The following is a 576716-nucleotide window of genomic DNA, read 5'->3' on the forward strand; positions in this document are numbered from 1 at the left end:
ATGGGATTCGATCCCGGATCTCCAGGATCGCGCCCTGGGCCAAAGGCAGGCGCTAAACCGCTGCACCACCCAGGGATCCCTTTTTAAAGTCTTTTTTTTTTTTAATTTTTTTTTTGCACATTGTTTTTTAATGACATAATGCTATCGCACCTTTAACAGACTACATTATAGTGTAAACAGAAATTTTATATCCACTGGGACACTAAAAAAGTAATTTGTTTCACTTTATTGCAGGGTTCTGGAAATGTACCTGCAATGTTCCCGAGGTATGCCTGTATGTCCTTTCACCTCCATTTGCCTTGAAGTGATAGCCAGGTTCTTTCCTGGTATTTATGTAGGTACTGAACTAGGTGGTGAAACTTTTCTATCCAACAAATATACTATTTATTATGGATGATATGCTACCGGTACTACCAAGATTCCACCTTCAGGACTGAAGGGTTTATTCTCAGAATATTGGGATGATTGTGGACCGATAGCTTTTAGCTGTAAGCCTTCCTTAGGAGTGGCCTTTGTGGAATAGAGTAGCCTGGCTTAAGGCATCTCTCTTGGGGGCAGTGGAGTTATAGAGGTTTGCCCCCCTCGATTTAACTTGGGACAACTCTGAAGGAATATCAGATTCAGAGCTCCCCACGGGAATCAGCTGAGTGTGATCCTTGTTTTTGCTATTTGCACCTCTTAATTGTCTTTCCCCTGGTGCTGTAGTCATTGAGTACATGCAGAATTAGTCAGGAAGTGCGATACTTTCTGATTGTGTTTGTCTTTGTGGACGTAGTTTACAGGATTCAATGTAACTTGCAAAGAAAATGAGGTGAGGTGGTTTATTTTCCCCTCCAAAGGTACAGGAATCCTTATTGTAAGTACACCATGGTCCAGCTTCTCCCTCTGCCTGATCCTACTTTCTCTCCTTTCCCTGTGCAAATGGATCCTAAGATCACTTCCAAGTAAGCATCCTGCACACCATTTCAGGATTTATATCTCAGGGGAGCCCAACCTATCTCTTACAGCTATTTATAAGTGTGTTATGGGTCACATAATATTTGATACTATGGGATATCATAATACTATGATGCCACCCACTTCTGTTGACACTGTTCACAAAAAAAATACCTCTTTCTAATATATTCAGTTCTCTAGGGGATAACATACGTCTAATGAGAATGTATGAGGAGAAATGGGCCTTAAACTTGTAGAATGCTTTGGCCTAATGGGGAGCTGAGAGACTGTGTGGAAACTGCATTTCTGCAGTGTAGAAATGTATGGCTACTTGTTGGCAAGAAGCAGCTTTCTCTTTTCAGACCATGAAACCTTCCAATTCTATGGAATGAGGCACTTCAGTCTTCCCCTGCCTACTTTCCTTTTCATTGGTAGTAGGAACCGCCATTCTGTGCCATCAGAAATTCCAACCTCTCTCCATTGCCTCCGCTCTTGGGGGAAGAGTAGCCCCCTAGCTTCAGTGCTAGAAGGTATTTCTGGCTACAGGCAGCAATAACCTGGTGTTTCCAGTGACAGTTCAACTTTTATCTCTTGATGCATTCCTAGCAATCAACCTAGTCATAGTTGCAAAGGAACGAGGTATTCCTGCTTTTTTCTCAGGGAACTGAAGTCATGCCAATATCACCTAGGCTCACTCATCATCAGGAAGGTATAAATGTTGAAAGAAAAGGCCAATGTATTTTGCCATCCCAGGTTTCAGGTGTGGAGGAACAAAATGGCTTAGTATAGTGACCCTGACTACAGAGGTAACCAAAGCCATTTGGAATAGAGGTAAATTAAAATGCTACATGACTGAAGAGCAGAGGCTTGTAAGGCCCATTTTGGCATCAGGAACAGATAATACAATGCCCACAAATACTGATGATGCTCAATACATATCTGTTGAATGTAGAGGTAGCTACTAAGTATTGGGGATAAAACAATTGACAAGATAGACATGGTTCAGGCACCTGGGTGGCTTAGCGGGTGAGCATCTGCCTTTGGCTCAGGTCGTAATCCCAGGGTCTGGGATCAAGTCCCACATCCGGCTCCCCATGGGGAGCTAGTTTCTCTCTCTGCCTATGTCTCTGCCTCTCTCTTTGTGTCTCTCATGAATAAATCAGTAAAATCTTAAAAAAAAAAAACAAAGATAGAGTTGATATTTTCTGTTCTGGGGGAACTTGGAGTCTGGTGTAAATAAGATAGCAATGAGGGTACATGAGCCATCTGAGGTTCCTTCTCAGGTAAGGAAGGTAGGATAATTTGAGAGTGCAGTTATTCTGCTCACAAAGGATCAGTGTTGTTGATAGTGTTTTGTTTACACCTCTTAATTATTTTTCCTCTGGTTTTGTAGTCTTTGGGTACATGCAGAATAAATCAGAAGAATTTTCTGGTTGTATGTTTTTGAACTTAATTTACAGGACACTATTTAATTTTCAAAGAAAATGAAGTGAAGTGGTATATTTTCCTGTCAAGTGATGCAAGGGCAAAAAAGACACGTGACATACTAGCCAACATTTAATAAATTTAATAAATTAATAGGAAGTATCACAAAAACTTGGAATGGATAACATACAGGAACCACAAATAAGACAACACTTTGCAACCACTCACAAAAAGTGCCACTTGATGAAGGAGATTTACAGGAAATAATATAAGGCAGTCTGTTGCACGTGTCTTAAACAGATATACATATATAATAGTACATCAAAATGATTTGTTTGACAGTAAATTCACCACGTTTACATTTATCACATAGACTTTTTTTAAAACATTTACAAAAGTTTGAAGATTTAACATTGAACTGTAAGATTTATATCCAAATGAGTGTATTTGTTTCATACCAAACTGCACAGAACTTACGAATAGCACACAATTTGAGAATAATTACTGTGTTGGGTACTATTAAGTACTACTACTTGATGACATAAGAATTATTAACAAATGTGCTATAAGCTATAATCATTCAACTTATTGCTAGTGCTTTTGAAAATCTGTGGTTTATATTTTATTTCTTTGTAAAACATGTGCTATGAGCTTGCCCTGATAGTTAAGAAAAGAAATCAGATGTTTCCAATTTTCTCTAATACTCACAATTCTTCAGATCTGAATGTGTAGTCATTTTAAGGACTGCTGAAGGATTTTCTTCAGTCCTTTTTATATCACCTACTCTGCCTTGCATTAATACAAATCGATGGATTCATGCAACATACATGGCATACATGCAGGACACCATCTGTATGTGCAGAACTCATGCTCAATGCATGCTGTGTGTCTTCAGACATCTTCGTTTCAGTAGGAATTAGATCATCTCATTCAATTTCATATAATTGTTTTAGCATGCAATTCAACAGAGCTAACAGGCAGGTAGACTTTACTTTCATGGTATATTTGGGCATGCTCAAGCAATTGACTGACATTTGGCAGTGTTGTTAATCAAGTAGAGACTGTATGAGTTTCCCCGAATACAGCAGCTCTCCCACTGCCCCTGTGGCAGACGGTTGGATTTATCTATGCTGTGTGTTGAGAACATAGACCAGGGGGTTTTTGAAATTCAGATTCTGCCTTCAACAATTTCAAGATATTGAGAAGCACACACTCAGGTGTGTAAGTAACTGTCAGGCATAAGAGATAGCATCATGAATTCTTCGGAAATTGGTCCACAGTTGTGTGAAATGGACACACATGGAAATAGTGGAAACACTTGGATACTCGGCACACAGCATAGACTTCGTGGTCTGACTTTAGTGATGCTTGAAAACCTTTCAAGGTTAACAAACTAGTTAAATGGTACTGAATTCTTAGAGCAGCAGGCCCACGAATGAAACGATGGCCAACACTGATTGTGACACAACACTATATTTTAACAAAGATCTTAAACTTCTGGCACGTAATTGTAGTACAATGAAGAGCTTGCCACTTTCACAAATTAGCTGCAGCCTTTTCCTGCACTAGAGAGTTTGGAAGGATCTGAAAATGAGATAAATTTTGTTTAAAATCCAAATGGAAACTCTGTATTTCTGTTTTTCCCAGAGTTCAGTACAAGCTTGTTTTTAATTACTGTTTTTTCACATTCTAAGGGCCTAATTCTGTAGTCCTTAATCAAGTAAAACTTCCAAGGTTTTGATCATCTATGCTTCCAGCACAAGTTTTACTCAAAAATGGACTGCGAAATTGGGTCCTATAGATAGAGGTACCATAATTACGAAAATATTTTAATAAGGCTCAAAATGCTAATTTCACTTTGTGTGTAGCACACGAATTTCCAGGATCCTGAGATCAAAACCCAATTGATGTTGAATCCTGGATTGGGAAATAACTCTGGGATCCTGTTCCCCAGTTTAATCACAGGATTAGGTATTTACTAAGGACCAGAATGAAAACACTAATTCCAGTTTGCTTGTCGTTATAATCAGAATTTGAACATTGTCCTTAAGAAGTGAAAAGCTATTGGTGTATATATCTCGTATCATCCTTCCACTTCTGTAGTCCTGGTTAACCAGCTGCTATGTTAAAATACCACTATGTTTGGGGACGGACATTGCAGTAAAATACCAACACGACATTCCGACAATGTCAAATTTTGCCCCTATATGTGACAACGAGGCTAAGTTCTACCTTTGACTCCCTAATGTGTGTGATAGGGTATCAGAAGGCAGAACCTATCTTACTGTGTTTATGTGTGTAGATGAGCAGAGCAAGAATTTAAAGTGTATATTTACTGTTAACCCAGAAAAGGATTCCACTGTATTTGTTAATTTTGGTGTGGTTGAAATATAAACCACTGTCACGTGCATCATTCTGGTCTCCTGCAAATGCCACCTGAGATGAACATTTCCTTATGCACAAAAGAAAGAAAGAGAGAATGAAAGAAAGAGGGAGGAGGAGGGAAGGAAACAGGAAGGAAGGGGAAGCAGAAACATCAACATTTTATGCATCGAATAATCAAAATAAGTTATTCTCAATCTACTATAAACAGTAAATATAGAACCCTAAATCTCACTATTGTGTGCATGATTGTAAAGTACAGGGTTGCAAAGCTATATACAAAACATTTTTTATGAGACGATGATATTTACATTAGTTATGACGGCCGGGAGAATTCTAGGACCTTTTCCTACATTTGGAGCTTTACCGTAGGAAAAGACTATGCTGCTTACACGCTGCTGATCCTTTCACTAACCACACTGGAGGGATTAACTGGTAGCTCCAAATTCTCCACCTGCATCTCTATACCGGGCTCCTTGTCATTAGCTTTCTTAAGCACCGGTTCGTTGGTGTGCCGGTAAATGTTAACATTGAGCTCCCTTCCGGACAAAGCGGTAGCAGCCACTCTGGGCATCTGTCTCACGGGAGGCTTCTTTTCTGGCTTATAATTGCAGCGCAAATAGTTAGAGAAAGCCCTGCGGTAAATTTTGTTGAAAAGCGTGTACACCAGAGGATTGATTCCCGAACAGACATAGCCAATCCAAACAAACACGTTCAGAAGCTTTTCCATGAGCTTTTGGTTACAGGCCTTCCCGCACAGAACCGACAGAATATTGGTAATGAAAAACGGGCACCACATGACCAGAAACACAAAGAAAACAATGCCAAGGACTTTCGACGCTTTCCGTTCGTTGTTGATGGCTTGCATGGTGCCCCTGGGACGTCGCTCTTTCTTCTTTCTTCGGCGTGGGTTCGAATCTTGGTTCGGGTTGGCAGAGTTCTCTTCCTCCGTGCCGTTCCTCCTGCAGCACTTCAGAAAGTCCAGGTTTATTCTGGGCGGTTCCTCGACGTGGCCGTGCAGTAACATCAGGGCTTGACGGCGAAGAACGTGGATGGTCAGGCAGTATGTGATCACCATGATCGTCAACGGTATGAAGAAAGCGACGAAGGACCCAATGAGAACGAAGTTTGGGTCGTTCAGCACGCATGTGGTGTTGTTGACGAACACTTTCTCTTCATCTCTCAGTCCGATCACTGGGATGGGAACGGACACACCTAAAGGAACAAAGAGAAGAAGGTAGGGGCATTGTTACAGCACACGGAAAGGCTGAACAGGCCTGTGCAGTGGCATACATTCGATGGCATTTTACTGAAAAGTCAGAGCTGCTATTTGTTGAAAGCTATTCATGGCATGTGTTGAGAGTCACAGGAGAGAGCATTCCTGACCTCAGGAAATGACAATTTCTTTCATGCTAGGGATGCCTTCTTCCCAAAGTTCTGTAGGAAGCGAAGAATTCCCCTTATTGCTCGTGTGTGAGAGTGGATTGTGTCTGCTGTGTTTCATTTCTGGGTCCTAGAATTGGCCTGGCTCACAGGGAGCACTCAATAAATCGTTGTTGAATGGATGAATACGTTACATCTCTTAGTCTGAGTGAGTTTTTAGCTGACAGCATCATTCTCGACTCCCTCCTTTCCTGAGGAAAGAGGCTAAGAGGAGGAAATTTGATGTGTGAGCCTTATGGAGCCACAGCCCCGGAGCTCTGGCTACTGGAGGTGGAGAGGACAGTGTGGCCCTCAGCGGTACTGCAGAGACTAGATCTGACCGCTATGCAGGAATAATGATGCATATGCAGAAACTGAGTGAGAGGACTCTTTTTAGCAAGAGTATTTTGTGAGTTGCTGGGCATAAACAACCTCATTTCAAGGGCAAGAGACAGAGTAGAATGCAGAGTTGAGAGAGATGCAGTCTCCCCCTTTCTGTGTGGAGTTTTGAGCATTTGTTGTTTTTTAAGAATACTGAGAGCTAGTCCTTGTAGGCTGTACCTCCATTAATAAAGAAGCTCACTGGTAGAAAATAGCAACAAGGAGGTGGGAATGGAAGGGGCTCTTGTGGCTCAGTCTCCGTGAAAAACCTGGAAATTTTCAGAATTCACTCTGATAGATCTTGAAGAGATCCGGCATCAGTAAGTAGGGATAATTTGCAAGTAAAGTTCAAATTTTTATGTTAACTTATTCTCTCTTGTGTCCCCAGGAAGTTGAAGCCTGGGAAAAGTCAGATTGAACTTTTAGGAATCTACCAGAGATTATTATTCAGAAATCCTGGGCTGGCGGATGTTCACATTGAATTGTAAGCGGAGAGAGAAGTGCTCGCCTACAGGTTGTTGCTGGCTTTAGGGAACACATAGAGAGCTGTGACAAATCTGAAACTGAAAATCCCTTGTTACAGACATAGCCTTAATACCCTAGGTCAGGGAGAGAGTTTGGGCTGGATGATCAAGAGGGAAAAATGGTCAATGGCTCTTTGCTAGACCCTGCTGAAGATGTTGACTGTATTTACTCTCTGGGAAGACATGAGTAAGAGACAGTGTTTGGAAAGTGATCTGTAAGCCTTCTTCCTGAGACATGGAATTTCTGAAATGACTGGCCTTTTTTTCTAGAGAAAGAGACCAAGTGATGGTGTGAGAAGCAGTAATGTGGCAAGCCTCCTTGGGGTACTAGTACATGCTCAAAGCTCTGAGCCGAGGTGTGCCATTAAGGAAAGTCAGATAGGCCGTGAAAAGCAGAAGACCCTGCCCACAAAACACATCCTCAGGTAATGCTGTGAGAGATCCAGAGGAAGACGCTGAACTCTGCATGGGGAGGAGCAATGTTTATTAGAAGATAATTTTCACCAAGTTTGATGAAACTGCTTGGAGAAATTTCAACAGGCATTTTGGAGTACAGAGTACAACAGAACCCCACAGGTTACATTCATTTCTTTTTCTTTCTTTCTTTCTTTCTTTCTTTCTTTCTTTCTTTCTTTCTTTCTTTCTTCTTCTTTTCTTCTTTCTTTCTTTTTCTTTTAGGATTTTGCTTGACACAGAGACAGAGCAGAAGCAAAGGGAGCCACAGGGGGAGAAGGAGAAGCAGGCTTCCTGCATAGCAGGGCTCAATTCCAGGACTCCGAGATCATGACCTGAGCTGAAGGCAGACGTTTAACTGACTGAGTCACCCAAGCACCCCAACATTTCTTAAGTTACAAAAAGGCAGAGAAGAAGGCTGCCAGCTTGTAACGTTAGAACCTTTGTTTCAAAAGTCACAAATAGAAGGGAGTCTTTAGAAAGAGTGTAGATCAGGCTTGCCAGAGGGAAGTCAGTACTGTGTTATCTTCAGTGAAATGTTTTAGTGAAGGGTTAGGCTGCAGGAAGTTTTCTGGAGTTAAGGAAGTAAATAGAGAATTAAGAGAAAAGGGAAGGGTTTCTTCAAAACATAATTTACAAGAGAAAATAATTGGAGTGAGAACCTATAGGTTAAGAGAGACCTAAAATACCCATGAAGCAATTATAATATGTGGCCCTTCTTGGAATTTTGATGCCAACAAACTTTGAAAAACATTCAAGACACAGCTGGAAATTTTGAATAATGACTGGCTTTTTGATGAGATTAAATAATTACCATTTATTAATTTTTAAGAGAGATGTTGATATTGTGGTTATGCAGAAAAATAGCATTTATATTTTAAACATACATACTGAGATATTTATACAGTATTATGATGTCTGGAGTTTAGTTCAAAATAATATGAGAAAGAGGGGAATCCCTGGGTGGCTCAGCGGTTTAGCCTCTGCCTTGGCCCAGGGCGTGATCCTGGAGTCCCAGGATCAAGTCCCGCATTGGACTCCCTGCACGGAACCTGCTTCTCCCTCTGCCTGTGTCTCTGCTCTCTCTCTCTCTCTCACTCTGTGTCTCCCATGAATAAATAAATAAAATCTTTAAAAACAAAACAAAACAAAATAATATGAGAAGGAGAAGTAGATGGAAGTATGAATGAAATAAGACAGTCTGTAAATTGATAAATCTTAGAGCTGGATGATGAATACATGGATCTTTATTATGTAATTGTACCTACTTTTGTAATCTTCGAAAGCCTCCATAACAAAAGTCTAATAATGTTTTGAAAGTTAAAAAGAAAAAGAGAAGACATAAAGGTCCTTTCTGAAGTAGGCGATGAAATCATTATTAGATATCAGATCATAAAGTTCTCCAAGACTTACTGGCACTGTTGACCTCAGAAGTGATTACTTTAGAGCAACAAACTTGGAGTTCTGAGTAGAAACACTCACCACTTTGATATAATTGTAGGAAAGAAGGTTATTTTCTGCCAAAGTGCTGGTAGAAAGACGTATACTTTCTCAGAATCCTATAGCAAGACCAGAGAGGAGTGTAGGGGAACTCCTTCCCTTCCAACCTCTCCCCCTCTCCCATTCCCCAGCAATGTGGGAACTAGAGACTTGGTCTGGGGAAATTGTATTCACTCTGGAGGAATCCTGATAAGTTAGAAAAGTCTACACTCAGGAAACAAGTGCTGGACTGGAGATTCTGCAGAGAACTACAATCTTTTAGAACTACCTGAAGTCTCTGGGGAAGGCCTTTACACACTGACCAGAAGAGTGGAGACCAGCTCTGCAGTGGTATTAGCTTGTTTCTGTTAAAAGATTTATTCACTTTCCTAAGGGACTCCAGGGCCTAAAAATAGGCCTGTGTCAAAGGATAAAAAAGACTGACTCTAGATGAACTGAAGCTGTTATCAGATATGTGAATCCAATTTTATTCATGGAACCTATTTGTATAATTTTATGTACATTGAGTAGAGTGATTCCAAAGCTGCCTTTTACTGAGTCATTCTTATGTTCCAGGCACTGAGCCATGCATATCAGTGATATTATAGATGTAAACTACATTATCTCAATTTGGTTAAAGACTCTGTAACACAGATTTTAGCAAAGTAGCTTAACCCCTTTACCAAATTTATGGCATTATTAGTTTTCCTTTTATTATTTTTAAAAGAAACCACGAATGCAATCAACAAAACAAGAAGAAACTCAAGATTTTTCAACAATATCTGGAAATTATAAAAAATTGCAACAAATGAAGCAGCATTAATAAAAATATATATTGCATGGTTATCTTGTTTAATACTTAAAATAATTAAAAGTATGTGTTAACAGTTCTCAAAGTGTTATTTGAGGACTCTGGGGGCTGCTGAGGGTCTTTTAGATAGTTTGCTAGATTTCTTTTTTCTAACTATTTATCTTTAAAACTGTGTTTTCTTCATAAATTTCAACCTAAACAACACATTACAAATTGAATGCTGGTACAAATATGAGAATTCAACTATTTTTCTATAAACTTAAACATCAAAGAGATTTTCAAAAGTGTAAAATATGGTTTTCATAAAAATGTTATTTAGGCTAACATTAAATGGGTTTATTCTTGTTATTTAAAATGAAGCAATTCATAGTTTAAATGTTTCTCAGTTTTAATTTCAAATACAATAAATATCAATAAATATAATCCATAGAAACAAAAACTTTTTGGGGTCTTCAATTATTTTGAAGAGTATAAAGGGGTCCTGATACCATTGAGTTTGAGAACTGCTATTCTATGTTAATCAACAAAGTTATTTCAACCCTGGAGAGTTAAGTTCAGCAAATAAGTAAAGTCTTCCTTAGTATTTTAAATTTGTCAAGCAGTGGAAATTCAGGAGATATTATAATGTCAGATAAATATAAAACAACATCAATAAGAGCAACAAACTACATGCACTATCTTATTCATTCTTGTAAAAATTCTGAAAGGCAATGGTATTTGGTGAAGTTAACTTCAGAAAAGTTAAGTAATTTTAATAAGTATAATTGGAGCAATCTTTGATATTTTTGAAGCCTTTGAGTTGGCCAAAGAGAAAGAGTGAAAATGAACTATCATAGAAGATACCAGGTACATTATAACAATCACAGTAATAATAATTACCTTTTATTGAGTGCTTCCTATTTGTCATACACGGAGACAAGTATTTTTTGATTATTATATATTTTCACATATTATCTTAATCCAGACAAAAAATATAGAAAGAAGGAATTATTAACTAGAATCACTTAATCTTTCTGAAATTAAGTTCAATGAATCTTTATCAGTCTTCTTTAGAATTTTAGAAACAGCATAAATAAGTTATAATTCACATTCTGCTGAAAATATAAAGTACTACTTCAACCAATAAGTAGTCATTTTGCATGCATTATCTCATTTAGTTCTCAAAAAACCCTAAAAAGTGGTTATTTATTAAGATTACTTAAACTCGGAGAGACAAAAATACTTTCAGTAAACATATAGGGTTAGCACTTTAGAAACATTTAATTCACAAACAGTTATAGTTTAAGTCTTTATTGAAATTATCATGTGTTACTACTACTATGACTAGGACTACTATTATGACTATGACCACTACTGCTACTGCCACTATTGCTACTCCTATTATTCATTGAGTACTCACTGACTCTGGTACTTTATCTGCATCACATATTTTACATGCATTATCTCATTCCAGCCTCATAAAAACCATAAAATAACTTGATAAGTTTATTTACTTCAAATAAGGCAAGTAAATCCAGAAAATATATAAAGATGTTCCCATTGTTTCTAAAGCCTCGAATTCAAGCAACACAGATCAATTCTCTTCAAGCTATCAGAGAATAATTACCACATGCCAATGATTCTTAGATGCACATTTCTTTCAGATTTCAATGTTTTTGAAAGCATGATGCGTCTTACAACTGAAAGTCTCTTACAATCACTGTTGGCCAGCCCCCAGTCACCATATAGGTGTCACTGCCAGTACATGTGTGAACCTGTTCTCAAAAACTTCTTTTGATCTCTTCTAGTAAGATCAAAATTATCAGCAGTAAAATTTACAAAATGGTATCAGTGCCATGGTAGTAATTCAGTGTAAATAAAGAATTATGTCAAAACAGGCAATGGGATAGAATGTTCTGAAGTCATCCTCAACAGTGTCAAATGCCATAGAGAGACCTAGAATTAAAAACATTTCCTCTGTCTTTGAAAATGAGGAGGTCACTGGTGATTACAGAGAGAACAATTATAGTGGAGTAGTGAAGACAGGAAACAGATTGCCAAGAAATAAATAATAAATGGTGATACAAAGGAGGAGAGAGAGAGTATAGATTAAATTTCCTGGAACAAATTGGCTAACATCAAAGAGTAAACATTCTTCTAAACTGCAGGGCTATCTTTAATAATACAACATTATACTAAACCGAAGGGCAATCTCAGAGGTATCTCTTTTTATGAGTTGTTTTTCATGGAAATAATTGTTTTGCAGACACTTAGGAGGACCCCACAATGTCAAGCTGACATGCATGGTCCCTTGCCTCATGGAGTAATAAGTGAGTCTTTTGCACATGGGAGCTGATACCAGAAGACAAAGGAACTATGTCCATAGAAGAACATAGAAACCTCTGGTTTCAGGTGATAAAGCTTGACAGAGTTGTAGAGAGCAGCACTGTGCATGCTTTAGCAAATACATCAGTGCGATGTTTGTGTAGTGAGAATGTGAAGAAAGAGTCAGGTTCAGAGTCAACTTTGAACTTCAAGTGGTTGTTAGGTCTAAGAAGAATAGGGACATAGTCATGTGTGAATAAGGGATAGTGATTGCAGTAGTAGGGGTAAGAAGAACTCAAATGACTTTGAGGGAATTTGAACTAAAAGAAGACTATAAACAAGGAAAGCAAGAGAAGATAGCCCATGAGCCATCAAGAGGAATGCTTAGGGTTGTAAGATATACTTGGAAGAGAATCTGTGAAGAGGTGGGTGGGGAAGATCCCTGTAGGTCCTAGTAACTACAACATTGCTGAGGGCATGAGGAAGTAAAATTGGAGGTATGCTGAAATATGACCACATTACTACCAAGAGGTAGTAGGACATGCCACCCCAAAATATGCCTTTTTGGAATAAAGATTATTTTGAGTTAATTATTTTGAGAAATTGCAAACATGGGGGAAGCTCTGAAAACAAAGTAGAAGTTACCCCTTTTTAAGAGAAATTTGCATTCATAAAGGAAATCTCCCTATGTAAGGGTTTTTCTTTCTGTACCAGGAAGAGGATGACTAAATAATGAGAAAATCTTATTAATGGAGAAGGCATCCACTGAAATCTGCATAACAAACCTTACTCTTGTTTATTGTGCTTTTCCTAGTAATCTCCCATAACTGGTCTCCCCCCACCCAAAATCTTTCTTTGTTGTTAGTTGAAGATGGTATTTAAGGTGATGGCTTGCACCATCTGGAGAAGTTACTCAGTTTTTTGAGATGTTTCTCATTTATACAGGAAGTAGCTACGTGTTATTAAATGCTTGTTTCTCACTTGTTAATCTGTCTTCTATTACTTGGGATCTAAGCTAAGACTTGAGAAAAGTAGATGGAAAATTATTTTTCCTTCTATACTTCACTCACAAGCTAATAATGTTCATGAAGACTAAGATTATATTCAATATTATTAAAATTAATAATGTGCTTACACATTAAAGATGAAAGCTAATAGAGTGGAAGAACTTAAAGATACAAAAAAGAAAGGTAAGAGATGATGGAATAAGGTCCCTGAGGAGGCAAAGTCAAACAATTGGAAGAATTACACTGGGAATTAAGAATGGCTTTGATTTTCTATTAGATGATAGTATGAATGGGTGGTAGAAATTATCAAGGCATACAGAAAAAGGTAAAAGAGGGAGAAATGAGAAATAACTAGTAGATGGCAAAAGAGCAGAATTGTTAACTTGATGCACAAAATGATTTAAGTGGACATTTGTTGATTCTGTGAAGCCATGAGAAATGGAGAGTGAATGCAGATAGGTGAATGCAGACAGTAAACTTTTCTTAAAAATAAAATCAGTTGAATATTCTTATATGCTATTGGGAAAATATTCAGGAGAGAGAGTTTGGACATTCAGGGGAAAAAATGATAATGGTCAATGGAACAAGGCTCTGAGAACTTGAGAAAAAATGGACTGCTGGGTCCCCAGGCAGAAAGTGTAGACTTGGGGAGAAGGCAGCCTCAGTTCTTTTATAACATGTAAGAAAGATATGAGAGGGAAAGAAGACAATCTAAATCAAGGGAGAAGTAGAAGAGACTAACGGAAATAAACCTACTTTTGAGATATTTAAGAAGTTCCATTTACAAGACATGGTTATTGGATATGGCATTTGAGGGAGAAGGAAGAGTCAATAAGTAATTGCAAGTTTTGAGTTTGTGTCCTTAGGTAGATGGGGTTGCCATTGGGGCATAAGAACATAGGTGAAAGAGCAAGATTGTGGCAGGGATGGTGATGGACTCTGGATTGTGTTATGTTAGAAGGGCTTGTTGAGGATCAATATGAAATTCTATGTGAATATAGGTGTTTGGAACTTAGGAGACAGGTGTGAGCTGGGAGCATGACTTTTCTTATAAGGGGAAATTAAAAGGACAAGATCTTTTAAAGAAAACGTTTGTAGAAAGAAGAAGTAACAGAAGAAAATCTAGGGCAAGGGTTCCACACCTTTTTACAAGTATAAACCTCCTCTCAGAATAATGTTTTTCAATGGATAAAATAACACAGAGGATTGCAAAGGAAAAATTATTTTGACATTCTGCTATCAAACATTAAAGACAAACTTTAGAAACAGTAATATATATGCTGTTTGATTAACACATTAAGTATCAAGTTCTAGTGGTGGATCTAATAGCTACTCAAATTTTTTTCTTAAAGATTTTATATATTTATTTATGAGAGACACACACACACACAGAGAGAGAGAGAGAGAGAGAGGCAGAGACACAGGCAGAGGGAAAAGCAGGCTCCATGCAGGGAGCTTGACGTGGGACTCGATCCCGGGTCTCCAGGATCACGCCCTGGGATGAAGGCGGCGTTAAACTGCTGAGCCACCCGGGCTGCCTGCTACTCAAATTTTTAAATAGTGATCAGCATTTATCATATGCCAAGTTATCTGCCAGAACCGAATATGATTTTTAATTATCTGTGATTCCTATTGGTGATGATAATACAAGTACTGCAAATTACTATTTGGTTTATTGCCTACATTTATAATTGGAGTAAACCCCAAATCTCAGTTATCAGTTATTTAAAATAAAGATGTTAATTTTTTTCAACATCGGAATTTACAAATTCCCAGTTACAGTCATGATGCAGTAGCTAGTATCAAAATTAGACTTACCTTCCTACTATAAAGAAATATAAAGATGGGCAAGAAAAGATTATCATTTTCTAATAATGGTGGAGTAGGTTATAGAAGACCAACATTCCTTCTAATAAAGATCATAAATTGTGAGCAAAATTTTAAAATCCCAACATTTGAAGGTACATAAGGGTAAGTGAAAAGCATGTATAACTTATAGAAGACTCAGCCACTGAATGAGGGAAACATGTTTGAGTTTCCAAATTTATCTCTCTTCTCTTGAGGGCATTCTCCAGCATGGAGGTTAGATCTCAAAGCAGAAAGTTATAGTCTAGGGGTGCCAGGGTGTTGCAGTCAGTTGGGCATCCAACTCTTGGTTTCAGCTGAGGTTGTGGTCTTCAGGTCATGAGATTGGGCCTCATGTTGGGCTCCAAACTGGGCTTGGAGTCTGCTTGAGAGTCTCTCTCCCTCTCCCTCTTGCCCCTCCCACTCATGTTCTCTCTCTCTGTCTCTCAAATAAATAAAGAAAGCTACAGTCTAATTGAACTGAGGAGTAAGAGAATAGCATTAAGATCTGCCAGAACCGTTAAGATTTGAAGACTGCAGTCAGAGAAAGGACAAACCATAGGGAGGAAGGGTCTTAAAATTTCTGTAAAATGTTCCTTCCGTTTCTTTCTTGACACCTGAATCCTTTATGTGTGAGACTCCTAGGTATCCATGGAGCAAGCAACATTTTAAAGGACAAAAGTATTTAATAGAGATTTCAATAGTTGTCTATTGCAGAGAAAACAAAGTTGGGAGTTTGCATCACACCATTAGAAACACTTAGTAAATACCTTGGCCTTTCATTTATATTCAAGAGGAGCATATCTTAGGAAAAAAAGCTGGTTTCTTAGGACTAAAAGATTTGCCCTAGAACTGAAAACAAGAGCTTTTAAAACCCACAGCCCATCATAAAAAACATAAACAATGCTTCTATAAGAGTGTATTTAGAAAATTACTATATATACAAAGAAACAGAAAAATGTGATCCATTTTAGAGGAAAATAAGTAAATAGAAACAGACCCACACATGATCCAGATACTGAAATGAACAGACAAAGGCTTTAACTGGGATAAATATGTTAATAATTTACCAGAAAAGATAGATATGTGGTGGTAGACATGGGAATTTCAGGATAGATGTGGAAACTAAAGAAAAGAGGAAATCCTGCAACTAAAAAATTCATTACTTAAAATTAAGAAAACACATCTCATGGGATTAATAGTAGAAACAATGATCATTGAGCTTCAAGAAGGTCAATACATATCATTTAAACTTAAGCACAATGAAAAAAAGATTTTTAAAAATTGGACTCTTGTTTGTAGCCATGATAGAGTTACCATTCTGCCAAAAATAAGTATAAAACTGGACAGAATATATATATACTGAATATATATATACTGTTTTCAAGCATTTGGAAGTAATTTGTATAGGGCTGTGCTTTTTAAGATAAAGGAAACACACGAGATAGTGTTATATTCACCCTCTCCCTCTCTATCTGGAGATAATTTCTTGACTGTGGCACAAAGAAGGGAAGCCCAAGCAGGGATTGGCTATCTTGTTAAACTAATGAAGCAAAGATCAGAGTTCAGGATTACCCAAACACCTGGAATTTTCTGGGCAAGGAGTAAGAGAAGAGAGAATCATGCAGAAAGGGAGACCAAGAAGTATTTGTAACCACATCCTTCAGGTACATAGTTGAGAGCTAGGTTACACAGTGAGATTCCATAAGGCCTAGAAATGAGTGGCAGCGATGAGGACAAGAGCAGAACAAATATACTAGAAGTTATGCAGTCCTAGAAGTTGGAGTCTGGCCCAACCAGAATGAAGAGACCATATTAACCCATCACTAACATCTTGAGGATTCAGTGAAACAAAAGAAAGCATATACTTAGCAATAAGGATCATGTCCTTAAAAGATGCACCATAATAAAACCTAAAACCAAACCTCAGTAGGACCAAGAAATACAGAAGGAAATTCAGAGCATGCCAGACTAAAATTCCATACTCTTTAAAAGAAAACAACACCTTCTAGACTCTGTCATGTATCATCTACAGTGCCCTTTATAAAATAAAAAATAGACATGAAGAAATAGGAAATTATGGTAGTAATCACAAAAAAACAATCAATGAAAACAAACTTGCTATACCACTTACTTTTGGAATTATCAGAGAAGAATTTGCAGCAACTATTACAAAATAAAGATCTTGAAGGACTTAAAGCCAAGTATAGTCCTATTGAATGAAGAGATGCTAGCTTTTGGCAGAGAAATGTAAATTATAAAAAAGAATGGGAATGGAAATTTTGGAACTATGAGGTAAAATATATGAATGAAAAATAAACTGGACAAGTTTTGCAGGTGATTGGAAATGGCAGAAAAAAAGAACTACAAACTTAAAGACACAAAAATTCACTAGAAGAGGTTGAGGGAGCTAAGATGGCAGCATAGTAGGAGGACCCTAGACTTGCCTCATCTCTTGAACACGGCTAGATAACTATCAAATCATTCTGAATACTCAAGAAATTGACCTGAGGACTGACAGAACAAAATGCACAATTGGAGGAGAGAAAAGGCCACATGGAGGAAGGTAGGAAGTGCAAAGACATGGTTTGGAGGAAAAATGAATCACAGGTGCTGTGGAAGGGAGGGAGCCATGGTTGTGGAGAAAGGCAAGAGAGAGGGGAGCACACAGGGATATCCACAAGGAGAACACTTCCTCAAAGCTACTGACTAGGAAAATGAGAAGGACTAATTTTTGTGAATTTTTACAACCAGCAGGGCTCAAAGGCTGGAGTTTTAGAGGTCAGCAGGCTTGGCCAGGATAGAGCCCTGAGGGTGCTGCCCTACTCCAGGAGAGAAGGCAGGTCAGCAACCCTGGGGCAGATGGCACAATCTGAGGATCACCTAAGGGGTATGGAGAGAGACTCTTCGCTCTTCTTGGGGTGCATCTGTGAGAGAAGTATTCACAGAGACGTAACTCTGGGAATAAAGGAGCCAGTGGCACCATTTCCCTCCTCTGCCCCTCAGGATAGGGGCAGAGACACCTGCTGAAAGCTTCTAACCTTGACACAGGCTCTTTAGCCAGCTTGCTCCAAATCTCACACCACCTACACTCTAGCATGACTGGCCTTCTTGGTCAAGCCTGTATTTTTCCCAGCATAGCAGGACCTTCCCCCAGGAGACCAGTTCTGACCCCCACAACAGCACATTCCTAAAGTTTGGAGTTTGAAAAGTTAGCTGGCTTGGCTGGGATAGAGCCCAAAGGGCACTGCACTGCTCCAGGCAGGCAAGCAACTTGGAGACAAACTGCTTGAAGACAACCATATGAAAAATGCCTGGGAGGCATGAGGGGAAATTATTTGCTCTTCTGGCAGTTTGTTCCTGAGAGCAGCAAGAAAACACTCCCCTCTCTGGGAAAAAGGAGCTGGTTATGGCCCCTCAGCATAAATCAACTTCAGTAAACAGCACTGGACCAACACTGGTTGCCTAACTTGCATATGCCAAACCCTGTCCCCTGTATTCTACTGGTACTGCTTTTCTCAGGCAAGTGTACCTAAGGATGAGCATAGCAGACCCCTTACCCAGAAGACCAGCACAAACTCCTACACTCACTGTGTCTTCTAACCATAACTGCAAGGCTTTAGTTCTAGTGGAAGTAGCCTCAGGTCTCATTTAACAAGCAGACCAGAACATGCCTAGTTAAAACTTGCCACACCCTGGTTGACGTCCAAACGCTGCCCACCTCAGGCAAGGGTAGCCTCTGAAGACAACTGACCTGAGGGAAAGAGCAGCCAAAACAGCATCAGAGTACACGCAGCACACACCAGAGACACTTCCTGAAACCCCAGTCCCTGGACATTTTATGACCTCTTCATAAAGCCATTACTCTCAAGAGTAGGAAACAAAATAGGATTTTCTAACAGAGAAGAAGACAGAGACTTAGACAAAATGCCAAGAGAGGCTCATCTCATAAGAAAGAACAAGAAAAGATCACAGCCAGAGATCTATTTGAAACAGATATAAGTAATATGCCTGCTCAAGAATTTAAAGCAACAACATAAGGATACTGGGTGGGCTTGAGAGAAGCATGGAAGACATCAGGGAGGCCTTTACTACAGAGATAGAGTTAAAAAACAGTAAGAATTAAAAATACAATAACCAAGATTTGAAATTGCCTGAATGTAATGATCACAAGGATAAAAGAAGTGGAGGAATGAAGAAGTGATATAGAAGATAGAATAATGGGTGTACCTAGGTGGCTTAGTCAGTTAACTGTCTGCCTTTGGCTCAGGTCATACTCCCAGAATCCTGTGATTGAGCTCCACATCGGGATTCCTGCTTAGTGTGGAGTCTACCTTTCCCTCTCCATCTACTTCTCCCTCTCTATTTACCTCTCCTCCCATTCATGATCTCTCTTACTCTGAAAGAAAGAAAGAAAGAAAGAAAAAAGAAAGAAAGAGAAAGAAAGAAAGAAAGAAAGAAAGAAAGAAAGAAAGAAAGAAAGAAGAAAATCTTAATTAAAAAAGGAAGATAGAATAATGGAAAATAATGAAGTTGAACAAAAGAGAGAAAGAAGAATTATAGATCATGAGACTAGACTTAAGGAACTCAGTGGTTTAATCACACATAATAGCATTTGTATCATAGGAGTCCTAAAAGAAGAAGAGAGAGAAAAAGGGGCAGAAGGTTTATTTGAGGAAATAATAGCTGAAAATTTTCCTAGTGTGGGGAAGGAAACAGGCATCTAAGTCCAGGAGGCATGGTGAACTCCCATCAAAATCAACAAAAGTAGGCCAACACCAAGACATACTGTAGTTAAATTTGCAAAAATATAGTGTTAAAGAAAAAACTTAAAAGCAGCAAGACAAAAGAAGTTCTTAACTTAAAAGTAACGACCCACAAGGCTAGCCACAGATCTCTCCACAAAATTTAACAAGCCAAAAGGGAGTGGCATGATATATTCAATGTGCTGAATGGGAAAAAATTAACAGTCCAAAGTACTCTATCCAACAAGGCTATAGTTCAGAATCAGAGAAATAAAGAGTTCCCTGGACAAATAAAAACTAAAGGAGTTTGTGACCACTAAACCAGACCTGCAAGAAATATTTTTTAAAGCTTTATTTATGTATTTGAGAGAGACAGAGAGACAGAGAGAGAGAAAGAGAGGGAGAGAGAAAGAGAGGGTAGGGGGAGGGAAAGGGAGAAGAAGAGAGAATCTCCAGCAGACTCCCTGACACTGGGCTCAATCCCATGACCCTGGGATCATGGCCTGAACTGAAACCAAGAGTTGGACACTCAACCAACTGAGCTACCCTGGCACCCTTGCAAGAAATATTAAAGAGGACTCTTTGAGTGGGAAAGAAAGACCAAAATGGGGACACCTGGATGGCTCAGTGGTTTAGCCCTTGCCTTCAGCTCAGGGCGTGATCCTGGAGTCCCAGGATTGAGTCCCACGTTGGGCTCCCTGCATGGAGCTTGTTTCTCCCTCTGCCTGTGTTTCTACCTCTTTCTCTCTGTGTCTCATGAATAAATAAAAATAAAATAAAATAAAAAAGACCAAAATAACAAGGACTAGAAAGGAACTGAGAAAATCTCCAATAACAACTACAAAATGAGCAATAAAATGGTACTAAATGCATATCTATTAATAATCACTCTGAATGTAAATGGACTAAATGCTCCAATCAAAAGACATATAGTGTCAGAATGGATTAAAAAAAAAAGGCCCATTGATGTGCTGTCTTCAAGAAACTCATTTTAGACCTAAGGACACCTGCAGATTGAAAGTGAGGGGATGGAGAAACATTAGTCATGCAAATGGAAGTCAAAAGAATCAGACACACTGGATTTAAACCAAAGACTGAAACAACAGATGAAGAATGGCACTATATCATAATAAAAGGGATTATCTAACAAAAAGACCTAAAAATTGTAAATGCATATCCATCCAACATGGGAGCACCCAAATATATAAATTGATTAATAACAAACAGAAAGGAACTCATTGATAATAATACCATAATAGTAAGGGTCTTTAACACCCCACCTAGAGCAGTGGACAGATCCTCTAAACAGAAAATCAACAAGGAAACAATGACTTTCAATGACAAACTGGACCAGATGGATTTAACAGATATTTTCAGAACATTTCATCCTAAAGCAGCAGAATACACATTTTTTTCAAGTACACCTGGGACATTCTTCAGACAGATCACACACTAGGTCACAGATTAGGCCTCAACAAGGACAAAAAGATTTAGATCACACCATGGATCTTTTCCCGCCGCGATGTTATGAAGCTGGATGTCAACCACAAGAAAAAATTTGGAAGGACCACAAATATTTGGGGGTTAAACAACATGCTACTAAAAGAATGATTGGATCTGTCAGGAAACCAAAGAAGAAACAAAAAAATACATGGAAACAAATGAAAATGAAAACATGACAGTCCATGGGCAGCCCGGGTGGCTCAGCGGTTTAGCGCCGCCTTCAGCCCAGGGCGTGACCCTGGAGACCCGGGATCGAGTCCCACATCAGGCACCCTGCGAGGAGCCTGCTTTTCCCTCTGCTTGTGTCTCTGCCTCTCTTTCTCTCTGTGTCTCTCATGAATAAATAAATAAAATCTTAAAAAAAAAATGACAGTCCAAAACCTTTGGGATGCAGCAAAAGTGGCCATAAGAGGGAAGTATATAGCAGTACAGATCTACCTCTAGAAGTAAGAAAAAAACCTCAAATAAATGATCTAACCTTACACCTATAGGAGCTAGAAAAGGAACAGCAAATGAAGCCCAAAGTCAGCAGAAGGGAAATAATAAAGATTAGAACAGAAATAAATGATATAGAAACTAAAAAACAGTAGAACAGATCAATGAAACCAGGAGCTGGTTCTTTGAAAAAATTCATACAATTGATAAACTCCTAGCCATACTTACCAAAAAGAAAAAAGACCCAAATGAATAAAATCACAAATGAGAGAGGAGTGATCACAACCAACACCATAGAAATAAAAATAATTATAAGAGAATATTATGAAAAAATGTCGAAAATCTGGAAGAAATGGATAAATTCCTAGAAACATGTAAACTACCAAAACTGAAAAAGGAGAAAACCTGAACATACTGATGACCAGCAAAGAAATTTTACCAGAAATAAAAAGAATCTCTCAACAAACAAAAGTCCAAGGCCAGATGGCTTATCAGGAGAATTCTACCAAACATTTAAAGTAGAATTAATACATATTCTTCTCACCTATTCTAAAAAATTGAAATGAAAGGAAAACCTTCAAGTTCATTTTGAGGCTAGTATTTGCTTGATTCCAAAACCAGATAAAGACCTCACTAAAAAAGAGAAACTCAAGCCAATATCCCTGATAAACATGGATTCAAAAATTCTCAACAAAATACTAACAAATTGAATCCAATTGTGCATTAAAAGAATCATTCATCACCATCAAATGGGATTTATTCCTGGGCTGCAAAGGTGGTTCAATATTTGTAAATCAATCAATGTCATACACTATGCCAATATAAGAAAAGGTAAGAACCCTATGATCCTTTCAATAAATACAGAAAAAGCATTTGTTGAAGTGCAACATCCATTTGTGATAAAAACCCTCAACAAACTAGTTATAGAGGGTACATACCTTAACATAGTAAAGGCCATATACGAAAAAACCATAGCTAATATCATCCTCAGTGGGGAAAAATTGACAGCTTTTCCTCTACCAGAAACAAGACAAGGATGTTCACTCTCACTACTGTTGTTTTATTTAACATAGCACTGGAATTCCTAGCCTTAGCAATCAGACAACAAAAAAATAAAAGGCATCCAAATCATTAGGAAAGAAGTCAAATTTCCTATTTGCAGATGACATGATACTCTATGTATAAACCCTGAAGGACTCCACCAAAAAATTGCTAGAACTGATACAAAAATTCAGTAAAGTTGTTGGTTATGAAATCAATGTACAGAAATTTGTTACATTTCTATATGCCAATAATGAAACAGCATAAAGAGAAATCAAGGAATCAATTTCATATACAATTTCACAAAAAAAACATAAGATACCTAGGAATAAATCTAACCAGAGAGGTAAAAGATCTGTACTCTGAAAACTATAAAAGATTGATGAAAGAAATTGAAAATGATCTAAAGAAATGGGAAAACATTCCATGCTCATGGATTGGAAGAAAAAATATTGTTAAAATATACTACCAAAACCAATCTACACATTTAGTGAAATCCCTGCCAAAATACCACCAGCATATTTCACAGAGCTAGAAAAATCTTAAACTTTGTATGGAACTACAAAAGACCCTGAATAGCCAAAGCAATCTAGAAAATCTTTTTCTTTTTCTAGAAAAAGAAACGCAAAGCTGGAGGCATCAAAATTCCAGATTTCAAGTTATATTGCAAAGCTGTAGTGATCAAGACAGTATGGTACTGGCATAAGAACAGACATATAGATCAATGGAGCAGAATAGAAAGCCCGAAATTGACCCACAACTGTATAGTTAACAATCCTCACAGAGCAGAAAGGAATATCCAATGGAAATAAAAAAAGACAGACTGTTTAACAAATGGTATTGGGCAAATTGGACAGCAACATGCAAAAGAATGAAACTGGACCACTTTCTTACACTATACACAAAAATAAATTCAAAATGAATGAAAGACATTAATGTGACACAAGAAGCCATCAAAATCCCAGAGGAGAACACAGGCAGTAACTTCTTTGACATTGTCCATAGCAACTTCTTACTAGATATGTCTCCTGAGGCAAGGGAATCAAAAACAAAAATAAAATGTTTGGATTTCATCAAAATAAAAAGCTTCTGCACATTGAAGCAAACAATGAACAAAAATAAAAGGCAATTTACAGAGTGGGAGATGATATTTGCTCATGACATATCTGATAAAGTGTTAGTATCCAAAATATATAAAGAACTTATAAAACTCAATACCCCCACACCAAAAAATCTAATTAAAAAAGGCCAGAAGACTTGAATAGACATTTTCCAAAGAAGACGTCCAGATGGCCAGCAGATGCTTGAAAAGATGCTCAGCATCACTAATCATCAGGGAAATATAAAATAAAACTACAGTGAGATATCATCTCACATTTGTCAGAATGACTAAAATTAACAACACAGAACACAAGTAGTGTTGGTGAAGATGTGGAGAAAAGGGAAACCTCTTACACTGTTGGTGAGAATGCAAAGTGGTGCAGCCACTATGGAAAACAGTATCGGGGTTCCTCAAAAAGTTAAAAATAAAACTACCCCATGATCCAGCAATTGCAGTACTAGGTGTGTACCCAAAGGTTATAAAAATACTGATTTGAAGGGATAAATGCACCTCAATGTTTATAGCAGCATTATCAGCAATAGCCAAATTATGGAAAGAGCCTAAATGTCCTTTGACCAATGAATGGATAAATAAGTGGTATATATAGACAATGGAATATTACTCAGCCATCAAAAGAAAGAATCTTGCTATTGCAAGGACATGTGTAGAGCCAGAGAGTATTAACAAAGCAAAAGGCAAATACCATATGATTTAATTTGCATGTGGAACTTAAGAAACAAAACTGATAAACATAGGGGGAGAAAAGAGAGACAAACCAAGAAACAGACTCCTAACTATAGGAACAAATTGAGGGAGGTGGATGGTGGGAAGGTTTAAATAGATGATGGGTATCAAGGAGGGCACTTGTGATAAGCACTGAATGTTGTATGTAAGTGATAAGTCCTAAATTCTACACCTGAATACTATTACATTGTATGTTAACTGGAATTTAAATAAAAACTTGAAAAAATAATTGAGAGACCAAAGAAAAAAAGATTTAAAAAAATTAAGATTTCATTGGCCTATGGAACAATATAAAGCACCCTAATACACATGTGATGAGAGTCCCAGAAGAAGAGGAGAAATAATGGGGCAGGAAAATATTTGAAGAGATAATGGTATAAACTAGCCAAATTTGGGATGCCTAGATGGCTCAGTGGTAGGGCACCTCCTTTCGGCTCAGGACGTGATCTTGGAGTCCCGGGATCGAATCCCACATCAGGCTTCCTGCATGGAGCCTGCTTCTCTCTCTACCTGTGTCTCTGCTTCTCTTTCTCTGTGTCTCTCATGAATAAATAAATAAAATCTTAAAAAAATTAACTGGCCAAATTTGATGGAAGGTATTCATCTATAGATCTATGCAACTCAACAAGCCCTTAATGAAATAAATTTTAAAAAAGAGAAATCATAAGTATATTATAAACAAGCTATTTATAAGCATATCTAGAAGCAAGAGAAAAACGACACATTTCATAGAAAGGATTAATATAGAAATGTCTATGACTTCACATCAGATGCTATAGAGGACAGAAGATAATAAAATCATCTTTAAATAGAACAAAGTAAATGGTTTTTTAAAAAATGCATAAAATCAGCAATCTCAGTTTCCACTGTAAGACATTTTTACAAAGAAGAAATTACATCCTACATAGAAGGGAAGAAATAATAAAGACAACAAAAATCAATGAAAGAGAAAACAAAAATAATAGAGAAAGTTGGCAAAGTAAAAGTTGATTCTTTGCAACTTTTAACAAAACTGATGAATCTCTAACAAAACACATCAAGAAAAAGCAGGTAGAAAGAAGAGAGGGAACACATATTACTAATAGCAAGAATGAAAGAGAGGGTATCACTACATAACCGACAGACATTAAAAAATAAGGATATACTATGATCAGTTATGATCAACTTTATGATCAGCTTCGTGTATAATGTAAGAATCATAGAAGTAGTACAAGTCTATTTATACCCACCAACATATGCATAATTGTTTCCATATGGTTTATTTCTAAATATGGTATAATCCCACAACATAGTTATAATTTTTCTTTGAATTATTATTTAACTTAAAAAAACACAGTAAGAGAGAACGTGCACTTTTACATGGTTCAAATGTTTCATCTTCCAATCTTTCTCCTTGCTTTCTGAGATTCATGCATATTAGATGACTTTCTAGAGCCCCATAAGCTGTTGATGCTCATGATGATGGGTTTTTTTAAAAAAGATTTTATTTATTTATTCATGAGAGACACACACACACACACAGAGGCAGAGACATAGGCAGAGGGAGAAGAGGCTCCATGCAGGAAGCCCAATTTGGGACTCCATTCCAAAACTGCAGGATCATGCCCTGAGCCAAAGGTAGAAGCTCAGCCGCTGAGCCACCAATGCATCCCATGATGTTGGAGTTTTAAAAGAAATGTACATACTGAGTACAATTTACTAGCACATAAAACTAGATTTCAATTATACATTTGTATGAGGTTTTACAAATGTATATACCTGTGTAATTATCATCCAGTCAAAATAATAAAACATTTTTAACACTACTGATAATTTTCTCAAGTCCCTTTCTAGTTAGTGTCCTTGAGCTCAGAAAATGAGTATTTGGATATCAATAAATATAGATTAGTTTTGCGGGCAGCCCCGGTGGCTGAGCGGTTTAGCGCCACCTTCAGCCCGGGGTGTGATCCTGGAGTCCGGAATTGAGTCCCCCGTCAGGTTCCCTGCATGGAGCCTGCTTCTCCCTCTACCTATGTCTCTGCTCTCTCTTTGTGTCTGTCATGAATAAATAAATAAAATCTTTAAAAAATAGATTAGGGGATCCCTGGGTGGCGCAGTGGTTTGGCGCCTGCCTTTGGCCCAGGGCGCGATCCTGGAGACCCGGGATGGAATCCCACATCGGGCTCCCGGTGCATGGAGCCTGCTTCTCCCTCTGCCTGTGTCTCTGCGCCTCTCTCTCTCTCTGTGACTATCATAAATAAATAAAAATTTAAAAAAATGGATTAGTTTTGCTGTTCCAGAACTTCACATAGATGGAGTTATATAGGATCTATGCTTATATATTTGGCTGCTTTTGGTCATTATAATGGCTGTCAAATCACCCTTATTTTTGGTTGTATCACTGGTTTTTATTGTAAATAGTATTCTTTTGCAAGAACTTTTGCTGATATTTTCATATGTTGATGGACATTTGGGTTATTTCCAGTATTGGACTATTATGAATAAAGTAGCTCTGAATATTTGTGCATAAATTTTTTATGTGCATGGACATACATATTATGTGGATAAATATAAAGAGTGTAGTGATAGGGTAGATGCATGCAAAATGGTACTTCAGCAATTGAACCTTTAAAAGAAATTCAATTGCTGAAGTACCATTTTGCATTCCCATTAGCAAACTATGGAGGTCTCAGCTGCTACTTATTCTTGCTACCCTTTGGCTGTATTAGTATTTTCAGTTTTAGTCAGGCTAGTGAATGAGAAGCTTTCTCGTTGTTTTAAAGTTGCATGACCCTCATGATATTGAGTATTGTTTTGTGTACTTATTCCCATTTGGATGCATTCTTTTATAAAAAATGTTCATGATTTTGCCCATTTTTAATTGAGTTGTTTGTCATATTATTATTTACTGGCAGGAGCTCTTTATATATTTTTGATACAAGTTTTTTTGTGTAGTGTGTGAGGCTGTGTGGTTCTCTGAGGCTGTGGCATGTTTCTTTGATTTCCTTAACAGTGTCATTCAAAGAGCAGTTTTTAATTATGATGAAATTCAACTCGTCAACTTTTAAATTTCACTTAATGTATTTTGTTTTCTATTTTTAAAATATTGGCCTATGCCAAAGTTATAAAGATATTCTTCTATAATTTATTTATATTAATTGTAGCCTTACATTTCATATTTAGGTCTATAATCTATTTTAAAGTAATTTTGTGTATAATATGAGGTAGGTATCAAGGTTAATACCTTTTCATTTCAATAGTTACATGAATCTCAGAACATTTGTTGAAAAAACACTTTCTCTAATTATCTTGGCACATATTTTGAAATTCAATTGATGGTATATGTATGAGTACACTTATAATTATCTTTTAATTGCATTGATTCATTTCCTGTTTTTTTTTTTTTTTTTCCAGTAACCATTTTTGTGATTACTTTAGCTTGAAGGTAAGTCTTGGAACCAGATAGTGCATGTGCTCCTCCTTTATTTTTCCTTTTCAAAATTGTTTTGATTATCCTAAGTGCTTTGCATTTCTATTTAAATTTTGGAATTAGTGTGCAGTTTATGCAAATAATGGATGTAGTTATTTTGGAGTTGCTATGAGTCCATAGATTAATTTGGGTGACATTTTAAGTTTTAGTCTTCTAATTTAAGAGCATGCAATATCTCTCCATTTAATTAGTCAACCTTAATTTCTCTGTGCAATATTTTGAAGATTGTAGTAGAGGGGGTTTTCACATCTTTGTAAGGGTACTATATTTTTTATGACATTGTAGATGTAATGTATTAAATGTTTTAATTGTTTGTTGCCAGTATATGGAAATAAAATTTACTTTTTTAAAAAAAGATTTTATTTATTTATTCATGAGAGGCACAGAGAGAGAGAGAGAGAGAGAGAGAGGTAGAGATGCAGGCAGAGGGAGAAGCAGGCTCCATGCAGGGAGCCAGATGCGGGACTCGATCCCGGGACTCCAGGATCATGTCCTGAGCGGAAGGCAGGTGCTAAACCACTGAGCCACCCAAGGAATCCCCTAAAATTTACTTTTGTATGTTATATTGATCTGATATCTTGCTACCTTGCTAAATTTACTCATTGATATTAGTAATTTTTTCTTTTTATAGGTTCCTTGAGACTTTCCATGTGAATTGTTATCTTCAAGTAAAAGTTTTTTCCCCCATTCCTTATTACATTTATCTATCTATCTATCTATCTATCATCTATCTATCTATCATCTGTTTATATTCATCTTATTTAAATGGCTTTGAACTAAGGTGAACCAAAATGGAAAGAAATAAAAAATTGAAATTGTTCTACCAAAGTAATTAAATTACTATTTAAAAACTTTTCTGCAATTAAATTGAGATCCAAATCATTTCATTGGTGAATTCTGCCAAACATTTAAGAGGGAAACATTATCAAATTTATATGAGTGGTTTCCAAAAATGGAAAAATAGGAAACACACTTAACCAACTTTATGAGGCCAACATAACCTTGATATAAAAGCCTGATAAGAACTTTACCAGGTAGGACATATATAGAGCAATATCAATTATATACATAGATGAAGAATTTCTCGATAATATCTCAATCTGTAAATAAACTCTTCCCTAATTATTGACGATTTTTAAACAGCACAGGAACAGAGGAAATATTGGAGGAACAGACTAAAAAGAAGCAGCTGGAAGCCAAGAAAACTGAGCAGAGGCATAGGATGCTGCACAATGTGGGAGACACAGGTTTTATAGCTTGCGTCCGGAAAGGTAACTGCTTACTAAAAGACAAAAACAATAATCTTCACAAAAGAAAACAAACTCTAGTGTATCTAGTTTTAAATTTAAAATTATTAGTTTAAAGTGACATATGCAAAAAAATTGGAGAGCAAGAACTTTCAATAATTGTACATTCATAAGATCAACAGAAAAACTGTAATTGTAGAAACTAATCAAAGGCTTGCAGCAACACAGGAAACACTATTTCAACACATACATCACAGTTTCAGTAAGAATCTATCTTATTTTCATTGCCTGATCTCCAGATCAGTGGTAGCCTTGAAAAATAATAGCTGATGTTCTAAGAAGAAAGATCATAGCAATACAGGCCTACTTCAGGAAGTAAGAAAAACCCCAAATAAACAACCTAACTTTATACCTAAAGGAGCTAGAAAAAAAAAAAGAACAAAATTCAAAGCCTGCAGAAGGAAAGAAATAATAAAGATTACAGCAGAAATAAATGAAATAGACTTAAAAAACACAACAAAAATAGAACAGATCAGGAAACCAGGAGCTAGTTATATGAAAAGATCAACAAAATTGATAAATCTTTAGCCAGACTCATCATCATCATCATCATTATCATCATCAACAACAACAACAACAGTGGGAGAGGACTCAAATAAATGAAGCCAAAAGTGAAAGGAGAAATTACCAATATTACAGAAATAAAAAGCATCATAAGAGAATATTATAACAATTATATTCCAACAAATTATACAACCTAGAAGAAATGAATAAATTCCTAGAAACATATGAACTACCAAAACTTAATTGGGAAGAAATAGAAAATTTGAAAAGACTGATTGCTAGCAATGAAATTGAATTGGTAATCAAAAAACTCCCAACAAAGGACCATGAACAGATGGCTTCATAGGTAAATTCTACCAGACATTTAAAGAAGAGTAAGTACCTATTCTTCTCAAACTATTCCAAAGATTAGAAGAGGAAGGAGGGCTTGCAAATGTACTCTATGAGGCCAGCATTACCCTGATATCGATATTAGATAAGGACACTACCAAAAAGATAACTATAGGCCAATATCTCTGATGAACACAAATGCAAAAATCCTCAAAAAAGATTAGCAAGTCAAATTCAACAATATGTTTAAAAAAAACCAATCACCACGATCAAGTGGGATTTATTCCAGGGATACAAGGTGGTTCAGTATCAATTAACATGATACATCATGTTAACAAGAGAAAGGATAAAAGAAATATCATTTCAATAGATGCAGAAGAAACATTTGACAAAGTACAGCATCCATTCATGATAAAAACTCTCAACAAAGTAGGTTTACAGAGAACATACCTCAACATAATGAAGGCAATATATGAAAAACCCACAGATAACATCACACTTAATGGTGAGAAATTGAGAGATTTTCCTCTGAGATCAGGAAGAAGACAAGGATGGTCCTTTTCACCACTTTTATTCAAGAGAGTACTGTAAGTCGTAGCAAACAGCAATCAGACAACAGAAAGAAATAAAAGGCATCCAACTTGTTAGGAAGAAGTAAAACTTCACTATTTGTAGATGACGTAATACTATATAGAGAAAATCCTGAAGGCTCCACCAAAAACTACTAAAACTGGTAAATTAATTCAGTAAGGTCACAGGATACAAAATTAATATATAGAAATTAATTGCATTTCTACACATTAATAATGAAATCAAAGAGAATTAATAAAAGAGAATTAAGATTAAGAGAGAATTAAGTGCAATCTCACTTATGATTGCGCCAAAAAGTATAAAACACCTATGGATAAATTTAACAAACAAGGTGAAAGATCTATATCCCAGAAACTAAAACACTGATGAAAGAAATTAAAGATAACACAAACAAATGGAAAGATATACCATGCTCATGGATTGGGAGAACCAATATTGTTGAAATGTCCATACTACCCAAAGCAATCTACAGATTGAATGCAATCTTATCAAAATACCAACAACAGTTTTCACAGAATTAGAACAAATAATCCTAAAATTTGTATGGAACCACAAAGATCCCAAAAAGACAAAGCAATCTTGAAAAGAAGAACAAAGCTGGAGGTATCACAATCCCAGATTTCAAGACATACTACCAAGCTGTTGTCATCAAAATAGTATGGTACTGGTACAAAAATAGACACAGACCAATGAAACAGAATAGAGTCTAGAAATAAATCTACACCTTTACAGTCAATTAACCTATGACAAAGTAGGCAAGAATATACCATAGGAAAGAGGCAGTCTCTCCAACAAATGGTGTTGGGAAAACTGGACAGCTACATGCAAAAAAATGAAACTGGACTACTTTCTCATACCATACACAAAAATAAACTCAAAATGTATTAAAGATCTAAATGTGAGACCTGAAACCATAAAATTCCTAGAAGAAAACATAGACAGTAATTTCTTTGACATTAACCATAGAAACATTTTTTCAACCTTTAACATTATTTTTTAATTAAAAAAATTTTAAAGGTTTTATTTATTTACTCATGAGAGAGACACACACAGAGGCAGAGACACAGGCAAAGGGAGAAGGAGGCATCATGCAGGGAGCCCGACGTGGGACTCGATCCCAGGTCTCCGGGATCAGGCCCTGGGCTAAGGCGGCACTAAACCGCTGAGCCACCTGCGCTGCCCAGAAAGGTTTTCCTTTTGTGTCTAAGGACCCCATTCACAGACCAGTATGGTTGCTCAAGTTGCTAAGCCAGCTGTCTGGCTAGGGGAACTGGTCCACATGCCCAGTCACATCCTGGGAAGCTCAGAGGCAGGAGGCAAGCATGGCCCCAAGCCCATTAAAATCATTGAGGACTTCACAGAAACATTATTGGAGACCTTGAGCCTCCAAGGTCAGGAATACCAACATTCTCAGTGAGGGGATAGGGTCTATAATAAGATGAAGGGCCAGTTTGGGTGGATATATTGGGAAAGCTTCCTAGAGGAGGTAACCATATGTTTTCTTTAAAATTTTTTTTTTTTTTAATTAGAGTTCAATTTGCCAACATTTAGCATAACACCCAGTGTTCATCCTGCCAAGGGCCACCCTCAGTGCCCATCACCCAGTCACCCCAACCCCCCGCCACCTCCCTTTCCACTACCCCTTGTTTGTTTCCCAGAGTTAGGTGTCTCTCATATTTTGTCACCCTCACTGATATTTTCACTCATTTTCTCTCCTTTCCCTTTATTCCCTTTCACTAATTTTTATATTCCCCAAATGAATGACACCATATACTGTTTGTCCTTTTCTGATTGACTTATTTCACTTAGGATAATACCCTCCAGTTCCATCCACATCGAAGCAAATGGTGGGTATTTGTCGTTTCTAATGACTGAGTAATATTCCATTGTATATATAGACCACACCTTCTTTTATCTGTTCATCTTTCGATGGACACTGAGGCTCCTTCCGCAGTTTGGCTATTGTGGCCATTGCTGCTATAAACAATGGGGTGAAGGTGTTCTGGCGTTTCACTGCATCTGTATCTTTGTGGTAAATCCCCAGCAGTGTAATTGCTGGGTTGTAGGGCAGGTCTATTTTTAAATCTTTGAGGAACCTCCACACAGTTTTCCAGAGTGGCTGCATCAGTTCACATTCCCACCAAAAGTGTAAGGGCTTCCCCTTTCTCTACATCCTCTCCAACATTTGTTGTTTCCTGTCTTGTTAATTTTCCCCATTCTCACTGGTGTGAGGTGGTATCTCATTGTGCTTTTGATTTGTATTTCCCTGATGGCCACTGATGTGCAGCATTTTCTCATGTGCTTGTTGGCCATGTGTTTGTCTTTATCGGTGAAATGTCTGTTCATGTCTAAGGCCTATTTCATGATTGGATTGTTTGTTTCTTTGCTGTTGAGTTTAGTAAGTTCTTTATAGATCTTGGATACTAGCCCTTTATCTGATAGGTCATTTGCAAATATCTTCTCCCATTCTGTAGGTTGTCTTTTAGTTTTGTGGACTGTTTCTTTTGCTGGGAAGAAGCTTTTGATCTTGATGAAGTCCCAATAATTCATTTTTGCTTTTGTTTCCCTTGCCTTCATGGATGTATCTTGCAAGTTGCTGTGGCCAAGTTCAAAAAGGGTGTTGCTTGTGTTCTCCTCTAGGATTTTGATGGAATCTTGTCTCACATTTAGATCTTTCCTCCATTTTGAATTTATCATTGTGTATGGTGTAAGAGAATGCTAGTTTCATTCTTCTGCATGTGGATGTCCAATTTTCCCAGCACCATTTATTGAAGAGACTGTCTTTTTTCCAGTGGATAGTCTTTCCTGCTTTGTCGAATATTAGTTGACCATAGAGTTGAGGGGCCATTTCTGGATTCCTATTCTATTCCATTGATCTATGTGTCTGTTTTTGTGCCAGTACCACACTGTCTTGATGACCACAGCTTTGTAGTACAACCTGAAATCTGGCATTGTGATGCCCCGGCTCTGGTTTTCTTTTTTAATATTTCCCTAGCTATTCGGGGTCTTTTCTGATTCCACATAAATCTTAAGATGATTTGTTCCAACTCTCTGAAGAAGGTCCATGGCATTTTGATAGGGATTGCTTTGAACGTGTAAATTGCCCTGGGTAGCATTGACATTTTTACAATATTAATTTTTCCAATCCATGAGCATGGAATATTTTTCCATCTCTTTGTGTCTTCCTCAATTTCTTTCAGAAGTGTTCTGTAGTTTTTAGGGTATAGATCCTTTACCTCTTTGGTTAGGTTTATTCCTAGGTATCTTATGCTTTTGGGTGCAATCGTAAATGGGATTGATTTCTTCATTTCTCTTTCTTCAGTCTCATTGTTAGTGTATAGAAATGCCACTAATTTCTGGGCATTGATTTTGTATCCTGCCACACCACTGAATTGCTGTATGAGTCCTACCAATCTTTGGGTGGAGTCTTTTGGGTTTTCTACGTACACCATCATGTCATCTGCAAAGAGGGAGAGCTTGATTCTTCTTTGCCAATTTGAATGCCTTTTATTTCTTTTTGTTGCCTGATTGCTGAGGCTAGGACTCCTGGTACTATGTTGAATAGCAGTGGTGAGAGTGGACATCCCTGTCATGGTCCTGATCTTAGAGGAAAGGCTCCCGTGTGTTTCCCATTGAGAATGATATTTGCTGTGGGCTTTTCGTAGATGGCCTTTAAGATGCTGAGGAATGTTCCCTCTATCCCTACACTCTGAAGAGTTTTGATCAGGAATGGATGTTGTATTTTGTCAAATGCTTTCTCTGCATCTATTGAGAGGATCATATGGTTCTTGTTTTTTCTCTTGTTGATATGATCTATCACATTGATTGCTTTATGAGTGTTGAACCAGCCTTGCATCTCGGGGATAAATCCCACTTGGTTATGGTGAATATTCTTCTTAATGTACTGTTGGATCCTATTGGCTATATCTTTTTGAGAATTTTTGCATCTGTGTTCATCAGGGATATTGGTCTATAATTTTCCTTTTTGGTGGGATCTTTGGTTTTGGAACCAAGGTGACGCTGGCCTCATAGAACTAGTTTGGAAGTATTCCATCCCTTTCTATCCTTCAGAACAGCTTTAGTAGAATAGGTATGGTTTCTTCTTTAAACCTTTGATAGAATTCCCCAGGGAAACCATCTGGCCCTGGACTTTTGTGTCTGGGGAGGTTGTTGATGACTGCCTCAATTTCCTCCCTGGTTATCAACCTGTCCAGGTTTTCTATTTCTTCCTGTTCCAGTTTTGGTAGTTTGTGGTTTTCCAGAAATGCGTCCATTTCTTCTAGATTGCCTAATTTATTGGCATATAGCTGCTCATAATAAGTTTTTTAAATTGTTTGTATTTCCTTGGTATTGGTGGTGATCTCTCCTTTTTCATTTGTGATTTTATTAATTAGAGTCCTTTCTCTTTTGTTTTTAATAAGGCTGGCTCATGGTTTATCTATCTTATTAATTCTTTCAAAGAACCAACTCCTGGTTTTGTTAATCTGTTCCACAGTTCTTCTGGTCTCTATTTCATTGACTTCTCCTTGAATCTTTATTAACTCTCTTCTTCTGCTGGGTGTAGGTTTTATTTGCTGTTTTTTCTCCAGCTCCTTCAGGTGCAAGGTTAGCTTGTGTATTTGAGTTTTTTTCCAAATTTTTGAGGGATGCTTGTATTGCGATGTGTTTCCCTCTCAGGACTGCTTTTTTGTATCCCATAGATTTTGAATGGCTGTATATTCATTCTCATTAGTTTCCATGCATCTTTTTAATTCTTCTCTAATTTCCTGGTTGACCCTTTCATCTTTTAGCAGGATGGTCTTTAACCTCCATGTGTTTGAAATCCTTCCAAATTTCTTCTTGTGATTTAGTTCTAGTTTCAAAGCATTGTGGTCTGAAAATATTCAGGGGACCATAGGAACATTTAAAAAATATTTTATTTACTTATTTATGAGAGACACAGAGGGAGAGGCAGAGACATAGGCAGAAGGAGGGCAGGCTTCCTGTGGTGAACCAGGGAATCTGGGATCACAACCTGAGCCAAAGGCAGACGTTCAACCACTGAGCCACTCAGGTGCCCTTATAGAAATATTTTTGTACTTATGTTTCCTCTGGTAAGAGAAAGAAAGGCAGGATGCCCGGGTGGCTCAGCAGTTTAGTACCTTTATTTGGCCTGTGGTGTGTGTGATCCTGGAGTCCTGGGCTCGAGTGCCACATTGGGCTGGGAGCCTACTTATCCCTCTGCCTATGTCTCTGCCTCTCTCTCTGTGTCTCTCATGAATAAATAAATAAAATATTTTTAAGAAAAGGGAAATAAAGGCAAAATTAAACTATCAGAGCTACACTAAAATAAAAAACTTCTGTACCATGAAAGAAAACATAAACAAAACAAAAATGCAATGTACTGAATGGGAGAAGGTATCTGCAAATGACACATCCAGTAAGAGGTTAATATCCAGAATATATGAAGAACTTAACAGCAAAAACCAAATAATCAATTAAAAATGGGTAGAGGACCTGAATAGACATTTTGGAAAGAGGATATAGAGATGGCCTATATACACGTGAAAAGATGCTCAATATCACTAATCCTCAGGGAACTGCAAATCAAAACCACAATGAGATAGTAATTTACGCTTGTCAGAATGGCTAAAATCAAAAACATAAGAGATAAGTGCTGGTGAGGATGTGGAGAAAACAAACCCTTCCTTATACACTGTTGGTGGGAATGCAAACTGGTGCAGCCATTCTGGAAACAGTATGGAGTTTCCTTAAACAATTGAAAATAGAATTACCACATGATCTAGTATTTCCACTACTGGGTATTTACCCAAAGAAAATGAAAACACTAATCTGAAAAGATACATGCACCCCTATATTTACTGCAGCATTACTTGTTATAGCTAAGATATGGAAGCAACCCAGGTGTCCATCAATAGATGAATGGATAAAGAGGATGTGATATATATATATAAAACACGTAAATATATATAATGGAGTATTAGTCATTAAAAAGAATGAAATCTTCCCATTTGCAACAACATAGATGTTTTTAGAAGGTATAGTGCTAAGTGAAATGCCAGTCAAAGAAAGACAAATACCATATGACTTTACTTGGACATAGAATTTAAGACACAAAACAAATGAAAAAAGATAAAAAGAAAATAGACTCAGGTAGCCCAGGTGGCTCGGTGGTTTAGCGCTGCCTTCAGCCCAGGGTGTGGTCCTGGAGACCCGGAATCGAGTCCCACATCAGGCTCCCTGCATGGAATGGAGCCTGCTTCTCCCTCTGCCTGTGTCTGTGCCTCTCACTCTCTTTCTCTCTCTCTCTCTCTGTGTGTGTCTCTCATGAATAAATACATTAAATCTTAAAAAAAAAAAAAAAAGAAAATAGACTCTTAAATGTAGAGAATTGGTGGTTGCCAGAGGTGAAGTGAGGAAAATTGGTGAAATATATAGAGGGGATTAAGAGTACACTAATCTTGATGAGCACTGAAAAATGTATAGAATTGTCATTATGTTGTACACCTATAATTAATATAATACCATATGCTAATTATACTTAAATTTAAAAAGTAAAAAATTAAAAACTGACATTGCTGGTGTTGGATGTAGCAAATGAAGTAGGAACTCTTTCAAAGCCCCAAACTCCCCAAATTGTCATTCTTTATCGTATCTGGTGGTTTCTTGAATGATGCAACTCAGAAGGCTATCTTTATTTGATTTGACTCAGAATTCAACAAGTGCTAAGAATCTCTCTTTGAGGTGTATTTCTGGAAAACATATACTGGCAAACATTTTAAAAAGAAATCAATAAAAACTGCCTATATATTGCACTTATTAGACAAAGACTTTAAATAAGCTATTTAAAATATATTTAATGAACCTAAAGATATTATTCAGTATATCCATAGAATGGAATATTATTCGGACAGAGAAAAGAATGAAGTGAGTTCCACTTCTGCCTTGACAGCATAAAGAACTTCACAAACTGATTCCCCATAGAGCTGGTGAAAATTAGAAAAGAATAGCAATTTGAAATTCCTGGCAATGATTACTGTAGAAACATTTGTTCAAGGAAATCTACTAGAATTCAGTAAGAATTCTAAGAGTTGATGGTGTTTGAACCAGGAGGCATTCTGTTCCTTTTCCCTCCCAAATCTATTCAGACTGATGCAGGCAAAAATACAGGGCTCCTCTCTCCTACAATTCTTAGTCAAATGTCTATCTTGCAAAAAATAGCAGGATATCAACATGTTTCACCCTGTTGCCAGCTACTTGTTGCTAAAGCTATTATCTGAGTGACTGCAGCTGAAAAGTGGAGGCTATACTTCAGGTCCCTCTCATGGGATAGAGGTTCTACCTTAGGCATAGTGTTGCTGAGGATACAAGTATCCTGATCATCATTTTCCCAGCTCATAAGGCAGTGGTTTTATGTCAAGAAAGGGGAGAATTGAGAGACCTGAAGCTATTGCTCACCCCTTCCACTAGGCACTCAGCTCCTACTTAGGGCTACCACTCAGAGAGAGGAGATCTACTGTCTTCAACTCCAGATACAGTAGCTGTGGCTTAGAGATTTTTCCTTAGGAAAGAAGCAGGACATAAAGCACATAGCTCCTAATCTCCTCCCAGAAAAACTTTTTATTTGCAGTGGAGCTTAAGGTCACTCTTAAAGACAGTGGAGATTGTCAACCAGTGAGGTGAGAAATCTACTCTTTTCTTATTTGTTTTTATTAAGTATACTCTACCCCCAATGTGGGGTTTGAACCCCCAAGATCAAGAGTAACATGCTCTACCAACTGAGCCAACCAGACACCCATAAGAAATACACTCTTGACAAGTATAGCAAAAAGTACAGGGCTCCTTTCCACCACAGCTCCTAGTTAAAAGGGCCATCTTTTTGGAAGGGGCAAGACCAGCATTTGTATCCTGTCCCCAACTATCTGTTACTGAAGCTGTTTCTGGAGTGTTGTCAAGAGTTAGGAGCTCACTTTTTCCACCTAGTTTCTGCTTGTGGAATAGAGACACTACTATGGGCATATTACTACTGAGACTACTGGGGCAGTGATTGCCCTAGCCTTGATTCATTAGGTGGCAATTCCACACTAGGAGAGGCAAGCCAAGAAGAATTGAGGCTATCACCCAACTCTACCCCAAAGAGTGTATAGCTTCTAAATTGAGACTGTTGCTCAGAGAGAACCATGTTATTGTTTCTGCTTCCAGCTACATAGCTAATGGCCCAGAGATTTTCCTAGGAAGAGAGTAGAGGAACTGGCAAAGAGACAATTAGGAAGATCATACTTAGAAAAAGTCTTGAACACTGACCTCAGAACTACCCCTGTAAAAGAGCAATAATTTGGCTGGACTAGTTTATAGAGCAATTTAGGCCCGACAACCTCATTGAAAACAAATTAGCACTCAGTCAGCAATTAGTGGAGCTTAATAGCCTGGTGTGCCTAAGGGAAAGAAACAGTCAAAATAATTGTCATTCAGGGTGACTTTGGGCATACTAAAGGCTATGTCTCTCCGAGGAGCAACCAAAAAGGCTAACACAGGAGAATAGATATCACTAAAATAACAAAACCAATCACTAAATAAATTAAAATGCAAATAATAATAATAAGCCCTAGAGGAGAGGCAGGTACCCAGAATTGCTACAATATATGATCTAAAATGTCTAGTTTCCAAAAACTATCAGAAGACCTGCAAAAAAAAAAAAAAACCCAAAAAAACAAACCACAGAAAAGTATGACCCATAAACTGACATGTAAGCAGACTGAAGAAAGTGCTTGTGAGAGCAAAAAGAAGTCAGATTTAACTAATATTTCAAAAAAGCTATAACAAATATGTTAAGAAATAAAAGAAAATCATGATTAAGAAAGAAAAGGAAGACATGATGACAATGTAAAATCAAGTAGAGAATATCAATAGAGCTAGAGATTATTAGAAGCAAATGAAATTCTGGAGTTAAAAAGTACAATAACTCAAGTGAAAAAAGTCACTTGAGGGTCTCAAATGTAGATCTGAACTGACAGAAGAAAAAAATTAATGAACTTCAAGATATATTGATAAGGAGTATGCAAACCAAAGAACCAAAAGAAAAAAATGAAGAGAAGTGAACTGAATCTTAGAGAATTGTGGGACACTATTAAGTACCCTAAAATAAATGTAATGGCAATACTGAGTGTGTGGAGTGGGGGAAAGCAGCATAAATATTTAAAGTGGTGGCTGAACACATCCCAAATTTATTGAAAATGAATAATCTATACATCTAGGAAATTCAATGAACTCCATGCAAAGAGATCCACAAACAGATACATTATAGTCAAAATGCCAAAAGCCAAAGACAAGAAGATAATTTTGAAAGCAGCAAGAAAAAGATGACTTGTCATTTACAATGGAATCACAATAAGATAAATAGCTGACCTGAATCAGAAGCAATGGAAAGTGGACAGTAGTGAGATAACACTCAAAATGGCTAAAGAAAATAAATGTCAATGAAGCAGCCTATGTATAGTAAATATATATTTCAAAAATGAAAACAAAATACATTTCCTGAGAGAATTTTTGCCAGAAAATACACCTTACAAGAAATGTTATACGAAGTTCTTCAGGCTGAAAACAAGTGACCACAGACAATAATGCAAATATGCACAGAATACAAAGAACATGTGTAAAGGTAATTTTAAAATTCTAATACGAATGCATATATTTCTCTTTTCTTACTGACTTAAAGAACAATTGTACAAAAACATACATCATGTATTGTTAGCCACATAGCATGCATAAATGTAACATATTTGCCAATGACAACATAAAGAAGGTATGTGGAAACAAAGATGTAATAGGCAAAGGAAATGATCTAGATAGTAACTTAAAGAACCTAAAATGACAAGGTTCATATAACAAAAATCTAGAAATAAATACTTGTTCTCCACTGCTCTCTTGTCTTCTTTAACAAACATGAAATTATATAAAGTAATAATTACAGTGATATATTGTTGTATTTCTAAAGTTTATTGGTATAGCATGTATAGCAATAATACCACAAAGGGCAAAAGGAATAGACCTATACACTCAGGTTGGCTCCTTGTACATATTTCCATGTGTATTGGCAAGAGAACTCTGGTAGACGGGAAACATGTTCAGGAAACAGGCCAGGGTCTGTGGGCAAGGTAGAATCCATAAACTTGACCTACAGTGCCACTTTCTAGAAAACAAAAAAGAGGTTTCCAGTAGCCAGAATGCAGAATTGTAAGAACCAGAGATAAAACATAAAAGCTTAAGAATTCTGAAATGAGAAGGAGTAAGAACAGTGGATAGATGTACCCACACAAAAGCAGAGAAAAATCCCAGATAATAACACTATCAAATAGAATATCCCATCTGAAGGGACCCAGTAAAAATTTAAATAAGTGTCTGCTACTTCAAATGCAAAAGCAGTAATGCAAAAGTACAAGAAAAACGAAAAGCCAAGGAAATATACCATCACAAAAAGAAAATATTTGTTCGATTGCCAAGTTAAAAGATAAGGAATTTTGTGATCTAGTTGATAAAGAATTCAAAACAGCTATTTTGAAGAAATTCAATGAGCTACCAGAAAATATAGGAAGACAAATCTATGAAATCTTGAAAAAATGCATGATTAAAATTAGATTTTAAGAAGGTGATAGAAAGCATAAAAAAAACCCCAAAAATTCTAGAGGTGAAAAACTCAATAGGTGAGATGAAAAATGCAGTAGAGTGTCTATGATAGAGCGGAGTGAATGGAAGACAGAATAAGTGACTTGGAGGATAGAAATTTTGGAAGAACCTAGTTGGAGGAGAGCAACAATAACAAAGAGAATGAAAAAAAAAGTAAATAAGTCTATGTGGTATATAGGATTCCATCAAAAATACTTTATTAACAAAAAAAATAAAATAATCATAGTTTCAGAAAAAGAGAGGGAGAAGGAAGCAGAAAACTTATTTAAAGAAACAATAGCTGAGACCTAACCTATCCTGGGAAGAGAATTGGACATTCAAATTCATGAAGCTAATAGATTACCCTTTTGTCTCAAAGCAAAAAAGACATTCTTTAAATGACATTATAATAAAACTGTACAAAAACAAGATTAAAGAAAGAATTCTTAAAGCAACTAGGGAAGAAAAGATTGTAACCTACAAAGGACCTCTTATTAGGTTATCAGCAAATGTCTCAGCAGAAACCCTACATTCCAGGGGATATTGGAAAGACATAGTAAAGTGTTGAATGAAAAAAACTGCCAACCAACCATACTCTGTATGGAAAAGTTGTCTTTAAGGTATGAAGGAGAAATACTTGTTTTTTAAAAGATACTCTACATCATCAGGGAAATGCAATTTTTTAAAAAGATTTTTATTTATGTATTCATGAGAGACGAGAGAGAGAGAGAGAGAGTCAGAGAGGCAGAGACACAGGCAGAGGGAGAAGCAGGCTCCATGCAGGGAACCTGACTTGGGACTTGAACCTGGGTCTCCAGGATCACACCCTGGGCTGAAGGTGGCGCTAAATGGCTGAGCCACCCGGGTTGCCCGAGAAATACTTTTCTAGACAAACAAAAACTGAAGCAGTTTGTCACGGCTAGACCTGCCTTGCAAGAAATGCTAAGAGGAGATCTTCAAGCAAAAATGAAAAAACACTAATCAGTGACATAAACATATAAATGTATACAACACCCCAGTAAAAGTAAATATATAGGCAGATGTAGAAAATTCTAAATCTATAATAAGTTGGTGGGTTAACCACTTAACTGTAGTATTAAGATCTAGAGGGGAGGTAGATGGGGAGATGGGTGAAATAGGTGATGAGGATTAAAGAGTATACTTATCAAGATGAGCACTGAGTAATGTACAGAATTGGTGAATCACTATACTGTACAGCTGAAACTAATGTAACATTGTATGTTAGCCATACTAGAATTAAAATAAAAAAGTTAAAAATTATAAAAATAAAAAATTACAGCTACTATAATGTGTTAACAAATACAGAATATGAAAAAGAGGTAAACAACCTTATCAAAATATAAAAAGGGAGGACTAAAAGAATGAAACTTTTATAGATGATCAAAATTAAGATGCTATCAGTTTAGAATGGACTGTTTTTGTCTATGAGAAGTCTTATGTAAGCCTCATGGTAACCACAAAGCAAAAACCTAGAGACAATGCACAAAACATAAAGAAAGAGAAAACAGAACATAACCATGGGAAATAACCAACTTACAAAGACAAATAGAATGAGAGGGAAAAGGAACAATGGGAATGCAAAATAACCAGAAAACAATAAGATGGCATTAGTAAGTCCTCACACATAATTACTCTAAATATAAATGTATTGAACTCACTAATCAAAAGGCACAAAGTGGCTGGATTGGGAAAAAAAGAAAGCAGGACTCAACTATATGTTATCTACAGGGATCTCTCTTCAGCTTTAAGAACACTCAGGAGGAGGGGCAATGGCAGAAGAGTAGGGTCCCCAAGTCACCTGTCCCCACCAACTTACCTAGATAACTTTCAAATCATCCTGAAAACCTGTGATATCGGCCTGAGACTTAAAGAGAGACCAGCTGGAATGCTATAGTGAGAAGAGTTCGCGCTTCTAAAAAGATAGGAAGACTGGGGGGAAAAAGAAATAAAGACACAAAAGGCCTCCAAGGGGGAGGGGCCCCGCGAGGAGCCGGGCTGAGGCCGGGGCGAGTGTCCCCAGGACAGGAGAGCCCCTTCCCGGAGACGCAGGAGCTGCACCGACCTTCCCGGGCGGAAAGGGGCTCGCGGGGAGTTAGAGCAGGACCCAGGAGGGCGGGGATGCCCTCGGGCTCCCTGGGACACTAACAGACACCTGCGCCCCGGGAGAGTGCGCCGAGCTCCCTAAGGGCTGCAGCGCACCGCGGGACCTGGAGCAGCTCCGAGGGGCTCGGGCGGCGGCTCCGCGGAGGGGGCTGCGGGGGGGGGGGGGGAGCGCGAATCCAACAGCGCAGGCTCCGGAGCACAGGGCGCCGGGACACAGCCCAGGATCCGGCCTCCCCCGGGACAGGCAGAGGCCGGGAGGGCCCAGGACAGCGAGGACGCTCCTGCCCCAGCTGAGCAGATCAGCGGCCTCGCCCCGGAGCCTCCAGGCCCTGCAGACGGAGAGTTCCTGCGGGAGCTGAATCCAGGTTTCCAGAGCTGCCGCAGCCACTGGGGTTGTTCCTCCTGCGGCCTCACGGGGTAAACAACCCCCACTGAGCCCTGCACCGGGCAGGGGCAGAGCAGCTCCCCCAAGTGCTAACACCTGAAAATCAGCACAACAGGCCCCTCCCCCAGAAGACCAGCTAGAAGGACAAGTTCCAGGGGAAGTCAAAGGACTTAAAGTATACAGAATCAGAAGATACTCCCCCGTGTTTTTTTCTATTTTTTTCTTTTTTTTGCTTTTTGATTTCTGTTTGCTTCCCCCACCCTTTTTTCTCTTTCTTTCTTTCTCTTTCTCTTCTTCTTCTTTTTTCTCTTTTTTTCTTCCTTTTTTCTTTTCTCTTTTTCTCTTTTCTTTCCTTCTTTCTCTCCTCTCTTTTTCTCCTTTTCCCAATACAACTTCTTTTTGGCCACTCTGCAGAACAAAATGACTAGAAGGAAAACCTCGCCTCAAAAGAAAGAATCAGAAACAGTCCTCTCTCCCACAGAGTTACAAAATCTGGATTGCAATTCAATGTCAGAAAGCCAATTCAGAAGCACTATTATACAGCTACTGGTAGCTCTAGAAAAAAGCATAAAGGACTCAAGAGACTTCATGACTGCAGAATTTAGATCCAATCAGGCAGAAATTAAAAATCAATTGAATGAGATGCAATCCAAACTAGAAGTCCTAACGACCAGGGTTAACGAGGTGGAAGAACGAGTGAGTGACATAGAAGACAAGTTGATGGCAAAGAGGGAAACTGAGGAAAAAAGAGACAAACAATTAAAAGACCATGAAGATAGATTAAGGGAAATAAATGACAGCCTGAGGAAAAAAAACCTACGTTTAACTGGTGTTCCCGAGGGCACCGAAAGGGACAGAGGGCCAGAATATGTATTTGAACAAATTCTAGCTGAAAACTTTCCTAATCTGGGATGGGAAACAGGCATTCAGATCCAGGAAATAGAGAGATTCCCCCCCCCCTAAAATCAATAAAAACCGTTCAACACCTTGACATTTAATAGTGAAGCTTGCAAATTCCAAAGATAAAGAGAAGATCCTTAAAGCAGCAAGAGACAAGAAATCCCTGACTTTTATGGGGAGGAGTATTAGGGTAACAGCAGACCTCTCCACAGAGACCTGGCAGGCCAGAAAGGGCTGGCAGGATATATTCAGGGTCCTAAAGGAGAAGAACATGCAACCAAGAATACTTTATTCAGCAAGGCTCTCATTCAAAATGGAAGGAGAGATAAAGAGCTTCCAAGACAGGCAGGAACTGAAAGAATATGTGACCTCCAAAGCAGCTCTGCAAGAAATTTAAAGGGGGACTCTTAAAATTCCCCTTTAAGAAGAAGTTCAGTGGAACAATTCACAAAAACAAGGACTGAATAAATACCAGGATGACTCTAAACTCATATCTGTCAATAGTAACTCTGAACGTGAACGGGCTTAATGACCCCATCAAAAGGCGCAGGGTATCAGACTGGATAAAAAAGCAGGCCCCATCTATTTGCTGTCTACAAGAGACTCATTTTAGACAGAAGGACACCTACAGCCTGAAAATAAAAGGTTGGAGAACCATTTACCATTCGAATGGTCCTCAAAAGAAAGCAGGGGTAGCCATCCTTATATCAGAGAAACTAAAATTTACCCCGAAGACTGTAGTGAGAGATGAAGAGGGACACTATCTCATACTTAAAGGATCTATCCAACAAGAGGACTTAACAATCCTCAATATATATGCCCCGAATGTGGGAGCTGCCAAATATATAAATCAATCATTAACCAAAGTGAAGAAATACTTAGATAATAATACACTTATACTTGGTGACTTCAATCTAGCTCTTTCTATACTCGATAGGTCTTCTAAGCACAACATCTCCAAAGAAATGAGAGCTTTAAATGATACACTGGACCAGATGGATTTCACAGATATCTACAGAACTTTACATCCAAACTCAACTGAATACACATTCTTCTCAAGCGCACATGGAACTTTCTCCAGAATAGACCACATACTGGGTCACAAATCGGATCTGAACCGATACCAAAAGATTGGGATCGTCCCCTGCATATTCTCAGACCATAATGCCTTGAAATTAGAACTAAATCACAACAAGAAGTTTGGAAGGACCTCAAACACGTGGAGGTTAAGGACCATCCTGCTAAAAGATGAAAGGGTCAACCAGGAAATTAAGGAAGAATTAAAAAGATTCATGGAAACTAATGAGAATGAAGATACAACCGTTCAAAATCTTTGGGATGCAGCAAAAGCAGTCCTGAGGGGGAAATACAAGCATCCATTCAAAAACTGGAAAGAACTCAAATATAAAAGCTAACCTTACACATAAAGGAGCTAGAGAAAAAACAGCAAATAGATCCTACACCCAGCAGAAGAAGAGAGTTAATAAAGATTCGAGCAGAACTCAACGAAATCGAGACCAGAAGAACTGTGGAACAGATCAACAGAACCAGGAGTTGGTTCTTTGAAAGAATTAATAAGATAGATAAACCATTAGCCAGCCTTATAAAAAACAAAAGAGAAAGGACTCTAATTAACAAAACCATGAATGAAAAAGGAGAGATCACCACCAATACCAAGGAAATACAAACAATTTAAAAAACTTATTATGAGCAGCTATATGGCAATAAATTAGGCAATCTAGAAGAAATGGACGCATTTCTGGAAAACCACAAACTACCAAAACTGGAACAGGAAGAAATAGAAAACCTGAACAGATCAATAACCAGGGAGGAAATTGAAGCAGTCATCAACAACCTCCCAAGACACAAAAGTCCAGGGCCAGATGGCTTCCCAGGGGAATTCTCAATGGGGAAACACTGGGAGTCTTTCCCTTAAGATCAGGAACACGACAGGGATGTCCACTCTCACCACTGCTGTTCAACATAGTACCAGAAGTCCTAGCCTCAGCAATCAGGCAACAAAAAGAAATAAAAGGCATTCAAATTGGCAAAGAAGAAGTCAAACTCTCCCTCTTTGCAGATGACATGATACTGTACATAGAAAACCCAAAAGACTCCACCCCAAGATTGCTAGAACTCATACAGGAATTTGCAGTGTGGCAGGATACAAAATCAATGCCCAGAAATCAGTGGCATTTCTATACACTAACAATGAGACTGAAGAAAGAGAAATGAAGGAGTCAATCCCATTTACGATTGCACCCAAAAGCATAAGATACCTAGGAATAAACCTAACCAAAGAGGTAAAGGATCTATATCCTAAAATCTATAGAACACTTCTGAAAGAAATTGAGGAAGACACAAAGAGATGGAAAAGTATTCCATGCTCATGGATTGGAAGAATTAATATTGTGAAAATGTCAATGCTACCCAGGGCAATTTACACGTTCAATGCAATCCCTATCAAAATGCCATGGACCTTCTTCAGAGTGTTGGAACAAATCATCTTAAGATTTATGTGGAATCAGAAAAGACCCCAAATAGCCAGGGGAATATTAAAAAAGAAAACCAGAGCCAGGGGCATCACAATGCCAGATTTCAGGTTGTACTACAAAGCTGTGGTCATCAAGACAGTGTGGTACTGGCACAAAAACAGACACATAGATCAATGGAATAGAATAGGAATCCAGAAATGGCCCCTCAACTCTATGGTCAACTAATATTGACAAAGCAAGAAAGACTATCCACTGGAAAAAAGACAGTCTCTTCAATAAATGGTGCTGGGAAAATTGGGCATCCACATGCAGAAGAATGAAACTAGACCACTCTCTTTCACCATACACAAAGATAAACTCAAAATGGATGAAAGATCTAAATGTGAGACAAGATTCCATCAAAATCGTAGAGGAGAACACAGGCAACACCCTTTTTGAATTGGCCACAGCAACTTCTTGCAAGATACATCCATGAAGGCAAGGGAAACAAAAGCAAAAATGATTTATTGGGACTTCATCAAGATCAAAAGCTTCTGCCCAGCAAAGGATACAGTCCACAAAACTAAAAGACAACCTACAGAATGGGAGAAGATATTTGCAAATGACCTATCAGATAAAGGGTTAGTATCCAAGATCTATAAAGAACTTATTAAATTCAACACCCAAGAAACAAACAATCCAATCATGAAATGAGCAAAATCTCACAGAGGAAGACATAGACATGGCCAACAAGCACATGAGAAAATGCTGCACATCAGTGGCCATCAGGGAAATACAAATCAAAAGCACAATGAGATACCACCTCACACCAGTGAAAATGGGGAAAATTAACAGGGCAGGAAACCACAATTGTTGGAGAGGATGTGGAGAAAGGGGAACCCTCTTGCACTGTTGGTGGGAATGTGACCTGATGCAGCTACTCTTGAAAACTGTGTGGAGGTTCCTCAAAGAGTTAAAAATAGAACTGCCCTACAATCTGGCAATTGCACTGTTGGGGATTTACCTCCAAGATACAGATCCAGTGAAACACCAGGATACCTGCACCCCAATGTTTATAGCAGCAATGTCCACAATAGCCAAACTGTGGAAGGACCCTCGGTGTCCATTGAAAGATGAGTGGATAAGGAAGATGTGGTATATGTATATAATGGAATATTACTCAGCCATTAAAAACAACAAATACCCAATATTTGCTTCGATGTGGAGTGACCTGGAGGGTATTGTGCTGAGTGAAATAAGTCAATCGGAGAAGGGCAAATATTATATGGTCTCATTTATTTGGAGAGTATAAAAATTAGTGAAAGGGAATAAAGGGAAAGGAGAGAAAATGAGAAAATGTCAGTGAGTGTGACAAAACACGAGAGATGCCTAACTTTGGGAAATGAACAAGGGGTAGTTTAAGGGGAAGTGGGTGGGGGTTGGGGTAACTGGGTGATGGGCACTGAGGGAGGCACTTGACGAGATGAGCACTGGGTGTTATGCTATATGTTGGCAAATTGAAATCCAATAAAAAAAAGAGATTAAAGTCATACTACGCATCTTTTCTGATCACAATGCTATGAAACTAGAAATCAACCACAAGAAAAAAATCAGGAAAGAGCACAAATATGAGAAGGTTAAATAGTATGCTACCAAACAATGAATGAATCGTTCAAAAAATTAAGCAAGAAATTAAAAAATATATGAAGACAAATGAAAATATAATGCAACAGTCTATAATCTCTGGGATGCAACATAAGCAGTTCTAAGAGGGAAGTTTATAGCAATACAGGAGTACCTGAAGGAGCAAGAAAAACTAAATAAACGACCTAACCTTATACCTAAGGATGCTAGAAAAAGAAGAACAAAGAAAACCCCAAACCAGTAGAAGTAACAAAATAAAAAAGATTAGAGTAGAAGTAAACAAAATAGAAACTAAAAAACCGCAGAACAGATCAACAAAATCAGGAGCTGATTCTTTGAAAAAAAAAATCAACAAAATTGGTAAACCCTTAGACTCATCACAATAAAAAAGGAGGAAGACTCAAATAAATAAAATCAGACATGAAGGAGAAAAAACAACCAATGCCACAGAAATACAAATGATTATTCAAGAACGTTATGATAAATTATATGCCAACATATTAACAACCTAGAAGAAGTGGATAAATTCCTAGAAACATATAAGCTCCTAAAACTGAATCAGGAAAAATAGAAAACGTGAACAGCCTGTTACTAGCAAGGAAATTGAATCAGTAATCAAAAAACTCCCAACAAGCAAAAGTCCAGGACCAGATGGTTTCACAGGTGAATTCTACTAAACATTTAAAGAAGAGTTAATATCAATTCTTCTAAAATGATTAAAAGTAATAGAAGGGAAACATCCAAATTCATTCGAAGAGGTCAGCATTACCCCGGTACCAGAACCAGATAAAGACTACAAAACCACAAAACTACAAGCCAATATTACTGATGAACATAGACGCAAAAATCCTCAACAAAATGCTAGCAAACTGAATTCAACAATACATTAAAAAATCATTCACTGCAATCTTATGGGACTTATTCCTGGGATATAAGATGGTTTAATATTTGCAAACCAGTCAACATGATACATCACATTAACAAGAGAAGAGATAAAAACCATATGATCATTTCAATAGATGCAGAAGAAGCATTTGACAAAGTACAACATCCAATTATGATTAAAAACCTCAACAAAGTAGTTTTGGAGGGAACATATCTCAACATAATAAAGGCCATATATGAAAAACTTAAAGTGAACATCATATTCTAGGGGGGAAAATTCTTCTAAGATTAGAAACAAGACCAGGATGTGTACTTTCACCATTTTTATTCAACACAGTACTATAAATCCTAGCAACAGTAATTGCACAAGAAAAAGAGATAAAAGTCATCTGAACTTATAAGAAAGACAAAAACTTCCATTGTTTGCAGATGACATGATACTATATATAGAAAACGTTAAAGATGCCACCAAAAAAAAAAAGTACTAGAACTGATAAATGAATTCAGTAGATCACAGGATACAAAATCAATAAACAGAAATCCATTGCATTTCTATACAGTAATAATGAAGTAGCAGAAGGAGAAATTAAGAAAACAATACCATTTACAATCACACCAAAAAGAATAAAAATATGTGGGAATAAGCTTAATCACAGAGGTGGAAGACCTGTATTTTAAAAACTATAAAGTGTTGATGAAAGAAATTGAAGATGACACAAAGAAATGGAAAGATATTCCATACTCATAGATCAGAAGAACCAGTATTGTTAAAATATTCATAAAACCCAAAACAGTCTACAGATTTAATGCAACAATATCAAAATATGAACAGTATCTTTCACAGAACTAATAATGAAATTTGTGTGAAACCATGAAGTCCCAAATAGCCAAAGTAATCTTGAAAAAGAAGAACAAAACTAAACGTTCCACAACTCCATATTTCATGATATACTACCAAGCTATAGTCATCAAAACGGTATAGTACTGGCACAAAAATAGACACATAGATCAATGGAACAGAACAGAGAATCCAAAAGTAAAACCATGTTTATATGGCCAATTAATCAATGATAAGGAGGCAAGAATATGCGATGGGCAAAAGGCAGCCTCTTCAACAAATGGTGTTGGGAAAGCTGGACAGCTGCATGCAAAAGAATGAAACTGGAATACTTTCTTATATCTTGCACAAAAGTAAATTCCAAATGGATGGAAGACTTAAATGTGAGACCTAAAACCATTAAAATCCTAGAAGAGACCAGAAGCAGTAATTTCTATGCAAACTGATGTAACCATTCTGGAAAATAGTATGGAGGTTCCTCAAAAACTTAAAAATAGAACTACCTTATGACCCAGCAATTGCACTACCAGGTATTTACCCAAATGCTACAAAAATACGGATTCAAAGGGTACATGCACCCCAATACTTATAGCAGCATTATTAATAATAGCCAAATTATGGAAAGAGCCCAACTGCCATCAACTGATGAATGGATAAAGAAGATATATCTATCTATCTATCATCTATTTCTATACACACATATGTACACACAATGGAATATTAATCACCAAAAATAATGAAATCTTGGGATGATGGGTGGTTCAGTTGGTTAAGCATCTGACTCTTGGTTTCAGGTCATGATCTCAGGGTCATGGGATTGAGCGCTCTGTAGGGCTCCATGCTCAGCACAGAGGCTGCTTTTCCCTCTTCTTCCTCCTCTGCCCCTCCCCCACCCATGTACATGCTTTCTCTCTTTCTAAACCAATAAATAAAATCTTAAAAAAATTAAAAGGAATGAAATCTTGCCATTTAAATGATGTGGATGGATCTAGAGTGTGTTATGCTGAGCAAAGTCAGTCAGTCAGAGAAAGACAAATACCATATGATTTCACTCATATGTGGAATTTAAGAAACAGATGAACATAAGGGAAGGGAAAGAAGGGAGGAGGGCAGGGGATGTGCTAAATGGATGATGGATATTAAGGAGGGCACTTGTGATGAGCACTGGGTGTTATATGTAAGTGATGAATTGATAAATTCTATTCCTGAAACCAATATTACCGTGTGTTAACTAAATAGAATTTAAATAAAAACTTTAAAAAATTTTGAACTCACTATTCTAGATGCCATTAAGAACAGTTATGATTCATGAGAAAAGGTCGAAATATCAACATTAACAGGAATTTGGAAGAAGCTGATTCCAACCCTCATGGATGACTTTGAGAGCTCAAGACTTCAGTACAGGAAGTAACTGCCGATGTGGTGGAAATAGTAAGAGCACTAGAATTAGAAGTGGAGTCTGGGGATGTGACTTACTTGCAGCACTCTCATGATAAAACTTTCAATGAATAGTTGATTCATATAGATGAGCAAAGAAAGTGGTTTCTTGAGATGGACTCTACTTTTGGTGAAAATGCTGTGAAGATTGTTGAAATGTCAAGGTTTTTAGAACATTTTTATCAACTTATCTGATAAAGCAGTGTCAGGGGTTGAGAAGATTGACTCCAATTTTAAGAAGTTCTACTGTCTGTAAAATGCTATCAAATAGCACTACACATGCTACAGATAAATCATTCATGGATGAGTCAACTGATGCAGCAAAATTCATTGTCTTATTTTGAGAAATTGTCACAACCACCCTAACTTCAGCAATCACCACCCTGATCAGTCATCAGCCATCAATCCCAAGGTGAGATTCTCCACAAGCAAATATATTACAACTCTTTGAAAGCTTAGAAGATGATGAGCATTTTTTTGTAATAAGTTATTTTTAATTAAATTATGCATATTACTCTTTAAACATAATGCTATTGCACACTTCATATACTACAGTATCATGTAAACATAACTTTCATATGCACAGGGGAGCTAAAAAATCATTTGACTTGCTTTATTTTGGTCTTCTGGAGCCAAACCTGCACTATCTTTGAGGTATGCTATGAAAAACCCACAGTTAACCTGTTACTTAATGGTGAAAGACCTATTGCTTTCATCCCAAGAACAGAAACAAAAGAAGGCTGTCTAATTTGGCCCCTTCTTTTCAATGTTGTAATAGAGTTTCTAGAGAGGGCAATTGCAGAAGAAAATGAAATAAAAAGCTTCCAGGTTGGAAAACAAGAAATTAAAACTATCTTTGCAGATGTCATGATCTTGTTTTTTTTTTTTTTAAGATTTTATTTATTTATTCATGAGAGACACAGAGAGAGAGGGAGGCAGAGACACAGGCAGAAGGAGAAGCAGGCTCCATGCAGGGAGCTGACGTGGGACTCGATCCCGGAACCCCAGGATCATGCCCTGGACTGAAGGCAGGCGCTCAACCACTGAGCCACCCAGGGATCCCTGTCATGATCTTGTATATAGAAAATTCTAAGGAATCCAGTAATAAATTAGTACAACTTTATAAATGACTTAATAAGATTGCATGATACAAGATCGATTTATAAAATCTAAGTATATTTTTGTACACCAGCAAGGAACAATCCAATAAGTGAAATTAAAAAAAAATCAACTTACAATAGTATTGAAAAGAATAAAGTACTTAGAAATAAATTTGACAGAAGAAATCCGAAACTTTTACATTGAAAACTGCAAAAGATTGTTGAAAGGAAACAAAGAATTTAAATAAATGGAAAAAAGCTCATGTCCATGGATCAGATTTAAAATTGTTAAGATGAAAATACTCCCCAAAGTGATCTAAAGGGTTAAGACAATTCTTGTCAGCATCCTAGCTGACTTTTTAAGAAATTGACAAGCCAACTCTAAAATTCATGTGGAATTGCAAAGGACCCAGAATAGTCAAAATAATCTTAAAATAGACCAAAACGGAAGGAGAACTCACACTTCTTGATTTTGAAATTTCTTACAAAAATGATAATCAAGACCATGTGGTACCAACAGAAGAATAAGCATATAGATCAGCGGAATGTAATTTTAAGTCTAAAGTTGGGCAAATAATATGAACACATATTTCTTCAAATAATATGTATATATGGCCAATATACACAAGTAACTATGCTCAACATCATTTCTTAGTAGGGAGATGCAAATCAAAACCACAATGAAATACCACTTTTTATACACACTAGGATGGGTACAATCATAAGTATAGACAACAAAAATGTTGGTAATGATATGAAGAAATTGGAACTCTTCTATATGGTTGATGAGAATTTATAATGGGATATCACCTTTGAACAGCAATTTGACAGTTAAAATACAACCCAAGGATTCTATAGTTATGTACCCAGAGAATTGAAAATTATTAAAATAAAGTTCCATAATTGTTCTTAGCAGCATTATTCATGATAAGAGAATACTGGAAGCGACCCAAATGCACATCAGCGGAAAAATCAAAGAATAAATAGTGGTATATATATATATATATATATATATATATATATAGAGAGAGAGAGAGAGAGAGAGAGAGAGAGAGATCTTTTTCAGGCTACAGAAAGGAAATTATAGATATATGGTTCAGTATTGATGAAACTTAAAATCATTACGAAGTGAAAAAACCAAGTACATGAGACCACATAATATACAATTACAACTGCATGAGGTCCCAACTATTCCCAGAATAGGCAAAACCATACAGACAGATAATAGATTAATCCTTGCCTAGGCATGGGGAGGTTGGGTAGTAGGGGTGCTGATAGATATAGAGTTTCTCCTTGTGGTGATGAAAATGTTTGAGAACTGATAGTGGTGCCAATTGCACACATCTATGAAAATACTAAAAACTATTGAACTGTAATTGATGAATTGTATTATAGCTGAATTATATCTTAACAAATTGCTAAAAACAAACAGAAAAAAGTAAATGATGTACAGTTGACCTTTGAACAACATTGAACTGCATGGATTTTTTTCCCCAATAAATACACTGCAGTACTATAAATGTATTTCACTTCTTCATGATTTCCTTAATAACATTATCTCTTCTTCATGGTCTCCTTAATAACATTTTTTTCTCTTTCCTATCATAAGAGTATGTTATAAAATATGTATAACACACAAAGTATGTGTTAACTGACTGTTTATGTAATTGGTAAGGCTTTTGATCAACAGTGAGCTATTAGTAGTTAAGTTCTGGAGGAGACAAAGTTATATGTGGATTTTCAATTGCATAGAGGGTTGGCACCCTTAACCCCTATGTTGTTCAAGGTTCAACTGTGCTGATATATGCTACAAAATGGACGAAGTGGAAATATAGTATTTGAAGGAAGGCAGATAGAAAAGGCCACATATTGTATGATTTCATTTATAAGAAATATCCAGAATAGGCAAATCTATGAAAACAAAAAGGAGATTAGTGGTTTCTAGGGTTTGATAAGAAGGGGGAATGGCAAATGACTTCTAATAGATACACTTTTTTTGTGTGTCATAAAATGTTCTGTAAATAAATTGTAGTGATGGTGTGCAACTTTGTGAATATACTAAAAACTACTAAAGTGTACATTTTTAAATTGTACATTTTATGGCATATTAATTGTATCATAAAGAGAAAAGCAGGAAAGAAAGAAAAAGGAACAATAAAAATATAAGATAAATAAGATAACTGAAAATAAACATAAAAAATGAAGACCTAAATATAACAATCTCAATAGTCACATTAAATTCTAATCAACTAAAAAAAATTCTAATCAACTAAACACTAATCAAAAGACAGAGGTCATCAAATTGGGTAAAAGTTTTAAAAAGAGAGACTAAATTTTTTGCTGCTTACATAGGATATACTTTAATTACAAAAACACATATATTAAAAATTAAGAATTGAAATATATATGAAAAGATATGCATTACACATTATAGTGGATGTATATTTCAAATAACATATACTTAAAAATATGATTATTAGAGAAAATAGATAACATAGCTATAGATGAACTAAGATACCAGGATGATATAATGATTAAAAAATATATATGCACCTAATAACACAGCCCCAAAATACATGAAGTAATATCCAACAGAATTGAAAGGAAAAATAGATAAATTAAGATGTATAGTTGAAATTTTCAATACTAAACTTAGAAATTAATAGAATGAATGCACAGAATAGTAAGAATATATTAGACCCAAATAGCACTGTGAACCAATTAAACATATTAAGATTTATACAATATTTTACACAATAGAAGGATTCAAATTCTATTCAGGATACCATAGACTATTAACAAGGGATGCAGTAATATATCCAGGGACATAAAACAAGACTCAAAAAGTTTCATGATCCAAAGAAATTGAAATCATATAGTCTGTTCTCCTACCACTGTGGAATTATGTTGTAAATCAATAAAAAATACCTAAAAATAACCAATATATTTTTCAATGCAATGTAAATATTATCCAAAAGAGATCTTTGACTTACATTTAAAATTCTCAATAAAGATAAGAGATTGAGAAAATAGTGTGTGACTGCAGAGAAGAAAGTTTTCAAAGGAGAAATTAATATCAGAAGACAGGTAGAAAATTTCCATGTATTTGGAAATTAAACGTCACATCTCTAAATGACCCATAGATCAAAGAAGCCATAACAAAGAAAAGTAGAAAATATTTGGAATTGGATAAAAATGAAAAAAAGAATGATCAGAATTCATTTGATGCAGTTACAGCTACTCAATTCACTTAAATACAACATGGGATCCTAGATAAGGTATGGAAAACAAATAATGGACATTAGTGGATAATTTTGTAAAATTTGAATAAAATATGTACTTTATACTGTACCGCATGTTGATTTCTTGTTTTTGATCATTGTACTATGGGTATACAAATGTTAACATTCAGCAAAGTAGCATGAAAGATATAAAGGGAGTCTAAAATTAGCTCAAAATTTAAAAGATTGGCAATATCAAGTGGTAATGAGGTTGAGGATGAAGTAGAAGTCACACATTTGCTGGTGGGAATACAGAATACTACTACCACTTTAAAAAGTGGTTTGGTAGTTTTTATATAAAGATAAAAACCTACATCTTTGTTTTGACCCAGCAATTCCATTCCTGAAGCATTTATCCAAGAGAAATAAAAACATATGACCTAAAATAGATTTTGCACAAGACTAATCATACCAATTTTATTTCTAATAATCCCAAACTGAAAAGAATACAAACATCCATCCAGAGGTAATTCAATAAACAAGTGCTAGTATATTCATGTAATGATAGTTACTTAGAAATAAAAAGTAAGTGTAACAAAATGGATATAACTCAAAATCATATCGAAGAAAAGATGAAAGAGATATGAGAATGCAATGTATATTTGCTTTTATTTGAATGTCTGAAATATGTAAAACTAAATGTTAGTGATAAAGAACAGAACGGGTGTATTGCCTGGAAAGTGAATGAAGGCAATTACTGAGTGTAGAATTATTTTAAATCCTGATTTTTTTTCTGGTGGTTTCATGGAAATTATCATTTTTCCTACTCATCAACTTCTATATATAATAACCTATACATTTTATCATATGGACATTATATTCAATAACAAAAGGAGAAAATAAATCTGTACCAAATATATTACACAATTATTTACACTCATTGGATAAGCAAACTATGCAGAGATACAATCTTTAAAAAAAGAGAAGCCTATATTTGAGCCCATATTCATATGAGCTTCCTTCTGATGAGCAATTGTGATACTGTTTTGAGTAAAAAGAGTCCAAAGAGTGGCACTTATGCTGGGAATTTGAGACAGAAATCATATTTCGGAACTGAAAGATGACTTGAACTTGGGTGTTATGCCCACCCAAGAGAGGAAGGGCCCACAGGTGTTTCATTAAAATTTACATAAAATTTCATATGTCTTTGGCCTGAGATGTAAAACCTGGGTGAGTCTTCTGGGTGGCTGGCATATAACGACAAAAGTCTGGAAGGCTAAGCTGAGATTTTAGAGATTGCACAAACATAGTGGACTGCTCTTGATAAATATTCAAGGCCCTTAGTTGAGATCGAAGTAAAGCCATACCCTAGGAGTAAGGAATATTCTCTAGGTAGAGTAAAGTAAAACAGCGTTTTTCCCAGACTAAGTCTGATACAGTATCCAGGTGATGTGCTGATAATTTAATTTTAGAATAAAATTCGAAAAAAAATAGTTACAAAGAAAAGTGACACAAGTAAGGGTCTTTGTAATGTAATATCCACAATACTGGGCGTACAACAAAAAATAAAGAATCTTGAAGCAGCGTCCACTAATGCTGCTAAGTCAGGTCAAATGCAACAAACCCTGCAAGTGGGGTTTTCCAGGGAATGCCAAAGAGGTTAAAAAATGACCTGGGTGTCAATTTATCAAAACAAACCAATGACAGTAGTGAAGCATTGTAGTTGCATGAGGTGGTAATAAGTGGGGTTAAAAAACATGCTGAGCAAAAAACTTACAAGGCAAATCAATAGAATGAGATGTTCACAGGGGTATTTTCAAAGCTACAAAACATTCCTGGGAATCTAGAAGGCCATGAGCATGCGTATGTATGTGTATGTGGTTGGGCGCTGTGTGTAGTTTGGAGAAAAATCTAGGGAGGACCTAAGTGCTCATCTAAGGATCACTTTGAAGCCCTGTGCAAGCAGAAATTGAAGGCTAAGGGAGAGTTGCAAACTGCCAGACTTAGCATTAAAGGCATGTTCCAGAATAGAGAACCCATAAATGGGCCCTCAACTCTATGGTCAACTAATATTTGACAATGTAGGAAAGACTATTCACTGGAAAAAGGACAGTCTCTTCAATAAATGGTGCTGGGAAAATTGGACAGCCACATGCAGAAGAATGAAACTAGACCATTCTCTTAGACCACACACAATGATAAACTCAAAATGGAGGAAAGATCTAAATGTGAGACAAGATTCCATCAAAATCATAGAGGAGAACACAGGCAACACCCTTTTTGAACTTGGCCACAGCAACTTCTTGCAAGATACATCTATGAAAGCAAGGGAAATAAAAGCAAAAATGAATTATTGGGACTTCATCAAGATCAAAATCTTCTGCACAGCAAAAGAAACAGTCCACAAAACTAAAAGACAACCTACAGAATGGGAGAAGATATTTGCAAATGACCTATCAGATAAAGGGCTAGTATCCAAGATCTATAAAGAACTTATTAAACTCAACACCCAAGCAACAAACAATCCAATCATAAAATGGGCAAAAGACATGAACAGAAATTTCACAGAGGAAGACATAGACATGGCCAACATGCACATGAGAAAATGCTGCACATCAGTGGCCATCAGGGAAATACAAATAAAAACCACAATAAGATACCACCTCACACCAGTGAGAATGGGGAAAATTAACAAGACAGGAAACAACAAATGTTGGAGAGGATGTGGAGAAAGGGGAAACCTCCTGCACTGTTGGTGGGAATGTGAACTGGTGCAGCCACTCTGGAAAACTGTGTGGAGGTTCCTCAAAGAGTTAAAAATAGAGCTAACCTATGACCCAGCAATTGCATTGCTGGGAATTTACCCCAAAGATACAGATGCAGTGAAACACCAGGACACCTGCACCCCAATATTTATAGCAGCAATGTCCACAATAGCCAAACTGTGGAAGGAGCCTCGATGTCCATCAACAGACGAATGGATAAAGAAGATGTGGTCTATATATACAATGGAATATTACTCAGCCATTAGAAAGGATGAATACTCACCATTTGCTCAACATGGATGGAACTGGAGGGTATTATGCTGAGTGAAGTAAGTCAATCGGAGAAGGACAATCAGTATATGGTTTCACTCATACGGGGAATATAAGAAGTAGTTAAAGGATTTATAGGGGAAAGGAGGGAAAATGAGTGGGAAAAGTTAGAGAGGGTGACATAGCATGAGAAACACCTAACTCTGGGTAGTGAACAAGGGGTAGTGGAAGGGGAGGCAGGCAGGGGGATGGGGTGACTGAGTGATGAGCACTGAGGAGGGCACCTGATAGGATGAGCACTGGGTGTTATATGTTGGCAAATAGAACTTCAATAAAAAATATATATTATATATACCTAATATAATATATTATATTTAATATCAATATATTATATATGACACATGATATATTTAATATATATGATATATTATATAGTATATTATATATTTATAATATTAAATATTTACATATTTTATATTACATATATAATATATATATAAAGACATGTTCCATATGCACACATACCTTCAATAAAGTTTGAGAGATGGTGGTCCTGTTATTTAAGGAAATCCTCAAATTATAAGCTAATCACTTAGCTAACTTAGTAGAAACTTTAGTGACCACACTCAACAAAGAATACAAACTTTATAGAGTTAGTTTAGGATAGTAACAAAAGGAAAAATCAGCAGCAATTACTAACAGCAAGAAGATAAAACTCTTAGGAGGGGGAAGAAACAGATTTTTGAAGGTGTTATATTATTTAAAACATTTAGGGACGCCTGATTGGGTCAGTGGTTGAGCGTCTGCGTTCTGCTCAGGGCATGATCCCGGGTCAAGCATCGGGCTCCCTGCAAGGAGCCTGCTTCTCCCTCTGCCTATGTCTCTGCCTCTCTCTCTGTGTCTCTCATGAATAAATAAATAAAATCTTTTAAAAAAGTATTAAGAAAAGCAAAACGTATAGATTGTAACAAAAAACTTGTGATGCATGCACAAAAACAATATGGACCATACAAGGAAAAAAAAGAATCAAAAGAAATTATTTCTGGGGAAACTACAGACCGTTAACTTATTAGATGAAGACTTTATTTTAACTATGTTCAAAGAAATAAAGGATGCTTTGTCTAAAGAACTAAAGAAAGGTATGAGTATAATGTCTCATCAAATAGACAATATCAATAAAGACACAGAAATCATAAAATAGTATTAAATAGAAATTATGGATTTGAAACTATAATAACCAAAATGAAACATTAACTAGAGATGCTCAGCAACAAATCTGAACTGGCAGAAGAAAGAATCAGTAAACAGGAACACAGGTCAATTGAGATAAGGCATTCTGAAGAACAGAAAGCATAAAGAATGAAGGAAGGGAAGAGAGCCTCATAAACCTGTGAGACACCATCAACATATGAAAAATGGGAGTCCCCAAAACATAAATGAGACAGAAAGCAGAAAGACTATTTGAAGAAATAATGGCAAAATAATCCTCAAATTTGAAGAAAAACATTCACCTACACATCCAAGATGTTCCATGAATTTCAAGCATACTAAATTAAAGAGAGTCATACCAAGAAACATAATGAAATTGTCAAAATCCAAAGACAAAGAGAGAATCTTGACAGCTACAAAAGAGAAGCAACTTATCAAATATGAGGGATCTTCAATAAGTCTAATTTCCCACCAAAAACTACAGAGTCCAGATGGTTGGATGACATATTCAAAATCATGAAATAAAAATATTGCCAACCAATAATACTATGTCCAGAAAAGTTATTCTTTAAAAATGATAGAGAAATTTGATGTTTTCAGCTAAGTAATTTGTTGCTAGCAAGCATTTCCTTTAGGAAATGGCAATAGCCTTTAGGATAAAATGGAAAACAGCAAATGTTGGTTCTCTGGGAAGATCTCCAACACTGAAAAACTTTAACTAGATTTACCAGAATAAAAAGTAAAGATAAAAATTATCAGAAATATGAATAAAAGAAGGATATGATAGGAGTGAAATGGATTATAAAGAAATACTAAAATTAATTGTATGCCAACCAATTAGAAAATCTATAGGAATGGACAAATTCCTATGAACATGTCAACTATCAAGAGAAAGAAAGAAGAAAGAAAGAAAGAAAGAAAGAAAGAAAGAAAGAAAGAAAGGAAGAAAGAAAGAAAGAAAGAAAAGAAAGAGAAAGAAAAGAAGAAGGGAAGAAAGGAAAGAAGAAGGGAAGAAAGGAAGAAAGAAAATCTGACCTGTAATAAGAGGTTCAATTTGTCATTAAAGAAAAAACATTCTGACTAGATAGTATTATGCTAAGTGAAGTTAAGTCAGTCAGAGAAAGACAAATACCATATGATTTCATTCATATGTGGAATTTAAGAAACAAAACAAACATGGGGGGAAAAAGAGAGGAAAACCAAGAAACAGACTCTTAACTATAGAGAACAAACCAATGGTTATTGGAAGGGAGGTGGGAGAGGGGAAGGGTGAAATAAGTAATGGGGATTAAGGAGCATACTTACTGTGATGAGCACTTCATATATGGAAGTGTTGAATCACTACATTGTATACCTGAAACTAATATTCCAATGTATGTTAACTAACTGGAATTTAAATAAAAACTTAAAAAATACCTTCTGTCTAAGTATTCCCAGGCTCAGATGGCTTCATTGGTTAATTTTATCAAATGTCTAAAGAAGAATTAGTACCATTCAAACACTCTTCCAAAAAAATAGAAAAGGAAAGATAATATCCAATCTAATTTTATGAAGCCAAGATTACCCTGGGACCAAAAACAGAAAAATATATCATACAAAAAGAAAACCACAAAGGCATACTTTTTACTAATATAGGCACAAAATTCCTCAACAACATATTAGTCAACCAAGTCCAACCACATAGAAATGATTATATTTCATGACTGAATAGGATTTACCCAAGGAATGCAAGGTTGTGTCAGTATATGAAAATCGATTAATACAACATGCCATATTAATAAGACAAAGGACAAAATCCAATGAATTTTTATGATAAAATAGTGAACATACAATAAAAGAAGAACTCCTTAACTTTAGACAGAACATCTACAAAACACCTACAGCTAATATCATACTTCATTCTCAAAGGCTGCAAACTTTTCTCATAAGATTGGAACAACATAAGTATGCTTTTATTACTTCTGTTTATTAATATTATACCTGAAGTTTTAAGTAAAGCATTTAGGCAAGAAAAAGAAATGAAAGTCATCCAGATTTAAAAGAAGTAATACCACCTGTATTTGACAGTTATATGATATTGTACTAGGAAATGAGATTGGCAAGTCTTCAGGATACATAATCAATATAAAATAATAAATTGAAATAGTATATAATAGGCATGGACAATCTGTGAATAAAACAATTCTAATTTCATTAATATTTAAAAATAATATAATATTTAGGAATAAATTTAACAAAAGAAGTATAAGACTGGTACACTGAAAACTGGAAAAAAAAATCCTTACAGAAAATAAAGAATATATGAAATTCTAAATACATGGAAAGATATCTGGCTTTAATGGATTGAAAGACTTAATATTGTTAAGATGAAAATACTCTACAAAATGATCTACAGATTCAATACAATTCTTATAAAAATCCTAGATGCCTTATTTTTTTAAAAAATTGACAGACTGCTTATAAAATTTATATGAAAATGCAAAGGACCCAGAATAGCCGAAACAATCTTGTAAAAGAAGAATAAAACAGACATCCAGATTCAGGAGGCACAGAGAACTTGCATCAAAATCAACAAAGCAGGCCCACACCAAGGCATATTGTAATTATATCTGCAAAACAAAATGATACAGAAAAATCTTAAGAGCTGCAAGACAAAAGAATTCCTTAACTTACAAGGAGAAACTCATAAGTCTAGTTGGAGATTTCTTTACAGAAACTTGGCAAGCCAGAAGGGTGTGGAATGATATATTATTCAAAGTGCTGAATGGGAAGAATCAGCAGCCAAGAATCTTCTATCCAGCAAGGCTATCATTCAGAATCGAAGGAGAGAGAGAGTTTCTCAGACAAACAAAAATTAAAGGAGTTCATGACCATTAAGCCAGTCCTGCAAGAAATATTAAAGGAGACGCTTTGAGTGGAAAGGAGAGACAAAAAGTGATAAAGACAAGAAAGGATCAGAAAAAAATCTCCAGAAACAATGACAAAACAAGTAATAAAATGGCAATAAATATATACCTATCAATAATTATCTGAATGTAAATAGACTGAACATTCCAATCAAAAGACACAAGATGTTAGAATGGACAAAAAACCCAAAACCCATATATGTGCTGCCTACAAGAGACTCATTTTAGACATAAAGGCACTTGCAAATTGAAAGTGAGGGGATGGAATAATATTTATCATGCAAGTAGATGTCAAAAGAAAGTCAGAGCAATACTTATATCAGGCAAAGTAGACTTATTTGTTCTTGTATTATTTTTATCCTGCCAATCTTTCTGAAATACTTCCAAAAACTTGAAAAAGAAGGATCACTCCCAAACTTTTGAGGCTAGCATTACCCTGATACTAAAGCCATAAGGACACTACAGGAAAAGAAAACTACAGATCCATAGCTTTGATGAATATATATGCAAAAATCCTCAACAAAATCCTAGCAAACTAAATTCAACAGCACAATAAAAGGAGCATACACCATGATCATGTGGGATTTATCCTTGGTATTAAAAATAATTTAGCATATGCAAATTAATGTATTACACATTAGTAGAATGAAAGGTAAAAATCATATGATTATCTCAATAGAGATAAAAGAAAAATGCAGAAAAAGTATTTTACAAAATTCAACTTTCTCTCATAATAAAAACTCTCAACAAATTGTGTATAGAAGGAATGTATCTCAACATAATAAAGACCGTATATAACAAGCCTATAGCTAACATACTCAACGGTGAAATGTTGAAAGCTTTTCCTCTAAGATCAGAATCAAGACAAAGATGCATACTCTTACTACTCTTATTCACTATAGCACTGAAAGTCCTAGCCAGAGCAATTAGGCAAAAAAATAAATAAAAAGAATCCAAATCCGAAAGGAAAAAGTAAAATTGTCTCTGTTTACAGCTAACATGATTGTATATATAGAAAATACCAAAGACTGGGACGCCTGGGTGGCTCAGTGGTTGAACCTCTGCCTTCAGCTCAGGGCATGATTCCAGGGTCCTGAGATTGAGTCCTGTATCAGGCTCCTCTTAGGGAGCCTGCGTCTCCCTCCACCTATGTCTCTGCCACTCTCTGTGTGTCTCTCATGAATAAATAAATAAAATCTTAAAAAAAAAGAAAATTCCAAAGACATTCCCAAAAAACTATTAGAACTAATAAACTAATACATTTTCAGGTTACAAAAAAATCAACATACAGAAATCAGTTGCATTTTTATACACTAACAACTATTTGAAGAAAAAATAAAGAAAAATATCCCATTTATAGTCTTATCAAAACAATAAAATACTTAGGAATATGTTTAATTTGTTTTTTGTTTTGTTTTGTCTTAAGATTTTATTTATTCATGAGAGACACAGAGAGCGAGAGAGGCAGAGACACAGGCAGAGGGAGGAGCAGGCTCCATGCAGGGAGCCAGATGTGAAACTTGATCCTGGGATTCCAGGATCACACCCTAGACTGAAGGCAGGCGCTCAACCACTGAGCCACCCAGGCATTCCACGTTTAAGCAATTTCATAAAAAGATCTGTGCACTGAATGCTGTAAGACTCTGGTGAAAGAAATTGAAGAAGACATAAATAAGTGGAAATATATGTGTGCTCATGGATTGGAAGAATTCATATTGTTAAAATGTTCATACTACCCAAAGCCATCTATAAATTCTATGAAACTCTTTTTCAAAATCTGAATGGCACTTATCACGAAAATAGAGAAGACAATGCCAAAATTTGTATGGAGCCAGAAAAGACACCAAACAGCCAAAGTAATTTGAGAAATAACAACAAAGCTGGAGGCATTATACTTCTTGATTTTAAACCATACTACAAAGCTATTATAGTCAAAGCATTATGGTACTGGTGTAAAAACAGACACATGGACCAATGGAACATAATCAAAAGCTCAGAAATAAACCCATGCATATATCTTCAACAAATATTTGACAAGGGAGCCAAGAATACTCAATGGGGGAAAGGATAGTCTGTTCAAGAAATAATACTGGGAAAACTGCATATTCACATGCAGAAGAATGAAATTGTACCCTAATCTTAACACCATTCACAAAAATTAACTTGAAATGGATTAAAGACTTAAATGTAAGTCCTAAAAGTACACGAGTCCTAGAAAAACAACATAAGGAAAAAGTCCCTTGACTTCAGTGTTGGCAAAGATTTTTCTGGATGTGATACCAAAAGTACAAACAACAAATGCAATAATAAATGGGACTACATCAAACTAAAAAGCTTTTTCATAGCAAAGAAAACAATCAAAAGATGAAAAGGCAACCAAAGGAGTGGGAGGAAATATTTGTAAGCCATGTATCTGATAAGGGGTTAAAATCTAAAATATGTAAGGAATTCATATAATTCAATAACAGGAAAACAACCCAATTAAAAAATGGGTAAAGGAAGATGTTACCATGCTGAAAACTTAAAAAAGAGTATGCAGAATTTCTTTCTTATTTCTTAGAACTGCATGTGAATCTACAATTATTTCAAAATAAAAAACAACTTATTTAAAAAGTTTTTTAAATGGACAAAAAACCCGAATAGACATTTTTCCGAAGAAGACCTATAAATGGTCAACAGGTACACAAAACAGTGGTCAACATAATTAATCATCAGGGAAATGCAAATCAAAACCACAATGAAATATTACCTCATACCTATTGGAATGGCTAAAATAAAAAAAAATACAGGAGACAACATGTGTTTTCAAAGAAGTGGAGAAAAAGGAACCTTGGTGCACTGTCGGTAGGCATGTAAATTGCTAAAGCCACTATAGGAAACAGTATGTATGGAGCTTGATGTGGGGGGCTCAATCCCAGGACCCTGGAACCATAACCTGAGCCGAAGGCAGATGCTTAACCAACTGAGCCACTCAGGTGACCCCGAGGATAATCTTTTTAATAAGTGGTGTTGAATCAATTAGGTAGTCAATGGGGAAAAAAAAATCCAACCACTGCAAGAATTAAAGTAAGATGTCTATTAGACTTAAATGTGAAAGCTAAGATCATGAAACTATTAAGAAAAAACAAAGCAACACCAAAACCAGAGGGATTTATCCTCTTGAACTTTGGATAGAAAAAATTTTCTTACACTGGATGTAAAAATCTCTATTAAAGTAAACACTGACAGAGTGAACTTCATTAAAATAGTAGAAAACTAGGCACAGACTAAGAGAAAATATTCTGAATATATTTATTCAGAAAAATACTCAATCTAGAATGTAAAAAAGACCTCGAGAAATCAATTAGTGAAAGATAGCTAAATTGAAAATAGGCGAATGTTTCAAAAAGATGCATCACAAAGGATATGAAAGAAAACATCAAAATTCATCAAACAGAAGAAAAAATCTTCAACATTGTAAGTCATGAGAGATATAAAAATCATTACTAAAACGAGACCATTACTACATACTTACCAGAACATAATTTAATTATTAGGACCAGAGTTTAGCAAACTGGGACTCAACGGGCCCAATTTGGCCTACAGACTGTATTTGTATTGACTAAGAATTATTTTACATTTTAAAAGGTTGTTAAAAACATATGCAACAGAGACCATAAATGGCCCACAAATTCTAAAATATTTCCTACCTGGCCCTAATAGAAAATGTGTGTGTTGGCCCACAATTAAGACCAAAAATATGAATTTTTGGCAAAAACTTTATTTTTTCTTATACTTCTTACATTATATTTCTTTCACCTCTTGTTTTGTGGATGGTTTTGTAAATGGACACGAGTGGTTTGGAAAAACCTTTGACAATATACACTGAATAAGTCTAAAATGATCCTCAGATTTCTCTTTTGGTTAAAATAGCAACAGAATTGAATGTTTTTATTCACTAAAAAGCATGGACACTCCAGTTCTTTGCAACTTTATTTATAATATCCAAACACTGGAAACAAACCAAATATTCACCAATATTAACAAGATAAATTCATTTTTAAATGTTTATATAATGGAACACTATGTGACAATGAAAAAGAACTATTGATAAAGAATACATAAAAGAGTATATATTATGTGCTTCCATTTATATGATGTTCCAAATAGGCAAAACTAATCTGTGGTTTTAGAAGTCAGAATATTGGTTACCCAAAGGAGATTACAGAAAGGAGGCAACAGATCATCCTCTGGATATTTGGAATGTTCTCTATCTTTTCCTGTGTGTTCATTGCAGTGGTGAATACATCTGTAGAAATTCATCAAACTATACACAAGATTTGTGTACTTTACTGTATATGTCACACTTAATTTTTTTTAAGTTTTAGTTTATAGATACCATGAATTTTATTCATAGACCTAGGTCAGAACCACTGACTTAAAGTGAAAATTGTTTCAGAGGTTGCAAAATGAGATAGAGGAGATATTTGGAAGGCATTGAATTTGTGAACCATGGCTACTAATGAGTCATGAGAGTGGACAAAATTCCTTAAGGCAGTACCTTACTGCATATCAAAATAACTAAATCACTAATACAGTAGAGAATTTCGCATAGCAATAGAAAATTGCCCTGGCCAAAGGAGAAGGGTGAACCAACATGAGAAAACCAAGGTGGTTAAAATGTCAAAGCACACAATAAAGAAAGCACGGAGAAAATGATATAAAAATAAAGCCAGGTTTGAAGGAATTCTCTGAGTAATTGAACAAGGAGATTTGGAGAAGAACTATTATTCTTATCATGGGTGTACCTGCCTTACTTAGGGAAGTGAAGATGTGATTTGGGTATGGTGAGAATCATTCCTTTCACAGAGGTAGGAGAGAAGGAGATGTGAATGCATAAATGGTTAACAATTAAGGCTTAACAAGCAGAGAGAATGAGGTAATTGGATGATGGGCATTAAGGAGGGCACTTGATATAATAAGCACTGGGTATTATATGCAGCTGAGAAATCAGTAAATTCTACCCTGAAACTAATAATACACTATATGTTAACTAACTTGAATTTAAATTAAAAAAAGACATAAATCAAGAAATCAAATGAGTAAATGGAGTGACTGGAATGTGAAAAATATTAAGGAATGTTGAGGATAGGTTGTGTTGATCTGCCATGGGGAGAGAGAGAAGAATTCTAAAATGATTCTCAGTTTCCTTTTTGGGTAAATGGGAGATGTTGTTGCTGTTCACTTGAGAAACAAAAATGGGTGAAGAAAAACTTGAGATGGGGGAAGGTTTTGAGTGCAATTTGGCAGGATGGCGTTTGAGATACATGTCCAACATTCATCTCTATACTCCTATACATCTGAAACTAGAGATCTGGATATAATCTGGATAGAAATAGAAATGCTTACTTGAGAGTCAACAGTAGATCAATTTTAATTTTTTCTGTGGATGAAGTAAACCGAGAAAACTGTATAAGCAACTGGAAAGAATAGAATCTTGGGGAAGAGTGAGAGTAAAGCAGAAAATGAAGAGAATAAATAACAGCAGACAGAAAGGTAAGAGTGAAGAAAACCAAAGAAAAATGATGTCATAGCTTGCCAAGGAAGAGAGAATTATGAGGAAAGCATTGTCAACAGCTTCAAAATGCCACAGAAGAAGCTAAAATTGGAAACACAGCTCTTAGAAAGTGTGGCCCATGGATAACTGGGTGTCTCTAAGACTTTTTCAATGATATGGTGACATCAAAACTACTTCCATAATAATATTTACTGTGTTATTTGCTGTTTTTTCTGTGTTTACACTTTTGGTGATGGTACCAAATAATAGTGGGTAAAACTACTGGTGCCTTAACATGAGCAAGACTCATGACACCAAATTGTACAGGTAATCATTGTTTTGCTCACCACCACACACTTTCAAGGAAAAAAGACAAGTTTTATTTAAGAATGCCCTTAGTGAAGCAGTGAAAAATATTAATTTTACTAAATTTTTACTTTCATTAATCCATGTGATGAAATGAAAGTATACATAGAGTACTTCTGCTGCATACTGATATAAGATGGTTACTTTGAGGAAAAATACTTATGCAGTCATTAGAGTTGGAGGATGCACTAGACCCTTTTCCTGTGATACAATATTTTTCCTTGAAAGAATGACTGCCAGACACACTAGCATTATTCATACTTGGATATTTGGCAGATATTTTCCTTTTTAAAAAAGATTTTATTTATTTATTCATGGGAGACCGAGAGAGAGAGAGAGAGAGAGACAGAACAGACACAGGCAGAGGGAGAAGCAGGCTCCCTGCATGGAGCCAGATGTGGGACTCAATCCTGGACTCCTGGACTCCCTGAGCCAAAGGCAGACGCTCAACCGCTGAGCCACTCAGGCATCCCTGGCAGATAGTTTCTTAAAAATGGATGTGTTGAACTCGTCATGTCAGGGAAAAAGACAGATGGTATTTACCGCTAATGATAAAATTTGAGCTCTCAAGTGAATATTGGAAATTTGGAAAACTTGGACACATCCTTGGGAGTTTGACACTTCTCCAATATTTAGAGACTTTTCTGGTAAGATTGGTAGGGATTACTAATGCATGCGATTTTTTGATATTGTATTAATATTTGAGAAATCTGCATAACTCAGGGAACCAATATTTTCTAACTGATCTATGCTTGATGTTACAAGATAAATCTTGGGTAAAATATCAAAGCGCAAGACAAATTAGTGGCTTTTAATGTAACAGTATATGAAACAAATCAGTGATATGGTTTCTAAGCACATATTGCAACTAAATTTAAGAAACTAAAGAACATACTGGGTTTCAGTGAGTATCAAAGGAAATGTCCAATGTTATCTGAAAACATTATTAAAATACTTTCTTGTATTGAAGCTACCTATCTATATGAGGATATGTATTTTCTTCACATAATTCAACCAAAGCAACTCACTGAGACAGATTAGATGCAGAAGCAGAGAATCTTGCTGTCTTCTATGAAGTCAGACGATAAAGAGATTTTTAAAGTCTAAGACAATGTCACTCTTCACTAACTTCATTTTTTTTTTTTTGGAAAATGCAGCTATTTTTCAAAGAGCCATGTTATTTATATTACCATATAATAGGTTTCTTGGTTTTTAAATAAATTCATACATAAAAAAGTCTCAATTTTAATTTCTAGGACAATAAATATTGAGAGATATATATATAGTTTAAATAAACTATAAACTATAGATATAGATATAATAAACTATATCTAGTTTATAGTTATATATATCTCTATATATAAATTATAGCCTTCAACAGTTTAAATGTGTAAAGATATCTTGAGATCAAAAAGTTTGAGAACTGATGAATTAGATAATTAAGAAGTCACTAATGAATTTGCAGAGAACAGCTTCAGTAAAGAGAGCTACAAAATTAATTCTTTTTAAAAAATATTTTATTTATTTATTCATGAGAGACACAGAGAGAGAGAGGCAGAGACTCAGGCAGAGGGAGAAGCAGGCTCCATGCTGGGAGCCTGACGTGGGACTTGATCCCAGATCTCCAGGATCACATCCTGGGCCAAAGGCGGTGCTAAACCGCTAAGCCACCCAGGCTGCCCTACAAAATTAATTCTTGTGAGATGAAATATAAATGGCAATAAGGAAGACATGAAAGTGACCATATGATAAACTTGGCTGTAAAGTTTAAGTTACAGACTGGCCATAATTTAAATTAGTAAATAGATTAAAGAAAGTATTTTTTTTTTTTTAGACCTCAGTTACCGTCTTTCTAGATTATTTCATAATTTTAAAGAGACCCCTATCAAAATACAAACAGGATTTTGAAATGGGAATAGGAAATTTAATGTAAAAGTTCATAAGCAAAATTAAACATTCCAGAATACCTAGGCAAGCTCTAAAAGATAAGAGTTATGAGTGAAGATGAACCATATGGGTTGACAGTATTTATTATGGAATCTTCATAATTAAAACAGTGGGGAATTGGCACATGAATGGACAAACTATTGGAATACAACATAAACTTTAAAAATAAGCCCAGGTATGGAAGATAGTTTAATATACTATACAGGTGGCATTGTAAGTTACAGACTACATAAACCTTTTAAATAAACAGCATGAAGCAACTGAATGATTATTCAGAAAAAGATAAAATCGAATGCATATCTCACGTACAAAATAAATTCCACATACAAAAAATAAACTCCAAATGTATTGGAGACCTAATGTAAACAATGAGCAAGATATGTGTGATTTACTATCTAACCTGAGTGTGGGGCAAGAATTTATACAATCACGCAACATAGAAATGAAATCTGAGTGATAAAATGAACTGCAAAAAGGAACAATTCTGCATGCCAGATGCATCATAAGTGATAGCAAATAGTAAACACAGTAAAAAATATTTTCACTTATAACATGTAAAATGTTTATTATATGTGATGTATCAAGAGATATTGAAATTGAGAAAGAAAACGATTAAAAAACAAAAATTAGCAAAAGGTACACTTTGCATATAACTAATTTAGCAATGGCATTTTAAACATAAGAAAACAAGCTCAATTTCTTTCATGATAAAGTAGATGCAAAATGAAACTAAGTTGATATTTTGCACCTATTGGATTGGCAAAATTTTAAAAGTTTGAAAATACACTTTTTATCAAGGCTTTGGGGAAACGGGGTCTCTTACATTGCTAGTAGGAATGAAAAATGGCTCAACTCCTTACTAATTGTTATGTATACATTTACCTCTTGGTAAATTAGGAATTTTTGTTAGGAATTTTTGTTGAAACTAAATTTCCAAAAGTATGAAACATATACAGAGTGAGAAGTATGCAGAGTGATATGCAAATGATTATTTTTGGTGGAATTCTCAGTAATTACAAGATATGAGAAACAACTTCAAATGCTCATACCACACAGGAGATTGGTTAAATAAATTATGATGTACCTATCCAGTACAATACTAGCAGGTGTGAAAAATAGAAGAAATTTGGCTTTTAAATGCAATGTTCTGGCCATATACATGATATTTCAGTTTACATCTACCATCTTGCTATGAGTTGATATAGAGTGGTTCCAGGACATACTATCAAGTGAAAAATGTCAATGTGTTAACATGTATGTAGTATTTTATCTTTTATCTAAGAAAAGATAAACAATATATGTGTGGGGTTTTTTTTTTTTTGCAAAAATAATCTCCAGCAATATACTTCAGAAATTAGTGAGTGGGTTAACCAATAGATAGAAGAAAGCCTGACATATCTCTGATATTTGTGTAGTTTTGACTTTTGGAACATGATATATATTTGTTTTTATTTTAATTCTAGTTAGTTAACACACAGTGTTATATTAGTTTCAGGCATACAATATAATGATTCCACAGTTCCATATGTCACCTTGTGCTTATCACAAATACACTCCTTAATTTCCAACACCTATTCAACCCATTGTCCCTTGGCCCTCCCCTCTAGTAACCCTCAGATTGTTCTATATACTTAAAAGTCTGTTTCTTGCTTTAACTCTCTCTTTCATTTTCTACCTTTGCTTGTTTGTTTCTACCTTTGTTTGTTTTGTTTCTTAAATTCCACATATGAGTGAAATCATATGGTATGGAACATGATATTAAGGTTTTACACATTAAAAATAAAGTCAACAATGTGGGGTACATCAATATTGAGTGTATACAGAAACCAAAAAATCCCTAACTATGAACAATTGGTAACAGAACCAACAGAAGAAAAAAATTCAAATGAATCCTAGCATTTTGAACACAATGCTTTGGTTACATACACTTGGTGGGAAACATTCTAAAGACAAAAAAAAATTGTAATAACAATTTTAAAATAGCATTTTACTTATTGTACTGATATGAGGCTAGATATTCTGAAATGAATTTGTTGTATTGTAGGATTTTTAAAAATATAAATAAGAAATTAAATAAATAAATGAAAAAATAAATAGATGCATTTGGAGACCAAATTGCTTATTGTGAGAAAAATGAGGAATAACAAGGAATTAGGAAAGTGTCAGAAGAATCTTGCATTACTGGATTGGGATTAAAGGCATAGACATATAGGAGCAAAAATGTCTGAGTAGCAATGAGCATACTTAGATTCCATATCTGGTTTTATAAAATAATAGACCACTAAAAAGAACAAAGTTTCCTTTTATTGACTACTGATTTCAGAATTGGGGCATGGAAAATAAAAGGTGAATCTGGCATAATTCATGCCAGAAAGTAAGTGCTCAAAAACTGATGGTACATATTAAGAGGAGTTCTCATGAAATAATCTAGGACAATTGAGCATAAAAAATAATTAAGTACAGTAATGACTTAAGTAATATTGATTACAGCAAAAGTTTTTACCAATATGAATAAATAAATGACAAAGGGTGGGAGGGGAAAATTCTTCCTTACAGTATAATGTTAACTAATAAAGGAAGAATGATAAAGTAAGAAAAATTATAATTTTATAATCACATAATAATAAATGATTTAAATAATAAATGAAGAATTATCAATGGATTTGAAATCTATTGGATCAAAGCTTGTTGGAAAGTAATTTCTTAATTTCCAAATATATGGAGATTTTCTAGTTATCTTTTGATAAACATTTCTGTCTCATTTGAATTTCAGCCAAAGAATATGCACTTTACGATTCCAATACTTTGAAATTTAGAGAATTGATTTATATGGTCAATTTTGATAAATATTATTTTATATAATCAATGTTTATTCATATTTAATGATACATTTACCATTTTCTTTTCTTTTTCAGTGATTCATTTAAAAAATAAACTTTGCATATAGTTGACACAATGTTACATTTGTTTTAGATGTACAACACAGTAATTCCACATGTGTCGTTTTTCACTGTTCCTGTTTCTTGCATCTCCAATCTTCTATCTGTGGCCATTTTCTTTTGTTTTAAGAACATCCTTTAGGATTTTCTTAAGTAGGAGTCTATTTTTATTGTGTTCTCTTGGCTTTTTTTGGCCCAATAAAGTCCTCATTTCACTTCAATTCCTGAGGTATAATTTTGCTGACTATATGGCTTTAATTTAGCATTCACTTTTTATCAGCACATTGACACTGTCACTTCAACACCTCGCTTTCATTGTTGCTGTTGAGAAGCCATTCATCTATCTTATCATTATTCTATTGAAGTTCATCTCTATCTCTTTAAAATTGATTTTTTTCTTTTTTTAATGAAATGTTATGAGGGGTCCAAATGTTGATTTCTTATTCATTCTGCTTGAGGTCTGTTGAGCTCTTTCAATATGAGAATCAGCGTCTTTCATCAAATCCAAAGGCCATTATTTCTTCAAATATTGCTTTTCTGACATTCTTCACTCACCTTGTAAAAATTCTCTCACTTTATTTTGTTCTTAAGATTTATTTATTTATTTGAGAGACAGAAAGCATGAGTGCATGGGGGAAGGGGCAAAGGGAGAAGAGAAACTTAAACAGACTTTGTGCTGAGCATAGAGCCTGATGTGAGGCTTGTCTCATAACCTGAGATCATGACCTGAGCTGAAACAAAGAGTTGGATGCTTACCACTGCACCACCCAGGCTATATGTCTCATCTTACTCTTTCTTCTCTCTTTTGTATCCTTCCAATTCTCCTTGCTTCATTCATCATTGTTTCTTCTAATCAATCTCCAGTAATGCTCTTTTTAGTTATGTCTAAACTGGCTTTGAGTTCTTGGGTTTTGTGTTATGCCTAAGCTCCAAATTTTCCAGCTGCTTCTCAAATCTTAAATGTCCCTGTTAATAGTTTGTAGTTTCCTGCTGAAATGTTTAAATTCAGGGATCCCTGGGTGGCGCAGTGGTTTAGCGCCTGCCTTTGGCCCAGGGTGTGATCCTGGAGACCCGGGATCGAGTCCCACGTCGGGTCATGGTGCATGGAGCCTGCTTCTCCCTCTGCCTGTGTCCCTGCCCCTCTCTCTCTCTTTGACTATAAAAAATAAATAAAAATTAAAAAAATAAAAATTAAAAAAAATTGAAATATTTAAATTCAGCTTATAATTTTCACATGCATAATACAAATAATTCTTTAAAGTCTATGTCTGGTAATTCCACTATCTTGAGTGTCAGTGAGTTCATTTGTATTATCTTCTGTTATGTTATACCTGATTCATGTTGTTTTGTCTCTTAATGTGTCTATCATTGTATTCTAGCTACTGCAATTAAAAATTATTAAAGGAAATAATTTGAAGTGTACAATGAATCTTTTGCTTATGTTAGAGAAATTAGAAACTTGAAAAATATGAAATCACCTTAACCCAATTTTCAAGCTTCAGATTTTTATTGGTTACACACATAACTTAATCGTGACCTGAATTTCATTGAAGAGTGGTCCATCCTTATTTCTAGTGTACATTCCAACTGGTTAAGTTTTGTGACTTGAATATTAGTATTGTTAAGGCATTTGTGAATATCTCCATCACAAGCAATAAGATGACCATTTCTCTCCCTTCAATCTCCCCCAAATCTTTTAAAAAATGGATTTTTTTTCTCTTATTGTATAAGCAGAACCTAAGGAGATATTTAAAACCGGAGGCAAAAAAGTGTATTTGAGGTCAATTAATAGCACAAATTTAGTCATGTTTACTTCATGAAGAGTCACATGACACTATATACTTTTCCATTCAAGAAGATATGAAATTAGAATAAAATATTAAGATTAATATTCTGTGATAGATTTATATTTTTTAATTCTATATTTAAAAAATTTAGACTACCATATATCTTTATCTTCAAATCGTTTTAAATATCTCAAAGATTTTGTATCTGTGTTGCAGAATTCATTGGCATATTGATGCTTAAAATAATTTAGCAGCATAAATAGAAACCTTACATACACATATTAACATACATTTCTTTCATTATTGTTAACCTAAATATCAGATAAATAGGTTAAGAATAATTCTTAAATAGAATCCCGATTAAACGCAAATGTTACCAGTCGACGTCTGTACGTTGTTCACAGTACATAATCCGAAAGTATTGAGCATAGCCGCTGCAATTCTAATGGCCAAGAACGTTATTTACCTATCGAAATTGCCCAAACAATAGCAATCTTCATGATGGCCTTAGTCCGCGAATTGAAACGGCTATGCTCAATAGGATTACGTATTGCTACATACCGATCCAGCGAGATAGCGCAGAGGTGCATGATGGACGCTGTAGAAAATAAAACATCCAAAGAAATCCAGACGGGGCACAAATATCTAGGTAGTGGCCAGACATAATCTGAAAGAGAAAAGAGAGAAGACAAGAACATAGTATCCAAATTATACCACCTAGTTTACATTTTAGCCTACTTATTATTTTCCTCTCATAATCTAAGCTTTTTAAAGAAAGTGAAATTTGAGAAACATTATTTTCCAAGTAATGATGATGACGATGATGATAATGCCTTCAGTGTTACATACACTATTTCTTATTGACATAAAATTTACATAACATAAAATTAATCATTTAAAAGTGTATAGTCCTGTGGCATTTAGTACATTCACAATACTATACGACCATCACTTCTTTCTAGTTACAAAACATTTCATCATTCCAAAAGGAGACCACTATTCATTAAGCAGTCACTCCCCATTCTCCCCTCCTCCAGCTCCTGAAAAATTCTAATCTGTTTTTGTCTCTATGGATTTAACTAATCAGGATATTTTATATAAATGGAATCATGCAATAAGTGCCTGGCTTCTTTCACTAACATATTATCTTTGAGGTTCATCCATTTTGTACCATGTATCAGTACTTTATTCCTTTTTGGCTAAAGCTCTTATTAATTGAGGGTTTTTTTTTTTTTTTTTTTGATGCTCTTGTAAATAGAATCATTTAAAAAATTTCCTTTATGGACAGTTCATAGCTAGTATGTAGAACTATAACTGCTTTTCAGGTGTTAATCTTGTATCCTGCAATTTTGCTGAATTCATTTATTAGATTTATTGTTGTGTGTGTGGATTCTTTAGGATTTTCTGTTTACAAGATTCAGTCATCGTTGAATAGAGATAATTTAACTTTTCTAATTTTCCCTTGCCTTTTATTTTCTTTCTTGCTTAATTGCTCTATATAAAATTTCCAGTACAATGTTGAATGGAAGAAGTAAAAACAGCCATCTTGTCTTTTTCCTGATCTTAAAAGAAAATTTGTCATTCTTTCACTAGTAAGTAGAATGTTAGCTGTGGGTTTTTCATAAATACCTTTTATCATGTTGAAGAAGTTTCCTTCTATTTATAGTTTATTGAGTGTTCTTATCATAAAAGAGTGATGGGTTTTTGTCAAATGTGTTTTTTGAATCAATTGAGTTGATTTTGTGGTTTTCTTACCTTAATTCTATTAATGTGATGTGATTCCATTAGTTGATTTTTACATGTTGAACCATCGTTGCATTCCTGTGATAAATCTCATTTGGGTATGGTGTATACTATGATGTGATATTTAATTTGCTAGTATTTTGTTGAGAATTTTTGCATCTATATTTATTAGTAATATTGTTCTATACTTGTCTTTTCTTGTAATGTCATTATCTGGCTTTGGTATCTGGGTAATGCTGGTCTCATTGAATGAGTTACAAAGTGTTCTCTCACCTATTTTGTAGGAATTTGATAAGAATTGGTGTTCATTCTTTAAATGTTTGGTAAAATTTGTCAGTGAAGCCATGTGGTCCTGGACTTTCTTGTTTTTTTTTTTTTTTTTCTATTCTTTATTTTGTTTATCTCCATTTTAATCTTTACCATTTTCTTTCTTTTGATAGTTTGGGTTAAGTTTATTCTTCTCTAGTTTCTCAAGATCTTGAGTTAGGTCTTTGATTTGGGATATTTCTTCTTTTAAAATGTAGGCATTTAAAGCTATAAATTTTTGTCAGAGCACTGTGTTTGCTGCATCCCATCAGTTTTGATAAGTTTTTATTTCACTTTTCTCAAAATATTTTCCAATTTCACTTGTAATTTCTTCTTTGATCTACTGGTTGTTTAATAGTGATTGTGGTGCTTAAATTCCACATATTTGTGAATTTGTCAGTTTCTTCTGTTATTGATTTCTAGTTTCATTTTGGAGAAGATCCTTTGAATACTGATATTTAAAAATTTTAATGCTTGTTTTGAGGTCTGGTATATGATCTATCACAGCAAATGTTTCATGTGCAGTTGAGAAAAATGCTTTTTCTGCTATTGTTGCATAGGGTGCTCTATTATATGTTTGATGGGATTAGTTGACTCATAGTATTGTTTAAGTTCTCTATTTTCATATTTATCTTCTGTTTAGTTGTTCTATTCATTATTGAAAATGGGATATTCCTGTCTCCAAGTATTATTTTAGATCTTTTTCTCTCCTCATTTTTGTCAGTTTCACTTCCTATATGTTTTGGTCTCTGTTGTATGCATATATATTTGAAATTATTATATCTTCTTGATACTTTGACACTTTATTAATTTATAATGTCCTTCTTTATCTCTCATAACAATTTTTGTCTTAAGTTCTGTTTTGTCTGATGCCAATATAGCCACCTCAGCTTTTATTGGTTACTATTTGCATGGGATATCTTTTCCAATTTTACTTTAACCTATTTGTGACTTTGAATCTAAAATGAGTCTCTTATTGACAGCATACAAAGGAGGGCTCTTTTTTTACGTTTTTTTTAGATTTTTTAATTTTTTTAAATTGAAGTTCGATTTACCAACATATAGTATAACACCCAGTGTTCATCCCATCAAGTGGAGAGGGCTCTTCTTCTTTTTTTTTAATAATAAATTTATTTTTTATTGGTGTTCAATTTGCCAACATACAGAATAACACCCAGTGCTCATCCCATCAAGTGCCCCCCTCAGTGCCCGTCACCTATTCACCCCCACCCCGCACCCTCCTCCCCTTCCACCACCCCTAGTTCGTTTCCCAGAGTTAGGAATCTTTATGTTCTGTCTCCCTTTCTGATATTTCCTACCCATTTCTTCTCCCTTCCCTTCTATTCGAGAGGGCTCTTCTTAAATCCATTCTGGCATCATATAAACAATTCTGCTAATCTTTGCCTTTTATTTTATTTTATTTTATTTTATTTTGTGTAATTTTTTATTGGAGTTCAATTTGCCAACATATAACACCCAGTGCTCATCCCATCAAGCATCTCCCTCAGTAATCTTTGTTTTTTAATTGAACAGTTTAGTCCATGTATATTTAAAATAATTACATCTATGGAAGGAATTATTTCCACCATTTGTTATTTGGTTTTATAACAACCAAGTTTTAATTATTTTTTTAAAGATTTTATTTATTTATTCATGAGAAACACAGAGAGAGAGAGAGGGAGAGAGAGAGAGAGAGAGAGAAAGAGAGAGGGGCAGAGACACAGGCAGAAGGAGAAACAGGCTCCATGCAGGAAGCCCAACATGGGACTTGATCCCGGGTCTCCAGGATCAGGCTTTGGGCTGAAGGCAGCGCTAAACTGCTGAGCCACCTGGGCCGCCCCCAAGTTTTAATTAATACTAATTTTGTTTCAGTAGTATACAAATTTTTGCTCTGTTAATATCTCTTTCTGTCTTTGTTCTTGTCACAAATTACATCTTTGCACATTATGGAACCATTAACATAAATTTATAAGTACTGCTTTATGCATTTGCCTTTTATATAAGAGAGTAAACAAAAAAGAAATAATCTCAAACCTAGAAAAGAAATTAAGATGGTAAGTAATTTCATTAAGTTAACATGTATGAAAAGATGAAGGACCATAGAAAAGTTTAAAAGTTTCCATAATTCATTTCATAAAACAATATAATGTGAATATCAAAACCTATAAAACACTGAAAAAAATGAGACTAGAGACAAATAACATTCATCAACATAGATTCAAAGTTACAAACAAAACATTAACAAATAGAATTTAGCAAAGTGTCAAAAGGATAATACATTGTGTAAAAACAAAAACTATTTCAGGAATGCAAAAATAATTCAATATCATAAAAATCTGCCCATGTAATACCTTATACTAACATTTCGTAAAGACATTTTATGATCTTTTAATAGATATTGAAGAATAGTTTGATAAAATGCAGAAGCTATTCCTAATTAAAATTTTAATTATATGATGATGAAAGGAATCCCCTTAAATTTTATAATTTACTGAAAACCATTAACAAATATTATAAACAATAATGCAACAAATACATTTCAATTACATTAAATTCATAAATTGAACAAGAGAAATTTACAGATAAAGTCTTCAAAGCAGTTACCTTAGCCATACTCAAGGAAGGAAGGGTGGAAGCTCTTGAAATAAATAGAAAGAGGACATCTCAAGAAGTAGAACTTATAAAAAAGTACCAAATGGAGAATTTAGAGTTGAAAAAATATATAACATCTGAAAGAAGAAAATCACTGAATAGTCATAATAAAAGAATGGAGATGACACAGATGAAGAGTCATTAAAACTGAATATAGATCAATAAAAATTTATCCAAATGAATATAATAATGAATGAATATAATAGGGATCTATGGAATAATATGTAGATGTGTAACATTTGGGCCACTGGAATCTGAGGAGGGGAAAAATTGATACAGAAAAGAGATTTGAAGAAATAATGGTTTAACTCTCATATTTGATGAAAAACAAATTGACAGATTTAAGACACTCTGCAAAACCCAAATGGTTAAACTCGTAGATAATCATGCCTAGATACATCATAATCTGGTGAAAACAGAAGAATAAGGAAAACACCCTGAAGCAACTGAGAAAATGACTCTTTATAGGGAACAATGGCTTGAACAACTTCAGATTTTTCATCAGAAATAATGGAGGCTAGATATAATCATAATCCAGAATTCTACATTCAATGAAATATCTTTAAAAAAATGACTGTGAAATAAAGATATTTTCATATGAGTGTGAAACAGAAAACTGACTGTCAGGAAGCTTGCTCTAAAAATGCTAAAAGATGTTCCTCAGAAAGAAAGAAATTATACTACAAGAAAACTTGTAAACTTCAAGAATGAATGACTGAAGAGCAGAATTGGTAAATAATCTGTGAAATATAATATAATACATTATTTTTATTTTCTTAGGTCTTTAGAATGCATGTGATGGTTCAAAACAAAAATTATAATGTTGTCTGGAATGTTTTTCATGTATATAGATGTATCCCATATTACAATTAAAACAAAAAGGAAGAAAGTAAAGGAATTTATATGGTTATAGGGTCTTTGTATTCACTTGAAGTGATAAAATAGTAACTAGGGAAATTGTGAAATATTAGGTCTGTATATTTTATTTTATTATTTTATTTTATTTTATTTATTCATGAGAGGCACAGAGAGAGAGAGAGAGAGAGAGAGGCAGACACAGGCAGAGGGAGAAGCAGGCTCCATGCAGGGAGCCCAATGCGGGACTCGATCCCAGGTCCCCAGGATCACGCCCGGGGCTGAAGGAGGCGCTAAACTGCTGGACCACCAGGGCTGCCCAGGTCTGTATATTTTAATTTAGAGAGCAATTACTAAAAAAAACCTTACAAAAAATATAGTAAAAAAATCCAATAGTTCAATAAAAGTGGAATACTAAAATAAAATGCATAAACCTCAAAATAATTCAGAAATAAGAAAAGAAGGAATAAATAGAAAACAATAAAATAGTAAACATAGTTCCAAACTAACCAATACCTGCACTAAATGTAAATGGTATAAATTGTATCAATTTAAAGAGACAGACATGTAGGATTAAAAGCAAAAATAAATATTACCCAATTATATGCTGTCTGTAAGGAACCCTACAAGTTTGAATATGGAGATAGAGATAAATATACAATAAAAAGATAGAAAGGGACACTCAATGCAAACACTAATCAAAGGACTATTGGAGCTGCTGTATTAACATCAAAGTAAATTTCATTTCAAATAATATTACTAGGAATAACAAAGACCATGTTACAATGATAATGTCACTCCATCAAGGGTATATAACAATCCTAAACATTTATGTATCTAATAACAGTACTTCAAATTTCATGAAGCAAAATTGATAGGAAAAAAAAAGAAATCAAAATTATAATCACAATTTTACTTTGAGATTTCAACTTTCTTTCCTCAGTAATTGACAAAAGTAGGCAGAAAATTGCCAGTGATGTAAAATACTGAGTAGCACTAACAAGGAACTTGACTAAATTGACATTTATAAAGCACTCTATATCCGACAATAGAAGAATACACATGCTTTTCAAAAGCCCACAAAAAATTGAGCAGAAAAGACCATATACTGGGCCACAAAATAAATCTTAAGAAATTAAGATGGTTGCTATAATGCAATGTCTACTCTCTGATCTTAAAATAATTAACCTAAAAACCAGTAACAAAAAGGTATCTTGAAAAAGTTCAGGTATTTGGAAATTAAACAACACAGTTCTACATTATTTATGTTTCAAAGAGGAAGACTCAAATTCAATGAAGAAATAATTTGAACTAGATAAAAATTAAAATAAAACATATGAAAATTTGTGCAATGGTGCTAAAACAGTGCTCAGAGGGAAATTTCCAACATTAATGGTTTAATTTAGAAAAGAAGAAAATCTCAAAACCATGATCTGAATTAATTAATTTCCATTTTAAAGTCCTGGACAAAGAAGGGTAAATTAAAATGAAAGTATCAGAAGAAAGAAAGTTGTAAATATAACCACAGATATCATTGAAACTGAGAAAAGACTCTAACAGAAAAAATTTTTTTAATGGAATGAAATGTTTTTTTGAAAAGATCAATAACATTGATAAACTTCTAGGCAGATTGAGGGAGAAATAAAAGTAGAAGACAACTAGCAATACTAGTGATGAAAGAGGGAATATCTCTATAGACTCCATAGACAATTATAAGGGAATTTTATAAACAATAGTTTGCCCATAAATTTGCATGCACATTTTGGGTCCTTAGATGTAAAACCACATATTTCTGAACCATGCACTGAATTCAGTGTTCCAGTGGAGAATCTGTGCTGCTGAGGGAAAAAAAGGATACAAATGTTTTTAATCTTCAACAGAGTCAGCCTTTCTCTTAGACTAAGATTGGCCCACTTGCCACTAATTAAAGAGTGCCAAAGCCAGGGATGGTTGATTGAAAACTTAACCTAGGTTTGACTGCATAGCAATTAAACCCTTTTTAGGACTCCAAAGTCTTTTGAGATGGCATCCCAGGCTGTCATTCAAGTTGGTACTATTAACAGAACTAATTATCTCCCAGCAAGTCTCCCATAGGTCAGTATTTCCCATGTACATATCCATAGTGAAATTTTCAGCAATTTACAGTGAAAAATGAGAAATTAAGTATAACAGTACATTTTCAAAAATAAAGCTGTATTTATTCCATTTAAATGACTTCTCTTTATTCTGAGATTATATCTTCCCACTAGAATACAGGAGCAGAAGAGTCCAGCCCATAGGATTGACTGGATTTTGCCTTACCATTTTATTCTTGCCCCTCTACTCTTGAAAATTCAGCCCTGTTCTTGATATTTCCTATTCCTTTGCCTTTGACAGAGTTCCCTGGGTATGACTAGATACTACATCTGACATCAGTTATATCTTGTAAATATTTTCAGGAATATGCCACTAACTTTCTCCCTTGGAATCATACCCACCCCCTTGTAACTTGATTCTTCTCTGATAATTAGACTGTTTCCACCCACATGAACTTGATTTAGAATTATTGGATCTTCCCTGTACTACTGCTCCAAAATCTTTTGCTTCTGACATTGAGGCATTTTAAAAATTTACTGTTAGCTTGACCTTGAGTTTAGGGATCGATTTGACCTTGACCGTGAGCTTACAGATCCACTCCCAGAGCATTTTACAAGCCAAAGTGATAACATCCAGTGCCCCATCCTCTACTAAACACATTTGTCAGAGTGCCTTTCTAGTCATACAGCTCAGCACCTGTATTTCCTTGACACACAGATTTTGTGGTTCTTCAGTGAGGCGATGATGTTTATGGTATGCGTCTCGATGAAGTGGGCGGGGAGATGGGACATCCTACATATGCAACCAGCCAGCCCCCTTAGTATAAAATAGGGATTTCCTGGCAGCACTATGCAGGATGTTCAACCTCCCTGCCCATGTGAAGGTTAACTGCTGTATCACGAAGTTCTGGTTTCTTTTGGAGGGCTTGCTGCTTCATGAAGGCCTCTTCCAACTTGATCTTCTGTTCCTGATGCACTGGTTGTGATTACTAATAGCTTAAATGATCTAGAAGCCTGGTAACCAATAACCCACCTCTTATTTAAACTTAAGCTCTAGGGCAGTGGTAACTAATAACCCAACTCTTATTTAAACTTAAGCCTGGCACAGTGGTTTCGTGCTGCCTGCAGCCCTGGGTGTGATCCTGGAGACCCGGGATCGAGTCCCATGTCGGGCTCCCCGCATGGAGCCTGCTTCTCCCTCTGCCTGTGTCTCTACCTCTCTCTCTCTCTCTGTGTCTCTCATGAATAAATAAGTAAAATCTTAAAAAAAAGAGAAAATTAAAAAAAAAAAAACACCTTAAGCTCCTTATTCTGACAATATACTTTTCCATCGACTTAAAAAGAGAAAATTCTCCCGACACCTGAATGGTTTGATACGATGTGTAGTATCTTTTGAGAAACACCCTGGATCTGTTCCCCTGAGATAGTCCCACAGTCCATATACCCTGGAGTTTTCCATGTAATTTATAGTTTAGTTTCTTTCAAGCTGACCTCAAGTCTTTTCCTATGGGCATATAGTAAAAAACAAAACAAAACAAAACAAACAAAAATCTGCTGATATTTTCTTCGGTGGAACACTCAACAATTTTATGGATTTTGGGTGGTGGGAAAGAGAAAAAGACATAGAAGAAATCATGAATACTTTCCTGGTGGTCTTTGTCTAACCAAGGCAAATGAGGACTTCTACTATTTGTGCTACATGGCTTTACCTTCTAGTCATTAGATTTCTTGGAGAACATTATTATTCAAAAGAGAAAGGAGTTTAAACAGCATTTTACTCAAGCCGCTAAGAAAGCTTCATGCTTAATTTGAACATTTGAAGTTTAATTTCAATAGGAATCAAAGGTCTCTAATTCAAATAAACACAACAAACTCATATGTGTGTGAGTGTGTGTGTGTGTGTCCTTTCCCTCACACAAAGCTTGTCTCTACACAAAGTTCTTTTTTTTTAATATTTAGTTGTTTATAAGTATCAAACTTCTTGATGTTATATAACTTAATATTATCGTCACAATATACAACATTCTCATACTTTAGAATGTGACATAGTTACACAACTCAGTGCATAATATCCCTAAGAATAATAGTAAATTAAATATCTTAAAGACTTATTATTTCTCCTTTGCAATTATTGATCTTTTTTTTTCTTTGAACTTTTTTTTTAATTGATGTTCAATTTACCAACATACAGAATAACCCCCAGTGCCCGTCACCCAATCACTCCCACCCCCCTCCCTCCTCCCCTTCCACCACCCCTAGTTCGTTTCCCAGAGTTAGCAGTCTTTACGTTCTGTCTCCCTTTCTGATATTTCCCACACATTTCTTCTCCCTTCCCTTATATTCCCTTTCACTATTATTTATATTCCCCACATGAATGAGAACACAAAGTTCTTGATTAGGTTGTGGAAGTTACTTTATATTTTACTTTTTTTTAATCACAAATGCTTATTTGTGTCTATTGAGGTAATCAGGTAGTTTTTTTCTCCTTTATTCTATTAATAAGGGGTATTATATTGATTGAGTTTCATATGTTGAACCAACTTTGCTTTTCTGGGATAATATCTATTTTCTTGGTGTTCCGTCCTTTTTATAGATTGCTAGATTCAACTTACTAGTGTTTTGTTAAGGATATTTGCATGTATATTTGCAAGAATTATTGATCTATAGTTTTTATTTTTTCTTGTGATCTATTTGGTTTTGGCATCAAGAAAATATCAAAATCCCCCTCTCTTTTACTTTTGCAAGACTTTTTGAAGGATTGGTATTAATTCTCCCAGGGAACTGCCAGATAATTCAAATAACGACAATTCTCTGGAAATGAGGATCTGAAGGAGTTCTAATCCTATTCTGTTCCTCTCTGGCAGCTGTTAGGCGGCTGGTTTGCACCATGAATGTAGGCTGTTGGTTTTTAAGGTTACCCTGAAACCTGAGAGGGGAAATGAGACTGGGGCAAGTTAAAATGCCACAGAAATTGCTGTTCTTATCAAGAATCAGTCATTTTTCTTGAATAAACCCTCCCCAATTTCTGTAAGCCTTTGGTTAATTTCCAGAGTCCTGAATTATTTGATTCTGACAATTTTTGTAATTTTTCCTGTTCCTTGTAACAAAGAGAGGATTTTGGAAGTCCCTACTTCACCATTTTTGCTGATGTTCACAATGCTTTTTTTTTGTGTAAAAAGTACATCTTCAAATTTTATAATATCACAGAGTTTAGAAATAGTAGGATATCTTTCACACTGAGACCATATTATGTATAGAGAATGGAAATGGGGATTTTGAATAGTAGTATGAATGAAAACAAGGAAATGTCATGTTCATGCCTAGTTCTCAATATCTAGGGGATGCATTATATACACTGTCCTAAGTAAACCTATAGGTATATTTTATAATGTTTTATAATGCAGTTTTAACATTAATAATTGTCTCATATATTTTTGTCAGTCATCTCTTTATCTTTAAAATGTTTAGATTTTGCTGCAATTATTTTATTCCAGTTTGTTTTACATTATTTGAAAGTATTGACATAGGCAAGTTTTGCATTTATATATAGCCAAATTTGTCAGTCTTCTCATTTGTGTCATCATCAATGGCTTACTCACCTCAGATGTTAGGTAAATAGCCAGTAGTTGAGTAAATACCCTATTCACTTTCTTCTTGTTTTTCTTTGGATACATTTTAAAGAGTCAACTTTTTAATTTTCCCAGAATTTATTTTTGAGTGTGAAGAGTGCTGAGTATCTCAAATTTAACATGTTTTCTTTTATCATTGACTTTGATGCCTCATTTATCATAAATAGTATGACCCATTGCCATACTTTTTTCCTTTTGTTCCCATTGGTTTAAACCTACAACCACACGTTATTATACTGGCTGTAGGCTTAGAATGTATTTAAAGATGGTTTTTCTATTGCTATCTTTGGAAAGTGTTTATTGGAGTATGCATTGAAGTTTATTAAATGATTTTCAGTGGCTCTCAGGATGAACTATAGTGTATTGTGTTTAATCTACAGTAATAACATATTTATATATTTTATAATATAGTGAAAATCCTTACATTCATTAGATAAAAAGACACTAGCATTAGTTAAGTATATTTTTTTTTCTAGGAAACTTTACAGGGATGATATCATTGATGTCTCAAACTAACATTATAATGTAGTTACAGATTAAAATTAAAACCCCTGAGATTTGGTGATGTTCGTCCTCCAAGTGATGCAGTTGATAATTGGGAATTAATATACATATGAAAAAAAAGAAGAAAATATACATATGAAAAGCCATGATTCCATTCGGCTTATTCAATGTGTACTGCATTTCATTTAAATTATTTCTATACTAGTAACTAGGAATTCACTGTATAATGAAAAGTCAAACATGTAAACAAAAACTTTAGTACAATGAGTTAAGTGCTATGGCTGGTAGTGCACATGATATTCTGGAAATACTGAGTGTGATAAACTTAACTCCTCCCCGGGTTTATGAGATAAGGCTTTTCAGAGAAGTCTGGAGAGGGAAGAAAGTGAAGTCTAGAAGAAGCATGTGATTTGGGGAACACATCAAGAAGATCAGAATGATGTTGCAGAACATGATATTTGTGATTGAGTGAATTAGAAAGCTGGAAGGAAGAACTTTATACAGCAGTCTCCACTTATCCAGGGGGATACATACTAAGACCTCCAGTGGACACCTGAAACTGTGGACAGTACTTAACCCTATATATACTATGTTTTTTCCTGTACCTACATACCTATCATAAAGTTTAATTTATAATTAGGCATTATAAGAGATTAACAATCACAACTAATAATAGAATAACAATATACAGTAGTACAAGTTTTGTGAATGTGGTCTTTCTGTTTCTCTCAAAATATCTTACTGTATTGCACTCACCCTTCTTTTGATGATGTGAGATGATAAAATACTTCACTGATGAGATGAAGTGAGGGGAATGACGTAGGCATCCTAACACAGCCATAGGCTACTAGTGACCTTCTGACGCTGTGTCAGGAGGAGCATCTGCTTCTGGCCTGCAGAACTGAAACTGTTGAAAGCAAAAACCACAGATGAGAGGGGACTGCTGAATAGAGGAGTGGGAAGTTGACTATTGAGGTAGAACAGTTCTTAATTTTTGGCAAACTAAAAGAATAGCCATAAGAAAATCATGGGGCGCATGAATTTCCAGAAGGGTTTGCTTTAAAAAAAAGGCTTATTGCTACATTATTTGGGAATAATTCCAATAATATGGTAGCCTATACTTTCTGTACTGACAATTTTTAAAGTTAATGCAGATTTTCTCATTCTCCAACTAATTTTGTCTTCCTAATAAGTTAGAGACCATGGCTAGGAATGAGCCAATATTTCCTTTTATCACTTCCCCTTTCTAACTGAGGAGGTGAAATCTTTGTTGAATTTTAGTATTGTTTTGAATTCTAGTCCAATCATTGTAAAGATTTTTTATTTTGTATTTATTCATGAGAGACACACACAGAGAGGCAGAGACATAGAGGAAGAAGCAGGCTCCTCTGGGGAGCCTGGGGACTTGATCCCAGGATCCTGGGATCACGACCTGAGCCAAAGGCAGACACTCAACCATTGAGCCACCCAAGTGCCCCTGGTCTGATCATTGTAGTTTTTATAAACATTTTAAAATTCTACCATGGATTCAGTGCTCCTTGTTAATTTCTGGTAGGGTTTTATATTTCTTTTTGATTGATTTTATAGGACTTGTATGAAATTTGAAAGCAGTCTCCAGTACTTTTACTAATTGTTACTTTAAGGTAAACCAAAAGGCACTCTTTTAGCTTTAGCATGGGTTGAGGGAAAAGTATCCAGGAGAAAGCTGTGCCTAATTGCCTAAAGTAGCTATATATCTTGCAAGTCATCATCCAAAATCCCTTTAGCTCTTCTAAGTATAATGCATTGATTTTGAAAGGAAGTGGAATGAATTTATGGTCAAATAGATCAAAATAAAGCAGCATCAAGTAAAAGCAGCCAGAAATGAAAGTCTCACAGAAAAGGCTCTCTTCTAGTTAATATTCTCTGGAAAACCTGCCAAGGATGAGTAAAGCTTTATTTCAGTAAGGGACAGAAATGCTTACAACACAGAACACTATTTATTACATAATTTGTTCTGTGGAATTCAATAGATGAACACAGATTTTCTTTTGGTCAATGTGGACAATGCATGGCTCTCGTTTGGACCAGGAGGATTTATGTTTTGTTATGATTTTGTCATTCTATTAATAACTGTATGACATTACAGATGTTGACTACCAATATTACCATATATTCTTAGTAACACTCAAGTAACATTTTAACTTCTTACTAATTAATTATATAAAATATCTGTTGTCCTACAAATCCTTAATGCTGGTTAGATGCATACATGGTGTAGTTTTTGGTTATACAACTTTGCAGGAAAATCCTTAAAATGATTACAAACATTGTGAAAGTAAGTCTACAAGATTTAATTAAATAGTTAATGTTGCTTAGCTTCCAAGGAAATACAACATTAATTATGGCTTATAAGTAATCTTGTACAGATATTTCCTCATTCTATCAAGTATAACACTTGAGTACAGAGATCATAACTATGAAATTGGGGTAACCAAAGAAGAATTAAGTTGCTCTGAGATCTGATATCTGTTTTTTACCCAATCTCATTTCTAGCTAATTTTCCTCTTTTGTTTTCCCAGGTCTTTGCACATTTTGACTCTTTTAGAAGGGGGAAGGGGCCAAGGGAAAGGGGGAGAGAGTCTTAAGCAGACTCCATGCCTAACATGGAGCTGGGGTGTGAAGCTTGACCTCACAACCCTGAGGTCATGACCTGAGCTGATCACAGAGCCCCCCAGGTGCTCCCATTTGCACTCTTTTGCCTAGAATGACATCTGTAAAGTATCCCTTCTTTAGGACTCCTTTCCTGGTCTGCAAACCTGGCTGAGAGAGTACTTCATCTGGGAAGCCTTTCCTAAAATGGCACAAACAGAATTGATTACTCCTTATATCTTCCCATAGTACCCTGAGTATATCTCTATCCTAGCATACATATTTTACTGTAATTTTCTGTTTGTCTTTCCTGGTACATTATAAACTTCTTGACATTCCAGCCTGCCTTAGTACTTGCTAATGTTTCACATAGCTTAGTTAATCACATATATGTTAGTCTGCACATGTTGCATGATATTCCAATTCCCCTGATTATGATGTAATCAGGCCAATTCAGACTCTGGACCAATGAGAAATAGACCCATTAATGTATTAGGAGCACCTCATAAACAACTCCTGCCCTTTGTGGGAGTAAGCTGTTCTCACTGTATAGGTTCCTGGTAACTAGATTTTCCAGCATCCTCACTACAGAGAGTTCTTTGACTGACTAGAGTCATAATTTGTCATTCTATGTGGAAGCAGAATATCTGCTTTTGGTCTTCCACATCTTATCTCAGTTCTAGACTCCTTTGCATTAAAACATCCTGTGTTATACCCTCTATCAAGACTGGATTTCAAGACAATTGAAAGCATCTGATGTGACATCACAAACAACTGCCTGGAACTGTGCAGATAGTCTGAACTGTTGTTTTGTGTCTTGGTCTTGGAATTTTGATTTAGTCTGCTGAACCAGGTTCTAAGATGGGGATAGCATTTTTTGCTTGAGTATTTTATCCTGCACTGGAAGAAATTTATGAAGGTATTAATGGGCCTCCTTCATCAAAGTGTCGTCAAGAGTTTCCAAATCCTTTTTTCTCGAGTCAGCATTCTATAGCATTTAAAGCATTCTGACATGATTTAATCTCAAAGGTGTAGTTTTTAAACATTTGTATGCATTAATAAAGGAGATCATGAAATATATTTTGGATGTATATGATAGTTTATGAGTAGATTTTCATCTATGATGTGGTATGACGTTTCATGAATGAATATAATTTAAATAATGCTTTAAAGTCTTTTTTTATTAAATCTTTTTTTTTTAAACTTTTTTATTTATGATAGTCACAGAGAGAGAGAGAGAGAGAGAGAGAGGCAGAGACATAGGCAGAGGGAGAAGCAGGCTCCATGCACCGGGAGCCCGACGTGGGATTCGATCCCGGGTCTCCAGGATCGTGCCCTGGGCCAAAGGCAGGCGCTAAACCGCTGCACCACCCAGGGATCCCCTAAAGTCTTTTTTAAAAAAGATTTTATTTATTTATTCATGAGAGACACAGAAGGAGAGAGAAGCAAAGACACAGGCAGAGGAAAAAGCAGGCTCCACGCAGGGAGCCTGATGGTGGGACTCGATTCTGGGTCTCCAGGATCAGGCCCTGGGCTGAAGGCAGCACTAAACTGCTAAGCCACCGGGGCTGCCCAAAGTCTTTTTTTACTTCATAAATCTACAGCATATTTTTAAAAATTGAATCAAACTGAAATATTAAGAGACTTTGCTTATTAAAAATGCCCAAATATTTGTTATGCTATTTAATATTTTTACTTTTATTTACCAAATATCCACTATTTCCCATAATACTTCAATTTATAAACTAGCATTACTTGGGAAGATTGAAGGAAGTATCAGTTACTTCAATTCACTAACAGGTTATTTGGGCTTAACAAGATGGTATTTTCCTCAGTCTCTTTAAACACATTCTGGATTTGTCCATGCTACTGGAGAATGTCTTCATAGAATATGGCCTGGTTTTCCTAGTGCAGTAGCAATTAAGTGTACAAACCATGTAAGGGACAGGGTGGTGGGAGGGGGGGCAATTAGGGTAACCAAGGAAGAAGCCACAGAGTTTTGAGGTGGCTACCACTCTGGATAACACTTCCTTTCTATGAAAATCAATTTAGGTGAGTAAATAGCCAGAGAATAATAAGAGATAGAAGGTAATAGCACTAAAAATATCTCAAAAATCGTGGCTGCTCTGAGCAGTTGGAAAAGAGCTACCTAGGAAGAAATGATGGTTTTACCACGAGGAGCCCTGACTGTTTGGAGCATGAACTGGTGGTTGTTAATGGATGACTAATGAAAGCACATGCTGGAAACAAGTAGTAGCTTGCCAGGAAGCAAAAACTTTTCCATGGAGAAGCTTCCTATAATAATTCCTCTCCTAGCTTCTACTCAGATGATGCATTTAGAAATATACTGACACAAAACATTTAACCTTGATAGGCAAACTGCAGATTTAATATGCTAATATGTTTTTCAGTGAATTGAATGTCCATATTGAGTGCCTGAATGGCAACAGGTCACCATGACCCTTGTCTCTTCCATAAGGCAGATAGTGCCACAATTAAAGGAAGGAGAAAAGTCATGTGAAGGTAAAGAAGTATGTAAGGTTTTCCCAGATATGAATGTTCCAGATGTCTTGTGACATCTATATGTTCTTTGAACTGCTTGCTATATTACCACTGTCACTGTGCTACTTAAACCTCTTTTGTTATCCAAAGACTTTAAAGCATTCTATAGACATTAGCATGTTAAACTTTTAAAAAAATGTGAAAAAATAAATAAAATAAATAAAAACAAATAAAAATAAAATAAAAACCATGAAAACTGGGGCCTGGGGGAAATTAAGAAAAGAGAAAATTGATCTTAGGGGATTTCTTTACTTTTAAATCTCCTTTTAATTAAGCATTTTGAATTATAATTAAGCTCCTTGGCATTGTAGGGAATGGCAAGTGACAGGGAAACATTTTGACTGGTGTGGGAAGACAAAGCAACCTTAGCGATGTCCCTCAGCTCACATTCAATCAGAGGCTTACTCTCTCAAGAGTTCCAAGGCTTCCAGGAACACACTTGGCCATTTTCTCTAACACAAGCAGTTTATTCATCTTCCTATAAAGCCACATTTTGTCCTTTTATTAATATCCTATATAATACACTATAAAATATTTCTATAAATTGGTTTTAAAAACAGAAATGATGGGACTCCTGGGTGGCTCAGTGGTTGAGCGTCTGCCTTTGGCTCAAGGTGTGATCGAGTCCCACATCTGGCTCCCTGCATGGAGCCTGCTTCTCCCTCTGCCTGTGTCTCTGCCTCTTTCTCTTTCTCTCTCTATGTCTCTTATGAATAAATAAAATTTATAAAAAAAATAAAATCAGAAATTTAGCTGGACTACCATCATATAGTCATTTCAGGGTGATGTGTAGAAATTTTTCTAGATTTTTTTTTCTTTTTTATGTGATGAAAGTCTTGCTTCAAAATTGAAATTGGAGACCCGAAATAGCCAAAGAAAAGGTGTCGAGACAGGTCAGGGTTGTGATAATGGACAGACTGTAGAACTGTATCACAAGAGAAAACCCTGAGCCTTGGTCAAGGAGGCAACAAAGGCTAACCTGGGAATGAACACACGAATCATATGCCAAAGTTTGAGAATCAGATAGGCAGGCAACAAACGAATAAAAGGCAAGAAGAAACGACTAGGAAGTGAAATGGAGCAATCGTGATATCCCTCGGGGCACAGTAGGATAAGCAGAACAGGAAAAAGCCTCATTCAACCAATTGGAACCTCTGATGAATCCCAGTTCCTGTCCTGTTTCCTTTAGATGAAATGAACTCTTTGGCCACATTCCTAATTTAAGACTTTTCAATTTTGTTCCCTGTATGCTGATCAGCTTCTTTTTTCTTTGGCAGGGCTTTCTCACAAACAGATAAGCTTTTCTCTTGGGATAAAAACATTCATAAAATCTGAGGATAAAAGGCTTAAAATGGTGGAAGAAATCCTCTAGACTGGATTTTAGATTTGGAGGTCCTTAGTATATGGTAGTTGAAAATATGAAACTGTATGTATTGCCTGGGAAAAAATGTAGGGGAAGCAGACACCAGACCAAGGACCAAGGACTTTGAGAGCTCTTTGAATTACTTTCTGCCTGAAATTTACGTTACTGCAACAAGTCCTTGGAAATGCTAGTTGAAGGTTTTCAAGGGATCACTAGCATAGAATGCTGTTGGACAAAAGCCTAGATTCCTTCTCATTTGAGACCATTTAAAATTGATCAGCATTCTATAGGCTTCTGGTGTAAGCAATGCTTTAAAAAGTTGAAAACTTTCTGCTTTCCTCTTATTAAAAAGGAGATTACAGAAACTTACCTCCAGAAGCCATATACTAAAGCCAAAGTCTTCTAAGATTTTATTTTATTCCTTTTTGATCACTTTAATGTCTCTTGGGTACTGCAAACATGTGTAAAAACAAAATAGTTATATACAACTTTAACATTATGTCATTTTAGAAGGAAATGACAGGGAATGTCATTTCAGAAAGTGACATTTCTTCAGTTTTTAAAAAGATTTTATTCGTTTATTTGAGAGAGTGAGAGAGTGTACAACAGAGTGCCAGTGAGGGCAGGGGCAGAGAGATAAGGAGAAGCAAGCCATCCACTGAGCAAGGACCCAACATGGGGTTTGATGACCTGAGCCGAAGGCAGAGGCTTACCTGACTGAGCCACCCAAGTGCCCCCGGAAGGAACTATTTCTTAAGGTTTTTCATTCTTTTCATCTCAACCTTATATGAAATAGAACTGTCTTATTCTTAGATTGAGAACTTTATTGTACAGCAACATATAATTGCTAGTCCAGCATCACACAGCCTTTACTCTATTATACTACAGTGGAAGGAACATGGACTCTCAACCTAGACAAACCTGAGTTTCAGACACAACATCACTAGCTTAGTTTCACTGCCTTCCTTCATGGAGCCATTCCCGGAACTCTTCCTCCTCCCTCTTTAACTACTTTCCCTTTGTGTTCATAAGAAACTCTAGCCTAGATCTAACTTTGCACTCAGGCCACATTGCATTAAAATTAGCTATTGTGTCGGTTTCCTCCATTACAATTTCTCCAGGCAAAGGAGTATGTTTACTCCATACAGAGCTCAGCACACTTTAGGTGATCCATTAAACATTTAGAAAGACAAATGAATAGGCAATAATTTCAGTGGCTCGACTTATCTTTTTCTGAAGGAATGATAAGAGCAGGATGATAATATTATTTCAGGTTCTTGGATAAAAAGGACCTAAGCATAGTGTGCTGGTAAAATAGGACCGGAAAATATAAAGCTCAAGGCACCATCCTGAGCAAAACTTGAAGCAAGTAGGCTCCCTCATGCTGAAATGCTCTGATTTTCATCAAGGGTTACATCATAGCTTGGGTTTGGTTAGGTAGATGGAGGAATTTCTGGCATTAGTTTGGCTCTTTCAAAATACTGATGCATATTTCTGAGAAAAAGTTGGATTTGTGAAACTTTATGGCACATTATAAGTTGACTGCCTTTAAAAAAAATTAATTACCTCATATTCCTAATGCGAGTGTCAGGAAATAGCACAGAAAATCTATGTAAAAGTTCCTGATCTCGTTTTGTGACTTTCCATCACTGTGTCTAATAGTATCATTTAGTTGGACTTTCAAGTTAGCTTTCATAGAGATTCTTATTTACTCAAATAAAAGAAGTGGATAAAAAAGCTCATTATCTTGTATTTGTAACTTCCTGCGGCTAAAATCACATATGAATACATCCTAGCCAGTGTTAAGTATTCGGTAGATAGCTCCCATAATTCTATTCCAAAGTCGCCGTGCAAAATTTCACTGCCTCAACTTAAAATAATTTATTAGGCAGCTCTTTCAATAACATGGTGCAAGAAGTTTCATAAATGGACTTTTTTCGATTAGGGGGAATCCTTTATCTCATTGTTCTACTCTCATCAAAGACTCTTTGTGGCTTAGAAAATGTGTCTAAAATTAGGAAAACTTCAGTAGTCTTTTAAAATTATGATAATTCATTTGAATAAATATATATTACACACACACACATATTCAATCAGATTTCCTGACAAAGTTCTTTATACAGTTAGAACTTGTCAAAGTGGTTAAACTGTCCTCAAGTGCTTGAATTCCAGAGAGTCAATGTTCAACTTAGTTGGAACTGACTCCTCAAATTAGACAAACCTAAGTAAAGGTATGCCTTGATTGTGGGGAGGCAACTATGCCACCCGAATTGTCAAAGCAGTGTAGAAATCCTAGTCCTGATTGGAACTCAATTTCCTACATCTGGATATAACATCTATATAGTAACAAATGACCTTACATTCCTTTCTATCCTTTGATTCTATGTAAATTCATGCTTCCTTTTCGTGGATGCATTGGTGATGAAAACTGGGAAGGACATGGATGATTCTGAGTGAAAGCTGAGATACCCTAGACAGGTATCTTCAAATGCTTATTGGTTAATGTTTGTATGCCTAGGCAACAGAAAAGTCAGAGAAAAAATACAACAAAAATAACACTTGAGGAAAAAAAAATCATAAACCAGGTCTTGGTAGATATGTTAATGTGTAGGTCTGCTCTTCCCCATTGCCTAATAAAGACTGCAAAATACTCTTGACTACCTAATATAGGCTCTGTAAGTTCTTTCACTGCTGCCTTGTGTTCCCCAGTGCTTGTTAGATTGCCTTGAGTCACTCTGTGACTAATATTGGCTGACACATAGACGTCAAAGAGTCTATGGAGTCCTATCTAACAATGAGACATGAGTTACTTCAATGATGAGAGCTAAATAAACTGCTGTGAAAACTTGCTCCTGGGGTGCCTGGGTGGCTCATTGGGTTAAATGTCGGACTCTTGATTTTGGTTCAGATCATGATCTTGGGGTTGTGAGATGGAGCCCTGTGTCAGGCTCCCCACTCAGCAGGGAGTTTGCTTGGGATTTTCTCTCTCTCCCTCTCTTTCTGTCCCTTGTCTCCACTTTCTCTCTCTCTTTCTCTCAAATAAATAAATAAATCTTAAAAAGAAACTTGCTCCTATGGGATGGGCCAAAATATAGTATATAATTAATAATATTCTGGATTAATTTCTAGCCAGATTGGTGTCTGTGTCACAAAAGCCACAGCTACACTGTAAAGTTCTTCTAGAAACATATATTTTTTATGTAAATGTTGCAGTAACACATAAAGCATTTTCAACTTCTTACTAGTTACTGATATCTGGGATGCATATTTACCCCTTGGCATAATATGTTAGAAAAACAAGGACAGGGGCTCCTGGGTGGCTCTGGGTTAAGTGTCTGCCTTCCACTGAGGTCATGTGCCCAGGGTCCTGGGTTTGAGCCCCACATCTCCCTGCTCAGTGGGGAGTCTGCTTCTTTCTCTCCCTATGTGATTTCTTGTGCTATCTCTCTTTCTCAAGTAAATAAATAAAATCTTAAAAAAATAAAAAAGAAAAATAAGGACAGCAAAATATATACATATATATTAAAGTATATATATACATATATATGTATGTGTATATACATATATATGTATGTATGTGTGTGTATATATATATATCTCAAAGTAGTAAATGCTAATGCTTATAGTCTCCATCAATCCGAAGTGTGCTCAGGGTCAGCCTGATGCCATGAGTTACTTCTGGGGCATTAAAAGCCCTCCAGTTATGATAAGTCTTGAGAAAATGTATAAAGAATGAATATGTATGTGGTCAGGAGAACAAAAGGCACAGCATAGGTAATATAGCCAATAATATTGTAATAGTGTTGTATGGAGACAGATGGGAGCCATGCTTGTGATGGGCATAGCATAAGGTGCAGAGATATTGAATTACTATGTTGTACTCCTGAAGTTAATGTAAAATGGTGTGTCAACTGTACTCAAAAAAAATTTTTTTGAAAAAAGAATGGGTATGTATAAAAGATGACTGCCATCAATCTTACTCTACTTGAATCTGGTGATCCTACAAAACTTGTTTTTTTTTCTAAAATCAAAATCAAAATCAAAATCTTTCACTTCAAAAATGTTAATGGGAAAATGTAGCATCCAAAACAATAAAATCCAAATTGGTTTGAATTTTTTTTTTAAGATTTTATTTATTTATGATAGTCACAGAGAGAGAGAGAGAGGGGCAGAGACACAGGCAGAGGGAGAAGCAGGCTCCATGCACCGGGAGCCCGATGTGGGATTCGATCTGAGGTCTCCAGGATCGCGCCCTGGGCCAAAGGCAGGCGCCAAACCGCTGCGCCACCCAGGGATCCCCCAAATTGGTTTGAATTTTTAAATTCAAGGGGCATTATAGTTTCACCTCTGTCTACCTTTTCTAACTTCCCTTAACACTGATACATCCAGTATTCTTACCAGTCAGGACTAATGTCCCTGGTCATATTATGTATTCTTACATTTTCATTCATTTTTATGTCATCCCCACTGCCTGGAATGTCAAGCCCTACTCCTTCTCTGCCTGTCAAAATCCCAGTCATACTTTAAGAACCCTCTGGAATGTCAACTCTCTCTCTCTCTCTCTCTCTCTCTCTCGGCAAGCATCTAAAATAGTGTCTCACACACAGTAAACCCTAAGTGAATGTTATTCAGATGAATACATAAATGAACTGGCAAATGAGGCTTCTGAGTTGATAGATTCCTCTCAGAATTTTGTGTATACTTCTAATTTAGCATCGATAAAATATTATCATAATGGAATGTATATAAATGTAAAAATATATTTATAAATACAAGTATTTCTATACAAATATAGCATATACTTTTATGTATAGTTATATACATTAATATAATTATTCTGTAATGCAAAGTGTCCCACCTAATATTAATTTCTTGAATGAAAGAATGCATCTACTGCTAAAGCCAAGTCTATAATACTTAAAACTTTTCATTTAATGAATTATTTATAGTCTATTTTAGATACTGAAAAGAATTTATTTTTTTGCCCATTATGGTAGGAAAGAATATGTACTAAAAATTTCAAATATCTCTTGAAAAAAAGAAGAATCTTTGTAATTAAAATAATTATTTTTATTTTTCAGGGGGGAGGGATCTTGAACTTATGGCTCATACTGAACTTATGGCTCGTGTCAACCATTTTTAACTCCCAAGTGGTGACATAAATCACACTAACAAGTACCAAAGAATTCATAATGTTTACTTTATCTCATTGTTATGTTTTAAATTTTATGTTATTTTAATTCAATTAATTAACATAGCTGTATTATTAGTTTCAGAAGTAGAGGTCAGTGATTCATCAGTTGCGTATCACATCCAGTGCTCATTCCATCACAGCGTGCCCTCCTTAATGCCCATCACTCGATCTCATTGTTATTCTATCTTTCACAGTGCCATTCATCATTAGCAGTCTAGGTCAGAGACTTTTATCTAAAGAATATCATATTGATGAAGAAATTAGCACATTGAAACCAAGGTTTCGTTTCCTTAACATTCATTAACAGCAACTTTGAGCTTCAAGAAAATGTCATTTGAACTTGATATTGTCTCAATGAGTTTCTCCCTGACCATTAATCCCTACTGCCCTTTCTCACCTCACATGACACTTATTGTATATTTGTCACTTAGTCTAAACTGCTCTGGGGATCCCTGGGTGGCGCAGCAGTTTGGCGCCTGCCTTTGGCCCAGGGCCCGATCCTGGAGACCCGGGATCGAATCCCACGTCGGGCTCCCGGTGCATGGAGCCTGCTTCTCCCTCTGCCTGTGTCTCAGCTTCTCTCTCTCTCTCTCTGTGACTATCATAAAAAAAAAAATTAAAAAAAAATTTAAACTGCTCTGCATTGTTTTTTTAAATCTCTTTCTATAAATATCAAGAGTAGGGATTATGTCCTATATCTCTGTGTCACTTGTGACTGAACATTTCAAAGGGAGAAGAATAAGGGCAATAGGATGTGTGTGCTCCTCTCTATCTCACTTAGTTGTGTTTTTAATGGCAAGGTAATAGTAAGAAACTAGTATGGCCAAATTTAAGTAAAATTTAAACTGTATAGATAACACTGCCGTTTAGAAAGGAGAGATAATTTCAAATACAATTAATTCAGTGTTACACAGTACCGAGGATTTGAGCAATGCTCTGCTTTTGTGGGGGAAATTTATATCATATTACATCATATCATATTACTACATGCTGTGCACTGTTTATGGAAACAACTATCAAAATACTTTATTCAATAATTAACTACTTAACTCACACCAGATGTTTCTTGATGTTTTAGGAAATTAGAAATGTAGGATAGATTTGCACAAAGTGAAACAGCTTTTATTTTTTTCAGTGTGAAGATAATGCATTGTCTTTACTATGACCAAAAACAGCATGTTATAGGTAAGTAGTGTTTTTATATGATAACTAACACCTTTAATGTATGTATCTTTGTTTGGAAAATATGATGGGTTTTTACTTAATTGTAATCTTAGGAATGTAAGCACCATTTGAAATTTGTGTGTGTGTGTGTGTAGGCAATGTCCTGCTGGCCTGACACATCAGTCAAAACACTTAACTTATGTATCCTGTTCACATTCCCATTTAAAAATTATTAAATGAAACTGAAGACTTTAGTCATCAAAGGTCCATGTGAGGAGACGCCTGGGTGGCTCAGCGGTTGAGCGCCTGCCTTCTGCCCAGGGCGTGATCCTGGAGACCTGGGATCGAGTCCCCCATCAGGCTCCCTGCATGGAGCCTGCTTCTCTCTCTGCCTATGTCTCTGCTTCTCTCTCTGTGTCTCTTATGAATAAATAAATAAAATCTTAAAAAAAGTCCATGTGAAATACACCCATGCTAGGAAAAATAAAAAATTATTTCCTCACATTAAAACCCCAAGCATCGTGAATTGGTAAAATCAATTAGTTCCTGGAAGAATCAGGGCCTTGGTTTTAAAGGAATACAGTCTGGTTTGATGGTCAGACCCTGAACATAGACTTCACCTCTGGATCTCATACTACTTACCTTTGTGTTATAAAAGTAATCAATCAGTTAAGCTCACCGAACCTTAGTTTCCAAGTCTGAGAAATAAGGAAGCTGAGGTATTTGAATTTTAAGTTTTTTTTTCTGGTTCTCAGACCCTGGGTGTAAACTAGTAGCTGTCTTCCTAATTATCTGAGGAATATAGAAATGTTCAATTCATTCTTTCAATCTCATTGAAATTATATGAAAGAGGCGACACTAACATGAATATTATTAATCTACAGCAAGAATAACTCAGACCTGTTCAAAATCATATGAAAGAAGCAAATAATCTCACCAAAATTTGTCTGACCATTTCCAATATATGCTTTTCTAAGACCGCAATACTTGGTATAGGTGACAAGAGCAAAGTTATATTTTACTATTGTGTCCCAATGGGACATTGCTTGTCCCTTTCCCCTTACTGGTGTTGCTTCTGTCCCCATATCCTATGAAAGATCCTTTTTTATATATACTGTTCTTTGCTGCAGCCAGGTGCTCTATTCATGAGAACTACCTCATTCCAGTCTGACTAGGAGTATTTAGCTTGATTAATACATATTGCCAACTTCTCAAATGAGAACATTTAGGGAACAATGTGCTCTTTTAAAGCCACTAACCCTATTTAATCCCAATAGTACAGCAATTTATTTATATATTCTTTAACTCACTTAAGGATGAGAAGTAAAAATCTACACACACTTTTGTGCTCATGTTTAATTTATGTATATAGTATATATATGTATATAGTAGCTTAGGTTAGAAACTCAAAGTACAATCTTGCCCAATCTGGGAAACTGAACCCTTAATAATTTGGAAACTAATTATCTAACATGTAATGGATTTTTAGATTCAAAGGTAGAGTTTAAATTTTAACAAATGCAAAATTTAAAAAAAAAATTAAAGGTTAAAAATAAAAAAGTAAAATAAAATAATTAGTGAATTATATTAAAAATTATAAGAAAATTAGACAGTCTTCACCAGAATTTACCTTAGGCCAACTACAGGTGAATTGGAGCTGAGAGGGCCATAATGTGGCAAGAAAGAGTGGTATAGTGGAAAGAGAACAGGGTCAAGGGTGACACAGGATTTCTGGTTCCTATGTTAATAATGACTCATCATTTTACTATCACAAGCATATCACCCTCTCTGGTTGTCAATGGAATGGAAAGAAAAAAAGAATACTCCATTGCAGATGTTGTACTCAATCCATCACCATACCTGATACCTGAGAAGAGTGATACTGCTTCCACTGTCTACCTCTTTGTGTCATTATCTACCTCTTAGCACCACTGGTGTGTAGGGCTGAAATTCTGGAGTCAGAGCTGGGCTCTAATCTAAACTCTACCACTCCTGAGCTTGTACAGTTTTAAAAATCTCTCTGATTCTCATTTTCTTCACCTTAAAAATGAAGTTAATTAGGGGCACCTGGGGTGGCTCAGTCGATTAAGCTTCTGACTCTTGATTTAGGCCCAGGTCATAATCTCAGGGTCTTGGGACCGAGCCCTGTGTTGGGCATTGTGCTAGGTCTGGAGCCTGCTTAATATTCTCTCTTTCCCTCTTCCTCTGCCCCTCCCTCCCTCTCTCTAAAAAAATGGAGCTAATTGTACCCAATTTGCAGGGTCACAGCATTTAGTTATTGGTACAAATAATAATAATTAAATGAGATGCCACATGTGAAAGTGCTTTTCAAATTTATAGGTATTTAATATGTAAGAGTGTTAAATAGTATGCTTGTGTTACAGAATTTCCAATTTTTTTATCTGTGATATTGTCACTGTCTTTAGAATCACTAACCCTTTCTCTACTTTTCTATTTTTATTATCTTTTTTGATATTTAATTCATATTTCCATCTTCTTTTTTTAAAGATTTTATTTATTTATTCATGAGAGACAGAGAGAGAGAGAGGCAGAGACAGAGGCAGAGGCAGAGGGAGAAGCAGGCTCCATGCAGGGAGCCCGATGTGGGACTCCATCCTGGGACCCCAGGATCATGCCCTGAGCCAAAGGCAGTCACTTTAACTGCTGAGCCACCCAGGCGTCCCATATCCCCATCTTCTGAGACATGTAACAAAAGAATAAAGAGACACATAGAGGTAAGGGAAGAGTATGCGTGTTTGGATTTGGGGAAGAGATGAACAGCAAAGGCCTTCAGAATTCTTGGCCAGAGATGAAATAATACTATTCTGTTTTTGATAAATCTGCAAGTAGTCCTAGAGGCATCAAAATTCAAGATAGAGGGAGACAAAAAAAAATTACCAGATGTATTTAAAGTGACGACATATTGGTCTTACCAAAACAGCATAGATTTTTAAATAACTTGCCTAACTGAAGTCTTATAAACTGCAACAAGTTGTACTCAGGAATAATGAAAGTAAGCTAAAGGAAGCCACCTCATTTTGGCTTTGGCATTAATAATATAGTCTTCCTTCCAGATGGGCTATTTCATCACGATACTTTTCTGGTTGCAAATTTGTAAAGATATAGGAGAAATTTATCTCTTCCATGGAAATAGAAGATGTTAGGTTCAGAATCAGTGAAATTTGCCTGTTTGTTATGAATTGTTTGAGAGGCAACTTAGGGGTCTTTCCAAGTATAATGGACATTCTCCCAAACAGTTTAATGTGGACAGTACCAGATGAAAAATGCACTTTGTTGGAACATTCATCTGAGTGAGCAGGTACAATTAACTAAAGACATAATTTTAAGTGACACAAGGTGGACATTCCATGGTTACTTTTCATTCTTGTATACCCTCAAGGGGTAGTGAAAAGTGGGCACAGAAGAAAGCAAGCCAAGAATATTTAGTCTTAGGAAGATACAGAGGAAGAGTATAAGATCGCTTGTCTGGATGGGTGTCCTTTGGTATCACAAGGAGCCAGAAGAAAGAAAACTACATGTTCTTTGTTGAACATGTAGTGCTTGATATTAACTAAAAGCAGTTTATCTCCTCTGCAGTTTACAGATTTAAAAAGAAGTGAGGTTCAGAGAAGTTTCAACCCTGCTGAAAATTATATATATATATATATATATATATATATATATATATATATATATATAACTCGTAAGAAACAGGAATCGGCACAGGCATAGCTGTCTCCAAAGGTCATATGTAAATAAGCTTTTTCAGCTACATATGCTGCATCTGAGAGTCTTAACTATCCAACAATGGATCTGCACTGCCAGATGTGTTATATAGAGGATACACATGTATAATAACCAGTCATGAATTCCTAGGTATTTTAGTTTTTATTTGTTCTAAGTTGTTTGAATCAGACCTCACAGATATATTACTTCTACAAATCCAAGAAGTTTCCTGTGGTTTTTGTATATCTAACACTTAAGCTTTATGCATATTAGAATTTTTATAGTGGCAAGAATTAGCAAATTGGACCTCTAGCATTGATCGTACCTCCCAGGTGTTTATAGCTACTTACTCTTAACCAAACTTTCCTTGTTGTAAATAAATATATTAAGATATTCCTGTGGAGGTATCCAAATTGATCTCCATAAGCTAGAAAGTATCTTTCATCTTAAGACAAAAACTGGAAAGAACAGCTTGACTTCTGAGGCATTAAAATACCACAATTCTGACCCCCTAGTGTTCATAACTAAGAAATGAGAGCTCTTTGTCAGTACAAGAAACAAGAAGATCTCTCCAGGCTGGAGCATGGATTGTTGATTCCTGCTGAGTTGGTCTTTTTCATAGGAGCCCGAATAGCCTCTTACATTTCAAAGAGGTGTGGCTATAAGTAGACAATAAACTGAAGATGGGCACATCTTAGAATATAACCTGATTAGATTTTGCTGCTTAAAAACAACAGCTACAAATTACTACGAACATGGCAGGTGTTTATTATTGTTTCCCTCTATTATCATTTGCCGCATACATAAGCACAAGCTTTTGCTAATTTCATGTTTTCTCATTTAGGGAGGAAGAAGTAAAGCATAGATTGAAATTGTCACAAACAGAAATCGAATACTAAAATCAATCACCGTCAAGTAATCTTGTATAGGCATCATTAACAAAGCACTGAGCATGTGTATACACACACACACACACACACACACAGATACTCTTTATTCCCTCTCGCCATTTTATTTCACTTCACTGCACTTATTACTATCTAAATTTATATTTTACTCATTTATTTATTGTCTATCTCCTCCCATATTTCTTCATGTCTACTACTTTCACTGTTCCAGGCACAGCGATGAGAAGAGTGCCTGATGCAAAGTAGATACTTATTATGTGTTGGTTGAATGAATGGATAGATAAATAAGCAAATGAAAAAATAAGTCTAGTGGGTGATGGGCATTAAGGAGTACACTTGTGATGAGCACTGGGTGTTATATGTAAGTGATGAATTACTAAATTCTACTGAAACCAATATTACACTATATGTTAACTAATTAGAATTTAAATAAAAACTTTTTTAAAAGTCAAGGAATTGTTAACTGATTTGCCTGTGCTTATGCATCACGTGGTAGTACAGTCAGACCTAGAACCCAGATCTCCTGGCTTTTAATCTTGTACTGTCTCACACCATATTTTTTAGCTGATCACTAGAAAATTAACTATGAAAAACCGTAATAATTTCCTCCTATAAGAAGATGAGAATGTGGAAACACAGGTTAATGCATGCAATGAAAAGATCATTCTTTGAAGATCATTTGAAGACTATTGACTTATATAGCAACTTTTTCTATCAAAAGTTGATTGTTCTTTTCATAATGACATTAGAAGTAATCAGACTTGTTCCTGAAAATCCAGAGCATTTGATCTACCTAGGTCTGATTGTCCCTGATGGCAGACGGAAGGAGCCCCAAGTCTCAATCACTGACAAACTGTGAGGTAGGGACTGTCAGGAGTTGAGGAAAAGAGGATGGTCTAGGGTCACTTCTTAATCCTGGAGTCACTTGCCCTTTTTACCACCCAGCTCATACAGAGTGGGCCAATCGCTGCTACTAGGCATTCAAGACTGAGAAAAATGGAGCCACAATAGGATAAATCCTAATGAACATCAGGAAAGCAACTGAGAGCTGAAGAAAATCTATCCTAATTTCCAGAACCCCTTCCACCTCTAAAGGAGAGCATGCAGGGGAAAGAAATCTGGAGACCACATAAATGCAAAGATGATATTCAAAGTGACTTATAAATGGTACAGTCATTTAAATAAATACATGCCTCAGTATAGAAATGAAAATTTTAAGTATAGTTTTTGTTCCCTGAATAAACTATTAATGGTAAAACTAACACATGATAGAAGCTGTAGCTTGCCAGCCAACTTCTAGTGAAGTGCGAAGAGATGGCTTGATATGATTTCTAAACTCTTTTGCAGCTCTGCCACACTATAGGGAGCCCATCAAGGTCCACATGTTCTCCCTATTTTCGTTATTTCAATGCCTAGTTTTCTGAATGCTAATTCTCTCTGCTGGTTATTTGAAGTAAGGTGATAAACATGGAGTTTATTGAGAAAAGATTTTTGAATATTTACATCTTTTTGTGGACCAGCTAGAGGTCATTGAACATGATGACTTATTACCAAAGCAAAATAATATGCTTATGTTCACAAATCAAAATGAAGCCAAGTCAAAAAAATCAGGACATAAAATCCTACTTATGGTATGGTCTTAGTCATCTAACATACATATACGCACAGATGATAAGAGAGGAACAAATATATTGCAGTACAAGTGACGGAGATTTATGGTGGCAAGGTAACGTTTGACTTTCTTTCCTCTTTTTTACACAAATTGTTGTCATATACTTATGACATATGAGATGAGAAACAAATGTTGATTGTCCTAAGAACATTGATGAATGGACAGTGACAAGCCAGTGATAGGTAGCTTAGAAGGTTAGACAAATTAAATATCAATATTTTCCTAAAAGCCTCATTGTTAAATAATAATAATAGTAGTAGTAGTAATAATAATAATAATAATAATAATAATAATAAGTATTGTGCAAATTCACACTTTTCCTCTGCACTGGCTTCAATCAATATATTTCTGTATGAAACTTTGGTCAAGAAGATCATAATGACTCAAAATTGTGCTGTCATATGTCTTAATAATGATGGGTGGCTCTTGGGGCTTAGTAGTAGAAAATATCTTTCTAAAAGAAAGATTATGATATAGAACTGCAAGTCTTGAAATTTTTTAAAGATTTTATTTATTAATTCATGAGAGACATAGAGAGAGAGAGAGAGAGAGAGGCAGAGACATAGGCAGAGGGAGAAGCAGGCTCCATGAAGGGAGCCTGATGTGGGACTCGATCTCGAGTCTCCAGGATCACGACCTGAGCTTAAGGCAGACGCTTAACCACTGAGCCACCCAAAAGTCCCAAGTCTTGAATTTTAAGGTACATCATAATCAACTGAAGAGCTTGTAAATTGCAGATTCAAATGCCAGGTAATTCTGAGGCAGAGGGTCACATTCTGAGAACTTTGGCTATAATGAATGACCATCTAAAAACCACAGGTCAAGTTTAGGTATGAAAAATATGAACTGGTAAACTCCAGTCTCCAAAATCTCTTAGCCACATTGTAAGTATTTGTTCAAATCCACTCTTTGTGTCTATTTGTCTGCTTGTGTGCCTACTGTTTGGGATTCTCTACAAGATTATAAGTTCCTTAAAGGTAAGGACAATGCTAGTTTTATTTAGCACTGTAAATCCAATATTCAGTATAGATACTCAGTAAATATTTGAATGAATGAATAAATTTACCAACTATCTCAAAGTGACATATTCTGGAGAGAGTTTGGCTCAAGTTTTCCCACTTTTCTTTTTATTATCTAGACATGTAATTGTTATAAACTTTAGGGTGAGAGAGAAGTTTTTCAATGTTTCATGAAAAGAGAGGAAGATTTCGTTTGTTTCTTCTACCCCATATTCTCCCTCCCTCAGATCAATTCAGTGGATTAGCTCTTCTTAAAGTGATTCTAATTTGACTTTCTGTGGACTAAAGAAGGGGCTGAGAAAATTTTTGTAGACTATGTTAATTCTTGATGTGTTCATGTGCATATGTTTTGTGTAAGTATGCATTCTCACACTTAGGCAAATTCCCATCTAAAGGTATTCATAAGCATGTTCAGATTAATGTAATAGGACATTGATGAATGTGTTTGGACACTTCATTTTTCTGCCAACCATATGATCACATCTGTAATGTGATTGAATTATTATTATATAATATGCAATTAATATGCAATACCATTCATGGGTTTGGTTGATATGTTCATGATGCTGTTCCTTGTCATAGTCAGAAAAGTCACATATGTTCAGAATTCAAAATGTTCTTGACAATTTCCTTTTACTGTTACTGCTAGAAAATAATATTGAACATGTAATGTGCTTATTTTAAAATTTCCAAACATTCCAGTGATGAACTGAGTAATTTGGATCAGAAGTATTTATATTATTTTGTTTCCATAATAAAACTTCTGATCGAGAAGAAATGTACAAAATACTCTTATTGTTGGGATTAAAGATTCATGCAGTTCCTCTAAATGCACACAAAATAAGGAGCAGAGCCTGTTTAATATATTTGTGGGAGGGTAAAGCAGAGATATATTTTAAATGGGAGAAAGAAAACGGGCTAATCATTTTCTACTCTGTATCTCTGATATACTTGAATATTGGTTTGAGTGCTTATTTTTCAATTAATTTCTAAAAAGGAATTTTTCTAAGCGAAATGTCTGCTATCTATCTATCTACCTATCATCTATCTATCTATCTATCTATCTATCATCTATCTATCATCTCTATACCATCTATCCATCTATCTTATATCCTATTACAATAAGTTCTCATAAAACAGAAAATTAGTTTTTCTATAAGGAACTGGATCAACTCAAATGTTGCCAAACCTAAGTGGTTCATTGGCTGGGATTTGGAAATTTTTTTCTTTTTGCAAAACATTTCAATGTAATGGTACTTTTGGACTTTATTTCTTTCACACATTTAATTTGATACTTATGGAGATCCATACCACTAAACATATCCATATAGTAGGAAAGCAATTGCATTTCTGACTCATTATTAAGACAATAGAACAGGTAAAGGAATAAGGCTTTGGAAGGGCATAGAAGTAAATATTCACATTTAGAACTTTCGTGAAATTTCGTGAATACCCCAAGGTCTTTAATTATCCTGAAAAAGGATCTTTGTTCCTAGATATCTTGAAAAGTGGGACAGATTAACTAAATGTACTATATAGACTATATAGATTTTTTTTTAGGTTCTAACATAACTAAAGAACAACCAAAAAAAAAAAAATGCACTAATGTCCCTCACAGCCCACTCAATGGCTTGTTGTCTATTAAGAATAAACAAAGCAAAAAAAAAAAAAGAATAAACAAAGCAATTTATTTTATGCAAATGTAGCCAAAATATAAGTACTTGGAGGTACAGACATAATTCGGCATTGTTCAAAAGACACTTTAAGGGCCTGTAGATAAATGTAAAAACTTGATAGAAAACAAAATTCTTAGAGTACTAAACATATTATTTTATAGTAGTAGTAGGCAATACTTATATGCTGCTTACTATGTGCCAGGCACTCTTCTAGGCACTTTATTTATAATATTGCTTAGTCTTTAAATCATGTGAGGTATGTACTATTATCAATCATATTTTCCAGATGAGGAATCTGGAGTATATCTGAGCCACTTCCTCATCCTCCAAACTCTAACCTAAACACAAGGGAAGAGGTTCTTCCCTTCTCCCTTATCAATATTGTCCTTGGCTGGGGTGTGCTAGCAGTATTTCCCACTTTTGTGGCCTCCATGCTCTGTCATTTCTCAGCTCGAAGCTCACTTTTTAAATTCTAAGAGGTTCCTTGGCCTTTTTTTCCCCTTTGCCTTATCACTTAAGATAACTTCTAATTAAGATCACTAGTATATTATAATTACTGATAATTATTTTCTCACTGAGAGAGGCCTGTAATAGGTTAGCTTCCTTCCAGAAACCAAATGAAAAAGGATTAATAAAGTTTTTAAAGGCTTTCATTTCCAATGAGAAGTTGCATTGCTCGGAGGATGAGTCAGCATTGTGTAGTGTGTATACGTACAGTTAATGAGAAACACTGGGATATTTGGTGCCTTATAAGTGTAAAATATGATGAAGCATGAATCAGAAGTCTCTTGTACTGTAACAAAATAACACCTACGCTAAAAGATTTGGCATTCTGTGGCACAGTTAGAATCTTAACTAGTTCTCCATTTTAATTACCACAAAAGGGTAATTAAGCTGTTTCAAAATCTTTCTTACAAAACTCTCCCTGGGCCAAAAAGTCTGAAGAAAATAATTTTCTTCTTGAGAACATGTCACTAAGGGGGAGGCCTTCATTTTCTTAAGAACTGTAATTTTTCTAATGGTTCTTCTAAGAATAGAGCATGGCAAGTGTACTTGGAGAAGACTGACATTAATAAAGTCATTTCCTCCCCAGGCATGTTAAAAGTAGCAAAATGAAAACTTGAATTTGAGATATAATAGCAACTTCCCTCAAAATGTCCCTGACTTTGCTCTATCTGCACTTCATTTCATTGTAATTATGAAGTATTTATATATTTTTAAGATTTTTAAAATTTATTTATTCATGAGAGACACAGAAAGAGAGAGAGAGAGAGAGAGGCAGAGACACAGGCAGAGGGAGAAGCAGGCTCCATGCAGGGAGCCCAATGTGGGACTCGATCCCAGGTCTCCAGGATCATGCTGGGGAGCTGAAGGCAGTGCTAAACCGCTGAGTCACCCAGCCTGCCCTGAAGCATTTATATTGATAAAGCATAAGGTGTCATTAGAATCTGAAAACTGTATAATTAATAAAGATTTATGATTAGTCTGAAGGGGGCAAGGGAATGGAGGGGCCGGGACAGCAACTCACCTCAATTTCTCCTAGTTTTATTAATGGTCCCATCCTCCAAACTCTTATCTAAACACAAAATATATAGAAAAATCAATTTCTTCTTATTCTAGGGGATACCTGGGGTATTTAAAATTTAGCTTCAAGAGGCAGTTTAAGATCTTGAATCCACCTCCTCTCATGGATACAACAGATCTACAGCCACATCTGGAAAAATACCCTCGCTTCTCCCTCTGCCTATGTCTCTGCCTCTCTCTCTCTGTGTCTTTCATGAATAAATTAAATTTTAAAAAAAAGGCCACATCAAGAGGGGTAAGAGAGGCAGAGATACATTCTCACTGGAGGCCCTACCCGTGCTGCCACAACCCAGTGTTAGGAGAGATCTCACAAATATGGAAATTCTCCCTGAGGGGTGAGGGGTTTGTGCCCCACATCAATCACCCGGACCCTTGAGACCTACACCAGAGAAAGGAGCTCCAAAGATGTCTGGTTTCAAGAGCCATGGGACTATAGGAAAAAGAGACCCCACTCTTAGAGGACTTGTATGCAGACTCACTCACCCTGGGACCCAGTGCAGGAGCAACAGTCTGAAAAGCAATTAGACCATATGTAAAGAAGATCCACTTGGTAGTCTTGAAGTGTCTGCTAGAAGTCTAGCAAGAAGGGCAAGAGGGCAAGAAGGGCAAGGGCAAGAGACTACTAGAAGTCTCTCCAGGAGCAGAAATGTTAGCAGAGGCCAGTTTTTCACTCTCCCTCTAACCTGCTAGCCCTGGTGATACTTCCTATGTTCCTGCCTAATCCAGCCAGCAAGAGCCCCATCCTCATGTAGCAATCCACAGCCTCCTCTCAAAAAAACTGGCCAGGGAAGTGTCCCACCCCTGTGTACCACTCCACAGCAGCCCCACTAAGGCTGTCTGGCATGCACAGCCCACAGAGGGCATGCCTCTTGCATGCCTGACCTCAGTGGCTAAGATGAGTTGCCTTTTTGGGCCCTATAGTTCAGAAACAACTGGAAACAGTTCTTTACAAGCTCCTACCCCAAGGGTACTGCATAGACAGCAGATTGGACTATACCCCCAGTCTTCCTGTAAAAAAGACCTATCCATTTGATCTGGAACTCCAATCTGAGGGGCAGGGTCCAGGCTTACTACATTATCTAAAGGCTACAGAAGTGCACTTAGGGAATGTAAACTGGGGGATATTATCTTTGAACTTTCACTTGGCCCTATTATAGCTCACTGATACCTCCCAGAAAGGAGCTCATACACTCTCCTGGAACCCCAAGTTTTGCACCTGTCATTAAGGGGACACCTCCAGATCCTGATTGTGGTTCCATAAGACCATATATATTTGTATACCTTAAAAACTGCTACCTGAGGAACTAACTTCCAATCAGCCTGAAACTAGGTATTAACTGAGATCCTTCTTTCTGGAGCACTCACAGAACTTGGCACAACCTCAACAGTCGGGAACAACCAAGAGAAAATCAGGCTGCTTAGACAATTATAAAGGTTCAAGAGACAACTAAGAGCTAGGGCAAGGTTAAATGATAAAGTTCATCTCCTACACAGGGTTACTCTTATAAGAGGGGAGAGACAGCTATTTGCTTAATATATAGAAATAACCAGACTCAAGCAAAATTAAGAGACAGGATAATACATTCCAAATAAAAGAACAAGATAATCCCCCCCAAAACTAAAGGAAACAAAGATAAGTAATTTACCTGATAAAAAATTCAAGGTGGCAGTCATAAAGATGCTCACCAAACTCTGGAGAAGAATGCATGAACACTGAGAGAATTTCACCAAAGACAGAACACAGGAAAGTACCAAACAGAAGTCACAGAGCTGAAGAATACAACAACTGAAATTAAAAATACAGTAGAGAGGTTCAACAACAGACTAGAGGAAACAGAAGTTAGAATCAGTGCACTGCTACTGGGGATTTACCCCAAAGGTACAGATGCAGTGAAACGGCAGGACACCTGCACCCCAATGTTTACAGCAGCAATGTCCACAATAGCCAAACTGTGGAAGGACCCTCGGTATCCACCAAAAGATGAATGGATACAGAAGATGTGGTCTATGTAAACAACGGAATATTCCTCAGCCATTAGAAACGATGAATACCCACCATTTGCTCCAACGTGGATGGAACTGGAGGGTATTATGCTTAGTGAAGTAAGTCAATCAGAGAAAGACAAACATTATATGGTCTCATTCACTTGGGGAATATAAAAAACAGTGAAAGGGAATAAAGGGGAAAGGAGAGAAAATGAGTGGGAAATATCAGTGAGGGTGACATGAACATGAGTGACATCTAACTCTGGGACACAAACAAAGGGTAGTGGAAATGGAGGTGGGCAGGTGGTGGGGGTGACTGGGTGATGGGCACTGAGGGGGTACTTGGTGGGATGAGCACTGGGTGTTATGCTATATGTTGGCATATTGAACTCCAATAAAAAATATATACACACAAAAAAAGAATCAGTGCACTAAAAGACAGGACAGTGGAACTCATCAGAAAAGAGTAGCAAAAAGAAAGATAATTTTAAAAAGTGAAGATAGTTTAAGGGATTTATTTTCAACATCAAGCATAATAACATTCACATCATAAAGGTTCCAGAAGGAGAAGAGAGAGAGAGAGAAAGGGGCAGAAACCTTAACTGAAGAAATAATGGCTGAAAACTTCCCTATCCTGGGAAAGGAAACAGACATCGGGTTACGGAAGCTCAGAGAGTTCCAAACAAGAGGAATGCAGAGACTCACACCAGACATATTATAACTAAAATGTCAAAAGTTAAGGTTAAAGAGAGACTCTTAAAAGCAGCAAGAGAAAACAACCTGTTAGTATAAAGGAACCCCCATAAAACTGTCAGCAAGTTTCTCAGCAGGAACTTGGCAGGCCAGAAGGGAATGGTATGACATATTCAAGGTGCTGAAAGGAAAAAAACCTACAACCAGGAATATTCTACCTCATAAGGTTACTACTATTATGAGAGATAAAGAGCTTTCCAGACAAACAAGATAAAGGAATTCATCAACACTAAGCCAGCCTTACAAGAAATGTTCAAGAGGCTTCTTCAAACTGAAAGGCAAGAGCACTTATTAGGAACAAGAAAAAATATGAGAGTGTAAATCTCTCCCCAAAAGGTAAATATACAGGAAAGACAGTGAACTGATCACTTATAAAGCTAGTACATAGGTTTAAAGGCAAAAGTAATCAAAATAACTGTAACTTTAATAATTAGTTAAGGAATACACATAAAGATGTAGAATGTGACTTTAAAACATAATCATGTAGGGAGAGGAAAAATGTAGAGTTCTAGAATGCATTCAACATTAACCTGCTGTCAACTAAAATAGTTCATTAAATTTCTAAACTGTAATAGATGAGCCCTATGGTCACCACAAAGCAAAAATCCATAGGAGATACACAAAGGAAAATGAGAAAGGAATCTAAACATAACACTATAGAAAGTCATCAAACTACAAGAGAGCAAGGGAAGAAAAAAGGAAGAAAGAAACCACAAAACAGCCAGAAAACAATGAACAGAATTGCAAAAAGGACACATCTGTCAAGAATTAATTTACATTTCCATGGATTGAGTTCTCCAATCAAAAGACAGAGTGGATAAATGGATTAAAAAACCCACAAAACACAAGATCCATCTGTATGCCACTTACAAGACTCACTTCAGATGTAAAGACGTACACAGACTGAAGGTGAAGGGATGGAAGAAGAGGTGGCATGCAGGTAGAACCCAACAAAAATTAGAGGTACCTATACTGAGATCAGACAACATAGGCTTTAGAATAAAGACAGAACTCCATAGTGATAAAGGAGTCAATCCACCAAGAAGTTATAATATTTTAAAATATTTATGCACCCTGCATAGAAGGACCTAAATACATAGAACAAATACTAATAGACATAAGGGAGAGAAATCAACAGTAATACAATAACAGTATGGGACTTTAATACCCCACTTACATTAAAGGATAGATCATCCAGATGGAAAATTAATAGGGAAACATACATTTTAAATAACATATTAGACCATATAAATACACACACGCACACACAGACACACAGAATATTCCACTCAAAAGCAGCAGAATACACATTCTTCTCAAGTGCCTGTGGAACGTTCTTCACATTAGGTGTCAAAACAAGTCTCAATAAATTTAAGAAGACTAAGATCATATCAAACGTCTTTTCCAACAACAATGGTGTAAAACTAGAAATCAATTACAAGGAGAAAACTGGAAAAAAACACAAATACAACATGGATGAATCTGGAGGGCATTATAACTGAAATAAATAAGCCAGACACAGAAAGGCAAGTACCCTATGGCATTGTGGATAAAGAGGTGAGATCTATATCTATATCTATATAACTCAGCCATAAAAAAAAGAATTAAAGGGGATCCCTGGGTGGCTCAGCAGTTTGGTGCCTGCCTTTGGTCCAGGGTGTGATCCTGGGGTCCCAGGATAGAGTCCCACATCGGGCTCCCTGCATGGAGCCTGCTTCTCCCTCTGCCTGTGTCTCTGCCTCTCTCTCTCTCTCTCTCTCTCTGTGTCTCTCGTGAATAAATAAATAAAAATCAAAAAATATTTTTTAAACACACACATATATATACACACAGTTGTAACCACCATCCTGATTGAAATATACAGTTACTAGCAACCTAAGTTTCTCATGCCACAGCCCAATCAATAAGCCGCACCATGCCCCAAGAGATAATCACTATTTTGACTTCTCTCACAATAGCTAAATAAATACCTGTTCTTGAACATCACATAAATGGAATCACAGAGTACTTTGTTTTTTGTTTGTTCATTTATTTTATTTTTTTAGATTCCACCTATAACTGAAATCATATAGTATTTGTCTTTGTCTGATTTATCTCACTTAACATAATACCCTCTAGGCTCATCTGCTTTGTGACAAATGGAACGTTTTAATTCTTTTTTTAAAAAATATTTTTATTTATTTATTTATTCATGAGAGACAGAGAGAAAGAGGCAAGACATAGGCAGAGGGAGAAGCAGGCTCCCTGCAGGGAGCCTGATGTGGGACTCAATCCTGGGACCCCGGGATCATGCCCTGAGCCAAAGCAGATGCTCAACCACTGGGCCACCTAGGCCTTCCAAAAATATTAATGGTCTAAAAAAACTTATCGATTTATACAATGAAAATTTTTGCACTTCACTATATGAGTGAACAAAATAGTTTTGTTTTGAAAAACTATTCACCTAGAAATACATATAATCCAGTGGAACATAGATTTTACTTAGTAAAGAGAGAGTGAGAGAGAGAGTGTGCACGTGAGAAGGGTGAAGGGTAGAGGGAGAGGGAGAGAAAGAATCTCAAATAGACTCTGCCTTGAGCACTGAGCCAATGCAGGGCTCAGTCTCACAACCCTGAGATCACGACCCCAGATGAAATCAAGAGTTGGATGCTAAACTGACTGTGCCACCTGAGGACCCCTAGTAGAATACGATAAAAATATATAGAAAGGAAGAATGTACACTTATATGCAAATTTTAAAGAACTTTATTTTTAAAACAATTTCAGTTATACAGAAAAGTTGCAAAAATAAGAATTATTATATATTCCCATCCAGTTTTTCAAATTGTCATATATTACCAAAATACATTTGTAAAAACCAATAAGCAAATATTTGCACATTGAAGCAAACAAATGAAGAAAAAATTATTAAATCAAAATGGATTAAAGAGTTGAATATAAGACCAGAAATCATAAAACTTCTAGAAGAAAATGTAGGTGGTAAGTTCCTTGACATTGGTCTAAGAGATATCATTTTGGATCTGACAATAGAAGCAATGACTACAAAAGCAAAAATAAACAAATGAGACTACATTAAACTAAAAAGCTTCTGCAAAGGATAATAAATCATCAACAAAATAAAAAGGCAACTTACTGAATGGGAAAAATTATTTTCAAAAAAAAAGAAAAATTATTTTCAAATCATATATCCCTTAAGGGGCTAATTTCCAAAATATTTAAAGAACTTCTACAATCTAACAACAACAGCAGCAACAACAAAACCCTACACTATTTGATTTAAAAATAAACAGAGGCTCTGAATAGACATTTTCCCACAGGAGCATCCAGATGGCCAACAAGCACATGAAAAGATGTTCAACATCACTCATCATCAGGGAAATATGACTCAAAACTATAGTTATCACCTTAAATTGTCAAAATAGCTGTTATCTAAAAGACAAAAAATAACAAGTGTTGGTGAGGATATAGGATCGTTAGGTCGTACAACACAAAACTAACATCATGTTGTATCTTAATTACACTCCAGCCTTAAAAATTTAGCTTTAATTTATTTGCTTCTGCATGGAAAAAAAAAACTCTAGCTTTGAAAAATTAGAAAAAGGTACACCTTTTAGACCAAAATCACATGGCCATTTTATAACTTCCTTTTTCCAGATTGCTTAACTAAACTCAGTCTCTTATACTTAAGACGATTTCTCTCAAGCATCTGTAAACTTTTGATTCTTTTTCCCCCATACCAACAAGTAGATATGAAATCATAAAGAGACCTATGAAATCATAAAGAGATTTTTGTGACCAAATTTTTCATGACTTGATTGTCATCCTCCCCTATCTACTACCTTCTTAAAATCCTAAGATAAAATCCTGAGAGAAATTTATCTGCATGCATAAATTGATGTGCTTTTTGCTTCCATGAAATTTTGGAAATCTCTTTCAAAGTTGTGGGGTTTGTGTGGTATGGAGTCGTCAGGGGGACCAGGCTAAGAGTAAATGGTCTACTCCCTTTTGGGGTATATGGTGGCTCAGAAAAAAAGATTACTTCTTAAGACCTTTAATTTCTGAGTACTTTCAATTTTCCTTGGAATATAACACTTGACCAAATAGTTCAGTTATTAAAACTTTTACAGTATACGGAAATACTGCACTTAAGAAAAAAAAAAAAAACCTTTATTTAAAAACAAACAGTAAACTCTAAGCTACCGAATCAATCATGTTACCTATAAGTGCCAACAGTGTTATTTTATCATGCTGACTTCAATCTCATTTTTTAAAAAGGAGATAATACCAACAATTACAATAGAAAGGATTTCTAACTATACAAATGTAGGACTTTCATAACAATTCAAGAACTTGGTGGGTCTCAATTTAAATGACAAAGTTTCACTTCTTATTCAGAACTACAGCATGTGTCTTGGACACATTCCTTACTGCCAATAAATCCCAAAAGTTCATTCTCTAAACAATTTTTTAAAATCTAGGTTTGTTATTGTGTCTTTTGAGGGGAGAGGCAGGGTAAGGGAAGCTAAGTGTTATAGGTGATTCCTCTAGTTATCAAATTAGGGTGCTCGATTTCACCTAAAATTTTTGGATACCACTTGTGTGTTTCCATCATCTTTGAATTGCCTTTTAAAGTTTTACGTCTTCCTATAATATTTTTATGGACTCAGTTTTAATTCTTACAGAACATATTTTAAGGATACACAGCATTTTAGAAGCCGAGATTGTATCAAAACTTATTATAGAACTATAGAATAAACTGGTTTCAAACGAGAACAGTACAGAAAAGAACAGCTAGGGGTGCATAGACAGAGGACAATCAAAAATTTGGAAAAAAAAAAAAAAAAAGACTTACTTTCTCCATTCTGCTGATTTTCTTCCAATCTCCTTAAATGCACTTTTGGCAATATTCATCAAAAATTTAACAAAAAAAAAAAAAGGAAAGAAAAGACAAATTTCTTTTTTATACAAAAATAAGTAGCACCCTGTTCTGACCCACACAGAATTTTTTTTTTTGAGTTTGTTTATTGTTTGTTTTTAGTTTTTTTTTGTTGTTGTTTTTTGGGGGGATATTCTGTGAAAGTTCATTCGACAGACTATTTTTTTTTTAAACTAACCGTCCATTAAATTATTTCCTTCTCTTCTTTTAGTGAACTTGCAACATATACCCTTTAACAGAAGAATTTAAACAAACCAGTATTTTGCCTTTTCTCTTTCTCTGCTTCCGTTCCTCTTCTTTTCGTTTTATTTTTTTTAATTGCCATATATGGCTAGTTACCACTGCTACCTGACAGTAGTATGTCTCGGATAAGGATTTTGATGGGGGTTTTACCCACCAAATGGACAAAAAATAATTGCTCTACCACTGAGGAGGGGACTGCGCGGAGAGAAGTGAGGCGAAGCAAAAGCTTTCCGAATCTCATTGGTTGGTTGGAGTACTGCCTTCTAACGTATTGTTCCAGCGCACACTGGGACTTTTCCTGCCAGCTTTCCACATTGACTGTATCAGAGAGACCAGGGGCATCTGGAGCAAACAGGATGATGGCCTTGAGGCAGCTGTACTCGGCAGGGTCGACGTGCAGAGCTTTGAACTTCTCCATTTGGTCTTGGAGCATCTGTACGTTTTCCGTAAAGACGGCCACCTGGTCGGAGGACCCCGGGGAGGTGTGTAAGCTGGTGGCGGCCAGGAAGGGGAGGACCTGGGCGGGCATGGAGCACTGTGCCCAGTTGAGCATGAACAGGTCACACCAGGTGAGGTGAAGCAGGGCCACTTGGTCATTCACCTCCAGGTCAGGGAAGAAAGGTATCTTCCGGGCCCATTCAACAGCACCGAAGAGCACACGAGCAGCCAGTTCGCAGATATTCTCGAGGATCAAGACATCGTTGGGCTGCACGTCCTGGCTGCCTGACCCAGACAGCGGATATGGCTCGGCGTGGATCAGCAGAGAAATATATCCAGACAGGTTAGTCTGGGAGTTGAGAATTTCCCCGTTGGCCAACGTAAACTGCCCTTGGGGCGGCGGCGCGGGCAGCATCCTGTTCCTGTGCACCGCTTCCCGTTTCATACCCACGTCGATGCATTTTTTGAGGCGGCAGAACTGGCACTGGTTGCGGCGGTACTGGTCAACGCGACAATCTTGGTTGGCTTGACATGTGAAGGTCAGGTTCTTGCCCACACTGCGCTTGAAGAAGCTCTTGCAGCCCTCGCAGGTGAATTGGCCATAGTGCTTGCCGCTTGACTTGTCGCCACACACCAGGCAATTGATGGGCGGCTGCCCTTGTGCTCGCGGCTGCGGCTGCAGTTGAGGCTGCGGCTGAGGCTGCGGCTGCGGCTGCAGTTGAGGCTGCGGCTGAGGCTGCGGCTGCGGCTGCAGTTGAGGCTGCGGCTGAGGCTGCGGCTGCGGCTGCAGTTGTGGCTGCGGCTGAGGCCGCGGCTGCAGTTGAGGCCGCGGCTGCAGTTGAGGCCGCGGCTGAGGCGGAGGCTGTGGCAGCGGCTGCAGTTGAGGCTGAGGCTGAGGCTGAGGCAGCAGCACTTGCTGTGGCAGCAGCTTGGGCAGCGGCAGCGGCAGAGCCCGAGCCCTGGGCGGCGGCCGCGGCAGAGCCTGAGCTCTGGGCAGCAGCCGTGGCTTGGGCCGCGGCCGCGGTTTGAGCAGTAGCTTTGGCTGCTGCTGCGGTGGCGGCTGCTGCGGCGGCGGCGGCTGCTCCTTGTCACCACTGGAGCCACCAAGGTTGCCCTCGCTGCCAGCCGCCATTTCCTCCAGTGTGCGGGCTGGGCCCTCTTTGCTGGGTGTCTGCGGCTCGTACTGGGCACTGGGGGGTGGTGGGTCTGGCCCAGGAGGCACCTGTAAGACCTGGCTGCCCTGAGAGCCAGGCATCTCATCCTGGGGGGGGGCCCCGGTGTCCGTTACCTTTTCCATATCCGTGGGGGCCGCGTGGGTCGTTCCTGCTCCCCTGGCTGTGGACTATGGCGGCTTCTGATCTCGGGTTCAGTCGCACAGCCTTTTGTGTGTGTGACTGTGCGACAGGATGTAGGAGGGCGCCCCCGGCTGGCTCGGGCTTTGGTTGGTTGAGGTTGGTTACTTTTTTCTTTTTTGTTTCTCTTTTGCAAAGTTTTATCAGTTGGTTGTCTGGACCAATGTATTTGTTTTGTTTGTTTCTCTTGGTTTCACTTTTTTGGTTTCGGGGGCTTCCAACCAGGAAGAGAGAGGGAGGTGCCAGGCCTGAGGGAGTGGGAGCCGAACATGGAGAGAGAGGGAGAGGGCGGGTTGGGAGATCTGCAAGTGGATTATGGGGCTTCAAGATAGAAATAGGAAGCAGAAAAAAAAATCTCTCTAAAGATATCACTTGCTTTCACTCTCTCCCTGCCTCTCTGGTTCACTCTTCGACAAAATGATTCTTACGGGGCAGCCTGGGTGGCCCAGTGGTTTAGCGCCGCCTTCAGACCGGGACGTGATCCTGGAGTCCCGGGATCTAGTCCCGCATAGTGCTCCCCGCATGGAGCCTGCTTCTCCCTCTGCCTGTGTCTCTGCCTCTCTCTGTCTCTCTCTCTGTCTCTCATGATTAAATAAATAAAATCTTAAAAAAAAATTCTTACGGGTTTTTTAATTTGGGAAGAGGCTGTTGCCCAGAAGTGCGTGACTAGCACAAATGCATGCCAAAGACTGTATTTCTTGGCCACAGTCCCTTAATAAAATGAAAACTGGAATAAAGAAGCAACCAAGGTTCTTTAGCAATGATGGCTTTTAGAGGAAAAGAACAGAGGAAACCTTTTTTCACCAATAAGAGACAGTATGGAAAGTCTTTTTGACTGAGAAAACTAGAATAGGCTGCTACACTGTACAAGGGGATTTCAGACCAAATAGAATCAGAACTTAAGAGAACTGTGAGGTTGAACTATATGAATCTGCTAGCATTCAACTCTTGATTTACAAAAAGATCAATTTCGTATAGATCAACGTAGTATCATCCACTTCCCACAGAACAAATTTACGAGAGGCAATGCCATATATTACCTAAGGACTTTAGGGTTTGATTGCTTGGAGGCAAACCCCACCTCGGTCGTATAACATATGTGTGATTTGGGGTAAACGATTGTATCTCTCTGTGTTTCAGCTTTCTTATCTTAATGATACTGGATTGTATTACTAAAGGCAGCAATTTCAGTATCCATTTTATTGTTTCTTGTATATTTTAATTGCTTCCAGTTTGGGGTAACTACAAGCAATACTACTACAAATAATTCTTTTACATATATGTTGGCACTTAGTTGTTAACTTTTCCCTGTGATGTATACTCAACAGGGGAAGTTCTGGATTATAGAGCATATACTTTTCTAATATTGATATATAATGCTGTATTGTTTTTCAGTATAGTTGTATTGATTGACATTCACCCCCACCACAGTTGTATGAGTTCCTATTATTCCACGTGTTTGCCAACACAAGTATAGTCACGCTTCAATATCTGCTGCTCTAGTGACTATTTATTGGTATTTAATTGTGGTTTTAATTTCCCTGATTACTAATAAGTTTGAGTACCGCTTATATAAAAGTACTCAAACTCATTTGGATTTCTTTTGTGAAATATCCCTTCAATTTTATCTGTTTGACAATTGCATTGTTTGCTGTTTTTCTTTTTTTTTTTTTTTTAATTGATGTATTGGGCACTATGTTCCAAGACTATTCTCCACTAAATTTATAGATTGATCTTTTTTGACCACTTAAGATCACTGTGCATTCTGGCTTGTGGTTAAAAATAATCAAAAACAGATTCCCTCTGCAAGGCAATTCCAAGGCACTTTTCCCTACAAACCATAGGGATGAGAATGTGGTTCAGGTTTACCTCCCATTTACCCTTCCATCAAAGTTAGTTCTGTAGGGTGCCAACTTAAAATGAGGCCGATCGGTTTGCATTCCTGTCTGCATACTTTCAAACTCCCTTGTTCAGCCAATATCTGTAAGGCAAAAGGTGCTTCAATCTTGACCCTATATCTGGGTTCTACTAAAATTGACTAAAATTTTGCCATCATAATTCCTTGCTATCTTGTCAGTTCTTTGATACACACACACACACACACACACACACACACACATCCGTATATCCAATATACTTGTTTGGTGGTTCCAGAAAATCTAGTCTGCCATGTTTCAGAAAACAGAAGTCATTGCTGAGTAAACCTATAAAATCCTGTCCTGTACCTCATGCCTTCCATTATCTTACAAATAAGTTGACATCTAACAAAGGGAAACCAGACTCAGAACTAAGAGATTTTCTTTTTTTTTTTATAAATTATTTTAATTTTATTTTTTAAGATTTATTTATTTATTTATTTATTTATTTATGATAGACACAGAGAGAGAGAGAGAGAGGCAGAGACACAGGAGGAGGGAGAAGTAGGCCCCATGCCGGGAGCCCGATGTGGGACTCGATGCCGGGACTCCAGGATCGCGGCCTGGGCCAAAGGCAGGTGTTAAACCGCTGAGCCACCCAGGGATCCCCTAGAGAGATTTTCATTAAAGGGTAGAGTTATTTGAAATACCTGATAGCTTTTGGCTATAACTATTCCCCCAGTGGCCTTCCAGAGTAGTGGTAATGTGAGTCTAAATGAACTCAGGGCCCCACTGTCCATGAGCAGCAGTTATCCTGCTTGAGTTTAAAGGATTTTTACTTAGAATAAGAAGCTGTATTAGGGATTTCATGTGCAAAACATCAATCCTGTTAACAGGTGCTTAATCTGCTTCCAATCAGCAGGGCACAGAAGAAAACATATTCTATGGTTCTAATGAGTGTAGGAAAGGGAAGAAAAGGACTAGTTTTAGTATCTGCTCTGCCACATGCTATCTGTATGTGTATATCCACTTTGGGATTTAGTTTCCCTCCTGAAACCTCAAGAAAATTGCCTATTATATAAAAATTGCCTATATATATATTGCCTATATATATATATATCCTATATATGTATGTTGTACATAAAAACACTAATCAAATACCATTCTATTTACAAATAGAAGCTGACCTATAAGATTTGTACTCTTTTTTTTTTTACTGTTCTTTGATCTCATTCTAGTAACCTATCCTTCATTTGGGACAAATTGTCAGAAGTTTCTGGCATGTGAACTTAAATATACTTTTCCTGATCACATTTATTCAGGGCTTCCAAAATAAACATCTTACTGAAATAATTCCTGAGTAATTTTATTAATAATATTAAGGTATTACATATACTAAGTGCCAGATATTCCATACACATGACCTCAAACCCTCAATGCCATCTCAGTTAGATATTTATTTCAGTTTTATAGATGAACGAATTGTTATTTAGAAATAAAAAGTGATTTGCCCAAGGTTTCTCACCTTGGTAATGTAGGGATTTAAACCCATGTTCATCTGATATCAAAGCGTACTTTCTACAGCACTAGAACACCTCAAAAAATACCAATGAAATTTAGTGGTATTTCATGCTTATTGACATCTGCATTGACAGATGGACTGACATGGCACCTCCAATACATTCCACTTGCATTATTAAAAAGCCTCTTTGGAAAAGGAGTGATACTAATTCTTACATTTACTGTACCCACCCACAAATGATGTAGTACATTATTTGCTGCCAAACATTTGTTGTCACATAGACATGAACATTGTACTGTTCTACATTTCATCTTATTTCCTAAGAGATATTACAAAACCGCTATTTACCCAAGGATTTTAATTAAAAATGGATATATCAGCTCTCCATTCGTTACCTTTAGTCAGAGTCACTGAACTTAGTCATTGCTGATTTTAAAATTTCTCCAGAAATTATTCAAGGCTGATGCTGAAAATAAGTAATTTTACCTAGTGGCAATAAATTAGAAAATGCTAGATTATATAACATTTAAATTATTCAAGTATTTCTAAAAAAGTGAATAAGTGCCTTGGGACTTATGGCCCTGTTTATTCATCTCTATATTCCTAATGCTAAGCACAAAGCAGAGTGAACTTTCTTTTCTTTTTTTAAAAAGATTTTATTTATTTATTCATGAGAGACACAGAAAGAGAGGCAGAGACAGGCAGAGGGAGAAGCGGGCTCCTTGCAGGGAGCTGGATGCAGAACTCGATCCCAGGACCCTGGGATCATGCCCTGAGCCAAAAACAGACGCTCAACTGCTGAGCCATCACGTCCCCAGAGTGAACTTTCAATAAATATTTGGTGACCTGAAATATTGACACATGATCCCAGAAGGTGTCTTCCAAGGCCATTTCTCCTTAGACCTTGTAAACTTTTCAAATGAGACATGCTTTAAAACATGAACATAAAATTAATTGGACTAGAAGTAGATGAAGTATGAATGCCGAGAAGGGCAATCGAGAAAATTTTCAGAGAAGGTATATAGATAGTTTTACTTAGTACCTAATCTTAACACTTTTTAATTATAATTAATAGGGACTAGCAGAAGCCCTTGTAAGAGCAGTTGTACATGTATTGCTCATTTTATTCATTTTTTAATGTTTTAATGCCATTTTTATCATGTCAGATAGTATTTGAGGTAAAATTTTTATCAATATATTCGTAAGTTTTAATCATAATGTTTTTGTCATCATGTTTCTGCTTCATAGTATTTGTCATGACATTTTAAACTTATCTATTTCTCCTTCTCAAGAATTAGATAGCAATGTGATAAAAATATATCTCTATAAGTTACAGAGATAGAAGCTATTGTATTTTTATTAAACTATTAGTAGAAGGATGCAATCCTGAAAGTATACATATGGTTAAATTGGGTTTCTCTATTTTTCCTCAAAGTTGAGTTGGCTTTGAGTACATTTAGAAAGTATGAAAAGGACCACTTATGAAGCAATTTAGTAGCTGGGAAATACCAGCTGCTTTATGATAGTCATTTATTTTTTTAATTTTTAAAAAAGATTTTTTTTATTTATTTATTTACTTACTTATTTATTTATTTATGAGAGACACACACAGAGAGAGATGAAGAGACACAGGCAGAGGGAGAAGCAGGCTCCATGCAGGAGGCCTGACATGGGTCTCGATCCTGGGTCTCCAGGACCAGGCCCTGGGCTGAAAGCGGTGCTAAACCTCTGAGCCACCTGGGCTGCCCTATGATAGTCATTTAAATGCTGCCATTGTGAACCTTTTCCTCACCAGCTGATCACGGAGACATGTCCCTCTACTGAACTTCTGAACTATGTATTATGTGTTCAATACATTATTGCCTCATTAGCACATAACCCCACATTACTCATTATCTCTTTATATATACAAATTTCTGCTTCCTACCAACACGTACAAACACACACATGCATACATATAATTATATTAAAAACTCTCTTGTAGGCAGGGATTGGGATTAACATGTTTATATATCCCACTGTGTTTTGTTTGTTCAGTGCTGAAAAAGAGTAGATATTCAATGTGTTTTATATTCATTGTGGTTTGGCACATAAGTTATAATACTTTAATTACAACCTTTGTTTTCTTTGATTACTGTTAGAACATCCCAGTAACAGGTTGTTGCTGGCGCACAAGAGCTTCTTAAAGTGTTAGAGATAGTAGAATTTGGGCACAGGGTTGAGTGGGATGTGGTAGCTTCTGGGTAAAATAAAGGTTTAAATTTCATTTAAACATGTATTTTAGAAGGGATACAGAAACCAAATCTGATAGCCATAAAATTAAATATACAGGGCGGCCTGGGTGACTCAGCGTCTTCGGATAGAGTCCCATGTTAGCCTCCCTGCTCAGTGGGGAGCCTGCTTCTCCCTCTGCTTGTCACTTTGCCTACTTGTGCTCTCTCTCTCTGTCAGATAAGTAAAATCTTTAAAAAAATTAGATGTGCAAAGTGAAAGACATTTGGGCAATTATTTGATTTATTTAATCAGTTAATAAAGGAAAATGTTTAATTCCAGTCCCTAGATGAATTCTGTGGTTTCAGTTATCTGATTTGGCTGACTAAAAAACGTTAAGTGAATTTGTAATTTCAATTTTTGGAATGCACCTATCATATTGTTCAGCAAAAGTGATCTTTGAAAGATCAGATAAGCATCTCAAGAGCGCATTGACATACATAACCCTTATTGTTAAGAAAGGATATGATTCTATGATATTCTCAAAATTGTCGCCATTTTGAGATGATTTAAGAGCCCATGCTTCAATTTGATAACGATTACTCCAGGATTTAACCTTTAGAAGTGATGTGTGGCTATTTTCAATAATACTACACTATTTTGCTTTAATTCCCTCAGAGCTTTCTTTCTTTCTTTTTCTTTTTTTTTTGAGGTAGTTTCATTTATTAAACTGGCTTTTATTACAAAAACCAAGTAAAACCTGTTATAGTAATATTTATTTTGAAGTTTGAGTGATCAGAAAGGATAATATTTCTTTCTTGTTAATATAGTCAATACCTGTCTTTAATTTTGATTTAGAGTCTTTCCATTAAACAGGTTATGATGGCAGAGGAAACAAGTTATTGGGTACCTCATTTTCAGAGTAAGGAAAGCAAAAAGGGTAAGCTCAGTCATTGAAGACAATCTATTGCATATATCTACCTAAGAAGGGCTTTAAAATAATCAAGTTTTTGAGATAAAAGCAATTTTATAGAATCCAAGACAATCTTCTCATTCTACAAATCAGGGACAGGAGACTCAAAGAAGCTAAGTGGCTTCACCTAGATTACAGTTACTGGCAAACTTGAAAATAGAAACAAGGCCTGCAACGCCCTATATATTATCCCTTAGAATTAGCCAATTAAAAGAGAATGTAAAAATGCAGAATGCTGAAATAGTTCACAAGTAAGATTAATTCACTTGGAGTCTGGCATTGTAAAGTAAACCCAAGTTACATTACTGATGGTTTTTCCAAGAACTTTGATAACCCCTCTTCCAGCTTTCTTCTCTGAGCTGGCACCTTTCTAAATTCATTCTTTCCAGCCTCAGCTTTTGCTTCTTCTCTTAGACTCTAGGCAAAACTGAAATTAATAGCCGTTGTTGGACAACATCTTTGAACTTGGGGAGGGTTGTTTTATAGGTCAAAAACTAGTGATTTCCTTTTAGCCTATAAACATGTGTAAATCTCTCATCTGCAATTAAAGTACTTCTTTGACCTTCTTTTTCCTTTAATGAATATGACATCACCTGAGAGTCAGAACCAAGCCTCTCTAAAAATTGCTTTATAAAAACCAAATATAATGTATGGACTTTGTGTGGATCCTAATTTAAATGAATAAACTTGTTTAGATCCTAATTTGAGTCAACTGGGAGAAGTGAATATAGATTGAGTAGTAAATGATATTCAATAACCATTTTAATTTTATTAGGTAGCATGATGTTATGGTGCCAAGTTTATTTTATTTATTTATTTATTTATTTTGGTGTCAAGTTTAAAATGTCATTATAATTAAAGATGTATAAAAAAGAACTTACAAAAGTAGGACTTCCAGGATGGTAAAATGAGGACTTTGGAGGAATCCTCTCTCACAAAGCAATAAAAATATTTGCAAAATGATAAAGATCGATCATTTCAGAATTTTGGAAATTAAGTGGGACCTGACTTGTTTTGGAGCTCCATATGAAGCTCCATCACCACAGCACTGTATTTATGTAGTTTTCCTATTTGCAGAGCATTGTGGCTTTTTGACATGACTCTGAGTTCAGGTCCTCAGAAAAAGTTCTATTCATAGGATATTACTGAAACAATAGTAATAAATTGGACTCAGTAACACTGCCACTTCGTAAAGCTGCGAAATCTTTGGGACGAGAACCTGGCTAAAAATTCAGAAGAAATACCTTGGTAATAAGAATAAGACCAATATAAGAAAGGGAGGTGGGCGGGGGGATAGGATGATGGGGTGACTGGGTGACGGGCACTGAGGGAGGCACTTGACAGGATGAACACTGGGTGTTATACTATATGTTGACAAATCGAACTCCAATAAAAAATATACAAAAGATAAAAAATAAATAAAATTAAAAATGAAAACAAATAGAGATTCTGGAGTTAAAAAACACAATAACTGAAATTTTCAATTCATTAGATGGGCTTAACAGAGGAATTCAACAGGCAGAAGAAGGAATCAATGGATTTGAAGAACAGTCAAAAGAGATTATCCAGTCTGATGAATAGACAGAAAAAAACAAAGGAACATGAACAGTCTGTTGGACACCATCAAATGTATGCATAATTTGAGTCCCAAAAAGATAGGAGAGACAGAAAGAGGCAGAAAAAATTTGAAGAAACAACGGCTGATGGGGATCCCTGGGTGGCTCAGCAGTTTGGCGCCTGCCTAGGATGAAGTCCCACATTGAGCTCCCTGCATGGAGCCTGCTTTTCCCTCTGCCTGTGTCTGCCTCTCTCTCTGTGTCTCTCATGAATAAATAAATAAAATCTTTAAAAAAAAACAATGGCTGAAATTTCCCCAAATTTGATGGGAAACAGTAATTTACAGGGAACACCAATTAGAATAAATTTTGAGAAAGATTGCAAGATGCTTCATAGTCAAACAGTTGAAAGACAAGAAGCAAATTATGAATGTAGCATGAGATAAATAACTCAACATTTGCAGGATGACTCAAAAAAGCTTAATAGCTGACTTCTCATCAGAAACCACGAAGGCCAAAAGGCATTGGGATGGCATATGTCATTCAAAGACGATCAACAAAGAATTCTATATACAGAAAAATTTTCCTTCAAATATGAAAAAGAGGTAAAGATGTTTGTAGATAAACAAAAACAGGGAACTTGCCACCAGCATACTTGACCTACAATAACTACTAAAGGGAATCCTTCAGCTACAATGAAAGGCTGGATGATAATTGCAGTCTGTATGAATTAAAACACTTCTCCTAAATGGTTTAAAAGACAACTGCATAAACATGCATACAAAAAACTATTTTGATGTGTTATAATGTAGAACGTGTAATTTGCATGACAATAGTAGCACCAAGGAGGGAAAGCACACTGGAGCAAAATTTATACACAGTTGAAATTTAATATAAATCTTGGGCAGCCCGGATGGCTCGGCGGTTTAGGGCCACCTTCAGCCCAGGGCCTGATCCTGGAGATCCAAGATCGAGTCCCACATCGGGCTCCCTGCATGGAGCCTGCTTCTCCCTCTGCCTGTGTCTCTGCCTCTCTCTCTCTCTCTCTCTCTCTCTGTCTCTCATGAATAAATAAATAAAATCTTTAAAAAAAACTTGATCACTTTAAGTTAAGGTGCACATTATAGAGAGTGACCGATAATTTGTATGGGGTTTCTTTTGGAGGTGATGAAAATATTCTGGAATTAGAGAGTGATGATTGCTTGACTTCATGATATACTATAACCCACCAAATTTTATACTTAAAAGGAGTGAATTTTATGGTCTATAAAATATATATTAGTTTTTAAAAAGGAATGAAAATTAAAAAATGCAGATTGTAAGCTCCAGAGCCATCACTAAAAAGGTTAAAAAAAACAGTAAAAAAACAACAAATGAATTTAAATGGTACAGTAGAAAATATCTCTAGTTGACAAATATAAACAATTATTAAAAGCTTTCTGTGAATAGCAGTAGTTGGTCCTTCCAAAATCAGAAAAATATTGTCATGGTGGTAGGAAATTGTGCCGAAAAGCAATAACCTTGAATTTGTTTTCCAGATATGTCATTCTTTATGAGGTGTATGCCAGGGGGTTGGCTTCTTCTTTAGGGACAAAATGATTAAACCTCTTGTATAATTTTTACTTATTAGCATATTGTTTTCAAGTAAACACATATGCATTGTTTTTTTTTTCCTGTCAGATTTGTTAAGTATGGATAATAATATCTGGATCGAAGGTCTACTGTAAGGTTTTGATGAACAATATAAGTAAAAATATTAAATTAGAGAAACTGCTATTATTTGTGTGACACAGCAAAGCAGATTGGAAAGAGTATATTGGCTTTGGGGTTGATCCATAGTTCTCCCTGCCCCCCACTCTGTACAACCTGAACTTAGGTTTTCTTATTTCTAAAAGGTAAATAAATCCACCTTATATTATATTATGTTATTAAGTCAGAAGATTTGAGTAAAGTGTTTAAAGTGTTTGACATATAGCTGGGCTCTAATATATATCATTGCTATCACTATGAGTAGTCTTATTATTGTTACTGTCATTGTTTTATAGCATATAGTAATTTCCTTAAGCCCACAATTCTTTTTAAAAATATTTTATTTATTTATTTGACAGAGACAGAAGGAGAGCACAAGCAAGGGAAGTAGCAGAGGGAGAGGGAGAATCAGGCTCCCCAATAAGCAGGGAGCCCAATGTGGGGCTCAATCCTCAGACCCTGGGATCATGACCTGAGTCTAAGGTAGATGTCTAACTGACTGAGCCACCCAGGTACCCCAAGCCCTTAATTCTGATCTAATAGCTAATAGGCATGAAAAGAAAAAATAGGTAAGAAAGTAAGGTAAGTTGAGGTTTATCTTTGTTGCCCTACTAGTTTTCTTTTTTGTACTTTTATTTTTCCTATTAACTATCATCTTTGTGTACTGTTAAATGGTCCTTTTTTCCAAGCAATCCTAACATAGATCTGAAAAAAAAAATGCAGGAGAACATGATGGCATGTGCAATATCTTTTGAGATTCTTTGTTTATTTCACAGTAAAAACTAGATAGTTCTTAATCACACTGTCACAATATTTTACATCAGAATTAAATAGTCTTAGATTTCCTCACTACATTTTCCCTCTTTCATTTGGTTATTTACATAATTAATTTAATTAGAGTTTCTTAAAATTAAACTTTTAGGTGAATGAGCCATAGTAAAAGTTAATTCAGCAATTTGTTGTACTCTTACATGCTTAAAAATATTACTTATGAAATAGTGGTCTTCAAAAATTGCCTTTTATATTTTTAAATAAAATACGTTTTGGGGAATTAGTCATTTAACTTTCCCACTCTACTTAAACTACAAGATGTTTACCTTACGTCTTTATAATTAAACTGAGAAAAAAATATATTGTATTATAATATTAAAACCAAGAAAATACTTCCAGAACATTTGTTTTAGTGGAAGTGGAAATACATGATTTCTATTTGCATATGCATATCTATTTAATTGTAGCCAGAGGCTTGGTTCAATGCAATATTAAAAATAATATCTCAAAATTGTATCAAAATTTAGTTTACTAAATATTTTCAATTTTGGTCTTTAATTTTTACAAATACCTATAAAGGTAGATGCTAAGTGAGATAATGTTGGTTAAAATGTAGGTACACAATAAAAGCTAGTCATTTATAAAGGAGACTATAATTCTGAGACATATCCATTGATTTTCCCAAAGTCACAGTATTAATATGGCATTATTTAAGAGCCATTTGATAAAAAAAAACTACCTAAAACACAGATTTTTAAAGTCAGAATTGTAGCTAAGGACATGAAAATATAAAATTCAAATATGTATATAATTAACATTAATATTTATCTTTAATTTTTCTATGAAACAATTTTATTTTTATTGGTAATTAAGCAAAATACAATGTTTATTGGAAATAGTTTGCTATCTTTATTTCTTACTCCAGTTGCCCTTTTAGTGAACACAAGGGTAGATTCCAATGGTTTGTATGTCCCATCCACTGGTGAAATTCTTGTATATACAGAGATTGCAATCAGATTTTTGAGGAATTGAAATTAGACTTCAGTCTCTCCCATCATGAGAAATACTTCAAAGAACATGAGGAATGTACTTTTCATTATTTATCTACTCTATTTTGAATATGTCTTCCATGTGAAATTAAATACACGAAAGTTAGCTTTAGCTATTAAATAGTACATATTTAGCTTCCTCCTCTGTACTTGCTCCTAAAATAGGAAACCCAGAAGAAGTTCTTTCTCACTATAAATATGAAGGAGATCTTAAACTGAGAATGTAGGAAATGGAGTTAAAGTAAAATAGAAAAATAAGTAAGTGCTTAGTAAATATTAAATGTCTTTCAGCTCCTCCTCGAGATCTTTTTCTACACAATTTTGAGGAGAAAATACTGTATTTTTTTATTAGATAATGCAATTCTTTGGGGTTTTAAAAAATGATCTTGATCTAGAATACGGAAATCTTTTGCTCTACAGAAGATGGTCTGACCTCATTACCCTATGTGTACTCTAAGTACTAATTCAGAATGCTTTCTTTCCTGCTTCATCCTCAATAGGGTCTGTGACCCTACAATTACATAGAAAGTAGAAATAAAGAATATACAATGGCTTGGGCTGCTTTGTAATTGTATACACTTCTGTAAAGACCTTCAAATATCTCCTAACATGTAATTGAATAATAAAAATAGAGATAAGTAAACAGGTAATTAAAATTCTATCTCCACTACCTATTTTATTAACTATTTCTCAGTGAGAAAATCCACAGTGTAAAAAAAAAAAAAATCCCATTCAATCTTGATTGTCGTGTTGATATTCTTCTTTTAAAAAGAAGCAATGTCATTAAGTCATGGAAAAAATTCATGAGATGTATTTGGGGAATTAGTCTTATGTGAATAATGTGCAAGCACCTTATCTGTGCTATATTTTGAATGCAGAACAATTAGAGTGCAAAGATTTTAGATTTTGATCTTTTATTTGGAACACAAAACAAATTTCAGTGCTCACTGAATATGGAAATTTGACTAAGAAGGAAAAGAAAGAGATTAACTTTTAAAAAGTATTCCAAAAACCCAGATAGTACACAGTTCAAGCATTGTGTTGGAAGTATAGAGTTAAATGAGAACAATTAAGATTCATAGTTGTAAGAGATTCTATTTAGCATATGAAAGGCAGCTTTCAAGATTGAATTACTGCTCTCTGAGACAAAGGCTAAGTAGGCTATTCTTAATCATCTCATAATGTTTAAGAGTGAGGGTTATAGATACATAGTCCATTCATTCTAAGCAAATTTTCTTATATATTCACTTAAATAGCAACAAGGGATAAAGTGTCTTCTGAGTTATTAAAACAATATCTAATTAATGAATAGTTTTTTCATCTAGGGTTGCTTACTGGGACTAATCAAATTGATTATCACAATCAGGCACATAAAAGCATGTGTGAGATGTAACACTGTTGTATGAAATAGTAATTTTTCTTTTCGTCTCCCTATCATGCACAAAAGCACTATACTTCTACCTCCATAGTGATAATTTCAGACTCCAAGTAACTTGTTCAAAGTGACATCAGTAGGAAACCTGGTTATAGAATCTTAATACATAAAAGAAAACCTAGAATATATCTAGTTCGTCCTCCTACTCAAAGCAGAAATTCTTTGTATAGTTTTCAGGGATGGAGTGGTTTCTCTCCTTGAAAGATAGAGCTTTTCATCTATAAAGAAAGATCATTTTATAGAACCCTAAAGTTCTTTCTTATCTTTTACCATTTATCTGGCTTTTACCTTTTGAAGTCATATGATTGTGAAAATGCTTCAACTACGTAAAGATATATTCTGTCCCTTCACCACTTCTCCTTAATTCTATTTTCTAATCACATGACAGCAAAGGTACTGAAACCTGGGCTTTCAAACTGTGTGTCTAAGAGGGTGTTAAGAGTCTGAAATGCACTGAAATGAAATGATTTATTTATTTATTCATATAGTATGTATTTATTTTTTTTAAGATTTTATTTATTCATTTATGAGAAACACAGAGAGAGAGCAAGGCAGATCACAGGCAGAGGGAGAAGCAGGCTCCATGCAGGGACCCCGATGTGGGACTCAATCCAGGGACTCCAGGATCATGCCCTGGGCCGAAGACAAGCACTAAACTGCTGAGCCACCCGGGCTGCCCGAAATTAAATGATTTTGAGCAAAGCTATGGTTCTAAAAGAGTCTGTATCAGCTGGGACCACGTATAGCACTAGCCAATGTACAGTAACTGTTAACTATTGTTATCACTGTAGATCTTGAAGAAATTACTTTGGATCTATAAGATATTATTTTTTTAACTTATGCTACTTATGTCTTTAGAGCCATATGAAGACAGGATGAACAAATCAGCATTTGGTTGAAGTCTTCAGGAACATAGTATGCTCCACATTTCTGGGGATCAGTGGCAGAAATACTAGTCTGAGTAGCTGGGGATATGGGGCCCTTAATATCAGCAATCTAAATGAAAATGGATATTACCCTTTTATGACCCTAAAATCAGGTAAAATTTTATGGTTAAACTTTCCTCATCTTTAGAATGGGGAAAAAGTAAATTTCTACCTACATGTTAGTTGTGAGTAGTAAATGGATAATAGACACAGTAAGTGCTGAAGGATCAGAGTATGTCACCCAGAAATAGGTCATTTTGGAATAAGAATTATTTTGAGCTAAAAAACAACTGAGAAAGAGTAGGTATAGAAAAAGCTCTCTACATTCTGCTTTACTGTCTAAAGGTAGACTATAAGTTCCCCTTTTTTAAGGCTCTCACCCTGCCCAAAGCCAAGAAGAGCATGACTCTTAATCACTGGAAACATACTTATCTCCAGGATTGCACAAAATTAGATTTGCATAACAAGTTTATGAAAATAACCCTTATCTTTTTCACTTCCCCTGTATATTTACCTTCCCTCAGTTTTCCACCCCAAGAAGCCTGAAGCCCTTTTCTTTTGTCTTGTCACTTCTCCATAATTTATTGCTCGTTGTTAGGATGGTCCATAAGTCCCAGGTCCAACCACTTCCTTGGGTCTTTACTTCTTTTCTATGAAGGCTTTCATGTGCATTAGTGATAAACTCTTATTAATCTGATTTTTTGCAAATTTGATTTGCAGGACTCTAGTACTAAACTAAGAGGGTAAAGGAAAGTGTATCTTCCTGTATAGTGCTCAATTAAAACTAGCTATTATAATTATCATCTTCATCTTCCTTACCCCCAGGGCCTGGCACCTAGCAAGTGTTTAGTTAGATGTTAGTGGCTATTATTTAGACAGTGCTGGCTATATGCCTGTAGTCAAATGACCCTTACAAGTAGCATTGGAATGTTAATTAAAATTAGATTTTGAATTTATTTCCTGAATTTATTAGAGAATTGAAGCAGTAATTAATCTGCAAAAGTTGTATATATCTAAGGAAGAAAGAATAAAAATAAAGTGCAAAGAATAACTAGAGATAGCAGACTCTGGAAATATGAACAAGAACCAGAACCTCTGGATTGCATTCTTTAATACAGGTCACTGTAATTTTCTGTAAATACACTGAGTGCCATTGTTCCTTTTTATACTCCAAATTGAAACTTACCTTGTAAAGAATGTTTTACCATAGGGTAAAGAGTCTGCAATAAAATGATTATGTGTATTTGAAGAGGGAAAAGAGATATTAGAAGACATTTGAACGAAGGAATAAAGATTCATTGGTCTAGATGTGTGGGGGCAGGAAATCCCCAGTATCTAACCTCATGAGTTATCCATTTATTCATTAAAAAAGATTGCCAGATACAGGGGTAAATTCTAGGTATATACAAGTACATGATTGGCAAGGTCCCCGCTTGGCCTTTCAAAGGGAAGTTTTTGTGTGGATGCCTGAGGACAAGACTTAAGGCATCAGTAAATAAATTCTAAATCAGCCCTATAGACTGTGTTAACCCTGGGGAGACAGCAATAAGTAAAAAACAAAAACCAAAAACAAAAACAAAACCCAGGAAGCTATTTACAAAGAGATTTTGTGAAGGGGGCAGGGACAAGCATTGCTTTTTCAATGTTTGGATAACAAAGCATTCCACAAATTATGGAGGGACATATTCCCAATTTTTGCAAGGAACACTAAATACAATAAATTCAGAAGCAAATGTGATACCATGTGATATCTTGAGGGTTTGTAGGTTTAGCAGCACCAGGTAACAGCACCCAAGACAGGTAAGCAGCATTCTCATGGTGGTGAAATGGCAGAGCATCAGCAGAGACCACAATGCCTGGTGGGAGATAGTGGACGCCCAACAGACATGGCGGTACTCAGCAGATGCCCAGCAAATGATGATGGATACCCAGTGGCAGATGATGGATGCCCAGTGGAAGATGATGAATGCTCAATGAGAGATGATGGATGACCAGCAGGTACAATGAATGGTGGCAGGTAATGGTAGATACATACGTGCTTGATGAAAGGCCAGAGCAGCTGCAGCAGTGCATGATGCAGATTGATTTATTTCTGATTACATGTGAGACAACTTGTAGGGACTTCTAGAAATACTTGGAGGGAAGGTGTATTTTTCTAGGGGACTGGAGTAACTTTGTAAGGCCATGGAGATAACAAACCAGTGACTTTAGGATACTGACATCAAGATTGTCTCTCTTGTGCTCATAAACTGGGAGGCCTATCTCAAACTTCAATCTTTTTAGGGATAAGGTAGGCAATATGAGTAAGACAGCTAGGTGTAAGAAAATGGGTAATAATAGAAAACACAGCAGAGGAAACCTACATGCTCTTGAAAGGCATTAATTTACAAAATTTTAGAATCATTGGCTAGGCCAAAACAAAACTCACCTGAAAGCAGAAGTCAGATAAAGGGCTGCCAGTTCATCGCCTCTGGTTTAGGTGAACACTGAGTGTCAGTATCATAGAACTTAATATATCATTTATCTAGGAATGTGTACCACCTTTATACAAATAAGGAAATTGTTTCATTTTGAGAATGAGCTCTGGGCATACAAATGTTGGAGCTGTTTTATATAGTCTCTTTATAAAAAGAAGACTTTTGTTACTTGTTAACCAACTCAAAGAAATCAGAGAGATTCTATTTACCTCATGTTTATTTCTACAAACCATAGCTTTTCCAAAATATTTAGGACAACTTTGACTCCACTGAAGGAGTTTGATGGAATCCCTGAAAATTCCCAGGATGACAGTGAAAAATATGAGGGTGGATCTATGATTCCTAGATATATCCCCAACTTTCTTTTCCAAATGTATTTCTAGAGTCTAGGTTGGACAATATCTATCCTTTTCTAAAAGGTAGAAGTCTCTATAGAGCAAAAGGGAATTAGAATTTAAGGAGTTCTTCAAAAGAAATGAAGATAAAATTAAAAAAGGAGGAAGACTTTCTTATAAGCATATGTTCCATTTTAATGGAATAAATTCCAAAGAACACTTACCATCTTTATACATAAATACATATAGATGTAGTAATTTTGTAGGAAAGTGGCTAAAGATTAATTTGGCTAAATATTAGTTTATGTTTAAGCCATGAAAAAAAAACCATGGATATTATTTTGTGAGGATTACATGAGTTAACACATGCAAAATTCTTTGTAGAATGCCTAGGAAATAGTATGTTCTCAATTAATGATATTTATTATAAAATGTGAAGATGAAATGTGGTGATTGCAGTCTTGTGCTTTATGGAATTACTAGTCAACAACTTTCGTCTTTCTACTTTTAATCTTCAAATTCTTTCAAATTCCCATTAACATACTTAAATGGTTCATTATTTTCCTTTGTGTAGAGAGAATCCTATGGTATATTTTGATAACAACTAACCCTTTTAGAACTTCCACAGGAATTTAGCTACTAGACTTATTTCTGATCGATAGATTTCTTGGCTCAAGCAAACAGAGGACCAAACCCAATACTACTAGACTTATTTCTGATTGACAGATTTCTTGACTCAAGTGAACAGAGGACCAAACCCAATACACTTAACCTTCTCAAAGGATACAAATTGAATATTTAGGTAATTATTATAAGTAGCCCTACTTTAGAAAGATATTATATGGAATTTTTCAAATCTTAAAAAAATTATATTGATGTTTACTTGCTTTAGTTCATTAAAATGGTTGTGTTATCTTCAATTTCTAAAAGTATTTTCTCTAAATAAAAAGCTACTAAAATAGATCATGCATTTTTTTTAAAGATTTTATTTATTTATTCATGAGAGACACAGAGAGAGAGAGAGAGGCAGAGACCCAGGCAGAGGGAGAAGCAGGCTCCATGCAGGGAGCCCGACGTAGGACTCAATCCTGGGTTTCCAGGATCAGGCCCTGGGCTGAAGGCGGCGCTAAACTGCTGAGCCACTGGGGCTGCCCCAGATCATGCATTTTCTTAACAAATGACCCAGAAGCTATTTTTGTAGACAGATGTTTGACTGCATGAATTGTATGGTGAAGGGGGAGCCTCTGTTCCCCAAATCCCCTAGAAGTCTAGTTTGGTTGAGGACTTGCAAATGAATGATAAGTATGTTGTCTGAAAAGAAATCATGGTTATCAGAGAGAGGCCTTCAGTTGGTATTGTTCCATTGTGGTAAACCAAATAATGTACATGAAAGTATCATGGGTGCTCAGTGGCAGATATTATGTGATAATGTCTGGATAGAGAATCAGAAATTCAAGAATAGACTACCCGTACTTGCATAAATTAATCCAATGGCTTTGAAAGAGAAATCACTCTCATCTGGTGTCCCCATATATTGGTAGGAGAAAATTACCGAAGAGAAAAGGTATAAAAACTTGGCAGGAAGACTCTTCTTTTGGAGGACATCCATTACAAAACTGTAGAAATTTATAATAATTAATAATAATAATAAATTACATTTTAATCCTGCAAAGTTATGTAGATTGGCAAGTGTGTGGTTTCAATAGTTAACATTTTTTTGTCTATTGTTTTTGCTTATTCCTGGGAAGGGTATTTTCTCAAACCGTTCCCCCATCCTTACTCCAAAAGTATCTCTGCCTTATAAATGACTGTCTTTCTGAAATGAAGATGCTCTTTGCTATTCTTCTGCCCCTATCTCACAGCTAGACAGTAATTTCCATAAACTTACATCTCTTTTCTTTTCCTGCTGTATCTCTAGTATTTACCATGGTGCCTAATGCATAGTGAGTGGTCAAAACTAATGAGTGAATAGTATCATATTGATGCCCACTGAATCTGAGTAAATGGTAATGGGGTGGGAGAACCATGGTAGGGGGAAATAGGGTGGCGATTTCCAAGGTGCCATAATGTGTGCTGAGAACTTATTACTCTGTGAAGCGTGAGAAGGATGGGTCAGATCCTAGAGCAGGCAAGGTGTCAGCATGGCTTTGTTTTCACCTAACAATGAATGAATGTTAAAGATCATTCATTTTGGTTCTTTTTTATAGTCCTATACATCTAAGGTCAAAGTGTCCTTGTCAGAAAAAAAGAAGAAGGGAAGATAGTTTCAATTGAAGATTCAATAAATATTTTGCACACTTTTGTGGAATTTTTAATATGGGTAAATAAGTCCATATATTTGTGTCTAAATGTGATATTATCTATGTATCAATATGGATTTTGATTGAATATGTTATTTCTTTTTTTTTTATAAATTTATTTATTTATTTATGATAGTCACACACACAGAGAGAGAGAGAGGCAGAGACATAGGCAGAGGGAGAAGCAGGCTCCATGAACTGGGAGCCCGACGTGGGATTCGATCCCGGGTCTCCAGGATCGCGCCCTGGGCCAAAGGCAGGTGCCAAACCGCTGCGCCACCCAGGGATCCCTGAATATGTTATTTCTTCTCCATTGTTCATTTACTTGTTAATTGAACATTGTTCTGGTGACAATTCAGTGTTTCTTCTGTTTAAGAGTGGCTGTATATGATAAAGAAAGTTTTATGTCCTTGAAAATCTCAGAAAAGGTATCTACTTTGGAAAGACCTATGGGGACTTAAAGGCACTTTGATAACAAAACACTCTTAAGTTGCACATTCATTATCATTGTTAGCTTTTATTTTCTTCTGAGGTTTTCGAATACTGATTTTTAATAAGTGAAATAATTTGGGATATCATAATATCTTTACCAGAACAGAATAAATGTAATAATATTCAATTTTATGTATTGACATCAATAAATTGTTTTAATTTATATAAGTAAATAATAAATTTATATAAATAAAAAGTCAGTACCTTTTTTAAAAATGAATAATCAGTATTATTAAAATTGTGTGTAGTAAATCTATTTGCAGGACAAGAGGCATAAGATCATATGATACTTGGCTGGGCAAATGTATATTATTTGTGTGTGTGCACGTGTGCACATGTTTTCTAAGTGCTTATTCCTCCTAACCTTACAGTGTTGGGAATACTCATCTGCTTATTTGCAGGAATCTTGTCAGGCTGGCAGGAATTAGGGAGAGCAAAGGCAATTGGTTTTCTAATACATGTTAAAAGGAATGTTTAAGTTGGTATATTGTTTTCTGAGAACTAATACAATATGATAGTAAATTGAAATTATAGAATATAATGTAATTCTATTAGCAAAATTCGAACTAGATGCATCTCAACTATTTGATACAGAATATTGGTGATTTTAAACAGGTAAGGAAAAAGAAATGTCTGCTGGTGAATATAAATATTGCACGATTTTACCCTTTCAGGAGGTAGTTTATATATATTATTCCTCAGTAGAGGGATCAAGGTCTTCTGAGAAATAGGGAGTTCCCAGGCCTTAGTTTAGAGTGAGTTTCGGATGCTTCAAAACTTACTTATACCTTACACATACATTTTTTAATTGAACTTTTTATTTGGGGATAGTTGCAAATTCACATGCAGATACTTGTAAGAAATAATGCAGAGAGACTGCTCGTGTCCTTTACCCAGTTTCCTCTAATTATAACATCTTGCAAAACAATGGGGAAATAATACAACCAGGATATTGGCATTGACATAGTAAGGATATGGAACATTTGCATCCCTGCATGGATTCCTCCTGCTTCTCCTTTTATAACCATGGCCTCTTTCCTCCCCCTTTCCTCCTCTTTTCTCCTTTAAACCCTGAAAACCATTAATCTGTTCTCTATTTCTATAATTTTGTCATGTAAAGAATGCTATATAAATAGAAGCATTTTGTGTGTGATCTTTTGGGATTGGCATTGGTCACTCAGAATAATTCTTTGGAGAATCATCTAGGTTGTGTGAATCAATAGTCATCCCTTTTAACTGCTAGGTAGTATTTTGTGGTAGGGATATGCCACAGTTTGTTTAACCATTCAGCCGTTGAATGTTGTTTCCAGTTTGGGGCTCTTGTAAATAAAGCTGCTATAAAACACCGGTGTATAGGTGTTTTTTCTAAAGATTTTATTTATTTATTCATGAGAGATAGATAGAGAGAAACAGACAGACAGACAGACAGGCAGAGGGAGAAGCCGGCTCCATTCAGGGGGCCTGATGCAGGACTTGATCCCGGGACTCCAGGATCACACCCTGGGCCGAACAGGCGCTAAACTGCTAAGCCACCCAGGGATACCCTGGGTGTTTTTTTGTTTGTTTGTTTGTTTTTAAATAAACATATGTCTTCATTTCTCTGAGGTAAATGTCCTGGAGAGAAATTGCTGGGTAGTATAGATAGTTGCCTGTTGAGGATGTCAAGAAATTGCCAAACTATTTTCCGAAGTGTCTGTACCATTATGTATTTTCACCAACAATGAATGAACAATCTAATTATTCTGAAACCTTGGTAGAATTTACTTTTGTCATTATTTTTTAATTTTTGCCATTCTGATAGGTACATATCAGTATCTAATGGTGGTTTTAATTTGCATTTCCCCTAAGGGCAGATAATGTTGAACATCTTTTCAGGTGCTTATTTGCCATCCGTATATTCTTCATGGTAAAATGTCTCTTCATGTCTTTTGCCTATTTTGTAAATGGGTTATTTTTTTTTCCTGTTGAGATTTGAGAAATCTCTGCATGCTCTAGATGATAGTTGTGCTCTGCTGAAAATGACCTAAAAGATATTCACATCCTAATCCCTGGAACCTGTGAATGCTATTTCATATGGCAATAAAAAGGAGTCTTTGTAGATGCAATTAAATTAAGGATCTTGAGATGGAGAGATTTTTCTGAATTATCTGGGTCAGCCCTAAATGCAATCACATGTATCCTTATAAAAGAGAAGCAAAGGGAGATTTCATAAAGAAGAGAAGATGGTGATATGACCACAGAGTCAGAGATTGGGCTGATGTAGCCACAAGCCAAGGAATGCCAAGCAGCCAAAAGCTGAAAATGGCAAAGAATGGATGAATATTTTCCTATTGCCTCTGGAGGCATCATAACCCTGAAGATACCAAGATTTCAGCCTAGCAATACTGATTTCAGACTTCTGGCCTCTAGAATTGTGAGAATAAGTTTCTGTCTTTTTAGGTCACCAATTGTGATAATTTCTTATAGCGGCCATGGGCAGTGATTACATTATTCCTTTGTTGGGTATATAGTTTACAAATATTTTTCCTACCCTGTAGTTTGTCTTTTCATTCTCTTAAAAGGGGTATGTGACAAGACAAGAGTTTTTAATTTTGAAGTCCAATTTATACATGTTTCTTTATGGGTCATGCTTTTGCTGTAAAATCTAAGAACTCTGCCTACCCCTAAATCCAGGAGATTATCTATGCTTTGATTTTCTAAAAGTTTTATAGTTTTACATTTTATATTTAAGTTTGTGATCTACTTTGAGCTGATTTTTTATAAGGTGTGAAGTTTAGATCAAGGTTTTTTTTTTTCCCCTATGGATGACCAATTTCTTTGGCACCACTTGTTCCTCCATTGAATTTCTCTTACACCTTTGTCAAAAATTAACTGGACACATTTATGTGGGTCTATTTCTGGATTCTCTGTTCTATTCCACTGGTCTATGTATCTGATCCTCTGCGCATACAACATTGTCTTGATCACTGCTGCTATTTTGTAAAACTTCATATGAAGTAGAGTGAATTCACTTTATCCTTCTTTTTATTTTTATTTATTTATTTAGTTTTTAAAGATTTTATTTGTTTATTCATGAGAGACACAGAGAGAGAGGGGCAGAGACACAGGCAGAGGGAGAAGCAGGCTCCACCCAGGGAGCCCGATGTGGGACTCCATCCCAGGACCCCAGGATCACGCAGGCTCTTTGGGATTTTCTACACAGACAACTATGACATCTGCAAATGGGAACAGTTTTACTGCTCCCTTTCTAATTTATATGCCTTTCTTTCACTTTCTTATCATAATGGCTAGAACTTACAGCACTATGTCATGTAAACTTTCCTGAGAGCAGACATCCTTTCCTTGTTCCTAATCTTAAGGAAAAAGCTTTAGTCATGCACCCAGGTTCCACTAGTTCCACTGCTGTGGGTAGACGAGCCTGCCCCATCACTGGGTATGGGACTACTTACTAAGTCTCTGTTTTGCTTTGCTCATTTGTTTATGACTATTGAAGATCCTGAGTTGCAGTCTTCTCCAGTATCCAAGAGTAGGCTATATGAAAGATAAAAAGAAACCCCAGGAAAGCCCCTGCCATGGCATTCTTCAAGTACTGAGTTTCTTAGTCTTCTATGTGCTTTTAGAATCCTTTTATAATTGTCAAATCCTTTACAGGGTATTTAGTTGTATTTAGAGGAGAGTAGCCGAGAAAAGTGAGTCTACTCCATCTTATCCCCGAACCATGTATTTTTTAAAATTATTATGTTATTAAATATTACATAATGCTCCAGGTGTTTTTATTTTATTTTATTTTTTTCAGGTGTTTTTATTTTAACGATGAGCCTAGAATCTCCTATTGCTGTGATGGAATTTACAGATACTTCGGAATGTGCGCGAAGCAGGTGAGCAATTCAACTGCCAGTACTGAAAAATAGGATGTCCTAGCTAGTAACAGAGGATGGGGACACTGGAGTTGGATCCTGATGAGTGAGGAATAGGATACAAGTGCTTGTGACTTTAGTGTTACCTATTTAAACACAGGTAATACCCCTCAGGCATTTTGCCAATCTGCATGCAGAAATAGTACTTAACTAATAACTGTCAACTGCTGTGTGTTGATGGTGTTCTTAGGCGTATTGCATTAGTCAACCAGCTCTGTATCAAGAGCCTTAAAATTCTAGTGCAGGGACACCTGGGTGGTTTAGTGGTTGAGCATCTGCCTTTGGCTCAGTTTGTGATCCCAGGATCCTGGGATCAAGTCCTGTGTCAGGCCCCACAGGGAGCCTGCTTCTCCCTCTGCCTATGTCTCTGCTTCTCTCTCTGTGTCTCTCATGAATAAATAAATAAAATCTTAAAAAAAAATTCTGGCGCAATAGCCCAGAGGGCATGATAAGGGAGGGAATTAAAAGATACCTAGAGAACATTGCTAGATGGCTTGAAAGGGGACCTGGGGGTAGCCTAATAATGGAAAGAAGAAAATAATCATCCTCTAAGTAAAACTGCAGCTTTATAGCGTAAGAGAAACTGAGACTTTCACAAATTATATCATGAACTTTCAAATACATTTGAATATTTTTTCTTACTTATGCATGGCTCTGCTGTGCTAAAATAAATATATAGGATCTAAGACACTAAATCTGAAAAATTCTGATTTAATTGCTGCATTTCATTCTGAATGTTGCCTGTCTTCAACATCTAAAGCCTGATCGTTTCCTGTATCATTACACTGAAACATGACTGAACTTTTAAAAAAATTTTCAAATTTAAATTCAATTAATTAACATATAATGTGTTAGTTTCAGAGGTAGAGGTCAGTGATTCACCAATCTTATATAATACCCAGTGCTTATTGCCTCACATGCCCTCCTTAATGCACATCACTCACTCAATCTCCCCACCCCCTCCCTTCCAGAAACCCTTAGAAACGTTACTGAACTTTATCAAATTTAGTAGTGTGTGCTCAGCACTCGCATTAGCAATTTGAAAATTCTGATGCCTGGTCCCAGGTCTCCATTTAAAATCTCTTAATTTTCATGTTCTTAGTCCCTTTGCAAGTAGCTCCATTTTTTAAATCAGAGTCCAAGGGAGAACTGGATAAAAAAATAGTTGGCAAGAAATGGGAAGCAGGGAACGTGGGTGCCTGAATTCCTGTGTGCATGAACATCATTTGATTACACCCTATTAATCATGTTTCTTTTTATATCCAGAATTGGAGGGCCAGATCCTACCTATACCATAGCATATCTTCCCAGAGGTTTGGAGTGAGCAGAGGTTTCCAGGGAGGAAGAAATTTAGAGCAATAACAATAATTTCTAACTTGAGATATAAAGTCATTGTAGAAGTTCACCAATGCAAAAACAAAAACAAAAACTTGAGATATCTATTGGAGCAAGAGTAATCATTTTGGGGGCACCTGGGTGGCTCAGTTGGTTAAGCATCTGACTCTTGATTTCAGTTTGGGTTGTGGTCTCAGGGTCTTGAGATCAAGTCCTGCATGGGGCTCTGGATTCAGTGGTAAGTCTGCTTGAGATTTTCTCTCTCTCTTTCCCCCTACCCATCTCTTCCCTTCAAATGCACTCTCAGTCTCTCTGAAATCATTCAATCAATCTTAACAAAAAAGAATAATCATTTTGAAGCATATTGTGGACAAAATACCTTAATGACAACCAGAAGCCTTGGCCATCAAATGAACATTTGAGGCACTGAACCAATTCATAGAACTGCCTTAATTTCTGCCAATTCCTAGGTGGTTTTTAAAAATCAGCAGGCCCGCTGTCTTGACATTCTCGGGAACAGCTTGACGGTGAATTTTCTTCTAATTCAATTTATATATACCGCCACAAAGAAAATAAAGCAAAACTGTCCTTATGTTTAATCCATGAGTGTCAAAATGATATAATGAAAAATGAAATGGATATTAGAATCTACTAGTCTAGTCATGTGACCTTGGGGAAGTCAAAGATTAAGTGAGGAATGTGTAAGTGGAATGAGATGACAAAGATTCTTTACTTGACCAAACTTTAGTTAGGCTCCTGAGCCTTCGAGGCAGAGCGTTTTTGTTATTGTTTAGTATGCTAGCCACGGCATTGAGATGAGTTCCTGGAACATAGTAGGTGGTCAAAAATGACTGTCGAATGATCTTTGAGTTCCATATCTATCAAGTGGGATTTTTGTGAGAACTAAAAATTGCCACCACTGTCAAGGCCCTGACATTTTAATAGAGCCAACTCCAATGAAACATTTCTTCTTTAAAATTTGGCCAGTGTCACCACCTCTGAGAAGTCTTCCTGAACTATCCTCCCTCAGCTCTAGTTCGTCCAGTCATTTCACACATCCCTAGGCATATTACCTCCTGATCCAATGTGTATGTATTCTGTTGCATGACTATAACTGGACACGTTGGTGTTTTTATATCATGTCTGCCAATTTCCTTTGAAGGGATTTACTTGGATTTGTCCCTATTTTTCTTGCCTCTTCAACAAAGGGGGCTATATCCTTGCTGTTATCTATTGCAGTGTTTAAGAACATAGACTCTAAAGCCAGACAGCCTCAGTCTTTAAATCCCTACTCTATAATATCCTATGTGACATTTTGTGAGTTATGCAATAATCCTATTCCTCTGTTCCACCACATGTAAAATCTGATGGTAACAGTACCTCAGTCACATGGTTGGTGAAAATTAAATGGTTTAATACATACAAAGTGCCCAAAACAGTGCCTGACACATAGAAAATCCTCAGCAAATGTTAGCTGCGATTACTGTAGTTTCCTTCAAAGTCACAAACAATTAATTGTACGCTCTGCAACTTTACAAATATTTACCCCTAGACAGTATGGGCAAGCTGAACAACATATCTTTATACAATTGATTTGTCTACACAGATCTTGAATATATATACTCTAATTTCTCCAAAATAATGGAAAATAGAACCAATTAAAGATGACATTTCAGATTCACATGCAATAACAGAAATACATGGAAAAAGGAAGTCAGAAAAGAAGAAATTACTTGAACCCCACCAGGGTCAGTGTTACAGATTATGCTTTTTTAGTAGGACTACTTAGGTTGGCCATTTTTTCTCAAGTGATCTTTGGAAGTTTATGTCTTTAAGAGGATTAGTCTATTTCATGTCAGTTGTTGAATTGATACTCATACAGTTTTTTATAATATTGTCTTACTTACTATATTTTGATGTCTGTAATTTCTCCAGTGATGGTCCTCTTTCCTAACCGATACTGGTAATTTGAGCTGTCTTTTTCTTTTCTTGATCAGTCTGCAAGGGGCTTTTGTCATTAATCTTGTAAAAGAATCAGCTTTGGGTTTCACTGGTTTTTCTCTGTTACTATTTATTTATTTATTTATTTATTTATGTATGTATTCAATCATTCATTCATTCATTCATTCATGAGAGACACAGAAAGAGAGAGAGAGAGGCAGAGACACAGGCAGAGGGAGAAGCAGGCTCCATGCAGGGAGCCCGACATGGGACTTGATCCCGGGTCTCCAGGGTCACGTCCTGGGCTGAAGGCAGCGCTAAACTGCTGAGCCACCCGGGCTGTCCTCTCTGTTACTTTCCAATTTTTAATCTTTCTGATTTCTGCTCTGAACTTTGCTAATTCCTTCGGCTTGAATTGAATTTGCTTTTCATTTCTGGCTTTCTTAAAATGGAAGCTTGCACGACTGCTTTGAAGCCATTCTTATTTTTCTAAAATAAGTATTTAATGCCACAAATATTCCCCTAAGCACTACTTTAGTTGCATCTTACAATTTTTAACAGCTTTGAGATATAATTGACAAATGAAAAACTGTACATATTTAAATGCACAATTTGATATGGCTCCACACACACACACTGCTGCAATAATCACTACTATCAAGATAATACACACATTCATTATGCCCCCAATTTTCCTCATGCCATTTGATAATCATTTTCATCTGTCCACTTCACTCCCTTTGGTCCCTAGCAACCACCGGACTTTTTTCTGCCACTATAGATTGGTTTGCGTTTTCTAGAATTTTATATGGACTTATGGAGTATGTACTCTTTTTTTTGTGTGGGTTTAGCAATTTGATTATGATGTGTTGATGTAGTTTTCTTTGAGGTTTGGTGAATTTCTCAAATCTCTAAATTTATGTCTTTCCTAAAATTTAGAAAACAATTGATTTTTTTTTCTCCTGTGCTAATCTTTTTCCCCCTATCCTTTGAAGACTCCAGTGACACAAATACTCTATAGTTTCATAGAGTCCAATAGGTTCTTGAGGCCTTATTCATGTTTCTTCAGTCTTTCTCTCTATTCTTTAATTTGGGTGATTTGTATTAATTCATCTTCAAGTTCCCTGGCTCTTTCCTCTGTTTCTCTGTTTTATTATTGAGCCTATCCTGTGATTTAAAAAATTTTCAGATATTGTATTTTCCTGTCATAAAATATTCAATTGTTTTTATACTTTCTTCATTTTCATAGTTTCTTTTTCTCTGTTAAGAACTTCCATATTTCCAGGATGCCTGGGTGGCTCAGTGGTTGAGTGTCTGCCTTTGGCTCAGGGCATGATCCTGGAGTCCCAGGATGGAGCCCCGCATCAGACTTCCTGCACGGAGCCTGCTTCTCCCTCTGCCTACGTCTCTGCCTCTCTCTGTGTGTCTTTTGTGAATGAATAAATAAAATCTTTTTTAAAAAAAGAACTTCCATATTTCCATTCATTTCTATTCAGTACTAGAGGGAGTATTGTTACAGTAGTTATTTAAAGGCTTTGCTTTTTTTAAAAAAAAATTTTTAATTGGAGTTCAATTTGCCAACATTTAGCATAACACCCAGTGCTCATCCTGCCAAGTGCCCCCCTCAGTGCCCATCACCTGGTCACCCCAACCCCCCGCCCACCTCCCTTTCCACTACCCTTTGTTCATTTCCCAGAGTTAGGTGTCTCTCATGTTTTGTCACCGTCACTGATATTTTCACTCATTTTCTTTCCTTTCCCTTTATTCCCTTTCACTAATTATTTAAAGGCTTTGTGTGATCTGTTGATGGTCATTTCCTCTAAAACTTTTTATATTTCTTGGGTATTTTTCATGTCAAGTAATTTTGTATTGCATTGTGGACATTTTGAATATTATATTTTGTAGACTCTGGGTCCTGTTAAAATCCTCTCAAGAATGCTGATTGTGTTCACATGTTTGGTTTAAGATTTTATTTATTTATTCATGAGAGACACAGAGAGAGGCAGAAACAAAGACAGAGGGAGAAGCAGGCTCCCGGCAGGGAGCCTGATGTGGGACTTGATCCCAGGACACCAGGATCATGACCTGAGCTAAAGGCAGAAGCTCAATCACTGAGCCATCCAGGCATCCCCACTTGTTTGGTTTACTAGGCAATCAGACCAGTTAGGTTCAGAGTTAGTAGTGTTCATGTCTGTAGGCCATGGATACAATATCTTTTGTTTTCAGAACCTTTGCATATGCTGCTTTGAGTCTCTCCCACACATGTGCCACTCAGGGCATAGTCCTAGCCTATTTTTTTCTGGTCCTCTGGCCAGAAATGAAAGGATCTCTTCAAAATTTTAGTGCTCACACCACCAAAGCACAGCCATCTGACTAGAGCCATCCTTCTGGCAAAACCAACACATAAAAAAAGGAAGAGAAAAAAATATTTAAATGACGTTTGGCCTCAGAGGCTTCTTTTGCCAGTTAGTCTGCTCAGAAAGATTGGGTATCCATAAGAGTTTTAGCCACTCCTGTACTACTCCCATGTAACCATGTGACTGAGGACTGGCCTTGGGGCAGAGGTGCTAGAGAAAAGTGGGAGAAAAAAAATGAGAAGCTCACTCTCACAGAGGTTCCATTTCTGTTTTGTTTTCCCTCCCAATCTGGCAACTTCTGTTTATTTTTCTACGTCCTTGGGCAATTGCTTTGGAATTTTTTTCCAGAATTATTACATGAGTATAGCAAAAGAGGGAGTCTTTAGTGGGCTTATTCTATTTTTGTTGGCATCAGAGCTCTCATTATTCATCTTAATGTTCAAATGTTCCCAGACTTGATGAGGGGGAGGTCCCATTAAGCTTGCTTCTGTGTGTGTGTGTGTTTTAAATATAGTCTCATCATTCTTTGAGCACTTCCTGACTTTCTAGCTCAAAATATGTTCCAGACTTCTCATAATATTCTTGCCCTGGGCCTCATTTTTCCAAGGACTGTCTATTCCCATTTGTGCTTACTGCTACTCATGTGTTGTTGCTGTTAGGCCCTCTTAACAGAGATAGAAAATAATTCTAAGTATACACATATATACAAATATTGATTTCTATCTCCATTTATATCATCACTATTATTATTATCATTATTATCTATCTTCTCCATGAATTCATATTGATACCAGGAAAAATTAATCCAAAACCACAGGATACATTACTTGTTTTCCTTTTCCAAGTTTTCAACTTCCTTATGCAACAGTGAGAAATTTAGTTTCTATTATCTTCAGCATACTTATATGCATATTCTATCTCAGAATACACAGGAAGTAGTTTCAGAATTGCCATTGTACACCTCTGATAAAATAAAACCTAATATTGCAATTCATTTGTTCATATTTTTCTTTAGCTTTCCATTGTGTATACAGGACAAAAATTGTGCTTTAAAGCTATACGGGTTAGGGTAATTCCTGTGCTCTCTACTCAGTATGGTTATGTTAATAATTTCAAATAGAGTTAAGTTCATTTGACTCTGTTCATGATTTATTTTAGAGTTTTCTCCCATTCTTTGTTGTTTTAATATACAGAACATTAGTACAGTTTCTGAAGTCAAAATTATCTAAGACATGTATTCAGAGAAGTATTATTCTCCCATCCCCAACTTTTCTATCCAGTTTCTACTGTCCCCCTGAAGGTAAGAAATCTCATTATTAGTTTCTTGTTTAACCATTCTGTATATATTTTTTACAAAAACAAGATGATATGTGTATATTTTTGTATTTGTCCATTTTCTTAGATAGTATACTCTATATCCTCTTCTGCATTTTGCTTTTTCACTTGATAATATATGCTGGAAATGACTCTATATTGGTTAAGAGAGAACTTTCTTATTCCTGTTAATAGTTTCATGGTACTCCATTATGTGTACATTCTATAGTACATTCAGTTAGTCTCTTTTTATGGGTACATAGGTTGTTTCAAATATGTTGCAATGACAATGTTCATATGAATAACATTATACATGCATATTATTGTTTTATGAGAGGTTTATTATCCAGGGAAATTTTTAGAGGGTGATTTGTTGGGCTACAATATAAATGCATATGTAATTTTGTTCAGTATTGCCAAATTCCCTTAATTACCGTACCACCTGGCATTCCCAGAAATAATATATGAGAACGCCTATGTCCCATAGCATTGCTGCAGTGTCATGTCAAGCTTTTGCAATTTTGCCAATTTGTATTTGCAACAACATGGATGGATCCAGAGAATATAATACTAAGTGAAATGTCAGTCAGAGAAAGATGGATGCCATATAATTTCACTCATATGTGGAAGAAACAAAACAAATGAGCAAAGAAAAAAGAGAGAAATAAAAAGGACAGACATGTAACTATAGAAAACAAACTGGTGGTTACCAGAGGGGAGGTGTGTGTGGGGGAATGGTTGAAATAGGTAGAGGGGATTAAGAGTATATGTCACGATGAGCACTGAGTAATGTATAGAACTATTGAATCATTATGTTGTACACCTGAAATTAATATAACACTGTATGTTAAATATACTTGAATTTTAAAAATAAATTAAAAACTGAGTAAAATAAAATTAATTTTGTCAATCTGATAAGTAAAAAATGGTATTATAGTGTCATTTATTTTGCATTTCTCTTATAATGATTGAAATTTAATGCTGTCATATATTTAAGGACTGCATATATCAATGTGTATATATAATTCAAATATTCACAATGTTTTTAAATGTGTTAAAAATTCACAAATGGCTGACTTCTATCTTTAGCTCTTTTTTTTTTTTTTTTGGTCCTATTGAGTGCTGGATCTTTTTACCTAAGTTTTTAAAAAGTGTCTATGTATTAGGGATATTAGTCCTTTATCTGTGATATGCATTGCAAATATTTTCTCTGAGTTTGTTATTTGTTTTGGAACTTTGCTACTTGTGCTTTCACCATGTATTATTCTAATTATTATTTTACAGATATATCAATCTTCTACTTTACCAAATCTGAATCTTCAGTCATGGTTAAAAATCCTTTCCATATACCTCATTATAGATGATTTCACATTTCTTTTCTTCCAGTACTTGTACAGTTTCATTTTTTAAAATTAGATTTCTAATCCATTTAGAGTTTGTTTTTGTATTTGGCATGTGGCAAAATCGAATTTTATGTTTTTCCAAATGACTATATTGTTAGCCAACACCACTTCCCAGTGATTTGGAATGATACTTTTATCATATATTACATATCCATTTGTACTAGGGTCTATTTCAGATTTTCTACTATATTCCCCTTGTTTGTCTATGTATGGTCCAATGATACACTTTAAATTACAAAGGCTTTATCATATGTTTAAATATCTGCTAGTGCTAGTCCTCTTTGATAGCTTTTCTCTTTTAGTTTTTTTTCCGGCTATTCTTGCATGTTTAATCTTGTAAATGAACTTTAATATTGACTTATCTAACTCCATAAAAAAGCTTCTTGTAAAATAAGCATCCAAAAGACTCAAACATAAGACCCCAAACTGTAAAACTCTTAGAAGAAAGCATAGGGGAAAATCTTCAAAACATTCATCCTTTAAAAAAAACAAACAATTTATTCATGAGAGACAGAGAGAGAGAAAGAGAGAGAGAGAGAGACGCAGAGACACAGGCAGAGGGAGAAATAGGCTCCATGCAGGGAGCCCAATGCGGGACTCGATCCCGAGACTCCAGGATCACTCCCTGGGCTGAAGGCAGGGACTAAACCGCTGAGCCACCAGGGATCCCCATATTTCTTGTTATATTTTTAAATATCTGAGCGTATTTAAATTTGTTCATTTAAAATCTTTGTCTAATAAGTCCAATGTTTGAGCTTCCCCAAGGATAGTTTCTATTAATTTCTTTTTTTATTTATTTTTAAAGATTTTACTTATTTATTCATGAGAGACACAGAGAGAGAGAGAGTCAGAGACACAGGCAGAGGGAGAAGCAGGCTCCGTGCAGGGAGCCCGATGTGGGATTCCATCCCGGGACTCCGGGATCATGCCCTGGGCTAAAGGCAGGCACTAAACCACTGAGTCACCCAGGGATCCCAAGATTCATTCATTTTTTTTTTCTTAAGATTTATTTATTCCTTGTAGGGAGCTTAATCCTGGGACTCCAAGATCACACCCTGAGCTGAAGACAGATGCATAACTGCTCAGCCACCCAGGCGTTCCTTCATAACATTCGTCTTGGCAATGATTCTATGGATATGACACCAAAATCACAGGCAACAAAAAGAATACACAATAAAAAAATCTTCTACACAGCAAAAGAAGCCATCACTGAGTGAAAGGGCAAACTATGAAGGGGGAGAAAATATTTGCAAGTCCTATATCTGATAAAGGGTTAACCTCCAAAATAATAAGGAACTCTTACAACTCAAGTAAAAAAATTGTAATAATCCAATTAAAAAATGGGCAAAGCACTTGAGTAGACATTTCACCAAACATGATATACAAATGTATAATATGCATATGAAAAGATGCTCAACATCACCCATCAGAGAACTGCAGATCAAAATAAAGATGAAATATCACCTCACCCTGTCAGAACAGTTAATCAAAAAGACAAGAAATAGCAAGTGTTGTCAAGGATGTAGAGAAAAGGGAATGCTTGCACACTGTTGGTAGAAATATAATATGGTGCAGCTGCTGTGGAAAACAGTATGAAGGATCCTCAAAAATTAAAAATAGAACTATCATATAATACAACAATCCCACGTCTGGATATTATCCAAAAGGATTGAAATCAGAATCTTGAAGAGATATTAGCACTCATGTTTATTGCAGCACTGTTCACAGAAGCCAAGATGTAGAAACAACTGGAATGTCCATCAACAGATGAATAAAAAAAGAAAAGGAAATATATATGCATAATGGAATACTATTGAACCTTAAAATAAGAGTCTGCAGTGTATAATAACATAGATGAACCTTGAGCACCTTATGCCAAGTGAAAAAAAAAGTTACAGAAAGACAAATACTGCATGATTCCACTTATATGAGGTATCTAAAGTAGTCAAATTCATAGAATCAAAGAGTAGAATGGTGGTTGCAGGAGATTGAGGGAAGGGAAAATAGGAACTTATCAACAGGCATAAAGTTTCAGTTAAGCAAAATGAATAAGCTCTAGGTATCTGCTGTACATAATTATACCTGCAGTACAATAGTACAATTAAAATTAAAAATTTAAGAGGGAGATCTTATGTTAAATGTTTTTGTGACAATATACTTTTAAAAAAACGTTTTAAAATCTTGTCATTTTTATTGGAATTGAATTAACTGATATATTAATTTAGGAAGAACATGTAGATATGCTTCCACGTCTTGGCTATTGCAAATAATGCTGCAGTAGACACAGGAGTGTATATATCTTCTTGAATTAGTGTTTTTGTTTTCTTTGGATAAATGCCCAGTAGTGGAATTATTGGCTCATATGGTATTTCTATTTTTAATTGTTTAGGAAACTCTATACTCTTTTCCATAGTGGCTGCATCAATTTACATTCTTACCAATAGTGCATGAAGCTTACTTTTTTCCCACATCCTCACCAACACTTGGTATTTTGTGTCTTTTTTTTTCTACTTTCTTTAAAGATTTTATTTCTTTATTCATGAGAAACACACAGAGAGAGAGGCAGAGAATAGGCAGAGGGAGAAGCAGGCTTTCTGCCAAAGGGAAACGCTCAACCACTAAGGCACCCAGGCATCCCTATTTCTTGCCTAAAATTTTGATTCTGGCTGTTCTGACAGGTTTAAGGTGAAATCTCATGGTAGCTTCGATTTGCATTTTTCCTATGATTAGTGATGAGCATCTTTTCATTTGCCTGCCGACCATCTGTATGTCTTGTTTGAAGAAGTGTCTCTTCAGGTCTATTCAGGTAGTCTCAGATTATTCCATTTGGGAAATTACCTATTTTTTTAATGCTCCAAATTGATTTGCATATAAATCTACAAAGTAATCTCATAATTTAAAAAATGTATTTTGCCTCGGTTGTTATTCTCCTTGTCATATTTTATACATGCTTTCTTCCTTATTTAAAGTTAGCTGATGATTTTTTATTCAATTTTTTTAGAAGCAAGAATTTGATTTATTCATTAGGTATATTGTTTTTTTAATGCTGTAGTCAATTTCTGTTTTTCTCTTTAGATTTTTCTTCTTTGTGCTTTTTTGGTTTACTTTATAGTTTTTTTTTTTCAAAGTTCCTTTGCTGGAAATTTAATTCATTTGTATGCTTTCATTTTTACGATAAACGTGATTAGGGCTATGATTTTTCCACTGTTCACTACTTCAAGTATATTGTATAGATTTTGATATGCAGTGTTTATGCTGTCATATTTCTTTTTTAAAAAAAGATATTTATGTATGTATGTACGTATGTATTTGAGAGAGAGAGAGAGAGACTGAGCGAGAAAGTGAGAGAGAGAAAGCACAAGTGAAGGGAAGAGGCAGAGGGAGAGGGAGAAGCAGACTCTGCTGAACAGGGGGCCGGATTCAGGGATTGATCTCAGGATTCTGGGATCATGACCTGAGCCAAAGGCAGACGGTTAACCAACTGAGTCACCCACGTGCCCCAATGCTGTTATATTTCTAAAGAAATCTGTAATTTCAGTTTGCATTGCTCCTGTTGATCAAGACTTGTTTAAAAATTTGTTATAACTTCAAGATGAGATGGTCTTTAAACTTTTGTTGTTAATTTTTCTAATGTTATTGCCTTTTTATTAGAAAGTACTTTGGATAATATTTTTATTTTTCTAATATTTTCTTTGCAGCCTAGTATATTAATTTTTGTGAGTGTTCCACATGCACTTACAAAGACGGCATACTTTCTTTGATAAGGTTATAAGGCTCAACACACCTCCATAAGATCTACATCCTTTTTATTTTTTTGCCCAATTTTTCTTATACTATGTTGTGTTAAAATCTTCCATTAGTAGAATGTATTCATAAATGTGTCCTTCCACGTTCTTTTGTTTTTGCCTTATAAAGGACATTGCTGCATTATTAGTGGCATAGATATTCTTAACTGCTATATCTTTGTTGTTAATTGTGTCTTTTATCATAAATAAACATCTTTCTTTTTTACTCTCATTGCTGTTTTCATTAGAAATTTATCTTGTTAGATATCAAACCACAATTTCTATTTTCTTATTTTTTCCATTTACTTGGTGCACTTTTGCTCATCCCTTTATTTTTAGCCACCATGAATCACTGGGTTTTAAGAGTTTCTCTTGTATACAGAATATAGTTGGGCCTTTCTTTTTAAGCTGAATTAAAAATCTTTCATTTCTAATCATGTTTTAGGTTCATTCAAGTTTATTGCTGTTACTGATACATTTGTTTTCCTCTGTCATATTACATCATGGTATAATGTTGAGGGCATTAATCTTATATTTTCTTGTGTTTCTTCCTCTGATTTTGTTTTTTTTTACTCTTTTGTTAATTATATTTCTTTTGGGGTGTTGGAATTTTTGTTTTTTTTGTTTTGGTGGCTAATTTTAATATCACATTTGTATCATGTTGTATTTATATCATGTTTAATGCCCTTAAGCCACTATTTTCTTATTCAATCTATTACTTTCGGGTTTGCCAGTTTTTTATGGTATCATTTAACTCCCACCTTTTGTTTATTGAAAATCAGTAGAATTATTTTACTTTCTTTTTCCATTTTCTTCCTAATTTTAGTTGCATTCTTCTAATTTTTTAGAGTTTATAACACCTAATAGATATTATATAACATATAACATTATTCTTCTACCCTTATACCACTTTATTTTTTGTCTTTTTTTTTTAAGATTTTATTTATTTATTCATGAGAGACACAGAGACAGAAAGAGGCAGAGACACAGGCAGAGAGAGAAGCAGGCTCCATGCAGGGAGCCCAATGTGGGACTCGATCCCGGGTCTCCGGGATCACACCCTGGGCCAAAGGCAGGCGCTAAACCACTGAGCCACCCGGCTGCCCTTATTTTTGTCTTAGCTTTAAAATTACCCATATTAAATGTTCATCATCAGCCTTTTGGATGAAATTTTCCCAATCATTCCTTTGTTAGTTGAATCTCGTCCACTATTTAATTTCTTCCAAAGGGCTTATGGATTCAGAATTCTCTGAGTTTAGAGACGCCTGGGTGGCTCAGAGGTTGAGCATCTGTCTTCGGCTCAGGGCATGATCCTGGAGTCCCAGGATCAAGTCCCACACTGGGCTCCCTGCATGGAGCCTGCTTCTTCCTCTGCCTGTGTCTCTGCCTCTCTGTGTGTCTCTCATGAATAAATAAATAAAATCTTTTAAAGAAATTATCTGAGTTTAAAATGAATTTCAACTTTTTATAGTCTTGATAGCTAGCATGTCTGGATGTAAATAGCTTCTTTTCAAACTTTGAGTATGTTTTTCTACCTTTTAATTTAAGATATACTTTACATACAGTAAAATTCACTCTTTAAAAACTACACACTAGAATTTATAGTTTTTCAAATTTTGAAATAACCACCACACAAGATATACCAAAATAAATACCCCTTTTCAGTTATCTCTTGCTTTCAATTTTTGGAAATTAGTGATCTGTTCTCTTTCTTTATAGATTTGCCTTTGAAGGAGTGTCTTACAAATGATTAACTTTTTGAGAAATATTGCTTCACTATTGCTTTGCTTTATTTTTGTTCATTGTGAGGTCAGCTGAATTCTCTTGCTCCTGTAAATTATTCTTTATTTTTACCTGAAATCCCTGAGGATTTTTTCTTTTTTTTTTTTTAAGATTCTATTTATTTATTCATGAGAGACACACACAGAGAGAGAGGCGGGGGGGAGGGCAGAGACACAGGCAGAGGGAGAAGCAGACTTCATGCAGGGAGCCTGATGTGGGACTAGATCCCAGGACTCCAGGATCACGCCCTGGGCTGAAGGCAGGCGCTCAACTGCTGAGCCACCCAAGGGTCCCGGATTTTCTCTTTATATTTAAAATTAGAAATAGAATTGTCATATGGTCCAGTAATTCCACTACTGGGTATTTAGCCAGAGAAAATGAAAACACTGAAACTAAATGAAAACACTATACATACATCTATGTTATATCTATGTTATATCTATCTATCTATCTATCTATCTATCTATCTATCTATCATCTATCTATATCTATATCCCTATGTTTATTGCAGCATTACTGGAAGCAACCCAAGTGCCCACTGATAGATGACTGAAAAAAGAAAGTGTGGTATATTTAAACTATGGAATATTACTTAGGCAAAAAAAAGAATGAAATCTTGTAATTTGCAGCAATATGGATAGACCTAGAGGGTGTAATGCTAATTGATGTCAGTCAGAGAAAGTCAAATACTATATGATTTCACTCATTTGCGGAACTTAAACAAAACAAAGAAAGAAAGGGACAATTTTTTAAAAAACAGACTCAAATACAGAGAACAAGCTTGTATTTGCCAGAGGGGAGGTGGTGAGGGGATGGATAAAATAGATGAAGAGGAGTAAGAGTGATATTATCTTGATGAACACTGAGAAATATATAGAATTATTGAATCATTATATTGTACATCTAAAACTAATACAACACTGTATGCTAATTACACTTGAATAAAAAAATAAAATGTGGAAGGCATAGAGTAAAGGGATGGCAGAAAATGAAAAAAAAATGAAAAACCTCTCTAAAATCAATAGATTTGATTTGAATGCCCAAATTTTATTGTGATAACGTGACCCTGCACTTATATAATTAGTAATTTGTTACCCACCCCATCACCTTGGGGGTGATCAAACCAAGCAAAAACATCAGTTGTAGGCTCTATAAAGAAGAATAGCTGTTATTTAGTGCTTATCACATACCAAACATTTAATCTGCCAACATTTAAAAAGATTACTTAAAATGTATTTATTAAAGATGATGAACCTCACTTTCCTTCTTTGTTTAAGAGATGAAACTAGGTATGTGTACCGCCCAGAACATAGATGTGAGAACATGTTTCTATCACGGTCCCATTGTGTACATTAAGGCAACTGTCATTGCTTATAAGTGAGACTGAGCAATAGAGTATATGTGTATGATTTTAATGTATTATAAAATGTCATTTTTGTTTTTTGAAGACTCTGTTATGGATTTGTTTAATAAATATGATGTACACATCCAATTCTTCTGTCACACAATTTGCTTTTTTCTTCATTTTTCAAATGATGTCAGTAAAATGATGAACTGTATGAGTGTTTACTATATACTTGACACAAATTCAGAATATAATCTGATATTAAAAAACTAATAAAATTGTACTTACCATAAAGAATTGCAAGCAGAGACAGTGGCATGACAAGTAGTCCCACTAGCATATCAGCGATGGCTAGGGACATTAGGAAGTAATTGGTGGCATTGTGCAGTTTCTTTTCCAAGCTTACTGCCATGATAACGAGAATGTTGCCACCTATTGTCAAGATTATGATGATGACGATTGAAAGTGCTGGCCAGTTTTGTACCCCGTCTGGGAATTTGAAGCGTCCACCATCGGAGGTATTGAAAATGTCAGTTACTAGAGCTGCAACAGGGCTCACAGAAATATCGCATTGCCAAACCAGTAGGCCAATTAGGTGCACACTGAAAATTAAGAAAAAAAAATCAGGTACATATTATATGGCTTATACCCAATAAGTTGCTTATACCAAACAATTGCTTTTCCTTCAGCCACCCTTATCACCATCATCATGATTTCTACTCCTTTAATTAAATCTCAATATTTCTTTTTTCTACCCAAAGAATATTTTTATTGGGTGCTTATTATGAGTCAGGCATTTAGTTTATGGAAACATATATCTATTTATATATATATAAAGTAAAAATTATATCTATTATAAAATTACATATATAAATATAATCTCATTTGATCACGTGCAACAACCTCATGAGGTCAGTATTGGTTTATATCCATTATGCAAATGAGGAGTCTGAAGTTCAGAAAGGTTAAGTAATTTTCTCAAGGCAGCATAGCCAGTAAGGGGCAAGGTCAGGGTCCAAATTCAGGTCCCACTGATTTCAAAGCCTATGTTTTAGACTGTTACTTTATACAGGCAATATGAAACCACAGTATTGTTTGATTTGCTGTAATGGTCTATTTTTATATTTTTAAAATATTAATTTCTTCTAAGTATCTTCTGAGACAACTGACAACAGAATGAAAGGAGATTTTCCTTTAAGTATCCAGTACCCTGATCAAGAAAATTGGACCATTTCCTTTTTTAATCCAAAGCTGAGAAAGAATAAGTTGTCATCAAACAAACTTCAGACAAGATGTTAGGAGAGGCACAGTGGGTTTTGGCAATAGTGCATATGCATTTTTTCTAGAACTCTTCTTACCTCCTCACAGCTGCAAAGTGACTTTATGTTGATCCATACATATTAATATGTGTGCTACAAATTTTCCTTCTATCTGACCCTCTCCTTGTTTCTTTCTTAGGTTTTCTGGGCCCTATTCTAGGCTAGAAAATGATTGATTTGTGTGATGATTAATTCCTGTGGGTTTGCTGCCTTTCCTGTGCTGGATACAAAATCTCTCAAGTCATTAAAGTGTGCATTTCTCATGATGGTACTTTCGTAGACTCTACTAGTAGGTATGTCAGGCCAGGTGGCAAAATAATGTAAGAGAAGTGGTCATAGTTATGTTTTGTACATCCCAAATTAACTTCCCCCCATGGAGATATGAGATTTATTAAGGTTACATACATTAAATGTCCTCTCTAAGTGTATGTTCCTAAAGTATCTAGCAAAATGAACATTTATGTTCATTAATAAAATAGATAAGAAAGACAAGCATATTCACCATTTCCTGCCTAAAAGCAAGGATTATAATCCAAGAATGACTGTTTTTGTGTAGTCTATGTTCAATAAATAGTTATTTTATAAATATTAAGCAGCAACTATACCATACATAGTGGTTCTGAAAGCTTGTTATTATTTGTAAAGGAGGAAATTTTCTCTGCTTGTACGAATATGTCCTGAATAATTTTTTTTTTTTTGCAAGACTGTTGAAGTAAGAGTTTTTCTGGAATTGGGGAGATTGAACATATGACATTATAACATCCAGAGTCTGAGTTCCTCCTATAAATGCTTTTATTTCATGATCTTATTCACTTTTTCTTTGAACTAAAAATGTTCCCTTTATGCAGCGAAAATATGTGTGTGATTTGAATAATTCATCATTTATTACCAATCATTAGAGGAATTTACTGTAGTAAAACTGGATGATTATGATTATTGTAGTGATATTGTATTTATAATATTATACACATGTACATACATACACACACTATACTTTCTAAATTTAAACTGGAACACTTGTCCTGAAAAATTATTAGCATTTTAAAATTCGAGTAAAATATTGTAATAACTTTCTGTAGTATTTACAAATTATTTCTCTTAGTATCTTGGTAATATACTTTTATATCTTTTAAGATAATGAAGAAATCATGAAAATATTTTGACATGCTCATTCTACAAAAGATAGAAAACTAATATTTTAGACATTTTGCTTAAAATAACTTCCTTATTCGTCAAAGTTACCTGATATTCTAAGCAACATGCACAGGGTGCCATACATAGTAGTTTTTATCAAATAATCAGTAAGTTCTATTTCCTGGAACATAAAAAATAAGCTAAAATAATATATGATTAAAAAAATCTATGTCATAAGTAATCTGTGACTAATGTGAGTAGAAATTATTAAAATAAAAGACCAAATAAATAGAAGCAAGTTATTTGCTCTCAGCTTTGATTATTTTGTCACTATATTTGTTGCATTTAGCATATGGTCAATTTCCTAACTTCATGAACTCAATGATGTTTTGACCAGTCACTTAACTTCTCAGAGCATCAATTTCTTTCTGTACAGCAAGGATGATCTCTATCATGTGATTGATTATTGGGAAAACTAAATGATATATATAAAGTCCTGAAAATTGTAACTTTGTCACAGTAGGCCCTCAGTGAATATTGGGGCTTACCTTCTTTTTGTCTTCAGAGTTAAACAAAGATATTTTATGATAACTACATCCTGACTCATGTATTTCACAATTGGTGATGAATTTAAGTTCTGATTTTATTTTAGTAAGATATCTATTTATGCAAAATGAAGCTCAGACAGTAATTTTAAATCTAGGTCTTTTCTGGCCTACCCGATGAAAAACGTGTCCTTCTGGCATTTAAAAAATTTCTGGTTTAGATTAGCTGATGATTATCTCAGGTAGTCCCACAAGAGTTTATGCTCATAGTAAAATGTTGCATCTTCAACTGTCAGTTATAGAACCACAAATATATTTATTCTTAAACCTAGAGAATAAGGTCCTAACAGAATATGCATCCAACTTCAATTTTCTTTTTCTTAAAATATTTTATTTATTCATGAGAGACACACAGAGAGAGGTGGAGACATAGGTAGAGGGAGAAGCTCACAAGAGATTGTGAGCACGAGCCAGCGAGTGTAGGAGTGGGGGAAGGGCAGAGGGAGAAACAGACTCCCAACTGAGTAGGGAGCCCTATGCAACTCAATCCCAGGACCCAGGGATCATTACCTGAACCAAGAGCAGACACTTAACTGACTGAACCAACCAGGAGTCCTCCAGCTTCAATTTTCTAAGAAAGTTGTGAAAACATCAAAGTCCTTTTATATTTCTCTAAAAATGATAGGGGGTGCCTGGGTGGCTCAGTCCCTTAAGAAACTGCCTTTGGCTCAGGTCATGATCTCAGGGTCCTGGGATCAAGACCCATGTTGGGCTCCTCTCCCTTTGCGCCTCCCCACCACTCGTGCTCTTTCTAATAAATACATTTTTAAAATCTTTAAAAATGATAGAGGAATGCAGGATAAAATCATATGTAAAAAAATACATGAAACTCTATTGGACAATTATCAGTTTTAAAATTTGAGTGTCTTATTATGGGGTAGGGAAACACTTCAAGTGGTTATCTTGCTATCTCTGCTGGCCAGATATACTTTTAATTTTCATGAGAGTCCATGAGACAAATACTAAACTAATGGGGAAGCTTATAGAATCTAAATATATCTATTGTGAATTATAAAATCATGTTACTGAGAAGATACTGAAAGAGTATTTACTTCAGTTTCCTGGTTTCAACTCAATTGAATTTAATAAATTCCTATTGGGCAAAGTATGGGCAAAGTATTCTATGGGCAAAGTGCCATCACAATTTTTATTAAAGTTCAATCCTATTTTCTATAGTTTTGTAATGAAGAATTGGCTACAGTATAATTTAACCTAGCTACTAATATTTACATGCTCAGTGGAATATATACAGTCCTTCTACAAAAGAAGAATAATTTCAGTCTTGCTCCTAAAGCCTAAATTAATTGTTATTAAGCCCACGGAAGTCTCATAAAATATGTACACAAAACCCACAATTTCTCTCTGAACAATTCAACCAATTTATTCATTGCTACTAAATGTTTAATGAACAGATAATTTTATATTCTTAGGAGATAAACAAAATGATAAGTTGATTTAAAACTCTGTACATTTTAAATGTACTGTGTTTTTGCAGGCATATGACAAGGGGATTTTTAGAAGAGATGGATTACCATCCATCCAATGTAGGGCTGGATCCCAAGACCCTGAGATCATGACCTGAGCCAAAATTAAGGGTCAGTTGCTTAATTGACTAAGCCACCCAGGTGTCCCTTCTCTGCCCTTCATCCTTTCCTTTTCCTGTCTGTTCTTGTTCTCTTGGAATCACACATCATCGAGATTATTATTCCCACAATGTATAATGACATCCAAGACGGGCTATAGTGGAGCATATTGCATATTGCGAACGATCCAGTGTTGGTGTACTTTATACTACTCCATAAACTTTTTCCTGGGTGAGCTTTTTTACAGGAATCACAGAGGAGACTGTAGAAACAAGGTGATTCAGGGCTTCTCAAATGTAACTGATCAGAATGTACAGAGCGCTGCATCTTTTTTTTCCATGCCCCATTCCTCAGAGTGGGTCTGGAAGAAACCAACCCAACATTTTATTAAGTTACAAAGAAGATATACCTGGATTAGATTACATTTCGGATTGCTCAGTACCTGAATCCAATTCTTATCTCCTTTATGTGACATTCTATTGACCTTAACTACTGGGTCATTTTATCAAGATGGCATTGACAAGATGGCATTGTTTTCCTCTGTTGAGATACACCACCCAACTTCTACTCCCTGACTTCTGACCTATTCTTTTGCAACTTCAACTATTCTTTATAAAATCAGAAACTTCTAAAGACCTTTTATGCTCTTGGCTGTTTAGTCTGTGCAAGAAGGAAAGGAAAGAACCTTTCTCATTTCTACATTTTAGCCATGGAGAAAGCAGTCATGAATGTTGGAATTATTTTTGAATTTAGGATATTATTGCCATATTAATTATTTATTTTAACACATGAACAGTTCTGTTTAATTGAAGTCTAAGTTATAGGGGTTTTTCCACATTCATTTTTGAACAGGGAACACCATAATATTAGTCTGTGGGGTGCAAGTCATTTATGCAAATTGAGGCAAACAGCAGAATGATAATATAAAAACTTTTTTAGCATTTTTTGAGCAAGCTACCATAAAAAGTTATCTTTTAAAAAATAATAAGTAATAACATCCTTACAGGAACGAATGCACCGCTTTCCTCAGGTTCACCATGATTGCTTTGGTGTTAAGCAACCAAAGTTTAAAATTGAGAAGAGGAAATTTAACAGATTGGATTCATGATTCCATCCTTTCTGGGGAGAGAAAAAAAAAGAAAAAGAAAATTAGTCAAAAGTCCAAATAACTTGCATAACAGCCAATTAAATAACCTTAAATATATTTATTAAGTGATAAACAATCAGTACAGCTTTTAGCAAACAGGTAAGCACGTTATATCATATAAGTGATAAAAGATGGCAGAGAATATATTTTTCATTTATTTACCAATATACAACCATCCTAGTTTTTTTTCATTTTTTCTTTTTAGTTTTTCTAAAATTTCTTGTACATACTTTATTTATACAGGACTTCAACTAAACCTTCTCTTCTTAGAGTACACATAGCTTCAAATCAGTATTTTGGGAACGAAATTAAGAAGATAAGCTTCTTGATTTACAAACCGTTTGGGAAAAGTTTGTGATATAATAATTCAGTAACATGTATAAAATACAAAGGTTTCATCTTCTAAGAACACGGAAAACTAAAATAAGTTGTAAATATTTCTATTAAGTGAACATATTTTGTATAATATTTCTAATTTATTTTCTTCAAAGTGAAGCAATTTACATTAACAGAGTTCTATACTTTTGCATTGACTAACAATATTCTCCAGAGGGCAGCACCAACTTTATATGAAAATAAATGAGTTAATCAAGTTTACTATATTAAATATAGCAATCACCCTATGTACCAGCTTGTTAGTATACAACAGATAATACGTTACAGTTGGCACATGGAATAATGCTAAAAATGCAAATAAAACGTCAGTTGTACTAGATGACGAAAACAAAAACCTTAATTTCTTGTATTGATTAAAATAAAGAACGATGCATCTTAAAGGTACAGGAAGGAAACATGAAAACTCTCCAAACAACTTATCAAAGAATTTCAGAGTGAATACCTTCAATTATTCAAGGAGTTATTTTTTGCATTGCAAAACCCCACCAAATGTCTCCTTAGCCAATTATTTACCACTTAGCACTCACTATACTCAGTATGCTAAAATGTTGCTCAAGAGTAGACTGGATGCAAATTTGCTGAGAATCTCTGCTGCGCTCCTTTGTGGCAATAACACCTTCACAGAGTGGCACTTGTCACTGTCATTCTCTACACTGACACTGAATACTCACTGTGAATTCTAGTGATTAATGTAGAAGCCTTTCCTTTTTTTTCTGCCTAGAGATTCCTAACAGGGAAGAGAGTGGGTAAACCTCTCTGTTCTCTATCTTGGTTTTCTCTATCTTCAATCTTATGGTTTTGATTATACTCTCTTCCCACACCAGACATCTAAATGAATTCTTTTCTGGGATCACAGGTTCTTCCAAGAGTCAGGATTGTGATGTTAGGTTTGTATGCAGTGGGCTGTCAACGCGAAAAATGTAGTTGCAGTGGGGGAGGAGGAGAAAGAGACCTGAATAGCTTGAGAACATGGAGTAACATTGAACAGTCATCTGTTTTAATTTGAAAATATGTTCAAGGAATGTGATAAACATGTGTGGATAATCTCTTCCAATGTTTTCTAGTTCCTCTTAGAAATTTGGAAATATAATTCTACTGGAACAAATTGCGGTTCCCTATGTTTCCCATTTCATTAATGGTCCTATAATTCTAGTCATTTAAGCTACAAATTTAATTTATTCTCTCTTCTTGTCCCTTACCTCTCAGTTGTGAGTTATATCAGTGTTACCTACACAAAAATCTACCTCAAAACCAACCCTTTCACTACACTAATGCATAAAAGTATGGCCTCCAGCATCCAGAAACAAAATATTCTATGTGAGAGATAGAGTAACATTTGCCAGATCATTAGAACATTTTTATCCCATAAAATGCTACCAGCCAATGAATGCATAAATGCCTTTTTCTCCTGGGGGTTCTGGCAAAAAGTAACAGAAGAAAAATGGTACAGAAAGACTTCTTAGCCATCAACTAATAGCAAAATTCTTCTCTTTTCCCAATATTAAAAAATATAAAATTTTTTTTTAATTTTTACTTTTCAAGTGTCTAAAAATCAATGTAATTTAAAAACTTCAAAGGAAAATATGTTCATTTCCAACAGATTATAACAAATCAATTGAAATTGTGTTTGCTCTAGGTTGGTATGACAGTCATGTCATTACACATTATATTATCTTTTTTCTCAGCCATGGTAGAATCCTATTATTGTTACTCAAAATACTGTTTTTCTTCAAAAATTAATCAGCTTTGTCATCTTCTTACATGTATATTTTCCTATGGAATATAAACAGAAAAATTAAATAACAAGTATTTATTTTTCTAAGTTCCAATTTTGTTAAGCCAGGAGAGCAATAATAATCACGAAAGTATATTATGTATATAGATCTCCGATTTATTAACTAAAATACCTTAAAGGCAGAATAATATCTTTCCATATTATTAAAATTTGCATTTTTTGAAAGTTGACTAAACCTGATAGAAAATACCCTTGGATTGGTGGTGAAAGTTTAGATAGGATGTGATAGACAGGAATAAATTATATATGAATTATGTAAAGTAAATTATGCTACATTACATGACTCCCCAAAGGGCTAAGTCACTGGGATGATGTTTTGCAATGAGAAGTGTTCTGTGAGTAATTCTGTAAGACCTCTTAAAGCCTTGGATGAGATGCGTTAAAAGAAACAAACAAAAATAAGTGAAACAAAACAACCCCATAACAAAACAATGCTAATTAAACACTCTGACCTGCAAACCTCTCAGACTCTGCCAATCTTTCATAATAGAGTTCTCATGCTTGTATGGACAGAAAAAGAATACTTGGGAATTCAAATACTCAAATTTGGGAAGACTTGTGTTTTATAAAATTAAGAAAAAAAATCACTGATGGGATAACTGATAGAATGATTCATTTAAATGAGAATTTACATGGTTCTCATAAAAACTGTGTTTGGGGGCAGCCCGGGTTGCTCAGTGGTTTAGTGCTGCCTTGAGCCCAGGGCCTGATCCTGGAGACCGGGGATGGAGTCCCACATCAGGTTACCTGCATGGAGCCTGCTTCTCCCTCTGCCTGTGTCTCTGTCTTTCTCTCTCTCTCTCTCTCTGTGTCTCTCATGAATAAATAAATAAAATCTTAAAAAAAAGAAACTGTGTTTGGTCATGTAACAATGTAAAAGTATTATAAGAATATGTGTATATACCTTTATATGTGTATGTGTGTATATGTGTGTATATATGTATACATATACATGTATATCATATATATGTGCATATACACACACATATATATGATTTTATGTAGAGAAGAAGATTGATTAACCTGAAATCAATTTACTGTATCAAGCATTAAGAGAAAATCACAGGTTAAATCACAGAAATAAGTTCAAGATCACTAAATACATATTCAGACTAATCTCTTATTTCTGCAACACAAATCTTAAGCTGTTTTTTAAAAGATTTTATTTATTTATTCATGAGAGACACAAAGAGAGAGAGGCAGAGACCTAGGTAGAGGGTTCTCCTTAGAAGCAGGCTCCATGCAGGGAGCCCAGTGTGGGACTCAATGTCGGACTTGATCCTGGGACTCGAGGATCACGCCCTGGCCCGAAAGCAGGCACTAAACCACTGAGCCACCCAGGCGTCCCAATTGTAAGTTGTTTTGTTCTCTCTAAAGCTCTGTAAAATCTTCAAACATCAATAACTGTAACTACATTTGCTAAGGCAAAAAGAGGGACAAATAGTAGTTTTCGTATAGTTTTCAATAGTACGATTTTAGGTAAGCAAGATCCATACCCTGAGCATTATATTTAATTGATGCTTATGAAATCTATTCTCATATGTCAACATATGTCATGTGTCATATAATATATATTTTCAAAATTAGTGTGAGTACTTGAAGACAATTGAGCCAAAGTAAGGTCTCCAGTGTATGTTCAGAAATTAATTTCAAACTATCAAAATCAGTATCCCTCAGGAATACCTAAAACCATTATCAATAACCATCATGGAAATGAAAAAAAAAATAATGAAAAAAAGTGAAACCACTGTGAGGAAGAAAGGCTGGCATGAATTAAAAGGGCAAAGCTACTTTTGACTCTTCCCACACGGCCCTCAGGCTAGACTTGGAAATTTGTTAATTTCAGAGCTAATTGGTGTGATGCCTATTTAGCTCTAGATATTAGGAATGACTGTGATGGAACCTGAGATTTCTTCAGTACACAGACCCTATTTTAACTTCTTGGTGGCATTTTAAGAGTTTTGCATGGGCATGAATTTAGTGATGCTACACTTCCTACATTCATTGGACAATAATTTGATGGTTCACTTGGAAAAACAGTGCTGTGCTCTCTTTAAGGGACACTTACTTTCTCATGCCTACTTGCCATCAAAGTAGTGAGAGATCTATGGCCATCCTTGTGGTCTATAGAATACTGTATATTCAATTAATCTGTGAAAGACTACAAAGATGAGAAAGGGAAATCAATTATGCATGTTACCTCAGTCTTACACATTTTAAATTTAGTTTATAAAAGAGCATCCACATAGTTGTACTGGGAGATACAAACAAGGCAAACTCTGGACTCTAGTATAAAGTCATAGCTGGGGATTAGGTTTAAGAGTCAGTGTTAAACCAGTAGAGAGTAGACATTAAATTGGAGCCAGCAAAAATGAAGGAAGGTAGCAAATGGAAATGGAAAGAATAGGCAAAAAAAAAAAAAAAAAAAAAAAAAGGGAGACTGTTTTGAGAAGGAACAGAGTCCACACTATGCAATTTGTCTACAAGAAGATTGCTGGTGACCTTAGCACCATTTCAATTCAGTCGTAGAAAAGATCTAGAATGTACTTGGTTGAAGGGGGAGAGAAGAGGACCAGCCAGAAGAGAGGAGATGGTTGGTGAGGAAAGGGAATATGTTCACAGGATTTTGTCCATAGCAGTAGGGGCAGGTGCGTGCTAAATGTGTAGTAAAGACAAATTTTTGAGAGGAGGAGCCATATAAATGTACTTTCTGTGTAACTCCCACATTCCTTAGCCACGTGCTGGGTACTTGATTGATGCAAGGGCAGGGAAATGGAGAGACTTGAAGAGATTTAAGGTGTGAAATGAAAAGACCCTAAGAATAAGAAAGAGCTGTTTTTTTTCCAAATTATGTTTGGAGAGGACAGAAGTCTACGACTTTATAAAAAATCCCGGACATTTCCTTGCATCTTTTAAAGCTAACCATTTATGATTCATTTTTACTATCACCTTTCCTACCCTTTGACACTGAAGAAAGATTGGTCACATTTCAATCACATTTCCAATCGTCAAACTGTTTCCTTGTCATTCTTTTCCAGACTTGGTCGAACATAATACTGATAAAAATAATAAGAAAGTGCCAGTGTTTCTACCTGATGCTTCAACAAAATTTGGGAGTAATATATTATCCTCTAAAAAAAAAACATAGTTTACATTGAATTTCTGGAAATTCCATGAACTGATTACGACGATGAAGCAGATTATTTTCTCTCCTACTGAGAAGATTAAATCTGACACTGAATGTTCTAAAAATTATAAAAGAGGCAATCAACTGAGAACATTCTTGTCTGACTTTTTATAAAAAAGCATTTGAGGATTTTATAATGAATAATAAACACAGAGGTTTAATTTTTGACAGTTTCTGTTATTCAGAAATTATGTAGTCATAATTCAAAACTTATCCTTCTGGTTCCGATAGCCACTAAGCTTTCAGCAGCTACTAGATCAAAAGTGAATTAGTCACAGATGTTCATATTTCTCCTCAGAAGACTATGTTAATGTGGCACAGATTTACATTTTGGAGGGAAGTCTTTTAATTCAAAAACTATCCTTAGAACTAATGAATATTGTAGAAATTTTCCTTTCAACTTCAATGCACTACAGGGATTTTCTAATAAACCATATCATTGTCATACTAAAAATTCACCTTTGCCAACTCTAGATAAATCAGATAATAGCTGTTTATGATGTTAATAAAAAGTTACTATGTTATCCAGTTATTATAATCAATGCAATTAAAGACTGCTCTTCTACCAGTCAACACAGGATATTCAAGCATGTTAAGCTAATTTAGAAATTTATTTGACTTCATGTTAAATGAATTCAAATCTTCTATCTTCAAGTGTAAGGTCTTAATTTAGTCCACAATTATGAATTCATAAAACTAGGGCTGAAAAATTATGAGTGATCAAATAACCTAGTCCTCTGCCTTCAGGCAGGTCTATACTTAAGCCACTTCAAGAAATGTGATAATTGATGTTCTTTAGAAGAACCTCCAGAAGAGGCAATTTCATGACCTTCCAATGTTTAGCAATCTGCTTCCCAGAAAATCATATTTTATATTAGGCAAAAAGCCTCAAGCTCAGAGATTTCGATGGGAATGATTAGTTTCTTACTAAGTCAGAGTACAGATCTACAGGATGATGCAGTACTAGCAACTTGTTTGTTGCATCTTTTCTTTGGCTTGCCCAAGAACGCAGTGATTCAGATTCAGAACTGGAGACGTCCTCATAAGGTGCCGTAGAGAAATCTAATGGATCTGAATATGCAATTAAATATGCTGGGTGATTTTTATAATTTCCTCTCCAAACCGAGATTCTTTTGAAAGTGCAGGGCAAGGGGGCATTAACTGGACAAGACTCTGGGGTCTGTCTTGGACATGTCATTAGATCTGGTAATAAGGTAATTATTCTATTTGAATGAAGGTCTAGTGTCATGCTCTGTTCTCACCCCCTCGAGATAATGCAAGTGATTGTTTAAACAAATTTAACTGTTCCTCTTGTACTTGGAATTAAAAGGAAACATGAAATATTTTCTCCTTATTTGTATTTACCAAATGCTTCTGCTCATGTTTTGCATATTTTATGAGTGATTACTGTTAAATTTAGCGAGACTTAACAAGATACTTAACTCCTCTAATATACAGCATAGAAGATCCTAGGTTTTTCACAGCTAGACCTATTCCGTTTACCTAAAATAACACTTTAACAACAACAGAACTGCTTCTAAGTCGAAAGGGTGAAAATAGCTACCAAAATCATTCCATGATAATAGTAACAGATATTGAGAGAATCTCTCTTGGTAGGCAGAGTGCCCAGTATTTGAAGTTGCTTTCTCCATAGGTGGTAGCCGAAATATCCCTGAATAGTCTCAGCCAGAATAAGTATCCACGTAGCAGAGTAAACCAAAGGCTTTTAAACAGCAGAGCTCACAGAGCAAACCACATGCCAAATCTCTGCTTTGGAGACCTGCTTTACAAGGCTGGAAACTGTGTCATAGCAAACAAGGTAGACAGGGTCCCTGCTCTCATGGAGCTTGCATTCTTGCAGGAGATACAGATAATAAACATTTACATCAACAAGTAGGATAAATTCAAGATAGTAATGATTGCTACGGGTAAAATGAAATAGCACAATGGGATAAAGAGAGACCAGGGGAAATTACTTTAGATAGACCTATGTATGTAGCCATAGCTTGAGGTTAGATATTGAAATATTTATATGCCACAGTAATAATATTAGCATTTTATTGGTTATTCTCAATCACAATAAAAAATACAGTTCTTTTATAGTAATAAGTTAAGCGCATAATGGGTGCCTCTGGTAGGAACAGTTTAAATTTTTCTGTTGGTTTGATTTTAATTTTGTAGGCCTGGGGGGTAAGGAGTGGGGGACAGCACTTCATCTTCCTGCTTAGATACTTAAAATTCCATTCAGCTGCAAACTAAAATGTGTTCCCACTTACTTTTACATTGGTGTCTCCTCCCCCATAAGCGACTCCCACTTTTTATTTCATTAGGTTAAGAGATAATAAACTTTTGGCTATATAGCAAACCCTTCTTCTGGCTGTAGAGGTTCCAGTAGAGTCGTGAAAAGCGAAAAGTTCAATCAGTTGCCCAGATGTATTTATTGCCAAATAACAGGGTACTTGGATACATCTGGACAGCCGAATGAACTCTTAACTCCTCCTCTTTCCAACAGCTCTTCATTTCACAGCTCCAGAATCACCTAGATAAAGCGAGAGAAACAAACAAACAAAAATCCACTTTGAAGTGGAAGGATCAGTCTATTTATGGTTTTGCTGTTCCATTAAAAAAAAAAGTACGTCTTACTTTTGCTTTACAACTTATCATACAGTGCATATAAATCACCAAAATACAGCAAGTCTTGTAAATCACAGATTTATACCGTGAAATTAAAATCTATTACAAATACAGAATATTGGGTCAAAATCAAAATTAATTGTATTAGTAATGATTTATATAATACAGAATTCATTCTAGTATCACTTAGTACCTTAATTGTTAAATATATATAGTATAGCATAGAAGAGTAGGTTAGGATATTGGAGACACAGGTTCTAGCCCTGACTTGTTTGATGTATGACTTAGAATAAGTCACTGGACCAATTTGGGCCTCAGTTTGTTACATTAGACAATCTCTATCTCTTCCTGCTCTGAAATGCTGAGATTCAGTTGTTTTTCATAAAAGTTTCACATTGTTTTATGCTATTTTACAAATAAGATGCTTTATCCTCCTCCTCTCCTGCCCCTTCCCCTGCTTGTGCTTCCTCTAGCACTGTCTTGCTCTCTCTCTCAAATAAATAGATAAAACCTTAAAAAAAAGATGCTTCTAAATAGCTGAGTTTCATTACAATTAGTTTCTGCTACTTGTTATTGCCAATTAAATGTAAGACATGACGCTCACTCACAGTGTCTTGATTTGAACAGAGTGTGAATGTGATTTTTAACTTGAGTATTCTCATAACGCAGCTGCATATCCTACAAATTTATGTGCATGCATTCTGAGATCCCATTTCTTCTTCCTACTTCCTTAAATGAATCTGAAATGCATGTCTTATCCTCAAGAGTCAGGAGACTACACAGACTCATAACAAATTTAGTACAAAAATATTTAATTGTAATTTTCTGCTTTTAAAAAATCTTATGCCTAGAACACAGAAAAGTGAAGTTAGGAAGTAGTGATCAGATTTGTGGCTATCAAAAGCTTGACTTCTGCTTTAGAGCTTTAATTCTCAATTAATACCTATTTACTCTTTTATGTACTCTTCCTTTTTATTTATTTTTCAGAGAAAAATAGTACTTCAATTTGGCAACTTTGGAAGTACTATTTTTTTTGCACCAGTTCTGTGAACTTTATACCAGATGGTGTCAATATTTAAAGAAATAGATCTGCCTATTTTATAACTCCTCTCAATGATATTAAAGCTAAAATATCAGACCACAAATGACATGTAATGTTTTCACTTTTTTTTTCCAAACTAGATGCATGAAGAATTCTGCTAATTACCCCTCCTGTGGGATTCAACTTACAAAATAGAATCTGTCAGGAACTTCAAACCAACATAAATCTTCAAATACTTTGGTTCATGATTTCAAAGTGTGTGTGTGTGTGTGTGTGTGTGTGTGTGTGTGTGTACCTGTGTGTATTGGGGGCGGAGAATGAAAAGAAAGGTGCTATGAGTATACATCTTACTATTATCATCCTCCAAAGAACCATCATTTCATAAACTCAAATCATTTCATGATGACGCAAAGTCCTTTTGAGTAGATGAATGTTTTCATTCATATTTTCCAAGCAGGAGAATTAACTCCCCTAATATTAAAAATCAACAAAATATTGATCACTGCAAATCGGAAAAAAGTCCTTTGTGAAAAGCATATGCTTCATAACAGCAAAACCGATTTTTCACATTTCACTGTAAGATTATATATATAGGCAGTCACGATAGTTCTACCCACTTGTGTGCAATAGGCACATCATTTTCTATCACATAGATTCATACCGTAATATAAATTACAGAAGAAAGTCATTAGGGACGTCTGGGTGGCTCAGTTGGTTGAACGTCTGACTCTTGATTTTTAAAAAATTTTTTATTTGAGTTCAATTTGCCAACATAGCATAACACCCAGTGCTCATCCAGTCAAGTGCCCCCCTCAGTGCCCATCACCCAGTCACCCCCACCCCCCAGCCCACCTCCCTTTCCACCACCTCTTGTTCATTTCGCAGAGTTAGGAGTCTCTCGTGTTCTGTCACCCTCACTGATATTTCCCACTCATTTTCCCTCCTTTCCCCTTTATTCCCTTTCACTATTTTTTATATTCCCCGAATAAATGAAACCGTATGTTTGTCCTTCTCTGATTGACTTACTTCACTCAGCATAATACCCTCCAGTTCCATCCACGTTGAATAAAATGGTGGGTATTTGTCCTTTCTAATGGTTGAATAATATTCCATGGTATATGTAGACCACATCTTCTTTATCTGTTCATCTGTCGACCGAGGCTCCTTCCACAGTTTGGCTATTGTGGACATTGCTGTATAAACATTGGGGTGCAGGTGTTCTGGTGTTTCACTGCATCTGTATCTTTGGGGTAAATTCCCAACAGTGCAATTGCTGGGTCGTAGGGCAGGTCTATTTTTAACTCCTTGAGGAACCTCCACACAGTTTTCCAGAGTGGCTGTACCAGTTCACATTCCCACCAACAATGCAAGAGGGTTCCCCTTTCTCCACATCCTCTCCAACATTTGTTGCTTCCTATCTTGTTAATTTTCACCATTCTCACTGGTATGAGGTGGTATCTCATTGATTTCAGCTCAGTTTGTGATCTTGGGATTGTGGGATTAACCCCCACGTCCCACTCTGCACTGGGAAGGTTTCTCTCTCTCCCTCTGACCCTCCCTGCTCTCTATCTCTCTTTTCCCCTCTCTAAAAAAAAGAAAAAAGAAAAAAACAATAACAAGGTATTTCTGAGACAATAGAGAAAATGTGAATATGGACTAAAATAGTATAGCATCAAGGGATTATTCTTAAAATTGTTAGGTGTGGTAATTGCATCATGATCATGTAAGAAATACCAACGGTTTTAGAAATGCATACTGAAGTAATGCAAAATGCTTCAAAAATAATCCAACAAAGAAAGGAGGAGAGAAAAAGAATGGGATAGATGAATCAAGCATTGCAAAATCTTAATAAATAAATCTGGTTGATGGCATATGGAGGATCATTGTACTGTTGTCTCTATGACTGTGTATGAAAGTTTTTCAAAGGAAATTATAACTAGAAATGAGATATATGTTCTCAGGTTATATGGCATGAAAAATATTTACTTTTCTCAAAGATGACTGACTTCATTATTTTATGGCCAATCCAGTTTTTCTTTTTGGCACCTTAATGTGCTACTGCTCCAGTTGTTAAAAACAAAAACAAAATGCAAAATATTATTTTAACCGTCTGCGAAAATGATGAGCATGATGTATTTTCCCTAGAAAAAATTAATCTTTCTAGATACTATAGAATTATATGGGTATCTTTCTTCTTTGATGACTTTCTTCCCAGTGGGTGTTAGGATAATGCATTCTGAGAAAAATAGTCCTTAGGTAAATCATATTTCCAACACCAATCCGTTAAAGTCTCTCAGTCAGTACCACCCTCCCACTTAACACAGCTTAGAACAGCTTGAGCTCTCTTATCTAAGCTTTCAAAGGGGTGAAATAATGGTGATTCACTAAATATAAGGCATAGCTCTAATTTGGCAAAGGTCTTATAAATATTGCAGGGCGGGGGACCTGGCTGGCTCAGTCGGTAGAGTGTGCAACTCTTGATCTGGGGGTTGTGAATTTGAGCCCCACGTTGGGGATAGAGATTACTTAAAAATAAAATCCTGAAGGAAAAAATCTTGCAGGGCAACAATGTGATCCTTTAGAGGAAAGTGGCCATAAATAAGGTTTTCTGACAGTTACACAAGCAGTCTGCATACTATAGTATGTAAATTTGTTATGATTTTTTCTAGTAGTTGTGAATCCAAAATTGGTTCCATCATGCATGACAGGGCATAATTTTCAATATCAATGACTAAATATATTGAAAATTTACATTAATTAAAATGTATTTATTTCTTATTGGAAACTTCTGTTCACTCATCAAATTTCCACCAAGGAAAATATGCTTGGTGCAAATAACCACTGAGGTATGGTGTGCCACCTTTGCCTCACATGTGATTTTATAGAACTTCTAAATTATGGTGGAAATAGGTTTAACAAGAGTATTTTATTCTTTTCTCTCATTTTAGACACTCAATATTTCATGACATCACAGAAATGGCATTTAAATAATGCTTTACTTTTCCAAACTGCATATGATGCTGACTGAATCATGCATTTGTTTAACAAAAATACATTATATGCCTCAACTTGAACATTTGTTTTTAAGTAGTAAATCATAGGGGATACTATTCCTTCTATTGTTACATTTAAAAAACTGTCCCAAGGGGCACCTGGGTGGCTCAGCTGGTTAAGCGTCTGCCTTCGACTCAGGTCATGGATCTCAGGGTCCTGGGATGGAGCCCTGTATTGGGCTCCCTGCTTAGCAGGGAGTCTGCTTCTTCCTCTCCCTCTCCTTCAGTCCTCTCACTCTTTCACTCTCTCTCAAATAAATACATTTTAAAAAATCTTTTTAAAAAATAATAAATAAATAAATAACTGTCCCAAGAAGTCCTATTTTCTTATTTTATAAACAATAATTTCTAGGTTAAAGTTATAGAGCCTTATTTTTTCAAAGTGCAGGTACAGTGCTAATAAAGCAAAATCTACAAACATTTAGTGACCATGTACTATGTGCCAGGCACTATGATAATTAGGTTTGCCTAATAGAAGTTCCACAACTCATTTTATGAGAAAAAGAAATTGCTAGGTTCAAAGAGGTTAAGCAGTTTTTCCTAGGAAATTGCAAACTCAAGATCCCAAAAGATTATCTTGGGAATTTTGTTTTAAGCAGTTAGGAAGACAATATAAGCAAAGAGTTTATGTGTTCATCAGGACATTGCTCATTTATTTAACTCATTTATTTAATGCCTACTATGTGCTGGGCGATAGTCTAGCCACTTGGGATTGATGGGGTTCAGTTCAGGACAGGCCACCTCAGAATATGCCACTTTGCTGTGAAGGCAATGAAGGTCCCACAGACTCAAGCAGAGTTTTTTATCTCCCACGTAACTGTCTAAAAAAACGTAGATAAGGAGCCTGTACCACCAGGAAGACAGCTATCACCAAAGATAACTTTGTGTGTACATCAGGAAGACTTTTCCACATGGCAGGCAAACATTTGTTTACCAAACATTTGTTCCTCCCATTTCCTTGTGAATTGTCTTCCTCTGCTTTGAAGTCCTAAACTCCAACCTCTTTCTCTTTAGCTCAAGACTGCACACATGCCTCAACAGCCTGTCAATGGGTCTCATATCTTTGGGGCACCCATGAGTATCAAATTAAATTGGTTTTTCCCCCTGTTCATCTGTCTTATGTTAATTCGGTATCAGAACAACTAAAGAACCAAGAGGTAGGGAAAAAATTTCCCCTTCCTGACAGGATACACCAGGAAATAAAGCAAAGCCCCCTGCCCATGTAGAGGTTCCATTCTTGTTCTTTCCACTGATTATTAATTATTTCTTGGTTAAGAATTTATGGTAAAACAAATCTATAATTTTTAAGTGTTTTCAAGATTTTACTCATCTCTTCTGTGAGTAAAAGAATAGAGGTTATGCAAGCTACTTTTGGCAAATTACCTTGATCCTTAAGGTTACTAACATATTTGTGATTATATATTCACTACTGTTCTCTACTCAAACTTTTTCTTCCCACCATCTGCTGGTATCGGGGGTTCTGAAATAAAATCAGTTGTTACTGCATTGCTTGTATTGTAAAAAGGATTCCTTGAATTTTAAATCTTATTTTAACTTACTAAAATATTTTGGTCCAAATTTAAACCATCTGTAGAGAGAAGCAGCTAAAAACAATGAAAGCCAAAGATAGAAGTGTTGGCAGTATACTGTCTCCACAGCTGATCTTATTATGACACTCATATATAGGTTTGAAAAATTCTGCAGACCACAAAACACCTGCTACTCAGAGAATGCCAGAAATTATTCTAAATGGTCACTGCAATTAACTTGCCAAAAACTGAGAAGTTGCATTCATGAAACAAGTACCCAGCTCATGCCAATATTTGTGGAAACTTATTAATCAGCTTCCCACGTACCTTTTGGCAAGATACTTTGCATCCGACAGTAGAGAAGCTGTTAATATGACTTTATAAGGTTCATGCCACCGAATCTGTTACTGTGGTATGCCCTGGGAAGTGTCTATCTTAAGTTACCATCTGTCACCCTAAGATAAAGTCGAGAGGAGAATAAAGAATCTTATTGATTGAGTAATACCTATAGAAACTTTACAATATGAAAAAGTATAAGAAGGGGATGCATAATAATTGTTTTCATGTTTTAATTTATTATTATATGTCAAACACTGTGGGAAATGCTTTATATACTTTGTCTCATGTAATTGTTACCATGGCAACAGTGTGATAGCAGACTGAAAAACAAATTGAGATGTTAAAATACCAAACACAGTAAGTGGTAGAGCAGGATTCAGTTTCAGAATTATTCACTCCAGGGTCTACACTCATTTACTCTGTACCACTAACCTTACAATAGTTCTTTGATTTCTATAAGAAACCATAAAATTCTCTAAATCATCATTATCTGTGCCTACTGAGTATACTCTCAGGGAAGGTCTTCAAAGGGGCCACTTGAAGACCACCCAACTTCCTGTTTTGACAGTTGAGGAAACTGATCCAGAAGAGATAAATGACCTGTCCAGTGTCCAGTGTCCTTATGTTAATTGTTGTCAGTGCCAAGATTAGAAGCAAATCTCCTATTCTCTTTCCAGTCCTCTGATGCTGAGCTTTATGGAGAGCAAAGGGCCTCTAAAGAGTCACGGATGATGAAAGTCTCACTAGTTTATGCATAACTTTAATCCTGATGTCTCATACCCTCCCTTTAAAGTGAAAGAGAAGGAGGAAATGTCATAGACTACAAAATTAAATACAGTAGAATACTATGTCGGAATGCATTCCTTAACACCTGGCTCTTCATATATTCCAAAAAGGAAGTCAGGGTAAAGGAAGGAAGAAAGAAGGAGCAGAAGAAGGAGAGGAGAAAGTGAAGGAAAAAAAGAAGGGGTGAAGGAGAGAGAAAGAGGAAGGAAACAGGAGGAAGAAAGGGAAAGAAAATTGTTGTTCTTAAATCTGTATTAATTCCTCGTCTGGAAGCCCCACATGGTTGTGTTATGCATACTATTCCAGGGACTAACTCTGGCAGGAATATGCTGGCAGGACTATTCTCAAACATAAGTTGTTTATGCAAAACTTTGTTAAATCTCACAGTTGCTTTCTTGATCATGTAATTTACCCAAACAATAGCAGAGGAACAAAGTGATTTTTAGATACAAGTAACACTTCCATGACTAGAGTAAAAATGTAAAGGCGTCAAATTTTTTTCTGTTGGAAAACATGCTAGTTTATGTATTCAGACAAGTAGCATGGAGATAATCCCACCAAAGAATAGTCCTAGATTATTATTTTAATACAGTTTGCGAATTTAGTATAACTGATGCAATTGTAGGCAAAGCTAAACTCCACTAGGGAGGTTTTAAATAACAAGAGATCATAGCTTTTAGCTTTGGCTCACCCGGATTAACCCAAGCGATTCACAAGATAACACTGCCTTTGATCTTGCTAAAACTGATGCATGGTGCCAGTTGCTTTGAAAGCAGAGATTCCTTTGAAGCAATGAAATATTCAATTATAGTTGAATTTGCCAAATAATGCTTTCTCTGTCTAGGTCACATAGTTAAGTACCCACAGAAAGTCTTTTGTCCATTATATATGATGCTGAATAATACTAAAATTTTTGAGTCAGACAACTCACCCAACTCACCGTTTGAGAGCATTATGTTTCTAAACTTTTAGGATTAAATGCATATATACAGGGATAAACTGGCTTTAATTGTTATTAGAGGAAGACCTAAGTATGTTACATTTGAATGAGGGTAGAATTTTGGGATCCAAAGATGGAAAGATGAGTCCAACTTTTGCTTCTTAACTTCATAACTTTGGGCAACTGACTCAGTCCTTCTGTGCCTTTGCTTAATCTAGTGTGAGGCCAAAAAGCTGATAAATGTGAAATTGCTCTTTGAAAAGCTAAATGATTGGCTGATATTAAAATGAAGAGGTATGTTGACTTAATGAGTAAGTGCATTTTCTCAAATTAGTCAATGGAATTATCTGATTATTTTAAAATTATGTTCAGAGTAACATGATTAGTTACCCAGCTATTTTAGTTCACATTGATTACTTTCCTAATATGCAATTCTAATACAATATATTCTTTTTTTCTAATACAATATATTCTTAATGAAATAACTCACAATAAAAATTTATTTTCCCTAGATTTTTTAAGTTTATCTTCAAAGATTGAGAGACAAATCAGTCAGAAATGGTTATAATGGATGTATCTAAATAGTCTTACCTTGAAAAAAGGGGGCAAAGTTGAAATTGGAAAGACTGTTTTTGCATCAGACTAGAATTGAAATTTGTAAGGTTTCCATGATATTCAAATGAGAAGGATACCCAAACACACTGAGAATTTTCATGTGTAGGGAAAGAAATGAAGTCACTCACTTAAGTCTTGAACTACAGAGTGGAGATAAATGATTTGTCGAAAGGAGGAATTCTTTCTTTTTTTTAAAGATTTTATTCATTTATTCATGAGAGAGAGAGAGACAGACAGACAGACAGAGAGGCAGAGACACAGGCAGAGGGAGAAGCAGGCTCCATGCAAGGACCCCGACGTGGGACTTGATCCCGGGACTCCAGGATCATGCCCTGGGCCGAAGGCAGGCGCCAAACCGCTGAGCCACCCACGGATCTCCCAAAAGGAGAATTTCTTTCTTTCTTTCTTTCTTTCTTTCTTTCTTTCTTTCTTTCTTTCTTTCTTTCTTTCTTTCTTCCTCTTCTTTCTTTCTTCTTTCTTTCTTTCTTTCTTTCTTTCTTTCTTTCTTTCTTTCTTTCTCTTTCTTTCTTCTTTCTTTTTTTTTTGAGAAATTATTTCTTATAAATAGCTCTTTAGCAGCAGGTTCAGCACAAATACACTCTCTTGTCAGCTTTATTCTCCTTATATTAGGCTGGATTATAGTACCATCTCAGGATGGTAAAACTGATAGTGTTAGTCAAGAGAAAAGTGGTATCCAACTAATCATGATGGTTTACTATAGAAGCACATGCTTTCAGAAGTGACGGGCCTTTTCTGTAAGATTTTGGTTTTTTTTTTTTCTTTTATAGAGTGAAGGAGGGGCAGAGAGAGACACAGAGAGAATCCTCAGCAGGCTCCATGCCCAGCACAGGCCCTCACCGGAGGCTTGATCCCACAACCCTGAGATCGTGGCCCCAGCCAAAATCAAGAGTTGACACCCAACCCAGTGAGCCACTCAGGCATCTGTAGGTTTTTAACATGTTTGCATCTTTAGGTTTTATAGTCCCATGAGAACAATGCACTATTAACATATAAATATAATACATGTTTTTAATCTTAATGTTCACAATGATGGTTTGAGTAAGAATTCTTTAAGAAGCTCCTATCATGGGGATCCCTGGGTGGCTCAGCGGTTCAGCGCCTGTCTTCCGCCCAGGGTGTGATCCTGGAGTCCCGGGATTGAGTCCCGAGTCGGGCTCCCTGCATGGAGCCTGCTTCTCCCTCTGCCTGTGTCTCTGCCTCTCTCTCTCTCTGTCTCTCTCTCGTGTCTATCATGAATAAATAAATAAAATCTTAAAAAAAAGAAGCTCCTATCACTTCATCATTTTTAAGCAGACACATACATCGTAGGCACTCAGAAATAGCTTTTGAGATTTTGGAGGTGAAGTGTTGAAGATAAAGAACCTCTAAGAAGAGGTTTATTTCTGACTTAAATTATTGTAGCTGGTTGGTAGTCATTGACAATTTGTATTTGCTCTTTATATACAACGTAATTAAAATATTTTAAATTTTGTTTAGTTGTTTTTAATAAACCATAGAGAAAAGAACCTGAACAAATCTTAAAATACTAACTTTTTAAAAGGCTGACTGATTACATTTCAATTTATTGCCATCTACTATTTTTATTCTATTTAATTATATGCCAATTATGTGATTGCTTGGTTACTACCTTTTTCTTGACTGGATTGCCAAAAGCCATAGATTTCAGTTTAAGATGATAGTCTAATCCAGCCTGTTATAAAGAGAATGAAGCCAACTGGAGAGTATATTTATGCAAACCAAATTTTCTAGATCATATTATTTTTTTTGCTTTTAAATCTTGAAATGAATGTAAAAGAGTCAACTGTGTGGCTTATTTTCGCTTTTAAGCTCAGAACTGTCAGGACAAGCAGATGAGGAAAAAATGAGTACGTCCAACCCATTTTAGAGTCTTTATATTGATTCAAAGCCATTCAGCTAAACGTTCTCGAAGTTTCTATTTCAGTAGGGAATTTGTTATTCAAATAATACAACAGTGATAAAACAAAGAGCCAGTGAATTAGGGAAGGTCTATTACGTCCATCAACCTTGAAAACATGATAGAATGCTTTTTTATTGACAGGGGAAGGCAGAATCACAGACCTTCACATCTATTCATAATGATTTAGACTAGCATGCCAGTTCTATTTACATGAAGGTATCATTCATATTCCATTCCAAGAAATAATTCAATGCTTAATTATATTAGTTATGGTATTATAAAAGAAAAATAATATGAATGGGTACAAAAGCACCTACCAGTATAAACTGCTAGAGCAAAATGAAGAGATAAGCTTGTATTTTATATTCTTTCACATCCATAGACTCATGCTTTCTTTGCCAAGAAATTCATAATTGAATCATAAGAAATGTGACACAGCAATATCTGTTGCAACAACCTTTGATGTTAATGAGGAAACTGGCAGTCACATAAAATCAGATGGATCACAGGAAATGCATTTGCAACAAAGAAAACTTTGGCTAGTAGCTCTGTATTTCTTCTCTTTCTCCATGAAAATCACAGAGGGACAGCTGGGTGGCTCAGCGGTTGAGCATCTGCCTTCCGCTCAGGGATCGAGTCCCACATCAGGCTCCCTGCTTAGAGCCCGTTTCTTCCTCTGCCTATGTCTCTATCTCTCTCTGTCTCTCTGTCTCTCTGTCTCTCTCTCCCTCTATGTCTCTCATGAATAAATAAATAAAATCTTTTTGAAAAAAGTTATCTGGGGAATCCCTGGGTGGCTCAAGTGGTTTAGCGCCTGCCTTTGGCCCAGGGGCAATCCTGGAGTCCCACGTCGGGCTCCCTGCACGGAGCCTGCTTCTCCCTCCTCCTGTGTCTCTGCCTCTCTCTCTCTGTCTATCATAAATAAATAAATAAATAAATAAATAAATAAATAAATAAATCTTTAAAAAAAAAAAGTCATCTAGAGGCAGACTTTGAAACTATACCTAAAAGTGATAGCCTTCTTTTTCCAATGACAATAAACATGATCCACTTAAGCCTTAGTACTCCCTGAGAAAAAGCTCACATGTACCTAAGTGTTAGAAAGGTCTCTAACAAAAAACACTCGATGAGGAAAAAAGGAAAGAATCCATACTTATATTCATCATTAATTTATTGAATAAGCCTCAATTGAGGGCCTTCTATATGTCAGGCCTTGTGCTAGGAGCTGGTGACATAGGATCCTTTTTTTTTTTTTTTTTTGTATGAAGAAGAAAATGTACAGCAGGTAACAGACCTTATATGAATAATCATACCAATTCCATATTACTAGAAGTTGTAATTAGTGCTAAGAGAAAGGATAAGGTGCTGTGAGAGAGTTTAATTTAGATTGGTTGATCAAATATGGATGGCTTCTTTAGGAAGTAACAGTTAACTGGGATCCAAAAGATGCATGCTATGCCAATTTTTCATCAGGCTATAAGGTTATTGGAAGCAATTTGTATTTCAGTCTCAAGTCTACAAGATCCAAAAAGGCAGTTACAGTGCCAGAGTTATATGATGAGTGTATTAAAAAGTCATAGCTTAAAGCAAAATATATCTATTATATATGTTTCTAAAAGAAAACTTGAGGACATTAAACTGTGACACATTAACACTTGCTTTATTGCTGGGCAATCTCAAGATTCCATAGGAATATCTGAGGTAGAATTCTTGTACTTATAATAAATAAGATTTCTTTCTGTGGGCATCATTCATTTTGGGCAACACACGCTTTAGAGCTGCCATCTAGTGACTACCACAATAACTACTAAAAAAAAAAGGTCATTTATATTGGTGGACACTGTGGTGGTTTTTACAGAGTAAGATGCTCTTACCTAGATGCAAGTGTCTATGTGAGTACATATTGAATTCTGGAGCCTCTTTCTTTATATGAAAAGTATATTTTTGTGCACATGGCAAGGGCACCAATGTAAAATGAAGAACAGGATAAGTTAAGCATTAAAAATAACAGATAATTCACTTCAAATATTCTCTCATCTCAATTTGGATAGATCAATTTTGCAGACTGCCAAAATTACAAATGGGTTTCTAAGAAAGGAAGCAAAGTGGTTGTCTTTCCTAATGTGGTAAAAAGAAAAGGGAGGGGTGGTTCTAAATGTAGCAGGTTAAAGTAATTTTTAGTTTTTATAGTGTAGAAGAAAATAGAAAAGTAAGAATAATATTTTTTGTAAAACGTGTATGTGTGCGCATGTTCTGAGTTTCACTTTACAGTATATTTCAATGCTGTCAATATTGGTCAAAAAATTTTGAAAGGCACTTTAAATTCTAAGAATAACCCCAATGACCCTCACCCTTACATAATTCCCTTTCTTGTAAGTGTGACTGGGGCATGTAAATATGAGATATTACTCCCACGAGTTTCTTGCTTTATATGGCAAAAGAGATTATCCAGGCATACGTAATCTCATCCCATTAGCAGTTTAAAAATAGAAAATTTTCTTGGGCTTGTAAGTGAAGGGGGTGTCAGAGGGAATTGAAGCATAAAGGGTTCTAAATGCAGCTTCTGACTTTGAAGATGGAGGGAGCCATGTGAAAAAGAGAAAAACAAAACAAAACAAAACAAAACAAAAAAGCATGGGCTGCCTCTAGGGGCAGAAAGCAGCCCACAGCTGATAGCCAGAAAGAAAATAGGGACATCAGTCCTACAACCATAAGGAACTGGATTCCACCAACATATTGAAAGAGCATGGAAGCAGATTCTTCTCCAGAGTCTACAGGTAAGAGCTTGGCCCAAGCACACCCAAACATCAGCCTTCTGAGACCTTAGCAGAGAATCCAGGTGAGGACCCTGGACTTCTGACCTACAGAACTGTGAGCTAATAAATGGGTGTTGTTTTAAGCCACAGTTCTCGGTAATTTGCTACAAACAATAGTAACTACTACAGCTGGGGGCACTTGGGTGGCTCAGTCGGTTAAGTGTCCAATTTTTAATTTACACTCAGGTCATGATCTCAGGGTTGTGAGATCAAGCTGGGCATCGGGCTCTATGCAGAGTGGGGAGTGTTCTTGAGATTCTCTCTCTTCCTCTCCCTCTGCCCCTCCTTCCCTCTAAAATAAATAAATAAAATATTTTAAAAAAAGAACCTAATACAGTTAGTCAATACAGTTAATATGAGGTATATGAAAAATCCTGAATTATTATAGTGGCAGAGATGTGAACAAGTAAGGATCAAAGTGTGGGGAGTAGGAATGATTGTGAAATGTCAGGAAACTTAAAAAGTGAGGATGATGGCATTAACATCTCAGAAAATCAGCTAGATGGGAACAGAGGCGATGAATAGACCTGTAGGATGTAGCAGGTAAAGGCTTGTTCTCTCTGTGACATAAAACTATCCTTCCCTAGCAGAGAAAACGGGTTCACAGCCATTTTAAATGTTTGCATCTTAATTTATTGAATTTACTTTTTCTAGTATTCTGCCAGATAGAAATGAGGGAATCAGGTTCAACATTTCCTAAAGATATGTTCTGACGGATAAAGAAGTGTGGGAAGAAATTAGAAGTTGCACATAGCCACATCCCTCTTAATAGAAAAGCTTTATTGGATGTGAACAAGCATGAATAGGAATTGAATTAAATTTATGCCAAAAAAGCAGGAGATACTTTATTTGGATCGATGCAGACTAATAAGTCAAGTGATTAAGTCAGTAAATTTCTAGATTTGTGGTACATTGTGGAAATGGAAACACTGAAAAGCCCTGCTTACTCAATATACAGAATCAGGTAAAACACTGATGGATCCGGAGCAGGTAAGTAAGAACTTGATCCCGTATGGCACAGATTGAAATTCCCCTGAGATTTGGAGTAACAAATGTAACCTACTTAAGGAAAGGTTTTCAGAAATTAAAACTCAGAGTTGTCAGATCACAAAAAGAAAATTTCTGAATAGGCTGTAATTGTTATTGAAACACTGAGGCAATTAAAATCTTAAATGTGAGGAAAAGCAAAGAGATGATGGCTTCCCAGGAGAATGCCATCAAACCTGCACTCTAAACTGCTCAAAGACCTAGCAGGATTGTTACTTTTTAAAATCCTTTCCCTGCAGTGAACTCTCATAGAAAGCCATTAATAAGCAACTGCTATGAACAAGACATTATTTTCTTCTCTTTAGGGTTTCTATGTAATAAAAAGGCAAATGCTAGGCCCACAGAGAGTTTCTACTCAAAGGACATTGGGAAAAGATGAAGGAGTGTCGTCAACATTATATAATTGTCAATAATCATCAAATCCTTTTCCCCATTTGTTGTAAATCTAACAGAGTCCCAAAGAATGAACATACAACCATTTCAACTGGGGCTGAAAAGAAATGAAAATTAGCCATATAATTTCAGTCAGTTTTTTCCTGTAACTTCTATTACTGTCCATCCTTGTGGACTTGCTTAGCTGAAGAAAAACATTGTTTCCAGAGTTGCTAATATCATTTCCCACAACCAAATGGTATAAGTCAATGCTATAGATAATTTTATGATTTTCAGTAGCACACCCAAAATTTTGAAGACTTCCATCCCCCTTTTTTAAAAACTTCCCTTTCTGTTCTACCAATACTTATTGGTTTCTCAGTAAATTCGGAATACCATCTTCATAGGTGCTATTGATGAGACACAGATTTTCTTTCCAAGCAGAGGGGCAAAGAAGAAAGGTAAAGCAGATACAGGTAGATCCTAAATGTCACTATAATGCAAGGGATGATTAGTGACTCAACTGTTGTAGTTATGAAGAAGCACCAGTAAATCAAATTTTGTCTCAGCCTTTTGTGAATGGGTACATTTTCAACTTTTCTAGTGTGCTTAGGGCATGGTTTTACTTAAAGTTGGGGTAAGGACTAATGTCTGTATTATCCTATTACAGCATGCTTGTTTATATGACTTTGAAGAACTGACTCATATATTGAAAGCATGTTACTTGCACTAAACTATTTCATTAGTGACACTCATCTGTTTCCTAGTGTGAATATGTGATTCCTGCTATTAATGAAAAGAGGAAATTTTGCCAAATCAAGTCTTAAGATATAATTAAATGGGAAGTATGACATTAAGTGTCAATGCAACTCATCATTTACATTATTGTGGTGCATTTATATGGCACTTCATATTTGCAATGTTCAAGATAAATGACCTAATATTAACTCTCCTACTGAGTTTGGGGAGTCAGAGTGAGCACATAACTCTATTGTTCAATTAACCAAGTGAAAAGCTTACAAAACCTCGCAGGAATTATTTGTTCACTGTAGCTACCATTTGCATAGCACTGGTGGTTCACAGCTAGTGTTTACTACTGAATGGGAAAAGATTTAAACTAATGTTTATAATTCTGCTATTAAAAAATTCATCGCTCTTCAAAATAATTCCACAAATAAAGATCATGGTGCTGGGAATTATAATGATATAATATTTTAAAATGTCTTCTCTGTGTTCATTACCATGAATTTGTGAAGATAAAGGAAAACAAATATGAGATTGTGGATCATTTTACGGAAAAGCAGATATTCAGCATTAGGAAAGTCAGGGAACTTTCTGTTGTCTCTTGTCCCTACTCACACACAAATGAACATATTTTAATATTCCCTTGAAGATAATTGTAAATGACATGTCATATAAAGGGCTAGTATCCAAGATCTATAAAGAACTTATTAAACTCAAGAGCAAAGAAACAAACAATCCAATCACGAAATGGGCAAAACACATGGACAGAAATTTCACAGAGGAAGACATACACATAGCCAACAAGCCCATGAGAAAATGCTCCACATCACTTGCCATCAGGGAAATACAAATCAAAAGCACAATGAGATACCACCTCACACCAGTGAGAATGGGGAAAATTAACAAGGCAGGAAACCACAAATGTTGGAGAGGATGTGGAGAAAGGGGAACCCTCCTGCACTGTTGGTGGGAATGTGAACTGGTACAGCCACTCTGGAAAACTGTGTGGAGGTTTCTCAAAGAGTTAAAAATAGATCTGCCCTGCGACCCAGCAATTGCACTGCTGGGGATTTACCCCAAAGATACAGATGCAATGAATCGCCGGGACACCTGCACCCTGATGTTTTTAGCAGCAATATCCACAATAGCCAAACTGAGAAGGAGCCTCGGTGTCCATCGAAAGATGAATGGATACAGAAGATGTGGTCTATGTATACAATGGAATATTACTCAGCCATTAGAAACGACAAATACCCACCATTTGCTTTGACGTGGATGGAACTGGAGGGTATTATGCTGAGTGAAGTAAGTCAATCAGAGAAGGACAAACATTATATGGTTTCACTCATACAGGGAATATAAAAAATAGTGAAAGGGATTTTAGGGGAAAGGAGAGGAAATGAGTGGGAAAAATCAGAGAAGGTGACAAAACATGAGAGACTCTTAACTCTGGGAAATGAACAAGGGATAGTAAAAGGGGAGGTGGGCAGGGGGATGGGGTGACTGGGTGACAGGCACTGAGGAGGGCACTTGACAGGATGAGCACTGGGTGTTATACTATATGCTGGCAAATCGAACTCCAATAAAAAATATACATTAAAAAAATAAAACTCAAAAAGATTAAAAAAAATAAAACTCCCTATCTTAATCTCACCTAAAAGTCTGAATCTCTAGTATCAAAACCCTCAGCCAGAGACCTTAAGGTCCTAGGTAAAGGAATATTTTGTCTCCATACTGCATTTATGCATCATTTAATAGATTTATTAAGTTATGTTGCCTTATTATTTAAAAATTTTTATTTTTGCTTGCTGGTGCTCTAAGTGTCATATGGGAAGGCACCATAATCTTTTCAGTGCTTAGAGTCTTTAAAATCTTACTCTGAAAAAAAGAAAGTAAAATCTTACTCTGGTTCTACCTGAATGGGACTACAGTTATGGAGGACAGTGAGGTCTACTGTTGATACCAGGCATTTGAAGATTCTTCCATTATTTAACAGTGATTTTTCTCACTGAAACTTTGTGGTTGTACATTCAACGTCACTTTCTAGATTTTCCTTAAAAGATTTTATCTATTTACGAGGGAGGGAGAGAGAGAGAAAGAGAGAGAGAGAGAGAAAGAAAGAGAGAGAGAGAGAGGCAGAGACACAGGCAGAGGGAGAAACAGGCTCCATGCAAGGACCCTGACGTGGGACTCGATCCCAGGTCTCCAGGATCAGGCCCTGGGCCGAAGGTTGCACTAAACCACTGAGCCACCCAGGCTGCCCCTAGATTTTTTTTAAAAAAGGTTCCACACACAGTGTAGAGCCCAGGGTGGGACTTAAACTCATGACCCTGAAATCAAGACCTGAGCTGAGATCAAGAGTCAGATGCTTAACCAACTAAGCCACCTACGTGCCCTTCCAGATTGGATTTTATAGGTATCACATCAAAAACTACAAGGAGAGTCAAAAGAAGTAGGTCATGGTATGAAATTTGCTGATGATATGGCATAATATTTCAAAAATCAACTCTTAGCTAATTTCCTCAGATCTTGAGAGATTCTTTCTGCATTTTTTATGAGTTTTCTCTTTGTTTTGCTTTGCTTTTTAATCTTCTATTTCAGCCAACTTCTCTTACAAAGATGGGATAGCATAATCAAAGAAGATAGATGATGTTGGTTTTAAACACACCATGGAGGGTACCTGGGTGGTTCTGTCAGTTAGGTGTCTGCCTTGGGCTCAGGTCATGAACCCAGGGTACTGGGATTGAGCCCCACATTGGGTTTCCAGCTCAGAGAGGGGAGCCTGCTTCTCCCTTTCATCCCTGCTCATGCTCTCTCTCACTATCTCTGTCTCTCTCAAATAAATAAATAAATAAATACATCTTTAAAAAAAAAAAAACACCACGGGAATGAATACAGAACAATCTGACTAGTAGTAATAATACTACTAAAATGTTCTTGAATACTAGGAATACAATATGTTATCACACAAATTAATAACCATTCCATCTCTTTTACCCCCATATTAGACATGAATTTTTTTGTTAAAATCATGACTTGAGAGAGAGAGTCTTTCTGATCTTCTAATTCTCACCAAATGTATGGGCAATCTTTTAGGAAGATACTGTATTTTTTTAAGTATTTATTTATTTATTTATTTATTTATTTATTCATGAGAGACACAGAGAGAGAGAGGCAGAGACACAGGCAGGGACACAGGCAGAGGGAGAAGCAGTCTCCATGCATGGAGCCCGACGTGGGACTCGATCCCAGGTCTCCAGGATCTTGCCCTGAGCTGAAGATGGCGCCGAACACTGAGCCACCGGGGCTGCCCGGGAAGATAATTGTATTGACTACTTATTTTTATTCTATTATACTGACTTAAGAATATTAACAGTAAAAAATATTGGAAACTGCATTGTTCTTATTTGGAATTACTGATGGTTACATTAATAAAAATCACCTAGATAAGATTAAATTACCTAGTGACATATTTGTAATCTGAAGCTCAAGTGCAAGTATTTGAACTACATTCTTATTCAAATACATGATTTAACAGACACAAATTTTATAAAGAATACTGACATTGTATTAGAATGCCAACTTTAGTTAGGCTTAAGAAACTATTTAAGTGGCACTGGGTGGCTCAGTGGTTGAACGTCTACCTTTGGTTCAGATTGTGAAACCGTGGTCCCGGGATCGAGTCCCACATCGGGATCCCCACAAGGAACTTGCCTCTCCCTCTGCCTATGTCTCTGCCTCTCTCTCTCTGTGTCTCTTGTGAATAAATAAATAAAATCTTAAAAAAATACCCTAAGTTTGTTCTAATATTATTCATATAAATAAAATAGTACTCTCAAAAGGAAACATACTAAAGGCTAATAATTTCTGCTCATGTTTTCCAGGAGCACTTCTCAAAGGCTGATTTTCAAAGATCATAATGTTACTAGAGGCAGTTTAAATACATATTTACAGAGGAATATTGTGCTGGCATTCAACACAATAAAGCATTGACTGACTAAAAGTGATCTTCTCATTCTACTGAGTATCATCTGACAAGTGCCTTGATTGCCCAGTATATAAAATATGGACAACCCTTATTTTGTCCAAAAATAAAAAGCTGCAAAAATAACTTCATGGAGCTATTTTCAAATTATAAACACCAATGCTTAAAGTTGAAGGGAAGAATGAATATAATTTTGTGCAGGAGACAAATAATTCAAAAAGTGTCCATACCAACAAGCTGTTCACCATGTGCCAGGCACATGATGGCAGACTGCTGGGAACCAATATATGAATAAAGCACAGTCCTTATCAAGAAGGGTTTTGCAATCTTGTATGAAAAATTCATAGCAAAGGTCACAATTCACTTACTGACCTGAATTATTTTGTCCATGAATTAGGAGCTCTTTGAGTGCTTTCTGAAAATATGGAGATCAGAAGAGTGGATGTTGAATATACTCAGGGCAAATAACCTGAGGAGAGGAAATCACTGAATAGCTGGCAAGAAGATGGTCTGAGTTCAAAAAATGTTATTTTTCATGGCTAAGCCAATTAGAACAGGGCTAAGACAATAAAGAAATGAGGTAATAGATAAAGCACCTGCTTCTCAAAATATCCAATCTTGGGAGACAATTTGTAGTCGACTACACTGTTGAAACAAAAGAGCAGGTCAAGAACACCTCCGATCATTTCTCAACTCCAAATTGGTCACCTGTAAGGCTTTGCAAATAACCTAAGGACTAGATATTCAGAGATATCAGATTATTTCTTAGAAACCATACAGTTAAAATGATGATTGTATTTTTTTATTTGCTACTACAAAAGGTTAGTCCTTTGTAAAGAAAATTCTCTTAATGGCTTAAAATTAAACCTGCAGGCAATTGAATACATGAATTTATGAGAAAACATTTAATAATGAACATAAATTACAGATATTTTTTGAATGCATTATTTCCCAGGAAACTGTTCCAGGAAAAAAGTATTAAGTATGATTATTACTAGATATTAGTTTCATATAAAGCACATAAAACTATTAAAAATAATTTTTGCATGAAGTAAGAAATGTTTGCTCTGATAATGTTTATTGGTATGCTTACAAAAAAGTCTCCTATCAGTTAATGCTGAAGTCAGAGCTAATATGAATTACTCTGCAAAGCAGACACATTTTTGTAGCCCAAGTGAGATTCTAGTATCCTTGTTTAGGAAAAGTGTTAGGGGTCAATCACTATTTTATTAGGGAGAAAGTTCTTTGATTATATCCTGGAGGAAAATCCAAAATATACTTCTAGTCTAGATCTTGAGTTGAAATCTTGAACATTTTATTAACATCAGATATTCTCCTGATTTCATCATAAAAACATCACAGCATTCTTTCTAAGCTCACTCAGAAGTCGGCTGGAAAGACACTATCACTTATACATAAGACATTCTTGGGAATGTTTAGGATTTCATAAATATTGAGATAATGCAAAAATATGAAAATATACATTACACGTTGGCAAATTGGATTTAAATAAAAAAAACTTTTAAAAAATAATATGAGAAATGAAATAGTTTATAAGCCAAAAAAGAAAATATACATTACATACATAGTTGGATAACTGAGAGAAATTTTGTTTATTCAGTATCCAAAATAAATATTCCAGCTGTATAGAAGACAATTTATTATAAGAAAAAAAATTGCCAAAGAAGCATGTACGATCCCAACAATCGTGATTTTACTTTATGATGGAAAAATTTATATACTTAGTAAACATTGCAAGAGAAATATGTTGAGTTGGATCAAAAATAACTGAGAAAGAAAACTACATTTGTTGAGAAAATGAATTCTTTCAAGAAGTAGCAAATTATTACATCTACAAATTAATCACCTTGCTGACTACATTATTTCCAATCTGTTTATTTCCTATAAATCATCTTGAATTGGCTATGATTTCTAAAGTGACTAATTTGAGAGATAGCTTAAGAAGAATTAAAATGGGAAAAATTAAATTAAAAATGACTGAGCTAGACAAGGTTTATGAAAAGCAGAATAGATGAAGTAGTTAAGAATTCAAAATTGTGTTCAGTGGAAAACAATATGTCCTTCTGATTTGTCTGTATGTTTTTTGTTGAACATTCCTTTTTTTAAAAAGATTTTATTTATTTATTCATGAGAGACACAGAGAGAAAGAGAGGCAGAGACACAGGCAGAGAGAGAAGCAGGCTCCACGCAGGGAGCCTGATGTGGGACTTGATGCCGGGTCCCCAGGATCACACCCTTGGCGGAAGGCAGCGCTAAACTGCTGAGCCACTCAGGCTGCCCTTGTTGGACATTTCTACTCTAAAACAGTGCAACGAATTTTTGGTTGTGCAGTAAAATGAGCAGGGCTTGGAACACATAACGATCTATGATTTGATAAAGGCCAAGCCGATGGAATTTATTTTGGGTGTTCACAATAATAAAAAATTATATGGAAAATACCTGGATTTCACCATGTGGAACTTGCTAATAAGTGGAAGCCAAAAGAAAATTATAGAATAAAATGAATTCTTCAAGTTTTCAAGAGTGAAGGAACATAAACAAGTTAATTAATTATCTTATATTTTTCTTTAGGTGAGCAACATGAGTTTTCAAGGAAAAGGTAGGTGCAGCAGTTCCAAAATCTGAGACAGAAAGAGCCAAAGATACTCCTTATTAAAATTTTCAGGAATGCCTGGGTGGCTCAGTGGTTCAGCATCTGCCTTTGGCTCAGGTCGTGATCCTGGGTTCCTGGGATCGAGTCTGTCAAGCTTCCAGCAGCCTATGTCTCTGCCTCTCTGTGTCTCTGATGAATAAATAAATAAACTTAAAAAACAACTTTCAGAAACAAAAAGTAGCAAAATTTATTTGCTAATTACAATTGTGTTTTGACACAAAATAACAATTTTCCTCTTTCTAGCATTTTGCTTGTTCATATTAATATTTGCCTATTTTTTTATAGGTAGAAAAAACAACTAAGCTTCAGACATAAGGCATTGGAAACTGTACAAAGGAATAATGTGTTCTCATTATGGTTCTTTTTCTCCTTGATTTTTCTTTTTAATGGTAAGACCTTCTACCCTTACTGCCAACCTCAAAAATTCATTTTAATATCTCATGGTGGGGGGAAAATGGCTAATTGATAACAGTGAGTAACTAAAGCACTCAAGAATTTTAGTTTGTTGAAGGATAACTGAATATTTTGATGATTTTATCCCAATTGCTTCTGGCACTTCCACTCTGATTAAAGTCAGGCTGGCACTAACAAGAGACTTAACTCGGGCCTGGAATGAATGGAAATTCGCTGGCCTTACTGGCTTCTGTTTTTCTTTATTACTCACAGACACAGCAGATGTTTTCTTCAAAAAGTAGGATCAATCCAGTCCAACAGAGATGTTTTATATAATCCATGGAAGTTGTCTTGAATATTGGAGAGTTGCATATTTCTAAATTAGGTGATAATTTCTAATCTTCTAACATTTATTTTGCGGGTATTCTTGTGTATAGCGATTGACCTTATTTTTCTAGATTCCTCCTACACTCCAGCTGAAATATTTAGGGTCTGGGTCAGTAGTTTTCAATTGGGAGTTATTTTGTTCCGCAGGAGACATTTGGTAATACCTAGAGTCATTTTCAATTCTCATAATTGGAAGAGTGTTGCTACTGGCCTCTAGTGGATAAAGGCTAAGAATACTGCCAAGCAACCTGCAATGCATAGGACAGCCTTACAATTATAGGTAGTTGGCCTATAATGTCAAAGGTGGCAAGGTAGCTATACCTGGCCAGTGACTTAATCTTCCCTTTTCAAAATGGTGATTCTTTACCAAGAGATTTTAGGGTTCTATATTCATCGATATGTATCTCACACACATCATCTTCTTGTATATCTTTTTTCCATGATCATCTTTTAAGAGGCAGAAGTGCTGGGACATTCTATATAGAGGTCTTATACTAGTCATCCAAAGCTATTTTATACTTCTCAATGTGAATATGCCTCTTTTTCATGACTCCTATTGCATATGCCTCTAAATCTTCAAAAGCTGCCATTTTACACTCAACATTCTTCATGAACACCAGATTAAATGCAACATTCTGTTAGCCTGCTAGTAATTCAAAACACAGTGGCCAATACAATGAACTCTTGATTATTATCAACATAGAGAGCTCTAGCAGACAAATTACTGAAGCTTTCTCATCCAAGCTAAATCATTTATTTTTGAGTACAGAACAAAACTTTAGCCTTTAGGAGCACTTTGTTTCTTCAAATTTATTTCTAATTATAATGTCAATGCTGCATTAAACACTTTGAAAGCCATTTGCAATGGATAGTAACTGAAGTTTCAACTATATTACTACTCTCCAAATTAAACCTTGTTAGGTGTATTTTCATCTGAATTCTATTTATTCTAAGTAAGCTCTATGCTTAACATGGGGCTTGAACTCACAACCCCAAGATCAAGAATTGCATGCTCTATGGACAGAGCCAGACGGGTACCCCTCAACTGTATTCTAATATGCTAAGTTGATCAATTACCACAGTGATGAGGTAGGATCCCCTCTCCTTGTTTTGGATAACAGTGACTTAGCTGCTTTAAGAATAAAATCTATCTTTTTTGCAGATACAAAAACTGAAAGGGGTTGATATCTTGCTATTGTGGTAGTACATTCAATAAACTTCACTTTCTTTACCAGTTAATTTTAAATGAAGACAACAAGGTCCCCTTATCTGTCATAATTTCCAGGGTTCTTAAACTACAGTTTATCTTTGGAAATTGCTGTGATTCATGATTCTACCATATTTTGGAAATGACTCTATTTTCTTCATGTATTTTCTTCCGTAGTCAGGTTATTTCACCGTTCTTAAGCAAATATTAAATGGGCTACACCAAAATAGATTTTTCACACACATTAGCACTGGAAATCTTCAATTTCAATATTCTGCATAGAATAACAGAAATTGAGGGCACGTGAGTGGCTCAGTTAGTTAAGTGTCTGACTTTAGCTTAGGTCATGATCCCAGGGTCCTGGGATCTTGCCCCACAGCTGGCTCTACACTTATTCTCTCTTTCTCTCCCTCTCCCTCTCTCAAATTAATAAATAAAAGCTTTAAAACAAAGAATTGCAAGAATTGAGAATTTTGAAATTGAAACAGTACTTTAAAATAGAGAGATTAAAACTGAAAGGAAATTAGCAAATTTATTCTATGTGCCAAGTGCTTTATATTTATTCTCCTACTTTAAAGCCTCTCACAATTTCTTGAGAAAAATGTTATTACACCAATTTATAGACAAAGGAACTGAGCATAGAAGGATTAAGTAAGTCACCAGGATTCTAATTTAGGTTTCTCTGAATTCAAGGCAGAAAAATGATGTTTTGATGTGTAACTGAACCTGCAAAGTAGACTAGCTTATGCTAGTCTATTTTAAATGTAGCTGTAATAACTCTAGCTTATAAGTGGGTTCTTTAACAAATGTGAATTTTTTAGTTCCCCAAATACTTAAATACCTGCTATGTATGCCAATGCTGAGATATAAAAATGATGAAAACAGCACCCTTATTCTTTGAGGACCTCACAGTTGGCTGAGAGGGACACATAATTAGATAAAGTGCAATACAGGGTAGCAAATGCTATAACAGAACGTTGTTATAGTTGGGCTGTTATAGTTGAGCCGTTATAGCTCCCAACGCTGGGAGTTGGGACAGGTGCAGTAAGCACAGGATAAACATGGTACACCCCATTCAGGATGTTGGTACCTATGACAGCCCTATTTTAACTAGATGTATGAAATATTTTTAGTAGTAATAACTTAAATGGTCATGCAAGTGATATTTCTCCACAGAAGTCTACTGTTTTATTTTTTATATTTTAAAAATATTTATATATTTATTCATGAGAAACACACAGCAAGAGGCAGAGCCACAGGTATAGGGAGAAGCAGGCTTCTTGCAGGGAGCCCGATGTGGGACTTGATCCCGGGTCCCTGAGATCACAACCTGAGCCAAAGGCTGACACTCAACCACTGAGCCACCCAGGCATCCCGAAGTCTACTGTTTTAATAATAACATTGTTTATTTGTATTCTGCTTTGTCTGATATACTTTACATTTTACCCTCACGAAGAACTCTTCGAGATTGGTATTATATTTGTTTTAAGATGAAGAAATTGAGGCTCAGAGATATTACAAGTCTTACCCAAGGCCACACAGCCAATAACTGACAGAGAAAGGAATCAGATTTGGGTCACAGTGTGTGTCAGCTTCTCACTGTCTCTGTATACTTCCTTTATTCTTCTTGAGTATCTCTTGCCTCTGTCAAATTTTTCGCTTATCTTTTTTTATTCCTCCATCTAACCTAACAAAAATAAAATACTGAAGCATCCTTTTCTTCTTATTTGGCATATATACCAAAAAAAAATCTCTATTCTTGTTTTTAATTTCAAACTTGAGGGAATATTGTATTATTTATCTGTAAAAACTTAAAAAGAGGCTGCTTTCTACTTATGTGATTCTTGACAGCAAGAAACCATCTCTCCTACTTCTGAACTTGGTCTAGCCCTTTTACATGGCTCCATTCACATGGCTCTTTACATATTGTCACTTGTATTATATTATGCTCCAAAATATTAGTGCAGTGCTTTCTATGGTGTAGGCACTCAAATAATATTTGCCAAATAAGTTTTCTTATTTCTTATTTAAGCCACTGGCTTTTCAAAAAAAAAAAAAAAAAAAAGCAAATTATGTATTTTGCAGTAGGAATGGGCTAATAATGTTTGGATTGCTAATTTAGTTTTCAAATTGATCTTCTATGCAACATTTCTGCTGATGATCTTTTGTCACAACACTTCTTTTTATTTATTTTTTAAGATTTTATTTATTTATTCATAGAGACACAGAGAGAGAGAGGCAGAGACACAGGCAGAGGGAGAAGCAGGCTCCATGCAGGGAGCCCGACATGGGACTTGATCCCCGGTCTCCAGCATCAAGCCCCAGGCTGCAGGCGGCGCTAAACCGCTGCGCCACCAGGGCTGCCCTTCTTTTTAATTTTAAAAAAAGACTTTATGTATGTATGTATGTATGTATTTATTTATTTAAGAGAGTGAATGAATGAGAGAGAGCATGAGTGGGGGGAGCACAGGGAGAAGGAGAAGCAGACTCCTCTCTGACCAGGGAGCCTGGACAGGGGGCTTGATCCCAGGATCATGACCTGAGCCAAAGGCAGACACTTAACAGACTGAGCCACCTAGATGCCCCCAACACTTATTCTTATAATATCAATATTATTTTGTACTTAGAACGCTAATTTAGCATTGAAAAAAAATTTCACTGAAGGTATATAGCATATGAAGACATCCCATATAGGAACAGCTGGAAAAAGCAGAGGTAAGTAGTTTAAAGATTGTAATGATGCCCAAGCAACACACCTATAGTTAATAACTATATATATATATTATACACTATATATATACATATATACATAGAAAAGACCTTACATTAAATTGTTAAATCTTTTAACTGTATGTGATAAGATAAGCTACTTAATTTTTGAAAAGAAAAAGTTAAGCATGTTTATCGCCTCTGGAAATGCTCATAAGAACTGACATTTTTCTATCTAGCTGACTGTGGAACTCACTGTTTTATAATAAACAGTGAATTACTTAAAGTCTTGAAATGAGAAGGTAGACATAAGTATTTCTAAATAGCTCTACTTTCTTTGTGGCTGAAAAAGAATAGTGTTCAGTAAAGGTATCTGATGAATGTTAAAATTATGATCGTGAAATAAAATATATAACCTGTAACTTGCCAAAATTTTAGAGAGGAGTGAATTTTTTTTCTGGAATTATCGAATACTCAAATAATTCTGAAATATAAAAGAATCATTGATGATATTTTGAAAAATGCATCTCTTGTTATGCATTTATAAACTTCACATTATTCCATCCTAAGAGATGAAGGCTTTTATATAAGTGAAATCACATATAATGGCTATCACAGTCTAAATCATCAACAGATATTTATTCAAAATACAGACCCATCACATCCCCAAATCCCATAGGGCTATCCATTTAAATCAACTTGAAAGGAGCTGGCATAATAGTCAAAGAATACAGTTTGAACGTATAGAAAAAGAAATGCAATAAATTGCAGCAGAAAAGACCTGTTAATGCTTTAAAAGCCCTCATCAGGATTATGTTTGTAAAATCTGTTGGGGTTTATAAAACTGTAATTCCACGTATGGCTACTTAAAATCTTCAGTTGCATCCAATGGGTCTTTACATTTCTGATCAAGTTTCTATTGCTTTTCCTTTGTTCTATCTGATCTGGAAAAAATGCTTTTAGACTCCCCACCATCTAGGGATCAGAAAGCAAACCTTTAAGCTCAGAGTCCTGTTTTTTGTTCTAAGCTAACATTCTGGGATCCTGGACTCTTACTTCTACTGAATACTGGTGTAGGACCAAAAATCTGATTTGCTCTGACCATCAACGCCTCAGATTCTTTAATTCCACTTGCTTTATACAGTTTGAAGACATTTGTATAGATTGGGACTACAGATGCCTTTGGTCCCTAAGGACAACTTTGATTTCTTGGTTCTCAAACACTTATTAAGCTCTTAACCTCTGACACTATATGGAAATAAAGTTCTGAATGTCACTTCTGTCCAAGGCTTTCTCTTCCAGCTTCTTACTTGTCTACCTAGAAACATAACACTGCCTGTAGAACCAGCAATGAAATCCCAAATTGATTGATTTCTGGTTCATTTCTTCTTACATTAAAGGGACAAATACTAAAAAAGTGATAGTTATTTTTCTAGAAGGATTTTTTTTTTGTGAAAATAAAGATAATTTAGGAGAATCATAATATTTCTTTTTTAGGGAAGATTCAGAGTGCTCTCTTAACGGGAAAATAGAGCCTCAATATTGTCCTGTTGATACATTTTCTCTCATAAGGTTTCAAGAATTCTAAGCCAGCTGGGAGTCTATCATCAAGATTATAGATGTTATTCTTTTTCCACAAATAGTAGCTATCTGAGAGAAACACATTTACACATTTTATGAAATAACCTATTTATTTGTACCAATATGTTTGGAAGTAATTTGTTTTGAACATGCAAAAAATACCAAATATAATTGATCAAGTGAATCCAAACTATGTCTCTGAGGATCAATGTAGATATTTTACATTAAATTCTTGAGGACGGGACCTGGCATATAGCAGGAATTCAATAAATATCTGCTTGATAAAGAAACTATTGAATAGTTGAGATTTTGTCAAGAATTTATACAGAATTAAAGAGGCAGGTAAGATAGACAAAACAACAAAAAAGAACGATTTCAAATAATTGTTTAAAAACTTGCCTTTCCACAGATAGCTGACAAAAAAAGCAAAGGGTTATATGATCAACAGTAAGCTTTGGCTTTATGCAGAAATCCTTTCTAAATCACATTTCTCATTAGTATGTGACAAAGCCAATTTGGCCTAATTTCACTGTTGAGTAGGCTAAATCACCACTATTGTTTTGTCATTCGTAAAGCTTTGCATCAGGCATTGGCTAGTGTGATTTCTATGTTACCACAGTCTTATATATAAGACTGAAGAGTGTACACTCATTTCTAGCTTACACATCCTTCTTGGCCATTGATTTCCACAAATTACTGTTTCACTATTAAGTAAAAATTTCCAAAGGAACCAAAGAGAGAAGCATTCTAATATTTCTTTTAAAGAGCATTCCTTTCTTTTTCAATGTGTAATCTTGTTCTATGAAGTACTTCATCACTCTTAGCCTTAATTCTCTCTTCTTTTTTTAAAAAGATTTTATTTATTTATTCATGAGAGAGACACAGAGAGAGACGCAGAGACATAGGCAGAGGGAGAAGCAAGCTCCCCGCAGGGAGCCCGATATGCAACTCGATTTCAGGACCCTGGGATCACGACCATAGCCAAAGGCAGATGCTCAACCATTGAGCCACCCAGGTGCTGTTCAATTTCCTCTTCTATAATGTGGAGTTAGTACTAGTGTCAATCTCATAGGGTTGTTCTGAGAAATGAGAATGAAAGAAATTAAGATTATTATTGTTATTAATATGACTGTGAGAGTAAAATAAACCCAGTGATATCCATTGAAGGGATACTTGTTTAATTAGTCAACCCCTCTGTTGATTCAGTGTATTGTCAATAGAAGTCTCAGTCTAGGGTATGGGCCATATGTTTTGCATAACACAATATATGTATTAAATCATTCTCAACATCTTTTCTGCTATTTTGCTAAAGCATTACTGTTTTCATTACAGAGAATGAATAAGTAAAACATTGCAGGCTTATTGTTTTTAATCTGTCTTAACTGAGTTCTATTTTTATCATGTTCATCTCAGCTATCCATCAAATAATACACAAGGCAGTGCTTGCCCTATTATCCCAGAATCAATGATTGACTATTTAGTTGCTAATTTACTCAGTATGGAGTAAAGGACTCCTTTTTGCTTCATCTATTGTTATTTGTGAGTTATTTCCTATAGCATAGTCTTTTAGTCAAAGGTCTTTCATTGTATTCTATTTTTATAATATCTCCTTGTGTTAGATAGGAAGAAAATAATATGGAAAAAAAGAAAAACATCTTGAAGATATTGAAGCAGATAGAAAACAGGCAATCAAAACTGTGTAGTGCTATTTTAGGTGGTGAGTTTTTTGTTTGTTTGTTTGTTTTGTTTTTTGTATATTCAGGAGGGGAAAAGAAAACAAGGAAAGGAAAGCTATCATGTATTGAATACCAGGCACTCTGCTAGGAACGTCCACATGTTCAGATATTTAATTCTTGCCCTCAATTTGTAGAGGAGGAAATGGCTGGGTTGCAAATTGGAAATTCGTAAGCAGGTACTCATCTGCCTCTCTCAAAAGTCAAGAAGCATCATGACCGTATTTAGTGTTCTGAGGAAAAAGAAGCTGCCTTTCTGGGACAACACTTGCTAAGATGTGGTGACCAAAATAATTTCTCACCCAGGAAACAGACTTTTCAAAATAGTGATAGACACCACAGATGCTTTGGTTGGAAATTACGCAGAAAGTTGCAGTGTCGCTGTTCCTATTATTTGAATTAAAAAAAAAAAAAAAAAAAGAAGTGTGTCTCCAGAGCTGTCAAATTGATACCTTTTATAAATACTGAACTTTTTTAAAAATGAGAGGAGTTATTACAAATGACAGGAAAAGTTCCTGGCAATAACTGCAAACTTAGCTTTACTTAAAAAAAAATTACTGTATTACAAACCAAACTTAATCTACCATTTTGTGGTTCTACTCAAATTATGAAGTTACTAATAATCAAAACTAGTGTTGTAGCAAAATGATAATAAATAAGAGTTTATGGCCTAATGCCTTGTATTTGTAATACAGCTAAGGTATTGATGTATTACAAATCCTGTGCTCATGTCCATTTGAGGTAAATGATATGGTCTTTGCAGTCACACAGAAATGGTAGTGGGAGACCCCATAGCCATGCATGTGTTCCTAGTTTTCCCTTTCTCCATAAGGTCCTGGTCAGCCAGACTTGTATTAACAAATTCCATTGAGTCTGATTTGTCAAACAAAAAGCCTATTTACTTACTAATTTAAAGTGAGAAAATGGGGACCCCTGGCTGGCTCACTAATAGAGGGCTTATGACTCTTGATATCTCAAGGTTGTGAGTTTAAGCTCCATGTTGGGTGTAAAGATTACTTAAAAATAGAATCTTAAACAATAAATAAATAAATAAAGTATGAAAATGTATTCCTAGGTCCTTATTTCAAGGACCTTAGTTCATGTCATTCTGGTAACCAAATTGTTGTAACATTAACTAAAGTATAACCAGAATGACATTGTATTATTCTCAAAGTGAACTTTCTCTCCAGATTAAGTAGACCTTTCTTAAATCACACTCACATCCTAGAGAATACATCTGTATGGCAAGGTACCACTGAGCAATGTAAAACATTTGCCACCGAAAATTTTACTCTTTTAAAAGTAAGGTAAGTTATCAGAATTCTGTTCCTCATCTGTATTTTGACTTGATCTCTTCTAATACATACCAAGTTACTACTCTTCATGACATTTCCCAAAAGCAAATTTTAAACCCTTACTGGAAGAAAATATAACTGGTGTAAATAAGAGGAATAACCTTTTTGTTGTTGTTGTTAAAGATTTATTTATTTATGTGAGAGAGAGAGAGAGTGAGCTCCAGTGAGGGGGAAGGGAAGAGGGAGAGGGAGAGAAAGAATCAAGTAACTCTCCAACAGGGGGCTAGATCCCAGGACCCCAAGATCACAGCCTGAGTTGAAATCAAGAGTCGGCCACTCAACCAACTGAGCCACCTAGGCACCCCGAGGAATAATATTTTTAATTCACCAAATCTCTTCTGAATCTCAGCATAATAAAGGCAATGCTATGAATTCCACTATGGCTGCAATTTTCAAAATAATGTTTCAGTTACTGACTTTACATAAAAATTTTATTTATACTAAGAAAAGCTTCAGCTATATAAAATACATCAAATATTAAAGTAATTTAAATGTTTCCCTCTTCTTTAAAAAATGAAATTCATGAAGTTTTTGATTTAATTCATTTTGTTCTGATCTGAAACATTGTATTATAAAAATATTGTTATTTTTATTTAAAGGTATGTAGAATAAAATTATACAATGTGGATTTAATTTATTTTACAGTAACGTTCCTTAATATGTGTTATAATTCTGTTTTTATAATCTTTAAATTATTTTCAAAATTTATTTTAGTAAAAAATATAAATATACAGGATGGAAGTAACATGGGTTAATTTTTCCTTCCTTTCTACCTTTGCCTACTCTATTTTCCAAATTAAATGAAATATTTTAAATTGTGGACATTTAAAATAATTATATTTTAAGATAATTCAGAAGACCCTAATTAGAAATAACGACCTTTCCCTTCCCCCAATAGACCTATGGCCCTGCCAGAAATAAATCTCTAACTCTCATTGGAACTTCAGCCTCAATGGAAGATGAATATTCTCGCAATAAATCGGCAAGAGTTACCACTGGAAATACCTTTTTAAAGGAAGAATACAAAGTTAGTACTTTCTGATCAGAGGAAAACTAGTTCTAAGATCTGTTTGCATTTAGTTGCATCAAAGTGCCTACATTCCTTATTTCTTGTTCTATTTGCCCATGGAAGAAGAGCTCTGTGGAATGTGGAACTCGTGGAGAATTATTTCTGGAAAATGCTGTGAAGTACAGTGGCTAAAAATTCTTCCTTCTGTTAAAGGATTCCCATACCCTAATATGGTCAAGTTTTAAGTAACCAATTTTTTTAAAATGCAATATGTGCTTTAATCATGTCTGAGAATAATAAAATATTCTGATTAAGTGATGAATGCTAACAAGGGCTGTCATGAGAGTTACCAAAATGACCTTAATTTATATTACTGATATTGAAAAGATTTGCTCTATATCAACTGCTTTTTATTGAAGGCTTGATATTGTTAAACTTCATTGACTTGAATAGTCACATATTTAATTGGAAAAAGTAGGGGCCAGATAGAAGCACTTAATCAAATCCTCTTATTTTGTTTCTGTAAAATAAAACAATTGGAGTAGATTCCTTAACAGGAATAGGTTAATATTTCTTTTTTAAAAAAAGATTTTATTTATTTATTCATAAGAGACACAGAGAGAGGCAGAGGGAGAAGTAGGCTCTAGGCAGGGAGCCCAATGCGGGACTCAATCCCAGGACCCTGGGAACACGGCCTGAGCTGAAGGCAGATGCTCAACCACTGAGCCACTCAGGGGGCCTGGTTAATATTTCATTGATAAGTTCAGAGTTCATATGATCTAATGAAATGTCACCAATTCAAAGGCATGGTTTTATGGAAAGAGTGTGTCCGTGTTGTTTATGATTAACAGTTAAATAACTGTGTTGAATCCATCTCATGGTTTTTGAAAGAGAACTACCAAAGTACTACTGAATATATTAACAAGAATACTCTAGTAACATCTTGCTTATAAGCTGTATAGTCAAGATAATTAAACATTGTCCTTGTGGGACCAGAAAATTTAATTAGTCCCGGGGAATTAAGAAACTATTAATAAAAGTTTAAATATTAATCAGTCTTATAGCTCTTGCTAACTGGTTCACTAATACAATATTAATGATAAAAATTAATGCTATTTGTATTATAGATGGTATAAATTAATAAAACAATAATTTAAAAAACATGAATATAGCCTTTAGAAAAAAAATACCCCTCAAATTTTAGCTTACTAAAATGTTTTGTTTGCAGTACACAGATTCTATTCTTCTTCTGGTTTTCTTTCCAGCACCTCAAACTACATCTCATTATTAGTTGAAAGATTTTAGTCTTTTTAATCTATTGTATCTACTCAAATATTTATATAAACTTTTCACCTGTCTAGACTTAAAGATAAAAGTTTTACAATAGTGGGGCACATGGCTGGCTCAGTTGGTAGAGCATTTGACTCTTGATCTTGGGGTCATGAGTTCAATCTCCATGTTAGGCATAGAGTTTACTTTTAAAAAAAGGAATAAAAGGTCTGATTCCATTAAATTCAAAATAGTATATCATTTTTTAAAAGTAGTTTTCTAGTAGAAATTTTTTGATTTAAAATGAGTTATTTTAAACTTTAACAGCAAATTTATATTATATTATATTATATTATATTATATTATATTATATTACATTATAATTTAAGGTAGATGGAGAGAGAGGGAGAGGAGGATGGGGAGACAGGTGGAGAGGGAGAGGGAGAGAGAGAATCTTAAGCAGGCTCCATGCCCACCCCAAAGGTTGGGACACAGGACTCCATCTCACAACTCCAAGATCTAGGCCTAAGCCCCAGTCAAGAATTGGTCACCTAACCAACTGAACTACCCAGGCACCCCTATACCAAGATTACTTTTAAAAAGATATCTTGTTTTAGTCCTTTTCCTATGAAGATACATTTTTAAACTACCCCAGTAAGGAAAACCACAATCTTCCCACCACCATTCCCATTTTTATAAATTTAATATGTTCTGAAAAGCTGAAATACTTTATATGCCAAAAATGTTTCTGTACTTAGTGTGCATTAGTATTTAAAAAATAGTCTCAAGGAAGTAAAAATTATCTGTTTTCCTCTAGAAACATATCTCTCCCTTTCAAGAAATCACCAAGAGAATTAAAATTTCTATTATATAATAGTTTTAAGTAATACAAGTATATTTTTACAAATTTCTTTTTTTTAAGATTTTATTTATTTATTCATGAGACAGAGAGAGAGAGAGAGAGAGAGGCACAGACACAGGGAGAGGGAGAAGCAGGCACCATGCAGGGAGCCCGATGTGGGACTCTATCCCGGGAATTCAGGATCACATCCTGGGCTGAAGGCGGCACTAAACTGCTGAGCCACCAGGGCTGCCCAATTTTTACAAATTTCAAGATTGAAATAAGAGGTGTTTTTACACACCTGTTATTACACACCTGGTTTTGGAGAAGGAAAATGAAAATACATTTCGAAACATTCTTTTTCTTTATAAAGCATATTTAAATTCAGTATACTAAATGCCTCCCTTTAAAATTTAAATTCAATTGATTAACATATAGTGTATTATTAGTTTCAGAAGTAGAGTTCAGTGATTCATCAGTTGCATACAACAGCCAGTGCTCATTCCACCAGGTGCCCTCCTTATTGCCCATCACCCAGTTACCCCATCCCCCCACTCACCTTCCCTCCAACAACCCTCAGTTTGTTTCCTAGAGTTCAGAATCTCTTATGGTTTGTCGCCCTCTCTGATTTCACTTTATTTTATTTTTCCCTCCCTTCCCCTATGATCCTTTGTTTTGTTCTAAATGTCTCTTTTTAAATAAGTATAATCTTTGGACTCCTGTCACACATTTGATGCTTGGCCAGAAGTTCTTAGAGCAATATCTTTACTTAAGACCAGTGAACAATGTCATCTTATTGCATTCTGTGGTCTTGGTAAGCAAACCATTTACAAAAGGTGAGAGTGGTCATGACATAAAGTATCTTAGAATACTTCAGTGAAATTCTAGGATAAAACTATGCAAAATGCAAAAATACTAAGTTTGTGAATAGTTAATAGTATCCAAGTAGCTTTTTAGTCTGCTGATATGGACTCCCTTTTTTTTTTTTTTTTTTTTTTATTCAAAAGAGAGAAAGAGAATGAGTGGTGGGGAGGGGAAAGAGGAGAGGAAGAAGCAGACTCCCTGCTGAGCAGGGAGCCCAATGGCAGGGCTTGACCCCAGGACCCTGAGATCATGACCTGAGCTGAAGGCAACTACCTAACCAACTGAGCCACCCAGGAACCCCTGATAAAGACTATCTTAAAGGGTTCTCATATAAAACTGCCTGCTTATGTCATAAAAATATAATTTACATTAATTAAATATATTCACTGCTGCCAAGAGCCAAGTTTGTTTTTTTCAGGGAAAAGAATGTACCTTAGCAATTTGATGAATTCATAAAGAGAATGTTGTTATCTCAAAAGATAACTCTCTTAACAAGTTTTTAAGTGTAAAAAATGTATAATTCTCAGAAGTCAAGCATTTTGAATATAGTGATTCTTTTACTAGGTCACCATTGTCTCAGATTCTTTCTTTTTAAAAGATTTATAAAATTTATTTGAGAAAGAGAGGGAGAGAGAGAGGGCATGCACATGCACATGTAGGGGGAGGGGCAGAGGGAGAAGGAAGGAGAAGCAGGCTCACAGGGCTCCATCCCAAGATCCTAGGATCATGACCTGAGCCAAAGGCAGACGCTTAAGCAACTGAGCCTCCCAGGTACCCTTGTCTCAGATTCTTAAGGCTTATTTATTTTTCTTTGCCAATGTACAAGTCTGATAGATGATGAGTGTTCCCTGCTCCACCCAACCAACCAACCAATATTTCGATGAAACTCCAGGCTATATTCACTAGGAATAAAATATTTAAAAGTGCAAATATGACATTCAGGGACATTTTGTGTATGAAAGTATTTGTTTTGTATGGCTAAATGATATACTAGCATAGATGAACAACCGCATAAAATTATCTCTCTATCCTCAATCTATTAGAGTCATCATTAGTATTTCAACATGTGTTATAAGAAAATCAGAGAGAGAACATTTATCTTTTGTGTATGTAACAACCACTGATGGATTAAAGATAGTTAAAAATCCAACCTCTGTTTCAATCACTGAAGTGTTTCATCATATTTCCTAGAGTGACATGAAGTTGTGACATCTGTGTCATGCTTGGCCTGTCTATCTTATGACCATAATTGCAACCTTATACTACGATTTACATCAGCAAGATAAGGAGCCAGCTTGGCTTGACTGTGGCCTGTTGTACAATTTGGCAGATGGAGGAGCTTCTATTTGCATTTAAATAGCGTTAAATTAATGGAAACCTTTGAACAAAGTAATGGCTTGTTCCTTTTCTAATACTTACATACAATAGACTGTTTCACTTCTTTAAAAAAAAGAAGCTTGAAGAGAAGTCTATTATAACTAGGTTTATAAACTAGCTATATAAATAGGATGAAACCTATTGTAACAGGTATTTTACAGGGTTTCAGAGCCGTGAGGGAAAGGTAGTGGGAGAATGTGAAGGAACTGGGAGGGAGGAAGAGAGAAGGAGAGACAGACCTTATCTCTAAGTGAATTGTCTAGTTCTTTTTTTTTTTTTTTCCTGGGTAGGCAAAAAAGAAAAGGTTTATGTCAATGAAGATGTTAGCAGCCCTTACTATGAAACTTAATAAGCAGCAGAAAGCTAATGAAATATCCTTTTAAGAAAACAAAAAATAAGTCTCATTTCTAAGGCACCCTCATTTCTCTAAACTTTGAAATTCCAAAAAGAGCAACATATTAAACAATATAAAAAGCACATTTATGTATGGAAGTGTTACCTAGAAATTTCAATATAAATGTGTTACCACCCACTAATTATAGATACTAAGTAGTCCAGTTTTAGAAAAGATTTCTGTTTCTACTTAAAATAGTACTATCACTTTAAAAATGCATCTCAAAAGCTATAATTGATAGAAAATGACAAAGTGCAATCTATACCAGTTCAACCTCAATTGTAGCATTTTAAAGGTATTCATTTATCTTTCTTCCATTAATGATTCGAACATACACTTCTTCATGGTTCTAAGCTATTCATTTTTTGTTCTATTGAAAAAAATAAATGTTAGCCTGAGAAATGAATTCCCTAGGCTTTAAATTCTTTCTCAGAATATAAATATATATTAATTGAATGTAAGCATCCCAAACAACTGAATTTTTATAGATGACAAAACTTAACTAAAAGGAAATCTTAATTTAAAGTCTTCAGATACTAAAGATGGAAAATTCCTAAAAATTAAAATAAGGAATCCATGTATTTTATAATCCATTTTTATTGAATGCATTTTCTTAGCTTGTCTTGTGACATTGCTAACCATACAAATGTGTGTTTGAAGCCTCATGTTTATGGAAAGGGGAACATGGCTAACAGAAAACACACATGCAGAAACAAAAAAATATGAAAGCGCACTTGTAGAAAGGAACATGTTTTGGGGCACCTGGGTGGCTCTGTGGTTAAGTGTCTGCCTTTGGCTCAGGGTGTGATCCCAGGGTCCTGGGATCAAGTCCCGCATCAGGCTCCCTGTGGGGAGCCTGCTTCTCCCTCTGCCTGTGTCTCTGCCTCTCTCTGTGTGTCTTTTATGAACAAATAAATAAAAATTATTTGAGAAAGGAGCATGTTTTAACAGTAAAGAGCTTAGTATATTCTAATAGGCTACAGAAACCTTAGGGGGAGTCCTTTCAGTATGGGTTTACACTACAGAAAGAAGAGAGCTGACTATTATGGTTATCTCTTGGGAATAGATTACTAAAATACCTGAAATTTTGAAGAAGAGTGCTTTTTCACATGAATCTGAGAGGTAAAAGACAAACCAGGGAAAAACTGATCAAAGGTGATCACTTCATTCAAAAGTTTGAGGAGTTTCCTCCTCTTTAAAAGAAGGTAATATCGGGCAGCCTGGGTGGCTCAGCGGTTTAGCTCAGCCTTCAGCCCAGGGCCTGATCCTGGGGACCCGGGATTGAGTCCCACATCGGGCTCCTTGCCTTCTCCCTCTGCCTGTGTCTCTGCCTCTCTCTCTGTGTCTCTCATAAATAAATAAAATCTTTTTTTAAAAAAAGAAGGTAATATCTACTTTCAAGAGTTGTTGGAAATGTGAAATCCTATAAGTACTTAGCACCTAGTAAGCATTCAAGAGATGTTAATTATAATGATTATTACTAAGGCTGGCAGTGACTGAGGGGGTGATTTACTAATGATACCTAAATTAAAACAGTAATCTCACTTAGAATAAAATGACTAACTCTTCAATTTGCTCAGGGGAGATAGAATGTTGAAGAAGATAACTTTTTGGCACAATGTATTTAGCTTTAATGTGAGAAAGAAAGATACTGAAAAATATTCATTTTTTTTTTGAAAAATATTCATTATTTAAATAGGTTTCTTGGATGGAGCACAAAGCTGATAACCAGAAGAAAGGTTTTCATGTGGTGGTCACCAATGGTTAACCAGTCTACTATATTACTTTCCCGTTCAATCTCTAAATTAAATGTCAAACATGGCACCATGAGCTACATGGAAATATTTTTATCAATAGAGGCAATGGCAGGTTTTTATTGTGGAAAGTGATAAGTGTGAAATTGCAAAATATGGCATGAAGAGGATGCAGGGAGATACAATACTTTTATTACCACCAAAGATTCCTTAAACAAAGAACATCTGTACATATATTTTTGTATATGTTATTCTCTTAATTAAATGCTCTTAATAATCACAGAATACAACTTATCAACTAATTTCATGCATAATTTTCTTCTAGATTTTTTTTATTTAGCTTTCATTCTTGGCAAGATAATTAAGAAACTTATTGCATATTAGAAGTGGTTTTAGATCTGGCCACTAATCACTACCTATTCACAGAGGGCAACAAGATCCTTTTTGTTATTTTGGTCTCTTAATTCTATTTGTCTTTCCCATGATTCCAAATTTAAGTAGAGAAATCATAATCAAATATCACCTGACTGTAAAACCAAGCGAAAAATATATAGTTTGTAATTTTCCAAATTGTAATTGATAATCAGTATAATTAGATTCAAAAGTTGTGAAGTTAGTGTGACTCAAACATTAATAACCAATAAAATATTATTCTACAACCTGAATTTAACTCACTTGGAGATGACATCGGATCCTTAAGGAAACAACGTGGCATGGTGGGCAAAGCACTAGGCTAGGAGTGAAGATCTAGCATCCAGTTTTGTGAACTTGGGCAAGCCTCAATCTTTTGAAAGCTCTATTTCCTCTTCTATAAACGTCAATTATGCATTATGTAAAAGCTATTAGGTTTAGGAATACAGCTGTAAGTATAAAATGGCTTCTAATTCATGCAGCTTACATTCTAGATGGGTTTGAGTTTTTTCACTGGATAATCTCTAAATTGACACTCACTTTAAAAACTCTAATGCTAATGTGCTTTCATATTGCCAAGGATTGGCCAGCATTATATGTGTAGGAAAAAATGGGAAATTTAACTAGTGTAATTAAGTATGGCATGAGAGAAAGAGGGAAATAATCAAGCCCATCCCCACAGAAGGGGCTCAACACGTATGTGTTTACACAATCATTTTACTAAGAGTCTAAATACGTTTTCTCAATTTGTAGTTTATCAGACTCATTTACCCAATCTTTTATACTTCTGCTTTTTTAAATGTATATTTTAATTATTTTTTTCTTTAGAAAACTCTTGTGGGAGGCTAATGAGACATCTTTCTTTCTTTCTTTCTTTTTTTTTTTTTTTTTTTTTTTTAGGAGACATCTTTCTATGGGTGAAACTAGGCCCTTCTAATTGTCAGATTCCTTTGGTGGCAAGAACATTTTATTAGCTACGTTCATAGTTCTTCTAAGTAGTTACATACTAAAAATGAAATATCTTAAGGCTAACATTTTCAAAGTGATGTGTGGGTTGGTGAGAAACTAAATCTGGGTAAGAGAGATGAAAATTCCCTTATCTTTTGAAATTTTATCAGCCCAGACTCAAACATACAGTTTCTAAAATCTATGGTACTTTACAGTTTGTAAAGCACATCCACATGCATCATCTCATTTGAACCTTGGAAGATGAGATCTGAATTTGATACAGGAGGGAACAGAGCAAAGTCAATGTCATCTTTCTATTCAGTAATTTGTATCGAGGCTCTCCGTTCCCCTGGAGTGATCTATCGAGGCTCTCTGTTCCCCTGGAGTGATCTGGCAGCTAATGTTCCAATACCACTGCAACACTAAAGTTTTCTCTCGTTCTCATCCTCAGGACCAAATCAGCACCAGCATTTTGTGCTTTTGCCTATGACTTTTTTTCCCCCCAATTTCAGTTAGGAACATGGAAGAATACGGGTGGGAATGTAGACAGGACTTGAAGGGAGTTGGTTTGATCCTTTAAATTTATGTCTGTTTCGCATCAGAGTTCATGTGTGGGGGGGTCTGTGTGCACCTAAATATGCAGGCCTGAAATACCTTCTCAGGCACATCCTGTCTGATCAACCTTTAATATTTTCTACATGTTCAGGAGAAGAATCATTCTTCTTGTAATCTATTCACAGGGTCTATTTACCTTGATTGCTTTTGGGGTGCAAAAATAATTCAAATCACAGAAGGAAGGAAAGGATAGTGGCCAGAGTTTCTGATTCAAAAGTAATTTTATGTTGTAAAATGGCATCGTTTCAAAGCAGTACTGAACGTCCTTATATGTCATAAGAACTCCAGAAAACAGAAAAAAATCAGAGTGCTTCAGATCACTTATTCTTCTAGCCATAGCCTAGAGGAGCATTTTGTTAATTTAGCAAGCCATAGAAAGGTAAAGCTGTCATATCAGAAATGGACATAGTAATATTTTCATTTTTCTCCTATACTCAGGTACATGGGATTGACCTCACTTATGTTTGTTTAAGAAGGTAGATAATAGGGGGCACCTGGGTAGCTCAGATGGTTAAGCATCAGACTCTTCATTTCAGCTTAGGTCATGATCTTGGGGTCATGAGATCGAGCCCGGAATCAGGCTCCTCATGCAGCCTGCTTAAGATTCTTTCTCCCTCTCCTTCTTCCCCTCCTCCCTTCTATCTCTCTCTTTCCCTCTTTCTGTCTTTCCTTCCCTCTCCTAAAATAAAAAGGCAGATAATACAAAAAGTTTAGCTGCCTTGTAATGATCATTTTTTTCTCCTTTATTGTCAAGTACTTAAGATTTTCTACCCACCATAAAAGCCATTGTGACTTACTATTAACGAGGGATTACCATCAAGCTCTTTACTTTTGAAAATCTCCAAGTCTTATGATATTTTAAAGAATAAGGCCCTATTTTGGGGCACCTGGGTGGCTCATTGGTTGAGCATCTGCCTTTGGCTCAGGTTGTGTTCCGGGGGTCCTGGGATCGAGTCTCACATCAGGCTCCCTACAGGGAGCCTGCTTCTCCCTCTGCCTATGTTTCTGACTCTGTCTCTGTGTCTCTCATGAATAAATAAATAAAATCTTTTTTAAAAAGGCCCTATTTTGTCTTTACGAAGCTGGTGACTGAAAAATACCATTTTAAACTCTGTCCAGTATACTGTTTCCCTGTGCCGTGGTTAAAATGTCAGTAACTACAGCCAACCCCTGAACAATGTGGGAATTAGAGAAGCCAAATCTCTCTCCTCCAACACAGTTGAAAATCCATAGATAACTTTTGACTCCCTGAAAACTTAACTACCAATGGCCTACTGTTGAATTGATGCCTTCTTGATAGCATAGTCAATTAACACACACTTTGTATGTGCATTATATAATGTCTTCTTACAATAAAGGCAGTTAAAGAAAAGAAAATGTTATTAAAAAATCATAAGGAAGAGCAAACACATTTACAGTACTATACTGTTTTTATCAAAAAAGATCTGCATTTAAGAGGATCCAGCAGTTCAAGCCCATGTGGCTCAAGGGTCAACTGTACTTTATTATTCTCTAGGGCTGAACATTTTCTTGTAGTTGAGTGAGGTTTGCCCTCCAAGGAGAAGGCAAAAACAATCAGCACTTCACTGAGATGTTATCCACTGGTAGTTTTCTCAGATAATCTAAGCTTAAACATCTGCCCATCAAAATATTTCTGAGACCATCTGAAGGCCCTCCTCGACTTTCTAGAGCATACCAACAGTCTCCACATAGTTTCTCCTTGCCTCTAGACTCTTACTTGCTCCAATTCTTCTCAACACTGCCACCATAGCTTACTTCTTATATGAGACATGATCATGTTATCCATCAGCTCAAGAAATCTATATAAACTACTCTTAGCCCAACTCTTTAGCCCTTCACAAAATTCTCACAGCCTACTTCTCATTTCCCCTTTCAACATTAGCCCTGCAAACACACAACAAATACATACACACATCCAACACGAATCATGATATATTTCTTGACTATGTCAGGCACTTTTGTGACTCAACGCCTTTATTCCTACAGAGAGGAAAACAGATACAAATTGCGAAGGATTTGAATTAAGGAGCTCACACACTGAACTGGAGGAGGATTTCAAGTAAGCAAGTCTCCCTCTCCTTCTTCCCTTTAAATTTCACACTCACCCACTCAGGCCACCTGTTATCTGATGAGTTGGTAGCTCAAAAGCAGACAATTTCAGAGCAGTCTCCTGATGGGTTTCTAAGGATTAAAAAAATACTTTGTGTAGGGCATATTCTTTCTGATCTTTAAGTAAAAAAAAGTAAGCAAGCAAACAGACCAAAAAAAAAAAAAAAAAAACCAGTATTGTATGGCCGTAATAAATGATTAAGCCCTTTTTTTTGGAGGAGTGATTTTCCACATTCCTATTTAAAAACTCTCATGAGTAATTCTTTCAGCAGTTAGTAAATACTTATGAAAGAAAAAAATCTATATTGCAATGCGAAAGTTGTAATTCCTCCAGATGACAAATACTTCTTTCTTTCCAAATGACTTCTTAGCAATAAATTTTCCAATATGCATCAAAAGGGAAATATTCTGCAGTCTAAATGATCTTTTCATTTTCTTCCTCAAAAGTGGATCTTTTCTTACCTCAGGAAGCTGAAGTGGAACATGTTTCTATTTTCAGCATAGAATAATGGTTATAGACAATCGAAGGTGATAATATCAGCAGATTAAGGAGAATTCTGAATGTTAGAGAGGGAGCCTTTTTGCTTACTCATTTTGCTACATTAGTCAATTTCATTTCTGCATTCTCCTCCCTTTATGTGTTAGGCCCCTGTAGACAAAACTTATGACTGCAGGCAAATGATTTCCAGGGTTGATATTTACCTACTCAATATTAGACATGGTTATCAAATACCCCGTAAAAACTCTAAAAATCTCCCAACAATACAATAATTCATGTTTTTTGGCAACTGTTGTTTGGATTTCTCTTCTGCGAAATGATGAGGATGTCAGGGCTTAAGCTCTTTCTATGTCTGGCACCTCAGGAAGCCATAACAACTATTTCAGGCCATCACATTTTATGTGGTGAGTCATTTTTTCACTGTACTACCACAAGCCTCAGGGAAATAAAAGGAATAATGTAAATGCCAAAGGTCTCTATTTGGAACTGTCAAGAAAAAATGTAAAATAACCTTTCAACAGGAATGTGTTAGACTAAGTACAACACATTAAGAAAAAAAAGTAAACTGTGATTCCATGGGTCCCTTTCAACTCTTGAGCTTCTGTATATAGATTGGTTACCTCTTTGGTATCCCTTGAGATTCTTCCATTGATGTGAATGACAGATTAGATCTTTGAGTAAAAGCAGAACAGGAGATTCATGAATTTGAGAAGGATGTACAATTGTTAAGTGTTGAAGTTAAAAAACAAAAAGCATATAACCAGAACAGCTCCTATTGTCACACTGTTCCAATTAATCAAAATCAAAATGTGTTGGGCTTATTTTGTCTAATATTTATAACAAGGAATATGTTTGTACTTAGAGCACACACATGCAACCTTTTCACCTGGCTAACCACAGATGTATTAAATAATGTGGAACATTTGCTGCTGAATATGCAAGCTTTTCTCATAATTATTCCCCTAGATTATAATATATCTATGTTGAGGAAAATGTTAAGGTAATATTTACAAAGCCTCTAGTTTGCTTGCTTTGTAGACACAATGTAGAATCAAAAGGCAGCAACTGGCACAGTGCCTCCTATATTTAGCTGCAATCAAACTACAGTTCCATGTTCCTCTGAAGTTTAAATAAATGTGATTTTACATGCAGGGTCCATTGTAAACAGAGTATGAAATTGTGAATAGGACCTAAGGTCCATCACCTTCTTAGACAATAGTAACAAATACAGTATCAAGAAAACTGTCTGGTAGACAGCACAGTTTAAAGTCAGAAAACATGGTTTCTAAAATCTAAAACCACAGTTCCTTTTTTTTTTTTTTTTGAAGTAGGCTCCACACTGTGGAACCCACTGTGGGACTTGAACTCAAGACCGTGAGATCAAGACCTGAGCTGAGATCAATGGTCTGACACTTACCTGACTAACCTACCCAGGTGCCCCTACCATTGCTTTTAATACACATTTGACTTTAGACAAGATATTCCCCCATGACTTAAGTCTTCTTCTGTTAAGTGGGCATAATACCTGTCCTATATTCTTGGAATAATTATTGAGAGGCTTAAATGAAATAATAGATGTTGCCATTTTTTAAGGTTAAGATATTATGTGATATATAAAGTATTTCTTATTGTGCTGTACATTCTGACTTAAGGGCATCGATCAGCCTTTATTACATATCACAAATATATTATTTCAGATTTTTACATTTATGATTTGGGAAAATATGGGCGGAAACACAATGAGAAAACTCTCTGAGGTGGGGAAGCAGATAAGGAAAAGAGGTGTCAGAAAATACATTGTCCCTTTTTTTCGTGCTTATTGCAGATTTAGAAAAAAAATAAATTCTTGAAAACATCTCACTCTTTCATTTTTAAAAATTTCTCACTCTTTTAAAGTCATTACTATGAGTTCAGCAGTTTCCTAAAGAAGTTTTTTTTTTAACATGAGAAATGATAGCCCTTGGAGTGTTTCAAATTCTAAATGTTGCCATAGAAACACAGCTTTGATATTGGATAGAATGAACCATATGTCACATATTTGTTTCCTGATGATGATTTTATTAGTACAAATATGTTGGAAAAGTAGACTATGAAATAAATAGATGGAAAGATATATTATAGGGGCACCTGGGTGGCTCAGTGGTTGACTGCCTTTGGCTCAGATCATGATTCCGGGGTCCTAAGATGGAGTTCTGCATCAGGCTCCCACAGGGAGCCTACTTCCTCTCTCTGCCTGTGTCTCTGCCCCTCTGTGTCTCTCATGAATAAATAAATAAAATTTTTTTTTCTTTCAAAGAGATGTTATAAAGCTCTTTGCTGGGCTGTAATTGCAGAGCCTTTACACTTGTTCATGTCTTAAAAGGTGCCCCTGTACTGCCCTGACTCATTGTCTCTGGAAAAACACAATTGTTGAGAACAGAGTTGTTTCCTCTACTGTTCGTTCAAGCTGGGAGGTCAAAGACTCACTAGACATAGCCTTGAAGCAACCAGTGGCAAATGTCCTTTCATATCAAATGTCAAATGATGAATGTCTTTCTTCTTTTTTGAATTATTTTGCATTACCCCCATTGAGAGTGGAAATTCTAAGGGGCAGTGACCAAGAGGCTTTTTTGAGATTACTAGAAGGAAAAGTTGAATCATAACAAACTTAGATTTCTTTTTTTTAAATAATATTTTATTTATTTATTCATGAGAGACACAGAGACAGAGAGAGAGGCAGAGACACAGGCAGAGGGAGAAGCAGGCTCCATGCAGGGAGCCCAATGTGAGACTTGATCCCGGGTCTCCAGGATCACACCCTGGGCTGAAGACGGCACTAAATGGCTGAGCCACCCGGGCTGCCCCAAACTTAGATTTCTTAATCTTATTTTCAAAATCTTGGTTTAGCTTGATATCATATATATATCGAATTTCTCAATCTGCATCTTTTCCAACATTGAAAACAATCATGGGAACATAAAAGGCAAGATACAAACGATGTTTAAAATTTAAAAAATTCAATAATTTGGGGGAAATAGCTAACTTCTTAACGTTTTTGTTTTCTTAGAATTTATTATTCAATATAAGTTTCACTCGAAACCGAAGTTAATTTCTAATTAATTCAAGTTACTAAAGTGATATTCGGTGAATTATAACTTTAAGCCAATCATAGTTCTTTGGCAACCTTAAGAGTTAATACAGTTTTCAAGTTTGTGTACCTAATGGAGAAGCATAGAAGTTTTAAGTCTAGTAATACATGGGAAGCAGCATCTTAACTTCATCCTGCTGATTTTAAGGATGCAATTGGATAAGCCTCCTGATCCATATTAGTCTTGTTATAGTTAAGATAGCCTTCCTTCATAGCTATGCTGATTCTGTTTTAGTTAATAGTGAAAATTTAAAGCAGGAAACATTGACCAAATAATCTAGTTAAGAACAGCAAAATTGTGACATAGCCCAATAATCTCAGTTTCTGCCTATTAATTTTATATATGGGTGCCATATTATCCAAACTCATATTTGAAAATCCACAAAATAAGCATACATGCCTTAATTTGAAGTCTTGATTGTCTGTATGCATTTTTACATTTTGTGAATATTCTTTTTTTTTTTAAAGATTTTATTTATTTATTCATGAGAATACACAGAGAGGAGAGAGAGAAGCAGAGACAGGCAGAGGGAGAAGCAGGCTCCATGCAGGGAGCCTGACGTGGGACTCGATCTCGGGTCTCCAGGATCACGCCCTGGGCTGCAGGCAGCACTAAACCGCTGAGCCACCAGGGCTGCCCACATTTTGTGAATATTCTTAATGCAGATGTTAGCTGTAGCTATTTTAAACTACTTATGTAATTGTATTATTTCATTTAATTGGTATATCAAAACTGTTATTCTTAGGTGAAGAATATCCCATTTTACAGGAAAGATGAGTAAATTGCCCAAGGTCATATAGCTAGCATATTCCTTTTAAAAAGCTATTTTGCATAAGTGAATGCTTGCATATGAATTTATTTAATCTGGGATATAAAATGGAATTTAAAATTTTATGTGATTTTATTCAAGTAGTGTGAAATATTATTTAATTTAACTTATTTATTTTATATTTTTTAAAGATTTTATTTATTTATTCATGAGAGACAGAGAGAGAGAGGCAGAGACTGAGGCAGAGGGAGAAGCAGGCTCCACGCAGGGAGCCCGATGTGGGACTCGATCCGGGGTCTCCAGGGTCACGCCCTGGGCTGAAGGCAGTGCTAAACTGCTGAGCCACCCGGACTGCCCTAACTTATTTATTTTAGAGAGAGAGTGAGTGAGCATGCATGTGCAAATTGGGAGAGGTTCAGAAGAGAGAGAATCTCAAACAGATTTCCTGCTGAGCATGGAGCTTGACTTGGGGCTTGATCTCATGACCCTGAGATCGTGACCTGAGCCAAAATCAAGAGTCAGGCACTCAACCAACTGAGCTACTCAGGCACTCTGTGAAATATTATTTTAAACCACATTTCAGGAAAACTTGAATTTTGTAGTTCAAGTTACTCTGCTTTTCTGATGTAACACTTCTCTCTCATAAAGGTAAATGTTCCTGATGGTTTCATTTTTTCTTGTTTCTTGTTTGCTTATATCTAACAGAATTCTGACATTTTCGGTACATACTTATGTAATTCATTAGTGACCTTTTTCATTTCTGTAATCTACAAAGGAGAAGACAAATGTTTGGGAAATGTCATTGTTCATTTCCTATGAAAAGTACATATTAAACTCATTCTCAAATATGTTGCATGTGAATACAACTCTCTATATTTTTAAAGAAGACATTATAATTGTATCTGAATATTTTATTTTTACTTTCCAGTGAACTGCCAACTGTGAATAATAGTAATGACTGAGCCCATTACTATGTATGTCAACTTCTTAAAAATATGGTCCACATCAATTATGTCAATGACTACAGTATAATAATTCTAATAATCAAAAAATATTTTGAAAGTTCTATGGTATTTTAGAAGATTTACACACTAAAGAATATTATATATGTTTTAAGCCATCATAGATCAACTTAACAAAGAAATAAACAGCATATTGTTGTGCAATGTAAATCGTGATCAAAATGTAAAAATAACCAAATTAAAAATTAAAGCAAATGTCAAATCCTAAGCAGTCTAAATGCTGCAAATCCAAATCTTCTGAGTTTTTAGTGTATTGATTAAAAAGTACAAGCTAAAAAAAAACAAAAATAAAAAAATAAAAAGCACAAGCTAGAAGTAACATAGCAAAATGCTCATTTTAGCATTTCTTATTGAGATTAATAAATAACTTTATGTAATATGGAGATCAAGCATATGGGATCTGAAAAGAAAGTATATAACTATATTCACATGTAACTGCTTTTGTCATTTTAGATTTTAGATTTTTATTTAAATTTATCTGAGGTTGCTAACATTCATTTGTTAAGAGTCATCCACAAGTCTTAGTAAAATAAGTATTCTAGGATATGTTCCTCCTGTGTATACCAATAGGCATATTTGAAAATGTAAATGTTAATCTGTTTAATTTCCCCTATGGTATGTTAAGAGCTCTACAGAAACAGTTTGACAAAGTGGAAAGATATTAGTTTCATCCTAATTAAAATCACTGACCAAAAATTTTGTTTCCCAAGATCAGATAAATGACATATGTCTGATGATGAGGCCCATCCATGGTTTACATGGCATGTCACCATCCATATTTATAAAATCAGTAATAGACGATCCACTGAACATATCCAGTAACCTTACATTGGAATGAATTTTAAGTCCATTCTTTATTCAGGTCTATTCTCCAGTTAAACTCATGTGTTAATGATAAAAACAGACTACTTTTATGAAAGAAAAGAGTATTTTGCTCCCAAATACATTTTATTCATGCAAACTGCCAAAAAAACAAGCACATGGCCTACCCATAATACCAGTCTGTTGGTTTGCTTGCAGGGGTTATTTAATCATCTATTTGCCACAAATTAATAGATTCAATGAGAAGTTTAATGTATTGCATAAATTACAGTTTGGGTCAATATATAGTCATTATACCCAGTGACCTCACGCTATTAGATTAATAAACAGCATAAGATGTATAACTGCATGCTGAGCTGAGCAGAAGAAAATCAATTCTTTTTTTTAAGATTTTATTTATTCATGAGAGACACAGAGAGGCAGAGACATAAACAGAGGGACAAGCAGGCTCCCTACAGGGAGCCCAATGTGGAACTCCATCCCAGGACCTCGGGATTATGACCTGAGCCAAAGGCAGACACTCAACCACTGAGCCACCCAAGTGCCCTCAAATCAATTTTTTTAAACTGTAAACCTGCCTAACTGCTTATTATAGGTAAGTACCCATGCTTTTGGGGCAAGGATCAGCATGATATTTACATAGGTAATAAAGACAAACACAAAAATAATTATTTTCTGAGCATAAATATAAAAAATTTGATGAAGTAAGTTGCTAAAGAGGTTGTCTCAGCTTTGCCATGCACATGTTGTGTGATCTTGGGCTAGTGATTTAACCTGTGATTCTTTCCTCACCTTTTCAATGGGGACTTCTTTTTTTTAAGATTCTATTTATTTATTTGAGAGAGAGAGAGATAGTGAGAGAAAGAATGAGCAGGGAGGAGAAGTAGAAGCACGCTCCCCACTGAACAGGGAGCTTGACTTGAGGCTCAATCCCAGGACCCTGGGACCATGACTCAAGCCAAAGGCAGATGCTTAACCGATTGAGCCACCCAGGTACCCCTCAATGGGAATATTAACAAAACTTTTCAGACATTGTTTGTTGTAGGAGACAGTGAAAAATGTATGTAACACTCTTATAATAACGCTGAACACATAAGAAGTGTTCAATGAAAGTGATATGTTATCAGTGCAAAACACTCCTACTTTATTATATAGCAGTATTTTTTCAACTCAGGGCTTTAAAGATAGGAATGCATGTATGCATCAAAAAGTTCTTACTATGTCTTTTTCGGTACTATTCAAAAGTAAATTCTAAAAGTATTCAAAAGTAAATTCTAACTAAATGTCTCTCCGAAGTACTGTTGGACAGGGTTCCCAGTACCTAGGAAATTAATGAAAGCCACATGGAAAAATGTGTAGCTCAGAGGCTCAACTGATTTATAATTTTTAGTGTAGAATGGTAGAGAAATACCACTATTGTTATGATAAAGTCACCATTTTTTTTCTCTTCAACAAAAACTTTAAAGAGAAAAAATCTAATTTTGTTTGGCAAGTAATGAATGGGAAGAGTTGAAATTGGTGTTTTTGATGGTAATAGACAATTCATTCAATGGCCTGGTTCATACTCTCTTACCTGTGATGATTATTATGCTCAATTAAGTGATTCACAATTCATCTGATGGTCAAAATTCTAATTAATAGACAAAGGAGGCTTAGTAATGTTTTGGGTATTGTTACATGAATCACCAGGGAATTAGGCTTTATGCAGTTTTTTTTCTATTCCAATAAAAGAGCTCTAATGTACCAAACTGCTCATCAAATTAACGTTTCACATGCTGAGAAAACTCTAATTTATTACCAGCAAATTATTTATGTGTGAATATATTTCTTGGCTTAATTTGTAAGATTGATAATCCCTCTATGATTGCTAACATTTTTATCAGTTTTTACAACAACATCTTACCTATTAAAACGTATTTTATAAAAGAAACTGTTGATAGAAAATACAGTGAAAAAGGCAAATTAGTTCTATTTTCCTTTATATATCAAAAATTAACACAAGCATAGAAAATATAGGTAGTATTGTATAACATATGTATCTTTCTTTTGACATCTGTAAGTCATTTGAAAAAAAATATCTTTCCATGGTACATCAGCAATACCACTTCCTTTCAAAAATCACTTGTTTTAAAAATGGCCTAAACTATATCATATATATGTATATTTCCATTGAAGTAGAAGTTAATTTGTGTTCCAATGTATGTAATGTTACTTGAAGTAGCTAAATGATTTCTTCCATTTTGTGTTTTAGATCCTCCATGCAGAAGGGTTATGTAAGAGCATCTTTATGAAATATTATAGGCAAAGAAAATCATTCTGGGTATCCATTTTATGATTACATTACTGTTTTGATGGTTATATGTAAATTGCAAGGGCACAGTAAAATGATACCAGATTTAGAGTATTTGCAAGAAGGAAATAAATGGAACAGAACTTACTTATTGGGGCACATACTAAAAACCTATTTTTACTCCTACCTATGCCTTTCAGATTCTGTGCCCACCTATCTTAAATTTAAATCTGTCTATAAATGTACACAGTTTAAATAATTATAAAATTGTGGTCCTTTACAGGATGGCTTTCCAAATCACAGCATCTCTGAGAGCTAAAAAAAAATTTTTAATGTGTGGGTGAAGTTGAAAGTAGATCAGAGTACACATCATTTTGAATTAGGATTGGTCATTAATATCAAGTATTCTTAAGATTTGTTCTCAAAATACCTTCAAATCTATTGTGTAGAGGTCTTGTTGAATTTATTTTAATCTTCAAGGAGCACAGATCAGGAATCTGTCCTAGGAGGATAAACCCATCAACAGTTTCACCTTAGAAACATAAGGCAGTATCTTCTACAAGGGAAAAGTGCTGTCAAAGAAAAATCATAGGGCTTTTCCTTGAGAGTCTATTATATCAAAATCCTTCTGTTATTTACTGTGCTTAGTGAATCTAAGGTATGTTCATATTCTGGATATATGTGTACATTGCTCTTCAATATCAATAAAATAGAAGTTCTGGTATGTCCTTTATCTTCTAAGTCATGTGTAGATATAGGTGATCCTTTTTACCATGCTTAAAGGAAAGCAATTTTTGCCATTCATAAGAAGAAAGTAAATAAAATTTTTCTAAAATTATTTTAATGCAAGCATCAAAAAATCTGTGGATTTCTAGAAATGTTTAAATAGCCAAAAACTACGTCACTATCTGTAAAGGTCATGTGTCTGGCTCATAATCAGGACACATACTGACTTCTCCTTCTATAGCTGCCTTGGGTTTGCAATACACATTTGGCAGATGGCACTGTGTGCAATCTGTGGTCACAACACTGAGAAAAACTAATTGGGTCCAATTTAGTTCCTTGACTTCCTCGAAATTAATGTTGCATGTGATTTCATTTATCATCTAGTTCCATGGCTCCAGTTCCACTCTCAAGAGTCTCAACATACAATAAATAACAAACATTCTCATAAGCTTTCCAAAGTTTCACAAATTAGTCCTTTTTTCATTTAGTCTATACCCCTCAAAATACAAGTCTATATAAATCTCCTAGTATATATCTTATATGTCACTGGAAGGAAAGAGTAAGCTTAAAGTGTTAGATTAAGCAACAGCCAAAATCAGTTCTTACCCTCCTGGTATAAATACTCCTTTTAGATCAATTTAATAATTCAATTGTTTATGTTAGATTACAAGTGGGTTTGCTAACCACTTCTAAAAAAACATGAGCTGCAACTAAAGAAATCTGCTTCTTCAAAATTTACTTAAATCCTTTGTTTAAAAAATATTTTATTTATTTCCTTAAGAGAGTGAGAGACAGAGAGCATGAGCAAGGTGAGGGGCAGAAGGAAAAGTAGACTCCCTGCTGAGCAGAGAGCGGATGCAGGGCTCTATCATGCAGGGGTCTATCCTACTTAGGACTCCGGGATCATGACCCAAACCTAAGGCAGATGCTCAACCGACTAAGCCACCCAGGGGCCCCAAAATTTACTTAAATCTTATTTTCAATATCTCAGGAAAACAAAGACAGAAGCCATGTATAAATAATTAAATTTTATGATTGTCCTCTAGGGCTTTTTTGGTTAAAAATCAATTTATTCTATAAATGATAGTTTTGTTTTCAATTAACCCATAATCTAGTATTCCGAATTGTTGTTTATAGGTTTGAACATATTTCGCTTCCTAGAATGTGTTTATGTATTATGTTTTCCTTTATTTGGTAGAGCCCAGAGATCACTTAAACTCAAGAAACAAACACATGATGAAGAGCTCAATGATTTCATGAATTATAAAATTTTAAAACTATTAAATTCTTTTCATAATTATATAGTGACAGCAAGTAATGCTTGAAGCACTTAGCAAAGGGCTTGCTATAACCTATTTGGATAATAAATATCATTGTGTACTATAGAATTCTTGAAGTCATTGTTCAAGATCAAATTGGTAGCCTCCTTCATTTCATTTATAAGTGAGATTCCTAAGAAGTCTTGCATGATGCAAAAAAAATTATTTTCAAGGAAAAAAATGGGAGTTTCAGGTTTACCATGTTATTGTTTCTGAAGGAATTTAGAGTATTTCCCAAGCCCTATACTTTTCTTTTATTTTTCCCTTAATTGTCACCAGTACATGTCAATTCTAAATTACTAAAGTTTGTCTTAAAAAAATATTAAGTGATTCTGATAATCCATAGGCCACAGAGTGCTATACAGCCTAGCAGAAAATGAATGCAATGCAAAGCTATTGTGAGGTAGCTTTATTATCTATATCACCACTATAGTTGCTAAGGAACATTATAAGTTAAAAAAAAAAGTAAAGACTATTCAGGAAAAGTATAGGGAAGCTGACTTAGTTATAGTACATTTTCTGAAATATAAAGTATGCTTTTAAAACAAAGATCTGTCATATATTACTTCCTTATTACATTTTAGTATCCAATATTGCTATTTATTAAACTTAAGATCTCAAAGTCTTTTCTAAACTTTTTTTAAATTTGTACAATAGATTACACTTAAGAGAAAATAATGCTTAGTTATGTGTATGAGTTAGGAAAGAAAGCTCTAATGTAATTGTAAATTAAAAATCAAGTCCATTAGTTTTTTGTTTTTATTTTATTTATTTATTTTTTTAAAGTAAGCTCTATGCCCAACATTGGGTTGAAATCATGACCTTGAGGTCAGGAGTCATGTTTTCTACTGACTGAGCTGGCTAGGCATGCCATAAAGCTCATGACTTGAATCTTCTCAATGTCATTACAATCCTGAAATGTACTTTTTGCTTAGAATTAAAAATCTCTACTCATCATATCTGATATAGCACGTTGGCAACAATAATATGCAAAATTAAATAATCATAAGGAGAAATAAGATTTTCTAATTGTTAGAAAGGTTGTTCTCTGAATGAACTTGAACTATGTCTTAGATACTCTTTTTTTTTTAAGTTTTTATTTATTTATTCATGAGAAACAGAGAGAGAGAGAGAGGCAGAGACACAGGCAGAGGGAGAAGCAGGCTCCATGCAGGGAGCCCATCGTGGGACTTGATCCCAGGTCTTCAGGATCACGCCCTGGGCCAAAGGCGGTGCTAAACCGCTGAGCCACCCAGGCTGCCCTATGTCTTAGACACTCAAATTGACTTTCATTTCAATTTCTCTAGGAAATTTTCTCTTGACTATTATATTTTATTATTTTTTGCAACATTCCTCAAATGTACCTCTGAAGCTTGGTTAGCATTACCTACTCTATTTTATGCAGAGACAGCTAAACAAAACAAGCATGCTCAGAGCAGAATTAAATTCAAAACTCACATTTGTAATTTGTATTTTCAATTTGCTGCTTAACCACTAGATTAGTGTATCTTCTGGTTTCTATATGTTTCTCCTGCCTTACTATATTTCATTGCTAATTGAACATGTTACTTTTTCTACCATCACCATGAATCTCTTGTCAACAGCAAATGAACACATCTCTTTATGAACAGCTTTTAGTCCAAAAAAATAATTAGATTGTCAATAATAGGGATGGAATAGAGACAAGCGTTATATAAGAGAGATAAAGAATACAGTTTATAAATATTTAAATTGTATTTAAATTTAAATTAATAAAGCTGCCTTAAAAATTAACCAAAGAATACAAGAAAGTCACTAGTAGAAAACAGAACACTTTTCAGCCTTGTAGAAAACTCCAACTTGAACTACAAAATAGCTTGAAACACTTGGGTAAAGTGAGGTGATTTTCACAGCCAGTGGCAGCGACAGTGGTTGTGGCTGGAGAGTAAAAACTTTATTGCCGAATCCCCCAAAATTCATATAGGTGTATGTCACATGAGATTAGAGATCTCTAGTCTTCACTGATATGATGATTTGCCTAATTGTTGTGATTTCTACCTGCTGCAAAGGACTGGTCTTCTGAAATAAACTTCCTATGCCCCTGGAGTTTCACTTCTGTCAATCCTCATAACATGCCTAAGCAGAGATTTTTCTATTGGTTTGTATTTGGGTCTTAATAGATTACCTGTCTTGCCCCATCCTGATCTCATATGATACCTCTTTCTAGAGAGTCCTACCTGCTGAGAAAAAAATCCAACCTACCTTTTTGACTCATTTGATAAAAATACATCTGAGGTAGGTTGATTTGTTGTTCTTCCTGCTTATCTTCTGGAGAAAAACCAAGCTAGTAAATAAATAATTAAGGGGAAACACAGGGGATCCCTGGGTGGCTTAGCAGTATAGCGCCTGCCTTCTGCCCGGGGAGTGATCCTGGAGTCCCAGGATCGAGTCCCACATAGGGCTCCTTGCATGGAGCCTGTTTCTCCCTCTGCCTGTGTCTCTGCCTCTCTCTCTCTCTGTGTCTCTCATGAATGAATAAATAAAATCTTAAAAAATAGTAAAAAAAGGGAAACACAGAATTGTTAGAAACACTTTCCCCTAGCTCAGTGGTGGTTAGATTTGGAAGATAACCCTGCTGTTTCAGAGATCTTAGTGTTACTTAAAATCAATCAACTAAAACCAAACCAAACAAACAAAACCTTTATATAGGAAGATGGAAATTACTTTTTAAAAATCTGTGTTCCTTTTTGTTGAATTGTCTGGGAGTTTTGTAAGCATAAATGTCAGTTATTATTCTCTTCTCGCCATATTTTCACTCAAATCTTCTTAAAGAACGTGACTACATATCTACTCTGGTCTGAATGTTCCCCCTCATTCATATGTTGAATCCTAAGCGCCATTGTAATGATATTAGTAGTATCCCTTGAGAAGAGATTAGGTCATGAGATTGGAGCTCTCATGAATAGGATTAGTTCTCTTATAAAAGAAGCTCCAGAGAGCTCCCTAGTCCCTTTCTCCAAGTGAGAATACAATGAGAAGTCTGCAACCCAAGAGATGGCCCTCACTAAACCATGATCTCAGATTTCCAGCCTTCAGAACTGAGAAATATTTTTTTTGTGAGAAACAACAAGTGTTGGTAAAGATGTGAGAAAAAGGAATCCTAGTGCACTGTTGGTGGGAATGCCAACTGGTAGCAGCCATTGTGGAAAACATTATGGACATTCCTCAAAAAATTAAAAGTAGCACTACTCTATGATCCAGTAATACCACTACTATTTACCCAAAAAATCTGAAAACACTAATTCAAAGGGATACATGCACCTGTATGTTTATTGCAGCATTATTTACAATAGCCAAATTGTAGAAGTAGCCCAAGTGTTTATTGACATATAAATGGATAAAAAAGGGGTTATATATGTGATATATATATATACATAGTATATATTGATATATATCACAATTTTATATACAAGGGAATATTATTCAGCCATAAAAATGAAATCTTGCCATTTGCAACAACATGTATGGAGCTAGAGGGTATAATGCTAAACAAAATAAATCAGAGAAGGACAAATACCATATGATTTTATTCATATGTGCAATTTAAGAAACAAATGAGCAAAGGGAAAAAAAGAGTCAGAAAAACAGACTCTTAACTATAGAGAACTAATGGTTATCAGAGGGAAGGGGCACAGGGGGATAGGTGATGGAGATTAAAGAGTACACTAGTCATGACCAGCACTGAGTAATGTGTACAATTCTTGAATCACCATATTGTACACCTGAAAGTAATATAACACTGTATGTTAACTATATTGGAATTTAAGTTAAAAAGTTAATTAAAAATAAATTTGTGTTGTATGAGCCACCTAGTCTATGGTATTTTGTTATAGCAGCCTGAACAGACTAAGACAATATCCTATGTACCTTTTTTTAATATGTAAGTTTTAAGATTTTATTTTCTTTCATTGCATTTAAAAATCTAGGTCAATGTATATTAACTATCATAACATCCTGTTTATTATCTTCTCTCCTCAATGAAAGTACTATCCATATTGTTGGAACAAATGCACTAAATATTTCATTAGGTTCTATGGACAATTATTGACTACTAATTAAGAGATCTAGTGCAAGGGCACCTGGGAGGCTCAGTGGTTGAGTGTCTGCCTTTGGTTCAGGTCATGATTCCGGGGTCCTAGGATCGATTTCTGTATCAGGCTTCCCACTTGGTGGGGGAGCCTGCTTCTCCCTCCGCCTATGTCTTTGCCTCTCTCTGTGTCTCTCACGAATAAATTTAAAAAGTCTTAAAAAAAAAAGAATCCAGTGTAGTCCTAGGTTTAGAAATGATAAAAGCCAAAAAGCATAAAAAGGGACAGTTGATAATATAGGAGACCTTAGGATCTAATTAGGAAGATAGGACCTAGAGCACTTAAAGAACTAAGCTAAGGTCTATGGAATAAACTTAATTGAGCAAGCCTACGATCAGCACATATTACAAGAATTAAGTCATACACCTATTTCTTTGTTATAGAGAATTGAATACTCTTTTATGTTATTAGCCACTCTTATTAAACTTGGGACATTTACATTAGGCATCATGATTTGCTTATTACTTATGCAAATACTTTACTCAAAAGCAATACTATTTTTTTTTAGTATGATTTTCTCCTTTATTTTCTGTGTTTCTTTACTTATTCCCAACACAGAAGAGATAGTTTGCTTCATTGACAATTAAAGAAAAAAAAGGTGTGATCTCCTTCTTGCAAGATTAGCATTATTTTTTAGACTATGTGAGTTATCATCATCATAAGTTCAAGTTATTGGTCCTTTTAATGCATAATGTTTTCTGCATTATCTGTATAGTCATTTAGAAAAAAAAGTATGTTTCATTGTATTATAAAACCCCTGGGAGGGCAGTCTGGGTGGCTTGGCGGTTTAGCGCCGTGTGATCCTGGAAACCCAGGATCGGGTTCCCTGCATGGACCCCCCCCCCCGCCTGTGTCTCTGCCTCTCTCTCTCTCTCTCTCTCTCTGTGTTTCTAATAAATAAATAAAATCTTTAAAAAAAGCTGGAATATATTTTGTGTGCAAAGATTTATAAAGTTATTTTTAAATAATTTATTCATCTTGGGTCCTGGTTTTATTCCAAGTCATAAATCAAGGGAAAAATTTCCTTTTTTATATATACGATCTACACCTTGGTGTGTATACTAACAGGTAGATAAATGCACAGATAGATTGATAGATATCACCTCAAATTGATCCTAGGCTGTAAAAGTATTTGCATATGGAAGCACATTCAGTGCAGTTTAGGGCTTGCTGAATTTTATTGTTTCTGCTAGTGAAAGGAAAATGTAATTTTATTTATTTATTTATTTAATTTATTAGATTTTATTTATTTATTCGTGAGACACAGAGAGAAAGCAGAGACACAGGCAGAGGGAGAAGCAGGCTCCATGCAATGAGCTAGGTGTGGGACTCAATCCCCGGACCCTGGGATCACGCCCTGAGCCAAAGGCAGATGCTCAATCTGCTGATCCTAGAAAATGTAATTTTAAAATAATGATACCTACATAAACAAAATTTTAAAAATATTCAATAACTTACGCCCTTGCCAACATTCTCCATCACGAGTGTGATAAATATGAAAAGAAGTATTAAGGAGCACCTGGTTGCCTCAGCGGGTAAACGTCTGCCTTCCGCTCAGGTCATGATCTCAGGGTCCTGGAATTGAGCCCCCATGTCAGTCTCCCTGCTCAGTAGGGAGTCTGCTTTTCCCTCTCCCTCTGCCTCTCTACCCATTTGTGTGGCTCTCTCTCTCTCAGGTAAATAAAATCTTTTTTTAAAAAAGTATTAAGTGAGGTATTGATGCCTTATTATTTCAAAAAGGCAGTTTCTTCATCTTGGATTCCCAGGAAATATTGAAAAACTTTGCCACTATTGTGCTTCAGCATTTGTTTTAGCCTCAAAGAGGAAGACAATTGCCAATAAAGGGAAATTAACATAGAATGAAACCATGTGTTGACTGGACAATGCATACAAATTCATTGCATATGTTTAAGCATTTTCAACTGGTTAACTAGTTTGCAATAAGATTGTATCTGAAAGGGCTAACGAGCTGACTAATAAAGCATTATGGATTAATTTGCAAATTAAACTTTAAAAGAAAGAGACCTAGGAAATATAAGACTGGATTGATGTGTGTGTTTGCATGGGGAGTTTAAAAGTCCAGAACAAAACCACAGTTGGACATTACAGTAGTAATGTACTGAATGCACAATGAGGGCATAATGTAGATGGATGTGTGAGAAATAGTTATTTATAATTAGATTTCTTGAAAAGTGTCAACTACTGATTTGAAAAGAATGAAAAGATTAAGTAAAAATTTTCTGTTGTTGTTTTTAGTCTCATGCTGGGTATCCTAGGAGATTTTAGATGCCATGAAGCCATACTTTCTAAACCTGCTGGGTTTAACTATATAAACCTATTTTTTGAATCTCTTAATCTTGGCATTGTGTAATTGAAATATGCATAGAAAAACTGTATACTGAATGTCTTATTTTCACATTATTGAAACCTCTTTGATAACCAAATAAAGGAAACATTAGACCATAAGAATAAGATGACGAAGAGCACACGTTATGCCTTCTAGTCTTAGTATTAGTCAGAAAAGAATCAGGTGCAGAAGAGCAAGCTATATCCACAAATTAACAAGTTAGGAAATAGATAAGATTCATAAGTCAATTTCAAATGAAAACCTAACCCAAAATTTAAGAAACAAATATATTCTACAAACTGAGTCGTGGAAGACTTCCCTCAGTACTGATTTGTTCTGTTAAATTATTTCATTCAATTTTTTTCATGCAAGTTTTATTTTCAGCATTCCTAACTGACATTCTAGAGTGAAAATAAATTTTACTTCATAATACATATAAATGATTATTTCTCTTGAAACATATGTTCCCTTTTGGAATGGTTTGTTGAATGTTATAAAGCAATGTGGTAGCATTTTTTTTTTTTTGAGAGAGAGAGAGAGAGAGAGAAGAAAAAGAGAGAGAAAGCACTTGTACGTGCATGCGTGCTCATGCATTGGGGGAAGGGACAGAAGGAGAAGCAGAGATACAGAATCTTAAGCAGGCTCCACACTCAGCACAGAGCCCAAAGTACGGCTCAATTTCATGATCCTGAGATCACTGGAAATCAAGAGTTGGAGGCTTAATTGACTGAGCCACCCAGGCACCCCTGTCATGTTGTTGTTTTTTTTTTTTTTTAATATTCAATCATATTGTTTAAACTAACCAATAAAATATCTATTGTGTGTTTATATATGCTGACTTTCTGAAAGGTACAAATGAAATGAGTGACCGATTCCTGCCTGCAAGGAACATGTAATTTAATTATGTTGATAAGCTATATATGAATAAAACAAAGTTCTAAACTATTTTGTGAAATAATCATAAAATAAGGTATGTACTAAAATCGTAATCAAATAGTACAAACAAGAAGTGTAGTAGGAGTTCAGAGACAGAAGACAGTAACAAGTGCCCTTATAAATGCCTGCTGAAAGGAACTAATTAGTTCATTCAGTAAATATTTAATGAAAAACTATTATATACTAATCGAAAAATTGGGAATTCAAAGATGAATAAATCAAGGGCCTAGCCGGTAATCAAGAGGTTTCAAGCTAGGGGACCTTGGTATTTACTCTAGATGGATTAGATCTTCATGGCATGATTGACTGCCTCCCAAACCATCAATTAATTGGAAAGGGTCAATAGTTTTACAGAAGGTACCTAAAGAAAAAGAACAAATTAGTGGATTGTTTTTGAGTTCTTAAACTATAGTTACCAATAATTTGTTTCTATCATGGAAACGACGAACTCTAAAATATGAAAATGAAATAAAATAACTTCCCTGAAGAATTTGATTAGATGGGTCATGATGTATGGAAACATATTCATACCTGCTCTAGACAAACTATATTCTAAACAAAGTTGATTTATTGCATTAAAACAGTTTTTTGGGCAGCCCGGGTGGCTCAGCAGTTTAGTGCTGCCTTCAGCCCAGGGCCTGATCCTGGAGACCCGGGATGGAGTCCCACATCGGGACTCCCTGCATGGAGCCTGCTTCTCCCTCTGCCTGTGTCTTTCTGCCTCTTTCTCTCTCTCTCTCTCTCTTTCTGTCTCTCATGAATAAATAAAATCTTTAAAAAAAAAACAGTTTTTTTCCTGTCCATTAAAATTGATTACTTCTTAATATTACTAAATGTTATCCATATTACATGTAGATTATAAAAATTCATTTTGGGGGTGCATTGCTGAAGTTGCATGAACTATTTGTAAAGTGAAAACGTTTTGCTCATATTCTAATTTTTATGGGCTTTATGCATATAACCTGCTATTGATTACCAACAAATAGGAAAATAATCATCCCCTCCAGATAAGATTCAACCAGTTAAAAATAAATGGTAATTTAGGGAAATATCCTAAAACATCAATGATCTTTCAAAACCTAAAATACCACACAAATGGATATTTTTGAGGAGATTTTTTTTTCTGGTTCCATTTAATCATTATTTTAGAAAGAATGAGTGATCAGGTTATGGGCAATGTCTGAAAATATTTTTATCTTAAATTAATAACTTGAAAATCAAGAAGTGTGACAGAAGACATAGGAACTAATTGAATTATGTTGAAGATATATGCCTTTAAATTTCACTTAGCTGCAGCTATTTAATTATAAGATTATTTTATAATCACAACTTGAAAATTAATTTTTGGAGATAATACTACCTGCTCTCACTGTAAACATTATTGATTATTTTATTATTATGCAATTTTTATTTCTTGATATAAATTAGACCTTTTCCCTACCAAGTCAAACAGGATACAAGCACACTTAGTTTTTTGTTTGTTTTTTTCCAAATGTCTTCTTCTAATTCAAGATGTCTTTTGAGCAAAATTTAAATTAAAGAAAATTATCAGTGTGTTGACTTTCATGCTATAGAGCTGATATAATTTGGCTGCATTTAAAAATGACTTCAGAAACATTTATTAATCTTCCATGAGAAGGTTTTTGTGTAAGGTCTATGATAATGGATGGTGATTTAAAACATAGATTTTTTTAAAACTAGATTTAAAAAAAATAAAAACTAGATTTATTCTTATAAAAGGGTATAACTCAAGGACAACCAGATGGAAGAGGTACATAGGGCAAGGTATGGGGAAAGGACACAAAACTTTCATGCTGTCTCAGAGTACACCACTCTCTCCAAATCTCTAAACATAGAATATTTTTATATAACTTTGGCTCAAAACCTCTTCCAGAAAGAATATTACCTGTCATTATCTGACACTTCAGTCTACCTTAGCAAAAAACCCTTCTTAAATGCAATGTTGGATATGTATTTTCTCTCTCTCTTCCTCCTTTTTAGATGATAGGGAGTTAAAGCAAAAGAGAATTGACTTGGTGGAAATAGGAATTTTTATAGCATTAAGAAACTAATGGACATATCCATTCATTTGTAGCCATTTGTGAAGTCATATGCTAATGATAGTTACAAGATAAATGAATACATATATACATGGGTGATTAAATGAACATTCTTTTTTGCATGTTGAAGTGATACTCTAGGAAGTACATACACTGTGTAAAGGCAGAAAGGACAGGAAGAAGTTGAGAGATTAAACTAAAGTGATCTTTTCATCTGGATTCCTATTTTTAATTTCCCTAATTAAATAATAAGCAGTGAGACAATAAATCATTAAGAGCAACAAAGTGGGCATATAAAAAGATGTTAGTTGATTCTGTGATAAAAGAAGTTCAGAAAAGATAAGCTCAGAAAAGATCTGGGACAACTCAAAAGTATATATGCAATAGCAAAAATCAATCAAATGGATGAAACAATGAGATAATTCATTTTCTTGTACAAAGTGACCTAAATGAAGGTAAGTTGGCTGAAATTACCATGCAAACAAAAATTAAATGCATATTTGAAATAATAATGAAAATAGGAAGAAAGCCAGAATGGGAATATCAAAAGAAATGTGCCATGATTCAGCAAGTCATTTTTCCACCTTTAATTAACAAGTCAATTCAAATGGGTAGAGTTTTAGCACAATTAAAACTTGAGAAGGTACAGTATCTTCCAACAAAAGAATCCAGTCAAATGAGTCAAAAGAATTTGAGAGGTAGAATTCTATAATGTGTAGCCTCATCAGTCCCCTAAAATGGCAGATAGAGATACATCTCCTCCAGGATTTGCAGTAAGCCAAGTCATTTACTAACATCCTTTGGGGTTGATACATGAGGTAGTTGTAAAATTATTTATAAAAATTTGGTAGAGGAACATGCAGTTGATATGTGCCCTAAAAACATAAGAATAGAGGAACAATGAAAAATGTAACTAATAACTATGAAATGAGCATATATAGCAAATGAATATTTATATAATTCATTAGCCATACTCTAGTATGTGTTGAGAACACATTGAAGGAGTGTAATTAAGAATAGATAGTAAAGTAACCATTAGGACATAGCAACACATTTTGGCCAACAGAATGGACAGTTGGTTTGCCAGACTATTTACACATCTAAAGAAGTGGTGCAGGGGCATCTGGGCAGTGCAGTGGATTGAGCCGCTGATGCTTGGTTTCAGCACAGTTAATGATCTCAGGATTGTGAGATTGAGCCCCGGGTTGGGCTCTGCACTGGGCATGGAGCTTGCTTAAGAGTATCTCTTTCTTCCTCTGCCCCTCTCCCCACTCATGTTTGTGCTGTCTCTCAAATAAATAAATCTTATTTAAAAATTAAAAAAATAAAGAAGTAGTGCAACGGCAACTTGCCCTGAGAGCACTGTTCAGTTCTATAAACAATCTAAAGCACACAAATCAAAAGGCATGTCCTGTTTGTTACTTAAAAAACCAAAACCAAAAACAAAAAATCCTAACTACATCGTGCTCTAAGAAAAGCCCTACGCATTGTCATCAGATTGCATTCAACCTCTTAATTCTTACTTTCTTACTATTAGGGAATTCTCCTAAGGAACATCTAATTTCTATCAATTCTTATTTCCTTACTTACTAGGTTTATGAAAAGTGCATCTTTGTCTCAGGTTTTTTCTTTTCCTTTCTACCTCTAGTCTCAGGAATGTGTCTTTTAGTTCCATGAAGTACAAAACTCAAAGTAATCAAACAATAAATTTTTACTATACCTCTCATTTAGATATTACATATTTAAATAATTTGGATTTCAACCTACTCTTGGGAAGGCAGCAGAGGTGCAACAATGATACCACCTCCTCTAGGAAGGCTTCCCTGATTGACTCCCCTACTAGGGGCTGGATTGGGAGAGCCTGAGCTCACTCCTGCTGCAGCACTTGCAATATAATATTTTAATTGTCTGCTTATTTGTTTCTCCCAGTAAAAATTGATCTCTTTGAGGAGAAGGATTGTGTCTTACTGATTGCTATATCTGCAGTTCCTAGGACAGTACCAAACACAGTACAATTTTAATGAATGAATAAAAGAACAATATGGGGTAAATTTGCAGTTCAAGATTTAAAAAAAAGAGCTAACCAATAAAAAGTATTCTACAGTTACTGTAAGTAAGCTGCTATTAGTAACAATTTTCTTTTAATCCTTCAAATTATATCATTAAACATCTAGGGATATGATCATGTATAACAAAGCTTTTTATTTTAATTTGTGTTTAGAAATTCCATGAATTACCTACCTGTAAATGATGATATTAATCAGCATTATTAAATAGGTGCCATGAATTCTATTAGTAAATTATATTTATATATATATATGTATTATTTTTATTTTATTTTTTAAAGATTTATTTGAGAGAGTGCATGAGAGAGAGCACAAAGCTGGGGAGGGTTACAGGGAGAGGGGGAAGCAATCTCCCTGCTGAGCAGGGAGCCTGAAGTAAGACTCAATTCCAGGACCCTGGGATCATGACCTGAGCTGAAGGCAGACACTTAACTGACTGAGCCAGGTGTCCCTATGTATTGTTTTTAATTTAGGGGGGTTTTGGAATCTCATGTGCAATTAGTTTCAGTACCTTATTAGTTTTAATTGATAAGCAAAGAGCAAAAACCTCCACGTGCATTTTTCCACACAGTTTTTAAAAAATTATATTCACATTTTCAACTATCATAGGTTGGATTGATAGATTTTCTCATTCAATGTGCTGTCTTCAGATAGACGAGATATTCTTAGTCACATTTTATAATGAGAAAACCTGAAGGTATAAGGAATGTGAATTCACTGGCTCAGGGGTACACAGCTAATAAGTGTTGAAAGGACATGGGTCAGTTAGGCCCTAAGTCTCTGTCCTCTTAGGGAGAACTGGGGACAGTAATTGTAGTAGAAATACTTTAAGAGTTAATAAAATAGAAAGCCATTTGCATTTGATCATAGTATGCACTCTGTATATTCAGGAATCACACTGATCTTCTTATTCTGTGTTAGATTGCTATATTTAATGGGTTTACTTTTCCAGCACAGATGGTTATTAATTTATTCAACAAGCATTTATAAGGATGCCATTCAAGTCCATGTGTTAGTATTTGAATACAGAATGATGAACAACACCTGCATGATCCCTGTATACTTAAGAATAAAAGAACAGGAAGAAAGAAGAGGGGGAAGAAAATGGCCATAGCTAGATTCTATCTGATAAATGGGAAAGTGAGTTAGGAAGAATATGTATGAAAGGGGCCAGAAAATCAGTTTAGAATCAGAGTGATCTTCATATCATTCATATGATAGGCATACATCTCCTGGGTGGGGCAACCAGCTTGCTCTACTCCTAACACCTCTACCTACCCTGCTGAAATTAACTTTTCCTAATACCAGTTACCTCTCACAAATATGACCTAAGAGGAAATGAAAAAAAATGAAAGTCTTTATCATCTCAAGAAGAAAACCAGTTGTAAGTTTTTATCCTAGAAACAACTACTGCTATTTTCATGATTTACATTGATTTCTAACGACTTAGTGTGGAAGCTTAACCTGAAGAAGAAAATGATTGATGGAGTAATTACTAAAATATTTTGGATAAGCTACAGTAGAATTGATGCAGGTAACATATTAGGGGGGAGAAAAAAGCCAAGAGACAGAGGCTTGTAGGAACTTAGACTATGTCCCATTATATTATTATAAAAGGCAAATGGAATTTTTAACAACAGATGATCATAAAAAGATTTCTTGATAATTCAACATTTGTTGATTTTAATTTATGATAATATTGATTTATCAATCTTTATGTATTTTCTTAAATTTCTTCAATAGATCATTTTACTCTCTTAATTTTGACCAATTCTGACCCTCAATTCCCTTTTTCTCCCTAAAACCTTTCCACATGGGAAATTATCCAGCCTTCCTCTGACCTTTTAGGACATGTTTATTCTTATCACATATTTGGTCATTTGTGCATCCATCTCATATTTCTTCTCTCCCATATTAGATCATAAACTCTGTCTGGGTCGTAGCTTTTTCTCCTCCACATAACAGGTGCTCAAATAAGACTTGTTGGTTCATTTATTCTTTCAACAAATACTTATTGAGGACCTGCTATATGCCAGGCATGAAGAAACACATTCTAAGAAACACTATTATAGCATAATTCCCAGTTTGATATTACAGAAAATGCCCCAATATTTCTAGTCAGCACTTACTAAAATTCCTCTTTCCCTATAGACCCACTTTCTATCTCTATCCTATTTATAGGTTCACTCAAATGCACTTCGGTTATTTTTCTTTGGCCTATAATATCTTTAAAATTTATATCTGAACAGGTTTCTTAAAAAGTAATTCTAACTATTCATTTTGCTATTCAATGTTGAAGTTTGGCTCTCCTTTCTAATATAATCAAGAAGAGGCCAAAATAAGAATAATGAAACAATTTTCAAATTAGAAGGAATATAGTCAGGACTGAAGCAAGTATAATTTATATTTGGAATTTTATGCAAAGATCACACAGCTTCAAATCAAACTGATTTTTTCTAATACCCTAAAAATGTTTTTGCCTCTTTCAACTGAAAGCCATATGATCAATTTATAATTATTGAGGTAATATGTTCTCATTGTAAACTTATTGAGAATTATAGAAAATTCTAAATAAGTGGGTTAAAGGAACATCCAGGTGGCTGATCACAAGCTGATACATTGACCAATATTATTGTGGGGTAAAATGATACTAGAGATTTTAACTATCAACTGTAAATAGCATCTGATGTGTCAGCGAAAGAAACATAATAATTATGTTCTTCCAAATATGTTTTTATAATTCTATTAAAGGAATGCTCCTGTTACTGAAAGGTAACTTTGACTCTCCATGTGAAATTTTAACAAACTTTGGGTTTAAATAAAAGAGGAATAACAAATCTACTGTAAAAGTAAAAACAATATTCAGGTTCCAGTTATCAGTTTGGAATCTAGGTTGTAGCACTGATAGTTCAGAAGTAGGTTTAGTAAAAAACAAACAACAACAACAACAACAACAAAACAACAACAACAAAAAACACTTAAAATTGAGAGTTTAACAAATCTACATAATACACACGGTTACTCTTTAAGAATTTGGATTTTACCCTTCTGGCTGTCTTTCAATCTCTATTATGTTCACACTGCACGCTCTGGGTATTGAATAAAAATATACACAGCTCATGCAATGAGCACATCCTAGAGCCAAGTCCTCTTGTGATATAAAACTCAAAAGACAGTAGCATTTGGTCAAATTTTAAATGTGAAATAAATTTGAAAGGATTCATTTTGAAGTTGAAAACTTGGCCGAAAGATTAAAGGATCTTAGACATTGTACCTTAAATCATCTCTACCCTCTAGCCATACCTTCTCCCTACATCCAAACCATACCAGACAGCTGAATATCTATCCCAACAAACCCCAAAGATGTTTGAGAACAACCTGGGAGAACTTTTATCAGAATTTATAAACTCGAATAAAAAATGTCTTTGTTTGCTACATCCAAATTAAATTATTTGCTCTTGAGACTAAACCACAGGTGGTACCATGGGAAAAAAATAATGGACACTTGGTTAAGAAAATGTGAATTGTGACTTATGTGACTTTGGACAAGTCATTAAATTCTCTGTATTGAAGTCTCAATGCCTATAATACAGGGATAAAAATAATAAATTTGCATATTTATTATGTAAAACGTTAAGGCAGTTTATAACATGCAAAAGTGCTTGTAAACTCATATCATCATTTTCTCTCCTCATAGGTCTTGTTTTCTAAGCCTTTGATCATTTTTGTATCTGTTCTCTGAAATCTTTTCAAGAGTTCCTACATCATTATCCAATTCCACAGCCCTGAACTAGACCTAAGACTTAACTGGTTAGCTAGGTCTATTTTGATTACTTATCATTCATATTTCAATACACATGCAAATTGGTTGCTTGGGATACAGCTGTGAACAAGACAGATAAGGTGCTGGCTACAATAGGGTTTACAATATGGGGGCAAGGAAGAAGTTACTAAAGAAGTCAACAAATAAGATAATTCTATATAGTAATAATTCTTTAAAAAATAATAAATAAAACAGACCAGCATAAGAGGTTGGCATCAGTAGTTTGGATAGGGTGGTCAGGGTGAAACTGTTTCAGGCTGTGACATATAACCTCAGACTTGAAGGAGAAGGATTAGTCATTTGACATTCTGGTGTTTAGAGAGAATGTCAAGTGAAAATGGCTTAAGGTGAGTGTGAGCCACTGTGGCTGAGGAATAGGGAATGAGAGAGAAAAGCCTGGGACTCTATCATTAAGGTGTAAATCATGAGAAGGGGTTGAGATAAGAGCACATTGCGTGTTTTTTTAAGAATTTATTTATTTATGAGAGAGATAGAGAGAGAACAAGTGGGGGTGAGGGGCAGAGAGAGAGAGAGAGAGGGAGAAGCAGACTCCCCACTGAGCAGGGAGCCTGATGTAGGATCATGACCTGAGGCAAAAGCAGATTCCTAACCGATTGAGCCACCCAAGTGCCCCTCACTGAATATTTTTAAGCATAGAATGATGTGTCACAATGAGTTAAAAAAACCAACCGTCATGGTGTACCCAGTGAGTTCTCAATACTCTCAATACATCCAAATGAGTACCCCCTGGAGTCTCTTCCACCTTGTAAACCATCAACAAATTGGACTTTAGGATTTTCCTTTCATCCCTATTTAGTAAGCATTCATTGGTTGTTTAAATGATGCTTTGCAATAGAGGAATGACTGACATTAATTTGAACTGAGAGTTCTATGCCTTTGGTTTTGTCCTCAGTCTCCAGAGCTGCCCAAATTGACTAACATACATGTCAGGCCTGTGCTATCTCCATTTCATAGGAAGTCATGCAAAATTACAGAGCCACTCTGTACGTGGATAAAACCTAATTTCCTACTTCTCATCCTTCAATAAGGAAATGACCAAATGGTGATACTGCATGAATATTCTTTAAAACACAGAGAGGAAGGACTAAAGATGACTTTTGCTTTTCTCAAGTTCCTATACAACAGTGAAAAGCCTTGCTGATGCCCTCTCCTCCTCTTTTCCCACCCAGCCTCCTCCCCACCTACAAAAAACAAAGCTTTCTTTGTACATTGAACAATGTAGTCAACAGTAGGATAAATACTGACTGCATTTCTCTGTACTAGAAGAAATACTGCTATATCATATTGTGTCAGGAATTATCAAAATAAATCAATCTTCAAGGAAAAGCCTACAAGAATAAAAACTATTTGAATTGTTGATCAGTAGATAAAGATGACATAATATGCTCCCAGTTGTTAATATTTTTTTGCATCGCATTTAAATGGTATTGAAAAGAACTGAATTGGATAAATGAAAATAAAATCTCCTAGGGGTTTGAAAGTGTATTAGGCACTATGGATTGCTAGAAAAGAGACAACAGGATCTAAATGGAGTCACTTGGGCTAAGCCCACATCACCAAACTTCGACTTAGTACCTAACTTCACTGCAGTTCCAAGCTTCTCCCAGGAATGTGATCTTTAACCAGTCAATCTTGAATTCCCTGGTCAACACTAGCAAGATAATCTCACATAGACCCCTTCCATCCCCAAAGGAAGGTGACCTTGCCTAAAACAATCCACTCTTTGTTAGAAACTTCCTTTTCTCTCCCCATTCTGCTTATAAAAGCCTTTCATTTTGTACAGCTCTGCTGAGTCCCTTTCTATTCGCTACATGGGATACTGTCCAATTCATGAATTATTGGATAAAGCCAATTAGATCTTCAGATTTAATCAGTTTTGCTTTATAACACTTCCTTTTTTTTTTCTAGAATTCTTTAACAAGTATAAAAATCCTTGGGACTTTCAATTGTCTACAGAATAGAGGCAATCTCATCTCATAATATTCCCAAACCTGATTTTCTCTTTTTCTGTTTTCTATCCCATCCACAATCATCTTTCATCCCTTGTAGATTTCCTATCTTTTTAGAAATAACTCCTCTATGTTTGTTTTGGTAACTCTATCTAGTGACTGATTAGAGGTCATTTGGAAATGGTGCATATTCCATTCCTTTTCTTCGAAATATTTTCTTTGGGCAGCCCGGGTGGCTCAGCGGTTTATTGCTGCCTTTGGTACAGGGCCTGATCCTGGAGACCTGGGATCGAGTCTTGCATAGGGCTCCCTGCATGGAGCCTGCTTCTCCCTCTGCTTATGTCTTTGCCTCTCTGTCTCTCTCTCTCTCTGTGTCTCTCATGAATAAATAAATAAAATCTTAAAAAAAGGAAAGAAAGAAAGAAAGAAATGTTTTCTTTGCACGTACCTGGATGGCTCAGTGGTTGAGCATCTGCCCTCAGCTCAGGTCATAATCCCAGGGTCCTGGGATCGAGTCCCACATCAGGCTCCCTTCAGGGAGTGTGCTTCTCCCTCTGCCTATGTCTCTGCCTCTCTTAGTGTGTCTCTCATGAATAAATAAATATTTTTTAAAAAAAGTTTACTTTGCTATTAAACCTGATTTATTCCCTGAACTTACATAACCCTTTGCATTTTTTACAATCATGTCTTTTTTATTCTTATACTACATGCACTGGATGTACATGCTTTCAACTGTGTTACTCTTGGTTGTATGATTTTAGTTAGTTCTTCAAGATTTCCCTAGAACTCTCTCTTTAGTTCTCCCTTTGATGCTGTCTGCCATTTAGGCTCAGTTTCCAAGAGAGGCGGCCTGTCTTCCTACCTGAGCCTTAATGTAGCTATTTTCTTTCCTATTTTCCATTCCTCTCACCACCACATATTTATGTTTCTTTTCTTCTACTTCTTTCTAAGCTTCTTCACAGCTCCTTTCTTTTCCTTTGTAACTGTGAAGTGGCTTCTCAGCATTCAATACAATAGGGACCAATGCCACCCAAACAACAGAGGAAGCGCTGCCTTTTCTTTTGCTGTCTTTGTGGGCTGTTTTCACTTGCCTCTCTCCTCCAGTCACCCACAGGCCCTTCCTGAAAATTGCTATATTCTGATTCTCTCCTTGGAAATGCTTTCCGTAGAGAATCCACTTCGGGGATTATTTGAGCCACCATTTTCCGCTGACTGATCTCTTCGTTGTATATCTAGGCCAGTATCCTGAGGCCCTCAGCTCCTTACATCATGACTACAGACTAAGTGTAGTTAAGAAAGTCAGCATTGAGGGGTGGCCCCAATGGCTTAGCGGTTTAGTGCCGCTTTCAGCCCAGGGCGTGATCCTGTAGTCCCGGGATCAAGTCCCACATCAGACACCCTGCATGGAGTCTGTTTCTGCCTGTGTCTGTGCCTCTCTCTGTTTCTGATAAATAAAATAAAAAAAAAAAAGAAACTCTGCATTAAGAATTAAGCCCTTATTTAGTGTGCCCTTACTTTTCATTTATATCTACAGCATGTTGCCACCTATTTTTCAATACTTTCCATTCTGAGGAAAATAATTACCTCAAAGCTTCTAGCAGCATTTATTTTATTTAGAAGCATGCAACTCTGGTGGAGGAGGTGTGAGAAGCCCCTGGCCTGGCCTAGCCCACCTGTAGGCTAAAGCCTTGGGGAGAATGTGAAGCAGAGAGGAAAGAGGATGAGGATGTAAGAAAGCCCTGGACTTGGGAAGGGGGTGGGGCGTCCAGCAGGAAGGGAAGAAAGGGAAGTGGAAGACTGGAGTCCCCACAGCCCCGCTCTCCCACACACTTGCCCTCCAGCAGGGAGATCCCCAGGCCCCACCTGCCTGCGTGGAAGAGGAAGGGGTGTGTTCAAGATGGAGGAACAGGGGCTAGGGTGAGAAGGGGCAGGGCCATGGGTTTGGGGAGGCAAGGGCATCACCCTGAGATCTCTTCCCCAATTGGAGGGGAGTAGAGCCAGAAGGAACTGAAAAGCAGAGCCCTTTCAGGGAAGAGCCTTTGGCCTTTGTCGTCTTCAGCTGCCCCTTCTGACACCTGCTGATCACACACTTATCTTGCACTAAAAATCCCCAGGTGCCTTTGGGGCTGGGGATTTTGCTGCTGCTGCTGCTGCTGCCTTTGCCGCTGCTGCTGAACTGACCAATGGTGCATTGGGCACTGGCTCTGGAACTGCAGTGTCCGTGTAAGGAGGGGGGCGCAGGGCTCCCTGCTGTAAGGAAACACCAATGGGGGTTGCGGCAGGTTGCGGCGGGGCCCAGGAGGGTAGTCAGTGAGCCCACGCTCCCTGCTGCAATAAAGTCCAAGCCACAACTTCAGAGTCTGCCTGGTGGGCCCTGCATTCGCCAAGAGAACACCCTGGGCATGTAGGAGAATGGAGCCCATTGAGAACCTTCTAGAGGTTGAAGGTCCCCCTCTAAGAAATCAGGAAGGTCAAAGATTTTCCAGTTAATGGGTTCTGGCTTCTGGATACTATTCCTGCCCTTTGGGCTGTGGCTTTTTGCGTGGCCCTTGCTCAGGCTCACTGCCTTTGGGAAAGGGCTGTAGGGAATAGGTGAGAGCTACAGCTGGCTGGCTGGGGCACCAGCTTTCTTTCCAAGGCCACTGTCACCCTTGGGCGTGGCATCAGTAGGCCTGAGCCAACCCAAACAGCTCTCCCATCTCCATCCTCTTAATGACAGTAGCCTCGCCTGACTTACTCATGTTCCCCCCACCCCGACCCTGACCCTGGCCAATGCTTTTCCTTTGCCATTAGTTACCTCCACACCATCTGCCTTAAGGGGAGGGCCTGGTCTGGCCCCTACTCAGTAGGGAAATGTGTTGGGTGGGGGGAGGAAGCGGGATGGGGGGAGGGAAATTATTAAATACAGCATTTTCTTAGAAAAAAAAAAAAAAAAAAAAGAAGCATGCAACTCTTATCAACAGAAGCTCAAGTACCAAAACCTTCAGATCCCATGAAGAGGTGATATGCCAACTTAATAAATCATTAAATAGGAGTGACACATCTAATTCGAAAGAATATGATGCTAATCTGATGAACATGTGGGGGTTAAAATTATAGGAGAACAATGCAGTAGTTCTAGTAGTCCTCCTAATGTGAATCTATGAGGCTCATGAGGTTCTTTACCATGCAATTAAAATATGACTCACCTGAGAAAAGTTTGGTTAAACACAACTTTTTAGAAATGTATCTATTGCTGAAAACAAGGCAAACTCACACCTATCTCCGCTAGCTATGCTGATATTTGAACAAGCAGCTATTATTCACTTAGGCAGGCACACAAGCTCCCAAACTGGTCCACTAATTTCACTTAGAGTATGAAATACATAGCAAAGGGAATAGACCTCTGAAAACACTGGCCCAAAAACTTAAATCTAAAATCTGCTTTCTCTACAACTTATAGAGCAATTATTCCTCTGTTGTGCTTTGATGGATTGTTTTTCCCTGCAAGACTAAAAACAGGAACTTTTTTGTTTTGTTTTGCAGCAAATTGCCTGAAATTGAGCCAGCCCAAGAACATGTAATTGATAACTGTAAGCCCAAGTAAGTAGCTCTGTATTCTAATAAATTTGTACTTTCATAATTTCTTAGCAAACTTCTTTCACACTGAGAGTATTATCCTGTTAAACTTGATTGATTTTGGTTTTGCAGAGAGGACAGAAACTCAAAGCTCAAAGCTCTCTTTCACCTTGTACTTACCTTGTACTATCTAGGTTAAATCATCCAACTTATCTGTGGTTCATATTTTCATTTAAAGAAATCAATATGTTAATGAAGACTATATGAAGGCTAACAAAGCATTATGGCAGTGAGAAGTGTGCATAAAAACACCAATTCATACATTAAAGACAAAACAGAGACTACAAAGTAATCAGTATTGCTCCATCCATTTCTAAGACATAAATCTGTAACTTAGCTTCTAGGGCTTTTGTGAACACTGAAAGAGATAATTTTTTTAGATGCTCTGCAAACTGCAAAACTTCATTTCCAGAAACCTCACTTGTAGAACAAAATTATGAATCAGAAAGGAAGCAAAAGTAATATTATCACAAACTTCACATCTACCTCATTAATCATAACATTGTTTCTCCTTAAAAAATGTCTTCTAGTTTCTAATTATTTTCTTAGAAAATGGGTTCTGTTTTGCAAAATCATTGTCATATTTGTTTTCTGATTTACTCATCAATAACACCAATATGCAAATATTGGGAGTCAATGACCAAATCGCTGTTGTGGGCTAAAATTCTTAACAAAAAAACCAAATGTGGAGATCCCTGGGTGGCTCAGCGGTTTAGTGCCTGCCTTTGGCACAGGGCATGATCCTGGAGTCCTAGGATCAAGTCCCGCATCTGGCTTCCTGCATGGAGCCTGCTTCTCCGTCTGCCTGTGTGTCTGCCTCTCTCTCTCTCTCTCTCTCAATCTCGAATAAACAAAAAAAAACAAAAAAACAAAACAAAACAAAAAAACAAATGTGTATGTCCGTAGTAAACTGAAAATTCATGAGCAATCTAAGAAATCTTTCTAAAAATACTAATTTGCAATTATCACTCAATTAAAAAAAGAATATTAACAGAAAGCATATAGGGTCTATATGAACATGACTATAAAAATCTGATAATCTAAAAGGAGATACACGTGTGTGTGTAGATATACATATAAACACATGTATGTAAATATATATAAATTTGTTATTGTATAATATAGCAGAGATCAGTTGTTTTGGTCTTTCCAGCATTTTCTGCTAACTTTTGTGTTATCAGTGTTTTCCTTCTTTTGGGGAACTCTTGTTTTTTATTTTTATTTTCATTTTTTAAAGTGAAAGCTTCTCACCCAATGTGGGGCTCAGACTCAAAGCCCAAAATCAAGAGTAGCATGATCTACCTACTGAGCCATCCAGGAACTCACTTGGGCAACTCACCTTTCCCCACAGTATATGGTTCTATTATAGCTCCCTCCCCCAACCAGAGGGGGCATCCTCTATCTGGGTCTGGTCTTGGTCACACTAATGATCCTAGTAAGCAATTATAGTCTTTCACAATTTTTCAAAGGTAGAAATTAAGAGAAAGCATTCACAATTCCCCTGGATGGTCATCTGTAAGGAAGGCTCTCTAGAGATATTGGCCACATTTCTTGACATGTAGGGCAGCTTAAGAGAATGAGGATAGGGGGATCCCTGGGTGGCAGCGGTTTAGCACCTGCCTTTGGCCCAGGGCACGATCCTGGAGACCTGGGATCGAGTCCCACATCAGGCTCCTGGTGCATGGAGCCTGCTTCTCCCTCTGCCTGTGTCTCTGCCTCTCTCTCTCTCTCTGTGTGTGACTATCATAAATAAATAAAATATTAAAAAAAAAGAGAATGAGGATAGCACATGGACAAGAGCTGACATAAGAAATGTAGAAATGGGGAAGGGACTGGTTCTGATACTTAAGTCTCAGGATGCCAACAACTCCCAAGGCCTATACAAATCCCTAATGTGGAAATAAATAAAGGAAACCTCATTTAAAATGGAATCAGAAAGCCCTGAAGGGGAGCTTTCATGGATGTATCACTTGTTGCAGCCTGCCTAACCAGTAGAAGGAAGGAAAGCAAGAATTATCTTGATGAGGGAGGACATTCTCACACGGGGATTTCATCTCCTGCTTTCAGAAAAAGAAGGAAGATCCCTTCCTGCCCCAGCAACTACTTGTAGCCAATGAGAAACTGCCACAACCTTAAACTCTTGTTCTTCTCTAACTAACTTTTGTTTGAAACAGCCATTCCCAGAAAGGGGGTCCCTCTTACACTGTTGGTGGGAATGCAAACTGGTGCAGCCACTCTGGAAAACAATATGGAGTTTCCTCAAAAAGTTAAAAATAGAACTACCCTATGACCCAGCAATTGCACTCCTAGGTATTTATCCAAAGAATACAAAAACAGTGATTTGAAGAGGTACGTGCACTGCAATGTGTACAGCAGCAATGTCCACAATAGCCAAACTATGGAGAAAGACCAGATGTCCACTGACAACAAATGAATGGATAAAGAAGATGTAGTGTGTACACACACACACACACACACACACACTGGAATATTACTCAGCCAACAAAAAGAATGAAATTTTGTCATTTGCAATGAGGTGGATGGAACTAGAGGGTATTAACTAGAGGGTATTAACATTAACTAAATAAGTCAGTCAGAGAAAACACACAATTTCACTTGGATGTGGAATTTAAGAAACAAAACAGATGACCATAGGGGAAGGGAAGAAAAAATAAATTAAGATGAAAACAGAGAGGGAAGCGAACCATAAGATACTCTTAACTATAGGAAACAAATTGAGGGCTGCTGGAGGGGAAGTAGGTGGGGGTAAGGGGTAATTGGTTGATGGGCATTAAGGAGGGCACTTAATGTAATATGCAACTGTTATATGCAACTAATGAATCACTAAATTCTACCCCAGAAACTAATAATACACTATATGTTAACTAAATTGAATTCAAATAATAAAAAAAATAGAAACAGTCTTCCCTAACTTCCTCCTAAAACCTAAAAAAAGCTGACTTTCCCTTTGTCTCTTTGGACTTGCCTATGGCTTGCTATAGTTTGCCTGTCCTGAATCACAATTCCTCTGCTATTCCCAAATAAACTCATTTTGCTAGTAAAATAACTGCATATTTTATTTTTAAGATTGACACATCTGCCATATTTGTTAAGATGGTTGGAATTTTTTTATTGCATAAAACTAATATGGTCCAATACCTTACATTACAACACCATACACTTTTCTAATGGAACTCAGAAGCTAGAAAAATGTTATCCTTCTGGTATAGTAATGCTAAACACAACACACACACACACACACACACACAATTAAAACATAAGCAAATCCATAGAACATAAACAACAGCATACATAAAATATATGATCATTTACTATTCTGAATGGCATCTACCCATGTTATGCATAAAATACTAACTTGTATACTCCCACAAGATTTCAAAATAAGACATTTGCTCAGGTTTTTAAAACGTTTTGATATAGATGTCACAAAGTATTAATTAAAAGAAACCTCAGTCATAACATAGAAACTCCCTCTTCTCTGCTTTAATTGCATCTTTTTTTGGGATGCCTGGGTGGGTCAGCGGTTGAGAGTCTGCCTTTGGCTCAGGGCATGATCCCAGGGTCTGGGGGTCTGGGATCGAGTCCCACATTGGGCTTCCTGCAGGGAGCCTGCTTCTCCCTCTGCCTGTGTCTCTGCCTCTCTCTCTCTCTCTCTGTCTTTTATGAATAAATAAATAAAAATCTTAGAAAAACAATTGCATCTTTTTCATATAAGATACAGTAATGAGAACTAAACTATGAAAATGCAGACTTGATATTTCCAAAGATGTACAGAAATTAACACAATTTATTTTATCATTGCCTGAATGAGGACCATATCCTGATTGAATGGCATAATATCCTTTCACTATGGTCTTTTCTCATTATCATCTGCTGGGAAATATAGTCATACTTCTCTGCTCTCGAGAGCAATTTGTACTTTATTGAGGAAAATAAAAGTAAAACGTTGGAAAGAAACTTAATTCTTCCCTTCTTGACCTTATGTGAATGACGACTTGCATCTAGACCAGTCTGGAATGAAAATGATTCCTTTTTTTTTTTTTATTTCAAAAGGTAATCAATTAGGAAAAAAAATCCATCCGTATAAAAGCTAGTCAGGAAACCACTGTCAGCTTTTCACAGAATTAGTTCACCTTTAAATGAGAATATACTAGTCAAGATCTCTGCATGAGATGGGACTCTAACAGAGTACAAGGGTCCTAATTTTGTGTTCTTAAATATAAAGAATCACCAAAAGCAGAAAATAGTCTTATGTTAAGAGAAAATATCTGAGTCCATTTGTAATTTTACATGCCAATGTAGCCAGATAGCATCTGCTTAAGAAGGAATCTACCAACGAACACTTAATTCTTTAAGGATCAAGAAGAAACAAAAAGCAAAATAAAAAAAGAGGTAATGTAATTCAAATGGGTAAGATAGAAGAGTCCTGCTGTTGAAAAGGGGTCAGGAGATTGCTATCCCCGGACTGTAAAGCACTTGAATGCACAGAATATGCTTCTGTCTTCAATGCATTTAGGATGGAGAGTGGCATCCATTAAGTCTCCAATAGCTATTTGTGTGATGGCACTGAATATCAAATTCAAAATGAATTTCAATAATTTTTTTAAATGTGTGTGATGTGTTACCAATGTGGCAGCTGTCATACATTTGCTCTCAAGCTTTATTGTGACCTGGCACAGCCTGGAAACACTGTAACAACTCGCCTCCTGTGCAGAATGTGATGAGTTTTTGGAGTGTTCTAAGATCAAAATGGGGTTGAAATTCTGTGGTCTTGCAAACAATTGGACATGCTTGATAAAGTCTCTAACGTTCCACTACCTAAATGGCTCAGCTGGGTACTTTGCTCTAGTCAGGGATACATGTCATATAGGAATGTTTCCTTGATTATTCCTACTCAATGATCATTCCTAATAAGAGGAGTGTGTTGCACCTTTTCATTCAAAGCAGCTGTAAACTACATGTAAGCAGAAATGCAGAGAACAATGGCATCCAATCCTACCTTCCATGGTTCACGGATGCATGGCCAAGAGTCAACTGAAGCTAATACTACTTCCATTATTAGCTTGGCTGAGATGATATTCACTAAGAATAAATTATATGTGGAAAATGCTTTGCACATATTAGGTGTTACATAACCATTTGTTGAGTGAAGAAATGAATGATAAATTCATATTTTAATTATATTTACCTTATATTACTATTATTTTACTATTATGATATACCACTGTCACTTCACATTTCAATTCTGAGAGTCATAGAGTTCTATGAGACAATCTTTCCTCTGGCTTGAGTTAACCTGCAATACACTTCAAATTCAGGGACAGGAAGATTGTAAAATATATTGATCATATATGAATCTTCTTACATCTACTTATAACTCTACAAGCAGCATTATACAAGATTCAATACAAAATTAAAATACTCTCAGTTATTATCACTATTTCATCTGTTGCATATACATTTATCATTGCAATATTATACTCTGTGAACAACACATGGCTTAAACATTGTGTGGTGTAGAAGAGATGACATGAGAAAAGTATCTTGCATTTCAAAATTTTAAGTTTGAAAACATTGCTGTTTTGTTCTCCCTTGCAGAGTTTCAATGTAACAGGTTCACTGTTCTGAGGGAGTCCTCAGTGCATTGAGTACAACCAGCCGGTCAATCTTCCATCCCAACGAAATCAATCATGGTGACAGTTGCCACTATGGCCTCCTCCCTGTATTTTCCAAGCACGGAGGAGGACAAGTGAGCACCTGCCTCCTAGATTTTAGATTGAAAATATCACTTGAACAAACCAGGATTCTTTACCCTGTGGTAGAATACAACCTTCTGAAAAAGGCTGGGAGTCCCCTAATGAACATGTCCATATTCTGATCATGGTTTCCCTTTAAAAAATAAAATTCCTCAACAATTTTGTAAATGGACTTTACCACTTACAATCTAATCATCAGCAAATGGCATCTAAGATGTTTATTTCACATTGTTTTATCACATTAACAGAAATCAGTAAAAATTTGATCAAAATATTTATAGAACTACTTTTGTAACAAGAGAACCCACCTATTTTTCTTTTCATAATAAAAGTAATGCACCAAATAAACACTCATGGAGTTGCTCAAGCAAAAGCAAAATCAGAAATATTAATGATCAGTAAGGATATTCTTTCTTCCCTTAGAATATTTTTGAAACAGTTGACATATTACATAATGTAATAAGGTAGTATTACATAATGGTCAAAACATATTACAAATGATTGCATTTAAAGTTGTACAAGGATTCCATCTACAACATATTCGATCTGCATGCTTACTAACCTAAAGGCCCTGAGAGTATAACATCTCATGCCTCCACATTTCAAAAACAGATAGCACCACGTGCTGCTAACTCCTTATTTTAAAGTATTAAAACTGTCAGTCTTTGTCTTTATATTATGGATTTCTTTACTGTGTTGAACTCTCGGGCTGCTCTGCTGCCCTCTGTCAGCTTGTTCTCAGTAAATGGTTCAGGGAATGAGTGGGTTCACATTAGCTCACCTGAGAAAGCACTCCTTGTTTATGAAATCCTATTAAGTAGATTTGTTTAGGAAAATCAGTGAAATATTTCATTTAATCAGTCATTTCTCTCTACATTAAAAGACAAAGTAATCTATAACTTTGTTACAGAGCCCAGTAAATTGTCCTGAAACACCATGGATGCACAGATCTATCTTCTTACTATTCTTTCTGTCCCAGAAAATTTCCATCTCAGGAAGAAAGGCAATACCCACCATCCTGTTGGCCTCCATTCAGCCTCCTCTCTGTCTTCTTATGTACACTCTTCCTTAGCCAGTCCTGGCATTGTTCAACTACAAAAACTGAAGCCTCTCCATTGCCTTTTTAAAAGCAAGTCTGCTCTGCTCTACTGTTTTTTTGTGTTTCCTATGGCTGGTTATCCCCTTCAGATACCAGCAAGCATTAGCATCTTCATTTTGCTTCTCTTGTCCTATGCCTGGCCCCTTGCAATACCTTGTAAGGTGTCTCCAATCCCTAGACGTTTTGGAATAAGGCCTGGAATTTGGATAATGCTCTTATTTTGCCAGAACAATGATTAAATACATACATGTGCGTACACACACATGCACACACCACAAAAAATGTGGAGGTTTGAGTTGCATTTGCTCCTACACCCTGAAATAATTGAGCCCATTTTCCAAAGAAATAATCTACTTTCAACTTTGGCCTTATTTTAAACATACACTTAGGGATACCTGCGTATTAATATTTCAGCATATTATCGACTGGTCCCATACCATTCCATATGATCTTCACTTTTCCTTGACCTATGTCCTATCCTCCCATTTTAGTCAGAGGCTTTCAAGGTTTAAGTGCTTTATCAATTGAAGGGGGTAGAAGAGTCTACTATGAGTGACAGAATAAAACAGATTGATTTCAAATTCACATGCAGTACATTTGAAAAGACAAATTCTCAATGATTTACTTGCAACTCTATTTTCAGCTCTTTTCACTTAGTTTTCAGCTGTTCGTATCTCTAATTTAATGCTTTATATAGCTGCCTCAGTACATTTACAGATTTAAATGTACAAGAGTATGCAATTCTGAAAAACAAATTACACTCTGTAATTTTAAAATTTCAATGGGTCTATGTGGAAAGCCAGTAGAAATTTCTTAGCACTTAGAACTCTCTCTCTCTCTTTAATTAGTGAAAGGTACTAAGAATACTTTTCTGGAAAGGACTTCAGTTTCCCTTCTCGTGCCTAACCACACAAAAAGTAAGGGCAACCCCCTGTGACGACACTGGCAATCATTCTGGGTGTAAAAGTTCGATGTGGAGAAGGTAGGTATGGAGTATGGAGGGGTTCTAAATTTCTAAAGAACTGAGGGGTTCTAAATTGCAATAATTTGGTTTCCTTGCATCTCTCACTTATGATTGAACATCTACTGTAGCTCTAATTTTTCCTGTTATTTCTACTTTTCATTCAACCCTTCTTTACAAAAATCTTGATGTCTCTCCATCTTATCACCTACCACTATGACCATGACCACCACTATTAATACTGAAAGGAAACAAAAGTCAGGTGGACTTGCTGTTGGATTTAAATATATCTTGGCACTTCTACAGAAAAAAAACTTTTTTCCTCTGTTTTATGATGAGCCAAATGAACTAAGTATCAATTTAAACAAGACTTATATTGATCTTATATTTTGTATATTTTGTTTCTACAATATTAGGAAGGTCCAGGCTTCTTTATTGATAAACATAACTACTTTTTAGCATACCACAACTCTCAAGTACAGAATAAATATTAGACAAGTGAATCCATTTTCTCTTGCTCCCCAGATTCCTTTCAGATTAGATCTATCTCCAACTTCTCCAGTTAATGAAGTGGAGTGTCCGTGTGTATTATCAAATGTGATGTATAATCCATTCTGATGGTTTAGGGCCACTTTCCCCACTCCCTGCAATTGGAAGACCTGCCAAGGGAAGTGGGCCTGCAGCCTTGAACCAGCTGGATTCACAGAAGACATCCCAGCTTCTTGGAGTTGGTAAAATTCCATGTTCAGTTGCTAAACTTCACTTGAGACAGCATGTTCTCTCTTGTTAGGTGATTCACATGGAGAACAAGAGCAAGCTTCCTGAGATCAAGGTGATACAGAGAGAGGAAAACAGACCTCGGTTGTGAAAAGTCAGGAAGGAGACCAGGGCACAGTAGCCCAGCTTTCCAGCTGAATCGGTTGTAGCCTCGGCTACAAATGGCAGTTTTCATGCTCTACAGATATGCCCTACCAGCTTCTCCCTGAAGGGTCCCCTACATTCTGGGATTGCATCATTATCACAGAGAATGAAGACAGGGTCCTCATCCAATGACAAAATCAAGGACACTTGAAAGGAAAAATTTCCAGTCAATTTAACATAACAAATATTTGCTGGGTGGGGTTGACTTACCTGCAGGCAACATTCTTTTTTGACAAAAAAGTGAATGATCCAGAACTGACTAGAACAACGTCATGTCATGTCACGGGAAACACCAGTGATGGAAGTGATTGCCACAGAAGTTAGAGCAGGAAAGGAACTTTAGCAATCATTTGCATAGTCTAGTGGAGTGCCTTGCACGGAGCAGTCTCACAATAAGTAAGCCTGCTGAATGAATCCAGTTTACTCCCTCTTTTTACAGATGAAGGAACTAAAGCCAAAGGGAAGAAGTAAATTCCTCAACTACATAATGTTGGCCAGTGACAGAGCCAGAGTGAAAGACCAGAATTTCTAAGTCCTTACTGATTATTTTTTTCTACCATACCCTTTGTATTCATTTGGTCATTTCCACTGTTGACTGATCAACCGTGAACTTTAATTATCACTATCCCTATAACTTTGCCCATATGACCTCATGCCTGCAAAGCCCTAGAGCAGAACAACTCCTTAAATCAGACTTAAACTACTCTAGCTCACATCCATGTATCTCTTCTCTGAATTCCCACAGTGCTTCTGCTTGTGTCACAAATTTAGAATTTTAATTCAAAGATGTATGGGTTATTTTGCAATGGTTTCACATAGGTCTGTTGTGTCATTAAGAAGTTTGCATACTCCTCTGGATAAGGGACGTTTGCTCATAGTTCTCTTATATGTGTCAGCACGTACCTCCTTAGGTTTATATGCGTGCATGAGAGTAAAAGCAAACATCTATCTTAATATCCCAACTGGGACACTTTTGAGACTCACAGAAAGTGTTACTGACATTTATTCAGTAAGTGCATACTGTGACTGTCCTTGGCAGACTGGAATGTTTGGTTGGTCACTCCAGCAATAATTGACTGGATCAACATGTATTCAACTAATTAGAGTCATTTCATTGGTGATTGCACAAATATACAACCATGGGATACAGCTTACAATTTACCAGTTACATGGGCTGGAATTATTTCTAAAGTAGTAATCACGGAAAACTTATGATATGTTGTAGAATTCTGTTTACTGAACACTTGTATGTATGTGTCATTTGTTTAAAAGTTATTATGAATATTTCCAAAAAATATTTGTTGCCTTCGTTTTTAAGCTGTAAAGCTAAAGTTGAATGCAAAACTTTTATTGATCTAGTTTGAATCATTCCAATACTGAAAATGTGGCTGAGAGAGAAGAAAAAAGATGTTATCTCTGATTCTTTCCTGAAGGTAAAATATGAAGTCTGATGGCTTTCTAGGTGGAGTAGGTATGGTGGGGTGTCATTAGGAGCTATGGACAAAAAGGCTGAAATTAGAAATTTAAAAATAGGTTTAAATTCAAATATTCTATTCAAAAAGTATCAAGATACATATTATAATTTTAATTTCTTTTGGCATAAATTATGGATATGTTAGTAAAGGAAACAAGGAGAATCCATGACAAACTCTTACACAACTAATGACTAACATCTTATAGCATTTATTCCACCATCATATATTAACTTAATGAAATAAGAATTCACATTGATTTGTCAAGAAATAATCAAATGAGTTTTTTTTATACAATTTTCATGATATCAATATGTATATATTTTTTTGCTCAGATATCTAACAAAGGCCGGACATGCTGGACAAAAAGGTTCATAGTTCCAATTTGTTAATATTGCTAAATTAGAGGTCTAATGATAAAAATTTCCTGCAGCAGAATGAATTTTAAGCACTAGAACAATGGCAGTTACACCATCTGCTCTAGATAGAAATTTGCAGTCTTGATAGTAACAAAGAACAAATAGGCAATAGAGATACACCAAGCTGATGAGAGGGTAAATGCAATAAGGGAAGAAGTATTTCTTAGATAAATTGCTTTTTTCACTGAAATACCACATTCTGTGCTAAACAATCCTTCATTCAGCTATAAGCAGATGTTTATCAAAGAGAATTCATAGTCTTTATCATGAAGACTGTTTTATATTATGAGAGAATCTAAACAGTCATACTTTTCCATCTTCAAAGTTCTAAATGAAATTAAAGTACATAAGCAGAAAAAGACAAGCAAAAATAATTACATGGGAAAACAAAATAGCATATTGCCCTTAGGGAAAATGCTGAGAACAGACATTGTGTTGACAGATTCTCATGTACTCACATGGACCTTTAAGACAAGCCCCTAGACTTTATTATTTTAGGAAATTAAGTTTTAAAAATCTATTTAAAAGGCTCTCTTCCCACATCTCATTACCAGTGTAATATGTGTGTCTGTGGCTGGGGAGGGAGATGGAGATGTTCAACTGGCATTTTATTCTGCATGAAAATAAGGGGAAAATAATAAAACCCTGTATTACTATAACACATTCATTTGCAAGGGTAGTAGGTCATCTGAACAGTCTCTTGCCATATTTCTAAGGAAGTAGGTATTTATTTTCATTTCAAAAAGAGATCAATGTCTGAAACCTCAAGACAAGGAAGCTTACCTAAGGTACACGGCCCATCTTCTACTTCCATTTCATACCACCCACATACTGGATGCTCACATATCTCTTATCCTTAGTTCAATAATGTCAATAAAGGTGACAGTTGAAACAACAACAATTTAAAAATATACTGTATAAAAAAGGCTTTCTAATGTATCCTTGCCAATAATCAGGAAAAATGTGTCAGTTTTTAAAAATTGGTTTTATATGCAGTCAACAAGGATTTATTAAATTTGATGTGTATTTTTCACTGATATATTTCATCCCAATTGTCTGAAAATAGTAATACAATGAGCTGCAAGTTGTATACATTCTTTTACAGTGTTGGTTTAATTATCAGAACATAGCTATGACCTATGAGCCTAATGTCCTTTTTGGCAGAGGGCCCTAAAAACATTTCCTAGGAAGGCAAGTTTACCATCTATAATGTCAACACAAAAAATGTGAGGTCTTCCTCCAAAGTAATTATTTTCAGTTAAATAACTTATCATGAATTTCTCTCTCACAAACGAATCTTTCTGGATTTTATTTTATTTAAGTATCATTTTTTAAATTAGGCTCCACGTCCAATGTGGGGCTTGAACCCACGACCCCAAGATGAAGAGTTGCACGTTCTACTGACTAAGCCAGCTAAGGCGCTCCTCTTTTCTGGATTTTAAGTGAGTTTTCAGTCTATATTTTATTTACCACATAAAACAGTGCCACATTTTATATGGTTCTTGAACCATGGTGTTCAATTTTTTAGAATTTTCTTTGAGTTCTGGTTATAAGAATTAATGACTGATTTCAGAAATAACTTACATGAATTTATCCATCAGTAATTGTTTATTAAACTTCTACTTTTTGTAAGGCACTGGGCTAGGTGCTTCTGTAAGTACTAAGATGTATGAGCAAAGAATTTGCTTTCAAAGAATTTACAATTTACCTAATAAGATAACATTAATGAACACAAAAAAATGGAAACCGGTCACTGCCAAACTGTGGTAGAGGGAGAGATTTGTGGGGACCTAAGTATTCAAAGGTATTATGAAGGAAAGAAGGGACTAGGAATAGATCTTGAAAATAGATCTAAGTTATTAGAAATAATGGAAAAGGAATTCTATCAGCACTAATTTAAACAAACTGTTACACACAGGGCATGAAGAGGCTGGGAAGGCTAGTTTGTCAGAAAGCTAGTAGAAATGTGGAGAAATAAAATACACTGGAGCCAATATCTTCAAGATAATTATAATCTCACTTTAATCACATCAGAGGGAAAAAATGACTTATCTCTCCTGTCCTACTAACACTTAAAGAGCAATTTTCCAGGGTATTAAAATGAATTTATCTTGTAATATAATCACCATGGCAATCTTAGATCATTCCAGTAGTGTCAACCTTATTTTATGAACAAGGAAACTGAGTCCAAGAGGGGTTAAATGTAAATTGCTAGGAGTTATTCAGCTAATAATAATGGTGATGATAATGTAATAACAATAACATTTTTGAGTTCCTACTATTAACTTAATATGGACATAGTCAGCTTTAGTAGTAGCAGGTACTGAGCTGCTTGATTTGTCTCTCCACCCCCTCACTTTTCTTAGGGCCACAGGACCCAGTAAATATGTACCCCCCAGCATGCAGGAGTAGCCCACAGAATGACTCTCCCAGCTTTGTGGAGGGATTTGCTTTTGCACTGCTCGATGCCCAGTTGGTCAAGGAGAAGCCCAATGGGTCACTTGCCAGTGCTGTAAATAATAGAGCTAGGGCTGGGAGCCCATGCTCTGTGCAGAAGAACCAGCTTGGAAGAGGGGATGGATACGAGACCTAAAACATCTAGCTAGGGATCCGTTCTTTCACTCAGTATGGCTACTACATACATGGGTTAGCTTTAGGGGAAGGAAATGTGAGTTTAGAATCAGACAGATGTGGGTTCAGAATCCCAACTCTGTCACTCATGAGCTATGGAACCTTAGAAATTCACTTAAACCCTCTTGACCTGTGTTTCCTTATATGTTAAATAGGCTCAATAATAACTTGTTTATTGACAGCTGACTGTTGTAAGAATTAGAAGAGATAACTTGCGGAGTCCAGTCTAGGCCCTGACAGTAGTAGATGTTTAATAAGTAAGTCATTGTTAAAACCAAACATCTCCTACCTCGTCAATGACAATTCCCTTTCTCTTTCAAATTACCATTTGTGGGGAACTTGGTTATAAATTTGTGGAATTTTTTAAGTTAATAATTCTACTTTTTTTTCTACTTGTCTTATAATTTCCCCTTACAGAAGCCAACTTGCTTTGTACCTAATTATGTTGGGCTTACATATTGAATATGACTATTTAAAATTGCTTAAACTTTCCTGACACGAATTTGTAGATCATTATTCTTGAATTATGTGATGAAGATACATCTTTCCTGTGTGTCTAGAAGAAACTCACATTTTCCCAAATGTACAAAACAGAAAACTTTCCATTTGATGTGTGTCCTATTTTTTCCTTGGTTATGACTAAAAATCTGCACATCGAGCAGCCACTGTCAAATAATCATTGCTTCTTTCTTTTTGGTTTGCTTCATAAAGTCATTGATCAAAGACTATGAACCATGCACTTTTGTAAATGTATAGTGTTCCTATCAAAACAAGCCTTTCTCTATAGCTCTTCTAGTTTTGTCCCAGTTTTGGTATGCTGCCTTACCAAACAATGCCCATTTGGGTGCTCAGCCATTCTGGAATTCTAAGAATAGTTTGGCTTCAAGCACATAGAAGGGAGTTAATTATAACTCTTGGTATGTGAATCACCATTATCATCTCACCAGGCATGGCTGCATTGATATAATTAATTAATTGGTCAATTAAAATTAAGACAACACATCTTATATGCACTGTGAATAATCAGCTTTAGAAGTAGTTCTTTTCCCAAATAGTTGTACAAATGTACACTTCCACCAGTAATGCATAGGAAATCTAGGTGATTTACATTTCTTCAAATACTTGGCTCTTTCAAACTTTTTGAATCTTATCGATATGATTGCCATAAAATGTTCCATTTCTTTCTTGCCTGACCTCCCTAGATGAAGAAGTTCCATTACCAAAGCTGGGGTTTAGAACTTTCCTAGGCACTTGAAACAGAATGGAACCAAATACCAGAACTTTCTCAGCAAAATGAGAACTACGGGTGATATTCTAGATCTTTCTCAGCTAAAGGTTTTAGAAAATGAGGAGAAAGAAAACAATTCAAAAGAATAGTACTCAATTTAAAAGTAGGAAAACAAGTGTACTCCAAAAATTAAAGTGCATATATAATCTTATCTGTGATGTATAAAAGAACATATTTTCCTGCCTAAAATTCTAGAACAATGGCAAATTGAAGGGGAAAATATGAGTTAGCCCTTGTTTCTGCTTTTCCAGTGATGGAAGCCTATTTGCAAAGTGTTGGTTAATCAGTTAAAATATAGACACTCTCTTAAATGTGCAGACTACTTGATAGACATAAATACAAAAAGAGGAAAAATATCATGTGACAAACCGGTTATTAATTATGGATTTTAATAGTTTACATTTCCTTTGGGAGAACATCCATTTATGAAGTTGTGGTCCATTTAATTCAATATTCAGAAAAACACATGTTCAGTATTCCAGTTTTGAAAAGCAGTTGTTTTTCCCAGAGTGATTATTTTATATGTAGTTATGATTGCAACAGCCTGAATCCTAAATTATAATGTCACTTTCAATATACATACTCATCAAAACACAATGTGGTAGTAGAGACAAGCCAACCTACAAGAAATTTAGTCAAGGTTTTTATTTGATTAATGGCCGTCATTCTATCCCTATCTTTGGTGATGTGCCACTATTCTAATTACGTCTAACCACGTCCCGTTAAAATCATGTACTTGCCTAACATGAATTGTAACCATATTATTCAATGCCTTTTGCTTTTATGGATGACTGAAATTTGAGAGAAGCATGTCTAACAAATAAGTTATTTAATATAAAGACATAAACACCAAAAGACCCCAGCTTTTCTTAGGCACAAGATAGATAATATTTTAATACTGTTCCTAAAGGGAGGGCAAACGCCTACTACTTAAATGCTTATATCAATTTTTTAGATATACCATGTATTAGAGAAACATTTCTGCTGAAAAATTAATTACTGACCTTGTAAAATCTTGATGTGATAAGTCATGACTAATTGATGCAGACTAGTTGACTAAAATAGCTTTTAGAATTCAACAGGTATTCAAATATAGCTTCATTTTTTGATATTGAGGGTAAGCACTCTTAAAGGAGCAGATCTGTAAGTTTCACTTTCAGATTGGCACTATGATCTAATGATATGGTACTCGATCTATGGTCATTACAGACTCTCAAGATAACTATATATGTGTCAGAAAAACAAAATGTCTCTCTTTGGCTTGCTTTTACTATATCCTTCTAAAAAAATTAACAGTGTCTAAACTTGTGGTGAGCACTGAGTAATGTCCAGAATTGCTGAATCATTATGTAAGACACCTGCATGTCAATTACACTTCCGTTTTTTAAAAAAGTAACAAAAAATGAAGTAAGAAAAAAAATTAATTGATCAACCAGCAAGTATTTGTGGAGCTCCTAGAATGTCAAAGGGACTTATGTGACTGCCTGGATAGGGTATAAAAAGACAAATAGGCTGCATAATGAGATGGAAGACATAATGATGACAGTTATGTATACAATTCATCCCAATTTATAAGTTCACTTCCTGAAGGCTCTCCCTCTGAAATGAAGGCTTCATTGATTTCTCTCCTCTTCATACCTGTATAATCCTTATTGCTTAGAGCATGCTATTTTGCTCTTTGTAACCTTCTGCTTTTTCTTTTTTTGCTTTATGTTAATCTCATCTTGCCAAGAAGATCAAGAGCAAGCTGAGAGGTCAGAGATCCTGGCCAATAGTTATCTGCAACTCCCAAAATTCCAGGCATAGTGCTGATCCCATAATAGTTATTCCTAATTATTTTGGTGAATTAATCTGATATTCAAAGTGATATTATCCAGATACCTTAGTCTACTCGTTCTTTATTATAACCTCCAAAGACACAAAGAGAAGTAGAAAAGATGTAATGTAGTGTATCACCATCAACTATAGGTTCTAGACTCTTCTATTAGTCAAATGCTTACAGAAAATGGTGTGAAAACTTCTGAATAATTTAGAGTAATAAACAGCATCCTTTTCCCGGGACAGTGGTATTTTGATATGATAACTGTTGCGTTTTGCTTTTCAAAAACTAGGTTACATTATTTTTCATTCTAATGCAAACTTAATGCACTACCTATTAATATGAAGAGTCAAACATAATGATCTTGGACTTATGTAATCTTCCAAAAAACTAAACTGAGAACTTTATGTTCTCTGGGGCATGATATCATAAAGTATAATGAAGGCAGGGTTGCTGGAGCTGTCTTCTGCCAATTCTTACTATCCAAATTGCCACTGACCTTCCCCTGAAAGCTTTAGAGAATCTAACATCCTTTCGTCTTCCTCTAATTCAGTGACTATCTATCATTTCTCACAGCTCTAACTCTGCCATAGGGAATCTCAATCAGTTAATTGTGGGAGGGAAACAAATTATTTTGAAGTGACAGAAATCAATGTTGGATAACACTAAACTAAAGAAAGTTATCTGGGAACCTGTCATGGATTATAATGTAGGGTCATAGAAACTTGAAACAAATCATTATTTATTCCTTCTATTTCATTTGCTTTGGTGTCTTCCTTGGAAATCTAACATAAAAAATCAATTTCCAAAGCTTATGAATATTAAGAAGTGATAAGCTTCATTCAACTTTTTCTAAAAGGTTGTCTTGATGGGATGGGACATTGAATAGATGATCAGATTTTTAAACTTGTGACTTGGAAAAACTTAAACCACATCAGAGTCCCAAACACTGGAAAGCTACCCTAGCATGACATGCCTCTGTAGCCACCTGGTGGTAGGGGAGGCTTGTTACAGGTGTAATAATTGGAGAGCAGGATACCAAAGCATCTGAGCTATGAGACAAAGATGAGAGATCGAGCCCATGTATCTGAATACCTACAGGAGTTTCTCTTTGGAAGAGCAGCTATAAATATGATCAAAACCCCTTAATTAGCATCTTCCTCTTACGATATTCTCCATGTTGCTCTCACCTTATCCCATTACCAAATATAACCCAATAATGTAACAGGCCCCATCAGCTCTGCCTCACTCAATGCTCATTGGTTTCCAAGCTTTTTGTGAACCCCTCCCCCTCAGCACACATTCTCGAACTGCCTTTCTTCTGGCCCTCTCTTATATCCTAAATTCAACTGTCTTCAGTGTTGAGCTCACAGGCCACTTCTAATACCTCATCACGACCCAAGCTAATCTTAATCTTTACCCTTTCTTCATTTGTTTGTCCTTCCTTGACTTTACTGCATTTTTTCCCCCCTGAGCTATCTTTTCAATGATAAATTCTCAAGTAAGCATCCCCCCCATAGAATCACTCTCTAAAAATGTACTTTTTAGCTCAGATTTTATTTTAACAATTTAGAGAAGACACTGCAACATAAGTTTTCTTAGGATACTAGAGCTACTTGGTCATCTTTTTCCCTTTTAGAATCAGAGGTTACTGTCAGCCAATAACATCAAGATCTGTTTGTAAACTGAAAATCTGGCTTACCCTTTAAAGGCAGGAGGAGTGCCAAAACTCATCACAATGCATATAAATGAAGGAAAGCACCAAGGAGCAAACAATGGAAGGAAGGTGTGTGCTGCACTTAAATGTTAGCACATCAAGTACCAAAATCAATTGTAAATATAATTTAAAAAATAAAGTGTAATAAAGACTAATTCATTTGTATTTTTACATCCAGGGGAAGATGATGTGTTTTGTTAAAATGAAGTTGCAGAGATAAGTATATATCCAATTATAGGAAGCTTTCTCTGCAGAAATCTAAAGATACAAAAATAATAAATAATAATGGAAATGAGTCATTTATTCACTCTGTGTCCAATATTTATTGAACACACTTATTGAGCACTCTCATATTATCAATAAACATTCCTTCAACTATGAAAATACAACTTTTGAAATGGGGCACAAATGAATGAATTTTAATAGGCTTATAACTAATACTCTTTTGTGACATACACATATACGTAAGAAATATCTGTTTACTTCCTTAGTGATATAAATGATAGGAAATAGTAGATAGAGAAGAAAAAAACTCAGAAACTTTGAAGTATGTGCTGAGTATTTCAGCCCTAAACTCAGCCTCCTGATTCTAAGCACTTAAACTAAGGTCATTTTTTAGTCAAACATTGTTTTCTGAAGAGAAACTGTCAACTTTATCAGACAGGTGCATGCTGCTAAATAATTGGAAGAATGAATATCTACCATCTTATTTGCCCTTATTTAAAAATAAAAAACATCCCTCAAGAGAAAATTTATGGGTTTTTGACGTTTATTAAGTGACTTCTATAATGCTAGAACTTTAAGTGGGTTGTTTCATGCAATCCCTTTAATATAGTTGTATTATACTGACTTTCATGTTATGGCTGAGGTAAAAAAGGCTGAGAGGCATTAAGTAAGTAGCAATAATACTACTGACAATAACAGCAAGAAAACAACAGCTAATTTCTGCTTAACATCTGCTATGTGCTATATACTGCATATTACCAGATTTACGCGATAGCAGTTTTTCTTAAGCAAGTCCAAATGAGTCAGGGAGCCTTGGTTAACTCCCTTAAGCCCTCTGGGACTCATATGTGAAGTATGGGTAATAATAACCATTTTTATTAAAATGTGAAAAATAAATGGAATAATTTGTATAATTTTCAGCACATTGCCTGGCATTGAGTAGATGTTCAATAAATGATAATTCATATTATAACTAAATGTAACATCATCCTCATTTGATAGGAAACCTGGTCACAGATCCTTTGAATGTCAAAAAAATTTTTTTGAGGTGCCTGGGAGGCTCAGTTGGCTGAGCGTCTGATTCTTGATTTCTGTTCAGGTCATGATCTCAGGGTTGTGTGATGGAGCCCTGTGTCAGGGGCTCTCTAAAAAAAATTAAAATTTCCTATGTGTACATTTGCTATTCTTCCTAACTTCCTTTATTTTTATTTTTTTTCCTAACTTCCTTTAATAAGTTGCCTTTCCTGTCATGGTTAGTCAGTATTTGAGTCACCTAAAATTTTCTGACCAAAATTTTAGCTTTCCCCCTATTGCACAAAAGTAAAAACTCTCCCTCTGCTCTGCCTCCCATTTTTTATTTTTACCCCCCAGGGTTATGACTGAGTCACAGCTACTGGTAGATACATTCTCTATTTTGGAGGAAATCTAAGTAACTAAACGGTAGTAAAATTTCTCCATTTATTAGATTGTTATGAGAATTTTTACAAATTCATGAAGTCCTTTTTAAGTTCCCCGCAAATGTTAATTTACTTCCAACATTCTAATAAAACACAACTCCAAAACAACTGGATGAAGTCCTTTTGGGAGGGATGAGATGAGAAATGGAAGGAGAATTAGAGGAAGACCTTTCTAGAAAGTATTGGGATTGAGTTAATTTTCTGCTTGATAGTCTATCTTTCATAATTCTGAACTCTGGTGCTTTGTAACATCCCATCATCTCACTCCACGGTGACTTCCAGAGAAATCATAGACACATGCTCATTTCACCTCAGCATGTATGCCTACTCAGTAGTTCATCAGCAATGTCCGTCAGATGCTGAAGCATTTGTAGAGACCATCTTTTTAATCTTGAATCCTCACTTCTTCACTTCCCTTGTTAGTCTGTGGTGTGCTTTGTAATAATGAATAAACTGTTTGACTACCCTGCCCCGTCTGGCTTTGGGATGTTAATTTCACTTTTCCTCCATGAATTTGCAAACCTAAATTATTTATATAAATGCTTCCATAAAGCTTTCATCTGAGAACAATCTGCTGTCACTTGCAGAGAGTCCTGACCTTTCAAATGCAGTTTTTCCTGCTTTCCTCAATCATTTCTTTTCTCTTTCTCCCTCTAAGCAGACCAGTCTTCTCTTTAAATTCCAAAATGAGGAACTTAATAGGATCCTCCACTTCTCATTCTGCCTGCTCACTTGACACCACAACTCATTAAAATCTGAAACCATTTTTTTTAAGGATTTGTTTATTTATTTTAGAGGGTGGGGGGGAGGAGCAAACAGAAAGAGGGAGGGAGGGAGGCAGTCTCAAGCAGACTCCACACTGAGTGTGGACTCAACCTCAGTACCCTGAGACTATGAGTTGAGCTGAAATCAAGAGTCAGATGCTTATAACCCACTGAGCCCCCCAGGTGCCCCAAAATCTGAAACCATTTAAATATGCATATAAGGAATCCCTATTTCCTTGGAGCCTTCCCAGTCCAGAAGGGTTTGTTGTCCTCCTGCCACACTCTTATGTTCTCAGTTTAGAGAACAGTAATGCTGTTGCTTGCCTATTTCTCTTTCACTACTTCCCACTCCTCTCCTCAGAAAAGCCTTGCATCTTCAAGTCTTAGCTCAACTGCAATCTTCTCCACAGAGTCTGTCCCATCACACACATTCAGCTTCTGGCAAATTTATCCATTGGCACTTCATATTCTAGCAGGGTGGTTGGCAAACTGTTTTTGTATGGCCCGTGAGCTAAGAATGGTATTTACATTTTTATATGGTTATAAAAAAAAGGATGAATAATATATCATACTATGTGAAAACTGTATGAAATTTGAACTTCAGTGTTCATGCTTTTATTGGAACAGAGCCACATCCATTCATTTATATGTTGCCTATGGCCAACTTCATGGTACAACAGTAAAGCTGAGTAGTTGCAAGAGATTATATGGGACACAATATCAGAAATATTTACTATGTCCCTTTACAGAAAAAGTTTGTTGACCCCTGTGCTATTACTTTGCTACTCCAAGTGTGATTCATGGACCAACAACATGGTCACCTGGGAGCTTGTTAGAAATGTAAACTCTTTGGCTCCTTTCCAGATCTACTGAATCACAATCTGCAGCTTAACAGGATTCCCAGATGATTCCATCCACAATAAGGTTTGAGAATCATTGCTCTAGCACTCATTGTACTATCTTAAAAAAGTTTGTCAATATTTTAACAGATGAAAAAATGGAAACATGACTAGGATATTAAAATGTATGAGTTATGGCAGATATATGTAATTTAAGACAGATTTGGATCAGTGCAAAAGAGCAAAATGAAATTTAGAGGAATAAAAATAAAATACAGTATGAAATTAAAGCAGAAATAAGAAAGCTTAGTTAGCCAGGAGGAAATATAAACTCCGGATCATATCACGTATCAAGGTATTCATTTAGTAACATCACATTTCAACTATATTCATATATATTCACATATTCAATGTTATTAATACTATAATCTATGAATATATACTCAATTTTTTAGCGTGAAATATAAGTCCCACTAGCAATAACTCTTATTACTTTATAGGTTATGCAGAACTTATTTGTCATGAATTTGAATTTGCTTATTTGATAATGCGTAGCAGTGATATGATTTAGTTATCTTAAAATGTGAATATGAAGCTCTTGGTGAATGATACAGGGCAAGAGAATCCTATTCAAAACACCTATTGGACTGCTTAACAATTCAAATGTGGTATTAGGCATTTATGTGTCAATTGCTTGTATAGCTAATGTCACATTTGAAGTCATGGCGATGCTTTCACTGCTGTCAGATGATAGCTCACATCAGGCAACTCTATGTTAAGATCTTAGTGACTAAGGCCTCTAATTTTTCACCTGTGAGTTTTTAATACATAATATCTATTTGTTCTTTCAGTTTTTCAGTCTATGAATATTTACTGAATCATATGCTAGACACTCTGCTAGATGCTAAAAATACAATATTCAGCAAAAGTCAATACTGTCTCTGATGTCATGAACTTCACATCTAGTGGAGGAGATTGCAATGTCTAACTAATCACAAACATAAATGTATAATTATAAACTGCAATAAGTGTTATGATGGAAAGCTATACAATGTTGTCTATGACAGTATATAACAGAGGAAGCTTACCTAAAACCGGGTGATAAGGTTGGCCAGAATTCTTCCCTGTTCTCAGAAGAATTATCTTTTGGGCTGTGCTTTAAAGGCTTCATAGGAGTTAACTGGTGCTGTGAGTGTTAGGAAAGGTGTGAAATCCAAGGAAGTAATCACAACAGAAGCTAGAGCATGATGTGTTCAAGGAACCAAAAGTAGACAGTTGTAATTGGAGCATTCATGAGGGAGGTGAGGGGAAATGGTTAAATATGGTATGGAAGAGGTAGATAGGAGCCAGATTAGGTTCTCTCATAAACCATAATAAAGATTTTGGTATTTATTCTAAGAGCACTAAGAATTGGGACAATGGGATTTGGGAATGCAAATGTGTAATTGGGACAATTATTTAGAATGCTGTTCAGACAACAGGCGATGGAAAGCCAAACCAGTATGAGGATGCTAGAAATGGAGTGAAGATATTCAGAAGCTAAAGTTGACAGGAGTTAGTGATGAAATTGATTATGGGTCATAAGGGATAGGAAGATGTTCAAGAATGACCAAAAGTTTCTTGCCTAATCCAACCATCTAAATGACAGGGTCATAGCCAATGATGCTAAGAAACTTGCAACACATTCAGAGTATATTCTCGTATAATCAAAATCCTATGAAGTCAATGGGAATACTCAATGGCATGGCAATCACTTATATATAGATTTCAACTCATAAATATTTTTAATGAACATACCCAAATATGTGTTCTGATTTTCATATTTTATTAGATTCTTTTTATTAGTTTAGTATTAGCTTACTAGTATCTCCAAAGATACAAATAAAGATACTTAGTTTTGAGAAAGTTAAATGAAGAATGGTACCTAGATGTACAAAGAAAGAATATTTCTTTGTACTTGTTAACAAGTTCACATACATCATGTATTATTTGTCTGGATCATATGTTTGATTTTGGTGGGGGAAAAAGAATTTTCAAAGAAGAGCAAAATGTGATAAAAACATGATGCAAATATGCACATATTCATTTCATACAAAATTTTGCATCATTAAAATATCTGTATTTTATTTGAAAGATATGTGCCATTTGTAAAATGATGGCCATATGCACTAAAGTTAAGACTAATAAATATTTTAAAAGTGTGAAATAAAAAATCAACATTATTTATGTCATAAACTCCTTGATCATGATAGCCTCTGATACATGTATTAATTTACTTGTAAATACTTAAATTACTCCCATATTTTATATTTCAGGAGATATGAGCGTTTTTGAAATCTATAATTTAAAAGTGCAAACATGTTTTTGAAAGGCATATGTTCAGAAACAGAAAACACACATAGAAAACTATTTTACTACCATAATCTAGTGTGAATGGACATGTAACTCTACTTTGAAACTGCTTGGCTAGTTACTTTTCCAAAATACAGTAACTTTCACTTATTGTGAAAAGTGGAAATATTAGGATGTGGGCATTCTTCTTTTTTAATAATAAATTTATTTTTTATTGGTGTTCAATTTGCCAACATACAGAATAACACCCAGTGCTCATCCCGTCAAGTGCCCCCCTCAGTGCCCATCATCCATTCACCCCCAACCCCCGCCCTTCTCCCCTTCCACCACCCCTAGTTCATTTCCCAGAGTTAGGAGTCTTCATGTTCTGTCTCCCCTTCTGATATTTCCTACCCATTTCTTCTCCCTTCCCTTCTATTCCCTTTCACTATTATTTATATTTCCCAAATGAATGAGACCATATAATGTTTGTCCTTCTCCGATTGACTTATTTCACTCAGCATAATACCCTCCAGTTCCATAGGATGTGGACATTCTAACCTTTGTTGCCAGTCTCATTGGATTTTGGTGCAGGCTAGTCAGCAAAAAATGTATATAGTATATAGTTTTTCAGATTATCAATTGGCTCAATTAAATTATTAAAATAAATATTTCTTTAAGTACTTAGTTAAAGACATGTTTTTTAGTACAATTGGTTATTATAAAGGCCAACTTAAATTTTTAGAATATATTTTTAAAACTGTATTTGTTAAATTCAATTTAGTTAACATATAGTGTATTATTACTTTCTGAGGTAGAATTTAGTGATTCATCAGTTGCAAATATCAGTTGCATATATCAGTTCCATATTATGTCAGGTGCCCTCCTTAATGCCCACTACCCAATTAATTACTCCTTATCCTCACCTACCCTCCTCCAGCAACCCTAGTTTGTTTTCTATAGTTAAGAGTTTCTTGTGGTTTGTCTCCCTTTCTGATTTTGTTTTATTTTATTTTTCCTTGTCTTTCCCTATGTTCATATGTTTTGTTTCTTAAATTCCCCATCTGAGTGAAATCATATGATATTTGTCTTTCTCTGACTTATTGTTTCGCTTAATATAATACTCTCTAGCTCTAGCCATGTCATTGCAAATGGCAAGATTTCATTCTTTTTGATGGATGAGTAATATTCCATTGTATATATGTACCACATTTTAATTTTTGGAATATTAATACTAGTGACAATTGTAAGGAATGTGGAATTATCTTATAAAGGCTTTGGTTTTCCTATGCTTTTAACATCTATATATATTCATTTACCAAAGAGTATGCCTGATTATCTTTTCCCAAGCTACTGTTATTTTATCATTACTAGTTAAATAGTTATTATTGAACTAATTATTGAATATATCATTAAATGTGTATTATGTGCAAGACACAATGTTGCTTCCTGTAGATGATATAAAAGGCATATTCTCTGCAGGAACATACAACATTTTAATACTCAATTCTGTACCCCTTTCATGAGTTTTGATTATGTATTATTTACTTTAATCAGATGAAGAGTTGAAGATTTATAAAATGTATTTAATTATTTTACCAAATCCACGAAATAAAATATTTGAGAATAAAACAAAAACTACAATACAATGCAAAGTGAAATCATGGCATTGTTTATCAATGTAGGTAACATTTGATTTTTGTTATAGTCTATTTATGTTTTCATTAAAGTAATTTGATAACCTAAAGAACTTTATAATAATACTTATATATCAGAGAACACACATTGAAAAAACTTCTGTTAAGTGAACTTGCATTTATTTGTAGCAACACAAATTCACATGGTTAAAAGTGTAAAAGATAAAATTACTAAATTATCAATAAAGGTTTCAAAAAAGTGACCAGCATAAATCCGGTCATGACATTGTAGAACCAACATATGTACATCATTTATTCATTTACACGAGCCCTTTCTGTGAAGAAACTAAGTGCTAATATGGTTTTACAGAAAAAAGATAATATTTACCTTTAATACTTACTAATATTACAAACCTTATCCAGCTCAGGAGGAGCACAGTTGTCCAACTGATCATTTTTCACAGGAGACATTGAATACATTACCTAAATTATTACCTTAGCTGTGATGTATATATACATACATATATGTATATACATACATATATATAATCACAGTAGCATAGGTGGCATTAAGTAGGGCTTTAGGGAAGGTGTTACTAAGTTTGAATGATACCTGGAGACAAATCAGGTCAACTGACTTTTATTTTTAAAGGTCAGTTGCATCTTATATAGCTTAAAATAGCCACAAACGTCACCAGGGACCCACATATAAAAAACTCAAGGAATATCAGGGTGTGGATGTATATACATTATCATAAAACTCTTAGTACTCTCCTGTGTACAGTGAGAATGAACATACTTAGTAACATTAACAAAATTATTCCCCATAAATAACCAGACTCTAACTTTTTATATTAAATATAGTTAAGTGTGTTGCACATCCATTTTTATGTCACCAGCATGCCCTGATGAGGTCAGCCTTTTGGAGAAGTGAAGTAGGCAGCAAGTTTACATACCTGCGTGATGAGATTTGGGGCATATTTCATATTTGCTCTTCGGGCCAATCAAGGAATTCAATTGTTGGAGTCACATTTTCAATGTTAAAATGTGCCTCTCTCTGGATAGGGTAGGACTTGTTAGATATTGCCACCCTAGGATGAATTTGTGTATCAAATCTTTTCCAATTAATGGCTGGATAAAAACAAGGTGTCAACAGGCATATGTACCAAGGTGGGCCCAGGGCTTGAGGAAGAACAAGGAGCTCTCGTAATATGGAGACAATATGGTAAGGACAGACCAGCGCTGAAAGGGAGACACTAAAGATGAAATCGGCTTACGTCACGTTCTACTAAGGCTGACCTTGGTTTTTACTAGCTTGTACTGTCATTACTTCCTTATGATGCCATTGATATATATGAGGTGGTCTCTGTGTGAGTAGGCACCATCTGTAGCTTGAGAGTGTAAACTTACCTGTGTGCCCACATTAACCTATTTCATCAATGCCGTGAAAACATCTGTGGGAAAACTTGGATCTTCACAAAAGTATAATGAGTGACTTCCCATGTACTCTCAGGACAGCTGCTTGGACTCTTAAAGATTTTATATTTTACACCTTTTGAATTTCATGTTTCTGTTATGGAAAGCTGCCTATAGCATCAAGAATTTTTTTAATATATATTAAACAAAGGAAGTGTAACCTTTGTCATCATCTTAAATGGTGAGTCATCAAATTACAAAACAGGACAATTTGATGTTGACCATTTTGACTATGGTATATTTTAATGTAGCCATTTTGGTGCAACTGTCTTGAGGTACAGGCTCTGTTTTCTTCTTCTATTTTTCGATCAGTAATAATATGTTCAGCAGACATTCCCAGCCATATCCCATCTCTAACCTCTTTTCAATTTCGATAGACTTCCTTTTTCCACTTTATTTTGTACTATTTAATTTTTATGTAATGAATATATATTCATTTCATACTAAAAGAGTGTTAAAATTTCACTGTAAAAGTAAGTTAACCTCTATGATCATTATCAGTTTTTCTTCCAGCACTACCATTCTAAAAACATTTTGTGCGGTTAAATACATGTGTATGACTTTGGGAACAATCAGAAATTTAATTGAGAATTAGTCTGTGTGTAGTCTGGAACTTAAAATAAGGGACCTAATTTTGGCCTACTTTGCCTAACTGGTAATAACATGCTTAGGAAACCTATAGAATGCAGAGTGGTCTATTCCCTAAATCAGTGTTTTTTGACATTTATAACTTGATACCCTTTTTTGAGAAACAAAGTTCTCAGTCTCCCATTCTACTCTTTCTGAGATTTTTAGGTCCATCCATCAAGAATATTTTAAGGATTTCACTCTCAAAAATTTGTGATAGGAGAACAATAGCTGGATTTGCCTTTTTTAACTTTTTTGTAAAGATTTTATTTATTTATTTATTTATTTATTTATTTATTTATTTATTTGACACAGAGAGAGGGATAGAGAGAGCACAAGCAGGCAGAAGAAGAGATAGAAGCAGGCTCCCCACTGAGCAGAGAGCCCGATGCCAGGACCCCAAGATCATGACCTGAGCAGAAGGCAGACACTTAACAGACTAAGCCACCCAGACACCCCACAGTAGCTGGATTTTCTATGGCCTAATCTCAGACAGGAGTTTGTTTCTGCAAGAGAAAAACTTCAAATTCATATTTTGTCTTCACTAGTCTAATTGTTCTTATTTATGCTACTTTATTTGATATTTATTTAATATAAAGTCAGGGTGGTGATTAAACACTTTGGAAAGGTTGTCTGCTTAACACATTATTTGGTAATAAAATGGGCTAAGGTTTTTTGTTTTTGTTTTTTTTTATTAGGTTCCACTAAAATGTTGTGTATCAATTAAATAATTTTCTTTTCCAGATATGGTAAGTGGCTAATGGAAATTTTTTTTTTTTAGTTCAGGAATAGGTCCACATTACCAAAATAATAGGAATCCCCTGACTATAATTGTTGAATATTACAGCAAAATGAGAGTCCTGGAGCATGTTTATAGGTATACTTACAATTATTTTTGAAGGATGGCAATCATTGGCCTATAGATGCTCATGGATATTGGATGATATCCCTGAAAACAAACATTTAGAAAAATGCAATGAGAACTCTATAAGAAAAAAGCAGTTTAGGATAACTATTTACACTATTCATGTATAAAACATAACTGAATAGCAATGAAGCTGATATCTATAAGCACCAGAAGACAGTTTCATTTATATAAAATTAATGTAAAAAATCTCCAAACATCAGTACAGCAGCTTAAAGAGAAAGTAAAATATCAGTAAGCATTGTAAATGAACTGGCAAAATTATGATTTAAATATCAAGTTAAAACATTATTTCACATAAAATCATTACAAACCAGAATTATTAAATTGTTTTTTACCCATAGGTACAAAACGATACTAGAAGGTGGAAAGGGAAATTTGAAAAATCACCATTTCATATCAATTATTTTAAAAGTATCAATTGATATTTATTTTGTGATTTGAAAACAAAATTATTACAAATATTAGCTAGTTACATTTTTGTAGGACAAAGAAATTTGCTGTAAGAACATTAATATTTAACATGTTTTAAACATAAGAAATTTCCTAAAACACATAAAACATGGTCAAAAATTTTAAATACACATATTTTCTTAAAATATAAATCTGTGGGAACCCACTCAGAACCCCAGGGTTGGTATAAACATTATTTTAAGTTAAAGACATTTTGAGATTCAACATATAGAGAAAAAGAAAGCCTCTTCTGAGCGTCTTTTATTGAATAAAAGCTGCAATTTCTGAGAAGTGAGGCTATCAGAAATCCTCTCTCCGTAGAACTCTATGGCTCTGTAGAAGATGGAAAGACCACTCATACCTATACCTGTAGAGACAAACACTATCACAAACTAATCTCATCTGTTCTCTTAAAAACCCATCTATCTTTTCTAAAGAAACCTATTTGTTTATCCCAGAGAAGTTGTTCCTAACTCCTCCCTTTTCCCCACTAAGTTAGTTATAGAAGTCTTTAAATTTACAATTGAACAAGCCAGCTGCTTTTTTGTTGTTGTTGTTGGCTCCATATGTATATGAAAGAAACTTTTTCTCCTGTTAATCTCACTCTTTTTTTTTAAATTTTTTTAAAAATTTATTTATGATAGTCACAGAGAGAGAGAGAGAGGCAGAGACATAGGCAGAGGGAGAAGCAGGCTCCATGCACCGGGAGCCCGACGTGGGATTCGATCCCGAGTCTCCAGGATCGCACCCTGGGCCAAAGGCAGGTGCTAAACCGCTGCACCACCCAGGGATCCCTCCTGTTAATCTCTCATTTGTCAGTTTAATTTGCAGTTCTCAGGTATAGAATCCAACAGGGTAGAGGAAAGGTTTTTCCTCCCCTACAAAATTAATTCTTCCTTTCATCCAAGTAAATAAAATCAAGCAATGTAAAGACCATTAAAGTTATAAGAAATATGTAATAAATATTAATTATACTATTTGAAGACATTAAAATATTTTCTTAGCTCACAAATTTATCAATATAAGTTAACATATTTGAGGCATAATATCAAATACTCTTGCAATAAATTTTAAAGTCACAATATAAATATTTTAATGTGACTATGCTCTTAATCATTCAAGAGATAACAGACTATAACAGAAAATTGTTATATTTTTCATTCCTATAATGAAAGAGCAAAGAAAGAGTAAATAAAAGTAAAGAAAAAGTAGTTCTGATTTCAAATTAGTGAAAAACAACATGGGTAAAAGCTGTTATTTTAATATAAATATCAGAAAACACATTTGATATTATAAATTTGCTCTGGCATTTTTTTCTCTCCTATAGCTCTAAATAATACAAAGATTTATGAAATAAATATGTGAAAGCACCTCTTCATGAAATGATAGGAGGATCTATAGTAAATAAAAATAATAAAAAATAAAAATAAAAGTAATTTCTTCATGAAAAAGGATATAAGACTGGTTCCACTAGTATATTTCAAGAAGCAGAGGTACAAAGTTAATAATTTTTGAGCAATGATGAGACTCCATGCTAGCTGAAGCAGCAAATGGCCAAGCTATTCTCTGTACAATAAAAATTAAATATATAATTGCAGAAAAGCATGAAATCATTTCAGTACATAGCAATGAGCTGTTCTACCTGCTGTAGCTCCCACTTAATTTTACCTAACTGTAGAAGTGCTCTTGCAGGGAATAAGACATTTGTGGTCAGAGAACTGCTGTCAATGGAATTACAGCCCCCTAGTGGTTAACTGTGATGATTGCAGTCAGAACAATGTGAGCTATGACTGTGATTGTGCCATTTATTCATGAAGGATTAATTTATTGTGGGTTTCCACACCCTCTTGGCAGGAGAATTGAGATGTAATACAAGCATTTCTACTCCTTTATTAAAAAAAATCAATCTTATCGTTTAAAAAATGACTTCTAGATCTATCAACCTAAAATATATTTTCTGGCATTCCCCACATTTTCATGTACATTTCTAAAATTTTAATTAATTTTGAAGAAGTCTGGAACACACTAGGCAAAATTAAAACTTTTTTCAATTTCTGTCTCTCTCTTTAGCCATTGCCTCTGCCTCACTGCCATAGCACCCTTTACAATAATATTTTGCATCTACCATATATTCTCAATCTTTTTCTTTCAGTTATTTAGAAATAAATCTGAGATAGATTTTATTATCAATATCTTGTCATTTCCAGTTTCTATCAATCTTACTGAACTGTTTTTTAAATATTTTATTTAAATTCAACTTGTCAACATATAGTACTGAACTGTTATCTTACTGAACTGTTACCTTTAAAATTCTCACATGACTTTCATAAGTTTTTCTCATTTGTAGGCTAGTGACTCCAGATAGAGAAGAAAGATGGTCACAACCTATATCTACTTACTAATCCCAACATTATGTCATTATTTCCTACAAAAACAGTGCATACACTGTCTTTCAATTTCACACCTGTAATCATATTACTTCCAGTGCTATTTATAACTGATTTTTAAAGTGACATTAAGGGTAATTTTGTGAATGTTCAAGACAGGTTTTATCTTACTTTTTGTACAGAAATTATTTTTATTTTGCTTTCAGCCTACCCTCAGAAAGAATATTATAAAACAGTAGTTTCAGTTCAAAATTGTGCTTTAAAGGTCAAGAATCCTGTGAAGATTTAATGGATAAGTTTGCTGCTTTATTTCTCTTCAGCTGAAATTACAGGGAAAAAGCAGGCATTTAAAGCAGCTTATCAAAGAAATGCCTATCTTACTGTGGCTAAGAGTCATCATTAAAATGCCAGTACTCAATCCTGAGCAGAGGGAATACATTACAAAAGAGATTAATGTACTCCTTTGGAATGGCATGGATATTTCATATTTAAAAAGACGGAGGTCATCTTTCATTCAGGATTAAAATACGATCACATTCAAACACAATGGTCACTCTTTACTGACTACTTTGACTTCTACAAAATCTACTGTAATGAAGTATGACTCACATATAATAAAATGTACATGTTCCAAATATAGTTTGACCGGTTTTGATGAAGATAATACATACGTGTGTAGTCCCTATGCCAATAAAGGCGTAGAATGTTTCAGTCCTTCTGTTCCTTTATGGGCACCCCCCACAAACCCAAAGCAACCATTTTCTTACTTCAATCACTTTAGATGATTTTTGCCAGTTCTAGAAGTTCATATAAATGGGACCATAAGGTATGCTCTTCTCCTTTTGTATTTCTTCTACCCTTTGTTCAAAACATTTTTTTTTCAGTCTTTCACTGAGTCTTATTAATAGACTATTTAAAGCACACATACCACCTTGCCTTATCCTGTTGATTTCTTCGTTTAAATTTTCTTAACTTTCTCTTCAAGTGCATTGAATTTTCTGATGTCTAGTATACTAGACAAAGATTTGTCTAATGTGATACTGCCTTTTAAACCTACTGTATTGTGTCAAAGAAAGCAATGGAGTGGGCTATTGGTCACACTCGGAAGAGCAAATCCCAAGTCCAACAGAACATGGCAAGCCAGAGGAGGAATTACAAGAGACAAAAATCACTGGAAAAGCTTTCAAATACAAGATAGTGCATTGTCTATTACATCCTTGTATTTAGTGCAATGCAAATAACAAAAATGGTTATTTTGTATAATGTATAAAGCATATATGCTTCAGAAGATTAAAGCATGCATTTGGGGATGTAAATAGGATCTATTTATATATGTTATTAGATATTATGAGATTGCTTTAAATGGGAAGCATATTAAATAATATCATATTTTGGGTAGAAGGCCCCAGTTTTTATATTCAGGTTTCATGTCCTTAAATTTTTTTTTTTTTTTTTTGACATTGGCAGCTAAAATGGATACCAGTTGAGAGTTCCTACTAATGTGTTAGGCTATGGCTATACCATCATTGTAAAAGAATAATGCAAAACCAATCAGAATGAAAGACAATTTTGCCTTCATAAAAATCCTCTGAATAGGTGTGATTTTAAGTGTTCCATATTAGAGACTTAGGAAAAAAATAAAAACAGATGGCAAGCTGTTTCTTAGGGCATTCAATGGCAAATAGCACATACCTAAAACTTTTCTGATGTAAATGAGTCCTTTCTGGAAAGGATAGTCAAGTTTGGCAAGTGTTGATTGGATACAATGGTGAAAAAGAAAGAAATGGACTAGAAATGGAACTTTACTGAGCTTGAAACTAAAGTTTTCTGAAATCGAATGATTTTGAACAGAAGTGCTTTGAGCATGTCTTCCTTTTTATTGATTTTACGATACTAAAATATAGATGATAGAGAGTAAGATACAAAATTTTATTACATTCAGAAGTGTAGAAGAAATTAAGGATTTGCCCAGACTAATCAAAACCATATTACTAACCACAGATTTTCTTTTATTTGTCAACTCCTCTTAGCATAAGACAACCTCTCTGACATTCCCAACAAGTACATCTTTCAAAAGTCTGCAGGTTCCAAAAAAAAAAAAAAAAAAAAAAAAAGTCTGCAGGTTCCAGAATAAGCAAATCTATAGAGACAGAAAGGTTTTCTGGTTGGCTAGAGCTGGAAAGGGTCTGGGGAGGGGGGTGGGGAAGGTAAGGTAGTCAGGAGTGACATGTAGTCATGTACATGTACACAGGATTTCTTTTGAGGATGATGAAAACATTCTAAATCATGGCAATGGTTATACGGCTCTGTGAGTATACTAGAAACCATTGAATTGTATACTTTAAAATGGCAACTTGAATAGCATGCGAATTATATCTCAATAAAACTGTTAAAAAAGATTTGGGGTTGAATCCATTACTTTCATGAAAAATCAGATCTTAAAATAACTTTGAAAGGTTGATTGTACTGTTAAAAATATACTGGGAAATACATTAATTTCATATAATAATCGTGTGATACTATAACATTTATACATCTAAGAATCATAAAAGGCCAGGATTTCATTTAAAAATAATAATGCTACTACCTTAAGCTCTGTATGTGTAAACAAAATGTGTCAACATTTTGTAGCATATGGAAGCTGGGGCAGAATGTTAAAAAAAAAAAAAAAAACCTAAACTATGACAAAATAGTAAGACAACTGAAACACTATGAAATATTTTTAATTGAATAAGATAGACTCAAAGGTCAATTTTTATCTGGCCTCTACCTCACATCAGCAAATATTCAGTGTTTATGTATAATCAAAATGATGTAAACTTTTCTATTTGAGATGACTTTATTTATTTATTTATTTATTTATATAAATATTTTATTTATTTATTCATGAGAAACACAGAAAGGCAGAGGCAAAGGGAGAAGCAGGCTCCATGCAGCGAGCCCAAAGCGGGACTAGATCCCAAGACTGCAGGATCACACCCTGAGCCAAAGTCAGATGCTCAACCGCTGAGCCACCCAGGCATCTTGAGATGGCTCTTTCTAAATCATTGATCTTTACACCAAATCATACATTCCAGTGACTTCTCTGGTGGAGAAAGTACCATGTCTCTAAGAATCCAATAAATGACAAGTAGAAGCTCTATACTTTATGTTTGGCAAAAATTGTGTTCAAAACTTCATTTTAGCTCCCCCATTCACAGTTGATATTCATAACAGGTTATTTGGGGGAGTTGTATACCCCGTCATGCAAGCTTATAGCTTCATCTCAGCCCTCTTTGTATTTAAATTATACTGGCATATGTACAACCTGTGATTTTCATTAACTTTTTTTAAAGCCAACAAAATCAGAATTCAGTTAAAAACTAGTGTGACAGATTCTGAACACTCTATAGGCTTTTGCTCTGAATAGCATTTGGAAACTGGTTCTTAAAATATTCTTAGATCACAGGTGGATTTGTTTGGTATACTTTATTTTTATTAAAAACCATTTAGTCACAATATTTACTCAACTGGAAGTGACAGGCTTCACTGTAAAAATTACAGGAAAAACTCAGTACAAACATATTATCAATATACCAAAAGAAAATATTTTGAAGTTATAGACAGACATGAAATGGGAGCTTTAAACATTGACATTAATATGCTTTGCATTTAAAATGCAGATGCCATGTTTAAACTTAAGCTTGCTGAATTACGAGAATATATAACTTATATATGAAATTAGATGAAAAGAGAAGCACTTATGCTATGAAGCTATAAGAGCAGAATGGAATGTCATGGAATCTGTACTCAAATGTTTCCTGTGTTATTATGACTGCTTTATTTTTCCCCTAGTAAATGTGATTTGGGGGAGCTTAAAGTAAATTTGTCTGGTCTTTTTTTTTTAACATTTATTGAGAGTTTATCATGTGTTAACTTCCATGTGTACATTGTACATTACATTCTTAGAACAATATTGCAAGGTACAAATTATTATCTTCATAAACGAGAATGCTCAGATCCTAAAAACTATTTAAACTGCTCTTCAAACTATTCCCCAAACTAAGCTTAGAAAACTTGCTTACTATTTGGTAAAGAGTATCTAGATAACAATATTAACTAATAGTGACCAAATATAATAATACTCATCATTTAATCTTAAACTCCTTCTTCAAAAGCTTTATTTTTTTTCCTTTACATACTCCAAATGTTCTTAATCACAAAGACCTCTGGTTAAAAACTCTGTGTCAGTTTTTTAATATTATAATTCATTTCTACCATTTTCCTATTTCATTGCCAATTACTATTATTAGATAACATTTTGCACGCGTTTTCCATCTTTATTCCTATTAGTAAATAATTATTCCTCACCACTAAAAATAAACTGAAATCTTTGAAAATACACATACTTGATTTGTAGAAGTTGATATATGGCTGGTGCCTCCTGACTTGTTTTCCATCTATTTAGTTCTTTGCAAACGTTGTCAGTGACTGAGTAAATGCTACACTGATAGGATATTTTGAGCGTGAGCACCTCGCATATTTTTAAAACTTAAGGCCGTTAATTCAAGGTACCATGGAAAAAGTTTACCCAACCTCTGTAGTGAAACAGCCTTGGGCTTGATTCCTGGCTGCATCTTGCGTTAGCTCTGTGTTTGGGCATGTGGCTTAAATTCTCTGTGTCTCCATATACTATTTATTAGGGCTGTTGTAAAAATTACATGAGGGATATACGTACTTTGTCAAAGCGGGGACTAGGATGTGGGTGGGGCTCAATATTTGTTAATTTCTTTTCCTTCTTCTCTTTTTAGGAGAGGTACCTGGCAACTTCTTTCCTGAACCACATCCTGACTCAGAGGTTCTGCTCTGTATTTACTAGATGGAATGGTAAATATAAGTAACAATTTTAGTAACACTATAGTTTAAAAGTAACAATGGCAGTAACATTATAGTTTAAAAATTCTGACAAAAGGTTAAATCAAGAGAAAACTGAAATCAATCAACAAAACCTACATTGCAGATTTTTTTGGGCTATGCATTTTCCTTCTGGTTACTGTTTCTGCCCGGGGAACTCCCAAATGAAAGTTAACTGCTTAAAATTTGCTTACGAGATATATGAATGTTTCAATTTGGTTTCAAATCAATCCAGTATATGCAAGGCATACATGGAAGTGAATAATGGAAGAAGAATCACAGAAGTAAACAGACTTCATTCTATAAAATGTACTTTATTTTTTTTTTTTTTTACCTTTTAGATCATACCATTGAACTCATTTGATTGTGTTATGATCACATCTTTCCCATACTCTGTAATTCACAAATTCATTGTCCTTAAAACCATATGAAGGTCACCGGTTTGTTTCCTTATAAAAATGACATAATGGGTTAAAGCTGGAATTCTGTAGCTGGTGACTCATGCTTGCATTTGTACATTTCAAGAGATGTAATTTATAGAAAGGAATCATCCAGCCTTGTGCTGTTTCAGATTTCAATTGCTCTAGCAAATTAAAACATAAAGGCTAACATAAATAAATGCACACAGCCTGTCAACTGGTCAGTCATCTAATTTGAACCTCAAAAAGTACTCTTATTTGTCTTTTACATGATTCTTTTTCTCTTGTTGTGAGTCATATATCATATACACATAGAATCTTTTACCTATGTCAGTAAGAATAAAAGTCATAATCTTGAAAGTATGCACATACTAATTTTCTGATTATCGAAACCAATAAACTATAAATTCAGTTTCTGTTTATTTTGAGTGAATAAAGCATGAAGCATGATGTGATTCTCAAAGACAGTACGATGTAGTCAAAATTTTAAGGGCTTTTATTTACTATGCCACATAGCCTTCAAGAGGCAGTAGACCATAGTGGAAAAGAACCTGATTTCAGATTTAAGAGATGTGGTTCTCTTTGTAAAGCTTTGCCAATAAATAATTAGGTGTGGGACCTGGAACAAGTCAGGGGCCCCCTCTAAGCCTTAATTTATTTATCGCTGGGACGCAAGCAATAGTAAGTCTGTTATAAATGTTATCAGTATACTTAGTTTCTATTGCTTTACTAAAATGCTTAGTAAAAAAATTAAAAAATAAAATAAAATAAAATGCTTAGTACCTAATGTGTTAATGCTTTCCTAATGTCATCCTTGTATTTTCGAATTGTGAAGTACTTTGCTAAGTACTTTCCTAAAAATATCAAGCTTTATAAATTATCTAATAATTATTAATGACTCTTTTGGTATCGAGAATTAATAATCACTTGATATTCAGACAATTGATTTTATCTGAGAGTTAAATCTACAGCTCATCATTTACTTTCTTGCAGGGTATAATTCAGGTATCTAAGGGCTTGCTAGTAAGAAATAATTCATATGACTCCTACTTGTAAGAATCTTACTATTTCCACTTGCATTGTTTGAACTAGCTTAATCCCTTACTGGACAAACAGAAGGTGCTGAACTCATGTTTGCTAATTTATTTTTAAGTATTTATTTTTTAAGTAAGTTAAGAGCAACAAGATTGAGCATGGATGATTCCAGACTCATGGAGTTGTTTTTGTTTTTGTTTTTACAAAAATATTATGCATCTGAAAAGTTCTGTGAGTCAGTTAAAAAGAGATTTGTTCATGATATCTTTAGACAATACGGAACAAGGCACCTGAGAAAGTTTATCCAAATTCATAGTCCTTCTTTGGGCTTTGGGACAAAAAAGTTTTTATATCAGTAGTTTAATCCCATATAATTTATTTTTTGTCTGCTCTGTCCTCTGAACTTTCTCTATATTTAATTTAATTTATTTTCCCCAAATTCTTTATGTAGCATTCATATATTGGATCTCCAACTGGACTCCAAATTACTGGAGATCACAACTTTAGTGTTGTTTCCTCTCCTGGGAGGCCTTGGAGTACTCAGTCAAATGTACTGTTAAACAGAACCTTAGCAATAATTGAATGTAATAATGTATAAAGTTGAGGGAGAAAATCAGAGTGTTTCATGTTGAAGAATCTGAGAAAAATATGACTCTTAGATATTCCCCAAAGCTTTATGTAATCAGTGTTTACTATTTGGACCTCTGTTCTTTTCTCTCTACAACCTTCTCTCCCTTGGAAATTTCTGAAATTCAGCTAAGCCAGAATAGTATGGGTTGGTCCAAATTCTTTTACCTCTAGGCTTGATCTGTCTCCAGAAATCCAACATCATATTTTCAGCTGTCTGAAGAACACCTGATGGTGTATGTATATATTTCCTCTTGCCAATAAAATGTAAGTTCCTCCATGGTAGGAACCATAACAAACAAAAAATATTCATTAAATAGTAACTTGACAGTTCTGTGACTCCAAGAATAAATGGTATATTCTCTGCCATTTTTTTGCAATGTTGGTGTAATTAAGCTTCAAAAAATATTTTTAAAGTGATGATGATAGAAATACATGATTATCAATCATGTATTAATAATCTACATGATTATTCAGCTAAATCTAGGGTAGGCTTAAGGGAGGACCAAAGTTTGAATAATTCCCTTAAAAGTACTTTATGTCAACATAAATGGTGTATCTTTAGATTCACTAAAGATGGTAATAAAGAAGCTAGATATGATTTTCAGGAGAAAGTAAATAGAAATAAAAATATAACACAGAAAAGAGTTTGGAACAAGCTATAAATGACCTTTCCTATTCTTTTTCCGACCATTTGGGGCCACTCTCAAAGACTCAAGAGTTCTGAACACAGATACAGTAAATTGAATACTCCTCCAAAAACAAAGGTTCTGATATGGGGGAAAAGGATAATATGAAATGTAATTAAAGGCCTTGAGATGAGTATCTGCTCACAAATGTCCTTTTCTTTTGAAGCTCTTTATAGAGCTTATGTACCCAATTACATCTAGGAATATATTAAAGGAAAAGACACTTTGTAATCATGAAACTCAGTCATAAACTAAAGCAATGACAACACTGATTTTCAGCAAGATATTAATGACTTCTTGGGGAGGGACTGTAGCTTCAGACAGTTTAATTTAAACTCCCTGTAAATGGTTATGTTTAATTTGTGATTGAGAGCCAGTGATGTCTTAAATTTGCTTTAAGTAATAAAAGACGACAAGAAGGGACATTTCCACTCATTTAGTGATCTTTAAACACTAAGTCATTTCAATTTAGGCCCTGGAGTGAAAGAGAAAGGGCAAGCTCAAGCTCCTAAGTGAGGTTTGGCTTTAGATTGTTTAAGGAATTCTTAAGTAGTTGAAGCAGAGTTATGACAATTATCTCCTAGACTATAAAAGTCAACTATGCGAGCATTATTATTGGAAGTGGATTTTCAGAACTACAAAACTGCTGGTATTTTCATAGATTGTAGCATTGGAAATGACCTTAGTAAACCATTCATCTGATTTACTTTTTTAACAGGTGAGACCATGGAGGCTTATAAAAGACTAGAATGCAAGTCATTTAACTCTAAATTTGTACTCTAAAAACCATTCCCCACAGTGCTCCTGTGATTTGAATATTAATTATTCAGCAAATATATATTGAAAGAACCCACAATGTGTAATGATGTGTGAGAAGGGTAGTTGGGGTGGAGGTATAAACATGAATAGTATATAATTTTGTCCTCTGTGAATTCATAATCCAATAAGAAAGATAAGACTCAAATTAAAAAGTGAGATGATGTGTATAAGACCTTGAACACTGTGCCTGGCACATAGACGACAGACCTTGAAACCTAAAAAACAAAAAACAAACAAAACCAAACACAAGACAATGTGCTAAGTGCCACATAAGTGGCACAATTAATAATATCCATTTTTGTTCAGATTTTAAATTCAAATTTTAATAGTCTTATGTATGTGGGTGTCAACCTAGATCATATTTTTTAACAGATTTATTTAGAGACATAGAAGGTGTGAGCTGAGGGGAGGGGCAAGAGGAGAGGGAGAATCTCAAGCAGACTCCCTGCTGAGTGCGGAGCTTGACATAGGGCTCACTCTCAGGTCCCTGTGATCATGACCTGAGCTAAAATCAAGAGTGGACACTTAACTGACTAACACTCAGGAGCCCCAAACTAGATAATTTTTTGATATGACCAGTAGTCCCTTTACATTGCGTATACAAAATCATAACATATTTAAATTTTACATGTTGTGTCTTGGCTTTAAAATCTGCATAATGCCCTTAGTCTCCTCCATAGCCCCACCTGAATAAAACAGTACATCTTTCCCTAAATTAAGAATGTGACTGTTTGCAATCATTTCCTAATATGACCCGTAACCTGGAGTTCATTATTTCACAATCCACTTTGCAGTCTCTTTATTTCACCTTGACATTTGACAGCTATCTTGGCATCTGATTGCTATTAACCATACATCTGCTTTGCCCAGAAGTTGGGTAGCATGATTCTGTGGCACTGTGGTGCATGTGGGAGATGTGCAGGGTTCAAACACGCAATGGGGAGTCATCTGAAGTGAGCCTTAAGGCACTAACCCTAGGATTCTATAATCAGGATGGGAATGAAAAGAGGGGAAACTTTTGAGAAGCATTTTGTAAAAATAATTTAGACACTTAAATTGATGGAATTAACTGAATATATATGGAGAAAGGTGATCCAAGAATGTCTCCAAGGCAGAAAGTACAAGCATTTTTTAGATTTTCATGAAAAAATAAGAAATGTGAGAGGAGGGCTAGAGTATTTTTTGAACAATGTAAGTGTTGCCATAAATGTGTTCTGTATTGTGCTACAGTAATAAATGTACTTTTATTTGGTCTTGTTGCTTCATCTGAATCAAGAGACTCAGAATATCAACTATAGATATGAACAAATTTGGCTGCTTTTCTGAAAATTGTACTTACCCAAAAGTACAAAAGTAAGGTAAAGGGATCCCTGGGTGGCGCAGCGGTTTGGCGCCTGCCTTTGGCCCAGGGTGCGATCCTGGAGACGCGGGATCGAATCCCACATCGGGCTCCCGGCGCATGGAGCCTGCTTCTCCCTCTGCCTGTGTCTCTGCCTCTCTCTCTCTCTCTCTGTGACTATCATACATAAATAAATTAAAAAAAAAAAGTAAGGTAAAAAATAGCAAATTATTTTAATAACAATATATTATCTTCTTAGGTTTTCAAGGTTTTTAACTATTAAATTCTAACTATTTTCATTTGAATGGCAAAATCTGTGAGAGTTTTCTCCATATTCTTTCTCCTATTCTATATATTCATCTAATTTATGCCTCCAGATTTGTAACCTTAGGGATGTATGTTATTTAACTTCAGTGGTTTCTGCGTTCTTGTCTGTAACAAAAATGTTAAGTTTGAAGGATCCTTATAGAAAAATCACCTAGTACACCCTCTCATTTTATAGTTGTAGAAACTGAGGCTCAAGCAGAACAAGCAACTGCTGCGTTTTTTACCTTCATTTTTCCTGAATGGGAAGGTAGGAAGAGAAGAAGTTGATTTTGTCTATACCGTAAATTGCACAACTGTATTATTATTATTATTATTATTATTATTATTATTATTAGAGATAGAACGCAAGCAGGTGAGGAGAGGCAGAGGAATAGGGAGAGAGAATCTTAAGCAGGATCCATGCCCAGTGCAGAGCCTGACACAAGTCTTGATCTCATGCCCCTGAGATCATGATCTGAGTTGATATCAAGAGTCAGATACTGAGCCACTCAGGCACCCTGCAGAACTGTATTATTATATGGAATTGTCTTTTTGGTCTCACAAGACTATTAGCTTCTTCAGGGAAATACTGTGTAATATGTGTATCACTTCTCTAACCTCCAGTGAAATGTCAAGCATACAGTAGGCCCTCAACAAATACTTGCCGAAATTCCATAATTGTTATAAGTTTCTTATTCACCTTCATTATGTAGTTGACTAATTTGACAGATACACATTGGTCATGAATTTTGTCAATCTACTTACAAAATAATTGGCTGAGGTTTGGTAGTATAAGCAGGAAAAGTTGAGGTAGACCATTATCCAATGAGAGGAAGGTAATGAATATTCAAGGTAATGAATCAGCATGTGCTAACTTAAGATTTTGGAGAGCAAGAGTTATTGTATTAGACAGAAAGTATAACAGTGGTTGCCGGGGGTTGGGGTGGAGGAGAAATTGTTTAAGGAATATAGAATTTCAGTTTTACAAGATGCAAAGTGTTAAAAACATGGATGGTGGTGATCGCTGTACAACTGTGGAATGTATTTAATGCTACTGAATGGTACATTTAAACATGGCTAAGGAGGTAACTTCTATGTTATGTGTACTTTACCACAATAAAAATAATTTAAAGGAAAAAGAAGTAACCATCCTAATAGAAGATATCTTCCACAGTGGGAAAGAGGGGCAGCCCCGGTGGCTCAGAGGTTTAGCTCCCCCTTAGGCTCTGGGTGTGATCCTCGTGATAGAGTCCCATGTTTGGCTCCCTGCGTGGTGCCTGCTTCTCCCTCTGCCTGTGTCGGTGCCTCTCCCTCTTTGTGTCTTTTATGAATAAATAAATAAAATCTTTAAAAAAAAAGTGGGAAAGAGAGTCATTGTATCCATGAATAGTTTTGGGGCTTATAATTTCTACCATACTTCATCAATTCTATCCATTTGTTAATCGTGATTTAAAAAATAGGAATAGAAGCATGGTGGAAAGACTAGAGAAATAAGTCCATTGAGAAACCAGCTCATTTGTGCTTTCTTAAAACTTGGTTTAAAAAAATTTTATTGGCAAGACACCAGATCCTTCTTGTTTTACTTCCACCAAGATTAAAGTAATCAATTTCTCCCCGCATCTATTTTAGACTGATATTACATTTAATAATGTAAGATATGGGGCTATTAGGCCCTTGGGAATCAGTGACTAATCAACCAAACAAAAAAAATTCCAGAACAATCTATCTATAAACCACAAAGCATTAAAATAATTTTAACTGTTTTTCTAATCTAAGATTTTAAAAAAACCTGACAAATTCTTGATTTTGTCACTCATAGCAATTCACTAATAGTAACCTCTGATTTCCTATCACATTATAAAAATGAGTCAATAAAACTCTTGTATACAAATTTATTTGCTGCAAAGGCTTTTGGGAATTGTATTTTAAAAAGAAAAAATTCTTCTCCACTCTGAACCATCAACCAATACTACAAAATGAGCATAGACATTTGAGGGGCTACTAATTAAAAGCTAAAAGCCAAAATTCTACAGCCAGAATATGGAATTGATCCTAATCACTGATCATGACTTTTACCAGACACCTATGTGGCCAATAGAATGGAGTGTCTCTTTCTCTCCTTTCTAGCTATCTGTCCACTATCATCTATTTTATATAATATTTATATATATTTATAGTTATATATATTTCACTCTGAACTAAAAAAATAAAACTGTATGTTATAGGGCTAAGCTTTAGCTATAAACTAGTTTAAGATTAATAATTTCTTAATTGCTGGAAAATATGTTGAAAGAGATGACATAACATCATTTCAGAGAAATCTGTTATTTTGTTAGAGGCTTTGAGTTCTTAAATGTTATTGTGCGGGTGTGCTAGAAATTCTACTCTATTTCTTTCTTTCTCTTCTTTCACTTTAACTATTGAAACATACATTCCTAGGGGGATGGATGGATGGAGGGATGGATGGATGGATGTAGATATAGATTGATAATATATATTATATAAATATATATAAGTATATATATTATATATATACATATATATATATATATATATATATATAGCAATACAATTAATCAAGGTATGTTAATCGGCAACTTACTATGGGCAAGGAATTTGTCATATATGTGGGCTAGTCAGCAAAAGCTTTATGCAAGAGGTGGGGCTTAAACCAGACTTGAAGACCAGGTAGAACTTAGAGGGGGAGCACCACCCACAGTACTGAACTTCTGCATTTTGCTCCCTGTTTCTAGCAATAAATCATTGTTGAATTACAAGTCACAGTTTTTATGTCATTAAAATGGAAGTAGTAAATGGAAAGGTTTTTTTTCACCAATTAAAAAAACAAAGCCTTGGGACGCCCTGGTGGCTCAGCGGTTGAGCATCTGCCTTTGGCTCAGGGTGTGATTCTGGAGTCCCGGGATCAAGTCCCACATGGGGCTCTCCGCGGGGAGCCTGCTTCTCCCTCTGCCTGTGTCTCTGCCTCTCTCTCTCATTCTGTGTCTCTCATGAATAAATAAATAAAATCTTTATAAAAAACAAAGCCTTTAAGCATACACACTTTTTTTGTGTGTTCTTTTCAACTCTTCATTAACTATAAGTACTATACTCGGATACAGTCTTTCTACCTGAGTTCAGATCAGTAGACTAAAAAACTGACAGACTTTCAGCAGTACCTTTTTTCCAAGCCATGATTATCAAATTATTTCTCCTGATGCCAGTGTGGAAAGGTACTACATGGCAAATGGGATCAGACAGTCCTCTCTGATACATGAGAAACCATCTTTAACAATCCTTCTGTTCCCTCCAATCTCAGATCTCCAGGATGTCAATTTTCCTGTTTGAATTCCACATAGGCAACTGTATATAAAGGATTAAATTGGAACGGCCTTTGTTGTGATGTCACACATGGGACAAAGCACACTCACTTATGTGTCTAACTCACTGTCGTGACTCTTCCCAGTCATCCCTTGTACATAACAGCATTATTTCCCTGATTTTATTTCAGTCTTGAAATGATCTCTCTAAGTCCCCTGAGCTTCACTCAGGCTTCCTGTCCCTCAGTCCCTCAGCATTAACAAGACTTTCTCATTTACTTTACTTTTTTCTTGGTAACAAATCTCCAGATGAACTGTTACATGCCTATCTTATTACTTTGCCAAACAGCACATTAATGATTAATGGGCACTGTCAGTAATAATATCCTCATGCTCACAGGCAAATCTGCTCTATTCAAAGACTAGTGGCTACAGCATTAAAGATAAATTAGCCAATTCCTAAACGGAGGCAGTGAGTTTACTGCTTAACAGCATCGTCTCTCTGGAATCAAAACTGCTACATTTCAAGCTTGGTTTCAGTTAGTTTAAGTGGATTATTTAATCTTTTTGTGATACCTCAGTTTCCCCATCTGCAAATTGTGGATATTAGTTGTACCCTCTCATGGGGTAACTATGAAGCTTATACATGTGAATAGAGGTGAATCTCTTATAAATCTGTCATACACAGTAATTTCTAATAAATAACAGCTATTCCTATCTTCTTTCATACCTCTTTTGTGAAGAATAATTACTTGCTAACTTGGGCAGGTCTTCCTTACCTCGATTATAGGAAGCTGGACCTGGAAGTATTAAGTCTTTGACTACTGAGATAAAATGAGAGATCTGGGAGTTTAAAATATAGTTATAAAAAATGTGAACGCTGTGACATTTACTCATAGGCATTCATTAATGACTTTAAAGACAGTCATTTTTTAGAAAAAAAGAAAAGATTAAAAGAACTCTGGTCAGTGTAGTGGTTGCTACTCTTCTCTAGGTATTAGTTGACCTTGCCTTTGGTTTCAGTAATGTTTAATTTTTATTTTTAAAATTTTTGTATTGAGCTCACCCCCATATCCTGCATTATAACACTGATTCCACTCTGAATGCTCACCCTCCCTTCCTCACTCCCAATCAAGCTGCTTCATTTTCTTGGGAAGGCTACCTTCACCTTTCACCTTCATTCTTCCCAGGCTCAGCTAGCCACCTTGTACAGTAGTTCAGGATGCACCAAGGTGCCTTGAACTAACTCTCCATCCTGATTCTTCTGTTGCTCACTCCTTTTATCAGAAATCTACTCCCTTATTGTCCATCAGAGGATATTTTGTTCTTATAGTCACCTGCACTGAATAATGAGAAATGTGTAAGGATTTAGGGCAGATGAAATGGCCTTTGTTGACCACCTATATATCCTCAACATTTTTTCATGTGCCAAAAGTAATTTTGATAGAGGACTATCATTGGGGATGGGATGGGGAATAGGCTCATGAGAACACTTAATGGAAAATGGGTTAGAAGGCAAGTGTGGTTATTTTAATAACTAATTGGAAATGTATTAGTAACAGTAGCCTGTCACAAAGGACCCATTTTTCAACATAAAGAAGATTACAGAAGTTTGTATGTGGAAGGCAGGGAGCATGTAAGATATTGCAGAAAAGAGAAGACTATATCATGGATGAGATCTTTAGGATACAGAAGAAAGCAGGATCCAGTACACAGAAGTTAATTTTGGAGAAGAACAGGGGTTCTTATTTTTCCAAGGCAAAGCAAAAGAAGTAATACATAGATATCTAGAGGTAGAGGAGAGAGAAGGTAATAAAGATGACTTCTTTCTTATACATCTCCTTAGTTTTTGTGAAAGTAAAATTACTGAAAGTAATTTTCAGGGGATACAGGAATGGAATACAAAAGTTGGCAAGAGTTGTAAAAGTTTGGAACATGTGTCTAGGAGTATAGGAAAGGGAGTTAACATGTAAACTTGGTATGTAAAAAGGATTGCTGAATAGTATTGAGGGCCCAGAAGACGTAGGAGACTGTAAAATGTGTAGTTTTGTTAGTTTTCTCCAGTAGTGTTCAGCAATCAGAGTAGGAAACAGGACAGATTAAACCAAAAGGATGAAGGTAAAAGGCGGGGCAGTGGAAGGGCAATGAGGAGTGTATTGAGTATTGAGTGATGAGGAGGAACATCGTAACTGGCATAAGGGTCAGACTAAGAAGAAAATGAAGCCAAGAGGGGGCCTGGCAAGTCTTGACGAGGTTGAAGAGGAGGTACAAAAGAAAGGTGGGGAATGGGTGGTTACTGAGTGTCATAATCTGAGCATGGTCTTTTTCTTTTTTTTTAAAGATTTATTTATTTATTCATGAGAGACACAGACTGAGAGAGAGGCAGAGACACAGGCAGAGGGAGAAGCAGGCTCCACGCAGGGAGCCCATCGCGGGACTCCATCTGGATCCCGGGTCTCCAGGATCACACCCCGGGCAGAAGGCAGTGCTAAATCGCTGAGCCACCCAGGCTGCCCCTGAGCATAGTCTTTCTGAACTTAAAATTTTGGAAAGGGACATATTTCAGGTGTGTCAGCAGGCCTGAAGACCATGGAAAAATAAGAGGTCAAGGAATTATGAAGCTAGGCTGTTATTTGGCAATAATCATAAATAATGGAGTCTCTAGAGAGTGGCAAGATTAAAAATGGACAGTAAGAAAGAACCAGGTGCCAAAAATGTCAATGAAGGCATAGACAGCAGAGACAAGAAAGAAATGTTGAAATGCTGTAAGCACCAGTAAAACATTATTTAAATAACAACAGAAGAGACTGTTTCTAATGTGTTGGAACTTAAAAAAAAAATGGCACTGGTAGAGATTCACCCATAATGTTAAGCTCTTACATATGGAAAAGTAATAAGACTCATGAAGTGAGGAGAAGCAGAGGATAAGAATTAATGTATCTCCACTTGAGGGATCTGTCAGAAAGCAGGAAAGCTTCTGTAGGAATAGTCCAAGTAGGAAAATTACAGATTCTGGTTAAGGCAAGGAGGTGAAGGAAGTGTTCAGTGAAAAAGCAGTGAAAATCCTTACTTTCCAAAAGAACTTTCTACAGTGATGGAGATAGTCTGTATCTGCACTGTCCAATAGGTAGTCTGTATCTGCACTGCACAATCACTAGCCATTTGTGATTTTTGAGTAGCTAAAGTGTGGTCTGTGAGAAAGATTAAGTTTATAATTTTATTTAATTTCAGTTAATTTAAATTTCACTAGCCATATGTGGCTGGTGGCTGCTGTACCTTGCAGTTCTAAAGGCTGTTCGACAGCTGTCTATAAATGTATGCTTAGTTATTAATAGATAATGACAAAGGTAAATTACCCCTCTAAGTGGATGTTTGTATTCAAAGGAGACAATGACTAAGATTAAATCAGGAAATTCCTGAATATAGAATTTCAGGTGCTGCGGAAAACCACGAAAGCTACTAATCTGGGGGCCAGAAGGCCCTTCTAGTGCTTCTCAAATTCGAGCGTATAGGTGGTCCTCTATGAATGAAATTAACCCTAATGAGTAAGATTGACTTTATGAAATGCCAACTGTAGGTACAACATTGTAATAAACAAGTATCTTAGTAAACTGCAGACGGCACAGTCTTACACACAGCTGAAGGGAGGAAGGATTAGCTGAGATGAAGTAGAGATGCTGGGGACAGGGAGAAAAAAAACATAATTAAGATTCCAACTCATGTACATCTTATTTAAACTCCTGCTTTCACTCTATCATTTGTGTATAAAAATGTCAGAAATGACTGCCAAAGAGTTGTTGCGGGTGAGCATTAGATTAAATCTGCTTGTGACTCGCTAAATGACAGTGCATTTTAACCTCTTGGTGGGTTTCAACGTTACTTGTTTACAATGGAGATTACAAGGCTGTTTTGCAGCCACGTTGTCAGTGTACGAGGAGGCCTTAAAACGCGTTGAAGAAAGCCACCGATGGATGCATCAATTTAATGAACACTCATTGTGCTGGTGACTGGAGGTTTCTGAGACTCAAGAGTATACAAGTTGCAGATAAAATCACATAGGTATACTGGAACAGTGATAAATAAATAATAATAAACACATATGACTTTGTGCAATAACAAAATTTTTAAATGCTTACTACCCATGTGCTTCTTAATAATCATGTAGGATTAACATATTATTATGTGAATGCATAACATATTAATATATGTCATATATTACAATAATATATGTTATTAACTCTAACTTACAGTCAAGTTTTCCAAGTTTGCTCATGGCTATCCAGGCTGTTAGTGGTACCAATTTACATATTTTTCTCCACTAGACAACACTAGTCTTTACCAGATGCTCTACTAAAATAATCTCAATACAAGCACTGTATATTCTCATTTTGTGAGGTATTCTACTTCTATAGAATTGGGTGGTAAGAGGTTCTTTGATGATAATGGACAAATAGTCTGAAGCTTCTAGAGCCATTGTAACTCAGGATTTATTTGCCTAAAGGCTCAGAAACCAGCCACCTTCTTCCATCTCAGGCCTTGAGCAATTGGATATGTGTAGCTAAAGATACTTAATGTTGGTTTCTGACAATCTCACTCGTAAATTTTGTTTTAATTTTTGTGTGTCCCTTAGGTAGAGAGAAATAACTGTAACTTGAAGGAAATAAATGGAATAGTAAAATAACTGAGAATTTATGCAGGCTTCAGATTATTATTCAGATATAGGTATTCACCAGCTAAATTCAGAAACATTTCTAAATAATTAAATTCCAAATGGTAGTGATAATCCTGCAAATCTCCCATGATTTTAGAATTTATTTTCCAGAGCAGAAATCTACTATCAGTAAACTGCTAGGGGTGAAATATCCATGTTGCTTAAACCTTTAGTGGAATCAGCCCAACATTATATCAGAGATGCTAGGTTTTTAAGATTTTACTTGTATTGTTAAAAAATAAACATCTTTCCTCCAGGTAGTCTTGAAAGCACAAATAAATATTTTTTATTCAGTTGCCGTAAATTAATCTACAAGAATATCTTGAGAGATGGGAAGGAAAAAAAATCCAATGTTACCAGTAAAATGGGAATATTTTCCTCATCCTAGGCTTATTATGAAGACCATGTGAAATAATGCATATATGCAATGCTCCTGGCTCCATGCCTGGCGTCTAGTAGGTTCACAAAAATGTCAGTTTTCACCCCTCTTCCCATGAATTCACACTGCACCAAAGCCTGTCATGTTATTATCTGAAAATGTCATCATCCTCATCCATGACAGCTCTAGATATAGACCACTCAGGAAAGCACAGGAAGGGTTAATAACTCTATTTTATGCAGATAGAAAAACACTGCCAGTGTTGGCTTAAGCACCCCAGATCCTACCTTGACATTGCAATCACAAGCCTTATCCACCTTCGGAATTTCAGGACTTACCTTGGGCTTGTTGCTGTAGATGATAATAGCTAGTAAGAAAAAAATTATGTGGATGAAATAAATAAATATTTTATTTACTCCCCCAGAGGATTAGAAGAGCATACTTAAGGGATAAAAAATTTAATTAAGTATTCTATAGCCCACCTTCCCAAAATACGGGAAAGAATTCCTGTAACCAGGGGCAGGGGTGAGGTGTGTGTGTGTGGGGGGGGGGTAGGGAGATAACTCTCAAAGATCAAGGTATCGTGGTGCAAAGAAATTAATAAATTATACTCTTCTTAGAGGATGATATTCAGGGGGACTTAAATACTGCAAAAGAAAAGCAATGATCATGGTAGAAATGCCCACCCCCTCCCCGCCGTGGCCCTTTTCACTGTGCCTACACATATGTGGTCAACTACCTTGTTTCTACCGTGTTCATATTTTGCTTGTCAGAATGGCTGCTATGTGGATAAACTTCTTAATCAAAATTCAAACTCTAGAATCCAGATGTCCTTTTGCACCATTATGTGTTACTCACTGAGCGGTGTCTCCCCCAACCCTAATCATTTTAGCTAAGTGCTAGGCCCCCCCCTCCCCCAGTGAGGTTCCCTCGGTTAGCCTGCCTAAAAGGTACGTGGTGAGGGGCATATGCACTTAGTGGCTCGGCAGCCAGAGGTTTCCTTGGACGGGACTTGTGATGATAAATATTAATAAAGAGGCTGCGTGGTACTGGCAGTGATTCTCGACCAAATTAGATATTCTCTAAGTGCCAAATGTCGCCCTCTGAATCTGAGTAGAGGAGTGCTGTCGCCTAAAATAAAGGGGTCTTGAACACAATATAAAATGTTGGTCACCTCAAGTCGCTTACTACCCAACAGGAAGCAAAAGGCAAAGGGCACGGCGCAAAAAAGAAACAGACACGCAGACACATTTTTTGCAATGACGAACTTTATGTGGCTTCAGGAACGGCAACCTGTTCTTAGGCTTAGCAATCCCGAGGTACACTGTTAAGACCGCTCGTCAGGTTAAAGTGAGTAAAGGAACCAGAAAAAGAGGCAGCACAGGAGACTTTTCCGCAATCGTCTTCAAAATATAGTGACTTAGGTAAACTAATAAAAAGGTTCGTTGAATGCCCTTATACTCTCAGCTTAAACTTACGTGACCATTAGCAGCGCTGTTCGAATTCAGCCCACAGCTGTTAGACCCAGACACAGATCCGCAGTGTGCATCTCCCCAGAGCTACTGGTGTTCACTTAGACCCCCCGAAAACCGGGGTCGGTTTTCAATGAGAACATAATAGAGGATCTTTCTCCCCACTCTGCTGCCACTGTTCCAAGCCTCGTGCCCCCTCCCGCTTGCCCGAAATCCGCTTTTCTTAAAAACGTAGCCCGTACCCCCAATTCAGTTGCACCTTCCGCAGCCCGAACCTCTACACGGAGACACCCACGTTCACTCTCCCCCCGCTCTCCACTTCTTGAGACCCCACGCCCGCCTCCCATTTTTCTCTCAGCAATCCGGGCGCTGGATTCTCGAGCGCCCCCCCCCCCCCCCCCCCGCCAAGCCCCTTCGTCTCTAGTCCCTGCTACCCAACCTCCTTTGAGGCTTCGGTGCCCCTCCCGTGGCACTAAGACCCCCTCTCCTCCCAGAGACCCCAGCGTCTCCTGGAGCTGCGCGTTCAGAGTCCCTCCCTCCCCCCGCCCCCCACCTCCCGCTCCGGCCAGCGCAGTTCTGCAAGCTGCAACCATCCGGGACCTGGCCCCGCTCCCCACCCCATCCCCCCGCCTAAACCGTTAGGGTCTCGGCTAGCAATGCCGTCCGGGGCCCCAACTTACCACAAGCGTCCGGGAGGAAGACAAGGCAACGGTCGCCGCGGCGGCAGCTAGACGAGAAACGGACTCGGCTGCAATCGCCCAGCGGAGCCCGCGGCAGTCAGTGCGCTGCGCTGCGCGCCGCAATCTCGCGCCTCGGCGGAGTGAGCGGTGGAGGGAGCTCGGCGCGATAGTAAGCACCGGCGAGTCGACCTCCTCTGGGCGACCGTGCGCCCCCGGACAGGTTTGGCTGGTCTTGCTCCACTATCTTACTCTAGCTTAGTAACTGACCACCTCCAGCATCTCTGCACTATTCGCGTCTTCTTTCTTCTTCGATGGCCCCTAACTAACTACACTACTCTAAACGGACGAAGGCCATCACGCGAGCGCCACGACGATCTGGACGACTCCGACGACAACGGCGTGCAAGAAGGAAGAAAAGTTCATATGCAATCGCAGGTAAGGGGCAGCAGGCCGATGGAGCAGCCAAGGTTGGCAGTCTAGCTGCTCCAAAGGCAGGATCGGAAGGATCGGTGCGCATGAGGATGTGAGCTTCCTCCGCGAGCACCAGAGCGCCTACCCCGCGCTGGCGATGCTGCACCGCTCTCTTGGGCCAAAACCGGAGGAGGGGTGGAGCCAAGAGCGACCAATCAGCGCTCGGCGTTACTCTGCCCCCGGCCTGGTCGGGCCGTCTCCTAGTGCCTCTGGAACCTGCTGGCAGGGGGCGCGAGACCCCACGGTGGTGGCGGTGGCGTTGGTGATTAACTTGATTTATGAGGCTTGGAGGCTGGGGGGAACTGGGGCCAGTCTTGGGGGGGGGGTCTTGAGAATGTACCCTTAAAAATTCAAAAAACACCTCCTCCCAAATACACACACACACACACACACGCACATGCACACACACACACACACACACACACACCTTAACATTTCATAAGTCTCAAAAGTTCCAAGGCTTTGAAACTCCCTCTGAGTTTCTCGGCTGCAACTAGTAACCCTTTCCCCAAGAGGGGCAACTGAGGCATTCACAAGGTCAACCATATTTAGTGAGCAAAGGATGTGGCTCTAAGGCCCTCTTCCCCCCTTGTTCCTAACCCCAAATGCAGAGAAGGAAGAAAGGAAAGCTCTTGGCCTTCATGCCCCAGGAGGGCACAGCGTGGTTTCCTTCTTGACCCCACAAGCCCCCCTCTAGGTCCTCAGAAAGACACCCCGAGAGCAGCTTCTTGGGGTTTCTGAGGTGGGGCTGCACCTATTTCTCTGGTACAAAGCCCGAGGCCCACAGCCAGTTGGTTGCCCAGCCGTTGTGAGGGCTGCCTTGGCATGCTCAGGACAGCAGGGCAAGGAGCGATCTACAAAAGCTCCCTTTTGGCAACAAACGGGATGCCGAGCTGCAGCCCCGCGCGAGCAGAGCTCTTCGCCACCGGCTCCCCGGCGCCGCCACCGGGCAGGTGCCTGCGGTGTCCTGGCTGCCCCTCAGAGAAGGGTGGTGGGAGCCACCTTGGCCAAGACCCCTGGGAGGCACCAAGATCAAATTTCGTAATGGGGAAGATCCCACTAAGAAGGGGGCAAAGCAGATTCCTTCTAAGAAGAAATGAGCAAATGGGAATGGGGGGTGGCGTTTCTGGTCTTGGCTCGGTGGCGATCTACCGAGGGCCGCCGGAGAAGTGGGGACTGGCTCCCTTCCGGTCCCAGGTAGCTGCACCGAAGAAAGATCGAGACTCGGGGTCAGCTACTTGGGGCCGGATCGTAGAGCGCCATCATATGAAACAGGCTACGCGGGAGGCCGTACAGCAGCTAGGAGGATCGAACCCCAGGGAGCGCAGAGGGAAGGAAGCGGCTGGCCGATCTGGGGGCCTTTTGTCTCAGTAGCATCAAAAGTTAGGGTTGGGGAAGGAGGTGGGAGCCGTGATATGAGTTGGGTCCTTTCCTTATTTCAGGTCACTTCTTGCTGTGCCTCGGTTTCCCAATTTGTAAAAGGAACTTACTGGTCTATTTCAGTAGGGGCTTTCGGGAATCCTAGGATTCCCTCCATTCCCACTGAATTCCGACACTCTTGCAGCGTTCTGATCTTAATTTGGCAGTAAACATACTGTCCACACCCAAGTTCTGTTTCACAAAGCTAAAACCGATCGCAATTTTCTTGAAGCATCTGTTGAATGCTACTGTATGATGGCGCGCAGGTGGTGGCGACAGCGCTGCCAAGCCCACGGACTGCACAACATTCGCATCTTTAGAAATGCTTTGTTAGCGAACAATAATTTCTAGATATCAAAGAGAAAACGTATGCCTTCTTTTTAAATAATTAAGCATTCATCTTGAAAAATTCCCCAAGTGTCCTCTTTCTCTATCCCGGTGAGCACAGAATGCTTCGTTCTGGCTTCTCTGGCGGGACTTACTTATTTTGTTGGAAGCTGAGACATTAGTTTTACTTTTAAAAAAATGCAAATATAAACCCCCGTGATACATGCACCCAGGCCAAATGGAGTCTTCAGAGCGAGAGCCTGGGAGAGCATCCACCAGAGCCCAGGACCTCCTGGAGCTCACCGGCTCCCTGGGGAGCTGGCTTAGCGCGAGTGACCACAATAACAACAATGAGGAGAAGTGTGATCAGCAAAATCGTAATCATGATTGTCACGGTTATCACTACTACTGTTACGTATCTCGCTCTTGAGGCTCTTCTCCTCTTCAAGAAAAGCAAAAGTGCCGAGAAGGACCCGAGGTGAAGCCCACTCGGGGCTGGGAAAGGTTCCCGGTGCATCACGGAGTTAGCTAACCAGACGGCGGGCTGAAGCGCGCCTGGGCTTCCGTGTGCTTCCGTGTGCTTCCGTGTGCACACGGGCTGGCAAGTGTGCCTTGAGCTGCGCTCGCCCAGGGGCCGGGAGCCGGTAAGGCTGAGCCGGAGCGGGGGACGCCGCCGAGGTCCGGGCGCCGGTTCCGTCAGGAGCGCCAGCTCCACTCTCCGGGCACAGGCGGCGCGTACCGCCTCTTTGGGTTCTCTAGGTGGCGGCCTGGCCCAGCGCTGGCGGATCTGATGGGTTTCGGGGTTTGGGCAACACTAGCCCGGAGAGTATAGTGCAAGGAGTAATTGAGGGTGTACTCTTAAGATCAGGAAAGCAAACTCAGAACGAGTACGTGCCGGCGCGCTCTGCGGTCGCCAGAGAGGTTTTCTCGAATTCCTGCCTAAACTGTTCTGGGGGAATCAGCCGAGGATTTTCCTGGCTTTCCCTTCCCTTCCTTAGGTCTATATAAGTTGTCCCTGGAAAGAGGAATCATTTACTGTGAAATCCTCAGCTTTGATGCAAATCCCCAGCAGTCTCCGGAACAGTTTCCAAAAACTTGCCCAGTTTTCTAAGGATATAGACAGGCTTTTGCAACTTTCACATCAGGGGTATTCCCCTCACCTCAACTATGTACCTTTCCAAAACTCCAGATTTTACAATTCAGGAAGGATTTAAAGAAGGTGGTTACTAGGTAGATAAAAGTTCCTTGTCATTTAAGACTTTGGGAACGTTCTTATAAACAATAGTAACCAACTGGAAAAATTTACTGCTTTACTCCTTACTATTTCTCCTCTTGACCAGAGAACCCTATTATAACAAACCTAAAAGATTATGCATTTATAGACTATGTATATAGCCTGCATACATAGATTATAGATTTATGATTGATTTAATAATAAGTGACCGGGTTCTTGAAAAATATTCCAAGGCAGATATTTTTGCAGAGCTAAGGAAGCTACAGAAAAAAAAAAAAAAAAAAAAAAAGATCTACCTGGAGATTTTTACCACAAGACATAAATGCAAAGCATTTTTGACATTCCTTCTGCTCATATTTTTTTTTTTAGTTTAAAGGAAATCCTGATAGAGGGTTTTTTGTAATTATACAATTGTATCAAATAATATATTCAGCATTTCATATTTTTGCTTAACTGAAAAAGCCCGGGATCATAGCCATAATATTGTCCATCACTGAGGCATGATATACAAAAATATAAACTTTCATATTATTTTACACAGTAAATTTCTCCTTTGCTGTTCCTCAAGCAGGGTCATTGAATAATAAAAAAAACTTAGATACAGATGGCTTGATATACATGAAATCTTTTCAAAGTTGGTAGGATTATTTTTAATGAAAACCAGAGCAGTTGAACTTTATGTGCTGTGTAGGAAGGCAGGGGGCAGTCTCTGATCATGTCAGTCTTTGAGTGCAACTTGTTTTTGGAAAGATCCCTGTTTTAGCGAAAAACAACAAGCAACTCTGGTTCTCTCATACTCTCACCGATGTTTGGAGAAAGAAACTGAAAACCTTTGGGGAAGATTTGGAAGGTCTCGTCTACATGTTTTTGCCACTTCTCAGAATTAAAAGGTATATCAAGATTAAGAATCTGTGCTTATTATTATTTTTTGAACAAATGTTACAGAATTAATGTAATTGTATCTGACATTCTTGTGGTTGTGACTTCTAGTAATCAAGTATATATTTTTAAAAAAACAACAATATACATGTTAGTTTGAGTAGGGAGGGGTATGGATTCTAGTAGCCTCACCAAGGAGGAGAAAAAGCAACAAGCTACTTAGATGTCAGTTCTTTAGAGAAACATGTGTTGTCACGGAGCACATTCATGCTACGATAAATGTATTTTATATTAGGGACATGCATTTCACTCTTCCAGCACAGAATGAGAAAAAATGATGATTAGGGCCTTTTGTTTAAATTAAACTGAGATTGAAAGGCCAGGGCATCAGTAGTTTTTCTTTCATTCCTAGCCCCATTCAGAACTAGCACTCTTCTATGTCTGTGTCTTATTCTGATTCTTTCAGACCACTCTGATCTCTACTGTGCATTCCTGTAGTAATTAGGACTATTACCATGCATCAGAATATTTGCTTGTTTGAGAGTGGTCTCTGAAGTTCATGGGAGTGGCTTACCTGGTCTGTAAATCAACAATATTGCATTATTTCAAATGAGTACACCATTGTGTATTGCTAGCTATTTTCTTCTCCTCCTCCTCCTCCTCCTCCTCCTCCTCCTCCTCCTCCTCCTCCTCCTTCTTCTTCTTCTTCTTCTTCTTCTTCTTCTTCTTTCTTCTTTTTTAAATAAGAACTATCTCCTCAACCAAATTCTAAGTATCTCAGGGACAATGGTTTAGTCATATTCTTTTCTTCATCGACTTTGTTCCTATTTATCCTAATACTGGGCACAAAGAATTTAAATAACAATGGTAAGCCTTAATTGTTGACACAAAAGAGCTTAAGATGAAAGGCCAAGAAGGGCAGGGCTGGTAAAATCTGAATTTTTAAAACACTTGAGTATAAATATAAAAAGTGTATTGCTAAATTGACCCATCATGCAAAGAAATCATGACAGTTTGATTGGATCAAAATAAAACTTAATAGAAAAAAAATGTGAGATGCTGAACTTCAGGTACCAAAGTTCTGTGTACAAATTTTGGTCATGATGATTTTCAGTTGGCATCTGGATCAACAAGTCCTTATTGTGATATGATTGCCAGAAAACCAAATTTTATCTTGGGCTTCTGCAACTTTTCTGGAAAGAGATAGATACAATTGGGCCCAATTTGGTGCTTTGAGGCACAATATTTAAAGAATGAAATCAGTAGATTAGAGTTCATCCACAAGAATGCTTGTGTCAGAAGGGGGTTCAAATCATGTTATGCGATGAACTTTGGGTTTGTATCCTCTGGAAGACAAGACTCTTGAGGTACATGTTAGCTGACTTCAAATATTTGAGAAATTTTTTTATGGAAAGGGAATTTGCTTTGTTTTCCAAAGTCAGCATTTGTATCTTCTTTGTGTTTGTTCTTTCAGTGCTTGGCACAATGTCTGACACACTAGACATTCAATGAATATTTGTAAACAGAAGGAAACTATGACACAAGAAAATAAACCTGGAATTAGTGGCAGACCCTACAGACTCTGGCTCCATAGTAGAACTTTATAACATTCAGAACTGGTTAAGGGTAGGGGCGCCTGGATGGCTTAGATGGTTAAGTGTCTGCCTTCAGTTCAGGTCATGATCCTCCAGTCCTGGGAAAGAGCCCCCAGGTCTAACCCCTGCATCTGGCTTCCTGCTCAGTGGGGAATCTGCTTCTCCTTCTCCCTCTGTTGCCCCACCACCCCCTTACACTTGTGTTCTCCCTCTGTATCTGTCTCAAATAAATAAATAAAATCTTAAAAAAAAACTGGTCAAGGGTAGAATGAGCTGTTTGTGAAGGTAGTGAGCTCTCCAATATATTGGGGTGTTCAATCCTATAGAGGTTAATCACAGTGGGGATGTTATAAAAGAGAGTCATGTGTGAGGAAGGGGGAAAAACAGGTAGCTAATGAATATTTAAAGCTTTTTCTAATCCTAAATCTTGCAGAATACATAAATGTGGTCTCAATCTAGTTTTAGAGGATAAAAAAGAATATGGAACTTTTTGAAAAACAGACTGAGGAAGTTATGCACTGTATACTTGCTATAAATTCAACTTTGCTGCAGGAAAAAAACAGCTTCTTACCAAGACCACAAGACAGTTTTGCTGAGCCTGTTACACTTGCTAGCTACTGACTTCCATGAAAAATAAGCTTCAGGAAGCTTATTATCATGAAAACAACAGTATTATGTTAGGATACCAGCATTCATTGTAATTATAGAATACTGTTAAAATGATCAGATTTAAAATATCAGGGTATGATTAAAGGATGTAAATTAAATTGAATGTTACTATGGGAATTTCAGGAATACTATTTTAATGTTAGCTTTACCAAAAGGAGAATTTGTTTTTTATTAACTGGCATAAAATGTGTGCATGGACTTTAATATTCTTCAGTACTATCTTTGTCTAAGATTCTTAAGATTTGCAGAAAGAAAATTTTCACTAAGAATTGGCACAGAGAACAAATTGAAGCACAACTGGAGATAATGTTTTGGGCAGCTTTTTGTTTTGTTTTGTTTTTCTACTAATCATTTTATGTGACTGTACAAATTGGCAAGAATTTCAGGCTAACAAGTATACCAAAGAAGCCTTTGAATTAAATCCTGATTATACAATCATTTTTTTTGTCAGAAGTGATGTAATTCATCAAGATATGATAAATAAGAGTGAAGGATAAGTTCTAGAACATGCTCAGATCAAGCTTAGAACCTGGAGTTCAGGAGTTTCAAAAATACGTACCTTATCATGTCATCTTTGTATAACCAAGTGACATGCTTTTGTTTATTTGACTGTATTCCTTTATTCTTGTCCCAAGAGATGTTATTCATTATTAGTTTAGTGCTGCCAGATTTTTTTAAACACAGAATTTAAATTAGCATTCAAAAATATTTCCTGAACCTCAATAAATAATTTTATCATCACATAAAGCTGCATTACAAGTGAGGCCAGGTTCAGTACAATGTAAAGTTAAGCTTAGTTCAGAGAGCTGTTGTTTCTTGGTTTTCCTAAGGCTGCAATGAACTAAACACACTGCACAATAAATAGACATATACCATAATTCCAATATATGTATAAACCAAGCACACATCTAAAAGGTGAGAAAGAGTTCTTTAAACTAGAATTTGTAATTCAAAAGGGGATAAAATGCTTGAGTTTATAATCCCATTTGAATGTTGTCAGCTGTTCCTTTACAGATGGGATAACAAAGATAAAAAGGAATTTATTTATCAGTAATGTTCAAAATATGGCACTTTTTCCTTCCCAAAGATCTTCTATTGAACTCTTTCAGTATTTTTGAAAAATTTAAGTTCCTCCTCTTTGTGTATTCTCATTAAACAAGAATTATGAACAACAGGCTATATTTCACTGTAAGATGCTACCTACCTATCAGAAAAATGTTACACATAAAATTTTAAGCAATAATCAATTTAACTACAGAAGTCATACAGCTATATTATTTTCTTGGTTTGATATCCATACTCTCCCCAGTAAACAACCTAATCAACTAAGTTTAACTACTTCATTTGGATAACATGGCTTATAAACTCCATATCTTCAGTTCTAATTCATCTGTGGTATCAGATATGTCATAGGGGTTTTGGTAAACCCTTAAAATCTGCCATCTCCTAAAAATAATGTATATTATAAGCCACCAGATTTAGTGTAGCAGAATCAAACCAGATATCAAAAACACACTATTACTACCTCCAATCTCATCATCTTTTCCATTATCATCATTGAGAAGCTGGCCAACAAGCATTACATTACTTAGTTGATTAATAAGCATCATCATGTGCTTTGTTAATAGGTACTTCTCTTTATCAGATTTTGCTTCTCTCGCTTCTCATCATGACATGTTTACATAGAATTAAGACTTGCATTATTCCTTTATCCAAGTGACACCTCCTTCTCTCAGAATATCTTCTCTTGTCAGTTTATCAACTTGTGGTAGATTAATGGAAATAGAGCAGATTGGAGGATATTTTCCTACCTGTCCTACTATGAATAATGTGTTAACTATGCTCATTTAATAAAATGTCTCAACTAGACTGCATTGGTAAGTATAAAGAAGTCTCTGCCACAGATTGTAACATTATGCCAATGAAATGAAAATTTTCCTTACTCCTTACAACAAGCTTGAAGGACTAAGTCTCCACACATTTCAAAGACTAGAACCACACGAGTTTGCTCAAGATGACACATTGAAAGCAAATAATAGCAAATGTTCTGTATTTCAAGACTAAAGAAAAAATCTTAAATATTTTCTTAACACCAAAAATTTTATATACTTTAAAAATTATGGACAAGTATAGAAGTCCTTTATTCTCTTGAAGTGGAGTTTAACTTGAAACAAAAGCCTGTATAGCAATGATTAGATGCCTATTGTCATGTAATGAGAGTCCTACAGAAGAACTGCCTGAGTCAAAATTTATTTTCTGGCCTTTTGATTTTTGAAGTGGTATCATTTTTACTCTTTGTGCGTCTTCTGGTCATTAGTAGGACGGTGATAGTAAAAATCCTTTACTACGTGATCTTTTAGTACAGAGTAATGAATACTTACACTGCTGAAAGAGCAAAGCTAGGGGCAAGATTTGCTAGAGAATTCAACTTTGTTAGCATTCTATTTGGCCAGGAATCTTCATTTGCTAAGATATTATACAAAAATAAATTTTTATCTTATAAAGTGGTATACACAATAACCAGGAATAGCTTCTAAATTAAGAACTAAATGGTTTAATTTATCATTGTTAAATTTGTCTATGCATTTCTGACTTTATGATGACCTCAATATTTTTGTCAATATAACTTTGCTGAAGTTTAAAAGATACAAGGAAAAAAGTTAAAGAAGGGAAGTAGAGAAGTACTGATCATCATATCATTTCAAGCCAAGTGACACAGTGGGAAGGAAAATCTCTATTGTCTGGTTTGATTACAAATGATTATGGCTAGATTATATCAGCAGTCTTACCTTGTTGAGAGGTTTTTTTTTTTTTTAAGATTTATTTATTCACGAGAGACAGAGAGAGAGAGAGAGAGAGAGAGAGGCAGAGACATAGGCAGAGGGAGAAGCAGGCTCCATGCAGGGAGCCAATGTGGGACTCAAGTCTGGGTCTCCCGGATCACACCCTGGGCTGAAGGTGGCGCTAAACCACTGAGCCACTGGGGTTGTCCAGTTTTTGTTTTTTTTGTTTTGTTTTTTTTAATTTGTGATCAAGTAACGTGATATTTAAAAATCCCAACAGTCATTTGCAATTCCACCTCTCAGAGAAAAAAGCAATCCCAATGGGACATATGCAACTAAAAAGGTGGTTTCAAACACTAGATACTTATTTCAATGATCTTATAATTCGTCAAAATAGTTTTTAACATCTCTTTTGATATTGCCTTAAGAATCTATGCAACATTTTTTTGAATTTGGGGAAATATTACAAAGTCCTTAACAGCTATGTCTGGTGATTAATGGTTTATGATCTTAATATTTTGTCAAATCAAGTGAAAGCACAAACACACTGGTAGAACAACAAGAAAAGTGCCTTACTTAGGTAATTTACTGAGTGATAATTTATCTCAGAGTAGTAGGCAAGAGTTTTCTCCCATTTGTTCTACCTTCCATATGTCTACTCTGGTAGAAACCCAAATATTCCTGGTAAATTTTCCTGGTAACTTATAGTCAACAAAGATGACATTTAGGGCAATATTTCAAAAATTGAAGATAAATTATATTTTCACAGAACTACATATCACTAATCTGGCTATTAATGGTGTTAGTATAATAAAACTGAAACAAGAATATCTCCTCACCTCCCCCTTTCCGGAAGAATAGATGGATTAATAATATAAATTAGAAATGCTGAGCCCTACTCAGCATTCACTCGCATGCTGTGTAATCTGAAATATTTATAACTTTCACAGTGTAACCATGGCTAGAAATCCTTCAAATTCGAGAGTCTAAAAAATTATGTTGTTGCATATGGTTTACAAATGTGTGGAAGAACCAATACTATGTATATAATCTCTCACAAAGCTAATTAATAAAGTTAATTAAGAAAGCTTTACTTTAGGAAAAAATGAGCACTGGGTGATTTAATGACCAAATCCAAAATTAATATACAAACTGACCTGCAATTTTAATCTTGATTATGCTGGTTGTCTACTGGTTATATTTAGAATGGAAAAGAGGTTTAAAGTACAATATTGGATTTATTAAAGAGACATTTTCTCTGAGAAAGTCCTCTCTGTTATTTCAGATAGTGTATTACAATTCAATCATCTCTGCTCTTAAATTTTAAGAACTTGACTTCTTACTTTGTTGCAAAGTCTGAGTTCTGACTGCTTATCTAAGGATGCCAAAATATATACCATGTGGTACAAAAAACTATTACAGAGGAACAGTTTGATCAGGTACTAGATTAAAATGCAAATCAAAGTAGACCCACCCTTATTATAGATGAAATGCAATCTCTTACTTTTTTGTAAAGACTCAGGAGCCTGAAAAGTTGTTAAAGTGAAAAATGATAGATTATTGAAAAACTTTTCCTTTTTTTTTTTTTTTTTTTTTGGCTTTTGTTCTGACAGTTGTACTAATGACTACTGGTGTAGACCTTGGCTCTACTGGCTTCATAATGTTTCTTACTACACTGGGAATTAGATTGTGAAATATTGCATAAGTGCAATAATTCTTAGTAATAGAAGACCTTGCTGGAGCCTTCTTATCATTTGAACAGTGAAAGTTTTATGATTTTTTGTGTTTGTTTTTGAAAATAATTTTCAAGTTAGAGCTGTTAGACTTGACAACATTCTCCTGAGCAGAATCTATTAACTGATACAAATGATTTGTCTGCTCCTCATTTATAGCTAATTATACACTTACATGTCCCTTTGTTTCTTCAAGTCAAACTCCACAAAAAGCAGTAGCAATGTCTCATTTGTGTTCTATTCACTAGTGCATGAAAAGCACAATTAATTTTGCAAATTTAATATTGGAAGTTATTGGAAGAAAGTATATTTAAGACATTGCAATCAACCTAGATGAGAACCTAACCTTACATTAACATTATATTTCCATACAAAGAGGCTAATAAAGTCTGGTACAGCAAAAGGTTTGTACCTCTGTAAGGTCTTTCTCAGAAGAATCAGACATTCATTAAGGGTTGTGGGGGGTTTTTGCCTTAATATGAGCAACACCTATAAGATTCAGTGAAAATTCTCAGCTCTAGAATATTCACCAGAAAATGACAGGGGAAAAAAAAAAAAAAAAAAAAAAACAACATATGGCAGTTTTTCCAACCAAAAGCTCTAAAAACTTGGTATTCCTGATAACCTAAGATAAAGTCTCCATCCAATAACCAGGGCAGAAGTCAAAGCTGACCACATTTGGTGGAGAATCAATTGGATGTTAAATATAAGCAACTTCAGATGTATAACTCTTATAATTTAACGGAAGATGTGGGTTCTTTTCTGTGTCCAGATAGATAGTGCCAATCACATTTAAAAACCTCTAAGGAAAAAAAAATAAATAAAAAAATAAAAAAATAAATAAAAACCTCTAAGGAGGGACGACAAAACTTCAGTATCTTTGCTATATTTTCAAGTTTGAAAATGGATGACTGTTCACATAGTCTTAACTTGAGATTGATTTTCAGGAAGTAGAAATTTCAGTTTAAATTGGAAGTGGTTTCTGTTGATGAGGTCTTCCACTTATCATTCCATTCACCACTACCTATCTTAAGCATCATGGCCTCTTTGTTTCCACATTGTCCTTTGAGGGTGATTTATGCATTTTCTGTCTTTTTTTCCCCCAGCTCCAGATTTAAACTTAGCAAGAAGAAGGTAAGTAATAAGAGCTCTGGAGACCACCTGGGGCAATGTTAATTTGTTCTTGGTTAATAAAAGTTTGACTCACTATTTTCTCCTATTTCCCCTCTCCTTTGCACTCCTCTTGCCCTCCAAATGATGACAGGGAAGGAAACTGAAGCAGCTGGTCTTCCTATTTTTTGTAATTTTGAAGATACTAACAATTAGGCCTAAATCATTTGTAATCCATCAAGATTTTACTTAAAAAAAATGCCCACATGTAAAATGTCTATAATGTGCTTGAAAAGTTTATTGAAATAATCCTTATCTTTAAATTAGTAAAAAAGCTGACAATTTTAATTTCTTTTGAAACGAGTACTCCATTATTTCTCCCTTGGGGGATATTCAAATGGGATTTTTTTCTATTATTCTCAAACATGGTTTCTAAAATTTTTATTTACAGCTTTATTGAAATATAATTCACAAATAATAAAATTCACCCCCTTTTAAGTATATGATCCAGTGGTTTTTTTAAAAAAATATTCAGTTTTGAAACCATCCCCACTATCTAATTCTTGTTTCTGAATTTGAAAATGTCACTTGCAGATGACATGAATTTTGGAAGCTTTCATAAAGATAGTTTATTTTAGTGCTCATTTCTTCTTTGTTATACTGATATTCACCTTAGAAAATTGAGCTATAACTAGCAACATCATATTGCCTAAATTATCGAGTAGTGAGAAAACTACTGCAGCAGTTTCTGATGCAGAAAACTGCATAGATACACTGCTGGACCTTTTGCAAATGTACCAAGAAAAACCTGGTGACAAAGTTGCAGACAAGGGTGGAAGCATTTTTACAAAAACCTGTTGTTTGTTAGCTGTTTTATTGAAGACAACGAATAAGGCCTCTAGTGTTCGAAGTAAGTCTAAAGTTGTTGACCGTATTTATAGTCTCTACAAGCTTACAGCTCGTAAACATAAAATGAACACTGAAAGAACACTTTATAAACAAAAGATGAATTCTTCTATAAGTACTCCCTTTATTCCAGAAACACCTGTAAGAACCAGAATAGTTTCAAGACTTAAACCAGATTGGGTTTTGAGAAGAGATAACATGGAAGAAATCACAAATCCCCTACAAGCTATTCAAATGGTGATGGACACACTTGGCATTCCTTACTAGTAAATGATAACATTTTCAGTATGTACCGTAAAAAATACTAAATTCTAGAATAGTACAATCTTTAAGAATATTCAATATTGCAGGAGTTGTCCTTTTTAAAAATATCTTAAGTTTTTATTTAAATTCCAGTGAGTTAACATACAGTATAATATTAATTTCAGGTGTAGAATTTAGTGATTCAGCAATTCCATACATCACCCAGTGCTCATCAGAAGTGCACTCCTTAATCCCCATTACTGATTTAATGCACCCCTCACCCACTTCCCCTCTGGTAACCATCAGTTTGTTTTCTGTAGTTGAATCTGTTTCTTGGTTTGCCTTTCTTTCTCTCCACCATGTTTGTGGTCTTCCACTTATCATTCCATTCAGATGTGTTTCTTAAATTCCTCTTGTGAGTGAACTCACATGATATTTGTCTTTGACTTATTTCACTTAGCGTAAGGATCTCTAGTTCCATCCATGTTGCTGCAAATAGCAAGATTTCATTCTTTTTCATGGCTGAGTAATATTCCATTGTGCATGAGCGTGTGTGTGTGTGTGTGTGCGGGCGCGCACACAGAGATCTATACATGCAGGATTTGTCCTCTGGTGCATAGGAATGTAGTGTGTATCAGGTGATAAATAGGAATTTGGAGCATTCCACAGCACTAATGCTTTATCGAATGTAGTATAAGGTGACCTGTTGCTTTAATCAATAATTTGCATCTAGTCCCACTTGTGATTTGTCATTCCTGTCTGTTTCTTCTGGAATGACACTGAACTAATTTCATCAATATCAGTTTGATATACTGAATAGAAGCAGGAGACACAGGCTGTCAGTCTTTAACAAGTATCACAATTTGTAGGACGGTTCAGAAAATGGTTCAAAGATCCAGTTAATCATTATTCCTTTCATAATAGTAAGTACTATGAGCTGTGATAGTTTGGTCATTGCTAAGTGTGATGCAGAATTCAGAAATCTTTTTTTTTTTAATTTTATTTACTTATTTGAGAGAGAGAGAGAGAGAGCACAAGCAGGGGGAGCGGCAGGCAGAGGGAGAGGGAGAAGCAAGCTCCTGATGCGGGGCTCGACCCCAGGACCCTGAGGTCATGTCCTGAGCCGAAGGCAGATGCTTAACCGACTGAGTCACCCAGGCGCCCCCAGAAATCTTTTTCTTAGTTTACACGGGAAATATTCTCTAAAGAGAATAATATTAGCAGATATATATGGATGTGCTACTAAGACATTATATTAGTATATAAGCATTTATGCATGGGTTAATGTGGGAGTACTTCAGATGTGTGACTAGTGTAGTCAAGAAAAATACAATCATAATGAAACAGTAGAAACTGTACTAAATAAGCCATAACACTAAACTAATCTCTGTGACTGATAAAATAACAATGAAGTCATAATAATTACTGTAGTAATTTAGCATTATGTTCCAGGCATTTTTACATACATTGTAGCATTTAGACAGCACATGACCCTACAAAGTATGCATTAGTATCCTTTTAGAGATGAGAAAACCAAAGATTAAAGTTTATGACTTGACTAAGATCACCCAGGAAGTATACTGTAGAATCAAGATTATAAATGCAGGTGCATTTTATTCTAAGATCAGGTTCTTAGACACTTTTAAAGCAACAGACTTGATAGAGGTCATTTGAGGAGTCCTAGAAATGTAGAGTCATGTAAAGTTTTAGGTATTCTTGCCATGGTCATGTGTTTCTTTCTTTTTTAAAATAAATTTTTATTTTATTTTTTTTAACATGTGTTTCTTTGATACATTTTTCTGGTTTTGTTTATGACTCCTCTGTTGTCTCCACAGACTTAGGAAATAAGTTCATATGGCAAATAAGTCCATCCCACACATTTTGTTTTTTATATTGGTGGGGGTATGTGTCTGAGGTCCATGTGGCCTTTTGGTTCATGGAGCATTTTCAAGAAAAGCATTTTTCCTTTATTCACCATCTGCATTATAGTTCAGCCCATTTACAACACTGTAAAGATCACTTACATTTTAAAATAAACAAAACTACTACTTTTGAAATAGATTACCCATAAGATTTATGTTCTCTTATCCATTTCCCCCTTTGGAGTTTAAATAGGTTAAGAGGTTCGAAGTGGCCAACTTTAACTCACAATGACCAAACAGCTGTGTTTTCATAGGAAAAAACCTGCTAGAGATGTTCAAGAAGATGGTGAATGTTTTTACTGAGACTCAGTTAGTCAGGGGTAGCAACAGGGAATGAATAATATTTAAGTCAAGAAATCATTTTTCTCTTGTATTCCGATTTTCTTTTATTACCTATTCTTGAAATCAGTGGGTGTGAGGATGAGCAAGCACAAATAAATATGACCTTTAAGACTGCAAAAAATGATTATGTTCACCCTTTGGAATCATATAAAATGATTATAATTTATTAATATTTCATTTAAAACACATTTAAACCTCCAGCACTGATAAATTGTCTAGGTGGATACAATATCGGAGGTTCTAAAGATTGTGGGTGGCTGATGTTGCAATAAGGAATACAAATAGTGATTTATTTTCATTTTTTAGTACTACTCATTTCATTTGAGGTCTGTGTGGCTTAAAAATACTTTCAGATACTTTATCCGAAAATATTTAATCACTTTAGGATTCAAAGAACATCGTTTCAAGGGCAGTGCTTTGAGCTTTTAGTTTGAGAATTCTGAACACTGTTTTATCACACTTCCATGCAGTTGGAAAAATATCATGAGGAATCTAGTTTATATTTTCATGCTTTAAATTCATAAATATTGCTAAGTTCATAATTCAGTTAAAATCTAAAGTGTGTATTCAACAATTTTAAATTTGCTGATTTTTCCATTAGCATTAAACAGCTGTTCTCCATTTCCACTAAGGATAAGACAAGAAAGAACAACACTTGCAGCATGAAGGATGTAGACTAGCATTAGTGAAATCCTCCTATCAGCTTAGTAAGATGCTAGACAACATTACCAAGGGAGTTGTTAGTCATCTATGCCAGAGATTTTAAAGAAGTCAATGGTGTTTCTGGGAATGCATTTGGTGCAGTTATCAATTCAAAACAAAAAGAAGAGTGTAATAATTTCTGAAGTTTTTTTCAGTCCTATAATTCTATGCACATTTTCTTATAATAAATATCTTGCTTAATTGCAGTGTGTCATCATCAGAAATGGGAAGTGTAATTCAGGACAGCAAATACATTAACCTATACAGCTCTTTGAATGCACCAACACTACGTAGTTAAGAAGCCATTTTGAGAAAGGAATGTCCAGTTCCAGGTCTATAACCCAAACTTCCTACTGGACACTCACCAAAATACATGCATGTCTTATAGGCACCTCAAAACCCAAAAAGGCTTTTCAAAATCAAAATTATTTGTAATATTCTCAGATCAGTTGTTCATCTTGTGTTGATGTTTTTTTCCACAAACCCAATAGCCTCAGAGAGAAAGGTGAGTCACGTGTGACATTGTCCCATCATCCTTTCCCTCATCCCAAATTTTCACTTGTTTCATGAACTCTCATATGCTTTCAGAAACATATCAAATCAGTCCCTTCTTCTTCATCTCTAGTGCCACTGCTTCACTTTAGTAGCATGGTATATTTCTCCCTCTTTTTAAAAAAGATTTTATTTATTTATTTGAGAGAGAGAGAGAGAGAGAGAGCCAGCATGCGCGAGTGAGAGGGAGGGGCCCAGGGGGAGGGAGCAACAGACTCCCTGCTGAGCATGGAGCCTGATGTGGGGCTCAATCCCAAGACTCCGAGATCATGACCTGAGCTGAATCCAGACACCCAACTGACTGAGCTACCCAGGTGCCCCTAACATGGTATATTTCGCCTAGAATATTACCACATAAGTTTCTGAGAACTTTTCCTTCTTCACTCTTACCTCCTAAAGGTGGTTCTCCACATTGCTTCCAAGGTGACTTTTCCAGTATAGGAATTTTTTTTTTTGTCTTTTTGCTGCTTAAAGTCTGGCAGTAGCTCCCACTTGCATGTATAGGATAAAGTTAAAAATCATTATTATGAGTTTAAAAATTCCCTTCTTGATCTAGCCTTTGACAATATCTCTGGCCCCATCTCTCACCCTTCTCTGTATAAAATTCACTCACCCAGTAGGAACAACTCATTTTCTTTCAAGGGGTCTGCTTGTTTATAGCTTATTCCTTCTGTCTAGATCTTCTTCTTTGTCTGCCTGCCTAACCATTTTCCAATATAATCTCTTGGGTAACCAACTTGCCTCACTCCTGTTTTATGCTTACATGCTAACTGCCTCTATTACAGTACATACTGCATCATATTGCCATTAGCACTTGTTTGTCTCTATCACTAGACTGAACTGCATGGGGCATAGTGACAGTCAATATATAGGTCATATTTGTGTTTCCAGTATCTTGGTAGATCTACCACATAGCTGAAGTTTAAAATGCTTATGACTATTATTATCCATCAAGTAGAATTTGTCCAAGAGTAGGAGGGAGCTAAAATACATCAACTCTGGGCCCATACAGTTTCAAAACTTTAAGTTGTATGTTAGTATTTACCCTTCTGCAAATTATCAACTTGAAGAAAAAATTGACCCCATTGTAGTGAAACTTTCTGAGGTAAAGCTGTAAATCGGGCTAGTTTCTCCCATGCAGTGCTTGCTTGGCTCTGGTTTTAGACATGACTCGCTAGTCTATGTCCAGCAAGCTATGCAATGATCTTTTCTGGAAGAACTTGTCAAAAATTCTAAGTCAAGAACATCTTAGAATGTTTGAAGACAAAGAATTAAAGTTTCTTACTACTCTACACATTTCAATTTTGAATTATATTATTTAATATTTTTCAGCTTTATTGAGATATGTTTGACAAATAAAATTGTAATACATTAAAAGAGTACAACATGATGATTTGCTATATGAATACATTGAAAAAGGTTTCCCACCATTGAATTACTTAACACATTCATAACTTCACATATTTACTTTTATGTGGTAAAACAACTTAAGTCCCACTCTCTTAGCAAATTTCAATTATATAGTATTATCAACTATAGTAAACATTTTATATGTTATATTTTCAGACCTGTTCATGTTAAAACTGAAAGTCTGTAGCATTTTACTGGCCTCTCCTATTCCCCCACTCCCCTCAGCATCTATTTCTGAGTTTGACTTTCTCAGGCTTTTCCTTCCTTTCATTTTTTCTTTCCTACCTTGTTTTCCTTCCTTCCTCTCTTTCTCCCTCCCTCCTTTCATCCCTTCCTTTCTTTCTTTCTTTCTTTCCTTCCTTCCATCCTTCCATCTTTCTAAGATTCCATATATGCAATATTTGTTTTTCTATGTCAGGCTTATTTCATTTAACATAATACTTTCCAGGTTAATCCATGTTGCTGCAAATGACGAATTTTCTTCTTTTTAAAGGCTGAATAATACTCCATCTCTCTCTCACACACACATGTGTGCACACATGCACCACCCTCCCCCCCATTTTCTTGATCCATTCATGTGCTGACAAACACACATAGGTTGTTTCCATACCTTGGCTAGTATGAATAATGCTGCAATGAACACGGAATACAGATATCGCTTTGAGGTGGTTTTGTTTCCTTTAGATATGTACTCAAAAGTGAAATTGTTTTATCATGTGGTGGTTCTATTTTTAACTGTTTTAGGAAGCTCCATACTGTTTTCCATAATAGTTGTACCAGTTTCCATTTCCATCAGTAGTGTACAGAGGTTGTCTTGTCTTCACATCCTTACCAGCACTTGGTATCTCTTATCTTTTTGATGATACTAGGCACCCTAACATGCGAAGGTGGTAGCTCATTGTGGTTTTGATCTGCATTTCCCTTATGATGAGTGATGTGGGGCACCTTTTCGTGTACCTGTAGGTTATTTGAATGTCTTCTTGGGAAAAATGTCTATTCAAGTCCTTTGCCCATTTGTTAATTGGATTTTTTTAATTTTTATTTTTGCCATTGAGTTATGTGAGCTCCTTGTATATTTTGAATACTAACCCCTTATTGGATATATGGTTTACAAATATTTTTTCCCATTTCAAGGTCAACTTTTCATTTTGTTGATGGTTTCTTTTGCTGTGTAGAAGCTTTTTAATTTGATGTAGTACTCCATGTTTGCTTTTGCTTTTGTTGCCTTTGCAACAAAAAATTTGGATTTGGTTTTAAATCCAGAAACTCATTGTCAAGACCAATGTGAGGATGCTTTGATGGCTCAGTGGTTGAGCATCTGACTTTAGCTCAGGGCATGATCTTGGAGTCCTAGGATCAAGTCCCACATCGGGTTCCCCACAGAGAGCCTGCTTCTCCTTCTGCCTGTGTCTCTGCTTCTCTCTCTGTGTCTCTCAGGAATAAATAAATATAATCTCAAAAAAACAAACAAACAAAAAATAAGACCAATGTGAAGGAGCTTACCCCTATGATTTCTTCTAAGAGTTTTATGGTTCCAGGTCTTACATTCTAGTCTTTAATACATTTTGAATTGATGTTTGTCAGTAGTATCAGGTAGGAGTCCAGTTTCATTCTTTTGCATGTGGCTGTCCAGTTTCCCAACACTATTGAAGAGACTGTCTTTTTCCCATTGTATAATCTCAACCATTATAACTTTCTTTAAAAATTTTTTCTTAATATAAAGCTAATATAACTAAATTATATAGTTTCATGAACCAGTGGCCTATGGCCTAAGAAAAATTAATCTGAAAAAAGTCAGATTTTACCAAATAAGAATTATAATAAAATTGGGGGGGGGAGTGATTCATGGAGTCATTTTGCAAATTACTTATGCTTATTTTCATAAAATGGACTTGTTACTCTGATAGTAGGAAGGGAATTTGAAATTTTGATAGGTCAATTAACCATATAGGGTAATTTGGTCCCTTCTGTAGCAATCCTATAGGTAGTCTGATGAATTTTCCTATTTAAAACAAAAACCACATCATTAATCTCACTGGAGTGTTGCATCTCTGATGAATTGTCTTTATAGTCTGTGCTAGATTGTGGTCAGTGGTGACTTGCTGGCTACCTCAGGAGGCAGCCCATTTGTTTTGACTTTCATAAGATGTTTGCTCACACTGAGTTGTCATTTCACTTAATACTAGCCTCTGGAGCTTCACAGAATAAGCATATTCCTTCTCTTATATTGTAGTAAAGTTATTTGAAAATGGGCATCAAGTGTCCCCTAAGTTTCTTTTCCTCACACTAAACATTGTAGAATTTCAGTCTACTCACAATCTTGGTTGCCTGCTTCTGGAAATTCTTGTTTTTAAAATATGATGCAAAAAAATTGCATATGATACTGCAGATGTGATCTGACTATCTTGTGGTACGACTTTGCAACTCATGATCCGGATACTTTATATATGTAATAAAACCTAATTTTAGATTAATAGTTGGTAATTGTATGAAATTTTCAAAATAAATATTTGAATACAACTTGATTTATGTATGGAAATGTAGGTCACTCTTACTAAGTTCCTATTTGAGTCCTTTCACACTTTCTTACAAATTTTTTCCTTAAATCTGAAACTAATTAATTTCCACTGTTGCAAGTTCTGACTGTTTTAATCTGTTTTATAAGCTCACTTTAAAACTCCATACGCTTTTTTGATAAACCCTCCCTCCCCACTTTACCCATGTTCAAGATATTTTAGAACGGTTTTTGAAGTATTCCTGCTGAGTTAGCACCTAGTAAAAACTTTCCCATTATGGTATCAACAACCTGTAAAGGAGTAAATAAGAAGCTTAAGCAAAAAAGAATTTAAATGTCCAATAACAGTAAGCAAATGGCTACCGTATAAAGAAGTATTACGAGGAGAAGTTTGCTTTCTAATTAAAAATAGAGTGGGGACACCTGGGTGGCTCAGCGGTTGGGCGTCTGGCTTTGGCTCAGGGCATGATCCCGCGGTCCCGGGATCGAGTTCCATATCGGGCTCCCTGCGTGGAGCCTGCTTCTCCCTCTGCCTGTGTCTCTGCCTCTCTCTCTGCATGTCTCTCATGAATAAATATATAAAATATTTAAAAAATAGAGTGAAAAGTAGCTTCCTAGGTTGAAACAAATTGTCATGAGGCAGTTTAATTCTTTTTTTAGAGATGATTTTTTTATTGAAATATAGTTGACATACAATACTATAGTAGTTTTAGGTGTACAACCATAGTGATTCGAGAATTATGTACATTATGAAATATGCTCACCGTAAGTGTAGTTGCCATCTGTGACAATACATTATTACAATATCATTGACTATATTTCCTATGCTATACTTTTTTTTTTCCTTCTCGCTTGGAAGTTTTATTGGTCCTGGGGAAAGGAAGGCAGGCAACCCCTGCTTTCTGCTGAGGGTCCCACACCCCTCATTAGTTTCCATTGCCATGGATGAGAAGGTTCATGTGCTTGGAGGAGGTCAGGAAGGCTTTGAGTTTGGGCTGGGCCCTGAGGCATTGAGGTAGGCCAGAGCAGGGGGAAGGAGTCCAGGCAGCTGAGGACCAGGACTTGGTGAGTCAGCAACAAGTCTGGCAGGTTGAAGTGTGTGAAAGAGATCCTGTTGCCCACAATGAAGGCTTCCCCTTGGTTCCGTGACAGTAGTCTCAAAAGGCTTCAGGTGCCCAGGAGTGCCTTCAAATACTCCTAATTGTCTGACTCCTCGTTGGTGTAGATGAGGATGAGGTACTTGCAGTGGATATCATCCATGACAGCATTCACCATGTCCACCAGGGCCACCTCCCACTGGTCTTTCCCCGACAGACCAAGTGAGTGGCCCGAGTGTCACAGGATGGCATTGGACTGGTACAGGGTAAGGTCTCCATCCTGGAACGTGGGCAGTTACCTATACAGACAGGAGGCCTTGAGTGAGCCCTGCAGCCAGGTCTCCATGGTCACCACCTTCTCCTTCCAGCTCTGGCCCTGACCAGCCAGCAGCATGCACGCAGCTGTGAACAGGGAAGTAGACAATGGAGCAGCATGGTTGCTGTGCATACAGCAGTGGTGATCATGGTGGCAGAGCTCTTATGCTAGACTTCTTATCTCCATGGCTTATTTTCTAAAGATTTTATTTATTCATGAGGGACACAGAAAGAGAGAGGCAGAGACATAGGCAGAGAGGAGATAGGCTCCCTGTGGGGAGCCTGATGTGAGACTCGATCCCAGGACCCCAGCATCACGACCTGAGCCAAAGGCAGACACTCAACCACTGAGCCACCCAGGTGCACCTTTACCCATGGCTTATTTATTTTATAAGTTTGTACCTCTTAATCCCCTTCACCTATCTCATCATAACCTCTCCCCACCTTCTCTCTGGCAACCACCAGTTGAGGCAGTGAAATTAAGTAGAAACATGTTGCTGATTCAATAATTAAATTAAAAAGTACAATGCCTATGTTTTCATCCTTCCCAGAAAATATTCTATGAATCTCTGTATTTCCCATATTTTTTGAATTTTGATGATAAAATTTCTGGCAAATTTCTCTCCACAAAACGCTTTTTTTTTTTTAAGATTTTATTTATTTATTCATGAGAGACACAGACACAGGCAGAGGGAGAAGCAGTCTCCATGCAGAGAGCCTGATGTGGGACTCCATCCCCAGTCTCCAGGATCATGCCCTGAGCTGACAGTGGCGCTAAACCGCTGAGCCACCCGGGCTGCCCAACAAAATACCTTTAATTTGTTAAGGGATATTGTTTTATATGAAAATCTGAACTGACAAGAAAAAAAAGGATCCCAATGTGATTATTTGCCTTAGCAAACAATTTACAATGTATGTACTTCCTCTTGCTTTAAAATGTTTATTTATTTATCTTTTTTCTTCCAAGTTTTTATTTAAATTCCATTTATTTATTTTTTTAAGTAATCTCTACACCCAACGTGAGGCTCAAACTCACAACCCCGAGATCAGGAGTCACATGCTCCACCAACTGAGCCAGCCAGGTGCTCCTCTCTTGCTTTTTTTGAAGTGGGAAATAATAAAAATAAAAACTTCTATGCTTTTAGTTGCATATTTATTACACAAAGGAAGGAATACCTGCATGAGATTTCTATTCATCCAGGAAAAGTCTCTTCTTATCAATTACTGTTAGCTCTATTTAGGCTCTGAGTAAATTTTTTTAAGTTCTAAGAATATAGTGGACAGAAAAAACAGATATACTGTTAATTGAAAATGTCTTTATAAAAATTTCAATAATGAAAATATTAAGAGTAATGTCTACTTTTATTGAAGTATGCTATTAAAAACGTCTTGCCCTATTTGTAACTTGCCTTGTCCTTTTCATATTATACTTTGATTTTTTTCAAGTTCATTAACACATCAGTGGGAAATTGAATTTAAAGACCATGTTTTTCACACAGCACTTTTTATTATTTTCCTGGCAGTTCTGAAATGAAACGTGAACTTTGGTAATGCTAAAATATCAAAACATGTTATTTTTTTCCAGCGTATTATCGGAAGACTTTTATCTTTATTTTTCCTTAATTGACATGTGACATATCTGCTTATTACAGGCATTTTCTACTACATGGGAAAATTGCTAACCTGTGGGAATGACAGATGATTTTGAGATTATAATTTTAATCATTATTTCTTTTGTCACCAGGTATGAAGACCACATTAGATAATGGTAGTGCTTTTTGTGACATTTCATTCTGTCAAGGTTTCCATGATAACCTTTTATATAATATAATTCAGGTTTATTAACTGCATGTTTATTGTAAGTTAAAGTTTCTCCTAAAAGAAAGCTTTTGCAATTACACTTCAACTTTTCACTGAAAATGGGGTTTCATTGTACTGATCTCTCACCCATATGTTTATCAGGTTACCTTACTTATTCCCAGGATCAAAACATTTTCTGGTAAATTCTTAAGACCATAAATACTGCCCTGATTTCTATATTGTCAAACACAAGCCAGCCTTATAAATTTGTGGATACTTTGCTTATAATTAGATGAAGATTGATAAATTATGACTACATATGCAAGCCAAATAATCCTTCTATGTGCACAGGTTGAAAATGAATGTTGATTATATATGTATATAATATATATATATATATATATATATATATATATATATATATATTTACTCCATCTCTTATCCTTCAATTCCCCATCCCTCTTCAAAACATACACTTTGAAATACCCATGATTATGGTCGTTCTCAAATATGGAAGTGTTCATATTTCCAGGTTCTATTCTTCTTAGGTAATGGGTATTTTTCATAGCACATAGAGAATTTACTGCTAGTAATTTAAAGTTTTTAAATTTCACAGGATACTGTGAAACACAAAACAGATTCCTAGTACTCAGTAATTTTTATGCAGTAGAGAATCAAGCTCTGGATGGGTAAAAGAATAATTCTTCTTTTAACAAGACTCAAAATAATTTAATTGTCAATTAATCTGAATTTTCTGTTCTTTTCCAGATAAATGAATTTAATTAAAAGGAAAAATTTTACAGAATATTTTGGGGCCAAGTAATATTCAATTAAATATTATGTAAACCTTCTACAACCATAGAACTCTGTCATGAATTCCAAGTTCAGCTTTTACCTACAAAGTGAAAGTAGAGACTAGATCTTACTTTGAATGGTTACCAAACGTTTGTTGTAGGTAATGAGATAGTTGCTTTAGGTTGATGTTCTTTATGGAGATTGAGGAAGCCTTAAAATTTGAACTGAAATATGGATATTAGTTTCCAGTAGGTAGGTAGGGAAGAGGAAGGAATTTCAATGGAGTAAATTAGTACAGATGCGCTAATTGACCAAGATGCAAGGATAGAATTAGGATATGGGTTTGGCTAGACCAAAAGATTCTTATATTAGAGCAAGGAACGGAGGTATAGACACATCAATCAGATTGTGCTACAAAAAGATTAATCTGGTACCACTGTATACAATGAACCACAGGTGAAGAGTGAAGACAGATGGGCCAGTCAATTAGAATACTCTGTATTTGTTCTGGAAACATATGAAAATGTCCAAGAATTGGTTAGTAAACAGCAATGGAAATTATTTATTTAAATTTTATTTATTTATTTATTTGAGAGAGAGAGAGCATGAGCTGGGGAGACGGGCAGAGGGAGAAGCAGGATCCCGGCTGAGCAGAGAACCTGATGTGGGGCTCAATCCCAGGACCCCAGGATCATGACCTGACCAAAGGCAGATGCTTAATCCACTGAGCCACCCAGGTGCCCCAAGCAATGGCAATTTAAAGGGTGATATGGGATTGATTATGACTTGAGAACTGGTTCTGAAAACCAAGGAAGAAATAAACAAAAACATGCAATATTCAGCATCTAAGCAATACTGTGCTTTTGGGGCAGCATGACAAAGTGGTTAAGAATGTAAGCTCTATGTTTAAAGTAACCTAGTTCTTTTTTAAAAAGTAATTTATTTATTTAGTTGAGAGAGAGAAAGAGAGCAAGCACGCATGAGCAGGGTGAGAGGCAGAAGGAGAGGGAGAAGTGGAGGCTCCCATTGAGCAGAGAGCCTAACACAGGACCTGAGTTCATGACCTGAGCTGAAGGCAGCCACTTAACCAACCGAGCCACCCAGGGGCCCATAAAGTACCCTAGTTCTAACTCTCCCTACCAGAGTGTCCTCAACTGTAAAAGGTGGTTTATTGGAAGTCCTACCTCATATAAAGTCTTAAGTGAATCAATATGTATCATGTTCCTAGATGGGCATCTATATAAAAGGGGTGATTGGCAAAATTATTGACTCACTGACAGAAATCAGAAAGCCCTGCAAGACCCTTCACCATATGCCTCCTAGGTGGGAATGTCAACCAGCATATTTCAGAAAGCTTTATAGTTATAAGGCCTCCATAAAACAAATTTTATGCAATTGTCTCTTAATCAGACATTAATTCAGAGTGCCCTCTTTTCTTAGCTTCCCACTAAAATTAAGTTATTTGACTTACTCCATAAATCATGCTTCCTGTTACATCATTACCTGTCTCTGTCCCATACTGATGAATAGCTGTAAGTGTACCTGCAGCTAACCTTTATGAGTGGAGGACACCTAGGCACAAACAATGCCCAGGCAATGTGCCATGTTCTGAATCAGGCTTGGCATATATGACTCTAGGAAGGCAATTTTCTTCAGTTTATGTGAGGCCTGTTGATATTATTGCAGTTTATTTGCCTGTAGAGTCAATTTACATTGCCAAAAGATAAGTTTGACACTTTCATTTGTACCAACACAGGCAATGAATATACAATATTTTTGTTCTGCATCACCTAGTCTCCTTGATGCAAAGTCGCTCGGTAAAGGAGATTTTTTCTCAATCAATTTTCTATCTGCAAGCAAACATCCACCCAGCCAGTGGGAGTTTTCCTGCCTTCACAACAGATTTATATCCCCTGGGTTTTCACGATGTGGCATGCTTTGCAAGGAAGGCAGAATACATGAGGGAAAAAGGTAGGGGGCTGCCCAAACAGCCATGTTTTCCAGTCTGGATACCAGAGTGACTGCTGCTGAATATCTTTCGCCTTCCATACCAATAATTCATTTCACACATAAGCACAAAAAGTTCGTAGGAGAACTTTTGAGAAACTTGGCTTGATACCAGTTTTTTATAGAGGTGTTACAACTCCTAATTTCTGCTTCCTCTTCTTATGCTTCCATACATCAAAACAAGATTTAGGAAACGCTAGTGCCAGAATTGGCTTTCAAAACATGAACCTTTCATTTAGAAAACGACAGAGCTACATATGAATGTAAAATATGAATAAGGCTACGGACAAGAGAAACCAACAGTACTTTCTGAATTACATAACCCTCATGACTTCAGCTATTTTCATGTAATGGTTTGTTTTATATACATCTCACTTTCTAATCACATCCAGTAGTCTTTCTCAGCATATCACGATAGATAAATGTTGGTCAAAAATGTCTTAGAAGCTCAGCAGTTTAGTGCTGCCTTCAGCCCAGGGCCTGATCCTGGAGACCTGGGATCAAGTCCCACATCAGGCTCCCTGCATGGAGCCTGCTTCTCCCTCTGCCTGTGTCTCTGCGTCTCTCTCTCTCTCTCTCTCCCTCTCTCTCAGTGTCTCTCGTGAATAAATAAATAAAATCTTTAAAAAAATGTCTTAGGGGGGAGGAGCAAGATGGCGGAAGAGTAGGGTCTCCAAATCACCTGTCTCCACCAAACTACCTAGAAAACCTTCAAATTATCCTGAAAATCTATTAATTCGGCCTGAGATTTAAAGAGAGACCAGCTGGAATGCAACAGTGAGAAGAGTTCGCGCATCTATCAAGGTAGGAAGACGGGAAAAGAGAAATAAAGGAACAAAGGCCTCCAAGGGGGAGGGGCCCCGCGAGGAGCCGGGCTGAGGCCCGGGCGAGTGTCCCCAGGACAGGAGAGCCCCGTCCCGGAGGAGCAGGAGCTGCACCGACCTTCCCGGGCGGAAAGGGGCTCGCGGGGAGTTGGAGCAGGACCCAGGAGGGCGGGGATGCCCTCGGGTTCCCCGGGACAGGAACAGAGCAACTGCGCGCCCAGGAGAGTGCGCCGAGCTCCCTAAGGGCTGCAGCGCGCACGGCGGGACCCGGAGCAGCTCGGAGGGGCTCGGGCGGCGGCTCCGCGGAGGGGGCTGCGGGGCCCCGGGAGCAGCTCGGAGGGGCTCGGGCAGAGGAAGAGGCTCCGTGCGGAGGGGGCTGCGCGGTTCCAGGAGCAGCTCGGAGGGGCTCGGGCGGCGGCTCCGCGGAGGGGGTTGCGCGGCCCGGGAGCGCGAATCCACCAGCGCAGGCTCCGGAGCACAGGGCGCCGGGACACAGCCCAGGATCCCGCCTCCCCCGGGACAGGCAGAGGCCGGGAGGGCCCAGGACAGCGAGGACGCTCCTGCCCCAGCTGAGCAGATCAGCGGCCCCGCCCGGAGCCTCCAGGCCCTGCAGACGGAGTTCCTGCCGGAGCTGAATCCAGGTTTCCAGAGCTGCCCCGCCACTGGGGCTGTTCCTCCTGCGGCCTCACGGGGTAAACAACCCCCACTGAGCCCTGCACCAGGCAGGGGCACAGCAGCTCCCCCAACTGCTAACACCTGAAAATCAGCACAACAGGCCCCTCCCCCAGAAGATCAGCTACACTGACAACTTCCAGGAGAAGCCAAGGGACTTAAAGAACACAGAATCAGAAGATACTCCCCTGTGGTTCTTTTTTTTTTTTTTTTTTTTGTTGTTGTTGTTGTTGTTTTTGTTTTGTTTTGCTTTTTGATTTGTTTCCTTCCCCCACCCCCTTTTTTTCTCCTTTCTTTTTCTTTCTCTTTTTCTTCTTTTTTTTTTCGTTTTTTTTTCTTTTTCTTCCCTTTTTTTTTCTCTTTCTCTTTTTTTTCCTTCTTTCTCTCCTCTCTTTTTCTCTTTTTCCCAATACAATTTGCTTTTGGCCACTCTGCACTGAGCAAAATGACTAGAAGGAAAACCTCACCTCAAAAGAAAGAATCAGAAACAGTCCTCTCTCCCACAGAGTTACAAAATCTGGATTACAATTCAATGTCAGAAAGCCAATTCAGAAGCACTATTATACAGCTACTGGTGGCTCTAGAAAAAAGCATAAAGGACTCAAGAGACTTCATGACTGCAGAATTTAGAGCTAATCAGGCAGAAATTAAAAATCAATTGAATGAGATGCAATCCAAACTAGAAGTCCTAACGACGAGGGTTAACGAGGTGGAAGAACGAGTGAGTGACATAGAAGACAAGTTGATAGCAAAGAGGGAAACTGAGGAAAAAAGACACAAACAATTAAAAGACCATGAAGATAGATTAACGGAAATAAACGACAGCCTGAGGAAGAAAAACCTACGTTTAATTGGGGTTCCCGAGGGCACCGAAAGGGACAGAGGGCCAGAATATGTATTTGAACAAATTCTAGCTGAAAACTTTCCTAATCTGGTAAGGGAAACAGGCATTCAGATCCAGGAAATAGAGAGATCCCCCCCTAAAATCAATAAAAACCGTTCAACACCTCGACATTTAATTGTGAAGCTTGCAAATTCCAAAGATAAGGAGAAGATCCTTAAAGCAGCAAGAGACAAGAAATCCCTGACTTTTATGGGGAGGAGTATTAGGGTAACAGCAGACCTCTCCACAGAGACCTGGCAGGCCAGAAAGGGCTGGCAGGATATATTCAGGGTCCTAAATGAGAAGAACATGCAACCAAGAATACTTTATCCAGCAAGGCTCTCATTCAAAATGGAAGGAGAGATAAAGAGCTTCCAAGACAGGCAGCAACTAAAAGAATATGTGACCTCCAAACCAGCTCTGCAAGAAATTTTAAGGGGGGCTCTTAAAATTCCCCTTTAAGAAGAAGTTCAGTGGAACAGTCCACAAAAACAAAGACTGAATAGATATCATGATGACACTAAACTCATATCTTTCAATAGTAACTCTGAATGTGAACGGGCTTAATGACCCCATCAAAAGGCGCAGGGTTTCAGACTGGATAAAAAAGCAGGACCCATCTATTTGCTGTCTACAAGAGACTCATTTTAGACAGAAGGACACCTACAGCCTGAAAATAAAAGGTTGGAGAACCATTTACCATTCGAATGGTCCTCAAAAGAAAGCAGGGGTAGCCATCCTTATATCAGATAAACTAAAATTTACCCCAAAGACTGTAGTGAGAGATGAAGAGGGACACTATATCATACTTAAAGGATCTATTCAACAAGAGGACTTAACAATCCTCAATATGTATAATCCGAATGTGGGAGCTGCCAAATATATAAATCAATTATTAACCAAAGTGAAGAAATACTTAGATAATAATACACTTATACTTGGTGACTTCAATCTAGCTCTTTCTATACTCGATAGGTCTTCTAAGCACAACATCTCCAAAGAAACGAGAGCTTTAAATGATACACTGGACCAGATGGATTTCACAGATATCTACAGAACTTTACATCCAAACTCAACTGAATACACATTCTTCTCAAGCGCACATGGAACTTTCTCCAGAATAGACCACATATTGGGTCACAAATCGGGTCTGAACCGATACCAAAAGATTGGGATTGTCCCCTGCATATTCTCGGACCATAATGCCTTGAAATTAGAACTAAATCACAACAAGAAGTTTGGAAGGACCTCAAACACGTGGAGGTTAAGGACCATCCTGCTAAAAGATAAAAGGGTCAACCAGGAAATTAAGGAAGAATTAAAAAGATTCATGGAAACTAATGAGAATGAAGATACAACCGTTCAAAATCTTTGGGATGCAGCAAAAGCAGTCCTAAGGGGGAAATACATCGCAATACAAGCATCCGTTCAAAAACTGGAAAGAACTCAAATACAAAAGCTAACCTTACACATAAAGGAGCTAGAGAAAAAACAGCAAATAGATCCTACATCCAAGAGAAGAAGGGAGTTAATAAAGATTCGAGCAGAACTCAACGAAATCGAGACCAGAAGAACTGTGGAACAGATCAACAGAACCAGGAGTTGGTTCTTTGAAAGAATTAATAAGATAGATAAACCATTAGCCAGCCTTATTAAAAAGAAGAGAGAGAAGACTCAAATTAATAAAATCATGAATGAGAAAGGAGAGATCACTACCAACACCAAGGAAATACAAACGATTTTAAAAACATATTATGAACAGCTATACGCCAATAAATTAGGCAATCTAGAAGAAATGGACGCATTCCTGGAAAGCCACAAACTACCAAAACTGGAACAGGAAGAAATAGAAAACCTGAACAGGCCAATAACCAGGGAGGAAATTGGAGCAGTCATCAAAAACCTCCCAAGACACAAGAGTCCAGGGCCAGATGGCTTCCCAGGGGAATTTTATCAAAAGTTTAAAGAAGAAACCATACCTATTCTCCTAAAGCTGTTTGGAAAGATAGAAAGAGATGGAGTACTTCCAAATTCGTTCTATGAAGCCAGCATCACCTTAATTCCAAAGCCAGACAAAGACCCCGCCAAAAAGGAGAATTACAGACCAATATCCCTGATGAACATGGATGCAAAAATTCTCAACAAGATACTGGCCAATAGGATCCAACAGTACATTAAGAAAATTATTCACCATGACCAAGTAGGATTTATCCCTGGGACACAAGGCTGGTTCAACACCCGTAAAACAATCAATGTGATTCATCATATCAGCAAGAGAAAAACCAAGAACCATATGATCCTCTCATTGGGTGCAGAGAAAGCATTTGACAAAGTACAGCATCCATTCCTGATCAAAACTCTTCAGAGTGTAGGGATAGAGGGAACATTCCTCGACATCTTAAAAGCCATCTATGAAAAGCCCACAGCAAATATCATTCTCAATGGGGAAGCACTGGGAGCCTTTCCCCTAAGATCAGGAACAAGACAGGAATGTCCACTCTCACCACTGCTGTTCAACATAGTACTGGAAGTCCTAGCCTCAGCAATCAGACAACAAAAAGACATTAAAGGCATTCAAATTGGCAAAGAAGAAGTCAAACTCTCCCTCTTCGCCGATGACATGATACTCTACATAGAAAACCCAAAAGTCTCCACCCCAAGATTGCTAGAACTCATACAGCAATTCGGTAGCGTGGCAGGATACAAAATCAATGCCCAGAAGTCAGTGGCATTTCTATACACTAACAATGAGACTGAAGAAAGAGAAATTAAGGAGTCAATCCCATTTACAATTGCACCCAAAAGCATAAGATACCTAGGAATAAACCTAACCAAAGAGGTAAAGGGTCTATACCCTCAAAAGTATAGAACACTTCTGAAAGAAATTGAGGAAGACACAAAGAGATGGAAAAATATTCCATGCTCATGGATTGGCAGAATTAATATTGTGAAAATGTCAATGTTACCCAGGGCAATATACACGTTTAATGCAATCCCTATCAAAATACCATGGACTTTCTTCAGAGAGTTAGAACAAATTATTTTAAGATTTGTGTGGAATCAGAAAAGACCCCGAATAGCCAGGGGAATTTTAAAAAAGAAAACCATATCTGGGGGCATCACAATGCGAGATTTCAGGTTGTACTACAAAGCTGTGGTCATCAAGACAGTGTGGTACTGGCACAAAAACAGACACATAGATCAGTGGAACAGAATAGAGAATCCAGAAGTGGACCCTGAACTTTATGGGCAACTAATATTCAATAAAGGAGGAAAGACTATCCATTGGAAGAAAGACAGTCTCTTCAATAAATGGTGCTGGGAAAATTGGACATCCACATGCAGAAGAATGAAACTAGACCACTCTCTTTCACCATACACAAAGATAAACTCAAAATGGATGAAAGATCTAAATGTGAGACAAGATTCCATCAAAATCTTAGAGAAGAACACAGGCAACACCCTTTTTGAACTCGGCCATAGTAACTTCTTGCAAGATACATCCACGAAGGCAAAAGAAACAAAAGCAAAAATGAACTATTGGGACTTCATCAAGATAAGAAGCTTTTGCACAGCAAAGGATACAGTCAACAAAACTCAAAGACAACCTACAGAATGGGAGAAGATATTTGCAAATGACATATCAGATAAAGGGCTAGTTTCCAAGATCTATAAAGAACTTATTAAACTCAACACCAAAGAAACAAACAATCCAATCATGAAATGGGCAAAAGACATGAACAGAAATCTCACAGAGGAAGACATAGACATGGCCAACATGCATATGAGAAAATGCTCTGCATCACTTGCCATTAGGGAAATACAAATCAAAACTACAATGAGATACCACCTCACACCAGTGAGAATGGGGAAAATTAACAAGGCAGGAAACAACAAATGTTGGAGAGGATGCGGAGAAAAGGGAACCCTCTTACACTGTTGGTGGGAATGTGAACTGGTGCAGCCACTCTGGAAAACTGTGTGGAGGTTCCTCAAAGAGTTAAAAATAGACCTGCCCTACGACCCAGCAATTGCACTGTTGGGGATTTACCCCAAAGATACAAATGCAATGAAATGCCGGGACACCTGCACCCCGATGTTTCTAGCAGCAATGGCCACGATAGCCAAACTGTGGAAGGAGCCTCGGTGTCCAACGAAAGATGAATGGATAAAGAAGATGTGGTTTATGTATACAATGGAATATTACTCAGCTATTAGAAATGACAAATACCCACCATTTGCTTCAATGTGGATGGAACTGGAGGGTATTATGCTGAGTGAAGTAAGTCAGTCGGAGAAGGACAAACATTATATGTTCTCATTCATTTGGGGAATATAAATAATAGTGAAAGGGAATATAAGGGAAGGGAGAAGAAGTGTGTGGGAAATATCAGAAAGGGAGACAGAACGTAAAGACTGCTAACTCTGGGAAACGAACTAGGGGTGGTGGAAGGGGAGGAGGGCGGGGGGTGGGAGTGAATGGGTGACGGGCACTGGGTGTTATTCTGTATGTTAGTAAATTGAACACCAATAAAAAAATAAATTAAAAAATAAAAATAAAAAAAAATAAAAAAATGTCTTAGAAAACTCACACATCCATCCAGATGCATATAAATATTACTTGTCAAGTTTTGAGTATTAACTAGTGACAACCATTGTAGTGAATTAAATTTATTCTAGGAGATTGCTACTCAGGATAGGGTACTCCCCGAGTGACTGAGATAATGTTGGTGTTTCCATTTCAGACTGCATCCATCCTCAACTTTGCCTTATCTATGAAAGCAATTTTGTAGGCTAGTGCATTAAGTAAAATCCACAGTGTTCTTGTGGATATAGAAATTTCAGATTGGAGTTTCTTGCTGTTAACATAAGGGAATATTCTATTCACAGTTTTAATCTACAAAATTTTTAAAGGAAAAGCCATTCAAATAACAAGAGGGCTTTAGCAATGCTGTATTATATACGATTGGTTTGCTAAAATCACTTAAAAGGAACTTTTGTTAAGGCGTTCCCAGAACTTGCATTATGACATCCATGCTTTGGTAGAGAGGGAATGGTTGACTATGGAACATGACTATGTTATTATTTGAGTATGCATACTAAACTTCCCATCATTAAAAAATATAATGGTTGATCAGCCAAGCCATGAAGCGGAGTATGTAGGGCCACTCTCAAGTGGATCCTGAAGCCACAAATAATTTGCCCAAGCGTGTTGCTTATATTCCAGTAGCACTTATTCTTCCTGTCTGCCACTTCTTGCTCAGTCTATTCCTATGTCCTCATGAGGAGGTCACCATGATCATTTGGCTTAGGAGAAGAAAACTCGTCTGATTTATAAAAGTTTCTGCTATCAGACAGTATGCTATCACAAGGCAGAGATGGATTACTGTCACACAATAGCCCTACTTGGGAATATCCCTAATGGGTAATAAGAAAGGACAATTCTCCATGTGGACAGAGCTCCAGACTCCAGTGTTTATTTGGAGGCCCAGTTTGCCTGTAGAGCAAAATGGCCTGAAGAATGAATCTACACTAATTCACAGACAACAGCTATTAGAATGAACAGATGATCAGGGACTTAACAAGATCAAGATTAAAGGATTGATGACAAGAGATCTGGGAAAAAGGAATTTGGGTGTACCTCTTTGAATGGTCTCATATGTGTAGATATTTGTGTCTTTAAATTCTCCCTAAATGCATTTGCTGCAAAGGTGTCCTTTCAATAATCAAGCAGACAAAATGACTTCTGCAGTGGATGTCAGTCAACTTGAATTCTTAGCTACTCCAGAGGTTATTCAAAATAACTCATGAAGGAAAAAATAGTCTTGGTGTTGGGGACGGAAATTATACTGTGCCCAATTATGTAGACATTCCCTCCCCGAGACATTCCTGGCTATCATCACTATTGGGTGCAAAGTCAATCTATAGCAGTGACCATCCTGATTCCCTCCATATATTTAAGGATCTGTCAGCTACCTGCCATCATGGTTGTGAGGGGTTGTGGACAGAGTCGTCTCCATTGGAATAGAAATTTACTTTGGATATGGACTTTCCTTCGTTGTTTGCCATATTTCTTCCAGCATCACTGTCTGTGAACTTAATGCATACCCTAGTCACCATCCTTATTTGACATACAGCACTGCTTTTGAATAAGGCATGAATTTATGGTGAGAGCATGTGTGCCAATGGGATGACATTCCCAGGATTCCCTCCTTGTATCTTATCGCTATTCTCAAATCTCTATCTCTAGTTTTTACTTCTGTTTTTCAACACCCACTTTTCAGTTTCCTATCTTTATGTTTTGGCTCATGCAGTTTCATCTGCCTTCATTTACTCTTTGTATTCCTTATCAAAATTTCTGTATCTTTTGATACCCACCCCAAGCATTGCAAAATTCTCCCTTGATTCCTTCTGGAAATTTGCCTCTACTTTTCTATTGATACTTAATTTAATCAATATTGTGTTATAGTCATTTGTACGTTTGTCTTCTTACTTTGTAGGGTTGGAAGTATCACATGGGCAGGAACTAGATCTTACCCATCCTTATAACACTTTGTGATCCTTGTGCCCAGTGGGTACTTGATAAGTATTTATTGAATTTAATTGTATCAATAACAAGTAGCTTTGTAATACTGAATGCAGAGATGAATAAGAAGAGAAACACGGCAATAAAATATTACCTTAGTGTAATATTTCTTTTAACCAGTGTTTAGTATGTGGCTATACATATAAATTAACCTGGAAAAGAGATAGTCACCCTTTCTTGATTTCGTCCATCAAAAGTTGTGGGGAGGCATGAGAATGTGGTAATAGGAGCCTTTCTCTATTAAAGTGACTAGGATTCTCTATATGAAGTTGAAAATATGTGCAGAAAGCATTTGAGAACATTTTTTCCAAACTATAAAAAATGACGTGGAGTTGAAAGGACACATTTTATTCCAAAATTTGAGTCAAAATATCTAATGTTTGAATATGCAGAAAAAATATTTCTGTCTCCCTGATCATATGAAAGGTTTGTTATTGTAGTTGAATAGATAATATACTTGGCCTATATTCCACCAATATTAGAGGAAGGAGGATTTTTCTTTGTGTTTCTACTATTTAGGGTTGGAAATCGGGTATGTGATATGGAATAAATGGGCTTTCTTGCTGTCTTGGCCTTTGATTTCCTATATCTTAATCACATCTTTTGTGAACCACCAGGGTTTCTGTGAATATATGTAATTTTAAATGTTTTTGTTATTGAATGCATGTATACAAAAGAAAGCTTTGAACATCAGAACTTAATAAAAAATGAAAGCAACTTAAAATGTCTATAGAATATACCGTAGGTCTATGAATAGTATGCATTACAGTGACAGCTTTCTTTAAATATGTCAAAACTTGCTCTTGATACTTACTTTGCTTTATTGAATATCTGAAAGCAAGTGGATTCAGTCACATGAACTCTGGCCAAGTAATGTACAGCTTCTGCTTAGACAAGGTACACCTCTTATAAAAATATAAGTACAAATATTGGATATTATATGATAAATACTATTCAACTACACCATAGATGCATTTCAGCTTAATGGCTATGGGAAGAAGATGCATAAAGTTAAGAATTTTAGGGTACTGAAGAAGCATTAAACTGAGTAAATGACATCCATTTTCCATGGGAATTATACAAGAGAAAACCATGATCTAAGGGTAATCACACTGTATTTATGATTCATATTTTTTTTTCTAAATGAAGAATTTCATTTAGGAAGAAAGGCAGAAAAGTAATGACATGATGTAAATTTGCTACTTAGTTACAAGGAGATGCACAGTTTCAAAACAGGAATTCAATTTTGTTGGACCCTCAGTCAGGTTGGTTGACGGATAATTTGCCCTGCTCTTATTATTCAGAGATTGAGTGGTACAAATGCACACTTAATTAGCTGGGATTGCCCATTGATATCTATTGCATTAGCTGGTAAAAAAAAAAAAAAAGAAAGAAAGAAAAAGGTTGTTTATAGGTTAAGGTAAAGGTGTTCTGGGGATAGTTTATTTTTATTTTCTTTTTTTTTCTTTATTTTATTTTATTTTATTTGCCATCAAATTAGAAAGTGTAACTCTGAATCATATACTCATTTGAAAGATATTGTTTAGCAAGCTGAGATTCAAATGCCTGCCCTAAAGCTTATCTTAGATTTACCCTTAATTTTTTTAATGAGATTACTTTTTTGGCCCTAATGCTTCATCTTTATTGTATCTATCTATCATATCTATCATATCATAAGTAGGGTGAATTTTTCTTATGCATATAGTGCAATGAGTAATGATATAAAGACTTAAAACAATTATTTGGATAATTCAGTATCACAAAACATGCTTCAAGGGAAAGCAGGTGTGCAGATATTTGTTAACCATAGTGCTGGTCTAGACAACCTAAATTTCCAAGATGGTGACTTGGATTTTCATATAGCCAATCATAATCTTATCTGTGACTATTCAATTCATTATTTAGGTCATAGGACTAATGAAATGTTACCATGTTTTTTTTTTTTAAGATTTTATTTATTTATTCATAGAGACGGGGGGGGGGGGCAGAGACACAGGCAGAGGGAGAAGCAGGCTCCATGCAGGGAGCCTGACATGGGACTCGATCCAGGGTCTCCAGGATCACGCCCTGGGCTATAGGCGGTGCTAAACCGCTGCGCCACCGGGGCTGCCCTACCATGGTTTTAATTTCTACACAATCTCTCTCATTATCCCTCTTGATTAAGACCTTACAACTAGATCTTGGGGATACTAGATAAAACACGTGGTCACTGTCCTTCAGCACCATCATTAGGGAGACAAGATGTACACATAAAAATATTAACAGTCACTGGCCATATAAAACTTGCCAATGAAGTGGTGTGAACATAGCTATCATAGCACTGGACTCCAGGTTGAAGTGAAACTCTGTCCAGCTCCCTTAAAAAGAGATAGCAGGAACAACTGAGCACAAGATTTTCATGAGATAAGTATAAATAATTTATTGCTCTTCACCAAAAGGTCAAAGGGCATGCCCACACCAAAATGGGTCACTAGTGTTTTCTTTGTCTTAGTAGGAGAAAGAGATGTTATTAGGTGACATCATAGAATGCATGACTTCTATTTATCACATTCTCTGATTTTTTTAAGATTTTATTTATTTATTTATTCGAGAGAGAGAGAGAGAGAGAAAGAGAGAAAGAGGCAGAGACACAGGCAGAGGGAGAAGCAGGTTCCACCCAGGGAGCCTGACACGGGACTTGATCCCCGGTCTCCAGAATCGAGCCCTGGGCCAAAGGCAGGTGCCAAACCGCTGCACCACCAGGGATCCTCACATTCTCTGATTTTTAACACTAAATTGCACCTTGCCATTTATTCTTCATTCTGCTCTTTATCAAAGTATATGAACTTCCTTCTATCTTTTTCCCTCCCTCATGGATTTTTATGCTTCCAGTCTTTAAGACAAATTCTTTGAGAAGTCTGACACAAAGCTTTATGATTTGCTTTCACTAATTTTCCTCATTGTCTTGCAATTGCTTGACACAATGCTTTTGGGCCATTTCATTATGCATTTTGTCATCTTATTCTTCAACCATTTCTAAATCTTTTAGGAATTATAATCTACATTCTCTGGGAAGGACAAGAGGCCTTTGTCACAGATTCCTCCATACAGGACCTAGATCCCTACCTACTCTAAGGCTAATTCAGTTCTTCCCAGCTGTCATACTCCTTCTTCCACTTTCTAGCTTGGAACTTAAATTGGTTTCTCTTTCCTACATCCCCAAAACTAACTCAGTCCTTGCCTGTCTCTCCCTCTGTCAAATATTCCCAGATACATATTTGATTTTTACTGACACCTTTGTGATTGCTTTTGTGAGAATTTAATGACTTTTCATGCCCTAACCGACTGCTAGATTATTTCTCCCTCAGGATTTGATGTCTCTGACAAAGAAACATGCCTTTGGAACACAGCGAATTTAGACAAAATGTTATGGTAGTAAAATCAAAATAAGTTAAGATTCTGAAGTGACTTCTCACCTCCCAAATGAGTTGTTAGTGTGACACTAAACATGGCATATTTACTCCTAATAAGAGAATGGATTTGCATTTTGGGTTGTTATAATTTAATAAATGTTCGTGTGTGTGTCAAAAAGGCATTATTAAAAAAAACAGCTATGCACTGTCAACTCACTAGATGCTCAGAGCCAATTAAAATGGCTTTTACAAGTGCCCATAAAATGTGTACCTGTTATCTTTCTCATGTGCATAGAATGAGAATATGAATTTTTAGCCAAATTAAACCAGGATATATGAGTGGGAAAGTAGTGCTGATCTGGGAATAAGTTGAAAAGGGAATTAAAGCAGCATATGGTTATTGGTTACTCAGAATTAAAACATAATCGCATACTACTTACATATATTTGAAGTGTTTCATCATTGTCTTTGATAAAAGGAGTGAGGAGTTGAGTGGCTTATAAAAAGTTTTTATTAGAACTTAGCAAATAATGATTTAATGCTGGCAGTAGCAGCAGCAGCAAATATTTTGCCATCTGACATTCATACTGTGCCCAGAGATTCTTGTTTGAAACAGTAGCTACAATTTTGGCCTATAATGCCCTTGATAATCCTAAGGACAGTGTAATTATTTTAAAAGTGACACAGCCTCAGCATATCCTAAGTTACAAATATAAAATCATTCCTAAATTTCATATTCTTAAATATTCTTATAACTATCTGCTTATTTATCGTGTGCCAACTATGAGGATACAAAGGCAATAATGGTGTAGTGATGAGGGGAAATGAAAAGATCGAAGCAAAAATGTGGCTAAATAACAGATTTTATAGGTACTACAGAAGAAATGCATTATCAATCACATACCTTAGGAATTATGTCTACATTTGTAGGGCATGTAAATCCATTTAAGCTCTTCAGTAGTTGTGAATCATAGAGATCAGAAAGATTTGAATGATTCTAAGGATATCCTTCAAGCTGCTCAGCATTTCTTCTTTCAATGTATTTTCAATGAATTTTCTATTTTCTCTTGTCATTTTTTTCACTGATCCGTTGGTTATTGAGTGGTGTGTTCTTTAATTTACATGTTTGTTAATTTCCAAATTTCTTTGTTACTGATTTATAATTTCACCCCATTGTGATCACAGAACATATTTTGTATTAGTTCAATCTACTTAAAATTAATCGAGGCTGGTTTTATGGCCTAACATATGATCTGTCCCAGAGAATGTTCCATGTACAGTTGTGAAGTGTTTTTATTCTGCTGTTACTGGTAAGTGGTTGTCGGTTTGTGATTGATTGATTGATTCTATTTATTTATTTATGAGAGACACAGAGATAGAGGCAGAGACTAGAGAGAGGGAGAAGCAGACTCCCTGTGGGGAACCTAATTGGGGATTCAATCCCAGAACCCCGGGATTATGACCTGAGCCAACCAGGTGCCCTCTTTTTATTTTTTAATTGTTTTTTTACCTTTCTCTTTTTAAAATGTCAGCATCTACACCAATAAACTGTCTTCAGAAAACTACTTTAGAAGGATTCTAGGGACACCTGGGTGGCTCAGTGGTGAGTGTCTGCCTTAGGCTCAGGGAGTGATCCCTGAGTCCCAGGATTGAGTCCCACATCGGGCTCCCTGCAGAAAGCCTCCTGCTCTCTACCTATGTCTCTGCCTCTCTCTCTTTGTGTCTCTCATGAATAAATAAATAAATAAAATATTTTAAAAAAGAATTCCATATATGCTTTGGGACATTTTATTTTCATTTATCTTACAGCTTTTTAAAAAACTTTCACTTATCTCAAAAGTTTAGGAAAAGTTTAGATGCTCAATTTCCAATTCTCCTTCTATTATTAATTTTTAGTTTCATTCCACTGTGTTCGGAGATAACACATTTTATTATTTTAATTCTCCTAAACTTATTGAGGTTAGTTTCCTGGCGTAGCATGTGGTCTATTCTGGAGAAGGTTCCATGTGAGCTTGAGAAGAATGTATATTATGTTATTATTGGGTGGCATATTCTATAGATGCCTGTTAGATCTAGTTGGTTAATAGGATTGTTTAAAGTCTTCTATTTCCTTGTCGATCTGCTTAGTTGTTCTATTAGTGGGATTGGGGTATTGGAGTTCTACACTGTTACTGTTGGATTGTCTATTTCTCCCTTCCCATCTGCTAGTGCTTACTTCATGCATTTTGGGACTCTAAGTTTTGAGATGCACATACGTTTATAATTGCTATACATTCTGGCTATATTAATGCTTTTATTATTATGATACATCCCTTTTTATCTTCTGTAGACAGAATGTAGTTGCATCTCTTTTTAATCCAGTGTGGCTATCTCTGTCTTTTTATTGAATTGTTTAAAAGATTCACATTTAATGTCATTCATGATATGGATGGATTTATGGCTGCCATTTTACCTTTTGTTTTCTATGTATGCATTTTTTCTCTCTGTTTTTCCTTTACTGCTTTATTTGCATTTAGTGAATATTTTCTAGTGTAATATTTTAATTCCCATAGTGACCTTTTCACTGTATTTTTCTTTTCTTTTTTCTTTTCTTTTTTTTTCACTGTATTTTTCAATGAATTTCTTAGTGGTTCATCTAGTGCTCATGAATACATCTTAACTTAAAAGAGTCTACTTGAGATCTATACAAATTCTACTGAGATATAGAAATTTTATTACTATCTAGCTTCCTTCATTTTTTCTGTATTATTATTGCAATACATAGTATATCTCTATGTGCTCCAAACTCAATTACCTTGTTGTCATTATTACTTTATAGAATTTTATATTTCTTAAAGAAGCTGAGAGAAGAATGGAGAAAAACTATACATTTTATGGTTTGTTATAGCAAACTTTTTATTATAAATATATTCTTATTTTGATGCCTTAGAGCTCAAAATACACATAGATAGTTTAATATTATTGGTTTTTATATCAGTTGAGAGAAGAAAGAATAAGAAGTATGCGGTCAGAATGTCTTTTATAGGAACACTTGGGTGGCTCTGTTGGTTGACTGTCTGACTCTTGATCTCAGCTCAGGTCTTGATATCAGGGTTGTGAGTTCAAGCCCTACTTTTAAGAAAAAAAAAGAATATCTTTTATAATTACCTACATGATGACCTTAACCAGTACTCTTTGCTTTCTTGTGTGGATTCAAATTACTCTCTAGTCACATGCTTTCAGCTTAAATAACTTCCTTTAGTATTTTTAAAAGATGGGCCTGGTAGCAGCAAATTCTCTCCATTTTTGTTTATTTGATAATCTATTTTTTTATGATTGAAAGAGACTTTTTATTGGATACCATATTTTTGGTTAACAGGTATTTTTTTCTTTTAGCACTTTAAATATATCACCCTGCTGCCTTCTTGCCTCAGTGGATTCTGAGAAGTCAGAATTTTTTTTTAAGTACAAAAATATTTATTAATGAAAAATACAGCTGTACTTCAATGAGTTGAAAGTTCCAGGAGCTTTTCTGTTGTTCCCATGTCATTAAATTAAGCCCTTGATTTTTCACATTAAGGGAGGAAAGAAAGCTAATAAGCATGTTGGTTGAAGCAACTTTCTCCCAATCACGATCATATTATTGATCCTGTGTGTAAAAAATATGTGAGGAGCCACTGAGCGATGGTCTTTGGTTCGGAGAGGTATGGGCTTCTGCCTCGAGGTGGATTGGCTGTTTTCATTCAACACCTCTGTGTTACATGTTCTTCCTTTGTATAAAAAACTTGAGATTTATTCTCAACCTCTAAGGTTTGTGCATCACTATCTGCTCCAACTGTATCCATAATATTGCTTCCACAATTCTGTGTATTATAGCCACTATCCATCTGAATGTTACTGCTTTCACAAGGAATGACACTGCTTTCTGCAAGAGGTGACATGCATATATCAGAGTTTTCAATACTGAAGGCAATCCCACTCACAAAATCATATTGGTGTTCCTTTTACATGATGAGTCATTTTTGTGACATTGATTTTAAGTTTTTTTCTTAATTTCTGGCTTCTAACACTTTTTTTTTTAGAGAGAGAGAAAGAGAAAGAGATGGAGAGGGTAGAGGGCAAAGGTGAGAGAGAATCTCAAGCAGGCTCTACATACAGCTCACAGTTCAATGTGGTGCTCAATTTCAGGACCCTGAGATTGTAACCTGAACTGAAATCAAGAGTCAGAAACTTAACTAACTGAGCCATCCAGGAGGCCCTGCTTTCAGCATTTTCATTATGATGTGTCTTGGTATGGGTCTCTTTTCATTTATATTCCTGGAATTTGTTGAGTTTCATGAATGCATAGAATAATGTATTTTTTTAATATGTCAAATTTGGGAGGTTTTTAGCCTTCAATTCTTTGAACATTTCTACTCTTTTTCTCCTTGCTTTCTGTTACTTCCATTACATATATTTGTTTAATGGTATCCCATGTCTGTCTGATTTTGTATTTGCTTTTTTTCATTCTGGTTTCTTTCTTTTGAATTGCATAGTCTTTGTTGCTCTATCTTCATATTTGCAAATTCTTTCTTCTACCAGTTAAAATTGATCCTTGAACCCCTCCATTGAATGTTTCATTTCACCAAAGTTTTTAATCACCAAAATTTTCATTGGCTTTTTAATATAATTTGTTTTCTTCCCTAGGTTAGGGAAGTTTTCAGCCATTACTTCTTCAGATACATTTTCTGTGCCTTTCCATCTCCCTTCTCCTTCTGGAACCCCTAAAAAACTGTGAATGTCATTCCACTTGATGTCCTAAAAGCCTCTTAAGCTATCTTCACCCTTTTTCATTCTTTTTATAATTCCTCTTTATTATCTCTAACTGATGAAACATTGCCATACTAACTTCCTTCATTTCCTTGTTTTCTTTTTTTAGTTTTTTTAAAATGTGTTTAAAATGGGTGCCTTGAAGTATTGTCTGTTACATCCCACATCCTTACATGAAAACTTTATGTTCTCTGCTTTTTGTCCTTTTTATGGTTCATGCAACCTAGATTCTTTGCATACCTTGCATTTTTTGTTGAAAACTGGTCACTTTAGGTAGTGTAGAAGTATGGATTCTGATTCCCTTCTTTCTTCTCAGAGGAATATTTTTGCTGTTTGTTTTAATTACTTGGATAGAGTATTTGAGCGAAGTTTATTTCCTTTGCTTATGAAGCCTTTGATGTCACTTTCCAGAGGGCACAATGCAGCCACCATGGAATGAGAACGGTTCTAGTTCTGTCTTCCTGATCTCCTTTTCCAGCTGTCTGCCACATTTAGTATAACAAGCGGTTGTTAAGCTCTGCTAATTCCCAGCTGATTGCTCTATTGTTGTTGACAAGGTCTTGGGGCATAAATTGCTCTATACCTGGGTCCTTTTAAACTTGTGCAGGAGTGTGTTTGAGTTTTTTCTGACCCTAGAAAGGCAATTCTTAGTTGTCTCTTTCCATAGCTCTCTCTAGTGAACTAGCTGACATATAGTTTAGCTTGTTGCTCTTAACTAAGAAGGCCTATTGATTTTCAGAGTTCCCTTAGGCCTGAACTTCCTCAAACTCAGTTCAAATAAAGTCAATTCCTTTAGGGGAGGTTTGGAGTCCTCTTTTCTTAGGGGCTGCCTCTTTCCCTGCACAAAATCTCTAAGCTGCTAGTCTGTTGCTGGCCAAAATTAATAGTCTCTGATCTTCTTGAATTGTTTCATTCTGCGTGGAACCTCTGTTCTACTAGCAAGCTGTGATGATGGCAGTTGGTGCCATTTCTTGGCCTGTTGTCTTGGGAGCTGGGTGAAGAGAAGGAGTCCTTGGTCTCTTGGCGTCACTCTCTAGAAATTTAATCTATGCAAATTAAATTTGAAGAAGATGAGAAATGGTATCCAGTTCCTCTTGATGAGATGCCCTATCTTTTATATAGGGGCTAAGGGCAAAGGTAACTTCATCCCCTCGGTCACACAGGTTCATATATATGACTCTTTACTAAGTTGAGGTAGGGACAGGTGGAGGGAGCATATCACTACTCAAAGGTGACAGACTCTTGCTATTATTACCAAGGTCTAGTAGCTTTTCCTGAATAAATGTTCCATCATTTGCTGTAGGTCCTTATGACAATTTCCAGAGACCTTAATTTTTTTTAATAGCTTTTAATAATTATGTGTGTTTCACTGGGTAGTGAAAATGTAGACTCCTCATACTGCCACACCAAAAGTGAAACAAAAGTCTTGTCATTTGGTTGCCATATATCTAAAACTGTTCATACATACATACATATATACATATATAATATTTATCACTAGAAAAATACTGGTGAATGTAGAAAGCCAATTATAACTGCATTCTTTTAAAAATATTTTATGTATTTATTTGAATGAGAGTGAGAATGCAAGAGAGAGTGCTAGAGAGAGAGCACATGAACATGGAGGAGAGGCAGAGAGAGAGGGAAAAGCAGACTCCCTGCTGAGCAAGGAGCCTTACTTGAGGCTCCATCCCAGGACCCTGGGAGCATGATCTGAGTCAAGGGTAGCCACTTAACCAACTGAACCACCCAGGCACCTCTAACTGCCTACTTATATATCAAGCATTTTACCTTTGATATTAGCAACATGATCATATATTTTTCTTCACAGAACTTATGCTATTTAGCATTGTTCTCTGTCTTTTAATATTTATAATATTATTGTGCTTTCTCTTGATTTCCTGATAACTTTCAGCAGTTAGGTAGAAATTTACATAGAACCATGGGAAATCAATAATATGTTAAGGTTAGTTTTAGCAATTACCTCAGTGGAAAAGGTTAAAATAATATGCCTAGTGCTACGACATGGCAAACATAATGTTTTAAATTATGAATATGATTGAATTAATTATTTAGGTGGTAAAATGGTGGGGGGGAATTCTTACATTTTTTAAAAACTAGTAAACCAACAACTGGGCTAAGGGCATTTCCACAAAACATTTCTTTTGTTTTTTATCTTTAAATATCTTCTATAATCTACAATCTTGACTTTTTTTGATTCAGGTTCAATTCCAAAGAGAGTGAATTAAATTCCAGTTCTTTTACCTATCAAATAATCTTGAGTTTCACAACCTCTCTGAACCATGCTTTTCTCAGCTGCTAATGAGAATGAATGATAATTGTCCTTCCTTATAAGGTTGCCACAGGGACTTGATGAGGTAATGCTAATGAAAGCTCTTGTAAGGTGAGAGACTGATGTTAGAAACCATTACAATATTTCTGCATGGAATATCACAGTGCCTTAGAATATGGACTTACAAATACTTTTTTTGTATATACCCCATATGGGACAAAATACATTGTGTTATATTTCAATAAAAAATAAACTCTTAGAACTCTAATTTGGGTATTTTTAAAATGTACAAAAACTTCTAAATGTCAGTAGCCTGAAGGTACAAAGAAAAGCAGATTTCTTTAATTAATGCAGTTGCTAGTTACAGACTGTGTAAGAGAGAGAGCAAATTAAAATATTTAATATGTCTGGTCCATGATAGAGTTTTTCTTTATCTTTTACTCTTTTAAAAAAATGAATTCTAAAGAAAAGAAGAATATTATTTCCAACAGTCTTATTTTCTATATCTTGCTTTGGGATTCTAAGTTTTCTGATTAGCCACAGGATACTATGTCCAATATCTAAAATCTACATTTAGTCAAAGGTTACATTAATTTCACGGGAGTTAATTTCTCATTTCTGGTAGCTCACCCACCCACACCCACACCCAAACACACACACACACACACACATACACACAAAATAAAAGAAAAAAATTTGCTACAGCTAATAAAAAAATGTTATTTTGTGTAATTATTATAAAGCTATAGGTAAATTATAATAATGGCAACACTGTGAAGTATTCTAAGACAATACATATTGAGGCAAAGTCCTTTGCTTGCCATTTAGACTAGGACACATCAAAGATGAAGACTAAAGAGTATTATGTGTTAGATAATGTAAAATAGCATAATTGAGGTCATGCGCAGACAAGTTATCTATTATATGAGCTGTGGATGTCAGGAAGGGTTCTTTGACCACTTTTTAATATCATTGAAATAATCATGTAAGTAATGTCTAGAGAGGACTGTGACAGAGACTTACTGCTTTCGATTTTATGAGTGCTGGAAAGAAACTATTTGTAGAGATAAAAAAGAATAAGCTCCAGTTAAGTAATATATGTATTAATTGATTTAATGCCAGTAGAAATGATAAGCTTCTCTGCTTGATAAGCCCACTTGGAGCTTGGAATATTAAACTTAATACTTCAGTTAGCTGTCAATAGAAACAAAACTAGGAATTTATTTTTCAAGTACTTTTTTTAAGATTTTTTCATTCATGATCGACAGAGAGAGAGGCAGAGACACAGAAAGAGGAAGAAGCAGGTTCCTCACAGGGAGCCTGATGCAGGACTTGATTCCAGGACCCTGAGATCACACCCTGAGCCCAAGCTCAACCACTGGTGCCCATATTTTTCAAGCATTAAGTAGTCTTTTGGGGGTTGTTTAAAAGAGATTTAAAAATACTAAATATGTTTTAGTATTTTATAAAAGAAAACCAATATATAGGTAATTTGCCCAAATCCTATAAATTTTATCCCAGAAGAATCTTCATTTAGTTAGGAAAGTGGAAAGGGAAAACTAAAGACTGGAAAGGTGAGCCACATGCTCTCAGTCACACAGCTACTTTGTGCCATATTTTGGAGGAGGACCCAGGCATTTTCCTTCTGGTCCATTCCCCTTTTCATTATATTATGGTACCTTATTTATCTGGATGAAATAAAAGAAAAAAGTATAAATATATCAGTTATTGTGTCTACAATATATACAGGCTCTTTCAAATATTTTATTAGAAAACTAAGAGTTATCTTATATGTTTCCAAAATAATGAATCTCCTATAATTTAGAGCTGTGTTATCCAATATGGTAGCCACTAGGTACATCTGGCTATTAAAATTAAATTTGAAATTAACCAAAATTTGTAAATTCCTCTGTGGCACTGGCTACATTTGGAGTGCTTGATAGTCTCATGTGGCTAATGATTACTATATTGGACTGCACAGATATGGAACATTTTAATCATTGAATAAAGTTCTACTGGACAGTGCTGCTTCTAGATCCTCTGGCAGGAAAGTGGGAAGAGACCAGTAGGGCTAGCCTTCATGCAATTGACTACTACTGTTGTTGTCTTACAGTTCTTAAATACTACTAGATGTCCTTATATCCAAGTCTTCCAAAAACCCCGTGAGGCCAGTATTGTTAAATCTATCTTAAAGTTGAGAAAAGCTAGCATCAGGCTACTATCATGAAGCTGAAATTCACCAATGCGGTTCTCTATCTGACCACATGTTTCAAAGCCTTAATTTCCTTATGTTTAAATGGCACTAATAACAGTATAATCTCATGCAGCTCTGGTGAGGATTACATAGATTACGTCTTGGGCCTGGTGTCAAAGTGAGTAGTTAATAATGGTAACAATTATTAATAACATGTAATAGTAAAATGTCACCCTTTTCCCAAGATGTGAAACTCTAGGAATTAAAATGTTTTAACCCAAAAGAATAATTAGAATATAGCCTTATGTTTCTGTTGCATTTTACACTTTGCAAAAAATGATTACATATATCTTCCTTTGAGTCTCAAGTAGATGAATTTCATGTTTAGAGAGGTTAAATAACTTGCATGTAATTCATAAGTTGTAAATAGGAACTTAAATCCAATTCTTCTGAAGCCCAGCTACGTTCCCACAATATAGAACTGATACTAATGGTAGAATTCGATCAAAATATGTAAAGCCAAACCTTCAATCAACTACCATTTGCTCACTTATGTGGTTTGGAGTATACATAGAAAAATGGAATCTGTCAAGAGCTCCTGATTCTTAACCGCAGTGAGAAAAGAGGATTCAAATTATTATTTTTTCTTTTTTCAAATTATTTTCTAATAAATTTTCCATCCTCACTTTTGCCCAAGAAAATAAATTCTTTCTGTAAATACCTTTATGCACTATCAGTATTCCAAAAGTCATTTTAGACATGCAAATTCTGAAATTGTTCTTTACCACCTGACACATCTTGATTCTCCATAGATTGTTCCCTTCTCTTCATTTACTAAATTCACAATGTTAGCAAAAGGAAATTAACATACTTATTTGTAGCAACAGATGAAGTCATATGAACTTACCTTAGAAGGGTGATTTCTGATCAAAGACCTAAAAGAGGTTCTTTAACATCACAGTTCAAATCATCAATCAAAAACCAGGAGATACAGCTTTGTTAAAAGCCTTTATTAAGATCTATTCCTTCACGAACTGTTGAGAAGTACAAATGAAACTCCTTTCAGAATTGTCAACTCCACCCCCGACACACACACTGCAATTGGCACTCAGGCCAGTATTTGTCTATTTTTTCTGTTGTGAGTCACACAAGTCCATACTATCAACTTTTACACATACACTAGGAAACACTGATGAGTGCTACTCCTGGTATTGCTAATCACATAGAAGAAGATTCTGATAATTTTAACAACTTTGCAAAAGATTGAACTTCTTTAGAACTATTATATTCATAAGTAGCATGAGGTCATTGCAGATTGATTATTTTGAAAACTATGTGAGTGTTTGAAGGTTCTATTAAGCCAGAACATAAATTAAGGCTGACTAGAAACAAATTTAGTTGACAGCATTTCACTGAAACGTAATATGGTGTTGTAGCTACCAATCCATACTGGGTGATTCTGGAGGCAAAACAAAATACACACACACACACACACACACACACATTCACACACACACACACACACACACAAATAGACCATAAACACTTCATTAGAAACAGTGTTAACCATGTTAGTCATACTAACCCAGAAATTGTATTAAACATATGGAAATAATGCTTGGGGAAAATGGAATCTCTATTTAGAAAACTGGAGGTTTTTTTTTTTTTTTAATATATCAAATTTTCTCCTTCTGTTAGCTAATTTTTAAAATGAACAACAGGAGTTCCTAGATGCATATTGATTTTGTAGCAGTCTATATTAATTATTCAGAAGATAGCTAGAGATAAACAGGAAAACCTGGTGTTTGATTTGTTTCTATTCCTCCCTCCTGCCTATAGCTCTGACTTGAGTCCCTATGACATCTTCTTGGGGTGATCATTGGCCTTTACCTGTATAGCCAGTATAATTCTCTTTGAACCAAGCTGAACATTTCAAAAATTTAATGACAAACTCTGAGAGAAAACTGGCTGATTTTCTCTCAAGACATATCTGGTTTTTACCTGTGTTAGCCATCAATGTGAATAATACCAAATACGATTTAAAAAATCAAAACCCTCTGAGTCCAATTGGTAATATTCGCAACAAGAGTTAATCTTACAGGTTCAGTATTGGAATCTGAATTTATATGATCTAGCTTTTCCACATGAAGTCAACATATTCTGACAAAATCGTTTTTTTCTGGCTAATCTAATTTTCTGTCTCTTTTTTGTTTGTTTACCTGGAGCAAAACCAAAGTACTTCAGAGTGTGAACATGTACTAACGAACATACCAGGTAAAATTTTTGAGGTGTTTTTCTTAATGTAGCGTAAATACCGTGAAGCAATTTCCAAATTTGCACTTTAATGTTCAAAATCTGTTTAAAAACTGTGAATATCTTCCCCCAATATTTCCTTGCCATGATATAGTCCTGATGATTTTGAAATTATAAACAGGCACCATATTTAAAAAGTACAATACAGGGGGATCCCTGGGCGGCTCAGAGGTTTAGCGCCTGCCTTTGGTCCAGGGCGAGATCCGGGAGACGCGGGATCGAGTCCCATGTTGGGCTCCCTGCATGGAGCTTGCTTCTCCCTCTGCCTGTGTCTCTGTCCCCCTTTATCTCTATCATGAATAAATAAATAATTAAATCTTTAAAAAAGTACGATACACTGAAAAATTTAGAAATTAAAAAAATTATTTTTTAATTTTTAAATATTTATTTATTTATGTATTTATTCATGAGAGACACAGAAAGAGAGGTAGAGACATAAGCAGAGAGAGAAGCAGGCTCCCTTCAGGGAGCCTGATGCAGGACTCAATCCCAGGATCCCAGAATCATAACCACTGAGCACCCAGGTGCCCCCAAATTTAAAAATTTAGATTTTCTTTACAGTGGGAGCAGATTTAGATTATATACTACATCCAAATAATGTAAGACATTAGGCAATATGATTCAGGAGTAGATAGCTATTGTCCATTAGAGGGAAAACTGTGACCTACCATAAAGATTCATTCATTCATATGAGCCCCCATAAGTAAGCAATTCCATAGCCGTCACAAGATATTTAGACAATATATTTTGAAAGTGTGACATGCAAGATACCAGAATCTTATGAGATAAAATTTACCTACATATGGCATATTAATGAAGAATATGATTACCTTGATGATCAAACTCAAATAAAATTAATTTTCCTCTCGGTGTATTGCTATGTTCTATAGCAATATGCATATGTAATATGATCTACTTTTCTAAGCTGATTTTTAAAAACAATAATTTTGTTTTAGTGTTACAGGACCAAAAAGTAGTGCAAGGAAATATTAAGCTCCCATAAATATCAGAATTATAAAATCCATTCTTACAAATTATTGGTCCACCAATGTGATCATGAGGATGTGTGGGTGTGTGTTGTACAGTTGCGTAGGGAGGAAGGATGGGAGAGAAAGAGAAAAGAGACATGGAAATTGGTGCTTTTCTTGTCTTTTAACAGTACATTTGTGAACTAGGGCTATTTCATGTAATCAACTTTTCCACATATATGAAAAAAACAGAAGGAAAGCTGTTCAGGTCTTGAGATCAATTTTCACCAGATCTCTGATTTGAGTTCTCTTTCTGTCTTTTGGTTCTTTTGGTAACTATCTATAAGCTGGAAACAGCAATGAGTTGTAAGGCCTTGCAATTAAAAAAAAAATAAGAAAATATACCATTAATTCAAGTAAGTAACTGTTTAAACATAAAAATGATGGCTTTAGCAGGACCCACACCTGTTTTCTGTTGTATATTCCAAAATGAGGTCAGGAATAACTCAGATTCCATATTTTACAAAGTATACTTTAGACCACACAACGTACGCACAAAAATTTTTCTCTTTCAAATGAATTTCATGTGCAGCATATGTTTCCATTCTGTGTGCCAGGCTAGGAATAAATAGAGACAAAATTTGTTCTTCCACCATATAATCTTGGACACAGTTATTGTCAAAATCAGCTTAAGCATGTGATTCACTCTATGTTGATGGCTGTTTTATTTAGCCTATTAAGTGGAGGAACTAGATGAATGTTTTACTAGTAAGTTCCTAAAATCAATAATCTGATTTTTCCTTTTTTGATTACTAATGCTACAGTCAGGACAGGTCTCTTTGATATTAGAATTGTGGTTTGCTCCAAGGGGGTTCGGAACAAGCCTCCCTAAAATGTGCCACATTGGCAGGTGGATTATTTTGAGAATTATCTAATGTAGTTGAAGTCAGTGAAGGCCCAAAAGACTTCGAGAGAGTTTTACCCCACCCCTCAACTGCCTGAAATGATTTGGATAGACAGCCTGGTTCAGGAAAACTATCACCAGAGGTTAACTGCAAACCTATATATGGATCAGTGTGGTAAACTGGTGGGAAACTCAGCTGGGCCTGTGTACATTCCTCTCTGTGTCCCATTGTCTCTGTGTGGCATGACAGACACCTACCCACCAAACATCTGCTCTTCTTACTATCCTATGAATTACCCCTCTCCCCCTTGAAGCCCCAGAGTCTTACCCTCTTCTCCTTAGCTTGGGATGCCATATAAACCGCACTTGCCTGTCTTTGGATCTCATATTCTTATGGAGTTCCTGTATGTATGTAATTAAACTTATTTTTCTCCCGTTAACTTGTCTAATGTCAATTCAATTAATAGACCAGACCAAAACAACAACAACAACAACAACAACAACAACAACAACAACAAACCAACCAACCTAGAAGGCTAGAGGAAAAATTCTGCCACCCTTATCCTGGAGTGAATGGGCATTTCCTCATTATCCAAATGATATTTTCAATTGTAAGGTTGCATCTAGTCAGTTACACTAAGTAAGAATCTTCTGAGAACCACTGGTCCATATAGCAGTTCCATGTACACATCAGATCGACTCTCCTCCTTGCCCAATTTCAGCCTTTTATCAGAGATTACTGTCAGCATCTTACACAACACTGGTGATTACGGGGACATATACCCCAGTAAGGAGGCCCGGGAGAAAGCTATTTTAATGTTAACCACTAGTCCTGGGCTGCCATTCTCAGTTCAAGGAAAATAATACCCGATTTTTAAAGGCTGCAATGGAGAGCACCACGGGAATGTTGAATTCTCTGTACTTTTTGCTTAGCACTACACGGTAGTGCTCTCTGCCAATTCTTATAATTATTTTTTTAATTGGCATTACCTTTTCCTCCCTCAGCCAACAACCCTATTAAATACATTCCATTTGAATAATTCTGGCTTTCTCACTGCTAGTCAACCTTGCTGCCTGCATTTCCTGTGAGTGGTAATTTTAATTGACTTTCTTAGCTTTCTGTGTACTCGAAATGAAGGACAGACCTGTCAACATTTCAAAACTCAGCATGGGTGGTACACAGGCTTTCCTTGGGAAAGCATTTGTGGTCTGCAAGTGAATCAACATAAACTCACAATTCAGTCTCTCAAAATGTTCAAAGCAGAGACAAGTGACACATGGGTGGCTCAGTGGTTGAGCATCTGCTTTCGCTCAGGGCATCATCCCGGGGTCCTTAGATCAAGTCCCACATCGGGCTCCCCACGGGGAGCCTGCTTCTCTCTCTGCCTATGTCTGTGCCTCTCTGTGGCTCTCATGAATAAATAAATGAAATCTTAAAAAAAAAAAGACAAAATGGAGTTCAATAGATTTGCACAAACTCTCCACCACTAATTTCTATGGATTACTTTTAATGCTTTCTGATTAATCATTTTTTAACTTTATCCAAAAAACGTATTAATAAATATGCCTTGAATCTTTGTACTGAATGATATATACAACTTCATGAAAGAAGTCATGAAACCTGTAGAAAATAGTTTTTCTTTATTCTTCCACTGCCGGGCAGTGTACAGCTATCATTAATGACAAATGCTTAAGTGAATGAGCTATATCCGAAAGTCTTTTCGAGCATGCAAGAACAAAATATTTGCAAATAGAATAACAGAAAAAGTAGGAAACTAGGAATCGGAATGTCTAACTCATCAGCTATGTGATTTTGATACATAAATTGATGTCAAGAGGCTCCAGTCTCCCCAATTGTCTAAATCAGAGAGTAATGAGTAACACATTTTATGTTTAGTTTTTAAAACATTTCACAATAGATAGACAAAAGATTACTTCATAGAGTACCATTTGGGATGATTTCGAGTTTCTCTATGGGGACCACAGTAAGGTATTATGAAGAGAAATATAAATAAAGGAAGCCAAGCAGTATCCACTTCCATATTCATCAGTTGGGTGTGGAACTGCCTGGTGATCTGATCTTGTTTGTTCCATTTTGTTTTTGCCTAATCTCTTCTTGTATTTTAACTTGCTTCATTGGAAACTTACTGGAATAATTCTTGAGTGGATGGAGCATAAAGTTTTAATAGACACCTATAAATTACTATTATGATTCATTCAAGACTAGAAAATTCATTAGCGGCATAAGGCATACAAGCCCCAAGATTCTGAGAATCATCCAAACATGAATTATTCCCAATGGGCCTGAAGTAGTTACTGCAATCAAAATTCAACTCCAATTTCTAATTTACTACTCCGATACAGGCTCATCTTGTTTAGAGCATTTCCAAATGATCATTTCCTACTGGACAGGACAATGTGATATATCGTCTAGTTCAGGATCTTAGAGATTGGAGTAAATGGACAGTAAGGTCAGTGAAATACCTGTTATTTCAAACCATTACAGCCAAAATCAAATAAATTGAGGTTTGAGTGGAAAAGAGGGAGAACATTCTCACATCTTATATTCACAGGAAATCAGTTCAGCAGAACTAACCATGTTTGGGGTTTAGCATATTAAAACCATTCTAATAAACTAGAGTTTTCAATTAATAGCAATGGAGATTCCAAGATATAAACTCCACTTAGTGTAGCCAAAAATATTTTAAGCATCTCTTGGGAAGTAATAATCCTCTTTTCCATGTTGCAATAACAAGATGCTTTTGCAGATTATCTGCTAAAATCTTGAAGGCACAAAATCAGAGTGACTCGGGTGAATTACTTTTAAATGTTCTATGTTTAGGAAAATGATTACTTTTGGTCACATTTTTGATGGATGTGTCTGTCCCAATGTTCTTGTTCCTTCTTATAGGGAGAAGTCTTGGAATTGTGAGCCTTCTCTCAATCCTGCAAACTCAGGCCAGGTGTTGAGAGCCTCCCTGTTCCTTTCCCCCAAGGTAGTACCCTGAAGTGTTTAAGGTTGTGTGCCTTCTCCTGATCCTGCAGCATGTAATTGATGGCCAATGTCAATGTGCTTTATACCACCCTTTTTTAAAAATAAAATTTTCTTTTTATTTACTAGAGAGAGAGAGAAAGAGCTAACATGAGCAAGCTGAGGGGCAGAGGGAGAAGCAGACTCCTTCCTGAGCGGGGAGCCTGATACAGGTCTCAATCTCAGGACTCTGGGATCATGATGGGAACAGAAGGCAGACGCTTCATGGACTGAGCCACCCAGGCGCCTGTCCAACGTGCCTTCTCTGGGAATTTGTGTTTCCCCCTCTGCGGAGTTCATTCTCACTGTCTGTGAAGGCCTGTGGCAGCATGTGCACACAGCATGTGGAAGCTCATGTGTGCTACCTCAGGGGCACACACAGAGTGCTGGAGCACTTGGCAGCTTGTTATGGGGGACTACAGGTAAGGTGTCCCATTGGATTCCTGGGAGAACCTCTTGGTGGAGTCTGTGAACCTACCTAGGACTTGTGGTTGGTTTTTCAGATTCATGTTGTGTTTGTTGTGACCCTGTCCCTTATCCCTGCTCCTAGCTCCTGCCTCAGGCTATTTTCAGCCTTGGGCAATCCAGAGTGATCTGGGTCGGGTGAGCCAGAAGTAGCTCTGCAGGCAGTGAGGTTGGCAGTGAGGTTGGTGAAGCCCTGAGCACTGAGCTATGTTGCCTTGGGAGCCAGGTGACATGGGTTAAGTGAATTTGTTCTTTTTTTCATGTTCCTTAAAGTCTTGCATCTAGTCTTAAAATTTTTGCTCAAACGGGGTGCTGGAATCTTTTTTCTTTTTTAAAAGATTTTATTTATTTACTCATGAGAGACACAGAATGAGAGAAAGAGAGAGGTAGAGACACAGGCAGAGGGAGAAACAGGCTCCATGCAGGGAGCCTGACATGGGACTCGATCCTGGGTCTCCAGGATCAGACCCTGGGCTGAAGGCGGAGCTAAACCGCTGAGCCACCCGGGCTGCCTGAGGGTGCTGGAATCTTTTCACTGCACTCTTGGGTTCCCACAGGGGTATTCTTGTCCCCAGATGGTTGTTAAAATTGACATTTCTGTGGGAGTATGATGCCTGGAATCTCCTATTCTGCCATCTTGTTGATGTCACTGCTGCACAGTGATTTCCTTACTTCCTGTACGCCTTTAGGATAATTTTTAGTTTCTTAAAATTTTTGTCAGTTATGCTTTTTTTCCACTGATGAAAACATCTGTGATGTTCTTTAGGATACTATGATGGAAATCTTTTCCTTTTGCTTTCTTTTGATTAATATATTCGGGATATATATATTTTTTATCCACTTACTTTTATTTGTTTTCCGTGGTTATGTTTTAAGGGAATGTAATGGAGACAGGAAATATTTTAATCTCTTTTTATTGGTGTATTATGTCCATTTACTTTTAATGCATTTATTGATATGTGAGAAATTAAGGTTGTCATTTCATTGTTTTCCTTTTTTTTTTCTTTTTTTTGGTTCCTGTTTTCCTTTGTTAACTTGAAGGATTTTTAGAATGCTATTTTGATTGATATGTAGTGTTTGAAATTTGCATGTTTATGTAGCTTATTTTAGTAGTTGCTGTAGGTATTCACTTTATTTAATAACTTACCATATTCTACTGGTGTCATTGACAAATTCTAATGAAATGCAGATATCTGACTTCTCTTTACATCCATCTTCGCTTCCTTGTTTATGTTTGTCTTAAAAATTTCCTCTACCTACATTTAGAATGACATGAGATAGTGTTATAATTTTTGCTTCGACCCTTAAACATATCATAGAAAACTCAAGTGGAGAAGGCAAGTCTATTCTATTAAACCTGTATTTTTGAATACTGTATTCTTTTTTTCCTGTAAACTTCTAGTTTTTTCCTTAGCATATTAGAGTGTTTCCTTTAGACATTCTTCATTCTAGGTCTGCTGGTGACAAATTCTTTTAGTTTTCCTTTATCTGAAAATATCTTCATTTTCAATCATTCATGATGGATATTTTTACATGCTCTAGAAGGCTGGATGGACAGTTTTATTTCAGTATTTGAAAAGTGTTGTGCCATTTTTTTCTTGTCTCCATTGTTATCAATCATAAATCCATTGTCTTTCAAATTGTTTCCCCCCATCCTAGTTGTAGCTTCCCCCTTCATTACTTTTATTTTAAAGATTTTTTTTATTTGTTTATATGAGTGAGAGAGAGAGCGTGCAGAGCATGAGAACACTAGTCGGGAGATGGAGCAGAGAGAAAGAGACAAGCAGGTTCCCTGATAAGCAGGGAACCCAATGTGGTTCTCAATCTTAGGACCCCAGGATCATGACCTGAGCCAAAGGCAGATGCTTAACCACTGAGCTACCCAGGCACCCCTCCCCTCATTACTTTTTAAAATTTTTGTCTTTAGTTTTTTTTTAAGTTTTTATTTATTTATTCATGAGAGACACAGAGAGAGAGAGAGAGAGAGAGAGAGACAGAGACAGAGACAGAGACACAGGCAGAGGGAGAAGCAGGCTCCACGCAGGGAGCCTGACGTGGGACTCTATCCCGGGTCTCCAGGATCACACCCTGGGCTGAAGGCAGCGCTAAACCACTGAGCCACCCGGGCTGCCCTTGTCTTTAGTTTTTATTAAATTTACTATGATGTGTCTTGATGTGTCTTTCTTTAGATGTTTTTTTGTGTGAAATTCACTCACCTTCTGGAATCTATAGGATTACATCTTTTGTCCAATTTTGGAGGCTCTAATAAATTATTTCCTGGCCTTTTTTAGCCTATCATTTATCTTATCCTTACATGACACTGATGGCATAATCTAAGATATCAGTGAGATTGCCACATAATGAGAACTTTTCCTTTTAGCCTCAATATACCACATACTTAATTGGGAAATAATTTAAGGGAAAAATATCCTGAGAATTCAGGGATCACCTTCATGTATTTTTCTTCTCTCTGGGATGTGACTCCTCAAGTTGTAGTTTTATTTTTTTCGGAAGCCTTCAAAAAGCTGTTTATATTTCTATCCCACTCTCATTGTGTTTCATGATAAGAGAGTTAGTTTCATACTAGCTACTCTAGTATAGGAAAAAGCCAAACACTTTACCTAGGAGTTTTAGAAGCTTCCAGAACATTAATTTTTTTTCAGTGCACTTAAAAAGCTAGTGGGAAAAAAATGAATGAAGGAAGCAACCATTTCATTTCCTATTAAAGGTACATAGGGCAGGAGTATATGCCTTGCTCACTCTTGTATCAGAAACATCTGTCTCATAGATAGTGGTTTAACAAATATTTGTGGCATGAATAAATGAGAAAATTGGCAAGTGCTTCCACTTAATAAGTAGCCTGAGGGAAGTCAGACTGAGAGATGTTAATGGAATAATATGTTTCCTGAAAATTTCATGAATTCTAAATTAGTTAACTGCCAAATACTTTGTAATGGAAAATAATGTAATGAAATGAGTTGTAGACTAGTTGCCAGAAAACTCAGTTTTTCTCTCTGTAACCTTAGGAAGATCATTTGGCCTCTTTTATTTTTATAGTTTCAAGTTTTTATTTAAATTCCAGGTAGTTATCATACAGTGTAATATTGGTTTCAGGAGTAGAATTCAGTGATTTGTCACTTAATACAACACCCAGTGCTCATCGTAACAAGTGCCCTCCTTAATGCCCTCACTTGGCCTCTTTTAAAGGAAGTTGTTGGACAGCAACATCTCAAAACCCAAACTTTCTATGACATTACATGTTTCATCACATCAATAAGAAGAGAATTACCATGACTTAGGTGCTATGGTGACAACAGATATATCAATACAGGAATGGGGACATTTTCTTTCTTCTTGCTCATTCTCAAGGATGAGAAGAGTACTGATATAATGCATATCTGTTTACATAGATACAGACATTGTATACATGCTATTTAATTTAATCATCGCTCTTAACATCCATGGTGTGTTCTAGCTTGCAAAAAAGGTAAAGTATTCAGTTAAGAATTTATAAATTTGTTTTAAGGGAAAAAATGAAGCAGAAAGGGAACATTGTATTTTAATAATCTCTGCTTTACTTTTGGGCTTCTTGCTGTACCTAGGGATTATATATATATAAAAATCTAACATTATGCTTTATTAGTTTCTAAGTTTTAACAATAGCCAGCTCTTTAGGGAAGCAGTAGTTGGAGATAACTGAGCTGAACCTTTTCTTTTTAAAAAAGAATTATGGGGTGCCTGGGTGGTACAGTCAGTCCAGTCTTGGTTTTAGCTCAGGTCAAGATCTCAGAGTTGTAAGATTGAGCACCTCCTGAAATGGAACCCTGTGTTGGGCTCTGCATTCAGTGTAGAGTCTACTTAAGACTCACTTCCTCTCTCTCTGTCCCTTCTCCTGTTCTCTCTGGTTATCTCTCTCTAAAATAAATAAATCTTTAAAAAAAAAAAAGAATTACAACTGCAGAACTGGATACACTTAAAAAATTTTTGTTCAAGAAGTGCCTGGATGGCTCAGTTGTTAAGTGTCTGCCTTTGACTCAGGGTCCTGGATTGATCCCCACCTCAGGCTCCTTGCTCAGCAGAGAGGGAGACTCAGACTCAGAGGGAGTCTGCTTCCCCCTTTCTCCTTGCCCCTCTCCCCCACTCATGCTCTCTCTCTCTTAAATAAATAAATAAAATCTTAATTTTTTTTGTTCAAGACTAAAATTTAAGTAAATAAAAAAAAGTAAATCAGAGAATCTCTAAACTGAGTGAGACAAATTCTTTTGACGGGAGGACCCTTTCTTAACACTTCTACAATTTTAGTTATGTTCTGCTTCTGAAGAAATAAGGCATGTCTCTATAACTTTCTTCAAAAGTATATCATCAATTTGAAATGTAATTTAATTTCTGTTGTGCTATTTTGTCTGTGAAGATTAGATAGTTCAAAACAAAAATCAATGTTCTCTCACTTCAGTTGGGAAAACATGACTCCATCAGCAGGTAGTAACACACAAAAAGAGGATTCAGTAAATACCTGCCTGTCCTGGACTTTTCCTTTTTTTTTTTTAATTTTTATTTATTTATGATAGTCACAGAGAGAGAGAGAGAGAGAGAGAGAGGCAGAGACACAGGCAGAAGGAGAAGCAGGCTCCATGCACTGGGAGCCCGACATGGGATTCGATCCCGGGTCTCCAGGATCGCGCCCTGGGCCAAAGGCAGGCGCCAAACCGCTGCGCCACCCAGGGATCCCTCCTGGACTTTTCCTAATAAGTGGGCCTAAACTTTGCCAAATATAACTGGAATTTTAATGGGATCACCTTTGATGAAATCACCTTTTGCTAAGGAGATAGAATCTGCACCTGGGCTATGGTGCTAACTAAAGGATTATTTCAAGGTGGTGAGAGATGACTGCCTAAGAGATATCATTCACAAAGTTTACTCAGCTTATTTTATTTTATTTTTAGGGTTAGGATTAAGGTTAGGGTTGGGGTTTAAGATATGTGCCTGAATTCTTGCAGTTCAGTGACCTCTCCAGAGAATAAAACCCCAGACTTCTGCTGGGATTAGAATAGAAATGGCAGCTACCTACTGAACTGAGGAAAGTAGAGGAGTTGGGGCTCTAAACTTATAAAACCCCACACCCAAAAAATGAATAATCTAATTTTTTAAAAATGGGCATAAGACATGAATAGATATTTTTCCAAAGAAGACATACAGATGGCCAACAAATATCACTGATCATCAGGGAAATACAAATCAAAACTACAATGAGATATCACCTGTCAGAATGGCTAAAATCAACAACACAGGAAACAACTGATTTAGGGGAGGCTGTGGAGAAAGGGGAACCCTCCTGCACTGTTGATGGGAATACAAACTGGTGCAGCCACTCTGGAAAATAGTATGGAGGTTCCTCAAAAAGTTAAAAACAGAAGTATCCTATTATCATCCAGCAATTGCACTGCTAAGTATTTACCCAAAGAATACAAAAGTACTGATTTGAAGGATACATGCCCCCTGATGTTTATAGCAGCATTATCAACAAGAACCAAATTGTGGAAATAGCTTGCATCCATCGACTGATGAATGGATAAAGAAGGGATGGTATATACGTATAATGGAATATTACTTAGCCATCAAAAAGAATGAAATTTTGCCATTTTCCACAATGTGGATGGAGCAGAGAGTATTAGGTTAAGTGAAATAAGTCAGAGAAAGACAAATACCATATGATCTCACTCATGTGGAATTTAAGAAACAAAAGAAACAAGTAAAGGGGAAAAAAAGAGATAGAGGCAAATCAAGAAGCAGACTCTTAACTATAGAGAACAAACTGAAGGTTACCAGAGGGGAGGTGGGAAGGGGGGAGGGGGAAATCGGGGATGGGGATTAAGCAATGCATTTGTTATGATAAGCACTGGATATTCTACGGAAGTATTGAATCACTATGTTGCACACCTGAAACCAATATTAGACTGTATGTTAACTGACTGGAATTTCGAATAAAAACTTAAGAAAAGAGTATTTAGATCCCCAAAGAGCCTTTTTTTAAAATTTTACTCTTGTCCTAAGCCTACTTGTTTAACTCTTTAAGAGACAGCATTTAAGAAAATGTGAAGTATTTCATTTAAGAAAATGTGAAGTATTTCATTTACCTGTCCATCTGTGGGTACTAGCAAAAACTAATTATCAATATGAACCAAAGTGCGGTTTACCATTTTTTTCCCAGATAGAGAAGACAATCTGCTTTTTTTTTCTTAACACACAAAAATGAACCAAGCTACTTAAAGATAGTAAAACTTTTCTATGCCTTGTAATCATTGTTTACTCTGGCCTCCAGTGTTTGTATACTTGATAACATTACTTATTTAGGTCTTCACAAAAGAATCTACTTCTTTAAATACATAACCTTTCAACTTCTTGAGTTGTCAGTCCATTTCCTTTGAGCAATCCTTGGGACAAAGAGATTTATTTCTGCTCTATGCTTTTCTCTTACATGGATTTACCTTCTCAGCTTTATGGATATCATTTATGCTTCCTTAGAGCTCCAACAGAACTTATGGTTAGTACTCACTCATCTAGGTACTTGGCATGAAGAATCCAAAATTATAAATATCCTTTCAGGGATGTTTGCATCATGATCTCACCCAGAACGTAAACTCCTGGAGAACACTACATCTGAAATTCATTTTGTACCACTCGACTTCAGCATTCGGATCAATGTTTTCCACCTAGTAGACATTCAGTAGTTACTCGTTTCTGTGCCCAAGGCCTTTAAAAACTGCCACAGAGACTGAGAAGTATACTGACCTGGAATTCAATAATTCTTAAATTGTCACTGATGTGACACTCTGGATCTCTTCCAACAAATCCATAGAACTGCAAGCATTTGTCTCAGTATAACAATGAATACAATCTAAGTTAGAAGAGACAGTGATTTTAAAGAAGATACGTAAGCTTCTCAGAAGCTATTTCTGCAACATCTGTCACTTTAAATTTTAAGCATTTTAAGTTTCAAGTTCTGGCAAAACAGTACAAAGGAGATGAAAAAAAAATGTATCCTCTCTCAAAGAGAGGCCCTGACCTAAATTCAGATTGTTCTGGCTATAGCTCGTGAGCCATCGGATGCTTGGAGGCGTTTAAAGTTTAGAACATTCATTCTTGAAAGCCTGGGTTTTCACACAACTTGAAATGAAAGCACCTATAAAGTAGCTTCTACTGGAAGTCTCTGCTCTCCTCATCTCTGTGGTTTGTAGCATCAAATGACTTCGAAGTTATGTTTGGGCCACAAGACTAATATCCATTCTGTATTTGTCTCCCTTTGGTCCCTCTTCTTCCCTTTTGTGCTGAATGTACTACACTTCTTTCCAAATAAACCTGTTCAGAATTTTGGAGTTGTACTATTTGAAAACCAGGCTTCAGAGTATGGAGTTAAATCGAAGAAAGGAGGTGATCAAATAGGCCCATGCACCTGATGTACACACATGTAGACTTACACACACACACAGGCTAGTAGCATTTGTTGTATTCTCCCACAAAATTCTTTGACCTTGAAACTAGAATAAAGTAAGTCATATTAATTCACCTTTAAAAGAGTGGGACAGGGCCGCCCGGGTGGCTCAGCGGTTTAGCGCCGCCTTCAGCCCAGGGCGTGATCCTGGAGACCCGGGATCGAGTCCCACATCGGGCTCCTGCATGGAACCTGCTTCTCCCTCTGCCTGTGTCTCTGCCTCTCTCTCTCTCTCTCTCTGTGTGTCTCTCGTGAATAAATAAATAAAATCTTTAAAAAATAAATAAATAAAAAGAGTGGGACAAAAGTATATATGCCTTAGAATAGGCTCGTGCTTACTGACTATATTTGTAGAATGACAGTTTTTCAAAAGGATGATGCAGAATAGAAATAATAGAAAATGAGATCTGCCTGAGTTCTAAGCCCAATAGCCTGCAAGATGAAACGCAATTAATCATGTATAGGATATTATTTAAACTTCAGTCAGATGATTTCTGTCCTCTAATTTTGGCATGGCCTGTTTCACTTCAGTGAAGGAAACTTTATTGCATGCCAGAGGGCAGAATGACTAGGGCTCCTGAGTTGCAAACTGCTTCAGAAAATCTATGCCACTAAGTATTAATTAACCTAAGAGGGCTAACAAATTTTAAAATAGCAAGGACAGGAAATGATATTCTTAACCACATACTTGACTAAATAACACTCTGTGATTTAACAATTTTTGCCATGGAAAATTGATTATTACACTTTGTTTATACAAAGCATTTCTGGAATTTCAATTGCCTCCACATACTTACCTTGTTTTATAGACATTACACTTTGTTGTTGAAGGACTAAATAAAAAAATTGGTTATCTATGCAAAAATTTGCTTTTATTTTTATAATAATGAATTCTGAATGCCAAGTAGAGTTTGTTTTAAGTAATATAGTGAAATATATACAAATAAAGATCGACATAGGAGTGCCCAGGAAAGTTGAGTACACTCGGTAGGGAATCTCTGAGTTAGAATCCACAAAGTAAAAAATGCTGCTTCCAATAAAACATAATTACTCTCACTGCCTTCAATTTCTCACTATGATGACAATTTCAACACACTAAAGCCTCCTCAGCATCCCAGGAAGTCCTCACAGGTTCCTGCCCCTTTTCCTCTGTGTACCCAGTTCCTGTCTGTTTTCTTCTCTACTTTTGCCATATATAAACTGTTTCAAGACCCAGCTCAAATATCACCTTCTCCACAAAGCCCTTAATAATCACATTTGCTGAACAGAACCTCTTCCTTTTATTTACTTCCATAGCATCTTATTTCTACTTGTCTCTTGATGCTTATCCTCTTTTATCCTCTGTTAGAAATATATTTATTTCTATATTCCTATAATATTCCTCTATTGTATTCTACTAAGTAAGCTTCCCCAAGGGAAGGATCTGGGTCTTATGCATATTTTGTTTTCTTTATAGTATCTATCACATAACCAAGCATATAGTCAATTTTTTAAAAGATTTTATTTATTTATTTGAGAGAGAGAGTTGAGGGAGGGGGCAGATGGAGAGGGAAAAAGAGAGAGAGAAAGAGTCTCAAGTGGACTCCACGCTGAGCATGGAGCCCAATGTGGAGCCTGACCCCACAACCCTGAGATCATCCTGAGCCAAAACCAAGAGTGGGACGCTTAGCTGACTGAGCCACCCAGGGGTCCCTAGTCCCCATTTTTAAGAAGTATGTTCAGGTAAAAATCTTCAAGCACATGGATAATAGAGCAGACAGGGCCTTATGAAAAAAACATGGCCTATTTTCTGTCTTAGAATTACCAGAGAGGATACTATCAAACATAAAGATTACCAAACTTACAAAGTTTTGGAGATCCAGCTGTTATTTTCCAAATGCAGAGCATCAGGCCCTGAAGGAAATCACTGGCTTAGGGTCAAAAAGCTAGCTGGTAAAGACCCCATGGGTAGAATGTTGAGTTGCTGACATAGACACTGGTGCTCTAACATCAATATTCACTCCCTCTCTCAGGACTTGCTCCTCTTTTTCTTCCATACAAGACTATGTTCAATTATAGTCATGTTTTGCTTATATTGTTGTTACTTTATATTCAGTGGTTTGACAAAGTCGATGCAAGAAAAAACTTCATAGAAAATTCATAGTATTGATACTCACAGTTACTAAAAGCTGCAGACTGAGATATGTTACTGGAGAAATTAATCAAAAGGGAATGAATTTTTAAAAGTGCAAAACTAAAAACAAAGGGAATGAATAATGTGCTGAAAAGAGATTTGTACTTTAATCCATGGATTAGCATTTGTCACATTAATGTAGGTGATTTGAAACAAATCTAAAAGCTACAAGATCTATTTTCTTTTTAACTATTTCACACTAGAGGTAAGACAGGCTGACAAAGAATCTGAAGTACAATAAACACATATTGATTAGAACATTTTCTGCTTTGATAACATTGCATGGGATGAGTTGAATGTCACAGCATTTGTTGCCTTCGGTAGGGGAAGACTTTTAACCTAATATACAATTTTGCTATAGTGAATGGATTGGCATGGGGTTCAAGGGCCCAGAGATACCTGAACTCACTGCAGAACAGCCTATGTGCCCAGAATGGAGATGTACATATTCAAACTGGAACCAATATCGATGATTGCTAAGTATCGTTTCAAATTTATGTATTTATAATGTGATAATTCTTTTACACCACATTACACAGTTGGGGGATAATAGGAATGCACTGACCAGAGATGGCAAAGTACATTGAAAGAATATGAATAATTAGAGATATTATTAATTAACTGAGTCATCAAGATTGACATCTTGAGAGTACTAAACGTGCAATGTATGTATGAGCCCTACATCCTTTGGGAGAAAGAGATGAGTGTACTTTACTCCTCAGAGCCTTTGCTGATCCTTTAGAATTCCTTTTCATAAACTTAGTGCCTCTTTTTTTACTCTTCTGTAAGGAAATCAGATCATTTCTGTAATTGACAGTAGTTCTTTAGCTAGCTCTCTCTAGGTTTCATCAAAAATATGACTTTATTTACCATAGTAGAGGTCACTATTGCTATGTCCATCTTTTACTTAGGGAACACTGAGTCCTTTTACCCCTTATATTCTTTTCTTTCCCTTTTTGGGCTTTTCTTACTGAAAAGAATCTGTTTCCAAGATTGTGACTTCCCTTGGCACCCCATCCCTATGACTCTGGCTACATTGGTGTTCTTCAGAACGTAAAATGTTTGGAAAACTTCATTCATCACTGTAGCACAATGCAGAAAATTGCTAGAAATTAAATTCTCTATGGAAATAGGACTAGAGTGACTCAACATCTTCAAAAGCTACAACCATTCTGGATGAATCATTCACTCAATGCACAGATCACAATGTCTTATTCTTTAATATCCATACTAGAATTATTTCTGCCTCAAGCAAGACAATAAAGAAGAGTTCACATCTTGATAAATGTTCTTAGCCAAATATTCAAACTTCATTATGAGAAAAGGATGCATTTCTCTCTACTACAGGATTTGAAATATGATTCAGTTGAATATGATTCAGTTGAATTTGGCTCTGTAATGAAAATGCCACCACAAGCAACGTTTTCTTGTCTTATTCTCCCTGTATTGTTAGTACCCTTATCTCCTTAGAACTGGAACTTAGTTAACTTTCCCAGTGTGATAGACTGGCATAGTTTTCCTGAGTTTCTTTTTTTTTTTTTTTAAAGATTTTTATTTATTCATGAGAGACACACACAGAGAAAGAGAGAGAGAGAGAGAGAGAGAGAAGCAGAGACACAGGCAGAGGGAGAAGCAGGCTCCATGCAGGGAGCTGGACATGGGACTCGATCCCAGGACTCCGGGATCACGCCCTGGACTGAAGGCGGTGCTAAACCGCTGAGCCACCGGGCTGCCCTTTCCTGAGTTTCTGAAAAGAATATGATCTGGGTGGTTATAAATGGCTTGGGTCTAGGTCCTTTCATAACCCCAACAACATGGAGATTATGCTTTCAAGTGGCAGTGTTCTATAGTAAAAGAAGTTCCAATATAGCTTTTTGTTATTTGCTTTTTGAAGCAAAATCCAGACATTGTATCTTTATACCCCATAAGTATTTCAGTATGGATCTTTAAAGAAAAAAACATTTTTAAACCTAAAAAGAAGAAAACTATCATAGTTAAATATTTTAACAATAATTCCTTGGTATAACCAAATATCCAATCAGTGTTTAAATTTCCAAATTGTCGCTAATGACATAAGTTTATTTTTGTTTGAATACACATGTAAATAAGGTCCATACAATGTAAATGAAAAATACATCTTTAGACTCCTTTTTTAAAATTATGTTTTTGTTTAAATTTTGAAGTAATAGACTCACATGCAATTGTAAGAAATAATGCAGAGAGATCCTATGTTTCCTCCGTTAGTAATATCTTGCAAAGCTATAGGATAATTTCACAACCACAATTTTGACATTAATACAATTAAGATACAGAAAGTTTCCAGGGCACCTGGGTGGGTCAGTCGGTTAAGTACCTGCCTTTGACTCAGATCATGATCTCAGGGTCCTAGAATTGAGCCTCGCATCTGGCTCCCTGCTGAGCAGGGAGCCTGCTTCTCCCTCTGTCCCTTCCTCTGCTCAAGCTCTCTCTTTCATTTGTTCTCTCTCTCTACCTCTCTCTCAAATAAATAAATAAAATCTTTTTGAAAAAGATACAGAAAGTTTCCATCACCATAGGATCCCTCCCCTCTTGCATGTTTACAGCCACATCCACTTCCCTCCTGCCCCAACACCTCTTTAACCCTTCACAACCAGTAATCTGTTCTACATTTCTATAGTTTTGTCATCTCAACACTGCTGTAAAAATGGAATTATACAAGGAGCGTTTAGAATTGGCTTTTGTCCACACAATATAACTCTTTGGAGATTCATCCAAGATGTTGATTTTATCAATAGTTTGTTCATTTTTTATTACTGAGTAGGACTTCATGGCCTGGATGTAAGAAAGGCATTTATTCATTTACTCATTGAAAGACATCTGGGTTATTTCCAGACTTTGGATATTGTGAGTAAAGCTACTATTAACATTCATGTACAGATTTTTGTGTGAACATTAGTTTTCATTTTTCTGGGAAAAATGCCCAGGAGTGCATTTGCTGAATCGTATGGTAGTTGCATGTTTTGTTTTTAAGGAAATTGCCGAACTATTTTCCAGAGAAACTGTACTATTTTATATTCCTACCTGAAGAAGAATCCAGTTTCTTCACATCCTCACCAGCATTTGGCAATGTTGCTAATTTTATTTTAGTCATTTATTTATTATAGGTGTGTAGAGATATCCCACATGGTCTCCATTTGCATTTTCCTAATGGCTAGTGATGTTCATATGCTTATTTACTACTGGCATATACTTATTTGGCTAAATGTCTGTCTTTTTTTCCACTTTTTGATTGGATTTTTAAAAAGATTTTATTTATTTATTTGAGAGAGAGAGAGAACAGTGAGAGAGAGAGAAAGAGGGAGAGAGCATGAGTGGGGAGGAGGAGCTGAGGAAGAGGGAGAAGCACACTCCTAGCTGAGCAGGGAGCCTGATGGGGGCTTGATCCCAGGGTCCTAGAATCATGACAGGAGCAGAAGGCAGACACTTAACCAAATCAGCCACTTAGGTACCCCTTGATTGGATTTAAAAAAAACATATCGAATTTTGAGACTTTTCATATATTCTAAATACTACTCTTTTGTTGGATATGTGGTTCACAAATATTTCCTACCAGCCTGTGGGTTTTTTTTTTTTTTATCTTCACATCTCTTGATGGGCAAAAGTTCTAGATTTTCATGAGGTTCAATTTATCAACTTTTCCTTCTTTCATACATTTTAGCATTAAGTCTAAGAACTTTATGCACAGTTCTCAATCTCAAAGATTTTCTCCTATTTTTTCCTAAATTTTTTATAGCTTCTGTTTTACATTTAAGCCCATGATTAACTTTCAGTTAATTTTTGTATGATGTGTGCATGGTAGATCTAGTTAATACTATTTGTTGTATTTATTATGACTTTATCATTTTGTTCAGAAGCAATATATTTATTTTTGTTGAACTTTTAATTTTCTAAGATCAATTTGTTAAAAAATCTTTTCATAGCATTTTTATTGAGGTATAATTCACACATAAAATTCACCCTTTAAAAATCACAATATAAATCACATAATGAAATTTGAAGTGTATATAGTGTATATAGTGCCTTTTAGTATATTGAAAAAGTTGTTCAACCATCACCAATGCTTAATTTCAAAAAATTTTTAATATTCCAGTAGCAGTCTTTCCTACTCATTCTTCCAGCCTCTAGAAAACACTTAATTTACTTTAAATCTCTATTTATTTGCCTATTTTAGAAATGTTCTGTCTATGGATTCATACAAATTTGACCTTTGTTTTCTGGCTTCTTTCATATAACGGGTTTTCAAGATTTATCCATATTGTAGAAAGGAAAAGTACATTCTACTCCTTTTTATGATTGAATAATATTCCATTGTATTCACAGATGGACATTTGAGTTTTAACTTTTTGGCTGTGAAAAATAAGGCTGCTATCAACATCTATGTACAAGTTTTTGTATGGACATATGTTTTTAATTCTCTTATGTATATAGCAAAGAGTGATGGCTCTATGTTTAAATCTGCCAAACTGTTCTCCAACATTAGTGACACTATTCTACCTCCCCTTTGCTGATGTAAAATGATCCAGTTTCTTCCCACAACACTTGATTTCATTATTTTTATTATAGTCATGCTAGTGTGTGTGAAGTGATATTTCATTATGGTTTTAATTTGTATTTTACTAATGAATAATAATGTGTACTTTTTCTTTCTTTTAAGATTTTATTTATTTATTCATGAGAGAGAGAGAGAGAGAGAGAGAGAGAGAGAGAGAGAGAGAGAGGCAGAGACACAGGCAGAGGGAGAAGCAGGCTCCATGCAGGGAGCCTGACGTGGGATTCAAGCCCGGGTCTCCAGGATCGTACCCTGGGCTGCAGGGGGCGCTAAACCGCTGCGCCACCAGGGCTGCCCTAATGTGTACTTTTTCATGTGCTTATTAACCACTTGTATATCTTCTTTGAAGAAATGTCTTTTAAAATCCTTTGTCCGAGCAGCCACGGTCTCAGCAGCAGCCTGCTTCTCCCTCTGCCTGTGTCTCTGCCTCTCTCTCTCTCTCTTTGTCATGAATAAATAAATAAAATCTTTAAAAAAGAATCCTTTGTCCATTTTCAAATTGGGATCATTTTATTTTTATTTTTGAGTTGTAAGAGTAGTTTATATATTTCAGATACAAATCCTTTATCAGATTTATGATTTGACAATATTCTGTTGCATATCTTTTCCATTAATTGACAATGTCCTTTGAAGTACAGAAGCTTTTAATTTTATCAGATTTTATTCATTTATCTCTTTCTTTTGATGCTTGTGATTTTGGTGTCATTTCTAGGAAATAATGACCTAATTTGAGGTTATAAAGACTTACGACTATATATTTTTAATAGCATTATACACTTTTTTACATTAAGGTCTTTGATATTACAGTTTCCATTTCTGTCAAAATTTTGTATTAATTTTTGTACAAGGTGTGAAATTGAGGACAAACTTAATTCATTTACATGTTGATATGCAGTTGTTCTAGGACCATCTTTTGAAAACACCATTCTTCCTCCCCCCCCCCCCCCACTGAAGAACCTTGACACCCTGGTCTAGAATATATTGACCATAAATGTCAGATTTTACTGCTGGAATCTTGACTCTACTCCATTTATGTGTGTGTGTGTATATGCCAGTACAATACAGTCCTGATTGCTGCAGCTTTCTAGTAAGTTCTGAAGTCTAGATGTTTGAGTTCTCTGACATTGTTCTTGTCTATCAATATTGTTTTTGTTATTTGGGGTCATTTGCATTTCCACATGAATTTTACAATCAGCTTATCAATTTCTGAAAATACAGCAGCCAGAATTTTGATAAGGATTGCATTGAATCTGTAGTTTAATTTGGATAGCTTTACTATCTGCAATATTAAATTTTCCAAGCTATAGACGTGGGATATCTTTCCAATTATTCATAACATGTATAATTTCTATCCACAATGCTTTGTAACTTTTAGTGCACAAGGTCACTAAAGTTATTGCAGTTATTCCTATTTATTGTTTTTAATGCTATCATAAATAAAATTCTCTTGAATTTCATTTTAGAATTGTTCCTTACAAGTCTATAGAAATACAATTAATTTTTTCCAACTTCATTGAGATATAATTGACTTATAACATCATATAAGTTTAAGATGTACAACATGTGGATTTGATACACTTATGTATTTTGAAATGATTACCACAGTATTGTTAGTTAACACCTCCAACATCCCACATAATTATCATTTCTTTTTTTTGTAGTGAGAGCACTTAAGAGCTAGTCTCTTAGCAACTTTAAGTATATAATAAAATATTGTTGACAATAATCACCATGGTGTACATTAGATTCCAGAACTTATTCATTTTATAACAGGAAGTTTGCACCCTTTGACCAACATATTCCCATTTTCCACACACCTAGTCATTAGGCTGCTGCTATTCACTCTGATGGTGGGGTTATTTGTTTTGAAGGTTACCATGGTCCTGGGAAGAGGAGGATGAAACTAAGACAAGTTAAGTTCCACAAAATGTTCTGTTCTTGAATAAACAGTCCCTTGATTTTGCAAGCCTTTGGTTAATATTCAGAGTTCTGGAAAAGTTGATTTTGACAACTTTTGCTAATGCTTAAATTTCTTTTAATGAGGAGAAAAGTTTTGGAGGTTCATCGTCTGCCTTTCCTGCTGACATCATTCAAAGGTTCATATTCTTGGCTATGGGTATAGAATTGACATATTCTTTTTTCATTTTCACTCAGTTCATTGTATGTTTTGATTTCCTTGAGACTTTCTTTTTGACTCTTATGTTATTTATATGTATGTTGTTTAGTTTTCTAGTGTTTGGAGATTTTCCTCTTTTTTTGATTTCATTGTGGTTATTATATATACTTTGTATGATTTCAGTTCTTTTAAATATATTGAAGTTTGGGGATCCCTGGGTGGCTCAGTGGTTTAGCAGGTGCCTTTGGCCCAGGGCGTGATCCTGGAGTCCCAGGGATCGAATCCCACATCAGGCTCCCTGCTTGGGGCCTGCTTCTCCCTCTGCCTGTGTCTCTGCCTCTCTCTCTCTCTGTGTGAATAAATAAATAAAATCTTTACCAAAACAACAACAACAACAAAATAAATATATTGAAGTTTGTTTTATGGCCCAGTAGGTACTCTATCTTGGTATGTGCTCTCTGGGGACTGGAAAATAAAATGTGTTTGGGCAGCCTGGGTGGCTCAGCAGTTTAACACTGCCTTCGGCCCAGGGTGTAATCCTGGGGACCTGGGATCGAGTCCATATTGGGCTCCTTGCGTGGAGCCTGCTTCTCCCTCCTGTGTCTCTGCCCCCCTCTCTCTGTGTCTTCCATGAATAAATAAATATAATCTTAAAAAAAAGAAAAATAAAAGAATATGTGTTTTACAGTTATTTGGTCAATTGTTTTATAATTATCAGCTATATTGTTGGTTAATGGTATTGCTTTCTTTTATATCCTTGCTGATATTTTTGGGTTGTTTTATTAATTGTGAAGAAAAGGATGTTGAAACCTCCAATTATAAATGTGGATTTCCTTTTTTCTCCTTTCAGTTATGTTTTGCCTTACATATTTGTAACTGTCATTTAGTGCTTACACAAACTATGTCTCGCTATACCTTCTCAGTAGGTTGACCCTTTTGCCATTATACAATGCCTTTCTATGTCTCTGGTAATTTTGGAGTCCCCTTTATTCAATATTAATATAACTGTGCCTGCTCTATATTTATTAATGTTTGCATAATATGTATTTTTGTATCACTTTACTTTCAATTTGACTATATCATTACATTTCATGTTTATTTCTTATGGACAGTGTATAGTTCGCTTATTTTTATAATACACTCTTTTAAGCCCTGTCTTTTAATTGGTTTATTTAGATCATTTACATTTAGTTTAATGTTATGTTAGAGTTAACATCTATCCTTTTATTTTTGTTTTCTGTTTGTTTTCTCTGTTTTTCATTTATGTTTTCTTTGTCCTGCATCAGAAAACCTCTTGGTTTTCTGAACAATTTTTATAATTCCATTTTGATTTGCCTTTATATTTTTGAGTGTATCACTTTGTGTAGATTTTTTTAGTTGTTGTTTTAGGAATCACATTACACAAACATAACATATCACTGACTAATGGTGTCATAATTCTACCAGTTCAAGTAAAGTATAGAAATCTCATTTCCTTTTAAGTTCTTTAATTCTCTCTAGTTTATAATAAATTGTCTTCAGTACTTCCTCTATATACATTTGGAAATACCGTGGATCCCTGAGTGGCTCAGTGGTTTAGCTCCTCTTTCGGCCCAGGGCATGATCCTGGAGACCCGGGATCGAGTTCCGCATCAGGCTCCTGGCATGGAGCCTGCTTCTCCCTCTGCCTGTGTCTCTACCTCTCTCTCTCTATGTCTATCATGAATAAATAAATAAAATCTTTTTTTAAAAAAAAGGAAATACCTTTGATTGTGTTATAATATTTTCTTCCATCCATGAGATACAATATGTACAATACAAGAGAAGAAGGAAAATATATTTACTGATACTTTTGTTTACCATTTTCTTTCCTTTTTCCTGATATTTCAGAATTCCTTATTTTATCATTTCTCTTCTGTAGAGAGAACATCCTCAGAGCTATTCTTTTAAGGCAAATCTACCAGTGAAAAATTCTCTGTTTTATTTATTTTTTTCATTTGAGATGTCTAGATTTCCTCTTCATTTCTGAAGGATATTTTTGCTGGATATAGGCTTTTTGGATTGATAATTTTCTTCCAGCATTTCAAAAATGTGATGCCATTTCCTTGTAGCCTCTGTGGGTTTTAATGAGAAGTTCAAAGTATTTCAATGTTTTCTTACTAAAGTATTGTTTCTCTCTTGCTGCTTTGAAGATTCTTTTTCATCTTTCAATTTTCAGATTACCGTTTTCTATACCTTCTATAAATTAGCAGTTAAAGCTAAAAACTTTATCAAGATTCCATTTTGTTTTCACAAACACTTTAAAGGTGTTAGAATATTCTTCCACCAAGAGCACATAATGGATTTTAGGTTGTTGTTAGTGTTATTGTGATCACTTATGACATCAGCTTTCATCAATGTCCAATGCCTGGGTCCAACAATTCATTAGGGGTTTTAAAATGAGAGAATTCTATCCTTTATTCACTTACTAGCAGGAACAATTTTATAAACAGAAATTTCTCCTCATCTCTTACTTGTTTACTGAATAGCTCATTTCATACAAGAAAAGTAAGACATATATTTGTGTTTTCAATTTCCTGTTTTCCTAAATAATAAGTTGTTTCCCCAATGGTGATTGATTTTATTCTTATTCTGACCACTGCAATAAATCAATTATCACAATGAAGTGAGTCAAATGAACTTTTATTTCCCAGTGTGTATGAAAGTTATGTTTATACTATAGTCTATTAAGAGTGCGATAGCTTTATATCTAAAAAATTAATGTATATGTATATACCTTAATTTAAGTTCTTCATTGCTAAAATATGCTAAACCATCTGAGCTTTCAATCAGTTTTAATCTTTTTTGTTGGTAGAATGTTTTGCCTTGATGTCGATGGCTGCTGTCTGATCAGGGTGATGATTGCTGAAGGTTGGGGTGGCTGTAGCAATTTTTTAAATTAAGAGAAAGTTAAAGCTTGTGGCATCAATGGACTCTTCTTTTCATGAATAATTTCTCTGTAGCATATGATGCTATTTGGTAGCATTTTACCTGCTGTAGAACTTCTTTCAATATTAGAGTTAGTTCTCTCAAACCTTGTTGCTGCTTTATCAACTAAGTTGATATAATATTCTAAATTTCTTGTCATTTCAACAGTCTTCACAGCATCTTCACCATGAGTAGATTCCACCTCAAGAGGTCACTTTCTTTACTTATCCATAAGAAGCAACTCTCCATCCACTTAATTTTATCATGAGATTGCAGCAATTCAGTCACATTTTCAGGTGCTACTTCTAATTCTAGTTCTCTTGTTATTTCTACCTCATGCAGTTATTTCTTTCACTGAAGTCTTGAATCCCTCAAAGTCATCCATGAGATTTGGAGCCAGCTTCTTCCAGACTCTTGTTAATGTTAATATTTTGACTTCTTCCCATGAATCACAAGTGTTTTTAATAGCATCTAGAATGTTGAATCCTTTCCAGAAGGTTTTCAATTTACTTTGCCCAGATATATCAGAGGAATCACTCTTTACAGCAGCTATATTCTACAAAATGTATTTCTTAAATCATAACTTGAAAATTGAAATTACTTCTTGATCTATAGGCTGCAGAATGGATGTTGTATTAGCAGGCATGAAAACAACATTAATTTTATTGTCCATCTCCATCTCTTGTATGACCAGATGCATTGTGTATGAGCAGTAATATTTTGAAAGAAATCTTTTTATCTGAACAGTAGGTCTTAATAGTGGACTTAAAATATTCTGTAAACCAAGCTGTAACCAGATGTGCTGTCATCCAGGTTTTGTTGTTTCATTCACAGAATACAGGCAAAGTAGATTGAGCATCATTCTTAAGGGCACTAGGATTTTTGAAATGGAAATGAGCATTGGATTCAACTTAGTCACCAGCTGCATTAGCCCCTACAAGAGAGTCAGCCATCCTTTGAAGCTTTGAAATCAGACACTAATTTCTCCTCTTTAGCTATGAAAGTCCTTGGTGGCATGAAAGGACCTGTGAAAGTCCTTCTTCCAACATAAAGCTGTTTCATCTAGGTTAAAAAATCTGTTGTTTAGTGTAGCAACCTTCATTCATTGTCTCAGCTAGATCTTCTGGAGAACTTGCTACATCTACATCAGCACTTGCTGCTTCACCTAGCACTTTTATTTTACAGATAAGATAAGCTTATCTGGCTTCTTCCTGTAAACTTCATGAACCAACCTCTGCTAGCTTCAAATTTTTCTTCTGCAGCTTCCTCACCTCTCTCAGCCTTCATAGAATTGAAGAGGGTTAAGGCCTTGCTCTGGTGTAGGCTTTAGCTTAAGGGAATGCTGTGGCTGGTTTGATCTTCTATCCAGACCATGTCAACAATAAGGCTATTTGGCTTTCTTATCATTTGTGTGTTCACTGGAGTAGTACTTCTAATTTCTTTCAAGAGCTTTGCCTTTGAATTCACAACTTGGCTAACTGGTGCAAGAGGCCTAGGTTTTGTTTATCTCAGCTTTCAAAATGCCTTTCTCACTAAGCTTAATTCCTAGCTTTTTTTAAAAAAAAAAAATATATATATATAATAGATAGAGAGAGAGAGAGAGAGAGAGAATGAGAGAGAGAGCACAAGCAGGGGGAGTGGAAGGCAGAGGGAGAGGGAGAAGCAGGCCCCCTGGTGAGCAGGGGGCCTGATACAGGGCTCAATCCCAGGACCCTGCAATCATGGACCTGAGGCAAAAGCAGGCATTTAATTGACTGAGCCACCCAGGTGCCCAATTTTTAGCCTTTGTTTTAAAGTGAAAGACATATGACACTTCCTTTTACTTGAATATTTAGATGCCACTGTAAGGTTATTAATTGGCCTAATTTTGATATTGTTGCATCTCAGGGAACAGGAAGGCTCAAGTAGAGGAAGAGAGAGATAGGAATGGCTGGTTGGTGGAACAGTCAGGATACACACATTTATCAATTAAGTTCACTATCATATGTAGTTGTTTGTGGTACCCCAAAGTAACAAATGGTAACATTAAACATCACTCATCACAGGTCACCATAGCAATTATAATAGTAATGGAAAAGTCTGAAATATTGCAAGAATTATTGAAATGTGACACAGAAACATAAAGCGAGCCACTGTTGTTGGAAAAATGGCACTCATAAATTTGCTCGATATGGGGTTGTCATAGACGTTAAATTTGTTTAAAAAAAAAGAAAGAAAGAAAATACAATACCTGTAGAGGGCAATAAAGCAATGCACAATAAAATAGCATATGTCTGTATTAACAAATGATGAGTTTGAAAATGTTTCATATTTCAATCCATTGAAATTACCATCCATATTGATGTTTAATTTATTTTTGTGTGTCTTTGGCCAGTAGGATATTCTTCAAGTTGACTTGAATTGTGATACTACTTTTTGCCACATCAATAGCTATCTTTCTTTCCATTTTGCCACACCACTGATTGTCTCTGATTATTTTTATTCTATTTGTTAAGACAAGTTGTTTCAAGGTCGTCTTGTACACTTCCTGCCTCTGAAATGGAATTACATATTCTTCATATGGTCCTTGTTCTTTTGAATGGGAAAACCTATTTCAAGAACACAGTTTGGGCACTAAAGGCATTCACTGATGTTGGGTTTGTCACTGTTTCTTGGCTTTTACCATCGATGAAACTGGGCTACAGAATTTTTACCTAGCCTTGTAATCTCACATCTTTATTTCTCCCATGCCAACAATTTCAGTTCTCAAGGACACAAAGGGTGACAGAATTAAATATCCCTCATTTGTTTTTACCACAGTATCCACACACCAGTCTCAGAATAACAATACCAACATTATTGCTCACAGTATGATTGCTGAATACAATATAAGATTTGTCTTGCAGTTGTATTTTTACTTAGGCTATATCTCACTAGGGATGCTCAATCATATTACTGTGTTGTAATGTCACTTGGTTTAGCATTTTAATGTACTTTACTGTGTGGTAAGAGCACCAATTGGGTAAAAAATATAGTTTCTTCTTTAAAAAGTTTATTTCTATGGGTTTAAAAATTATTTCTGGCTTGTAGCTATATGAAATATTTACATGATTCTAAAATTAAATACAGAAAACAAGACATACTTAAAAAGATCACCTTTTATTTCTTCTCTCTTATCTTATTTCCTACCTCCTACTGTGTGTAACAATGTACTACATTATGATTTTCTCTTCCATTGTTTATTTTTATTTTTTATATACATTTTAAAGTAGACAGCACACCCAGCACGGAACCCAACATGGGGCTTGAGCTCACGACCCTGAAATCAAGACCTGATGGACACCGAGACTCCTTCCAAAGATGTGGTCTATGTATACAATGAAATATTACTCAGCCATTAGAAACTACAAATACCCACCATTTGCTTCGACGTGGATGGAACTGGAGGGTATTATGCTGAGTGAAGTAAGTCAATCGGAGAAGGACAAACATTGTATGGTCTCATTCATTTGGGGAATATAAAAAATAGTGAAAGGGAATAAAAGGGAAAGGAGAGAAAATGAGTGGGAAATATCAGAGAGGGAGACAGAACATGAGAGACTCCTAACTCTGGGAAAGGAACAAGGAATGGTGGAAAGGGAGGTGGGCGGGGGGAGGAGGTGACTGGGTGGAGGGCACTGAGGGGGGAACTTGATGGGATGAGCACTGGGTGTTATGCTATATGTTGGCAAATTGAACTTCAATTAAAATTTTTTTTTAATTTTAAAAAAGGGGGAAAAAAAAAAAGAAATCAAGACCTGAGCTGAGGGACGCCTGAGTGGCTCAGTGGTTAAGCATCTGCCTTCAGCCCAGGGCGTGATCTTGGGATCCTGGGATCAAGTCCCACATTGGGCTCCCTCCATGGAGCTGCTTCTCCCTCTGCCTGTGTCTCTGCCTCTCTCTGTGTCTCTCATGAATAAAGAAATAAAATCTTTTAAAAAAAGAGACCTGACCTGAGATCAAAAGCTGGACACCTATCCTACTGAGCCACTCAAGTACTCTCCATTGTTTGTTTATGTTAATATAAGATATAAGTAGAGTATATTTTGAGTATTTAAGAATGTTTGATCTTAATATCTTTTTATCAGTGCTTTTATATAATACTGTTAGCTTACTCTTATTTTTGGTTATAGAATATTGGTTACCTACTATGAACAACTCAGGAATTAGCTAATCTCTTTTGTTCTTCTCTTTTCACTAGAATTTAATTTAAAGTTATGTCATTTTATTCATGATCACAACTATTTGGGAATCAGCATGTTTATTAAATTCTCTATTTTTCATAGGCTCTGCCCATTGTCTTCCTCTTTTTTATAGTTGTATTATATCTAGGTTGTTTCAGCATATAGCCATTGTAAACTATATTCTATTCTTGTACAATATTATTCAGTCTTAGTTCAATGGTCAAAGTAAGTTTAAAGCCCAACATCAGTCTTTATATTAATGCCTTTACAGTCATACAGTTCCGTATGATAGTTCTGCATAACAGATTTCTAAGTTGAAAAATCCATTTGATTAAACATAAAATCCTAAATTTACATTTTCCCTTGAGTATCTCTTTTAAAAAGATTATTTATTTATTTATCCATGAGAGACACACACAGAGAGAGAGGCAGAAACACAGGCAGAGGGAGAAGCAGGCTCCATGCAGGGAGCCTGATGTGGGTGGGACTCTATTCCAGGACTCCGGGATCATGCCCTGAGCCAAAGGCAGATGCTCAACCACTGAGCCACCCAGGAATCCCTTCCCTTGAGTATCTTAAGTATGCTACTCTTTTCTCTCTTTGATATTTAGTACTGCTGTTGAAATGGCTGATAATAGCTCAATTTGATGTGGTGATTTTTCCTGGATGTTTTTCTTTTTCTCACTTCTTTGAGATAGAATAATTTTACTAGTAAATGTCTCAGGCTTGGCTGTTTTAAGTCAATATTCCCAGAATCATAACATGCCCTTTCAATACATTGTCCAGATCTCTCTTCCTATTTTAAAGAAAGGCTTTATCGAATTATAATTTATAATATCCATGATGTTTTGTTATTTTAGTTTTTTAAAAAACTACTATTCTATAGATATTGAACTATCTTCGCCTTTATTCTATATCCAATGAGTCTATTATTCTGTGACTTAGGGGAGTAATTATTTAATGATATCAACTATGAGAAATCTGGCATGCCTGGGTGGCTCAGCAGTTGGGTACGTGCCTTAGGCTCAGGTCATTTTCCCGGGATCTGAGATCGAGTCCTCTTTGGGCTCCCTGAGAAGAGCCTGCTTCTCCTTCGGCCTATGTCTCTGCCTTTCTCTCTCAGTCTCTGTTTCTCGTGAATAAAAAAAAAATTAAAAAATATTTAAAATATATTTTAGCTTGAGAGATCAAGCTAAAAACATATCCATGTTCTGACACATGTGTTTTGGGTTGGCTGCTCAAAAACAGTTTTATTTATTTATTTATTTATTTATTTATTTATTTATTTAGGGAGGGTCGTGGTTTTTTTTATAAATTTATTTTTTATTGATGTTCAATTTTCCAACATATAGAATAACACCCAGTGCTCATCCCATCAAGTGCCCCCCTCAGTGCCCGTTACCCAGTCACCCCAGCCCCCCGCCCACCTCCCCTTCCACCACCCCTAGTTCATTTCCTAGAGTAAGGAGTCTCTCATGTTCTGTCTCCCTCTCTGATATTTCCCACTCATTTTTTCTCCTTTCCCCTTAATCCCTTTCACTATTTTTTATATTCCCCAGATGAATGAGACCATATAATGTTTGTCCTTCTCCGACTGACTTATTTCACTCAGCATAATACCCTCCAGTTCCATCCACGTCGAAGCAAAAGGTGGGTATTTGTCGTTGCTAATGGCTGAGTAATATTCCATTGTATACATAAACCACATCTTCTTTATCCATTCATCTTTCGATGGACACCGAGGCTCCTTCCACAGTTTGGCTATTGTGGACATTGCTGCTAGAAACATCAGGGTGCAGATGTCCCGGCGTTTCATTGCATCTGTATCTTTTGGGTAAATCCCCAGCAGTGCAATTGCTGGGTCCCAGGGTAGTTCTATTTTTAACTCTTTGAGGAACCTCCACACAGTTTTCCAGAGTGGCTGTACCAGTTCACATCAGAAACACTTTAAAAGAGTTGAAGACTACTTCAGTTGGCCAAGTTTCCTTGTTTTTTTTTGTTTTGTTTTGTTTTGTTTTGTTTTTTAGCAAAAATCACCTTTAGGGTTTTTTTTTTTTAAGTTTTAAAGTCATAGAATTAGAGAAGAAAGTCCTTCTCTCATTTATTTTTTTCTGAACCTTTCTTCCTCACCCCAATTGTCTTTGTCCTTGTTACTTTGGAATCTACTTTCAAAAATTTCTTCTAATGTGAAGTTTTGTCCTTAAGAATAGCTTTAGCTGGTTGTTTTCTAGAGTTCATAAGTTTTAGATTGTTATAGCAATTTCAGATCTCACCAAGGACCCCCTTTGCTCAATATGTGAATTGGAGTGTACAAAAATCATTTTCATTTTCTTTTCTTTTTTAAAAAATTATTTATTTATTTATTTATTTATTTATTTATTTATTTATTTATTTATGAGAGAGAGAGACAGAGAGAGAGAGAGGGAGAGAGCGCACACAGAGCACAAAGCATGAGCCAGAGGGGCAGAAGGAGAAGGAAGAAGAATTTCAAGCAGACCCTGTGCTGAGTGTGGAGCTCTAGGCAGGGCTCTCTTATGACCCTGAGATCACAACCTGTGCTGAAACCAAGGGTTGGACACTTAACCATCTTGCCACTTAGGCTTGTCATTCCCACTTTCAATACCTGTTCTCAAATTGCCTATCATTCTTTCCAGTGAGAACCTATTAGTGATTGGGAGTTCTTCTCTTACATCTGTCATGTGTTTGTCTCCACTCTTTACTGTATTCATACTATGTAGGCCTATACCTATAGGTTGTCTGTCCTTAACTACTCATTTTGGGCTATTTTAAAAATAGTTTTCAACCTACTTTTGTGGTAATTGTTATTCATAGGTTTTAAATTTTTCTATCCTATTTGCTCTGGCACCATCACTAACTTCCATACCTTTTCAGGGACTAAAATGTGTTTCTACCTCTGTTTGGGTAGTAGCCTTACTAGATTGCTATTTCTTCTTCTCATACAGATTTTTTCTTGATTATTATAAAGAAATTATTTTATAATTCAGCAGATAAATTGATTTCTTATTTATATCTATTTTTATACCTGTTTTAAAATAATCTATATCCTAGAATAACAAATTTCAAAATATTTTTAATTTTTATGAATTACTTATTTATACATATTTATGAGAAAGAGAGAGAGGAAGAGAGAGGGAGGGAAGGTTTTACTTTGATCATTAAGCATCAAAAACATAGTGGGTCAAGATTCATAATCTGAAAACTTTTTAGAAAGTATGCTAAAGGGAAATTTGGAAATGCCTTTAAGTTGTGCTAAAAATTTTTAGTGGAGAAACTGCTTTTTCTATGTGGAATAAATAGTTAACCAATAAACATCTAGGAGCAGTGTCTTAGAATAGAATTAACCCAACCCTTTTAGTAGGTAAAATTTTCCCTAATTGTGGAGAAAATGGTCTTCATATATACAATGAGCCCACGCCTCTCTCACCATTGGATTTTTGAAACTTATACAGAGCAAAAAGTCAATTTCTGCATTAGCTAAATAAACAGAGGATAGTTCATTATAAGGTAAAAGTCAAGCACCAGTTAGCAGTAAAAGAAAGCCTATGGTAGTCAAGAGACTTCTGTTAATAGTAGAAGAAATATTGTAGTGCTTTCAAAATCCCAAAGAGGTACAGAGTGTCCAGGAATAGAGTGATGTCATGGAAAACTCAGTATAAAATCAGGATGACTTATTTTCTAGTTTAGATATAAAGCCAGTGTTGCATTTTGAAGATATTATTAACTTCTACATATATGTGTTTCTTTTAAAACACTACATCCTCATCTATCATGTAAACAAATTAAGAAATATAAGTAGCCCACAGAAAAATACAGTGGTTCCTTCTGAGGAGTAAATAACTATTGCTTCTTATTATAAGCTTTTATATATGAGCAAATATGTTAAATTTTTGAGCAAACATTTTAAAAATAAATTAACTTAAATCTTAATCAAAACTGGCTGCTACTCTTTAATGTATAATATCAGGGTTGAATTTGTTTTTAGGCTTTTTTAAAACATAGCTGTAGTTCATGAGGTCTCTGGGGAAACATGATATAATCTCTTTGACTTAGTTGCCTAAAATTCATTTGAAATTTTGTATTTCAGCCATATGATTACTGCCACCCACATGCCATCTGGTGGCATATCTCCAGATGGCACATAGGAAATCATAAGCCTCTAGAATTTTGCCCTATAAATCTAAACCAACAGCTTCACATTGGTGAATGATGATGTCGAATTTTCTGTCTTTTAGGAAGTATTTTAATGTTAGTGAATTAAACAGCACTAGCTACAACAACAGAGGCCTAGGCTTCTCCTTAGTGTTATTTGATTGCAATTCTAGGTCTTCTAGGAAAATGACCAGATTCAATGTGGACAAAATTCATCCCCCTAACTTCAATTCCTGTTTATGGTGGATCCATAAAATGTAAGAGCTAGTAGGACAATATTGTTATATCATATCTTATTAGTCATGATAGTAGCTACAGAAAATTTCCTCTGTTTAATGTAAACTCCTAGAAAAGTAGTTCTGAACATTGGCTGTGGGTTAAAATCACCTGGATTGTTATGAAAAATCCAGATACCAAGAAACCACACACCACACAGATTACATAAAATTCTCTGAAGAGTATGATAAGACTGAATGTGAATGAAGCACCTAAATGTTTAAAGCTTTCCAGATGTTGACAATGTGCACCCAAGTTTGCAAACACCTGTCCTAGAAGATTGCCTGTTTACCATAAAACTGCATACTTGAGTAAATAAAGGACTTTGAAGACTTTTAAAAACATAAAATATATATTGGAATTAACTAGGTCAAAATTTGGGAGATTGGAACAACGACAAAGAATTATGATACATATACTTTGTTGGTACATAGAAATGTAAACTTCTATGTCTTTTATGTGGCTTAGATTTAATGTTATTTTCTAAGCAGTGTTAATCATCCAATCCTAAAAAAAAAAACACATAGCCAAAAAAAGATATGAATGATATAAGCTATTTCATACAAATGAGGAAAACAAACCTCTTTTGTAGGAAGAATAAGTTTTATTTCTGGAAAGCCACAAACTACCAAAACTGGAACAGGAAGAAATAGAAAACCTGAACAGACCAATAACCAAGGAGGAAATTGAAGCAGTCATCAAAAACCTCCCAAGACACAAAAGTCCAGGGCCAGATGGCTTCCCAGGGGAATTCTATCAAACGTTTAAAGAAGAAACCATACTTATTCTACTAAAGCTGTTTGGAAAGATAGGAAGAGATGGAATACTTCCAAACTCGTTCTATGAGGCCAGCATCTCCTTAATTCCAAAACCAGACAAAGACCCCACCAAAAAGGGGAATTACAGACCAATATCCCTGATGAACATGGATACAAAAATTCTCAACAAGATACTAGCCAATAGGATCCAACAATACATTAAGAAAATTATTCACCATGACCAAGTAGGATTTATCCCTGGGACACAAGGCTGGTTCAACACTCATAAAACAATCCATGTGATTCATCATATCAGCAAGAGAAAAACCAAGAACCATATGATCCTCTCATTAGATGCAGAGAAAGCATTTGACAAAATACAGCATCCATTCCTGATCAAAACTCTTCAGGGTGTAGGGATAGAGGGAACATTCCTCAACATCTTAAAAGCCATCTACGAAAAGCCCACAGCAAGTATCATTCTCAATGGGGAAGCACTGGGAGCCTTTCCCCTAAGATCAGGAACAAGACAGGGATGTCCACTCTCACCACTGCTATTCAACATAGTCCTGGAAGTCCTAGCCTCAGCAATCAGACAACCAAATGACATTAAAGGCATTCAAATTGGCAAAGAAGAAGTCAAATTCTCCCTCTTCGCCGATGACATGATACTCTACATAGAAAACCCAAAAGCCTCCACCCCAAGATTGCTAGAACTCATACAGCAATTTGGTACCGTGGCAGGATACAAAATCGATGCCCAGAAATCAGTGGCATTTCTATACACTAACAATAAGACTGAAGAAAGAGAAACTAAGGAGTTAATCCCATTTATAATTGCATCCAAAAGCATAAGATACCTAGGAATAAACCTAACCAAAGAGGTAAAGGATCTATACCCTAAAAACTATAGAACACTTCTGAAAGAAATTGAGGAAGACACAAAGAGATGGAAAAATATTCCATGCTCATGGATTGGAATTAATATTGTGAAAATGTCAATGTTACCCAGGGCAATTTACACATTTAACGCAATCCCTATCAAAATACCATGGACTTTCTTCAGAGAGTTAGAACAAATTATTTTAAGATTTGTGTGGCATCAGAAAAGACCCCGAATAGCCAGGGGAACTTTAAAAAAGAAAACCATATCTGGGGCATCACAATGCCAGATTTCAGGTTGTACTACAAAGCTGTGGTCATCAAGACAGTGTGGTACTGGTACAAAAACAGACACATAGATCAATGGAACAGCATAGAGAATCCAGAAGTGGACCCCGAACTTTATGTTTAACTAATATTCGATAAAGGAGGAAAGACTATCCACTGGAAGAAAGACAGTCTCTTCAATAAATGGTGCTGGGAAAATTGGACATCCACATGCAGAAGAATGAAACTAGACCACTCTCTTTCACCATACACAAAGATCAACTCAAAATGGATGAAAGATCTAAATGTGAGACAAGATTCCATCAAAATCCTAGAGGAGAACACAGGCAACACCCTTTTTGAACTCAGCCACAGTAACTTCTTGCAAGATACATCCACAAAGGCAAAAGAAACAAAAGCAAAAATGAACTATTGGGATTTCATCAGGATAAGAAGCTTTTGCACAGCAAAGGATACAGTCAACAAAACTAAAAGACAACCTACAGAATGGGAGAAGATATTTGCAAATGACGTATCAGATAAAGGGCTAGTTTCCAAGATCTATAAAGAACTTATCAAACTCAACACCAAAGAAACAAACAATCCAATCATGAAATGGGCAAAAGACATTAACAGAAATCTCACAGAGGAAGACATAGACATGGCCAACAAGCACATGAGAAAATGCTCTGCATCACTTGCCATCAGGGAAATACAAATCCACACCACAATGAGATACCACCTCACACCAGTGAGAATGGGGAAAATTAACAAGGCAGGAAACCACAAATGTTGGAGAGGATGTGGAGAAAGGGGAACCCTCCTGCACTGTTGGTGGGAATGTGACTGGTGCAGCCACTCTGGAAAACTGTGGAGGTTCCTCAAAGAGTTAAAAATAGACCTGCCCCAATTGCACTGCTGGGGATTTACCCCAAAGATACAGATGCAATGAAACGCCGGGACACCTGCACCCCGATGTTTCTAGCAGCAATGCCCACGATAGCCAAACTGTGGAAGGAGCCTCAGTGTCCATCGAAAGATGAATGGATAAAGAAGATGTGGTTTATGTATACAATGGAATATTACTCAGCCATTAGAAATGACAAATACCCACCATTTGCTTCGACGTGGATGGAACTGGAGGGTATTATGCTGAGTGAAATAAGTCAATCGGAGAAGGACAAACAGTGTATGTTCTCATTCATTTGGGGAATATAAATAATAGTGAAAGGGAATATAAGGGAAGGGAGAAGAAATGTGTGGGAAATATCAGAAAGGGAGACAGAACATAAAGACTCCTAACTCTGGGAAAGGAACTAGGGGTGGTGGAAGGGGAGGAGGGGGGGGTGGGGGTGAGTGGGTGACGGGCACTGAGGGGAGCACTTGACCGGATGAGCACTGGGTGTTATTCTGTAAGTTGGCAAATTGAACAGCAATAAAAAATAAATTTATTATAAAAAAAGGAAGAATAAGTTTTCCAGAGACCTAGTAGAAGATCTTAAATTGAGTGCAACAGGCCTTTTTAACACACAATAAAAGAAAATAAACATCATAAGAAATCCAGATTATTCATGTTATGTTTCCCTAAACACTATTACCGTTAATTAAGTAATTTTTGATAATATATTGTCCATATATCTATTTGTGTGTAACTCTTGGTTTAAAATTTACTTAATTTCAAATAGTTTTATTTGATGTTTTCCATTATTATTTTAAGTTCTTATTTATTTTATGTCATTTTCTAGTCTGACCTAGAGTTTGGTATAAAAAGAACATGGCTCTTGATTACAACAACTGAAAAAACACAAGATTTATTTTCTTTTTAATTTATCTATGCATGTTCTCATTATCTCTTTTTAGGACCTTACAGTCTAAGCAGAAAATAACAGCACTTATGTTTCAATTTATGCTGTGAATTTTGCACCTGTTATATATTTATATCATTTATATATAATTTCATTTGAAATTAAAATGTTATTCACTCAATAAAGATTAGAAGATGCCTCATATAATACCATCACCTATGAAAACCTTTCCTTAAGACCAAGGTTAATAGCAATTAAAAAATTGAAACCTAATTTCCAATTATCAGAATAAGAGTCATGTTCATGTGAAACATTCTGATGGATTCATGTATTTGTTCAGTGATTATAGTATGCCCTTTATCATGTTTATGTAAATGTATGTCTATATTATAAATATATTGACATATATAAAATATGTAATATATAAATATATGAATAAAATATATACATTTAGAAATATAAAATATGGGCAGCCCTGGTGGCACAGCGGTTTGACGCTGCCTGCAGCCTGGGGTGTGATCCTGGAGACCCAGGATCGAGTCCCACATTGGGCTCCCTGCATGGGGCCTGCGTCTCCCTCTCCCTCTGCCTGTGTCTCTGCCTCTCTCTCTGTGTCTATGAATAAATAAATAAAATCTTAAAAAAATAAAATATATATATTAGAAAATTTATATATATAATATACACACATCCTATGCCACCTAGAAGAAAAAAAAATAGAAAAGTTAATGAAAAGTTCAAATTTTTAGTCACACATAATATTCCAACTCTACTTTTCATTATACCTTGAAAAGAATCATAAATCTTAACATCACCATTCCCAAATTTGACCTACATTTTTCTATTTAAGTGTTTCAAAAATATTATTCCCCTTTCAATTGGAATTTGAAAAGTCACACTGACTAACTTGGAAAAACAAACCCACCACAAAAACCTCCACAATGCTGACATAAATAAAACAACAATGTAGTACATCTATACAATGGAATATTACTTAACATTGAAAAAGAATGGAGTACTGATATATGCTACAACATGGATGAACCTTGAAAACATTATGCTAAAGTGAGATAAGTTAATTGCAAGAACACCATGATATATGATTCAATTGATATGAACTGTCCAGTAGAAGGAAATCTATAGACAGAGAAAGTAGATCTGTGGTTGCCTAGGGCTGAGCACTTGTGGCAGATAAGGGCTGACTCTTAATTGGTGCAGATGGAGTTTCATTTTGGGCTGTTGAAAATGTTCTAAAATTAGATTGTGGTGATAGTTGTCCAGTTCCATAAATACACTAAAATACATAGAACTGTAGACTTTAAATGGATAAATTTTATGGGTATGGGGTATGAAAATTTAAAAACTTTTATTTAAAGGATAAATCCTGGATGGTGCTAAAAGGCTAGTTTGGGGTTAATTCTTCTTATGAGGTAACCTACTCACATAGAATATGAGACACACCTTATGTCAACAGCGCTGAAGTCAATAATGTGGGCAAGTAAAATATGGTGTGGGCTTCCTAACAAAAATTCTGATAAGTTCAGACAGAATTCTTGCCGGGCTGCTGTTGTGATGTGAGACAGAGCCCCCAAATGCATGAGATAGAAGAGGTAAAGTGCCTTGCATGGTGCAGTGCCTGTCCATTAACAATGTGCATAATGAATGAGTTACTTTTAATGTCACTACCATCATTATCACAACATTTTAGAAAACATATGGACACACAGACCTTGTATCACTTCTGGAAATTATACTCAGTTGAGTATAAATTTAATATTGGTGTCATTTATCATCTGGTGTCAGCTACCACAATTACAGATAGTGTGGCTCTGGGAAAATTAATAATTTCTATTGGGCTTATCTTTAAAATTCAATCCAATTAAGTTGGGGCAAATCTCACTCTACTTGCTCATGGTTGAGAAAATTTACATTCCTTTTAAAAGACAGAAATTACATTCTTCATTATGGAAATCAGCATCAAGCAACTTTCTTTTTTAAAGCCAGTTTGCTGATAAAGCTTCAAGAGGAATACTATAATACAGAAAGAAATTTTAAATCCTAGAGGTAAGTCTTTTGTTTTGAGGGAATGGTGGTCTGGAACTTTGTAACACTATTTTAATAAATGCTCCAAATTCTATGCATTGTATTTAGTAGGTTGAAAACACTCAATGAGTGTATATGGAAATTATATAAAGATAATGCCATTCCTAGTTATCTTAGGAAATAGAAACTAATGGACCATGGTATTGTGGAGTATGAAAATAAATGCCATGATAAAAAAAAGTAAAAAACTTTCTTTATATGCAGTCACTATTTGATTTATTTCAAAAACTTGACATATCCACCCCTGGTGATGATCCACCCTCCCCCCCCCCCCCACACACACACAACTTACAGAATTTTGAAAGCATTTTAGTGGTGCGACTAATGGACGACTTGCCTGTTTGGGGCTTTTGTGAGAGGAAAGTTCTGGAGAAGCATTCATTGTAGTACTGAAAAAATAATTGAAAGGTCATTTAACTTTTTACCTGTTCTCTGTCAATTTTGAATATTCATGAGTATTGGATATTCTAAATATTCTGCCAATATTGAATATCTTATCTGAGATTTAATTCTACAGGATAATATTTTCATATGAAGAGCTCCTTTGCCTTCTCCTTTAGCAATCTTTTCCAGGATCTACCTGCCACTAATTTCACATTAAATTCTTTCTTAAACCTGCTTCACTATTTTAGATAATTGGTCTCATCGTCTTTTCAAGAACCCAGACTTGGTATTTCAGTTATTTCTGACCCCCTCATTAGCTGTCAAGCTTATCTGAGAAAAAAAGAGCATATCTTTTCTTTAAAAAAAGATTTTATTTATTTATTCGTGAGAGACGCAGAGAGAGAGGCAGAGACATAGGCAGAGGGAGAAGCAAGTTCCATGTAGGAAGCCCGATGCGGGACTTGATCCCCGGGCTCTGGGATCATGTCCTGAGCCAAAGGCAGACGCTCAACCACTGAGCCACCCAGGCATCCCAGAAAGAATATTTCTTAAAGGAGTACTAGGAAAGTCAAAAAAATTATTCTCTCTTATGTTTGGGGAAATTTGCATAAGTTATTATTCCCTATTTTCTACTTTTTAGAAGAGATAAACACCTTGACGATAAAGGGAAGGTTATTAGTATCTATTTGTCTAAAACATATTGACTTTTATTCTGCAGATGAGTGACACACAGGAGTATACAACAACCAGTGGCCTATCAGCTGAGGGAAGAGTGTCCCTAGTCAAATATTTTCGGAAGATGCCCTTTCTGGTAAGAAAGGGAAGCAACAAGAAAGGGTAAAAGAACCTTGCTTCAGACCCAGAATAGTCAAAACAATTTCCTGGCAGCCAATTAAACATAGTTAAGTTTTTCTCAGAAAGCAGAAAATCAGAATGTAATCATGTTTTCCCAACAGCTAATGTAAGGCTAATTTTAGAAGTGAAGTTTCAACTATTTACTAAATGAGATCAGACATACCAAAAAGGAAGTCAGCTTTGCACAGCCACTCTGGAAAACAGTATGGAAGTTCCTCAAAAAGTTCCTACAACCCAGTAATTGCACTACTAGGGATTTATCCCCAAAATACAAATTAGTGATCTGAAGGGGCACCTGCAACCCAATGTTTGTAGCAGCAATGTCCACAATAGCTAAACTATGGAAAGAGCCCTGATGTCCATCGACAGATGAATGAATAAAGAAGATATGATATATATATATTAATAGAATGCTACTCAGCCATCAAAAGAGTGAAATCTTGGCATTTGCAAGGACATGGATGGAACTAGAGGATATTATGCTAAGTGAAATAAGTCAATCAGAGAAAGACTTAGTATATGATCTCACTCATATGTGGAATTTAAGAAACAAAACAGAGAATCATAGGGGAAAAGAGGAAAAAATAAAATAAGACAAAATCAGAGAAGGAGACAACCATAAGAGACTCTTAATCATAGGAAACAAACGGTTGCTGGAGGGGAGGTGGGTCAGGGGAAAGAATAACTGGGTGATGGGCCTTAAGGAAGGCACGTGATATAATCAGCACTGAGTATTAAATAAAACTGATGAATCAGTGACTTCTACCTCTGGAACTAATAATACATTATATGTCAATTAACTTTTTAAAAAAGATTTTATTTATTTATTCATGAGATACAGAGAGAGATCACGCCCTGGGCTGAAGGCGGCGCTAAACCACTGAGCCACCCGGGCTGCCCGTTAATTAAATTTAAATAAAAAATTATATGGTAATGTAAAAAGAGAGAGAGAGAGATGTGACCTCTGTTCTCATGGAGCTTATAGCCCTGGCGGGGAGGTGGGCACTCATCTACTAATAAATTCATAAATACAAAAAATAAAGGAAGCCAACTTCAGAAAAATAATGTTTAGATCCATGCCTATATGACTCATATTTCTACCCATCTAGCATGGCTTAACATTGAGTGGCAGCCAGTAGGTACAAGCTACAGTACTTGGGGACTTGCTCAAATTGGGAGCCATTAGAGTTTCAAGGTGACTTCATAATGAGTCGTCATTTCGAGTAGACACATTTAGTTTTTTCTGAAAGCATGTTTAGTGAGGTAGAAAATTCATCAATACTAAACACATTATTTTTCTTAAAATTTTTGCTCCTTTTGTTATTTTTATATTCAATAATGTCCTGGACTTGAGTACTTACTAATTGGTTGCTTAATCATTGGTTACAATGATACTTGGTATAATACAGATAAACAGTATACAGTCTGATGAAAAAAATCTGTTGATGGAAAGTGGTTGTCAGAGACCTTACTGAAGTCCTTGCTCCTCAGCATCACCATCTAGTGTGAGAATCTCAAAAAGACTACGGAGGCTTCCAGTTTTCTAAACCTAATAGAATATGCTTGCAACTGATTCAACCATGTTACACAGTGACACGAATGCCACAGTTTTCTTAAAAACTAACATATATTTTTGTCCAAATCAAATTACCTAATAAAATATTTCTATGCTGTGTTAGAGGGAGATAATTTACACTGTCACTGTAGGTTGTTTGTGTTACTTGAATATTCTTAGCATTTAGAAAAAGAGTAGACCCATGATATACTCTGTTTACGTATATTTGCACTTTTACAATAGTCATGTTTCCAGTGGAAAGATCAATGTTATTACTTCACTGGTTGTAAGATTGATCCCTTCGTTCTCCAGGGACTTTTAAAAAAATATTTATTTATTCGTGAGAGACAGAGAGAGGCAGAGACACAGGCAGAGGGAGAAGCAGGGTCTCCGAGAGGAGCCCGATGTGGGACTCAATCCCAGGACCCTGGGATCCTGCCCTGAGCCAAAGGCAAACGCTCAATCCCTGAGCCACCGAGGTGCCCCCACCCCCAGGGATTTTTTTATACACAGTGCTCAACAAGCACAGTCTCTGGATCCTTGCCCTCCTCTCCTTTTACTATTAGTAAAGTTTCAGAGAAGAATCTCTACTCCTTCCCAAGGTAAATCTGATTCCATATGGAACTGATGTACCATCTGGGCTCACCAAATATCACTTAGGATCTGAACTTTCTTGTATTCATAAGTTTCAAAACCATTTTTTCCCCTCAGCCTAGACCTACGTATTTGTTTTAAAAATCCCTGCCTTGCCTTTGCTACCTTCTAATTGTAGAGACTCTTTTGGGCTACACTTCTAGAAAAACTAAAATGTACTCAGTGCCTATACTTCCTTACCTTGATGTCTTCCCTTCAACTCTTCACAAAATAGCATCTGGTCTATAATTCTGTGACAATTTCTCTCTGAAAAGATCACCAGTGACCTGGCTAAATTCAAGTCTACCCTTAATCCTAAACCTTATAACAAAGTCTCACAATTTATACTTAAGTCATATGTAATATTTTAGACATATAAAAAGATATAACGAATAATATAATGAGCATCTGAGTTTCAACTAAGTGTGATTTGATACATAACATATTCCAAAACTCTGGTGTACATATCTCTTCTCCAGTCAAATTCCCCTTTTCTCCCTTATTGTTCCTCCTTCTTCCAGCAAGCCACTATCCTGAATTTTGTATTTATCTTTTTTTTAAGATTTTATTTTTTTATTTATTCATGAGGGGGGGGCGGGGCAGAGACACAGGCAGAGGGAGAAGCAGGCTCCATGAGGGAGCCTGACATGGGACTCGATCCCGGGTCTTCAGGTTCAGGCCCTGGGCTGAAGGCAGATACTCAACCGCTGAGCCACCCGAGCTGCCCTGTATTTATCTTTAATATTCATTTTCATACTTCACCACATATATGTGTATCTACAAGTAATATTATAATATTGACCAAAATGTTTTAAATTTTATTTAGATGGGGTTATATCATATGTATTTTTATTTGTAATAATCATCTTATTGATGGATGCAGATGTGTAATATCCATTTATAATGGGCATAATATACCCTTGCATGAATGCAGCCACAAATGATCTCTTATTCTCTTAAAGGGCATTTAGGGTTTTTAAAAAAATTTTCCCCACTTTTATTGCAATATAATTGACATATAGCACTATATAAGTTTAAGGTATACACCATAATGATTTGACATACATATGTTGCAAAATGACTGCCATGGTAAATTTAGTTAACATCCGTCACCTCATAGAGTTACTCTTCTTTTTTTTTTTTTACTTGAGATGAAGACTTTTAGGATTTACTCTCTTAGCAATTTTCAAATACATCATACAGTGGTGTTAACTATAGTCATCATGTTGTACATTACATCCTAAGTACTTATTTGTTTTATAACTAAAAGATTGTAACTTTTGACTGCTTTAATCCAATTCTCCCCATCCTCTACCTCTGGTAACCACAGAGCTGATCTCTTTTTCTATGAGTTTGGATATTGATTATTTTTTAGATTCCACAAATAGGTGAAATCATACAGTATTTGGTCTTTGTCTGACTTACTTCAATTAGCATAATGTCTTCTTAAAGCCCATCCATACTGTTGCAAATTGCAGGATTTTCTTCTTTTTATGGCTGAATAATATTCATATATATATGTCACATTGTAATTATATTCCACTATGGATGGATATATACATAATTCCAGAACTTCTATGTCCAATAATTTGTTGATGGACATAGAAGTTCTGGGACTATTGTTTCCATGTCTTGGCTATTGTAAATAATGCTGCTATGAAGATGGGGTGCTGATATCTCTTTAACATAGTGATTTCTTTTCCTTTGGATATGTACCCTGAAGTGGGATGACTGAATCATATGGTAGTTCTCTTTTTAATTTTTTAAAGAGTCTTCTTACCATTTTCCACAGTGGCAATTTACATTCCCCCCAACAGTGCACCAGGGTTCCTTTTAATCCAGATTCTTACCAGCATTTTTTAATCTCTTGTTTTTGATAATGGCTATTCTAACAGGTATGAAGTGATATCTCATTGTAATTTTGATCTGCATTTCTTTGATGATTAATGATGTTGAGCATCTTTTCATGTACCAGTTGATCATTTGTACATCTTCTTTGGGAAAATGTCTATTCAAGTTCTCTATTTTTTAAATTTGATTCTTTGGGTTTTTGATGTTAATTTATGTGAGTTCTTTCTAAACTTTGGATATTAGTCCTTTATCAAATATATGGTTTGTAAGTAGTTTTCCCCATTACATAGGTTGCCTTTTCATTTTGTTGATTGTATCTTTCCTGTGCAGAAGCTCTTTAGTTTGATGTAGTCCCTCATTGGTTTTTGTTTTTGTTGCTTGTGTTTTTTGTGTTATATCCCTCCCAAAAACTATTACCCAGACTGAAATCAAGGAGACTTGCCTCTATTTTCTTCCAGTCTTGCATTTAAATCCTTAATCTATTTTGAGTCAATTTTTGTGAGTGGTGTAAGATAGGGGCCCAATTTCTGTCTTTTGCATGTGAATATCCAGTTTTTCCAGCACCATTTATGGAGGAGACTGCCTTTTCCCCATTAAGTGTTCTTGGCTCCCTTGTCAAATATTAATTGACCATATACATGAGGGTTTATTTCCCAGTCTTCAATTCTGTTCCATTAGCCCATGTGTCCATTTTTATCTGAGTACCATACTCGTTAAATTACTATAGCTTTGTGATATAGCTTGTATTCAGAAAGTATGATGCCTCCAGCTTTTATCTTTCTCAAGATTGTTTTGGTTGTTCAGGGTCTTCTGTGCTTCCATACAAATATTAGGGTAGTTTTTTCTATCTGTGAAAAATGCCATTGGAATTCTGAAAGGGACTGTATTGAATGTATAGATGGCTTTAGTAGTATGGATATTTTATCAATGAACTCTTCTGATCCATGAACACAAAATCTCTTTCCATTTAGTTGTGTCTTCTTTGTTTTCTCTCATCAATGTCTTAGAGTTTGTTTTCACTTGCCTGGTTTTTTATATAAAATCTATTGTGTTCTGTATCTTAATTTTACAGATTCCTACGTTACTTATTTTTATTATTTATAATATTTTCCCTCACTTCTTTTGGGTTTTCAGTTTTATAATCATATCATCTGCAAATAGAGATAGTTTTACCTCTTCTAGACTTATATTTTCAATTGCTTTCTCTTTTCCAATTATGGTGGCTAATAGATCTAATGCAACTTAAGTAATAGCAGAGAGAGTGAGCATGGTTTAGAGGGGGAAGTCTATGACATTTACCAACTGAGAAATACGCTGGTTTGCAGACTGACACTTTTACGTATGGAAGTATACATAGATTCCTATTTAATTTAATGTGTTTTAAAAAATGAATGGTTGCTGAATTTAGCGGAATGCCTTTTAGGCATCTTATAAAGATGATAATGTGTTTTTCCCCTCTTTGCTCTATTAATATGGTAATTGTGTTCATTTGCTTTTTATGTTGAACCACTATTGCATTCTCAAATAAATACCAATTAGTTATGTAATCCCAAATCATATGTTATTTTTTAATGTGTTCCTGGATTCTGTTTGCTAATGTATTATGTAAGGTTTTTGCATTAGATATTTATAAGTGATACTAGATTGTAGTTTTCATTTGATTATCAATGTTATAGTTGCCATATAAAAATAATTTGGAAGTTTTCTTCCTTTTTATATGCTCTGTAAAAGTTTTAGAAGCATTAGACTTAACAAATATTTAAAAGTTTTGTAGTTTCCTTGGGGTGGCTAACAGGTCTAGTGCTTTTCTTGTAGGTGAATTCTTTACATTTGTTCCTATTTTTTTCTACAGGAAATAGTCTGTTTAGAATTTTTATTTTGACCACTGTCAAATTTTGTAAACCATATTTCCTACGGAATTATTTTTCTAGATTTTAAAATTGAACTGCATATACTTGTGCAAAATAGTCTAATTTAAAATAGTCTAATTGATAGTTTCTTTCCACTTGTCATTTCTGATTATGTGAATTTGTAGTCTTTCTTCTTTTCATTAGGTTAATGATGCATCATTTTATTTATTTATTTATTTATTTATTTATTTATTTATTTATTTTTATTGGGGTTCAATTTGCCAACATATAGCTTAACACCCAGTGCTCATCCCATCAAGTGCCCCCCTCAGTGCCCGTCACCCAGTCACCCCAGTCCCCCGTCCACCTCCCCTTCCACTATCCCTTGTTCGTTTCCCAGAGTTAGGAGGCTCTTATGTTCTGTCTCCCTTTCTGATATTTCCCACTCATTTTTTCTCCTTTCCCCTTTATTCCCTTTCACTATTTTTTATATTCCCTGTATGAATGAGACCCTATAATGTTTGTCCTTCGATTGACTTACTTCACTCAGCATAATACCCTCCAGTTGCATCCACGTTGAAGCAAATGGTGGGTATTTGTCGTTTCTAATGGCTGAGGAATATTCCATTGTATACATAGACCACATCTTCTTTATCCATTCATCTTCCGATGGACACCGAGGCTCCTTCCACAGTTTGGCTATTGTGGCCATTGCTGCTATAAACACTGAGGTGCAGGTGTCCCGGTGTTTCACTGAATGATGCGTCATTTAAAAAAAAATTTTGTTATTGGGCAGCCCAGGTGGCTCAGAGGTTTAGTGCCGCCTGCTGTCCAGGGTGTGATCCTGGAGACCTGGGATCAAGTCCCACATCAGTCTCCCTGCATGGAGCCTGCTTCTCCCTCTGCTTGTGTCTGTGCCTCTCTTTCTCTGTGTCTCTCATGAATAAATAAATAAAATCTTTAAAAAAAATAAAAACATTTGTTACAATGAACTAGCTTTTTTGTTTATGTATCACTTATACTGTTTTCTATTTTCTAACTCTTTAATATTGCTTTTATTTCTTTATTTTTTATTTTGTTTTATTTTAAAAATTCTTTCCTGGGTATTTTTAGTTGAGTAGTTCATTTATTTTGATTTTTCACTTTTGTCGATGTGGGTACTTACTTCCATAATTTTCCACTGCTAACTGCTTTTGCATTTCCATTATTCTTATTCCCTTATTCCATTATTGTTATTTACAAGAAATTCTTCAATTTTTGTTTTATCTTCTTACGTTGGCTTAGAAGATGTTCACTAGCAAGCTTTTAGACAATTTTCCAGGTAGAAAGATCTTTATAAAATTGTTTAAAATTAATTTCTAGTTTTATCACACTGTAGTGAGAGAATTCTGTCTCTAACATTTCCATTTTGGGGGATTTTGAGATTTTTCACAACAACCAAACATGTAGTCAGTTTTCACAATTGTTTGTTAAGCCCTTGGGGGGAAAACAGACATATTCTTTATAACCCAGGATACCAGGAAAATATTTACCTATGCAATATTGATATCATTGTGGGTTGTAGATGTAGCATTCTTTTAATGCTTCTTAGTCCAAATTCTACCTTGTTAGAAATCAAGATCTTGGCTCATGCTCTCTTATTACTTGCTGTTTTGGTATGAAAATGAGTAGTAGCCTTTTATTGTTAACCTTTTGAAGCTCTCTATATTAGATATGACTTCTTTGTATAAAGTTTGGATTCTGCTTTCTCAGTCTATATAAACAATTTTTTCTTTTAATCTGTGAGTCAACACTATATTAATATGTGTGACATATTTAGTCTTAGTTCTGCTTTCTATCAAACTCTGTGTCTAAAGGTTTTCCTATAAGATTTCTTCTCTCTCTTTCATATTAATGTCGATATTTAGGAAATTTTTATTTTTTGTTCTGATAATTGCCATTATATTAATCCTTTTATTTAATATCCTTAATGTCTTCTTTCTTTTAAGGACTTTCTTACTATAAGCATTATTAAATAACTACAAACCTTGTCTTTTTTTTCTTTTCTTACCCTAATCATGTAAATTAAAGCTATATCCCTGTACTCCCAATAAAATATATCTAAGGCAATCAGCCAGCTTATTTTACTCACGACTGATTCTCCTTCTCCCCACCATTTTTGATAGTCACAATATATATAAATACTTCTAGGGCAGCCCCGGTGGCGCAGCGGTTTAGCGCCGCCTGCAGCCCAGGGCTTGATCCTGGAGACCCTGTATCAAGTCCCACGTCAGGCTCTCTGTATGATGCCTGCTTCTCCCTCTGCCTGTGTCTCTGCCTCTCCCTCTCTGTCTCTATGAATAAATAAATAAAATATTTTAAAAAATTAAAAAAATACTTCTAATCATTCACCCTTATCCTCATCATTTATACTTAGTAATAAGGTTAAATATATTTAATGCTTGGGCACCTGTTTGGCTCAGTCAGATAGGTAGCTGACTCTTGATTTCAGCTCAGTTCATGATCTTGGGGTCATTAGATTGAGCCGTTCTTGGCTCCTTGCTCAGCAGGGAATCTGCTTCTCTCCTTCTCCATCTGCCACCCCCACCCCTGTTCTCTTTGGCTCTGTCTCTCTCTCTCAAATAAATAAAATATTAGAAAACATATATATGTGTGTACACATACATATTTAATATATATTTATTTATTTAAGTTTCTTTCCAAATTTAAAAAAATATTTTTCTTAATACATTTTTAATTTGTCTTTGCTTTTTTTTCTATTAGTTCCGTTACTGGATCTTAAGTACATTCACTCACTTTGTGTTCCTTGTGGCTTTTCTTAATTTACAGTCTTTTCTTATTTACCATTCTGACCTGAGCTGTTTACTCCAGTTGCCAAGCTGTTTTATTTATTAACTTTCCTCATTCTCATTTGGGTTGTTCTGCTATAATTAATAATATTTCATAATTGTATTGAACTTGGTTTGAAATAATAGATTGGGACTTTCATGGGTTTTGTGTGTGTGTCATCATTTTCTGAAGTGTTATTTGGATCATTATCTTCTTTTTTTCTTACTTTGTCTTTGTATGACTTTCAACCATCCTCCTCTCCCCCCCTTTTTTTTATCATGCTGAAGCAAGATAGCCTACTGTACTTTTAAGCTTTGGGGGCTTAGGGTGGGCCAGGATAGATTTTCCAGTTTCATTGGCCTAAGACTTCCTTTCTATTTTATTGTTAAGTAATAAAAATATGCCCTCTCACTGCATGCACATCTTCAATACTATACATTGTCTGTAAATCTGTCTTTTTCCTCATTATTATCTGAATTTTCTCTCTCCTTACTCCCAGTGTTCCGACTCTAATATTTTTGTGTTCTACTTCCACAAGTTTCTCTATGGTACAGGGTTAGGATCTTGTGGAAGTTATTCTCTTGGGCATTTCCAAACCCTGAGGGCTCAGGGCACCCAGCACCTTTCATAGTTTCCTTATATTCATTGCAAGATGGAACCTACAAAGCTTCCCAGTTTCCACTGTTCTCAAGCTACTTTCAGAGTATTCCACCCGGAATGGAGAAGGCTTGTTTTGAGAGTGAGCATTTTTGGTGATTGATAGGTTTCTCAGGTTTTGGGGATTACCACATGTCCCCTTTTTCCTTTCCCACACAATTTCTTGCTCCCTTACAACTGCTATTCTATAGTTCTTTCTGACCTAAATTATTTGGCCCCATTCACTCAGATTCTGAGTTTTGGCATAATGCTTTACCACTAGGATTTGCTCTCCATAGGTTATCATTTTTTTAATAATAAATTTATTTTTTATTGGTGTTCAATTTGCCAACATACAGAATAACACCCAGTGCTCATCCCATCAAGTGCCCCCCTCACTGCCCATCACCCTTTCACCCCCACCCCCCGCCATCCTCCCCTTCCACCACCCCTAGTTCGTTTCCCAGAGTTAGGAGTCTTCATGTTCTGTCTCCCTTTCTGATATTTCCTACCCATTTCTTCTCCCTTCCCTTCTATTCCCTTTCACTATTATTTATATTCCCCAAATGAATGAGACCATATAATGTTTGTCCTTCTCCATAGGTTATCATTGTTGTTAGTTTATTTGAGCTGTGTGTGTGTGTGTGTGTTTGTGTGTGTGTGTGTGTCTGCATGTGCCTATGTGTATAAATTTAGGCATAGGCAAAAATCATACTGCCACCACTGCCTCTGCCACTGCCACTACCTTTGAAATGTCCTGTCTGGATGCAATGAAACGCCGGGACACCTGCACCCCGATGTTTATAGCAGCAATGTCCACAATAGCCAAACTGTGGAAGGAGCCTCGGTGTCCATCGAAAGATGAATGGATAAAGAAGATGTGGTCTATGTATACAATGGAATATTACTCAGCCATTAGAAATGACAAATACCCACCATTTGCTTCGACGTGGATGGAACTGGAGGGTATTATGCTGAGTGAAGTAAGTCAGTCGGAGAAGGACAAACATTATATGTTCTCATTCATTTGGGGAATATAAATAATAGTGAAAGGGAATAGAGGGGAAGAGAGAAGAAACGGGTAGGAAATATCAGAAAGGGAGACAGAACATGGAAGACTCCTAACTCTGGGAAACGAACTTGGGGTGGTGGAAGGGGAGGTGGGCAGCGGGGGGGTGGGGGTGACTGGGTGGCGGGCACTGAGGGGGGCATTTGACGGGATGAGCACTGGGTGTTATTCTGTATGTTGGCAAATTGAACACCAATAAAAAATAAATTTATTATTAAAAAAAAAGAAATGTCCTGTCTGGTCTTAAGATGTATGATAATTTTGGATAGTGAATTCACTATCAGTGTAACTGTGGAAATCCTGGGAAGCCTGGTTTGAGGGTCCATAGCTCCATAAATGTGCATTAGATTGTGAAAGACATCTTAGTCTACTACCAACCAAAGATTAAGTTAAATTAATTTCTCAGTTTATGCTTTCTTGGGTCATGTAGCTATTATAAATTAAAAACAGAAGACTAGATATATTCAGGCCTGCCAATAAGATACTATTCTTAGGAAGCTTTTATCTACTCAGAGCTATTCCTATTTTTCTTGTCATTGTCCTTTACCATGAGGTAGATTTTTTTCCCCTCCAATCTACCCATTCATTGAGTATTTAGTAATTTCAGGTTTTGGGGAGGGGGTGGTGAGGAAGTTCTGTTACGATTCTTTACCTTGTATTGGCCCAAGGTCATGTCACCTATGCTTAGGTAGATAAATTATAATAGAAGCCTCTTAGTTAAGGAGATTGCCCACCACTTCCAGAGCTGTAGTAGATTTATCTTCAGTGTATCATTTTATTTTCCTGCTCTCTCTTCACTTTTTAAAAAAAGATTTTATTTATTCATTCATTCATGAGAGACACAGAGAGAGGCAGAGACACAGGCAGAGGGAGAAGCAGGCTCCATGCAGGAAGGCTGATGTGGGACTCAATCCTGGGTCTCCAGGATCATGCCCTGGGCCGAAGGTAGGTGCTAAACCACTGAGCCACCCAGGGATCCCCTCTCTTCACTTTTTTTTTTTTTCCAGTTTTAATCCCTGGAAATTTTCCTTCCTTTCCTATGAGCTCAGGCATGTATTGATTTGAACAGAGATTTGTTAGATTTTATCCATCACCTCTGAGATTGTTGGGGCTTTGTGTCAAAATATCTAGTTAATCATATTGCTAGAGATAGAAGTTTTGATTCATAGTTCTACTCAACTAATTTACACTCTCATTGTTCTCACCTAGGCAATTATGAGATCCTTATTTTCCTTGTTTCAGTTCCCAGTCCTTTTCAAACTATATTTCAACCCTACAAATCAATGCATGATTTTAATAAATCACTGCAGTAATCATGTCTTTCTAAAAATTTAATTAGATGCCTATTGCATACAGATGTTTTAATCTGATATTCAAAATTGTCTACTGTCCTGTCCTAACCAACTTTTGCTCTTTAGTCTTTCTACTTCTTTGGTATTCTTTGCAATCCAGCCAGACTAAATTGTTTGCAATCTCTAAGGTATAACACCATTTATTCCAATGTGATTGTATGCATACTGCTTTCTCTTCCTGGATTTCCCATTTCTATATTCTTGTAGGAATTCCTGTGTTTCTAAATCCCTTTAGGAGTATCAGTGTGATATGATCGATCAGTAGGATTGGAGAAAAACATAGAGGAGTTCATTTTTCCATCTACTTAGCTTCCTAGGTGTGTGGTCTCAATCATAATTTTTTAACTGTGAAAAAGGGAAAACATTTCTTGAGTTCTATGAAAGAATGGCTGGGAAAGTGAAGTGAGGAAACATATGTACGTGTATTCTGTAAACTTAAAATTGCTGTAAAATTACAAATATTAGTTTGCCTTTGCTTGCCCTTATTCATTCCTTGAGGCCAAGTTCAAATGCCACATCCTTCCCTAAACCTTCTGAGTCCTCTCTAGTCCCGCCAGAGAGAGATACTTACCACATTACTTACCATGATTTTTTTTAATGTTTTATATATTTTTTGAGAAAGAGAGTTTGCTGCACATGAGTTGGGGGAGGGCAGACGGAGAAGCAGGCTCCCCACTGAGCAGAGAGCCCAACGTGGGGCTCAATCTCAGGACCCTGAGATCATGACCTGAGCTAAAGGCATATGCTTAACCCACTGAGCCACTTAGGTACCCCTACCACCACATGTTACTTTGTATCGTTAATTGTCCCCAGCCCAGTTAGGATATGGATTCTTAAGAGACAGGGACCACGTCTGACTCCCTTCACACAATTCCTTGATTATTGTGGATCCTCAATAAATATTATTTGAAATATTAAGATATTAAATACAGCAAATTAGGGTAGGTATAAAATGTGCTGGCAATGGACATTTATTAAGTCATTCCTTTTTATGCTAAAATTATCTTTAGTTATTGGCTCCTTTGTTAAAAGTAATCTCGGATAGCCTTGGTGGCTCAGGGGTTTAGCGCCACCTTCAGCCCAGGACATGATCCTGGAGACCCAGGATAGAGTCCCGTGTCGGGCTCCCTGCATGGAGCCTGCTTCTCCCTCTGCCTGTGTCTCTGCCTCTCCCTCTCTCTCTCTCTCTTTCTCTCTGTGTCTCTCATGAATAAATAAATAAATGTTTTTAAAAAAATAAACTTAATTTCTCTATTTTGTAAAACTAGTATGTGTGATAAGGTTTTATTCAAGTCCTTTGGTCGGTACAGTGCACTGATTTATTCAGTATCTGTTTTCTTTCTTTCTTTCTTTCTTTCTTTCTTTTTTTTTTTTTTTTTTTTTTTTTTTTTTTTTTTTTTTTTTTAAATTTTTATTTATTTATGATAGTCACAGAGAGAGAGAGAGAGGCAGAGACACAGGCAGAGGGAGAAGCAGGCTCCATGCACCGGGAGCCCGACGTGGGATTCGATCCCGGGTCTCCAGGATCGCGCCCTGGGCCAAAGGCAGGCGCCAAACCACTGCGCCACCCAGGGATCCCTCTTCTTTTTTTTTGTAGTGGTTGTACCACTTTAAAATTTTTTTAGAATTTTCTTAAAATTATTTTTTATTGGAGTTCAATTTGCCAACATATAGCATATCACACAGTGCTCATCCTGTCAAGGGCCCCCCTCAGTGCCCAGCACCCGGTCACCCCAATGCCCTGCCCACCTCCCTTTCCACCACCCCTTGTTCGTTTCCCAGAGTTAGGAGTCTCTTGTGTTCTGTCACCCTCTCTGATATTTCCCATTCATTTTCTCTCCTTTCCTCTTTATTCCCTTTCACTATTTTTTATATTCCCCAATGAATGAGACCATATAATGTTGGTCCTTCTCCGATTGACTAACTGCACTCAGCATAATACCCTCCAGTTCCATCCACATCGAAGCAAATGGTGGGTATTTGTCGTTTCTAATGGCTGAGTAATATTCCATTGTATACATAAACCACATCTTCTTTATCCATTCATCTTTCGATGGACACCGAGGCTCCTTCCACAGTTTGGCTATTGTGGCCATTGCTGCTAGAAACATTGGAGTGCAGGTGTCCTGCCGTTTTACTGCATCTGTATCTTTGGGGTAAATCCCCAGCAGGGCAATTGCTGGGTCAGAGGGCAGGTCTATTTTTAACTCTTTGAGGAACCTCCACACAGTTTTCCAGAGTGGCTGCACCAGTTCACATTCCCACCAACAGTGCAAGAGGGTTCCCCTTTCTCCACATCCTCTCCAACATTTGTGGTTTCCTGTTTTGTTAATTTTCCCCATTCTCACTGGTGTGAGGTGGTATCTCATTGTGCTTTTGATTTGTATTTCCCTGATGGCAAGTGATGCAGAGCATTTTCTCATGTGCATGTTGGCCATGTCTATGTCTTCCTCTGTGAGATTTCTGGGCATGTCTCATGCCCATTTCATGATAGGATTGTTTGTTTCTTTGCTGTGGAGTTTAATAAGTTCTTTATAGGTCTTGGATACTAGCCCTTTATCTGATACGTCATTTGCAAATATCTTCTCCCATTCTGTGGGTTGTCTTTTAGTTTTGTTGACTGTTTCTTTTGCTGGGCAGAAGCTTTTGATCTTGATGAAATCCCAAAAATTCATTTTTGTTTTTGCTTCCCTTGCCTTCATAGATGTAACTTGCAAGAAGTTGCTGTGGCCAAGTTCAAAAAGGGTGTTGCCTGTGTTCTCCTCTAGGATTTTGATGGAATCTTGTCTCACATTTAGATCTTTCATCCATTTTGAGTTTATCTGTGTGTATGGTGAAAGAGAGTGGTCTAGTTTCATTCTTCTGCATGTGGATGTCCAATTTTCCCAACACCATTTACTGAATAGACTGTCTTTTTTTCGAGTAGATAGTCTTTCCTGCTTTGTCGAATATTAGTTGACCATAAAGTTGAGGGCCCATTTCTGGATTCTCTACTCTGTTCCACTGATCTATGTGTCTGTTTTTGTGCCAGTACCACACTGTCTTGATGACCACAGCTTTGTAGTACAACCTGAAATCTGGCATCGTGATGCCCCCAGCTCTGGTTTTCTTTTTTAATACTCCCCTGGCTATTTGGGGTCTTTCTGATTACAAACAAATCTTAAGATGATTTGTTCCAACTCTCTGAAGAAAGTCCATGGTATTTGGATAGGGATTGCATTAAATGTGTACATTGCCCTGGGTAGCATTGACATTTTCACAATATTAATTCTTCCAATCCATGAGCATGGGATATTTTTCCATCTCTTTGTGGATGAAAATTTATCTCAGAAGTGTTCTGTAGTTTTTAAGGTATAGATCCTTTACCTCTTTGGTTAGGTTTATTCCTAGGTATCGTATGCTTTTGGGTGCAATTGTAAATGGGATTGACTCCTTAATTTCTCTTTCTTCAGTCTCATTGTTAGTGTATAGAAATGCCACTGATTGCTGGGCATTGATTTTATATCCTGCCACACTGCCGAATTGCTGTATGAGTTCTAGCAATCATGGGGTGGGTTCTTTTGTGTTTTCTACATACATTACCATGTCATCTGCGAAGAGGGAGAGTTTGACTTCTTCTTTGCCAATTTGATTGCCTTTTATTTCTTTTTGTTGCCTGATTGCTGAGGTTTGACTTTCTTCCAAATTTCTTCTAGTGATCGAGTTCTAGTTTCAAAGCATTGTGGCCTGAAAATATGCGGGGGTCAATCCCAATCTTTTGTTATCTGTTGAGACCTGATTTGTGACTCAGTATGTGGTCTATTCTGGAGAAAGTTCCATGTGCATTTGAGAAGAATGGGTATTCAATTGCATTTGGATATAAAGTTCTGTAAATATCTGTGAAATCCATCTGGTTCAGTGTATCATTTAAAGCTCTCCTTTCTTTGGAGATGTTGTGCTTAGAAGGCCTGTCATTTGCAGAAGGTGCCGTGTTGAAGTCTCCCAGTGTAAGTGTATTATTATCTAAGTATGTCTTAACTTTGGTTATTAATTGATATACTTGGCAGCTCCCACATTAGGGGCATAAATATTCATGATTTTTAAGTCTGTTGTTGGATACACTCTTTAAGTATGATATAGTGTCCCTCTTCATCTCTTACTACAATCTTTGGGATAAACTTTAATTTATCTTATATGAGGATTGCTACCCCTGTTTTCTTTTGAGGACCATTTGAATGGTAAATAGTTCTTCAACCTTTTATTTTCAGGCTGCAGGTGACCTTAAGTCTAAAATCAGTCTCTTGTAGACAGCAGATATATGGGTCTTGCTTTTTTTTCCAGTCTGAAACTGCGCTTTTTTATGGGATCATTAAGCCCATTCATGTTCAGAGTTACTATTGAAAGATATGAATTTAGTGTCATCATAATACCTATTCAGTCCCTGTTTTTGTGGATTGTTTCTTTGGACTTCCTCTTTCTTTTACAGAGTCCCCCTTAATATTTCTTGCAGAGCTGGTTTGGTGGTCACATATTCTTTCAGTTCCTGCCTATCTTGGAAGCTCTTTATCTCTCCTTCTTTCTGAAATAGAGCCTTGCTGGATAGAATATTCTTGGCTGCATGTTCTTCTCATTTAGGACCCTTAATATATCCTGCCAGCTCTTTCTGGCCTGCCAGGTCTCTGTGGAGACGTCTGCTGTTAATCTGATATTTCTCCCCATATAAGTTAGGGATTTCTTGTCTCTTGCTGCTTTAAGGATAGTCTCTTTATCTTTGGAATTCGCAAGTTTCAGTATTAAATGTCGGGGTGTTGAACGGTTTTTATTGATTTTAGCTTTTTTTTTTATTTTAGCAAACATTTTTTATTGATCTCTCTATCTCTGGATCTGAATGCCTGCTTCCCTCCCCAAGTTAGGGAAGTTCTCAGCTATCATTTGTTCAAATACACTTTCTGGTCCTCTGTCCCTTTTGGCACTCTCTGGAACCCCAATTAAACGTAGATTTTTCCTTCTGAGGTTGTCATTTATTTCTCTTAACCTTTCCTCATGATCTTTTAATTGTTTTTCTCTTCTTTCCTCAGATTCCTTCCTTGCCATCAACTTGTCTTCTATGTCACTCACTCCTTCTTCTACCTCATTAACCCTCGTCGTTAGGACCTCCAGTTTGGATTGCATCTCATTTAATTGATTTTTAATTTTGGCCTGATCAGATCTAAATTCTGCAGTCATGAAGTCTCTTGAATCCTTTGTGCTTTTTTCCAGAGCCACCAGTAGCTTTATAATTGTGCTTCTGAATTGGCTTTCTGACATGAAATTGTAATCCAAATTTTGTAACTCTGTGGCAAAGAGTACTCTTTCTTTTCTTTTTTTAAAAAATATTTTATTTATTTATTTATTTATTTATTTATTTATTTATTTATTCATGAGAGACACAGAGAGGGAGGGGGGCAGAGACACAGGCAGAGGGAGAAGCAGGCTCCATCCAGGGAGCCTGATGTGGGAGTCGATCGGGGACACCATGATCGTACCCTGGGCCAAAGGCAGGTGCCAAACTGCTGAGCCACCCAGGGATCCCAAAAATACAAATAGAATTCTTTTTTTTCTTTAAAGATTATTTATTTATTTATTCTGAGAGACAGAGAAAGAGAGACAGAGAGAGAAGGGCAGAGACCCAGGCATAGGGAGAAGCAGGCTCCATGCAGGAAGCCCGACATGGGACTCGATCCCAGGTCTCCAGGATCACGCCCTGGGCTGGAGGTGGCACTAAAACCCTGAGCCACCCGGGCTACCCAAGAGTACTGTTTCTGATTCTTTCTTTTGTGGAAGTTCTTCTTTCTAGTCATTTTGCTCAGTGCAGAGTCGCTAAAAACAACTTGTTCTTGGTAGAAGCGTGAACTCTTTTCTCTGTAGCGTTCTCTCTCCGGCTGTTCTCTCTTAAATCTCAGGCTGAATTCATAGGTTTTCATGATGATCTGAAAGTTATCTACGTAAGTTGTTGGGAACAGGTGACTAGGGGACCCTACTCTTCCGCCATCCTGCCCCGCCCCCTGTTTCAATTGTATCCTATGAATGACAGATGCTGGAAGGCTAAAAGTAATATTTCCAAAACCCCTGTAGCTAATCTTTCAGGTTTCCACCAATCAGAGGTATTTACCCAACACCTACACTCATAACTGCATTAAATGTCAGGAGGCACTAACATAAGAAACCTCTATTTTGATGGTGTGACTCTGGCAAGCATGGTGTGATTCTGCATCTACCAGTTCTGTCAGTGGCTCTTCGTTGTCCAAGTGATAGCTCAAATGGTATCACATTTTTGTGCAGCACTTTTTACAATGGCTTCTTAATTTCCCTGATTGATGATTGTGGTATAGATAGCTCCTATGGAGAGACAATTCTGTATTGTTCTGGGAGTTATTCCCGGTTTCCAGGCTAAATTTTGCTTACTCAGCCCTTCTAAAAATTTTGTAAGCACAAAATTTCCTGTATTAAAAATCTTCTTTTTTTTAGCTGTATGGTTCAATTTTTTTTAAACAAATTAATTTTTTATTGGTGTTCAATTTACCAACATACAGAATAACACCCAATGCTCATCCTGTCAAATGCCCCCCTCAGTGCCCGTCACCCATTCACCCCCACCCCCTGCCCTCCTCCCCTTCCACCACCCCTAGTTCGTTTCCCCGAGTTAGGAGTCTTTTTCTTCTCCCTTCCCTTATATTCCCTTTCACTGTTATTTATATTCCCCAAATGAATGAGAACATACACTGTTTGTCCTTCTCCAACTGACTTACTTCACTCAGCATAATACCCTGCAGTTCCATCCACGTCAAAGCAAATGCTGGGTATTTGTCATTTCTAATGGCTGAGGAATAGTCCATTGTATACATAAACCACATCTTCTTTATCCATTCATCTTTTGATGGACACCGAGGCTCCTTCCAGTTTGGCTATTGTGGCCATTGCTGCTAGAAACATCGGGGTGCAGGTGTCCCCGTGTTTCATTGCATCTGTATCTTTGGGGTAAATCCCCAGTGCAATTGCTGGGTCGTAGGGCAGGTCTATTTTTAACTCTTTGAGGAACCTCCACACAGTTTTCCAGAGTGGCTGCACCAGTTCACATTCCCACCAACAGTGTAAGAGGGTTCCCTTTGCTCCGCATCCTCTCCAACATTTGTGGTTTCCTGCCTTGTTAATTTTCCCCATTCTCACTGGTGTGAGGTGGTATCTCATTGTGGTTTTGATTTGTATTTCCCTGATGGCAAGTGATGCAGAGCATTTTCTCAAGTGCATGTTGGCCATGTCTATGTCTTCTTCTGTGAGATTTCTGTTCATGTCTTTTGCCCATTTCATGGTTGGATTGTTTGTTTCTTTGGTGTTGAGTTTAAGAAGTTCTTTATAGATCTTGGAAACTAGCCCTTTATCTGATATGTCATTTGCAAATATCTTCTCCCATTCTGTAGGTTGTCTTTTAGTTTTGTTGACTGTTTCTTTTTCTGTGCAAAAGCTTCTTATCTTGATGAAGTCCCAATAGTTCATTTTTGCTTTTGTTTCTTTTACCTTCGTGGATGTATCTTGCAAGAAGTTACTGTGGCCGAGTTCAAAAAGGGTGTTGCCTGTGTTCTCCTCTAGGATTTTGATGGAATCTTGTCTCACATTTAGATCTTTCATCCATTTTGAGTTGATCTTTGTGTATGGTGAAAGAGAGTGGTCTAGTTTCATTTTTCTGCATGTGGATGTCCAATTTTCCCAGCACCATTTATTGAAGAGACTGTCTTTTGTCATTTTTTTTAAATTTTTTAAAATTTATTTATGATAGTCACAGAGAGAGAGAGAGAGAGGCAGAGACACAGGCAGAGGGAGAAGCAGGCTCCATGCACCGGGAGCCCGATGTGGGATTCGATCCCGGGTCTCCAGGATCACGCCCTGGGCCAAAGGCATGCGCCAAACCCCTGCGCCACCCAGGGATCCCCGACTGTCTTTTTTCCAATGGATAGTCTTTCCTCCTTTATCGAATATTAGTTGGCTATAAAGTTCAGGGTCCACTTCTGGGTTCTCTATTCTGTTCCATTGATCTTGGTGTCTGTTTTTGTGCTAGTACCACACTGTCTTGATGCCACAGCTTTGTAGTACAACCTGAAATCTGGCATTGTGATGCCCCCAGATATGGTTTTCTTTTTTAAAATTCCCCTGGCTATTCGGAGTCTTTTCTGATTCCACACAAATCTTAAAATAATTTGTTCTAACTCTCTGAAGAAAGTCCATGGTATTTTGATAGGGATTGCATTAAACGTGTAAATTGCCCTGGGTAACATTGACATTTTCACCTGTATTAAAAATCTATTTCTGTTCAACATAGCCAGAATGATTTGTTTTATAGATGGATACATCCCATAGCCATTTTTAAGTTCTACATAATTAAGTATGTCATGTATATAAAGTAAATCCAAGCATCTTAATTTCAGTATATTATTAAGAACTGCATTTTCATCCTATTTCAAGTTCCATGAGCCTGAGCCAGTTTTCTAAAAACAATTGTATTATTTAGCTAGGGTGGCCTCAAGTTGGTAGTGTGAGAAGGTATACATGTAAATCTCTATTTTATTTAAGCTTTGTTGTCTTGCTTGATCAGAACTACTTTAATATTATTATTATAATAAAAGCATTCTGAAGAGAGAAAAATTGAAAATAGTTACAAAAATACTAAAAAACATAACCAGTAAACAATGAAGGAGATATATATGAAGACAAAAAAATTTGATTATTAACATCATTTCAGTATGGTTAGCCTGTCAAGTGACCTTCCACTTTTTCACAAATCAATCTTGCTAAGTGTCGAAGAAGAGTTTCTGCAACAGGAAGCATAACTAAGCTGTTTGCCTACTGTTTGGGTCATTTATGTCAATGATGAAATGGACAGTGATCAGAATGTCAGTCTGTGCACAAAATCTTTGCGAACATCTGATGTTTTGCACATGCTTCTTCATGCTCAATTAGGCATGCAACAGTGTGTACAAAATCTTGTTGCAAATCGCACTCAACTGCTTAAATAGCTCTTTTGAAATCTATTTCTATTTGTTTCCATGTAAGACTTCACCTTATCCCATGCCAAGCTGCATTCTTAGAAATTTTCTCTCAGCAAAATTGGCAGCAGTTTTACAGGACAAGGGAGAATATGCATCAATTTTCCCTGAGGGGTGGACCAAGCAATGCAAGTGTGCAGGTTAGGCAGAACGGAACTTAATGAGTTAAATTCTTTCTTGAGAGAGCCTACTTTTTATGCCTCCTCAAGAGCCTTTATAATCACAGGCAAATAAACTCACTCAAAATCCTTGACAAAAAAGAGCACCACAATGGCTCAGAATGGACTGATGAACTGTTTTAAAGCCTTTTATTAGAATTCTGCAAATTGGGAACACTTCTGTGAGCAAACCTTCCAAAAGAAGGAATTTTTCATTTGACTGCCAGAGTAAGCACAACAGCATTAGACTCGCTCTGTGTAAAGTCACAAAGAGATGCCTTTTGATAATCTGGAAGCCTTTTTAGTAGCTTTGCTTATTTTATCTTTGATCCTTGTGTTTAGCCCTGATTGGGCCTTGCTCTAATCTAGTTGAGCTACCCAGCTAAAAGGAAAGCCAACTACACAGGAATCTGAAAACCTGCATAAAAAAACCAGCTTTTGCTACTTAACTGGATGGCTTTGGGTAGGTTACTTATGCACTTGAGCTTCAGTTTCCCCTACTATATCATGAGAATAATAAAATCACTTATCCCACTAGGTTGTTTTGTGGATTACATGAGGACAAATTGTCTCTAAAGCCCCTCACACATTGATTGGCATTGTAGTAAAAGCTAATTAATGTGATTTTTCTCCCATTTTCATTTTCTCTTTCTATAGGCATCACCTTCAGTCTACGATATGTGACTGGATAAAAGTCTTTGGGTGGGGGGCTGGCTGGAGACATTTATTATATGATGCAAATTCATATGATGAAGCATCTTTAATCATAATCAGGTAGTTGATTTGAAGTCTTGAGCAGAGGAAGCTAATCATCAGAAAGATATGTGGCATATACAAACCCCAATGCATGAGGTGGGATTTTTCTAGGAATGGCATTGCTTTCACCAATTTTCACATAAAGACAAAGAATCTCTGTGAATGTGAATCTATCAACTGTTGTGGCACCAAATAATTCTCAATCCTAAAATTTATTTAATGACCATAAAATTTTAATAAGGTAGGTGCAGAAATGTGTGCAGGGAGCAGTTTCCCTTAAATCACTTTCTTTTTTGTTCACTTTCTCTTCTAATATTTCTAGCTCAGGTGCTAAGAGATATTTATTAAAGACAGTCCACAGTTTAAAATCACCTCAGTAGATGTTGCAAATTATACTTTCAACTGTAATAAAGGAGAGATTTGGTCACAAATCACTTCTCTGAAACACAGTTTTATGGATTCTAAACTAATTAAGTCAGAAAGTTTCATCTTCTCCACAGATCCATAGAACGGGGAAATACTTCTTCAAAGACAAAGCAGTTCTTAAAGTTTAAAACCAAGTTAAAAATCCCAAACTTGCCATTTCAGAGTGACTTGACCAAATAAAGTACTCAAGTGGAAAAGACTCAAGACTGAGAGATCAGAAGGGGACTGGGTTCTAAGTCCATGGTAGTAAACTCATAGGCCCACAGAGGCCAGTAAAATAATGTAAATGAATGAGCTGAGCCAAATGCATGGTCACAGGAAATGGTGGAACTGACAGCAGAACTCATGGGATGGCAGTTACTTGGCTCCAATCAGTTGTTGCAATGCGTGATTTCAGTCCAGTATTTCAATGTGTTCATATTTAAGGAAATTCAGACATTCAGATTTGTCTATGAATTTTCCCAATTTTTACGTACAAAAAAACAATTCAAATTTTATTATAACCTATGTGGAACCAAACAAAATATATCTTCTGGGTTGACCACAATATCACTACAGCTTTTGATTCAACTAATCATCAATTAATTTTGTGATCCTGGGAAAGACATCTCAATTCTTTGAGCTCCAACTTTCTTATTTTATATATATGAGATTAGGGACAGATAAACTATCACCTGCTTTGTAAATAAAGTTTTAATGGAACATAGTCATACTTATTTGGTTACATACTGTCTATGACTTCTTCTATGGTACAAGAACAGACTTGAATAGCTGTGATGGAGATCATATGGCAAGCAAAGTCTAAAATATTTAATATCTAGCCCTTTTTGGAAAACATTTACTGACTCTGGGAGTAGATGTTTGTTTATGTATTAAAAGTGTTTCTGGAAGTGAGAGAAAGTAATGTGTTCTAAAAACAGTGCACACATGTGACTACTTCTCAAAAAGAAAGATGAAGAAAACAATTGTAGTAGGTCACATTATTGGCCCCCATCAGTTCACCTCCTCTGCATTCATACTTTTTACAAGGTAACTTTGCAGGACTTTGCCCCTTGACTCTGGGCTCAGGCATGTGACTTACTTTGACCAATTGGGTATTACCATATGTGACACAGAGGCTCAAAATTGGCACATGAGTTGATGCCTACTCTTTTCTATCATTTTCATCACCAGGAGAACATGTAGCACTAGCCTTTTAGAGGAGGAGTAGGCTAGCTTTTTTTGTAAAGGTATAGATGGTAAATATTTTAGATTTTGCAGGCCACATAGCTCTGCTACAACTACATCATACTGCTGTTGTAGTGCAAAAGCAACCATACATAGTATATAAACCAATGAGCAAGTCTGTGTCCCAGGAAAAATTCATTTACAAAAGCAGTGGTATGTTGAATTTGGCCTGCTAATCCTCCTATTGGAGGACAAGAGACCTGTGGAACAGAGCTAAGTCACCCTATCCATCCCAGCTGATACAGTGGACCAGCTAGCTAACCCACAAACATATGAGCAAACTCAGGCAACATATGCAGAAGTGCCTGGCTCAATCCCAGATACATAAACAACAATTCCTTTTTGTTGTTTTCCTTTTGAGGTTGTTTGCCTTGATCTTGAGGTTGCTTGTTACACAGCAGCAAATGCTGATTCAGTGATCAGTTTTCTAAAACTCCTGTGTAAGAAGTTTGACAAAACTCAGACACACACACATGAACTAAATAGTATGTATAGATATCTTATGTCTACACTAGTAAAAGGAGCTGCAGTTTCCAGACTGCCTACTACTATGGGGGATGTGCTAAATTCCATACATCATCAGTAATCCCTGAAACTTCCCTGAAATATAAATTTTTAAAATTATCTAATTGTTTTTTCAGATGAGGAAATAAGCTTATTACACAGAACTTGTTCAAGTTCATAGATATGTGAAGTATCAGAGCTAAATCTATCTCCAGCTTTCTTAACATCCAAATGTTTGGACATGCTACAGATATCTGAAAATTCAAATAACATTTCCCAATTCATTGTAATCACTTTATTTCTTTCCAGTATAATTTTTAAAATTATCTTTTAAGTAAATAAAGTGTTTTCAAACATCTTGATGGAAAAATCCCATTAAAACACATCAATTAAAACATTTCCTATTTTGCCTGATGAATCTTGGGCATAAATAAAAACTGACTAGATTTTCACTGGAAGTCCAGAATTCTGTCATAAATAGAACTTGACCAATCTGTGCCCAAATCTTGTCTTCTACTGTAAAATGATAGGTCAATTTCAATTTGTATGTGATAGTTTAGTACATTTTCTCTGTTATATTTTTAAATATATGGTAATAATGATATTTGCATATCTAGAATTTGTATATTTGTGTATTTTTTCTTTCAGCTAAATATAAAAAAATCAGCTCTCTCCCAGTTAGTCTGATTATCCTGGCCTTAGGAAACAAAACAAAACAAATAAACAAAAACGCTGCTGAAATTATCAAGGAGAACAAATAAATCAAGGAGTAATGAACTCTTTCATCCTTGATTAGAGCAAAATTTAATTAATTAAAGCAGCTGAGTCTAAAAATTCAGCAGAAAATATTAAGGTATCAAAGCCAAGGATACCTGGGTGGCTGTCAGTTGAGCATCTGCCTTGGGCTTGGGTCAGGGTCTTGGGCTCACCCTGTGTCAGGCTCTCTGCTCTGTGGGGAGCCTGATTCTCCCTCTCTCTCTCTGTTGTTCCCTCTGCTTGTGCTCTCACTCAGTCAAATAAATAAATAAAATCTTTTTAAAAAATAATCAAAGCCAATTTTGTAACTCTTTTTTCCTTTATTTGCTCTCTCTGAACTTGAACTCAGTTTCTGATGTGAGTAGTGGCTATTTCTTTTCTTTTTAAAAAATTTATTTATTTATTTATTTATTTATTTATTTATTTATTTATGAAAGAAAGCCCACTCTCAAGAGCAGGGTGGGAAGGAGAGGGACAAGCAGTCTCTGGGCTAAGCTCAAAGTCTTGAAGCAGGGCTCCATCCTGGGACCCTGAGATCATGACCCAAACCAAAACCAAGATACAGATGCTCAACAGACTGAGCCACCCATGTACCTCAGTAGTGGCTATTTCTAAAAATATATGTATTTCCACATATTCAAAGGATTTCACTAAATTCTAATTTTATTCTACAATTGAGTTGTTTGACCTCCAGCAAATCATTTGACCTCTCCGAATTGGAGTCATCCTAATCTGTAAAATAGAATAATAGGACCTACTTCTTTAGGATTGCTATGAAAATTAAAATGCTGAAGGATGCAAAGTTTGAACTAGAGTCAGTGCCTGGCATACACATAAAAGTTGCTTATTAGTTGTTTGTGGAATCTGATTCTGTTGCTGAAATCAATGGTACTCAGTGTAGCTGTTTAATCTTCATTTACATACTATTAAAAAGTACTTCAAGTGAAACAATAATTAAATATATGATGTAGTGAATGATATGTGAAATTGATTGTGTATTTGATTATATTCGTTTGCGGAGAGGAGTTGAGAAGTCAAGCATCCATGAATCCATTTACAGAGGGCATTGGTTCCAATCATGAACTGATCAACTTATTTTGGTGTCAATAAAATGTGGTTTTGGAGACAAATGAAAGTTTATAATAGGACTAATTTGACCTGTCTTTTGAACAGTAAATTATGATATATGGTAGCTGGTTTGAATTTCTAAGAAATAATCATAGCGATGTAATAATAATAATATGCAAGACAAATCTTACAATTTTAAGATACACCAAATAAATGATTTTATACAGTTAAGACATTATCATTTTTTACCTAACGATCACATAATAAAGAGGCAGTGTATAGTGAAGTGTTCTGGAAAAATCTGGAACATTCTGAGCATCACTTATGACTATAGTCCACCCTTACTAGCTGAAAAAATCAGTTTTTATTCATTCATTTAACTAATATCAATTGAATACCACTGTATAACAGACTGCAAAGAAAAGGTGGACAAAATTAACAAGGCATATCTATCTATCTATCTATCTATCTATCTATCTGTCTATCATCTATCGCTCTCTATCTACCCATTTATCTCATACCTTCTACAGAAAGCTTTTACCACCATGTCTGGTAATTATTTTGTTCAAGAAATAGTTTTATTCTTGTTAAACTATCTGCAATTAATTTAAAGTTGTTGAAACCCCCAGGAACTCTTTGTGTAAAGAGATCAAAATGGTTTATTGTCATTAAGTATGTATTAATAAAGTACTCCCCAACTAGTGTTGGAGACCTCCGAATCATTTATTTTCAGCACATAAAAGTGTCCATCCATGGGGCATCTGGGTAGCTCAGTCAGCCAAGTGTTTGACTCTTGGTTTTGGCTCAGGTCATGATCTGAGTCATGAGATCAAGCCCCACATCAGGCTCCATGCTCAGCATGGAGTCTGCTTGGGATTCTCTCTCTCTCTCTCTCTCTCTCCCAGTGCAGAGTCTGCCTGGGTTTCTCACTCCCTTTCTGCCTCTACCCATCTGAAATAAATAAATTTAAAAAAATATTTTTTTGAAGTGTCCATCCAAGAAAGAAGTTGTATTACATATATTCTTCTGCTGCTTATTCAAAGATGGCAACCACCAAAGCATTTGAATCAGCCACATCATTACCATGTATTTTGTAAGGGAGCCTCAATATGGGGCCATAATTGCCCCCTGCCAACAACCTCTCAATTGCTGCCGTGTTTTATTTTATGGAACAACAAGAACACTTGATGACAAAATCCAGAAGAATGGACTGTTTTTTTTTTTTTTTTTTTTAAAGTATATCTTCTTTCTGGCTGTAGTGGGCCATCATCCTATCAGATAGTAAGATTAAGGAGGTTTTTCTTCAAAAATAAGTTCTTTATTTGTGAATTGGCATATTTGTTAATTTATATCTGATTAATATATCTATACATATTCTACTTAATTAGTATCTACTCTATCTATCTATCTATCTATCTATCTATCTATCTATGTATTTATCTATTTATGTGTATCCTGAGGGTATAATAAATTGCAACTGGAATTTAGCCTACAGTTAATTGAGATCTGAAGGGTAAATATTAACCAGCTTTGTTTTGGAGGAAGGAGAGGCAAAGAGAGACAACTTGTGCAAAGGTACTGATGTTCATCATGGCGTGGATTTTTGAGTGGGAGGAGGAAGACTAGCAAGACATAAGATGTAAAGAGGGCCAAAGCATGCATAGCCCTGTGTGGGGAGCCACTGAAGGGTTTTAGGAGGGGCACGGTGTGATGTAACTTTCTGTCTTATCTTTTCTCTTCCTATCAGCTCAGTTTTACTTTTAAATGTGTTAAGGCTTTTTGCTGAACCATTTTTTTCATTGTTATCAGTTTCACTGTTAACCACGAAATGGGCCTTTTCTCCTTTGTCTTCTAGTGTTCCCCTGTACACGCGATTCTGAAACCTACCAGACATAAATTACTTCTGATAAACATCAGTAATTATTAAATCCTATGGCTACTGATAAACACTGTTTTTCCTAGCTATTAAAACAGGTTGATCATTTTACTTTTTTTCACATGATGTACCAGGGCATTAAAGGATGTATCCAAGGTGCAAAAGCCTTTTTAAGAAAAGCATGCTAGGGGATCCCTGGGTGGCTCAGCGGTTTAGCGCCTGCCTTCTGCCCAGGGCGTGATCCTGGAGTCCCGGGATCGATTCCCGGAATGCCAGGCTCCCTGCATGGAACCTGCTTCTCTCTCTGCCTCCCTCTCCCTCTCTCTGTGTCTCTCATGAATAAATAAATAAAATCTTAAAAGAAAAGCACGCTGATGCAGAATTAGATGAGTTAAAAAGTGAACGTTTTCATGTGCAATATAATGCTGCCAAGTTCCTTTTCATCTATTGCTTTTTAAGCTAAAGTGACTATTTTATGTAATTCTCTATAATAGCAAAAATTTTATGATTCTGTCGTTTCTATCTCTACCTTTCTCTTTTAGTTTTTGTTCCTTCTTGAAACAGTGAAGAATACTCTCTTGTTGTCTATGACCCAGTGACCATTTTTCCCATGAGTCTTTCCTCTATGTTGATTGAGCTCCACTCCTCCTTTTTACCACTCTAAAGCTATTTCTTCTGCTCTTCCAATGACAGAAGTCATATCACAAATATTTTTATTCATTCTTCACTGAGGGTAAAAGTTTTCATCTGAAAGTTCAAGATGAGTCAATGGGAGAGTAGATATATGTGTGACACCTGCTATATTTTTCTCCTAAGATGATTTTCTTATCGGGAGTGTCTTCATTTTTAAGGTCACTTTTTGAATGCCTTTGATTTGTACAAATTCCATTTAGTGTTGTTTTGTTCATTTTATATAGTTTTGTTAACTTAGAATAAATGAAGGTATGTGGTGACTTGAGGAATAAAAACAGGGAAAGGGGATGGCATCAATACATGGGCAGGAGGAAGGATATCACCATTGACACAAACATATTCAATGTTTTAATGATTGTAATGGCAGGAAGAGTATCCACCTCAATTCTCTTTTTTAATTTTTTTTATTGGAGTTCAATTTGCCAACATATAGCATAACACCCAGTGCTCATCTCACCAAGTGCCCCCCTCAGTGCCCATCACCCAGTCACCCCAACCCCCGCCCACCTCCCTTTCCACTACCCCTTGTTTGTTTCCCAGAGTTAGGTGTCTCTCATGTTTTGTCACCCTCACTGATATTTTCATTCATTTTCTCTCCTTTCCCCTTTATTCCCTTTTACTATTTTTTATATTCCCCAAATGAATGAGACCATATAATGTTTGTCCTTCTCTGATTGACTTATTTCACTCAGCATAATACCCTCCAGGTCCATCCACGTCTATGCAAATGTCCACCTCAATTCTGGAGTAAAAGAATGGGATTGATAGAATGAGGAATTTTCATAACTCTTCTTTTTTGGAATATCCCTCTGGGGTCTTCCCTCCTCTCCTCCCAACCCCCTCCTACAGTAAGACTCACTCTCCTTCTCTTTATCTTATCCTTTTAAATATTTACTAGGTTACTGAACTGAGATGCTTTCAGAATGGAGGTAGTAATGCCTGATGATGCATAATTGTTTCATTTGTCTCTGATAATGTGTCTATTTCAAGCAATTACTTCAATGTGTTAACTTACAAGGGATGAATAAAGGGAAGAATTTAGGCATAGTGGCAAAGGTAGATAAGTTGTCTTTAAGGTCAAAACAGCCTTTCAAATGCCTTACAATTTCTAGCATGTGTTATCGCATGCACAAATAGAAAATTGGATTTTGGGATCCCTGGGTGGCGCAGCGGTTTGGCGCCTGCCTTTGGCCCGGGGCGCGATCCTGGAGACCCGGAATCGAATCCCACTTCGGGCTCCCGGTGCATGGAGCCTGCTTCTCCCTCTGTCTGTGTCTCTGCCTCTCTCTCTCTCTGTGTGTGTGACTATCATAAATAAATAAAAATTAAAAAAAAAGAAAATTGGATTTTATGCACTCTGTTCATAAGGAAAAAGGAAAAGTTGGACTTATTCAGGTAAGTCAAGTATAATGGTTAAGATGAAAATCACCTCTAAGGCAGGAAGAACATAAAAGTTTTCAGAATAGATAAGAAGTGAAAAAGAGTAGCTAGTAATCAGGGACATAGGTAAATTCCTGATTAGCCATTGTTATATCCTAGTGTTTAGTCAAGAGAAAGAATATTAAAGTTTATAGTGGACAATCACCAATTCTTTTTGGTGAAAAACTAATCACCATTTTTTCAGTCCACACATTATTAATTTCCCTGTGTATGTTTAAATTTTCATCAATCTTACCAATATTTATATTAAATGCATATTTTAAATGTCACAGGTCATGCAGATTTTAATTTCATTCTATCCGGGGAATGTCCTAAAGCTCTAAAAATGGAATAAAAAGTAGATCAACATCACAAAAGAACTAGCTCTTAAAGTATGGTCTGGAAGTTTGACTTTGTAAATAGGGAAACGTAGTACTTAATACTCAAAAATTATAGTAGGTAAAATACACGATAATGTATAAAAGGAATTTATGCAAGGAATTCCCATTTGTGACTTTTATCTTCCCAAATTTATTCCCCAATTAGGGGTGCACGATTAAGATTGTTAAAAAGTTTTAATGATCTGATAAGTGAACTTCAGGGTAACTGGGCACACTTTCATTGAAATCAAAAAAGTACATTGTACAAGATTCTGTTCGAAATGCAATGAAGCATTGTAGGTCAAATGTAATCTAGTTCGGTCTCTTCTGTTTCTCCATAAGGTCTGATAGGAAAAAAACATTCCTCGGGGAGTGAAGTGAAATTGCTGCAGAGAGGTACCGGTGTTATTTTAACTTAAAACTATGGCCAAGCAGTAGAAAAGGCTAAGTGAAGGCATCAAATAGAAAGCAAGATGAGGGATCCCTGGGTGGCGCAGCGGTTTGGCGCCTGCCTTTGGCCCAGGGCGCGATCCTGGAGACCCGGGATCGAATCCCACGTCGGGCTCCCGGTGCATGGAGCCTGCTTCTCCCTCTGCCAGTGTCTCTGCACCTCTCTCTCTCTCTCTGTGACTATCATAAATAAGTAAAAATTAAAAAAAAAAAAAGAAAGCAAGATGAGGGTAACAAGATGAGAGAAAGCAAAGTAAAAAGAGAACAGGGATGAAAAAATGAGAGGAAAAGACGTAGGGAAAAAAAAAAAAAGATATTCCCTGTCATCATGATTTCCCAGGACTTCAATGTGCTGGAGACTTTGCCTTTTTCTTAATGGACCAAACAGCTTCTTTACCTCTAGATTTTTTTTCTGAAGCCTACCTGCCTAGATATCTGCTGGTCCCAATTCCGATGTTCACCTTATGGTAACCTGAGTGCACAATCTTGCACTTGTCCTCAGGACCCATGATGTCCTCTGTTCTTGCTATTTTGAAATTCCTGGTATTTTATTTGAAAAAAGGACTCAGGAATCCCTGGGTGGCTCAGCAGTTTAGTGTCTGCCTTCGGCCCTGGGTGTGATCCTGGAGTCCTGGGATCGAGTCTCACATCGGGCTCCCTGGGTGGAGCCTGCTTCTCCCTCTGCCTGTGTCTCTGCCTCTCTCTCTCTCCCTCCATCTCTCTTGAATAAATAAATAAAATCTGAAAAAAGGGGGCTCAGTGAGCATTCTAGTTTTCCAAGGAGCAGAGATCTTTAAAAAATTGACAAGAGCCAGCACCTTTTAGGGTGATCAGCATACAAATTAAAATCTCTGTGCTCATTACTTTATGCTTTTATCAATCTTTCAACATTTTAAAAGAAAGAAAAAATAAAATTAACTTTGAAGGTGTTTAGAAATAAAAGAAGATCTGCTTCTGAGCTAATGCTGAAAGAGAATGAAATAACAATATCTTAAAATTAAAATTGATAAAGTTTGACATTATTTAAAACAACTATTAAAACAAGTCTCCTACAGTGTAGATCTATAGAAATATGTGACAGGATTTGAAACAGCTTAGCAGGGACTAATATACTCATATTAAACTCTTTAAGTAGGAATTTTTTTTTGTTTTGCAAATCAGCTTAATTGCCATAGGAAAGAAGAAAAAAAGCCCACAACTTTTATTTCAAAGTATTTAATTCACGAGGTCATCTAAGGACACCTTTTGTGTAATTACTCTGCTCTCTAAGAAACTAGAATATTTCCATTAAATTTACCATGAATTCCACAAGGCAATATGGCCAACTTTTCCTGCATAGATTATCCATTTTATAATAAAAGTAAGGAATGGCAATCTTTAGGAAAATCTGACACCAAGGCTCACCCAAACTTCTCTTATAAATAAGGTCTCATTGATAGAATCTGTTGTAATTGGGAAGGAGATCTACACTACATTTTTAAAAGATTGTATTCATTTATTTGTTTAGAAAGAGAGAGAGCATGCAAGTGTGTGTGCATGAGCTGGAGGAGTAGCAGAGGGGGTGGTGAGGGAGGGGGAAAGAATCTCAAGCAGACTCTGCACTAAGCCTGGAGCCCCTGGGCTCGATCTCATGACCTGGGCTGAAAGCAAGAGTCAAATGTTCAACTAAGATACCCAGGTGCCCTTGCACTACTTTTTATTATGAACAAATATTTTAGTAGGTATTAATGAGTACAGTGATTCAATTATTTATACATTTGGGGTAGCTTAGGGTTGTTGGACTTGTCAAGTAAAAACACAGGAGGACCAATTAAATTTCAATTTCAGAATAAACAAATTTTTAGTATATATCCCAAATGTTGCATAAGATATACTACTCTTAAATTTTTTTTATCTGAATCCAAACTACTGGGAACCCAAATTTTATCAGGGTATATAGTATGTAGATCCTTCCAAAGGCTAAAATATTATTTGTTACCTACATGTACATTCTTTCAAATAAATCTGGCTGTTTTGTTCATGAGCTTCTTTGCTTTTTATTCTTCTGCATGTGATTCCCTTCCTTCTGAATTTCTTTTCCTAAAGAAATCTCTGGATCCAATGGTAGAAATTGGAACTATGCTGGAATATGCATGATTTGAGGTTACCTTTTCTATATATAGGTGATTTTTTTTCTATATATAGGTTTTAAAGAATCTAGTAACTGGGGAAATAATCAAAACATTGATGATTTTTACTTGGACCCAAACTGTATTCAGTTTTCCATCTATTATCTATCTATCTATCTATCTATCTATCTATCTATCTATCTATATTGTGTGTAACTTATGGTTTCTACTGCAGTGTTTGCTTAAAAACTAAGATGATCCTAAGTCAGTCATTTGGTTTTTATTTTTTTCTTTTGTAATATTAGATGCTTTCTTATTTCTTTCCTCTGTGATTGCTTTCTTCATGATTATTGTGCAGTGAACTTTTGAATTTTCATATTAATTCACAGGGGTAGCTAAAATAGTTTTAATTTATTATTTTTTTAAAGATTTATTTACTTATTTGAAAGAGAGAGCGGGGAGGGAAAGAGGAAGAGAAACTTCAAGCAGACTGGTTGCTGAGCAGGGTGCCCAATGCAGGGCTCAATCCCATGACCCATGAGATCATGACCTTAGCCAAAACCAAGAGTTGGATGCTTAACTGACTGAGTCACCTGGGCACCCTGCTAAAATAGTTTTAGACACCAAGTAAGTTTGTATATGGATTCTTAACTGAATATAAATCAGCTAAAATATTTGGGAAGAAATAGCAGCCTCCAGCTCTCCATTTGACTTCTCAGTTATGATATGGATTCCTTCTTGAAATAGTGAAGGGTAGGAGAGGGAGGGAGAAGATAACAGTAAGGAGAGATCAGTTTGGTGGTACTTAGGTTTTGCAATGGCAAAATTGTCTAAATGATTTTCTATTCCTGCAAAAAAATACATATTTCACCACAGAAATTCAGTATATTTGCAAACTTTTGTCTATACAGCTTTTCTAAAGTCACAAAATTGGTTTAGGAGGAAAGTATTAAATATCTATGAATCTGGGATGCCTAGGTGGCTCAGCGGTTGAATGTCTGCCCCTGGCTCAGGGTGTGACCCAGGATAGTGGGCTCCCCACAGGGATCCTGCTTCTCCCTCTGCCTATGTCTCTGCTTCTCTCTGTGTCTTTCATGAATGAATGAATGAATGAATGAATAAATAAATAAATAAATAAGAATCTGTTTATAGTACATTACTATAAGCTTTGATTGAATTCCTTCCTCTTGAGATAAAATTGTATATAGAGAATTAAGAGAAGTAATTAAAAATTAAAAACTATTTTAATTATTCAATAATTTTAGTTTTGAATATTTTTGCTAGTGAATTAGAGAGTTAGCTTAAAATTGATAGACAAGGTGACTGCCTATATCATGACATTAATGGTATATATAGATATCAATTATCTTTCTGGAAGGCCACTAGGCCTGCAATTCTTCCTATTAAAATTAGAATCATTGGTTACAAAATGTTCCTGTTAGAGATTGTATAGTCTAGTGCAAACACTATATTTTTTTAGAGTTGGAAAATGGGGACTTGACATTGAGAATTTTGCGTCTTCAATAAAAATATTCTTTTTTTTAAATAAAAATATTCTTATTGGTTACCTCACTCTTCTGAGATCAAGCTATTTTTCTTACGTAAAGGCTCCCTAGATTGCTACAAGGCTTTGATTCATATCCAGAGTTCTGAAAAAGTTGTTTTACCATTTTTTGATTGTGAAAAAGAATTTTCAGAGGTCCTTATGCTGCCATTTTGACTGACATCACTCCCAACACATTTTTTAATTACAGAACTTTAAGCTACTAGGCAAGGGACAGAGAAACTTCTCTGCTGTGGCTAGGGGAAGTGTAGAAGAAATAAAACTGGATTCCTAGAGCATGAAACAATTCTTGACCCAGGATCCTGTATCAGCACCATGACATCCCACCTATAACTGGGGGAGGGGCAGGAAATTATCCCCTGCATAGAACCCACTTCAAATAAAAATAGAGTTTGGCTTTTTGCCATTGTGGTTAAAGGCAAGAATGCTGAGAAAGCTTCACTTTTGAGCCCAGGCATACATCTGCTGAGAAATGATGCTAGATCAGGATAACAGACACTCTTCCCTGTGGGCTCTACTATGAATCTAGCATCTGATAATAAGCTACAGTGGGCTGTTGGTAGGGAGTGGAAAAAATCAGAAGAGTGGGCAACTCTCCACCAGGTGTGCATAAAAGGTTGAAATAGGGTTGAGCACTAAGAGAGAAAAATACTAACTGCTGAACTTCTCTCCAGCCTAAGTACAAATTAATGGCAGCTCATGTACATTGCAGAAAACAGTAATAGCAACAAAACTCAAACATGGATAAATTCCTGATGGGGTACTTTCAACTTCCTACATTTAACAGCCTGAAAAAAGAAAATAAGCCTATTTTCAAGCAAAAATAACATTTATCTCAGTCCCTAATGTTCCACATATGATTTCAGGTATTAAATCTAAAGAAATTAAAACACACAGAAAGGCAAGAAAAATAATATTAATAAGAGGCAAATCAATCAATAGAATCATACAGAGAGAAGACATAAATACAGAACTTTGAGGTCAGAACATTAAAATAACTGTAATTGACATATTGGAGGAATCTAGTGGAAAAGGTGAATGATTTCAAGAACTGATGGAGAATTTTCACAGAGAGATAAAACTAAGAAAAATGTCAAATGGAAATGTTAGACATAAAAAAGTCTATATCAGAAATAAAGAGTGTCTTCAGTGGGCTCATCAGGAAGTTGAACATAGCCAAGGAAATAATTTTTATACTTGAAGATGGTTCAATGGAAATTGCCCAAACTGAAACACAAAGAAGAAAAGGAATAATTAATAATAATAATAATAATAATAATAATAAAACAAAAACAAAAAATAAATAAAACAAAAACAGGGGCTTCTGGGTGGCTTAGTCAATTAAGCTTTTGGCTCAGGTTATGATCCCAGGGTCCTGGAATGGAGCCCCATCTGGGGCTCCCTGCTCCGTGGGGAGCCTGCTTCTCCCTCTTCTTCTGCCAGCCACTCCCCCTGCTTGTGAATGCTCTCTCTCAAATAAATATATCAAATCTTAAAAAAAAACAAAACATAACAAAACAGAGCACCTGAGCCATGGGACAATATCAAATGTTTTAACATAAAAAAAAGAGAGAAGGAGCATTGCAGAAAAATATTTAAAGACATAGTGATTAATAACTTCCCCCCCAATAATAAGTGACATTAAATCACAGATCCAAAAAGCTCAGGAAACCCCATGTGAGATAAATAACAAGAGCAAAATCTCACATTTAAACAAATTCTAGTTGAAGTGTTGAAAAGTGAAGATGAGGAGAAAAATTTTGAAGGCAGCTAGAAGAAAAAAATTAAATAAAAAAATAAAGATTATGGTAGACTTCTTGTCAGAAAATATGTATGCCAGGAAACAAATGTACTTAAGGAAGTAACTATTAACCCAGAATTCCACACCTAGTGAAAATATATTTCAAATATAATGGTAAATCAGTTTTTTTAGAAAACAAAATCTGGGGCAATCTATGAACTGTAGACCTGTATTACAAAAAAATACTAAATTCAGTTTTTTTAGACAAAAAGAATAAGATACCAGACAGAAATGAAATGACAAGCTGCAAAAATGGTAAAAATGAGAGCAAATATAAAAAAAAAACATTTTTTCTTATTTTTAACCCCTCTAAAAGATAATGCACATTCTAAAATAAAAATTTTAAAAATAAATTGTGGGGTTAATTACAATATAAGAAGTAAAGTGCATACCAGTGATAGCACAAGAAGGGGGAAGGAAGAATTAAATCCTGTCTTAACTTTCTTACGCCATATATAAACTATATAACATTGAAGGCAGATAGTGATGTATTTCAAAAGTATTATAAAGAATCAAGCAACCATAAAAAATTTTTAAAGAGGTATACATAGTAAGCTAATAGTGCAGATAAAAAAGAATCATGCAAAGCTACTAGCTTTTCCAAGAAATAAGCAAAAAAAAAAATAGTATATGTAGAGAAGAGTTAGTAAAATAGTAGATTTAAATCCAACCATATTATTAAGCCTTGAAATACATGGCTTAAGTGCCATTTTATGTTTTATATTCTTTTCATATTTTTTTATTTACTTGGAATATAAAACATAAGGAGGCTAAAAGAAAAAAGATGAAAAGTGATATATCATGCAAACACTAATCACTATAAGATTGTATTGCCTATATTAATATCAGATGATGTAGAAATCAGTACAAGGAGACTAGCAGGGATATTGAAAAACATTATGTGATAACAATGGATTGATTCCCCAGGAAGACATCATAATTTTTAAAATGTAAGTTCCTAAGGACAGAATACATGGAGAAATAGGTAAACCCACAACTATAATTGAAGAAAGTTTTCTTAGTAATTGATAGAAAAACATAGAAGACTTGAAAAACCTATCAATCACCTTGACCTGATTGACATTTTTGGAATCCTTTACCCAACAAAAGCAATGAACACAATCTTTTAAAGTAACACTTGGAGCACTTGTAACACTCATGAAGATAGAGCATATTCTGGGCCATAAAACAGATATCCTGATATTTAAAACAAATAAGACCATGAAAATGTTTTCCTAGACTTCAACAGAAATAACCTAGAAACTAATAATAGAAAATTATTTGGAAAGCCTAAAATACTTGGAAATTAAACAACACACTTTTAAGTAACTCATGAATCAAGGAAGGTAATTAGATAACTTAGATAAATATTTTGAATTAAATAAAAATGAGAATGAAACATATCAAAATTTGTGGGAGGCAGCTAAAGTAACTCTTAAAGGGAAATTCAGAGCATTAAATGCTTATATTGGAAAGGAAAAAGTATTTCAACTCTATATTCTGACATTCCAACTTAAGAAACTAGGAAGAGAAAAATAAACTAAATATAGCAGAAAGAAGAGAATAATGTGGATGACAGAAGATATCAATTACACAGAAAATGGAAACAAGGTAGAAAAACAGTTAAAGTCTGAGTCTTTGAAAAGGTCGATAAATCTAACATATCTTCATGCAAACTAACAGCAACAGCAACAAATAAAGATACAAATTATAAATGTTAGGAATGAAAGAAGGAATATCTCTGTAGATCCTATAGTCATTAAAAGGTAATACAGGGATATTATGAACAACTTTGTGCCAATGAGTTTGATAACTTAGATTAAATGGGTCAATGCCTTAGAAGACACCAACTACCAGAACTTACTCAAAAACACAAGTATATATAATATTTTAATATATTAAATAAATTGAAATTTTAATTTTAAAATTTCCAAGAATAAGAACTCTAAGCACATATGGTATTCCTGGTAATATGCTTATATTTATGAAAGAAATAATGTCATTTATAACTGACATTATATATAATATATATTATATATTTTTATATATTTTATATATTATATATATTTTTATATTTTATATGTATATATATAAAACCTTCTAGAAAATATGAGATCATCAAATATTTCTAACCTCATTACTTAAGGCTACTGAAGCCAAAATGAAACCAAATCAGACAAAACCATTGGAGTAAATGTATTCTTCTGGAACATAGACTCAAAATTTTTAAGAGAATAGTAGTTAATTGGACCCAGGAAAAATATATTTACACTAGGCCATTATATACTATATGCATTATACAATATATATTATATTATGACCAAGTGTAGCCTTTCTCAGAAACAATCTATTTGTTTTAACTTGAGAAAATCAATTTTATATATTATACACTAATAAAGAAAAGAAATATGATTAACTTAAGAGATGTAGAAAAGCACTTGACAAAATTAAATGTCCATTCATCATAAAAATTTTGATAAAAGGAATAAAAGATAGTTTTTTCATCTGGACATAGGTATCTACTACAGTCAATATCATATTAGTAGTAAAAGACTGAAGAGTCTTTTCCCAAGGTTAGAAACAATAAAAAGGACATCTTCTCTCACAATTTTTATTCAACATCATAATGGAGGTCCTACCCAGTTGAAAAACACAGTAAAATAAACTCAAACAGATTGTAAAGGAAGAAATAAAAGTCTTTATTTGCAGCATGCAATCATCTTTGTAGAAAATCCCCTAAAGAATCTGACACAACTATTAGAACTAGTAAGTATGTTTAGCAAGGTGGCAGGATATAAGGTAAATAAGCAAAAACATACTTTTATTTCCATATCTTAGAAATAAAAAATAGGCAATTGGAAACCAAAAAAAGTACCATTTACAATAGCACCAAAAAAATAAACCTCAATCCATGTCTTCCAAAAAATTAACTTAAATGGGTTATAGATATAATATAAAAATAAAAAATAAAAAAAACTCCTAGAAGAGCATATGATAAATTCTTTGTGATCTTTGGTTATGCAGTTTGCTTTGATAGGAAAGAAAAACAAGAAACCATTTTTTAAAAAATGATAAATTAGACTTCATCAAAGTTAAAATCTCTTGCTCTTCAAAAGTGCCTGTCAAGGAAAATAAAGTAAGCCACAGACTTGGAGAAAAATATTTGCAAAACAATTATCTGATAATGGAGTGTTATTTTATATATTTTATATGTACTTTATACACATGCATATACATATATGTCTATATAAATAGGTGTTTTAAAAATAACTTTATAACTCAATAATAAAAATCAAATAATCCAGTATAAAAATGGGAAAAACCTTTCTGACATTACAATATGAGAAGGTCCTCAAACCTGCTCCCTAGGTAAACTGGTAAAACTTATTAACTATTTAAAGCCTCTGGAAATAGTCTGAACTAGGGTCACAGAACAAATGAAGGAGGATGAACTATATATACTACAGCCATTATAGAAGGCAGTATAGCAGATTCTCAAAAATGAAAAATGTAAACTATCATATGACCCAGTAATCTCTCTCTTGGTTATATACAGTCAAAGGAAAAGAAAACAAGATATCAAAGAGATGTCTACAGAGAGCTGTTCACTGCAGCATTATTCACAATAGCCAAGACATGAAAACAACCTAAGTATTCCATAATGGATGAATGGTTAAAGATGTCACACACGCAATGGGATATTATACACTGATGAGAAAGAAGGAAATTCTGCCATTGTGACACCATTGATGGACATTGAAGGCATAATGCTGAGATAAGTCAGAGAAAGACAAGTGCTATATATTACATATTTGTACAATCTAAAAAAGCTAACTTATAAAAACAGAAGGTGGAATGGTAGTTACCAGGGGCTAGGGGATGGGGGAACTGAGGTGATGTTATTCAAAGTACAAAGTTGCAACTAGTAGATAAGTAACATTCTGGAGATCTAAGGTACAGCCGATGTTTATAGTCAACAACACTGTATATTATAAACCTCAAAGTTGCTAAGAGACTAGACTAGATCTTAAGTGTTCTCATCACAAAGAAGAAATGATAATTATGGGACATGATAAAGGTGATACCTAATGCTATGGTAGTAATCATATTGCAATATAAAAATGTATCGAGCTAACACATTGTTTACCTTAAACTTACACAATGTTATATGCCATTTATAATCTCAATAAAAATAAAAACTTTTTAAAAAGATTCTATTTATTTATTCATAATAGACAGACAGAGAGAGAGAGAGAGAGAGGCAGAGACACAGGCAGAGGGAGAAGCAGGCTCCATGCCGAGATCCCGACGTGGGACTCGATCCCTGGACTCCAGGATCACGCCCTGGGCCAAAGGCAGGCGCTGAACCGCTGAGCCACCCAGGGATCCCCCAAAACAATTTTTTTTTAAAAGAAAATGAGCTAAAACTCACTAAGAATAGTGAGAATGTGGGCCAAATGAACAAAAGCCACTTCCTTTTCTCTCCCCTCCCAGCTCAGCATGACAGATGAGACCTGGCCTCAAAATGACAAATAGTAGCCAACCAAATGGTTGTAGCCCAAAATACAAGGCTCTATTACTCACTCTCCCAGCTTAAAGATTGAGAACTTTAGCACTTCCCGGTAGAGACAGGACTTCAGGCTTTCTCATCCTCCCCCAGCTGCAATATGCAGAGGCTAACTGTTGCCAAAAGGTAAGGGTTCTCTTTTTTTTTCATTAACCTCCAATTGTAGGGCATAGGCTTTCCTTGGGTGCAGTGCAATGAGAATACTGGGGCCCTGACTGATCACCTTCATCGTGGTTCCTTCATAAAGCAAAGTTCCCCACGGAGCAAGGCTGATTGAGAATGCTAGAGACTACAACTCTCCTACACCCCTGGCTGAGTGCTCATCAACTAAAACATGAATTACAAAGGAGTCTGCCACTCAGAAAGGAGTCTGCTACTGTCTGCACCCCTACCTCCAAGGGCTAAGTCTCTAAGATTTTGCCTATCGATTGAGGCAGGCTGAAGCTTTCCCAAAAGGAACTTATTTCATTTGTCACAGAGCAAATGTGTCTAGCCTAAGGATTCTCTCAAAAACAGTGGAAGTTGTGATGAGAAACAATTTAGAGGAGACAGGTAGATTCATTAGAAATATAGACTCAACCATGAGCCCAGCTAGTCCACCAGAGAGAACCAGGGAAGAGCACAGCTAAGAAGAGCCTTCTTAGGTTCAGAAACAAATCACGAACACTGACTTCAAAAACTGTACTTTTAAAGGAGTCTAAATTTAATTGCGTCAGTCTGTGGAGCAATTTGTGTCCTAGATATTGTTAAAAACAAAAAGCAATCAGCCAGCAAATACTGGAGCTTAACAGCTGAGTGTGGTAAGAGAAAAAGATAGTAAAAGAAGACCCAGTGGAAACTATGTTATTCCATAATTACTGCACTCATGCCCAAGACTGCACCTTCCAATGAGCAAAATCAAAGGCTTCACCCTGGGGGGTAGAGGGGGTATAAATAGGCTTCACTAAAAACAATCTGGCCAGTCAATACACAAATAAACAATCAAATGACAACAAGAAGCCCCAGAAGTGGGGAGATGAGAACAAAGAGTTGCTACGATGTTATTCTCTGAAGTGTCCAGTTTCCAACAAAAAAATCACAAGACACACAAACAGCAACAGCAAACCCCAGGAGAGTCAGACTTACACCTGGAGGCGGTGGATGAAAACAACAGAAACTGCCTGTGAAAGTGAACAGATTTATTAGATTTCACAACAACAACAAAAAGACCTTAAAGTCGCCAGTATAACAATATTCAAAGAATGAAAGGGAAGTATGCTTGAAAGAAAATAAGGCACAACGATAAAGTCTCAGGAAATAGAGAGTATCAATAATGAGATATAAATTATGAAAAAGAACCAAATGGAAAATCTGGAGCTCAAAAGTACAATAAGTGAAATGAAAATTCATTCAGGGGCTCAATAGTAGATTTGAATTGTATCTGAATCAAGGGAATTGAGAATAGATCAATTGAAATTACTCAGTCTGAGAAACCAGAAAAATGAATAAAGAAAAATGCATCAAGTGTCAGACAAATGTGGAACACCATAAGTGCAGCAACATCTGTGCAATGGGTGTGTCAGAAAAAGAGGAGGGGCACCTGGGTGGCTAAGTTGGTTAAGTATGGTGTCTTGGTTTTGGTTCAGGTCATGATCTCTGGGTCATGAGACAGGTCTGCATCAGGCTCTGCACTCAGTCAGGAGTCTCTAAGATTCTCTCTCCCTCTCCCTCTGCCCCTGCCCCTGCCCTTGCCCCTGCTCGTGCACACTCTCCCCGCCTTAAATAAATAATAAATAAATAAATAAATAAATAATATTTTTTAAAATGAGGAGAAAAAGAGAGAAGGAAAATACTCAACAAATTAATGGCTAAAAATTTTCCAAATTTAAAGTAAAACTTTAATCTGCACATTCAAAAACCTTAGTGAACTCTATGTGGAATAAATGCAAAGAAATTAAAAAATAGATACCAGATTTCATTAAACTGTCAAGTCCCTGAAACAAAGGCACTTCAAATAAATAGGCATCAATGCTTATCAATCAGTAAAATAAATTGGACATTTGAAAAAATTAAAAGAAAAGAGTAATTACATGCAAGGAAACCCCATTAAAATAACAGTTGACTTCTCATTAGAAACAATGAAATCCAGAAGGCAGCAGGACAACAAATTCAAATTGGCCAAAATAAAAAAACCTGTTAACCATGAACCCCATATCAAGCAACTGTGTTGTTCAAAATTAAAGGTGACATGAAGGCAATCTTAGATAGACAAAAACAGAGAATTCATTGCCAACAGACCTGCCTTATAAGAAATACTAAGATGTGGAGAAAGGGGAACCCTCTTGCACTGTTGGTGGGTATGCAAACTGGCTACTCTGGAAAACAGTATAGAGGTTCCTCAAAAAGTTTAAAATAGAACTACCCTACAATCCAGCAATTGCACTATGAGAGATTTACCCAAAGAATACAATACTAATTCATAGGGATACATGCACCCCAATGTTTCTAGTAGCATTATCTACAATAGCCAAACTATGGAAACAGCCCAAGTGTCCATCAACTGATGAATGGATAGAGGATGTGGTATATATACAAAGGAATATTACCCATAACAAAAGAATGAAATATTGCCATTTGCAAAAATTTGGATGGAGCTAGAGAGTATTATGCTAAGTGAAATAAGTCAGTCAGAGAAAGACAAATACCATATGATTTCATTCATATGTGGAATTTAAGAAACGAAACAAAGGAGCAAATGGGGAAAAAAGAGAGAGGCAAACCGAAGAAACACTCTTAACTCTAGAGAACACACTGATGGTTACCACAGTAGAGGTGGGCTGGGGAGATAGGGGAAATAGGTGATGGGGATTAAGGAGGGCACTGGTGATGACAATAGGGTGTAGCATGGAAGTATTGAATCACCCTATTGTACACTGGAAACTAATATTTCATTGTATGTTAACCAACTGGAACATAAATAACAACTTTTTAAAAATAACTTTTGTCTTTAGTTCTTTTATTTTCTGTATCTGCAGTCCCAAATGTTAGGATTCTTAAGAAGATATTAAAAATTCAGTGAGCTTGAAGTGTCTCAAATAAAATGGTGGCAACATATTCTGGAATATTATGGATACCATGCACCAGCCGTAACTACTTGAAATGGTTTTCCGTGTAAAATCAGTGTGATATAGACAAAATCAACTTTTGGCAAATTGTGTGCATGTGGCTTATCACCAAAGCTCCCCACCAGCATTTTCTGTTCAGTCCTCAGCAAAGCTAGAGGTATTCTTCTTCTCCCTGCATTTTAGATTGCTAGTATCCCCATTCTTTGTTTCATCATCTTCTTGCTTCGACATTAAACCCCACAGAATTGTTAAACTAAAACTTCGGGTATCTGGGTATTATAAGAGTTATTATTTTGTGTCTGATTGACTATTTTTTTTTAAGATTTTATTTATTTATTCATAGAGATGCAGAGAGAGAGAGAGAGAGGCAGAGACACAGGCAGAGGGAGAAGCAGGCTCCATGCAGAGAGCCTGACGTGGGACTTGATCCAGGGTCTCCAGATCACGCCCTGGGCTGCAGGCGGCGCTAAACCGCTGCGCCACCGGGGCTGCCCTGATTGACTATTTCTTAACAATGAAGACCTAGCGCTGAAAATGAATAAATAATGGTAGAAAAGTAAGGAAAAGAGAGATGGAGGAAGGAAAAAGGGAAGATAAGAAAAGCAATCATGAATGCATGGGGATTAGCCAACATATTCTTTATATGTAATATAGCTGTATATGGTAAGAAAGAGGACAGGGCTGTCACTGCTCTGAACTCAGAGAAGGGAAGGCTGGCTTCAGGTTGGAACAGAGCCATCCATGTCTATGACTCACATCCATCCATCCATTTATATACATTTCTCAGTACCTACTATGAATCGAACATTGCAGGGAATCTGCAATAGGTCCTGGGAACACATAAATGAAGCAACATTCTTATCTCCCTGAATTTCTATGTTTATTTTTTATTAGAAAATGTAAGAGAAAAGGCATGTAAAGGATATAGAAACATGTGATTAGAATGCTGGGGGAAGAATTTGAGACTATGGGCATGCTTTCTTGAATTCTATGAGGAAAGATTAAACTTTTCTAATGACTTTCTAGCAAAAGGACATACTATTCAACTGTAACTAATCCTTACCAACATTTATTTGATATTGAAAGAATGTCTGACAGAACATAAAGACTCCTAACTCTGGGAAACGAACTAGGGGTGGTAGAAGGGGAGGAGGGCGGGGGGTGAGGGTGAATGGGTGACGGGCACTGAGGGGGGCACTTGACGGGATGAGCACTGGGTGTTATTCTGTATGTTGGTAAATTGAACACCAATAAAAAATTAATTTATTAAAAAAGAAAGAAAGAAAGAAAGAATGTCTGAGCCGCAAGTGTCACGCAACAATAAAAACTACCCATTATACTGAAATTTAAAAGGTGGACACAATGTTATTAACTTGTCCTTTTTGCTCAGATTATTAGGTACCATATTCAACTATTCATTTAATGTTTCTTTTAAAGTGGCTGTATCTATTTCACTTATTGGATCAAATGGATTGTTTAGAAAGTCACAGTTAGAGGAATGCCTGGATGGCTCAGCGGTTCAACGTCTGCCTTTCAGGTCCTGATTCCAGGATCAAGTCCCACATCGGGTTCCTTGTGGGGAGCCTGCTTCTCCCTCTGCCTGTGTCTCTGCCTCTGTCTCTCTGTGTCTCTCATGAATAAGTAAATAATTTTTTTTTAAAGAAAGAAAGTCACAGAATGTCAGGCCTTGAAACATTTAGGAAAATTTAAAATATTTTAAATGTGAGGACTTTGTCTTCTGATATTTTTGTTCAGCATGGAATATGACGAGAATTGTTAAGAAACATTAATACTTGGAAATAAGACAAAAGGGACAAAATGTCTTTTTATTTTCTTTAAATTTTAATTCCAGTGTAGTTAACATACAGTGTTATATTAGTTTCAGGTGTACAGGATAGTGATTCATCAGTTCCATACATTGCTCATGCTCATCAAAATAAGTGTCCACTTAATCCCCTTCACCTGTTTCACCTATCCTCCCCCCACCTAACCTTCCCTCTGGTAACCATCAGTTTGTTCTCTATAGTTAAGAGTCCGTTTTTTGGTTTGTCTTTCTTTTTTCCTTTGTTAATTTGTTTTATTTATTAAATTCCACATATGAGTGAAATCATACTGTCTTTGTCTTTCTCTCACTGGCTTATTTTGTTTACCATTATACTCTCAAGATCTCTCCTTATCATCACAACTGGTAAGATGTCATTCTTTTTATGGCTGAATAATATTCCATTGTATATATGTGTGCATACATATATACATATATAAATACATATATATATATATATATATATATATATATATATATATACATACCACATCTTCTTTATCCATGTCATCGATAGATGGACGTATGGGCAGCTTCCATAATTTGGCTATTATAAATAATGTTGCAGTAAACATAGAGATGCATGTATTCCTTCAAATTAGTGTTTTTGTATTTTGGGGGTAAATACTAGTAGTTTGATTCTTGGATCATAGCATAGTTCTATTTTGAGTTTTGTTGAGGAAGCTCTATACTGTCTTTTCAATGTTTTTCAGACTGATGCAAGAATTATTTAAGGTTATGTACTTTTTTTAAAAAAAGATTTTATTCATTCATGAGAGACACACAGAGAGAGGCAGAGACATAGGCAGAGGGAGAAGCAGGCTCCCTGCGGGGTGCCTGATACCCTACGGGATCCCAGGACCCCAGAATTATGACCTGAGCCGGAGACAGAGGCTCAGCCAGTGAGCCTCCCAGGTGCCGTATGGTTATATGCTTTGACTCACTGCTTACTATTGGTTCAAGGTCCCAGAGTTAGTGAAGTTACATGTTAACATGTAAATTTTTTTCTGATAGAAATATAAATAAGTTCTTGTCAATAGAAAATAAACTCCCCAAATTTATTTTTATTAACTACTTAAGAAACTACTTTTATTTATTTTTTATTTTTTTAAGATTTTATTTATTTATTCATTAGAGACACAGAGAGAGAGAGAGAGAGGCGGAAACAGGCAGAGGGAGAAGCAGGCTCCATGCAGGAAGCCTGATGTGGGACTCCATCCCGGGACCCCAGGATGACACCCTGAGTCAACGGGAGACGCTCAACCACAGCCACCCAAGCGCGCCAAGAAACTACTTTTATTTTTAATCTAACAATTGTAACCTAGCTTTCTTTTATTAACTTTACAAGGGAGGAAAAAGTTTTCCTCAACCCTCTTGGGGTCCCTGGCTGGGTCTAACAAAGATTAGCAGGGAAAAAAATTAAGTTTTATGTGGCATGGGGAGATTTCATAAAGAAATGAAGGCTCCCAAGAAAAGAGACCTGAGTGGGGATCCCTGGGTGGCTCAGTGGTTTAGCGCCTGCCTTCGGCCCAGGGTGTCATCCTGGAGTCCTGGGATCGAGTCCCACATCAAGCTCCCTGCATGGACCCTGCTTCTTTCTCTGCCTGTGTCTCTGCCTCTCTCTGTGTGTCTCTCCTAAAAAAAAAAAAAAAATCTTAAGAGAGAGAGAGAGAGAGAGACCTGAGTATATTAATGGTAGGCTTGATGAAGAGTAGATAGTTGAGGAGGAATGTGATAAGTTAAGAAGTATGAAGTAGGTGTACTAAACTGGAGGAAATTTAGCAAGATTTGCTTGCTAAGATTCTTCTTGTCTTTGCAAACAAGGATGTTCCTTTCCTCCAGGTAGAAGGAAGGCACCTCTCACATGAGAATATTAGGACCTGCTTCTGGGGAGATGGGCCAGGTGAGAGGGATGAATAGTGAGGAAAAGGTCAGAATGACCTTCCTGCTTCTGCTGCTTTTTTTTTTTTTCAAACTCCTCCAGATTAAAATATTCATCTACACCAACGTGCCATATTTTGGTGGCAGGGGGAGGGGGTCCCCTGAACCTTATCAACTTGCTCATAAATATCTGGCTTTCCAGATTCTTTTAGAACTAGTTCACCTTCTTACTGGTTCCCACAACAATAAATAATTTGACATATATTGAATTTATATTTGTATGAATTATGTTTTTAACCTTTTGAAAGTTCTACTTCATCAGAAAAATAAGGGAAAAAAAACATATTATTTCAATGAACCGCCCTGTAAAATTATTTTGTTAAAGAGCTTTACTTGTTCTAGAATGTAGTCACTGTCAAATCTACATATTTATGTCTGAAGAAGAAGCAAAATTTAATTTGTCTCCTGTTCTGCATGATGAACTGTAAGTAAACAGATGTATCATGCAGAAACACATCAGAAAATAAAATGATTCCTCCTTGCCATGCTGATGTCAAGAAAAGTGAATTACATTTGTCTCAGGGGTGAATGATATTATACCAAACTTCTCTATTTTATAGGAGTTAAATTTGGAGAGTAGCATAATCAAATCTAAGTTCCAACCAATGATATTATGAAATAGCTCTATAGGAATTGAGTGCTTTAATTTTAATGAAAACGCAAGAAGTCAAATGCAAAGGTAAACACATTCTACATTATCATAAGATGAAAATGAAATTCACAATGATAAGAAAAACATAAGAAATATTTTAGAATGTTGATACCTTATGAATGTTCTTAGATTTCTTCATGGCAGCAAGGATTGGGCACAAATTTGCTTTTATTATAGAAAAATCAAAACAAAAAAAGAAAAAATGCTATTGCCTAAATATATATATATATATACAGTAACTTGGTCTTAGAAAACACAAGCTATTTAGCAAATGTTATAACTGCCATATTTTAGTTTGAAGTAATAGGGTGATATCAAGTCTGTTATACCAGAAGCTAGTGGGTTGGTTGTTAATATTTACCTTGAACTATCTTATTTTTTGAGAAAAGCCACTTTTCTAATTTAAGAAAGTCAACTGCCTGTCTGAGGGATAAAAGCCTGACATTAATACAAATAATTCCTTACTGTTAAATTTTACATTTTTGGCAAGAGAGGTAGACACTTTCACTTATAAAACAGGAAAGAAATCCAAACAAAGAAGAATCACTGACATTTACTCAGTATTTGCAAAGTTGACTGGAAACTATGGTATCACAGTAGATAAGTATGATACTCTGTCTTTTCCAACCATATTAAGTGAAAGTATAGCCATTCCAATTTGTATAATCAGAATTAATTATGCCATTGAAACAAGAAGTCCTATAACTGATTATGATATCCACTTATATAGCCTCCAGCATCTGTCATTAGAATGAACTTGGCGATAATATGCTTTTTAAGATTGCATCATTTAATTGAAATTACCAATACAATGACAGAAGACAGGAAAAGAGCAGAATTTCCCATATAACTGAAATGGTTGCAGTCATTTGTTTTATTCCATTCTCTCATTTAAAAATAATCCAGGGGTGCCTGGGTGGCTCAGTTGATTGTCCTACTGTTGGTTTTGGCTCCAGTCATGATATTGAGTTCATGGGATGGAGCCCCACACTCAGGGCAGTCTGCTTGGGATTCTCTTCCCTTCTCCCTTTGCCCATCCCCCTGCTCACACTCTCTATGTTTCCCTCAAATCAATCAATCAATCAATCAATCAATCATTTTTTTTAAAAAATAAAAATAAAAAAATTCATAATAGCCTAAAATATAGCCCTTTGCCAAAAAAAAGATGACAGCATTGATATTACTATCTTGACGGTAAGTACCCCTATACAATACTTCCTTGCTTCGTAACATTTAGAGTTTGCCAACAGTGTACATTCCTACCCATATACTCCATGCTTATAGTAAGGGAATTGTCCTGTATTTCCTGATTGATTAAATTCTACCACTACATTTTGACTTTATTGCTTTTTAGCCTGGTGAGAAACCTACATGGATCCAGCGGCAAAATAATATTGAAGTCTCTACCCTCCTACTTCGATTTTTTTATTTTGAATATGACACTGACTTTACTTTAAAGTTGAGGTTTTCACTCTTTCCCACCTCTGTATTTTTAAACAGTGTGATGTCTCAAATTTCTTTTTATAATCAGTATGGAAACATTCATTTTGCACATGCCAGTAAAACCTGGAGTTTCCAGCAAGGCTGTCTTACCCTATAAGTGTCGCATTTCATAACTGGCACAACATTAGAGGAATTCAAGTTATAATTTGTTCCTCAAACCTCACACCAAGATTTTCTGCCTGCCTGAATAATACTATTCCATAATGATTTACTCAGCTGTAGTTGTCACTGTAGATATGGTACCTATGAATAGAAAAACATTATTCGTTCCTTAAATCATTTATTTTACTCATTATCATCCCATACATATGCCATCAGACTGGATAGGATTTTTAAAGACATTCAAAATGCTAATGGCAGCTTTTTCTAGCAGCACTTTGAGAATGTTAAATAGCTTGAAGTTTGCATCCCATCAAAATGCAAAGCAACAAAACGTACTACATTGAAAAAATATTTTTCAGTTCCATTATTAAAAATACCAGTTATTTCTAAGGTATACAAGTGTCACAAATACCAGTAAGAGACAACTGGGCTGGCCTAGGAAAAAATATCATTCATGATAAACCTTTAACTCCCCCAAAAGTAAACTTGAAAAGATTTCTAAAGATATACACAGCGTATTCCCTTTCTTGAATCTCTCACTCAGAATAAATTGGTTCTAATGTAATCTTAAAGCATCAGAGTACAGCTGATGTTTCTCTACACGTAAGTGCATTAAATCTCAACATAGCTTCTTCTACCTGGAATTTAAGATCCTTATACCAAATAATCCATCTACAATCCATTGTTTCTCTCCACCAAAACAAGCAAAAAAAAAAAAAAATCCCCACATTAGGTGTAGAAAAGATACAATGATAATTATCTTTAGTGATAATTTTTTTGTTAGAGTATTTTTAGGAAGCAAGAACATCTGATACCTGTGATTAGAGACTTTAAAGAGCTTGCTTTTGCTTTGACTGGGGTGGGTAGGTTTGAAAACTCACGATTAACATTTTGTATTTATTTCAGCTCCCTAAGGGAATTATTTAAGACACTACATATTTTTTTGGTAGACATTACAATCACAAATGTTACTTTTCATGGTCTTACATCATTAAAAAAATAAAATGAAGAGAAAATTTTCTTTTAATATTATCTAATATATTTATTTATGTTTACTCTTTCATCCTTCTGGTTTTTCTTTCCCTTGGAATAGTTGTTCAAAATTTGTTTTTGTTATTGATAGAACTTTATTTCAAGCTTCAAATGTTTTTATTTTATTTAATAGTTCATATTAAAATTTAATTCTTGTCACATTTGGAAAGTCTGTATAGTTTCTTTCCTACATGAGTTATAAGGGAGAATTTTCTGCATACTAGCTTTTGTTGTGCCACCCTTGTCTATATATCTCTGGTACTGGGAGAAATAATCTCTGTTCCTCACCTTCATTCATATTATGATAGGTAGCAGGATGAGCAGGAGAATTCATGGAAGCCTTCCTAGACTGGGACAGCTAGCACTGATTTAACCATTGGCCAGAATGATTGGCAAACACACAAACATATCCTGCTAAAACCTAACTAAATGTATCACTTTATGTGTTACCTTTCCCTTACTGGATCTTAAAATTACCTGGAGCCATTCCAGTAGCAGGGAAAGTGTGACAAATATGTGAAATCACAAAAATAAAACAATTTAGTAATTAGTTTGATGTCCTTTGTTTTAGGGAAACAGCCCAAGGACTGGGGGGTATACCATAACTCACAAGCAGTGAGTGGAGCACTCTTCCCTAAAATTTTGCACAAGAGAGAGTTTTACAGAGTGTTAGAAGCAGCAAAGCAGGAACAGGGCATGATTGGCTAGGAGGTCAGGGGTTTCCTGGTAAGGCTAGCAGGTTCTGTTTTCTAGGGTCAGGTGAATTAGCTAAAGCTGAGTTGGAGGACTGTGATTGGTGTGTTACATTTTCTTCACAAGGTTTCCCATAAGTATGGGCTGACGTAGGTGTAGATTTGTGATGTGGGCCATGCCACTGGGCCAGCCTCTATTTTCTTGGTCCTGATATATGAATTTCCTCTATCAGATAGAAATTCAAAGTAACAATGATTTTAGACAATCTGGGTTAAGTTATCATCTTTTAGATGCTGTCATTTACTAACTTTGACTTTGAACAGCTAAGAGTTATCAATGCCTTTTCTTGATTCGAAGTTAACTTTTTCTTGACAAAGATACACCTTTTATGTCTATAAATATGCATTGTCCTATATGCTCTAGATTTGGACTTCTTTGGTTGGATGGAAGATTTGTCAGACACCAGTTTCTTGTTTGTGCTCTTTTGCTCATCTCCATCTTAGATTTTTCATACCAATAGGTGAGTACTAAAATAATATCCCTTGGGATCCCTGGGTGGCGCAGCGGTTTGGCGCCTGCGTTTGGCCCAGGGCGCGATCCTGGAGACCCAGGATCGAATCCCACGTCAGGCTCCCGGTGCATGGAGCCTGCTTCTCCCTCTGCCTGTGTCTCTGCCTCTCTCTCTCTCTCACTGTGTGCCTATCATAAAAAAAAAAAAAAAAAAGGACTGCAAAAAAAATAAAATAAAATAAAATAATACCCCATAGGTTGGCTTTATTTGGGTGTTGCTGTTCAAATTATACATGTGTTACTTCATATCAAGCTGTGGCACCTCACTGTATACAAAAATTACCTTTTAACTTTGAGATTAACTGCTCAATAGATAGGGTCAATGGGGGTAGACTTTCCCAGGTAAAGGGTTCAAAGTACTATCAACAGTGAAAAAATACAAGCTACAAACAATTGTCTGATTGGATAACCTAGATAACATAGGGCTTGAAAAGCTTATAAAGTTTATTTGCTTTATAATTTCTTACCAACGGTATCTAAGAGAGAGTGGCCACAATGTTTTTTTAATCAACCATAAAATGTGAAGTTCTGTTCATGACTCTCCCAAAGAAGTATCATAGCTCCCAATCAAAATTAAAAATGAGGGATCCCTGGGTGGCGCAGCGGTTTAGCGCCTGCCTTTGGCCCAGGGCACGATTCTGGAGACCCAGGATCGAATCCCACATCGGGCTCCCGGTGCATGGAGCCTGCTTCTCCCTCTGCCTGTGTCTCTGCCTCTCTCTCTCTCTCTGTGACTATCATAAATAAATAAGAATTAAAAAAAAAAAGAATTCAATGATGGAGCTTCTCTCCTTGGCCAAACTCTACTCAGGCTCTTCCGAGATCTTTTTCAATTAGACTTCAACTTTTGGACTTTAGTGTTTGTCTGTGCATTGTCCTATTTTAGCAAGAATCTTGCTAACTCAGTTTAGCCACAGTCCTCCATTCTTTATATTTGGTCACTCTTGATATCTGATTGGGTTTCTTATCCTCCACCATCTCCCAGGTGATGCCTAATCACCCTGGCCTGCCTTCAGTAAGAATCCTGCTAGATCAGTTTAGCTAGAATACACTGCTTATCCTTGATGCTTCCTCTCAGCAATTTGCCATCTACTGACCACATCCTGCTCCTTGGCTATAAATTCCCACTTTCTCTCTCACTTTTTTTTGTACTTGGTGCTGAACCCACCAATCTCTATCCCTCACGGTAAGATCCCATTACAGGGGTCCCTATACCTATCATGATAGTCTTCCTTTGAATAAAATATTTAACTGTCTGTAATAAGTGTCATAAATAATTTTCTCTAACCCAAGTACGATGGAAGAGCAATGAGATTTTGTGAGTATTAGGAAGAAAAAAAAAACACATATGTAACAAGGGATTGAAAAACATTTTTCCAATCAAGGAAAATACTACTTCTCTAAGGCTTTTGCTTCTGTAATAATGTTCAATCTCTATTCCAGACTTTTCTACACACACTGCAATGATTCTCATTACTATTCTCTTTAATGGCATTGGAGACTAGCCTTTAGCCTTTACATTTCCACAGAATTTGAAATAACTTCAATCAAACATTGATTCAAGAGGTTTAATGTAAAGATGTTGAATCAGAGTTTTAGAGCTGAAGTTCAGATTCAACATTGTAGAACTAGGATTGCATTTAATTGCATTTTCTAGCATATATGTTTCAGAGTATATTTTAAGCATGGGTATCCTCCTTATGATTGTTAAATTTAAGAGTAAGTTAAGTAATAACCAGATTACTGGCAGAAATGTTTCCCATAAAATCTTTATGACATCTATTTTTGCATATTTCAAAAACTACATTTGTTTCAAAATGCACCAGTAAGGATTCTTGGTTCTGACTTTTTCTAAAATGATCTGATTAGGCTAGCATAAAAAGCACATATTCAATGAATCATAATATTCACACAGTTATAGCAATTATGCTACTTCAAATCTAGTAACTTCTAGTGCATTATCTTACATTTGGCTATTACAACAAAATAAAATGATATTTTCTGAAAAATTCTAGAAAAACATCACTGTTTAAAACACTTTAATTGAGCAGCCCCGGTGGCCCAGGAGTTTAGCGCCGCCTTCAGCCCAGGGCATGATCTTGGAGACCCGGGATCGAGTCCCACATCGGGCTCCCTGCATGGAGCCTGTTTCTCCCTCCGCATGGGTCTCTGCCTCTCTCTGTGTCTCTCATGAATAAATAAATAAAATTTAAAAAATAAAACATTTTAATTGATCTTTTTGCCTACTTTTTTCTGAAACAAAAGTGATACACATTGATTATGAAAATTTAACTTGACACAATAAAGTAATATATAAAGCAGAATATGAAAGTGATCTGCATTTTCCTTCCCAAGTAACCACTTACGATAGTATATCAAACTGGCTAACAGAAGTAAGTAGACAGAGCTTGGATAGGGAATTTTTTAAATTAAAACTTTCTGATCAGAGAGGGTGAAAGAACATGAAAGACTCCTAACTGGGAAACGAACTAGGGGTGGTGGAAGGGAAGGAGGGCGGGGGATGGGGTGACTGAGTGACGGGCACTGAGGGGGGCACTTGACAGGATGAGCAGTGGGTGTTATACTATATGTTGGCAAATCGAACTTCAATTAAAAAAATACAAAATTAATTAATTAATTAAAACTTTCTTGGTGAGACTATCTTTAAAAGAATGATAGCATGGAAAACAAAAGCTTCTCAAACAAATCAAAATCAGAATTTGTTATTTAGTTAGCATATTAAAATATATCCTATTATTTGAGGAATTTCTGCCCTTGACAATACTCCTTGTGTTCTAAATATGTCAATTCAGAAATTACTTACCAGGGACGCCTGAGTGGCTCAGTGGTTGAGCGTCTGCCTTTGGCTCAGGGCGGGATCCTGGAGTCCCAGGATCGAGTCCCACGTCGGGCTCCCTGCATAGAGCCTGGTTCTCCCTCTGCCTATATCTCTGCCTCTCTCTCTGTGTGTCTCTCATGAATAAATAAATAAAATCTTTTTTTAAAAAAGAAATTACTTGCCATAACATTTTTTAAGCATTAAAGTTGTGCATAATATAACTTAGAATATACTTTTGTTGTAGTGTAAGTTTTAAGATAATACAGGGGATTTTCTAAGGGAACTTTCAACTATATATGACAGCAGAATTTAGCAAAATATCTAAATCTTGCAGGGTGCCTGGGTGGCTCAGTCAGTTAAGCATCTGCCTTGGGCTCAGATCATGACCTGGGATCAGCCCGTGTCAGGCTCCCTGCTGAGCAGGGTGTCTGCTTCTCCCTCTGCCTCCACCCCTCTGCTTGCTTGTGTGCTCTCTCTCACTCTTTCTCTCTGTCTCTCAAATAAATAAATAAAGCCTTTAAAAAATAAAGCGGAAAATGGATCCACAAATTCTTTCCCAGCTTGATGTTATGGTTCCTATGCTTGTTTATATAGCTGATATGTAAATAGTAACTACCCAGTGATATTCTACTGGATTGTCTCATAGCTTCTCAAAATTTAAGGTCTGAAACAAAACTCATCTTTTTTTCTCCAGTGCAAGTTCACTAGTCACTAATACCCATATAGATAGCTTTTTTTTTTTTTAATTTATGATAGTCACAGAGAGAGAGAGAGAGAGAGGCAGAGACACAGGCAGAGGGAGAGGGAGAAGCAGGCTCCATGCACCGGGAGCCGGACGTGGGATTCGATTCCGGGTCTCCAGGATCGCGCCCTGGGCCAAAGGCAGGCGCCAAACCGCTGCGCCACCCAGGGATCCCCCCATATAGATAGCTTATAAACCACCCAGAAAATTCACTTCAAGTTTTCAAGCTACATAATATACATTTTAAAATTGCTTTCAGTAAATATTGAGCAAATAGTGCAATAAGAACTCTATGTAAATTATAAAGAATTATGCTATGATTATCACCTACATACCTACTACCCAGGTTAAGAAAAAGAACATTGTGTCTACATTTTCTTCTCTGATCCCATACCTTTTCTTCTTCTGAGGTAACTCACAACCCTATGTTTTGTGTTTATCCTTACTTCTCATTTATTTATAGCTTCACTACCTGTTGGCATCCCTAAACAATACTTTATTTTACGTGTTTCTCTACTTTCTACATAAAGACTCACACAGTATGCATTCTTCTACAATTTCCCTTTTTCTATCACTTGAGCTTTATCTGTTTTTATGTATAAATAATTCATTTTCACTGTAGCAAAGTATTCATATGCGGTATGAATATACCATAATACATTTATTCATCCTACCATTGATGGATATTCGGGCTATCAATACTTTTTCTATTTTAATAGCCCTACTTTGTGCACTCTTCCATGTATGTGTAAGGTATTTTTAAGAACAGAGATTTTAACTGGGCCATGGACCTTTTTTGAAGTCTGGTGAAGCCTACTGGAATCCTTTGCAGAATAAGTTTTTAAATGTGTAAAATAAAATCATAAAGTTACAAAATAAATCAATTGTATGGAAACATAATTATGAAAATGTTAATAAATTTGTGATATGGTATTAAATATCTTTACTAATGCATTAAATAACAAGATCTGGGGGTAGGTGTAATTACTTATTTGATTTTGAAGTGGCAATGAGTATAAAGAATATTTATACTCAGTTATCTGCCATAACTGTAATATGATATGAAAATATCTTTGTTTCTTTGGTGACAAAGTCATAGGTACTGTTCATACTATTTGTTTGTTGTCTACATTCATACACAAAGGAAATGTTAAATTTTATTTAAGGATTACTGAATATAAAAAAGTATTTTTTTCCCATCCAAAATCATATGACCTTTAAATTCTATTCATGAATCTCAGGATAAGAAAGCCCTATCCTAGGGTATAGTCAAAAAACAGGAATTATTTTATTGTAAGTAAAGGGATCTTAAATAGATTTTCCATGCTGTTGTGCCAATTTATACACCTGCCAGCAGTGTTTGAGTTCCCATTGATCTATATTTTTTTTTTGTCACCACTTGGTATTAATAGGTTTCTTAATTTCACCAATCTGGATAGTATAAAATAGTACTTCATTATATTTGTATTTAGATTACAGTGGAGATTAAATATGTTTTCATATATTTATTCATCATTTGTGTTTCTTCTGCTGTAAGATGTCTGTTAAAATCTTATACATTTTTTTCCCTCCTAGGCTTGTCTTTTCTTTACTTAAAGCGTTTCTCCATATATATATTTTTTGGACATTAATCCATTGTTGGTTGTATATATTGCAAATACCTTGTTCCATTCTCTGCCTTATCTTTTTTCTCTCTGTGTTGTATTTTGAACAAATGTCTATAATTTTAATGTGGCTGAATTTATTAATTTTTAACTTGATTTGCAAATTTTGTGTCATGCTCAAAAAATGTTTTTTTTTTTCTTTTACCCACATGGTCATAAAGATATCTTCTGCATTGTTTTAAACAGCTTTGTAGTTTAGAATTAGGAATACTTTTTACTTTAGTACTAATTTTACTATATCATGCAAGATAGAGGTCTAATTCATGTTTTCTACATGTTTGATCAGTTTTCCCACTTTTGGTGAAATCTGGTTTTCTTTCTCACTGATCTTAATGGCAGGATTGTGATAAAATATTTCCATTAATGGGTGGGTCTGATTCTAGGATCTCAGTTTCTTTTTTTTTTTTTAATTCCCTTTACCTAATTCAATCATTTCCCACTCACCTTCCTTCTGATAACCACCAATTTGTTCTCTATATTCAAGAGTGTTTTTTTGCTCATCTCTTTTTTCTTTGTTTTGTTTCTTAAATTCCACATATGAGTGAAATATGGTATTTGTTTTTCTCTGACTTATTTCACTTAGCATTATACTCTTTAGCTGCATCCATTGCAAACGGCAAGATTTCATTCTTTTTTATGGTGAAGAATATTCCATTGTATATACATACCAAATCTTTATCCACTCATCTATGGATGAACATTCAGGTTGCTTCCATAATGTGGCTGTTGGAAATAATGCTGCAATAAATGTAAGGGTACTTATATCATTTCAAATTAGTGCTTTCATATTATTTGGGTAAATACTTATAGTGGAACTACTGGATCATATGATTTTTAACTTTTTAACTTTTTGAGGAACCTCCGTATTGTTTTCCACAGTGCCTGCACCAATTTGCATTCCCAACAGTGCATGAAGATTCCTGTTTCTCTACATCCTCGCCAACACTTGTCATTTCTTGTGTTTCTGATTTTAGTCATTCTGACCCCTAGAAAGTGATAACTTACTATGGTGTTGATTTTCATTTCTCTGATGATTAGTGTTGTTGAGCATCTTTTCATGTGTCTGTTGGTTTTCTGTATGTCTTCTTTAGAAAGGATCTCAATAAAAAAAAAAAAAAAGAAAGGATCTCAATATTACTATTTTGGTCAACTTATCATTCCTGCATTAAGACTCAAAAAAGACCAAAAATTCTTCTTGTATTTTTATGACAATAATAGATACATTGTTCCTCTTCAACAATACCTTGACTATTCTTAGCCCTTTGCTCATCAACATACATTTAGAATTAGCTTGTCAGTTTCACTACCCAAACACCACCACCACCACTACCACCACTACTTTGGGGACCTGTACTGTCATTGCATTAAATCTATAAATCAATTTGTAGAAAATTGACAACTTTAAAATATTAGGTCTGGACGAATACCCACCATTTGCTTCGATGTGGATGAAACTGGAGGGTATTATGCTGCGTGAAGTAAGTCAATCGGAGAAGGACAAATGTTATATGCAAGATACATCTATGAAGGCAAGGAAAACAAAAAGCAAAAATGAACTATTGGGACTTAATCAAGATAAAAATCTTCTGCATAGCAAAAGAAACAGCCAGCAAAACTAAAAGACAACCTACAGAATGGGAGAAGTTATTTGCAAATGACATATCAGATAAAGGGCTAGTATCCAAGATGTATAAAGAACTTATTAAACTCAACACCCAAGAAACAAACAATCCAATCATGAAATGGGCAGAAGACATGAACAGAAATTTCACACAGGAAGACATAGACATGGCCAACAAACACATGAGAAAATGCTCCACATCCCTTGCTATCAGGGAAATACAAATCAAAACCACAATGAGAAACCATCTCATGCCAGTGAGAATGGGGAAAATTAACCATACAGGAAACAACAAATGTTGGAGAGGATGTGGAGAAAGGGGAACCCTCCTGCACTGTTGGTGGGAATGTGAACTGGTGCAGCCACTCTGGAAAACTGTGTGGAGGTTCCTCAAAGAGTTAAAAATAGACCTGCCCTACGACCCAGCAATTGCACTGCTGGAGATTTACCCCAAAAATACAGATGCAGTGAAAAGCCGAGACACTTGCAACCTAATGTTTCTAGCAGCAATGTCCACAATAGCCAAACTGTGGAAGGAGCCTCGGTGTCCATCGGAAGATGAATGGATAAAGAAGATGTGGTTTATGTATACAATGGAATATTACTCAGCCATTAGAAACGACAAATACCCACCATTTGCTTCGACGTGGATGGAACTGGAGGGAGGGTATTATGCTGAGTGAAATAAGTCAATCGGAGGACAATCATCATATGGTCTCACTCATATGGGGAATATAAGAAATAGTGAAAGGGATTATAAGGGAAAGGAGGGAAAATGAGTGGGAAATATCAGTGAGGGAGACAGAACATGAGAGACACCTAACTCTGGGAAACGAACAATGGGTAGTGGAAGGGGAGGTGGGCGGGGTGATGGGGTGACTGGGGTGATGGGCACTGAGGGGGGCATTTGACGGGATGAGTCCTGGGTGTTATGCTATATTTTGGCAAATCAAACTTCAATAAAAAATGGGAAAAAAAATCAAATATTAGGTCTTTCAGTCTAAGAACAAAGGATATCTCCCCTTTTATTTGGGCCCTTATTAGTGTTTTAAAATAAAGCTTTCTAATTTTATCCGTAAGATTTTCCATCTTCTATAAGACTTGTACCTTGAAAATTTATATTTTCATACTATTTATAATATTAAATGTATATATTCTGTTTGTTGCCAATGTATAGAAATTCAACTTTTTACATCTTGAATTTTTAAAGCTAGCAGACTTGCTCAAATTTTGTTCACTTTAATAATTTATAGTGGAATTTTTTTGGCTTTTCAAGTGGGTAATCATTATTTGAAAACAATGACAGTGTAATTTTTTTCTTTCAAATTCTTGCATCTTCTATTGTAAAGTGAGTCTATTTATTCTTTTTTTGGAGTATATTTATTCTATATTATATAAGACCTCCTGTACAATGTTAGATAAAAGTGGTATTATTGAAGACTCCCATCTCGTTCCTGATCTCAGAGGGAAATTTTCCAAAGTCGAACCATGAGATATATTTGCTGTGAATTTTTGATAGATAATCTTCATCAAATAAACACATCCTATGTGTTATTAGTTTCCAAAGAGTTGTTTTTACAAATAGATACTTAATTTATTGAAATCCACCCACCCTTCTATTGAGCTGATCATACGATTTTTTTCCTTTGACCTGTTAAAGTAGTAAGTTATATTACATGATTTATAGTATCGATGTCCCCAATGAATATTCTCACTGTATCCCTATTCTTTGTCCTCCGTTTTTCTTTTCGTAACCACTCTGATTCTGAACTGGCCTTATTACTTACTTTGTTCAACAGATGTAGCAGAAGTTACAATATATCAATTATAAGCCTAACACTCAATAGGTTTTGTGTGCTTCCACTCACTTTCTTTCCTTACTGTGCTTTCTCACTCTTGGACCTCAACCTCTACCACGAAAACAAGCCCAAGCTAGTGTGCTGAAGAATGAGATTCTTCCTGGAGCAAAAACAGTCTCCGCTGAGACAATCCTATACTAACATCCAATAGATATGCCAGGCACAGAGATGTGAAGGAGTTCAGGTGAGATCAGCTAAACTTAACTCAGAGCAGAAAAACCATCTAGTGGACCTGTAGACTCATGGAAAAATAATAAAAGTTTGTTGTGCTAAGCCACTAAGTTTTGGAGTCAATTTTTTGCACAGCAATAGGTAACTGAAAGACGTCTAGGTTTAACACAACTTAATCTTAGTGTATTAATTTTTTTATTCATAGATACCCTGATTTGCTGACTTTTTTTTAAAGTATTTCAACACCTATGTAATTTATATCAGTCAGTAATTTCTGTGGCTTTTGTCTCATCCACATACAGTTAGAATTAACTTGTTAAACTCATTGGACTAACCCAGTAAATGTTTATAGCTTCTTCAGGTAACATTCTGTTTGGGTATTTATCCAGCAAGCTTCCATGTATTGATTCAACAAGTAAGCCTTCTTCCAGGACATAGCTCTCAGATCCAAAATGTTGGGAAAATGTAGTTTCTGACTGCTCAGAAAAGGAAAATGATTTTGGTGTGCAAGTGGACGATTATCTAGAAAAGTTAGGCTTAAGACTGCAATTAAATGTTCTGTGAATGTTTATTAGAACTTATCAGTCAAAAGTTTTAGGATTGGAAACATTTTATAGGAATATTTTAAACAATTGGTTCAATATTTTTCATTTTATAGGCTTCAGTTCTTTATTTCTTCTTCAGTCAGCATTGGTAAATTATATATTCTAGGAATGTTTATATTTCCTTTAGGCTTTTATTTCTTTGAATGAGGTTTAGAATAGCTCTACTTTATCCTTCTAATATCAGCAACATTTTACCTTATGTCCTCCTCATGTCTAATCTTACCTCTTAGTATCTTCTGTCTTTCTTCCTATATCTTATCAAACATTTACCAATTTTATTCACTTTTTATAAAGAACAACATTTAGAAGATTAGAATTGTTATAGTTTTGTCTTCAAGTGAATATTTTATCATTATGTGGTGATCTTTTCAACTCTAATAAAAATATTTAAACTCAAATTTATTTTGTCTGATATTAATATAGCCAGCCCAGGGCTTCTTTTATTTGCCTGGTAGCACTTTTCATCCTTTTACTTTAAACTTTCTGTATCCTTATGGCTTTGGTACATATCTTGTAGACAATACATAAACTGGATTTTGTTTTATTATACTCTTTTCAAATCTTTGTCCCTTTTTACTTATTGTGATTACTAATATGATGTTCCTATCACTTTCTTTGCGCTTCCATTTATCTCCTCTCTCTGTATCTTTCCTCCCTATTTAGCCTTATTTTTCATCAGTTTTTAAATTTCCCTTGTCATATTTTGGGATACATTCACTCTGTTTCTTTTCCTTTAGTGGTCACATTATAAATTTTAAAACTTATCGGGCTTTCAGTTTGAGATATTTTTATCTTCTAAAATAACAAGGATTTTCTATTTTGTTACCAACCTTTCACTTGACATATGGGCTTTTGTTATAATATACTATAGTTCTATTTTGTTTTTTAACCTCACAAGACACTTTTATTATTCATTGCAGATTATAATCTTGCTGCTCTCCTGTCAAGAAGTGATGTTCACTTACCAGCACTTCAATTATGTGGTAGCATTACTAACTTGCTTGACCAATATGTGGTAAAAGTAACATTCTATGACACACCAGCTTAGCTTTTAAATGTTTTCAAGCTTTTCCTTTGGCCTCTGACATACTCATTCTCCTGCTGTTCCCTCGTGGGACACTTCTCAGAATCCACATGTCATGCTGTGAAAGTTCATGACACATGGAGAAGCTACAGGCATTCTCTATGAAAGGTAGTCCCAGATGAGCTTGGCCTTTGAATCATACAGTTCTGGCAACAGACATGCGAGTGAAGGTGATTTCATGATTTCACTCTTCAATTACTCAAGTTACCCTAGCCATTTAAGTCTTTCAAGTTGAAACTCCAGTTATCTTGGAAGAGAGACAAGCCATCCCTAACGTACCTTGTTAAAATTCTTGGCCTACTGAATCCATGAGCATGACAAAATGTCACCACATTCTGTCACCATGCTTGGGGGGATTTTTATGCATAATTGAGAACCATAACATCTTTTTAGGTTTATTCACATAGTTAATAATTTCTTTGTTAGTCTAAAATTTTACTTCTCTCACCTGTCATCCTTTTACAAAAGTATATTTTGCAGAATTCCCTTTAGTTAGATTTAGTCAGTAGCAAGTGTTCTCAGTATTGATTTTTTAAAAAAATATCTTTATTAAAATGTTTTTTTCCAGTTATGGAATCCTAGGTTATCATACATCTTCTTTTAGCATATCGAGTTCACTATTTCACTGTAATCTGTCTTCCTTTTCTACTTTAGAGAAGTAAAAATTATATTATCCATATCTCTTGTTCCCTATTGCCTTTTTGTGCTACAAATCTGAATAATCTTTTGCGATCTATAATCCAGTTTACTAATTCTCTCCTCTCCTGGGTCAAATCTCTTATTTTTCCTGCCCATTGAGTCATTATTTTGTAGAACTGTGTTTAACTAGAGGTTGTTTTTCTTTTTCTAGTCTATTTGACTAATTTTTGTAGTCTCTTATTCAATAACCACATTTTCAATACTTTCAAAAGAAATTTCTTTAAAAATATCAAATGTATAACACTTATGATTTGAGCCTGAGAATTCCAGTATCTGAAAACGTTGCAGGTCCCATTTTCTGTCTGCTGTTTCTGCTCATAGTATCTTGTTCTTATTTTTTGAATTTTTGTTTTGTTTTGCATGTTTTGTAGTTTTAGTGATTTTTCCTTAGAAATATATCCATTGTATTTTCTTAGAGCATGCATGAACATGGATTCAGAGATAGAGTTTATGGTTGCTTCTGATAAGGTTATCTGTGAGTACAACTGGTCCTAGAGAAATTTAAACTAATCCTAGGAATGAATTGTTTTTGGATCAGCCAGGTAATGCAAATTCTTGTTAAAACCCATATATTGCAAGCTTATGGTTATAAATTTTTTAAATATTTTTATTTGAGAGAAAGAGTATGACTAGGGGCAAGGGAGAGGCAGAGGAAGAAGCAGACTCCCTGATGAGCAGGGAGCCCAATGTGGCGCTCAATCCCAGGACCCTGAGATCATGACAGATCAAAGGCAGACGCTTAACTGAGCCACCCAGGTACCCCATGGTTATAAATTCGAGGAGAAGTTGTTTTCATCTTCGCTCAATACACTTTTTCTTGAAGATATCTGAACAAACTGGTTTACTTATTTTTTTCAATCTCCTTTCTCTTCCTCCAGGCTGGATTATTTTTGCTTGGTTATCAAATTTATTGACCCCTGCATACATTATCTTCAAACTGTTATTAGGCCTCTTTAGTGAAGTTTTATTTCAGCTATTGTATTTTTATGTTTTAGATTTTCCATTTGATTCTTTTTAATAGTTTCCCTTCTTGGTTGAGATTTCCTAGAGTACTACATTATGAACATGTTTTTATGTCCCTGAGTACAAGTGTAATTCCTGTTTTAAAATATTTCTCTGATAATCTAAATTCCTGGTTGCCAGTGTTGGCATTCTTTGATTATCTTTTTTTTTTAATGTTATGTTTACCTGTTTCGTTATATGCCCTAGTAAATTTTTGTTGCATCTTGTACTTAATAGTTGATATATTAGACTCTGGATTCTATTTTCTTTCTCTGAAGGGCACTGATTTTGTTTTGTTTTGTTTTTAGGTAAATAGTTGATTTGTCTAAATTCAAACCTAGAAAGATCAGTTTTTCTAGCTCTAGCTTGGCTGCTTGAACTATGTCTTCTGTAAACATGATTCAAAAATCAGCCAAAGTATTCCTATTAACTTTTACTGTAATTGATATCATATAATCAAAATAGAAAATTTAAAAAACAAAACAAAACAAACCAGTTAACTTGTCATGGCCAGAAGTACAAGTCTGTGGAAGGGCTTTTAAAAAACAAAACAAAAACTTTATTGAGATCTAACATACCTATCATAAAATTTAGTTGTTTTATGTTTACAATTCAATAACTTTTAGTAAATTTACCAAGTAATTTACCAAATAAATTAACCATTACTATAAAAAAAAAGTCAGCCAGAGATTTAGGCTGACTCTATGTACATAATTGGAGCTCCCTATCTACGACTTTATTCTTTATAATCTTTCCTCCTTCACTTTCCAGCTGCTGTGACTGACCCAGACTTTGTTCTCTGCTTGTTCAAACCAGTAAAACTGTCAGGTTTCTATCGGTATTTTGGTGTTCCAGTATTATAATTGGGACTTACCTTCAGGCTAAAAGACATACAAAATGGGAAACTCACTCATTCTTATTTCCTCTATCCAGCTATGAACTCTATTATCTTCATTTGTTCATTTGTCAATGTCTTCAAATAGTTGGTTTTTCAAAATATATATTTTCCAGAGATTATTAATTTTTATTTTCAGGATGATTAGTCCAGTGTCTTTTATACAACACAGAGCTTACATGTTAATATGCCAGTTTATTTATAAACCTATAAAAATGGCTTTCTTTGGGGCTCAAGATTTTTGCGGGAATCTTATATTATTCTCTAACCTGAGTGGAACCTGAGATTTCTGACCTGTCTCTTAAACTCCGTGAGGCCATGAAAACTGAAGTCAAAGTTCATCATATTTGGAAGATTCCCCCTCATGTATACGTCTATTTCAGTGCTTTGATCATCTTTTTCAGTTTCCTCCTTTCCTTAGTTTTTTGACTTATTATTTTTTTTCTTGTATTTCTTACTTCCTCATCAATGTATGTAGAAAAAAAATAATTCAGCACTTTTAATTGGTATGATTATAAGGGTCAGTCAACATATGTAGTCCACCAGTCTATTGGAAGAAGAAGTCTGAATGTTTTTTTTTAATGATTTATTCATTTATTTTAGAGAGAAGGGGAAAGGAAGATAAAGAGGGAGAGGGAGAGAATCTCAAGCAAGCTCCCTGTTGAGTGAAGAGCCTGATGAAGGGCTCCATGCAGGGCTTGATCTCAGGACCCTGAGATCATGACCTGAGCCAAAATCAGGAGTTGGATGCTTAACTGACTGAGCTACCCAGGTGCCCCTGAGTGGTTTTTTTTAAAATAATAAACCAAATCATATAAACTGTTTACTGAACTCATAAAACCCTCCTATAATTTCTGATAACATTACAGATAAAAATAAGTTTTAATGTCTTGTAAGATCTTGTGTGATTTAGCTTTAATCTTCCTTTCTGATATCATTTTGAATAATTTTCCTTTCTGATCCATAATAGAGAATATCTTTCAGTTCTTTGAACATGATACGATCTCTCCCATCTCAAGTCCTTCTTATATATTATTTTTTTCTTCTTGGAGTCCTTCTCTCTTTTACCCTTCATTCTAGCATCCTTCAATTCTTCATTTATTTGTAACCTGTTTCAGAATTTTTTCTTGGCCTTTTAGACCAGCAAGTGACCCTCATTTCATTTATTTTTTCAACCATTTCTTCCACTTTTGTAAGACATATATATATATATGTCTTTTTTTTAAGACATATATTTTTCAGATTATATTTACTGTACTCCATGGAGATAAGAATCTTGTCCATCTTCCATCACTATTTTTCAATGCCTAATATGATTCCTGATGTTGAGTAGGTGCTCAAAAATATTTGCTAATTGATCATTTAGTTTGAGTCAGTCACAAAATAATCTTAAACTTGCACAAAGATTCTTTTTAAAGATTTTAATTATTTATTTTGGAGAGAGAGAGCATACACAAATGAAAGAAGGGGAAGAAGGAGAAGGAGAATCTCAATCAGACTCCCCACTGAGCATGAAGCCCAATGCAGGGCTTGATCCCATGACTCTTCGGGGCACAAAGATTTTCCAAACCTTTTGGTATAAGAGCTGGACCTTGGACATTAGTAAAATTACCACAGTAATACTGGCCTAAAAACCCCAGCTGGCTGGCAGTTCTCCTCATTCTTGACTGTGCAAATGCCCTTATATTAAATTTCCTAAGAGTTATCTTATCATGTCACTCACTCAAGAGCCTACTTTGTTCCTACCCCTTCTTGTTTAGTCCAAACTCCACATTTTGACATTCAGTCTTATCTATAATCTTCCTCTTTACCTATCCAAGTCCATTTTCTACTACTTCCCAATATAAACACTCAGAACAACATCAGTTATATAATTCTCTTAATTGTCTTCTTAAAAATAATTTTTTGTACATCATGTTCTGTTCTTCAGCTCATGTCATACCTCATAATAAGGATTCTATAAGAATGCTTTTCTGCTTTGATGCTTTAATTCTCAGTCTTATCCATCTTTCAATGGACAGCATAGATCCTAATATGATATAGCATAGAGACAATATGATATAGTACTTAATAACATTTTCTTTGACCCTTCCAGATGTGTATAACCTTGAACAAATTACTTAAATTTGTATGCTTCTATTTCTTTATTTGTAAAATGAGGTTAATAGTAACTTTTAATGTCTTTGAGGTGAATTCGTGAATTATTATATAAGAACAGAATGGGGCCCAGTATAGTAAGGCATCAATTTTCTTTAGGTATATTTAACTACTTCATAAGATCTTCCAAACCCATTCATTTATTTAACATCCCAATATTCATAGTGAACTTATTTCATGCCAAACTCTTCACTAAACACTGATTCAGACACCGTCTCTTACATCAAGGAACTTCTAGAAGAATTCATTAAGAGATCAGCACAGGATGCTCTGGAGCACAGAACAGGGCACCAAAGGCAACCCAGAGGAAGGGTTGGAGAGTGAATTGTCAAAAAAAAGACTTGTTTAAAGAATTGTTAAATAAAATAACTACAAGTGCTGTTGATCCTTGAACAGTGTTGGAGGTTGGGGCACTGAACCATTATGCAGTAAAAAATATACAAATAACTTTGGTCTCTCCAAAAACATAACTATTAATAGCCTACTGTTGACTGGAAGCCTTACCAATAACAGAAACAGTTGATTAACACATATTTTGTATGTTATATGTACTATATACTGTATTCCTTATGATAAAGGAAGCTAGAGAAAAGAAAATGTTAAGGAAATCATAAGAAAGAGATAATATATTCACAGTATTGTACTTTATTTATTGAAAAAATATGTGTGTAAGTGAATCTGTGTGGTTCAACCGGTGTTGTTCAAGGGTCAGTTGTAATTATTTGTGACTGTGGAATATAGTGTAAAGAAAAGAGAGATAGAGAAGTAAACTTGAAAAGAATGTACATAAGATGATCATGAATGATCTCATAAACTTGAGATAACAGCATGTTTGACTCATTAGTCCTACTTAATAGGTGGAGCATTTTTAAAGAAATCTGTTGGCAACTTATTTTTATCAAGATGCTATGATGGTAGAAATGCCCCCTGACACTGATGCAGCATTCATCTCTTCCTCATTGTCCTTAAATATTATTACTTTTCTTTTTTTCTCTTGTTCTTTTTTTAATAAATTTATTTTTTTTGGTGTTCAATTAACCAACATACAGAATAACACCCAGTGCTCATCCTGTCAAGTGACCCCCCAGTGCCCGTCACCCATTCACCCCCACACCCCGCCCTCCTCCCCTTCCACCACCCCTAGTTCCTTTCCCCGAGTTAGGAGTCTTTATGTTCTGTCTCCCTTTCTGATATTTCCCACGCATTTCTTCTCCCTTCCCTTCAATTCCCTTTCACTATTATTTATATTCCCAAAATGAATGAGAACATATAATGTTTGTCCTTATCCGATTGACTTACTTCACTCAGCATAATACCCTCCAGTTCCATCCACATTGAAGCAAATGGTGGGTATTTGTCGTTTCTAATGGCTGAGTAATATTCCATTGTATACATAGACCACATCTTCTTTATCATTTCATCTTTCGATGGACACCAAGGCTCCTTCCACAGTTTGGCTATTGTGGACATTGCTGCTATAAACATCGGGGTGCAGGTGTCCCGGCATTTCATTGCATCTGTATCTTTGGGGTAAATCCCAAACAGTGCAATTGCTGGGTCGAAGGAGAGGTCTATTTTTAACTCTTTGAGGAACCTCCACACAGTTTTCCAGCATGGCTGTACCAGTTCACAGGTCTCTGTGGAGAGGTCTGCTGTTACCCTAATACTCCTCCCCATAAAAGTCAGGGATTTCTTTTCTCTTGCTGCTTTAAGGATCTTCTCTTTATCTTTGGAATTTGCAAGCTTCACTATTAAATGTCGAGGTGTTGAACGGTTTTTATTGATTTTGGGGGGGGGGGTCTCTCTATGTCCTGGATCTGAATGCCTGTTTTCCTTCCCAGATTAGGAAAGTTTTCAGCTAGGATTTGTTCAAATACATATTCTGGCCCTCTGTCCCTTTCGGCGCCCTCGGGAACCCCAATTAAACGTAGGTTTTTCTTCCTCAGGCTGTCGTGTATTTCCCTTAATCTATCTTCATGGTCTTTTAATTGTTTGTCTCTTTTTTCCTCAGTTTCCCTCTTTGCCATCAACTTGTCTTCTATGTCACTCACTCATTCTTCCTCCTCGTTAACCCTCGTCTTTAGGACTTCTAGTTTGGATTGCATCTCATTCAATTGATTTTTAATTTTTGCCTGATTAGTTCTAAATTCTGCAGTCATGAAGTCTCTTGAGTCCTTTATGCTTTTTCTAGAGCCACCAGTAGCTGTATAATAGTGCTTCTGAATTGGCTTTCTGACATTGAATTGTAATCCAGATTTTGTAACTCTGTGGGAGAGAGGACTGTTTCTGATTCTTTCTTTTGAGGTGAGGTTTTCCTTCTAGTCATTTTGCTCAGTGCAGAGTGGCCAAAAACAAGTTGTATTGGGAAAAGGAGAAAAAGAGAGGAGAGAAAGAAGGAAAGAAAAGAGAAAAAGAAAAAAGGAAGAAAAACAAAAAAGAGATGAAAAAGAGAAAGAAAGGAAAAAAAGGGTGGGGGAAGCAAACAGAAATCAAAAAGCAAAACAAACAAACAAACAAACAAACGGGGGAGTATCTTCTGATTCTGTGTACTTTAAGTCCCTTGACTTCCCCTGGAACTTGTCCGTCTAGCTGGTCTTCTGGGGGAGGAGCCTGCTGTGCTGATTTTCAGGTGTTAGCACTTGGGGGAGCTGCTCTGCCCCAGCCTGGTGCAGGGCTCAGTGCGGGTTGTTTACCCCGTGAGGCCGCAGGAGGAACAACCACAGTGGCTGCGGCAGCTCTGGAAACCTGGATTCAGCCCCCGCAGTAACTCCAGAGCTCTCCGTCTGCAGGGCCTGGAGGCTCCGGGGCGGGGCCGCTGATCTGCTCAGCTCAGGGCAGGAGCGTCCTCGCTGTCCTGGGCCCTCCCGGCCTCTGCCTGTCCCGGGGGAGGCCGGATCCTGGGCTGTGTCCCCCGCGCCCTGTGCTCCGGGGCCTGCGCTGTTGGGTTCGCGCTCCCGCCCCGCAGCCCCCTCCGCGGAGCTGCCGCCCGAGCCCCTCCGAGCTGCTCCGGGTCCCGCCGTGCGTGCTGCAGCCCTTAGGGAGCTCGGCGCACTCTCCCGGGGCGCAGGGGTCTGTTAGTGTCCCCGGGAGCCCGAGGGCATCCCCGCCCCTCCTGGGTCCTGCTCTAACTCCCTGCGAGCCCCTTTCCGCCCGGGAAGGTCGGTGCAGCTCCTGCGTCTCCGGGACGGGGCTCTCCTGTCCTGGGGACACTCGCCCCGGCCTCAGCCCGGCTCCTCGCGGGGCCCCTCCCCCTTGGAGGCCTTTGTTTCTTTATTTCTTTTTTCCCCGTCTTCCTACCGGATAGAAGCGCGAACTCTTCTCACTGTAGCATTCCAGCTGGTCTCTCTTTAAATCTCAGGCTGAATTTGTAGATTTTCAGGATAATTTGAAGGTTATCTAGGTAATTTGGTGGGGACAGGTGATTTGGGGACCCTACTCTTCCGCCATCTTGCCCCTCCCTCTCCTTAAATATTATTAATTTCCTAATATACATTAAGTCATGTAGTAGATACCAGATATAGTAATAAATAAGGCCTGTTTTTTCCTTTCAAGGAATTCGCATTTTGTTGGGGTCCACAGACAGGCCATTGCAACACAGAGCAGGAACTGAGCCACAGGCAAGCACAAGATGGTCAGGGAGCACAGAATGGTGTGTTACCCACTTGTATAAGTGCATTGTTGTAGAGATGGAACAGGTCATAGTTTGGACACAGCCTTCCAGAGGTTCTAACAGTGCAGAGGCCTGATATTATCCAGGTGCAAGGAGCAGAAAGAGTAAGGGAAATCCAAGCTCAGAAAAACATGTGTGCTGTGGCCCATCTTTATCTTTCTTTTTTGCTAGATACTGATGTTATTTATTGTCTAAGCTACTCATTTTGGGATTGGATCACAGTGCATCTTTTATAGCCTTATTTTGTTTAGAATGACTATGTTAATTTTGTCTTCCTAGGGAAAGAGTATTGAGAGACAATGTCACGTAGTTTTCCCTAGCATAAGAGTAAGCAACATTGGATAGGAAATAAATATTTACTGCATTAATTTACTGAGTTAGTTGGTCAACATTCCCCCTCTTATTTAGTCAGTCCCAGGTTATTTTCTAAAGCAAATACACACTTCTGTCACTCTCTCTCTCTCTCTCTGTTGTGTCTGTGTGTGCACACATACACACTGCCCCAAAGAAAAGGGTGCTTTAAACTTCCCTGTTCCTTAGGTTTCTTTCATCTTTTTTTTTTATATGAAGTCTTCTAAACGACTGTAAACACCTACATTCTTTTCCAAATACAGAATCCTAAACTAAATGTGGTTTCTTGTGCCATGGTAAGGATTTAGTCAATGCCAAGCACAGAGTATTGGTTGTTGGGTTTTGCACATTGCTTACTTTTGTCATCATGTTTTATCATCATATTCTCAAATTCTCTAAGCTTTACATTCCATAGTCTTAAGTCATTTTCTTTATAATTTTGTCTCTTTTAATGCTAATATGTAAAAATCCTGATAAATTCCTAGCACACAGATGCACTGTACTATGTTACCCATTATTTGTCTCATCATTGCTTTCCTTGCAAGCCATTTTCCAATGTAATTCTTGCATTCATTTATTTGTGTTTGTGTCACAGTATTTGCATGACTTTATACTTTCCTTTTGATAAGCTTCTTGTATTTAATGAATCAGTTTGAAGTGTTATCTTGAATTTGTAATTCATTTTCAGTAACAGATCAAGAAGGTTGTAAGAGAGCTTCAATTTTCACAGATACAGAAACAAAATCAGAGAAGTTTCTTAGTTTTCTCAAAGTAACACAGCTTATTAGTAGTGTCACAGAGGCTTAAGCCAAAGAAGTAAAGTAGTCAATATTAGTATATTGCTTTGGAGGCCAGCAAAGTCTTCCCAGAGTCTCTGATATAACATCATAACTACCTAATCTAAAGAATAGTCTTAGAGAAAAATATGGAAAAGACTGACTCCGTAATATGGAAACATTAAAATGGTGTTTGCAGCCATGTAATGATCCTTTCCTCCATTTCTATAAATGATAACAATTTGGTAGAGATGGAAATAAAATGTGCCTGATGTTATTTGTTCTTTGTGAAGCCATGTTGCTCATTATTCAGCATTTTGTGCCCCTGTAGGCATTTTCAAATTGGTAGTGTAATGACTTTTTCCACTATCATCCCAGGTACTGAAGTTAAGCTAACAGGTCTACAATTTTCCAGGATCATCCTTTTAGTAAAATTGGGCATTGAACTCTATTTCAGACTTCTGGCACTTCTGCTCTGAGCAACTTCCTCAAAATAGCAGCAAAGAGCTTTGCAATAACATGCACTATTGCCTTTAGAATCCTTGGTCGCCGATCATTAGGACCTGCTGATTTAAATGCCATCCAGAGTTTTCAAGTTATCTCTATTTCCATCCCCAACTTATTTTGTCTCAATGCAGTTTCTCATAAGTAGTTATCTAACTACCTTAGACATAGGATACAAAAAATGAACAAAAAAGCATTTCTAAGCAATTGATTAAAATTTATTTTTTAAAAACTTGTAATTTCAGATTTACTTGTTTTCTTGATTTCTAAAATTCTTCATTTCTATAAAGTGTTCTTATTTGTTAACTTTTGAGATTATTGCTCCAGATCCCAAAAGGAACAAATATATATTCTCTTAAGTTTGTGGCCTTCAGATAGGGTATAAATTCTGTCCCAGTTCCTGGTTGGCATAGGGAAATTGTTATATGACTCATCTAATGGTATGAATGCAGATTGGGATGACAGAATATTGGCTAAAATAAAAGCAAAAGCAAATATTACTTGCCAACTATGCAGCAAATCACTTTAGCTCCAAGGATACAAAATATTTCCTTAGGAGTTGGGGGAATTTCGTGATGTTATTTTAGCAATAGGTGGGCTCTCCTAGTGTTACTCAAATCCAATTATATCTTAAGTGATCAATTTTAATTATATCTTTTCCAATTTTCATAATGTTTCCATTATGATCATATAGGAAATAAAAGCATTATCCATTTTTTAATCATATCAGGCTATGAAATTTCAAGGTATCTAACAACATTTATTATCCTCTCCACCAGAGAAGAAAATTTCAACTGTAGTTCCAAACAGGGAATATTTGCATGAAATAATTTATGTAAACTTAGTGATGAAATTGGCATTGAAGAATTAAATGGATTTTAAGAATTTCTAGCAAAAGGATTTAGTAAATACCACACCAAAATCTAGGACATTACTCTGCATAATTATTGAAGCTTTTTTATCTCACTATGTAAAAGCCTTAAAGAAAAAAGAGGTAAGTTAAAGGGGAAAAAAATCTGCCTGAAGAGCCATAAAACCTTTACTAGTTAGAAATACTTGGACTAAATCTTTGCATAGTAATCAGTGACATGATGATAAAGTTTCTGTAAAAGATGACATACAAAATTAAATCAGGAAAAGTTCACAATCAACAAGAAAAATTCTATTATAATATCCTGACCTCTGAATCATTAAGTTGGTAGATAATTGTAAAGGAAAGCTCTTTGCAAAGTCAGGTTGACAAACGAAGCAAACTTTTCCTTGGAGTGGCCAACAGAAAGGAATTGATTTAGCAATTTGAGGATGGTGCCACTTGGCCTTCTAATATAGTGAGTCACAGTTTATCTCTTAGTTCAGGCTGCTATAATTAAATACCATAAACCGGGTGACATATGCACAATAGAATTTTATTTCTCACAGTTCTGGAGCTTGGAAGTTTGAGATTAGTGTGCCAGTATGGTTGGGTTCTGGTGAGAAACCTGTTCTAGGTTGTAGACTGCTCACTTGTATCCTCACATCGGAAAAAGAGAGTTAGATAGCTCTTTGGCATTTTATTCATGAGGGCTCTACTCTCATGAGTTAATTACCTCCTCAAAACTCCAAATACCTTTACTTTGAGAATAGGGTGTCAACATATGAATTTTGGCAAAAACACAACATTCAGTCCATTGAAATCCACATTTCAGGCTTTAATTTTATAATCACAAAGCCCATTATAATTATTTCTGGCCAACTTGACAGTTGGAATTTGCATGATGATCCAGAGGGGAAAGTAGCTCTTATTTGGCTTTCTGTTTGTAACACAATCCATTTTTTCTTCTACCATTTGAAATGAAATTCATTTTTATTAATAATCTTTTTCTGAATATAAACTATTAAAAGATAAATGAATTAATGTAATTAATCTTATTTTTATTATAAACAACTTCAAGCTTCAATGTATGTTTTAATATTTTATTCAAAAATTAAGATATGCCATTACATGTATGGTATCTTAATTGAAATCACACACTTTCCCTATTACTCATGATTTATTTTTTTTAAGATTCTATTTATTTATTTGAGAGAGAGACAGAGACAGAGCATGAGAAGGGAAAGGGAAGCAGAAGGAGAGAGAGAAGCAGACTCCCCACTAAGCAGGGAGCCCAACGTGGGGCTCAGTCCCAGGACCCTGAGATCATGACTTGAGCCAAAGTCAGATGCTTAACTGACTGAACCACCCGCGCTTCCCTACTCATGATTTCTTGATGAAGAACACCATACCACCTCATGCACTCAACTGTTAGCCAATTATAGATTTTAAAATTTACTTCATTTAAATTATTACAAATTGCCTAAAACAGGAAACATAAAATTATTAAGATATATCTTAGAATTATTAATAATATCTTCTAAATAGAGATGTCTGGGTAGCTCGGTCAGTTAAATGTCCAACTCTTGATTTTGGCTCACATCATGATCTCAGGGTTGTGAGATCGAGCCCCAAATTGGACTCTGCATTGGGTGTGGAGCCTGCTTAAAATTCTCTCTCTCTCTCTCTATCCCTCTGTCCCTCTCTCCCTCTTTGGCCCTATCCCCCTCCTCTCTTACAAAAATATCTTCTAGTTAAATACAGTAAGGGAATTGTCTTACTTTGGTATTTTTATTAGATTTCTCTTTGGTTATATACAGTGATAGTCATAATTATAGTTTTTGAAATAGTGAAGAAATAAAATTCAAATACTTTATGGGTGGTCAGAAGAACAGAGTGTAATGGCATTTTATATATCTATATCTATCTGTATGCCAGTTCTATGAATATGTAGCAGAGCTATATTTAAATTGATTTGTCAAAGGGAATAGCTTATTTATTTGTGGTTGCCTCACAAAAAAAAGAATTAATGTAAAAAAAAAAAAAGAATTAATGTGAAATAGCTTAACTTCAGGTGAGTTTCCTATGGCTCAAATTTGTGTTTAGTTCTATTTTCTCTAAGGACTTTTCCTTGGGAAGTATATTCCATGAAATGCCAAGGATTAATAATCAAATAAATTTGAGAGATGTTGCATACTCTACTCTCCTGATTATCAGTGCACATTAGCATGGTACACGCTTCTATAAGTGTCCCAGGAAAGACATCTGGTCTTGATTAAAGAAATGTTTCCCAAGCTCATTTGATCATGATACCATTTTTCTATAATTTATAATAGCAGCCAACAAACTAGAGTCCTACATAAGTCAGTAAGGGAAATGAAGTAGTGAAGGAAATGGTAGACTTGATGTTAAATTGAAAGAGATCTCTGAGATCATTTAGACTAGCACATGTATTTTACTGAGTCTCATGAGAGATAAATATATCTTCCTGGCACATAAGCACATAGTGACTACTTGAATATTGTCATAAAAATGAATAGGTAAGTGAGCAATAAGGCTAGGGTTAGAGCTCAAGGCTCATGTGGCTTAGTCCATTGAACTTTTTAAAGGACTTACCCTATTTTCTCTTAAGGATAGTGTAATCAGATTATTATGGTCTTTTATAAAGGGAGTTATTAGTTATATAGCCCTGGGCACATATTTTCTTTGAGAATCAGAAAAATACCTCTCTCTCACAAGGTTATTTATCAGTATTAATTGAGATGTCACAAATGACAAAATGCTTACTACACAATGTACATTAAGTATTCAGTAAATGTTAGTTTATCTTCATTTCCTTGGTAGTAGTATTTATGAAAATGATTGTGTTTATGACAGTATTACCCTATTTGCTAAAATATTTTACATATTTTAAAAATAATACCATGACATAAAGTACATGAATCATAAGTATATAGATTGCTGAATTGTTTTTTGAAGGGGGGAGGTGAAGGGGCAGAGGGAGAGAGAGAATCTCAGGCAGGCTCCATGCTCAGCATGGAGCCAGATGTGGCGCTCAGTCTCACAATCCTGAGTTCATGACCTGAGCTGAAATCAAGAGCTGGACCCTTAACCAACTAAGCTACCCAGATGCCTTCAGAATACTGAGTCTTAATAAGCTGAACAAACCAGGATAATCATTACCTAGGTTAATAAACAGAATCACAGGTGATATCCCTATCTCTCCTCCCATTCACTATTCCTTATGGGTATTTTATATAAATAAAATCATGCAGTAGGTAATTTTTGTTTGACTGTTTTGCCTCAACATTATGTTTGTGTGATACATCCATGTTGTATGTAGTTGTAGAGCATTCTTTGTCATTGCTATATTGTATTATGTTATATGAGTATACTATTGTTTATTTCACCACTCTACTATTGATGGGCATTTAGACAGCTTCCAGTATGGAGGCATAATGAAGAGTTCTGCAATGAACAGTAATCTGCATGTCTTGTGGTAAACACATACATGTGTATTTCTGTTGGATTAAGCTTCAGAGTGGAATTTCTGGGTCATAGAAAATGTATACGTTCAGTTTTAGTAAATACTACCAAATGGTTTTCCAATGTTTATAACAATTTGCATTCCTACCAGCAGTGCATGAGAGTTCCAATACTTTCCAAAAGATTAAAATTATAGCCACATATTTAAACCAGAAAACAAAATACAAATTACATGAATTAGAGGTAGCAGGTATTAAAGAATACTGGATTCGCTGATTTCTTGGGTTCTAGTAGAGATTCTTCCAGCAACTCTATGTGATCTTGGGAAAAAACTATTAGAACATAGTTTTAACATCTGTAGATTCAGACATTTGATGGGCTATGGCTCTTCTATTTAGAAAAATGAATAATTAATTCATACACAAACACAATTTTGTACATAATTTTGGGGGTGGGAGTCCTGGAGTCCATAAATAGGGGTGGTGACTAGGACAAATCATGAATTTTAGTTAAAAATATCTGAGCTAGATGATGCTTGAATTTTCTTTCAGTGGAACATCAGTAACAGGATTTTTTTAAAGCCAATGCATCAACTATTATTATTTAAGGTTGTATTTCAAACATGTATTTGGTATAATAAAATATTTCCCAGGTAAATTGCAACTGATGGTGCCAGCAGAGAGGAGTATTTCCAAATTTGTCATCATTTAAAAAATTGTTTAAAATCTTACTTAACAATATGATTACAAAATTACTAAAAAACCTTTTGATAAAAACTGAAACATATGATAAGGTGCTATTATTATTGAATATCAATTCATGCCATCGTTCCAACAAAATTACGGGGGCATGGAAATGGTTTGTTTTTTTTTTAAGTCCTGGTATTATCCATTTTTTAGAAAGAGTGGATTTTATATTGTTTCAAACCAAGAAAAATTTAATGTTATTTAAATCAATGCAACTAACTGGGTATTATGGAGAAGTACTTTATGATATATTCAAAAAGGCAGTTTCTCTGATAACAGTACTGACTTATGTTTATTATGCACTTTAATATGAAAATATTCCCTTTATGGAAGCTCCTCTAAGTTTTTCAACTTAAAATGTGATGATTTGAAAAGCAATCAGAGGTCTTATTATACAAAGTTTTATACCACAGTTCTTTACATTATTGTCAGCATTCATCACTCTTTAGGGACTTCAACTGTGCATTAAGAGGATGAAAACAGGGGATCCCTGGGCATGGTTCTGGAGTCCTGGGATCGAGTCCCGCGTCGGGCTCCCTGCATAAAGCCTGCTTCTCCCTCTGCCTCTCTCTCTCTCTCTCTCTCATTAATAAATAAAATCTTTAAAAAAAATTTTTTAAAAAAGGATATAAACACTAAAGGTGCTACTTAGCTAATCATCACATGAGCCAGGATCCATTTTTCTGGTCATCTCATTATTGCCCATCCTCATGTTGCTGGACAACAGATCTCTGGAAGGAAGGGATGAGAGATGGGAAAATACCAAAAGAGAAAGTGTTTGGGAGCATAAGACATCAAATTGAGCAGAAGTTTACCATCGTAATGGGTTGGTAATATAGAGAGGAAACAACTAAAATAGGGTATAAAGAAGTATGCTGAAAAGAGATGTGATTTCCAAATTGCTGAGTAGAATAGTTAATCTGAAACAAATACCTAAAAAGAGAACCATATCCTGTTTTCTCAGAAACAATAAGAATAATCTGCATCATTATTTTTTAAAGATTTTATTATTTATTTATTTATTTATTTATTTATTTATTTATTTATTTATGAGATAGAGTGAGAGAGAGAGAGAGAGAGAGAGCACGAGTGGGGTGAGGGGCAGAGGGAGAAGCAGGCCCCCTTGGAGCAGGGAGCCTGATCCCAGAACTCCAGGAACATGACCTGAATTGAAGGCAGACGATTAACCTACTGAGGCCACTCAAGCGCCTGTGTCACTATTTCTTGAGCCCCCAAAAAAGCATATTACAAGCATCCCCTTCCCATGTAGTGTTTAATAATAGAATTGATAACTCTAGTTTGGTGCGGTCTTACCTAAGAGCGGATGGCTAGACTATTTGAACTTTCCAATTCACTTCTAGCAGGAGGACTCTAATATGTTTTGCTCCTGGGAGACAAAATAAACATTATGCACTTGGAAATGTCAGTGAAAAACACTTGGAATGTTTTTCTGCATTATTTTAATTGAAAGATAACATTATTTCATATGAAACTGCTAAGACATGCTTGCCTTCAAAATAGATATCCCTAAAGAATGGTGGTTATTCAGATTCCCATCATCTTCAAAGAGTCAACCCTAGAAATCAATAGAAGACAAAAAATAATTTCATATAAATTTACTATTGAGAAAAATCACTGTCCATTTATAACCAAGAGAATTTACAAAGAACTAAATTGTCATGTTTTCTCTCTTACATAGCTTTTGATAATGAAAACATTATACTGTGAAATTTTCTAAAGTAGATAACTCACTCTAGATAGATATTTTAAACAAATAAGAGCTTAATTAAATAGAAAAATGGGTAAGTGGAATAAATCTTAGATACAATGATAATAAAAATTTGTGACTGAACATTTATTGTTTAAAGACGGAATGAAAAAAAATTAAAAAAAAATAAAGAAGGAATGGCCTTTCTGTTGTGGAATAATAAGTAGTATATCATATTGTGTATGTAAGACTATATATATTTCATGTGATATATATGAACTATAGAAACAAAACTTTGATCTGTCCTTAAGCTGACTCTAATCTTGTACATTATTATACCTGTTTTTACTATTTGTCCTGTTCCAACCAAACTGGTCAGCTACTATATGTATTAGAATGTCTTACCTTCCCAGCTATGCTATTGTTCACATTTTGTTCTCAATATTAGATGCTTTCCATTTAGGATTTGCGCCTGCCACTATAATGTTTCATTTCCTGCTGGTTCATATAAACGCTGTTATATTCATTTCTTTTAAGTATTTCTTTCCATTTCAGCAAATATTAGTTTTTTTTTTCAAGTTTTATTTAAATTCCAGTTAGTTAACATACAGTGTAATATTAATTTCAGGTGTAGAATTTATTGATTCATCACTTTTATACAACACCCAGTGCTCATTATAACAAGTGCCCTCCTTAATCCCCATCATCCTTTTAAGCCATCTGTCTGGCCACCCCCCTCCAGTAACCCTCAGTTTGTTCTCTATAGTTAAGAGCCTGTTTTCTGGTTTCCCTCTTTTTATCAGCAAACATTTATTGGGAATCTACTTTGTACTAGATAATTTTTAAGATGCATTTGGAGATACATTGAAAAAAAAATTGAAAAAAATCTCCAAATGTATGTATTCCACCATAATAGAGATTACAGTCTAGTGAGGGAGATAGATGTTAAACAAAAATAAACATGCAAATAAAAATATAAATATGTTCTAGGAAGGAAAAAAACTAGGTGTAATAGGAAAGGACAGTAGTGTGAGGTACTTTAGGTTAAATTGTTAGGAAAAGCTCTCTTATGGGTAACTTTTATTTTTTATTTTTTATTTTTTTAAAGGAAGAGTATGAGCACCAGGGAGCGTGCATGTTTTTATTTTTTATTTTTATTTATGATAGTCACACACAGAGAGAGAGAGAGAGAGGCAGAGACCGGCGGAGGGAGAAGCAGGCTCCATGCAGGGAGCCCGACATGGGACTCGATCCTGGATCTCCAGGATCGAGCCCTGGGCCAAAGGCAGGCGCCAAACCACTGCGCCACCCAGGGATCCCGTGGGTAACTTTTAAGTTGAAACCAGAAAAATGAATAGGCATCAATCAAGTGAAATGTAAGGAGAAGAATAGGTAGATGGAGGAGCATGTACAAACTTGATGTGGCAATGTGCTATATGAATTTGGACAAAAATAATAAAAAAAAAAGCCACTGTGACTGGAATATAGTGAGGGGAGAAAGTGACACAAGATGAGGTTTCAGAAGCAGACAACTATCAAGTCATACCAGATCTTATCTAAGTGTTTAGTGTTTAGAGCAATAAGATCATAAGAGTGTCAGAAACTGTGAAGTGCTTTACTTGTATCATCACACTGAATCCTCATGAAGACCATATGAGGTAGGTATTACCAATACTCTCATTTTAAAGATAAATAAGCAGCACAGAGGTTAAGTGATTTGCCCACGGTCACTAGTATGTGGTACAAACAAGATTCAAACTCAAGAGTTCTGGCCCTGGAACCAGAGTTCGTCATCCCTCAGTAAGTGTGGTAGGAAGAAATAGAGGGGTTTTAAACAAGAGGCTTATCTGTTGAAATTTACACATTCTAAACATAATACTGATTGAATTGGGTGGAGGTTGGGGGTACTGCTTGAAAGTGAGCAAAAGGAGAAGTGGGGAAAATATTAGAAGGCTGTCACAGTAGTCCAAGGAAGAGATGACAGTGGCTTGGCTCTTGATGAAATGAGAAAAAAAAAGATAGATTAAAAATATATCTTTTAAAAACATTTTTTGAATATATAGATAAAATGGATGGGACTTGATAATGTATTGAATGTGAGGAAGGAGGAAAGAGTGCAAAGTGACATGTCTGGTACATGCTCCTTTTGCAGATATCTATCATGATATCCTTAGTTTGCTTGCAGTTATAGTTGGACTCAGCTAATCATTCTTTCTGTGGTAACTGTGAAATTGGTTCTTTGTGTGTGTGTGTTTGACAATGGACCTTTTGCTAATATGTTTCCCCCAATTTCTTCTGTGTCAAACCAAATGTGGTTAATTTAATTCATCAGAATTTCATTCATTACACCACAATCAACTATAAAAAACAAGAATAGTTTTTACTCACAATGTCATAAATCTTAAATCCTAAGACTCATAAGGTTTGAATTCAATTGAAGAACATCAACTGCCTCACCTAGATCTTTAAGAGTTTTACATTGAATCCTTGGTAATTATGATACATCATGGATTTATCTATCTACAATCCTTTTGGATACTATCAATGTCAAACAAGATTTTATATGTGGCAAAAAGGTGACCACATTTACCACATAATTTTCATATCCATTATCAGTGATCAGTGGGTAGGGTAAAGTAAGACATGATTATTTCCAACTTGAATCTAGCTAGAAATTGGATGTTAAAAGTCACTATATGCATGTAGAGATGTCATGTTTCTCTACACTCCTGGGTCTGTCTTCATAGTATCACATATTGTCAGTGATTACTACTTAATATATAGGTGAGCTCTGGCATGTTACTTGCTTTCTTAGCATCTTTTTATAAAAGGATATTGCACATTATCATATGAAACAATACTAGAATTGCATTTTTTGTACTGTTTACAGTACCAGAGATTGTTTTAGTTTCTCTTTTGATCCTCTATTCATTAAAAACCTGGCTTTCAATATTATATGTTCCTGTAATCTGTGGCATTTTATGCTCCCTGATTTTACAAAAGCATATATACTACATATATGTTATGGATATAAATGGGTATGAATGCTGACCAATGCTTTCGTTCATTTGAGAAATCACTATTGTTTTAGAACTTGAGTATAACTTTCTAAAGATCAGGATCCATGATCACTACAATAAATATCACTGGCTTTGGGGGGAGGGGGTTGAGCTATATACAATATGAGACAGATGGAAACCCCTCTACCAAACTGTTACTATTTTCAGGAACTAGAATTACCCCTGATTGTGTCCCATATTTGTGTAATGTTATTGAAAGTTAATGGTACAAATAGAGAAGTAGTATGTGTGAAAATTAACAGATTCATCCATCTGCCTATTGGATTCACATCTGAGGAGGATGCTACACATCACTTATTTTACCTAATAGGAACCTATTTGTTAACCAGGTCTCTCCAGTGCTGAGACAATATTCAACCTTTATAATATGATTTTTGATACCTATATATAATCTAGGACCCCTACTTCTCTAGCCTTACCTTGCACTTTTCTTGTACATGAACCTCTTCTTCAATTAAGCCAGGCTGTTGTTGACTCCTGAAACCAAATGTGTATCTATATGAAGCAATTACTATATGCCCAGAATATTTTCCTTTTGCTCATAATACTGGATGATCTTATTTGGCCAATTCAATTTCATTCAATAACTGAAAACTACCTGCTATGAATCTGATTATGAATGAGATATCCCGATAAATAAGTCCTAAGATATTTTAAAAATATAATTCTATTTTTTTTGACATTGTAGAAACAAGATTCAAGGACTCCCAACTCAATATTATTTTTTTTTCTATTTTGCTTAGATGATTTCAAACTATGTCTTTTAGTAAGAAATACACACATTTTAGGGCAAGTTTTGTTATTTTCAATCTCAGATATCTCCTTCCTAATCTCTTTTATTATAGATGATTTCACATTTTAAGTTTTGGGGAAAAAAATGGGCTCTTAATGTGAGCATTCGTGGTCCCCTAGGAATCATTGGGAAGCAAAACTGTGGGTAGTATGGATCCAGAAGTGACTAAATTAGGAACCATTTAAATGATCTCAAATTGATATTCATTTTGAGACTATCATGCAATCCACAAGAGCAATGATTGCTTGCTACTGTTAAGAATATAAATTCTCAGCCACCCCTGTTAATTTCTAAAGTATCTGAGTAATAGCAAAGACATGGAAGCTAACAATGACACTACCAACCATGGACAATGAAGTCAAAAGTGCCAAAAATACTTATTTCACTGAAAATATTTTTCTCTAGGCTCATAATTACCTTTAAAAACAATAGTTTTATCTAATATGGCCTGTTCTAAAAATAATCCTTTGATTTTGAGTTTATTGTAGATTGATATGAATCTATAAAAAAGAGATCCCATGTACATTTATTCAGTTTCCCTGATCATAACATCTTGCAAAACTATAGTACAATATTACAACCGAGATATTGACATTGATATAATCTATCTGTCTTATTCGGCTTTCCCAGTTTTACTTGTATTCATTTATGTGTATGTTTGTGTGGTTAGTCCTATACAAATTTATCATATGTTATCACTTCCTTAATCCATACAGTGATTGTGAGATTTGTCCATATTGCTCATTATTTTTCATTGCTATATAGTAGTCACTTATATAAATATCCACAATTTCTGCATTTTACTATTGAGGATATGTTGTGCTCATTTCAAGTTTTAGTCTATTACCAAAAATATGGTTATAAGTATTTATTTCTTTTGGTAGACATATGTGTTTCTGTTGGGCATATACTTAAGAGTAAATTTGCTAGTCATGGAGTATTATTCAGCTTTACCTAGCTTTTTTTTAAAGATTTTATTTATCTATTCATGAGAGACGCAGAGAGAGAGAGAGAGGCAGAGACTCAGGCTCCATGCAGAGGAGCCTGATGTGGGACTTGATCCCAGGACCTGGGATCACGCCCTGAGCCGAAGGCAGATGCTCAACCCCTGAGCCACTCAAGTGTCCCTTTACTTAGCTTTATTGCTAAAAGTGGTACCAATTTCCTCACTCACCAGCAGTGAATAGGATTCTTACCACTCCATATAACATTTGATAATGCCAGTATTAAAAATTAGTCATTCTGGATGCTGTGTGCTATTATTTCATTGTGATCTTAATTCATATTTGCCTAAGGACTATATTAACATATTTACTTATATTTATTGGACATTTGAATATTCTTTTTTTTTTTTTTTAGTTGGGGGGTAGGGAGAGCAGGAGAGAGAAAATCCCAAGCAGGTTCCACATCCAGCATGGAGCCCCACATAGGGCTCAATCCCATGACCCTTACACCATAATCTGAGCTGAAATCAAGAGTTGGATGCTTAACTGACTGAGCCACCCAGGCGCTCCTGAATATTCTTTTTGTTGAGTATTGTCTGTCCTTTTCTTACTGATTAATAGAAATTCTTTATGCATCCTGGACATGATGTTATAGAACATTTTAAGTCTTTTTGTCTTCTCTTTTGAGATACTGTGATGCATCCTGTTTTTCCTTCTACTTAAAAAATTGACTTTTAATTACTATTAATTAGTACACAACTTTTCAAAATATGAAAGTAAAGGTAATTTATCCAGTTACTTCTAAAAAGAACATTAGTATAAAACAAACTTTAAAATAAAATACAAAATCTCTGGTATTATGCATGTAACTGTCACCTGGGCATCTTTTTTTCAAAATATTCTGTAAAAGGAAATAACATGTAAAATTTCCCTTTATATTGAAACCCTACTGATTTATATTCTGTTCACTAAAAATCTGTGATAATATATTTAACTGAATTGATTTAGCAATTCTACAACATGGCAGTGTATATAATATTGTTATAAAAATCTCAGATTTTAGAAACATCTAATTACATATTATTTTATGTAATTCAACATCCCTTTTTACATCACTCAATAGTACTGTTTGATTTCCTTTAGATCTCAAAAGGCATACATGTGTGATACAAGCATTTACTTAAGTCAGAGGCTCAATTTTCCATTTAGGTAAATTGAATGAAGCCCTAGAACCTTTAATTTCCTACAGTAAAAACTGTTAAATAGACCTATGATGAAGTATCTTATGCTTCTCTATATTTGTTATTTAATTCAGATGACCCTTGCCTTACTTGTACTCATCTGTGTGTATGTACATGGGTATTTAGCTTCATACAATTTTATCACATATGTAGGTTTGTGTATCCACCACCACAGTCAAGATACAGAACAATGCTATCATCACAAAAACTCCTTGTGTTGCCCTTTTATAAAGATGATGACATCCCTAAAGATGCTCACCCCTAATCCCTGACAATCACTAATCTGTTCTCCATCTCTGTAGCTTTGATATTTCGAGAATGTTATACAAGTGGAATCACTGAGATATAACCTTTTGATGTTGGCTTTTTTTTTTTCACTTAGCACAATATTTGTGAAGTTCGTTAAAGCCATTGTGTGAATCAATAGTTCATTCCTTTGATTTATGAGTAGCATTCCATAGTAAAAATAAACTTCAGTTTATCTATTTTCCCACGGAAAGACATCCAGGCTGTTTATAGTTTTTGGCTATTATAGATAAAGCTACAATGGACATTTATGCACAGATTTTTGTGTGAACATAAAATTTTATGTCTTTGGTCTAAGAAACTGCTGTCTAATTCAAGGTCATGAAGATATTTTCCTGTTTTTTTTTCCTTAAGAGTTGTATACTTTTACCTTGTACATTTAGGTCTATTTTGAGTTAATATTTATTTATGAAATGAAATAGATATCCAAATTCATCCATTTGTATGTGAATATCCCATTGTCCTAGCACTATTTTTCAAAGTATATTCTACCATCATTAAATTTTCTTGGCACCTTTGTCAAAACTTCATTGACCATAATATAAGGGGTTGTTTCTGGGCTCTCAGTTATGTTTCTCTAATTTATAGGTCCATTTCTGTGGCACTGCTATACTGTCTTAATTACTGTAGCTTTGTAGGAAGTTTTAAAATCAGGAATTATAAATATTCCAACCATACTCTTAGAAAAATGTTTTAGCTATTCTGTGTCCTTTGAGTTTTCATATCAATGTTAGGATCATCTTGTCAATTTCTACAAAGAAGCCAATGGGGACACTAACAGGCACTTCATGGAACCTGTAGATCAATTTAGTGAGTACGACCATCTTAACATAATTAAATCTTATAATCCATAGAATACAGGAAGTTTTTCCACTTATTTAGATTTTCCTTATTGCTTTCAACAGTGTTTCATAGTTTTCAGCGTACAAGCCATGCACTTCCTTTGTTAAATTTATTCTTAGTATTTTTATTTTTTGATGCTATGCTAATGAATTTAATTTTTTTAAATTACATTTTTTGATATTTCATGGCTAGTGTATGTAAATATAATTAATTTTTGTACATTGGCCATGCATCTTTTAACTTTGCTGAAATTATTTTTAGCTTTGGCTAAAACCTCAATCCAATGTTGAATAAAAGCAGCAAGAACAGACATCCCTGTTTTATTTCTAATATTAGTGGCAAAGTTTTCAGTCTTTCATAATTAAGTATGATGCTAGTAGATTTTCTGTAGATGCACTTTATCAGGTTCTATTCATAGTTCTGAGTACTGTTTTGATCTTGAAAGGCTTTTGAATTTCAGATGAAATAAGTTGTTACTTTTATTGAAGATGCCTTGTATGAGATAAGTCACCCTGTTCCTGCTGCTTTCAAGGTTTTCTCTTTATCTTGCAATAGTTTAATTATAATGCGTCAATTTGGGGGCCCCTTTGAGTTTATCCTACTTAGAGTTTGTTGAGCTTCCTGGATTTGTGGATAATTTTTATTCATCATATTTGGGGCTTTTTTTCATCATTAATTCTTCAAATATTCTTTCTTCCTCTTTCTTGCTTTTCCTGAGAATCTAATTATGTGTATGTTGATATGCTTGTTAGTTTGCCACAGATTTCTGGACTTTATTTCCTACATTATTTTTTCTTTCTGTTCTTTGAGCTGGATAATGTTTATTGACCTATCTTCAAGTTCACAGCTCATTTATTCTCCAGCTCAGATCTGAAGTTGAGCTCCTCAAGTAAATTATTTCACTTATTGTACTTAAAGTCCTAGCATTGTGTGTCAGCTACACTCAAATTTAAAAAAAAAATTAAATAGAATTTCTATTATTAAAACAGTTTTATATATGTGATAAAGGTCAGTATTATCAATAAAAAACAAATAACAAATTAAAAATTTGGAAAGGATTTGAATGGACATTTAGCCAAAGAAAATTGAGAAATGGCCAATAAACATTGGAAAAGATGTTGTATGTTAGTACACATTATAGAAATGCAAATCAAAGCCATAATGAGATAGTATTTCACAGCCACTACCATGGCGATACTATAAAAGATGGACAAAGATGCTCAAATAGCCTTTTCAGTAAATGATGCTGAAACAATTGAACATCTATAGCAAAAAACAAAAAAACAAAAAACAGAACTTCAGCATAAACCTCATACTGTACACATTTAATATACACACAAACATCAACAAAATATATTAAACCTGTATTTTAAAGACATTTATTTTTAAGAATCTTCAAGATCTATAGATAGGGCATAATTCTTAGACATGATAATGACAAAATGGACAATCAATCAAGAAGATACCACAATTGTAAATATTTATGCTCCCAATATTGGAGCACCTAAAATATAAAGCAAATACTAAAAGGAGTAATAAACAGCCTTAGAATATAGTTGGGGACTTAAATATACCACTTTCAACAAGAGATAAATCATCCAGAGAGAGTCAATGAGGGAGCAACAGATTTGAACAACACTATGGACCAAAAGGGCCTAACAGACATATAAGAACATTTCACCTAACAGCAGAATATATGTGCTTCTCAAGCACTTTCCAGGATAGATATATGTTAGGCCATAAAATAAGTCTGAACAAATTCAAGAAGAAAAGAATTATATCAAGTATCTTTTCTGATCACAATGGAATAAAACTAAAAATCAATAAAAGTAAGACCGCTGATAAATTCACAAATATATGGAAATGAACTCCTGGATAACCAATGGATCAAAGAAGAAATCAAAAGATTTCTTAAAGAAATTTTGAGAATCTTGACATAAGTGAAAATGAATACACAGCATACCAAAATTTAGAGATGCAGTACAAGCTACTCTTAGAGAAAAATTTATAGAAATAAACACAAAAAATGAATATATCAAATAAGCAACTTGGCTTTATATCATATGAAACTAGAAAAATGAACAGAGTAGCCCAAAGTTATCAGAAAAAGGAAATTAAGATCAGAGCAGAAATAAATAACATAAAGAATAAGAAAATAATAGAAAAGATTAACAACAGCAAGACTTAGTACTTTGAAAAGATAGAATTGATAAACCTTTACCTAGACTCACTAAGAAAAAAGAAAGAAAATCCAAATAAATAAAATTATAAATTACAAATAAAATACAATTATGAAAGAGGAGACATTAAAACTGATACCATGGAAATACAAAGAATTATGAGACTACTATAAACAACTATATGACAACAAATTGTACAACCTAGAAGAAATGGATAGATTCCTAGAAATATACAACCTACCAAGACTGAGTCACAAAAATATAGAAAATCTGATAGATCAATAATGAGTAAGGATATTGAATCAATAATCAAAACCTTCCAACAACAAAACCAAAAAGCTCAGGACCAAATGGTTTCATTGGTGGATTCTACCAAACAGTTAAAGAAAAATGAATGTCAATCCTTCTCAAACTCTTTCAACAAATCAGAGGAAAGGACACTCTTGAACACATTTTATGAGGTCAGCTTTATCTTGATACCAAAGCCAGATAAGGACTCTACAAGAAAAGAAAACTACCAAAAAAAGAAAGGAAAGAAAAGAAAAGAAAACTACCAACTAATATCCCTAATGAATATAGATGCAAAAATTCTCAACAAAATATATCCAAAACATATTCAATAGCACACTAAAAGCATCATAATGATCAAGTGATGCAAGGATGATTTAACATACACCAATCAATACGTGTGATACAGCATATTAATAGAATGAAAGACACATATCACACGATCATCTCAAAAGATGCAGAAAATGTATCTGGCAAAATAGAATATCTTTCATGATAGAAGGAACATACTTGAACATTTCATGAAAGAAGGAACATACTTGAACATAATAAGGCCATAGGAAATAAATGCACAGCTAACATACTCAGTGGTGAAAGGTTGAAAGCTTTCCTTTAAGATTAGGAACAAGACAATGATGCCCACTTTCATTACTCTTATTCAACATAGTATTGGAAATCCTAGCCAAAGCAATCAGGAAAGAAGAAGTACCTGAATCAAAAAGGAAGAGGTAAAATTGTCTTTGTTTGCAGGTTACATGATCTTTTAAATATGTAAAAAATCCTGAAGACTCCATGAAGAAAGTATTAAAACTAATGAATGAATTCAGTAAAGTTGCAGGCTATAAAATCAATATACAGAATCCAGTAGCATATCTATAAACTAACAATGAATTATGCAAAAAATAAAGAAAAAAATCCCATTTGCAATAGCATCAAAAGAATAAAATACTTAGGAATAAATTTGACCAAGTAAGTGAATATCTGTACACTGAAAACTATAAGACATAGATGAAGAAAACAAAAATAAATGGAAATATATCCCATGTTCATGGATTAGAAAATTAATTAATATTGCTAAAATGTCCATTTAACTAAATGTTATCTATAGACTCAATGCAATTCCTATCGGGATTCCAATGGCATTTTTATCAGTAATGGAAAAAGATGACTCAAATTCATATGGAATCACAAATGAACCCAAAGCAATCTGGAGAAAGAAGAATAAAGCTGGAGACATCAAACTTTCTGATTTCAAACAATATTGCAAAGCTATACTAATCAAACCAGTATGGTACTAGCATAAAAACAGACACATAGAGCAATAGAACAAAATAGGGAGCCCAGAAATAAACCCATGCATGTATGGTCAACTAATATTTGCCAGTGGAGTCAAGCATAAACAGTGGAGAAAAGATAGTTTCTTTAAAAAATCCTGCTGAGAAAACTGAATTTTCACATGCAAAAGAATGAAACTAAATTTATATCTTATACTACTTACAAAAATCATATATATATACATTCTAACAAATGTGAGACTATATATATATAGAGAGAGAGAGAGATACATAGATAAGAGATAAGTGTTGGTGAGAATGTGGAGAAAAGGGAACCCTTGTGCACTCTTGGTGGGACTAGAAATTCATACAGCCACTGTGAAAAAGAGTTTGGGGTATCCCTGGGTAGCTCAGCGGTTTAGCGCCTGCCTTTGACCCAGAGTCCACGGATCCTGCGTGGGGCCTGATTCTCCCTCTGCCTGTGTCTCTGCCTCTCTCCCTCTCTCTCTGTGTCTCTCATGAATAAATAAATAAAATATTTTTAAAAATTAAAAAAAAAGAAAAAGAATATGGATGTTCCTCAAAAAATTAAAAATAAGACTGTCATATGATACAGCAATTTTTTTTGAATAACTTTTTTTTAAAGATTTTATTTATTCATGATAGTCACAGAAAGAGGAGAGAGGCAGAGACACAGGCAGAGGGAGAAGCAGGCTCCATGCCGGGAGCCCGACGTGGGACTCGATCCCGTGACTCCGGGATTGCGCCCTGGGCCAAAGGCAGGCGCCAAACCGCTGAGCCACCCAGGGATCCCCTGATACAGCAATTTTACTTCTGAGTAGACATAAAATCACAAAGAGATATCTGCCCCCCATGTCCATCACAGCATTTATTTATAGAGTAAGTTTTTTTTTTTTTTTAAAGATTTATGTATGTATAACTCATCTGGTTTAATTCATGTTTGTTTGGTTCGTAGTGAAATCAAATAAGGCTATACCTTTTTTTTTGTTGTTTGCACTTTTTCTTATATTTTGTATAATTATCTGCACATGCCCTTTTGATATTTTCCTGTTGAGTATTTTTTTTCTATCTTGGATTTTTAACAGTATAGTAGATTTTTACATGTACAATATGTAACCACTTTGTCATATGCAAATATATCTGTCATTTGCATTTAAATCCTGCCTATTTTCATTTTGAGGTATACAGCATATAGGTGCTTAACAGGTTTATATAACGTGTCCTATCAGTCTTTTTTATAATGGTTTCTGCCTTTATTGCCATACCTACAAAGACCATTGTCCTCTTCTTTATATATATCCATCAACATTTTCTGGTTCTTTACATTTTGTTTTATTTTAGACCTTTTTTTTTAATGCTACCGGAAATTTATCTGGATATGTTATATGAGGAAAGGATTTAGCTTTTTGCTAAATTATTAACTAATTTTTCCAGCACCATCTACTAAAAGAGCCATCCTTTCCACACTGACTTTAAGCTACCTTTAGCATCTGCTAAAATCTTGCATATACTTGACTCTATTACTGGCTATTCTATTCTATTCCAAAATTTTGTTCTTGCAGCAGCAAGATATGGTTTTAAGGGTTTTTTTTCCCTGCTTTTAGGTAGATTTTTAATGTTGGTTACTAAACTAATTTTTATTATATTTAAAAGTATTTACTGACTCTTGTCATTTTTAATTTCAAATACCTAATTGTTTTAAATATTTAATGTCTTTGAATAAAATTGTTAGGTCTTCATCATGAGTCTCAAACATTACCTAATTAGGTTTATATCTAGGTACTTTGTGCATGTATGTTTAATGTGAAGATTTCTTTTATTTGTTTTACTTTATAAATTTTATTCCTGATGTACAGGATAGTTCATTTTTTATATTTAATTTACATAAACTACTTAAATATATTAATTTAAAAGCTCTTTTGATTTTTCTTGCTTTCCATGTATGCACTTATATATCTGCAACTAATGGTGATTAATAATTATACCTCTTATTTATTTGACTTTATTGCATTGATAAATATCTCCAACATATACTTTTATATAATAATCAAAGTGCTATATGGGGCACCCAGGTGGCTCAGTCAGTTAAGATGGTGCCTTCGGCTCAGGTCATGATCCCAGGGTCTTAGGATCGAGTTCTGCCTCAGGCTCCCTGCTTAGAAGGGAGTCTGCTTCTCCCTCTATTCCTCCCCCCTGCTTGTGATCTCTCTCTCTCTCTCTCTCTCTCTCTCTCTCCCTCTCATGCTCTCTCTCCCTTTCTCAAATAAATAAATAAAATCTTTAAAAAAATAAAGTGCTTTTGGGCACCTGGGGGGCTCAGTGGTGGAGTGTCTGCCTTTGGCTCAGGTTGTGATCTCAGGGTCCTGGGATTGAGTCCTGCATCAGGCTCCAGGAAGGGAGTCTGCTTCTGTCCCTGTTTCTGTCTCTGCCTCTCTCTCTGTGTCTCTCATGAATAAATAAATTAAATATCTTTTAAAAATAAAGTGCTATTATATCCCAGTATCTTTTTTCCCTTGACTTAATGAGAGTGACCATAGTACTTTTTTGAAGGGGGGGCAGGGGGCTCTAAATACTCTTTATTTTTCCTTATGCTTCTACACATTTGTGTGGAAACTTTTATATTTTTCTTTTTTAAATTTTTATTTAAATTACCGTTAGTTTACATATAAAGAACAAACTGATGGTTACCAGGGGCAAAGTGGTTGGGGGGTTTGGGTTAAATAGGTGATGGGGATTAAGGAAGGCACTTGTGATAAACACAGCATGTGGTATGGAAGTGTTGAATCACTATATTGTACACCTGAAAGTCATATTACACTGTATGTTGACCACAGTACTTTTTAAACAATTATTGTTTATGTTTCAAATAGGTATTTTTATCATGTAAAGAATTTTTTAAAAGTAAAAATAGATTTGCAATTAACTATATTTTTAGTATCTTTCAATATGATCATGTGTTTTTTCTTCTGTGATATGCTAATGTAATTAATCCTATTAAATCAGGCTTCCCAATACTTTACATTTATGTTCTTTTTCTACCGAGTCTTGAAGAAGTTTTCCTAATTTTTAAAATTAATTGTGAATTTTAAGGACTGCAAAGGGATAAGTTTAACTTAAAAACATATTGTGAGACAGCAGATATGGAAATATAATTGTTACTGTATTTTACGGAAATGCATAATCAGATTATTTGCCAAGTGTGGTTGATCTGCAAAATCATGAGGGAACCTGGAATATATTGCCACTTCTTACTCCTTCTTTCTTCACTTTTTTTTTCTTACCTCTAAAGAAGTACTTTGTTAAAGTATTTTCACTCATTTAGATGGTTCTTTGCAAGTGCTGTCAGGAATTTGTATGCATATTTTTATCCCCCTTTATTGCCCATTTATGTGCGTACTATATATAATGTTTTTTTATCCCTTAAAACATAAATTTTCTCTCTTCCTCTAGCCTATCAGTGCTGTTGTCCAACTGATTCCAGGCCCCTACTGGATCTTTTAGGGTTTCCTAGGTTACATCTCTCTATTTATCTTGTTGAATGGCTGTTTGTACTTCTTTTTCTTAGTCTTGGAAAATAAGAGAATCCAAAAACCAGTAGAAGCTACTGTATTAAACACAATGAATGTTTCTGTGGGAACATAGGACTCTGTCCCTTACCATTGACTCGGTTCCTTTTCAACTCTGTCCCACTCTGATCTGTCAATCAGATACTCAGCCGTTAGCTCATTTATTCTTTTGTAATAAGTTAACTGAGATAAAATAATTAAATGATTCAGTTAGCTTTCTAAGCCTTATTCAAGCACCATGACTATCCACATTTTTAGGTTGTTTAAACAGTAAGTTTCTTAAGTGTTCTTAAGAAAGTTTGCATAAAAATTGTTTAATTTTATAAAGAAAATAAACATCATGCCATGTATCATAGTACCACAAAACATCCTTGTTGCTTTTTCTCCTCCTAGATTCTTTTCAAAATGTCCACTTTAATAATATTGTCCACTTTAATAATATTGTTTAATAATAATAATAACTTCACCGAACACAGTAAATAGTTGTATTATTAGTGTGGCAAATCATCCAAAAGGAAGAAGTTTCAGTGTGGTCACCTGTAACCATCTATGCATTTTCTTATTTTAAACAGTGTTGTTTGTTAAGTTCTTTTTAAGAGTTTCAATTACAAATTATTAGTGATGAAATATTTTAGAGATAAATGCAACAAGTGTTAATATACATCAATGGCATGTTCATAAAGCAAAACAAAGCTGTTTCTAAAGGCCAAATAAAAGGAAAAATAATGCATTACATACATATCATTCATGAATGTTTAAGTCTACCTGTAATATATGCTGCAGTACTATAATCCAACCAGGTAATGACTCAGACTGAAAATACCTTTTCGGCCTCTTTTTTTGTTCTTGTTATTTTTCTATGTTACATATTTAGAACTGCAAAGACAACAGAAATAATAAGTCACTGTGTAGACAGCAATTAGTGTTCTTTGCTTCCCATACTTTCCAAGACTATCAAGCAGTATTAAACTAAATTGAATCAGTAACATTTTTGATACCTTCTTATAGCACAGTTGATTTCGTTAATAAAGTGGGATTGAAATAACATTTAGTTAATGGCAAAGTGCATCAAATTTGAAAAGCATTCTTGTTAAGAAGGCTTTGTTTAAATTTGACTTTGGTTTGAAAAAATTGAGAGCTACCTGGAAGTCAATTTAAGATGGCTTTGTTTAAATTTGACTTTGGTTTGAAAAAATTGAGAGCTATCTGGAAGCCATTTTAAAAAAGATTTTATTTATTTATTCATGAAAGACAGAGAAAGAGGCAGATACATAGACATAGGCAGAGGGAGAAGCAGACTCCTCACAGAGACCCTGATGCAGGACTCGATTCTGGCACCCCGGGATCATGCCCTAAGCCAAAGACAGATGTTCAACCACTGACCCACCCAGGCATCCCTTATATGGTACTTTTATCAGTAGACTGGAAGACTGTTTTGTTGTTGTTGTTGTTAATATTTTCAATGTAAGAAGAGTCATTTAATTTCAAAAAGACTCTTCTACAGCTTACTGGCCCTGACAGAGATTACTTCTGAATTTAATTAATTCCTATCAAAGAATGATCATAGAAATTAATTCTGCAACATCAGTATCAATTGCTTTTTCTTTTTAAAGGCTAGTTAGAATATTAAATGTAAGTCATTTGTTATAGCATTACCATTGTTTTTCCAAAGAATGGGCAGAGAACAATATGAATATAAATAAGCAAAGTACTTTTCACTTACTGTTCCTAGCAATTCCTTATTTCTTTTATATGTTTAACCTTTTTATGTACTGTTTCTCAAACTGTGTTCTGTGATTCATTTGCATTAGAATTTTTTAAGGTGTCAGTTAAAATAAAGCTTCCTGGGTTCTATCTCAGATGGACTAAATCAGAATCTCTAGGAGCGGGCCTGGGAATATGCATTTTCCATTTCCAGGGTGATTCTGAGACTGAAGTTTGTGAACCACTGTTTTAAGAGTAAGGGGTTTTTGTTTTTGTTTTTGTTTTTATTTTATTTTAATTTTTTTTAAAGATTTTATTTATTTATTCATTCATGATAGACAGAGAGAGAGAGAGAGGAGGCAGAGACATAGAGGGAGAAGCAGGCTCCATGCCGGGAGCCCGATGTGGGACTCGATCCCGGGATTCCAGGATCACACCCTGGGCCAAAGGCAGGCGCTAAACCGCTGAGCCACCCAGGGATTCCCTGTTTTTGTTTTTTTTAAATAATATTTATGTTTATTTTTACTTTTTTAAAAATTTAAATTCAATTTGCCAACATATAGTATAACCCCCAGTGCTCATCCCATCAAGTGCCTTCCTTAGTGCCCATCACCCAGTTACCCCATCCCTCTGCCCACCTCCCCTTCCACAACCCTTTGTCTCCCAGAGTTAAGAGAGTCTCATGGTTTGTTTCTCTCTCTAATTTTCCCCCCTCAGTTCTCCTCCTTTCCCTTATAATCACTTTCACTATTTCTTATATTCCACGTATGAGTGAAACCATATGACAATTGTCCTTCTCTGACTGACTTATTTCACTCAGCATAATATCCTTCAGTTCCATCCACATCAAAATAAATGGTGGGTATTTGTCTTTTCTGATGGCTGAGTAATATTCCATTATATATACCACATCTTTTTTTATCCATTCATTTGTTGAAAGACATTGTGGCTCCTTCCACAGTTTGGCTATTGTGGACATTGCTGAACATACACGTACACACATACACACGTACACACGTATTCGTGCACACACGCGAGACGTTAAATAAACCAATCCAACCCCCCTTACCCCCCATTAACTCATGTTATTTACTATATACTTATTTATGTCCCGCCAACCCCCCAAAACAGGTCTGTCTATGTAAAATCCATAAGCCTCATCTAAATTTTATACAAATACATCACAAACCTAGTTAATTCAACAAAACGACTTTATATGCCTATCTCGCAGTCTATCTATAGATAGGGTTTCCTTAACTTTCTCTCTTCTATTTAATACAAAAAACCCAAACCCACACACTCACTAACATAGCATGCAATACCATAAGCATTTGTTAATGTAGCTTAATCAGTAAAGTAAGGCACTGAAAATGCCAAGATGAGTCATAAGACTCCATAAACACAAAGGTTTGGTCCTGCCTTCCTATTAGTCCTTAGTAAGCTTACACATGCAAACCTCCACGCCCCAGTGAGAATGCCCTCAAAATCACTAACGATTTAAAGGAATGGAATATTACTCAGCCATTAGAAATGACAAATACCCACCATTTGCTTCCAGGTGGATGGAACTGGAGGGTATTATGCTAAGTGAAATGAGTCAATCGGAGGACAAATATTATATGTTCTCATTCATTTGGGGAAAATAAATAATAGTGAAAGGGAATAGAAGGGAAGGGAGAAGAAATGTGTGGGAAATACCAGAAAGGGAGACAGAACATGAAGACTCCTAACTCTGGGAAACGAACTAGGGGTGGTGGAAGGGGAGGAGGGCGGGGGGTGCGGGTGACTGGGTGACGGGCACTGAGGGGGGCACTTGACGGGATGAGCACTGGGTGTTATTCTGTATGTTGGTAAATTGAACACCAATAAAAAATAAATTTATTTAAAAAAAATAAAAAGGGATCCCTGGGTGGCGCAGCGGTTTGGCGCCTGCCTATGGCCCAGGGCGCGATCCTGGAGACCTGGGATCGAATCCCACGTCGGGCTCCCGGTGCATGGAGCCTGCTTCTCCCTCTGCCTATGTCTCTGCCTCTCTCTCTCTCTCTCTCTCTCTCTCTGTGACTATCATAAAAAAATAAATAAATAAATAAAAAATAAAAAAAAAATAAAAAAATAAAAAATAAATAAATAAAGGAGTGGGTATCAAGCACACTCTAAAGTAGCTCACACCACCTTGCTAAGCCACACCCCCACGGGATACAGCAGTGATAAAAATTAAGCCAGGAACGAAAGTTCGACTAAGCTATACTAAAGAGGGTTGGTAAATTTCGTGCCAGCCACCACTGTCATATAATTAACCCAAACTAATAGGCCCATGGCTTAAAGCATGGTTAAGATACTACAATACTAAAGTTAAAACTTAACTAAGCCGTAAAAAGCTACAGTTACCATAAAATATGCTACGAAAGTGACTTTAAAATTTTCTGATTGCACGATAGCTAAGATCCAAACTGGAATTAGATACCCCACTATGCTTAGCCCTAAACATAAATCATTCTATAACAAAACAATTCGCCAGAGAACTACTAGCAACAGCTTAAAACTCAAAGGACTTGGCGGTGCTTTACGTCCCTCTAGAGGAGCCTGTTCTATAATTGATAAACCCCGATAAACTTCACCATCTCTTGCTAATGCAGTCTATATACCACCATCTTCAGCAAAACCTTAAAAGGAAGAATAGTAAGCAAAATCATTTCGCATAAAAAAGTTAGGTCAAGGTGTAACTTATGAGATGGGAAGAAATGGGCTATATTTTCTATTCCAAGAATATCTCACGAAAGTTTTTATGAAACTAAAAGCTGAAGGAGGATTTAGTAGTAAATTAAGAATAGAGAGCTTAATTGAATAGGGCCATGAAGCACGCACACACCGCCCGTCACCCTCCTCAAGTAAAAACTAAACCCATAATCATATTAGCCATACTAAAACACGAGAGGAGACAAGTCGTAACAAGGTAAGCATACCGGAAGGTGTGCTTGGATTAACCAAAATGTAGCTTAATTAAAGCATCTGGCTTATACCCAGAAGATTTCATACCCCATGACCACTTTGAACAAAAGCTAACCCAACTAACCCTAAACCAAAGTACCATAACTCTACAAAATAAAACATTCAGTTAAACCATAAAAGTATAGGAGATAGAAATTCTAATTGGAGCTATAGAGATAGTACTGCAAGGGAATGATGAAAGACATTTTAAAAGTACAAAAGAGCAAAGATTACCCCTTTTACCTTTTGCATAATGAATTAACCAGAAATAACTTAACAAAGAGAACTTAAGCTAAGTCCCCCGAAACCAGACCAGCTACCTATGAACAATCTAAAAGCATCAACTCATCTATGTTACAAAATAGTGAGAAGATTTATAGGTAGCAGTGAAAAGCCTAACGAGCCTGGTGATAGCTGGTTACCCATAAACAGAATTTTAGTTCAACTTTAAAATTAAAAAAATTAAAATTTTAATGTAAATTTAAAATGTAATCTAAAAAGGTACAGCTTTTTAGAATAAGGATACAACCTTCATTAGAGAGTACATGTTAATATCACCATAGTTGGCCTAAAAGCAACCATCAATTGAGAAAGCGTTCAAGCTCAACAAACAATATGACTTAATTCCAACCATATTCAGTCAACTCCTAATATGCCACTGGGTTATTCTATTTAAATATAGAAGCAACAATGCTAGTATGAGTAACAAGAATTATTTTTCCCCACATAAGCTTATTTCAGAAACGGATAAACCACTGATAGTTAACAACCTGATAAAATTAACCCAAAAATAAAATACTTATCAATTCTATTGTTAACCCAACACAGGTATGCACCCAAGGAAAGATTAAAAGAAGTAAGAGGAACTCGGCAAACATAAACTCCACCTGTCTACCAAAAACATCACCTCCAGCATCCCCAGTATTGGAGGCACTGCCTGCCCAGTGACATCTGTTCAACAGCCGCGGTATCTTGACCGTGAAAAGGTAGCATAATCATTTGTTCTCTAAATAAGGACTTGTATGAATGGCTACAGGAGGGTTTGAGTGTCTCTTACTTCCAATCAGTGAAATTGACCTTCCCGTGAAGAGGCGGGAATAACATAGTAAGACGAGAAGACCCTATGGAGCTTTAATTAATTAACCCAGATTCATGGGCAATATATACCTACTAGTCATAACATTTCACCATTATTATGTGTTAACAATTTAGGTTGGGGTGACCTCGGAATATAAAAAAAACTTCTGAGTGATTAAAATTTAGACTTACCAGTCAAAATATTATATCATTTATTGATCCAATAGTCTTTGATCAATGGAACAAGTTACCCTAGGGAATAACAGCGCAATCCTATTCAAGATATCATATCGACAATAGGGTTTATGACCTCGATGTTGGATCAGGACATCCTAATGGTACAGCAGCTATTAAGGGTTCATTTGTTCAACGATTAAAGTCCTACGTGATCTGAGTTCAGACAGGAGTAATCCAGGTCGGTTTCTATCTATTTAACAATTTCTCCCAGTACGAAAGGACAAGAGAAATAAGGCCCACCCTACAAAAGTGCCTTAAAACTAATAGATGAAATTAAGCTCAATCTAACCAGTTTATCTCCCCATAAGCCCAAGAAAGAGGGCTTTGTTAGAGTGGCAGAGCCCAGTAATTGCGTAAAACTTAAACCTTTTTCCCCAGAGGTTCAACTCCTCTCCCTAACATCATGTTCTTTATCAATATTATCTCATTAATTGTTCCAATTCTTCTCGCCGTAGCCTTTCCTACCCTAGTTGAATGAAAAGTCCTAGGCTACATACAACTCCGAAAAGGCCCCAATATTGCAGGCCCATACAGTCTTCTTCAACCCATCGCCGATGCAGTAAAACTTTTCACAAAAGAACCCTTATGACCCCTCACATCCTCTATATCTATATTTATTTTAGCACCCATCCTAGCCCTATCACTAGCCCTAACCATATGAATCCCCCTTCCTATACCTTATCCACTTATTAATATAAAGCTAGGAGTACTATTTATGCTAGCAATGTCAAGCCTCACCCTATACTCCATTCTTTGATCAGGATGAGCTTCAAACTCCAAATACGCCCTAATCAGAGTCCTCTGAGCTGTTGCCCAGACAATTTCATATGAAGTCACACTAGCAATTATCCTCCTTTCCATATTACTAATAAATGGATCTTTCACACTATCCACACTTACCATTACTCAAGAACATATATGACTAATTTTCCCCGCCTGACCCCTGGCTATAATATGATTTATCTCTACCGTAGCAGAAACCAACCGAGCCCTTTTCGACCTAACCAAAAGGGAATCTGAGCTAGTTTCTGGGTTTAACGTAGAATATGCAGCAGGCCCATTTGCCCTATTTTTTCTAGCAGAGTACGCAAACATTATTATAATAAATATTCTTACAACAATCCTATTTTTCGGCGCATTTCACAATCCACTCATACCAGAGCTCTACTCCATCAACTTCACCATTAAAACACTCCTCCTAACCTTTCTTTCCTATGAATCTGAGCATCATATCCTCGATTCCACTACGACCAACTAATACACCTCTTATGAAAAAATTTCCTACGATTAACCCTAGCCCTATGTATATGACACGTCACCCTACCCATTATCACTGTAAGCATTCCACCCCACATGTACGTGTATGAACATTGGGATGCAGGTGTCCCAGTGTTTCACTACATCAGTATCTTCGGGGTAAATACCCAGTAGTACAATCGCTGGGTTGTAGGGTGGCTCTCTTTTTTAACTTCTTGAGGAACCTCCACACTGTTTTCCAGAGTGGCTGTACCAGTTTGCATTCCCACCAACAATGCAAGAGGGTTCCCCTTGCTCCACATCCTCTCCAACATTTGTTGTTTCCTGTCTTGTTGATTTTTGCCATTCTCACTAGTGTGAGAAGAGTAAGGGTTTTGAAAATATCTCCTATGCATTCTTTTTGAAGAATCTCAACCACATTCATTAATATGCTAATAGCAAAAAATATGCTAATAGCTCCAAAGCTGTCTCTATAACTCTCTTCTGAGAGCCAGACCTGTATTACTACTTATCTCATATAACTGAGACATGTCACAAAGTAATCTCTTGATCATTCTGCCTGTCTTCACACACACACACACACACACACACACTCTCTCTCTCTCTTTCTCCTTTGACATGTACTCCTTTCTTTGAAGTCTAATGCCAACCAATCACCACAGCATTATGTCAGCCACAACCACTTAATCACCAAGTCTTGTCAATTCGTTTTATGCATTTTCAATCCATCCACTTCTCTTTTGGTAGATAACATGAACATCTTCTTTACTGATTTCCCTACTTCTTGGTCCCTCACAAGAACTTTCTCTAAGCAACAGCAGTAGTAATCTTTCTAAAACACAAATATGATCATGTAGCCTGCCTCCTTAGAACCCTCCTCACTGGTCCCCACCAGAGATAAGATAAAAGCCCACATTTATTAAGATCTCATAGCTATTCATCATATTCTTCATGATATGATTAGTCTTTATCTAATTATCTTATCTAATTATCTTACCACTCCTTCTCCCCATTGGCACATTTTGTTGCCATTTTGCAGAACTAACAATTTGCAATTTTAGGAATAAGTTACACAGTCTTTTTCCTCCATGGCATATATCAAGTCATTTTAAAAAATTTCACTTTATTTATGTGTCTCCTCTTCTATACTTAGTTTGCTCACCTCTCTATCCTTGGTGTCAAAACACAATTCCTAATACATAGCATAAGGTCAAAAATTATTCTGGGTTGAATAGATAAATAATAAGTAACATAGTATTTTATATCTATTAATAGTATGCAATATAATACAGTATTTATACACACAGGCTCTGGAAACAGAATCTCTGGGTTAAACTCTGGCTATGCTACTTACGTGACCTCAAACAATTCACTTAAATATCCCTGTTTTAGGTCATTAATCCTTAAAATGGTTATAGTAATAGGATCTCTCTCCTAAAATTTTCATGAAGATTAAATGAAAAAATACACATACAATTGTTAAAATGTTAGGCACAAAGCAGATACTCAAGAAACATTAGCTACTACCTTTACTTCTTTCATGATTCAAGAATTATTCCATACCTTTAACATATCTCATCATTTTACACATTTTAATTTTCATCTCTACTCTCAGATGTCATCTTGGAAGAGTCATAATTTTTTTGTCTAACTGTAATGGATGCCTCTCCATACCCTCTTTCATTTTAGAGGTTTTTCTCTTGTGTTTTCCCTAACTCTGACACTGTTAGGTGTGATGACTGGATTTTAAATAATATTCTTGATGAGATGATATACTCAATGAAAAATATTTTTAGTTTCTATAGAATTTCCGGATAACATGCAGTACTTTTCTTGCCTCAGTAACCCTACCAACACTGTGAGACAATATCTTTAGGAACAGTATATGAGAATATCACAATCATAATAATTTCCTAGAGGCATAATTGATAGCTCTAAACCCACATTTCAAAACCTGTGCTTGAATAAGAGTTTTGCTGACAATAGAAGGATTTCTTGTTATTTATTTTAAGGAAAATCAATGAATGATTCAGCCCTGGGGCAGACTTATACCAATATAGTATTATTTTTTTAATAAATTAATTTTTTATTGGTGTTCAATTTACCAACATACAGAATAACACCCAGTGCTCATCCCGTCAAGTGCCCCCCGCAGTGCCCGTCACCCATTCACCCCCACCCCCCCGCCCTCCTCCCCTTCCACCACCCCTAGTTCGTTTCCCCGAGTTAGGAGTCTTTTTCTTCTCCCTTCCCTTATATTCCCTTTCACTGTTATTTATATTCCCCAAATGAATGAGAACATACACTGTTTGTCCTTCTCCGATTGACTTATATAGTATTATTTTTAATCTGGTCAGGTCTTAGAAAGATTTAAGGCCTAGAAGTTAGTTTTATAAGATGAGGGAAATGAAAATTTTACATAAATTTGTATATAAAATTTTAAAAGATTTTATAAGATTTGAATTATTTCTTTCTTTTGCTGTTTTAGACTGCAAATTATCATTTTGCAGAATTCCAAAAGAATAGTTTCTTAAACAAATGCTATATCTTTTTTAAAGTTTTGCAGCAATACTACAAACAAAGTTTTTAGGGACAGTTTAATTTTTTCCAATAGAAATCAAAGAATCAGCAACTTAGACATGGAAAAAAATAACAAAAGTTATATATGCTACTTCACAGATATATGGAAACTGGGGAATCAGAAAGTATATGTAACAGAGCTGATGTCACCCAGCTGGACAAGTGTCAAGATAGAACTTATGTGTGCTGATTCAATTTATTGTTTTTACTAAAAAACAATAATCAAATTAACCTATTAGAATAGGGAAATATAATGAGAAAACAATGACAGAGTTGAAATGGAGGAAAGAATTCTATAACACAAGTTAAAATGATAAGAAGTGAATAATTATATTAATGGGATATAATGAGGTAAAAAGGTTTATATCTTGCTAAGGGCTTCAAAGTTACAGGTAAGGGGCACCTGGGTGGCTCAGTCTGCTAAGTGTCTGTCTTTGACTCAGGCCATGATCCCAAGGTCCTGGGATGGAGCCCTGCTTTAGGCTCCCGGCTCAGCCGGCAGCCTGCTTCTCTCTCTCCTCCCTGTTTGTGCTCCTCCCTGCTCATGCTGTCTCTCGCTATCTCTCACACTATCTTGCTCTCTCTCAAATAAATAAATAAATAAATAAAATCTTTAAAAAAAGTCACAGGTAACTTAGTTGGATGCAAAACGATACTCATATACCTTGAAAGTTGTACTGAAATAGACCTTTTATTGAAGAAGACAGCGATGTATATGTAGGGGCAATAAATAAAATTAATTTTGAAACTTTAGAAGTAGGTTTGTTCTTTAAATAAATCTTGTTAAAAATGCCATAGTAACAATTATTTTATAAAATGAGCAACCAAAGTACAAATGCATATTTATTAAAATGTGGTTTGTTGACCATCTGTATTAAAATCAGAGAGGATTCTTTTTAAACAACCAGTCCGAGACCCCCATACTGGACCCCTCTCAGAACTGCAAATCAGAATTTATAGGAACAGAGCCTGGAATTGCATTTTATGGTCACCACATACACACCCACACCCACCCATGCCCACATACACAAAACCACCACCACACCACCACCTTGATTCTCTAGTAGTATAATATTTTGTCATACATTAGTTTAAGAAACATTTACAAACATTCATATTAAAAAAAATAGAGGTGACATAAGAAATTTCTCTTTATCCCCCTGTTTTAACAACAACAACAACAAAAAGAGACATATATCCACACACAAAAACACCTTTGCAGGTATTATGGGATCTAGCACCTTATGAAAAGAAACTCTGGAAGAGTCTTACCCACCTGTGCATCTGGTAATAGAGAGACCTCAGTATATCTGCAGACCAGCAGAGCCAGCAAACCTGAACATACCCCTCATGTCATGGCTGAGGAAAAGTCTGGAGAGTGCTGATCTGGGCAGATACCCATGCAGGAGAGAGAAATTGTAGAAGTCTAGCCTTCCTGAGGAGAGAATCCAGCAGGTGAATGGAGAAAAAAAATTGAGCTTGGTGGCAGTGGAGACAGCAATAAGAGAGACTTTCCCAGCACCTTCTTCCCCAAGGAAACTCTGCATGGAGCTGATCTATTCAGTGATAGTGTCTTCCACCATGGGGGAAAGGATGCCAGTAAATGAGTGCCTGGCTACACCAGTTGTGCAGGTCAGCTGAAGAAACCTGTTTCTCTCTAACAGCACCCAGAGCATGGAGCTAAGACCTCCAAACAGGGCATGGAGGAGATTGGGAAAGAGGCAGATAAGAATTTCAAAGGGAATGAATGGAATTGCATTCAGCATGAAGTCAACACAGGAGCTTCTGAGAGTACCACAACCAGTGATCTCCTTAACTGAGTACATGGGTACCCCAACGCTCTGAGTGCTAAACCCATACTTCCTCCAACTCTGTGGATGTCTCTTTGTGCATGCTTCTGTGTGTGATGCTGAGAGTTCTAGTAGACAAGAAACATGCCCAGAAAAAGGCATAGCAAGGGGAAAACCACAAACTTAACCTATAGCGCCATCTTCTGGAAAACAAAAGAGGAGTTTCCAGTAGCCAAACTGGTTAGTTACAATAAGGAGAAAGGACATAAAAGCTTAATAATTTTGCCACAAGAGAGAGCAAGAAAAGTGGAGCAGGTGTGCCTATACAAAGGTGGAGAAAATCCCAGAAAATAAGAAAAAGAGAATACTTCATCTGAAAGCAACTAGCAAAGATTTAAGGAAGTGTCTGTTACTTAAAATGTGAAATCAACAACACAAATCTACAGGGACCATGAAAAAAATCAAGGAAACATACCATCACCGGAAGAACTAACTATTCTTCAATAATCAAGTTTAAAAGCATGGAATTTCATGATCCAGTTGATAAAGAATTCAAAATAGCTGTTTTAAAGAAATTCATTGAGCTATGAGAAAAATAAAAAAAAGGCAATTCAATAAAATCTCAAAAAGAATTACCATAACGAAAATGAGTTTTTAACAAAGAGATAGAAATCATGAAAAAGAACTGAACAGAAATTCTGGAGTTAAATAAGTCAGTGAATAAAATAGAAATGCAATAGAGAATGTCTGCAATAGCATAGAACAAATGGAAGATAAAATAAATGAGTTAAAGGATGAGAATTTTGAAATAACTCAGAGGAGAAAAAGAATAAATGAAAAAGAGCAAAGAAAGCCTACATGATCTATGACAATATATCAAAAGTACAAATATTAGAATAATCAGGATTCCCTTAAGAGGAGAAAAGAACAGAAAACCTATTTAAATAAATAATAGTTGAGAACTTCTCTAACCTGGAGAGAGAATTGGCTATCCCAGTTCACAAAGCTAATAGATCATGTTATTATCTAAATGCAAAAATACCTTCTCCAAAACACATTATAATAAAACCATCAAAAAAAAAAAATCAGGGATAGGGGATCCCTGGGTGGTGCAGCGGTTTGGCGCCTGCCTTTGGCCCAGGGCGCGATCCTGGAGACCCGGGATCGAATCCCACGTCGGGCTCCCGGTGCATGGAGCCTGCTTCTCCCTCTGCCTGTGTCTCTGCCTCTCTCTCTCTCTCTCTCTCATCTCTCTGTGTGACTATCATAAATAAATAAAAATTTTAAAAAAAAATCAGGGATAAAGAAATAATTCTGAAAGCAACCAGGGAAAAAAAGATTAAAATCTACAAAGAAACCCCCAAAAGGCTGTCAATGGTTTTCTCAGTAGAAACTACACAGGCTAGGAGAAAGTGGAATGAATATTTAAAGTGTTGAAAGAAAAAAATTGCTGGCCAAGTATACTCTGTCAAGCAAAGTTATCCTTTATTTATTTATTTAAAGATTTTTTATTTATTTATCCATGAGAGAGAGAGATAGAGAGACAGGCAGAGGGAGAATCAGGCTCCATGCAGGGAGCCTGATGTGGGACTCGATCCCAGGACTCCAGGATCATGCCCTGGGCTCAAGGCAGGCTGTAAACTGCTGAGCCACCCAGGCATCCCTATCCTTCATTTATGAAGGAGCAATACAGACTTTCCTGGACAACAAAAGCTGAGGGAGTTCATCACCAGTAGACATGCCTTGTAAGAAATGCTGAATGAAGTTCTTCAAGGTAAAAGGAAAAGATGGTGATCAGTAGCATGGAAACATATAAAAATATACAATACATTGGTTAAGGTAAATATACAGTCAGACTTAGAAAACTTAAAATCTGTAGTAGGATGTTATATTAGCCACTTAACTACAGTATAAAGGTCAAAGTAAAGAGTATTACAAATAAGTATAGCTGCTACTATGTGTTATCAAATGCACAATGTAAATAGAAGGAAATAATTACATTGAAAATATAAAAGGGGGGAGTAAAAGGATGTTTTGTAGATGGTCAAAGATTAGTTACTATGAGTTGTCTTACATAAACCTCAAGGTAACCACAAGGCAAAAATTTACAGCAGATGTACAAAAGATTAAAAAAAAGAGAGAGAGAAGAGAGAATAGAGCATACCACCATGGAAAATCACCAATTTAGGGATCCCTGGGTGGCACAGCGGTTTGGCGCCTGCCTTTGGCCCAAGGCGCGATCCTGGAGACCCGGGATGGAATCCCACGTCGGGCTTCTGGTGCATGGAGCCTGCTTCTCCCTCTGCCTATGTCTCTGCCTCTCTCTCTCTCTGTGTGACTATCATAAATAAATTTAAAAAAAATTAAAAAAAAGAAAATCACCAATTTATTACATAAAGGTAATTATATAATGATAAAGGAGTCAATTCATTAAGAAGCTATAACAACTATAAATCTATATGCACTCAATATTGAAGTGCCTAAATATATTAAGCAAATAGTAACAGATTTGAAGAGAGAAATAGACAATTTACTAATAGTAGAGGACTTCAATAACTTACTTTCAGCAATGGATAGATAATCCAGATAAAATCAACAAGGAACCAATGAACTTGACTCATATGTTAAACCAAATGGACCTAACAGACATTTACAAATATTCATCCAACATCCAACAGAAGCAGAAAACATGTCCTTTCCCAGTGCGCACAAAGCATTCTCTAAGATTGACCAAGTCTTAGCAAATTTAAAAGATTAAAATAATGCCAAGCCCCTTTTTGACCACAACAGTATGAAGCTAGAAATCCACAAGAGAAAAGCTGGAAAATCTACAAATATGTAGCAATTATGCAACACACACTTGAACAACCAATGGGGCAAAGAAGAAATCAAAAGTAAAATCAAAAGGTTGCTTGAAACTAATGAAATAAAACATGACATAAAAAAACCAATGGGATGCTGCAAAAGCAATTCTGAGAGGAAAATTTATAGCAATAAATGCATATTTAGTAAAAATAAAAAGATCTCAAACAACCAAACTTTACACCTCAAGGACCTAGAAAAAGAGCAAACTAAGCCCAAATTTCGAAAAAGGAAGGCAATTACACAGCCCAGAGTGAAAATTAATGAAACAAAGACCAACAAAATAGAAAAAATCAACAAAACTAAGAGCTAGATTTTGGAAAAGAAAAACAGAATTAACAAAACATAAACTAAGAAAAAGAGAAGACTCAAATAAAAATCACCAAAGGAAAAAAAAAAAAGAAATGAAAAAAGAGACATTAAAACTGATACTACAGTGGGACACCTGGGTGGCTCAGTGGTTAAGCATCTGCCTTTGGCTCAGGGCATGGTCCCAGAGCCCCGGGATTGAATACTACAAGGGGCTTCCTGCATGGAGACTGCTTCTCCCTCTGCCTGGGTCTCTACCTCTCTTTCTCTGTGTTTCTCATGAATAAATAAATGAAATCTTAAAAAAAAAAAAAAACGGATACTACAGAAATGCATAGAATCATAAAAGACTGCTGTGAACAATCATATGCCAAAACGTGGATAACCTAGTAAAAATGGATAAATTCTAGAAACATATAACCTACCAAGACTGAATCAGGAAGAAATAAAAAATCTGAGTAGATCAAAGATGAATAAGGATATGGAATCACCAATCAAAAACTTAACAATACAGAAAAGCTCAGGACCAGATGGCTTCACAAGTGAATTCTACCAAATATTTCAACCATTAATGTCAATTCTTCTCAAAACCTTCTAAGAAATTGAAGAGGAGGGAACATTTCCAAAACTCATGAAACTCATGTTACCCTGATACCAAAGCAAATATCCCTGATGATTTTAGATATAAAAAATTCTCAACAAAATACTAGCAAGCCAAATTCAGTAATACATTGAAAGGATGTCCAGGTGTGATGTGTCCTTAGGATGCAAGTTTGGTTCAACATACACAAATCAATAAATGTGAAATGAAGACAAAAATCATATGATTATCTCAATGGATGCAGGCAAAGCATTTGGTACAATATCCTTTTATGAGTAAAACCATCAACAAATTGAGTATAGAAGGGACAAACCTCAAAATAAAAAAAAGACATATGTTTTGACAAGCCCATGGCTATTTTCATACTCAATAGTGAAACTTGACACTTTTCCTCTAAGATCAGGAACAAGACAAGGATCCCCATTCTTGTCAGTCCTCTTCAACATAGAACTGTAAATCCTAGCTAGAGCAATTAGGCAAGACAAAAACAGAGAAAGTATGCAAATCAAAGAGGAAGAAGTAAAATTGTCTTTGTTTGCAGATGACATGATCCTCTCTCTCTCTCTCTTTTTTTTAAATCTTTTTCTACTTTCAATTTTTTTTGGTGTATTTTTTATTAGAGTTCGATTTGCCAACATATAGGATAATACCCAGTGCTCATCCCATCCAGTGCTCCCCTCAGTGCCCTTGGCTAAGTAGTGCTGGACCTGGGTCACATGATTACTTCAGGGTTTGTGATCAGGTCCAATTCCAGGAGATTTGTTGCTGAGGGCATAGAAGGAAGCATATCTTCCCAAGTCCTGGCAAATGGGACTGGTGGCAAGATCATGACCAAGTAGGGCTTCAGCTAATTCAACAAGGAGATGCGGCTGCTTCTGGTGTGCAGCCAGGATCCTGTTCAGTGAGCTTGACATCAGGGCATGTGCCTATGTCCTCACTGCTTTAAGGGAGGAGAGGTTTCTCAGAAGTCCTTTATTTGCCCATTCTCAGAGAGGAATGGGTAGTGATGTTTGGTGAGTCCATTTGGTGAAATTTTTATTTCTCTTGTATTTTTGGTTCTGAAAGCCACATTTTAAAAATATTTGCCCAATATTTATTTTCTTTCTTTTTTTTCAAGTTTTTGTTCAAATTCCAGCTAGTTAACATACAGTGTAATATTAGTTTCAGATGTACAATCTAGTGATTCATCACTTTCATACAACACCCAGTGATCATCGTAAGAGCCCCCCTTAATCCTTATCACCCATTTAACACATCTCCGCTGCCTATCTCCCCTCCAGCAACTTTCAGTTTGTTCTCTATAATTAAGAATCTGTTCTCTGGTTTGCCTCTCTTTTTTTCCCTTCTACGTTCATCTGTTTCATCTCTTAAATTCCACATATGAGTGAAATCATATGGTATTTGCCGTTCTCTGCCTGATTTATTTCACTTAGCATAATACACTGAAGCTCCATCCATGTTGTTGCAAATGGCAAGATTTCATTCTTTTTGATGGCCGAGTAGTATTCCATTATATCTATATACCACCCTTTCTTTATCCATTCATCAGTCGATGGACATTTGGGTTCTTTCCATAATTTCGCTATTGTTGATAATGCGGTTATAAACATCAAGGTGAATGTATCCCTTCAAATTAGTATTTTTGTATCCTTTGGGTAAATAACTGGTATTGCAAATTGCTGGGCTGTAGGGTAGTTCTATTTTTAACTTTTTGAAGAACCTTCATACTATTCTCCAGAGAGACTGCATCAGTTTGCATTCTCACCAACAGTGTAAGAGGATTTGCCTTTCTCTATATCCTTGCCAACATCAGTTGCTTTCTGTGTTGTTTATTTTAGCCATTCTGACAGGTGTGAGGTCATATCTCATCATGGTTTTGATTTATATTTCCCTGATAATGAGTTATGTTGAGCATCTTTTCATGTGTCTATTGGCCATATGTATATCTTCTTTGGAAAAGTGTCTATTAAGTCATCTGCCCATTTTCTAACTGGATTATTTGATTTTTAGGTATGGAGTTTGCTAAATTCTTTACAGATTCTGGCTACTAACCCATTATCAGATATGTCATTTACAAACATCTTCTCCCATTCTGAAGGTTCCCTTTGATTGTTTCCTTTGCTGTTCAGAGGCTTTTATCTTGATGAAGTCTCAGTAGTTTAGTTTTCCTTTTGTTTCCCTTTGTCTTTGCCTCAGGAGACATATCTAGTAAGAATTTGCTATGGCCAAGGTCAAAGAGGTTACTATCTGTATTTGCCTCTAGGATTTTGATGGTTTCCTGTCTCACATTAAGGGCTTTAATCAATTTTGAATTTATTTTTGTGTATGGTGTAAGAAAGTGGTCCAGTTTTGTTCTTTTGCATGTTGCTGTTCAGTTTTCTCAACACCTTTTGTTAAGGAGACTGTCTTTTTTCTATTGGATATTCTTTCCTACTTTATTGAAGACTAGTTGACCATATAGTTGTGGGTTCATTTCTAGGTTTTCTATTTTATCCCACTGATCTGTGTATCTGTTTTTGTGGCAGCACCATACTGTTTTGATCACTACAGCTTTGTAGTATAGTTTGAGATTTTTCTATCTTTCTATCTCTTTCAAGACTATTTCCCCTTACTTTATGAGGCATAGTTATGACAGCTATAGCAATGTATTTTTTGAATAATTACAACATTGAATATGTTTTCCCTTGAGAATTCAGAACTTCCTGTTCTTTGTACATTGAACAATTTTGAATTGTCACTTGGGCATTTTTAATATACAATTCAATTCTGGGTCTTTAAAAAAATCCTATTGAGATTTTTTAAACTGTCAATTGTGCCAAGTAGGTTTAGGCCACATGTTTTAACTTGCCTTCATTTGGCTATGGTTCCTATGTAAGTTCAGTTTCCAAAGCTTTAGCAGTTATTTTGATCTGTCCACTGTGTGAACCTTCCAGGGGCCAGTCTGAGACCTATGGTATGCTGTATAGAATCATATTTGTTGCATGCACACCTTGGAAATAAATCCAGAATTCATTGTCAACTTTATGGGATCTCATTTTCAAGTTCATTCTTCTCCCGGATCTTCATATTCTCTATCTCACAAAAGTCCTATTTTTTTGGTTATCTCACTAGAAATCCACAGTGTTTTTTCTTTCTGCTTTGTCACAAACTTTCCACATCTGGTTGTCTTTGGGGCCAAATGGCAAGAGGAGAGGGAGAGAGACAGAGACAGAGACAGAGAGAGAGAGTAAACAATGGTCTTTCCCACCACAGTCTTTGGGCCACAGTTTTTCTAACAGGGGATTTCCCTTTCTCAGAGCTTTAGGTGTCTACTTGCTTGCTGTTGCACCATTATTACAGATTTAAGCACTAGGATTGGAGCTTGCTTTGCACCAGACCAGGAGGTGGAAAATACAGAGGATATCTGCCACGCTTTTCGTCCCTTGTGCTTCTTTCTTCCTGTAACTCAGAACAGAAAAGAAAGGATTTCCCTTGCACTTCTATCTGTGCATTGTGCAGTTCCAGGAATGGGCTATGTTTGAGTCCAAGTGAGGACGTACAAAAGTGAAAAATAAGTAACAGCTCAGTGCTATATCATTCATTTGTTCAGTTCTCATTTCTTTCCCCAATCTTCTTGCTACTATTTACTTTGCAGATGCTCCAGTTAGCTGCTCCATTCAGTCTGTCCAAGGATTTTAGTCTTCAGTACAGAGAGCCAATATTTTTGCTCCATCTTAACAGGAACTGGACCTCCCTTCAGTTTTTGAAACACTGGAAATCATATTTTGTTCTTTTTTCTATTATTAAATATACATATTATATATGCATTCAGCTTTAAATGCAAACTCATAGAAAAAAATTAGTAGCAATGAACATACAATGAAGGTATGAATAGTATCCCTGCTAATAACTGGGCTAAAAACCAAAAAACTCCAAAAAAGAAAATCTCTTTAATAAAGGAGGATTGAAAACACTTATAGTCAGAGGCATATTTTTACTTGTAGATTAAAATATGGAACAAAGTGAGTTCTCTCTCTTCTAAGTTATGAGTAAGCCCACCCACAATACATTTGTCCTTTGAAATTCAGAGTAATTACTAAATTAGAGAAGTGTGTAATTACTAAGTTGGAACAGTGATTTGAAGAAAAAGTCAAATAAGGCTTATCCTTAAATCTTCTCCCAATTAATCTCAGACACTAAAGACACATAGGAAGAAATTCCTGGTGTAATTCTACTGGTGGCTCAAATATTGATAATTTAAGTTTTATACAAAAGTTTGCTATTTCAAACCTAAATTTCTCATTTGTATAATTTTATAAATAGGCATTATATTCTTGAGGGAAATTCAAGTGAGCTCTTCTACTGCTAAGGACAAAATAACCCAAATGCAAACAATGATCAAAGACACTGTCTTTATGCAAGTTCACCTTGAGCTACTACATAGCTCTTATCTGTTTGGGAGTCAGGGACATTTTTTTTTTCCATCTGACATTATTTTATTATTTTACATATTTTTTTAAATTGGAGTTCAATTTGCCAACATATAGCATAACACCCAGTGCTCATCCCATCAAGTGCCCTCCTCAGTGCCTGTCACCCAGTCACCCCCATCCCCCTGCCCACGTCACTTTCTACCACCCCTTGTTCATTTCCTAGAGTTAGGAGTCTATCATGTTCTGTCTCCCTTTCTGATATTTCCCAATCAGTTTTAGTCCTTTCCCCTTTATTCCCTTTCACTATTTTTTATATTCCCCAAACGAATGAGACCATGTAAAGTTTGTCCTTCTCTGATTGACTTATTTCACTCAGCATAATACCCTCCAGTTCCATCCACGTTGAAGCAAATGGTGGGTATTTGTCGTTTCTAATGGCTGAGTAATATTCCATTGTATACATATACCACATCTTCTGTATCCACTCATCTTTCGATGGACACCGAGGCTCCTTCCACAGTTGGGCTACTGTGGACATTGCTGCTATAAACATCGGGGGGCAGGTGTCCCGGCGTTTCACTGCAACTGTATCTTTGGGGTAAATCCCCAGCAGTGCAATTGCTGGGTCATAGGGCAGATCTATTTTTAACTCTTTGAGGAACCTCCACATAGTTTTCCAGAGTGGCTGCACCAGTTCACATTCCCACCAATAGTGCAAGAGGGTTCCCCTTTCTCCACATCCTCTCCAACATTTGTTGTTTTCTGTCTTGTTAATTTTCCTCATTCTCACTGGTGTGAGGTGGTATCTCATTGTGGTTTTGATTTGTATTTCCCTGATGGCCAGTGATGTGGAGCATTTTCTCATGTGCTTGTTGGCCATGTCTATGTCTTCCTCTGTGAGATTTTGTGCATGTCTTTTGCCCATTTCATGATTGGATTGTTTGCTTCTTTGCTGTTGAGTTTAATAAGTTCTTTATGGATATTGGATACTAGCCCTTTATCTGATACGTCATTTGCAAATATCTTCTCCCATTCTGTAGGTTGTCTTTTAGTTTTGTGGACTGTTTGTTTTGCTGTGCAAAAGCTTTTGATCTCGATGAAGTCCCAATAATTCATTTTTGCTTTTGTTTCTCTTGCCTTCATGGATGTATCTTGTAAGAAGTTACTATGGCCAAGTTTAAAAAGGGTGTTGCTTGTGTTCCCCTCTAGCATTTTGATGGATACTTGTCTCACATTTAGATCTTTCATTCATTTTGAGTTTACCTTTGTGTATGGTATAAGAGAATGGTCCAGTTTCATTCTTCTGCATGTGGATGTCCAATTTTCCCAGCACCATTTTTTGAAGAGACTGTCTTTTTTTCCAGTGGATAGTCTTTCCTGCTTTGTCGAATATTAGTTGACTGTAGAGTTGAGGGTCCACTTCTGGATTCTCTATTCTGTTCCATTGATCTATGTGTCTGTTTTTGTGCCAGTACCACACTGTCTTGATGACCACAGCTTTGTAGTACAACCTGAAATCTGGCATTGTGATGTCCCCAGCTATGTTTTTTTTTAAAATATTCCCCTAGATATTTGGGGTGTTTTCTGATTCCACACAAATCTTAAGATGATTTGTTCCAACTCTCTGAAGAAAGTCCATGGTATTTGGATAGGGATTGCATTAAATGTGTACATTGCCCTGGGTAGCATTGACATTTCCACAATATTAATTCTTCCAATCCATTAGCAAGGAATATTTTTCCATCTCTTTGTGTCTTCCTCCATTTCTTTCAGAAGTGTTCTGTAGTTTTTAGGGTATAGATTGTTTACCACTTTGGTTAGGTTTATTCCTAGGTATCTTATGTTTTTGGGTGCCATTGTAAATGGGATTGACTCCTTCATTTCTCTTTCTTCAGTCTCATTGTTAGTGTATAGAAATGCCACTGATTTCTGGGCATTGATCTTATACCCAGCCACACTGCTGAATTGCTGTATGAGTTCTAGCAATCATGGGTGGCGTCTTTGGGGTTTTCTACATACACTATCATGTCATCTGCGAAGAGGGAGAGTTTGGCTTCCTCTTTGCCAATTTGAATGCCTTTTATTTCTTTTTGTTGTCTGATTGCTGAGGCTAGGACTTCTAGTACTATGTTGAATAGCAGTGAGGAGAGTGGACATCCCTGTCGTGTTCCTGATCTTAGGGGAAAGGCTCCCAGTGTTTCCCCATGGAGAATGATATTTGCTGTGGGCTTTTCGTAGATGGCTTTTAAGATGTTGAGGAATGTTCCCTCTATCCCTACACTCTGAAGAGTTTTGATCAGGAATGGATGCTGTATTTTGTCAAATGCTTTCTCTGCATCTAATGAGAGGATCATATGGTTCTTGGTTTTACTCTTGCTGATATGATGAATCACCTTGATTGTTTTACGAGTGTTGAACCAGCCTTGTGTCCCGGGGATAAATCCTACTTGGTCATGGTGAATACTTTCTTAATGTACTGTTGGATCCTATTGGCTAGTATCTTGTTGAGAATTTTTGCATCCATGTTCATCAGGGATATTGGTCTGTAATTCTCCTTTTTGGTGGGGTCTTTGTCTGGTTTTGGAATTAAGGTGATGCTGGCCTCATAGAATGAATTTGGAAGTTCTCCATCTCTTTCTATCTTTCCAAACAGCTTTTGTAGAATTGGTATGGTTTCTTCTTTAAATGTTTGATAGAATTCCCCTGGGAAGCCATCTGGCCCTGGACTTTTGTGTCTTGGGAGGGTTTTGATGACTGCTTCAATTTCCTACCTGATTATTGGCCTGTTCAGGTTTTCTATTTCTTCCTATTCCAGTTTTGGTAGTTTGTGGTTTTCCAGAAATCCATCCATTTCTTCTAGATTGCCTAATTTATTGGAGTAAAGCTGCTCATAATAAGTTTTTAAGATCATTTGTATTTCCTTGGTATTGGTGGTGAGAGATTCCCCCTAAAATCAATAAAAACCACTCAACACCTCAATATTTAATAGTGAAAATTGCAAATTCCAAAGATAAAGAGTAGATCCTTAAAGCAGCAGGAGACAAGAAATCTTTAACTTTTATGGGGAGAAATATTAGATTAGCAGCAGACCTCTCCACAGAGACCTGGCAGGCCAGAAAGGGCTGGTAGGATATATTCAGGGTCCTAAATGAGAAGAACCTGCTGCCAAGAATATTCTATCCAGCAAGGCTGTCATTCAGAATAGAAGGAGAGATAAAGAGCTTCCAGGATAGGCAGAAACTGAAAGAATACATGACCGCCAAACCAGCTCTGCAAGAAATATTAAGGGCTACTCTGTAATAGAAAGAGGAAGTCCAAGGGAACAATCCACAAAAACAGGGACTGAATAGGTATCATGATGACACTGAATTCATATCTTTCAATAGTAACTCTGAACGTGAATGGGCTTAATGATCCCATCAAAAGGCGCAGGGTTTCAGACTGGATAAAAAAGCAAGATCCATCTATTTGCTGTCTACAAGAGACTCATTTTAGACCTAAGGACACCACAGCCTGTAAATAAAAGGCTGGAGAACTATTTACGATTCGAATGGTCCTCAAAAGAAAGCAGAGGTAGCCATCCTTATATCAGATAAAGTTTATCCCAAAGACTGTAGTAAGAGAAGTGGGACACTTTATCACACTTAAAGGATCTATCCAACAAGAGGACCTAAAAATCAACAATATTTATGCCCCAAATGTGGGAGCTGCCAAGTATATCAATCATTAACCAAAGTTAAGACATACTTAGATAATAATACACTAATACTGTGAGACTTGAATGTAGCACTTTCTACAATCGATAGATATTCTAAGCACAACATCTCCAAAGAAACAAGAGCTTTAAATGACACACTGGACCAGATGGATTTCACAGATATTTACAGAACTTTACATCCAAATGCAACTGAATACACATTCTTCTCAAGTGCACAGGGAACTTTCTCCAGAATAGACCACATACTGGGTCACAAATCAGGTCTGAACCGATACCAAAAGATTGGGAAAGTCCCCTGCATATTTTCAGACCATAATGCTTTGAAATTCTAACTAAATCACAAGAAGAAGTTTGGAAGGACCTCAAACACGTGGAGGTTAAGGACCATCTGGCTAAAACATGAAAGGGTCAACCAGAAAATTAAAGAAGAATTAAAAAGATTCATGGAAACTAATAAGAATGAAGATACAACCATTTAAAATATTTGGGATGCAGCAAAAGCAGTCCTGAGGGGGGAAATACATCGCAATACAAGCATCCATCCAAAAACTGGAAAGAACTCAAATACAAAAGCTAACCTTACACCTAAAGGAGCTGGAGAAAAAAACAGCAAATAGATCCTACACCCAGCAGAAGAAGAGAATTAGTAAAGATTAGAGCAGAACTCAATGAAATAGAGACCAGAAGAACTGTGGAACAGATCAACAAAACCAGGATTTGGTTCTTTGAAAGAATTAATAAGATAGATAAACCATTAGCCAGCCTTATTAAAAAGAAGAGAGAAAAGACTCAAATTAATTTCATGATTTTAATTAATTAAATTAATCATGATACCTATTCAGTCCCTGTTTTTGTGGATTGTTCCCTTGGACTTCCTCTTTCACATTAAAATCATGAACATTCTCAGTTTGTATCATCAGCTTTATGGCAGGTACTGTATCTGATCTCTATTTGTGTCTTTCATAAAATCATATCCAATACATAATAACCACTCACCCTATATGTGTTAAAAATTGAATTCATGCATTCATGAATTCATTAATAAATAAATAATTAATGGATAAATGAACAACCAAGGTTAGCAAATATCAGACTTTTTAAAAAGAATATATTTTCTGAAAGGAAGACATTGTGCTAACATTAATTTTACAGTAATTTACTGTAAAATGATATGATTAATGTAATGGAGATATGGGTGTGGGTCAACATTAATGTATAATCTAGATGCAGGTAGTTAACCTCTGAAGTATTCTCATGCAGGGATTCACATTCTTGTGGTAGAGAGTCATCCAAGGATATGTTCCAAGTTTCTCCAGTATTTATATCTAAATATATAACATAGGGTTTTTAAATTTAGCATAAAACATGGGTTTTCATGGTGATATTAGAATAATTCAAATTTTTAGTTCACTGGAAAGTTGTATAGGAACTTCCATCCTGTCTTGCAAGGATCTTGCAAGCTCAGGCAACTAACAACTTCAAAGAAACTCTCGAGATCCAAGATGCTGATCAATGCCAATCCTCTACCTTCAGTCTCAATACTTAATATGGGAATCTGTTGTCTGATGCAACTAGAAGCTTGCTGATCTTGCTATCAGAACATTGGTGCACCCATTTCTTTTTTTTAAATAATAAATTTATTTTTTATTGGTGTTCAATTTACCAACATACAGAATAACACCCAGTGCTCATCCCGTCAAGTGCTCCCCTCAGTGCCCGTCACCCATTCACCCCCACTTCCCGCCCTCCTCCCCTTCCACCACCCCTAGTTCTTTTCCCAGAGTTAGGAGTCTCTCATGTTCTGTCTCCCTTTCTGATATTTCCCACACATTTCTTCTCCCTTCCCTTATATTCCCTTTCACTATTATTTATTTTCCCCAAATGAATGAGAACATACACTGTTTGTCCTTCTCCGACTGACTTACTTCACTCAGCATAATACCCTCCAGTTCCATCCACGTTGAAGCAAATGGTGGGTATTTGTCATTTCTAATGGCTGAGGAATATTCCATTGTATACATAAACCACATCTTTATCCATTCATCTTTCGATGGACACCGAGGCTCCTTCCACAGTTTGGCTATTGTGGACATTGCTGCTGTAAACATCGGGGTGCAGGTGTCCCGGCGTTTCATGGTGCACCCATTTCTAAGTGAAACTTTGATGCAACGTGTTGTCTAAGTTTCCAAGAAGACAGATGATGACAGCTTCAAAGAATATAAAGAGCAGACTATATGCCTTTTTTCTTTTTGCCTGTTAATCTTTTTAGGTGTGGCAAAATTCAACCCAAGACCAGTTTTATTGTAATATGCCACCTGATGGTGGGTCTATCAGAAAATACATCTATAACTCCTTCCTATGTTTGCTCTAAAACTTTTTTGAAAAAATCTGAAAGTGAACAAAAGTTTCGAGAATAATATAATGAGCTACCACATACTCTTCATCTAGATTTATCCATTATTAACATAAAGTGATTTCACATTTGTGCATGCTCTGTGTGTGTGTGTCCCCAGCTTCATATGTATTTAGTACTTAACTTTGAAAGTGAGTTATATATTTCATCACAATTCACTCCTTTTTAAAAAGATTTTATTTATTTATTCATGAGAGACAGAAAGGGGGAGAGAGAGAGAGAGAAAGAGAGAGAGAGAGAGAAAGGCAGAGAGAGAGAAGCAGGCTCCATGCAGGAGCCCAACCTGGGACTCCATCTTGGGTCACCGGGATCACGCCCTGGGCTGAAGGCAGTGCTAAACCTCTGAGCAACCAGGCTGCCCACAATTCACTCCTAAATACTTCACCATGTATCTTCTAAGAACAAGGGCATACATAACCAAAATGCAAAGATCACTTTGAAGACCATCAACATTTATATAATACCATTGTCTAATATACAATCCATACCTATGCTTCCTCTGTTGTTCTTTGCAGATCTTTATTTCCTGATCCAGAATCCAATCAAAGATCATGAATTGCCATTGTTTCATTTGCCTCTTTAGCTTCTTTAATCTAGAACAGTTCCCTAGCCATTTTCTCTTTTTTATTTGTTTTTAATGAAACTGATATTTTTGAGGAGTCCAGGCCATTTGTTTTGAACAATGTCTATCAATTTGGACTAGTCTGATTATTTCTGCATGATTGGATTTAGGTGTAAAATTTTTGACAAAAAGACAACATAGATGCTGTTCCACCCTCCTTAGTCCATCACATCAGGAGGGTAATTTTGTCCCACTATTGGTAATTTCAAGTCTGATCACTTGGTTAACATGTTATCCACCAGATTTCTCTTGCAGAGTTAACTTTCTTTTTTGTAATTAATAAGTAATCTGTCCGGTGATTTATTTAGACTATATGAATGTCATATTCCTTAAGCCTTTGGTCTTTGATGACTCAATATTACTAATTGAAACAATTATTATTATGGTGGTCTTCCAATTCTGTTATTCAATTCAATGTTGGCCTTCCAATTCTATTATTCTTTTTATATTTATTAGATAGGCTTTTCTACAAAAAAGAACTTTCCCCTCACCTTACCTTTTTAATGTCACTATGCACTCATTATTTTTATTCAATGTGTTTCAATCCATTGCTGTTACTATTTTTTAATAGATTTTTTTCAAAACTGATCCAGTGAATTTTTCTTCAAGCTGGTCCTCATATCCTTTTGATATTTTTTTTCTTTTGTACCTCAACAAGATACTTCTAGTTTGTCTTATACTTTCTCTCTCATATCTGAAATTAGCTGTTTCTTCAAGGAGCCATGATTCTTTTATGGACAATAACATTTAAAACCAAGATCTGGGTAATAGGTTTTCTTACTGTTCCTGGAATATCATTGCTTCTAGGACCTTTCATTGAACAAGGCTTTTGACACGAGTTCATACTGTTAACTCTAATTCCAATCCATTACATTAGATTTTTTTCTTTGTTACCAAGTCCATATTTATATTTTCCTTTTCTCACTTTTAGAACCATTTCCAACTTAAATATCAATATATTTTCTCATTTGCTCAATTTTATAGATCGCACAAAATAGTTCTTTAGTTACTATTACATATCACTGCTAATAAAAAAATAAAGTTTCTTAATGTTTTTGCAGTTCTTTATGTCTTTAAAATATATCCCAGTGAGGATATATGCTCAGAGTAATATGTTCAAATGCTACTTGATTTAAATCTATGTGTAGTTTTATTATTAATTTGATTAATAAGTACATCTATATTTTATTTTATTTTATTTTATTTTTAATTTTTTTTAATTTATTTATGATAGTCACAGAGAGAGAGAGAGAGAGAGAGGCAGAGACACAGGCAGAGGGAGAAGCAGGCTCCATGCACCGGGAGCCCGATGTGGGATTCAATCCCGGGTCTCCAGGATCGTGCCCTGGGCCAAAGGCAGGCGCCAAACCGCTGCGCCACCCAGGGATCCCTCATCTATTTATTTTAGTATTTAATTTTAACTTTTTTCTACTCTTGTTAATTAAATTTCAGTTTTTGAATATGTAAAATATTAACATGGTTTGAAAATCAAAACTATATACTAACAGAGTACTTGGAGAAGTCTTATTCTCTTCTTTATTGCTTTTATTCCATGACCACCCATAGTCTGTAGATGTCAATTTAGCTTCTGGTTTATCTTTCTTGCATCTCTTTTTCTAAAAGTAAACACACATACACACCCCTCATATTGTCCTTTCTTTCTTAGACAAAATATAATATATAGTCTTTTGCAAGTTTTTTTTCATTTAATGATATATTCTGGAAATTACTTAATATTAGTTAATTGAGATTCTCCTTGTTTTTCTACCTTTTTGCCAGATTTTACTCAAGTAATCTCCCAAGTATGGGCATTTCAGTTGCTTTCAAAATGTTGTGATAATAAATAAGGCCAGAGCAAATAAATTTTTGCATGTCTTTTCCCCAAAATTGATTGAGAAATGTCAAGAAGTGGTATTGTTGATTCAAAGGGTAGATACATATTTACTTTTGTTAGATATTATTGAATCTCCATCATAGGATTTGTACCATTTTGCATTCCCATTGGCAATATGTTAGAGTGAACTTTTCCTACAACCTTGTAAACAAGCTCACTGTTAAGCTTTTGTATTTTTGCCAAACTAATAATTGAGAAATGGTATTCAGTAGAGCTTCGATTTGCATTTCTCTAATTATGAGTGGAGTTTACCATATTTTATATGTTTAGGGCCAATTGGTACATCTTTTTTACAAACTGTCTATTTGTGCCTTTTGTGCATCCCCCTTTTCTATTGAGATTTTGGTGGTTTTCTGAATTTTCTGTTGTGAGACTGGCCCTTTACCTGATATCTCACCTTCTTTTTATTGTCTGATTAAATAAGATACCAGTAGTATTATGAATTCCCTAATTTACATAGGCTGATGCACAGTAAATTAATTTCTGCTCCTAGTGCACTGTGATTTGAGTCTTCTTACTCAAATAAAAGGTGGATACTTCATGTGGAGTTATTATTGATAATCTGAATTTATGTCCTCAATTTCTTATCTGAAACTCTTAGGGATAGGTATTTCTTACAGCTTATAATTTTTTGAATTTGAGAAAAGTAATGGGTGCATATACTGTATACTATAATAAATATCATTTATCATCCATTGGATAAGGGCAAACACCACATAATTACTCAAATATTTCTGAAACAAAGCTTACAAATATTTACACTAGATATGATAAACAGAGACCATAAATAGATTCACATCAGCTCAGGTCATGTTTTATGGTCAGATTAGTTTAGGTAATATCAGGTTTTGCCACAAAATTCTTTATACATAAAACTTTCAGTATTTAGAGCTTTTTTGGATTTTGGAATTATGGATAGCATATTTTAGGCCTGTGGCTCATTTTTTTTTAAAAGATTTTATTTACTTATTCATGAGAGACAGAGAAAGAGAGAGAGAGAGGCAGAGACACAGACAGAGGGAGAAGCAGGCGCCATGCAGGGAGCCTGACATGAGACTCAATCCCGGGTCTCCAGTATCACACCCTGGGCCAAAGGCGGTGCTAAACCGCTGAGCCACCCGGGCTGCTCAAGGCCTGTGGCTCATTAAACCAATCATTTTTGTGTACTGTTTATTAGGAAAAAGTTGTATATTATTAAATAAAACTTTAGGAAAATCATTAAAAACTCAATATATGAAGGAGATTAAGGAGAGCACTTGTGGTAAGCAACAGGTGATATATGGAAGTGTTGAATCACTATATTGTACACTGAAACTAATTTTACACTGTAACTTAACTAGAATTTAAATAAAAACTTAAAAATGTCTTTTAAAAAAAAGGAAAATTACTTCTATTTAGCTGACAATACCAAATAACTTCCTTAAACTTCATAAACCCTACATAATCAATATGTATATGCAATTAGGTTCAAGGGTTGCTTGGGACTCTGCATAAATTTTTTTCTTATTTTGGACACATTTAGTGTGAGTTTTTTGAAAAGATACATAAATAACTTTCCTCCCAAATTATATATTTATTTGGTTATTTTTGTATTATTGTTGTCCCTTAAGGTCTATTTCATTCACTACTGTGTCCCCAGTACCTAAAATGTCTGATGGGCTATAAGTGCTTGATAATTATTTTTTTAAATAAATTCATGAATGAAAGGAGATCACCAGGAGAATAATAAAAGGAAACAAATATAATTGTTCACCCATTTGCAATAAAAATACAAGTTGAAAACAATAATCTGAAGGGTTATACTACTTTACTTATTCTACCCAAATTCAGATTTATCTAGAAATAAACTTATGTATATGTAGAGTGAGTGAATACTGCTTTTGCAAAGAGGAAGAAGTTAGCTTTGTGTTTGAATAGAGGGAAGTTAGTTACCTCCAGATGCCTTTACTCCTCTTTTCCCCCAATTTTCACCCCAAAAGTGGATTAGAGAAAAATTAAAATATGCAAATCCTGTCTGTATTTTCATTCTGCTCTCAATTTGTTGAACTGCTTTGGTTTAATAATACTTTTTCTCTTTTTAAACAGTTACCTATTTTTTGCATTATAAAGCAATTCATGTTTATGTCAGACCATTTAGAAAAATTATGGACCATTAGAAAATAGGGAAAAATAGGAAGAAAGAAAAATAATCCACAAATTCATTACTCAAAGACAATTTAAAAAAAAGGACAATTCATAATATTTTGGTATATTTTCCTACAGTCATTCTCCTAAGCATAGTATTTTTAAATATATTATATGGAGATTAAAATCTTGTTTTCTAACCCTTTACACTATAAATATATTCTGGATTATTACAAAATTTTAATGAACATAATTTTAAACAAAGGCATAAGATTCCATCACATGGAAACACCAATAATCTCTTAATTTTGTCCTATTACCAGATGTTTCAGTTGTTTCTGATGTTCAGATACTTTAAAGAGTATTTTAAGGCTTTAAAGAACAGATTGTAAATATTCTTTCTGTACTTGGCATTGCTTGCTTAGTATCCCAGGTGTGGAATTACTAGGTCACATGGAATGAAGATATATAGGCAAGTTAGACATTCTTATAAAATCTTTCCATAAGGCTATGGAATCCTGATAGATATCTAGCCCTATGAGATCATGTTAAATTCCAAGTATCTGGTAACATGAATCTGGAAACATATCCAAGAACTCCATTACCCACTTGCAGTATATGACTTTCGTTCTGAGCTATAATAATTCTACTCTTTGACTTTGAAATTGAGGTAGTTTTTGTCAAGCCATGAAGGAGTCTGAATGCTTGTTTTTAAGAATGTATTAACAAATTGCCAAGGAGACGTCTCCATCATGTTTGCATTTAGTGTTGTTCAATTGACTCCTTATTTCATGGATACAGTCATTGCATTATGTTTTAATACATCTTTATTTCACGGATACAGTCATTGCATTATGTTTTAATACATCTATATTTCACTTTTTATGGACTTAATCCCCAAATTATTTGAATTCCCCCTGAGGGTTCTGAAAACACAGCAGCATATTGACTTATTGTTTCATATTTGCCATCTAGTGGTTTAAGTGGGAAATTGCAGATTTACACCCTCTCCAGTTGGGGGAAGAAGACCCTTAAGGCTTGTTTTTCAAAGGAAATGCATAGTGGTGGAAAGCACAAACTGTCGGTAATAGTAGGGATGAATAGGATAGGAATGCTTTATTGGGTAGTAGGGTGTACCCATGCTCAGTTAGAAGAACCTACCTTAGAAGGAGGTAAGGCTCAAAATCATACATAGGTATTCCTCAGCAAATGCTATCACTTCATCCTTATACCCAAGCACACATTCTTCTCAGTGAAATCAAAGGGATATTAAGGGAAACTTTCAACTGTAAAACAAATTATTAAGGGCATCATGATTTCATGCATGAAATAAAGGAAAGGTAGGTGCCTCAGAGGCTTAGGTTTGGATATTGAGTCTTTATTATATGATTGTTTTAGGATGAGCCCAGGTCTTTTATTTACCCTCTTATAAAATGTCCTCCTTTCCTTTTTTTGTAGTCTGAGGCAATTTCTAATTAAATAGAATGTGTAGCTAAAAAAGCAAATTTGCCCAGATTTACTGTACCTTAGAATTAGATGTACCTGGTAATTTTCTGCTCTTAAAGTTTTTCAAATTATCCCAACCTAATCAACTGATATGTAATTCTGAGAACATGGGCCACACAAATTATATGAGATTCTTTCTAAAGATATACAATAAAGATGCTCAGATTTGGGGAGGGAGTACATAAAGTAAATAAAGGTAAGGGGGTAAGCAAAGTAAATAAAGTTAATAAAAGAATTCAGTGTGTGTGGGGGTGGAAGGGCATTTTTTAAAAAATAAGTTGCAAAAAAGGCTAATACCTGAGCTGATATTCAAATATTTCAAGAATTTTCTTTTGCCTTCAGACACATAGAACTCAGGAAAGATGAAGAAAATGCTAAAGTGTGAAGTTAGAGGCAGGAAAATATTTTCAATAACAGCAAATTTATCAAGCAATTTTGAGTTTGAACCATTTCTGGATAATCAGTTACACATGACATTTATACAAATTTACAAACATAAATGCACATGCGTGCGCACACACACACATTAAAATGTAGCAAATACAGAAGTCCTCCCATCTGCACCTGAAAATCTTTTGATACATGTATCCAGAATCATTCCTTCACTCATCTATTCATTTGACAAGCAACTACTGAGTGCACTTCAAAAATAAAAACAAAAATACGTACCTTTGGCTCAACAAATCTATTGTTTAGAATTTACTCATTGTTGATTTTTATTTTTTGTATATTTTTTAATTGGAGTTCAATTTGCCAACATATAGTATAACACCCAGTGCTCATCCTGTCAAGTGCTCCACTCAGTGCCTGTCACCCAGTCACCCCAGCCCCCTGCCCACCTCGCTTTCCACTACCCTTTTTTTTGTTTCCCAGAGTTAGGAGTCTCTAATGTTCTGTTACCCTCATTGATATTTTCACTCATTTTCTCTCCTTTCCCCTTTATTCCTTTTCACTATTTTTTATATTCCCCAAATGAATGAGACCATATAATGTTTGTCCTTCTCTGATTGACTTACTTCACTCAGCATAATACCCTCCAGTTCCATCCACATCGAAGCAAATGGTGGGTATTTGTCATTTCTAATGGCTGGGTAATATTCCATTGTATATGTAGACCCACATCTTCTTTATCCATTCATCTTTTGATGGACACTGAGGCTCCTTCCACAGTTTGGCTATTGTGGACATTGCTGCTATAAACATTGGGGTGCAGGTGTCCTGCCGTTTTCACTGCATCTGTATCTTTGGGGTAAATCCCCAGCAGTGCAATTGCTGGGTCGTAGGGCAGATCTATTTTTAACTCTTAGACGAACCTTCACACAGTTTTCCAGAGTGGCAGCACCAGTTCACATTCCCACCAACAGTGCAGGAGGGTTCCCCTTTCTCCACATCCTCTCCACCATTTGTTGTTTCCTGTCTTGTTAATTTTCCCCATTCTCACTGCCGTGAGGTGGTATCTCATTGTGGTTTTGATTTGTATTTCCCTGATGGCAAGTGATGTGGAGTTACTCTTCGATTATACTCAAAAAAGTATGAAAAGATATGGTTGTCAATTTATTTATTGCAACATTGTTTGAAATAGCAAAGAGCTGTAAATGATCCATTGATGGTAGTGAGGTTAAACTAAACTAATTAAGAATAAATAAAAATAAAATTCATCACTACAATGGAATAGCATGCATCCATTAAAAAGAATGAAACAGAGTTCTATATGCTGGTACATGAAACTCTGCAAGTTGTAATAAGTGAAAGCAAGGTAATTAATACAAATACACCACACACATACACACAGATATAACTCTATGGTACTAGACATTTCATTATGATAATTTCCCACTGGTGGAGGTTAGTTAAAAATATAATTACAACTAAAACAAAGCCTTCCTAAGATTATGAAATTCTCCATTGCCATCAAAGTCCAGTTTATGAAAGCCTGATGTATGGTGTGGGTTTATCCAATCTGTTCCATTTCTAAAAATGGAGGAATAAAGAGAACTATCATGTATTTATCCTTACTTTTTCTAAATGAACCATATTTAAGTTAATCATGTCTGAAAGTATGTTAATATTTTGTGTGGATAACCTAGGACTCCAGGATCATTTTTAGCATTCAAAATGAGACCCTAATTCAGGGGCTGGAGTTTGTAGCCAAACTTCTTTAATATATATATATATATATATATATATATATATATATATATATATAATATTTTATTTATTTATATGACAGAGAGAGAGCACAAGTAGGTGGAGCAGCAGGCAGAAGTAGAGGGAGAAGTAGGCTCCCCACTGAGCAGAGAGCCTCATAGTGGGCTTGATCCCAAGATCCTGGGATCATGACCTGAGCCAAAGACAGATGCTTAACTGACTGAGCCACCCAGGCACTCCAGTAGCCAAAATTCTTTTACATACTTTTGGACTTCTTCACTTGAGTACCTAATTCCATTATGTTGCTTATACTCAGTACAATTAGTATTCATTGAAGGAAATTGAGTACATAGCATTTACTGATGGCTTACTTAGTTACATACAATATCTTAAGTACTCATCAATCTTCACAACTTTGCTATGAAATAGATATTAGTAGGTTCTCATTTTACAAATGAGAAAAAACACATTTTTATGCCCTGCCTAGTGGTGACCTCTTTAAGTAGCAGATCTATGACCTGGATTCACTTGTCTCTTCCTTCTTTCATTAAAATCTTTCTTTCCTCTGCATTTTTATTTCAAGAGCATTTACTTTTTCAAAGGTGATAATCTATTTAAAGATTTTTATGCTTAACTGGAGATTAACAAATCACCCTTCTTTGAGAATATTTACTTATTTAATAGGAGAGTTTACAGACACAGCATATATTCAATTATTCATTACTTGACCAATTCACATTATATGTACTAGAGATCTCTGTTCTCTTGGAACTTACAGATTTGTGGAACATTTAGATATTAATCAAATAATTCATAGAGGCATATAACTTTAAACCATGATAAATGCTATGAAAATAAAGCAAAGTGATTAGTGCCAGTCTAGTGAATTAGTTAGAACTTTCCTGATGAAATGAGATTTAGCTCAATATATGAAGGATAAATAAGAGTTAATTAAGCAAATTGAGGATGGGGACATTCCCCTCATCAGAACAGCAAGGGCAAAGGCTCAGGGGTAAGTTGGGAGCCTACTGATCTGAGAAAGAAAGCCTGAGTGGCTAGAATTACAGCATCACACTGTCAACAGTGAGTGAAGAGACTGGAGAGTATTAAAAGGAAACCATAGACTTAAAATGGTGTCACTTAGGCCAAGTCACCAAACCATGGTTTAATACTTAATCTAATTGCCGTTTCAACCTCTCTTGGAAATGTAAGTGTTGGGGACACCTGGGTGGCTCAGTAGTTGTGCATCTGCCTTTGGCTCAGGTTGTGATTCCAGATCTAGTCCCACATCAGGCTCCCTATAGGGAGCCTGCTTCTCCCTCTACCTGTGTCTCTCATGAATTAAATAAAATCTTAAAAGAAAAAAAGTGTAAGTCTTAAACTGAGCAGTCAGAAATTTTCTGATCAGCACCAATGAGGAAATCTGTCTCCCCACCCTAAAGGAAGATGAAGGCATCTATATGATAAGACCCCCTTCTCTTCCTCCTGAGGGAAAATGACCTTACCTGGAACAATTGTTTTCTTTTGTTAATAACTTTATTGTCCCACCCTCCTTTCTGTTAAAACGTTTTTTGCCCAACTCCTTGGAGCTCTCCTCTACTTGCTAGATGGGATGCTGCTCCATTCATGAATCATTTAGTAAAACCAATTTGATCTTCAAATTTCCTTGGCTTATTTTTTTTTTAACAAGAGATAGGCAGAGACCAAAAACCATATGCAACCTGAGAGAAATAATGACAAGAAAAAAAGCAATTGAACAGGTAAAAATTGTATTAAGTGCCATAAATGAGATAAATGCTATGGAAATATGTAGGGGAAAACTCTAAAACATGTTTTGAGATTCAGGAAATATTTCCAGAAATGTGAGCTATGCAGGAAGACTAGACATTAGCTAGAATACGAGGAAGTGGAGGTGGTAGTTAAAATAGTGTTCCAGACAGGAGGGACAACAAAGATGTGGGGATGAGAGATATCAATGCATATCTAAGGAACTAGGGGTGGCCTTATTAAAATGTAGATTTAGAACACTGACTCTGGCTGGCAGTGGGGGAAGATCACTGGGATAACAGTGGATATGGGAAAAAAGGCTATTGGAGTAATTCTGGCTAAAACAAGATGAATGAAGCAAGTGGCAGCAGGCTAAGAAAAAAAAAGGACTGATTATATACATATTAAGAAGGAAGAATGACTGTGTGGTAGATTATTGTAGAGAAAGGCAAGGAAGACAAAGAAATCAGGTCTCTAACTGAGGTTACCAGGTGCATTAAAATGCCATTCATGGTATTACAGTAACAGAAGGAGGAGCAAGATAGGAAGTGAGAGTTGAAGGAATTTAATTTGGGGCATGTTAAGTGTTATGAATCTTTGGAGCACTCACAGGAGAACATCCAATCGTGAAATGTGTATTTGGCTCTGTAAGAGGACAGATATGTAGGCCAGAGTGAAAGATTAGGGCATTATCAATATATTGAAGGTGTGGAAATGAGAGTATACAGTATAAAAAAGGACTTAGAATAATACTTTAAAAACAAAGGCATTTAAGAGGTGGGGAGGAAATAGGGAGCCCTTGAAGACAAGCGATTAAGCAGCTAGAGAAGAAAAAATAGAAAAATGCGATACCATAGAATTTAAAGAAGGCATCATAAGAAGGAGGAATAATCAACATTGACAAATGGAAGAGCAGTCTAATATGGTAAATACTGAAGACTATCTGTTAGGTACATGACAAAGAATTTCTAAGTGATCTTTGTAATGTGGGAAACACAGGCAGAAGGAAATGTAGATTAAATTAAATGTCCCTATAACCTGCAGCCTATTGACAAATACTCTGAGGATGCAGAGTATAATGTTCTTCCAGGAAGCTCCTGTCTTAATGTTAATGTCTTGCTGGAGGGAAAAACAACCTCGGTTTGACAATAGCAAGGCCTCCAGTGTCCCCGAGTCTTCTTTTGCATATGAAAGTCCTTTTGAAACTTCCCGCTTTACCTCCTCCAACCCTAAAATATTTAATCAGTTGTTCCTCACAATCCTGGAGCAGCAGGGAGCAGCCGGCTGTAGCAACCCTTTCTGCCCACAGGTTCTGTCCCCATGCTTTAATAAAACCATTTTGCACTGAAGATGTCTCAAGAATTCTTTCTTGGTTGTGGGCTCTGGACCCCACCAAACCTCACCAAAACATTCCCCCAAAATGGCCTCATTTGCATAAGAAATTTCACAGAAGTGACTAAAACCAGGGGCCAGTGGGATTAGGAATAAGGAGGAGGTAAAATCGTTAAAATAGTGAGAATAGATAACCCATTCATAAAGTTAGGTTATAAAAATTATGATTCAAATGTACAGAGTGCAGTTTCTCTCTCCCTCCCTCCTTCACTCTTGCTTGCTGGAAGAGGCTTCAGGCTCTTAGGTGGGAAGGAGCCAGTATAGATGAAGTAAACATCAAGGAAAGTGATAATAAATAAAGATAAATTACTAAGAATGAGGGAGTAAATAGGAGGCAGATTATAGGTGAAAATATTATTGCCAAGGATGCAGGCTACTGTTTTGATGCTGAAATGTGGGGAGGAGATGAAAACACTGACAATATTTTAGGAACTTATGGTAATATCTCAACGGAATATCTTTCTTACATTTTCTTAATGAGGAAGAATTCATTTTCATCTGATCAAAGGGAGGATGATAGGTCATAACTCAGACTTTGGAGGGGATTGAAGAATAGCTGCTATGGAGAATGGGAGAGAGAGTGGATAAGTGACAGAAGAGAGTTTGGTAGCATATATGGCTCAGGTTAGGTTGAAGATTGTAAATCTGCATGGGAAGCAGTTGGCATGTTGGTGTGATTTTTATCTCATGTTCAACAATCAAAAGGTAGTACAGAGAATCTTAACTAGACCCAGGTATGGAGGCAGCAAATGATTACGAAGGTGTTGCATTGAACTACCATAGAAAGAAACAAACAAACATTCACTTTGTAACTAAACCACACAGCCTGTGACCAACCTGTGTGAGTACTCACAGTAGCCCTAGCAAGACTGGCTTCTTGCACGGTGAATGCAGTGAAAGAATAATAAAGAGAGGGGGCTGAGAATACTGTAAAGATGTAGAATGATAGTCCTTGGAAAATAAACTGGACAGTGAAGGAATTAATGGCAGGAGGGAGAAAGTAAAGGGCTAAAAGTACAGAGAATGCCTGTAAGCTGATGAACAGGTGATATGGGAAACAAAGGCAGAATAAAAATTATTAAATTTCCTTACTACCTACAGCGATTGATAAGTCCTTGAAACAGGCAAAGTGACATTCCTTTAGGGACTCAGCTGTTTAGATGTTGATACTTTGCTGAGGGCAAAAGGCAATCTTAGCCCAAACCCCAGTGATGAAGTTTTAGAATATCGGTGGGGTCCAGAGCCCAGAACCAATGACCAAGAAAGAATTCTTGAGATGTCTTTGGTGCAAAATGGTGGTTTTATTAAAGCACCGTGACGGGACCCCTGGGCAGGATGAGCTGCTGCCCTGGGCCTGTGACGAATGGCTGATTACATACCCAGGAGTTGGGGGAGGTAGGCAAAAGGGAGATTCCAAAAAGATTTCATATGCTAAGGAGGATCTACGAGATACTGGAGGCCTTGCCACCATCAAGTTAAAGATTGCTTTTCCCTCTAGCAAGACATTAACATTAAGACTTGGGGGGGAGGGGGATCCCTGGGTTGCTCAGCGGTTTAGCACCACCTCAGGCCCAGGGTGTGATCGAGTCCCATGTCGGGCTTCCTGCATGGAGACTGCTTCTCCCTCTGCCTGTGCTCTGCCTGCCTCTCTCTCTCTCTCTCTCTCTCTCTCTCTGTGTCTCTCATGAATAAATAAATAAAATCTTTAAAAAAAACATAAAAATTCCTTTGGAAACTTCCTCCATCTCTAATCCCCAAGATCCATGTTGACAATCATCCCTCAAGTATATGACCCACAGATACACATCCGAAGTGTCTCATGACTAGGGTTTTATTAGAAGGTAATAAATGATCATTTCCCAACAATACCTAGCCCCCTCAAGGTCCTAGAAAACTTGCTTCTAAAATTCCGTAGAGACTTACAAGACCCTTAACCTCCTCCCAACTTGAAAATATATAATGGGACACTCCTCATGACCCCAGTGCAGCTCTTTCTGCCCACATGCCCTATTCCTGTGTTTTAGTAAAATCAGCTTTTTGCACCAAAGACATCTCAAGAATTCTTTCCTGGCTGTCGGCTTCAAGCCCTAACATCTTTTCCATCATACCTATGGTAGGTCTTATGCCTCCCAAGAAGGAGATTTTGATATTCCCTCCAAAGGCCCTAACACTATCCCTGGATAGTGTTATTCATTTTCTGGAACCACAGCATGGATGTATGGCCTGGCATCATCAAACTGGCTGAGGTCTCAAATAAGAAATTTGCTGGATACCAAGTAAGCTTGCAATTGCTGATGAAAATGATGTAAAGCGTGTGGCTTCTGAAGAGAGGAATAAATAAGCAAGTAAGCAAACAACCTTAAAATGCTTCTTAGCCTCAAGTTTTGGAATACAGTATCTACATAAATGAGAAAAAGAATCCTAAACTTTGTTCTTTAGTTCTCTTATTTCCAAATGTGTAATTCCTATTGTTTCAGAACTGCTATAATTTGGCAAATGCTTCATTTGTCAAACATATCTCCCAGATAAAATTTGAAGTTCAAGAGGTAAACGTTGAACCTAGTAAAAATAAATAAATAAAAACAAAATATCTGAGTTGATTTGTCAGGAAGACAAATATAAAGCTATTAATCAAAATTTATGATTAAGTCATCATTTACCAGCCAAACTGAGGGCAATTATATTCTCGGTGTATTGTGATTGATGAGTTAATTTATTTCCAGAATTCAAATTCTCAGTATGATGGGGAAGAGCTATAATAGATCTTGCACATATATAATTTAACATATTATTTTTTTTAATTTATGGTCTAAAATGTTTTGAGTATGTGCCTAAATCCTTCTGCTATTTTATTTCTTCTGTATTTCTGTTGTATGCAAATAGACTATCAATCAAGGATTTCACAGTCCATTTCTTTAGGTTCAGTGGTTCTGGAGGGCTTAAGATCAGACTTTGGCCCTTGTATCTCTACTCAAACCATATAAATTATATCTGTGGATCATTTCCACTATTAATCCTAATTTGGAGCCATAACAAAATAATAATTAAGAGTAAACAGTTTATCATAAATCACTTATTTGAATTCACAGAGACCAGAATAGACAAATTAGAACTTCTCTAAAAAGAGTAATTAACCTTGTGTGTGTTTGTGTGTAGACCAAGATAAAATTTATCTTCCCACCCTAAGTCTCTCTATATCTTGACAATGGCATGAAAAAAAAGCCAGCAGCTCTCTCTAAGAAGGTAAAATATTATATTTGGATGTGCTACTGAAGGGCCAGTGAGACACCCTAAATAAACTTTTTTTGTAAAGAATTTGACCTCAATACAATTTTACGGTATTCCTCAATATGTGTTAGAATAAGTTGACTGTAGGGATCCCTGGGTGGCGCAGCGGTTTGGCGCCTGCCTTTGGCCCAGGGCGCGATCCTGGAGACTCGGGATCGAATCCCACGTCGGGCTCCCGGTGCATGGAGCCTGCTTCTCCCTCTGCCTGTGTCTCTGCCTCTCTCTCTCTCTCTCTCTCTCTCTCTGTGTGGCTATCATAAAATAAAAAAAATAAAAATTTAAAAAAAAAAAAAAAAAAAAAAAGAATAAGTTGACTGTATGAACAATCAAGTTTCCTGAAACAATAATTATCCTCACCTGTACCAAATGAATCTAAATATCTGGTTGGGTTGGGTTTGGAAATAATCATTTAAGAACTTCAGATGGTGAGTTTTGTATACATTGTTTGCCAATTTGTGTATGGGTGTATGTGATATTAGTTTTAAAAAGGATAGGAAAACAGAAAACTATAATCTCTAGTGTCTCATTTTTGCAGATGCTTACTTTTATAGCTTACCATGAAATTTTTATTGTTTATAATTTTTCAAGATGAACAGTTTTCTTTCATTGAGGTTTCACAGAAGTATCTGAATATGAAGTCATTGACTATATGGTAAAATTGAAGAAAAATTGTTCATCATATATGACAAACACGTTTTTTCCCTCTCCATGACTCTAGAGTATTTTCTTCTGATTTAAATTGTCACCTACATAGAAATATATCTATTTGATTGCCTTATATATACTTACACACGCACACCGCACCCCTTCCATTAACTTTAGTCTCCTCTGAATTTAAATTTTGGTTCTGAGAATATACAACACTAGTGCTTCTGATTTGAAAACATAAGCTAGTAGAAGGCAATTGTATTGAAAATTCTGGTTGGAAATTCTACCTTATTAAACAAATTTCTGGTTAGGCATCTTTGGCTTGTTTATACTTCTGTCCATATGTTTATATGGCATCTTGCCATCTCATAAAATATGCCAGTTTTACAGAGGTACTAACTATTTAGAAAAGATGGATCTAGATGGGTTATCTGGATAATGGCATGAGTATTATGACCTTGGAAAAATGCCACCTCTCTGTGATAGACTCACATTGGAAGTCTATGTTTTTGTAATTAGATCTGTGGTGTATCAATAACCACATATATAATCTTTCTTCATGTGGTGGGGGGGGACCGCCTTGGGCTTCATGAGCTCTTCAGGATTCCTTTTTCTAGAATACCAAAGAGTGCATGGCAAAACAGTACAGAAATAATTTATAGTAAGAAAACATTACGACTTTGAGGGAAAGCTAAACTGTATTTTCCACAAATCAGACAATAAAAGTAGACTGCTAGCAATAACAACACATGGTGTCCATACTGATACTGCATTCTTAAGTGGCTTTTCACTTGGGTAAGGAACAAGAGAGGAATAACCACAGATGGACTTTATATTTGTACAATTTATATGAGTCTAAAAGATTAGCAGAAGCAGAAAGTGAGTTAAGTCCGTTTCATTATGAAGCTGGAATACAATGGCCCTGCTGACTTACAAGCAATACTACTATTGAATCCCACATCTTTCTCACAGGCACTATATCAGACCAATGAAAGTACTGGGTGGTTTGTTTTCCAATCTCTCCTCGAACTGAATGAGAGTTCAGGATTATGTTGAGAGAGAAATGCCTTTATTTCTTATTTTCTAAGGAGTTAGTTTGGTTAGTCTTTGCTTTGGTAAATAAATGTATAAAATTGCTGTGACCTTTTCACATCAAATACCATGTATATCCAAATCAGTCTGAAAACAAATATAACAATAGACTTCAGTCAAGCTACTCATTACTAAAAAACAAATGGTTAGTAACTGGTCATACACTGGCTTCTTGACTTAATTTATCTTTCTACACTCATTCTAAGTGAGCTTTTTAATGTAGATGATTAAATTAGCCCCAACATGTCTAATACCTTCTAAGGTTATCTTCTTGGAGTAAAATGTCAGTGTACGTATTTGTATGAATTAAACAGGCTGCTTATATCCTCAATCACTATGACTTCTCAAAACTGTAAAAACGTTATATTTATTAAGAAATCTTAGATGCGTCTGGCTGGCTCAGTCAGTAGAACCTGCAACTCTTGATCTCAAGGTCATGAGTTTGAGCCCAATGTTGAGTGCAGAGATTTCCTAAAAATATATATATTAAAAAAATAAAATAAAATAAAAATATTTAACATCTTAGGGTAGTCACATCTGGATACTATTCTCCATTTTGTTTTTTTTGTTTTTGTTTTTATTAAACATTTTATTTATTTATTTTTTAAAGATTTTTAATTAATTTATTCATGAGAGACACACATAGAGAGAGAGAGGCACAGAGGCACAGGCAGAGGGAAAAGCAGGCTCTATGCATGGAGCCTGATGTGGGACTTAATCCTGGGTCTCCAGGATCACGCCCTGGACCAAAGGCAGGTGCTATACTGCTGAGAAACCTGGGCTGCCCCTATTCTCCATTTTGTCTAGTTTGGAATCTGTTCCTCTTGTTTCTTTGAAAAACTTTCCTTTAAAATGTTCCTCATCTCCATGCTAAAGACAAAATTGCCACCTTATTATGTAATACATACATATAATGATATAAGGGTATGTACTATCGTTTGTAATAAAATTTTATGAAATAATCCCTTGTGCCGAGGACTATTATGACAAAAACAACAGTTGATGATTAAGTGATTGTAAAATTATATGTACTATGTTTTTTATATTCATTTTATTATTTATGCTAATAACTTGACACAGTCAAGAAAAAATTGCTGTGGAAGCATGGAGGAAAGTTTCATAGAGAAATTGAAACTTAAGGAATAAGTAGAAATTTATCAAGCATTGAAAAAGAATATCATTTTGATTACTCAAACATATTTGCCTTAAGAGATTATGAAATGGTTAAATTTGGGGCTTGACTATTTATAAAAGACATTGATTTTAAATTGATATATGAGCTTATTACATAAATTTCATGAACTGGTCTTCAGATAATAATTGGGAGAACAATGAAGTGAAAATGATAAAACTGCTTAAAACAATGACTTAAAAGTCAGTGACCTAAAAGTCACTTAAAAGAAAAAATACAGTGACTTAAAAGACTACAACTTAATTGCTATTACACAATAAAAATGGGGTCACCACCAAGTATCTCTGAACCTTTTAATTTTGCTGTAAAATTGTGTCTGGGGCAAAAATGTTTTCAAGTTAACCAAACATAAAAAGATTAGTGATTCTCAACTATGGCTGCACATTAAAAAAATAATAATCTAATGGGCTTTTCAAAAAATAAGATACTGGAACCCCATCAACAGATAAATTCTTTTTTTTTTTTTTTAGGATTTTATTTATTTATTTGAGACTAAGAAGGAGCAAAGGAGAGTCAGAGCAAGCACGAGTTGGGGGCACAGGGAGAGAGAGAAACAGACTCCCCACTGAGCAACAGGTAAATTCTAATATATAGTCAAGTTGAGAAACCCTGGTCTAGATGATCCATACTAATGATATAGTATTCTGTGCTATGTCAAACTAACTTTTTAAATATTAGTAAAAGCTATTTAAAGAAAAATTCAATTAAAAATGCTTCTTTTTTTTTTTAATTTTTATTTATTTATGATAGTCACACACAGAGAGAGAGAGAGAGAGAGAGAGGCAGAGACACAGGCAGAGGGAGGAGCAGGCTCCATGCACCGGGAGCCCGATGTGGGACTCGATCCCGGGTCTCCAGGATCGCGCCCTGGGCCAAAGACAGGCGCTAAACTGCTGCGCCACCCAGGGATCCCTAAAAATGCTTCTAAAGTAGGTTCCTCAAACATGATCAAATCACTCAGATGGCAAAGGTGGCAACTGGTAGTGTTTCTTAGAAAAATAAAACAGGCATATGAAAACAAAAAAGGCACATGAAAGCTGGGGATAAATCCAAATCATATTCTATTAATTTTAAAATCATTATTAAACTTCTCTTTTGGGAGTATGAATTTTGGCCTTGTAAGAGGTATAATCTGAAATGATTATACATTATATAAATATTTCTATAATACATTATTAAAGATATTAAAACATTAAATTAGAATTAGTCATAAGAAAACATTTTTATAATGAGTAAAATCATTTTATTTAGTGAAAAAGTACTCTGACATGGTTTTAATATTCTAATTTTCCTCTAACATGGTAACAGAGTGCAGCATCCAATGCTTTTTTTAAAAAGTACATTTCAAAAAGCCCGATAAACTAACATCATTTTGGTACTCTTAGAGGGAAAGCATCAAATAATTCTTTCAGATTGTCGTCTCTACTTCTGATATATAGAGGCATATTCATCAAAATGCTTGTATAGCCAACCTTTGAGCAACATGGATTTTAACTGTGTGTATCCACTTATATGTGGATTTTTTACAGTACAATACGGTAAGTGTATTTTCCTTATTGATTTTCTAAATAATGTTTTCTTTTCTGTGGCTTACTTTATTGCAAGACTACAGTACACAACACATATACTATATGAAATATGTGTTAATCAACTGTTTCTGTTATCAGTAAGCCTTCCAGGCAACAGTAGGCTATTAGTAAGTTCTGGGGGAGTCAAAAATTATATGGATTTTTGTCTGCATGGGGGCTTGATGCCCCTAACCCTTGTGTTGTTCACGGGTCAGCCATACTCTTATAATCTGCTTTGTTTATTTAAAATCAAGTGATATTGCCAAAATTTAAACAAAATTAGATTACACTGGGAACATTAGAACACTGAAATTTCAGTTCATCCTTTATCAAAGAGTTGGAAAGGTTAACACAAATGAAATGCAATTAAATATTTAGTTCTTTGTGTTTTACTTCACAGTATGTGTTCATCTCTGTTGCATTTGGGTAGTAGAGTCACAGGGTTAGTTTTGTCTTCGAAAACATAATACAGATGTAGAGAAAATGACCTACAAGTCATTATGAAAATGTCAAAACCTAAAAATATGATCATACAAAATTAATTGTTTCTTGGGGCACAGTTCTAAATAGAAAAGAATCCTAGGATAGCTTTCAATTTGGTTTCCCATAAATATTTTCCCAGTTCACTTGGTATTTGAAATGATTTGGGTGGTATGGAGAAAAATAAACTGTAAGTAATTTTAGCTTTTAGTCCAACTCTGCTTTCATTTTAAGTAGTTGTTTAATCACTGGGATTTTAGGTAGAGAGATCTCTAAAGGGGATTTTCAGGAAGATTGACTGAGTCAAAATCTCTTCTCTCCCAATGCCAGGGATTAGACTTCAATAAAATTTTGGAATAGGCAATATTTACCTTTAATGTTTTCAATAGCATTTTATGTCTTCCTGTCCATCTCTATTCCACATTCAGTGTCTTACCTCCTCTGTTCTAATGTCCAGTCTTATCATTTTGTCTTATCTTTTGCCTTGTTGAGAAGCAATATTAAAAAAAAAATAGGGCACCCCGGGTTGCTTAGTGGTTGAGCATCTGCCTTTGGCTCAGGTCGTGATCCTGGGGTCCTGGGATCGAATCCCACATTGGGCTCCCCTTAGGGAGCCTGCTTCTCCCTCTGCCTGTGTCTCTGCCTCACTCTCTGTGTCTCTCATGAATAAATAAATAAAATATTAAAAAAAAATAAAGTGCTTCATGTAGTTTGCTTTCTAGGATAAAAGGAGGATACAGAGAAGAAGGCTAAGTGTAACTCAGAGGTGATAATTACTGAAGAGATAATTTCATATACTGTGGGTGAAGTCTTTTTTGTGCTCACCAAATCAACCAAAGAAGTAATTAAATGCCATTATGCATAAATGCAGTCCTTGGGTTAATAGAAGTTTAATTGATATTTTATTTTTCAAAATTTATTTTGATGTTCTTGGTTCTTTGAATTTCTGTATAGAACTTGGTTTATCAATTTCTCCAAAAATTCCTTCTAGAATTAGGATTTAGGATTGGCAGGATGTATGGATAATACAGGAAATAGTAATGTCTTACCAATATTGAGATTTCTGATCCATAAGCAAGGTATGTAATTCAGTTTATTATGATGTTCTCTAGTTTCTGTTAATATTTTACCATTTTCAGCATAGAGGGCTTATATATAATTTTTCAGTCGATCCTTCATTACTTTGTTTTTTATGACTTTAAATAAAATTTAATTTTTCTCCTCTGATTTCTATTTTGTTGTAATATGTTCTTGTTTTTATTACCTTCCTTCTATTTACTTTAGTCTATTTTGGTCTTTTTTAAATAATCTAGTTTATTAAGGTAGGACTTTAGGTCAGGGATCAGAAAACTTTTTTTGTAAGGAGATACAGAAAACACTTTAGGCTTTGCAGGCCATATGATCTCTGTTGGCAACTACTCCACTCTGCCATTGTAGCACAAATGCAGCCAAAGACAGCATATGAACAAAGCTATGTCCCCACAAAACATTATTTACAAAAATAGGTGGTGGTCCAGATAAGGCATAAGGGCAATAATTTGCTGACCCTTGCTTTAGGTCATGGTTTTGAGAATCTTCTTATTTTTTTTTCTAGTGTTAGGTATTGAAACCTACATATTCATCTATAAGCATTTCTTTAGTTATATCCCACAAATCTTGGTATTTAATGTTTTAACAATTATTTGGTACAAAATATTTTTTTCTATTTTCTCCTGTGAGAACTTCGTTCTCTGCAATAAACAAGTATATTGTTTAATTTTCTAATATGTAAGGTTCTCCCAGATATCCTACTGTTATTGATGTCTAACATAATTCCTTTGTGGTCACAGAACATACTCAGGTGATTTCAACCTTTTTAAACTTCTGAAGACTTGTTTTATGGCCTGAAATATGTTCTATTTTGTTTGATGTAACATATGCCCTTGCCCTCGAAAATAATGTATATTCTGCAATTGTTAGGCATAGTTATCTATAAATATCAATTTAGTCAAGGTGGTTGATAATATAATCCATATCATTTATGTGTTTACTGAGTTTTTGTCTAATTGTTCTACCTATTGCTGAGAAAGAATGTTAACATTTCCAAATGTGATTTCATATTTGCTTATTTATCACTTTAAGTCTGTCAAATGTAGCTTAATATATTTTTATTTGTTATTAGGCATGTACATATTTATGATTGTTCTATCCTCTTGATGAATTGATCTTTTATGATTATAAAGTGTCCTTTACTGGGGCACCTGGGTGACTCAGTAGGTTAAGTGTCCAACTCTTGGTTTAGGCTCAGGTTGTGATCTCATAGGTCCTGAGATTGAGCCCCACATTGGGCTCTGTGCTCAGTGGGAAGTCTGCTTGAAGATTCCCTCTCCCTCTGCCTCTCCACTTGTTCTTTAGCTCTCTCTCTAAAATAAATAGTCTTTAAAAAAATAAAATGTCTTTTATTTCTAGTAATACTCCTTTTTCTTGAAATCTGTTATATCTGATATTAATGTATTCTCTTCAGATTTCTTATGCTTACTATTTATATTGAATATGTTTTTAAATTTCAATGTAATAAATATTTTACAGAATAAAATGAAGGTCCTTTCTGGCAGACTTGCAGTGCCAAGAAGTCAGTGATTTAGTGGTGTTGCCTATGTCCTGAGGAGGCACTAGGGTTTTTTGGAAAGCTTTTACTTAATAGCCTATAGGTTGTTGCCCAGCTGAGTTTTCAGCCCTGTGAGCAATTCTACTCTGGGGTTAATGCAGGAGCGAAAGAATTAGAGAATAAGAGAAGGGAAGAAAGGGGGAGAAAAAGAGGGAGTGGGACAGAGCAAGTGGGACTGCAATCTGTAAGTGCCAGTCCTGCACTTTGGGGGAAACTCAGGGAAGCAGGTTGTAGGGGGGAAAAAGACTATGATTCTGTCAACCAAGATTTCCTTGGTTATTTACCCTCCATCAACACTAAGTTTTGGTATATGCTTCTTCATCTATTTACTATCAACTACCTGTGATATATATATATTAAAATGCATCTCTTGTGAACAGAATATTACATCGGCATTCTTTAATCCTACTGACAATCTCTGCCTTTCCTTTGTTTTTCTTTTCTGTCTTTTGTGTTAAATTGAGTGTTGTCAGCAAGCAGACCAGTCAGGAAGTTATTGCAGTCATCCAGGCAAGTGGTGAATGTGGCTAAAATCAGGTGGAATTGGAGAAAGGGATCAGATTCTACATATATTTTTGTGGTAGAATTGACAATTCTTATATATGGATTATATATGCTCAGGAAATGATACCTAAAAAGTGCATAGCTTCTGTCTGGTACATAATAGTCACTCAAGAGATGTTAGTTTCCTCTTTTATATATCCCTAAAAACATCCTCAGATCCAGTTAGACTAGTCTCCTCATTGTCCCCTCAAACACACTATATTTGCTTATACCTTTATGTGCCTTTGCTCATGTTCAATTCCTATATCTTCCATTAAGTTGTTTATCCTAGAAAATCATTAATAAATAACATCTTCTTAATACATAAAAATAATAATGTAAATTCCACAGCATTCTAAGAGGGGCTTTCCTAACAAAAGGGTCTCAATATGTTTTCTATTACCTCATTCCTCAAACACAGGCTACTAAGCAACAGCAGGCTGTAGGACCACCTCCTACACCTGCAAAATGTGAATTCTTCTCAATGACTATTGTAGATGTTCTCATGGAGAGCAATGGACAGCGGAGATTCTCCCATAGAGTTGAAACAGGACATGAAGAACAATGGAAGTCCTTGTTATTACAGGTACAACATTGTCCAATGAATTCAATTTGTGAGGATAGCGAGCCCTTGGTATTCCTATCCAACGGCATGTGATATATACTATGAATCATTATATTGTTTACTATTTATTCTCTTCTCTGAATAGGAATTTTTATTAGTTATCCCATTCTTTTCCACCATTGTATATTGCATGCATTGAGAATGAATAAATTATCATTTTTAAAATATGTCACCACACTATGAGGTAGTTATCTCTGGACTTGATAGCAAGGACAATACATAACCCTGAGATACTGGACTTGGTCCAGCTTTAATAACTGGATGAAATATTGAACAGTTTTCTTTGGATGGGGGTAGTGAGTATGCATACTGCACAGTTTAAGTTTATAAAAAGGGAGTAGGTATTCATGTTGGATAGACAGAAGGTAGTTCTTAGTTGATAATGTGATTGCCTCCCAAACATTCATTTCCTATACCCAATGGTTTAGCACCCATGTGGCTTCTCTGACTGGCCTAATGCTGTAGGATAACTCCACTTCTGTCAAAGGTGGTCCAATTGGAATGACTTGAAAACTGTTATGTATGTTTTGGGAAGAAAGTTCTCTCTGCCCTAGATGTAAGTACAAAGAAAATGTAGTCCAATTTGCTACTGGTAGTTATCATGTGAGTCCATGCATTTGAAGATAGTAGTTTTTGTATCCTTCCTACCTCTTCTCTCAGTTAAAATGAGTATCTCCTTTAAAATCCTGGTAACTCTTTTTGTGACAATCTAGTTTGTTTGTGTTTAAGAGTGCAATGCTCCATGCATAGTCTAACTAGGGCAATATGGAACAGGACTGTCTATCTACAGAGAAGGTAGTCCCTGATGGAAAGAGATCAGGCTAGTATCTTAATCTCATTGTGACTATAGCAGCATGCCACACCTTTTGGGGGGCATATGCAGCACAGTGTGGATAATTCAGGCAAATATACTTTACTTCTACCCATGGCTATGTCTTCAAAGTTCTATCTGGTATAATCCTGATTAAGTGACCTGGACTACACATGAGTTCAAAGCTTTCTTTTGCCATCTAGCTGGAGGCTTAGATGACAGGCAGTCTAAAACCAGCTCCTTGATCATTTTCCCCATAGCCCTTGTCTTGACACAGTGTCATAGAATACTGACAGCAAGAGGATGCATGGAAGAGAACATGAGCTCATTTTTAAAAATACTGCAGCTTACTTAAATAATTTCCCCCCCTTGGTGCTACAGTTCTACTTTACCAGCCATAGACAGAGGGAGTGTTTCTCAGATAGAAAGCAGATTCAAGTCCATATTCTATCAAGAACAACCATACTTAATGGAGAAATAGCATTAGGAATTTCAAAACAGTCAAGAAATAAGGCAGCTTCTCTTTCATTCCCTCACTTTCTAAAATCACAGGATCCCTTGGCTTTCTCTCTCTCTCTCTCTCTCTCTCTCTCTCTCTCAGTTCTAATTATGTTTTCCCTGCTCTACTTAAACACTGTCATTGTCATTTCAGTCCCCAGTTTACATATATTGCAACAAACTCAATGCCTGATGCTCACTGATCTACTCTCTCTAGTTACAAACTCCAAATTCCAAAACAGAGAATGCAATTGGGCCAGACAAGACTCAGGATAGCTCCTCCTGAAATTAACAAGGCAGGAAACCACAAATGTTGGAGAGGATGCAGAGAAAAGGGAACCCTCTTGCACTGTTGGTGGGAATGTGAACTGGTGCAGCCACTCTGGAAAACTGTGTGGAGGTTCCTCAAAGAGTTAAAAATAGACCTGCCCTACGACCCAGCAATTGCACTGTTGGGGATTTACCCCAAAGATACAAATGCAATGAAACGCCGAGACACCTGCACCCTGATGTTTCTAGCAGCAATGTCCGCAATAGCCAAACTGTGGAAGGAACCTCTGTGTCCATTGGAAGATGAATGGATAAAGAAGATGTGGTTTATGTATACAATGGACTATTACTCAGCCATTAGAAACTACAAATACCCACCATTTGCTTCCAGGTGGATGGAACTGGAGGGTATTATGCTGAGTGAAGTAAGTCAATCAGAGAAGGACAAACATTATATGTTCTCATTCATTTGGGGAATATAGTGAAAGGGAATATAAGGGAGGGGAGAAGAAATGTGTGGGAAATATCAGAAAAGGAGACAAAACATAAAGACTCCTAACTCTGGGAAACAAACTAGGAGTGGTGGAAGGGGAGGAGGGCGGAGGGTGGGGGTGAATGGGTGACGGGCACTGAGGGGGGCTCTTGACGGGATGAGCACTGGGTGTTATTTTGTATGTTGGTAAATTGAACACCAATAAAAAATAAATTTATTTTAAAAAAATAAATAAATAAAATAAAATAAAATAAAATAAAATCTTTAAAAAAATAAAAAAAAAAAGGATAACTCCTCCTGGCTGAGATGTCAGTTCTTGTCCAAATATGCTTCCCTATAGAGGCTACCCCTTGTGGGTGAGGAAGAGTTATCAAAAGACAAACTGTGATTTATTGTAGCTATGTAGTTCTGATCACTGTCAGTTGTCAGAGCAGCTTCCTTTTGCAAAACAAATGAAGATGGTGAGAAGAATGAGAATCTGCAATTATTACAATAGCCTACTAAACAAGGATTACAACACATAAAATCATCCCGAGTTTGATTTACTTATCAAAATAACCCTAGAGGAGAATGTATCCTCTTAAGAATAGAATGTAGCTCCAGAAAATTCTGATAGGAAACAAGGGGCAAACAAATACCTTAATTAAATACTATTACCAAGAAAAGTTTTGGTTAGTTGTTTTCTGCTTTTACCTACTCATGCTTTCACATCACTAATATATCTGAGGCTTCTAAGTCTATATTGCCAACAAAATTCTCTCAAGAGATAATTTGCTTTTGCATTTATAAACATCATCAGTCTACAATTGTTTGACAGAAGAGAACATAAGTTATTTACTTGTCTGTTGCCAGAATCTAACTTTCTTTTATTTTTTAAAAATATTTTATTTATTTATGAGAGAGAGAGGCAGAGACATATGCAGAGGGAGAAGCAGGCTCCCTGTAGGGAGCCCAATGTGGGACTCAATCCCAGGACCGTGAGATCATGACCTGAGCCAAAGGCAGATGCTCAACCACTGAGCCACCCAGGTGTCCCTAGCATCTAACTTTCTGTTTGGATCATAGAAATCATTTGCTGAATGAATGAATGAATGAATGAATGAATGAATTGAAAGCCTGATTAGCTTGGACGGCATTCTGAGGATGCAGTGAAAGGGAGGGGAAGAAATCAGAAAAAGACATTGATGGTGGGGGAGGTTTGGAGCAATGGGAAAACATCAATTTTGCTTACTTATTATTTGGCCAAAAGTTGATCTCAGGAGTAAGATGAAGAGAACTGGTGTGAAAAGGTGTGTGGCTTTCCAGAAACTATCTTTAGCTAAATGGACTCAACAACCAAGGTTCTAATACCATGTCATTCTAGCATATGCTGCTGCTTTACATTTTTAGTTGGCTTTTGGTGTCTTATTTCCATTCAGGAAATTTGCATCCACATTGGATATCTACTTTCCAGCAAAAGGTGAAGTCTTGTGTTTCATTGCATATGCTCAAATGTGAGTCTATTCCAAAAAAGAAAGAAAGAGAAAGAAAGAAAGAAAGAAAGAAAGAAAGAAAGAAAGAAAGAAAGAAAGAAGAAAGAAAGAAAGAAAGAAAGAAAGAAAGAAAGAAAGAAAGAAAGAAAGAAAGAAGGAAGGAAGGAAGGAAGGAAGGAAAGAAAGAAGAAAGAAAGAAAGAAAGAAAGAAAGAAAGAAAGAAAGAAAGAAAGAAAGAAACATAGTTCATATTTAGCCACCTTTGGTTTACTTTTCTTTAAAAATACTCATTTTTAATAATCAGTATGGATTATTTAGCAACTCATTACATAAAGGTGATATTCATGATCATATAAGTTTCTATGAGGCCAATTTATAATCACTGTTTCACCAAATTTCAGCTTTCCTTTTCTTAAAATTTTATTTTATTTTACTATTTTTTATTTTAATTTATTCTTAAATACATATATACTACTTTAAGTACGTTTTAATGTAAAGATTCTGAAATTACAGCTAAAACCGAAGTCATTTTTGACCACTTGAATTTTGTTTCTGTTGTGATAATAACCACTTTCAATCCCTTATGTTGTGATTACTAGCTCTCCCCTTGCTTATCCTGCCTGCTCTGGGTGAAGGTTCCTCACAGCCAGGCTCCACTCTCTCTTGAAAATCCAGAATTTCCTCCCCCCGCAATCTGCTTCAGCAATTTGTGTAGAACACACTCCTCTCACTCGCCTGACCCTGCTAGGTGTTTTCCTATTTCTGCTTGTGCTATACTTTTTTTTTTTTTTTAAGATTTATTTATTTATTTGAGAGAGAGAGAGTGAGAGCGAGAGCAGAGTGTAGGGGCAGAAGGATAAGGAGAGAGAATCTGAAGCAGACTCTGCTGAGCCCTGAGCACTTGGCAGTACAGGGCTCCATCTCGTGATCCCTAGATCACCTGAGCAGAAACCAAGTCTCACACTTAACTGACTGGGCCACCCAGGCAACCCTGCCTGTACTACTCTTTTAGCCTTCATTGCTTTCTTCCTCTCTTCCTGGTGTACTCCAATTTTTCTTTCTCTGCTGTGATCAGATGGCATCTCAATTCTGAAGTCTCTCCTGTGTCTGCAAATGGTTTTTGTATATTAAAAAGTCCTTAGAGAAATTAATCCCGTGAGATTCGGAGCTAGATTTTGTGGGTATGACTCTGGGTTTTGTCTCTTACAAGCTGCATGAGACCTTAGACCAGTTCCCGCATTTGTAAAATGAGAATCACATTAACACCTACTTCATAAAGCCTGTTAGTAGGATTAAATGAGTTATTAATGTATATGAAGATCATCGGCACTTGATAAATGTTAGTTATGATTAATATTGGACTATCCTTAATTAAAATGCTTTCCACATTTTATTATAACTTTTTCCTGTCTGTCTACCTTCTCTAATCCTTAAGGGCTGTGGTCATGTTATTGTTAACTTTGCTTTAGTCCCGTTTCATCAGGCCCCTATCTTAAACTCCAAAGCCTAGTGACGGGCACTGAGGGGGGCACTTGATGGGATGAGCACTGGGGGTTATGCCATATGTTGGCAAATTGAACTCCAATAAAAAATATATATATACAAAAAAGAAAGTACTAAGCACAATGCCTGCCACTTAGCAGGCACTCCATAAAGAAGAATGCACCTATTGGCAGCAAGTTCCTTACTGACAGAAATCTTCAATCTGGGGTATAAAACAGCATGCTTTCAGGGGATTCTTTATTCTAGCTCTCAGCCTCCAGACTCTCTTGCTTTCCCTTTTCCTTGAGGCTAAATAAAAAGAGAGATATTGGCTTTTCTATTCGAGAGATGCAGCCAATGGTCTCAAGCCCACAGCATAGCTCAGAGAGAGGCTTCTTTGGCCCCCTACTTCTCTTCATTCCTTGTGTCTCATTTTCTCATTCCCTACAATTCCACCTTATTGATCACTTTCTACCATAGGAGGGTTTCTTAGAGAAGCAGTCTTCTAAGCAATTTCAACAGAGTGCTTCAGACTTCTGGCCCCAATTGATCCGAGATTAAAGGTCTATGCTTTCATTCTTTCTTTCCCTTGGTACAATTTTGAAAACAATTGAATCAAACAAAACAGCATTTTTGCTGGATTTCACCTCACAGTTAACTTGAATCAAGCCTTGTAGCTTTTAACCCAAGGGAATGACATTTTTAAAAATTATCTTATTGGTGCATTTCAGTTGAGTGAATTCTGTTCTCTAAGAATTTTTAAAAATAAAAATGTACTGCAAGAATACAATTAAGATAAATAGATATATTGAATTAAATGCTTCTGTTAAGTGATGTAAACAAATAGATTCATAGCCTGCATTACTTCTTGATTCATTAGCTTTGGAGGAAACCATTGGAAAATTCTTCTGGGAAAGTACTGAGATATTTATGGGAAATGTTCAGAGAAATGGACCTGGTTAATACTTAACGAAATGTGTGTTACTATAACATTAGTTTAGCTTATGGGAATGTTTTAGAATGAATCTTCCTTTATGATGGCCAGTAATTCAAAAAGTACACTTTTTTTTTAATTTTTTAAATTTATTTATGATAGTCACAGAGAGAGAGAGAGGCAGAGACACAGGCAGAGGGAGAAGCAGGCTCCATGCACCGGGAGCCTGATGTGGGATTCGATCCCGGGTCTCCAGGATCGCGCCCTGGGCCAAAGGCAGGCGCCAAACTGCTGCGCCACCCAGGGATCCCAAAAAGTACACTTTATTAAGAGTCCAGTGATGTTTTAAACTACCTTATACACAAACTAATGCTCTTTTCTTTTCTACTTCAGTATTTATCTATTTTAGTATTTCCATTTACTATGAAAGATTGTTTGGTGAGAATCTTGGAAGATCTAATAAAGCACTTAAAATAAGAAGCAAAATGAGAAACAGAAGTATTGTTTTGTTTAAGAGCAAACACCTGGCAGTTTTGAGTGCTGCTAGTGGTTCTCATTTAAGCTTTTCCTGGAACATACTACTTCTGACCTTTCTCAACTCACCTGATTTCTAGAATGAAATGTTTATCTCAGAAACTACTGAGACGATTTTAGGATTCCAGGCTGCTTGTGAAAGTAGCTGTGCAAAACTTTTTAGAAGAGAGACAAAAACAAAAAAGCATTCTACTGAGCTGGGAGTCAGGTCTGCATTTATCTGTTAAATTAACACCTCATCACTTAACTTCACCATAAAATGAGGATAATGAAAGCTTTTATTCTTCTCACAGGATTGCACTCTCAAGTGAGAAAACAGGTGTGTAAAAATAGTGAAAAATAATTTATGAAATATTACTTTTATAATCTACAATATCATTTGGAACCATACCATTAGTACCCATTCTTAAAGATTATAGGGTTGGCATGTGCCCAATACTATAAGTAGGTTCCTATGGAAATTTTTTATATGCAGGGATTTAAGAGTTGATGGGTATTGACCTAAGCCAACTTTGGCATTCAGCATATGACAAGTTCTTTTTGTAACTATTGGTAGTGTCCTACACTTAACTTACAGGTAGCTTGGACCTTTATATCTCCTTCTCTGCAAATTTGCTGAATGTGCCACTGCTCTAGGTTTTCCAACTGCTACCTTACATGAAAAATTCACCTGAAGGCAGACATAATGATATTCTGGCTAAAGGATGTAAGAATAATGGGACTCCAGACCTCAAGCACTGCACAAATGGTCCTGTGCTGCCTTGTTTGTTAGATTCATATATGTTGGTCATGCAAGGGCAATGGGACTTGTACAAATCTACAGATCAACTGCTGATTTGGAACACTATGCATTTTACTAGTTGAAAAACATCTATAATATTCTTTGTGCTTAATTATTAAATTCTTTCATGTAGATTTCACTTATGGTATCTGAGGTGCCATGTGACCAAGTCTCAAGTATGAGCCTCTAATTAGGATACCCCTAAGATGTATAATAGAGGTTTTGCACATTTATATATTACATGGCATAATGTATTTAATATACATAATATACAATAAAATCCAATGCCAACTACATAATGAGTGTCATTTTGTCATTAGATGAAATAAGTCTATATTCTAGTCTAAGTACTATTATAAAGGTCTGATACATGTTTTTCCTTTTCAAAATAACAGCACTTTAAAGAATACCTAACATCTATATAACATGACAGATGTTAAGTAAACTTACTGTGGAAATCGTTTTATAATATATGTGAATCATACTATTATGCTATACATGTTAAACTTATACGGTGTTGTAGGTCAAATTTATCTCAGTAAAACTGGAGAAAAATAGGGGTGTCTGGGTGGTTCAGTCAGTCAAGCATCTGCCTTCTTCCACTAAGGTCATGATCTCAGGGTCATGGGATTGAGCCCCATGTTGGGCTCCATGCTCAGAGGGGAGTCAGCTTCTGCATCTCCCTCTGTCCCTTCTCCTGCTTATGCTGTCTCAAATACATACATACATACATACATATGTAAATGTTTAAAAAACTGGAGAAAAATAATACTTAAGACATTTTAAGACAGAAACATCATTCATTTTAATAAATATTTCCTGAGTACTTACTATGTGCCAAGCACTATGCTAGGTCATCGGGTGATTAAAACAGGGCATAATTTAAGTTCTTATAGTCTAATAAGGAAGCAGGTGTTCAATTAAGAAGCCATCAAAATTACAGTGTGGTATTTGCTATAAAAAATAAAAAAGAAATCTGAGATCCTTTAAAATATGACATTATCTAGAAAAAGCTTATGGAAAGAGGTAGAAACAATTTATCTTATAAATTAGAATCGCAGATATCGAGTTATCACTGTTAATTTCTTTCCCTTTTAAAGTTTTTACATTAAAGATGAAGATAAAGAGCAGAAATACTTCAAACTAGGAAAATAACTTTATGTGCTGTTGGATGGTGTGGCTGACTGAAACCATAAAGCAGGTTAACAACTGAATGTTACAGGAATTAAAGACACTTTCATTGAGTCAATAAGTCAATACATTACTTCTGTTCCCCTGAGGAAATCCACTTGCTACGTGGACAGTTCAAGACACAATAACATTCTTCTGTGGCAGCTGAGGAAAACAACCACAACACAGAGAACTAAGTCTAGGGTTTTAAATTATTTTCTCTGATTTTTTTTTTTTACTGTAGTATTTTATACATTTCCACAGAAAACATCAATAGACTTCAGGTGGAAAATAATCTGAAAGGCAATTTCTGGTTGTGTGGAGTGAATTCTGATTATGCTGAGACCTGATTCATTTACCCATTTCATTTTTTCAGGATTGATTTGAATTTACTTTTGCTATCACTTAGTATTATAAGTGTGATGCTTTTCACTGCAGTCTTAGAACTGTTAATTCTTACATGCAACTTTATAGAATGCATATAGTACATGTTATTATATATACATCATTTGAATATTTTATGTTTAGTCATTGAAATAAAGTATAAGAAACAGAGTTTACTAATGAAAAGGAAGTTATTAGATGATGTCTATCCATTTTACTTTTTCATAAGATGTTGAATAAATGAATAATGCAGTTCTCAGTAAAAGAAACTACATTCACGTTTTTCTTCTGGTCTTTAATTACTAAAATGCTTTTCCATACACTCTGATTCATTTGTCCTTTAAAGATCCTAGCAAACAATATTGAAATCACCAAATACATAACAAAAGAAAAGCCAGCAATTATTTTCTGATTGCTTCCGAACCCCTTCTTATCATTTTTATCTCAACCAGTATTTTAAAGTCCCAGTAGAATAAGAATGCATTGAAAATTGTCATAGAATTCCAAATATTTAAGATACCAATGCAGACATGTATAAACACAAACCTCAAAACAGCATGCGCATGCAAGACTCAAGTACCTCATTGTTTGGTATATTTCCTTGACATCTAAAATAACCCCACTGCAACACTGACATCAACAGTTTCAATGTCTCCATATTTTGACAGGTCTGATGATTCAGCAAACTAAATGGCTCAAAGAATCTGTGTAACTCTTTTATTGTTTTGGTTTTGATCTCTTGGTATATTGAATAATATTTATTGAGTGTCATGTGCCAGGAACTAGTCCAGATGTTGGGGTTAGAACAGTTAACAAAACAAGCACATTTTTTTTCCCCTCATGGAACTCAGGGATGTTTTTTATCCCACAGAAACACAGATAGATAAACCAATACACAGATACATAGATGGATAGGTAGATAGATGAATGATGGATAATAGATAAAAGTATAGATGTAGATATAACTATAGATAATTTGATACACACACACAAAGATGTTGATTGATATTTTTTCTATTGTTTGATATTTCCTGTATCCACAGAATTGGTGATAAAGTCACTGAACTGGGGTGTCTCAATCAGTTAAGTGTCTGCCATTAGCATCTGTCTTCGGCTTGGGTCATGATCTCAGGGCCCTGGGATAGATCTCCTCAGCAGGCTTCCCTGCTTAGCAGGAAGTCTACTTCTCCTTCTCCCTCTGCCCCTATTCCCTGCTCATGAGCTCTCTCTCTTTCTCTCCCAAATAAGTAAATAAAATCTTTTAAAAAATTACTGAGCCAAAACAAAAATTGCTAATTACCCTCATAGTTTAAAGAAAATGCCCTCTTTGGCCACCGATTTGGAAACAGGCTGTGAAACCATTTCTATCTTCCTTCCTGGTCTATAGGAGACAATTAAACATGGAGAAAAAATCTGTGGGGGCCTGTGTAGGGTGTTTGTTAGTGACAGAATGAATACTCTTTTCTCTGCCTTGGTCTTTTCTTTCTATGCCAAGCGAAAGGGAAAATTCAAAAAGGATATCTGAAGACTTGGAAATGCCTTTCAAAAAGGAAACACTAGCACCATGTTCCTTTGCTTAGATGCTTGATGAGATGAGAACAGCAGATGGACCTGCTGTTCTCATTAGAAACATGCACAGAAACAGATTTCTTGAAATTGCTCTTGAAGTTTTGGAGCCCACAGGAACACAGAAATGGTGTCCATCTCTAATCTAGAGATTTCTTAAGACAAGGACCTTGCTGAGGCTGCCCATGTTAGCAGTGTGTGAAGAGGTCATGGTGTAATGAGCTGGGGCAGAAAAAAATAGTAAGAGGCTCCATTCTAGTTTGCCTTGGCTTTTAGAGTCATGGAAATAAGGACGTTGGTGATTCTCAGGATTCCTCACAAAAGCATATGAAGATTAGATGTGACCCTGGCATAGCAATTACAAATCCTATTGAGACAAGGAGTTGGGGTCTGATAGAGGGGCTATAGTGAAATTTGGCTGCCTTTCCCTGAGGGTGGTCTTTAGATAGAATGAGCAAAAAAACTCTGCTTACATATGTTTTCAGGTATATTGAAAAGAATCACTCACCCCTTAAAAAAATTCCATCTTGCTTATTTACATTTCAAGTCCCTTTCCATCGAATCAACAGATATTTATTGAATACTGACTAGGTACCAGGCACTATTCTAGGTGTTGGAGGTGTAACAGTGAACAAGACAGATAGAGGGAGAGACTATAAATTGAGCCCACTATCAGTCAATGATGCTAGCACTGAGATTGCAAATGGTAATGACCACAGCATTTGGTACAAAGTGAGAGTCCAATATATATTATAAAGAATGGATAAGTGAAGGTAAAGTAGATGACCCCTATGTTCATTTCTAGTTCTAATAATCTGTGTTTCCCTTACTTTCTCAGACTCTTCAGTTGTATATATCTTATTTAACTATCTTAATTTTAATATTTAAAAATTTTAAGTGCTAACTATGTACTAAATAATGCTAGAGTTGTCATATACTTGCATATGCTATCTCATTTAATCTTCATAGTAGCACTAGGAAGTATATTTTATTATCTCATTTTATAGATGACATGTTTTACCCAAATAGCCGAGCTAGAAGTTGAAGGCAAGGTATTTTTGCTCCAGAGTCCACAATTTTTGTACTAGATTATAGTCTCTCCTATTCTTATTGGACTGTTTTGTACTACAAAGTGTTAGATTATCATATATTTAATATTTATAGTGAAAACTTAATTTGTTTTCTTAAAAGATTTCATTTATTCATGATGGGGGGGGGGGGGAGAGAGACAGGCAGAGGGAGGAGCAGGCTTCCTGTGAGGAGCCTGATGTAGTACTCAATCCCCAAACCCCAGGATCACGACCTGAACCAAAGGCAGACACTCAACCACTGAGCCACCCAGGTGCCCTTAGTGAAAACGTAATTCGTATAAGACTTAACAGTTTTCAAACTCTCATATATATCACCTCCCTTGGCATAGAAATCTTGTTTTTTCTTATTTATACTCTATATACTCTGTTTTACAGGTTTACAAACTGAAATTTATAAAATTTAAATGATGTAATTTTTATTTGTTTTTATTATTTCAGATGTCTATTAACAGGTGCTTGCCCTTTGTTGACATTTTTGAAAAAAAATCAAATTGTAGGGCAGCCCAAGTGGATCAGCGGTTTAGCACCGCCTTCAGCTCAGGGCCTGATCCTGGAGACCTAGGATCGAGTTCCACGTTGGGCTCCCTGCCTGGAGCCTGCTTCTCCCTCTGCCTATGTCTCTGTCTCTCTCATGAATAAATAAATGAAATCTTTAAAAATATCAGGTTGTAAACTTGTGTTACAAATTAAAAATGAGGGATTGGAGAACCATTTACCATTAAAATGGTCCTCAAAAGAAACCTGGGGTAGCATTCTTCATATCATATAAATTAAAGTTAATCCCAAAGACTCTACTAAGAGATGAATAGGGACACTATATCATACTTAAAGGGTCTATCCAACAAGAGGACCTAACAAACATGAATATTTATGTCCCTAATGTGGGAGCTGCCAAGTATATCAATCAATTAATAACCAAAGTAAAGATATACTTAGATAATAATGCACTCATAAGAGGAGACTTCAACATGGAACTTTCTGCAAATTACAGATCTTCTAAGCACAACATCTCCAAAGGAACAAGAGCTTTAAATGTAACACTGGACCAGATGGATTTCACAGATATTTACAGAACTTTGCATCTGAATGCGACTAAACACACATTCTTCTCAAGTGCACGTGGCACTTTCTCCAGAATAGACCACATACTGGGTCACAAATCATGTCTCAACCTATACCAAAAGATTGGGATTGACCCCTGCATATATTTTGACCATAATGCTTTGAAACTTGAACTCAATCACAAAAAGAAATCTGGAAGAAACTCAAACACGTGGAGGTTAAAGAGCATCCTGCCAAAAGATAAAAGGGTCAACCAGGAAATTAGAGAATTAAAAAGATTCATGAAAACTAATGAAAATGAAGATACAAAATCTTTGGGAAACAGCAAAAGCAGTCCTAAGAAGGAAATATATAGAAATACGAGCATCCCTCAAAAAATTGGAAAAGACTCAAATACACAAGCTAACCTCACACCTAAAGGAACTGGAGAAAGAACAGCAAATAAAACCTACAGCAAGCAGAAAAAGAGAGTCAATAAAGACTTGAGCAGAACTCAATGAAATAGAGACCAGAAGAACTGTAGAACAGATCAACAAAACCAGGAGTTGGTTCTTTGAAAGAATTAATAAGATAGATAAACCCCTAGGCAGCCTTATTAAAAACAACAGAGAAGAGACTCAAATTAATAAAATCACGAATGAAAAAGGGGAGACCACAACCAATACCAAGGAAATACAATTTTAACAACATATTATGAGCAGCTATATGCTAATAAATGAGACAATCTAGAAGAAATGGATACATTTCTGGAAAACCACAAACTACCAAAACTGGAATAGGAAGAAATAGAAAACCTGAACAGGCCAATAACCAGGGAGGAAATTGAAGCAGTCATCAAAAACCTCCCAAGACACAAAAGTTCAGGGCCAGAAGGCTTCCCAGGGGAATTCTATCAAATGTTTAAAGAAGAGATAATACTTATTCTACTAAAGCTGTTCAGAAAGATAGAAAGAGATGGAACACTTGCAAATTTGTTCCATGAGGCCAGCATCACCTTAATTCCAAAACCAGAAAAAGACCCCACCAAAAAGGAGAATTATAGACCAATATCCCTGATGAACACAGATGCAAAAATTCTCAACAAGATACTAGCCAATACGATCCAACAATACATTTAGAAGATTATTCACCATGACCATGTAGGATTTATCCCCAGGATGCAAGGCTGGTTCAACACTTGTAAAGCAATCAATGTGATAGATCATATTAACAAGAGAAAAAACAAGAACCATATGATCCTCTCAGTAGATTCAGAGAAAGCATTTGTCAAAATACAGCATCCATTTCTGATCAAAACTCTTCAGAGTGTAGGGATAGAGGGAACATTCCTCAGCATTTTAAAAGCCATCTACGAAAACCCCACAGCAAATATCATTCTCAATGGGGAAACACTGGGAGCCTTTCCTCTAAGATCAGGAACACGGCAGGGATGTCCACTCTCACCGCTGCTATTCAACACTGTACTAGAAGTCCTAGCCCTAGCAATCAGGCAACAAAAAGAAAAGGCATTCAAATTGGCAAAGAGGAAGTCAAACTCTCCTTCTTTGCAGATGACATGATACTGTACATAGAAAACCCAAAAGACTCTGCCCCAAGATTACCAGAACTCATAAAGCAATTCGGCAATGTGGCAGCATACAAAATCAATGCCCAGAAATCAGTGGCATTTCTATACACTAACAATGAGACTGAAGAAAGAGAAATGAAGGAGTCAATCCCATTTACAATTGCACCCAAAAGCATAAGATACCTGGGAATAAACCTAACCAAAGAGGTAAAGGATCTATACCCTAAAAACTACAGAACACTTCTGAAAGAAATTGAGGAGGACACAAAGAGATGGAAAAATATCCAATGCTCATGGATTGGAAGAGTTAATATTGCAAAAATATGTATGCTACCCAGGGAAATTTGCACATTCAATGCAATCCCTATCAAAATACCATGGACTTTCTTCACAGAGTTGGAACAAATCACCTTAAGATTTGTGTGGAATCAGAAAAGACCCCAATTAGCCAGGGGAAGATTGAAAAGAAAACCAGATCCGGGAGCATCACAATGCCAGATTTCAGGTTGTACTACAAAGCTGTGGTCATCAAGACAGTGTGGTACTGGCACAAAAACAGACACCTAGATCAATGGAACAGAATAGAGAATCCAGAAATGGCCGCTCAACTCTATGGTCAAATAGTATTAGACAAAGCAGGAAAGACTATCCACTGGAAAAAGGACAGGCTCTTCAATAAATGGTGCTGGGAAAATTGGACAGCTATGTGCAGAAGAATGAAACTAGACCATTCTCTTACACCATACACAAAGAAAAGTTCAAAATGGATGAGAGATCTAAATGTGAGACAAGATTCCATCAAAATCCTAGAGGAGAACACAGGCAACACCCTTTTTGAACTTGGCCACAGCGACTTCTTGCAAGATACATCTATGTAGGCAAGGGAAACAAAAGCAAAAATGAACTATTGGGACTTCATCAAGATCAAAAGCTTCTGCACAGCCAAAGAAACAGTCAACAAAACTAAAAGACAACCTACAGAATGGGAGAAGATATTTGCAAATGACCTATCAGATAAAACGCTAATATCCAAGATCTAAAAAGAACGTATTAAACTCAACAGCAAAGAAACAAACAATCCAATCATGAAATGGGCAAAAGACATGAACAAAATCTCACAGAGGAAGATATAGACATGGCCAACAAGCACATGAGAAAATGCTCCACATCTCTTGCCATCAGGGAAATACAAATCAAAACCACAATGAGATACCACCTCACACCAGTCAGAATGGTGAAAATTAACAAGACAAGAAACAACAAATGGTGGAGAGGATGTAGAGAAATGGGAACCCTCTTGCACTGTTGATGGAATGTGAACTGGTGCAGCCACTCTGGAAAACTGTGTGGAGGTTCCTCAAAGAGTTAAAAATAGATCTGCCCTATGACCCAGCAATTGCACTGCTGGGGATTTACCCCAAAGATACAGATGCAGTGAAAACGGCAGGACACCTGCACCCCAATGTTTATAGCAGCAATGTCCACAATAGCCAAACTGTGGAAGGAGCCTCGGTGTCCATCGACAGATGAACGGAAAAGAAGATGTGGTCTATATATACAATGGAATATTACTCAGCCATTAGAAAGGACAAATACCCACCATTTGCTTCAATGTGGATGGAACTGGAGGGTATTATGCTGAGTGAAGTAAGTCAATCGGAGAAGGACAAATATTACATGGTTTCATTCATTTAGGGAATATAAAAAATAGTGAAAGGGATTAAAGGGGAAAGGAGTGAAAATGAGTGGGAAACTGGTAACTGCATGGAGGACCCCTGTGCCATGGATAGCATCTATAATGGTTATGGTCTGCTGCATATTTGCTGCCTTGCACTGGAACTCCACCAGTGTCTGTAACATTTGCTGCCTCCACACCCTTTTTTCCTTCAACAACATCAAGATCCAATCTGTCCATCTCCTATCCTGTGAAAGTACTTCTTGTGGTTATTCTTCTTTGTGGCAGTCTGGTGTACAAATACATCTTCCTTGATGTCATTCCTGTTGATGAAACCATTCTTACATTGAATCATTTACTGTTCCCAAAACCTTTGTGGATATGACCTTGTCCCTACCAGCATTCACCGCTGATGTGAGGCCACCAGGGACCCCACTCCCTGGGCTGCTGTCCTTGGTGCTGGGGTTTGTGTCAACAGAGCTGAGGGTGGGGTCAGAGGGTGGCTGCTGGTTCTAGGCCTTGCTGCTCGTGTTTGCGGTGATGGTGACTGGAACTGGCTATGGCAGCTGTGGGTCCTCCTGGGGCTGTGGTGGGGCTGATCAGGGTTCTCTGAGGTCCTCTCTCCACTCCTGCTACCCATTGGACTAGTAAGTGGCAATACTGACATTGGAGCTCATATCTTCCAATGCCTTCAATATAACACAGTGTAGTATGCTACTTTCAATATACTACAATGTTTCCATGGGCCGTGGAAGATGCTCTTTCTTCCCCAGTCTTTCTCAAATGGCATTTTAAAATATAACTCTTCTAGGGGTGCCTGGGTGGCTCAGTGGTTGAGTGTCTGCCTTTGGCTCACGTTGTGATCCCAGGGTCTGGGGATTGAGTCCTGCATCAGGCTCCCAGCAGGGAGCCTGCTTCTCTCTCTGCCTATGTCTTGGCCTCTCTCTGTCTCTCATGAATAAATAAATAACATCTTAAAAAAATTAACTCTTCTAGAAAGTGTTTCCTGGTAATACCACTTGACCTCAAATCATGCGTATTCTCCAAGTATTTTCTGTACTTTTGTGTTGCACACAGTAACAATGGCGGATATTTACTAAGAACCTATGAACTATCATATTATCTGGCATTTCCACCTCTGGCTACATATCTAAAAGAAACAAAAACACTAACTTGAAAGACATCTGCACCCCCAGGTACAATGTAGCATTATTTGCAATAACAAAGACATAAAAACAACCTAAACGGCCATCAATGGATGAATGGATAAAGAAAACCGGTTATATACGTATACAATGGGATGTTATTCAACCATAAAATAAGAGGATATTCTGCCATTTGTGACAACATGGATGGACTTTGAGGGGTTTATGCCAAGTGAAGTAAATCAGAGAAAGAAGAATACCATTAAATGTCACTTATAGGAAGAATCTCAAAACAAAACAAAACAAAACAAAACAAAACAAAACAAAAACAAAAACTTAAAAACTTAAAATAATCAAACTTAACTCACAGATACAGAGATCAGATTTGTGATTGCCGGGTGTGAGGGTGGGGTGGGCAAAATTGGTAAATGTGATCAAAAGATACAACCTTCTAATTATAAAATAAGTCCCAAGGATATACTGGATAGCATGGTGAGTACAGTATAATACTCTATTGTATATTTAAAAATTGTTAAGAAAGTAGAACCTATAACTCCTCATTATAAGAAACTAATTTTTTAACCTATGTGTGATGATGGATATGACCTAGACTTATTGTGGTGATCATTTTGCAGTATATACAAATATCATTTCATTATGTCAGACATTGGAAAGTAAAATAATATTGTATGCCAATTATATATCAATTAAATAAGAAAATAAAGAAGACACTGAACACAGATTAAATAACTTTTGACAACATAGATCAGTGGGTTCCACCCTAGGAATTTCTGATTTACTAGGTCTGAGATGGAACCCTAAAATTTGCATTTTGATCAAGTTCTCAGATGATGTTGATGTGGTTGTTCCATGGAACACACTTTGAGAACCACTGCCCTACAGAATTACTCTGCTCCATGAATGTTTTGAAATCCTTTCTAAAGGCATCTAGTTACTTACATTTTTCATTTCTCATGGATTACTAGAAGAGAAAATGGCTCTACATTGTGATCATCTCCTGACTTTGATTAATGATCTCAAGTCTCTATACCATTAGTTACTACTAATAATGATCAACTTTCAATAAATGCTAGTATTATCAAATTGTTATGTAGCAGATGATTTCATTTTATTATAATCTATCAACTAAGTAATATTATTATTTCTGCTTCACAGATATGAAAACAAAGCCACACAATAGTAAGAAGTAGAGCCAAGATTTTATAGATGAGGACACTGAGGCACAGAGAGGTTACCTGACTTGTCCAATTGTCAAGAAGTAGTAGGTAGAAAAACTGTACTATCAATGCAGACAATCTGACTCCAGAGGACCTTCATTCCTACCCTGTTGACTGTACACTCCTTGTGAATTATTTTACTTTGCTTTTGGTTAGATATTGTTTGATGTGTTGTTCAATCTTTCTTCATATCTCACTCTCAATAGGCAGGCTGCAACTTGAGTCTTTCTCTACTTCTACATAAGTAAGTTTCGGTATGTCATTCTACAAATGGAGGGAGTTTAGCAAATAATTTGAAAGACAATTGTAGGTCCTTAAGCATGGAGACTACAATTTAGCAATCTTTTCCAGAACAAAGGTCTGACTCAGCTCCTTTTCCTTTTCCTTCTTCTTCTTTGTACCCCTCACAGCAGGAAATATTGGACCTTAATGTGAAAAAATATCATGGTGTTTTTTTTGTACATTAAATTTGCTTTTCCATACTGATGTGGAAATTGTTTTCCAGGAATGAGAATGACTTTGAGCTGAAAAGCCATAACCTTTCCATCCAATGTCCCTGGTCATCAAAACACTGATTCTCAAGTTAGTGCTAGAGGGGAGGGTAGCTTTTTATAAACAGAGATTAAAAGAAAATAAAGGATTCCACAGAAAAGTTAGGCTCACTTCTAGTCCCTCTCTATGTTACACATGCATGTTATTCCATGTTACATACATATAGTTACCAGAGTGGAATCTTTTAAGCAAACATTATTCCTCCATTCTGCTGATTTCAAACATTCAATGGCTCCCCTCTGCCTGCAATAGTGTTTTTCAAATCTGGCTTAAGTCAAAATAATCTGGAAAATGGAAAAAATATAGTTTCCAAGGCCACAGATATTGTGTATTTACCAGGCTCCCTAAGGAATTTTGACGCTCATTCAAAGCTGAAAAACATAGACCTTAGAACTAAGGACAGTCTTTTCAGGTTTGTATTTAAGACCCCCCTTCATATTGTTCTGTTTTGGCATTTCCAGGTTTTTCTTCTGATAAGTCTATATTTGAATCATCTTTATATTTCCCAAACCTTTAGTACATGCTTTACACAGAGCATTCAGTATGTTTATAAATTGACCTTGCTATTTTAGTGTTCTAGTCCACTAAGCTAAGTAGCCATCAAGGTGTTGTGGGAAGTGATATTGGTCCGTGTCCTTTGCTTACTCTGCCACTTCTCCTTTCTTTCCCATCAAATGTATTGCTGCTTGAAAAATGAAATATCAAGGTGACATTCAGTTTTTACTTAGTCATTGAACTTCAAAGAACGGTCACAGTAGAGTGGAGATGTAGAAGGCAGAAATATCCCTCATGTCCAGAATAACAACCTCTAAAGCAGAGAAAAAATCATAATCCAGTCACCTCTTCCATCATTTCACATTAATGATTACAACTCTGAGGTTTAAAATACTGATTCTTTGCTGTTTCGAAAAGCCCTCAATTTCTCCACATTCCCAGTTCCATCTTAGATTCAAAAAGAAAGATGTAGTGCCAGCTACCACTTTCTCTCCCTTCAGTCTAGAGGAATGCCAATGTTCCTAACTCACACCAAATGGTTCCATTATTCTTATTTGCCTGTCTGTCTTTTGAGGTCTTATTGCCCCTTGCTCCCTTGAAAAATAATGTCAACATCTATAAGATCACTTAACTGCTTCCTGCTCTCTGGGTATTGTGAAAACTCACTGATGGAAACAGGGATTCTCCCAATATGAAAACAACAATAGCCCAACATTTACTTTAATATTTGGCAAGTCAAGTTGACATAATTCAAATATGAATTAGCTAAACCAAAGCATGTGCTCCTATGTGTGTGTATGTGTGTGTGCATATGTATGTGTGTTTGTATATTCATTGCACTTGTGTGTACGCAGGGAACAGAGGAAGCTGAAATCCAGAATGTGCTCTGCATGTACTTTGCTGCAGTGGTGGATAAGCCAGGAGGAAGGAGTGCCTTTTTTCTTGCCCAGAGGTTACAGCTGATCATCACACCATGTACCCAAGGGGCCACCTTTTTTTCTAATTTAACCATTAATAGAGGGTAGCTCTTTCTAATGTTCACAGAAATCCATATACTAGCAATGTCTGTGTGTAAATATATGTTCATACATATGTTCATATTGTGTATGCATGTGCATGTATGTGTGTGTGAGAGAGAGAAAGAGAGAGAGAGATATGATAAAATCATGCATTTGTAGACTTGAAGGGCTGGCATTCACACAGTGTTTCCACCTACTGTGGTAGGAAGAAAAGTTAAGATTCTTCTTCTTCTTCATGATATTAGGTACCTATGCAAATATCCCCTCCCCACACCACACAAATACTGCTGATAATTATCCTCTTTGACCCAAAGAAATGGAAAGTGTCCCTCACAGTGGTAGTACGGTAAAGATGAAGGAACATTGGAATGATAGTTGGGAGATTTGAATTTTCTCCTATCCCAGCTCTAATACTTAGCTGTGTGACTGGGTGAATTCTACAAATGTCAATATTCTCATGTATCTACATGAATTCCTTGGGCCTATCTGTCCTTACACAACTCCATCTATGTACATATAGTGTATATGTATTTATCTTCAAAGAAAGAGGAAGAGTGGCTTGCTTGATATTTTAACACCACTCCTTCTTGTTCAGGCACCTCTAACTTCCTCTATAATAAAGCCATTTGCTGTCTTGTAACTTTTCTTCTCTGGGCTATCTTAGAAAAAAAGGCTGCCCATTCTTTTCTTTTTTAAAATGAGCTCCTTATTGGTTTTCACTACATGGAAATGGATGTGAGTTGATTAAAAATAACAAGTACTTCCTAGAGAGGGGACTTTGTGGCCGCAGCCAGTGCAGCGAGGGGGTCACCAAAGTGCTCCGATTCTCGCGGCTGTGCAGGGATTTAACCGCCACCATGTCAAGCAAAAGGGCAAAGACCAAGACCACCAAGAAACGCCCCCAGCGCACAACATCCAATGTATTTGCCATGTTTGACCAGTCACAGATTCAAGGGTTCAAAGAGGCCTTCAACATGATTGATCAGAACAGAGATGGTTTCATTGACAAGGAAGATTTGCATGATATGCTTGCCTCCCTAGGGAAAAATCCAACCGATGAGTATCTGGATGCCATGATGAATGAGGCTCCTGGGCCCATAAATTTTACCATGTTTCTCACGATGTTTGGTGAAAAGTTAAACGGCACAGATCCGGAAGATGTCATCAGAAATGCTTTTGCTTGCTTTGATGAAGAAGCAACTGGCACCATCCAGGAAGATTACCTGAGAGAGCTGCTGACAACCATGGGAGACCAGTTTACAGATGAGGAGGTGGATGAGCTGTACAGGGAAGCACTTATCGACAAGAGGGGAATTTCAATTACATTGAGTTCACACGCATCCTTAAACACAGAGCAAAAGACAAAGATGACTGAAAAGACCTTCAAATTCCAGCCAAACGTTCCTTGTTGCCACTTTGGGTATTTCTGAGACTTTCTCTTAGAGTCTGTTGCATGCCCTTAGCTTTGCAGCTTTTGCCTTTCTTGTTGTATTTATTCTCAGCCATTTGGGGCACATGCATCTCTATAATCAGACTGGAAATGGGATTTTTTATGATTTTTCAGAATAGAAAATAGGGCAATTTAACTTACCAGCCCCCCTCCCCAAAATAACCGCAGTCTACACAGAGTCAGTACAGTTTTTCAGAGAAAGTTATTCACTCAACTTTTTCTGAACCATAATTAAACTTTATGATAAAAACTTACTTGTTTAAACTTCTTATTTACTAAAATGAGCTTTTGTTAGTTGCATCTTCCAAAGAAAGGTAGATGAGGGACGCCTGGGTGGTTCAGCAGTTGGGTGCCTGCCTTTGGCTCAGGGTGTGATCCTGGATGCCCAGGTTTGAGTCCTGCATCAGGCTCCTTGCATGGAGCCTCCTTCTCCCTCTGCCTGTGTCTCTCTTGTGTCCCCTCTCTCTTTGTGTCTCTCATGAATAAATAAATAAGATCTTTAAAAAAACAAAAACAAAAACAAAAAAAAACACAAGTACTTCCTAGATTAGGAAACTGGAAATTTCAGAAAATGTCAGTGGAGACTTGGAAAATTTAAGAAGCTTTATCAGGCTTCTTTTCCTCTTTCAGTTCAATAAATAGATATTGAGAGACTACAAGATGGCAGGAAGCATCACAGGGAACAAATTAGACCAAAAAAATTGCTATCATGGAGTTTACATTCAACATATATATAATGTATTTTATATATGTACACATATACACATATGTGTACATATGATACATATATAATATATATAATATGTATTATCTGATATATATTACCTGATATATAATATTTGATATATATTATCTCATATGTATATGATATCTGATATATAATATAATAAATATTAAAATATAAAAATAATGTTTGATATATATTATATCAAATAGTAGTTATTATTATAGAGAACAATGAGGCAGGAAATGGAAATAGGGTATGTGTATGTGGGGAAGAGGCTATAGTTTTAAATAGAATGGTTGGGAAATGCCTCACTGGAAAGGTGACATTTGAGCCAAAATATGAAGGAGTAAACCATGTGGTTATCTGAGAAGGGCAATCTAACACAATGGACTTGAGCCAGAGGCATGACTGGCATGTTCAAGTAACAGCAAAGAAGTCAGTGTGGCTGGAGCTGAGTGAATAGTGGAAAACTAACAAATGTCAGAGTTAAGACAGCGGCCTGCTGTGTGGGACCTTGTGAATCACTGCAAGAGCCTTGGATTTTACTTTGAGTGGAACAGAAACCACCAGAGAACTGAACAGATGAGTGATATGATTACAATTATAATTTTGAAAAGATTATAATAAATACTGTGCTTAGAACAGAATAGTAGGGACAAGGATTGAGGTACAAAGTTCAATTTAAAAAATATTGCTATGATTTAAATGAGAGAATGAAGGTAGCCTGGATCAGAGTGGTAGCACTAGAAAGTAACAGAGTGATTGAATTTTCTGTATATTTGGAAGTACCTCCACAAAATTTGCTTATGGTTTGGATGTTGCTGAAAGAGAAAGAATGGCATCTAGGATGACTGTAGGGTTTCGGGCCTGATAACTAAAAGTATGTAGTGCTATTTACTGATATGGGAGAAGGTAGTGAGAGAAGTAAGCATCTTGATGGGAAGATAAAGGATTCAATTTAGACATGTTGATTGGACATCTTGATAAAAATGTCAAGTTGGTAATTTGACACGTAAGTCTGTATTTTAGAAGAGATATCTGGGTAAGCTAGAGATAAATATTTAAGAATCATAAGGATAGGGGTGGGGGATGGGTGAAATAAGTGATGGGAATGAAGGAGGGCACTTGTGATGAGCACCAGGCATGTGGAAGTATTGAATCACTATATTGTACACCTGAAACTAATGTAACACTGTATGTTGACCAACTGGAATAAAAATAAAAAGTTAAAGAAAAGAATAAATATAAAAAATTAATCATCAGAAAATAAATAGCAATGAAAATCATTAGACTAACTCAATCTCTAAAGATAAAAGAAGAGATAGGAAGGAGATAAAGAAATCTAAGCAAGGAGTGAGTCCTGGGACACTACTATGTGAACCAGAAGGCAACAGAAGGAAAGACAAGACCATAAGAATGTATGAAGTTCTGGAGGCCAAGTCAAATAATGTTTAAAGAAGGGAAAGATCAAGTGTACCAAGAGTTGAGGATAGGGAAGTTAAGATGCACACGGATAACTGGATTTAGCAATGTGGAGATATTGGCAATTTAGACAATGGTATATTCAGGTCAATGGTAAGGATGAAAACATGTAGCTTAATAAGTAATTGCAGAGGGAACAGCCGTGTAACCCACCTGAATCAAGAAAGAAAGCAGGGCACCTGGGTGGCTCAGTGGTTGAGCATCTGCCTTTAGCTCAGGTGGTGATTCCGGGGTCCTATGATGGAGTCCCACATCGGGCTCTCTGGAGGGAGCCTGCTTCTCCCTCTGCCTATGTCTCTGCCTCTCTCTCTGTGTCTTTCATGAATAAATAAAATCTTAAAAAAGAAAGAAAACAGGGATCCCTGGGTGGCTCAGCGGTTTGGTGCCTGCCTTTGGCCCAGGGCGCGATCCTGGAGACCCGGGATCGAGTCCCACGTCGGGCTCCCGGTGCATGGAGCCTGCTTCTCCCTCTGCCTGTGTCTCTGCCTCGCTCTCTCTCTCTCTCTCTCTGTGACTATCATAAATAAATAAAAATTTAAAAAAGAGAAAGAAAACATTGCAGCACCCTGGAAATCCTCTGTAGGGCCTTGCTGCCCCAAAAAAACCTTCCCCTGTCTCTTAGAGCTAACCACCATCTTGACATTCTCTATCACTTCCTTGAAATTCTTTATATCACAGAAATCACATGAGTATATATCCCTAAACAACAACTGTTTAGTTTTGCCAGATTTTGACATTTACATAACTGTAATCACACTGTATGTATTTATGTCTTGCTTTTTTCACTGTTTTTCAGATTAATTCATATTGCAGTTTTTAGTTATACTTGCTTTATTTTTACTGCTGTATGAATATACTATAATTTATATATCAATTCTCTGGGGATATTTGGTCCTTTCTAGTTTATGCCCTGCCCCATGTTCCTGTGGCCAATATCAGATTTCAGTTGCAGCACTGGTCAGCAATACCACTGCATGATGCACTGGAAGCAACCCAAGTGAATCAGTGCCTACGGTCATTTTGGCTTTTTTTTCTCTTTTACTTCAGGTCTTTTCCAAAAGACTCAGTTGATTTCTTTGCTTGCTAGCAGGACAGCTCACAAGAACATAGGAACTAATTTTCATATGGTCAGTTCTCAAGCAATGAGGGACAGCAGTCTTCTGCAGGGACAATTTTGAGGTGAATTCTACATAATTCTTCATAACACAAGGTGAGCCCCAGTTACCAAGATTACCACTCAGTTTAATAAAGCAAACTGTTAGTTTTCCTTTTTATCTTGTCTCGTTCTTGCTGCTTCAATTTGTGTTTCTGGGGATCATCTCTGAAATAAACTACCTGAATTCAAATCTTTTCTCAGAATCTGCTTTAAGGGAAACTAAAAGAAGGACAAAGCTTTTTTTAAAAAATTATTTTTTAAAGAGAGGGCATGCATGAGGAGGGGGAGGGACAGAGGGAGAGGGGAAAGCAGACTCCCCCGTGGAGCAGGGAGACTGCAGGGAGGGGGGTGCTCGATTCCAGGACCCTGAGATCATGACCTGAGCCAAAGTCAGATGGTTAACTGGCTGAGCTACCCAGGCACCCTGGACAAAGCTTTTGTAAATAATGCAACTGTGAGTATTCTTATACATACTTCTTGGGGTACATGTATACACATCGCAGTAGGGCAGGACTTAGCAAACATTTTCTGTGGAGGGCTAGGTAATAAATATTTTAGGCTTTGCTGGTCACATAATTCTTTTTGTCATTGATTTGTTTTCACAAGCATTTCAAATGTAAAAGCCATTCTTATCTCTTGGGGCAGATTTGACCCAAGGGCAATAGTTTACCAACCACTGCTTTAGGATATAGTTTTCAGAACGAAATCACTAGGCCAAAGTGTAATCACAAATCACAAGGCTCAGCTTATACATTGTCAAACATTTCTTGAAAGTGGTTGTACACTCTCAGTAGCAGAGCATAAAAGATGCAGCTATTCTATAAACTTGCCTACATTTTGTATTTGACAGAATTTTTAATATCAACCATTTGGGGTGTGTGTAGTATTATCACAATGTGGTTTTATTTTGTCTTTCCTTAATGAGTAGTCAGGTTGATAAATTTTTCATATGCTTGATGGCTAACTTTTTCTTTTCAACTAGTACTTGTTCAGGTCGTTTTTTTTTTTTTTTTTGGTTTTCTTATGGTATACCTATCTTTTACTTTTTGATTCATAGGAGTTCTTTATATATTCTGGATATAAATCCTTTTATTCATTTGTTTGTGCTGTAAATATCGTCTCTCATTCTATGACTTGTACTTTCACTATATTGATGATATATTTTGATTTAAAAAGTTAGTAATTATATTGAGGCAAGATTTATCAATCACTTATTTTATAGTTAGTGAACTCTGTTCAAGAGTTCTTATCTCAAGGTCATAAAGTTATTCTTCTATGTGATCTTGCAGATCTTTACTTTTTTTTTCTATCACATTTCATTCTAAAATCAGACTGTTGGGGCACCTGGGTGGCTCAGTTGGTTAATTGTCTGCCTTCTGGTCAGGTCATGATCCCAGGGTTCTGGAATCAAGTCCCACATTGGGCTACCTGCTCAGTGGAGAGTCTGCTTCTCCTCCTTCTGCACCTCTATTTGCTCACATACTCTCTCTAAAATAAATAAAATCTTAAAAAAAAATAAAATCTAACTGTAGGGGTTTCTTTTGTTTTGTTTTTGGTGTAATGTGAGGTAGAGATCAAATTTCATTTTATTTTCATTTGGATATCAATTATCCTAGCAGCGTTTGTTTAAAAGATTATTCTTGCCCCACTCCTAAACTATGGCAGCTGTGTTATAACTTACTTGTCTATATATATGTGGATCTGAATCTGGGCTCTATTCTACTAGTCTATTTTGGTGACTCTGCACAAATACAATACTGTACATAGAAATTTTAAAGTCAAACTGTCAGTTCCCATAAACACAAAGAAAAGTAAGATTTTGGTGATGATTGCATTGGATCTATGGATTAAATTTTGGAGATATGTCAGTTTATAATATTGAAAATTCTAATATAAGGATATAGTGCATTTCTTTTATTTATTTAGGATTTCATTAATATCTTTCAATAATGTTTGTAGATTTCCATGTAGATTTATCTCTTGATTTTGACTTTGTTAACTCTACTGTGGATTTTACCTTTTTAACTTGAATTTTTGATTTGGTTATTGAGAGATACAGAAGTAAAATTGATATATATATATATTATATATATATATATATATATATAGTGACATTCTGTTCAGAGTCTTCACTAAATTCATATTCTTTTTATTGTGATAAAATACACATAATATAAAATGTACCATTTTAACATTTAAAGTTTACAACTCAGTGGCTTTTAAGATATTCACAAAGTTGTGCAACCATCAACACTATCTAGCTCAGATTATTTTCAACATCCCAAAAGGAAGCCCTGTACCTATGGATTCCCCTGTTCCCCACCCACTGCCAACACATACTCCCTGTAACTACTAATCTGTCTTTGGTCTCTATTACTTTGCCAATTATGGAAATTTATAAATGGAATCATACAATATGTAGCTTTTCATGTCTGGCTTTGTTCCTTTAGCATAATGCTTTATTTATTTATTTATTTATTTATTTATTTATTTATTTATTTTAAAGATTTTATTTATTTATTCATGAGAGACACAGAGAAAGAGAGAGGCAGAGACACAGGCAGAGGGAGAAGCAGGCCCCATGCAGGGAGTCCAATGCAGGACTCAATCGCAGGACTCCAGGATCACACCCTGGGCCAAAGGCAGGTTCTACATCGCTGAGCCACCCAGGGATCCCTAGTATAATATTTTAAAGGCTTATCAATGTCATAGTATGGATCATTCCTTCATTTCTTTTTGTGGCTGAGTAATATTCTATTTCTGGATTTACCACATTCTGTTTATCCATTCATTAGTTGATTGACATAAGGGCTATTTCATTTTTTGAATATGTAGGTAATAGTGCTATGAACATTCATATATAAGGGTTTCATGGATATGTTTTCATATTTTATACATATACATAGAAAACTGGAATTAGTCATATGATAACTCTAACTTTTTGAGAAACTGCAAACTGTTTTCCAAAGTGCATCATTTTACATTCCCACCAGCATTGTACAAGGAATTCAATTTTTCTACATCCTTGACAGTAGTTGTTATCATCCAACTTTTTCATTATAGCCATTCTGGTGGATGTGCAGTGGTCTCTTCATCGTGGGTTTGCTTTACATTTCTTTCATACCTAATAATATTGAGCATCTTTTTATATTATTTGATGGTCATCTGTATATACCTTTTGGAGAAATAACTATTCCCATTATTTGTTTTTAAATTGGGTTGTTTGACTTTTGTTATTGAGTTTGAGAGTTCTGTATATAGTCTGGATACTAGATACTTATCTGATATATGATTTGCAACTATTATCTCCCCTTCTTTGTGTTCTCATGATTGTGTCTTCTGAAGCACATAAGTTTCTCGTTTTGATGAAGTCTGACCTACCTATTTCTTTTTCTTTTGTTAGTTGTGCTTTTGGTGTCTTATCTAGGAAACCATAGCTAAGTCCAAGCCATGAAGGTTTACCCCTATGATTACTTCTAATAATTGTATAGTTTTAGCTCTTACACATAGGTCTTTGAGTTAATTTTTATATATTGTGTGAGGTTGAGGTTCATCTTCATTTGATTGCATGAAGATATCCAGTAGTTCCAGCAACATTTGTTGAAAAAAACTATTATTTTCCCCATGGAATTGCTTTAGCACCCTTGTCAAAATCAATTGCCATAAATGTGTGGTTTTATTTCTGGACTCTCATTCTACTCTATTGAACTATAAGTCTGTTCTCAGGGCAGTACAAGATAGTCTTGATTAGTGTAGCTTTGTAGTAAGTTTTGACATTGCATGGTGTGAGTCTTCCCTTTGCTATTTTTTGTTCATGATAATTTTGGCTATCTGGAGCCTCTTACATTTTCATATAAATTTCAGAAAAATCTCATCAATTTATCCTAAAAGCCTGCTGGGATTTTGATGATTGCATTGATTCTGTATATCAGTAATTAGTTCTTAACAATATTAAGTCTTCCAATCCATGAGCATGAAGTGTCCTTCCATTTATTTAGGTTTTTGAAAATTTCTTTCAATGGCGTATTGTAGATTTCAGTATTCAAGTTTTGTATTTCTTCTGTTAGATTTATTTTCAATGTATTTTATTCATTTTGATGCTTTGGTAAATGTAATTGTTTCTAAATTTTATTCTTGCATTGTACATTATTGGTATATAGAAATATAATTGAATTTTGAATATAGATCATATATCTTCCAACCTTGCTGAACTTCTTTATTAGCTCTAGTAGTTTTCTTGTGGGTTCTTGGAATTTTTTATACAGTAAATATTGTCATCTGCAAACATAATTTTACTTCTTTCCAGTCTGGATATTATTACTTAATTCTCTTGCCTAACTGCCTTTTCTAGAACACCCAGTACAACAATGAATAGCACATGTGAGAGTGAACATCTTCATCTTCTTTATAAATCTTAAGGAGAAAGTATTTTATCTTTCACCATTAAGTATGATGTTAAATGTGCATTATTCATAGATGCCCTTTATTAGGTTAAGGTTATTCCTTTCTTTTTTTTTTTCATAGAAGTGGATTTTGTCAAATGCTTTTGTCTGAATTTATCAAAATAATCATATGTATCATAGTGTATTCTAGTAATGAAATTTTGCATGTTGAAGTAATCTTGGTCATGTTGTATATATAACACTTTTTTATATAATGTTGGATTTGGTCGAATTTTGGTGAAGATTTTCGTCCATATTCATAATTTATAATGGTCTGTAGTTTTACTTTCATGTTATGTATTTTGGCATCTTGTTATCAGGTAACACTGATCTCAGAATGAATTAGGAAGTGTTCTCTTTTCTTCTATACTTTGGACAAGTTTGAGATGGATTGGTGCTAATTCTTTTTTAAGCCTTAGATAAATTCACCAGTGAAGACACTTGGTCCTGGACTTTTATTTGTAAGAAGTCTTTTGATTACTAATTAAGTCATTTTACTTGTAATAAGTATATTCAGATTTTCTATTTCTTCCTAAGCTTCAGAATTTTATATCCTTCCTTGAATATATGCATTTCATGTAGGTTATCTAATTTTTTGACATAGTCATTCATAATATTTTGTAATCATCCTTTTTATGTTTTTTTAAGGTTGATAATATTGTGCTATGCTTCATTCCCAATTTTAGTAATTTGAGTCTTCTCTAGTTTTTTCTTGGTTGGTCTAGCTAAGGGTGGCCTATTTTCTTGATTTTTCAAAAAGCTAACTTTTAGTTTTATTGATTTTCCTCCATTGTTTAATACACTTTATTCCATTTATTTATGCAAAAATTATTTCTTTACTTCTCTACTTCTTTTTGCTTGTTTTGGATTGTTTTCTAGTTTCTCAAGGTGTGAGCTTAGGTTATTGATTTGAGGTGTTTCTTATTTAATGCAGACATTTACAGATATAAATTTCCTTCTCAGCATAATTTTAACTGAATTGCATATAAATTTTAGGATGTTACATTTTTATATTTATTCATCGCCAAATACTTCTATTCTCTTTTTATTTCTTCTTTGACTCATTGCTAATTTAACTATGCTTTAATTTTCACATATTTGTGAATTTCTCAAATTTACTTATGAAAATAATTTCTAACTTTAATCCACTGGTCAGACAACAAGTTTTCTATAATTTCAGTCCTTTTATTTATATTGAGACTTGTTTTATGACTTAGTATATGGTCTGTCCTGAAGAATGTTCCATGTGCACCTGAGAAGAATATGCATTTTGTTGTTTGGGTAGAGTGTTCCATAGATGTCCATTAGAGCTACTTGGTTCATAGGGTTGTTAAAATCTTCTATTTCCTTCTTAGCTGATCTTCTGTCTAGTTGTTCTATTCATTAATGAAAGTGTGGCTTTTATGATCTATAGTTGTTCAATCCCTTACGTAAAGTGGGAATTGAAGACTCCAGCTATAACTTTTGAATTGTCTAGTCTCTCTTCAATTCTGTTTTTGCTTCATGTATCTTGGGGCTCTGTTAGTAAATGTTACAATTGTTTTTTTTTAATTTAATTAATTTATTTATTCATGAGAGACACAGAGAGAGAAAGGCAGAGACATAGGCAGAGGAAGAAGCAGGCTCCATGCAGGGAGCCTGATGCAGGACTCGATCCCAGGACTCAGGGATCATCCCCTGAGACAAAGGCAGACGCTTAATCACTGAGCCACCCAGGCGTCCCTAAATGTTACAATTGTTGTATCTTCTTGATGAATTGACTTTTTTATCATTACAAAATATGCTTGGTTTCCTCTAATAACAATTTTTGTCTTAAAGTCTTTTGGTTACTGGTTTAATATCATATATGTTGCCGTTTCTTTACTCTCAACTTATTTTCATGTTTGAATCTAAAGTGAGTCATTTGTAGACTACATATAGTTAGGTAATTTATTTTTATCCAAACTGAACATGTCTTTCTTCTAATTGGATTTTAATTCCATTTAAATTTAATGTTATTATTCATAAGGTTATATTTACTTCTGCTGTTTTGCTATTTGTTTTCTATTTATCGTGTGCTAATATTTTATAGATAATTTTATATATAATCATATATTTTATATACACTGCATGTTTATAGTATATGTGCTGTGTATATATATTTATAAAACATACAGTATATGTTTTATATACTGTGGCAACCCTGGAAATCAGATTCTCGTTCCTTCCCAGGGTTTGTTGTTGGTACTGTTGGTCTAGCAACTTTTCTACACTGTTTATAAATTCTGTATATTTTTCATATGTGGATTCTGAAATCTCTTTCCAGTTAGTTTAATAGCTAATGATCAGCAGGAATTTACTTAAATGCCTGGAATCAATGATCTTCTTAGTTGTTTCTGAAGGGCTCTGTGTGCATATTGAGGTATGCCTTGGAAACTCAGCTAGGAATTTTACTAGTTTATCTCATCCTTCATTACTTGTTTTTGTATAGCCATTTTCATTGATGTCACCTTTTCCTTTCTTTTAAATATTGTTTGAGAACTTGGCATGCATCCTTCACATTGCATGTATGATCTCATATTCTTTTCCCAATATCTTTATAAAGTAGGCAGTATTACACTCATTGTATAATGATAAAGCTAGGTCTCAGCTACATCTTTTGAGTGGCTGAGTCATGTCTTGAGTTCACATATGACTTCAGAGTCTGTCCCCTTAACCAGAATCCTGTGTTAATGTTTTCTGAAATAGAAAATCAACTATTAGCATCCTTCTTCCACTTTAGATCAGGTGAAGTACTTTAATCTCCTTTTCACAGTGAGAAGCCACCCATCTAAATACTGTTTGTATGGATCCCTGAGGGGTAGGAAATTATTTTTGCAAAGTAACAAGACATTCAATTTCCCTCAAGTGCCATAGTATTAGGCCCTTTACACTTTCTTATATTCAAAGCGTCTAGTGATAACTGCCCTCTCTTCAGTGGCTATAGCTTCAACTTTCCATTATTATGTCTTAGAATATATTTGTATTTCCTCTAAACTCACCAATTTCTTTCCTCTTGTATTCTCTTTCCCTTAAGGGCATTGGCCCCTGCTGGCTATGTGTGAAAACATGCCTTACAGATCTCTCTCCTGGGGACTAATTTTATGTAAATCTTGACTGGTGTTTCAAATAATGACTCTGACTCTCCATTCCATTAAGGATATCAATGTCACAGCTAAGATTTATATTCATTTTTGATTTGGAGGAAGCTTTGTAACATTATTGTGTTAGTTTAAGTCCTCTGAGGAGCATACTCCCAGATGCAATTAAATATAAAATAAAATTATTGGATTCTGTGAAGGATAAATAGGGAGGAAGCAGGAGTAGGCATAGCAAGGTTACAGACTATGAAACAAGAAGGCAGAGAGGCTTCAGGCTATGACACTTATTAAAGGAGAGTGGAATGAGGTAGGATTTGGTAAATAAAGTCTCAGAGAGCAGTGGAGTTGTAACAATTTTGGCCAGGTTTATGGGGAGTCTGCAAACCAAACTATCCATTAATGGAATCCTATGTCCCACAGGAATACGCCTGAAGTAGAATCATTGCCATATTCAGTCAGTGGCCATGAACAGTCCAGAGAAAGTGTGGTCTTGGCATTAACATGGTGGTAAATCTGGACAAGCAGCAGCTGGGGTTATCACTCAGCTATGCTCCTCACAGTGGGATATCTATCTGGTGCATATTCATGGCTGCCACAATCCTGCACACTTAGATTTACATCTCATACGGTCATTTGTTTCTGTAAAGCATTAGGATTTATTAAACAGATTAAAGGTAGACAAAACAACAAAGAATGTCTAATAAAACATGGATTGCCAAAAAACCCTAAATTAGTAAATGGTACAATAATTAAAATATATGTTGGGTTTACATTTTTTAATTATAAAGCAAACTTCAATACAGTAAAAAAAATGTGACTTAAACCTTTCCATACCTGTAAGAAAACAAACTTACCAATGACTTGAAATTTTATTCTAAGCTTTAAAAAAATGTTGGTCTTCAAAAAGAGGAAATAAAAATGAATAGATTACATCATTTTGGTATTGGAGAAACAAATATTAAAATTGTGACTATAGCCATGGGAGAAAAATAATTTCACTCTTTAACCAGACATTTTTTAAAAAGACAGCAGAAATGTCAACAGCATTTTTTTTACAGGACTCGAACAAATAGTCCTAAAATTTGTGTGAAACCACAAAAAACACCAAATAACCAAAGCAATCTTGAAAAAGAAAAATGAAACTGGAAGTATCAAAATCCCAGATTTCAAGATATACTACAAAGCTGTAGTAATCAAAACATCATGGTACTGGCACATAAATAGGCATATAGATCAATAGAACAAAATAGAACCCAGAAATAAATCCATAATCATATGGTCAATTAATCTTCAACAAAGGAGGAAAGGATGTGCAGTGGGAAAAAGACAGTCTCTTCTACAAATGGTATTGGAAAAACTGGACAGCAACATGCAAAAGGATGAAACTAGACCATTTTCTTACACCATACATAAAAATAAACTCAAAATGGATTAAGGACCTACATGTGAAACCTGAAATCATAAAACTCCTAGAAGAGAGCACAGGCAGTAATTTCTCTGACATCAGACACAGCAATATTTTTCTAGATATGTCTTCTGAGACAAGGGAAACAAGACCAAAAATAACATATGGGGACTTGGGACACCTGGGTGGCTCAGTGGTTGAGCATCTGCCTTCAGCTCAGGGTGTAATCCCAGGATTCTGGGATTGAGTCCCACATCGGGCTCCCCGCAGGGAGTCTGCTTCTCCCTCTGCCTATGTCTCTGCCTCTCTCTCTGTGTCTCTCCTGAATGAATAAATAAAATCTTAAAAAAAAATACCATCGGAACTCTATCAAAATAAATGCTTTCCAAATAGCAAAGGAAACAGTCAACAAACTAAAAGGTAGCATACAGAATGGGAGAAGATATTTGTAAATTATATATCCAATAAAGAGTATCCAAAATATATAAAGAATATATACAACTCAACATCCAAAAAACAAGTGATCCAGTTTAAAATGAGCAGAATATGTGAACAAAGATTTGTCCAAAAGAGACATCCAGATAAACACATGAAAAGATGCTTAATATCACTCATCATCAGATAAATGCAAATCAAAACCAAAATAAGATAACCTCACACCTGCCAGAATGGCTAAAATCAACAACACATGGAACAAGCGTTGAGGAGGATGTGGATAAAAAGGAACTCTCGTGCACTATTGCTGGGAATGAAAACCGGTTCAGCCACTGTGGAAAACATTATGGAGGTTCCTTAAAAAGTTAAAAATAGAACTACTGTATGATCTAGAAATTGCACTACTAGGTATTTACCCAAAGAATACAAAAATACTGATTCATAGGGGCACATGCTCCCCAATGTTTATAGTGGCATTATCAACAATAGCCAAATGTAAAGAGCCCAAACAACTGTCAATTGATGAATGGATAAAGAGGAAGTGGTGTATGTATACAATGGAGTATAACTCAGCCATGAAATCTTGCCATTTGCAACAACGTGGATGTCTCTAGAGGGTATAATGCTAAGTGAAATAAGTCAGTCAGAGGAGGACAAGTCCCATATGATTTCACTCATATGTGAATTTTTTTTTCTTATGTGAATTAAAAGAAAAGATTTATTTATTTAAAAGAGAGAGAGAGAGAGAGAACAAGCATGGAGGGAGGGGCATAGGGAAAGGAAGAGAGAGAATCTCAAGCAGATTCCCCACTGAGCACAGAACCTGATACGGGGCTTGATCCCATAACCCTGAGATCATGACCTGAGCCAAAAATCAAGAGTTAGATGCTTTACTGACTGACCACCCAGGAGCCTCACACTCATATGTGAAATTTAAGAAACAAAACAAATGAACAAAGATACAAAGGGACAAACAAAAAACCCAAACTCAACTATAGAGAACAAACTGATGGTTACCAGGGGGAGTGGGTGGGGGGATGGGTGAAATAGATGAAGGGAATTAAGTGTACACTTATCATGATGAGCCCTGAGTGATGTATAGAATTGTTAAATCATTATATTGTACACCTGAAATTAATATAACAGTATATGTTAAATATACTGGAATTAAAAAATAAAAATAAATACAAACGCAGTTATAGCAATCAGAGAAAAAAGATATACATTTTATTTCATCAAAATTAAAATCTTCTGTACTTCAATGGATACTATTAAGAAAGTGATAAGACAATGCCCAGAATGGGAAAAAAAATTTGCAAATCACAGATCTGATAAGGGACTTGCATCTAGAATATATAAAGAACTCTCAGGACTTAATAATAAAAAGACAAGTATCCTCATTTTAAAATGGGAAGGAAAAATATACAAAAAATAAAAAATAAAAAATGGGAAGGAATCTGAGTAGACTTCTCTCTAAAGATATACATAGCCAAAAAGCACATAAAAAGTTGCTCAACATCATTAATATTCAGAAAAATGTAAATCAAAGGCAAAATGAGATGCGACTTCACATCCATTATGATGGATATAATCCAAGCACTTACAATTACAGTGTTGGGGGGATGTGGAGTAGTTGGAGCACTTATACACTGCTCATACTAATGGAAATATGTATAATTCCTGTGGAAAAGAGTCTGGGAATTTGTCAAATAATTAAATAGGTAATTACTCTCTGATGCAGAAATTACTTCCAAAAGAAAGAAAATGTATGTTCACACAAAAAAGTTATGCATGAATGCTCACAGCAGCATTATTTATAATAGCCAAAAGGTCAAAACAAGTCAAATTTCTGTCAACAAATGAAAGGATAAATAAAATATGGTAAAAAGCATATAATGGAATGTTATTTAGCCTTAACAAGGAAAAAAATAATGATACATATGATTTGTAGATGACCCTTGAAAACTGTATCCTAAGTGAAAGAAGCCAATCACAGAAGGCCATGAATTGAAATGTCTGGAATAGTCATGTTAATAGAGACAGAAAGTAGATAAGCTGTCATGTATGGATGGAAGAATATGGAAATGGAGAGTGATGGCTAAGGGTATGGGATTTCCTTTTGGGATATGAAAACATTCTAAAATGTATTGTGGTGATGGTTCCACAACTCTGTGAATATATTATAAACCAGTGAGCTATATATGTTAAGAGTGGGTTTTATACTATGAATTTTATGCTGAATAAAACTCTAACAACAAAAGACAGTAACAATAACAAACTGATCTGTGATTACAGATGATCCTAAGTATAATCCATTATAAATACAATGATATCAGTAAGATGCTTATTAATCTGCATAATAGAATTTATTTAACTGCTGAGAAGTGAGTTCAAATGATTAAGAAGTATAATGTGTCCATACGGACATTTCAACTCTGAAATGCAATTACATTTAGAAAAGCCATTAGCAATATAAAACAATTTGCAATGAACTCAATGTTCAGTAATTATCCTAGAAAAGCAATGTTATTAAAGTAAAAAGAATCCATGTTGCATACAGAAAGTAGAGATCTTTCAATTAAAGAAAAGAAACATAAAATGAGTGTAACAGTGGGGCACCTAGGTGCTCATTCAGTTAAGCAGCTGACTTTTGATTTCAGCTCAGGTCATGATCTCAGGGTCATGAGATTGAGCCCCAAGTCCAGCTCTGCGCTGAGCGTGGAGCCTTCCTGAGATTCTTTTTCTCCCTCTCCCTCTGCCCTTCCTCTGCATGTCCTCTCTCTCTCAAAAACAAACAAACAAAGCAGCAAACAAAAAAACCGTAATGCAATTAAAGCCTCTATACTGGAGCAAGTAATATTTAATTGGGAACATTTACTTCCATGATAAAACAGCTACCAAAACTAATTTTATTTTATTTTTTAAAAAGATTTTATTTATTTATTCATGAGAGACAAAGAGAGAGAGGCAGAGACACAGGCAGCGGGAGAAGCAGGCTCCATGCAGGGAGCCCTACATGGGACTTGATCCCAGTTCTCCAGGATCACACCCTGGGCTGAAGGCGGCGCTAAACTGCTGAGCCACCCAAGTTGCCCACCAAAACTAATTTTAAAGTATATTTTTCTCAAAATAAAGGTTGTATTTTTTATTTTATCGTTTTAATATTCTACTTCATTTTTGTATTTAGGAACAGAAGATCTTTAACCTTTGAAAAAAATGAGATATTGCTTTAGTTCAGCTTATATTAAGTACAAACCAGAGAAAAATTGAATCAAATTTCAAGACAGAGTTCATGGTATATGGAGACTACAACTGAAAACTGGTCAAGAAATCAAGGTAGTTACACCAGAGATTTTTACTTTCACTCCCTTTTTTCTTCTTACCCCTTCTCTTCTTTGCCTGACTTCCATACTCTCTGTGATCTTTCTTCACTGCTCCTTCATTATTTTGCCTTCAACATGGCTTTAGTTGGCACACTCTCAACTTCAACACCCCCTCCCACATCAGGTACTAGATCCTTATGACTTCACAGAAATACCTCACTGGTGACTGAATAGACAAAGTCATATTCTGGTTTTGTTTTTTAACCACATTATAAGTCACAAATTGTTAGCAAGCCTATGGATTGGATACATTTTGTACACTGCCCAATGTGAATCTACCCAATTTGCTATAAAATATGAAAAGGTCACTCAATGTAAAACTGCCTAAGCAGTAGGTGGTATAAGGCACCTTCTTTAGAAAAGCATATTGGAATGGCCAACAGACACATTAAAAAAATGCTCAATATCACTTGATATCAGGGAAATAAAAATCAAAACCACAATGAAGTACCACCTCACATCTGTCAGAAAGGCTAAAATTAACAAGACAGGAAATGAGAGATGTTGGTGAGAAAGGGGAACCCTCTTACACTGTTGGTGGGAATGAAAGCTGGTACAGCTTCTCTGGAAAATAGTATAGAGGTTCCTCAAAAAGTTAAAAATTGAGCTATCCTATGACCCAGCAATTGCACTACTGGGTATTTACCCCAAAGATACAAATGTAGTGATCCTAAGGGGCACCCACACCCTGATGTTTATAGCAGCAATATCCACTATATCCAAGTTACAGAAAGGGCCCAGATGTCCATCGACAGATGAATGTATAATAAAGAATATGTGGTGAATATATACAATGGAATATTACTCAGCCATAAAAAGGGACCTCTTGCCATTTGCAAAGACATAGATGGAACTAGAGGGTATTATGCTAAGTGAAACATGTCAATCAGAGGAAAACAATTATCATATGATTTCACTCATATGTGGAATTTAAGACAAAACAGAGGATCATAGGGGAAAGGAGGGAAAAATAAAATACGAAATTAGAGAGGGAGACAAACCATAAGAGATTTTTAAAAATATTTTTATTTATTTATTCATGAGAGACACAGAGAGAGGCAGAGACACTGGCAGAGGGAGAAGCAGGCCCCTTGCAGGGAGCCCGATGTGGGATTCAATCCTGGGATTCCAGGATCATGACTCGGGCCGAAAGCAGGCGCTCAACCGCTGAGCCACCCAGGCATCCCAAGAGATTCTTAATCATAGAAAGCAAACTGAGGGTTGCTGGAGGGGAGGGGTTTGGGAGGATGGGGTAATGGTGTGACAGGCATTAATAAGGGCATGTGATGTAATAAGCACTGGGTGTGATGTGCAATTGATGAATTACTACATTCTACCTCTGAAATTAATAATGCCCTATATGTTAATTAATTGAATTTGAATAAAAAAAGAAAAGCATGTTGGTAGGATAGGTAATTTTTCCTGCTATTATGCTTTAACCTTGAAATCATTTTCAAAATATTTCATTATATCAATGTATTAATAACACAATCAAAAGTAAAAGCTCTATAAAACATATATGGAGGACATAAACTATATGGCTCTACTGATTAAAAGTTTGGAATCTAATAGCCTAGGTTTCATATAATTTACTTTAGATCAAGTGAACATTATAAATTTTCCTATTTCCTTGAGTCTGATATATTATACTAGTGTGCTACTATAGAAATACAGAATTCAGAATGGTTGAGGACACACGAAGAAAGGCCTTTAAATAAAAAAATCTTTTAAGTTAGATTATATATATTAAATATATAGATATTTTGGCTCTTCTTATTTTTGAAAGGCGAATTTGGTTGAATATTTTATATGTATTTTTCTAAATAAGAAAGTCTTCAATGTAATAAGCTGCTCTCTGCTTATAAAGATTTTTTATTTCGGGTTTATCATTGGCTATAGATAAAAAAACTTTCAACCACTAATATGTTATGACTAATGTCATTGATATAGAGTTATATAATTCAGTTTTGTTAGTGATGCATAAACTTGTAAACTTACTTGTGCCATATATTAATTTTAACTCATTTTCTTTTTTTTAAGATTTTATTTATTTATTCATGAGAGACACAGAGAGAGAGAGAGAGAGAGAGAGAGAGAGAGAGAGGCAGAGACACAGGCAGAGGGAGAAGCAGGCTCCATGCAGGGAGCCCGATGTGGGACTTGATCCCAGGTCTCCAGGATCAGGCCCTGGGCTGAAGGCAGCGCTAGACTGCTGAGCCACCCGGGCTGCCCCTCATTTTCATATGTTAGCTGTACGTGAAAACTGAAGTATCAAGGTCTTAAAAGTTAGAGTTATCATATGAGAGACAGGTAAGAATCAGCTCCAATAAAACCACACAGTAGAAAGATGGGAATAGTATTCAGGAGACTGTTTCTGGTCCAGAACTTAAGCCAGTATTATGTATGTGAAAAAGCAATTCCTCTTTTATGGGTCTCAGGTGTTTCAAGTATCAAATGATGAAATTCAACTAGATGATCTCTAAGGACCTTTCCTTTATGGCAGATGCTAGGGATGCTCACTATTTGTCTGCTTCTCCTGTCCTTTGGGGTCCACAAGAGCACTTCCCTACTTTCTTTAAACTTAGCCATTTGCTTTGGCCAATGAAATGTAGGTATGTGATATGTGTAACTTCTGTGTGGAAGCCTTTAAGAGCTTGTGATCAATTCTCTGTTTTACCGCTTCCTGCTACAGCTACCAGTAACATTTATGCTGGTGGAGCCTCCATCAACCTGCACCCTTGAGTGGAAATGATGTGAAGCAGAGACTCCTGTGAACACAAAATGGGCAAGTAGTGAGACAAGAAATGCTCCTTGTTCTTTTTAAGGCACTGACGGTTGGGGGTTGTTTGCTCTTTATAGCATAATCCAGTCTTTGCTGACTGATACAAATGATGATACCAGAAGTAGAGCACCATAACAACAACAACAAAAAATCCCCTATAATAAATACCATTAGCTTTGAAGTTCAGTAATGTTTGGAAGAGAAAACTACTACCTGAGGCTTGAAAAATGATAATATATTGACAAAACTTTTGTCAAATAAGCCTTCTGTTAAATATTGGAATGTAGCTCATATACCCAATGAACTTGTAGCTTCAGAAGAGGTTGGAAAGCAGAATGATAGTGGCAGGAGTTAGTTGCTTTTGGCAACATTTGACAAGAAAAAAAATGAGTTCAGAAAAAAAAAAAGAATCAAGTTAGAGATTAGGGACATTACAATGTTGGAAAAAGTAACTGCTTCTTGGAAGATAAACAATAAGGAATAAAATTAAGAGAGACTTTGAAGGACTCAAGTTCAAGTGAAACTGATCCTTGAAACAGAGAGCCACTTAAGAATAAGCCTCCATACCTATTGTTAAACCCCACAAATGGATATAGGTGTTTCAAAGCAAAGGTCAAATTAAGACTGTTATGTTCAATAAATCTTTTACATTGGGAGTAATGACTCCAGGAGAAATGTCTAAGAGAGTAGCTCTCATTCTGAACCTCCTTGGTTTAAGTAACTGGCCATTAATTTGAGATATAAAAATGGAAGTGTTTCTTGACTGGATTTTTGTTGTTTTTTGGGTGTTGATATGTTAAGCAAAATAAATCAGAGAATGACAAATACCATATGATTTCACTCACATGTGGAATTTAAGAAAGAAAACAGATGAACAGAGGGGAAGGGAAGGAAAATAAAAAGAGGAAAACAGAGGGAGACAAGCCATTAGAGACTCTTAACTCTAGGGAACAAACTGAGGATTGCTGGAGGGGAGGTAGGTGAAGGGATAGGGTAACTGGGTGATGGGCATTAAGGAGGGCATATGATGGAATGAGCACTGGGTATTGTATGCACCTGATGAATTACTAAATTCTACGTCTGAAACTAATAAGGCCCTATATGTTAATTAAATTGAATTTAAATTAAAAACATTTTAAATGGAAGTATTAAATCCAATAAATAAAATATTTCTAGAAAACATGTCATGAACAGAACTGTTGTTAATGTTTTTGGCACATGAAACTGACTATATAATAGGTAAGAAGACTATTAAGTTTTCAAGATAGTATTATTGCTAATTGAACCATGCCACTGTGATTGTTAAGATTTAAAAGGAACCCTGGATTCCCAGCTATTTATGAAGAGTAACCTGGTTAAGAAATCTGTTGTGTTTTTAAGGAGTCGATATAACATGCCACCCTATTCACATATGGCAAATTCTGTACAGTGGAACCAGTGACAATAGAGAAAAATGGGTTGGGA

General features: G+C 36.0%; 1 protein-coding gene, 1 long non-coding RNA gene, 2 other non-coding genes and 4 pseudogenes across 4 annotated transcripts; 3 read left to right on the forward strand and 5 right to left on the reverse strand.

The window, feature by feature from the left end:
- Positions 1-2487: 2487 nt before the first annotated feature.
- HTR2C (5-hydroxytryptamine receptor 2C) lies at positions 2488-300596 on the reverse strand. Its single transcript, XM_077887342.1, has 6 exons — positions 300028-300596; positions 276464-276525; positions 165582-165696; positions 160225-160538; positions 76602-76802; positions 2488-5958 (listed from the first exon to the last, which is right to left on the reverse strand). The coding sequence occupies exons 3-6, from the start codon at positions 165614-165616 to the stop codon at positions 5132-5134; spliced, it is 1377 nt and encodes a 458-aa protein (XP_077743468.1). The 5' UTR covers positions 165617-165696; positions 276464-276525; positions 300028-300596; the 3' UTR covers positions 2488-5131.
- LOC144307521 (uncharacterized) lies at positions 4875-9892 on the forward strand. The gene is made up of 2 exons (XR_013374365.1): positions 4875-5980; positions 6935-9892. It is a non-coding gene; the product is annotated as an uncharacterized LOC144307521 (long non-coding RNA).
- LOC144307911 (nuclear receptor subfamily 2 group F member 1-B pseudogene) lies at positions 119122-121314 on the reverse strand (annotated as a pseudogene).
- Positions 261150-261278, reverse strand: LOC144309324 (small nucleolar RNA SNORA35). Its single transcript, XR_013375367.1, has one exon. It is a non-coding gene; the product is annotated as a small nucleolar RNA SNORA35 (small nucleolar RNA).
- A 21169-nt stretch (positions 300597-321765) lies between the features above and the next one.
- On the reverse strand, positions 321766-322330 carry LOC144308838 (glutathione S-transferase P pseudogene; annotated as a pseudogene).
- A 932-nt stretch (positions 322331-323262) lies between these two features.
- Positions 323263-323335, reverse strand: TRNAR-CCU (transfer RNA arginine (anticodon CCU)). Its single transcript has one exon. It is a non-coding gene; the product is annotated as a tRNA-Arg (tRNA).
- A 166034-nt stretch (positions 323336-489369) lies between these two features.
- Positions 489370-489830, forward strand: LOC144309336 (18S ribosomal RNA; annotated as a pseudogene).
- A 65814-nt stretch (positions 489831-555644) lies between these two features.
- On the forward strand, positions 555645-556575 carry LOC144307674 (myosin regulatory light polypeptide 9 pseudogene; annotated as a pseudogene).
- Positions 556576-576716: the final 20141 nt, after the last annotated feature.

This window comes from Canis aureus, chromosome X (genome assembly GCF_053574225.1).
Source record: "Canis aureus isolate CA01 chromosome X, VMU_Caureus_v.1.0, whole genome shotgun sequence".
Taxonomy (NCBI): domain Eukaryota; kingdom Metazoa; phylum Chordata; class Mammalia; order Carnivora; family Canidae; genus Canis; species Canis aureus.

Bases quoted from the DNA above. Each gene is read 5' to 3' on its own strand.
- HTR2C (XM_077887342.1), bottom strand. From the start codon at position 165,616: ATGGTGAACCTGAGGAAAGCGGTGCATTCGTTCCT. The intron at 160,539-165,581 runs GTAAGGATGTTA...CTTAATTTTCAG, and splicing joins AAAGCGGTGCATTCGTTCCT to TGTGCACCTAATTGGCCTAC. The intron at 5,959-76,601 runs GTAAATAACGTT...TTGTTCCTTTAG, and splicing joins TGTTTGGGCAATTTCGATAG to GTGTGTCCGTTCCCATCCCA.